Here is a 455,224-nt window from a genome sequence, read left to right as displayed (position 1 = left end):
TGTACATATAGACCTGCTATACTGTTTCCAGGTAATTTAATTACATGACAATTGCCTTTGTTTTCATTTTGAGCAAATTAATAATGAGCAACAAGTTACCGGGCACAACATTCATCTCTTTTTTTTTTTTTCTTCCTCCGTGCAGCATCGTTTATCATTCCTCCTCCTCTGCTCCTTAAATAGAGAAACTGAGAAGCGGGAGGGGGTTGCTTGGTGACGGTTGCTGTGGGACCTTTGTGGGCGGGCGAGGCGGTTGTTAGGATGAGGAAGCGTAGTTGCCATGGCAATGTGTTGACTGTTAACACCATTCAGGTGGGTGATGATGATGATGCTCCACAGGTTGTGAATGACAGTCCGCATAATACTTCATGTACTACAGAATATATCTGAGAGCAGTGCAAGTACAGCGTTGTCTTTACGGGTTAATTTCAACTTCAGGGTTGCTCACGAAATGCTCCATTTAAGGCATGGAAACTAGGCTCTAGTGCACTGCCAACAGGTAGCCACAAGCCGCGACCGTAACGTCCCGTCATGCACATCAGCAGCAGATGGTATTTTCATTCATCTGAGTCACAAGAAAAACCTAAAATACATGCCACACGACGACGGGGAGTCACAAGCCCCGTCTCATGAGTTTGTCTGAATTTTCACAGCTGCTCCTAAGATTTTAAAACCTCCCTAATATTCAACAACGCCTTTCGTCATCTGTTCACATCTCACAGAGACGGAACAACCGAACACCGCTTGTTCATCTTTGGCTCGCCAACCACTAAAGAAATCCGTGGTTTTCATCTCCACGGTCTGTGAGCGGCTTTTAAACCCCCCCCCCCCCCACAGAAATGCCTTTTAAAACTCTCCAAGTTATTGATATTGAATAAATGAATTCTCGATTGATTCCCCCCCCCGCCCCCCCTCGCCATAGGGCCCGAGGGCCTGGCAGCACACCTCCAAGCGTTGCATGAATAAAACAAGACTTTCTGCAGGCCGTGAGCGGCGATGGGCGAGGGGAGGATGATGTACGAGTAGAAAGTTTGCTGTATAAAACATGAGCGCGAGCACATCTCTCAGCTGGCATCCGCACCTCGCTGCTTACGTAAGGAGCCCTGTACCCCTGTCACAGTGCCAGAGAGGGAGACAGCTTCTCTCTCTCTCTCATAAAGACCACCCCCCCCCCCCCCCCCACTCCAGACTTCCACTACCGCCAACCGTTTAATTGGACCCAGGACAGATGGCGGAAATCTAATAAACAGGGAAGTTACCGCCGATGTTGTCGTGAGAATAAAGGACCCAAAGGCAGGATATCAGCGAGGGAGGGTGTACGCGCTGCCTCCTAGCCCTCGCTCATATAATATTGATACGCTGACTGTGTGTGTGTGTGTGTGTATAAAAGAGCACCTGTGCCATCGAACCCGCAGCGGGACGAGGAGACCGGGGGATTAACCTCTGCCTTCATCGACCGGACTCATTTCCACTCCGGCACTGGATCAGAGCGTCTCACATCCAGTGTCTTTACGACCACATCAACTCTATTTGTTAAGCGTCTGTAGCGCAGAGAGTGTAATCTATAAAAGTGGTTTATATATAAAGGTATAAAGGTGGTCACCTTGATCCAGATGGGCTGCCCCCCCGCCTGGATGCGAGCTGGACCAACATTTAAGGGTCAACATTTCCTTTATGTTTTGGTGCCGGACCCGTTTGTGGTTTAAAAGTGATCAGTAAAATCTTAAAAATCTATTCTAAAATAAACAAGGAGACTATAGAGAAAGGTCGGAATTGGGTAATTTCACACCTGTGTTAATGACACAGATTGTTCCGTCATGAAGATGAATTCACTCCAGGAAAAATCTGTATTCTCTTCACGTGTGATTCCCACTCTTTCAAACCGGGCGCACTGAGAGGAAACAATGGAATCATTCAGGGTGGGATCGGAGCATTCCTCCACCGCCAACACTCCTCTGCCACTTCACTGCAAACAAGAGACGCACTTCACTTCGTTCTGTGACCCTCAAAAGCACAAAACGCGGCTTCGTTTGTCACGTTGAATCCAGGTGGATTAAGTGATAGAAATCCTTGTGCTTTATTCGCAGGTCTGCACAGAGAATCAGCAGTGTTGTGTAAGCACATTCTCATCAGATAATCGCTGGAAAGAATGAAGTGTTAGATAACAGCCTGGTAGACAAAGTGATGCAGAGCCATTTTTTGATTGACTCCCCCCCCTCGTTTGTACAGCTCATTATGGCCTCGCGCTCACATATCAGACTGCTGACTTCAGACTTCTTTTGTAGTCAAATGAATCCTCCTCATTTCAAAATAAGATAACACATTTTTTTTTTGTTCAAGAAACAATTCTGGCTGTCCTTGTGTTGGGTTGTAGCTGCGTTTGAAGGACAGCCGTTTTGATGCCGACTTGGAGCCGTAACGTGAAAGGCACGCACACACAGGTACCTCTCCTGTCTTTTATTTGTAGTTTTCTATTATAAACAAAACGAAACACGGGCCATGTTGTTTAAACTGCGTCAAATTCCCATCAGCACCCAACAGAGATATTTAGCTTTTGTGTCACACCGCTTTACTTCTTCTTGTGTGATGCTTCAGTGATCTACGGCTCCAACCACATGTCCTTCAGGCACTACATCGCCACGGTGACACGTGACAATGAACTCTTGAGGCAGTTTGACGAGTGACACAAAAGTGAGGAAGAAAAAGAAAAAAAAAAGCAGAAAAAGAATCCTTACCGTGCTGCTACTGTGTGAGAGGTCCCACACTGCAGTCTCTCTCTCTCTCATATATGACAGCTAGAGACTTTCTTTCACTTTTATTGCATAACATTGACTGCCACACCCCCCCCTTCGAAAGGAAACATGTCCCAGCAACAACAGGAGGAGACAAAGAGGCACGGAGGAAGAAGAGCATTCATTTATTGAAAAATAGTGTGCTGAACGCAGATGAGAGGGGGGACGCCGGGGGGACGCAGGGGGACGCAGGGGGGACGCAGGGGGACGCAGGGGGATGCAGGGGGGACGCAGGGGGACGCAGGGGGGACGCAGGGGACGCAGGGGGATGCAGGGGGGACGCAGGGGGTTGTTGAAGCAGAGCTTTTAATTGAAGAGTCAGACAACCAATGTGGTTGAAATGGGTTTGGAGGAAAATAGCAGGTTTATTAGCGTCCTCGGAAAAGAAAGATATTTCTGTAATATTAAATGTTAACTCTATTTATTTGTCTATATATATAGTAAATGATGCTGTATGTGCTTCAGTGGCTCAAAGTCAACACATGTCCTGAGAAACAACAAGCAGAAAATGCTTTGGGATTTACTAAAAAAAAAAAACATCACCTGCTGACACACTTTTGGCAAAAAGAAAAGTAAATAGGCGACATTTGAGGATTAGGCTGACCGGGAATCGCCTGTGACGCCCGAGGCGGAGGCGAGTGAGGCGGGGTGTGTACGAGCAGCATTCCAACACACAGCAATTACAGCAACAAGTCAGGAGGTGTCTTCAGGAACTAGGTTTGTTTTTATTCTGCTCATGATTAAATGATTAAATCCCTCTGTGAAGAAACACTAACTGCACACAGATGACGCCGTGACATCACAAAGAGGAAGGAGGCTTAGCCGTCACGACGGACTAGCGGCGTGCGAGGTGAGCCCGTGTGATGGCTGCATGATGGAGAGTACAGAGACGAGACCACATCCAGATTCCTCCACACGGTAATTAATGCACAGAGCAGATGACACATGAATAAGACTACACGCTTGCATGCTTTTTTTTTTCTGTGGGTGGCAGCGGGGGGGGGGGGGCAGTGAGGTGTCCCGTTGTTCTGGCGGCACAAAACCGCGACAGTCTTTTTCCAGCAGAGATGGAAAGTGGGCCGAGCGATCAGCGAGACGATGGGCGGCCTGAGGCAGAACAACAGAACTGATGGGAACCCTCCTCTTCACCCGCCCCTCTTGGGAAGCAACGCGGGACGAGACGGAGCAGAGAGAGAGAGAGAGAGAGAGGGGGGGGGGGGGGGGGGGAGGGGCAGATGAGGACAGAGTGACACACAGCATGAAAGCAGAAGAAGAAGCAGAGATCAAAAGAGCTGGAAGCCAGAAGAGCTCAAACCGTGACATAACTGGCATCTTTATTTATTTTATTTTTTTAAACACAGCATTCACCACACACCGAACACGTGCACGTCACTAATGCCGTTAGATGGCAGTGTTGGAGCGTCATCGCGGGAGGGGCAGGGGGGCGGGGGGGCAAATGAGGGGTAGGTGAGAAAAAGAGGGTGAGAATCGGCCGGGTTCACTTGTGACTGGGTGCACCTCGGTCTCACAGCCACTGTCCTCACGCTCTCTGCTTCTCCAAGACCAGCTCCAGCTATTAGTCACACCTCACAGGGGTGGAGGGGCGGGGGGGGGGGGGGGGCGTGAAAATGCTGAAAGGCAAAGAAAGTGACTGCGGGAGAGAGCTGAAGGGTTGTTGCAGGTGAATTGCAAGGCCTTTTCCAACATGTGGCCGGGTTCTTGTGGGGGGGGGGGGGGGGGGGCCCTTACCTGTCCTCCCGCTGTACGCTCCGGTCAGTAGAGGGGCAGCAGTACTGATGGAGGCTGGCGAAGCTGTGAACAGTCAGACTGGTGGGGAAGGCGGGAGGAGCGCGGGCCGCCGTGGGGGTGCTGGGGGCCGAGGTGGGCGGCCCGGAGGTGGACGGCGGACGGACGCTTGACAGGAGAGGACCAGAGACGGACGCCACACACACACACACACACACACACACGTAGAAAGCAGAGAAAACACACACACAGTCAGCGGCGAAGCAGCGAGACACAGCGAGAGAGACAGAGGACACAGTGAGAGAGACAGAGGACACGGTGAGAGAGACAGAGGACACAGTGAGAGAGACAGAGGACACGGCGAGAGAGACAGAGGACACAGCGAGAGAGACAGAGGACACAGCGAGAGAGACAGAGGACACAGCGAGAGAGACAGAGGACACAGCGAGAGAGACAGAGGACACAGCGAGAGACAGAGGACACAGTGAGAGAGACAGAGGACACAGCGAGAGACAGAGGACACAGTGAGAGAGACAGAGGACACAGTGAGAGAGACAGAGGACACAGTGAGAGAGACAGAGGACACAGCGAGAGAGACAGAGGACACAGCGAGAGACAGAGGACACAGTGAGAGAGACAGAGGACACAGTGAGAGAGACAGAGGACACAGCGAGAGAGACAGAGGACACAGTAAGAGAGACAGAGGACACAGTAAGAGAGACAGAGGACACAGCGAGAGAGACAGAGGACACAGTGAGAGAGACAGAGGACACAGCGGTGAAGGACGCATTAAGAGAAGAAAAAAAAGAAAAAGACAGGTTTGGGTCGCAGGTGTCTGCTGAAACCAACCACTCGGAGGTTTCCGAGGAGAGGAGCGAGTCCTTGAACTAGAAACCGCGTGGTTACGTAGCGGCTTCGTCCTGCTGCGGCGCTCCTGGAGAAGCCACTTTCTGTGATGCACGCCAAAAGCACGCATGTAACACAAAGGCCTCCAAGTGGAGACGCTCCATCTGCAGCTGAAGAGCGAGCAGCAGTTGGGATCGGGCTGTTAAATAGCCGCCGGTTTTCTCGCACACGGGGGGGGGGGGGGGGGGGGGGCGTCACCGAGGGACCAGCGGTCCTAATGTCAAAACCACAGCGTGACAGGAAGCGCCTCGGTAGCCAAAGCATTGTAGCTTTATTTTTTCCGTCTTTAATTATTATTAAGACACAAATCAACGTTACACCACCCTGCTGGTATAAAGCCCCCGAGAGTCCAGCAGAACCCGGAGTTAATGGGGATTAAATGTTTTTGTGAATCAAAGTTGAATTTTAATAACCATCCATCACACATTGTTTCAGCTCCTTGTTCTGTGGTCGGACCCAAAGGTTCTCATGTTGCTTCTCTCTGCTCTCACAGAGCAGCTGCTCTGGTGAGTGGATCATTTAGGAGCTATGGAGTCATATTTTCCTCAGTGAGTGTGGAGACCAAATCTATAGTGATGACTCCAATTTATCAGCGGGACACCAACACGACCCCAAATGAATGATATTGTGTAAGCGACTGTTTCTCAACTCTCTCCACTTCAAAAGGTCAAGTCAGTGTTAAGTATTTAATGCAGGTTCAACGCGTTTTTTTTAATGGGATTTGCTAAAACACACCACCAGCTTGAGCCTGAATCAAAAAGAAAAAAAATAATGCTTTTAAAAACACACAACCGCCCTCCTTTGTTGACTCCATAGAGTAACAAAGCACACATGCTGCCCCCCCCCCCCCGCGCGCACACTGCTCTCATTGTCATCAGAAGACGGGCCGTGAAGAGGAGGAATCGAGGTCCGCGCGGGGTGCGTGATGTGAGCGTCGAGGGGAGTTGGGGCTTAACTGGGGGGTTAAAGTGGCATTCTTTGATCAAGTGAGGAGGAGGGTGGGGAAGGACGTGAAAGGGGGGGGGGGGGTGGAGGGACGATTTTGGTGCTGCAGTGTCTCCCTCGAACCTTGCGTGCAGCGGTGCGGGGGTGAGACTATGTATAGAAGAGCGAGGAGCAGGAAGACGTCACACCTGCGCTCCATCAGTAGCCCCTCATTTTTTAAATAAAAAAAAATAAAAATGCAATCAGAAAAATCTGTCCGCCCACATTTTTAGTTTCGTGTCGTTTTTTGAAGCCATTGTCTAGGAAATTAGAGTGTAGGAGCACACTGTGTAGGAGCACACACACCTCAAACAACTTCTCCCAGAATGAAGTGCTTTCGCTGAGAGCTTGAATCTGCCTGGCAACAGCCCGCGCGGCCTGTGTGTGGGTGTTGGGGTTGAGTGCCAGGCAGAAAGCACCGGCAAGGAGGGGCCCAGTTACGTGTACGCGCACCGGGAACCTGCTGGGCCCTGCACGTGAGAGTGTGAACGAGTGGGGGGGGATATGATTCAGCCAACGGGGACACCGGACGTCCTTTAAATGTGATGAGGGAGACACAAGAGGAGGAATTCAAGAAAATGATGTACCCACAGACCACCAAGGGGGATGCTCTGATCACTCGGAGGCTCGTCCCGGGACGCCCCCCCCCCCCACCTAACTTTTAGAAACCCATAAACCCATAAACGCGTGAAAAATAAAAACCGTATACATTGGGCTGTCATCAATGCTCCGTTCCCCAGCGTGACGCCATTCAATCCCGATTCAAGCTCCACTCCACCTCTCTCTGCACCATCTCCAACCCTCTCCTCTCTCCCTCTTTCTCCGCTCCATCTTTCCATCTTTCGACCTCTCTCCTCTCCACCTGTCTACTCTCCATCCCTCTCCTATCCACCTTTCTCTGCTGCATCTCCAACCCTCTCCTCTTCATCTCTCTCTATCTCTGTCCTCTCCATCTCCTTTGCACCTCTCTCCTCTTCCTGCTCCATCTTTCCATCTCTCTCCATCTCTCCTCCACCTCTCTCCTCTCCCTCTCTCCTTCCCTCCACCTCTCCACCTCCATCTCTCCTCTCCATCTCTCCATTCTGCATCTCTCGCCCACAGAGTTCTTAACAGAAGAGCTCACAGCGTTCCCACGGTAACCGGCCTCCCTGCTTCAGCTGCACAGAACGTGCGCACACAAGGGTTTGACAACCCCCCCCCCACACACACACACACACACACTGAGAAGGGGGCCACTTATGGAGGTTTAGCGATGCCCCCCCCCCCGCCTAGTAACGAAGCGAGGCCGCTAATGTCTGTGCTAATTTACCACCACTGTTGAGCAGACACTACGCAACTGCAATTTAAAACAAAGCCAAATAGGGGGGCAGAATCAGGATATTAAGACAAAACCGACCCCCACCTCTTCCTCCCCTTCCTCCTCCTCCTCCTACCACTATATAGGTGAGGTAAATTAAAGGGATGGAGGAAGAATAGGAGTCCGGAAATGTAATTTTATAACCGCCTCAGGGACAGATTTACAGTTTCCACAGCAACTAAACAGTATTTCTCTGACGTCTTTCCGTGAAAAACTGTAGGTTTGTAGGTCAAAAGGTAGGTAGGTCTTCTTACCATTCCAGGAAAGACAGTTTGGAGAAGACATTACCAAATACTGGGTTGAAAAAAATGGAATGGATTAATTATCAGAATTTCTTCCACTGTCTTATGTAACATCTACATCTGCAGTACAGTGTTGAGCCACACGAGGGAGCATGATCGCTTGCATTGTTCTGACAATTATAGTGTTCTTCTAACATTGAAACAAAGATATATTTATGTAGTGTCATTTATTGTCTAACACATGCATAAAACAAAGTGGAACCAGGACATGGTGTCTTCTACATGGCTGGCTTATGTACTAAAGATAATGGGAGCTTATAGGAATGCTCTTCCTACCAGTGATAGACCTAGCCTGTTGGGAATTGGGTCGCAATGGTTTGTCACTTTTTAAAAGTGGGTCTCCAGAAAAAACTGGTATCGCCTGAGTGTGAGACAGGAGGAGGTAAGGTTATGTGTCGAGGAGCAGAACAATATGCAGCCTGAGACGCTCCCATCGTTGAGTTTTTATCTTCACATGGACGGTCCGTCTGTTCGCTCACATGAAATCTGCCACATTTAGTCTTTTCTGTACAATTAAACTCCACATGGCCGGATATTCTGCCAAGAAACTGTTCAAAATAGATCTGGATCTAAATATAAATAATATTGTTTATTATCCAAGTATATATACACTATAAATGTACTATGAGAAATGGTGTATATACGTATATGCGTATATTATGTATTCATTATCTCCATATGACACTATGATTTGATATGGGACACGTTTGTGTCATTTACCAGTAGAGTGTATTCTGAGATCAGATATCAAATGAAACACCCCGACGCACCAAATCCAACCGATCCTTCCGCCATCGCGTGCAACATTCAAGCGAATAAGAATGTAGAGTTTGTGCATCAAGTGTCAAGTCCCGAGTGCCTCGTTGTGGTGAACGCGACACAGAAAGCCAAAACCATCAGTCCGTCCTCTCTCACTTTACAACTGATACTTGAGGATCCGTATCTTGGTGAATCCTGAGTAACATTGGCCTAAATATAAATGCCAAAAGATTTTTTCCCTCTTCCTTTGCACACACTGTGTGAAGCCATGAACACTCACTGCACTCTAGAAGGCAGAAAAACACCACCCACGTACACTTGCCTCCCCCACACACACACACACACACACACACACACACACACACACACACACACACACACAAAAACATCATTTACATTTACATCCAGCTACACTGCATCGCAGTAATCTAATGTGCTAAATCTGGCCCGAATTAAACACTCTTTAATCCACTACGTGTCTCGGGATGAGATTATATCGGAGAGCGGACAAAAGGGACAGCTTCTTTTTTTAAAAGTCCTGCTAACTTCAGAGAGGATCAATGACCCCCCCCCCCCCCCCATCACACAGGCTGCGTGGAGCAGGTCAGCACAGCTGATCCTCACCCACACATTCGCCCGGGGGAGGCCAGTTGACTTCTCCAAAGTTTGTATCTGCGCTGGCACTCGGCTTACTCCCCAGCATGCACCAGCACATGCGTCAAAATGCACACGCGTCAAAATGCACACGCAACGCAAGAGGAAGAAGAAGAAGATGATGATGATGATTTCTGCAGCCTCTCTGAGTCATATATCTGCAGCAGTGGGAAACAGAAGAGGGGGAGAGAGTGAGTGTGTGTGTGCACGTGGGTATGTGAGAGAGAGTTTTAAAGAGAGAGACAGCAAGAGAAAGTAGAGGGGGGAGGGGGGGGGGCTGTAAAGGGGACAGGGGGTCATGTGTTGGACAGCTACGCACATCCTTTTGAGAACCAATCTTCATTTACTGGTTCTTTTCGCCAGAATTTCTGTTAATTCACACACAACGGGTAGAGTCACATTGGCTGAGAGGGAGAATAAAGACACTGGGGGGGGGGGGGGGGGGGACGCACCTTCGAGGGGACTCTTTGGAGCTCCCATTGTGACGGTGAGAGCGAAGAATTGAAAACATTTTATTTTTGGCGGGGGGGTGGGGGGGGAGGGGCTTTATGTAATAATACGGCTCTGAGTACATCGCCCCCCCCCCCCACTTGGACCGCCGCCTCAACCTCTCGGCGCTTCTTCCTCTCATCCCACGAGGACGCGCGCAGCGAAGGACTGTCACGTCACGTGTGGGTCACATTAGCTGCGTGTTAGCGGACGTCCCAGGTGATGTCCTGTCCTACCCCCCCCACACACACACACACACACACACACACACACACACACACACACACACACACACACCAATAATTATCACCCTTGGGCCGCTGGTAATTACACACTGGTCACAGTCATTAATCTCTCGTGCACTTTGTGTGCGTACGTGTGTGTGTGTGTGTGTGTGTGTGTGTGTGTGTGTGTGTGCACGTGTTGCCATCCTTGTGTGACCTCTCCCCAAAAATAACAACAACAAAAAACATCTGCCCGCCGACCCGCTGCTTCGCGGCTGTAGGGGTGAGAGAAGGCCACTTTGTTTTGAGGCAGTTGCTGCACGGACCGGCTCAAAGGAAACTGAAAAGGAGTGGGGGAGATGGAGGGGGGGAGGGGGTTATTCCATGCCCTAAAACTAAAGCTTGTGCGTTACGTGAGAGCGCAGGGCGAGCAAAAAAAACAACAACAACTAATTGGACAAAAACAAAGGCAGCTCTCGGAGCCATGCCTTCTCTGCCCCCCCCCCTCTCCTCTCTCGCTCCCTTGTTGACAGATGGCAAATGTGTGTGTGTGTGTGTGTGTGTGTTCTACCCTTTCCCTTTTAGACTCCGGCCCACGGAGTAAGGTCACGCAGTCACTCCCCCACCCCCCCCCCCCTCTGTCATCCTCTCTCCCACATCTTCCTTCTGTCTCCTCCTCTGATGCGAGCCGTATGCGGAGCGCCGCGGCCCCCCCGCCGGTGACGGACGGATTTTGTTGTGCGCATCTGATCCGTTATGAAGAGGAGAGGGCGCTCCTTTCTTTTTTTAATTTAGTTTTTGACCTGAGCTAATGGGCTCCAGCTTTGGGGGGGGGGGGGGGGGGGGGTTGGATTGAGTCACATCCAGACAGGGCCAATATGGCTCCGCCGTGCGGGTGACTGTTTGTTAAGCGTGACACCCTTCATACGACACACAATCCATCACCGCGTTTAACACCTGCAGAGACAACCAATATGTGCTTCTGTGGAATGACTAAGTCGTCCCCCGGGGGGGGGGGACAACTGCAATCAAAGAGGGATTTGGCAAAGTCTGAATTAATCACTGACGGGAGGATTGGGGCCGTAAGAAAACAAGATAGTGAGCGAAATCCACAGATAATTAGCGCGATCGCTCGGGGGGGGGGGGGACTGATGTGATGGTTTTTGTCGCTGAGGATGGCAACAAGATTTTTTGGCTGTGTATTTTTTTTCACATGAATTGCTGCCTACTCACGAAGCTTAATGCCTCCGGAACAAAAGACGATTCTGTGTGTGTGTGTGTGTGTGTGTGTGTGTGTGTGTGTGTGTGTGTGTGTGTGAGTGTGAGTGCGTGGTTAAGGGAAAAGCGAGGACAGATGTGCGTGCTGTTCGCAGCACTCTGAAACTTGAAGTCAGCCTTGAGTTAGAGAGCCAGAGAGAGGAAAGGGGGGGCGGGGAGCGCTGGGGGGTGGGGGGGTGGGGGGGGTCTTTTTCAAAACCAACTAGCCTACAGTTCAGAGTGAAGAGGAAAACAAAACACTGGTACTGGTACCTGCCTTCGCTGGTCTGGAAAGTTCAGGTGAAAAGCTCAAGTGTTCCTCAACTACTACGTGACTCCTACGCACCTCACATAATGCACTGCGATCATTACACTAATCAAGCGCTCTGCAGGCGAGAATCACCCCCCCCCCCCCACACACACACACACACACACGCACACACACACTTACGCCACCATGAAATGGACACCTTGAGCACTCATCACTCTGCCCATTAACCTCCAGAGCTCCGCATCATTCCACACGTTAAAACAAAGAAAATGACCTCCTCGGGTTTGGAGACATTTCTTGGAGGATTATTGGCTCCTTGAGGCTGAGCGCGTACCTGTCACACACACACACACACACACACACACACACACACACACACAGGATGGTCACCGCTGCACAATGTAGAGCTGGACCTGGCCGACCTTTCCGCGCTCGGCCTCTGGGTGTTTTAAAAAATACCATCTTTAGAAAAGAACTTACTTTCTCCGCAGCGTGGAGCTGGCGTCGGTGTCCGTGCTGTCGGTGCGTTCCAGCCGGTCTCGCTCGGCGGCGCCGGAGGAGCTGCAGGAGAGGCCTCGGGTCAGCCGGGTGTGGCTCCGCCTCTCCCTGCCCGGCCCCGAGGCCGCGGGCGGCGCGGCGGTCGCCTGAGCCGCCGGGCCGCTGCCGTTCCCGCCGCCGTGGTGGACGGGGAGGGGCGGCGGCTGGCTGTGGTTCTGCTCGGGGGCGTCCGAGCCGGGCGTCCGCGGGCTGCAGTCGTGCCTCAGGTCCTGGTTCTCTTGGTTGACCCGGTCCAGCTGGCCCTCCAGCTCCTCGATGCGCCGCCGCTGGGTCTCCAGGAGCTTGGCCTGGCTCTCGATGATGTTGTTGAGCTCCAGGAGGTACTCCACGGCCCGGTTGGGGCTCTCCGGGCTGGTCTCCATGCCGGGAGCCCTGTCTCTGCGGGTGTGGCCGCCGCCGGCCACCACCGCCACAGTTTCGACCCCCGCGGGGGGCCCGAGATCCACCCCCCCCACCAGCCCTGATGAGTGGGGGGGAGGGAGGGAGCCGACGAAGGCTCTGGTGGGGGTTAACGAATGGCTTCGGGTGTTCAGAAACAGAAAGTCACAGAAGGTTAAGAGGTTGAGGATTTCAGAATGACTACATTTCCCCGAATCCCAGGGCAAGAATGTGAATTACAGCATCTTAGTGGCCATTGAGAAAATTGCAATGGCGAGAATAGAGTTCGCAGCTCGAAGGGAAGCTCGACACACTGTTGACTGTTGGTTTTCCTGAAGTCACTGTCGTGTTTAAAGACCCCGCGGGGTCAGCGCGGAGCAGATCAAGAGTTTGGGACGTCATGATGAACATTACCTCGTGAAGCAAAAGATGCTGGAAAGCACTGAGACCGGATGGGGGAGGGAGGGAGGGAAGGAAGGCCGATGAAAAGATCTGGGATGAACTTAAACTGGCTTTGATGAATCTCCGAGCGGAACAAAATCCCCCCCCAAAAAAGGAATAAGCCGCATGTCAAGTTATCCACTCGTTTGTGACATGAATACTTATCTCACGAAACACCACATACTCATCAAGCACTCTTTAGCCTTCTCGACATACAGGGGGGAGGAGAGGGGAGGGGGGGGGGTAATGGGGAAGAGAAGGGGGGGGGGGGGGGGGGTGATGTTATTTAAGATCGACCACTAATAATCAGGCGCTGTCAATCATTACATAAGACAGAACACGCTGCTCCCGCCCACGTTGAACATCCCCGCAGTCTATCATCGCCGCTTTCAACCCATGGCTCCATGTGTCTCTACGGCACCGAAAGTCAGCACGGGGGGGCTCACCAAGTCCATCCTCCGGGTCCGGGATCCAACAACAACTACATCCCAGTGCCTTACATTCAGATTGGTTCCCTCAAAGTGTTGCGTGTCATCCTATAGAATATAATGCCGAGTTCACTTCCACGTCACGCCTCCGTAAAAAAAAAAAAAAACACTGCGCTCGGAAGCTCAAATAATAATAAAAACACGAAAAACTTGTTTCGCCCTCTTATGAAAAAAAAAATGACAACAACTGTTGAGAATAGAATTGATCGCGGAAGAAGAGGAAGAAGAAAAAAATCTTTGAAACTGTACTTTTGGTGTTTGCCGCTTTGGGCGCAGACCTGGGATCGGTGGGTTATTTCCTACTTATCTGAGCGCAGTTGCTTCGGCCGGGTAATCCGAGGCGGAGAGGCTCGCTGGCTCGATCTTCCGTGGAGGTGGAGCGGCAACACACGCACGCACTGGCTTTCGCTTTCTTGCGCGTCTGAACCGCAGCGATTTGCTTTTTCTTTTTTTTTTCCTTCGTGCGGCGTTTCCTCTGAGCGCACTTGTGTAAAGGTGGCCTGAAGGACGGCCAACATCCGGCTGAGAGTTTCAGAATAAGAGAGCGGTGAACGTTACGCGGATGAATGTGAGCAGGGGCGTCGTTAAATGTTCTTTAGCCCCCTCAAATAATTTGGTATTAAATGGCTTAAAAAAGAAATATTGGTGATGTCATGAAATTAAACTATTGTTTCTTACATGGACAAGTTATGTGTAGCTCTAACATGCTAGATTGTTTGATATATATATATGATATATATATCATATATATATATATATATATATATATATATATATATCGTATATCATGTCCTGTCTAGTAAGTAATCTAATAACAACAATATTAATATATTATAAACAACAAAAACGACGGCAATTTGATTCTGTCAATGATTTAGTGTGTGTCTGCATGAGGGTCAGTGGGAGAGTGAACCGTTTTTGTGGCAACCGCAACAGCAATGCTATATATCCATTTACATAAAACAGCTAAAATATAAAAAAAATACATGGACAATAAGTAAGCAGTAAGAATGTATTCACAAACAAATTGTGTTTTAAGCATCTTTTGAAACATTTCAAGTGTACGAATGCTATTTTATTTTGAAAAGTACAACCTTTCGTTGCATCTTTGTGACTTTCGCGTGAATGCTGGAGGTAGGAGTGCACATGAAGAAAAAAAAAGACTAAAAATAGTGAAAGTAACTCATTCTGCTCTGTTCAATAATTCTCTATAATCTTTACACTTAGGGTGGATTCTGGTATATTGTTACATTTTTTCGGGGTCAACCATCCTGTTTGATGCTGAACACACACCGCATGATTTCACCTACATTATGTCATGTGACTTTAGTTATACGCTTCCTAAGCAATGCACTATCACCCGTAACTTTACCATAGCTTTTTCAAGGCAGAAGTAAAATGCTTTTTCCTCATGCTGTCCCAAACTGATGTCCCAATATACCTGAATTCACCCTATATATGATATATTTTACGATCATGACTTGGAAGTCGCTGGAGTAGTTGATGTCCACTTATTGAACTGACTCGACACGGCGCGACTGGATTGCTGGCGTGATCGTTCTTCTGACGTGTGAAGGATTGCATCTTTAGGAGGTGTTTTTTTTACTGCTCATATCTGAACCGAGGCACGAGACTCGTGGGTCTCTGTGTACCTGCTCACACAGGTGATGCTGCTCGGTTGAACAGGAGGAGAAACTAATAATAATATAATAATAATGAGTCTAATAATTAGACCCAATAGAGAGCTGAGCGTGCGTGGGAAATGTAGAAACCGTGTTCTCGCAAAAAAAGCAAGCTGAATAATTCTGTGGGACATTATCTGATTTTAAAAAAAAGAAAAAGAATCTATAATTTATTGTTCTAGGGGACACCTCCCGTTCTGTTTTCTGAAACCTACTTCAGGGGTTCATTTTACTCACGAATGCGCACGCACACGCACACGCACACGCACACCTTCATCACGTCTTTCATTTTGCTGCCATCTGCTGTCCACTAAGTGCTCCTTTCTTCTGCTGTTAAAATAAAAAGCAGTGGAAGAAAAGACACGCAGGGCCACATAGGAAATGAGTTCAGCAGTTTATTTGCATTTATTTATGAGAATGTGTTTACAGTTCGCCCCATATTGGAAATGAAAAAGTCTAAAAAAAGAACATTAACAAACGCTATAAAATAAGTCTTTGACGTGTAGGCTACGAGCTGCTGTGGGCGGTGACTGGCCAGGGGGGGGGAAGTGTGTCGGTTTCCTCACTGCTTTAAAACAACAAAAAACCACCCAATCAAACGGGCAGGGCACACCGAGCTGTTCCAGTTTGGTTAATGTCTGAAATTGATAAAGAGCATCTACCTTAGGGTGATTATGAACGGGTGACAAACACCTGTAACAGTCTGTGTCTCCGAAAGCTGCCGTAAAGAATCAACATAACGTTGCTTTGAGATTTAAACACCACAAATCTACCCTCTAGGTTGTGAACACGGTGTCCCTTTTGTAGATTTTCTTCCTAATGGCTTTTCAAAAGCAAAAGTATCTGAAAACCTGAGAATTCCAAAAAAGATAACTTCATAGAAAAATAGCATCTCACAGTATCCATTCTCTGTAATGTTTTTTTAATGCTTATGCTTTTTGGCCAAATTAAATGCAACACTGAGCTCATATTCTGCAGAGGCTTATGATCTTGTTGTTTTTTGTGGATTTACAGTAAGGGCCCTTTGTTTTTTGGCATGACTGGAATGAATAAATGTTCTGCCCTACTCTCGTGCTACAGACGTCAGAGCTGGGGGGGGGCTTTCACAGTAAGAAAAATCATCGGTTAGGATAAAGTGATTTATGTTACCAAGGCAACTGTACGTGGCACGACGGGCACAGCACTCTCTAGATAGAAACTAGACGGTGTTATTGTTCAGACCCCACATACACAATTTTAACAGTACTTGAAATATGCACACCGGATGCACTTTTTTGGCATCCTTTGCTGACTTTTGAAGTAGGGTACAACATAGAGTATCCTAATTCACACTCTAGCAGCATATTACAACACATTCATGTATGAACAGGGCATTTACTATATAGTTCTTAGTCTGTTTACATTTTGCGCCATCGCAAAAGCTATTTACCACTTCACTTAATTTCTCGTCACACAATAATATAACTTGGCATCTATTGTATGTAATATATAGATAAAGATATACTGCATATATTCATTTATATATAATATATAGTCTTATCATGTACAATACAGGAATACAAATCAGGGCTTGGCTCTAGTTGTATACGTTTCTACAAATATGTACAGAATATAGATTTAACACCTGCTGTAAAAAGGGATTTGCATTAACACAATCAAATATTCAGTTATATGGAACGTGACAACTCGTCGCAGGCGTCCACATTGGACAGGTCTTGTACAAACACGTTACACCGTCTCCTCAGACCAGACTGCGTGGCGAAGCGGAAAAGTACGACTGACAGTCTAAGACAGCGGCATCGTTATTGCTCAGTATCTTCGTGAGGTATAAGTGAATGTCTAAGCAGTCCTTGGACAGAAGGAGGGGTGTTTTCAGAGGGGATTACTCACCGCTAACGCGGTGTGAAGACAGACGGCAGAGAGGTATCGTAAAGACAGGAAGCAGGTATAAACGGAGGTGCACAAAAATACCGTGTCGTCATGGAAACCTCTATAACAAATGCTGCAAAATGTAAAGAGAGGAGTGAAACGTAATGAGGGCAACAGCTCCTCGGACAAAAAAAACAAACAGACTTTACCATGTTGGTGTCATTTACAGGTCAAAATGTGATCGAAATGTAACATCAGCCAGAGGTCCGCTGTGAAAAGGCACAAAGAATATGACTTCATTCTACTGTAGATGTCAAAATGGCTGAGAGGAAACGGCGGTAGAGTGACAAGCTGCAGAACAACAAGTCTCCGCTGCTGCGGTAGTCAAGAGATGCCGCCTCCCCCTCCCCCCTGCCCCGTCCGCCTCTCGGGTCTCCGGTCCCCCTCTGCCACCGGCCCCCCCCTCTGCTGGCTGGGGGTGAGCCAGGGGCCCGGGAGCGCCGAGGCCCTGCGCCCGCCAGCTCCTGTGGCGGCCAGAGAAAGGCCCGAGATGCTGGCAGCGGACGCGCTGCCGTCAGATTGGCTGCCCGCGGACTCTGACTCATGATCATCATCATCATCATCCTCATCATCATCCTCATCATCATCATCATCATCCCCCAGCGGCTCCAGGGACAGCGTGGAGGTGAGGAAGGAGAAGGGCCTGCTCTGCGACGCCGGTAGAGGCCAGCTCTGTGCGTCATCGTCTCCCTGATCCTCGTTGGGTTCTGCCTCTCTGCTGTGCCCCCGGTCATCGGGCCATGGCCTCTCCGTCCGCTCCGTCTCTTTCCACGGTTCCCTGTAGCCGGCGACCACGCCCCCCTCTCCCTCCCACTCGGCCTCCCAGTTTTCTTTAGGTCTGGGAATCTTTTGGTTGGGAATTGGAATGGGTAAGAAAACATCGTCTTCACTATCGTCTCCCGAACTGAACTCAAAACTGACTCTCTCCTCCACCTCCTCCGCCTTTTCTGCCACCCTTTCCTCAACAGCACGCACCCTCTGCTCTTCCTCCTCAGGCTCCTCACCCTCTGTCTTCCTCTCCTCACTTTGACTTTTGCTCTCTCTGCTTTTGCTCGTCCCGCCCCTCCTCTCGTGTTTCCTTCCCCTGGAGGTCCCTCGGTCTGCATCTCCATCCCCATGATTTCTGAGGGCATCTCGGGGTAAACTCTGAGACCCTGTTTTTCTCCCCCTGCGTCGCCCCTTGTCCCCGGATTCCTGAGACCTCCCTCCCAGCAGAGAGAAGGGGTTCTGTGGACCATGAAGTCCTCCTTCTTCTGAGATCCCGCCTCGTCTGCCCCTTTCCAACCATCTCTCCTTCTCGAGTCCACCTGAAGACCGGCTTCTCCTCTTCTTCTTCTTCTTCTTGAAGCTGTGCCCCTTCCGCCCGTTGGAGTCTACTGCAGCCAAACCCTGCTCCTCGGGGTTATGCGGGGGGGAGGGGGAGGTGATTCTGTGCTCACGGCCTGGACACGCATCACACGGAGAGAGAGAGAGGAGGAGGAGACACACCGAATAAGCAGGTGAAACAGAGAACAAAAATCTGTCAGCTAGTGTTACATAATGTGTTATAAAAAGTTGTTTTTTTTGTAAGTTGTGTAACAACAGCCGTTTTTCTATTTTAGTACAACCTTCAGATTATCCTTCAGTGGAAATACGACACAGATCTAGTTCTATTCATGTGCCACAATAGTGTAGTTGCACAATTCTCTTTGTTAAATAATTTGATGTTCCACACAGGCTTCTAAGCATCTTTGACTGCAGGTAACAGAAAGTGGTGACTAAGCAGAGGAATGTAAAGAGACGGAAAATGGTAGAACTAACAGGAACCATTACCAACCGCGTATTCTCTGTCCGTCCAATGACATAGAAGCAAGGCTCGCCGAGCTTGGAGTTGGTCATACATAGAGACAAACTGGAGAGCTCCACTGAGAGAGAAAAAGGAAGAAGTGGAGCAGAAAGGGGACGGACATTTTTGCAAGAAAAGGAAAACCAAGTGAAACCAAAGCCAGAGGGAAAACGTGGTGTGGGAATGTAAAAAAAAAAGAGAAGAAGAAATACATGAAAGGTCAAAAGCATGTTAGTTAGAGCCAGTCCCACAGGAAAAGAAGAAGAAGAAAGGAGATCCCAAACCATGAAGACATTATCTCATATTTGAACTCATTCCCCTGTAGAACACAGGTAAGGTCTCACCGTAGTCGGGCACGTAGCCGTTCCCTCTCTTCAGCACCAGGTGGATGCGCTGACCTCCTCTGCGGATCTGCTCCACCGCCTGGCTGTGGGTCATCCCCGCCGTGCTGTCCCCGCTGATCTCCACCAGCTGATCGCTGACCTGCAGCCACCAAACCAAACGGGTCATGACATTACCTAAAACACCTTAAAAATGAGCCGGGGCCCTGGATCTGCAGCAGGTAAATGGAACCCAATTTCAACGTATTGAGCTTTAGCAGATCTTGATTTGTCGTTTTAGTAGAATTATTCACTTATTCTGCAAAGTCACTGTCAAATTTGGTCAAACTAGACCCACGCAGTCCTGATAAAGAAGATCAGCATTAAAAACATCTTTTTTTTTCAATTCATCTTTTGGGGAAAAAATGTACTCATAAACACACAAAAGAGCAGAACGCAGGTCTAGACTTTTAGTATTTAGTATGTCAATGATCAACATCACATCTCTGTTGGAAGTATAAATATGAACACATTTACATGGCAAACGGACCCACCTGCATTTTGGTGCTCCGTGAGGCCGGCCCCCCCTCCATCAGCCCCAGGACGTAGAGGCCCATGTTGTACTCACTCCCCCCCCGGAGGCTGAAGCCGAAGCCCGATGGGCCGCGGTCCAGGTCGACGCTGTAGTACCTGGAGTCCCTCTGGTGGGACGAGATGCACAGAGGGGACCAATTACTATCACAGTGGGGAGGGGGGGGTGCAGTGGATAAGATGAGCTGCGCACAAAGTCCATTCAACCCCCCCCCCCCCCCACACCCCTCACCTTCGGACGGGACCTCTGACCCCTTCTGCTTCTGTGACCGGAGTCCAACTCAGCGGGTTCTGAGAGGCTGGAGGAATCTGAGAAAGACGGCGATAGAAAAGAGTTTGAGTGGAGAGCCGCGCGTCGGCGTGCGTTCCCTGGATACTTTTTGGCCCCTCCGCGCTTACAGGTGCTGGGGCGGGGGACGATGGTGAGGCGCAGAGTGTTTCCCGCCCGGCGGAGGATCTGAGCCAGCTCCCGGTGAGGCAGGGTCACCACCGGGCGCCCCTCCACCGCCTCCAGGCGATCCCCGGGGCGGACCTGGCCGCTCTTGGCCGCCGGGCTGCCTCGCCGCACCGTCACAAACCGGTGAGGCAGAAGGGAGGCCGCTGCGTTGAGGACAGAAATCAAGACGGTCACAAACAAAGAAAAGAGCTTGAGTTACTAGTCGAAGTGATAAATGGGGTCGAGCTTGAATGAATTGAAAAAGCAGGGAGAATTATTTTCCCTCTGCGTTTGCCAGAATTCCTTAAAATAAGCCGCAATCAAGCCCTGGATTTTTTTTGGCAGGGCTTACTTTATAAATGACTTCCTTCACACCTCCCCCACTGTCTCCTTGAAACACTCTCCACCTTCATCCACCTTCATTCTCTCAATTTATCAACTTTATCTCTCCGCCCGCTGACACACCAGGAGCTCAATGATTTATCTTCCTCTGTGACGGAACGCCGTCTTTCCCTCCCGGATCTGTTAAACCTCACAGAATTGAGATGTTTACCCGTTGGCTCATTCAGCGTCAGCGAGTCTCGGCGCTCATTGGCACGCCTCCGGCATGCAAACCCAAAACCCAATACTTAGTTCTTTATGCCACAGAGTGTGTTCCTGTGCTGTGTGGTAAAACCTACACACACCTTCATATTGCTCCCAAAAAGACCCACCTCTGAATTGGCGCAGGTGTAAAACGCGAGGGGGGGGGGGGGGGGGGGGCAATCAGTAGCGTGTATCAGCGACTCAATTTGCCTTATCTTCTGTACAACGAGATTCCTCGCAATTAAAACTGGGTTTGAAGTTGACGGGGAAACGTATCCTGAGCGGCACGGCCAATAAATTTGCTTCAATTAATCTTTTGCTCCAGCTAAGAATCCTTCTTAAGACTACAAACGCTGGACTGTCAGTCTGCTTTGATTCATGGCTCTATCTTCTGTTCCTCTCCCTGTATCCTAGTGGCTCTTCGTCGCTCTCTCCCTGACCCCCTCTTCGTAGATGCGCTGTGCTTTGGAGACAGCTGGACCCTCCACAGTCTTGCCAGGGGCCTTGCGTAACCATCATCAGGCAGCAAAAACATTCAGCTGAGGTACATCCCTCTTAGGGTGAATTAATTAAGAATCTATGCTAAAACTGTGTGTCACATTCAGAAGATGATCCCCCCCCCCTAAAAAAGGTACAGCCTCTAATTCAGCGTCCAGAGAGACATCTCCAATCTGGGCCTAATCTGGGTGACCCAGGCAGAAACGGCAATCAGGTCAAATCAAAGCCAGGGCAGCTTTGCGAAATAGTCTCCTTATCGTGCAAAATACATCGGTCGTCCAAACACATGATTACACGCACGACAGCCCGTGCTGGCATGGGCGCGCACGCACGCACGCATCCACAGTGACTCACAAACAGGAATTGGGACAGATGTACCCACGGACACAAGCTTAAACTGCACACAGATGCATCCAAATGGAGGGCTTTCTATCGTAGCGTGTTTTCCCCCGGCTCTCCATGTTCTCCTGTCCAGAGTAATCTCACTGCAGTGTGCCCAGCAGTCAGCCAGCCTCTGACGCTCTGCACTGATCACCCCCCCCCCGACCCCCCCTCCTCCCCGTCCACCTCCCACCATCGTAAAAAAAAAAATCCCCCTCTGCAGCCTGGATGCACACATCCCAACAGCAGCCTGCAGATGCCCAGTTCCTGATGCCCGGAGCCCGGGGAGAGCACTGCTGAGCTGATGCTGATCTCAGCACCGCTAACACAGTGGTGTTTAAATCCATTCATTTTGCTGCCTGTGCAGCTCACTAATGGCCCTAACACACAGAGAACCACTTGTGTGCTGCTTTAAGCCCGACTGGGGCTTAAAAATATCTGAAATGTGTTTTCTTTGCGATCCTCATCCTTTGAGCAGTAAAAACATAAAAATGACAAACACTACTGCAATTTCAGTACTGGTTGAGATCAACCCATCGGACATCTAAAACACGTGAGCTGGGGATCCAACTTTTCATATACAGTCAACATCTGACGAGCAAACTTTAGCATGCAACACGGGACTCGAACCTCTCTCTCATGACGACAACTTGAACCACTGCACCAAAACAGCCCCCTCCTCCTTTTACCCGCGTAAACACACAATGAAAAGTGGAACCAAATAATTACGTTTAGACTCCTTCACAGTTTTCAAAGCAGACTGCAGTCTCTCCAGCATGGCTCTTTGATTAGCGAGCGCAGACAAAAAAAAATAAAATCCTAAATTCCTTTTCAGGCAGCTTGGCGGTGTTCAGATCAACGTTCAATAGGAGCTAAAACACAGTTTTGCTGTCCCCCCTCTGTTGCTCCTCTGCGAAGGGAAATGCTAAGCGTGGTTTTTCTCTCGAGCATTCAGAGCGCAATGGAGAGGTAGGTGGGAGGCGGAGGGAGGGAGGGAGGGAGGAAGGGAGGGAGGGGGGGAGGGAGGGAGAGAGATAGAAAGAGAGGGGAGAGTTTTAATCTTTTCAAAAACCAGACTGACTGCTTTTACTGCAGAGTAGAGAGTGGGCGGGGGGCATGTGAGGGAGACGGGAGGCCTGATGAGGGGGGGGGGAGAGAGGTGATGACACAGGATAAATGCAGATAAGGAGAAACATGCAGGGACTCCCTTTCTGTGACATGACAGGAGTGTAAAGGAAGACGGAGGGTCGGTCCACGACCTACGACCTTTTTTCCTCACCACGGAAACAAGGACTGTGTGTTCACTCGGCCCGTAGAGCACATTGGACTGCATCAAACTGGAACAGAGGGCAGCCAATGCAATACCGGAGATGGGGGGGGGGGGTTTAATGCATCACAGGGATGCTGCAGTTAACCGGCTATTCATAAGCACTCCACTAACAGCTAATCAGGGCGGGATGTGTTCGGTTCCTGGGCGGATCATAAACAAGCATCAATGCTCCGTCACGTCAGGGCGGAGAGAGACGAGTGAGACCATTTAACTAAGGAGACTATTGCATTATTATTGAAAGAATATTTTTGACATATTGTAGGTTTTATGTGTTTTGAACAGGGATCTGAGGGGGATGGCAAATCTCTCGATTTACCAGTCCATCTATGTTCAAAACCTCACGGATGGTGATGCGCTTTGGGGACTGAGTTTCCTTCGAATTTCTCCTTCGAGGCCTCCGTACAAAGTTTTCCAGGTAGATCCAACTGTTAGAAGGCCCCGCGAAGGACCCAAAAAACACTGGAAGACTTATACATTTCTTCTGGCTGGGGCTCCTTGGGGCAGAAGGACTCCTGGAATACTTTGCTAAGCCTGCTGGCCTTCGTACTGCTGGATCCATCCATGATCAACAGCAGATACCCCAAAAGACGTCCTTTAACAAATCAACCTGGGGACGAAAGGCGTGAAGGGGAAAAGGGGGTTGATGACGCATGGTGACTCATCTGCTGGCTTGAGGCCAACTGGCCATGGTGACCATGGTGATGGTTTTTAAGCCGTAATCAGACTAATGGTGCTGCCGTCCACAAGGGCATCCAAATGAAACCAGTTTCCCCGGGCAGGTAACCAAATGGTTTCAATGTTGCGTTAACGCAGTTTTCCCGACGCGCTGTTAAACGCTGCACTTGATTCGCACCTTGCGTAACCTTCGCCTTTCCTCGCCGGCTCTCACCTCTTCCACTCGCCACGTCCTGAGAGGCGATGACGAACCCGAAGCCCTCCCCAGGCTTCCTCCTCAGCTCCACGTCGAACCCTCGCAGCGGCCGAGCTCGCCCGCCGCCGCGCCTCTCCGCGCCCGAGTCGGGCCCCGGGACGCCGGCCGCCTCGTCCTCCAGGCCGGCGTTGATCCAGTCGTTGGGTTCCATCGTCAGCGTCACTGGAATCGACTCCAGGAAGCTGGTGCTCTGGATGAGCGAGGAGCGCTTCGGGGCCGGGGAGGGAGGGCTGCTGACGGAGGCCCGGGGAAAGAGCAGCGCCTCCGGCAGCCCAGCGGAGATGTCGGAACCGACGGGTGGAGGAGGAGGGTGGAGGAGAGGCGGGGGCAGTCGCCGATTAGAGCCGGGGGAGATGGTTGAATGATAGATGCCTGATAACGAGAGAGAACTGTGAAAGACTGGTCTTGGTTATATAAACGAGGCGGAATGTGAATCATTTACCTCCTCTGTAAATCAACAAGATGACTTCCGCCTGCTTGGCGTGTTCCTGGAGAATTGTTTGTACCTGCCGACAAGAGTATAAATCGTGACTCGTCTTCGGGTTCTTTGGATTTATTCGACACCTTTTGAGGCATTGTTCATCAAATAACTTCCCACAAAATAATGTTTAATTTTCAGACTTTTCAGACTTTTCTTTTTTTGTTTGTCGGTGGTATGCAGGATAGTTTGATCTCATCAGGGCACTAAAAACTAAAAAGCAATCAAACAAACAAATGAACTGCAACTCCCCATGACAAGGGAGATCTTCTTTAGAGTAAACACACATCAACTCTAACTTCTATTTGGTTCCCATGACCCCCCCCCAACTCTAACTTCTATTTGGTTCCCATGACCCCCCTTCGCATTTGGTCGCACACATTACCTGCCCAAAAGTAAGACTCTGAACATCTGCGCCGTTGATCTTAACGATGGCGTCCCCTGGCTGCAGGGAGCTGCACTGCTTCCTGTCCCAGACTCTGTTCACGACGGTCACCCGGCCCCCTTGCCCGCCGGCTGTCACACTGAAGCCGAGCCCTTGGCCCCCTTCGGTCTGGGCCAAGGCCACCGGCACCAGCTCCCCTCCGCTCAGACCGCCGACGCCGCTGCACACACTCATCCCCCCGGGCGAGGACACGCTGCTCGGGCTGGCGGTGGGGCTGGTGTTGGCATGGAAACTGTTGAAGCAGTGGTAGTGGCGGGGGCTGTCGGGGGTGGGGGGAGGCCTGAGGTGGGCGCTGTGCGGCCTGAGGAGGCGGGAGTGAGCGCCGCGGGGGCCGCCGGGAGAGGAGGAGGGCCTCCTCGGCGACTGAGGCAGGGGGAGCCGGGACCCCGACAGGGTGGAGACGTCGCTCTCTGACGACTTGAATGCGCCGTAGCGATAAGGATGGGGGGGCGTCGAGAGGGAGTTGTTGTTGTGATTGCGGATCATTGACGCCCTGGTGAAAAAGAACGGGAGGAGACTAAATGTTTAGGGCAGCACTTGATGGCAATTCTTGCCATCAATTAAGCAGCCTATAAAATGTCAACCAAAAGAATCTGGTTTCATTGATGATCATGTGCAAAAAACATCCTCACAATTATCAAAACAGTGACTTCATTAAAACACTACAGTTTGGTATATAGAATATCATCAGGGATCAAATGTCACCTACCAAATACAGATTTTTTTATTTTATAATAAGTCATTTTTTAAAAGTTGAGTCGAGGATTAAGGTTCCAAAAATAATTCTGTACCCAAGAAAACTTAAATGAGATGCCTTTTCTCGTAAAGCACTCCCAGACCAATAGCTGTCAGTCGGTATTTGTTAAATCTCAGGGTTCGTCTCCTTACTGCCCTGGAAAAAATGAATCGAAAATTTCTTGTAATTTGAACAATTTGTAAATCACCGTGGACAGCTAATGACTTAAATGAATCCCTTTAAAAAGCGCATCACAAAGGACTCGCCTTCGGGCCGCAAGTGTTGGTTTTCACCTGTGTGAACCGATGGCGGAGACGACTTCGCTGTCACTCTGGCTGGCGAGCGTCGGGTCAAACGACTGCAGCCTGGCCAAGCTCCTCAGCGAGCGCGGAGGACGCACCGGCGACGGCGAGGCAGTGGTGGTCACACTGGAGCGCCTGAATAAGGGTGACTGTCTGGCGCCGAAGGACACGGCGTTCCCGTTGGCGTCCAGAGTCATCCCGGGCTCCACGTAGCTGCTGCCGTCGGCGCGCAGCGCGTCGTAGTCGAAGTGGAGGGTGGGCGTCGGGAGGCGGGGCAGCTGGTGCAGCGGCTGAGGCTGGGTGGTGGTCGGCGGCGGCGGTCGGTTCGGATCCTGCTTGGGGCAACCGTCGGGGTTGTAGAGCATGGGGTAACCTCTCCTGACCTCTACGTCCACGCTGTGGCCCACGGGGACCGACTTGAGCATCTCCACCACCTCCTTGTGGGACACTCCCAGCACACAGACGTCATTGATGTAGACCAGGATGTCCGCTGATGAAGCACGAGGACGAAACACAATTAATACTTAATACTTCATTTGCAGCAAAAGTACACCGATTTTGTCAAATTTTCTTTTAAATACTCCTGCGTTATTGAGCCTTTTCATATGTTTGAGTGTGCAGATAAATGGGGTTTGCAAATGAAAACACTTTCTGTGTGTTTTGTTTGGGAGTGGACTAATCCAACCAACTAATCCCTCTAAACCCATTAACCAATATGAACTAGATCCCCCCGAGACAGCTTGTGCTGCTGCTTCCTAGAGTGGTCGTATCTGCTTGGGTTTTAGTGTGAGTCTGTGTGTGTGTGTGTGTGTGTGTGTGTGTGTGTGTGTGAAGTGGACGTGTACCGTTGCATATGCGCATGTTGTGATAGCTCGACTTGGTTTTAGTGGTCCTGGGGATTAAAGACAGTGATAGGAAGTTGCTGTGGCGGATTGGAGACAGAGAACTGGAGAGATGTCAGAACACTCTGCGGCTCAAAATGTTTCATTTTCCCCTTTCGCAAGATTCTGAGAATGAGCCTTTTATCATTTGTTGCGTCTCACATAGCTTTCTCACGCAGTAATTGTCCCCGGTTCGTTGTAGTCATACCTGTTTTTAGAGCTGAGGGTCCACTTGCAGTCACACTGTAGACCTGGAGGAACTCTCTCGGCCTGCTGCCCCCGACAATATTGAAACCAAACCCTCTGGAGCCCTTTGTCAGATGTGTGTGCACAGCAAACCCCCTGAGCTCCCCGGGCTGGTCCGTGAACCCTGGTAGTAACCAAAAACATACACAGGTGATGAGATAGTGATGATGCTCACCTCCAAGGAAACATCGGGAAAGTCTTCAAGGTATCAAGGCTTAAAAAATGTTCAAAAACCTGAGTAAAAGCAGAGAAAACAGATGAGTGACAACAGTTTAAATCCTGGGTTCTTTTACGAGTGCATAGTTCAAGATGACGGATTTAGTGGTGAAGGAAGAGAGAGAGAGATTCAGAACGTGCAAACCAATCACCAGATGGCTTTAATAAAAACAAATACCTATAAATAAATCCACATGACCAAAGTGTTTAGTGGAAAGGTTCAATTTAAAGCAGAATCCATTACAGACTATAATCCTTTGGATTGAGACAACTCAGCACTGCAATCTGGGATTTCCTTTTACTGTTAAGTCTCACTTTTGCATCATAACATGTTCTTATTTTAGCTGTATGCGTTTGAAGCCATAATGGAGACTATAGCACCTCCTGCTGGTGAGGGAAGTGCACTGCACCGTGCAGGGACAAGCTGGAATCACAGCGCAGTAACAGATGGCTTCCTCATGATTTGCAATCGGCGTGTCAGTCGGACGTCAAAGAGAAGATTACGTCCTCGGTCTTTTAAACGGAAAATCACGTGACCACAATTATGAAATGAAGTTGTCGTCCCACGTGCCGTCCCCCCCCCCCCACACACACACACAGGAGCGACTCTGTCCCTCCGCCAGCAGCCCCCCGAGCGCGAGGCCTTAATCACTCACACGTCTCCATTCAGCTAAAAAGCTCATTCCATCTCATTTGACTCGAACAAGCTGGCGCTGTCTGTTACTTCCGTTTCATTCTTGTCGAATGTACACGCGCCACTCAGGCTGTTTTCCGCGGTTCAATGTGTCACAAGCGTCGCGATAATTACATCCAGGGAAAAAAAGAAGAAAAAAAACAGGAAACAAAGAGGCTCACACTCGTTTCTGCAGGCGGTCTCCCTGCTCGAGCCTCGACGACTCCGCCAGTACGTCCTCTTATGGTTGCGACTTGAAGAGACAAAGAAAACAAAACAAAAGATTCAATTTTAAGAAGCTCAATGGCGTTGGATATAATTCAAGTGTAATACAAGTAGAGCCGAGATGCCTGCCACTGTCATGGCAACATTGCACGGCACATCATGGCTGTTTTGAGGTTAAACGAATAGTTGTGCTTTTTTTTAATACCCATATAGATTATTATAGTTTAGCAGACACACTTTCAATCCAACCCTCTAATTATATTAAAGTATTACAGTTTATATTTTGGTCTTTTGCTTTTGTTAATTCATACATCAGGACTGCAGAGAGCCTCTACATCTTCTGTCGAAAACTCAAGACACACCTCTTTAGACTCTACTTTGACTAAAACACTAGCAAACCGTAGCACTAACAAATGATAGCACTTAAATTCTACTTATGGCACTTTTCTATAACATGTTTTGAAACTGCTTATTTGATGGAAATTGTACTTTCTTGTTACTTGTTCTTCTGAGTTTGTATCTCTATGATTGAAATGCATTTATTGTAAGTCGCTTTAAAAGCGTCAGCTAAATGACATGTAATATAATACAAAAACTAAAGGGAAAAAAAAATCAGGAGGAATTGATGGCATTTCGTACAGTGTGTTTTTTTGTGCTGTTGCTCAGGTTAGTGGGGAAACAGACTGTGACACAAGTGGCTGTAGAACTACGGAATAAACAAACATATATACCATATATATAAACATATAATATACCATCTTCATTCAATCACACCGTAGACAGAACCAGGGCCACTGTATCCCATTTCCAGCCATGATGCTAAGATAAGCTAACCATCTCTCAGATCGGAAAACGGTATTGATCTCCTGATCCAACGCGATGGTGGAGAATGAGCCTGAAACGAACAATTCCTGAAAATTGGATAGGAACAGACACTCACTCTATGTAGGGAGACTCTCCCGTATCACTGAAAGCCTGCTCCCAGTGATCAGGCATCGCGCCTCTCACGCCGGCGAACCCGTTCTCCACGACGTGCCCATCCCCCTGGCTGAATGCCCGGGGCCGCCCGGGGGACCGGCGGCTGGTGGGGATGCTGCTGCCAACACCTGCGGAGCCTGCTGTAATCACAGTGACAGGAATGAGTGTTACAAATACACATTGAGCCGTGAAACGTTGCTCTTCGGGCATAGCGACTTCACGCCGGCAATTCGATTTCATGCAAAAAGGCCCGAGGTCAGCATCTTGGCCGGCTATGTCGTCCCCCAGTGGAGGTCGCAGTGTGTGACCACGCGTGCCACACTACCGGCAAAAGACAAACACGCGTTTTCTTTGTTTATTTTTGGCCTGTGTGTCCTTGTGGCCGTCCTTCAGGTGTGAGCTCCAGCCCAGATCCGAGAGATGTACGACGTCACACGGGGGGGGCACCCGAGTCCCGCCGTACAAAGTGCTGACGAAGCCATGCGCCCCGAATGGCATCCCTTCATACCATGACTCAGCAGATAGGAGGACTCACTCAGTCCCCACCCTAAACCCACTGCCCTACCTTTCCTGTTCAGAGCACGTCTCTCACGATCTGGATCTCCTCCTCCTCCCACTCTGCCTTCATCTGCGGCCCCATCCTGGCTCCCTGCCTGCGCCTCGTCTAACGCTCGGCCTCCGTCGCCACGCCTTCTGTCGCTGCCTCGCTGCCTCACCTGAGCCACCTAATCTCATACTCGCCTTTGTGTTCAGCTTGTGCGTTCTGGATTCTTGTTGCCATCACTTCTCCAACACTGCCCTCATGACTTTATCTGCATATATGATGTGATTAACAGGGGCAGAAAGTGCAGTATGACGTACTGTGTCTGTACTTCAGTGCTTGTATGTGTGCTTTGTTATTGCTTCTGATTTCTAATATTCTTTTTTTAGTTTGTCCCTTTTAGAGTTTTTTGTTTTTTTTACCAATATTTTACATTGAGAATAGTATTAACAAAGACAGAAAGAGTTCAGAAATGTTGACAAAATGAACACACATTTTCATCCTTTCAAGCCGCATTAATAGTCTCACTATGACCCCCTCTCCGAACCCCTTTGGAGGGGCCTTAACTATCAGGTTATGGTTCAATGGACTACACAACCTATTGTACATAACCTTCAAGGGGGACATTATCCTGCCAGATGAGTATTTTGTTTGATTTTACTTCCGTACTTCAGTGTATTGCAGTTTGAATGAACAAAGTATCTGAATACGTCTTCTACCACTGGGGATTAAAAAGCTATTTAAAGCTTCTAAAATAGAAATCCATGCCTGGTACAACAAGTCATCCATTACATCTAAAACAGACAAAGGTTTTAAAAGAATCCTGTTACTACTGCGTTTTGGCGGTGTGAAAAATTACATTTAATTCATGCTCTTTGTGCTTCCTTGTCACATGACCTTCCCCACTTGCCTATGTGCACACTTGCCTATCTGCTTACCTCCTTGCCTGCATACCTCAGGCAGCGCGACCTTCCTTTGGAGGTGATCCAGCAATCGATGAGGCCACAGCCCACTCAGAGTTTAGAGCATACTAATCGTGATAATGATTGATTCATTTGGGTATCAGCGACAGGAGCGATAGATTCAGCGGCAATGCAGCATGGAGCTACATTTTAGGGCTTAAGAGACATGATTTTAATCATCAACGTTTGACAAATGTGCTTTTCTTTGAAACCTCCCAGTGACTATGTAATACTCCACTGTATATCTACGACCTTGCCCCCCCCCCGTCGCCCCCCACGTATATACGTTACATAAACACCAGATTTAGATGTACTTGCCTGACAGACCGGAGTCTTCCTCACTGTTCTCCCCGTCCTCTGCAGCCTTCTCCAGGTTGCTGAGGGATTTGCAGCGTGTGGGGAAGTTTCTGAGGAGGTTGCGGTGTTCCTGATAGGTGATGGGGGGGCTCTCTGCACTGATGTGAACGGGCCGAGGCGTGCCGTAGTAATTACCTGAGACACAGAAAAGCATCGCATAGAATAAAAAAACTTTAAAAAACTGTAAAAAGAATTGTTCAAGATGAACAAATGTTGGTTCTGCAATGCTGGTGAGTTGTAATCTAGTAACATATTTCCTGTTCAGAAATGCAGCAGCAAGGCGGATTCGACTAACACACCACACGCCTGCATGCATGTGAATAATGTGGACTACGTCTCTTCCGATCACATGTATTGTGTACATTCTGTTTGTTCTGGCCATCTGCTCCAGCTGCTAATGAAGAAATTGCCTCCACCCCTCCGCTTGGTGCGCGGACATCCGAATGGGCCGAGGGCAGACATTAGATTACTGAACTCCACAACAAGGTCACCAGCCGTCACCATTTACTGCCGGTCCTGCGGGCTGCTGCGCGCACGACGCTGCTGATACTGCCGACGCGTCGGTCAATGTCGCATGGAAGCCAAGTAAGGATGACGTCTGCTGCCCTCATGAAACGCACAGAAATTAGGGACGCTAATGTATGGAAGCTTTATGCTGAGAGGCAGCACTCTGATCCTGAGAGGGGAAGAGTCGATGCCAGCTGAGCGCCACCTGATGGCATTAATAGGAATAAAGAAATGGAAAATGACGGCCTCTTTGTACAGTATGTAAACCTAATCTATAAATGCTAGACCAGCTCTGTCCACATGTAACAAAGTGCACTTTCACTCCGTAATGGTCAGATTAGTCTTAGATTGTTAAGTTAGAATGTTAAGTTAAATTCTCCCATAGTTGATGTGGCACAATTGTTGATTGCTTCGACCACTTTTGTATCTTCTGTGAAATGTCTTACTTTACCCATAATCCATTGGTCTTACAATTGTCTCTCATATAGGAGCTTTATGGACTAGTTCAATTTAGGTCCATATCAAATCTGACTTGTAGCTACAATAAATTCAATACAACGTCCAGGTATATTTATAAGCAATTGGCACAACTTGAGATTTGAACCCTTGTTTTTGTGTTGAAACATTCTAATCGGCCAATCGAGTGAGTCTCACCTTTGAACTTTCCACTCTCGAGAAGCGCTCCCAACTCCTCCAAGGAGAAGAACTCCTCGATGGTGACAAAGTTGTAGTCTACGCCGGCGATCTCGCCTTCTCTACGCTCTCTGGTTGTACCTAGGAGAGGCAGACAAAAATGAATTATAATGTCATACACCTGAGCCATGATGTGGCAATACCGCTAGCTCAAGCCCAACCCGACACGTCAATTAATTACAGCCTTTTCCTCTCATCCTGGGTCATAAATCATGTTTAGTGTTTAAAGTAAATAACAACATTGGCAAACTATAAATATCCCAAGCAATGCAGTTTGACAAATTACAAAGAGATAGTTGAAAAAGCAACAACCTCATGGCTCTATTGCAGCACCCATTGATGAGGATGAAAGGGACCTCTTTGGATCTAAATGTAAAGTCAGTCACAGGTCAACAGAACATCCACTAACAAAACCCAAATATGCCCTCGCAGAGCATGATGATGATGGTGGATATTTACTTGGTCACCTGTATTATGAAGGAATCAATGATGACACAATTATACATCAATAAGACACTGTCTCAGAGTGTTTCTATCACTATTGGAATGATGGACCACTCAGATGAATGGCGGTCCGTCGTCATTATTGACATTGACCGAGCAAAGATCCTCTCACTATTTAAAACATGTTGGGGCATGTGGTGGGAAAGATGTCATGTTTTTTTATGTGACTCGTGTTGTCAAATCTGAGGGAATGGTTTCCTTTTTGCTAATTAAACTACAAGGCGCCTGTTCTGACCTTGAGACGAGCAATTCCTTTCCCAAGACGAAACCACACGAAGCCCAAACTGAGGACAAATCTCTGTCCTTCTATTGGAGGACCGCATGTGATCTCAGTGAGGGGGTCGGCAGGAGGGAGTCACACCCAGAAACCCCATAAAACCCATGATTAATGCACAGCTGTCCTGGGAGCAGCTCTGCCAGGCACGATGACACATGCAAGGACTGCACGCAAACACACACACACACACACACACACACATAAAACCCACAATTAACACTCACACAAACTCTACGGCCAACTCACAATTTGAGATACACAATCAGCAGAGTGCACGGAGCATCTCCGTCAGCCTGACCTTTTCTTTCTGCGGCACAAAGTCAGTTTACTGCACCAAGGATGAGGCCCTGGCCTCAAATTCTGTTGCACAACTATTTTGCTCTGATCACAGAAGCCAATGCAACAAAAAAAAAGCACAATGGCAAACTCAATTATTTTCTTGAGAAAAGGTGTGGATTGTTTTGATCGATAAAAAGTGACCATCACTATTTATCTTGAGCTCTGTTTCAGCTCGTGGTCGCGCGTCTCAGAGAAGAGACGGTGTTCTCCAGAGAAATTTGGCCGTCACTTCCCGGCTCATTAGGCCGCCGGAGGGCTGATGTGATTGTGCCCTGATTACAGCCCGCAACAACTCCACCTGATGATTTCCGTATGATGAGTTCAATCCACTCTGTGCCGCGCTGCAACGAGGTTGTGTTTGCACAACCGAAATCCACAAACATCAGGAGAAAAGACAGGTCTCTGTGTCAAGTCAAAGCATTGATCGTAAATCTGATGACATCTGGCATGTGTGTACTTCTTCACCTCCCCTCAGGACACGCTGTATCTCTCCAGCTGATGCGGCGGGAGGCAGGAACTCATTATCTATGCACCTTCCTCAGAAATTCATGTGAGATGTCGGCGGGGGGACGGACGGAATTGATCTTCTTCTTGTCCCCGTAGGCGCCGCACTCCAATCCCCCAGAGAGAGGGGTGAGGTTAGGATTGAAGAGGTAATTACACACAGGACTCGGTATCAACACCCGGAGAGAGAGAGAGCTGTCTGTCAAGATCATTGCACACAAATAGCTAACAAACGATCTCACGGTGGAAAAAGGGCCGCAGACGGTCTTGCCTGACAAATCCGGAGCGAGCACATTGACCAAATGATGATTTTTCTTATCTCACTCTGAAGACAATTAGAGAAGTCCTTTATGGAGGCGACAGAGAAACACAGACGGCCTTGAAACCGCGACATCGGCTCTGAATCATCCAAGGCCACATGTGCAAATGATTTGTACAATTAAACACACACGCAGAGGAGGGTTAACGTGAAGAGAGTCGTTTTCGTACTAATGCAATAGAAAGCCTATATAATGTGGTTGGACACATGGACACTACACATTTACCTGCCCTCCAAAAGAATCAGAGTAAACATCCCGTCTGCTTCGGTACGAGCGCACAGCGCCATAAAACCAGAGTCGGCCCCTCCTCCACTTTGGCACTGATACGATTTCATTCCCCTTTAGATTATTGAAACTGTAGCCTGCATTTACTTAGTTCTGTCATTCATTTCCATTTTGATGCACTGCCCTCCTGATTGAGCCTTTCGTAATTATATATATTGCATTAGTGGCAGCTCACACACTAGAGAACATTGCCCCATCAAACGGATTCGGCGACTGACATACTCTTTAAATAGCACAGCGATATTAAGCCACAGTTTCACAAATTTGAGGGCTCATCATTCTATCTTTGCTTCGTTAAACAGTAATATAACAATCAAAAGGTTCAACTATGCTTCGTGAGCCATTGAGGCGGATTAATGCTTATCTCGGGTCATTTAGAGTTGATTAGCGAGAAAAATAACAAAACCACAGCGAAGAGACAGGAGGAACGTACATGTGATCCTGAAGGGGGCCACAATGAGCCGCTGATAAAAAAAACTGCTCCTCCGCATCGAGCGCCGCGGCCTCCTCAACAAAAGGACCACAACGACAAATGTTTGTATCTGCTCCTCTACGAGTGGTCTGAGAAAGAGACGGGAAGGTTTGCAGGGCGACTCGGGGATGAAGCCAGTATCCGTGCGTTTGGGCCTTTGGGACAACGGCATCTTACCGGCAGATCAGAGGATTAAACACCCGCTGGGCTGAGCCCGCCTCGTTGTCACTCAAAAAGACAAAGCTCAAAAGATGGGAAGTTGTTCCCAAAGTTGGGCAGCACGCGGAGGGAAAGGCTGGACTTCTCAGTGCAGAACATTACAGCACGGGCCCGGGATGCACGGCGTATTCAGCAAACATCCACCTACAGATATTTATAAATAGTTAAATGCCAATCCTAATTTTTTTTTAAATGTGAACTGGCTAAATGGACATGTTGGGGCAATTATCTCCCAGCGCAGCTGCTTTTAGATGCACGCACACAGGGGCCATGCTAACGAAGCTGCGATTTTAACACAGCACAGATATGCACGTTCCACAGAAAGTTTTTTTTTTTTTGACCTGGGCCTTATTCTAGCAGCGGGAGGGTTGTGTGTCATGGTGGCAGACCGTCCCACATGACCTACTTCCCGGACTAAAGGAGAGATTAGCAACAACTCCACGCGGCCGCACAAGGTTAAGACTGCGAACACACAAGGTGGTCCGCCTCCTGCGTAGTACCACCTGCACAGGAAGAAAAAAAAACACTTGCGCAAGAACCGAAAATTACATCAGAGGCGCCGATCTTTTCTCAGAAAATCCCCGCGACGGCTGCCATATCCTCTTGTGCTCTCCAGTGACGTCACACTACAGAGGATTAAGACAGCAACAGATGTACTACAACTAGCTGCCTTTGGCTGCCATTGTGCTTGATGCGTAAGCATCAGCATGAAACTGCTTGTGTAGAGTAGACTATGGGCCTCTTTTTGAGCGGATGATACAGAAGCTGCGCTGATAAAAAAATAAAAACAAACCCTGTCAAACACAATAACCATCACATTTAATACCGTCTTACACCACCCAAACAAAGTAATAGGCTGGAGCTCAGGGGTCAGGATTTGTAAAGGGGGGTGGAGACTGCTATTGAGGATTAACCCAGTCGCGATACAGTGTTGCTATGGAAATGTCCAAAGGATTGCACATTTATTTTCTGTCTCATTTCAGCGCGGTAAAACGTGTCAATTATTTGACATCTTCAGTTCTGCTTGCATACATTAACAACAATGAAGTGTGGGAAACGGATCTGTGGGCCAATTAACACAAAGGTATTCACATGTAGGCAACAACAAGATGTGTGATCATAGAATTAATGGCTGTTCTTTTACACAATAAACTCACAATAAACCAACAGAGAGCAAAATGTAAGAAAAATCAGCCTGTGGCAAAAAGTAATAGGTAACTCCAGGTCAAAAATACTGTTACCTTTTAAGAGAGATATTCCTGGATGGATTCATATCATGAGAATGGCATAAATGTACTTTGATATTTGTCTTAAATGTGAAACATGAAATAGATAAGCTCAGGAGACACAAAGCATGTACTGATACACAACATACAAACACGGCGTGTACATAGAGAGAAACAGGCTTTTGAAGGCAGAGAGAAAAGCACCAAATGGGACTCACAGGGCACCGCCCGGAGGTAGAGGTTCTCTCGGATGACCTGCTGAAGTTGGCTGTCCACTGAACCGGGCGTGAAACACTTGCTCAGAAACAACCTGAGGTCCTTGCACAATGTGGAGCCTGAGGGAAGTGAGGCAGGCAGGGAGAAGAACAAGCAGAGAGAAGGAAGGGGGGTTGGGGAGAGGGAGCGAGAGGGAGGGGGGAGGCATTAAGAAATCAGCTCAGTAAGCACAAGCACAGAAGTCTATTTAAATCACTTCTTCATTTAACACTATCATTTAACAACCTAGGCTTTCGCAGTCACACCTACTGATCTGACATCACCTCGCATCGATCCTGCATATGAAAAGTGTTGCACCCGACCCCCCACCTTAAGGCGTTAACCCAATGCTGTGGGTCAGCGCCTACGAACGCAACAGTTGAGGCTGTCAGCCGGGGACAAAACGTCCTCCATCTTTCCCCCGCAATATCGTCCCAAGTGCTTTACGGGCCCCTGATGACAGGTCACTTGACGTTATGGATCGGCTGAGAGCGCCTCGGGCGTGACAGACGACCGCTCCGTCGGTGCTTCCCTTCCAGGCCGACGCCCAGCTATCCGCCCCCCGCCCCCCCTCACCAGCACCTTCTGCTTTGCCCAGAAGCAACCTGAATTGTGTGCTATTAAAAACGTCACAGCGGTATAACTTTATCGCTGGAGGCAGTCATCTGCACGCACACAGGACTGAACCTTCGCCAGCTGCCTTTTAGGGGAAATGATGGGCTTCTGTTCATTATGTTATGAAACAGCTGCTGTTGGAAGTGCAACATTCAGATCTCACCATCATTCCGCGCTGACATCAACGCAAAGCAGTTTAGTTGTCACGGTTAAAATAATACCAAAGAACAGCTCTGTGGGCGATGCAGAAACCACTGAAGGATACTTTAAATGGCATCACTACTCTCTATGTTTGACCACAGAGTGCCGGTATTGAACTGCTGCCTGTTCTCTGGGGAGATTGCAGCCTCGCGTCTCGTGTTTGAGAGCGGAGGAGTTGTAGGAGGTCTGCTACGGCGACGCGGCACACCGGCTCATCCATCAACGCCCACACTGTGGCTGCAGTCGAGCTGCCCAGCGACGAGGACCCGGGAAATGATAATGGATCGACCGGGCAGCAGAGGAACCCGGGATCCGAGGTCCCCATTTACAACCTGCGGCCAAAATCAGCCATCAATCTGGCGAGCGAGGCCATCAGGAGCGGCGTTCAGGTGACACTCCGGTGACATACTGCTCCGCTCAGAGCCAACAGAGACATCCGTTCCGCCCGGCCTTGCGCTCTACGCGTCAAGGCCTCCCGCGGGGTGACAGACAACTTTATCGCCACACCCTTGTCACGTGTCATCGGGCGGTTTTGACCTGCTGCCCACGTATTGACCGAGATCGCCTTGACATGTCCAGACTGATTGACGAGGGCGAAGCGGCGTCAGACTGCTACAGGCTGCAGAGGGTTATTGAGTAACAACGTTATGGATGAGAGCTTGGACTCCAGTGCAGCAGATTTTGGGTGTAGTCCGGTAAAAGTACAGGAGCAATCGTGCAAAACACAAACAGCAGTAGAATGGGAAGATTTAAGGCATTGTTGTGCGAGACGTGTGATAGCTAAATGGCATCAGAGAGGCCATGCGGCCTGTTACGCTCACACCTCCACCTGGCTGTGTGCTAAATGATTACTCCTCCATCACAACAATGAGCTACAGACTGATGCTTAGTCATACCTGGTGACACGGTTTTGGCGCGGATCGGATGAGGGCAGGAGCTGAGGACGCCGCGGACGTCTCCCAAAGTCATCCCCAATACCGGTGTTCCCCCAATCTCCAGGATGATGTCCCCCACTGCGAGTCCGCCCCCCGGAGCCGATATGACAAAAGGAAACTCTCCGTAATCTGCTCCTCCGCCGATGGCGACAGCCGGCTCCCCCGACGCGTCGCGCAAAGGCACGAAGGTGTCCTGCACCTTGGACCGCCAGTGCAGCTTCCTCACGGCTGTCTTGGACATGGCGAAGGAGCTGGGGAGGGAAGCAAACAGGATTGAAGGGGTCGATGCAGAGAGAGTCAGTCACACAAACAGCCCCGGGCAATATCCTGCGGCCTCGTGGCCAGAAGGTCGTTGTTCAGTTCGACCTTCATCAGCTGTCGACGTCTGAGGTCTGGGGTTGTAGTGGTCGGATGTGAGCAAAGGTCGTGAATAATTCCTGCCAAATGGGTGATAATGTTTTCACTGGGGCTCCGTTTTATGCAAACATACCTCAGCAGAGTCTGGCCAAAACAAACAGGGAGACGTTCCCCCATGTGGATTGCGCTCGCTGCAGGATGAAGTTTCCATGTTAACACACAACATAGGAATTAGTGCACATACCAGCACATCATTAGTCACATGGAAAGAATCTAGTGATTTTTCGACAGGTGACCAAAGAACCTGTAGCTGCAGTCAACCACCTCAGTGATCTCTGCATCTACCGTGATGCACGGCGCTTTCAGACAAATACAGATTGCCATCGATTTTTCTGGGCAGGGACGAATCCCCCCGCCCCCGTTGGTTTGTCTCCAGGAAGGATTCTTCTCTCATTTGGTCGATGCGTTACAGCAGCGTGTTACCTGGGGAGCAGCTGTGTGTCTGGGTGTGTGCGTGCGTGTGGGGGCCGAGGATGTACAGCTGACGTGGCGAAGATCTGTTTGAGTAGACAGCGGCTTGACAGCTCCGATGTCCGGGGAGAGGGGACAACGGGAGTGATGCCATTCTCATGGCTTTCAGTTGAATGTGAAGCCGGAGCCCAAAGACCGTTAACTTAGCTTAGCATAAGACCGGGACAATATATCACCAAGTAAAAGCTACAATGGTCTATATGTGGGTCCAAGTGAAGAAATGCCAAACTATATCTGAGATTTAAAGACCATTGATGTCACTGTGTCATCTGTTAACCAAGAACCGACCGTTAAATGTCCTAATCATGTGTATCTTTGTCACAATATTTAAAAAAATACTAGACACATCATGTTTATCAGTGAGCTCCGTGGTGCTGTTTCCCTATTCATGCTCAGCAAAGCAAACCATCTCATGACTGTATCTTCACATCCAAATATCAGGTATGAAGGTTGTATTGATCTTCTCATGTCAAACTATTCCTTCCTTAGCTTAGCTTACTTCATAGCACTATACTGACTGGTACAAACTTGCACGAAAGCAATATTCCTAATGGACGATCCTGATCTCCACCTCAGTTGTGAGCAGGAGATTAGCAATTACACATCACTTCCCCAAGATCCAATCCTCTTAACAACTGTGTGACTGTGACGACTCTCGGCGGGGCTGGGGTAAAGCGCCAGAGGCTTCCCTTTGTGCAACACCAAGCCCCGGCCTTAGTGGGCGGGACACCCTGGGTCCTTCGGTCTAGCGGGCCTAATGAGAATGAGTGAGAGAAGGACAGGATATCATAACTAATCCTTTTTACACTTGACTGGTCATTCAGCTGGCAGATCGGTACTTGGATAAACGAGGGGAAGCGGGGTCCTTGGTGGCTTTTTATATACAGAGACAGAAAAATGAGGGAGAGGACGGAGCGAAGAAGAGAAAGCGATTAGAAGCTAAAAAGCTGAAACCGGGTGAGATTGACGTGTGTATTTATTTTGCACGGAGGTCAGATGGAGATCGACCGGCACCACCCGGCCTGAGGTTGGCAAAGGGCTCACTTGTTTGACCTTGAAGGGACTCCAGCTCAGGCGACAGGGAGAGTTTGGGTTGAGCTGGTTCATCGAGAACCCCAAAACACACATTCTGCGTTACAAGCTTGTTTAAAAGCCCCTCACCGCTGTTTTAGCCCATTTGAACCAAACACAATGAAACAAATAAAGTGCTGTTGGGGCCGCCATGTTTCAACCTGAGATTATTCTCATCACTTCAACCTCCCCCCCCCCCCCCCCCCGCCTACTGTGAAACCTTCTGCAGGTACACGGTCAACCTGCTTCTCCGAAGCCGGCCAGCCGTCCACCCACACAGACGACCCGGTCATGCAGTTTGCATTCAGTGTGTCGTGAGACGAGAATAAAACAAGAGTCGACTTTTTCCATCTCATCATGCGCTGTGATTTCCCATGTGCAAATTATTCTATAAGCCGTTAGTCTCTTTATGCTTTATCTCAAGATTTCTCAGCAGTTGGTCGTAATGACTGGAGCGCTTAGAACAAAACAACCGATAAGTCTGGGTCGTAACCCTGTGCCGTCACAATTGTGCTACTGCTTTACACGCATGGACACAGTGGGTTGTCTTCCCCCTCCCACCCCGCGTCTGACGGGGGTTTAACGAGCTGAAGCCTGTCAGGTCCGCTGGAGCCGGGACTCGTCCCGCCGCAGACACACAACCTGACATCGCTGACGCCGCTCTGACGCCGCTGCTGGTGCTGATGCTACAGACGGGACGCCGCACGCTCATCTTTCCACGCGCGCTTTGGACACGCAGCCGGGGTCGCCATTGGGCCTGGGGAGGGATGCACTGTTTTCAACACAGACAACCACGCAAAGCTGCCCCGTCAGGCTGTACTCAGGCCTGACCCTGAGTACATCATGCTAACATGCTCACAGCAACAGTGCTAGCGGTTAACCATCTTAGAGGTAGGGATTGATCAAATATATTTTCCCATAGCTTCTTTTTTTATGAATAAAAAGAGGATGAGATTGATACATTTGAAGGTATATCATGTTACACAAATTCGGACTTTGACCTGAGGATGGAGCTGGATGAAAAGTCTGAGGATCACTTCAACCTGAGGAGAACAAATGTGAGGGATGCCATCCAATTGTTGATGAGATATTTCACAAAACATTTATAAACCTTAAGGTGTCCAAAGAAGAAAAGTCAGGGGATGGTGAAGGAGCAGGATTCATCATCTCCAAACCAAAACATCCGTTATTGCGATCCAATAAGTTGTGATATGAGCATGGCGAAAAAAGCACAATCATTACTCCAGATGAGTTATATAAAGCCAACAGCATAGCTATTAGATGGTTTCGTGGATATGTAGCCCTATAAGAAGAATGGTCTATTGAGATTTCTGACCTTTAGGTCAGGAAAGAGCTGACAAACACATATCTCGTTTCACCGACTTCCTCTTCAGCGGTGACCTGCTCAGGAGTTCTACAGCCTTACAGTGTAATTTCAAACCACAGCAATCTGTCAATAGCAAAACACACATCCTCTTGATTTCGAGGTCTATTCTTGGGAATTTTTATTTTTTATTTATTTACAGTGTTTGTTTGAAGCACAAGGCGTAAAGCAAATGCTCTAGGCTACAATGACTCAGGGTGTAGGATAACCAGCTGCCCCCTCTGTGTTTTCTCTTTAAATGTGCCTTATAGCCCTGAGTTATAGAAGTACTCTCCTGTGGCACCCAGAGGTTAGTTAGAGGTTGTTAATTAACAATAATTACATTTTCCTTGAAAAGAGAGACAAACTGGACTTTAAGCTTTCTCCCACCCAGATGTTGCACTGCAATAGTACCTTACTGACCAGCAGTAATAATAATAAAATACCACCAGCAGCTCATAGTCCGGAACAAAATACGTATAACAGGAGAAACTGATTACGCTGTTACTTCCGGTTGGATCTGGAGGGATTTAAATGTATTAAAGATACACAGATGAGCTTTGCCAGGGAGCTCAATAATTCAAAGTCAACTTGAAGCAACAAATCAAAGACATGCGGGAAAAGCATCTGACTTTGGATAAAAAGCGTCTCGGAAGACCTTCAGGAACTAAAGGGCATGGCCAAAACACATCCATTAAGACGAGTGAATCATTTAATTGGTGGACAGTGGCCGTGTCAAAGCGAAGGAGAAGAAAGCCACAAAAAGTCCAACGTGCACACACTTCTATTTGAAACTGCAGTTTAACACAACTGCACGACTTTCCCCTTCATTTCCGGAGCTCAACACCTACTCTAACATCCCCCCTCCGTATCAGCGGCACCAGCGAGGCTTTGTGGGGAAAGCAGTGACTGTCAGCTCTGGTAATTCTCCCTGTGTTCCTGATGTCTATCTAGGTGCCGGCCCTCATCCCAATCAAAGCCGTCTCACAGCTGGTAGCTGGTTCTCTGACATAATCGGCTTTGACCGCGGCGGAGTTAGTTAAACTTCTGCAAACTTTTTCACACGACCCGCTTTTGCTGTGATGTTGTTGTAATCCGGCTCTTGGTCTGAACTGTAAATGTTCATTAGAAAGGAACATTTTGTGTCATTTAGTTGAGGCTTTTATTCAAAGCGACTTACAATAAGTGCATTTCAACCCCAAGGATAAAAAATCAGAAGAACAAGAAACAAGATCAAATAAGCAGATTTACAAATTGCTATAAATAAGAACCATTACGAGTACAATAAGTGCTACAATTTCTTATTATTCATGGCACTGAACAGCAGTCACCTCGCTACATGAGCGGCGGAGCGGTTTCAAGCTCATGAAAGCTTCTGTTGGTTTGATTTGGTGGAGCCGTTGTTCCCTCTCTTAGGGTTTACACTTTGAATGAGGTCTGAAAGTAGCCTGTTGAATTAGCTCGGCTAGAATGCTCAATGACTTTATGTAGGCTTATTTAGTATTTTATGCATGTTCACTGAAAGAATAGAAGAACATTGTTGCAGCGACTATGTGTTTTTGTCTGCCAGAATGTGACAAGCATTCCTGATTGCTCCATTCAAGGTTTGTCGGGAGTCTGAATAAGGAAGACAAAAGTCAACTTGACTAATAGATACATATTAATGTGGCCCTGTTGCTGCATAATGAAAGGTAAACTTTGAGAGAGCAATCAACAGTACACAGCAGTCGATGTGAATTATGTAGCACATTTACAGCCCTAATGTTATTTTAATCACAAAACCACACACATTCGATCATACTTAGGGTTGCCAACCGTATTACCCAGGATATCCCGAATTATGGGCAATTTTGATTTTGCCCCCCGTCAGCCCGCGAAAGTGTCCCTGATTTGGGGTTGGGAGAGTTTGCAACCCTTATCATACTAGAGGCATAATTCCACCTGGTGGAACATGGTGAACTAGCAACTCTTCCTGCCGTCCTCGTGCACTTTGCTCTCAACTCTCCATAATTTAACGGATATGTTTGAAGTGCCAACTATACCCCACACATTTAGCCAGGATGTGTTCAAACCATGGTCTTTTAGGGACACAGTGGTGGTCCTCTGCTGGCTCTGTGCCGCGCAATGTAACGTTAGCTGTTGAGACGGAAGTAGCCTAGCAGCTAGCTTAGCCTAGCAGCTAGCTTAAAATAGCAGTGCTTTAAGGGATCAGTCTGCCACTCACCCCCCTTCTGTTTGACACGAGGAGTAATTCCTCTGCACAGTTCTCCGCTGTATGTCGCATTGTTAAAAATCTCTCTCAATCTTGATTTAACTGACTGCAGCTAGCAGCCGCTTCGTTTCCACGGTCAACTTCCGGTTCCCGGAGGTAAACCGGAAGTAAGCAAACGTACGTTAACTACGTTAAAATATTTTGTTACATTAATCTCGGCCAAACTAATCGCATACATTAAAATGTTCATGTTGACAAGTCTTTATATATATATATATATGTATGTATAAAGTAACGTTTCAATGATTTTCGGAACTTCCTTCGTCATGTCATTTGTATTTTGATTATTTATCAACATCAATTAATGCGATGATTATAATTTAAACAAATCAGTTGAATTGTAAATCTATTTTAAATGTTCTTTTGACTCCTCTGACCTGACTAAAAGATATGCAACCACTGTCCTTTTGACCGATCATCATCATATTTGACAAGCTGCCTATTTTATACGTTTCAGTAAATAAAAAAATGAATTATGAAACAAACGATTATTTATTAATAGAAAAATAATTGATTAATGAATTATAATGTGTTCTGAAGCAATAGACAACATTTTCACGCATTTCCACCAATGACATCAAAGATTGTCTGAGTTAGTTACAATTGTATTTTGGGGCAGTTGCAGGACAGGTGGAGAAATAAACCGTAAACTTGAACACATCCATCTTTAGCTCATTGCATCGCTCCAACCTGCAGTGAAGCACACCTCTCTTAATCAACTGTCTTCTTCTTTATGGAGCAGCAAATAAACGGAAATGGACGTTCTCGCTGCCGCGGCGTCTTACGTGACATCTGTGTCCTGACCCCTCCCGCCCAACATTTACACCGAACTCCACTCCGCCCTGATGCTCACTCACTTCCAAATCTAGGGCACGGGAGTGCTCAACACAAAACAGACAGCAGCGGCAGATTTAAAAATAAAAGATTAAATGCTTGTGGGTTGAAAAAAAAAAAAAAGAACAAAATATCTCTCTCTGTCGTACGGGGCGGCGTTGACACTCGCAGAGACAACTTTGTCTCCCTCTCAATACAGGAGGAAGCTGGTAACATGCAATGAAAAGGACATCCCTTGTTCTCCAATCTACTCAAGCATGTGATTTTCTTATAGCTGCTCCTGTGTTGACTACATGCAAAAGGGACTTAGCGTAAGATTAAAACATTGTTGAGCATTGGAGTGACACACAGACACACACACTTGGCGGGATAAAACAGGCCCAGCGATGTTCCCTTTGGGGGGGAGTGGTATCTTGTCACAGGATCAAGGTCGATGCAGGGGGCACGTTAGCGGGGCGTGTTGTGTCCTCGGTGTGGAACACCACTGAAAGACAACAGGTCCTCTCGCTCAATCTGCCAGGACGCATTACACCCCTCACTGCGACCTGAGACGCTGGCTCCCGTCAGGAGGGGAGAGAGCAGTTTAATTAAACGGAGCAAATCAGCTTTTCAACAATGATGATGGATAAGAGAGTAAGAAATGGGAAAAGCTGGTGGCGGCTTGAAAGAAAATGGAATAAAACAGCAGAATCAACACAGGGCGTGCAGAGTAACCTTATGAAACAGTGGCTGAAATCCTAATAACAAAATGAATTATTCATGAAGAAGGGAAAGGGAGGTACAGTTCACTATAATGAGCGTTTTTGTGAGGTCGCCGTTTGGTAACCTAAGCAGGCCTTCAAAGTGTGCCTGTGTGTGGGTGTGTTTGTGAGATACTGCTGATTCAGTAGGGACGGGTGAAGGTGACCCCCGCCTGCTCCTGCGGCCTGTCTCACCACCTGATATTGATCCCAGTGGTCCCACTCCGACGCGACTCAAGGAGACGCAGATTCATTGCAGTCTTGACATTTCAAATATGACAACGTGTGAATCGTGAATGTGTCATTGATTGGTTATGGATTGGCCCCCTCAACCACTTAACGGCGTCTCATCCGATTCCCAAAATTGAATCTCGATGTAAAGAGGCAGGAACACGAGCTGAGGTGCGAGCACGAGTGTTGTTGAAATATCATGTCAGACTCCACAGGAACTGTTGGGAACTAAGAATAGAGCCGGCTACAACTGCAGAATCCAAATGTAGTGGCTGGGAGCAAAGGTTTGGACCACAGATGGGAGAGTACGCCTGCGTAGCCCTGCCCTGTCAAGGGTAAACTGCCTTGCGAACACACACATTCTCTCCCACTCACACACACGCTCACACGCACACCTTGTTTTTACCACACCTTGAGACAGCGGGCATTAATATGCATGATGCCGAAGCACACAGGAGGTCCATAATTAGACAGTCAATCAACAACTCCCGGGCGACGTGCATTACTACGACAGGAGGAGGAACGCACGCCGCTTCATGCTGAGAGCGGAGTCGTGTTCGTTCTGTCGACGCGCATTTGCACTTAACGGTGGTTCAAACTTGGGCTTGGGACTAGAATCGAAAAAAAAGGAGGACCAGCGCAGAGTGAAACCATAAAGCCTCTGCTGAGTAACCGCTTTGAGGCCCGGAGCAGCACGAGAGCATGTGCGGACAGCCTCACAGCGCATGTCTCTCTCCAATGGCTCGCAACAAACGGACGATTCATCACAACAGCAGCGTTTTCTCCCAATCCTGAGCAATACAATGAGCAAGTCAGGGTCAAACATCCATCACTTCAAAAGCTACCCGTATTGAGCCGGGACACACCCTAAAAAAACACACACACAAACAGCTGCAAGGAACACATGCTTGCACACATATAAGAACTAGAAAGTACATTTGGTGAGTCAGTAGGCAAAATGGGGACCGGTGCAGTGAACACGGGCTTGTGTTTGCATGTGATAAAAAAGTAAAAACAAAATTTAACACCGGTCTCAAAAAACTTTCCAAATCCTAAACATGATGTCACACACACCTGCTGTTAAAGGAGGAGAAGTTGACGTCAAAAGGAGTCTTATCTGCCAGCATCATCACAAACCCACATTATTCCTACACACACAGTTTACATGCACACACCCTCTCTCTCTCTCTCTCTCTCTCTCTCTCACAAACACACGCACACACACACACTGTGGGGTTACACACAACACATTCTCAAATTTCTCATATTTAGGAAAAATACTGACCTGCCTTGTCGCTGACACACACACATCCTTTTCAAGCAGTTCAGCCTTTCAAAGAGGATCCGTTTGAACGCGTCTATATACATCGACCCGACTGAGGTTAAATAATAGGACTTGAAATGAATACGAGCTTGCTGTGTGATTACAAATAAAGGGAAGTAAATAAAAAGCAGTGTGGGAATGCAGTGATGTGGTACCACCTTATCCCAGAGAGAGTCAGGGGCGATGTGCGCGGCTGACGGGATATTTGGACAGTGATGCTCTGAGAGCCGCGGTGATCTTGTAGAGAGAGAGAGAGAGAGAGAGAGAGAGAGAGAGAGAGAGAGAGAGAGAGAGAGGGAGAGGGAGACGAGAGAGAGAGCGAGAGGGGGAAATATTCACATGCACACACACACACACACACACACACTGTTGGCCAAATCTAATAACGGCCGCTTACAAATTTAGCAGGCGAATAAAAAAAACGCGGAGGATGGATAAATGTCATGGAGAAAAGCGTGCAGTTTAACTTAATGAGGAGGGGCAAGTCTATTCGGACAATAAGTGATGGACTTTCTTACCTTTCATGTTCGCTTTCTCCTCCTCTAATCCATCCTTCTAGTCGTCGTTTGGCAGACACGTGCGGGTCATTTTGAATGACCGATAAATTGTTTGGATTTTATTGCGGCGATCCAAATAATACAAACGAGAAAAAAGAAAAGCTAAACCTCGCTGCGGTCGGATTGACCGGGTGGAGGTGTCATTGGAGGGCAGGCGAGGTGCGTTCAGTGCGCGCAGCGTCGGTGGTCGAAGAACAGATCGGACAATAGGTGAAGGTAGGTAAAGGACGCGTGCTCGGGTTGGTGATGTTGCTTCCAAAAACGGGGCCTTTTAAAGGAGACTTGCAACGGTTAAAGGGAAATTAGAAGGTTATATGTGGGGAAGTTAAGTAGCGCGCAGGGGAGGGAATAAAATAGTTACGGGTACCGCCCCTTTTTTATTCTCACACGGTGCACCTGCATCAGCACCCTCACTTTTTGCTTACGAGCTGTAACTAGGTCTCAAAGGCGTGAGAACCGCAATAAAACCTTGTGGGGACTGTTTCTGTCCGATGTTTCGGTTACGTTGAATGCTACTGGGTCATACAGTCATAAATCTTACATTTAAAGGCTGCAAGTTTAGTTAAACTTGAATGAACCCAAACCCCAAATGAGCCGCAACAATTGCTGGTCAGTCTAGTGCTCTCTGCCCTGCTGCATGTCAGTGTGGAACTACCGTGCTTGAAAAAATAACAACAAAAATATTTTATTTTATTTTTTATTGCACACTTTTTCAAGGGCCCCATGTTAGAATGCAAACTAATTTAGTCTAGATTAGACCATCTATTATGCTCACATTCCTTATTATCACATTTTGTATTACATCTATACTGAACCAGTAACCAGTTTTGAGGCATTATGGGAATTGTAGTAATTCTTCGGATCCAGAAGGAAACACTCATAGCGAAATAAAACTACAACTACCAGAGCCCCTTTCTCTTATTGCCGTGACAAACAATGATGGCGTCGCTCGGGGAAGATGCGGGTTCCCCCAAGTCTGCTCCTCCTGGGGACGAGGAAGAGAGAAAACCCATGGCAGTGTCCTTCGGTTTTACTAAAACAGTTAACAAATTCAAACCTTCGACTGGCGACTTTAGAAAAGATGACAGAGATTATTTGACCGGAATTGATGGCAGGGAACTGCAAAGGTAGGCTTCGTATGCTAATGCTAGCTAGCATACCGGTACCATTTTTAATACACATATTAGCATTAGCACAACGGTAAACGGCTACGTTCCCATTCCCATGGGCTAATGTGAAGTACATGTACACGTTACACAGTAAGTAAACCTAGTTTTTTAGCGGCTCTCACTGCTAACAGTTGCCTCGCTAACGTTAACCTCCCTGTGGTGCAGTACAAAACCCTCCGAGAAGCCCAAAGAGCTCATCATCCCTCTGATCCAGAAGAACCGGTGGCACCGACTGGACCAAGCGGTCCAGGCCGAGACCAGTGCCGTCAAAACACCAAAAAACACCGAAGACAATGACTCTGTGGAATCCCAGGCTGTCAAGGAGCTCATTGAAGGTATAAACAGTGAACTAGAATAAGTGTGTGTGTGTGTGTGTATGTATATATGTGTGCGCTTGTTGGGAATGCCGAGGTCATCCTAACCTTTCTCTTAACCCATTATTGCCTCTTTGATTCGGGCTTGCAGACTCACGGAGGCAGCTCGAGGAGTGGCAAAACGGCTCCCAGTCAGATATCAACCCGAACCTCGCCATCCCCCTGTTGATGCAAAACAAGGTGCCCGACGGCTTTGAGGATGGTGACCGCGTAAAGGTGGATCTACGACCTGAATCTGTAAGTACGGATACCGGCGGTGGGACAGAAACACAATCTGATCCAAAGCACAGGTGCACAACAGAGCTTGTGTTCTTTTTGTTAGACAATTTTCCTAATACCCAGAATAGGAAAACAGCGTTGGGATGGTTTTCTCATTTGCTGCTTTGTTATTCCCGTAAATTCCATTGCAACTATATAGCGAAGTTTGGCAGCAAATATGTAGTGTATTTCAATATATGCTTCATTTGTTAAGTGCTAGGTGAAATTAATTATATAAAGTAAGCAGGGAGATTGGCTTCAAGGTTTTAACGGAATAATCAATTCAATAAAGTGTTGAACTAATGATGGTATATACATGCCTACACCCAGAAGTTTCATTTATATTTTTATTTGAGTTCGTTTGGCAGCTACAGATTGATTAATAGTTGTTTGTCCTCAGTTAAAAGTTAAATTCTTGTATCGTTTCTGAAGATCACAATAGAATCTGCTAGAGTAGCATTTCAGTGAGCATAGGAAAACACTTGACAGTACAACAAAAAAAATTGGTGGACTGTCTACTTTGACTCTGAAATTTCAGTATGTGAAAGTGCTGACGGTCTGAGTCGTCCCCCCCGTGTGCATCCACAGTTGTGCGCATGCGTACTGGTACGGCTAACAGTTCAGTAAAGCTTGGGTGGAAGACAGGCGTCAACATTCTCCCCAGTGATGCACAGGCAACCAATCAGACGCCTTGTCTTTTCATCGGAGGCCTCACCCGTCTCGTCACTGTCATCCCATATCTGCCCTCAATCACCCCCGATGTGACTGTTGGAACGTGGGGGGGGGGGGGGGTAGGAGTCAGGGGAAACGCGCTCGCTGCGGAGCTCATTTTAAATGCGGGCCCCGCTCTGCCAGCGCCGACTCCCAGCTTTCCCGGCTCCGACGAGGGCCGCTGCGGCGGCTGCCTGGTGACTCCAGTCGCTGAGTCTGACAGCCCGGAGCCAAAAGGCTGAGCAAGACTGGCATTCAAAACCGCTTCGCCCTGTCAGTCGCCACAGCAGCTTTATTTTTGTGTGCGTGTTTCTGAATTCAAAGATTACATAAGCACCTCATTTAGCTCTGATGCACACATCAATGCGGGCAGTGGTGTCTGGTTGTTTGAGCATTCAATGTATTTTACTTGAGTTTTCAAAAAGATGATATCGCGTGTGTTCGTCAGTCGACAGAGGCCGACTATGAGAGCATTCCCGTTGAGGCTTACGGACTCGCTATGATTAAAGGGATGGGCTGGAATAAAGAGGAAGGCATTGGACGCACCTTTAAACAGTGAGTAAAACTGCCGCTTTACTTTAACATATTCTCACGTCTTTAGGTTAAGCTTCTTAAATATGAGGATTTTTATATCTTTGTAAACTGAATACATTTAGTTTAGTAATTTTGACCAATATATTTGAAGACGTCGCCTTGAGCTCTTAGAGCATTTCTTACTAACAATTACAAATATAATGATAAATCAATCACTCAATCAGTTATGGTCATAGTTGGTGATTTTTTTTTTTTCACGAGGAAAAGCAATTGACAGATCACACTGTACTCGGGTAGTCGAGTGGCCTCCGATACAGGCTGAGACTAGCTTTGCACACCTCCAGCCTCTTTTACATCCTGCACATGTCCATCCCTTCCTCCATTGATTTTGTTTTGTGGTTCCCCGTCTACTCAGACACGTGACGCCGATCGAACACGAGCTCCGTCCAAAGGGTTTGGGTCTCGGAGCCGATCGTTCAGCGGTAAAGGACCTGGAGCCCACCAGACACAAGCGTCCGCCCAAGCCCGGCGAGGAGAGAGCGAAGGAGGAGGAGCTTGTGATGGGTCCAGGAGGGTGCATTCTGGTGGAGTCGGGGGCACATAAAGACATGTATGGCAAGGTAGCGTTGGTCTGAAATGTGTTTACTCCCGAAACCTAAAACAAGGGAAACGTACAACAGCCCGTTTTATTTTCGAGGTATTGCTCTTTATGAATAATTTGTCCAAACCTTCATGCACGTGCTGCAGATCGAAGGTGTTGATGCCGACAACGCCCGAGTTGTGGTGAAGCTGGCCATTGGCGGGCGGTCTGCGACAATCAGCCAGTATGCTATCAAACTGGTGGGGCGCAAGGAGTACGACAAGAACGGCAAAGACCTCAGTGAGTAACTCGAAAAGGGAAACCATCTCACGGCTGTTAGACCGGTTATAGGTTTTGTGTTTTCGAAGTAGATTATATTTCCAAAATCAGTTTGCCCACTTCTCATTTAAACAAATTATGACGTATGTGTTTTTTTTTCTGTTGCGAGGCAAAAAACAACGATTCAGCCACAGCTTAGATTTCATTATTCTACGGGCCTATGCAAACCAGTTTTGTTTCCCCATAACTAGCTCGCCTCAGTCGAGCCCACAAGGAGAAGGAGAAGGAGAGGGAGCGACTGGAGGAGAAAGTGAAGCAAAGTAATGGTGACGAGGTGAAAGACAAGTCTTCAGAAAGAGAGAGGAAGAGGAAACACCAAGAATCAAGTCAAGACAGGTACCCTTCCAGCCAAAGATGAATACAAGCTTTTTTTTTTGTTGTTGAAAAAAAAAAAAACACACATTAGACCACACTGCATTATTTCAAATTTCCAATTGTTGGTTAATAATTTTTCCACATCTTTTTTGAGTATAAAAATGAATATGCTGAAAATAGACTTTTCCTTTCGCCCTTAGAGAGAATCCTCCGGTGAAAGAGGCTCGGCGGAAAGCGTCTCCGCCCTCCTGGCTGCAGAGGGACTTGAAAGTTCGCTTTATAGACAAAGCTTTCAAAGGGGGCAAATACTACAACTCAAAGGTTTTAATTCACCACCCACATATCGCATTGTCTTTAAAATCTATTTTCGTATTGACTTAAGCCTCCTTTGGTTTATGGAATTTGAATGATGTTGTTTGGAAATTCTAAACTTCAATTCAATTCATTTTATTTTGTATAGCCCAAAATCGCAAATTACAAATTTGCCTCAGAGGGCTTTACAGTCTGTACACATGCAACATCCTCTGTCCCGAAACCCTCACATCGGCACAGGAAAAACTCCCCAAAATATGAAAAAAACCCTTCAATGGGGAAAAAAGGGAAGAAACCTTAGGGAGAACGTCAGAGGAGGGATCCCTCTCCCGGGATGGACAGACTGCAATGGATGTCATGTGTACAGAATCAACAATGTAAAAGATGTACAATACATTCAATTTCTCTAACTGAAATGATACAAGTAATTGCAAGTAGCAGAAGAGGTGTACGGCAGGACCACTGCAGGGACAACCTCCATCAGATCGAACCACCATCCACAGAGGCTTCTGTGGGGAGGGAGAGCAGAAAGATGTTGGTTTTTGATGACAGTAATATGAATCATATTTAAAGTAATGATGATGGCAGCAGCAGGTGTCAGCAGAGCCATGAGCCAGGAGTCAGAACCGGGGTCCGCACGAAACTATGATCCACGGAGACCTGCTAGGCGAGAAAGCACAAAAAACTCCCGGAAAGAAGCTTAATTAGTGATGTACATTAATAAAGCATGGATGATTGTGGGAGGAGAGAGTGAGAGTGAGAGTGAGAGAGGGGCTCGGTGTGTCCTAAGAAGTCCCCCGGCAGTCTAAGCCTAGAGCAGCTTAACTAAGGGCTGGTCCAGGCTAACCTGAGCCAGCCCTAACTATAAGCAATATCAAAGAGGAACGTTTTAAGCTTTATCTTAAATGAACTGACCGAGTCTGCCCCCCGGACTGAAAGTGGAAGCTGGTTCCACAAAAGAGGAGCTTGATAACTGAAGGCTCTGGCCCCCATCCTACTTTTTAAAACTCTAGGAACCATAAGTAGCCCAGCATCTATGGAGCGTAGATGCCTTGTAGGACAATACGGTGTAACAAGCTCTTTAAGATAAGACGGTGCCTCACCAGCAAGTGCCTTGTAGGTGAGGAGAAGTACCTTAAATTCTATTCTTGATTTAACAGGAAGCCAGTGCAGAGAAGTTAATACAGGAGTTATATGATCCCATTTCTTAGTTCTTGTTAATACACGTGCTGCAGCATTCTGAATCAGTTGGAGAGGTTTAAGCGATTTACAAGAGCAGCCTGATAACAAAGAATTACAGTAATCCAGTCTAGAAGTAACAAATGCATGAACTAGTTTTTCTGCATCACTTTGAGACAGGAAGTTCCTGATTTTTGATATATTCCGTAGATGAAAAAAGGCAGTCCTTGAAGTCTTCTTTATATGAGAGTTGAAGGACATATCCTGAACTTCACCAGGCTTTTTTTTTTTTTTTACACACACACGCCCAACACAGGTTTTAGTGTTTATTATTAATTTACCACTGAAATATGAGCAGTCAAAATTGTACCGTTACAAATGTGGCTATGGAGAATGCCTTAGTATATTTAGCTGTAGTTTTAAAATAACACTACATCTCTATTATAGCTGATTAGCGGCCACCTTGATTTCTTCTAGATGCGCGTGGAGGACGTCCTGTCAGCGACTATGTGTGTGTGTCGAACTGAGGAGGGGAGACTGTTAGACGGTGAGTATTCAGTGACCACTATTCCACTAAGTAGCCCCATCAATCGTCACGTAAGCGTCTGACAAACTCGCTCTTCTCTATTTCCATGGCAGATGTGAAACAGAACATGCTGGAAACCATTATTCCTAAAAGTGAAGATGATGCCATCATGGTGGTACTGGGCGAGCACAGAGGACAGGTGAGCAGAGGATCGTTTCTCCCAGAGGACTCGTGCACGCGCTGCTGATCGGCAATCTGATTGTGTGTTCAGGTCGGCCGTATTCTCCAACGGGACAAGAACAAGTGCAGAGCGATGGTGCAGCTCGACCGCAACGAGGAGAAGCTCTTCACTCTGGATTATGACACCATTTGTCACTATGTGGGAGCAACAGACCGCTGATTCAAATCTTCCACCCCTTCCAAAATGTTGTTTTTGTGATATTCAATAAGAATAAGGATTTTAAAGCATTGATATTTTGTAATAAAACATTAAAAATTGCATTTGTTAGACATATTATTACAAGATCAGCCACCAACCCATAAAGACAAGTTGCACCGAGTCAAGTGTTTTTAAATTTATTAGCAAGTCCACTAATGGCTTTAGTAACAACAACAAAGTCAATCATCAGGTCATATAAAAAAGTATTTACAGCGTTTCTATGTGTTAAAGGTGAGAAATCGAGCTTTAACACATAAACACAAACGTTTCAGAATGAAAACAGAACTTGAGATCTCAGTCTAACTCTCTCTTTAGTCGTGTCCTCCGAAGCTCGACTTACTCCTTGGGTATTTGGTTAGCCGCGTTAGCCCGAAGCACGGCCCCCGGACTGGGGTAGGGCCGCTGCTGGAACAGGGGCCCCGCCGCTGTGGTGTCTGCACCCGTCTTTGCTTCGTTGCGCTTGGGCAGACCAGTGGACCACGTGCCCCTGTAAACGCAATGACGTTTGCTTTAATAAATAGTTGGTTTCTGTACACCTTGCTCATGCAGTTTTAAAAGGAACACTCTACCAATTGCATTGTGGGGTTTTGGTGATTGAATATTTCTCTGCAGTGCTCCTTTTTGTCATCACAACTGTTGCTACTGTACCTTGGAGCATCAGAATAAGCACTTGGATCCATGGGGTCCATCTCGTCATCTTTTCTCCCTGAAAGGAAAATAAATATGTATCACCCATTCTTGTAAAAGAGCACCGTGGATTTGTGAATGCTTGTGTCGTTTGATGCAGATATGTAACTCATTACCTCTTTTGTTCTTACTGTACGGCGCTGGGTCCTCTCTCCTTGGCTTTCTTCTCTCTCGCTCCCTCCCCTCGTCCCTCTCTCGCTCTCTCTCCCGTTCCCGCTCCCTTTCCCGTTCTTTCTCTCTCTCCCGCTCCCGCTCTCTCTCTAGCTTCTCAAACGGCCTCTCGATTCTTTCGTCTCCTCCTTCGGCTGAACCATGAAAAGAAAATAAAGGCATTGGTCACAGGATGAAACCAAACAGACTCTAATCTCTTGATTATTTGCCGAATGGTGATCAACCCAGCAACGATTTGCAGGGGATGCAGCAGTATTACACGAGAACAGATCTCAGTAAGGATTCCAATGTGCCAGTCATCAAAATGCCACACCTCTTATCTTCTTGGCTGGTTTTGTTACCACTGAAGTTGCGTCATTTGGGGACAACCAGGCCACCAAATCCGTCTCCACGTTCCAGTAATAAGGAAGACCGCTGTGGGCAGGAGAGAAACTCAGTTGGATTGTTTTAAGTTACATTACTTTAACACAACACAAAGTAGCAGAGTGGCAAATCTTAAATGTATGCAGATATCACGGGGTAAATATTAAATAAACATGACAAAATAGGATGTTTCAACTCGGCTCAACACTAAATGTTCATTGTCAATCATTTTTATCCAATTACAGCAGTTGTACATCAACACCAAAAGTGGAACAAAACCCACAGGTCACAAACACACAGGTCCATGGTGACCTCTTTAAATCAGTCATGTAAAATCCAGAATAAGGTTGACACTGAGGTGTAATGCGTACGTACCAAGCCGGGTCAAACACTTTATACCAGTTTGGGGGAAGACTCTCCACTCTCGTAGCTTCATAATCCACGTTGTTGTCATCGTAATCTTCAGCAATAATCTCCTCATCTGCCTCTGGATGAATAGGAGGACAAAAGATTGGTTACGTGACACGAACAAAAATAAATATGTAAAAAAGTCTGAACACTGAAGCCGGCGGCGTTCATTGTTACCTTGGTCTGACGGTTTCACGATCCCTCTCTTGGCCAAGCGGGCCAGCAGTGCCGCGGGAAGAGGCATCCTGCAACAGTGAGGGAGGCATTACTCACCAGGATGCAATTAGACAGAACAACATCATTCTCAACCGTCATCAGCTGGAAGCAGGAAAACACGGAGAATAGTGTCCATTCGATAGAATTATACTTCCAACTACTGAAATCGATACGTAGTTTGACTATTATCCAGCGTAGCGATGTTTTATTATGTTCTTAGATACATTTATTGTTCCCAGTGGCTGTGTCAGCTTTACCTGACTTGCATGGACGTTCAATAAATTGGTAGAACAACGGATTGAATCTTCAATCTCAAAATTATGAATATAATCATCAGTCTTGGGTCGATATCTTTGGCTTGTGTGGCAGTAAATAGAATATAATGTTAGTTAGGTTTTGGACTGTTGTTTTTGAAAAACAAGCAATGAGATAAATAATGATTGGGCCTTTAACACATTCACACACTAAACAAGTATTCAAATCGTTAGTTGCATCTTTATTAGCAGAATGCATTTTGGGCCACCACATCCCCCTCAACTATGGTTCATTTTGGAGAAACTGTATACTGCGAATTGAGGTGGATATATCTTTGGTGTTTAGTGTACTATTAAACGTACAATTAAAAACGTTATTAATAAAGTTGGTAAACGTTATTTAGCATTTCTAGAAATGTCTCGTTGTAAGAACCCGTCCTGTAATGCTAGTTATGAACTACGGTGGCTCCGGTGAAACGTTAGCTAGTGAAGCTAAGCTACCATCTGCAGCTCGGGTTCGACTTCTATAAAAGATTAAAAAGAGTAGTATTTTTTTTATTAACCTCTTTGTGCACGAGAAAACGTGTATATTCTTTAAATAACAGCACCCCCACAATCAGAAACTTGATGGAGCACCTGACTGCGGTCAAGCCAGACTCCACTTTGAAAAACAGCCAGCACGTGAGCGTGTGTGCGAGGCATTACGGTAAGGGTAAGGAACAGACTTCAAAATAAGACTATGTACCAGTGAACGTGATGAAACATGTCACATTCATTCAGTTAGTCAATCAATAAATTGTGGTTTTATACAGGTTTTCAAACGTAAAGCCCTACGCGAGACAGATCACGTCCACACGCCATGTTAACGATTAGTTCATTTAGTTCAATGTATTAATTTATCTATTTGTTTATGCGATGATATTGATGTAGGAATCCACCACGTAGAGACTCATTGTGTGACAAACTAAATGAATGGGACATTGTTTATCACGTTTACTGGAACGTAGCTTTTATTATGTAGTAAGTTCCTACACGGTCTTACCGTAATGCCTCACTCGCACGCGCACCGCGGAAGAGCCTGCGTGCTGGCTTGACCGCGGTGGTAACTGGGTGATTAAATATCAAAGGGACGCACATAACTGTGCCCTTATGAATACCACCGAAACTACATCAAGACTAAAACGTTTACTTACAAATGAAACCGAAAGAATGGGAATCTATTTATCATTACCTTGCCCTTTTTTAGGATGATCGCCCCTCTAATCTGTGAGTAGACACGACTTTCCACAACGGCACACGGCGCGCACAATGATGACGTAGGCACCGCTCTCTTCACAGCAACAAACATGGAGGAATATGCCCGTGAACCTTGGTGAGATTACTTTTTTAATAAACATTTCATTTCTTTGTATATTAAAACACGTTAACCTCGGAAACAGCTTTTATTTTCAATGAGAGGTTGAAGTTGTTTTGAGGATAAACGCAGAGGTTGTGTGCGTTCGCCGGCTAGCTTAGTGGAGGCTCAGGGATGTAAAGAGATAAAGCTGTTTTCAGTTACACAGCTACTGCTCTGACCTCCTGCGACCTCTTACTGTTTAAGGGACAGCTGAACAGATGGTAAACATAAATAAACATACCACAAAATATATTTCTCTCACTTTATAGCTTTTTTTAAATGTGTGAATTTGATCCACTGACCACAGAGAAAAAGACCACAGCGTGTTGTGCATGTTGACTCAAGATAAATGCTGACCCAAGGACAGGGACCACAGCTAAAGTATTACTTGTCCGAATCTCTGGCTATGAATGTTAAAACAATTTGTACTAACTTATTATAGAAAATAATAAATGCAGCTGTCGCAGCAGCAAAAGGACAGAAATAAGCAAAAACAAAATTCTGTATTAAAAAAATTCTGCCTATATTTGGCTGCAGTTGTACCGTAGTTGTCCCCACTTCTTTTTTAGAATGTTTTATTCCACCGAAAATACTGAAGGATACCCATTAGATGTTTTTCACTGAGCAACAATTGCAGCAGATGATATTTTCAGTCTATTAATCAGTAGGCTTAGTGCCATAAGGTAATAAATCTAAGGGAGCGGCTTCAGTTACACTCTGAAGGAGCTGCTCAAACAACTGACAAAATTGAAAATGAGGTCAGTACCAATCTTCTCTCCATGATGAACTATTTCAATGCCGCTTGTATGTGGTTCAAGTGCGACATATATTATGTGTCAAAGACTAATGTCTAATGTTATGTTTTTATTTTCACTTGTTACTGCATCCCTCTAGCCCCTGGAGAATAGTGGATGACTGTGGAGGCGCTTTCACCATGGGTGTCATTGGGGGAGGGGTGTTCCAGGCGATCAAGGGCTTTCGCAATGCCCCTGCAGTGAGTCCACGTCATCATTTCATCATCATATGCTACAGCTCGTTTTTTAAAGGCAGCATTGAACGGCGATCTAATGTTTTTAGGGTGTCGGACACAGGCTGAGAGGAAGCGCCAATGCAGTGAGAATGAGAGCTCCTCAAATCGGAGGTGAGGACGTCTCCTTTTGTAACCACAAATTGTTCCTCTTGGAGTCCTGTTATGCAAACTGCCTCTGATGGAATTACATATCAACCCTCCCAATGTGTATTAAAAGATTTACCTGCACAAGAGTCTGTTTATTTTGGTCCAGTTGGAACTTTTACTCTGCAAGCCCTCACACTGTTGGTGGTGTTCAGGTAGCTTCGCCGTGTGGGGAGGGCTCTTCTCCACCATCGACTGCGGGTTAGTTCGCTTGAGAGGGAAAGAGGATCCTTGGAACTCTATAACAAGTGGAGCACTTACTGGGGCCATCCTGGCAGCACGCAGTAAGAGGCGGCCCATGTGTCACAATTACGTGAGCTCATCGAATTAAGTGTGATTTAATCAATTCTGTGTTTTTCCCTCAGGTGGGCCGTTAACTATGATGGGCTCTGCTATGATGGGGGGGATTCTGCTCGCTCTAATTGAGGGATTTGGGATCCTCCTAACCAGATATACAGCACAGCAGTTTCAGAACTGTAAGTGAAGCTGATTGAGATTTTGCCATTTACATTTTCGTGGCTGTAATAAAATATTTTTATATAAGAAAATGGCCTCTTAAACAGATTTGAATCCTTCCCTATATTCATTTTTGGTTTTCTATGCATGTGCCATAAGTTTCGGTGCACCTACGCATATTGGATGCAAAAAGACAATGAGACAGAGCGATAACCACAAACTGAAGGAACTCTGTAATTATGTCATTTTATTTAACACATCTGGTCTTTCCACTCTGACATCAAAATACCTTCCATGCGAAAAGGCTTTTTCTGTCAAAATGCATAATATTTGCACCATGAATAAACAGGTTACTGCTACTAAATCCCTTCTGTTTTTTTCAGCTATTCCATTTGCAGAAGATCCCAGTCAGCTGCCTCCGAAGGATGGAGGTGAGCAGCAGCCTCGGGGGGCAAAGGGGGAGTTTCAGTAGAGCGTCCGGGAACCGGCTGTGGACACATAGAGTGAAACCAGAGAGATGGGAGTACAATAAACATCACAGCAGGTAACAGGAGGACGCGGATGTGGAGACATTGGTCTCCACGTTGGTTGTCAGGAGTAGTTGCACTATGTACGTATACCTCAAGTTTATTTATTCTGTGTATTTTTCTAAAGTGAATGCTTGTAACAAACCTCATGTTTGCACCTCCAGCACCTCGTGCAACATTTTCTGCACCCGAGGGTTACTCTTCACTGTGTGAGTTAAATGTGCAATTTTGAAATGTGGCTAAAAATCAATTGTATTATTTAACATTTAGGTGGCAGCTGTATTCTAAAAGAATAGTTTGACATTTTGTGAATTACAACAATTTGCTTTGATGCAGAGTAAGATTCTCTCTTTCACATCCCTTTTGTTTTTTGACCAGGTGCGCTGACTTGCTGTGTGCACATATATTTTTATGTAATCCTGAGCAAGAAAGCAAATTTCTGAAGATAATAAACTATTCCTTTAGGCTTTCTTAGATTGTACATATGTGCACAGATCTGTGAGTAATTTGTTAATGACTGCGAGGCAGGAAGGTAGAGCAATAAAACAAACGAGGCGTCAGTAAGGTTAGATCTTAGAGGCGTGCGTGATGGCAATCTGAAGTCAGTGACATTTAATGCAAAGAACATTACGCGTGTTTAATTATATGTGCACTCAAGATGCGGCTTGGCTCAACGAAAGTCTGATGCCACCCTTTGTTTGCATAATCTCTTAATATGGTCTTGCCTCACTGGGCAGATGTTACTGTCAATCTTTGATGAGTCGTTATTCTCTTAACTATTAGAAGGATGGGCACAAAGCGTGAAAAATAAGAATGAGTTCCCCAAAAAACAATGGCTTGAATTACTTATACATGCACCGCACTTTGATCACTGCATTATCCATCAAGCAACCAAGCACCTTTTCCTAAAATAGTGGCATATCCCACAGGACTGCAGTGGATCCTGTGTGTTTTCCAATCGAACTGTGAATAGAATGTTTATTGTATGTATTGTCTTATTACATTCAGCTTGCAAAAGTGGATGAAAGAAAACAAATAATAAAGGCATCAAATGTTCTTTAAATCTTGGTCTGGTGTTGTCTTTTGAAAGTTGGCATAGATTTGCAAAGCTGAAAAGGATGCATTGATGTGAGGTAATAAAACAGCGACTAGCACCGAGGCTCAATCACACCACCTCCCTATTTACCGTGCGCCGAGCGCCCTCTGTCGCCCCTCCACCGGTACTGCACCCACCGGCTGACTTGTCCAAGGTCCTGAAATCCCCTCTTTAACTCTCAGTTAAACAACCTCATATGTCTGACAATACGTGTTGCTGTTTCCGCCCGTTCGGTTGAACTGACAACTGTGAAAACTAAAGCCCCACGGAGCCACAGGGCACGTCTTCCTCCACCTTCCCCAGTGAGAGATTCCCCCAGTCATCCTTTTAAACGGCTCAACTCGTTTAATCCTGCCGGCTGACCACCGCGGGCACGCGGACGCGTTTCTTTCAATAACACTTCTATCACCGTTGTGTGCCTGCGTTTTTTGGGGGGGGGATAAAAAGCCATTTCAGTTGTTTTCTTTTTTTTATTTACTTGCACGGGAGAAAACGCGCCCCAGGTTTTGTTTCTACGAGCAGGTGTCGAGCAGAATGGCCTCCAGCCGCTCAGCTGCCGCGGCGGGCCGCGCGTGGTGATGAGATGACAGGCGCCAGATGGTTCTCTTTTTTTTACCCCCAGAAAAAGTTGTCTTTCGGGGCCTAAATTTACATCCGCGCTCCAGCGCGCATCGCGGATCGCCTGCGGAGTTGATGGTGGGTTTTCTGAAGTGATTTTAAACTGCGGACATGGATGCAAAGAAAGGTAAGAGAGTGCGCTTTGTACCTTTTAAAGCCAAGCAAGGAAATTAACTCTTAATATGAAACCACGTGCTGACGAGACAAACCCATGCATAACTGGTCAAACATATCTCATCCTGATAGTAATGCACGTTTCTTACCATTCTAATCTAAGCAGGAATTCCTATTATCAACAATAATTACACAGCAGGGCATCACATTCAGTACTCCCAGTACTAAGCACCCCAGTTAAAGTAGTTATTTTTCTCATATTGGGGGCTCGTCTTTTCTTTTTTTTACTAAGGAGAGAGAAGAAATGCGTCCTCAGGCTTATACTTGGTGCAGGGCCTTGTCAGCAGTTGATCACCTACATGGGGATAGTGCTGCGCTAAGTGCCCTGCTGCTTCCACTAGAAGTAGGTCACATCGGGTCCTTCAATATGGGGCCTTCAGGATACCTGTCTGGTGCTACTAGGTCTGTCATTAATTGTGCTGGATAATACACTGCGCCGATATTATGACATGTGTGAGAAAGAAGTCAAAGCTGCACGCCAATAACATAAAATGACAATAAAGGCATCCACCGGTCGAGTTCTGTTTGCCAAAAAAATGAAATTGTACCTTTAAAACAATTCACATCATCACCATTGATCATAACCACATGTTTTACTTTCTCCTCCTTTGACATTCGTCACAATCAGGATGCTCGGAAACACAGAATAACGGAGATACTGATTATTTTTTCAATATCTGTTTCCTTGACAGATGCCCTCCTTGGGGGGGATGGGGGGAAGTCCGACACCCTTGGGTCGAGCGGCTCGGCCAGAAAGAGAGGAGGGGGGGCCAAGAAGGCGATGCAGGCGAACAAGTCCGCCCTCAGGGCCCCCCGAGCCCTCTGCTGCCTCACCCTCAGCAACCCCATCCGCATGGCAGCGCTGGCCCTGGTAGAGTGGAAATATCCTTCACTGTTTGTTTTGTGCTGCATGTGGAATATGATTCAAATGTACAATGTGTTCTAGAGACGTTTTACGTTCTGCTGTTGTGGGTACTAATCCTGGAAATGTACACTCACGAGGCCAGCTGTGCCCTTAACGACGATCTTCAAGCCTTTCGATATTTTCATCCTGCTCGCCATTTTTGCCAACTGCGTGGCCATGGGTGTCACGAAGCCGTACCCAGATGACGACTCCAACGCCACCAATCACCAGCTGGTGAGTTCCCAGTGGAGGGATGTACAGTAGCTCGAGCGTACGGACTTGATATCAACAAAGAGGGAATAAAGAAAGTAAAGGGAGCGTGAGTTTATCTCATTGGAAATCCCCAGAGTAGAGAACAATGAAGAAATTTACACTTTATACTAAACGGTTTGTTCCAGCACAAATGTTACAAAAAACGACTTAAAAACTCCACAAGAAGGTTGTGTGTTTGGTGAGTAACCGTTCCCTTCATCTTGTGACTGATGATGGCTTTGTCCATATCGATGCACTGACAAATGGATCAAACAGAAAGACACGGAGAACAGCACATAAATCAAACAGATGCCGGAGCTCTTTGATCATACTGAGCTTTCTACTTCAGACTGCATTGTTGCTCCTTGGAAACTGAAGGTGTAAAAAGTTTAGGACACTTCACTCAATGACGAGGTGATCTAAGTCTCTAAGGCCTTTCCTATGATCCTGTTTCCGAGGCTAGACTCTCCAGTCAGAACGTCTCCTGTGATTCCCCCGAGATGATTCTCTCTCTCTCGTCCTCATTAGTGGAAACTGACAGACGCACGCGGGATTCGTTGCGGCCGCTTCATTTGGTATTTCGCTAAAGGTTGCAACATTTAGTGAGAACCTCGGTGTCCCTTGCGATGGTAATGGTGTTAGAGGCAGAAAAGTTACGGTGTGACCGAGTGAAGGTGACTTGTCAGGGATCATGACTGACTTTAAGTCCACCAACCATCTGCTTCATCCCCCTCTTTGTTCCTTCCCTTTCTTATTATTTCCCCCCATAAATCGTAAATTGCACAGCAGAAAAACTGAAAACCGTCCTGTTTTTACTTTGTATTATGTGTGAGATAACGTGAACCACAAACAGCCTTCTATAAGTGCAAATAAGCCATTCACATTGTAGTTATTTCTTGGGTGGAAGTCATCCTTACCTTGTTTGTAGAGAGGTCAAATTGACGTGTGAATAGCATTTTAGGAGATTTTATTAAAAAGGTTTGCAGTGACACACACACAGTTGCAGCAGGATAGATGTACGTAGATCCCTTTATTGGATTGCACAAAGAAGGTAAGCTGACAGTTTAACACACACACACAAACGCACACTCCTCAGTGAGTTGTATCACTTCAAATCAGCACTGGGGGATGTTACTGGTTGCAATGAGTCTCACACTATAACCACATCTGTATTATTGTGTCATCCTGACGTCGCAGCGGTGATTGGAAGCATTAAGCTGAAGGTTACAGAGAAGAGACCCAGAGAGGCCTCACTGGGCAGATGTTAGAGCGTGTGTTAGGCAGCAAGTTAAGAGGTCAGAAAGCCGGTCAACCTTTACTGATCAGACACGCCGGTAGAAGAAAGACGCATGAAAAAAAGTCTGTTAATGCCACATGTTTTACCGTCACAATCACTTGACATTCTCTCCAACACCTTTCCATATTCATTCCATTGAAAAACACACTGGCTGACTTATCAAGACACTTCAATCTCGCCAAAACGTGTGTAAACCTGGCCTTTTCTTTCAGGAACAAGTTGAGTACGTCTTCCTCGTCATCTTCACCATCGAGACCTTCACTAAAATCCTTGCCTACGGCCTGGTCATGCACCCCAGCGCCTACATACGCAGCGGGTGGAACTTGCTCGACTTCGTCATCGTCATCGTCGGGTACTTTCATCTCGCATGACGTCCTCTCGCTCGTGGGAGGCGGAGTCCTGACTTTTGGCGTGGTTCTGTTCTGTTCTGCAGGTTGTTCAGCGTGATGGCGGAGGGCATGACCGATCACAAGCCGGGAGAGGCCCACCACGCCGCGGGGAAGCCCGGAGGCCTGGACGTCAAAGCCCTGCGGGCGTTCAGGGTGCTGCGGCCCCTCCGCCTCGTGTCCGGAGTACCGAGTGCGTCGATCGCCCCGCCGGCGGCTCCCGTGAGACGTGTTTTTTTTTTTTAAAACGCGCGTTTTGCCCGTGACACAAATTTCGTGTGCGTGTGCCTAGGTTTGCAGATCGTGTTGAACTCCATCATGAAAGCCATGGTGCCCCTCCTGCACATCGGCATGTTGGTCATGTTCGTCATCATCATCTACGCCATCATCGGCTTGGAGCTCTTCATCGGGCGGATGCACAAAACGTGCTACTCCAGCGCCACAGGTAGGGGGCGCCATTTGTACGTTCTAAAATCCTGCGCGTTTTTCGTACATTTAGCGTTATCATATGAATAAAAAAAACATTTAGAGACAAATGTCATGTAAATACATGCAACAACTTTTCCAAGTACAATGTTTGGCAGTAACACAAAGTTGTTAAATAATAAATGTTAAATGTAAATGTTAAATGTTATGTATAAATGTTAAATATAAATGTTAATGTTAAATGTAAATGTTAAATATAAATCTGGTCATACACAGGTCTGTGCGCCGCCGGACAGTGCGCACGCAAACGCCGCTGGGGGTTCAGTGCGGTTAGGTTCACGGTGAGGTTCACTGTCCGACTCAGTGCTGCTTTCTGCCCGCAGGTCTCATGATAGAAGACGACCCGTCGCCCTGCGCGTTCGCCGGCAGCGGGCGCTTCTGCGTTGGCAACGGGACCGAGTGCCGCGGCAAGTGGGAAGGCCCGAACGGCGGCATCACCAACTTTGACAACGTCTTCTTCGCCATGCTGACGGTTTTCCAGTGCATCACCATGGAGGGTTGGACAGACGTCCTCTACTGGGTACAACTTCGCTTTCACGCTCACTTTTTGTTTCAGTTGAAAATGCTCACCCGGCCCCTCTGCACAGATGAACGACGCCATCGGCTTCGAGATTCCGTGGGTCTACTTTGTTTCTCTGGTCATCTTTGGATCCTTCTTCATCATCAACCTCGTGTTGGGTGTGTTGAGCGGGTAGGTCGCCTTCCCGGGCAGCAAAGCGAATCTGCCCAATGCCTTTCCTTGAGTTTTTCGAGTTTGACCTTTTCACAGCGAGTTCTCCAAGGAGAGAGAAAAGGCCGTCGCGCGCGGCGAGCTGCAGCAGGCGCAGGAGAGCAAGCAGATGGAGGAGGACATGATAGGCTACATGGACTGGCTCATAGAGGCCGAGGACGTGGACGAAGAAGGGAACAAACGTTAGTTTGTGACACATCCACCAAGACACGCCAACGAAAATCAACACACGGGGCTTCACACCTCCTCACAACGTCCAACCTCTGTCTCACTTCAAAGGTGCTGCGATCGCAAAGAAGAAGATGATGAAGAAGTTTGGCTGGTACAAACACAACGAGGACGGCGGAGGTACGTCGGAGGTTTGGTCGGCGTGCCGGTTTTAACGTGAGCGTCCCTTGACGGCCGATCCTCTGTCTCTGTCTCCGTCTCTGTCTCCGTCTCTCTCGTGTGCAGCGGAGTCCGACTCGGACGACGACATCGCGTACCTCGACGATGACAGTGGCTTCTGTGCGTCTCTCATGTAAGACAACAGAGGAGCAGCGGCAGTTGTCATTCGCCATTTAGACGTTCGAGGAGGTCCATTCACCATATGCGCGTTTTCTTCTGTCCGCAGGGCAAAGATGATGGCGAATAGCTTCTGGTAAGATGAGGAATTTAAAACCTCTCCAAAGCTCTCCTTTTGTACTTGAGTGGTATTTAGTTTTTTTTTCACGTTCCCCTGGTTGTTTTTAGTGACCAATTGTGCCAGCTGAATCACACGTTCAGGAAGAACTGCCGCGTGGCCGCCAAGACCAACAACTTCTACTGGCTGGTGCTTCTGCTGGTGTTCCTCAACACGGTGGCCAGTGCCTCGGAGCACTACGGACAGCCCAGCTGGCTCACGGAAATGCAAGGTGAGAATCTCTTCGCCCCGATCATTCGCGCTCAGCTCTGTCGAGAGAAGAACAAACCGTTCTCCTTCTCCGTTGGTCTCCCCTCAGAGCGAGCCAACAAGATCCTGCTGCTGCTGTTCACCCTGGAGATGCTGATGAAGATGTACGCCTTCGGCCTGCAGATCTACTTCCACGCGCTGTTCAACCGCTTCGACTGCTTCGTGGTGTGCGGCGGCATCCTCGAAACGCTGCTGGTGGAGCTGCAGTTCATTCCGCCCATCGGCATCTCCGTGCTGCGCTGCATCCGACTGCTCAGGATATTCAAGATGACCCGGTAACCGGTGTCCAGGAGCTCAGGAGGGAAATAAGTAGTTCATCTCTCTCTTCTGTTAAAACTTTTTTTTCCTTTCCCAGCCACTGGGCCGCTCTGTCCGACCTGGTCAACTCGCTGCTGAACTCCATGAAAGCCATCTGCTCCCTCCTGCTGCTGCTCTTCCTCTTCCTCATCATCTTCGCCCTGCTCGGCATGCAGTTATTCGGAGGGAAATTCAACTTTGACGAGACCCAGATGAAGAGAAGTACTTTCGACTCTTTCCCTCAGGCTCTGCTCACTTGTTTTCAGGTGAGTGAAACTCAAAGTACTGCAAATTTAGAGATAACATTTAGAAACATAGGAAGCCAAAAACAAAAACATAGGTCGTTTCTACAAGATAAATATGAGCCTTCAAACATAAACCCCTTTACACACCAGCAATGAACTGTTCAATGAATTGTACATATTACGGTGACAGTCCTCTGTGTCTTTTTTTCTTTTTTTTTGCAGATCCTCACCGGAGAGGACTGGAACGCTGTGATGTACGACGGCATCATGGCCTACGGGGGGCCGATCTTTCCCAACATGGTGGTTTGCATCTACTTCGTCATCCTCTTCGTCTGCGGCAACTGAATCCTTTCTCGGTGTCTGTGGGCCCGATGGTCGGCGCTTGATTGGGTGATTGATTGCGTGATTGGTCTTTAAATCCAAATGGAGCAGAGTGCACTCCTTAACGCTGCGATCAGACATCCTGCTCAATGTCTTCTTGGCCATCGCCGTGGACAACTTGGCGGGAGGAGGCGGAAAGACCGTAGTCGAGTAAGTTGAAGATGTGAAGAGATGATGATGATGAGTGGCGTCGGCCTCTTTTATAACTCATCACTCGTCTTTCTCACCTGATCTCCACATTGAGCAACATGACAGTCCCCTCTTAGATTATCTGCTTGATGGTTCGTGAATTTTAGGGAGAAGAAGGAAGATGATGACGAATGGGACGAGGACAATGAAAAAGAGGATGAAGACGCGGCGGTACAGAATCTTAATTACCTTCCTCCTGCACCATGTTGGACACGTGGTAAATGTCAAAGAGCTGATCCTTTGTTCCCCGTGTGTAGAACGAGGAGGACGACTGGCAGGAGAACGAGGAGCTGAGGGTCATCGAGGGTCTGGAGGGTGAGGTTGAAGGACATCGCTGCCTGCAGGAGAAACGGCCGCCCTGATGATACCTTGGACTCACCATGATACATTTCCTATTTTCTTCCTCCGTATTTCATCGCAGGAGTCGCTCCGCTGAAGCCCGAGTTCTCTGGGCCCAAAGAGAAGATCATCCCAATCCCCGAGGGGAGCTCCTTCTTCATTCTGGGAAAGAAAAACTGGTAATTGGCAAATGAACCTGATTCTGCTACACTCCTATAATGCGACGATTTAAAAATTCAATTCACAAAAAAAATCGACTTTTCTATTTCATTTCCTTCCCATTGTCAGTTTGCGAGTCGCCTGCCACAACCTCATCCATCACCCCTACTTCACCAACTTCATCCTCGTCTTCATCATCCTCAGCAGTATTTCCCTGGCTGCCGAGGATCCCATCAAATCCCACTCGTTCAGGAACATAGTGAGAATGACCACGTCCATCTGATCGTTATTCACCATAAAGAAGATTACTGATAACGGCCTCTCTGACACGCAGGTGCTCGGCTATGCAGATTACGTTTTCACTTCCGTCTTCACGGTGGAGATCGTGCTGAAGGTAACGGGGGGGGGGGGGCGGCGGCCTAAATTGACCAAAACGTTCAGCGAATGGAAGAAAGTGCCTTTTCTTTTTTTCTTATTTTTGCTCACGTCTCCTCCTCGGCTCCCTCGCTGGTGTCTAGATGACGGTCTACGGGGCCTTCCTGCACTCCGGCTCCTTCTGCAGGAACGCTTTCAACCTGCTGGACCTGGTGGTGGTCGGCGTGTCCCTCATATCTTTCTTCCTGCAGTGAGTTGACACTCGTACAAACAGAACGGTAGTTTTAGACTTCATACTTTCTGTTTCACGCTCCAATCGGATTTAAATGATAAATTATTGAATATTTTGACATCGTTGCCCTCAGTTCAAGTGCGATCTCTGTGGTGAAGATTCTCAGAGTGCTGCGAGTGCTCAGGCCTCTTCGTGCCATTAACAGAGCCAAAGGACTAAAGGTGGAACACCACTTTCTTTTAAAAAAACAAAAAAGTATTTGTGTTTGAGTGCTGAATTACGCTGACATTTTGTGTCCCGTGTCCTTCTCAGAATGTGGTGCAGTGTGTGTTCGTGGCCATCCGCACCATCGGCAACATCCTGATCGTCACAACGCTGCTTCAGTTCATGTTCGCTTGTATTGGAGTGCAGCTCTTCAAGGCAAATGTTCCCTCACTGGGTCTAATGCCGGGGTTAAATAAAGGGCACGGAGGTCACTTGTTGTATTATACTGGGCTCATATCTGGAGCTGTTTAATATCGATAAGAATAAAAGGGAGAAGCTTCTGTGAGAATCTCTCAGGCTAAATCACTAAATGTGAAGCGCTTCACGTCTGACATTTAAGTCCATCTTCACACAGAAATGAAGACTATTTCTAAGTTCTATGTTGCCCCTCCCTTTTGATCGTTAATGTAAATGAAACCAAAAGGCCAGACACACCTTTCACTATGACATTAACAAGCGCTTTCCTGTGTTCTGATCTCACAGGGCCGATTCTACAGCTGCACAGATGAAGCCAAACACGACCCTGTGGAGTGCAGGTCGATGAGACACATGTGTAGTCTGTGGGCCCGACTCGCACATCAGGAAACACGCCGCGCTCGCTGAACGCGTGCGTCTGTTTGATTTCAGGGGAACGTTTGTGGTCTATAAAGACGGGGACATGAACCACCCCATGGTGAGGGAGAGGATTTGGGAAAACAGTGATTTCAACTTTGACAACGTGCTGATGGGCATGCTGGCTCTGTTCACTGTGTCCACATTTGAAGGATGGCCACAGTGAGTTGGACATTTACATTTTTTGGAAATGCAAAGGATTATTATTGTTTTTGTTGTCAACGAACTCCACGAAAAGAATGTTTTAGATTTAAATCTAACATCTGGTAATGAATGTGACGGTGCACTTTATAAAAATGTCTCAATGATTCCATAAATGAGCTAAACAGGAATGTAAAGTGAATTTAACAGTTGATTTGAAAATGGGATTATTGAAAAATAAGATTCTCATTTTTTATTTCAATTTATTATATACAATTATTTTTATATAAACATTTAACAAAAGTAGCATACATCAGGTTTTTAGCTACATAAGTACAAGTTGTTTCGATTCATTGTCAGTTTTAGTTTTTGTCTGAATCTTTGACAATAAGAGATAAATATCATCAATGTTCTTTATCCCGAGTGTTATTTCATGTCTGCTTAAAGGCTCCTCTATCGGTCCGTGGACGCCAACGCCATCAACCGAGGGCCCATTTACAACTACCGAGTCGAAATCTCCATCTTTTTCATCATCTACATCATCATCATTGCCTTCTTCATGATGAACATATTTGTGGGTTTCGTCATCATCACATTTCGAGAGCAAGGAGAGGCTGAATTCAAAAACTGTGAACTCAACAAAAATCAAGTAAAAACTTCCATTAAATGCATCTTCATGTGTCAAACTGTTTTTTGTTGTTGTTTTTTTTTAACAATCCCTCCTTTTTCCTGCTGTCCAGCGGCAGTGTGTGTACTACGCTCTGAAAGCCCAACCCATAAAGATCTACATCCCCAAAAACCCGTCGCAGCTCAAATTCTGGAAAATCATCAATTCCAGCCAGTTTGAATACATCATGTTCGTGCTGATTCTGGGGAACACGCTGACTCTGGCCGTTCAGGTACCCTCAGACCTCCCCATGCGACACGCAGACCTTCCACCTGTTCTCAGTATCCCGTGACGCTGAGCTTCTCTCGCAGCACTACGAGCAGTCCAAAGGATTCACCTCCATCATGGACATCCTCAACATGATCTTCACCGTGGTCTTCACCATCGAGATGATCATAAAGCTCCTGGCTCTGCGGGTTCATGTGAGGCATTCGCGCTTTTTGACCCTTTGGGGGACAACGCGCGTCCCGTCCAGGCTGTCCGTGATTGACGCTCTTTGTTCCTTCTTTCCCCCCCGCAGCACTATTTCATCGATCCGTGGAATTCTTTTGACGCATTGATCGTCGTGGGCAGCGTGTTGGACATCGCCGTCTCCGAGTTGAGCGTAAGTGAATGTGTGACTAAGTGAATGTGTGACTAAGTGAATGTGTGACTAAGTGAATGTGTGACTAAGTGAATGTGTTACTAAGTGAATGTGTGACTAAGTGAATGTGTGACTAAGTGAACGTGTGACTAAGTGAATGTGTGACTAAGTGAACGTGTGACTAAGTGAACGTGTGACTAAGTGAATGTGTGACTAAGTGAATGTGTGACTGAGTGAATGTGTGACTAAGTGAATGTGTGACTAAGTGAATGTGTGACTAAGTGAATGTGTGACTAAGTAAATGTATGACTAAGTGAATGTGTGACTAAGTAAATATATGACTAAGTGAATGTGTGACTAAGTGAATGTGTGACTAAGTGAATATATGACTAAGTGAATGTGTGACTAAGTGAATATATGACTAAGTGAATGTGTGATTAAGTAAATATATGACTAAGTGAATGTGTGACTAAGTGAATGTGTTACTAAGTGAATGTGTGACTAAGTGAATGTGTGACTAAGTGAATGTGTGACTAAGTGAATGTATGACTAAGTGAATGTGTTACTAAGTGAATGTGTGACTAAGTGAATGTGTGACTAAGTGAATGTGTGACTAAGTGAATGTGTGACTAAGTGAATGTGTTACTAAGTGAATGTGTGACTAAGTGAATGTGTGACTAAGTGAATGTGTGACTAAGTGAATGTGTGACTAAGTGAACGTGTGACTAAGTGAATGTGTGACTAAGTGAATGTGTGACTAAGTGAATGTGTGACTAAGTGAATGTATGACTAAGTGAATGTGTGACTAAGTGAATGTGTGACTAAGTGAATGTGTGACTGAGTGAATGTGTGACTAAGTGAACGTGTGACTAAGTGAATGTATGACTAAGTGAATGTGTGACTAAGTGAATGTGTGACTAAGTGAATGTGTGACTGAGTGAATGTGTGACTAAGTGAATGTGTGACTAAGTGAATGTGTGACTAAGTGAATGTGTGACTAAGTGAACGTGTGACTAAGTGAATGTGTGACTAAGTGAACGTGTGACTAAGTGAATGTATGACTAAGTGAATGTGTGACTAAGTGAATGTGTGACTAAGTGAATGTGTGACTGAGTGAATGTGTGACTAAGTGAACGTGTGACTAAGTGAATGTATGACTAAGTGAATGTGTGACTAAGTGAATGTGTGACTAAGTGAATGTGTGACTGAGTGAATGTGTGACTAAGTGAACGTGTGACTAAGTGAATGTGTGACTAAGTGAATGTGTGACGTGCTGTTGCTCTCTGAAAAAGCTTTGTTTCTACAAGATTCCAAGATCATTGGCACAAAGTGTTTTATATGTTTGATAAAAGCTTTAAATGCAGTGAGTCTAACCCAAAATAAACCATTTGTCCAGGAAATATCCAGAGGAATATCACTTAATGATTGAAAAGTCCCAAAGTAGTAGTTCATTTTGTTCTGGTGATAAAATCAGAGGAGAATCCAGTCGCCAGAATGAAAATGTTTCACTATTTTGGTTTTTATTGGTGGATTCCAGTATTTTAATTTTAATGAGGAGACACTTTAAGAATTGGAGCATAGGATGCTGAGGTCAGCCTGGACCCAGGTGGTAGTGTCGCTGGAGGGGGGGGTCGCTGATGGATGAGGAGGCCGTGAAGCTGACCGGTTACAGGAGGGGGGGGGTCGCACCTGACCCGAGCTGAAATGAAAACTGACAGCGGCAGAGAGGAGAACATTTGTGTGACAGCGACGATGTGATCGGCTTCAGCTGACAGAGTAATCACAGAGAGAGAGAGGGGGGGGGGGGGAGAGATAATGAATGAAAAGGAGCGTAGAGATAGAGCACCTGCTTAATGGATTTATTACCTGTATATCTGTAGGATTCAGTGAAATTGAAAGGGACTTGGTTTTTACATTTCTCTGCTCTCACCTGGCCTCTGTTATCTGTTTCAGGGAGGAGGGGGCCACGGTGAGGTAAGAGCCGAACATTCTGTATTTTACACTCCCAGATACTGCATACCTGAGCACTGAACCACACACACACACACACACACACACGCAAATGTACATACCGACATCTAGCTGTTTTTTTCTTGTCCTGCTCCAGGGTCCCGGTAAAGGAGAGAGCGGGAAGGTCTCCATCACATTCTTCCGTTTGTTCCGAGTCTTGAGGTTGGTGAAGCTGCTCAGCAAGGGAGAGGGCATCCGAACGCTCCTCTGGACCTTCGTCAAATCGCTGCAGGTGACAGAATCACTCGCACCACCCGAACCCCGACGACACCCCGCTTTGGTTGTTTCCCATGTAATCGCGATCTCTGTGGCGCTCAGGCTCTGCCGTACGTCGGCCTGCTCATCGCCATGATCTTCTTCATCTACGCTGTGATCGGCATGCAGGCGAGTCTCTCTCACCAAAGGCAGTCCGGGACCAGAAATAAATGATAATTATTTATCATATTGACCCTGTTTCTCACAAGGGATTTTCTCCTCAGACATTTGGCAAAGTGGCCATCGACGACGACACGCACATCAACAGGAACTGCAACTTCCAGACGTTCTTCATGGCCGTCCTGGTGCTCTTCAGGTGCGTCCTGCCGGCTCAACGCCTTGCGTATTACGACGTTTCCAAAAAGGTTCAGAGGATCTCAGTGTGTAGGTACGGTGGGTACAGGTAAGCACGCACCTGTCCCTGTGTCCCCCCCCCCACCCCGCAGGTGTGCCACCGGAGAGCAGTGGCAGGAGATCATGCTGGCAGCGCTGCCCGGCAGACGCTGCGACCCGGAAGCCGACACTGAGCCCGGCGAGGAGTTCAACTGCGGCAGCAACCTGTCCTACATCTACTTCATCAGCTTCTTCATGCTGTGCGCTTACCTGGTGAGGAGGATCAAGGACGGCGTCTGCAGTTAAAAACGTTTTCGCCCTCATTCAAATGTAACGTTAAAAAAAAACAGCCTGCGGAGCGCTAAATTGAATTGAGGCATAATTAATTCAGACGGGTGCTTTGCGGGCTTTATCGGGTCGAGCGGGATCACAGTCAGATGGAAGTAAAGCGGATAGTGTTACATCACACAGGTCACATTGCAGTCATCGACTATTAGTAGCTATTCGTTTCAATGGGTCTGTTAATTTTACTTTTGAATGACTATATCAGTTCTGTCCTCAAGATCATCAACTTGTTCATTGCCGTCATCATGGACAACTTTGAATACCTGACGCGGGACTGGACCGTGCTCGGCACCCACCACCTGGACGAGTTCAAGAGAGTTTGGTCCGACTACGACCCGGAGGCCACGTAAGAATTGCTGCTCCTCGGCATTCTCTCATCCGCCAGCCAATGCCTGACCTTCTGTCCCCCCCCCCTCCCCTCCCCCCCGCAGCGGCCGCATAAAGCACATCGACGTGGTCACTATGCTGAGAAGGATCCAGCCGCCTCTCGGTTTCGGCAAACTGTGCCCTCACCGCGTCGCCTGCAAGGTGAGTTTGAGTCTGTGATGCGACGTCCCCCCCGCGGGGGAACGCGAACAGGCGCACACATCTCTTTCCCCCCCCCTCCCCAGAGACTCGTGGCCATGAACGTCCCGCTGCACTCCGACGGGACGGTCACCTTCAGCGCCACCCTGTTTGCCCTCGTGCGGACCTCCCTCAAGATCAAGACTGAAGGTTGGATCTCGTTTGTGTATTATTAGAGTCTTATGCCCTCGGTGACTGTTGAGGGACTTGTTGCCCCGCAGGCCCGATCGACAAGCAGAACGAGGAGCTGAAGCTGATCATCAAGAAGCTGTGGAAGCGCACCAGGCCCAAACTCATTGATGAAGTCATTCCTCCCCCTAGAGGTACAACGTGAACCAGCCGAGAGGGAGAGGGAGTGAAAGTGATCAATTCAACTTTTGCCTCTATGGGGCAGTGACTGGAAGTAACTTCCTTTTCTTTCCTTCTCAGGGGAGGAAGTGACTTGTGGGAAGTTCTATGCGAGCTTCCTGATTCAGGATTATTTTAAAAAGTACCGCAAGAGGAAGGAGAGAGAGAGGAAATCCAAAAGGAAGGACAGGGCGGCTTCTCTGCAGGTGACTTTAAAGGAGGAGTGTGTTGGATTTAAGGGGTTGCTTGGATTTGAAATAATCCCCAGATAGATGTATAAAAGCACTTCTCTTCTAACCATTCAGCCTTAAAAAACATCCAGTTTCTACATTAGATATGATTCGGTTCACATTACTGGACCACGATTGTCTTCGAAATAAGATGGGAGGAATCATTCCGGAATATGCAGACGTCTTGAACTCTCCTCTTCCGGGAGATGCTTTTGAAAACGTCAAACTCTGCAGAAGCTTTTGTGTCTGTGGGCGACAGGAGATCAAACATTCAAACTCTGTGCCGTGTGCGTTCGTAGCTCGGGCTGCGCACGCTGCAGGATCTGGCTCCGGAGATGCGTCTGGCCATGGCCTGTGACCTCGAAGAAGAGGAGGGCGTGGAAGGCGAGGCGGGCGGCGACGACTTGTTCCATAGCGAGCCGGGAGCCTCCCTGAACGTCCCGCTCGCCGGCAGCGCGCTGTCGCCCATAAACAAGCTGGTGGAGCAGGTAACCGTGCTCATGGAGAACGAGTCCAAGAAGGTGGTCACGGAGCAGGTGGTGGGCCTGCAGGTGCACCAGAGGCCGGGGTCCGAGCTGGCGGGAGTGAGCGTAGTGACGGAGCAGCCTCTGAGGTCCGAAGCCCTGCCCCTCAGGTCTGTTCCCCCCCCCCCGCATGTGACGTTAACTCACACATTTGGGATTTTTGTTTTGTGTGTGTTTGTTTAAGTCACAGCGAGCTGTTTGTTCTTCTGTTCAGGGAGGAACCCATAGATGAGTTGCCTCCTCCTCCTCCTTCTCCTCCTCCTCCTCCTCCTCCTCCTCCCCCGGACATCGCACCGGATGTAGTGGAAGAACCAGCTGTGCTGGCTGCAACCGTGGAGGAGCAGGTTTGTTGCATGGTGGAGGACGCTGCTGGTGGAGCACCTATAAATGGGTAAGGAACAAGCGAAAGGAAGGAGACGTGTGACAACATGTGTGTTATGAGTTAACAAATAGACAAATTGGATCTTACAGGTACGTGCACCCAGAAGCCGCGTCTCCTGCACCAGCCGAGACGGGCATCAACGAACCGGGCCTGGAGCGCGCCGTTAGCGCCGAGGAGGTACCGCATGACACGCGTGACGCCAATGGCTACGACGTCACCGGGTACAACGGCGGCAACATGAATGGAGAGAGTGTCGCTGAGAGCCCCACGCCGTACACCTCAAACGGATACGACGGGTACGCGGGCGACATTGAGAGCGGCAGCATCGTCAGCGCCAACGGCAACGGGAGCGCGATGAATGGAAGCGGCAGGACTTTCGGGGGTTACGCTGGGAACGGCTACAGTGGAGGCGAGAATGGCACCCAGTTCGTCAGGAGGCGGCTGCTTCCTCTCATACCACAAGGTGACAATAATACAGTTTATCAGGGGCTTTGAGAGCAACCACACAACTTGATGTACCTTGAACAGACCCTTCAACCATTTTAAGATTTCTGCGTTGCAATTACCGCGTGTTCATCCGAAGACGTGATGCTGGTACAAAAACCTTCGGGTTATGTGACGTTATAGTCGCACGCAGGACCATAATGTCACATAACCCGAAGGTTTTTGTAGGTTTGCCGAGTTTCCGACCACTTCTCTGCATGTTGTTCCAGGCCGAAAGCCGTCCTTTAACCTTCAGTGTCTGAGGCCACAGAGCAGTGTGGACAACCTCCCCATCCCGGGGACCTTCCGCGGGACCGCACCCCCACTGAGATCCCATATACACGTAAAGCGACGACACACACACAGCCCCCAGAACGTCGGCGGTTCCCAAATCATCTCGATTCACCGGTTCTCTCCCGCTCCCTCGTCTCAGAACCAGCACAGCCTGGACTCGCGGCCCGGCGGCGCGTCCTCGGCCTCCTGGGTGAACGCGACAGCAGCCGGCGCCGGCCACCTCCCCGGAGTGATCCCCCCCTCGGGGCGCCGGGGCAAGCTCGTCTACAGCCCCATGATCCTGGTGGACGAAGCCACGGGCAGCAGCCAGCCGCTGTGGAGCGACGGCTCGGCCAGCCTCCCGGCGGGCGGCAGGGCCCCCGGCTGGTACCCGGGTCAGACCCGGACCTTCACCAGCATGAGGATGCCGCCGGTCGGACAGGGCTTCGTGGACAAAGGCAGCGCGGACAGCCTGGTGGAGTCGGTGAGCAGTAAAGCAGCGTGGGTTTTTTGTATATACATACATAAGGATATGTATGCTCTGATATACTATCAATACCATACAAAGTGTTGCTCAGTAGTAAGAAGAGAACACTCTCATTGGACATAATTAATATTGACGCAGACAATGAGTGGCTAAGAACGTAATCTCTGTTTTACACCGTTGTTCCTCGTTTTTCATTTCTTTCTCTCCTGCTTAACGTCAGATCCTGATCTCCGAGGGCCTCGGCGTCTACGCCAGGGACCCGAAGTTTGTGAGCTTCGCCAAACGGGAGATCGCCGAGGCCTGTCACATGAGTCTGGACGACATGGAGAGCGCGGCCACCGACCTCATAGCTCGCGGGGCCAGTCAGTCGATGGCCCGCTTTGAGGAGGAGCTGGCTGATGAGATGAACTGCGTGATTTCTTACTGAGATCACAAAAACTGAGGAGGAATAAAAAATAAAACTTTGAGAAAAGTGAGTGTTTAAGATAGAAAAAAAAAAGTTGAAAGTGGACGGAATAGTGTAAGAATGATGTGATACAAAAGGGACAGTTTTGTGTGCTTTGTTATACAACGGTTAATATTGTCCTGGGAAGATATACATAAACTTTTGTAAATGCCAAAACACACACGCACACAGTATCACACACACACATGATGACATTATGATGACATGTCAGGATGTGGCAGGACGCACAACTAATCCTACAAACACAAAGCCGTGTTTTACAGAGTCCACTGTCAGAAAACTATGACTCTTACCATCATTATGATATGGGATCATTTTTTGCATTATATTCTCATTTTGTACTGAACTTGAATTATTCTTACTTTGTACACATTTATGAACTGTGAAAAAAACAAAAAGGGAACTATTAGATTAATAACGTTTTGTTACACAAATATACATGTGAGTGCGCAACGACTTGCTATTTTTGAGAAATATTTGAATCAACTGAATTAGGAATATTCTCTAACATTCAATATAAAATCTCATTGTAAAGTTTTGATTTATGTGACTCTAAATAAAGTATTGTTTTCTCAAATGTATTTTATTTCCTCTAGTGTTATCAAGCCTGTGCAGTAATAACGGTGCACTCAAGCTGCAAGGTCCTTTTTGACTTCTTGTTTTTACAGCAGTGCTTTAATGGAGGTTGAAACTAGCAGCATGGATTCCAAAAGAATGAATTATATAACCATAGTAATTAATGGACCAGCAGATGGACAACATCTGGGTTTCACTTTGCCTTTTAGAGAAAAAAAAGCAAAACATTCACCTATATGTGTCTGAAGTTCCCTGCTAAATTAAACACTGAATATTTTAGAATAATTTCATCTTTATCGCCTTTGCATGGATGCAAAAATCTTGAACTCTCCCTCAACTTTCCACAAAGCATTATATGCAGAATGAGGTTTGCCTACAAGCTTTACACGATGAGCAAATATATAGTAATATATAGTATATTTTATCTGACATTTCATGGTGCAGAGCAAACACCAGTTCAGGAACCTTCTGCGACCTTTTTACTTTCCCATTTTACGTCCCTCTGATTCCGACCACCAAAGCGTGAACACCCTCCACGCCGCTCCTCCCTCCGGGATCAGCCTCCGGGCCCGAACCCAAGCGACACGCGTTAGAATAAAGCAGCGCTGCGATTGGACGGCTCGTCTTCACGCCAACGTCCGGGGTGGGAGGAGGTAAAGGGTGGGGGGGGGGGGGTATCTGACGTCACGACGCATCACACGTCCTCGCCCAGCTCGTGACGCAGTCCAGCTCTTCCTCCTGGGCGTCTTCCTCCCCTGGGCTGTTCCGGATGAGACGCCTCCCTCCCTCCGCCCCTCTGATCCTCTTATCAGCGAGTAAGCGGCCAAGATGGATGTTGTGAATCAGGTAAGGCTTTTTGGGGCCGATACCGGACATTTCACTGTTGTTCTGTTCGGTAGAGGATGGTCATTCGATTGACCTAATTGTCCCTTGTCGCGGGCTCAAATTTGTGTGTGTTTTTTTGTTGCTCTCAATCCATCGGGGTTAAGGTTGTAATGCGGTGCTTTCGATTACCTGGGAGTCAAAATTGTGATTTGTGCATTTTCTTTAAATAAAACTGCATCGATGTATAAGCGCGACATAAATGTGTGATACAATTGGACCATTTTCCATGCTGCAGTCGATGGGATGGAGCGGCCCCGCTGACATCTCTTAAAGAAAAATAAAAACGTGTAGGATGCCCAGAGATTTCTGCAGCCGCGACATTTAGCACACGGAAGGGGAGGACGTGAGCAGATATCATCTCCAGGGTTTGGGCCTAATTGATTCGGACCGCCTCAATTAGCCCCCGCCGCCGCTAAGGTTACAAACACGACTCGTTTCCAAAGGCCCCTCGGTGCGTCCGGAGAGCCGCAGTAGGCCCCGGCACGGGAGCGGGAGGGAGGTCTCCTGCAGCTCCACCGGCACCTGGGCGCAGGGGTTTGGGACAAAGACAAACAAGGCTTCCCGGAGAAGAAGGGAGCAGGCCGTCGGCCTCTCGGTTTTGCCCTTTAACGCGGATGATGTCGCCCGTGCATGCGTCATCTGCTCTTAGTATGGATGTAGGGAGAGACACGGTGGCTGTAGAGCCCCAGAGAGACAGAGAGATGGAGAGAGAGGGGGGGGGGAGGAGAGAAAGAGAAAAAAGCCCATCACTGCTGCTTATTTGCAGTGCGGCCATTTATTGATGCACACAGGGACCCGCCGCCTTCTTTGCGGTGTCGCATTCACCTGCGCACAAGAGCTCCCTCCCCGTTTCTGCTGGTCGTCAATTACGCGGATTTCGTGAGATTTGGTTTCAATTGAACGGTACAACATTTTAAAGAGAGCCTGTCGTGATGTGTGCTGTGAGAGAGCAGAGGAAACAGTCGCTTAATCAGCTTTAGTGTAATTATGATGCCGGCAGGAGCACCCCCCCACCCCCACCCCCACCTCCCCCTTCTCTCTCTCTCTCTCTCTCTCTCTCTCTCTCTCTCTGTCTCTGTGTGTGTAGAACATATTTGCTCTGTAACGAACACCTGCAGGTGTCAGGGGGCTAAATGAGGCAGAAATGTTCAGGCTTATGTTTTCATCATCATCATCATCATCATCATCAAGAGTCTGGTCTACCCAGATTAGATGCTTTCAAGAGTTGAGAATGTTGTAATAAAAACCCTGCTAATTATTATTTTATATTTTTTGGCAGTTGGTGGCCCAAGGGCAGTTCACGGTGCTCAAACAACCATTGGGATTCATCAAGATTCTACAATGGGTGAGTTGTATAGTTTACCTATTGTTATTAGCAACAAATATGACTATGTATGTATGAAACAAATCTCTTTTAGTGAGGAAATAAATGGATGAACCTCTTGGAGCTTGTGTAGTAATAAATAATGTTGTCATACCCTCAACTGACAGGTTTGTGACCTTCTGTCACACAGAGGTCATCATGCTGCATGGGGCTTAATAATGGATGTGACTCTGTACCCTCTTAGAAAAACAACAACATGGAACTCTCTCTCATGAGGGTTTAAAGTCACACCTTTTTTTCCTTATCTGTGGGAAGCCTGGAGCCACCCTATTGGATATAATAAAAAGCCTAATATTGAAGAGCCTCTTGTACACTGATATTGTAATACTACCCCAGCAAACCAGAATGCAGGAAGTGTTACGTCAGTACAGTAGTAACATGCTGTCAGTCCACTGAGGAATTTAAGGACTATTTGTCTTGTGCAGGTTCTTACCTGCATATGTGCAGTCTGCTCCAGAGAACCAGTGATCATTGATTAAACAAGAAAAACGATGGATGATGAAAATAGCTGCAGCCCTGGTTCCATTCATGTTGACACGATTAGAGGATTAGACATTGAGGATATTGTTATCCATAGAGCCGGCTCCTCCTGAAGAGGCTGCAGGGTTAACAGCCTCTCTCTGTTGCAGTGGTCTTCTGTCTCTACAGCTGGGGCACCACAGCAGGAATAGTGGTGCTAATTACCGGCCCTCCAGCTAAGCAAGGGCCTCTAAAAACGGGCCTTTTCTTATCTTATGTAATGCTTTGTAACACCGATGTGATGACTGGTCGTAACCAACTATCAAACTATTGAATTCCTTTGCATCCAAACAATACCCAAATATTTCTGGTTCTGGCTGTTCAAGTACATATGTGATAGTAGGCTGAGTTTCTCTGGGCCTTTGACTGATGCTCTAGCAAAACAAGCTACACCAAGAGGTCACCTTGGGATTATTTCCACTGTTTTCTGATATTTCATTGACAAAACAATAAGTCAAATCAAGAAAATAATTGGCTTTAGGCTTAGATCGTTGGATAAGCAACAGCTGAAGCCCTAATTGTTTTAACAAGCCCTCCTCATTAAATCTGTGCATGCCGTGTAATTATGAATACATTTTGGATGGGTGGATGAGAGGGGAGTTGATGAGGAGCTGCCCTTCCTGCACATGGGTCCCATCATTGTTAGCTACACCCCTGATCCTCCGTGCGAGCACACGTTGAAGCCAGAGCAGACGAAAAAACGTGCGTGCCGGAGCTCCCCCCCCCCCCCCGCGCTGCAAAGGGGCTCGCTGCACAAATGCCAGCGAGCAGTCGGAGGCACGAGTCTATACTGCATGACTCCGTAGTCCTTCCCTGGAGCTGTGTGAGTGTGCCAGCACCTCACCAGTGCCTCCCCCCCCCCCCCCCCCCCCTCGGGTCACAGCAAGGCAGCCACCAATCAGGAGCCTCGCTCGGGAGGCCAGGGCCCATGAGTCATCTGTCAGAGGGGCCCGCGCGCCTCGACGTCAGACCTGGAGGAGGAGCTGCTGTTCTCATCGGATCATAGCGGGCAAACACGACCACGGACACTGTGGTTTGATTTCTTTTTTGGAATTTCTTTTTTATAATTTGCCGGCAGTGCTCATGTTCGCACTGTTCCGTTATAGAGGTGAGATTGAATTATGGTTTATTGGATCGGTTGAGACCGGTGGAGGACGTGCGATATGTTTTTGTCGAGATTCTGTTTGTGTGACTCATGTGGCTTTTTCGCACCTCCCCACCCCCTCCCCACCCACCCCCTCTGTCCCCGGGGAATAGTGCTGACAAAGCCTACATTTGATTGATGCTGGGAGACACTGAGTTCCCAAATAGCGCTGATGTGGAGCTCAACCTACAGCGAACAGGCCGCCCGCCTCCACCGCTACAGGACGCCACTTCATCTGAACACAAATTTCACCTTGTGGCTCATAAAAAAAAAAGCTGCAAAGACACGATTCGCTTTGGCAGAGTCCCCTGATGTGTAATAACGGCTGTTGATTTTGTTGATTTTTAGCTCAGGCGCGTTTTGCTGCTCAGAAGCTTGATGACTCACTGTGGTTGTTACTCCAGGGCCTCTGGTGAAGGCTCGGCTTGTTTTTGTTTTGTGTTTTTCCGGCTATGTGTGGCGATGTAAGGAGCTGCTTATCCCCCCCCTCTACAAGGGTCAGGCTCAAGATTTAGTTGGAAATCATTGAATTTCGTAGTATAAAAGGGTCACATTTCAGGATATCGAGCAGAGCAAGAGCATCGATGCGGACATTAGCTTGTTGCAGATACACCAGTAGTTACATCGATAGATGGCCGATAACTTTCAACGCAGAAATACCAAAGATGATGTCAAATGTCGATAAATGAGTCAAGCTCTGCAGTTGGTGCTTTTATCGACGGTTGTTTTCACGTTGTTGGATGGAGAGGCAGACGGATGCTTCGTGTCTGAGTGTGTGTGATTGTGTATCTTCACAGCGCAGAAGAGCTGACAGCCGTCCAACATACCAGGAGGGGTAGAAACCAGCCTCTGCCTCCTCGCTGTGTGCTGCTGCCAATGTTGTTACCATGGCACCCAACACCCAGAGAGCCACCATCGCTTTTCTCGGTCTGCTCGGGCCTCTTCTTCCGCCCCCGTCTCCACGTCTCCGTCCACTCATTTATCACCATAAAAGTACAACTCTTTAATTGTTGCAGGGTCCCTCCCATTTGAATCTATTTTCCTTTGAGCTCGACCCTCTTTGGTTTAGACAAGAATTAAATGAAATTTGGTGCAAACATTTACTTCTCCTTTTGGATAAATTGTAAAATATTATATCTATTTTAAGTTATAGTTCATAAATTGACGTCAGTGTGAAACAGAACCGTTGCCTCATAACCATTATTCACTATATATTATGCAGCTTAAGTAGCAGCGTGTTGCAAATATATCTAGACTAAATAGTCTTTCGTGTGCGAATTGTCTCCAAAGAGTAGAAAAATACAGCTGGACTACAACATGTTGTTGGTCTTTAAACGCATCCCCCTCTAGATCCTTAACCTCTAACTGAGGGGGAGGATAATGAAGGAATGATATGGACACAGAGAGCTTTAATACCTTTCTGCGTATTACAAATAGAAAGATGAGCTGCTAATCTAAACGGAACCAGATGTATGACGAGGGTCCAATGGACCCACGCTGCAGTTGTGCAGATGTCGGTGTTGATTTATTGCAAAGCTGCTGCAGCCTTAAATTCCCTCATTCTTTTTGGCCTTTTTAGAGAGAAGGTACTAGACATTCACGTTTTGGAGGCCTTTCATAAAGCAGAGATTGTGAACAATGTGTCAATAAATCCCACAAACAAGCTGAATGAACAGTGTAGATCTTTAAGTGTCTTGATGCCTGCAGCAGGTAGAAAGTGCCACAAGAAGCGGCGTAGTGTGCGGCTCACGTGAGCTGAGGTGTGGCTTTGTGTGCGTGTTGTGATTGGCGGCTCGTAACAGTAGCTTGTAGTTTAGTACTTTGGTGACAGATGGTCGAGCACCTCGGATCAGATTAATAGCAGCATCCCCCCCCCCCCCTCAATCGGATCTAGCCCGCAGCGATGGCAGGGTGTGGTAAAAATAGTCTCGACTAATCTGCCGGGCGCGTGCACTCCTCCCCGCGCATGTGTGTTTGGTGGGAGATGAGGGAGACAGAGCCTCGTGCACCTGGAGTAACAAACCCCGACCGAGTGCACAATCACTGTCGCACCACAGATTCCTCCTAGGGAGCAGCTCCAGGAACCCAATTGTAATGGAAACCATGGCAACAGGCGCCGCCGTTGCCGTGGCCCTGCAGGCTGGTGATAACGCTGCATTGATTTGCACTCGGAGTGGCTGTGATTGGTGGAATATCGGTCCGCTTCAGGCGTCGCAGGTGGTGGAAGGTTTTGGTGTAAACGGAGCCGTCACTGGCTTTCTCACCAGAGCTCCTCTTTTACAAGTCGGCACAAGTGCAATGTACAAGTCATTTTGTAATTAAAGTGTTTGATCATCCAGTCAAAGTGTAATTTGGCGTTTCGTCACAGTTTGTCTCTTGGGATTTCAACTTGTCTTGTGTCTCTTTTTGTCTCTTTTCTCCCGCAGATCTTTGCTATCTTCGCCTTCTCGACATGTGGCAGCTACTCTGGCATGTTCAAGATGAGCGTGGAGTGTAAAAACCGGACAGAGAGTGACCTGGGCATAGAAGTAGAATTTGAATATCCGTTCAGGTACGTCCCACCACCCAAGTCACTTTCCCCACTTTTTAGAAAATAATGGAACTGTTGGCACCAAACAAACTGTAAAATACATATTAAGCATCAGAATAAATGACTCAAGAGCAAATACACATTGTTGATGGTCGATACCTTAACTTGTATGATTTAGAACAACAACACACCTTGTTCTCTCTGCTCAAAAGCACAAAAAACTAAAAGAAAAAACGGACAGTTAAAAAAAAAGTGTGTATTTACCAAGGAGCATTTTATCCCCATTGATTGGACCATGCAAAGTTCATACACGTTACACTGGGTTTTGTACAGATTAAAGAAATAACGGGTTAACCGTGAGCTTTAGAGCTGCTGTTAGGTGGAAGGTTAGGTTAGGTTAGGTAGGTTAGGTTTGAGCAGAGCCAGACTAACTGTTTCCCCTTGTTTACAGTCATGATGCTAAGCTAAGCTAACGTCCCCTCGCAGTAGTTTCATCTCCAATTGACAAACAGGAGAATCAACACCACACTCCTATCAAACTCTTTGCAAGATATCAAATAAATTTGCTATTTGTAACTGCTCCTTTTGAAGTGCTCTATTGTACAGTTTTTTGCTGTAGAATTATATAACCAATGAACAAAGGAAAAGTCACATGCGAAGAACGGTGTTACTATTTGAACTTCTTTTTTTTTCTTTCTCCGAGCTCTTTTTAGCAGTTCCATGCATTTTCATTTTTCTTTGTGTCTCTGCCCCCAGGCTGCATCAGGTCTACTTTGATTCCCCCACCTGCAAGGGAGCGAACAAGGAGCGTCTATTCCTGGTCGGGGACTACTCTTCCTCAGCAGAGTTCTTCGTCACTATCGCTGTCTTTTCCTTCCTCTACTCAATGGCCGCTCTCTCCGTTTACTGTTTCATGCTCGAGAAGTACCGCGAAAACTGCAAAGGGGCCCAGATTGTGAGTTTGGTGACGCCTTACACATGTGACACAAGTCAAACGACGGGCGTTACAATAAATAACGTTGGTATTAACGGCGCTAATGTTGTCTCGCCGATCCCCAGGACTTTGTCGTGTCCGCGGTGTTTGCCTTCATGTGGCTGGTGTCTTCGTGCGCCTGGGCTAAAGGCCTGTCGGATGTGAAAACAGCCACCGACCCCGAGAGGGTCATCACCCTCATCACGGCCTGCGAGGAACCAGAGAACCGCTGCCGCGAAGTCCACGACCCCAAGGTCTCCGGCCTCAACACCTCCGTGGTAGGGCCCCGATGCGCCACACCGAACCGCGCCGTGCATACAGACCGGTGCATTTCTTAACCCCAAACGCACACCCTCCGCTCCGCAGGCTTTCGGTTTCATCAACCTGATCCTGTGGATCGGGAACCTGTGGTTCGTGTTCAAGGAGACCGGCTGGATGGCCGCGCTCTCTGGAACGTATGTGCCGTCACAGGAAAAGCAGCCCGCCCCCGATTCCTTCGCCCAGGGCGGTTACGCCCAGCAGGACCCCTACGCCGGCTCCCAGGGAGGGTACCAGCCCGAGTACGGGCAGCAGGGAGGCTACACTGAGGAGGGAGGGTACAGCCAGGGCTATGAGCAGCAGCCCACCTCCTTCTCCAACCAAATGTGAGCCTGTCCAGCCAAACCGCAGCAGGATGGTGAGTGTAAACAGGCGTGCAGCGCACTGACTGGTTGGAGTCGTTACACTGGATGTCTTTGAGGTGGTGATCTGAGATCATCTGCATTTCAGGTATAATTTAAGTGTAACAAGTCTAATTTTTTGAGGCATATAATGATATCTGCTCAATATCGACCTCACGTTAATAGCAAACGTTTGTTTGGGTTGCTGTTTCTATGGCATATGATTACAAGGGAACAGGCACAGTTCTGCTTCTATGCAGATAACAACCAAACATCCCTTTTCATCTGATTCTGCTTTTTACTGCAAAAAGAAGAGGGCATGTATTTCAATGCACCAAATGTGGTGAAACTTCTGGAGTTGTTTGCTTATGTTCCGAACAATCATTGATTTTTTTTAGAGAAATAAATAACATCTATTGAGGGGCTTGATACATACTAAATGTTAAATAAAATAAATAGAACTAGAAATTAGAAACTAGAAAAGCAGAAATAGAACAATAATATTACATAGAGAACTTCCATATAAACACAATACAACATTAACTCCATATATAGGCCTACAATGTCATTTTCTGACGTTGCTATGGTTACTGAACATGACCACAGGTCAGCGACTTCAAAAGGCATTTCTAAAGTGTCCACAGCAGGTTTTCACTTCCTGTATTTGTCCAGGCGACATGTAATTCCTGCGGTCGCACCTTTGCTCTGGGTTTAACGTGTTCCTTCCCTCCACAGGTTGAGCTCGTGATGCTGGAGTGTGGCTCTCGACCACCACCTGCATTTCCACACTCCTCTGTTTGTCTGTTTGTGTATCTGTGAGTTGACAGGCGGAGGGAGGGAGGCATGTAGGACAGAAACTGGTGGAGCCTGGGGAGGGGGACAATATCGGGGGGGAAATGGGGGGTCTTTGCTGTAACATGATGTTTATTCTCGTGATGTTATTTAACTGTAGAAGACAACATGGGATTGTCTGTTTGGTTATACGAGAAAAACTTGAATACAAATAGCAAAACATTTGTTTTCGCAAACATTTAAGAGAAATCTTGTAATGGAAGAGAATTACGTTTATGGGGAAAAAAAGTTGTAGTAATATTTAACTTGGGAGAATGTATTTGTCTGTGCTGTGTAAATATCAACATGCTGATATATATATATATATGATTATATGTACACAGTTGAATAATTGTGCACTCCATAAAAGTTGTTATACAACAAATGTTGAGCACAGAGTTATTCAATTGCATTTACTTTGGTTCTGTTTAGGAGCTCACATAGTTTAGCCTTTGCCCCCTCAATCCCCTTAAAATATTCACACTATCAGTTTGTCATTTATTCACTTCAGAATCTATACAAATATTTTTATTTGATTTTTTCTCATTGAGAAAGGGGCTAAAAGTTACTCAAAATATGATGGACAATGTGGAAAGAAAATAATCAATATAAACAGTGAGAGTAAGAGTAATTTATTAAAACATAGTACATAGATGATAGTAGTGGGTTTTAAGTAGGTTGTTTCAATTTAATTTATGTTTTATATGTATTTATCCATCAAAATTCACTTGTCAAGCAAGGATGAATTCCTGTGATACACAGAAGATTTAATACTCCTGACATATAAGATCAGAAATGACATACGGTCATGACAATTAGTGAGCATGGTACTATCTCATATTTGTTGTGCTGTTTCTAAAACTGCTATAGTGTGCTATCAGTATGAAAATTGTGAATCTGGGGCCAGTGAACAACAGATTTAGCAACGTGTGTGTTTGTTTATTTGTTCTGATTCATGTATTGGCATCAGTTTCATTTTGTCTATGAACCCTCGTCCTGTTTTGATCGCCTGTTATGTGGTCCGGAGAGTTGTAAGACAGAGTCATATAGTTTTTTAAATGGTGTTTCTATCACACTGTAATCAGTGACCTACATCGTCACGTTAACATTAACTTGGCAAATGAGAATAAAGTATATTAAAGACCTTGCATAGTACAACACATATTATTCTGAGGCGGTCTGAACAATGTGTATCCACATGTACTTCTCCTGCATCCTCAATCCTTTATCTCCTCTCTTTCGGAAGGTGGACTTACTGCATGCGTCCTTGTATCCTGAAGCATCCCTAAACACGTCGGAGAGACAGAAGCTTAAAGCTGCAGGAAAGTTAGAGCTCACAGTAACACTGTGCTATGTTTTGATCCATCGTCGTGGTTGAAGTGGTCAGCACATCCAGCAGCTCTGCTATATTCTACGCAAAGCACAAAGTAGGTGCTGCAATAATAACTTCCATTGCAGATATAAATATGCATCCTACTGCCAGTCCTTTGTCCTTTGTTTGGATATACACAATTGCCAAATGGTAAGAGATGTGTCTTTGATTGGTAGTTTTGCTTCCACAGTACTCATCAGGATGACTTGTTGTACATCTCCAGTATTTATTGAACCAATGCACAGCCTTGGTTTCATCTTTTTGGCTTTGTTTAAAATCAGGGTTCTTTGATTCAGGCGTGTAGAAGCACCTGGCTTTCTCTCTTCCTCCAGTCCCCCCACCTCTGTTGTTTCTCTCTCTCTCTCTCGCTCTCTGTCTTTCTCTCTCTTTCACTGTAGCTCTTATAAATATGCTGAAATGAAATATACTCTGTTGTTAGTGGTGAATGATGTCTTGTGATACTCTCTCTACGCCTTTGGATAGTGCTGTGTTTATTGTGTACGATGTATTCATATTAGTATTTATGATAATGATAAGTCAGAGAAAAAAATATCCAAGACTCTCCAAAATTCTGCTGTATTCTTATTATATGGGATCCATGTGAAACAAAATGAAATAAACTTGCGATTATTCTGTTCAAGGTTAAAATGTGTGCTTTTGTTCATCGGATGATTGTCTGTTTGTTTACTTGTTTGACCTTGTTTTAGTAGTAATATGTTTCAAGTAGATTATACTTTTTATGAATAACTGTGGATCAGGATCACAAAAAACATATTTCTACAATAAACCCTTGTTCTAAACAGAGCAAAACAACCACAAACGGGTGTAATAAAACCCTGGAACACGTTCTGTCAATTTAGTGGTAGTGGCATAGCAAAAAATAGATATTTAGATATTCCTGTAGTTGGCCTATATATTCCTGGTTTGTTTGACTCAGGCCTTATATTTGTCGCGTACTGAATACTAAACCACAACCTGATTTACGGTTGACCACCTTAAATTAAGACAGGATGCTTTCACTGACTATTAGCAATGTCACTACTCTAAGTTAGTTTCAAGGTAAATATACCTGGATAAAGAAATATCGGTTCCTTCATTAAAAGGAAAGACTCCTAAATGTTATTGTATTGTACTAAGAGCACACACTCATTCAATGCAATAACAAAAAAAATGTGACATTTTCTTTCATATTGACCCGTTGCAACAGGTCTTTCTTATTTTTACGAGAGTCCCCTGAACGCAGCACTGCTGAACTCGCGCGGTGCCACAGTATCAACTGCAGCTCCTCCCAAGGAAAAAAGTGAAAGCCAACGCCCCGCCGTCGGCTCCTCGGCCCCGGGGCCCTCCCTCCCTCCCTCCCTCCCCGCTCACACCGAGCAACACCCTCTTCGGGACTGAGCGTCAACTAGGACGTTTTTCCACGGGGAAGTTGATTCGTCCGAGTGCAAAAGGAGCGAAAAAAGCAACTAGCTAACGGTCAACGGGAGAAGCGCGAGGCACACACGGAATATTTATTTTCTCACTTTAGTTGTTTCGTCCGTTAACCCTCTATCCGTGAAACACAGGGTTCTGTGTAATTGACAAGTTTAGTTAACTTAGTTACAGAATGGCGGATACAACAGCGTCCAGCGCCGGTGGCAACTGCTTGGAGAAGCTGAAAAATTACGTGAAGACCCCGAAGGGGTTCATCCTCTCAGCGGAGATAGTAAGTCCACTGACCTGCGCACTAAGGCGACATGTCGCGTTTAGCCCACACGACCTGCTTATGATAATCATGTCTTGTAAGAATGCGTAGCTAGCACGTCGTAAATTCACCTATTTCAATGTAGACTTCGTGTCTGTTATTGATCGCGCTCGCCATTCTGCTGGATAGAATGAAAATAGCCGTTTTTTGTCACCAATGCTTCGGTATTTAGTTAAGGCAGTGGTCTTCTCGTTAGGGGAGGGTAAGCACGTGGTCCCGGGGGAGGGGGGTGAGGGAGCAGAGGTCAACGTCAGGGGTTTCCACCTGTTGAGTGTGCGTCACAGTTTTTTCTCGTTTGACACCAACGAGCCAGATTCGGAGGTTTTTTTTGTAAATGCAACGTTAGTCTGCGCACTACGTGCGGGCAGGTAGCCTTAATATGGTCACAAGAAAATGCAATTTTATTATTATTCCTGCAAGTATAAAATACTCATAACGTGCATATCTGGCCTTTGTTGAGGTGATTACTTATTTACACCCATAGTGGTGGCAACATCAGAGCAAGGCTTGAATCCTAATAACAAGTTAGGAGTTATGTTTCAAGAGTTCCTCTTCCTGTCAAGATACAACCACTTCCTGTCAAGAGGACCTATATATGTACTTTCCTTGATGTTTTCACATCATTGCCTCTTGATTTGCATTTCCCAGCGGTGTACTCTGTTGAAAGATGGCTCGCTTAAATTCTGTATGTAATTTATTCATTCAAGTAGTTTTTTTTTTCTAATATTTCATCAGATTCTCACCATGCACAGGCCACAACGTATTATTGTTTTTCCCTCGGTAGCTTTCAATGTTTTTGTCCATCTGTGTTTTAGAAGCGAGGTTCTGCTCTCATAACTCATTGGGCACACTTTAACTCAGGCAATCAGACGTTCAGTGGTCCACCCACTGTAAAGTCTTTTTTCTTTTTCTTTTTCAGAAGTAATGGAAATTCCAGTCTGTGTGTGAAGGGAATAAAGAATGTGTGAATTTTTTTAGCACACATCCTTTGTTGTGACGTGCACCAATGGTCTCCCACTTCAGTGGAAAAACTCAGTAGTTTGTTGTATCACACATAAGTCACACATGTTTTTACTGGAGGCCGGTAAACTTTAAAGGAAGTCATCAGTGATTGTGGATGTCTGAAATAGCTGACCGTGCAGGGAGAGGCCCCTGGGAGTGAAACAGGACGACAACTCGTTACTGCTTGTTATGTTCCTTCTATTTGGAAATGGGGTATCTGACCACAGCAGCCAGGTTTGAGTCCTCCAGTTGATTGAAAATCTAAAGGAATTAATCGACTCTGTAAATTGTGACGGCAAGGTCGTCATGGTAGTTTAAATGACCTTTTGGATATTTTACTGCAGCCTTGAACATGTTGGAAGCTGCGGAACAGCATAATGGCCACAGTTACACACCCATGTAAAGTCTGTTAGTTTGTCATGCAGCGCGGTGAAGCCAGTAGCGATAAGTCCGGATGAGTCATGCAATGAGCTAATGTTTTACCCTGCTTTTTAATCTTATGAATATGAAGTGGTCACATTCTCTTATGACCTTAAAATAGTTTTTTTAGGTGATCTCCTTTTTTGAAGAATGTCTTAATAAAAAGGCAGTAAAGTAGGCAGAAGCATTACAGTTGGAATATATGCCTCCATTTCATGATGAGTAAAGAAAGCGGTGGAACGAAGCATTTTCCTTTTTTTTTCTCTCTGAAGTAAGCTAAAGAAAGTGCAAGGGGAAAAAACCCTGCTAAATGTAAGTAAGTGACTTCCCCAGCAACCGTTGCTGTTTGGTGTGACTCGGTAGCTCTCGGCTCCAATGTTGCTGCTGACTATAATTAGCCGAGCGCTCACAGTTTTTAAGAGAGCAGCTCATCATGCTGATTGTGAACAGCTCTGTGGACACCACAATGGTGTCAACATCTCGCAGCCTTTCTTGTTGAGAAGGACTCTTGTTGCAGTGGGTGTTTCCCTGTGCGAAGGCCTCTTCAGTGGCCGCTGCCCTCAGAGCAGTCGCCTCTGGATCGCATAAGGCCGCTTTTGTGTAGGGCCTTGGCCGCCCAGCTGCTCTACAGAGGCAGCCTGTGCCGGTCTCCAGAACACATGCACCAGTGATGCACGTAGCTGGCTGCGTGTTTGTGTAACGGGTGAGGGGAGGGGATGGGAGGGGAGGGGAAGCCTTAGTGACAGATGTAGGGCTTGTGTTGCTTACGTCATGTGTGTATCATTTAGACTGAAGTGATTTGAAACTGGCCCTTGAGGGTTCGGTGGCTAAAAATAAAACATTGTATTTTAATATACACTATAGTCAGAGTCTGATTCATGAAATAAACATTTTATATTTCACATGATTATTTGAAAATGTCTCCACACCAGGTTATTTAATTAAGAAGATTTGAGGTTGTCTTTGTGTCGTGTTGATACAATATGCGCAGGGTAAGAGGAGTACAAATAAGAATTAAAATAAGCAATGTAAATTATACTATTGAAAAGTATTCTATAGTTGTGATGTACCAAAAATGTAATAGTCCCAGTCCATCAAATGTGAAAGTATTCATTGCTTTTATTTGCATTCATTTAATGTTTTGGGGGTTATGGACATTACTTCGGACACATGTTGCATAGAAGGAAAAATAATAAATGTAATACAATCAGAAGATAATGTGTTCGTGGCAGCTCTTCTCTATTATTGAACACTGTTTGGGTGGCCCTGTCCTTTTTCCAGTATGTCAAACTGTCACATTTGTAAAGCGACGTCAGATAAAATGCTTATTCTATGATGTACAAAAGTACAATAGACTTGATGCTGTCTGGAAGTTTCGATTGTTCGACTCACACCGGCCTAATGACGTGATCTGTTAACTTTCTAAAATGTCCTCTCCTTCACGGCTGTCATATGTCCATGTTGTCTGAAAGCATCTACCCACACGGTTTGACAGCACCAAACAAAAGCTGTATTGGAAACAAACAGGCAGATACTGGTTGAGGGCGGCAGGCTGCCCGCCTCGGTTTATGACTTCTGCACGTTGGCAGCATTTCAGTGGAATGGGCCGAGAAGAATGCCCGCTGACTTCTTTCTCCTCTCGTATGGGGGGAAAAATAAGCTCTTGATGGAACAAATGCGTGCTGGTAATCTAAAGATGAGAGCAGCATGTGGTAGACAGACTGACTGAGTGCATTATTGTCCGTCCAGTGGTCTCACTGTGCAGTGTTATTATGTGGATGTTGAATTGTAAACTAACTGGAGTAAATGAAACAACACGGGCCTTTTATCAGAGAGATTCAGTGTCAGACCGACTTTGAGTGGACCGGGATCTTTTTCAGCATTCAGATGATTTATCAAAGTATGACAGGAGAGGAATTTGGGCATTTGTTTGCTTTTCTGGCATAACCATACAGTACTGTGGGATATCTACTCCCTTCTCCAAATCATTAATCCCCAAGCACTCTCTTTCCCCTCCATCACTCTTAGCTGCTCAGTTTCATCATCATCATCTGCTACGGCGCGTCCCACACTGGCGGCTACTCCTCCGTGGCCATCTGCGAGATGATCTTCGCCATGATCTTCTTCGGCATCTTCATGATGGAGATGGACAAGCAGTTCCTATTGGTCAACTGGCTGTGGAGCGTGAGTCCTCTACGTGTCTTTACTGTCCCACACCAATCACACACACTCAGTGACGCAGACGCCATTGCACAACCCAACGTCTCATTCTCGTCTTCCCTCTTTTGTGCAGGATCTTTTCCGTGCTGGTATCGGTGCGGTCCTTTATTTGATCGTCTCTCTGATCAACGTGATTGGAGGGGCCGGGGACGGCGCTCGTATTGCTGGGGGGGTGAGTCAAGCTGCCGTAAAAACGAATGTCCAACGGTTCATGTTTACTGCTGGTTCTGACAATCATTAACTACTATCAGTGAATCTGTTTTATTGTATGTGTGGAAACTCATGGTAGATGTTTAGAGGGTTTTTGATGTGTTTTAACGAACGCAAAAAGTTCCACGGTCACTGAGCCACGATTGAGTAATATGAACATCTGAAATCATATCTCATGCTTCCTTCCTGTTTGAGTCCAGTAAAGACCGCGACCCTTTTTCACAATGTCGGTCAAACCGAGTCCAGGGGTGCTTTTTAGGTCCATTCCGTTCAGAGACTTGTCCTCACCTTGTTGTGGTAGACATTTTGCAAACGTGCTTTTGAGTTTGAGTTCATCATAGCTGGAAAAAAGGCTGCATTTTAGGCTGAGCACCACGGCATCCATTTAGAGTGCAGCCAGTAATTCTATTATTAATGCAATAAGTCATTACATGAGCTTCATTGGAAATGAAATGGAGCCAAAATTTCACACAAAAAGAAACTCGGGGGGCAGTGTTAATTATGGCTGCTATTTTAGTTTTAGTCTTTTAGATAAAAATGCTTGTCATTTTAATCCTTCTTAGTTTTAGTCACATTTGATAGCCATTATTAAGATCCCTTTCTTCCCTTCTATGGCCCAGGGACCCCATGTGTTGTGTCTGCAACTGCATAATAGTCTAGCTTGCAGTACTTAGGTTGTCCATTAGATATCCCTCCTAGGATAGGTCTATAGCAGGGGGGGGTGCGCCAAACGCTGGCTGCCGTCACCAGAAAACGGAGCAGCCAGGTCCGCATGAACATCTCTGCTGGCCGACCAGCCCCGAGCTGTTAGACGGGTCTTCATCCCCACCACATCCGTCTCTGGAGTTCTGCGGCTTTAGCCCGCTAACAGTTAGCTGATGCAACTGTTGTTAGGTGCATGCAAGGGGGGGAAAAATATTTAACTGCTTGTCAAATATAAGTAACTAAGTAAGTCAAGCCGAAAATGACATGTGCTCCAAAAAGATGTGAAACAATTGTCAAAAGCTCCTGTCATTCTGTGGTTTAAATTTCACAAGTATTTCCCCCACCACCAACTTCCTCTTAGCTTAAGCAAACCCAGCCCGCCTGATTCTTATGCCTGGTCATTTGCTTGTGACATATATAAATACTAGAGTTAATGTTTACTGCGAAGTAATATTACTGTGATCCTGATCCTTTTCAGGTATTTGGTTTGATTGCTGGTCTGGTGTTCGCATATGACACCTACACCATCTACTTGGAAGTCAAGAGCACCAGGCAGCACGCAGCAGCTTCCACCGGTGAGTGCCACAGATATATTTACCTGATTAATACAGCATAAAACATGCTCTATATGACAACAACTTGCCAACGTCTGACATTTTTGTTTTGATACAGATGACAGAGTTTAAACACTCCGTGACACGTGCGCTGCTGCCAAGAACGCAGCAGAGCAACAAGATGAAGTTGTTTAGAAGTTAACGGAAGAGTTGATCACAAAGGACGATGGACAGATCACACTTTAATCCATGCCACTGTACGGTGAGAACAGGAGGGGTCGATGAGGAGCACGACGTAGCACATCTGTACCTGCACGTCGAGACACAATATTGTCTGCAACAAAGAATTTCCCTCACAAACCTCAATGTACCACTGATTTAAAAAGGGAAAATAGTAAATAATGGTCAAGCAGCTTGTCTAACACAAATGTCTGCTGTTTAATGGACTGTTGGTAACTGTGTCATTTGGAATTTAGAAGTAACTGACACTTGGATGGGGTGGCTAAGGACTTGTTTTAACATCGTAAAAGGTTCTTCTTGAGTGTTTTCTGTATTTCCTGAGGGATTCCTCCGCTTTGCAAACACTTCGTTCTCCGTTATTTATCAGTGCCCTTTGGAACCATGTGTCACGGTGCCTTAGACCCTCATTTAAATTAACCAGTTCCTTGATCTTCTCTTGAAGCCTAAACATTCAGCTTGTCTTCTGTCAGTGGTCCGCAATCTTTGGACTGTTTTGTGCTAATTAGAGTTGAATCTGCATTATTGGAGACGTTAGATGTCCACTAACCATCAGCAGCAAATATCTTATTTTAATTACAATTACTGTATCCTCTTCCAGTTTCTTTTACCTAATTTAATTTTGCTCAGGTGGTTTCTTTTCTTACATATGAAATACATTTTAAAGGTGCAGATTATATTTACATCATTTTACACTGTCCGCAAATGGGGTCCAGTTTCTTTGGTACATGTTTTATTTTGATGACGTAAAGAGAAATCACATCATTTGAAATTTAGGAAGTAAACGTTCCAATTTTGACATGTTCTATAACTGTTTCATGCCATTTGGTGATTATTTGTCCAAGTAAAAGGTTGCCTTATTTTTTTTAACATGCTTTACAAGAGTCTGTGGTGCAATTTCATATTTCAAAGTAGCCTTGCTTTTGGAAATAAAAGCCATTGTTACTACAAAGAAATTATTTTTTTCTTCAAGTTTACTCATCTTACATTTTGACCGTGATGTTTAACAAAGGTCTTTATCCAACGAGAACGTAATTGACGGATATATTTGGGCTGGAACTTGTCTTCTCTCAGATGACCACTAGATGGAACAAGACACCTCTGAATTCAATTGCTAAATCAAAGTTCTCTCTCTCCCATTGGTTGACCGTTTTTGATTCAGTCAAACTAACAAAAACATCCACATAGTTGTTTGCTCCAGTATCTCATCGCCTGCAGATATAATTAGTAAGTCTTTACCCACTTGTACTTGCCCGGTTCTCTAATCTCATTGGAAATGTTTCTGTTCCAGACACTTATGCATGCTGTACCGCTCTCCTTTTTTTGAGATTATATTGCGTTTAAGGAAATCCTTTCCAATGGAGGTTTTGCTGTCATTCAGTTGCAATAATCATACAAACCCCATGTACACATGTCCTTTTAAAGACCAACTGTGGAACGATAACCCGTTGTTTGGGGCTGGTTCGCCATGTCAACGCTGCTGTACTGACAAGAGTTTATGGATAACGTTCCTCCCGAAAACGCCTGTGACATTTTTATTTTGGAATACATATTAAGCTGACTCCTATGCTCTGCCGTTCTCCAGTGTCTTTAAGATGGATAAAGACTTAACATGGTATCAAATTATAGGAGGGGTTTTGAGTAGGGGAAGAAGTGTGTGTATGTAGTTCTTGTAGTCTAGGTGAAGCAAGATCAGGCCTTGGGACAGCTGGCTACCTATGTTCAGGTTTCTGAGCAGGGGAGCTGAGGAAGAGTCAAGATACCCAGCTGCTGACAGAATGGCCCCAGCCCTTCATGATAAAAGGGCCTACGTTATCAATCAGAGAATATATACATTGTAAGTAAACATTATCACCTGGAAAACATTTGTATGCGTATTTGATACAAAGGTATACATCCATTTGATTTTTAGCTTGGGTCGGCTCAAGAAATGTCGAAAATAGATGTTGAGAAGTATTTTACTCTGAAAGATCAGCCGGAAATGGTCCTTTCACTTAGGCTAGCTTGTTGGTTGCCGAAGTAGCTAAGGCCGAAGGAGGAGTCCGGGGCAGTCTGAGGGGGAACATCATGTAGTTTGTTCAATACAGACTGTAACTGAAAATATCTACACCTCTACACCCGGTGGTTTATTCATTTGGAATCACAATCGTGTCGTTAACATCCAACCGACATCATGTTCACGCGCGGGTCTAAAAAGCGACGATCTAACCGCTCGGTAAGTGACCATTTTTTTCTGCTATTAACTAATGACTCCGCAAACTTATGGCACTCTCTTGCTAACCTCTTCTATCTACCAACTTCTTTGGACACAAAAGTATACTTTAGGATACTTTTCGCCGTAGTAGTTAGACTTAAAATCAACCTGAAGGCTGTCCGAGTGCAGCACTGAAAACGGCTCGAGCGGAACTTTGTCCACCTCCACCTGGACGTCGTGTTGGTGGCCTGCACGTTTTTGCTCCGGTAATGACGAGAATGTTCCGCTCCTTCCCAACACTTACAATAAGACGTATTGTGTCTTTCATTACATTACAACTATGTGCCGGAAAGTTCGATTTTTTTTTTTTAGTCGTTTCGGGCGCCCCAGGTCGGAGTCAGGAGGGGTCCGATGACGTCACAGCGTCTCACCTGAGCAGGTTACTGTAACCTGAACGTGTTTATTACCTTTTGTGAGGTTTTCATTACAACAACCATTGATAGTTAGTTGATGTGCTAGCGGGAGTCCTGCTTAAAGCCCACACGGTCTGCTTACTAACCAAATGAAGCTTGTTTTCGGACCAGACTTAACAGCTGTGTGGCCCAGAAACATCTGGCTCTGTAGCACACTTGGATTTAATCCAGACAGTGTGAATCCAACTCACACACCACTTGCTGTAGAAAATATATATATATATATATATATATATATAGTACTAGTATTGGCAAACCAGACCATAATACAAGCCTTTTAAGCCTCTTTTAAGCTTAATTTATAAAGCTGTATGAACAAGTATTAGTATTTAACAGCGGTGGAGGAGGTATTCAGATATTTTACCTGGATAAAAGTAGTAGTACAGCATCGTGCAGAAGTATTACAAATTCAAAATGTTACTTTATTGTACCTTGTCTTAAAATACTTTACGTCAGGGCTTTAACGCCTGTGAAAACAGTCAAATATTAATGAATAGCATCAATATTTAATGCTCTAACACCCAATTACATCGCCCCTTCGAAAAGGGAGTTTGGAATCATATTTCAACACTGATGTCAAGTGCAAATTGTACCTTAAACACTTTTGTATGATACATGTATTGAGTCTAAACTTTTTTTGACAAGAATTTCTTTTGGATTAATGGGATATTCATCCTGCAGTTGCGCTGCAAATATGGAATATAATTTTAAATAAATATAATTATTATCGTACGGCTGAAATAATAACTTCTTGTCAACACCACATCACGTATCATCGTTTAAAAACTTTTATTGAATTTGATTCTGCTAAAAATGAAGCAATTCAGTTCAAAGCATATACAACAAATATTTCAACAGCACCACGTATTTTTTGCTATACTGCAAATTAAACAATGAAACAAGATTTGTATATAGAAGACTTTGTATACTTTTTGGAGTCCAAGACCAAAGCGACATTGGGCTCCATGTGAAGAGGAGGATCTTTTCTTCGTGGTGTCTCAGGTAAAATAATTATCCGTTAAACGACCTGTTGTGAAATTGAGCCGTGTCAGGCAGCTGCTATCGTGAAGGTGTAGAGGTGTTCTATCACTCATAAAATAGATTTCTAATTAAAGGAGCAGTGTCACAACCGTCTGGCCACCTTAAAACAAAAAACTCCGATGCACTGTCTGACCCGACGAGTGACTCTCGTAAAACCCCCAGTCGTTAAACATTGTTTTTCTGAGGCAGCCCCGAATGCAGCGGCTGTTTGATCCCGGCCGGTGAGGAGAGGGGCTTCTAAGCTGCTACGGCCCCCGACCTCTGACCTCTTCTGCTAATGGTTAACCCCTCACAACATTGAAGAGAGGAGCCAAACTTGTATTACAATCCCCGCTCCTACACTGACACTCACATTTATTGTGTCCTAACCACCTCATTTGGGGTTCATCTATTCTCTCGTAGTGAATGTCGGTAAAAAGCCACCGATGGACACACGGGTTTCGGCTTTCCGTTCCCTGGTTACTTGGTGGCGGCCTCGAGCAGACCGCAGGGCGGCGTGAGATCAAACCGCGCCGGCCCACTTAGCGAACGCGAGGGGAGCTGATAATGGAAAAGTCTGACGCCGCCATAAGTGCGAGCATGTGAGCCGGTGTGATTGTTTTATTTACCTTACCCACGCTCGGGTTCAGAAGAAACTTCCATCACGCCCTTCACTCGCAGCACAATAGACAAAATCTTTGCTGTTGTCCTTGTGTCCTCGACGTGTAGCTCACGTGTCGGTGCGACACCTTTTTAGGGAATGTACCAGCAGCTGGTTAAGGCTAATGTTTAAAGCTGCAAGGTTGTTATTTCTGTTGCCGTCAAAACAGCCATTAAGGAATGTTATATATATCGATATATTTATCAATTTCATTTCATTTCCCTTTGTGCACACAGGTGAATTCATCCAACGCAGAGCTCGACCACCATGGCAGGTTTGAGGTCGTTCATACTCGGTCACCTCGGCCTAATCCCGTGTAGGCCGAGGCAGGGATAGTAATCGAGGGCGCTGCCTTCAGCGAAGTGATGAGGATAGATACCTGATGCCTAATGCGCCGAGCTTTACTGCAGCTCTGTGAGAGACCAGCTGAGCCACAGCCTGGATTTTTATTTTTTGGAATTCCTTAAAAAAGTGCAGAAGAACCAACACTATTAATGCATTAAATACAGGAAAGTTTGGATTGTACAGATGGATTTTATATGACCTCGTTTTAAAGTGTACGACTGCATTTTAGGCTTTTTTCAGAATTTCTACTCCTTAACTTTCATTATGCCGCGTTTTACCGGTGCCTAACTTTAAACTTTAGAGTTTTAGAATCAGTCAGGCTGAGTTTGATCTAATGTTGGCAAACCCTCACAAGAGGTGTTCCATCTCCGATTAAGAGATTCATCTCTGGTGGCCAGAGGTGGCCACATCTGTTTTCGGTTAATTAGTGATATGAACTTGCCAATCAAGATTTATTTGTAATAATCTATTTAGTGACTATAGTCTTTACTATAAAAATGATCACAGAGGGCAAAGAGTGCAGAAAATGACGAGAAAAACATGAAGATATATATATATATATATATTTATATATATCGTTATTGCATGGAAAGTTATTATAGCTTTCCTTGGTCCCTAAAGTATAAACGCTTGCTGTTACTCCCCCCATCCAGTCGTCATGTCAAAATGACAGCTACTGCATGAGGAAATAACATCTGAAAGGTCCAGTCACCCAGAAATCATCCGTACGCTTGAATTAGCTCATCTTGTCACCTTTCGTACCTGGGCCTGTTGACGACGTTTCTTAATCCACAAGTTCAGGAAACCGTCATCTTGGCAAATGGCCTCATATCTCAATCCTGGAAAACAAGTACTCGCATTAAATATTTTTGAATAGCGCTTAAAGACTGTTTTAGAGATCAAAAGTACAGCAAAGGGAACTGCTGATTGCTCCCAGTTGATGATTTTCTCAGTGCGGAAACCACCCGAAGCCATCAGTGGGATGAGCATACTCTAATAACGCATTAAGAACGGTGCACGGCTTCATGTGAGGCCTTGTGGTTGGAGAGGGCACGGCTGAGCAGGTACACACAGGTACACCCGACCCGGCTGTATCACATATCTGCCTTTTTATTGCCGTGCTCGTTAAACTGTGCCGGCGCCTGGGTGTATTCTGCATCTCAGCGTTTGACTCCAATCCCAAAATACAAGCAGCAACCTCAAAATCAGCACTATGTTCCCTTTCATTTTCAAATCTCGACAGCAGCAGCAAATATGGAGTCTTGCTCTTTTTCCCTTTTCACCAAATGTTGGAATGGAAAACAAAAGCACCAAAGAATCCTGATGTTTTTTTAATTTTTTCCATCCTGACTTTAATCTCTTCAGAATGTAGCAAAACATATAATAAAGAGGTGAAAATGTTCTGTGTCAACAGTAAGCACAGAAGATAAGAAGTGCTGTAGAATAAAGTCACCGGGGGAAAAGAAAGTGTAGACCAAGTGACTACATGGGGAGGGAAAAGGTGCAGCTCTCATCCTGTGTCCGCTTCCTTCCTCTCATCGCTAGAAAGAGGCCTGTTCCTACACACACACACACACACACACACACACACACACACACGCGCATTGGAAAACAAGTTGGCCATGAGGCCGTTGGTTTAGTCGTCACACTGCTGAGCGTGCACTTTAGAGACTGTAGGCCCATCGTTACACGCTATACCCCTTAAACTCTGGATGGGGCTGCAGCTCACTTTGACGACTGATAAAGCAAAAAAGGGTTTGTTTAGTTGCAGAATTCTGGATGGATGGATTTTTGTGTCTTCCAAGTGTCACTGGTTCACATCTCTGCCGGTTCCCGCTGAGACCGACGTGGCGATGTGGCATTGTGATGAACACGCGCCACCGAGTAACGCGCGGGAAATCTGCAAGAGCGGCCCAACGTTCACCCCCCAAAACGGGGCCGCTCCGAGCCGGGGCCTCCACGGTGTGAGCTGAAGTTTGTGTCTTGTTTTTGTTCTTCAGCAGGATGAAGAGGACCCGGACCGAGGGCAGCCCTGTATGCGCTGTGGGGATCAGTGCCCCGGCTTCCGCGTCCACGGCTGGAGGTATGTCTCAGTGTCTCAGTGTCTCAGTGTCTCAGTGTCTCGATGTCTCGGTGTCTCGATGTCTCGATGTCTCAGTGTCTCGATGTCTCGGTGTCTCGATGTCTCGGTGTCTCGATGTCTCGATGTCTCGGTGTCTCGAGCACCTTTTGGCTCCTCAGGAAATGTTTTTCTCCCTCTGTGTAATCACCTTTTGTAGAGCTGCGCGCTCCCCTGTTTCGCTTGGGATGTTGCGTAACTCCTTATAATAATAAGCTACTTAGAAGGGAGGGGGGGGGGGTCAAAACATTTTTTTTTCAGGCTGTTAAACGTGAAAGATGTAATAGGATTACAACTCTAACGCCACTTTGTTTTAAGCTAAACATTTAAAAGAATCTTGCTTTTTGACACTTTTTACATTCTTCATCACAGCAGCTATGTGATGGATGTGTAAGAATAGACGTCAGGAGTGAAACTGTGTGTGTGTGTGTGTGTGTGTGTGTGTGTGTGTGTGTGTGTGCGTGTGCATGCATACGTCCATTAACATCGCCTCGACGCATATCAGCTTATCGGCGTTCTGTGTGCACACTGAGTGCAGATACACATTAAAAGACAACCGGCCCGCGGCCCCGTCGGGTCGCCACATGCCGTCCCGCAGAGCCGATAAAGAATCAGAGCCTCGGGGGGGGGGGGTCACGAGTGCCGTTAAGCTCCGGCAATTGCCACCGGAGCAGCTGCCTTCAGTCGGCGTTGACTTCATCTTCCTGGGGATAAACAGAAGGTCCACAGAGCAGAGTCCGGCCTGCGACGTGTGCAGAGCTCCGCGGCGGCGAAAGCGCAGCAAGCGTTCCTCCCGTGGCGAAGCCGGTCGATGGCGCGCTTTCTTGACTCCAGTGTGCACAAGTTCAGCTGGAACTGCTCAGCCGAAAGGACAAACGTTATCGTCCATATTGTGTTTTGGGCCGTTAGAATAGTTTCTGCAGTCTCTCTGAGTCTCTGCAGCAAACGGGAGCTTTTAATTATTTCAAATGTAGGCACCAGACAATTGAAATTTCGACCTACATACTGCACGTCTTACACCTTTCCACTCCCCCCCCCCTCTCTCCCTCTCTCTCTGTCCTTCAGTCCGTTTGAGAATCTCCAGCTGGTTTGGTCTCTTGGTTACTCTAATCCTGACCATCGCACTAATAAGATTAGGCCTCGCTGCTGTGATAGAAGCCCTCCGGACCACTTCATAACCGCCCTCTGTCTCCCCCGCTGTCTCTCGGCCGCGTTCCCTCTTTTTAAATTGGGACATTTCTATGCGTAGTGTCAAAATCTTCGACGATTAACAATGGTCCTGATGAGTCCCTGCTCAAAGCAGCGTAGAGGAAGCAAAGAGTCAAGTTCCATGTACGTGTCGCGTTTAGTGGATCCAGACTCACCGGATTTGACACACAGCTCGATCAGTGAAGAGGAAAAAACGGACCCCAGATGGTTGCTGCATCTGTGATGGAGAGATTTTTTTATATAGGCGCAGGAAGCGTGTTTCATGTAACCAAAAGACTGTAATTGTATCTTTTCGTTCAGGTCCCAGCTGAAGACAAAGGCTCAGATGTTGGGATGTAATCTTTAACAGGTGTGCTGCTCTCCACCTTTGGGTGGAAGCCCTCCGTGCGCATCCGCCTGTCCGCAGTGTCCCGCGTAGCGTTGCCTTCGGGGAGATGCGACGAAGAGAAACGTCCCGCTCGGGACGCGGAAAGAGATTAAAGATTGAGATTTATTGGGGGTCACTTTTTTGAGACCCGAGAGTCCCGAAGCTAATTGCATCTTCCTTAACAACCCATTTACCATCACACCTCCCTCTGATGGACGAGATGATCCCTCAGCTGCTAATGCTCGCCGAGAGGGGAAGTGATCCATCTTCATCCTGAGCCTTCTCAGGCACAGCCTAAACCGAGGTGGGGGGGGGGGGGGCAGATGCAGATGGTGCGTCTGCGAATTGAGTTACTTTTGACCCGCGGGTCCCCGCCACGCTTCAAAAGTGTTCAAAGTGTTCCTCGCTGTCTGGGTTGCCACGCAGCGATTACTCAGTCACTAATTAGTGGGACAAGGCCCATCTGTGTCCTAAAATCAGATCTAAGGAGGCCTTCACTTTGCCTCCCGCAGTGGGTTAGAAATGATTACAGAAGCACCCATTTGCAGCTGTGGATTATCTGCTTTTAATGACTGTATACTGACTTACAACATGTGTGGATATCCCAACAAACAGGGTCGAGATTCGCTGGTTGAAAGGAAGTTGTTCTAAAAACGGCTGAGAGTTCACTCACAATCATTTATAAGATTAGTTATGAATTATTTTGACTGAGCATCAGTCCAAGAAGAACTTATATTCAGTTTATAATCTGGCAAATAAAATAGTTCCTATTTTATTTGTCTGTTGACTGATAAATGAACCGACCATCTATTGCTGCTCTTCCTCGTGGCGATCACTACTAAAGCGTTGATCATTTGTTACTATAAAAATCCCAAAAGCCACGTGGAAAAAAAGAAAAATAGATTAAAACAAGAGACCCGAAGCCGATGAGCCGGATGAGCCACAGCGCTGTGTGTGTCGTGACTCTGCTGAGGGCCGAAAGTCACGCCGTCTGCTCGCCGTTTCACCCGGAGACACTTTGTTGTCACGCGGTGCCCCCCCCCTCGCTCAGAATCTGCTCCACTTTCATTTCTATGATTAATAAACGCTGAGCATCTGCTGTGAATCAGTCGCAGCGCGTGGACTCGTCACATCTTCTGAGTGAGTTAATGGTCTTAATTGTGTTCTTGAGCTCAACATTCAAAGTAAACTTAAAAAAGGAGCGTTGTGTTTGGGGCCTTTTGTTTGAGGAGGAGGGTGGGACTCAGGATGGGGGGGGTGGGGACATTGAAAAGGGCCGAGCGGAGAGAGGAATGAAGCACATGGAGGGGAGCCCCCGAGCAGCAGCCGGCTCCCTCTGACGCCCCCCCGCCTGCAAACCTTCACGGAGCGGCGGGTCCGGATGTCGGCCGGGACTCATTTGTCGGGATTGCAGCAGGTAATGGACCAACGGTACTTCTCTGTCTGACGGGATTAGAGGGACCAGCAGCTCAAAACAGTCATTCAGTTGAGAGATGTGTGTGCGTGTGTGTGTGTGTGTTTGGGAGAAGATTCTTTGTGATTATACTTTGTTTAGTACACACATCTGTTCTGGTTTAGGACTTTGTGTGCAGTCGGTGTTGATGGTTGAGGATTAGATGGCATCTTCGTGGACGTCATGGACCGTCCTCCGTAGTTTACCTCATTAATGTGAAAAATAAAATTGAATAACAACGTTAGGGTGCAGCGATTACATTTTAGAGGTTGATTGCTGTTTTTTTTTTTTCTCACGGTTTGACTACCGTATTTTCGCGACTATACGGCGCACTGAATTACAAGGCGCACCTTCAATAAATCGCCAATTTTAGAACTATTTTCATATATAGAGCGCACCGGATCACAAGGCGCATAGAAGATACTGCAGTGAAACGTTTGACTGGGGCTGCGTTATGCATCCACTAGATCGGGCTGTGCTAAATCAAACGTTATTAAAAACTCTTCACTCCCATGGTAACGTTGTTCAAACGTTAATGTGGATATTAACAATATCACAGGCCTATTGTAGTGCCATTTTCACAGAGTACTAACTTTGAACACATTTTGGGGCAAACAAATATATTGAGGTTTTCAGAGAATCGACGTATTGTTTCGTCTCTAAATCTGACCGCAGTTTGGTGATTGAAACATTTACAGCTTGCGGTTCTCATTATCATGACGACCACAGAATAAGTTGTTGTGTTTTGCATTACATGTGCCTAGCTTACATTACATCAGAGGCTCGTGAGTCACATAATTGATCGGGACGGGGCTCGGCACATCAGGCCTGCGTGTCCTACTGCTGCTTTTAGGTTGACTGAAATCACGATTAAGAGAATAGGAAAATTAAGAGAAGTGTGTTTTTGAAGACAGTGATAAAGTCTATTATACTATAAAATATGCTTATTTGTAGCGCCTTCATTTTGGCTGTTGTATATTTAGCAGCATTTAAACTGCCCGTATATGGAAACTAAACTTCCCATCCTGTCATCATGTGGAGGCTGCTGGTTGGGGGGGGGGGGGGGGGGGGATGTACAGGGTGGGACGTGGTTTATCTGCCATCTGTCCCAGCGTGTGAGGGTCTGGCTGTGTCCTCCTACCTGCTCACATTGTCCATCACACACACGCACACAGTCAGATACGACTGGGGTCAGATTCCTGATGAGTTTAAGCTGACTTGCCGTGTTTACTATTATTGATGTTATGTTATATTTATGCACAGGCTTTGTGATCGTGGTCATATAAGGTCACATCGAAGCACTTCTATTTACTTTCTCTTCTATCGGAGGATACCTTGGGACGAACTGAAGTCAAGAGGAGAACTTGTGTGTGTGCGTTGTAGCTTTTCGGTCGAGTGCGGGGGGGGGGTCGGGGGATGTTGGGTGCCGGAATAAAGCAGCTTTGTGTCTTGTGAACTTGAGCCACAAGTGCCAGCTGGCAGGCTGTTATGCAACCGCAGCGGAGACGGAACGCACGCGGGGCCGCGCTTCGGCAGCCTGCGCGACATGCACCCCCCCCCCCCCTCCCCCCGGGTCAGCCAGCGGCGCTTTGCAACGACTCCCCGGGCAGGCGTGCACCATCTCCGCACGGATTGTCCCGAGGAGTCGGAGAGGACTCAGCGGGGTGTGACACGGGGGGGTTGAGTGAGGGGGGGGGATTACTGCTCCCGCCCCCCTCCTCCCTCTCTGCAGCGCCGCGGGATCGGCGGCCCGCGGCTTATGCCGCCGACCTCATTTCCGGGCCTGTTTGGCCGCGGCGTGTTGTCGGGACGCAGGAACCGCAGTGACAACCAGATCATTACTGATCATCACTGTCAATAACACTGTATCGTAGTGTAAAATCATCTGGAGACGGCGTTTTTCATTCACAGTGTGTGAAGGACTATTGTTTCTGTCACTTTTTGGCTGCAAGAAGTCTCCTTCACTCAAGACTTTGTGAGCCGCGCCATAATGTCTAAAGCAGGGTGTTGATAATCGACACGGTTAAGAGGTGGGAGTGTCTTTATGAAAGTTACAAGTCTACTTTTACAGCCCTGCTTTTCGGGTTTGTTGTTCCTACCTGATCTTCATCCTGCTTATTTCCGCAACCAATACGTTCATGTATTTTCTCTGCTTTGTCAAATGCATCTGAAAAACCAGGACAATGCTGAAAGAAAGAATGAATCGAACAAACGTGATCCTAAATGTGAAGCCCGGTGGGAAGAATTCAGCCAAACGACTTCTCTCCTTGAGGTAGATTTCTTTGTCAGATCACAGGTCAAGTGTCAGCGCTGCGTTTGGAAAGGCAGGAGAAATTCTGTCTGCTGCAGACTGACTAACATCAGGAAGAACATTACGTTTTTTACTTGTTGTGCTCGTTATAGAAGAAAAGACTTCCCCCCCCCCCCCCCCCCCCCAACATAAGAAACCTTCTTGGTTATCAATGCCACGCCGTTGAGAACCAGAAGCACCGGGGGAACCCGAGAAAAAAAGTCCCCAGTTGACGAAGCTCACGGCCGACCTTTGTCTCCACAGGAAGATCTGCGTCCACTGCAAGTGTGTGCGAGAGGAGCACGCCGTGCGCTCGGTGCCGGGCCAGCTGGAGAAGATGATGACGAAGCTGGTGTCGGACTTCCAGAGACACTCCATCTCCGACGACGACTCGGGCTGCGCCTCCGAGGAGTACGCGTGGGTCCCGCCCGGCCTCAAGCCCGAACAGGTAACGAGGGCAGGCGCACAGTCGGCAGCGATGGACGTGTTCGTACTCACGCGGCCGATTACGTAACGATGGGGGGGGGGGGGGGGGGGGGCATTTCTTTTAGGCCTGCGGTTGAATGAATTTCTCTCTGAATGAATAGACGGCTCCTTGTGCTCTTGGCGTGAACACACTCTTACAGGTGTACCAGTACTTCAGCTGCCTGCCGGAGGACAAGGTGCCGTACGTCAACAGTTCAGGGGAGCGGTACCGAATCAAACAACTGCTGCACCAGCTTCCAGCCCACGACAGCGAGGTGACAGCGCCGCCACTGTGGATGCTTCAGTCTCTCCGCCTCCTGGTGGGCTGACTGGTGGTATCACTCAGTGGAATCACAGTGCGATAATACCTCGTTGTTGTTATTATTGATTCAGAGCTTAATATTCAACGTCCACATCAAAAATGTTCAATTAAGAAATCATTCTAAGCCGCAGTCTCATTTTATGTTTCCACATTATTATTTTTTTCCTCTAATCAAACATTTTGGATTTGTTTCGCTATTTTAACCTATAAATCTGATTTGCATTGGTTTATTGTTATTTATTGAAGAATTTGGCGCATTTATATTCAGCTTTTATTCAAAATCATTTAAATACGCATGTACACAATGCAAAACAAATTTTGGATTATTCAAAAACACCCTCAGTGTTCCACTAATGCCCTTTCATAAATTATAAAGAAACTATTTCAAATAAAATGAGGCATCTCTAAAGGCATTTATAAAATAAATACTTTATACATTTTGCTAGAAAATACAAATAAGAATCCTGTCCTTGTGAACTTAAGAAATAAATGATGTTTAGAAACAATTTGCCCAATATGTCAACAACAATATGTGTGTTTCCTTTAGTCCCAATACTGTAACACTCTGGACGAGGAGGAGAAGAAGGAGTTGCGTTTGTTCAGTCAGCAGAGGAAACGAGAGAACTTGGGCCGAGGCGTCGTCAGACTCTTCCCAGTAACTATGACGGGAGCCATCTGCCAACAGGTAGAGCAACATTTTTATTTTATGGCTAGAAACAGACTCCCTCGCGGCGGCGACACAAAGCTCAGAGACGACAGTATCCTTATATCACTTTAGAGGAACATGCATCTTTTCTGTGAAGGTCCTATTGGTCTTGATAGTAAATTAAAGCAATTCACCTTTCCCTCTTTCTCTTTAGCGCTCTCTCTCGCTCACACACACACACACACACACACTTCTTTGCATCCTACTTCACTGTTCAGTCATGTAACGGCGCAATAGATGAAAGAAGAACATGATAATTTACAGCTGCTTTCTGAGTTAATACAGCACGCACTGAGGAATCTATTGCTTCAATCCACTAAATTCACCATCAACCCTCATTGAGCGTCCATGTAAAAGTTATTTCCTTTAATGCTGGCAAGTGAAAGCTTATTAAAGTCCATCAGGGCCATGCTGGAGAAAGTTCCGGTGCGAGTAGGTGCAGGCGTAGCTCAGGGGCCACAACGCTGATTTAATGACTACAGGGCTGCATGAGATGAGTGTCTGTGCAACCTGCTACGTTCACTATTCCTTTGAAGGTTGCATCTGACTCTCACCACGCCACCACCAAATCTGTTTCTCCTCCAGTGCGAGAAGCAGATCTGCGGCGGAGACATCGCGGTGTTTGCCAGTCGGGCGGAGCGGAGCACCTGTTGGCACCCTCAGTGTTTCCAGTGTGCCACCTGCAGCGAGCTGCTGGTCGATCTGATCTACTTCTTCCAGGAGGGGCAGATCTACTGCGGCCGGCACCACGCCGAGAGGCTGAAGCCGCGCTGCCAGGCCTGTGACGAGGTGACTGTTCTCACCCGGTGTTGACCAAAGAAGCATCGGAGATTCATCCTGGCCTGTGTGTGATCATGTGCCTTATCAGCGAGAAGTTGAGGGCTATTTGCAGGCTTTTCTGTTGTTCGCTGCTTGTTTGAAATGACTTCTCAATGTGATTTAAGAGATTAGTGGACATAGTCGACTAATGGATCTGCCACGACTGACCTACAAGAGTTCTGTAGACCCAGAGGATGACTAAGCCTTCAAAAGGGCGCCCTTTTTTTCCCTTACCCAAATCCTCAGCACTTACAGCTGATTGGTTTGCTTCTGCGCCCATGAAATCACCGTCTCCCTCTCCGTTTTTTTTGCTGTTGTGTCTCAATCCTAGATTATTCTGGCGGATGAATGTACCGAGGCAGAAGGAAGACACTGGCACATGAAGCACTTCTGCTGTTTTGAGTGCGAGGCGGCGCTGGGCGGTCAGCGTTACATCATGAGAGAGAGTCGACCGTACTGCTGCTCCTGCTACGAGTCCCAGTACGCAGAGCCCTGCGACACCTGCGGAGAACACATCGGTACCGAGTTACATCTAAAGGGACTCCTTTACTGGGGGTTTTATACACGTTGTCCACTATTTATTTGGTAACAGATGGCTTTATGTAGTGTTTGACTACATTCGTAACTACTCTTTTGAAGACATATAATCTGTTTGTACGTATCTACTCTTAATTGCCCAAGAAAAAGGAGATAATTCTGTCTTCAGATTATTAAAAAATCGAAAGAATCAAAGCTGCAGAACTTCTAATGACTGGTCATAATCATGAAATAACTTCCTCTAAGGTATCGATCAGGGCCAGATGACGTACGAGGGTCAGCACTGGCACGCCGTGGAGTCTTGTTTCTGCTGCGCCCGCTGCCACCTGCCTCTGCTGGGGCATCCCTTCCTCCCTCGAGGGGGGCTCATCTTCTGCTCCAGGCCCTGCTCGCTGGGCGAGGACCCCAACAACTCCGACTCCTGTGACTCGGCGCTGCAGAGCAAACCGCCGCAGCACAGACGCTGCGAGATGGCGAGGAAACAGCGGCGGCCACAGTGTGGCTCTCCCCTGCAGCCACTAGAGGGCCCCGACTCTCCTGTAGCTCCTGCGAAAGACTGCGTTCACTATGCAGTGGAGAACAGAGGTGATGATGCGACACTAGTGTCATACTTTGATGTTGATCTATTTTTATACCCTGTGAGGCTCCTCTCACCCGTCGACTTGTTCTGCTCCTCGCAGGTGTCAACTGCACTGCTCCAGTTCAAAATGGACTGCCTTCGCCCAGTGGTCAGCCTCATCCGAGAGGCTCCTACTCGCCTCTCCCCCACATCCATCTAGGAAACGGCCTGGGTCCGTCTTGGCCCAGCGACCTTCCGCACTACAGTCTGCTGCCGGGGAACTCTTCTGTCGGAGACCTTCAGTTAAAGGGAGAGATGAATGGAAATGCAACCGGCGTTAATTCAAGGGGAACCTCCACTAAAGACTGTAGGAACTGGGTGGAGAAGACAAATCAAGTGATGGAAGGTATCAAAATACAAACCAGTACCATTGTTCTTTAACTGTACAATCTCATCTCACTGTGTATTAACTACTACTTGATTTTCTCGCTGCAGTGTTTCTGCCACAGGAAAACTCGCCGCCTCTCCCGCCCAACAACCCGTCCGTCCTCCCACCTCCTCTGCCCCTCAAGTCTCGCGACCCGATGCCCCCGGACTCACCCCAGCCAAACCTCCCCCAACCACCGGAGGGGTCGTCCGCTTCTCCGCCCCCGCTGTCTCGCAGTGGCACAGCTCGGGTCAGCTTCAGAGAACCAATCAGCAGCAGCTACTCAGTTGAGGAGGACGAGGGGGAAGACGGGCCGGAGCTGCAGGAGGTGGAGGAGGACCAGCAGCAGCAGGAGGAGGAGGATGAGCTGGGGGGAGGTTTCGGGAGCAGGCTGCATCTCCAAAAGGGCATCCCGCCGCAGATGGATCTTCTGGGTGAGAAAGGGCTTCCAAAGAGATGAATGGGTATCGAGTTGTTTTTTGTTTTTCCTCATCACTCACATTTTCCCTTCCAGACGGATCCTCCTACCACCAGCGGAGTCCGCGGCGCGGGTGGAGCCGTTGTCACGTCTCCTCCGACCCTGCTCTCCACGCGGGGGCGGAGAGGCACCCCAGGCGCTCCTCGCTGACCCTGCAGCCGGGCCAGTGCAGACACGACGACCCTTGCTCCACTTGCTCTTCCTCCTCAGACTCTGAGGAAGAGGGCTTCTTCCTGGGACAGCCCATACCTCTGCCCCCACAGCTACGAAAGCAGCAACCCGAGGAGGGCAAAGACGGAGGGGGAGACGAGGAGAGGGAGGGGCAGAGAGACTGGGGACTGAGAGGCAGCATAAGGCGGAGAAGAGCTCACAGCCTCGGCGCAAAGGACAAAGATAAAAACTGTGCCATCTCCTAAGCCCCAACCTCAAATAACAGCGTTGCTATTTTCTAAATGATGGTGGACCAGAAGAACTCATTCATTCCAGTGTCCCGGACTGACTACTTACTAGAAAGCACAACAAGCCTCAAAGGTCACTAACTTTAACTCAACTGTATTTACGTTTGTTTGCCTTTTTGAGATGCTCTGTTGTAGAGAATGAATCCTGTGAGAAGTGATGAACGTGTTGTGATAATTGTTTGGTAAACGTCCAAATAAAGGACTCGGCGTTGCTTCGCAGTCTCTTTGAACACAAACTGCCGCAACGCTGAAGGGAAATGTTACTTCCCATCGCCATCATTTACATATGTAAATTCACAGTAGCACAAGTGGCCGCGAGAACCGCCGCCTCATTCCTCCAGCGCGGTTTACAAAATAAAATATTAACTATATCTTATTTTAACACTACTGTAACCATTCTATGTGCAATTTTTATATAGCTGTAATTTATTACAGGTATGAATACTTAATGGCCAGACAAACTGGTGGTTACATTTATTATATGGGTCCAAAATTAATACTGCAAACTTTATATACATTCATGTCTTTAACCACAAAAACACTTAAAAAGTCTATAAAGTCATATATTTTGATATATCTGGTGTAGGGTTCCGTTCTTTCTAGTTTTATCTCGGGTAAAGGGAAGGGATCATAACTTCCATTTCTGTTTCTCAGATTGTGTCAGACAATTTTCTTTTGATAATAAATATGTCTAAAGTCCTGGTCTTGCTGTGAACTTTAATCCACTCCTCACGCACACCGAAACCTTCAGCGTAGACCTTTGAACGGCTTGTCAGCAGATGCAGATGAGCTATGACTCCTTATCACCTCGCTGGCAGCAAAAGAAAACAATGGCAGCGTCACGTGACCACAAAGAGCCCCGATTGCTTCCTTGTGAGAGAGCGAGCGGACCAATCAGCGGGGAGGGGGCGGGCTCAGGAGCAGCAGCACACATGAGTTGTCAAACAGGTTTGCCCCGAGCTGCTTGCTGCACATTTCAAACACTTCCACACCCTTTCTCCTCAGGAGGAACAGCTCAGTGGGCTCGTGCTTAACAGGAGGCTGGAGAGGGGCTCAGCAGATCCACAGGGGGCTGTCAAGGTGAGTTTTCTGTCTAAATGGCCAAAATAAAAGAATCCAAACTGGGTACACAGCTAACCCACACCTCCATAGGAGCAGGGCTCGAGTGTGTCAGGATAAGACCGGTGGAGGCCTTCAGTCCATGTGGGACGTTTTTTTAGTTATTTGTCTGGCCTACCTTTTGGTTTTTGTTTCCATGTTTGTCATTTCCTCTGCATGGCAGAACATGTTGGAACTTGACATTCAATTTAGTGGCTCTATTTTTGTGGGTCTGACTCACCTCTAGACATTCCTCTTTGCTTCGTGGTAACACGCCACCCGCTTACCTCTCTAATGATATACATCACGGTGCTGTTGAGCTTTACTTTACTTTTGTGCGTCAGCAGACTTTCAGGTGGAGTGGAGTGGAGGTTCAGAAAAGGTTCCCACTTGTGTCGGCAGGAGTTCGGCCCGGCTCGGGGCGGAATGGCAAATATGTAGAGAATGTTACAGTCTGACTTTTGTAGACTAATTTAAAAGCACATGGTATCTTAAGTATATACAGAAGAGCAAATGGGGGGGGTGGGGGGCTAACCAAGTTCAGTGCTGTGACCTTCCCCAGAGTTGGAGGTTTTAAGTGCAACCCTGTTTTTACAACTTAACCTACAGATGCTTGTAGTTCAGGAAGGAGCCAGCCTCAAACCAGGGCAACTGGCTGCTTTATTTAAAGATGGGGAGCCCTAGTTCCCGTAGCAGCTGTGTGTGTGTGTGTGTGTGTGTGTGTGTGTGTGTGTGTGTGTGTGTGTGTGTGTGTGTGTGTGTGTGTGTGTGTGTGTGTGTGTGTGTGTGTGTGTGTGTGTGTGTGTGTGTGTGTGTGTGTGTGTGTGTGTGTGTGTGTGTGTGTGTGTGTGTGTGTGTGTGTGTGTGTGTGTGTGTGTGTGTGTGTGTGAGATTAGCTCTGTATTGCCTCCAGACAATGTCTTGATGCCCCTCCCCATCACACACACACACACACACAGACTTCTGCTCTTTTCAGTGGGCATTCTACTTACTGAAAATCAAGTGTCAGTTTCATTGTGTGTCTGTCTACGGCGAGATGGATGACTGAGGCGGATTGCTCGGAGCCGTCTGCGTCGGCAGCAAATGAAATCGCGAGGGCCTCCAGCAGGGGGATTGGTTGCCGTCTTTATGGAAGGGGAGGGTTTACGAGTGGCTGCGTCTTGGTGGCTGTAAATGTTAAATGTTGCCTGTCCGTGTCCTGACTGGTGTGTCTCTTTTCCACACAGGAAGTCCGAATGCCAGCCAAGTAAACCTCACCTGAGATGCTGATCTCAATTTCTGCAGAACCGGGAGATTTATTTCAGGGTGGCCAAAGAAAAAGCTTTGAACAGAGAGTGCACAAGGACAGGTAAGACCACTAGTTTCACAAGATGCCTTTGGAGACTCTCCAACAACAACCACTCCGACAACCGGCGACAAATGCTGTGCCGCCGCGCCTGCGGCCCAAAGGGCCGGTGGGGCCCGACTTCTACCGGCAGTTTAAAGCGGCAGCGGGCCGACCGAAGCAGAGTGCCGTGGAGAGGTTGGAGGCAGACAAGGCTAAATACGTCAAGAGTCAGGTGGCTCTTTGCAAACCGCAGCCGGTGGTCCGGTCTGAGGAGGCGCGTTCGCCTCCGCCGAACCCCGGCGCCGCAATGCGGCCCACCAGGAAGACCCCCACCCAGACGAAAACAAAGCCGGGAGAAGTTCAGCTCGACTTGGAGCATCTGAGCAACCTGATCAGTGGCGTAAATGACGGCAGCGTGTCGGAGGACGTTAAAGCTCTGGATGCCGGCTCCCCTTGCCCCTCAACAGCAGGGGCCCCACAGAAAAAGGAAAGGCCGCGTCCCGCCCCGCGTCCCGCCCCTCGTCCCGCCCCTCGTCCCGCCCCTCGTCCGGACTGGTCCAGTCCAGCGAAGGTGAGATTAAAGGCCGCTGGACCTGCCAGGGCGGAGAGCCCCCTCTCTTCTGGGCTTCCGGCCGCAAGGATGGTACGAAGAGTGGACGTCATGCCTCAGGCGAGCCCCGTGAGGACGCCCTGCCGACCCCCCCAGTACATGCGGCAGCCCCTTCAGCCCATACCGCTGCCCTCACAGCAGTTCCCACTGCGCCCGGCTGCTTCGCACCTGCGTCTCTTCCACACGCGGACGGCGGCGACAGGTACCTCCCCCACCCTGAGGCCCGTGGTCGCTCCGCCCCAACCTGACAATTCTCCCACGGCGCCGGCCGAAGCCCTCGCCCCTGCTCCGTCCCCCCCGAGCTTCCCTCTCTTCCCCCCTCACTCCCCGGCGATAACCCGACTGTCCTCGTCCAGCTCCAGGAAACGTCCGTCTCTGACCCGGTCCAAATCGGACATGAGCGACCGGTGCTCCCGGGCCGGGACGGATTTGGAGCGCTTCTTCAACCTGTGCGGTTTGGACCCGGCAGAGCTCCAGTTGACCGGATCCAATTCTGACATCGTGTCCATGGCCCGCTTCCGCAGCGTGAGCGCTCCGGGGTCCGAGTGTGCGGGAACCGAGGAAGAGGAAGAGGAGGAGGAAGAGGAAGATGCCTCCAACGCCCCACAGCGGGTTCCCTACGGTGTTTCCGTCATTGAGCGGAACGCCCGAGTAATCAAATGGCTGTACGGACTCCGTCAGGCCAAAGACGGTGCAAGTAAGGGCACCGATTTATGAGGTGGCTGTAAATGTACACAAGGAGTGATGTTAAACTTAAGAACGCTTACTTCAGTTCCCTTTTTGTTCAGAAATGTTTTGACGTAGTGGTAAGTGTCCTTCCTTTTTTTCTTAGTGAGTAAGTTAAAGTGTAATCTCTGGTCATGTGAATGAAAAGCATTAAAGACTGAATGATGAAAGCATCTTCTTTGAAACTCAGTGATGTACTTTTCAGAAAACCGCAGTATAAACCCCAAAAATGATCCATTTCCGCCGTCTCTCCTTCAAATGATGGAGTGTGTGTGTGTGTGTGTGTGTGTGTGTGTGTGTGTGTGTGTGTGTGTGTGTGTGTGTGTGTGTGTGTGTGTGTGTGTGTGTGTGTGTGTGTGTGTGTGTGTGTGTGTGTGTGTGTGTGTGTGTGTAAGCGTTTGGGATGCGTTGGCTCGTCGGCTGTTCGATAGTCAGGGGGAGGGGAACCGGATCAACGGGCCTGTTCTAGGCTGTTCCACGAGAGGTGAGATGAGTACATACTGAGTCCAATTAAAAAAAAAACTCATTCATTCATCCTTGTAGGACATACGTGCATAACATTTAAAACCCGCTGCCATGCTCCATTAACGTGTACTTTTATATCCTTCCTCACTGGAAAGTCCTGTTTTGTGAAGGAACGGATTCATAATGGTTTCTATTGTGGTAGTTCCAGTTGATTGGTTCTTGTTGTACGATAGGAGCAGCGGCACACGTTCAAAGACGAAGGAGTTGTTCAACCGGATTTCAGTGTCTAAGTGGGGTTTGCATACGGATTTTTGTGGCTGGCAGAAGTCTGTTGTTCTCAGTAACTTCAAAGGATGAGGTGACTTCAGACTTGAAGGAGTCTGTTATTTGTACAGATGGAAACCCGAGCAGAGACGGTCAGCTGAGGGTGCGTTTTCTTTAAATATCTTACTTGTTTGTTCAGATTTTGTAGGGACCTTTTCTGACTGACATTATGGCACGTATTGTATACATATTGTTAGTGGCCTACAGACACTTTGTTCAGAGGCTAAAGTCCAGTTTGAGAATAAGCGAAACCAAAAGCTGAATGTTCCATTGATGCCACGTGAAAAACAGAAAAGGCTCCAGGAGGATTTGTCCCCTCAACACTGTCAAAAGTCCAAAATAAAAATACCTGTCTACCCACCCGAGACCATATTGTGAGCAGAAGATATCAGAATTTTAAATGTTATGGTACCCACTTCCGCTGTGACAGCTCAGTGAAAAGAGTGTAAACCATAAACTGTATTCACAACATCTGACTTGAGTTATTTTTGTTTTAATATACAACAGAAACATTTCCCTCCGCCTTCCTGTTTGTCCTTCATGCGGGTCGGGGGGGGGGGGGGTGGGTCCCTCTGGATAGGAGGGTGTGTTATGCGTCCTCACCCACAGCATATCACATTCCTACTGCGCCTTTAAACAATTCCCTGCAGATTGTCTTCCTTGAAGTTGTTCAGTTAAAAGTTTAAATGATCTTTGTTCATTTCAAAATAAAGTGACTGCGTTTCACAGATGGTGGCCTCTTATGTCTCCATGATTCTATTCATTGTACACGACCTCCTGGTTGGATGTCTGGTGATGGCCCCGGCTTGGGAGGATCCGCTTGTTTAACGCCCTTCGTGTTGAATTAGGCTGCATTTCATCCGCCGGCCCTCCAGCGTCGATCCCACAGGCTCTGCCGCGTTTGGCGTCCTATTGCCTCTGCTGCTGTGGTTCCTCCCAGCGGCCCGCCTGCTTCAGACCCTCGTGAGTGTAAGTCACTGCGGGCGCTCATTGTCATCAGACTGCACTTCACTTGAATATACTGTATGTCCATTTTTATGTGTTACTTCTTCACTAAATCTAAACTTTCCTTTTGAGATTTTACATTAAAACAGACGTACATAAGACCTTATGTTATGTCTCTTGATTATCTACCCACCATCTCGTGGGTTAGCGAACTGTTTCCCCTCTTCATCTTCCTCATGGTGACCGGATTTCCCACTAGTCCCATGACACTGTTGCTGCTGCAGTTTGCCTCCGGGCTGCGTCGACATGGTTTCACACTGCTCCCGTGCTGTCATTTGGTATCAGGATTTATTCTAAGGTCCATTAACAGTGCCACAACTTGCCTGGTGTGGGGGAGGGGGGGGGGGGGGGGATCACAGAGACAGAGACTCTGCCACAGCCTACAGTAAGAGTACCAGAACTCTCAATCCCCTTCTCGGATCCGTATTTCCCCTCCCATTCATCACACTCTGTACATGGCAGCTTATTTGCAGCTACTCCCTGCAGCGACGGCTTGGTTCGACTGTCCAATTTGACCTCGCTGAAGATACTGATGAGTCACGTTCTTTACCGACGACTGGAGCTTGGCTTTTGTGTTCGCCAGGTGCTGTTTGAGCTCACATGCAGGGGCTGTTGCGTGCCTCTACACCTCGGCTCTGATGGACATTAGCTGTCAAAATTAGACGTATTTTTAAAGGCCATGCATGGAGTTATTGGTTAGAAGCAGAGGAAAGGTTAAACCATGAATATTGTTTTGATCCCAGATGTCTTTGGGTAGTTTTGCACTATTTTGCAGCCATGCAGCTGTTGGTTCTGCTGGTAAAAGGGGAATCACACTTGAATCACACACTCTGAAGATGTTGACCTATGCATACTATTTCATACACCTTCTAAGGGTTTACAAAAAAAGACATTTCAAATTTCAAAGGGTACATTCTTAATATTCTTGCAGGCTTGTGCCTCAGTAGCAGTTTACATCAGTAAGACATCACACAGATCGCTGTAATGCAATTAATTTCCCCCTCATTTATCTTCTCCTCACAAAGGCCTGTTTATGTCCCTCTGAGCTCTTCATCCGAGCAGCTATTAAAGTTGTCTGTGTTCCCAGCCTGCCATTCTTGGCGATGATGTGCGTTCTGATGGGATTCAGCGTTTGGACCATGTTCTTGCTCCCTTGGTGAGTCAGCTTCACAGCGAGGACTCGCAGTTCCAGAACCTTTCCAAGACGGCCTGTCAGATCGAAACAGCATCTGAGATGAATGTTGTGTGCATGGATCATTCACATCGCCTCCACCTGACCCTGGCTGGTCCTGAATATTCTAGCAAAGATCGGTTTTGATGACCGGTCAGTTCCCCTCATGTAGTTTGCCATGGGGGGACTTGTTATGACATACACATGTCAGCCTATTCTGCCCGTGTTTATCTCTTTTTATGCCTTCTAATGAAGAACAATGTAAGAAAACAAGCCAACTGAAATGAACAATCACACGTTGGTATAAAACAACAACCAGATTTTCAATGTTATAAATGTGGCTTTTTGGGTTTAGTTAGTTGTCAATTTAGATAAAGGGGGAAAAAAAGGATCAGGTGGTTCCCATCAAGAGGGCCCCCCCCCCCCCCCCCCCGCATCCCGCTTCCGCCCGTACTGTAGGGTGGTCAAGAGGAAGGATACCCGAGGAGTCAAGATGGGAGTAGACATCGAGACCATAACTCCGGGCGATGGTGGGAATTCACTGCTTTATCACAACGGTTAGAATACGGATCAATTAGCGGTGCGCGCGGTTCGTTTTTAAACCATTTCTCGCTCAATTTCAGGACGGACATTCCCGAAGAAGGGGCAGCGCGTCGTGGTGCACTATGTCGGTGAGTGTGGAGGACTAATAATCCCGTGTTTTGCTGTGAAAAAATCTGCCTAAATCGATGTTTCTGGGCGTTTGTATTGTTTGCAGCTACACGCAGCCCGATAACCTGAACGCCTGTTGTTCGCGTGATTTGTGTCCGTCAGTACAAGTTAGCTATCTGGTTGCATACTGCTGCTAACTGCTGACTAGCCCTGAAGCTAACTCACTAGCTCTGAAGCTAACTCACTAGCTCTGAAGCTAACTGACTAGCCCTGAAGCTAACTCACTAGCTCTGAAGCTAACTGACTAGCCCTGAAGCTAACTGACTAGCCCTGAAGCTAACCTCCTATGCCGTGTCTGGCGTTAGCGTAACAAATTGCTTGTTGTGTCCGTTAGCGTAGCGCTAGCTAAGGTGTTGCTAGCAGCCTGCTGACGTGTATCACTTATCGAGTAATTCAAAAGTCCGCACTGTTACTGTCCGTTAAGTGGTAACTGGCTCTGGTCGAGCTAACGGTACCGTAGCTGCTGTCAGCCCCCAGTTAGCTTCAGAGCTAGTGAGTTAGCTTCAGTTCATAGCTCTGTAACCGTTAGGAAGCTAAAGTGTCACTTGTCAACAATCCGGAGCGATTGTCGTGTGCTAATTCCGCGTATGTGTGTGCTTTTGTTTCTGTCAGGCACACTGGCAGACGGGAAAGTGTTTGATTCTTCGCGGTCCCGGGGGAAGCCTTTCAAATTCAAGATCGGACACCAGGAGGTTATTCGTGGTTGGGAAGAAGGAGTAGCGCAGGTAGGGAGGGTGTCCATAGTACACATTAAAGTTTAACATCATAGTGGGCCTTACGCGTTAACGTGACGTCAAGTACTCTGTGCTTCTTAGGTTGATGGAAACATTAGTTTATCTGTAAATAATTGCACAAAGTCTGATTCATTTATCCGCATTATTTTGACAATGTTTGTGTACAAAACTGATGAGCACTTCATTGTATCCCATCTTTTCTTAATGTATTTATAATTATTACATTTTATTTATGTATCTTTATCTATGATCTTGTAATTGTTTTTTTTCGAAAAAATATGAACACACAACAAATAAGAAGTTTGGGTTTGCTCGAAAAAGAACCAGTCAAACAGTCTTCATGTTTTTATTTCCCAATCCATAGAATATCCAACTTACAAATGTATTTTTTGTGTTTTCTTGCTGTTGAAATCAAATCAGTACCTACTCCATCTCCTCCACAGATGAGTGTAGGTCAGCGTGCGAAGCTGATTTGCTCAGCAGACTTTGCCTACGGCAGCAAAGGGCACCCAGGGATCATCCCTCCAAACGCCACTCTCACCTTCGATGTGGAGCTCATCAGCCTGGAAGCCTGAAACTTGTGCACTCACTTTGTTAAATTCCACTCAAATTTTCAGGGTAGGATTTTTTTTAATCACTTGTTTAAATTGCTTGAATAATCCCTGTGATTGGTATATCATTATATCCTGGGTGAATGAGTTAATTATGCAGTTATGATTTAGTTGATGTGATGCGATTTCCCACATTTATTTCTATGATATGTACACATCGCCTGTCCTCCCTAACGATGGCACTAACACCTTTTGTGTCACTGCAGGTCGACTCCTATCACGGGAACATGGTATGATGACCCATGATTACAGATTCCTGCCCTTGAACCCTGCATAGGACCTATGTCTATATCTTCACTAGTTCACTCTCCTTTACATTTAGATACAAATTGTGTTTGTCACTTGTTTTAAAACTTTATACCCTGTGCTATTTAGGTTCCATAATGTAATAAGTCATAGGGCATCCCATGTTTTTTGTCATATTCTGCTATGTATTTTTTGGTGATGTTTTTTTATCTCTTAAAAATTTACAAATTTTGTCTGCCACTCGGACCAGGTTTTAGATAAAGGTCATAAGTATTAAATCAATCTCATTCCTGTGGCTGTGGCCTTTACACTAAAATTCTATTGATTGTGGCTAATTGTCTTGATGAAAATAAGAATAAATTGTTTGACACAATATTTCTATGAATTACCTTTTGTGATACTTGTTATTGGGATCTATTGAAAGTACGAGATACACTAGACCCAGGGATTTATGAATCAAGCACAGCCTACAGGTTCTTATTCTACCGTGCAGCATCCGTTCTTTATTTAAGAAAGTTACTATTGCAGAAACACTCGCAACTGGACGTCTTTTGTTGACTGCAAAATAACTGCAGAATTTTTGGTTTCTGGAAAAAAGTTAGCTAAACTTGCATGGTAAGTAAGATCCACCTTTGTGCCTACAAACATAATTGTAGGCACATCTTGTGGTTTGTGATTATCTTTGTTTGAAGGAGTTTGTACCAAGTTGCGGATGTGTAAAAGGTCTGTTCCTTACTCTAAAATCATTAAAGGAGTAATTTTAACACAAGTTTTCCTTTTCCTTCCCTTTCAGATGATGTCACTGTTAAAATGTACTAATAGTATTTTGTGTTGTATCATCTTCATTTATTAATTCATTATGACTAAGTATTGCAAAACACTACACACTAATAAAAGAAAACCGCTAGGGGCATACTTTATTTTCCAAGAGGAAATACCCAAGGTTCTTGAGCAATACTCCAGGTGGTTATTTCATTTTTTAATGTGCGGTACGAGCTGACTGAGGGATTAGTTCCACATGGAGAAGGTTACATTATAGATGGAGGAAAGAAGCCCAACAAATTCAAAATGAGTTAAAAGTTCCAACATTACAATTTGCATTGAACTTTTCTGTTAATTCTTCTGCTGAATCATTGATCAAACAACAAGATCCCTGAAAGCTAAAACATTGCTCTTTTTGCAGAATAAGGCTGAAATCGGTAACACCATAGTTTATAGTTACAATTGAGCCATTTCAGTCGACCCACAAAAGGGCCGCACCATGATACACACAGTACATCATTAGACACTGCTGAGCTGTGGCAGCAACCGACACTGATGCAAAGTTCATGTAAAGTTAGAAAATATATCACTGTATCAAATGCATCAGCCAAGTTCTTTCCACTAATACTGTATGTTCTAATAGGTTTTTATAGAAATATGTGGCTTGGAGCCCAGTGCTTTGTTTGGCTTTTTGGTACATTTTGCTTTTAAACTGCATTCTAATGTTATTTTTAATTTCAAGTTATTTATTTTAAGCAAGAAAAAATATAAACTAATTATTGTTCAGGGTGAATTTCCCCATCAGGATTAAATAAATAATATATGGTTGATGATGAAAATGAAGGAGCGTAGAGCGTTTTTCATAAAATAAAGTGCACATCTTTGCCCAGAGGATATCATCTAAATCCACTTTTAGGCGTTTAATTCAAGCAAGGGAACCCAACCAAACTGGGCTACGTGCAGATTCCACTTAAACCTCAGTAGCTGTAAGTATATTTGAGTAATGACATATTGTACGACTATCATTTTCTTCTGAGGCATGACGATGACATCACGAGGACAGCGTGTCAAATCTAGAAATCCTACTAGTGGACAAACGGCTAGATGAGCTAATCCCAAGGAAGTCGTCTTTGCTGTGGCCGCTGCCGCAGAGGTGGGGAGTTGTCTTCTTCACGCCTCAGATCGGCGTGGTCCCGCTTGTGCTCGGGGGCCCGCGTCCCCCGCTCGCCCCCCTGCGGCGAAGCGAGTGGAGGGCCACGGCGCAGCAACCCCTCAGCAGGGAGCCGATTTGATACACCGGCACGACTTCCCGCGACGCCCCCCGACACAGCCACGCCACGGTCGGGACCACCGGCATCGCCAGAGCCAACAGATCTACGAGGAAGTAGCGGCTCCAGTGGCAGAGCTGAGGGGGATACCCGTCTTCATTTGGACCCTCAGTTCCGTCCTCGTCCACCTCCACCACGACAGCGTCCCGCCTCTCCGGGAGCGCAGCTGTAGCGGGGGGCTGGCAGGTGCGGGGCTCCGCTGGCGTCCCCGCTGCCCCGGGAGGGGAGGCGGCAGGTAAGGACGAGGGGAACAGGTGCGGTTCTGAGGGCGCGGCGTCTGAAGAGATGGTGCTCAGCCCTTCGGCGCCGCTTTCCTCACACAGCCAGGTCATGGTCGGGCTGCAGGCTCGGGAGCGCACCTCTGGTTTCCTCTCTGCAGCGGGCGTGGGCGTCGGGACGGGGCCCGGCGCCGGGGGGGCCTCCTGAGGTAAATGCAGGAACAGGTGGTGGTGGGGGAGGCAGCTGTGGCCGCTGCACTTGCAGCCGCTGCCGCCGCCGAGAGTGTGGCAGGAGTGCGAGACCGGCAGCACCCCCCCGCCGCTGACCAGCCGCTCGTACGTGGAAGAGCGCGGCAGGGTCGGGGGGCCCCGCGCGGGCAGCTGCTCCGACAGGAGGCTCGCGTCCAGGAGCAGGTGGCTCTGTCCCGCCGGGCGGGGCGCTCTGCTCGGCTCGGGGGCATTCGGGCCGTGCTCCAGGTGAAGGGCCTCGCTGCTCAGCCGGGTGCGGGTGGTGCCGCGGCTCAAAGTGCCGGCCGGGGAACAGCCGCAGGAGCGAGACCGGCCCGCTTGCCGGGCTCCCTGCAGCCCCCCCGGGCATGGCTTGTGGTCGTGGGGGGTTTGTTCTCGGGCGCTCAGGTTGGACTTCGCGGTGTCGACCACCTCCTGGAGGTGCTGGATCTCCTTGCGGGCCTCTTTCAGTGCCATCTGGGCCTCGACGCGGTGACATTCCTCTTCTACCCAGTCCTCCTGCATCCTGTACAGTTGGGTCCTCAACCCATCTATTTCACAGTCTCTGATAAGGTGTAAGGGACAAGTGAATAGCACAGAGTCATGTCCCTTTCACAGAAACAAACCATGGGGATTAGCGAACAGGACCCCGAAAAATCCAGTTGAAGGAGAAAAGGACTCACCTGTGCTGTAGTCGTTCCACATTGTCCCTCAGCCTGGCTCGCAGGTGTCGTATGCACACCTCCTTCTGTTGCAGAGGGGTAAGGTACTGCTCCGGGGTGGGGGGCCTGATCCCATGGTTGTCACTGCAGCCTGTGTGCTTTGCTTGTCGCCTGAATCAACACGGCGTTAAAAGATAAAAAGGTTGTGAGGTTCTATGCTTCATTGTGTGTGAGATCAGTACATTTCAAGGTATAGCAGAACGAGAGTTGCATGTTTAATGACCTACCTGGGTGTGACCGGGTATGTCCGAGCCGTGGGGCTGCCCTCCGCTGCCTTAACACGACCAGGGTAGGTGTGAGTACTGGATGCATCACTATGGACACACCGCACGCCGCTCCCACCAGTGCCAACCGAGCGCCTGGAAGGGAGGGATCCGCATCACATGCTTTCACGAGGACATAAAATCGGTCTTCCATCCACCTCCGAAACTGTGAGCGTGCAAAGGAGGCAAAAGGCTACCTGCGCTGCTCCGACGAGGGCTTCCGACTCGGCGCGAGCGACATGGATGTGCGAGGGCCCTCCAACCTCTCCAGGGCGGTCTCTAGAGAGGGACGCTAGGAGCCCTCACAGCTGGGCCCGCCGGAACAGTCGCCAAAAAACAACAGCAGATCAGCTGGTAGGAGCATGTAAATCACAGGCCTCCCTTGAGGCGTGCTGCGAGTCACCGTTATGGGCTTCTTCGAGGGAAGTCAATGACAATAATGTAACCCTGACCTTAATTAAAATAGTCCACGCCAGCAGCAAATAAAGCCTCCTTTCTGTGCTGACACAAAGGGGAACAGTGAGTTCACTGTCAGCTCTCGCCGAGCTGCGTCCTGCAGAGCTGCACATTGAACATCACGGACCTTCACATGGACGGACGTCAAAGGGCAACAAGTAAATGTGACGTGTGGGGACAAAGCGATAGGTTTATAGGGTCCATGCATGGAAAGAAATTCAAATCATTCACCCGCCTGTCACTTAATAGCAGTGTAGCAAAAGTTAAAGTTCAGCTTTGATCTTTCGGGTTTAGTGTATTCTTTAAACTGTCATTTATTCCTCTATAATCTCTGTCTTGTACGGATGATCAAAACTATATTGCCGATTGAAGGGATTTAAGAATTAAATGTACTTGTTAGAGATTAAGTTTTAATTACGTATCATTGATTTGATATTTTCTATTTAAATGTGTTTATTTTCTTTGTGAAATTCTTGTTATCTTTCAATTCGGTTGATCTCTGCTCCAATGAGCAATGAGATCTTTCTTAGAAGGGTCAAAACTGTTTCATAATTGCTATATAGACACCGAAATATGCATGTATGAACTTGCAGCTGTTTGAACCAGTTGTAGATTGTTTAAAACCCTCCCAAAACAGAGGACGCGACCTCAGGTGTAGCCCCCCCGCATGAATAAAAGTTACCATGGCTCTGGATGGTGGCCCACCGACACATTACGGAGAAGATCTTAAAGAAACAGTGAAGGATGAGCACTAAATGTTCTCAACCTGCTGAATTGAAATTTGCGCCGATGGATTCATGTTTGTAGCCGCACACACAAATGTTTAATCTACGCGACGCATATTATTTGATTCGTGTCCCACGTTTTTAAATCTCACCTCCCTCCCTTCTGCCTGCGCAACAAGTGGCGAGCGCGTTAGCGCTGAGAAATACGCAACCGTCTTACGTAAGTGTGCGTATCGGTGTGGTGCGGGGGCGAGCACCACGCACAGCAGACGGATCAAACTACTTAGAGCGGAATCCAGACGTGGAGAGGAGTCAGCTGATGATGCCACAATGCTTCGGGATAAAAAAGGACGTGTCCTTGAATGATGATGATGGGATTAAATCACAGGATTTATTTCCCCACCACATCTGCTCCCCCCCCCCCCCCCGCGGTAAAGCGGCATTGGATAAGCAGTCAGATCTGATGTTATCACTTTTTTTTCTTCGAAAAGTGTCATCATTGGCTTGCAGCTGATAACACAGCAGTCCCTAAACAGGACATCCAACAACACCGAGCGGTACTTTCCACCAAAGAAAACGCGGCTTGATAGAAACATTTGAGTGACACGTGAAGTCGGATTTAGGACACCAGCTGTACGTACCCTAAACCCGGCTAATCAACAACAACAACCATTCCAAATAAAACAAGCGTTTCTGCTCGGCTGTGAACGCGCACAAAACACCGACACAGCGTCATTCTTGTGTATTTTTTTCAGGGGAACAGACCTCCATCAAACCACAGCACGTCGGCGGGTGGAAGCTGCGCATCGTGGAGAAGCCTCGGGTCCCGCCAGCCTTGATGGTCGATGAAGAGTCTCTGGTGGAAACGGGGAGGAAGGATGCCGCTGCTGATGCTGCTGCTGCTGCTGACGCGAGTCCATCCTGCAGCCATGGAGCCCGGAGCCGGAATGAGGCGAACTGCGGATCTGCGCCGGAGCTTCTTAAAGCGACAGAGCGCCGACCGACAGGTGAGCACTCAGCCACCAAGGCACGCATGACAAGCCCCTCCATTCATGTGTTTATTCTTCAAGACAGGTCACAATGACACAAGCCATGACATTTAGAACTGAAAAAACAACATTTGAAAAGACTTAAAATTCAGAACTTTTTAAATAACACACTGCAAGAACGACCACTGCATTCCAGTTCAATTGAATGCCTTCAAGGCAGAAGGTCTGTAGTGTTCATATTATGTGATAACTAACTAAATGTCGCTGTCAGGCCTACATTGAGCACGGACTGAAGAGAATGACATTAAAATATGGACACGTTATTGTACTAGGCTAAGAGTACAGCGCAGGGCTGTACAGAAATACAGAAAGAAGTTTTCTGGATTTGGGCTGCAAGAAAACTAATATCAAGAACAATATAACATGTTAACCGCTTTGATTGTTGTGAATTTACTCTCATATCCCAAACTTCAATAACAAAATACAAACGAGTCAAGTGGACTGTTGCATCAAAAATAGGTGTTTAACCTAATCATTTGCAACATTTACTTCTAATGAAATGTCCATTTAGCTGTCCTACCTCAGTTAAGACACAACCGGCAGGTCTACAGAGTCCTGTGTTTACAATAAATAGAAGAGGAACTGGTGTAAAACACAAACTGAACACGCACAACATTAAGATCACAAGAATAAGTGCATAGCAGCATGTTGCCATGGAATAAATGAGCACATACTCTGACCCTGCAGATCAGGTAAAAGGTCTAATGAAGACTTTCAAACAAAGTGTTCCTTCATTGATACTTTCCCAATTTCTCTTGCTGAGAAATACCATTTTCCACCATTTAACCCAGTAATCCATTTGAGTAAATTAGATTTTTCCTCTGCGAAGCTGACAGAGTAACACAAACATGTGCTACATCTGCACAGACCAATCACACAGAACCTACACTGTGACTTTAACTAATTGTAGAAATTGGGTCCAGGTGTGGCTACGATGTCCTCGTAGGGGGCTCTCTGGTGCAGGTGGAGGGCGTTTTGTTTTTTCAGGAGCAGGAGACAGAGGAAAGTGGTCGCAGCCTGCGAGCGACCCCCCCCCCTGCAGAGGGCCTCCAGGCTGAACGTGGTGTCCCTGCAGCTCTGCCCAAACACCACAGAGACAATTTCATTTCCCATCCTCACCCGTAATTCCCCCCCCCCCTGCCCCGCTTGCATTTAAATCCCTGTCTGCAGATTTGTATCGGCCATTCAATGTTAAATACAGCAGCGACAGCCTGACATGGAAACAACAGTCCTCAATTTAAAAGCTTATATATGAGATATATATATATATAATATATATGAGAGTCTAAAACCACAACTCTTTCCCCCAGTAGGCTTACTTTTAGAATGTCCAGAAGCTTCTGTGTACGTCTGGTTATCCTCCTCTCCTCAAAGTCCTGGCTGTCCAGCATAGACTGCCGGTTAGAAAAGGACCAGATTTCAGTAAGTGAAGCCGGGAACATCTCCAAGGCACCATGGCGAGTAACATATTATCACCTGCCATCTGGCAAACACGGTTACATTTGTAGTTTGTTTACCGTGCCAGACATTTTTCGTTTATCTTCATCCCAAAGCCAGTTGGAGTCTAACTTCCTTCCCCGTTTCTATTTGTAACGGAGTGTGTGTTCACGGGCACCTGAGTGTGGAGGGGAGTCGACTGCGTCTCCTGCCGCACGCAGGACGGATGGACGAACATGGAGTCGTCCGACGGAAGCTCTGGATGCGTCAACAGCGAACTGTTTTTATCCTGACGCGGCACAGATTGTAAAGCACACAGAAGAAAGGCAAAAGGACATCAGCAATGGGGGGGGGGGGGGGGGATAAACGACGTCTCTTTCGTCCGAACGCGCTCGTGCTTACGTGCGCACGCTCAGAGTAATCCTCCATATGCTCCTCGTCGAAGTGTCCGAGGACGGCCATCTCAGCGTCGCATGTTCTGTCGAGATACATCGATGAATCCAGGACACTCGCGCTGTCTGCAGTGACCGTGCTGAAGCCCGTCTCAACTAAACGACACACAATTGTGCAGACTGCATGTCACAAAAAAGGCTGAGCAGAGGACAACGTGATGCAGTGATGCATTCAAACAGAGAGGCTGTAGTTCATAGGAAAGTTTCCACCTTCTCGTCCGTCCCAACGCATCACCTCAGCCTCCTCGCACGCTGCGTGACTCTTCACCTGGAAAACACTTCTGGCAAAGAGCTGCAAAGGCAGAATGACATCGAACGGTGACAGCAGTAACTTCAACAGGGTGTTCATTAGGGATCAACTCATCGTTTTTTAAGGTCGACACTGCAGGGATTTGTTCGTGTTCCGACCTTCTTTATCTGTGGAGCTGCTACGTTTGAACACGGCCGTGTGAAGAGTTTATCCGCGCTGCCGCTCTCCTTCCACTGCATCAGCTGCACAGTCGGAGGGGCCATGTCCAACGGGGCCAGCAGATCAGAATCGTCCAGCAGCTGTCTTCTGATGCATTCATTAGTCAGCTCTTTGGCCTGGTCAACCACCAACCTGCGTCTCCTCTTCCCCCTTTTCTTCTCAGAGTTGGCTGAAAAGAAACAGCGGACGGTCACGAGAACGCTCCTTTCTTTTGCCGCATCGAGTATCATGAGGCCTCTCTACACTAGACTGCGCCTACTAGTGACGGTCATGGGTTCCAGCGCGAAGGCCTCCTCGTCGTTGGCGAGCAGGGTGGTCTGATTCTCTGTTGGAGTCGCCGCCTCCGGTGTGACGGCATCTGGAAAACGCACGGAACCCGTTTTGTGGCCAGTCTGAATGAAAGTGTAGCCTGGTGCGATCAAGGAAACATGACGCCAGCCAAACCACCACCATAAAAAAAACCCGTCTGTGAAGAGTTGAAATACCTCCGGATGAAATGGCATCGCCTTGTTGATGATTGAGCGTGGAGATCTCTGAACTGTCTTTGTCCGGCTCCTCTAGGACGAAGTCAGCGGGCTCAGCGAGATCACTGGAGATGGTCAGAAAGTCTACACGGTCGTTGAAAATGAAGAGAATGGATCACCAGTAATTTAAGCACACATACGGCAGACTTTACTTCGGTTTGTAGGCCAAGACTTCCTCTAAATAAATAAATTGAAGACCAACCTCAGAGCGACCGTGTGGTTGGAACTGCATGCAATGTAAAAAAACATTTTTTTTAAATTATAAAATCCTACTTTTTTTTAAAGATAGAGGGCTGATTTCTTGTGACACGTCTTAAGCCAGAGTAGATACTTTCTTACGATTTGAATGTAAGCAACAAGGCTGATGGGTGAGTGCAGCGGGGATCTTTTTCTTGTTTGATTACCAGAATGTGATGAGCAGTCAGGCCTCTCAGATGTTATTCATGTTTCCCAATAAAGAGGCTGGATACTTTAGAGACGTAGCTCGTGAACACTTGTTCCTCAGAGCATATGAAGACACGGTTACATGTCTGCTTCCTCCCCATGTGCAGCAGTTTAACCTGAGAGATCAAACCTATGTATCGTGGACAGCACAATATGCTGGATACTCCACCACTGTGTATTTCCCTAAACTGCGGGCAAAGTGACACTACCACTGGGTAACTGGGACATAAGCCGTCATAAGAGTTGAGACATTTCAAAGAAACATAATCCATTTAAATGTGTTATGTCTCAATTGGTTCAGAGGCTGACTTTGGAGGATACAGCGCCTGAACTTGCTACAAGGCAATCTGCTGCCATGGCTTTGCTCAAATAAAATATGGCGAAAAATGAGTTCGATGCATTCACAATCATTACCGAGTAGGTTGAATCCTCTATGCTCATCCCCAAAATCGTCTCCGTGTTGCACGAAGCTCTGGAAGTTCATATCCAGCAGCCCGATCTGGTGGCTCTGGCACTCGTCTCCTACCCGCCAGACCACACACATGGAGGAACATTTTGTAATTGACAACAAATCCCATGAAAAGACCCACGGCAACAATACTTAGTCTGTCTATCAGTGGATTTCCACCTCCCTACCATGTCTGGGGAAATCAGCCGAGAGCACATCTTAAATCTTTAAAAGCGTGTAATGGAAGTAGAATTAAATTCAGAAGCGCTTTTCTAAAAAAAGCCTGGGAATGTAGATTTTAGAAATAGTCACTCCATCAGGGTTATATAACTTTTCAGCATTTTCAGCTGTGGACTGGGTCTGTCAAGAACACTTCACTGGTAGTACCTACAGTCATCATCTTGGAGAAACAGAGCAACCGGTATATTGACGTAGCGCATTTATGTGTTAATACGTTTTAGAAGTGCAGTGGAGCTCCTCAATAGCAGAGGAATTTGAAATATAAGTTTTGCTTCACATTAAATAGTTGTACAAAGCAGCACACGTACATGGCATAAACTCACATTAAATCATCAAGTATTCGCAAAATGGGAATAAAATGGTTCTCACCAAAATCTGCCACGTTCAAAAAGCCATTTCCAAAATCTTCTTTGAGCGTGATTTCTTCTGATCGGCACTGGTTCAGTGAAAAGTGGTCCACAACTTCTATGTTACTGGTATCCCAGTGTGAAGAGAACATTGTATGGACATGGACAGAATATTATTCATTAGGCCTCAAGAAACAATAGGTGACCAAAATGTAAATCAAAGGGTTAGCAATCAAAAATATATCACTTGACACAAATGGATCATCTAAGGCATCTTTGAGTATCTTGGAAAGTCTAATTTTCAATAATTGGTCATTTGAGAAGCTCAAAAAGTATATATTTCTATGGTACCTTGGATGTGGCAGCTGCGCGTCAAAGGTAGTAAAATCTTCGATCAAAGTAATTGCTTTTAGTGTTGCCTCGAGCCCTTCCACAGGCAAATCTGTCTGACCTGGTGTTTTGAAAGAGAAATGGAGAAGGTAACATACAACATACAAGTACTGCACTTAAAACTAGAATTGGTAAGAAAAGCACTCAGTGATCTAACTGAGGAGTTTTCACAGGCATTAGAAGAATGATAGACTGCACAATTTATATATAATAATTGATGGGTGAGTGTTAAAACTTTTATCTGTATAAATGTATGTCTGTTTTTGTGCTTTTGGGATTGTTTATTCTGTGTGATAGTTCAACTTGAGAACCCATAAATGCATATAACATTCACTCATTGAGCTCCTTCTCGCCTTCCTAAATAATTTAGTTAAGTAAATATGTTCATGTCACCCTCTGCTGGCTGTCCTCATTAAGGATTCACTGCTATATTAGGTAATACAGGTTGTGATGTTCTTCTTCAGTTTAAACTATTTTAGAGTGGTTTCCTTCACTGCATGATAATTTTGAAGATTTTGTGGTCATCTTGCTGTCTTTTTCACTTCAATGAATGCTTCCATTTGGTCATAGTAACTTTTCAGCCAGTCTAATGTTTCTAGACTGGCTGAAAGGGTTTTTTACCTGGTCTGAATGCCATTTTAATTTTAACCAGGGCATCATTGCAGTCTGCTAGGAGGTACTTTGCTTTCCTGGAGTAGATCCTCACGACACCAACAAGCAGATGACTGGAGGTCCGCAAACCAAGTTTCATCTACAAAGATCACACATCTCAGACAGCAGCCTTGCACTTCAGACACAACTTATGTTATTTTGTGGATGTGTCTTTGTTTTTTTTCTTACCTTTGGGGAAATTATGTCTCTGACGGTCGTTTCTAAATTACATTCAAATATATGGGCCTTTGTGAGTTTCCTTTCCCAGTGCGCTGCCAACCAGATTTTGGCCAGAGGCCCCCTCTTGGAGGTGAAGAGTTGTGTGTAGAACATCATCCTGGAGCTAGCTATCACCTGTGACAATCACAACACTGCTGGATCAGACCCTTCCCAAGTGTACACATACTTGCCAACCTTGAGACCTCAGAATTCGGGAGATATTCCAGCGGTCAACGGGGGGGGGGGGGGGGGGTGCTAGCGATTTTCTTTGCAGAGCCAGTCTCATCTTTTTCCGTTCTAATTGCCGCGCTTGACTTCAAGGTGTAACCTTTATTATTGTTCGGTCTGAAACGGCGCGCCCAGTGACGGATGGTGTAGCAATATTGTTGTCCGGGTGGAAATCGGGAGAAATCCGGGAGAAAGGTCGGTCCGGGAGATTTTCGGTAGGGGCTTTGAAATTCGGGAGTGAGTCTCCCGGAAAAAACGGGAGGGTTGCGTGCTCATTTCTACGACATTAAGAGTAGTGAATTGCATTCAGCTAAGCGGTTTAAACTTTGTCAGTGAAATGTTTCTGACGGTTGAGCTTGAACTCCCATGCTCGGAGCTAGCTAACATCAAGCCGGCTAACGCTAAAAAAAACATTAGCTTAGGGTCTAAGATAGCTAACGTTAGCTGCGATGGCTAACTGGTTCCCGGGCTAGCTAACGTTAGCTAGGACGGCGGAAAGTATTTTAAATATGAGTATAAAGGCGTAATATAATTTAATGACGTTATGAATTTAGGTAGCGACTTGAAATTTATGATCCTAGTCATTTTTATCGAACGGGATAGCCACACATCGGCAATACAGCAGAGCTCACCTTAACTTCGAAAATGCCGCTCTTTTACGTTTGACATTTGGAGCGTGCGCATCACTGCTCAAGCCCCGCCCCTTCCGCCCTAAAAAAAAAACCCGCACGTACGGAGCAAAACATTAAATAACCCCTGAGCACAAGACGCGATGAAACTCAGAAAAACAGGTCAGTGTGACTCCATTGTTTTACACCGGTATTCTTTTTTAAGCAAACCTTTCGATTTGTCCCAGTAGAAAAGTAACAAAATACCAGGTCGTGTAGCGATGTAAGGAAATGAACAGTGTCTGCTGGAGAGTAGTTTAAACCCCCACTGGTGGAGTATATGCATGTTAAGTGGTCAACAAAGATATTGTATGAGGGTGCAGCAATGGTCAGAAACGTTTGGGCTGTCCCTACAAAAGTCCAGAGGCACATCTGTTTTTTATTACCCTTGTTATACAGGCAGGTGCAAGTGGGATGAGGTAAAAACAATAAGTGGATACAGGTGTTCCCCTTCTGTATACACTAGAGGGCGGCATTTGATACCCTACCGTCCAGTAAACTCACCGGGGTCGTTTATCAATACCGCCAAGAACGGACTTGTGTTCCCGGGAGAACAGACTAAGTAGTCCACACTCCCGGGTATGAAGGACAGGAGGACAGAGGACAGAGGACGGTCGTTCTGCAAATTGGAACAGCAGCAGCTGACTTGATGACGTCAGCTGGTCTTGATACTGAATTTAAACCAGATGACAACTCATTTTTTCTTTTAGTGTATACGTACGTTATATGATTTTTCAATATATTTTCTATATATATATATATATATATACGGACAAAAGAAATGTGATGGTGCTGCTGCATATTACTGGATTATTATGACAGGTATATCTAATATTTCTTCATATTGGATGGAATAAATCATCTAAACATTTATTTCTCGGCTACTGTACTACATAACACTGCATTAGCTACACGTAAAGTAAGTACAAAGCAGGTTTGATGAAGTAACAACAATTAAACAGTTCATATTCTATTGAATAGAGCTATTTTCCATACACAGCTACCGTTTTGTCTTCATCAAAGCACCATAGAAAGGGTATTTCAACTCCCTATTTTTTTTTGATTAATTGTTTGGTCTTAAATAAATGGGCAACGCAATTTATCTGAGGTGCATGCTGATCCATTTTTCATAACCTGTTCGTCCAAACAAAATCTAAAACCCTGAGATGAAGTAAAATAAGCCTCAGGTTAAATATATGTTTAAAAAGTTTCGTTACAATGACAAACCAATTATTTCCTTATCGTAATAGCTTCTGATTCGTTTTCTGCAGATTTGTTTAATTCATTATTTCATTGTATTGATCATAATTATCAACATTTCGATTACCGCAGGAGGAGGACGTTGAGATGAACCTTTTGGACACAAATGGACTCCGCAATCAAGAGGTAGGATGAAGATGCTGCCAAAACCCTCTTTCTTTTCCTCCTTTTCTCTCCTGCAATTCAAACAATTGCCCTCAAGTCACAATCGAGGCAGCAATATCAGGCCAAGAATGAATTACAAGGTGTGTGTTAAATGTTAACCGAGAGCCCTAGATGATCCGTGTGGCCACATAAACACGACGGTCCTGAATTTGTTTTCTTTGAAAGCTTTGTTGTCATTAACATCTTGCATGGAAATGATTTGGATGCTGCACAGGTGGAACTCTGGGATGGCAAAACTGTGTATTGTGTTTTCATATCACGTTTTAACCGATATGGTTGCATTTGTCCCCAAAGAAAAAGCTCCCTGTACGAAATGAACGATCTCACACACAATAGTCACAATAATGAAAAGCAAAGAGGGTTATGAAAACCAACACTTTACCCGACGGCTGTCTTAATCTGAGACAGTTTTCCCTAATGCCATGTGCCATATTGGTTTGTTTTCTTTGAATGATTTCCCTGATTGCATGCCACTGCTACATCTATTGGTTGCAAGTGAAAAGCATGTACTCCTGAATTATTTTTTTTTGTGTGCCCTGGAGCAAAATAAATAGCTTTGCATCTTAGTCAATACTTCATGCATATTTGCTTGGACCCCTTCCTTTTATGGGAGTATTTATTTCCATTTTTATTCCCGTTCAGCTCTGACAGATAGAAGTGGATCTTTTCAGCAGCAGATCCGTTAGAGATGAATCTTTGAAATACATATTTCTTAAGTGTGGTTTTTGATGCAGATGTATGTTATCTTCAGAGGGTTGGCAACCCCCCAGCTGTAGGTTGCCTGTCATCATCATTTTGGTCAGCATGCTCAAAAATACTCCTCAGAAAATGCTTTCTCAGCGGCGGACAAAGCCAAATGGTGTTGGAATGAAATGAAAATGTAGCAGTCTATTAAATGAGTAGTCCTTCACCTCACTGCGATAACTTGTCACCAATGTATTAAATCAATTTAAACATCTCAAGTGTTGAGATTTGTTAATGGATCTCAGTATTGTACCTCTAACAAACAGATTTGTCTGTTCATGTGTAACAAATAATCGGATGGATAGGGCATTTTGCCGTTTTTTAAGGCAGTCAGTAAGTGCAGTATAATATGAAATATAATGTTGTCTTGGCTCTTTAGAGACATTTGACAACAACAACTTTCAGCTAATGCAGTGTTTGATGGTCAAGCAGCACATGTGCATATTTAGTGGTGTTTATGCGCGGTTGCAATGTCTTCAGAAAAACTAAAACTTTTGTTATAAAAGAGAGGAGATCAGAAAGTATTTCACACCAACACAGGAATGATAAGTAGTGCCACCACACAAGGTGCTGCCAATGTCAATAGATTCCTTTGTAGAAAATTAGATTGGCGTTCATTTTAATGATTAATGTTAACGTTTCCAAGATGATAGAAAATTTTGCTTTTTTGGATCAAAAATATGGTTAAAAAAAAATATGTCCTTGAAATGTGTGCTGCTTTAATTACCCCCCTGCTGTGATAATGTAATACTGTAATTTCAACCATTTCGCTTAATCCAAGAAGATTTAAAGAAAGGGTTTTATAAACACTCTGCTTTCAGTTTCTCCCCAAAAATCAGACCACAACAATTATTAGATATTTTAATTCTTTAGTAACTCAATCTGCACGAGAATTTCAAATAGTTTTAGATTATGCTGTCGACAACTGGTTTATTTTCCTTAATATACATACAGGAATTCACAAAGGACAAGACCAGTAAAACGGGTGCTGTTTGTGTTCTGATTTCAGGAAAAACACATTTTTCCATCTTTTAGTTTCCTTTTGCGGGATCAAGCGTGGACTTAAATCCCAAACTTATTTTTTTATTTTTAAGTAAAACCACATAAATCAAACCAACAATTAGGAAAGTAGAGAACCAAATCATCTAATAAGAAACTTAGTATTTGTATCAAACATGCTCACAGCTATGGGCTATTATGACCCATGTACAATGGTCACCCCCCGTCAATCCTCTTGGTTCCTTTTAAACAAACCTGAAAACGTCCAGTGAAATGACCTCAATGCCGATACCGGACTCTAGTTTAGTTTTTTTCTGCAGCCTCTTCAGTAAAATGATCCTGTAAATGCGTCGAAATGAATTTCTGCCGCTGACGAGGACAAAACGTCCACAGAAACAAGTCCACTGGGGGTTAAATACCGGTCTATTTTAGGTTTGAGAACCACATCACCGTCCAGCTGACCAGTTGTCCTTTGCATCATGAAACCTAAACCAAGCTTAATTCCACACACTAACCTGTTAGTGTCATTATCAGAGGAAGCACTATAATACATTTCTTCAGATCCTTTACAATAACAACAACACCTTTTCTTAAATCGTGTTTTGTTTGCAGCGCCCCAGATACTGAACACAAAGCGCTTTGTCCATGTGTTATGCGACAGAAGCACTCTCCTGCTTAATTAACCTCGACGCCGGCACAGCTTCTCGTTTCCAGCGCCTGCAGAAACCAGTCAATTTGCACATTTCAATTAAACTGGAACCCAGCTTTACCAAGATATATTCATCCAGACATAATCACGTTCGGATGACGTAAACCTGGTGTTCTCAGTGATTACAGACACGTGGGACTTTCATGACGGAGGACATTTGGGGTCCTTGCAAGCCCGTGTTTTAGAATAATAATATATATAACAAAATAACCTTTCGGCTTGTGCAGGCCCTTTGCTGGAGCACCTGTCCTGTCTGCTTTACTAAGTAGAAGAAGATGTTGCACAACTAGAGGAAATCTGCCTGTGGTCCGTCAGAGAGCCGGCTAACTGTCACCTCTCTGTTAGTGGATTCAGTCAGGATGCAGGCCGTCCTTTGGGGCGTTGACGTCACGTGACACGGCGCTGCGTTCTCGGTGCACGCCCCGTAGCTGTCCTGCTGTCCGTTTGATAAGCGCACGGAGACGCTCATGTCCTTGTTGTTGCGCTGCGAGGTCGGTCCGAAACGCGCCTTGGGCTCTGACCGCGGACTTCCCCTGTAGATCCTCTGTCTCAACAGAGTAGTGTCTCTGTACAGACACGCGCGGAAGTTGGGCTTACACAGCAGATAGACCACGGGGTTGTAGATGGTGGAAGATTTGGCAAACGTGGCGGCGAGGGCAAACGCGTCAGGAGGAACCAGCGTGGCGTCCCCGAACGCAGCCCAGATGGCTACGACAGCATATGGAGTCCAGGCACCGAGGAAGCCTATACATACTGCCACCGACAGCTGTGGAGAAGAAACATATGCAGACCATTGCCACATGCTGCCAAAACATGACATGAAGAAGATTGATTGCAATTTTTTTTAAAACGGATGATTTGAAAGGTACACGTTGGACGAGTCCATACAGTAAAAGCATCTTCATAAGCTCGGAATAATCGACTGTCCCACATCGCCACACTAAAGCGCCACGCTCTCGTCTCCTCTGACCTTGACAATGAGCGCGTGTGCGTTGGTGGTTTTGGCCTGTGGTGACACGTGCTGCTGGACGGCCTGACGCGACCCCCGCACCGTCAGCAGAATGAAGGCGTAGGACAGGAAGATGGCGGCGCAGGGCAGCGCGTAGCAAAAAACGAACAGGCAGACGATGTACGACAGCGCCGAGAACTCGTGGTTGGGCGCGTGCCAGTCGATGCAGCAGGCCGTGCCGTACGGCTCGGCGCTGTAGCGGCCCCACCGCGCCAGGGGCCCGACGGCAAACACGGAGGCGTAACACCACACCGCGGCGACCAGGAGGCGGGCGTGCCGCGAGGAGAACCGGTTGCCTGACGGGACAGGAGATACAAGCGGAGGTGCTTTGCGGTTAATAAGGAACATCTCCCCCCCCCCCACACCTGTTCCGTTTGCGATCCGCTCACCGTGGTTGGGGAAGCAGACCTTGAGGCAGCACACCAAGGAGAGGGCCGTGAGGTTGGTCAGGCTGCACAGACCAAACAGTACTCCACACATGGCGTAGAGCTGACAGGTGAGTTCCCCAAACAGCCACCTGGCGAGGACAAAAGAGGAAAATGTTAAGGTGAAGAATGTTTTCTTGATATTAAATTAAAATTGAATCAAAAAAGAAATGCTAAAAAGCCAATTACAATAGTTTTTCAGTGACAAACGAATTAGATCATTGAGATGGGAGAAGAGGTGCGACACCTGTGTGTAAAAGCTGATGGAATTGCCAGTGGGAATAAAGAGAGCGTCATCCCAAGGTCGCTGATGGAGAGATTGATGATGAAGAACTCCGCTGGCTTCAAGGTCGAGCGCTTGTGATACGCAACAAGTAGCAGAATGCAGTTGCCCACGAGGGACAGTACACCTGTAAGGCAAAAGAGAGGGAGAGATTGAGCGGCGCGTCGTGCACCTGGGAGAGGGAGGGGGAGGGGGGGGGGGTCTTTTCTTGGTGTTGTGGACTTACAAAAGACGCTGTAGAGTGAACCCATGAGGATGTCGCGCTCCTTGGAGATGGTGGAGGCAAACACGGCGGATGTGTCTGATGCATTTCCCATCTGAAATGTCGTCATCATCAGCACACACACACACACACACACACACACACACACACACACGCGCACGTTAATCGTGAATAATGCCGGCGATTGAAGGATTCACTTTCACACACTTCTCTTATCCGAAAACACAGAAGAAATGTATTGTTGAAAAATGCCTCGTCATGTTTTTTGGCCGCTCAATGTCAACATTTGTCACACTCACACACACAGATATCCATCCCCTGATTGGAGAGGCGGCCATACAAGGCGCCCCTCAGCCAATCAGGTGCAACACATAGACGGTTAGTCCTTTGGGAGCAATTTGGGGTTCAGTATGTCGCTTTGACACGCAGTGGGAGTGTAATCCTCCCACTAGTGGACGACCCGCTTCTCAGCCAATAAAAAACATGCAGCTAAGATGCGATGCCCTGCCTGTAGTAAAAGATGTGCTGTCTTACGATAGCATGTTCAGTCCAGAGCTGTACAAAATTGGATGACAAAGCTTCTTTTATAAGAACATAATCCTGCGCAAGGGACATGGACAATCCGAATGAAATATAAATATACATAACGACCGATGGAAAGAATTAGAAAGAGTAAAGAACCAAAAGGTCGTGCCTTTTAGGATTTACAAAAGGAGCATCAGATGAGAGATTCAGAACTTGAGAACCAAACAAATCAATTAAGATAACATGGGCTCAAATTGTTATATAACAATTTTTATTTTTGTATTCTTAGAATACCAAGCTCAAATATGTAACGTACAGATTGTTGGGAGAATCTACACCGTGCACGGCCTGAGGCTTGTTCAGTTTATTCAGCGCGCCACTTTGCAAGATAGGATTATGAGAAATCTGACGGAATGCAGCGTGCAGCGTGCAGGGGCCGAATGCGGCGCAACGCGTGGAGTGCCACCCCCGGAGAGAGTGAAGGGCCTCGTTACCATGCAAGTCAGCACGCCCGCCAATGACAAAACGTCCAGTCAGTCTGAGTGCAGGAGACTCGGCGGACGACGTAGTTGTGATCGGTTTACAGTGTTCACAAGGACTCCACTGCGATGTCAACACAATTGAGCGATCTGTTAAGTAAAAACAATTTGTTAAAGGCCGGTACTCGGGCAGTGGATCATGTTCACAGATCCGAGACTGATGCAGTCCAATGCAACCGTTTCTTTCCGTCATAACAGTCGATGCTATTTTAGAAGGACATTTTCCGGAGTGCGTGTTTCCAGTGTGATGACCGTCCGGCGCACTGAGACCTGTGCAGACGTCGGGGGGGAATTCACCTTCGTGCAAACTCCTTCACAGGAACCGCTTTGCCCGGAAGATTTAGAGCTTTGCACCTTTCAGAGTGTGGAGACACACTTTGCGTCTAAAGTGTGCTCCTCTTTAAGCTTGAGTGCCCCGACCACATCTGAGTGAGTTGAATTGGTTTTGTCTAACAAATGAACGTGCTGAAGTATCTATCAACTGTACCCTGATGCCATCTTTTCAGTGCAGATAACCAAAAAATACCAGGGTTTAATAATCTGTGCGCCATGGCCTCACTTTGTGGAATTGACGTAGATCATTCTCCCATGTAAGAATCACTACAACATTGCTGTTATGATTTTTTTTACATTTTTACAGTACATTTGAAAGCTGAATAGATGTACTGAATTGATATCAAAATACCGGCATCAGGTATCAGATCGGCCGATTGAGACAGATGGATCCAGCCATCAAATGACCTTTGGCCACGTGGGGGTGAATCCAGAGGGGGGAGGTGCACACAAGGAGGCGGGAGGAGCTTAACCCTCTGAACCGAGACTCTGGTTCCACTGTGACGGATTAAGTATTTTGAGTCTGGCTGAATAACTAATTTGTCCAGCTGTGATTAATTCGACGCCTTTGAGACAGCGACATTGACCTCCAGATGATGATGATGATGATGATGATGTAGGTAAACGACACACCGCCTGCTGACCTGGTTTATGTCCTCGGCCCGACCCTTTTACACAAATCCCAAGGTGTCTCCGCAGAGACACCTTGGGATTTGGACAAGTAATCGCTTACATTTCTGACAAGTTTCCCGTCAGCGCGTCGTCCGCGTTGGGAGATCAATTTTACGCCACTGAACCTCAGAACATTTAAATGGCCGCGATGGGAGGAGACGTGCTGCTATTTAACAGATGAAGGGCATGGCTGGATGTCCACATAAATAAATAAATATATTTAATCGCGTTTGTCTATTTATGACATTGTCTTTCCTTTAGCCCGTTATTGTGATGTTAGATTCAACCTCGGTGGCATTTGTTTGTCTGCGCGTGAAGCGTCGCGTTGTATCTCTTATGCTTTGGTTGATTGACATTTCTTATTATGTATGGTGATATATACAGTATATTATACGGAGGCTAAAAAAGGGAAACAAATCATGTCATATTTTGTTGCCTTGCGGCTTTTTGGAAAGGTCTAGAAATTTAAAAATGTAAATTTAAAGCTTGTTTAGTGTTAGTTTGATACGAATGCCCACATTAGGGCTGCAACTAATTATCACGGTTTTCCATTATAGATTCCATTATAAATTACCGATTCCTTAATTATTCTCTAGAAAATAGGGAAACATCTTCATCATAATTTCCCAGAGCACAGAGTGATATCTTCAGCTTGCTTTTTCCAACCAAATGTGTAAAAGACATTTTGTTCAATATCACTAATGCCAAAGAAAAACATTAAATATTCCCTTTGCTTTAATGAATAACCTTTTTGCAACATGTTACTGAAGCGATTTCCAAAATTGTTACTTAAATCAATTAATGGACCAATCATTTCAGCTGTAGTCCATATTTTTGTGTACTATTTAGATAATGTTCGATTTCATTGAGCTTACGAACCCCTGCATTGTGCAGCATGCATGACCCTCGGTGTCCCCCGAGGGGCCTGTGTGACCTTTAGTCCTGGGGACTCACCCCGCTGTGTCTAACTGCCTCCTCGACCGAGTGACTGACGGTGACAAGTGATTGGCGTCCCCGTACGATATTTACACTGTGCCTCCACCGAACCTCGCGGGGGGGGGAATTCTTATGTAATCACCGGGGAGTGTGACCATGTGATACCAATGTTCCACTGGCGGTCCACTTACACGTTTCTTTTTTTTTTGCTTTTCACACCCCGAGTTATTTGACACGTGGCTTTTAGCTAAATACAATCTGAGATTCATAGTTAACCATGTTGATCATTTTCAACAAATAAACTTTAAAATATCAACTTTGTATTGTTCGCGTCAGACTATTTCAAATGCTGGCAATTATGCATCTTAATTGGAGAATGTTTAATGTTCCTTTATTGACTGAAACTCTAATCTTTCCTTCGGGATCAATAGCAAACACTAAGAATGTACAACTGAACAACTCTGTCCCCTTTAGTAATTATTTTCATCATCACTTCACCACAAGTGTTTCCCCCACATAACACAGACCTATAACTCAGTGTGTGACTCAGCAAGCAAGTTTGACTCTGAGCTTCAGTTGAAGGTCATCCACTAAGTCGTATCATAATGTATCTAATAAAAGACGTGGCACTGTGGCATCGTTAATCCCTCGCAACTCATCTGGAGTCTCTGTTGCGTCTGTGTGCGTAATAACAGGCATTTCAAAAAAGACAATTCCTTGTGTGATTAAGTCAACTGGCTGTGTTAAACGGTAAGTATATTGACAACTTCAACTAAAAGATGTTTTTACAGAAAGGGGTGATTGGTGACCTCATCACTAATCCCCTCAGAGATCACACAATTTAGGTGTGTGGAATTCGCCTTTGTTTCACCCGCACAATCCATTCTCGCTTCCTTGAGATGGCATTTGTCCTGTCAGCTGCCAGTCACCATTAAAAAAAACAAAGCAATACAATTTAGGAAATTAGACATCATCTTCATCCTAAATGATCATGCATTGTCTTATTGTCAAATATCTCTTTACTGCACTGGGAAAGAGAAGAAGACGTGGGGCTGCTCACCTTCCAGGGAGGACTGGCTTGTCCTCGGTTAGACTCATGGAAGCCGGGAGGAGGGCAGCAACGAGAGGAGAGGAAAGCAGAGGAGAGGAGTGGAGCTCGGCCAGCCGCCGCCGCCGCCGGGGAGACGGAGGGGGAAGGAAAGAAAAGTCTGGTTGGGGTATTGTTTCCGCCTCCTCGACGGCACACTTGCAGACATCCAGCCAGGTGGACACACGCTCACACGCTCCTCATCGTCATTGTAGCACTGAGCCCCACCGATGGAGAAAGAAAAGCCCACAGTGACAGGAGGCCAGCCACGGAGGGCGAGAGAGATGGGGAGAGAGAGGGATCAGCGTTATGCTGGCAGTGTCACCGATGACTCAAACCACCACTCCCCTCCCTTTTTCCCCTCAATCCATCGCTACTTTCCCACTATACTTATCCCCTACACTTTGATTCGCCTCTACGCTTCGGATTATTTGGCTTTTTTTTAAATGAGTCGGTGCATTTGACTTTGGCTTCTCAAAAGCTCTTCCTCACAGTTGACTCACACACTCAAACACATATGAGCAGAGAGGTTTGTGTTCATGCCTCATGTTCGATCACAAGGGTTGTAACGGTGACGATCACAACCTGGGGGAGACAAAAATCTCTAACAATGTCACGGCGGATTTTCTTTTTCAATCCTTTTTAACATTTGGAGGATTTTCTTTTTGAATAATATCTCTCTGGATAAAAATGAAAAAAAAAATCCAATATAAAACATGTTTTATTATTTGACTAGACAGCTTATGACCGTGTTCATCGGGATCCTAATAGTTCGGGGTTAGGGTTATTTTATAATTGTGCTCAGTCCTGTTGCCACTCTGTTAATGATAATAATAATAATGATTCCGTTGGTGTGCATTGAGAATTAAGAAATGTTTCATGCAGAATGTGCGACTGAAGTGAGATCTCATTCTTCTTAATTCAAGACTCCAAACTGAAAATTACAGCAGCCTTATAAAGTGACTCGTTCAAACTGCATCTGAAGCGCTCCGTCGCTGCTTAAGGCCGAGGCTGCAGGACGGAGAGGAAACAAGCTGCGTAGAGCAGTGCTGTCACATTAAGGCCTTTTCGGGTTGTTTTTTATATGAACTTGGTGTCACAGCCAGCGGTCTGCAGTAGTGTGAAGTCCCCACAATGTCTTATTGGGAAGGACAGTCGGCTGGAACGGATCAGAACTGATGGAAATTATGAGAGATGGTGTTGAATCATGAGCGCGGCCCCTTTCCCTCAGATCATAAAGACATGATGGATGTCAATAATTACGTTTTTTTTTTCAGACTAGCATATCTCAATAACGTTTTGATGGATTGCCGTAAAACGGGGTACAGATGTTGCTTAAGACTTTCAGAATGCCCTGACTGTCACTCTAACGTAGCCTGAAGGTTAACATTTGAAGCTTTGGATTACACTTCTCTAAACATAGGATGGATAAACCATGTACTTTTGTACAGCCATTCATGTCCCCCTTGATTTAATTGAATCATCATTATTTTCAAATACTAAATAAACCAATAACCACTCGTTGACCTTTGAACCTCGCTTATTAGTCAATTATCATACTTCATGTGCTATCATCCGATAAGTACAGATGTTAGTTCCAGGTGTGTGTATATTTTCTGAACTTCATACTTAAAATCTTACTGTTCATGTAAGATTTTCACCCCGGAATGAATTGGCTTAGTTTCCCTTCTGCTTTTCTTCTCTGTCATAAAGCACCCATCACTTTGAAGACTCAGGCACTGCGGCAATAATCCGTCTTCTGTCGTTATACATTTTTCCAGAAGTAACGTGTTGAAGCCGTAAGCTCCTGTCCTCTGGACCGTGAGATGTGTTGGTGAAAAGTTGTCCTCTACTATAAGCCGACACTTACAAAACAATGTGACATTTACCATCATAAGTCTTTGAAATGATCAATACGGTATAGCCTTGGATAATTTCTCCTGTTTTTGGAAGCAACCCATCTTCACCGGCTGCACTGCTCTGTTTACTCAAATATCCTCCGTCCTTAGTCTCAGGGGCAGCGTGGCCTCTACGGTGGGTAGCGCGCTCGTGTTGGCCAGTGACGGCGTGCACGGGAGCCTAATGTGATCCATGAATGACAAGGGAAGAAGCTCTTCAATCAGAGAAGACATGTTCACTAGAGACCCCTCGATCGAACGTTATTTCAATCTAATCTCGAGGGACAGGAAGATGAATGCCTTGTTGTCTGGGCTTTTTAAGAGGTGCACTTATTGAAGATATGAATGAAACAGAAAGTGGAAAACACAAATAATAACAAAGATGTAATTGAGAAGTAACATGAGACTGGTGTGATGCATCAGTAAGAGAATGGTAGATTATTTTGTGTATTATATATTTATTTAGTTTATTTTTGATGGAATTCATGTTGATCATGTGAACATTGTCTTCTGGAGGCTGTGACTATCTCTTTGTGCGTCTCCCTCTGTGTGTGTGTGCAGCAACCGGCATCACCGCCTTGGTTTATATCTCGGATCACTCCGCTCTTCCTACATCATTTGAGTGTCTCCTGCCGGCTGACCTCCTTTTCCTGCATGCAAATATCGTCTTTATTATTCACCACATGATTTGTATTCGGGTAAAATATTTTTTACACAGCAGCGGGCTCATCTCCCACATGGCTGTAAATGTAATGGTTGCTTGTACGACATGGGAGGGTCTGAGCAGGACCCACAGTAATGAAAACGGCCCTCGGAAAGCTGCGCTTATTGATTTGTGGAGAGAGAAAGCGAATGAAAAGCAGGGCTCCCCGCGCTGAAGTCCTGTCCCACCTTGGCAATAATGCCAGCTGGCAGTGGTCCCCTGGCAATCAATGGCTGTCCTTGTGAACTTCATTATTGGAAGGGATTCTGTCATTTACAGTGTGCGTGAACATCGCTTCGGTCCAGTTGAGCCTCCCGATTCCCCAGCAAAACAAAAGACTAATGATTCGCTCTCGCTCTCTGGTGGTTTCCACACTTCTCTGCATCCAGGCCTCTCAACACTAATGTAAAACATGGCAAGTTTCTGCAGGATTAGTCCAGAATGTGTCTGTCGCCAGTAAATACAAAGAGTAAAGATGAATAGTAAAGAAATGTGTTTATTGGATTGTCAATATTGAAAAACCTTTTAAAGTCAACTTTTTATAGCTTGAGGTACTAACATATTATGTTGAGTTACAATTAGAAAAGAAATGGATGCTCAAGAACTGGAATCATATAAAAACATAATATCTCGTATACAATCAATGCAAAACCTTAAATGTGTAAATATTGTTATATATAATGTTGTAAGTTTACAGAAACTGTAAAACGGGTGCAGTTTGTTGTCATCTTCCTCAATCACTGGATTTTCTAAATAAAGGCCAATGACAAAAACAAGTCAATTTCGACAACTTCTTGATTGATTGAATATCACGATTCTGTGTTATTAGTGCAGTTGGAATTAGCTGCCATGTTGTTTCATCATATAGTGTAAGCTAACTAAAACCATCCTTCAGTGCAGGTTCAAAACCTTTTTGTATTTTACAAATCAAATAATAAAATGGGGGTTGACCCCCACTACCCCTGAACAGTATTTTCCCTTTTTTCATTCATTTTAATAAAATCTATTGTTGGTAACTATGTGTGAACTGAACTAATTCAAAGTGAAGGTGTCCCCTCGTCTCAGCTGTGGCTCCAACTCTAAACTCTGTTGTGTGGGCTCTACCTGGGAGGTGCAGTTTCTGAGTTCACCTCTCAGCTCAGACAGCTGCTGGGCATGGCTGGAAAGAGTCCCGTTGACTTGCACGAGAAGCCCATTCGATTGTCTCTCCAACTCCTCCCTGATTCTCTCCAGGTCATCTGCTAGGTAATTCAGGCCCTTGCATTGGTCTTCCACACTGGCAACACGCCCTCCAACCTCTATCACCTCTTTCTGGACCACCATTGTTGTGCTTCGGCAGCCCTTGACCTCCTCGGCTAGGCGCCTCTTCATCTCCTGCAGCTCACCTTTAACCCGGGTCAGTCTGCGCTCACCTGCCCCAAGCATGGAAGCCTGATGTCCAACCAGCTGCACCACCCCCTTGATCTGCTGGGCCAGGCGAGCTTCTCTCTCATGCCAGGAGCTGTTGGCTTGGCCCACCTGGTGGACCACTGTCCCCAGGGAATCCTGGAGGCCTTTGAGGGTGCGGTTGACTGAGCGGACATTGAACTTGAGGATTGTGAGCTCTCCCTGGATGGGGTGAACTCCCTCGGCTTGTTCCTGCTTGTCCCTGGGGATCAGACGCCTCAGGACTTTCTGCAGTGTGACATTGAGGCTATTCAAACGGTCACTGTGCTTGTTAATGGCCTCCATCACATACTGCTCCTCTGCCAGATTGGCACTTGGCGCCACTGAGTCTCCCTGGACGGCGTTTGGGTATTGAGATGAGGAACAGGAAGAAGAGCAGAGGATCTCCAGACTGCTCAGGTGCTTTTGAACTCTGTCCACATCAACCTCTAGTCTTGCCCTGAGAGACTCCAGCTCTGTCTCCAGAGCAGGAACAGAATGACCTTCCAGCAGTGCGGGAGCAGTGGCGTTGCCCAGCTCGTCCAAAGCCATCAATAATCGACCTTCCAGATCCCTCAATTTACCATCCATTCTTGCTTCCACCCCCTGTCCTGTCCCTGTTCTGTCTGGGACACCACTCCTCCTTCCAGACTCATCACTTTGAATCTCCCCAGTCAGGTTGAGCTTGGCTTCTACATACCCCAGACGCCCTTCCAGGATACCCTCTATGTGGTCCTTGTGTCCACCCAGCTCTATACTCAGGTACCCCTGGGACTGGTTGAGGCCTGCCACTGATGTTTCCAGCATTTGTACCCTTTCTACCAGCCCACTCACTCTGCCAGAACAGCTCTCTGTTGCCTTCAAGCCTTGGACCTGGACCTGGAGGTTTCTCAGCTCGGTTCTCAAGTCTGTGTTACTCTCGTCCACAGCGTCCTCCAACTGCTCCTGCCTCTCATTTTTCTCCCTCTGGCATTGACGTCGCAGATCCCCAACTTTGTCCTCGCATCGCCCCTCTGCACTTTTCACACGTGTCTCAAACCCACCGAGAATTTCTGTCCTTGCTGCACTCAGCTTTGAGTCCATTATGTTCTCCATAGCTTTCTCTGAATTTCCATTGGAGTCTGAAACCGCCGCAGCTCTATTTGACATCTTCTTCAGTGCTCCATCGTGTCCTGTCACCGTTGCTTTTAGTTCCTGCATCTCTGCTGTCTTCACTTGCAGCTCTGTCCTGAGCTCCTCCATCATCCCGTTCAGTTCTGTGATGCCTGAAAACACGTGTCTGCCATCTAGACCCTCTGCAGCAGGGTCTCCCCCGGGAATCTCTACAAACCCTACACTGGCTGGACCAGAGGCAACAACAGGAGAGGGAATCGGACCAGGGACAGCAGAGAGCAGAGCTGACAGCATCCTGTTGGCATCCTCTCTCAGGGAGGCTCGTAGACTATCTTCCAGTCCATTCACAGTTCCCCTCAGGGTTTCCAGGCCCTGGTTTAGACGTCGCACATCCTCTTCAATTCGAAATATACGCTCCTCTGTCTGATTGTCCAGAGATTGGCCTGTAAAGAGAGAGAAAAGCGGGAACTATTAGGATTAACATGATACACTGTGCTTGGTCTGATATTCAAAACAGAATCCATGATGTAATTCTAATTATATGCTTAGTTTGGTCACAATCCAGTGTCAACAACATGCTAGATAGTCTAATCCAGGTAGAACTAGTATGCAGTGTATAATTTGGACGCAGCTATGGTCTCACCTTCAGTCTGTTCACCACCGGAGGGCGCAGGAGGGACCTCCTCTTGTATGTGTTCCTCAGGTCCTTGGCTTTGTTCCTGCTCATGCTCATGTTGCTGCTCGCGCTCATGTTCATGCCCATTCTCATGTTCTTGGTCGTGCTCTGTGTGATGTGGTTCCTGGTGCTCTGGCATTGGCTCCGGCTCGGACGGATAAGGTTCGAAGGAGGTGTCTGGGAAGGAGGAGGTCCTTGGAGGCCCAAAGTGGTGCATTTGGTAGGAGTTTAAACTGCCAGTAGGAGGTCCTTGGTGTTGACTCCATGGGCTGGCCTTCACAGCAGTGTTGATAGGTGGGCCCTTGAACACGGGACCCGTGAACATGGGACCTTTGTACTGCGGCCCTTTGAACTGTGGCCCCTTAAACTGCAGACCTTTCACTGGTGGGCCCTTGAATGGTGGCATCATTTTCATGGGGCTTTGGTAAACTGGATGTCCCTCCATGCAGCCATATCCAGAGTACCCGGGACAACAGCGCCACTCCAGCTCTGTGACGGTTTTATGCGCCACCTTGAAGATTGGTTTGTACATAAGACGATACCTGAGGGAAACCACCCTCAGTTAGAAAAGTACTCTCATTTCTCTGCCCTGAAGGGATGTGAATCTCATTTTTCTTGGACATTAAAAGGATTGTTGTTCACTCACTGTATAGATGGACATTTTTGAGCCCAGGAGCACTTGTTGTATTCAGCTTTTACGTATGGGGCCGCCCCATCCTGCACGGTGAAGGACACCGTCTTTTCGACCACATAGGCGCAGTGGTTCCTTTCACAGAAGAGATCAAAGATGACAGATTAGAGGTGAGAGAAATTCGTATGATGACTAGCTGGCTTGAAATAGAAAGTTAAAGTCTCTCAAATTAAAGTTATTGGTTTTAATCATAAGTGATGTGGACTGAGAGAGCGAGAGAGAGAGAACTTACTTGTGTCTGCTGGTGACTTTCCCTTGATCCTGGTGTTGGTGGAGCCCAGCTCCATACTGGTTAAATTGGAGTGGTCTGTAGAACTTGGTTTCGACCAGGGACAAAAACAGGGTAATGACCACAAAAGGACTCACAGCCATCACAGAACGCATCTCTCAATATCCTTGTGTTAAAAAAATCATAGAAGGATAGAAATCTTCAAATTCAGGGTGAAGTGAATCTCTCTGAAGAAAAAAGTAATATCCTAAATATTCCACTCCATTCAGTTCACACGGAAATGATTGAATTGTAGAGCTTCTGACCAAAGATGATACCTCAAAACTCTCAAACTCCGAAAGAAGGCTTCAAAATCGACATCAGAAAAAGACCTGAGTCTCTGCAGTACAACCCCTTTTTTGGCTGTAAAGCAGAACGCCGCGCTGTGGATGTTGACCCTGACGCTGGCCGTGGGTGTGGTGGGCTCTGTGAGAGTGACAACAGTCCACTGTGAGTTTGGCGGACCACAGAGGCCACTAATAGGGCCCCACTGCCACCATCTACATATCTCCGCCCACTGTGCCTCCTCAAAGTAACACCAGAGTGACCGAGAGAAGGGGGGGGGGGAGAGCCCCCTCCCTCCCCTCAGGTACTGTTGTAGTACTCAACTTCATACAAAGTTTAGTTTTTATCATAGAGCTAATTTGAAGGCTGACGTCCACCAATCACGGCAGAGGCCAAGGTACCATGATCAGTTTTCCCATGGTGACATCATTGCAACACCAGACCTGTCCCAAAATAGACCGTTTCTATTTATTTATTTATTTTACATTTAGAGTGATTGAAATGAATTAGGCAAGCTGACAAGTAGACATAGTCCACATGTATTAGTTTGTTCTTTAGATCATAAAATATCTCAATATTCAAAGTAACAACTGAAGCCATGAAATAAATGTAGTGGAGTAAAAAGTCCAATTTGTACATGGTAGAATGAAATTGTAATACTCAATTTAAACACAAGTACCTCCACATTGGAGCACTGTACATAGTATGTGACAGGGTTCGAAATGACTTAGGACTCTTGGGGGGTCCCCTAAATACTATGTACATACTATGTGATCTGAATGGAGATATTTTTGAACTGATCTGTGATGATATTCTTGTCAGGCGATGGTCTCCGAAGGGAAATCTGTGCAACATCTTGGCCTCTTTCACTTCACAGATAGACACAAACCCGACCTAACAGCAAACCTCCAGGACCCGGCGACAAATAAAAACAAATGCCCTGTGTTGACGGCCGTGGCCGCACACGCCCGAGTGCTTTGCCCCACAAGCCCACACATTCATTTACAACACTGCTCTTTGTACAGTTAAAACGTCACCGCCCTGAGGGAAGAAGGGCGCCTGGCCGCTCCACGGCACCACAAGCAGAACTCTTTCCACCCAAAGGCCAGTTGGACGGAGCCACCTTTCGGCTGCGGGCGTCCTTTATAACTTTTTTGTTGTAACATTTTGCCAACGTGGCACCGGGGGAATGAGTCAATTACAGAAGCACTTTTTTGGAGGGCAAAATGAAACATCCCTTTTGTCATAAAGTCAAAGCCTCCAAATGAAACTTTAAGCATTATTTGTTGGCTTTAAATCTTCTTTTTCTATTATATTGAAGACTACAGTCCAGCATGTAATTCTCAAGGTAAAAAAAGTTGAGAATCTGTGATTATGCTGACAGTCCAAATGTGAGTGGGTGGGGATGTTGACTAAATACAACCGTACCAAATTATCACCTCATCTACAGTTGTCTCTTTTGTATTGTTCCAAATGCAGTAAAATACATTTAATGTGTTTTTTTCTTCCACTGCTATACTGACTGCAGGGAATATTTTACCTTTTACTTTTTAGTTTAACATTTAGTTGACATCAGTAGGTACACAGAAATGCAGTCCAAGTAGAAAAAAGCTCTTATTTAATTGGTTGGATTTTAAAAATTAAAATAAGTTGAATTTAGATGGATCAGGATGTGTCAGTATCTCCAAAACTCCCAAATGGTTTCATTTAAATAATTATTTGAGGCCCAACACAGTCAAATTATTCAATATCATCTATTTTTAATGGATCCGTTGTGTCCTTGAGGTGAGGGCCAGCAGACTTATTACACATGTTTGGGCTAAATCCAAATCTCTCCCTTCTGGATAAGTGGATTTCTAAAGCTCATAATAACTCATTTTGTCCCAGATAAATTCAGGCTGATTCTGGATTAATATCAGAGAAATCCCGTTGTCTTAAGAAGCTTTTACAGCAATCCTTGCTGGATGTTGACCCTTATTATTTATTTATTAACTCCCTGTTCTTTGAATGGATTTCCTCCATAATTTATAGTACAAAATGTTTGTTTTGTCTACTCTTGGTTGGATAAAACAATGAAAATCAACAAAACATACTTACAAAAAACAAGTAAGTCATAAAAATAAATGCAGAATATAAATAGATCCTGTTCTCATTTTGAACAGGAGTATCATTGTGTCCCGTGAGTTTGCAGAGATCCTTTGACCCTGTTTAGAAGCAGGCCCATTTCCTGTATCCTGTTTTGTACCAGGTCCCACCTTTTTTTACCTGGAAACACCCTGCTTAGTGCAGATCCACAACAGTGTGTGTGTGTGTGTGTGTGTGTGTGTGTGTTACGTATTCGTATTCTGTAAACAAGCCCTCATTGTACCACGTGCAGCGCGGCGCTCAGCATCCAGGCTCCGGCTTCCTGGCAGCTGTGAAACAAGTGCAGCTTTATTCCAGTCGGTCCGGTTGGCGGCTCCACCCTGAGTTTCCCCTCAGCGCCGCCACACAGCCTCAGCTGTTTCGGCTTCCACTCACCTGCCCGTCCGGACGCACACGCCGGGCCTGAGCTGTGCGCGGACTTCCTGACGTCTCCACGTTGCAGACAGGGTGAGGCCCAACGTGCATGAGCATCTGAGCTCAGCACATGGCTGGTTGTTCATCCCTTATTTCTATTTAGTTTTAACAACTACGGCCCGAATTCTGAGCTGGCCCGTAAATCTCCTAATGTGTGTCTTTTTAGTTTTCAGCAAAGTCACTGGACTGTGGGTTTGGTGGTGCTTTCCCAGCCGTGCTGGCTGTTAATTGTGCTATTTGTATTGAACCTGCAATAGAACACTGTACACTGCCTACCAGCTTGTTTTACTCGTGGAACTCAGAAAACGCTCCATGCTGCTTTTATTCATCACATTAAGTATTTAAGGGATAATGTTACAATGTTTGTTAGTTTGTCTCCGGGCAGCTTGTATCTGCTCCTGTATGTTCACAGCCGCGTACACAACAAACAAGAGTAATTGGTCCCAACACTTCACAAACCTCAACCTCTTCTCCTGAGGCCATTTCCCAGCCGCGTTTTGGTTTTAACTCTTTGTTTGGGGTCGTTCTGTTTTTCACGTGGATATTTTCTGCCCTTGCTTCTAAAAAGATTAAATTCGGTGTCCCCATTTGGGAAAATGTAGTCATGAAATGAGCCCCACGTGGGCCTTGGAAAGCATCATTTTGGAGGCCAGATGGGAAGCCAGAGGTCACGGCACACTTCCCACCTCGGCCAAGAAGTTCAGTGTGTTTGCTGTCGCCAAACTCAAAGCAGTGAGTACACATCTGGAGAGGCCGACACACAGACTTAAACACACACACAGACACACAAAACACGCACGCGTCTTTTTGAGGAGGTCTGCTGTGCGGAAGCCCCTAGTCTTCATGTACTTTTTTCAGTTGAATGTGAAGTTATGCATGGAATGTCTTTATTTGAAGTACAAAAGTATTTACATAACAATGAACCTGGTCCTAAAATGTAAGTTACGCATTATGCAGAATGGCCAATGCCAGAATACTATCTAAAATATCCTGAATTATAATGCATTTCTGTGTTAATCACAGTAAACTTAATACATTATAATTCATTATTTTTCATTACCTGTTTGATAATAATGATCTGAATCTGGAAAATTATTGGTAACAAAAACCAAAGGCGATAGAGAAATTATTTAGGTTACAAAGTACAACATTTATTTAGATTCTTGAGTAAAATGGAAATTAAAAATTAAAAAAGTAAAATTGTAACTAGAGTTGTGGAGGTCATGTATTCATTTAAATTCCTCCACTGTTTTCAAATCATAAAGCTGGAGTTCCATCCACATTCTAGTATAGTGTGCAGAAGTAATGCAGCATTGCAACAAACACGTTCAACACGATACACGAGGTTCTTTATCGCAGTAGGTTCACCTGAAGAAAATAGAAGACACATACGATCTTACTTAACTTAGGATTGCTTTGAAGTACCGCATTATATAATAAGCCATCTGAATTGGTAAATGTAATATTGAAGTCATGCTCAGTGTTATTTTACAGCACAACATCAGAGAAGGACTGCCCCCTTGTGGTGACCAAGAATACTGAATACTCTTTAATACTTTAATATTGTGGCTTTGTTTGTTGTTGTTTGCCATACAAATTTGGCTAAACTTATTGCTAAATAACCTATTGCTAAACAAAATGAGACCTCTGTATTGTGACTGTAATGCTACTGTTAATGTTTGGGCTAATAATAACACACTGATTTTCTAGATTACCCGGGCACGACCATATAAAAAACATATGAATAAAATATTTATAGTATTTGGAATATTTCTGAATTAAAAGCCATTGTTGGAAAAAAAATGCTCGGTATAAACCTCAAAGTATCCTATTAATAATTGAGGCCCTTTGATGTTCCCTCCTGTGGAAACTATAAATTCAAGCGTTCCCTTTCATCTTCGTAGCGCTCAAAACAGGCCGAATGTGTGGAGGCTTAGTTTAAGTTTAAGAGGAGCCCAAATGTTCCAGTCTGCGTTTCCTCACCATCATCTGAAGGAACTACGCACAACCTGCCGAGTAAAATAGTGACCACGGTTTACAACCACATGGGCAGTTTGGATGGGAAACACTACAGTTTATTTCTTAGAGAGAGGCAATGAGACGGTAACCAGCAGGGGGGGGGGGGGGGGGGTGCTGCCCATAATTCAGATATGTATGATATAGGAGAGGAGTGATGGAGAAGAAATATCAAAGGAGTCCTTTCAAATAAACATCAAAGCAGCAGGGATCTCTGCTTCATATCTACTCTCGGCTTATTTCCATTCTGATGGAGCCACAGAGTGGAGGTTAAATCATCCAAGACAACATCAGTGAGATACCATCACGGTAAAACTGTAGATTAGGTGAGATGTGGGAAAATTAACATCATGCTCTCTTATAGCAGCACACTGAATTCACATTTGTATGGGATGATTATAAAAGCCACAGTGGTAACAAGAAAAGGGAGCAGACATTAATAGCAGACATTCTGCCCCCAAAAAATAGAAAAGCGACTCATTGTCTGAAGATTTCACATTCTTGGCCGTATCCTGGTACCGTCCAGAGTTATCTGCACCTTACACGCTCATACACCTTATTACACAGATCTTATTTTGATTAAAGAAACAAGATAACGTGAATAAATCAGACAGCGAAGTGCTGATGGCGGCATTTTGTTACCTTTTTGGAGGCAGGGTGCGTATACTTGACCGGTACTTGGTTCCTTGGCTTCTGAAAATGCAAGTCGTCATGCATACAACCAAAATCAATGAAGAGATGGACATCAAGTGCTGTTGGTCCAAACATTCCTGAGATGCGGTCTAATCAGGGAAGATAAGTGGAAGCACTACATTTACATCGTTATATTTACACAATGATGCATAGCGAGAATGAAGAAATCAGCAAAAAACGTCCACTGGGCATAATGAGAACTTTTCGATACAAACACAAGTACATAACTTTAAGAAGTATTTGAAATGCAGGATTTTTCACTTTGCATAATAAAAATGTTGATGGACTGCAAATACAATTTCTTTTCATTTAGGTCAGAAGTCAACAAGGTCATTAAACTCGTCTGGTAAGCATCTGTGTCTCTCCAATGTTACGCAACAGAACACCTAACCACTTGCACTGATCTCTCCCGTCTACTCTCATCACCACGCTTGCACTGCTGCTCCCCTGTCAAAACATCTTGAGGACAATCGTGTCTTAATTGGTACAGAAAAGAAACGCCGTTCTTCCTCTGCTGCTCTCGCTTTGATTACACTCGCAGCGCTGTCAGTGAATGATCTAAACCGGAGTCGTCTGATGTCACAATATGAGACATTTCTAAACACACAGATGGGAACCATGAAATGTATTTTAGTCCAACCCTTCAGGGCCCAATCCCCCAGCTCCTGACGCTCCAGTAAGATTCACAAAACTCCGTTCCACCTCCTTTTATGTATTTGCCGTGCATGCCTCATGTGAACAGCGAGGTCCCTCCCCACTTAGACAGGCCCCTCTTGTTGAAGGCGAGTCCCCCCCCCGGGGCGCCACCTCACCTTGTTATTGCGCGTTTTTGTCCCTCTAATAAGTGCGATGCTGACTGCAGGGCCGTTTTTTTAATTTGTTATTGAACTCGCAGCAGACAAACCACTAACCGGCGTTGGACCCACGGCGCCCTGGTCTGCAGGTCGGGAAATTGATAGAAGACGTCCAGAGGGTTGGAAGCCCTGTGTGCTTTGGCAGAAAGCTGTAACCGACTGAAGCAGGATCTAGTTATGTCCATTATTGCTGTGGTGGGAACGTTTGACCAACTGAAAACGTTCTGCCAAGGCAACCAGGCCCCGTGTGTGTGTGTGTGTGTGTGTGTGTGTGTGTGTGTGTGTGTGTGTGCCAAATGTAATGCTCTGTTAGATGTTATGTTATTCTGCTGCCTCCAGTTTGTTATTTGGCCCTTTCTGTTGTTGTTGTGTTTTTCTTACTGAATATCTGACCCATTTAGTAAGGGTGCTCTCTGGCATCGTACGGCAGCTCTGGTGGACAACCCCCCCCCCACCCCACACACACACACACACACACACACACACACACACACACACACAGAGGGCCCGAGACACACAAGGGCCTCTGCCCACAGGCGCGCACAGAGCTCCCTTTCTTTAAGGAAAAAGGGCACCGGGGAGTTCCAATACGCTGGATGCTGCGGCGGCGAGGAGCCTTTTCAGAGTCTTCACTGGCTGTGATAATGACAGGGCCCGGGGCCGCACTCATGAGAAAAAGACGCGCGTCTGATTCTCACGACATAGAAATGAAAAAAAAAAAAAAACACGCACTGCACACGCGCACACACGACAAGTCCAGCGGAAAACAAGTCTGCACAGCTGTTTGGGGACATTCCTTTCGCGTCTCCCGACAAGACAACCCACGGGCGGCGGCGGAAGACACCGGGGAGACGGCGTGAGCAGCTTTATTTCCACAGGTACCCGCGAGGGATTAATGTGGAGCGTCACCCCTCCTGTCAGGCCTCTCTGAAACTTTTTTTCCGGTGGAGAAGGAAGGAGAGAGAGAGAGAGACGGGGAGAGAGAGAGAGAGAGAGAGAGACGGAGAGAGAGAGAGCTGCGCGCGCGTAGGACGCCCGCAGTCTCCGCGACGGGCACCGGGCCGGTGATGGGCGTCTGAGCGGATCCTCTGCGGCGCGGGAGCACCATGGCTGTGGACGGTAGGCGGCTTTCCGCGGGGCGCGTTTCAAACGAACACGTCGACGTTTCGCGTACTCGCACCGGGGCGCGCACGGAGGTGCACTTTGTTTGGTTCCAACTCGGCGGCGTGCTCGTTCGACCGGTTCTCCCGGTGTGCACTACACCCAGTAACTGCAGGAGGAAGTACACACCGCGATAAATCAACCTACGAAGTAAGAACTCGAACTCCAAACTCAAAATGTGTCTTATTTGGACCCACTGATCCTGGTGAATATTCCTGTGACAGATTGCGTTGCTCTCGGTTCGATCTGATCCAAATGCCCCGTGAGATGAACTGCATGCAAAGCGAGGACCTTCGCAGCATGCTAAGTGCGATTCTTGCTCATGAAAGGGTTTTTCTATCTCCCCCCCCCCCCTTCAAACCTTCCACCCCTCGTAGACAGCAAAGCTAAAGGAAGCAAGAAACTCAGTCTGACAAGTGGTCTTAATTAAACGTGTTGAATCCGGGGAAGGGGCTCATCTGTGGTTACTGCAGCAGCCCGGAGGGACTGATGCAGAGTTTTATTCATAATAATCTGATGCTGCTGGTTTGCCTTGATGATTGCAAGACTCGCTGCTCTCTCAGTGGGGGGGGGCGTTGAATGATAGAAGGGAGAAGCACTTCTATCATCTCCTCAAACACTCAACAGTCCTCTCTTTCAAATGTTCTTCTCAATTTAAGATACTGAAATGCACGTTCACACACACACACACACACAGCTGCACTCAAATCTGTCCCATGAATCAGTAATGACCCGTGGCTCCCTGCCAGGACCTTTTGCCAGTGACAGCGTGTTGACTAGACACTTTTCTTTAATCAGTGGGTGTTGGGAAGCCACCTGCTGTTGGGCTTGGACGTCTGCCTGCAGGCCTCGCCATTAATGACCAGAATGTGGCTCTCCTTAGAGGCTGCACTGTTACCTGAACTGGGACCTCTGTGAATTACTCATGAGCTTGTACAGGCTCAGGTGACTTTGAACATTACCTCATACCCCGCTCCGTGACACAGCGCAGGTATTCGCCATGAGTTCATCCCTGACCCACGCCTTTATTCGGGGGAATTTGACTCTCGTCTTTTATTTGCAAGTCACGCAGTGTTTTCTGCAGAGCGTCTCGTGCTGCTTTTTTCTTTTTTACTTTGCGGGAAGTGCTTACGAGCAGATCCGGCCATCTAACCGTTCTACCCCCTGCTTCTGACCTTGCAGCGGCATCCAGTTTCAGCTTCTGCAGGCCAGCTGTGGAGTACAGGGCCCTGCCGGAGGACTTCAAGCACCAGCTCGGTGGACGGACAGGCGGGAACCTGACCTGGCATGACGGACGTGGGCAGAAAACCGCAGGCGGCAGGACAGTGAAGCTGCTGCAGCAGCCGGGCACAGAGGCCCTGCAGGTATAGTGTCAATTTAGTGGTTGCATTATAACGAGTGTGAGTTTACTCAGTGAGCCCCAGTGCACTCCTGCAGGGAGTAAATGCAGAGCACCTCTTTGTGTGTTCACGATATAGAGGCACGGGACCCCTCGGAGGTGTTCAGTAACTATCCTGTCTGTCACTGGGCGGCACTCTCTCTGCAGCCAATGGGAGTCGCTCTCTCCCGGCCGGGTTGGTGGGCTCTGACAGGCCTTTTTAGTACATTTTGGCTTTAAAGCGAACCCGCCGGTCAACGACTCGGAGCAGAAGCACCCAGAAGCAAGCAGAATTTAGTTTGATGGAAAATACTTGGTACACAGTCTGCAGTCGTTGTTGCAAAGCCTTTTTAAAAAAAATATATATTTCTTTATAGATCTCTTTATGTGAATCGTCATCCCCTCTGCCTCCAGTAGCCTTCTTGTTCCAGTTTTAATTTAATTTTTAATGGAGGTTCCTTTTGTTGTCTGCAGACAGCATTGTGTGCTCGCCGGGGGGGGGGGCGATCCCCGTGTGCAGTAAAGTGTCCTCCTTCGTAGTCCTCACCCCATGAAGGAGCCTCTAAAAGGCGGCAATGAGCTGAAGCCTAAGCTGCAGACGTAGGACTGGACTTGGCTGATAACAGAGTTTTACACAACGCATTGTTTGTGCGCTTCAATCCTCTTGGGTGCACAATATGTAGAGGCTGGTTTATTTTTGTTTTGGGAAACATAAACTTAATGGGTGGTGTGTGTGTGTGTGTGTGTGTGTGTGTGTGTGTGTGTCGTACTTTCACTTCTTGTCCCACAGTGTAGCTTTTCACCTTTTTTTTATACATGTACAGACTCCTCACGTCTGTTTGAGACGAGGAAAAGCTGGAAACACTCATTATAGTCTCTGCCTGCTGCACAATACATTCAGTCCTTGTTGAAAGAAAATAATTATCGTTATGCCTTTTTTCAAGAAAGAATGCCAACCGAAAAACAAATCTTTAGTTCCAGCTTCAAATAAATAAATAAAATAAATATTGTCGGACAATTTATTGGTTAAACAATTCATCACGAGATTAGTTAATAATGAAAATCATTCAGCATGTTTTTTAGGGGACAATAGCGCCTTCTGAGTGATGTCTGCCGTCGAAAAGCACTCAACACACAATTTAATTAGAGAAAACGCTTCCTATGGGTTGTGTGAAACTTTTTCAAATGACTCTTGCATTGACTGTTTGCTTCATCGTGGGAGGAGTGCGGGTCCTTTTTGTGCGAGTATTCAGAACACAACACGCAACCGCAGAGACGCTGTCCTCACGAACAAAGTGGAAGGAAATGAATGGCAGCGCTCTTTAAGTGTGGAGCAGGAGTTATGCAGATACATGCCAAGCTAAACGTATGTGGCCGTGGTGCAGGCACAGTAGTGTCACAGTAGTTGTGTCTTAAGTATACTGTACTGTTCATTGTTGCTCTTCTCTTTGTGGGTCTCAGAGTGACATACGAGCCGCTTTGTTCTGTGCTTCATGCAACTTATTTAAATAACATTTTGATGTGCTAGACAACTACACTCAACACAACACAATCACAGGTGATTAAAGAAATACAGAAGTGTTTGGTTAAATTGCTAGATATTAGATACTTGTTTTTTTTATTTTGTTCTCATTAAGTTTTTGAGCCAAGTAATTAAATATATTTCCCAAAAAGGCGTGGTCATCGTTCATGGATCAGTGTTTCATTGGATCATGTACTTGATACTGAGATTATGGACACTATTTATTACAAAGTAAAATGCATAAGATGAATACTCCTACTATTGAAATTACATTTAAAATCTATTGTGATTGTATTTTAAGGGTCTTCTTAGCTTTTCTACACATTCCTCTTGATCACAATAGTCCTGACAAATTAAGACTTACGGCGAAAATCTTAAGCCTGCCTTTTTCTCCTTTTGATGCACCACTTGCATAAAACAAAATCCTGAGTCTGAGAAATGCTGTAACTGCTGAATTTTTAAAACTGAGTGACTGATCAAAGGCCCGGTTTGATCGGTCTTCCATAGTTTTACATCTTGTAAGATTAAAGAGATGCATCCCATGATCACAGCGGCCTGCGTGCTCCTCCAGTTGTGCTGTTTACCGAGCTGCTGCTGCATCTTCGAGAGGTTCAAACCTTATTTTGATCACATAGAGGCCTGATCCCCGATGTACAAATGTGCCATAAAACCCCAATAAGTCATTTTAACATGAGCTTGTGTCGTTCGCTAAGCTAACAGTACGCTGCATTAGCTTGACGTTTACTGTCCAAATGTTGTGTCAATCTTCTCACTTAACTCTCTGCAAGACTTGTTGGAGTACTCCTACGATACGTGTCCGTCTACTCTGTATTTCATCGCATGTCTTCAGCACCGCTCCAGTGACAGTTATGGAATATATCACACCAGCCCAACGCAGCCCAGCCTGATCCGCCCCGTCGTGCTCTGGTCTCAACAAGACGTTTGCAAATGGCTGAAGAAGCACTGTCCGCACAACTACCTGGCCTACGTGGAGGCGTTCTCCCAGCACGCCATCACAGGTCGCACACCGCCGGGATCACCAGCATTGTGGATTGAAAGAATCACAAAATCAACCTAACATTTTTTCATTTGCTCCCACTTTCTCAGGCCGGGCCCTGTTGCGTCTGAACGGGGAGAAGCTGGAGAGGATGGGGCTGGTGCAGGAAACGCTTCGGCAGGAGTTGCTGCAGCAGGTGCTGCAGCTTCAGGTGCAGGAGGAGGGGCGCAACTTGCAGCTGCTCAGCAGAGGTGAGGCTGTGTTTTTACTAATGGAAACCTCATCTTTAAGGACCAGTCTGACAATAAAGAGAGATACACTTAAACGACTGAGAGGTGTAAGGATATAAATGTGTAGAGAAATGAAATCTCAGTTTTTGTTCTAATTAGACAGGTGACATATGAGATGTTAAATATTGAGCTTTGAGCAGCTGGTAGGTGTTTGTTTCCCCCTTTTTGTTCCCAGTCGTCCTGCTAAAAGTTCACGAGCTTCTAGTTGAGAATACACACATGATTGGTATCAATATTTGTTTCCCTAAATGTTTAACTTTCACTTTGAATGTATTCATCTTTCTGTTGCTCGCAGGTTCCTTTGGAAGAATATCGTAGCCACATTGCTGGAAGAAGTGGATGCAGTGGAACTCTGGAATATTTACCCCAAATGAACAAATGGGAATCAGATCCAGGGGATGAATCCCTCCAGCGAGAAGCGATACACAGAAGTTGGCAGCTTTTCATTCTGCACAACAAACTGACACAAACTTTGCAAGCTGTCGATGAACTGTGATGGAGACGCACCGAGACAATCTGCTTTGTAAATTGCTATTAACTTTTTCTCTCTTCCTGTCTCTACCTCTTTCTCTCTCTGTGAAACTTTTTAAATGTCAAAACGTAAAAAAAGTAAATAAATACATTAAAAAAATGATCACATCAGTACTTTTAGTGCTGGGGAGTGCATGCGTGGGATGTGTTAATTGACCTAGAAACTGCGTTTGCGAGGAAGCGCTTGGCGGTAAACTACATTACCCACAATCCCACAGCGCCGAGCAGAAGAAATGCAGCCGATGCCGCGGGCTCGGAGGTCGTATTCATGGGAGAATAATGTCGTCCCGTTCGGACAGGTACACGATGGTCTCCGTGTTACATGCCTCCGTTTTATAATCTCCGTACCGGAAGTACTCCCGTGATGCTTTTATTTGTGTTCGGTCGGCAGCAGCGTTGTGACCCGGTCACGTGAAGGCATTTCTGATCGTGTTGATTAATTGTGCAAAGGAGGGACTTGTGGACCCATCGGATGTGGGGGGGGGGGGGGGGGGGACGAGCCTCGCTGCATGGTGACGTCACAGGCTTACTAAGTCACTCTTATTATAAATTAATTCAAAACATCCACATTTTGTTTCCCTGTGTATGGCCTCTTCAAATTCACTTACTTGCCTAAGTACAACTGTTTTGTGTACTTTAGCTAATTGCTTTAATTTAACAAAGTGTAAAAGTGTCAATACATCACCATAAAATACTTTATAATTCAACATTTAAATAGATTTTGTAAAACTAAATCAGTACCATAAGTCAAATTATAAACAAAAACTTGTCATATAGGATTTTGTCAGGAGGTATTTTGGTTAGATGACAAAACCCTTCTCTGTTGCTCTTCTTGGCGTTTTGGCCTAATTTGCTCATTAAAAAGCTCTAAAAACAGATGGTGTGGTACATTATATAGTTTGAGAGGAAAATGGGCCATATATGAATAAATTATCTATTTTTTCCATCAACAATGTAACAATTGACTCAAACAAACTAAGAAGATGACCCTGAAGCTCCCACTAAGGACACAAATATGCAAAGCCTGTTAGGGCGGAAATGATTGTTAAATTCATTGATTATCTGTAATGTGAGGATGTTCTCTTTAGCCGAAAACTGCTGTCCCCGTCGAGTGTCTCTATTAATAGCAAAGCAGGCCGTTGCTGCCAGTGTTACAGTGATCCTCTAAGTGCCTGACACACGCACACACACACACACGCACACGCACACGGACAGCAGCACCAAGCGATTCTTACAGATCAATGTCTACTCTCCGTAGACACAGACCGCGAAAGACACGGGAAAGCAAACTAAACTGAACACCGTTTGGATTTTGGTCATTGTTGCTCTGAGTTGCCATGGTGACAGGCGAGCTGCAGGGCAGCAGGTTGTTGCCTACAGCAGACATGACTCTGCTGGACTGCGCAGGAGCCAGAATCTCTGGCTGTTGGTCCTTGAGGTCTGACCGCAGGTAAGATGTGACTCCTTGTGTTGTTGTTGTTGTTTTCTCTGAGCGCGGCCAGGATGCTTGTTGTCCTCCTCGGGGGAGCCCACAGACACACCGTGCAAGCGTGAGCTATTCATCAACACTCTGAAAAGGGGGTAGTCGGGGGGCCGGGGGGAAGAGAACGAGGTTGGTTTGGGGGCGTTTTGGAGCGTTTTGCTGTTGTGCTCCGTCACAGCGGATTGTCTCCAGTGACTCTTCAGTCAGTGCGTGTGCGTAGTTGTGCAACGCAAGCCATGATTTCTAATGACTGCCTGTGGGAATGCAGCTGTCCCCACAGGTGGCATCAGATGGTGATGCAACGCCTCGGCTGCATTTGTTCCATGGTGAGAGTAGAATAGACACGATCCAGGCATGGAGGATGTATTCTGATCCTTTACTTCAAGTACCACATGGAAAAAGTACACACAAGTACATACAAGAACAAGTTCTGCATGAAAAGTGAAAGTAAGACACACAGAACAAAACTGTACCAATGTATCCACAGCTGGGGCTGGTACTAAGCCCTAGTTTTGCTTTGCCGACTATCACGGAGCGTGGGAGGGACAAGCAGTACAAGCAGTCTGGCCTTTGCACACTACATCGAGCCCACCATGAGGCTGGCTGACATCGTGGTGCCGAGAGGTGGCCATCGACCTGATGTGCAGCACGTTCAACAGCCAGCTGGAGGAGGTGAGCGGTACTTGAGTGGCTGGCGCCACCGTGTGTCTGAGGGTGGAGACGCACAGCTCCGTCACGCAATGAAGCGCCTCGAATTACAACAGAAGTTCACAGTTTACTTTTTTTAAAAACAAGTTAAAAAAAAGCCTGTTGTTTTTTTTTAACAATAAATCCCACCCGAGACACGGTGATTTCTCTGTGCCATGGATCTTTATTGTAAAAAGAAACCATTACAAACATGGCTCTTTAAATACAATATGACTTATAATTCCTTTTTTTTCTTTTTGTTTTGGTAACGCAGGAATAAAGGAGCCAGTCGAGATGAGTTCATCTTCTACTCAAAGAGGTTAATGCGGCTGTGGAGTGAGGACTAAAGTGGTTAGTAGTAATCAACCGATGACTGAGTTACTCGTGGGGATGAATCCAGTTATCCCCCCCCCACCTGCAGTTCCCCTCGCTGCATCTTTGCCTCTTTCAGCTCTTCAAGAAGTGTGACACTGTACAGTTACATTTCAAACCCAATCAAAGAGTTAGTTTAACTCTACTAAGTGTTGCAAATCAATCTGATCTTGACTCTGGATGATGACTCCAGCTCTTTCGTACAATTGACTCTGTAAGAGTTTGCAGTGTGTTTTAAACTCTGCACTTCAACACTTTCGACCAACACTGGAAAATGAACTCAAAGAATTTTGCTGTTTAGATAAAGAAGACACCTACATGTTTGTTTGTTGTTGTGTACTGTGAGCTGCTGCTCAACCTCTAGAGTAATAGAAAAAGTTTATTTGTATTCCCCATTTTAGAACGAAATAAACTCTGAGTCGGTGTGTCATGGTATTGGACGTCCTTTACGTGACAGGTGCAAGCATCTAGTGACTTGTACATGTCTTCATTCCTCACTAGTGTAGCAATACACTAGTTTTCATCTATGCTTCTGACCATTAAATCTGAGGCCTCTTCCTATTGTTTTCTACAGATCTGCATTGCATTCACCATCTTTGTGTGTTAGCGGTCAGCCGTACTTAGGTTGGCAAGCTGCCTGCTCCCACTGCTGCATAAAGGATTTTTATTCATATTGAAACCTGCACAGATACTCAGGGACTCTGGGAGTCATGTGTTTGTGTGCTGAGAGGACGTCTCTCCTGTGTCTTCAAACAGTGGTCCAGACTCCGCAGGGCTGTGAGTACGAGGGCCGCAGCTACAAAGGAAAAGGGGTGAGTGATGCTCCGGTTCCAGTCGAGTGTGTCCGCGGAGGTTTCCCCCCCCCCCCCCCCCTCGTCACGCTTGCTCCACGGCCTCGTCTCCGCAGATCACCGGCGTATCTGTGCTGCGGGCGGGGGAGACGATGGAGCCCGCCCTGAGGGCCGTGTGCAAGGACGTCCGCATCGGCAAGATCCTCATCGGCAGGATCCTCATCCAGACCAAGCTCGACTCAAACCAGAGGTAGAAGAGAATCCCCTTAAAGTCTAATATTCAGATCAAGACTTAATAAATAAATAATAACTCGGAAATCTCATCTAAAGATCTCAACGTTTTCATTGTTTGTTTTTTTCTTTCATTCTCCCACATCATGTGTGTCTCCGTGGTAACTACCCATCCTGCTTTTGTAACCATGGTAACCCGTCTCCTCCTCTCTGGCCTCGCCAGCTCCATTACCTGCGTCTGCCCAAAGACATCAGCGAGGATCATGTCGTTCTAATGGACAGCACCGTCTCCACCGGCGCTGCTGCCATGACGGCACTGCGAGTCCTACTGGTGGGTTGATATCAACACCATCATCGTTGAGGAAGACCACAAGGGGACCTCGTCTCCTCTCTATGCGTCCCATGTTTTTTATTGCTCACCTGTGTGGTTTTTAATTGGAAGTTTATTTCTGTCCCGGTGAAATTATATTTATTTCCTTTCCTTTCCAATTGCAAATGATCCCTCTGACGATGGTGAGCAGCTAGGCTTGACAGCTGTCAATATGATGTGTGTGTGTGTGTGTGTGTGTGTGTGCGTGTGGCTGAGCAGGACCACGAGGTGCAGGAGGAAAAGATTGCGTTGGTGTCGCTGTTGATGGCAGAGCTCGGGGTGCACTCCGTGGCCTTCGCCCTCCCCAAGGTCAAAATCATCACCACTGCAGTGGACCAGGGTCTGGATGACTTGTTACACCTGATTCCTGGTATCGGTAAGCCTTCACGGGCCCTTCGACTCTCTCTGTAACTGTATCAAACATTTTGTCCAAAACTATAACTTGTATTTCATAAGACGTTGACAGCACACAACCTGCACAGCCTCAAAGGTGCACTTATTTTTATTTTTTTTTACTTTTATGAGAAATCTAAAAATGTCCCCGGACTTTGCTTCAGATAAAAGATAATAAACGTTTGTGTTTCAAGGTGACGTATTTCATACATGTCTCAGCAGATTCTAATTTTATACTCGTGTCACTTCAGTGCAAATCTGAAGTAAATCAGGCCGTTGTTTGCAAACGTTGTTCCACGTAGTCGGAGTGTCTTGTCGTGCTGTTTGTGCATCATGAGCATCAGCTCTGAGGCCACCGTGTCGTGTTTTTCAGGGGACTTTGGAGACCGGTACTTCGGGACGGTGAGGACTGGGGGGGGGGTCTACGAACGCCTCTTGAAAACTCCCTTTGTCGTACATTCGCTGTTTATATTTATATTTTTACTCTTGTACAACAGCAGATTCTTGGTCATCTTGTAGGGGAGTTGTTGTAAAAAGTGCCACTGCCTTTGAGCTGCACTACTGCAATCACTGTATAATAATATACTTTAATCCAGGGTTGCTTCAGCTGCTTGGGAATACTCTTCCTAGTAACTATTTTCAAATGAGTAGTTTACTAGATTGAGGTTGAACCCTGAAAACATAACTTGTGTAAATCGGTTAACCATCAAACGTTTAAAGTTTTCCGTTAGACTCTGGAAACATGGATACCACCAAATGATATTATGAGCTTTTTATATGAAATGTAATTCAAAATCATCAGTTTCCCTCGTTATTAAACAGCAGGTCAGAATCCTGATGTGTATATAGACAAACCACCACATCAACCATCTGATATCTAACGATCTCTAATTCGGTTCATATTGTTCACATCGAGAAAGAAAATGAGTGATTTCCAGCCACCGTGTTTGGATCAGTAAAAAACACAAAAACACAATTTGAACAAAGTTGAAATTGTTTTTTTTAATGTCTTTAAGGTCTTTGCAAATGACCAGGTTTAACTGAATGTTAATACATGAGAGGCCCAGACTGGGGCTAATTATAACTTGGCTCAGAATGAAATTATCCACAGCTGGTGGAACCACTCAAGAATATGTTCTGCTATTAAAAAAATGCACACTTACACCACAAAGTGTGAAATGGAAACGAATCTAGAGAAAAGAAAGCTTGCACCAAATATGTTACCACAATTCATGTAGGTTTACACATTCAATAGGTGTAAAATGCAAAATGATATAATAAATCTTAAATTCCAGCTAGAAGAAAACATCTCAAAGATTTGATTCCATTGTAACTGCAGTTTATTTTTCTCATTGTGTCTGATCCACCAGCTGTGCATCAGATTATCCCAGCGAGGTTACGGAGGGTCACGTGCTTCTTTCCCTCAAATAACCATCCTCGACGGCGCGACTGTCAGGGTCCGGGTCCCCCCCCCCCCCCCCCCCCTCCCCCTCTGTGATGCCCTCCGAAGCCGAAGGGTGTCAGTGTGGCTCACATTCAGCTTCTCACTGTGATTTATAGGAGAAAACGCTGTCTCCACAGTGCAGAACGGTGCGTCCACACTCACCTCAACCCCCCCCCCCCCAAAAAAATATGATGTGGCTTCATGAAACGCAGCTTCACAGAAGCACCTGGTTGAGGAGAATGCTGGATGGGATGCGTTGTGTTCCAAGCCCAGCTGCAAACATGCGAGATATTAATTATAATTCATCAGGTTTACAAAAGGAACAATAAAACCCTCGAGCCTGTTAACACTAACACCCCCCCCCCCCCCCGCTGTGATCTGATGGTGAGAATAATGATTCTCCCGCCGGTTCCTGGCCCTGCGCTCAGTATTGTCCCGGTGTCTTTTCACTTGTCACGTGCCTCCGGTGAATCCGGAGGGTGTCGTTCACGCGTTCATCCGCTCACTCGTGCCCCCCCCCCCCCCCCCCCCCCCCCCCCCGCCGCCTTGAGATTCAACACCTCGGCACGAGCCGCGGCTCCTCGTGTGACACACACCGTGGTCACGGACGTCACTCGGCGCACGCTAGATTCTCCAAGACAGCAGAAGACTCCGTTGCCCACGTGACTGCTGCCTCAAGGTTAACCTGTTACCATGGAGACAAGCCCGCCAATGAAAATTCAGCAGACGGTTGCGATGTTGACGGCAAGCTTTTTTGTTTTAAAGGGTGACCTATTTTTTTTTTCTCTCCCCAACCAACCCCCCCCCCCCCCCCCCCAAGCTACTCAGACCCGCTACACGCGCACGTGCACACACATTCATGCGCATGAAACAAATACATTTAAATGTGAAGGGCCACTCAGACACACACACACACACACACACACATTGACAGTGTGTTGCACACAAAAGAAGCAAGCAGCCTGAGAAATAATATCTATGAATTGTTATTGTAAGATGAAGAATATACATTTTTCCTTTTGAAGCTGAAAACATTTGTCTACGGGCAGCTTTTGAGTTTAGTAAAAAAACCGTTTGAATCTCAGAAGATGTTTCTGTGGTAGTGAACTGTGTGTGATATTAGATATCAGACCTTTTAGTGAAGATTACCTTCAGTGTTTCTGCCAAGTCTTCTCTCTTTCAAATCTAATAACACTATGAGATAAAACATCTTTTTATTTTTTTAAAGTGCCACTTTATTACAAAAGTATAAACTCGACTGACATTTCATGAATAGTAATCTTGATATAAAACATTACAATCTTTTGCACTTCAGCACTTAATTACACGCTTTTTGAGTACAAGACCCTGTAGTCTGAATAGCAAACACACAACGTTAGCTGCCACATTTAACTCAGCTGGGCTTCCAAGAACACACCGTAGCTACATGGCTTCAAAAACAACAAACAGAACACACCGACATTTTTTACATTGCAGCTGGGGTTTTTTTTGTCTTCTTCTTTTTCTTCTTCTCCTTTCAGTTTGTGTCACAAGATAAGTCAGTCCAAAACACATTTAAACATAATAGAAAAAGATAGATTTCTTGACACTGATGATATATTTATTATTCTTTCTCTTTTGTAATGTACATACACATTGCATCAACATACAGTATTATCACATTGTTTCCTGGGGATATTTGGTCAAATGAAACGGCGTCCAGGTTCTGAATCGTCCTCTGCTGCCCGGCGGGAAAAAAAACCGTTTGCTTCACGTTTTTTTGTTGTTGTTGTCATTTTTGCAATATTTTTAACACTGATAACAAAGAGTGTTTCGGACGATCCGACGCCATGTTTTTCTAATTCTACTGCGGCGAAACTCAAGCAGATGACCACAAGGCAGAGAGCTGTCTCCACCTTTTAGGACTCGAGCACTTCTCTTTGTGTGTGTGTGTGTGTGTGTGTCAAGAGACAATTAACTCTCCCCTCTGCTGGAGTCCCAATGAGTCGAAAAACACCCTCGATCCGACCGGCTTTGTGCTCCACAGAGAAATAAAGCAACACACTCAGAAAATAAATGAACAACCACTGACGTTAGAAAAAATAACATTCATATAGAGGTACCACATGACAGTGCTCGTTTAGTTTTTTTGTTAGATTTTTTTTGTTCTTTTTTTTTCTTTGCTTTTTTTTAGCATGCAACTTGTAGCAGGCAAAGTGCAGAAACAGGATCGACAAAGGAAAACACTCCATTTACAGACGGCAGTAGAGACGGTGTTAAGTCCATGTGGGATGAAACAAAACGCGACTGAGTGAAATATCCGTAACATGGCGATCGAAATTAGTCAAAGCTTTAGGAGGAATGAAAAATGTGTGCAATTTTTCTTATAATACTCTTATAATTGTTTCTCTTTGTCCCTGAGCTTTCAAGTAATTTGATTAGTAATCCATCCGAATTTCGTCCTGAATCACGTCGTAACTTTAGCGAAGGCCTGTTCATGATAAGTGCTACCAAAATACTTGACACGCTGCAGTGCCTTTACCCCTGTAGGTGTCCTGCTCGGACCTTTTATACCCAAATCTAGGCTTTTTTAAAACTCTATTGTGCTTTGCACATATGTATCAGTAAAATAGAAGTGCTACTGTTCCCTACAGATCGCTCTGCAATGCTCTTGTGCTCATTTCATATTCACTACCTTTGGATTTGAAGGTTTACAGAGCGGACTTTGTGTTGAGCCAAGGTCACGACCGATTTAACATTATTGCCCCCCGAGGCCCGATGAGCCTGCGAGAGGCCTGATGTTATGACTCGAATGTAAACAGTATGTGTGGGGGAGCGTGACGAGGGGGGGGGGGGGAGGGGAGAGGGGAGGGGGGGGGGGCTCAGCCGTCACTCCTTGGGGGGAGTGGGGGGGGGGGGGGGTCACAGCGTAGCCGGCGCCTCAGAGCCCCGTCACGTACATCTCCATGCCGTCGTTGAAGGTGAAGATGGTGGTGGTGCTGGAGGTGGCGGAGCCCTGCTTCAGGTCGCCGATGCTCTCGTACAGGTTCTCCCCCGGCAGCAGCAGGGCTTTGGCGGGCAGGTGCTGCAGCTTGGGGGTCTGCTGCGTCGGCGGCGGGGGAGGGGGCTGCTGCTGCTGCAAGGGCTGCTGGGCTTTCTTCCGCCGCGGCCGCAGGGTGGCGCACGTGTTGGGGGGCCTCTCCCGCTTCCACGCGCCGCCGCCTTCCGCGTTGTCGTAGGCCAGGTCGCACTCCTCCGTCCCGATGGACTCGTAGCAGTGGTCGTCGAGGGGCCCTCCCACGGCTTTGCCGTCCTGGAGGGCCCACGTCTGGGGTTTGACCACGACGCTGAAGCCCCCGTCCCGGTCGCCGCGACCCAGGGTCCGGAAGCCTGGGTTGGCCGGGGGAGACACGGGAACCGCTCGTTTCTTCTTTCCGGGCTTGCACACCTTGGAGTACATCTCAGCCACCTGCAGTGCAAGATGAACTGAGATTATGGGCTGTAAAAAACACTTTTCTTTACAGGAAGTACACACATTCACTTAAAGCCAATCAGAGCGGATGTAACGGACAGACAAATCTTAAAAGCAAAGTTTTTTACAGTTGTTCTTTTAACAATTTTTATTCTGATAGCTGGAAATATAAATAAATAAACATTTTCTCAAACTTTCACACTTAGTTCGATGCCTCTTTCAACTAATGCAATATTTATGACAATAAATTTAGCAATAAAAAATAACAATATAAATAGATGGCTACGTGTTTACATTTGTGATAAACAGTAATACATCATATTTTTCTTATCAAACAAATAGAACAAGGGTTACGTCATTTATGGCTGGAATTATGTTCTATTTAATCTATTTTATTTCAACTGAATATTTCGAGGTGTTGAGATTTGTAATCTGCACTTGTGAAAAAAGATCTTGGGTTTTTAAAAGATGTCTAATAGTATTTCTCTCGCAGAAACCAATAAAAGATTTTCCTAAATTCATTGGTAATACTGTTCACTAGAGGAACAAACTGGGGCTACGTTTAATAGTGATATAATGTAGTGAAGCGATGGGATAGAAGAGGAACTAATTCAAAAGATGAACTCGGTTCATGCAAAGACGGAGGAGTGATCGCTCACCACAGCAGCAGAGGGCTGTATATTCTCCACTGGGTGAGCACCCAAAGGTCCCAGGGCTTTATTTTGGTGCACGAGCATCTCCTCATCCTCTGGAGGCTTCCAGATGTACTGCTCTCCGTTGCCCATAAACATCACTTCCTGAAAACAGAACAACAACAAGAAAGAAAATTACATTTGGGGCAAATCACACGTTCACGGCTTCTATGACTATTTATTTGTGAGCAAAGCAAAAAAGGTGTTTTAAAAGTTCAGACAAGACAAATCAACCACTTCATACACGCAGAAGTGGGCCTCGTGACATCTATCGCAGGGATTTCATACGGTACTGAGCAGCTTTTCCCTGGAAGGCGGCGCTCGTGGCGAGAGAGAAGCCACGCGCTCATATTCCGGATGACTCCATTTCAACGTGTTGCGTCATCCACAAAGAGGAAGCCTGTGAACCGCGTGTACGCGTCGCAGAACTCGGGGTCACGGCGGGTAGCACAACCTCGCTGACCTCACGCAGGGCAGCGAGGGGTCTCCTGCAGTCACCCGGAGGGGGAGGACGACGGAGGACGAGGCCGGGAATCCCGCCCCCACGGATCAGGTGACACTCTGTTGCAGGTGAGGTTGAGTTGTAAATATCTATTACTTTGATTTGTTGTCCACTGCGAAGCCACTGTAGGTATTTACTGACTGAGAGTTGTGGAACTTATTGTAACGTGTAAAGATCCCCTCCTCTAATGTCACTGCTGTTTCTATTCTCCTCACAACTTGACGCCTCAATCACTGAATGTCTGCACTGAACGCAGTGGACCGACTCAATGACAACAGAAAAACCTAAAACACATTTCCATCCACACTCTGCTGGTCCGTGTCAGACCTCTGGAGAACCACCTGGCTGAGCTGTGAACTCCATCTCCCGCTCTTCACTTTCCATTAAAGCGAATGCCGGTCCCCTCTGCAGCGTGAGACCGTGAAGCGTTTCTTCATCCATCATTGTTTATCTGCCGTTACGTGTTTTTCTGACTTGATTCTAATCTTCTTCCATTAAAAAGTGAATCTAAAACCCCTCACCTCCCCCCCCCCCCCACCCGAAGAAAGGAATGTCAAAAGGTTTACCCCAAACAACAACATCTTCGTACTTTAACAATCTTAATATAAGGTTCACTTACTAGCTTTTCCACTTTCAACTGCATCTCATGGTCTTCATCAGCGTATGGAGTTTGCCCAGTTGTCATGGAGATGAGATGCAGCTGAAAGCGCTAGAGAAAAGCTTTTAGTAAGTGCACCTCGATTTTTACTGTCAAACTATTGCACAATATGAAATGTATGAAATTTGAAGCTGAATAACTGTTGGTAAAATAAACATTTTGAAAGAAGCCAAAAGGTTCCTCAACAAACCTTTGGGAACGCCGGGACACTGAAGGCGTCCACGTTTCTTCGGGGCAACTTGGTGCTGTGCGGGTGAGGCGGGGGAGGGGCGGGGTGAGACGGCGGGGCGTGGCGTGGAGGTGGCGCCGGCGGCTCCCCCATGTCCGTCCCGCTGTCTCTCTTCTGGGGAGCCTTTTCGGCCTTCCTCAGCTTCCGGACGCAGGCGTACTCGGCCGTCTCCGGAGGGTGAGGCGGGCACATGACCTCGGACTCGGATTCGGGCAGCCCTCCCTCCACGTCGCCGTCCGGGTCCGGGGGCGCCGGGGTGTTGGCGGGGACGGCCGGAGGGGCCGGCGTGTCCGTCTGCCCGGCCCTGCCTACCATGGCGTACATGGCATCGTCAGTACGTGTGGCGGAGGAGCCTCGGCCCACCTCAGAGTAAGTGTGCTCCCCGTCCTCTCCGGGGGGAACCTGGGGAAGCTGCCTGCCTTGAGAACGAAGGTCAGAGTTAGACCCGCGGGGCCGGACGGTCTGCGCTGGCTGGACCTTTTTTTTTTTTTACTTTTTAGGGTGCCCCCTTCGGGGCCAATGCCCACCAGAAAACAGAACTCGCGTATATTGTGCTTGGACGGACATTTGTGAACATGGATGAATCTCTCGCTGGTAGGAAGAGACAATCTGGAGCTGACGGTACGCTGGGAACAACGTGTCCAGATTGACTTGATTCCACTGCAGTGGAAGCAGGACAAGTATGAAGCAGGACATGTGCTTATGGTTCTTTAAAGCCTCTAAGGCTTCTGTCACAGTGCCCACATTCACAGCTCCCTGTTGGCTGTCAGCGACCGGAGCCACGGAGCTTTTGTGTCTTCTATGGAGAGATTATGCAAGTTTGTGTCAATTTAAAAATGCAGTTGAAATGAGTTGTTTTTGTAACGTGAATTCTGTTTTCGGGTAAATTGCAGAAGGACTTTTCATGAATTCGGGGGCCGGAGCGGATGTGGAGCGGGCCGAGGACAGTGTTGAAGGCAGATGTTAGACCATAGTTTTTACATTCAACAAACCATGCAAATATGATATGATGCAATGCTATACCAATCTATCTAGCAACACACAAAGAATCCAAAATGGGCTGCACATTGAACTGCAACATTAAAAACTGAAAAGCGTGCTTTGTCATGCCGCTAAGACAAGAAAAGACCATTTAGGAGATAAAAGGTCAAGTTCCGTTCAGAAGTCAGGATTTATGTTAAAAATTCACTCACTTTTGCCATTGCAGTTCATCTTGTTCATCTCAGTGCCGGATTTACTGATGGACCGCAGCTTTGACTGCTTGAGTATACCCTGACAACACACACACACACACACACACACCAAGGTCCAGTTAAAAATCAATTAGACTGAAGAGGTGCTCTCTGAAATGTTGTTCCCTGGTGAATTGAGTTGCTTCCAAACATGGAGGAGCGTGTTGCCTGATACCTACCATGTCCATGAGACGGTTTTTTCCACCCTCACTGGGAACATTGTGTGTCTTCCCCTTCCTGTGGAACACACAAGCGCTCTGTAACCGGGGTTGACACTTACTACAGTGATGCACTTATGTGTGTGTGTGTGTGTGTGTGTGTGTGTGTGCAGAGTTTGAGTCACTATCCATGTACGTCTGAGTCATCTTACATGTGTTTGTATGCGTGTGTCTGAGAGAAATATTCCACTTTTTACATTTGTTTAACAGCTGTTGTTACTTTGCGTATTCATATTATGAAATGAAGTCTATTTGAGCTAATAACGTATGATGTATAGTTACAGCATAAACTTACCAACAGTACATGTCATGTAGTTATCAGCCCCTCAAACGCTCCATACGTGAATGCATCATTTAAATGAGGAATTCCTCCACCACTGGTGGCTTGCATGTGTAAATGAACATATGTGTGTGTCTGTGTAAGTGAACGTGTGTGTGTGTGTGTGTGTGTGTGTGTGTGCCTCACCTCTGGCAGCCCACGCAGAGCACCACGATGAGGATGGTGACAACAAAGGCTGAGGCGGCAGCGATAGCACCCAGCAGCAGGACCTTGCCGTAGGGAGGAGCCGTGAAGATAAGCCCGTCCTGCATGGAGGCCATGTGGGAGCGCTGGCGCTCACTTGCTCTCACACACACACACACACGCACACTCACACACACACACGACCTTCCAACTCATCCACGCAGGGAAGTGCCACGGCCTCTCTGGGATCTGCAGCGAGAATGCAGCGAGCGGTGCTTGATTGCCAAGATGATCCGACGCTAAGTGGGTTAACAGTGCAGCGGAACCAGACCCAACACATTCCCGCGGTGAAGGGAAGCAGCGGTTTGGGAGGAGGAAAAGTGAGAATTCAATATATATACCTCAACGTAAAAGTGCCGATGCCCCGCGTGTAAATTCATATCACCTATCAAACAAGATCTAAATGCATTACGATGAGTGACCTCCAAAAGCTGCACGTGCCACCAGGCGGAGTGACCTGACCCACCGCAGGAGGAGCAGAGCGTCCTCTCCTGATCCCTCCTTGCTGCTTACCAGACAAGTTTCCCATTTGGCATTAGGGTAATGTGTTTTACATAGACAACAACAAACCTGGCACCAGAGCAAAAAAAAAGGCCAATCTACAAGCTTGTTTTAATCTCTGCCGAATCCCGCCATCTGTCTAATGTGACTGCGTGTTTATTTGTCACTTGTCCATCAGCAACAACAAGACTTGAGCGGCAGACTGCGGGGAACATGCTGCCTGTATGTTGTTGCTGTTGTTGGGACGATGAGGCTTCAGCTGTCTGTGTACCACGTGATTTGTAATGTCTAATAAGGACATCTAAGCATCCCAAGCAGAGTGCTGTTCTCTGTTCTTCTTCCCTAAAAGTCCCCTCATGACCTCGTCATTTGGTCAAATCATTCATTTGGGTTCAATTCTGCTTTGTACATGATAAATATTTCATAAATGTTTTCAATATAGAGGATTCAGAGATTTACTATACAGGCAAACACTTATTTATAATGTAAAGACATTTGAGCTTCTTTGTTTTCTTGACCAACCGCTTCTCCTGTGTTTTTTACTGCGTTGATGTCCCTTCGGTGGAAACATTCTCTTACTGTAGATGTCAGCTGAGACAGGACTTTGTACGGCTCTGCACGGTGTAAGTTCTGCACACTTTGTGGTCATTTGCATCTCTCTGAGGAGCTCCAGCCACAAACCCCAGCGCTCACAGCATGAAATCGTTCAAATGAACCCCATGCTACACGGCTATTAGTATCATCCAAGTAGGATTTAGCCACGCTGGGTGACCAACATAATTAGGAATACTTCTTTGAACACATCTTGAGAAAGTGATTACGCCATTCAACATGTTGTCCCCCCCCCCCCCCCCCGCACGTCTGTGGAATTATTTTTGGGGTATTTCAACAGCAGCCGGCAATCGTGTCAGAGATGTCACAGACCTATTTGGACGCCAGCGGATTTAAAGAACGAGATGCAGACAGGAGACAACGATCATTTCATTTGCAGTTGCAGCAACACGACTGCAATTACGCCCGTGCTGATTTGACAAACAGAGGCGAGGAGAAGAGACGGAGAGGGTAATGAGAGGGAAGAAAGCGGGAAGGTGTAGGTGTGGAGTGCAAAGAAAGAAGAGAGCGGAGGGGGAGGAATGCGTGGGAGTCCGGCGGCAGGTGTTTGAAGACGCTGAAAGCAGATGATGAGAGGAGGCTGTCACATTTCTAACAAGGGGTTCCTTCCTCTTCCCTGTATCTCATTGAGTGTGTCCACACCTCCCCACCCATTATTCCCCCCCCCCCCCCCCCCCCGCCTCCGCCTGCGGCGATCAGCCGGAGTGACGCCTCAGCACTGCAGTGTAATCTCTGGCCCTGGAGCTGGCTCACGCGAGCCGACCAATCGGACGCGGGGAGCTCAGAGCAGGAGCAGGAAAAGGCCCCCCCTTGGCGGATTTTTCCTGCTCACTGCCAGCCACGTACAGAGCCCCCCCCCTCACCCCCTCAAACCCCCCCCCACGCCCTCAAGCCTGTGGCGCTCAGTTTGCTCATTACAAAATACCAGAGAGTACCTGCAGGTGCGGATTTGCCAGGTGTTGCCCCCCCCCGGGCGGTTGTTTCACAGGAGAAACTGGAGCATCGTTGATCATTAATACCTGCAGGTCTCCTGAGTCACATGCACCTCATCGCCATTGAAAAAGCAGTTGAAAACATAAAGGCGTATTCTTTAGCTTTGGGAACGGGCATAGCAACACAGTCGCTTTGTTGTAATCTAAAAACGTGTTGAATTGATTTAGGGAAAACTCCAAAAGAAAGAGTTGGAGCTGCAGTGACGTTTTCATTTAAATCAGAAATGACTGAAACGATTGGTGATTCATCAAATAGATTGTTTTTCTGTTGAAGGTGAATTGGTGAATACATTAACAAGTACAATGACTCTAAAGTTGCAACGATTAGTGAACAGACTCAGTTTGATGATTCGGTTCATTTGTCTGCTAAATTCATCCGTTCATTATTTTGTTGCCTGTTTTCATAATCAGAATGAATTGTTTGTTTATAAAATGTCAGATAAAAAGTTTCCAGTGCTCAACGACAATAACGATAAAACAGAGAAAAGCAGAAATCCTTGGATGAATTTAACTACATTTGCTTCGGCTTCTCAAATTTGCTGCATTTCTGGTTCCAACATTATGATCAATCAGTCATCTCTGGATTTGAAACTTTTGAAGAAATGTGATGTTTTCTATACTGTCTCATTAAACACCAACAATTATTCAATCAAGAAAATAATTGTTGTTTGTGGTCCAAATGAATACCGTTGACTTGGAAAATCTCAACACTTAAATGTGCTTTAAGGAAACAGGATGACACACCTAACGGAACACATCATACGTTTTTAGCAAATTGACCAAAATAATGACACATCATTTTGTCCCATTTTAAAACGAAATACTCCAACCCCCTTCAACAAGAAAATGAATGCTTAAGGGGGTTGATGGTTTTGGCCCACAACAAGTCAAGAATGTATTCTGTTATCATTTTGATGAAATGCATCCGTATGAAGACATGTAGGCAACAAATGACCAAACAAAAACACCAATAAGCTTCTCCAATGTCTAGGAACATGCGCAGCATTAACATGTGGGTTCATTATTAATGACAAGAGAGCTTCCTTTAGCGCTCAGCCAGCCAGCGATGGCCTGTCTGTCAATCTGCTCAGGTTGGTTGAGAGTTCATGTGGAGCAAAACCTCACCCTCTGGGTGACACAAATAACAGCAGTGTGTGTGTGTGAGAGAGAGAGAGAGAGAGAGAGTCAGAGGGGGGTTGGGAGGGGGGGCTGCTATTGTGTGAGAATGTGAATTAGGTCAAATGTTTGCTTGCAACAACGATTAACCAAGCCCCTGTGAGGAAGCAAGCGGGGGCTCTGCGCCACGCGGCCGCTGACACAAACACCGTCTGACGTTACTCACAGAACATGAGATGTGATCACATGATTCACATCCGTTAACCAGCAAAAAAAACATTTTTTTTAAATCCTCCCAACCATTTCGCTCTGCGTGCACTAAAATCATCCGTGTGGTACGTATGTGGCTCGTGATGGGCCCCCACTCCGCGGGCATCGACCCCGCCGGCCGCGCCTCTGGGCTGTGACACCTCAGGCTGCGGCGATGCCCGCGACAACAGGTTACAAACCGCGGCTCAAAACCATGCCGGCGGGGGGGGGGAACAAGCAGGAGGTGAAGTGTGTCTGTGTGTAGGGGCCGGGAGGGGGGTGGGGGGGGGGGGGGGGGGTGCAGGTAGAGGCGATGGGCAGCCACAGCAACAGAAGGATTTCATGCTGATGCCGCGAGCTTTTATCATGGTTACATTGCGCCTGCCAGATGTGTGTTTCTCTCTCTCTTCCTCCTCCCTTTCTTCCCCTGTTTCCGATTCATTGTCAGATCAAAAGTGAGGATGGCAAAGGGTGTCGTGTCCCCGAGGTCAACTTACACCCCCCCCCCCCCTTCCCCCTCTCCCCCCTCTCCCCTCTATTCATAAGGAAGGTAGGGAGGCTGGCAACGGAAGCTCTAACGTTAATTATCTTTATGCTTCACAGTCAGGAGGGACATCTCACTGGAGGAGGGGGGGGGGGGGGGGGGGCTGTTGAAAGCTTCCTGCACCTTCCTCTCATCAAATCACTATCAGGTTATCTGATGAATCATTTCATTTCGGGGCTTTAAATCATTTTAAAAAAAACGTCAGCGCAGAGGTGGGTGCACACGTGTCTGTGTTAAATGCATGACCGGGGAGGGGGGGGGGGGGGCACCGGCAGGGCGGACACAAAGAAAGAGGAGGAAGCCAGCCAAAGCTCATGGGTTACATTTCCTGAATGAAAAAAGGATGCTGCTTATCGATCTGAATCTATAGGCACATATGAATGCCCCCCCCCCCCCTCACCTCCACCCTCCCACCTCCCTCCAGCCTGTCACACAACCACGGGCACAGAGCATTGCGCTATAGCGTCCCTGTACTCACTCAGTTTTGGAGATTTTTTTTGGGGGGGGGGGGGGGGGCGCAGCGTCAACCCCGGTCGCTTCCTTCAGTGTCCGCTCCCCCTTGGACCATGGCGCTCCCCGCGTGCACAATCAATCGAAGGCGAGAACTTGACGTTGTCGGGCTCCACCAAACGGGAATGCAGCATTCTGCATGTGACACCCGATGAGCGCCCGCCGACCAGCTCGTGCGCCCTGCCCGCGCACCCTCTCGCTCCCCAGCCAGAAGGGAGGCCGGGACGGGTCGGACCCGCCTTTGTGCCGCCGCTGGATCTCCGATGTGCTCCCCCAGGTTGTTCTCCTCCGCGGTCCCTCAAGCCCCTTCCATCCGCACTCGCATCCCCTCGGCTCGGCTACTGTGCTTCCATGTGACACGCAGAGGAGAACCCCCCCCCCCCCCCGATTTTGAACGTGTCTTTTGATTCTAGCGTCCTCCCTCGGAAGGAGGCGGGAGGTGCGCGCGTGCCAGATGAAACGCTCTGAGTGCGGTTCAGGAGGATTTCTACGTGCACGTGGCTCCGGTTCAACTCGGAGACCTCTTTGTATCCGTAAAATTTAGATTAGGGAACTAAATTCCCCTGTCAGGTCCGTCTTTTCCGCAAGGATTTTTACCTGTTGAAGTTATTTTGTATTATGTATTTTGAATGCTCGTTTGACCTCAGTGGGAACACTAAGTACCGAAACACAATCATTTGGGCTTAAACCCTGTAGAGTGAAACTCAATGAGACTCACCCATATTACATGTTTGCTCTTTCCACAGCGTTTTGTTCTAGAAAGCTGTTCAAATAACCTAATGTCAAGTTCTACCAAATATTTAAGTCCAAATGTTATCATTGATATAAAAGTAGGCCAGTGTGTCTTGTTGTAACCTTGCCACTCACACACACACCTCTGTAGCTATCACACCTCCACCGCTCTCTACCGCCGCGTACCGGCGTCAACCGGGCGGTGCAGGAGAGCAGCATCCTATCACGGTGCAGGAGATGGTGTTGCTGTATGAGGTTCGATCCATGCCACGCTGAGCCGGCCAGGAAATTATTCTGGAGATAGGAACTGGGTTTTGCAAAATATGCTGTGGCGAAAAATATCATGGAAAAGAGGTACAAATATATATATATATATATCATGGAATAAAAGTAAAAATATGTTAGGTCGAAGTCAAAATAGGTCAATAGGTCAAAAATTGTTTTTTTTTAATCGAAAAGTATTAGGTCAAAATATATCCTGTAAATGTTGGTCGAAAAATGTTATGGAAAAATAAGTCAGAATATAGACACCACAAAAACACACAATATAATAAACTCATCTGGGGCAGTGGAAACTATGCAAATAGGACCATCGTCATATTTCAACCAAACAAAATCATCATATTTCAATCCTGTTTTTTCACTTTCACTTTCGCTTTTCCTTGCGTCTTCAATTGCAACCTCCTCTTCTGCAATGGCAAACAGTATTTAACTTGAACATGAGTTTGTATTAATTTACAATATCTACACATAGTACATTAATGGATGGAAATGCCAATTCAACTTTTTTGCTATTATTTCAGGTTCTTTTTTACACAGACTGTATTTTTGAATTTTTAAAGCCTCACAGCATCAAGGCTGACTTTGTCCTGGGTGGTTTCCCCTCCTCTGCTTATCGTGGCATTAACTACCTTTCATAGAGCCCCCCCCCCTCCCCTGAGTTCCCACACAGAAACACCTCACGTCTTTTTCTCATCAGGTGTTCTGCGTTTTACGCTTCCCCAAACGTCCGGTTTTTCTGCATTTATAAAACAAATTTAGTCACTTCACTGTGATCTACATCTGCATCTTCCTCTTCATCATCATCATCGTCATCATCATCTAAAATAACGGAGAGGAAAATGGGCTGCTGCTCAGCACGATGCATGCTGATCCTCCTGTGTTGTCTGCAGTTGGTAAGATGTTTTTCTGTCATCATGCTTCAAACCTGAACACATCTGCTTCCCCCTGCTGATACAAATTATATTTATTTAAACCACAAAATTGACTTTTTAACAAAGCGAATAGCTGAAAGACTTCGTCTTCATCACACAAGCAAGTTTATTTGTTGGTGCTTAGATCCGTTTCTAATGTTTGTTTCTGTCAATTTTGAATCTTTTGTTTGATCCTGAGGCATCAACATTCTATTCCCAATTTTAATAGCTTTTAAACACATTATTTCGTGCTTTTGTGCTGCAAACTAAGAAAAAACACAAGTTAGAGGTGGTTCCCGGCTCTGAAATGCTGCATTCTGCAGGTTTTCTTGGTGTTCCGTGTGCATATTTTGGTTTTAGACTGTTGTTTTTGTGAGACAAGTCATTTTGCGATGCAGGATCTCATGAAAAGCATCACAGCACCCCCCCTCCTTCCCTACAACGGGGGTGAAACCAAACCCGGACCAAAGTGAATATTCTCTGAATCATCATAACTCTGAACTCCAGATAACGACCCTGGAGAGGCAAGTGTTTGACTTCCTTGGCTACCAGTGGGCTCCCATCCTGATCAACTTCTTCCACGTCGTCATGGTCATCCTGGGCCTTTTTGGTGTCATTCAGTACAGATCACGCTGTGTTTTCATGGTGGGTGAACGGTCAGATTTTATTTTAGAGCAAAACGTTTTTTGTTAGATACTCATTGTTGTTGTTTTTCAACTACCAGTTATAACTGTGTTCAGTACGTGCTGTGGACGTTGCTGTGGGTCGGCTGGAATGTCTTTGTCAGCTGTCTATACCTGGATTTGGGAGGTCTTTCAAAGGTAAGTGCGTTGGTCGCACAAGTGTCATAATTAGAGACCCACACAGCCTCAGATCACAAATGCAGTGTTGAGTCTCTGGAGCTGCAGTCACATGATCAACACTCAGTTTACACTTTGTTTCTATTGATAATGGTTATTTATGTCTCCTCTGCTTTGGAAAAAAGGATTTTTGGGGGGGTTCATACAATTAGTAATAGAATAGTAATGGGAATAGTAATAGTAATATTAGTTAAAGTGGGAACAGTTGTGCCTGCGGTTGTATTGGAAGTTACAATAACGATAATAATAATGATATAATTAGTTTACAGAAATGGATTTATAATATTTGCTGGTTTTGGCTCAACAAGTATAAGATAATTGATAATGAATACTAATACTATTTTGTGTTGCCTGGTGATGTATGGGTGACGGGGAGATCGCACGTTTTTTTACCGTCACCTAAGACGCAAGATGAGGAGCCGAATGCATATACAGTTGTTTGTGATAAAGTATAAAAACGAATAAATGGGAACTTCACCCAAAAAGACGAAAGACTTTGAATCTCTGAGTGAGCGAGTGAGGAACAGGAAAATCGGTCACTACAGTAACTTTTGATCTATTTCGAGCACAATATTTTTCAAGAGGTGAAAAGTCACCATCACATGTTCTCTGCCTGCCGCGTACCTGCAGCACATTGATGTCCTCTCGCTGGGAGCAGCATCGCATGGCTCCTGGTGGAAGGACAACGGTCTGGGGTGCGAGAGCGGGGGCTTTCCCTCCGCCGGGTGGCAGGACCAGAAAAACCCACAGCTGACCACGGTGCTGAGCTGCTGGCTGGAATACCCGAACATCGAAATCCTGCACTGCATCGTCCAGCTCCTCGTTTCCGTGAGTCTCTGTCACTGACATAAGGATCTCATTCATTAAGGACTATTATGTACTGTTTAAACAGGAGAAAATGTCAAACAGAATTACTGTACTATGCTTTAAAAAACTTCAATTCAAAGTAAATTTAGCATTTCATGTTCTTTAATGAGCAATATGAGTAAATATGCACCCACAGGAACGGCCTGTTGCCTAGCAACAGCAACTCTAAATTGGAAAACCTGCCTTGAACATTTAAAAATGGCACAACGTTATCACTGGTGTCTGGTGGTGTTTAGTGTGATGCTGAGCTTCTCAGCCTCCAGGTTATTTGATCATGTTTACATTGAAACTACTGCGAGATGCTGTGTCTTTGATAACAACCGTGTGAAGCAGCTTGCCAGCAGCTTGGGAAAGCAGCAATTTTTTCATCAAGATAAAAACTGATCATGAATACTCATGAGACCCGTAAACACAAAAAGCCTGTTACACAGCAGACATTTATGTTATCAAGAACATGGAGGAAGCAGCTAAAGGGAATTTATTTCATTATTGTGAACTGTGCATTTCTGACTGACAATTCAAAATGTCCTCCGTGAAATCATTCGTGTTATCGCCACCAAGAGAGTGTTTCTATGCAAAGCGTTGTGATGAATAATGCTCAGGGATGATCAGGGACCATTTGAAAACTCCCTTTTCACTCTGTGGATCACTTTTATTCATATTTGTGTTATTTCCTGTAGCTCCCCGGATTTGTTTATGCCAGCTACATCGTCAGCACTTTCTCAGATGAGGAAGACAGCTGTAAGTGTGCTCCATGGTATTTTAACAAATAGCAATACTTTTATACGCATCATCCATTTAAAGTATTTTTTACAATATGATCCATTTTCTTTCTTTTATACTGAGGATGATTTCTTTGTATAATCTGTTTATTTATGTTTTTTTGTTCGTTCTTATTTTAGTTCCCATCAGTGGTGATTTCTATCATCAATCCAAACCCTCTCAGTTGCTTCTCTGGTGAAACCTGCTGGTAGGTTTACTGCCTCTTATTTATTCCATCCATTGCATGTCATTGTTCATATTTGTTTAACATCTAACACAATGTGTATTTTATTTTTATTTTGCCTAGATTCTAAATGACCACACATGTAAGTGGTTGAGGGAAACCAGGAAGGAACCGGGCCGAAGGGGGGAACTGCCATCATGTAGTTGGAGTGTAATTGTCAATAAAAACACCTGTTGCAAAACCACGCATCAACGCGTTGGTCCAAACAATAACGTTGTTCTATGTGCTACAAGTGTTCTTTCATACTTTTTAGCTTCTCCATGTACCCTGGAAGTGGGTTAAGTTGTGCCAGAAATGTTTCTGTTTCAACTTCAGGGCTCAAATGCTGTGAATCTATATTTAAATCTACCTCTGTGTGTGTGTGTGTGTGTGCGTGCGTGCGTGCGTGCGTGCGTGTGTGTGTGTGTAGAATACATAGAATATTTTGAAAAAAATGAATGACTTATTCATGTTTAATTTAATTTCAATTTGATGAAATGACCATTCTAACTTGTTTAGTATATGATCTAATTCAGTAAAATAAACACTGCTCACATATCAGCTTGCAATGTGGTATGGATTTATATGACTAAAATGTTTCCCCCCCCCTTCCTCTGATCATTTTTTGTTTCCACTAAACCAGAGGGTGTATATTTGAAATCGTTCAAGGATTTACATCAATAAGGTAACTACATGTATGCTACTTAATTTCATTTTATACTCATTTAAATATCTGTAAATATTTTCTGTGTGTAAACAGGCTACACTTTGTATTTGTATTTGAAACAATAAATATAACATCAACACATACGAGTGTTCTTATTCATCATGTCAGGAAACAACCCTAAAAATAAAATGAATCCATACAACACAGACAAAAACAATCCAATTCTTCATTATCCTGCTGCTAGGTAACGTTAGCCGTGAATGCCTCCGCTACGTCACCGCCGTCATTTCCGCCCCACAGACCCCGGATGAAGCTGCCATTGGGGCAAGTGAGCAGGGCCACCGAGGCTGGTTGGATTTTAATTTAGCGGTGAGGGGGTGGCAGCGGATTGAAGCCCCGCTGGATTGATGTCGACAGGGCAGCGCAGAGCGCCAGCGAGGGCAACGACGAGCAGGGACACCGGCTAACGGCTGCTGCTAGCCGGCTTTCACTGTTAGCTAACTGGCGCGGATCAGGGAAGCAGCTTTTCCAGCTATTAGCCTGCAGCTTACACACCGTACGCGTCGCGAGGGTTTCTCAGTCCGACAGAACGCCTGGTGGATGAATGATGTCTGCCGCTAGCATCGACCCTCAGGTAAGCAGCGAGGAGAAGCGCTCTATTCCCAACGGAGATGTGGCTGTGTGCGTGCGTGTGCGTATTATGCCCGCGCGTGCGTGCGTGTGTGTGTGTGCGTGCGCGCGCTCCTGTGCGGGTCTGTGCATCCCACACTGAAGACGGTGCCACCATTCCCAAGCTAGCCACCTAGTTAGCCAACAGGGAGGGTAGATAACACCTCAGATCTGCTCTGTGACACTGATCAGAGGCACGAGCCCTGGTCCGCACACGTAACACATGCCACTGTGCAGCTACGATGATGTCATGTGTGATGCTTTGAAATAACATTGGAGACCCATGCAAGCGTTTTTGTTTTTCCTCATTTCCCATGCATCCCTCCTTTCAATGTGACAACTATAAAGACAACGAAAGGACAAGATGCAAGCAAAGGTAGGAAGAACATGTCTTCTCAACCTTTTTTGAGATGTGGCACATGAAGCGTTTTAGCAGCTGATACCATATATGTGATCCATCTGACCTGTGTAGTTGGTGCAGTCCTCTTATCAACTGAGAAACAAATGTCTCCGCAGCACCAAATACTAACGTTGAATTTGCGTTGTCGTTTTTCTTTTTTTTTTTTTTACCATAATCTAAAAGCAAACAGCTCATCAATAGAAATCAAATCACCTTGTACTTTTTAAAAGGCGAACTCCTCTGGCGCACATGGAAATCATTTAAAATCACTAAACAGCACCAAACAACCATTGACTTCTCTTTCAGTTGCCTGACTGACTTCAGTAGGGCTTTAACAGAGGGTGTACTGGGGTTGATATTGGATGTTACAAAGCAATGCTATGAGCACTAGTGCAGAAGACCCTCATTTAGACTGAGATATAGATTTGGCTTTATTAGCCATGTTTGGGGGAGTGTGTACATTCCAGCTTTGACAACGGTTTGACTTGTTTGCAGCTTTTCCAGTTTCAGTGCAGAATGGTTCCCTCCACCAGAAGGACACAGTGCATGACAATGACTTTGAACCTTATCTCACAAACCAGTCTAATCAGGTAGGAAACATCCCATACAGGCCTTCTGTCACACTGGAATGATTCAATATCGCTGCATCTCGTAGCCCTAACAAATGATCTTTCTTCTATTTGTGTTTGTAGAATAACAGCTATCAATCCATGACAGACCCTTACCTGTCCAGCTACTATGCCCCCTCCATTGGATTTCCCTACCCACTCAGTGAGGCTCCTTGGTCTACAGGAGGTGATCCACCAATTCCCTACCTGACACCCTATGCCCCCCTCAGCAATGGAGACCATCACTTCATGCACGACACGGTGTTCGGGCAGCCGGGGGGGCTCAGCAGCAGCATCTACCCTCACAGGTTTAACTTTTTCCCAGAGAACCCGGCCTTCTCGGCCTGGGGCACCAGTGGTTCTCAGGGCCAGCAGACTCCGAGCTCGGCCTACGGGGGGAGCTACAGCTACCCACCGAGCTCTCTGGGAGGCACCTTGGTCCCGGATGGTCAGACGGGTTTCCATAGTGACACCCTGAGCAAGGCACCAGGTATGAACAGCCTTGAGCACGGCATGCTGGGCCTAAAGATAGGTGGGGAAGTGACAGGAAGTGGCTCCGGTGTGAAGAACGCAGGCTCCCTCGGCGGGGGCAGTGTGGCTGCCGCCGTTGCTACGGGCAACGGCGGCACACCAATTGGAATGCCCCCTCCGAAACCGACATCGTGGGCTGCTATTGCTAGTAAACCTGCCAAGCTGCAGCAACAAAAGGCCAAGAACAAACTTGGTGCGCCCATAGCTGGGGGAGGTCTGCCTCCACCTCCCATTAAACACAACATGGACATTGATACATGGGATAATAAAGGGGCTGTCAATAAGATGGCCCCTCCTCTGCCCCCACATCACCACCACCACCACCACCACCACCAACAGCCCCAGCTTCACGCCCATGCTCCCAGTCTCCTACCCCACCTTCAACATTCCCTGCAGTCTGCCCAGTCCCTCGTGCAGCAGATGACCATGCAGGGTCCCCCACTTCCTCCCCCACAGTCTTACCAGAACCACAACTCCGCCCCGACACCTCAGACACGCTGGATGGCGCCACGCAACCGCAACCTCTGCTACGGCGGGGGAAGCCTGGACAGCAGCGGCTCCTCCAGCGGGGGCGGCGGGGGCGGGGGCGCGCCTCTGGAACCGGGCTCCGAGTCCCACCCGGTGCTGGAGAAGCTGCGCGCCGCCCACAGCTACAACCCCAAGGAGTTTGACTGGAGCCTAAAGAACGGTCGCGTATTCATCATCAAAAGCTACTCGGAGGACGACATCCACCGCTCCATCAAGTACTCCATCTGGTGCAGCACGGAGCACGGCAACAAGCGCTTGGACTCCGCCTTCAGAGCTATGAACGCCAAAGGTCCCGTCTACCTGTTGTTCAGCGTCAACGGCAGCGGCCACTTCTGCGGCGTGGCCGAAATGCGCTCGCCGGTGGACTACGGCACCAGCGCTGGCGTCTGGGCGCAGGACAAGTGGAAGGGCAAGTTCGATGTGGACTGGTTGTTTGTTAAGGACGTGCCCAACAGCCAGCTGCGACACATCCGCCTGGAGAACAATGACAACAAGCCCGTCACCAACTCTCGGGACACTCAAGAGGTTCCTCTGGAAAAGGCCAAGCAGGTGCTCAAGATCATCGCCCAGTACAAACACACCACGTCCCTCTTTGACGACTTCTCCCACTACGAGAAGAAGCAGGAGGAGGAGGAGGTGGTGAGAAAGGTAGTCTTTCCCTTCTAGACACATGACACTGCGGATTATTTTTGGACCCTTCCCTTGACTAAAATTATACTATTATTTTTATATATATTGACATTATACTATCGTACTGGTACAATTTATTTCAGATTTAGTCCCATAGAATTTGATTCTAATGGTTGTCTGCCTCTCAGCGTTGAACCACCTGCATCATTCTGAGTGGCAGGTGTATTTTGGTTCTGTTTTAGCGTCTTGTTTGATTGTGGTGATGAAAATAAAGATTTAGGTTTTCTGATCGTTATGCAATAAATGTTAGAACAAGAGGCTAAAATAAAATATGAAGATATAAATAAAAGTTCCACTGCCCCCTTTCTTTCATAATCTGATTTATTCAGTCGGTTTCCCTTTTGTTGCACTTGTAGCCTTTGGCCAACCATGTCAAATTGGAAAGTCTGCAGATGTAATATTAAAATGAATATGTATATTTTCAATAAGACTTTGCATGTTTTTGTTTTTTTAACAGAGCTATGAGCCTGCCCCCATACAGAGCCGATCCCGAATCGATCAGGTAAAGTCAGATATTGATTATTATCACTATGACAAATGCATGGTGAATCACACACATGAGTAGAAGTGATCTAATCGATCTACAACAAACAAAACTCTTCACATCTACAAAAGATCTTCTGTGTTGGTTTTCTCAAAAATGTCATTTTCAAACGTGATTGTGTAAGTCATGTGATCATAAATGACCCGTCCCATAATTTGTTGATTTCATTTTTTTGTATTCCCTATTTTTAGGATCGCCAAAAGTAAACCGAAGACGACTGTCGATGGAATTTAGATTTAAAAAAAATGAGGAACACATGGACAAAGAGAAATTAACTAATATTTTTTTCTATTTAATTTGGTCAACTTTGGCCCTTGTCCAACTTCTGACCCACAATGCTCCTGGCTCCTGGTCTCGGAGATGCGTGCAGGGGACCATAGTTCCACCAGTTGAATCGCTTCAATACGTATTATCATGTTTTCTTTCTTTCTCTATTTTTTTTAGCCTTACGAATCTCTATCGCTACCCCGGGAACTTGCATTCTTAACTAAATATAAGTAACCAATATCTGCACGTCTGTTTTTGAAAGTCTCTCGACGACATGCTGCTGATATTCAGTGACGGTTCACTTTGTGGTTTGTGTGTTGGAGAAATGTTAAGTGCTTGTATTGGTTGATCTTAACAAGTGAACATGACCTGATTGGCAAATGTCTGCTATCTGTTTGTGGCCGGTTGTATTTTATATTATCAGATGAAAGAAAAAAAAAAAATGAACTTCTACACAGCCCCCTTTTTTCATGTGAGGGGTGTTTTGGAGTTGAGAGCGTTTACACTGAAAGTCTCTGTGGACATAATCGTGTAAAGATGTGTAAATGTTAAGACGATATTTTGAATAATGTACAAACTGGTTTACAGCTGATTCAATCTATTATAAGTTGGAGAATATGTGTGGGATGTCTCGCCAAGAGTGGAGCGTTAACATTTCTTTTTCAGCCCTATATTAAATTAGCGATTTTCTTTTTCCAGAAGATGTACCTCAAATTCTTTCAGCTAGAGATTCAGGGAAAGGATGTGTGGAGATGAAATGCTCTTAGAGGTGGTCCCTCTCTTTCTTATATAAATGATGGAATCACAACTGTATGTATGTATGAGTTCAGGTCCGAATTTAGTTTCTCTTTTATTTCCCCCGCTGCTCAAACAGGAGATCTCGCTTTGTGGGACTCCGGAGGAAATGTAGCGTGAACTGCTTTTTGAACTCGAGCCAGGCCGGTTAATTTAGTTTTTCTCTTTTTAATCGCTTGTTCTTTCTTAACAGAATTATAATCTTGCCATCATTTTCATCGCTATAACCTGTCCACATCACCCTCAGACAATGTAAGCTTTAATGTAACGGCATTTCTAACTGAGATCGCCTCGAAATGTTTAACTGTAGCATTATACTTAACTGATTTATTGTCAAGTGTATGAAAACCCAGAGACTAGCCTACATGGTATATGTTGTGACTTTTAATCTTAATTTTATTTTTTTACTTTGCTTGCTGTATTGTGTGTGTGTGTGCGTGTGTGTGTGTGTGTGTGTGCGTGTGTGTGTGTGCGTGTGCGTGTGTGTGTGCGCGCGCGCGCACGCGCGTGCGCGCGCGCGCGCAAGAATGAAAGAAAGGCGAGGGAGAACGATTGGGGAGCAATCAGAGTTATATTACTGATATTGGATTATAGAACATTTATGCAAAAAAATTAAGAAGTTTTAAAGTCACCCCTGAATTTAATATCCATTGTATCAGGTCACTATCACATACTTAGATTTGATCATCTCCATTATTAAAGATATACTTATCTGTTCTCTGTGGGGTTTTATTGTGACGAGGATTACGTGTGCACGATTAAATAGATGTTAATAGTACAGCAGAACAAACTGTTAAAGTTAAACCATTTTAAAACACTTTTTTAATGTAATTGCGGGACTGCTCATGCGACATATGCCTATTGCTTTGATTAATTCACATAAACCTGCTATAAATGTTGTTTGGCTTTCCCGAAAAGATGCATCATTGCAACAGTTTGCCGCATTAACTTTTAACTTTCGTTATATGAAACATCGTCAGCTGCATCCTTCGAATCCCTTTGAACGGCTGCAGTTTAAACACCAGATGAAATTTAGAAAACCAACTGCAAGTTCTGCATTTAAAAAAAAAACAACCTTAAAGTATCAGAAAAATGTATTCAAAGCATCAAAAGTAAAAGTGGTCATTGTGCTGTAAAATGTTACATGCAGTGACAGTGTACTTATTTAAGGTCTTGTGGATCTTAACGTCTTCAATACAGCAATGCAACACATTCTACAAACCATCGTGTCGTGTGAAAGAATCCCGTTTCAGCTTTGTGACGAAGCACTTTTCATCTGACACAGCTTTTCAAATCGTAAATGTAGCCGATCGAGGATGTCGCCCTACAGTTTGAAAGAAACATTTAAATTCTAAATCACCTCATTTGAGCATCGCTATGATTTGTCAAGAAATGTGTGAAAATAAAGAAGTAAAGAATCCTAAATTATTCTGGATGTTATCTATACATCTTTCCATTCCTATTTATTTACGTCTTATTCTTTTGCCATTAGTTTTAGGTGACGTAACAGCGTACTCACACAGTTGGTTTTATTGTGACAATAAATCTAAATCACACCATTTGCAAATGCTTTGTTTTTAATATCCTTCCGAACACAAGTAACTACATTTGTACAGTTATAAAAGAATCCGTTACAGTTCAATGTGATGACTAATATTTTTTTTAAGTAATTTATTAACCACAACAACAACAACTTAGACTTATCGCAGTAAACTGAATTGTGTTTGTCAAAAAAAACAATACATTTGAAGGCGTCACTTGGGCTGCAACTAATATTTTGTCATGAAAATGACAAAAGAAGATTAAGAAATTACCATTTAGAGTCCAAAAAGACAACATCAAATGCTTATATTGTACGGTCCAAATACAAAATATATGAATTTTACAGTAATACATAAGAAATTAAACCTTTTGATGTTTGGCATTATTAAAAAGCAGAATTTGTCAGACTGATCTCTTAAAGTGAAAAAGACTTAAAGTGAAAAAATCTAAAAGCTAAAAAAAAAATGTAGTTCCGTTAAATGTTGGTCATCATTGGTCACAAAACAGGCGGCCTTTGTTCCTCTGAGCACAGGCATCTCCCCCCCCACACCCCCCCCTCTCCGTCCATTTCTCCTTGTCTCTCTGTCTCTATCTCTCTCTCCCCCCTCTCTCCATCCATTTCTCCATGTCGCTCTATCTCTCCCCCTCTCTCCGTCTATCTCTCCCTCTAATCCTCCCATCCCTCTCTCTACCCCCCACCCCTCTTCTTCCTCTCTCGCTCTCTGCAGATGTTTTCAATCCCATCACCTTCATCTTCATCTTCGTGCAGTAGGTGGATAGTGGGATTCCTCTCTTGGCATTCACCGCGTGCCTTAATTGTATTGCTAATAAATCAAGGTCCGCCGTGAACACGAGGAGTGGCAACCCTGTCCCTTGTCGAGGAAAGTTGGAGCTTTAAGAGCATTAAAGGATGAAACACACGCATTCACGTAGACATCCACACGCGCACGCACGCACACACATAGTCGACAGACCCAGGCGTCATCATCGCAGTATGCAGTATCTAAAATGTCTTCAAATGTGATCTGTATTCAAATGAGACACATTTCACACTGCCGCGTCTCCATCCAACGATGCACTGCGTCTCCGTCATGTCCGCGCGCACAATAAAGCTCCTCCACGTGTTAACGCCATAACGACCTGCTCAATCCCTCCTGCGTCTTCCAGCAGCGTGCATCGGATTTCTTCAGGTCTCCGCCTGTCCCCGTGTTGCAGGATTCAAAGAGATGGAGACGGAGGGGATGAGGGCCAAACAATGCCGTCCTCCGGTCGAGGCGGCCGCAGTGGCCCGCTGATGATGTCCGCTCGGGCTTGGAGAGGGATGAAGACGTGCTTCGGTCCGATCACACCTTCAGATTAAAACGCCGGACGTACCCGTCTTCTCTTTTTAGAGCCTATATTAGACATTTCTTTACATCGAGCCTCCGCGTCTCGGTTTGCATGCCCTGGTCCTCATAGGCTGAAGCAATGACGTCACGACGTAGCCTATTTTCGCTATCAAACGCTGGATTACACCCCCCTCCCCCGACACACACACACACACACACACACACACACCCTAAAACCGTCTGTCTGACCGGGTTAATGTAACGGATCTGCTGCAGGCTGTGGTCATGTTTTCCATTACTGCAGACGGACTGAACCCGGATGTGAGATGCGCTGACCAGGGTGCTGAAACCGGACATGCAGTAGCTAAATGGAAACTAAAGATATCGTAACATGGTAAAGGGGGAACTCAAATAGTGATTACAGGTTTAATATGGTAGAATGGGGCAGGTTGAATTGAACTTTGTCCAGCAGAGGGCGCTGTTAAATGATCTTGCTCATGACATTTTTGAAATTGATGTCACATACTTGATATTGATATGAGAGGATTTTTTAGCGTCTTTAGTGTCAATATGTCCAGCTCCTCTTTATTCCTCCGCTACGTATTCATGCAATGTCTTTTACAGTATGTAGGGAGATCTGTAGTGTAGATACATCGTTTCTTCAATCGGCTTCAACTACATGATAACAAGTGCATTAAACTTGTATTCTTTGTAATAGCCAGCAGGGGGCGACTCCTCTCATTGAATGTAAGTCAAAATCATTCTACTTCTCACTTGATTGAACTTTAAAAACCATGAGCCCATGGAATCATTTGCTAGTTTCAAGTTCTCTTCAACTCTTCAATTATTCTACTTATTATGTATCATGCAGTGAGTCACTGGCCTCACTGCATGGTCACTCCATCCCGGAAGTAGTTGCATTGTGGTCAATGGAGGCGTCCGATTTTGACAAAAACTACAGCATGCAGCGATTAAAAAACAGCTTTTTATTGTGTTCTACAAAGAAAAATCGATAACCAAATATTCTTTTATCTGAATGCTTAATAATCTTTAGGTCGATCTGTAAGCAAAAACAAGCAAGTATAAGATCATAGTACAATATTTCGTAATGTCCTTAAATGTAAACTCTGTGTCTGACTGCTAATGATGAATAATATGCTTTTATTCTTCACAGGGATGGGGGGAGATAGGGGAGGCGTTTTGGCCAAGATGTGATTTATTTCACATTTATCCCTATCCTTTGTAAACACTCAACCCATTCACTGCCGCCTTGCTTTTTATGAATACACATAAATACAGTATAAAATAAAAAACAGACATGTGACAAAAACATTGACTTTTTTTCTTAAGACACAATAAATATATGTATTACAAAAGTTGAGCTACGGCCACTGATCGGGCAAAATGAGGAAAAGCACACACCTTTCTATTTCTATACCTATTCTATTTAAGTGCTCACTACTAACTATCATTCCAAAACAGAAACCAATGCATGCAGTGAAAGGAACGACGGGATTGGGTTTCAGCACACAAACAAAACACAATGGCCTTTTTGTTTTAAGAAGTTTGATACAAAATGGACTCTTGCAGGTGGCTGCTCGGGCAAACTGAGCCATCCAGGGAGGCCTCAGACAGGTAGAAAACAAACCCAGGAAACAAGATGACATGTCTCCAAAGGGTCTGCATGGAAGAATTGCATAAAATCCCCAAAATGTAAGGGTGGGAGGCTTGTTGTGTCAAAACTCAAGAAAACCCCAAACATGCTTTGACTCTGTCATTTAAGGCATTTGGGTGTAAATCGATGGAAGAGTAAATTAATACAAAGACTTTTTAGCAAAAAGACTTGGACATGAAGTGAAAGTATACAAGTGTGAATAAATACTGTGCATGTTTATTCATAATAACTCATTCGTGTACTTCATCTCAGAAAAACGAATGCCATTCTTTCTTGATTTGTTGTGCTGAACAGAAGCAAGACGAATAGACATTTACAATTTACAGCCCTTCGACTGTAAAACTCACACTTCATCCATCACAAACACTGAAGCTTGTTCAAAAGTAGAAGATCTGCTTTAAACACACAACAGGACACGCGCCGTTGTTGTGACCATATTAATTCCAGTAGATTTGAGCATTTACCAATGGATAGCTTCCAACTTCAATAAAATAAACTAAAGCAGCCAGAAAAAAATGTACCCTTAAAAAAGATGTGATCAGTTACAAAAAGTATTTAATAGTGGCCAAGTAAGTTGAACTTCCTTCAAGTAAAATCAACTTGTGTGTTGTAAAATTGGGAATGAATTCATCTCTTAACGTATTTGTTGATGGGTCACCCTCAGCTTTCCTTTTATGTAAACATACCCGAGTGAAACCTAGGCGCTACTCTAGTTCCTTCAATCCCAACAGGAGAAGATTGCTCCGTGTGTGACCTCACAGGTCGACGCGCCGAGCTTCTCCAAAGATGAGGAAGATCCCGAGGCCCGTGGCGTTCACCAAAGTGAGGAGGGAGAACACTGTGGCCCACGAGGACGTCACCTCCACCAGGTAACCGGACACGGAAACCAACACCACTCCTGTGCAGCCACGTCGAATGAAGACAGGAATGAGAAATATAAATATGTATATTTTTAAGATTACAGCTTACAAGTTACATTTTTGTTTAAATCTGTGTTACGTTATTAAGTCAGAATTGATATTTCCGACTGATCCTGCAAAAGACTTGGGGGTGCATACCAATGAAAGCACCCAGCATATTCATGAAACCTGTTGCGGAAAGAAGATCATCGATCAACGCAACGATCAGCAGAGTTTTATGGGACTGAAATGTGGACCGAAACTCACCGTACACGGCGCCAGCACACGATGGGCACAGATCTTGTACATTTACAGACACACCGCTGAAACACATTGAAATTCATCACGCCTACTGCAGTGATATTCTTTATTTACAGTGTTATCGGAAAAATGTCTCTTTATATCAACTGTGTTGTTTGTGGAAGTTTCATTTAAAATAAAGTAGAGTTCAGGGAGGGAGAATCAAAGTTTTGACAAACAGACTAACACATTATTACTTTTGGTCTTTTCAGGGAAACGGGAATATAGATCAACCCTTTAAATAGTTGCTTAGGTTCATTTCACCAACACATCTTTCCGCTAGAATAAAATGCACAAATACAAACTTTTTGCATAAGACGGCTCACCTGCTGCTGAAGGTGGAAAGACCAATTGCGGCAGAAATGAAAATCAGAGCAGAGGTGAATGGGACGTCTCCGGAGAGAAGCATCATAAACACACTGGATAGGCCCATGGAAACTGCCTGAAGAGGGAGAGAGGTGCCGATGAGACATTTCAAGACAAAATGTTTGTTAAAAGTGCAGGCATATTCAATATTGTTCATAATAACAACAGATTAATGGAGGTCTTTGGGTCTAATGCACCTAATTATGACCATTAATAATAATATGCGTAGCTGATGATGATACATGTACTTCAGAATATAAAAGTGATTCACAAAACATGTCAATATTTTTGCCCTGGAGAAGCTAACTACACGTTTGAAGCATGCACAAAAATTCCACAATTAACACCTCAGCAGCCAGTCAGGACAAAACTTGCACAGAGACACCAGCTTTAAATGACGTGAGAACACAACTGTGGATCATTAAACTGCCTCAAGTATTTCAACCCTTACCTGCATTATCTTCCTGACCGATACTATACTATATCCTATAGGGAAAAAAAACACAAGGTGTTCTTTTACTGAAAGCTACTGTAAGGGATCTCAAAACACACACAGCAATAAAATAATAAACACAGTTAAGGACCTCGGTTGATGAGAAAACTTGACACGTATCCTCCGGCAAGTGCTGATGGAATTGCAACAAGCCATGGAATTACATTATAAACAGATCCCTGCAAGAGCAGACAGGTTAGCATTCAGATTAGCAGGCCAGAGGACAGTGTGCTTACTGAATAAATAGCATGTAACTTTGGCAGAAAAATCAAATACCATGGCGTCAGGATATGATTCTTTGAAGTATGTTGGCAACCACGACATTAATGTTGTGAAAGTGCTGCTCATGCACATGTGAGTGAACACCATGGCCCTTAGAAAAGAGGATGACAAAGACAGATGGTGATCCTGCCTGACTCCAGCATGTATGAACGGATGTTTTGGCGAAGGATCAGCGGACGTGGCCGTACCGGACTGACGACTCCTTAAAAAGACTCAGCCAGCGTGTTGTTGACATACTCCATTGTGTGTCACTGCTTGTTTCCATCCGCTGGGGGGTAACTTCCGTACCTGAACCACACATTGCACGTTATATTTTGCTTTTGGGGACCTTAACACTGTATTTCATTTGGCAACATAGTCAAAACACACAAAACATAAAGAGCCTGTAATGACGCTAATCAGAAGCTATGCTAACATGTTAGCCATAGAATTGATTTACATCTCAAATGTGTCCTAATGATGATAGAAAGTTAACAGGTCACCAAAATTAGTACAATTCTTCCATCAAAATGTGTTTTAAATGTCCTACCAATATGTTCAATAGCTGTTTAGACATGTCAGTCAAAACCACAAAATAAACCTCACGGTTAAGTCTCAGTCAGCCCTCACAAAACTCCCACAGCAAAGTTACAAGCTATGGGCCCTTTGTTATCCACCCCCCCCCACACACACTGTACTTACTGTACCTTTTAATAAACACAGCCAACCAACAAAGGCCCAGAGTCCAGCAAGGACACCGATTATGTAGAACATACTTTCCCAGCCGTACTGGTCCAGCAGCAGGGACCCCATCCCACCTGCTAGCAATATTCTGAAAGAGCAACAAAACGGTGCCATCATAGATACAGTAGGTGGTCACTGCGTGTGTGTGTGTGTGTGTGTGTTTGACTTACCCGAGATTGCTCCCGCTGTTCATGACGCTCATTAAAAAGCCCCTGTCCCCCTCCGACACCCGTTGTGAGCAGAGGCTGGCCAGCGACGGGTAAAAAACACCTGGGAGACATTATGAGACCCTGTTGAGCTTCCTCAACAACATATTCATTGTAGTGGATGTTTATTTCCAGCGCTGGGACTCTTACTGAAAGGAGTGACCGCTTACTCACTTCAAGAATGAAACAGCTGTTTTAATATTCCACCTAACCCATCTGCCTGAATGCAAATCAGATATATTCCAGGTGCTATTTCCTCACCACAGGCTCTAGAGCTTTCACTGGCGCAGCGTTTTCTCTCTCGAGGTCATTGCATCTGAGGGAATGCTAGCTGGCTAACTCTGGTTAGCGGCCATAGATCCTCTCATCCAATTCTGGACAAAAAACCGAACACCCAACATGTTAATCACGTCATTACACGCTTGTTCCAACACGGCAACTCTCACCCTGCAGTAGTCCCATGAGGAATCTGGCCATAGTCATGAGTGCAAAGATGTGAGAACCTAAGTGGGCCAGAAGAGGAGTGACAGCTGTGATCAGAGCCCACGAGGCGGCGGAGATGAACAGGACACGCTCCCCTCCGAGCCTAGAGGATCGACAAACAGCGTGGGGTTAAAGGTCATTAGCTCTTTGTTGCCTTGCAACACTGTTTTAACGCTTTGTTTGCTTACTTGTCACTGGCATATCCGCCCAGGATCTGCGTGAAACAGTAACCCCAGAAGAATCCACCCAGAACCAGCCCGGCATCGATCTTGCTCCAGTGGAAAGAAGTCGCCATAGTCACCGCACAGACCGGCATGGCCATCCTGGCGCAGTAGAGGAGGCACGTGCCTATGAACAGCATCAGGGTCCAGGCTCGAGCCAGCGGCCTGCGAACGACGGGGGAAACAGGTTGCACTTGGTTGGAAGCAGAAACCGCATTGACAGGGACAACAGAAATTGGGGAGCGGTTAAGAACAAGCAGGTTCCGTTTTTTATTTGGCTCTAAAGGCAGCTCCGGCCCTCAGGAATGTCATTCAATGAGTGTCAGGAATGTACGAGTAGCAGAGACAACAGCACTAAAGACTCGTCTGCCCTTTTGCAAGATGTTACACGTGAAGTCCAATGGTTCTGTGATTCAGAGCAGCTGGTGGGTCGAGGTTAGATAGTTAAAGGAAACCTTATTAGGATTCCTTCTGTGGGGACCAGGAAAATATGGAGCGCCGTTTGTAAAATGTTGCACCTTCTAAAATCCTGCAGTTTTCGTACATTTAGCGATATCTTATGAATAAAAAAGCAGGACAATATTCACATATAAATATGTTATATATAAATGTTAATATCTGTACCAAATGTTGGTGTCAAAGCATTTCAATAGAAACCTGAAATGTCAATGTGCTGGTGGTGGCTGAGGAAAAGCTTCAAGGGATCAGAGTCAGAGGGATTTAACCTTTCGGGACCCTAAATGTCAGTTAATATTTAGTTCATATTAGAACAGCTGTTTCAGTCATTTACAAACACTGTAACGTTACATAGACGATACAACTGTGTCCTCTCCACACATTTTGAAGCATAAATGATCTTTAGTCTGCTCTAAATCTGGTGCAGTCTCTCACCTTGGCCACAGGTCCTTGTCTTCTCTCGCCCTTTTGGTCGAACCATGATCTATTTCAACTTTAAGATCCCGAGGAGAACCATTGAAGCCGTTGCTGCCGTCTCCTGACGTGTGCCTGTCAGCCATCCGGGCGCCGGTGTCAGTGTAAAACAGAACAGCTCCACCACGCCGGCAGCCTGCTCTGCCTCTGGCACACAGGACCATCTGGTAAAACTTGTTTGAACAAAACGAAAATCAAGTGAACCTCGGTGATTTGCCTACACATCACAAGAGTTGGTCGTTTAGAGCTTCTGAAGCGTTGGGATCTTTTATTTAAGAAGCAATGTTACAGTGCAAATGCTTTGTTACACGTTTAAGCCCTGCACTCAAAATCTTTCTAAAATAAAAGTAGATTCATTAAAAATCTACATAAAGCACCATTTTAGAATATTTTCTGAATTAAATACAAAATTGATTATAATTGTTGTTGCATTAATGTGTAAGCATAATTAATGACGGTTTAATTGTAATAACTTCACACGCTGCTGTGTAGCTTATTATATATCCGACCAAACTAATGACTAAAGGTTGGTTGTTGTAGAGTAAAAAAGATTTTCCTTAAAAATGTAGTGGAATACAAATGTTAAGTAGAATCACAGTGAAAAACACTGTACAATACAATTACACTGGAGTAGATTCAACCGCTGCTCTTATGCATTCACTGTATATCGACAGATTTACCCAACTCAAAAAAGGCAAACATGGCTGTTGTATGGTTCACAAAAGTTTTGTTTATTTTTATAATTGCAAATCTGATCTTAAAAATGTTGAATAAAAAGGGATGTGGGCTCACTGTGTCTTTGTATTTAGACTAACAACTAGCAGCAATCTATATTTATATATATATATATATATATATATTTATAAAAGTTAATAAACAAAACAAAAACCAGCACAGGAGCATTTCATCATTGAAAAACAAATACATTTACATGCAGTAGAAGTGAAAAATGTGAACGGCTTTAAAAGTGGCAAAATAAATTACACGTTCTGGGACTTATTCACAATGTCAATGCATTTAATCATTGACATTTAAATATTAAAACGAAAAAAAACAGACAGCCATTACAAAAAAGAAGAATCAGTTCCAGTGTGAATAAAGTTTAAATAAGAGTTTTCACACAACAGGTTATTGGCACAGTCACTTGTTAGCATCTCATGATCAGAGCAGCCCTTTCTCGCAAGAAACACAAATCCCGCCTCCATTTTTACAAATGGTAGAATATTCATTTAATCTCAACCCCGGTGTAATATAAAACGCTTAAAACACTTTCATGTGGAATAGCGACGCACACTGAGGCTGAACATAGGCAGAGGGTGCTAAAACTTAATAGTTGTGAATCACCCTCTCCGCACGCACACACACACACACACGACAGTATTACTTTGCAAAGCCGATCATAGAAACATTGTTATGGTACGACAAAAATAAAATATTTAAATTGATAGTAAGTGATTTAAACTAGAATACATATATTTGCAGATATTTCAATTTACATTGAAAAATACTCTTAAATTGTGTACTCAATTTTCTCTCTTTCCCTCTCCTACAATAAATAATACTACCGGCTTAAGCTTTAGAAAGGCAAAATATAATAGCGGCGATTTTCATTTTAATTCCAAGATCTAAAAATTCCGGAGTGATGCTTATATAATTTCTTTCAACTTGCAATACAGCAATTTACAGTTTGCACAAAGAGTTAAGTTTAATCTCTCATGACACGTGAAACAAAAACAATGTAGCATTTATTTATACATATACGTTACCTGGTCGTCACACAGTCACTGACTGATCATAAATTAAGGGGTTGTTCTCCTCTGTTATGTTCACTTGGGGTCCTCGATGGTGCCCGAGCTAAGGTCAGTCATTTTGGGATATTTCACCTTCTTCTGGTCCAGCTCATTCTGTGCCCACAGTAGTAACTTCAGGAGTTTAGCCAGTTTGGGCGTCGACTCTCTGTTTTCATAGTCCAGCACGGCTTGGTTCACCTCACTCCACACCTGTTCATTCAGATATGCGCTTCAGTCACTTAACAGTCAATTGAACTTAAGTCCTTTACACTTAGCCATTTGGTAAATCAAAACTTCACTTCAAATGTTAAACAATTATCTGTATTTATGTAACTTAATAGGTAAATCCATATGCATAATAGCGGTATGATGTTCTGCACGTCTCCATTTTTTGCAGCCATTCAAATAATGAGGTGAAATAGTAACAATTCAGTCGGATTGTCCAGCAAAACAAAAAAAAAAGGCCCACCTTTTGCCGCTGCATCATGTTGAGCAAGTCCCCAAAGGGCGACTCTTCTGGGTTGTCGAAGGCCAGAAGGGCAAGTGTTCTCTCCATCTCCGTGAGACACTCCCTGCTCTCCTCCCCCTGCTCAGCCAACTGTGTCTGGGCAAACTCCAGCGCTGACTCGGTCTCCCTTAGCCTGATGAGCTCGATCAAATGTTGCTGCTGCAAAAGAGGAACCAAAAACAGAGAGTACAGAGCAGTGAATGTTGAAGTTCATGATTTATCTAAAAAATGAATTATTATCATTCTATTTAACTAGAAAATATTACATCCAACTACTCACCCCAAACTGATCTACTGGCGATTATTACAAGATTGTGTGTGAAAGTACCTGGAGATGAAAATACAAGTATCGATTGGTGTCAAGCAGCTCTGGGTGTAGACTGTTGATGAGTGCAATGGCTTCCTGTATCTGTCCCTTCAGGATCATCTCCCTGATCTTTATCCTTTCATCCAAAGAGTCCAGGTCCACACTCGGCTCGATTCCGGACTCCATCCGAAACTTCTCTGCAGCTTCTTTGAAACCCTCTTGGATCATGAGAAACAGATGAGAGACAAGAGGCGACGACAGAGACATTAATGATGGCTATGCATGAAGGATTCGGGGAATTTCAAATTCGAGCCACTGTAGTCCTCACCTGTCACCAGGTAATTCATGATGAGGCGATTCATGTCCGCCCTCTGTATGTGCACATTGTTCAATTTGTCCATCCACTCTTCTTTCGTGATGTCTTCTGGCTTTTCAGCATAACTCATCATTGGGGTCCTGGAGAGACCAACATGTTAATTCAAACACAGCTACACGTGAGCAAGACTGACACGGCTTGGTCACAGTTTGTACCTGCACGAGCAGTAACGTTCAGATATGAAGGATTTAACAGAATACGGAGATTAATGCTTGATTAATAACAAAACAACACACACGACATGCGTGCCCCTTTTTTTGCAAAAAGCGGCTGAGCGCTTGCTAGCGTCACGAAAAAACAATAATGTGGAGATTCTCCGAGGCGTTTCAAAACAAACCCGTTTCCTGCTGGGCAACAGCCCCGGCTAGTTAGCTCGTGAGCGTTCATCCGACTCACCGTGCGAACAAAAGGTCCGAGGATTATGCGTTTCGTACACGCGGGAGTGGACAATAATCACGACAGAAATACGCGATATCCTCTCGGTGCTTTTAGGGAGAAAAGTGTAAAAACGCAGCGTACGCGGTCAAGGTTTTTCGCGGCTAGCTAACTAACCGAGCTAACGTGATAAGCTCGCGATAGCACCGTCATCCCGGCGAGCTCTGCGATTGGTGAAGGCGGTGACGTCACCGTTGCCGAGGAACAGTCGGCGCAGCGGATAATTAAATCTTATCTAGCGGTAAGTATGGAACGGGGTATTTTACTTATTATTAAAAAACGCGACATATATTTGTATGCTACCTTTGTACTTTTACTTTACTTTCGATAATCGAACTTTACTAATGTAAAATATCTGACTACTCCTTTCACCACACTGTGTGTATACGTCAAAACACAATAGATAAACCGTTAAAATACAAGAAGGCTACAACGCTTAAACATAATGTGAAATGGGAGACATGAAGATGGAAGTTGCGAATAGAGAAGCATTTAAAATGTATGTTTACTAATGCGTTGTCTTGATTTGATCTTTATCTTGAGCCCCAAGACAAAGACCCTAAAAACTGATTAACCTAACAATAACTGCTAAACAAATGCTTGTCATGTCATGAAGTTGACTCAATGGATTGATGAGAATGAATATGATGTGGATTTAATGCCACGGACTTTTAAAGTCACCAGAACTCAATTTAGTTGAACACATCTGGGCAAAACTGGATCAACCAATGGACAAATTGGGCTACGGGCCCAAGTCCCATAGTTTGTTCTCATTTGTTGCTTGCGCTCACTGAGAAGTTATTTCATATTTTAACTGCTTATTGTCATTATTTACACTTTACATTGCCTACTTTGAATGCTGCTTGTCTGACACCTCTTACAAGTATCCTGTTCCAATACTGTGTGTTTTATTGTTGCTTTAATGGTCAATGTGACTACTTTAGTTTAAGATACTAATAAAGGTTACGTGGTCTCAATGTCATGATTGTTAAATTGTATTTAACAATGACTGTTAAGCACAATTAAAATAGCCATTGCAGTACTCGCACGCCTCTGCATCCAGCATCCTCATCCCGGCCTATTGCGCATGCGCAAAATCGGGTCGCCACGGGGTGGGCGGAGCCAGCGTACTGCTGCAGCTGTCCATGATTGTGTAGTGTGGGAGCCAGTGAGAGTTTGGGTACGTGAGAGATGCAGCCATAGTCACGCTACGCCGTCTGACTAGATACAACCTGCTGGGATCGTTATTGCCGCAGCGCATCACAGCCGACCGAAAGGTGAGCCACGGAGGTACATTTCGATCATTTTTCTGCCCGCGAGACACTGCCCCATGCCCTTGAAAATTACTGCTGACCGATCCATCCCTGGCTCGCATCAAGTAAAGGCCGGGAAGCGAACCAACATGGATGCTGCGCGCTATGCTGTGGCGGGGCTGGCGATGATGCTCGCAGAGATTATGCTCCCAGCATCCTATTCGCAGTCTTAATCCTTTATCTTTTTTTTTTTTTTACAGACAATTGAAATATAGAGGCGAAAAGGGGATTTGACACTTACACTTGTCAGAGCAGACGGATTTAGGGGTAAGAAAGTACGCTGTGCAGGGCTTCAAATAGACCAGGGTCTGTATCACGCTGACACCCATTTGGAAGCAGCCAAATCGTCAGGGATGCTGTCATCCTATTTTTATTTTATTTTATAAAGCCTCCAATTACTCTGAAAAACTAGTAATTGGTGAAAATGTAATACGTCTTGCATGTTGCCTTTGTGGAGATCAGTCGCACTGACAGCATTGGGCGAGCTGCAGTCGCATAGGCCCCACTGTGGTTTTAGGTCTGATATTTTTACCAGATGCCTGTCGCGGTTAAACAGGTTATTTGTAATTGAAGCAGCCCTGTGACCAGCAGCCCAATCAATGTCCTCTGCTTGTGTGCACAGCCTGTGGACGTGAGGCATCATGGCAGAGCATCAGAGGCAACGCTCTCTGTCCACCGCCGGCGAGTCCCTCTACCTTGTGCTGGGAGTGGAGAAGGTGGCCACGCCAGATGATATCAAGAGATCTTACAGGTGAGGCATCCCTCTGCGGCTTACCTCGCTTAATTGCCACCGAACAGGCTCCGTGGTTTTATTCATTTATTTATTTTCTAACCAACTTTCTGCGCAGGAAACTGGCGTTGAAGTTCCACCCGGACAAGAACCCGGACAACCCAGAGGCCGCCGATAAGTTCAAGGAGATAAACAGCGCTCACGCCATTCTCAACGACCCCACAAAGCGTAATATTTATGACAAGTATGGTTCTCTGGGGTTGTATGTGGCCGAGCAGTTTGGAGAGGAGAATGTCAACACGTACTTTGTCCTTTCAAGCTGGTGGGCAAAGGTAAGACAGAGTTAGCACTATTACTATTTGACTCTTTTTTTTTTTTAAACTTCTGGCTAACTCTGCCTTGCTCTCCTTCAGGCTCTGTTCGTGTTCTGCGGTCTGGCCACTGGCTGCTACTTCTGCTGCTGCCTATGCTGCTGCTGTAACTGCTGCTGTGGCAAATGTAAACCACGACCCCGGGAGGGCCAGGAACAGGAATTTTACGTGTCCCCCGAGGACCTCGAGGCTCAGCTGCAGTCCGACGAGAGAGGTGAGACTAGATCGCCCATGTCGCCGCTCCCCGTTTGAACTCGTTGAGGGGGGGGGTTTCAGCAAGAAGAGTGGACGAGGCTCAAAGAAATGACTTTTTTTTCCCCAAGCAGAGGCTGGGGGTGACCCCATCATGCTGCAACCATCGGCGACAGAGACAACCCAGTTAACATCGGATGGGCACCACTCCTATCACACCGACACCGGCTTCAACTAAACCCCCCCCCCGCCCCCCCGTCAATCCTGGCCTGCGGTCCTGCCTGCTTCCCCGCTCCACCTCCGTGAGACGCAAGAACGGGCCAATCCATCGCTCCGCTTCAGAGAGGGTGGCGTGCGGAGGAGAGGGACTAGTAAGCATGGCCCACAAAAGGAACTTATGACGTCGCATTCCTTCCTTCCCCCCCGATTGGTCCACAACTTATTCCCCCCCCACCCCCACCTTCCCCCGGTACAAGACGAAAAGAGAAACAACCTATGTCTCGTTTTTATCTCTTCTTTTGTATTTCTCGGCCTTTAACCGCACAGGTTGCCCCCCCCCCCCCACTTTGCATCATGGTGTAGCATGCACTGTTTATAAAACATGGTCTCCAGATTTTCTTTAGTCTTCTGCAACATTTTTACTTTGCTCCAAAGACTCAATTGGTGCATACGTATGTGGAATATATTCAAATGGGCACAGTTCTCGCGAAAGGGGGGGGGGTGAAGTTTGCGTGTTATTTAATGCTGAAGGAGAGATCCGCGGCTCAGAGAGATGCGCTTGTGTGCCGAGGTGATCGATGTCATTGTTCAACCCTCAAGAACAGAGTTGTCCTTTTTAGTGCAATTTTCCTCATCCGATGGGCGATGAGAGCTATAGATGAGCGCCTGCCGTGGTCGGACCTGCAGCACGTCTTTGGCCCCATGTTGGTTTGTCTGTGGTGGGCTCCCATGAGAGTTTAATCACTCACGAGGTTGTTAAGGCACAGAGCTTTATTTGCAGACATTTGTTTCATAAATGCCTGCTGGCGTAACATTCTCGTTATTAATTAGTATTGGCTTTCCGTTCCTCTGCCTCAGCTTTATTTCAGCTTCCCTTTGCAGGATAGCGACTACTTTCCTGCAGCACGGAACAGGTCGTCATGACCGTTAATGTCAAGGTAATTTTAATCTTGGTTATGTCAGTTTTCAAGGCCGGGTGGATTCGTTGTAGTGCGTTGATCTATTCTCACTCGAACCTAGCGAGCCATTTTTTATTTTTTGCTTTTTTTTTGTGAAGTCAGCAGTTACGTCTGATAGATGGAAAACAATTGACATTGGATTCAGAAAGTCTCAAACAAAAAAATTGGTTAATTGATATTTCAATTATTTATTTTTCTTCAGTGGAGTCAATGTTATCTTACATTTGTCCATAGTTAAGGATAAACATTAAGATTACTCTGATAATATGATGCTCCTGTTTTCTTTCTTTCTTTCTTTCTTTATAACAAAGCGTAATAAATTCAGGGACGTCACAACTAATTGAGACTGAAAGATATTAATTTAATCTGTATATTCCAGTTATTTCTGGTTGCTTATTGATATTGCGCTCAACTCGACCCTGATGAGAGCCGTCAATATGAAGAAGTAACCGATGTCTATCAGCAGCTTGTTCAGAGGGAGACATGTTTTCAACTGAGCTGTCTTGAATATGTGAAGTAGTTTACGTGCTGTGGAAAAAGCAAACATGTTGACCTCTTTTTAGCTGGGTAATAAAGCTGACCACAGAACATCGACAAGGGGAACATTTAAGGTAGTGAAGAATATGATTAACTTCATGTTGTTAGTCCTTGTGTTTTGAACTGAAGTTTGATGACATATTGTCCTATGCTGTAATAGTTTATCATTGTTTTTTTTAATTCCATGTAGAATAAGAAGCTCGGCATATCATCTGTGAGCTCTCTGCCACAGGCAGCTCCACGCAAAATTACACTAGATTTTTCATACTACTGAATTTGCATAAATTGTCACAGTTTTGCAAATGGCCATAAATTGCCATGAACGTCTTTGCCACACATGTCAGTTTCATAAATGCTAATACTGCGTTTCAATGGTTTACATTAGGTGAGCTCCTGTTGCCCGCCCTCTGCTATTAACGGTATGGATGTTGACCTCTGTGGCCCTTGTATGATGTTTCCTGTAACCCTTGATGAAACATAGATGTTCCTGTCATGGCTTTTTCATAGAGCTACTGAAAGATGCTACTGTCAATGTTCTAAGTTGAATGCACTGTGTGTTTGAAGAAGAAAAAATATATATATATAATTGATCAATGATCAGGAAATCACTCCTCAAAAATAAATAGTATGTATAGTGTAACTATAGTGAAATGGTTATATGATGCATTTTTGGATTTTTATTTATTTCATACTTTATGATGGCTATAATTTTAACTGGTATGGTGTTGTAATGTGACCATTCAATTTAGCAAGGAATGGTTTAATGGTTAAGAACGTTTGTACGAACACTTCGCCCATATAAAGTATAAACCTTAACGTTTATGTTGTAGCATGGTAACTGTGTGTCTGGAAGAAAACAAGTGGTCATTGATCTGATTTGCTGTCGTTGAATAAATGTTCCTGAAAACTTTCGCTAGTTACCCTCAGTTGTTTTTAGAGTTTGGAGAAAGTTTGAATCTTTCAATTTTAATTCACCGCACAAAAACGCAACAAATTGGACTGGCTACCTTTTCTTGTGGCACGCAAGAACAGTGAGTGAGAGAGACAAATTGTGTTGTACAATTTAATTTATTTATCCAGATACATATTTAAACTATACTTGGAAGAATGCAACTTATAGGGAAATTGAGTAAACTAAATCAATATGTCTTTTGCTGCTGTTGGTGGATCATCTCCGGGTATCATGACCAAAACCACACACCACAACAAGAGCAGTTTTAGTTTAAATTCCATCAAGAGGAGACTTGTAGTGGCATTTTTTGCCAGTAGATGGAGGCAGGTCTGAATGAAAGGATGAATGATTTAGATATTTATCTTAAACTACCATATATTGTCAAGGATAAAACCACCCAACACTACAAAATATGGTAATATGCAAGATGAATAATTAAATTGACTTCTACATTCATTTGCAACTTTTATGTTGAACTTAAATGACTATAATTATGTTAGTGTAAGTTAACTTTTCATGCTCCATCTTTACCAGCTGCCGACACAACGCCTTTTATACCATTCTCAAATGGGCCATTCTGCACAATCGGTGCTCTTACCGTTGGTCTTTTATGCACTTAGAAGTCATTTGAATGCATGATTCATACTGGTAACCGTATCGTGCATATTGCGCTATCATCCCGCATCTAGAAGACAATGACGTCCTCCGTGATCTCGCCTGAGACTCTTTGAGTTGAGCTGATTGGATGGTGACGTCACAGGAGGCTGCTGCTAGCTAAACGAGTGACAACACTCCAGAGCTGAAAGTGAGGCAGCGATGAACCGACCGGGTAAGACAACTTCATCACTCTAACCGTAACAAACACCCAGGGGGATAACCTGCGCTCAGGGTGTTTGTGCTGCTTTCCACGTTGGCTAACGTCAACGTTAGCACCGTGCGCAACAAGTAATGTTAGCAGTTAGCTTCCGTTAGCCTCAGTTAGCCGTGGAGTTCAGCACATAGGACAGCTCCGGGTGTGTTCACTGTTAGAATCTGTAAAACCGTAACTGGTGTGACTGGTGTAAATTACGTCGTTTTAAAGTTATTAGAGAACGTTAAGAAGTGTGAACCAATGATATGCTTTATCTATCCATCCAATAGTTTTAGATTATCAGATTTTTTTTCCTCATAAGGGTATTCTATATATTGGTGACATCTAGATCTGACTAACATTATCTATCTAAAAATAATTAATTTAAACCATCTGCTATGTAAGGTTTTGGTGGGGCTTCAACATCCACAAGCTTCTCCTCGAGGATAACAGAAAATGGATGCTCAGACTCAGACCTAACAGAGGAGGATTTATGCAATCTACGGATTGAACTTGCAAAGGTTATGATTCATTCACTGGAGTTAAACATATTTAACAGTTTCTGCTCACATGTTGTCTACTTATTTATGTGTTTTTGTGTTTTTCCAGGTTGATGATGAAATTCAGACATTGAGGCAGGTGCTTTTGGTCAGAGAAAAATATGCAGCAGACATCCGGAGGCAGCTGGGTATGAGCTCTCTCAGTAACATCAAAGAGAACCTGTCCAGGGGCTGGCAGGACGTCCAGACCTCAGCCCCGTGAGTGCAGCACCGTCGACCTAAACATTGCATGTCTACACTGCTGCTTTCATCGTAAGGCGACGGCTTTCAGATGGCCAAAAACTCAAACTACATACATGTAGTCTAAGCAGGCTTAAGACAATCTGGCAGACCATTTGCCACGCATTGTCTTACTTTGACATGGTTACGTAACCATGGAAAACACATACTGACCGTTGTGTGCTTGGTCTTAAGTCTGGTTAATCATCTGTCAACCTCTTTCAGATACCTCTCAGCCTCTGCGACTTTGGAGGACATCAGCCACTCCAACATGTGAGTGTTGGTCCTAATGTTGGCATTATTTCCATGAAAAAATGATTCTGAAACATTTCATGGCACAAAGGACGTTTGGCCCTGCGCTCACACGTTAAAGAGGATTCTCTTCTAAGAAACGAGTGATGGGATTTTCCAGGTTGAATGGGATTGGTGCCCCGTTAATAGCCTTACAGCGGGGCTTAGTGCAAGGAGCAGTTGTATTAACAGGTAATGGCAGGACTGGCCTAAAGTGTTTGAAAAAGCGTGAGCCACATGCACCAAAGCCACTGCTGTATACAAGCCTGTTAACTGCTCATATCTTTGTGCTTTCTGTGTCACATGTGTGTTGGCGTTGTGACTGCTCTCTGTTTAAGCCTGACTGCCACTACTCCTTCGAACCTGTAGATATACGAGGACCCGGGACAGTCTCAGTCATGCAGGCCAGGTGACATCATCTGCACTGTCCAATATCGGCGTGAACATCACCAGGAGACTGGCAGAGATGAGGTACCCACGGAGCTGGTGAAGCTTCCCTCTTCTAACTAGTTTACACCTTTTCCAATCTGATTTGGTAAAAACATTATAAGCCATAATAGGCAAACAATTAAATGTAAGAACATAGAGAAAAATAACATGATTGAAATGTTAATAGTGAAATAGCTACCAATGAGGTGGTAGGTGAGGATAACGATTAGCTAATGCAGCAAGGAGCGACAAGCAGTTATCAATATACATACTACATTTAAGAGATGGTATCCATTTATGATGCTTTGTAAAGGACAATACAGCAGCATTTGAGGTTCATTAGGTATGATAATCCAATCACATGATTACATCTGGACATCATCAACAGCTGATAAGTCTGTTATACATGTTAAAAAATAAGCTGATGTGACATCATCTGTGTGTATCTCAACAGAGCTCTGCCTCTTCCGAGCCCACCACGGTAAGACGGAGTGTGTGTATGTATGTGTGTATTATTACAACAGTGTGAAATTAGTCTGTTTCAAGTAAACGCCCTTTAGAATCTTACTATATATATATATATATATATATATATATATTGATGTGGAAACTCAATTCTTGAATGTTTGTTGTCCCTGGTAAATAAATACATGTGTTTGCTTATTTTGTTCTATGGTGTTTCTGAGCTTTAAAACTTTATTCTCTCTTCTGCCTCCCCAATGTGACACAAAGCACCCTGAGCCACACCATGAGTGTTCCATCTATGAGGTAAAACATCATGGCCCCTCTTAAGTGTACCGCATAATGATACATTTGTGTGCTCAAACACAAATGGTTGAAGATCTGTCATGAATTGTAGAAAAAAGTCAAATATGTCCTGTGTAATTTGTCTATACGTTGCTCTGTAGACATTCTTCTACATTCAAGTCTTTTGAGGAAATGGTCGGAAATGTGAAGGTGAGTTTATCAAAACACAAAGAGTTATTTCTGTGTATTTTATTGAGTCTTGATCACTTTCTTACTTGGATCACTCAGGACAAAGTGGGTGGTGGTCTCACAAATAACGGAGACACCTCTGGATTTGAAAGAAGATCCTCACGCACATGAGATGGACCCTTATTACATATCACTAATAATGATGTTTTTTTCATAAAAATAGAAATTTTCTTCTTTTGCTCCTTTTACTATGTTATTTGTCTTATTTTCTCCATGATTATTTATTGTATTAATACAATATGACAAATAGAATGTATGATGATTGCAATGGGAAATCATCATGTGCAAGTTATTTACTTTGACATGCAGTGTCCAGTAAACCCATCCCATACCTGTAATAGGCATTTATTGACGTTAATTACTTAGTTACTAAATAAAATATTACAAACAAGAAGTATTTTTGTAATTTAGGATTTTTCCATTAAAGTCAATTGAATGGTAAATGGTCTATTGTTGTTTATGGTCATGTTAAGTTCATTTCATTTACTTAGATTGGTTAATAAGAAACGTTTTTTAAGCCCGAGCTGCTCTTGTTCCTGGTGATGGGTTTATTCTATATCGAGCCTTTGGGTGGCGTTAGAGGCTTGTGTAAAGAGTTTTATTTTTTTAGGATAACGAAACTAGAGTAAGTGTACATTCAATTGCATCCGCTTTAGTTGAAATAAGGGTACTGCTACTGATCTATTAATTCGGAGTACTTGGAACATTCAGTGCCATGGAAGATGTTCTTACGCTACATCAGTAGGTCTTAAACTTTTTCTGTTATGACCCACTTTGGAGGAAGAAAAATGTTATTGATACACTGCCCCACATGTGGACTTTTAATTTGGAATAACTTTTTGTGACTGCTCCCTCTATGCTTTTTCAGATAATGAAAACAATTTTCTATCACTTTCAAGTAAACCAGATTGGTCCATCTGGTAAAAAAGTGCAAACATCTTGCAAACAAGTTCTGTGCAAAACATAACAAATATTTGGCAAAGATGCGATCCCCACGTAGCACTGCAACCCACTGGAGACAATCTCAGTTTGAGAGTTGTGCTTCACTAAATATGCTTGTACTAAAGTGCAAAAAAAAGTTGCATTCCCTGACCGGGAATCGAACCCGGGCCGCGGCGGTGAGAGCGCCGAATCCTAACCACTAGACCACCAGGGAGCGGCGCGAGGAAACCAGTCACTTAGTTATTTATACCATATGCAACATGTATGAAAGTTGGTTGAAGTATACGCTGGCGTTACTTTATACTACGTATAACAACGTGTTTACATTAGCGGTCAGCTGTGGGTGCCGCGACGTTATGTTCTTCAGTCTTTCATATCAGCGGGTTCATGTAAGTGTCCTTTTTTCTGACGTCATCAAGTTTCCCTTCCTGAACCGAGCAGAACGACGCGTGTCGGCTCGTCATCATTTAGACCCCGCCCAGTGCCACAGAAGCACGTGCGGGCAAAGCCCCTATAAAACTCGGTCCTTCTACAGGGGGGCAGTCAGTGCTGTAGAATCGTCTACTAAATGGGCCATCGTCACAGTTAGCGCTATTACGCGCCCTTCGACCACGTCCTGATCTTAAAGGTACGTCGAATATTCTTTAAATATAGACTAAATTGTTTTTATCTTTTGTCTCTTCCAAGATCTTATTTTCAACACAAAATTGTCATTTTCGTATATGAGCTGGAATATAGTTTTATATTTTCAAGTGTGCGTACTTAGTTTCTCACACCTATTCTAATCATCTCAGCAAAACATGCACACCTTTTATGTGCACATGCAGTAGATCTGCTCCTTGCTCTGTGTGCAATCGGCCTTCTGACTGTTGAGTTCATGCTTTATTTCTCTGCCATGTTTATTCAGGCAGTGAGGTGCTGTTCTTGTCTGCTCCATGAAATCCCCAAATCCAATCTGCTGCTCACCTGGTGTTAAGCTTCATACTTCAGCTGGTTTTCCAGGCTGCTAAGACTCTCCTATTTAAGATAAACGTGTGGTATAAAATGCACACACAAATATTCTTGCAATTTTGAATCAACAAATTTGGTGGACCTTCTGACGAAACCTTTAGCTTATCTCATCTTTCTCTCTTACTAGAAAGATTGTATATAACCACCTATCATTTCTTTGACGTCTGTCATACAAACTTGCACCTGGTGTTAATGGCACAATCTTATGCCCGAAACCTCCATGGTCACGCAGCAATCTTGTGCGCCAAGCCTTCAGAGTGTAGACTGACATTGTGGAAACCCAATCTAGTTATTTGAGCCATGGGAAACCGGATTCTAGGAAGCAGCTGCTTCTGACTTATTACTAGGTGGATGGGAATAAAGGGCATGCATGCAAAAAAAAAAAGCTTACCACGAAAAAGCCCGGGAGTTGAAGGCTTCAACGCATGTCTCCTTTACCCCAAGCATTATTTAATAGGAATATATGCAACAGCAATATATGTATGTATTAAACAAAAGGCCACTCTTTTTTTAATATATGGCAATTAAACCATGACTGCATACATTTTCTTATATTTCCATGCTAATAATATCTGTATCCTCTATTTTCCTTCTGTGTCCAGGTTTCCATTTTCCACCCGTGAGCATTTTTCCAGCTAACGGCATCAGAAATGGCAGCAATTCCATCCACTGGCTCCCTCATCGCCACGCATGATTACTATAGAAGTGAGTGACATGTGCCTTGTATGCTTCTCAGTGAATGGCAAGATGGCATCTTTGTGGGGGTTTTTTTCTGGCAGGAGAGTACGTATTCTCTTAGATTGTCTTGACTTGACTCCTAAAACAATTTTTTTTTTTTTTTCCAGGGCGCCTCGGGTCCAACTCCAGCAACAGCTCCTGTGGGAGTGCGGAGTACACAGGAGAGGTGATTCCACATCCCCCAGGTGTGTACCAAAAAAAGGACATGTTTTTGCAAAATCTACCTGTAGCAAACTGAGATCCCATTTCTGATTTGATTCTGCTGTCTTCAGGTCTTCAAAGGCAAGATTCTGGCCACTGGTGGACTTCATTTTTCTTTGCCAAACAGAACCAGCCCGGCATGCCGACCGGATCGGACGCTCAAAAGTGAGTGTAGTGACCAAATGACATTTAATGAGGTGCAGTGACGGTTGGTCCTAAACCTCCTTTTTGGTTTACAGGAACAGCACGTACACGTTGGCCGACGGTCAGGTGACCTGTGTCGCCAGGGAAATGGTTTTGAACCGGAAGCTCAGTGTGAGCAGCGACAACGGAAAGTCCGACACCTCCAACCCTCCACCTACTTCTGCCTAGACTCCACCCTCACCTGCCTGCACCCCCACCTCACATCCACCCCCCCCCCCCCCCCCATCCCGCAGCTCGTCAACCATCACTTAGTCCACGTCACTGGAGATGATGATGGGTTTTTTTAGTCGATGGTTTTTGCCCATGTATAGTATATTTTTGTTATGACCAAAAGTTTAAAAAAGTACTTTTTTTTCATTTTGTTCTTGTGACTTTAAACTGTTAATAATAAAAAAAATGCTTACAGTCAGCACTGTGTAACGCATTGTGTCTTCTGATTCCACACAGCTGTTTTTAACCTTTTTTTATAGACTAGTAATTGTACGTAGTTTCCACAATGATCCTCTGTGCTAATGTCAGGTCCCTTCAGGTGACCCTCACAGCTGGCGTTTCCACTCTCAGGGAACTAATGCAGCCTACTAATTCCAAACTAATCGGTTTATCTACCAGTCGTATGCTACAAATACAGCTCACAACTTGTTTCGGGGCGATGGTGGCGCATGGAGTAGTGCAGTGCGCTGGGGGCCGCAGGGTTGGTGGTTAGAATCCCGGCTTCCCCATGTGCCATGTCGACGTGTCCCTGAGCAAGACACCATACCCCTAACTGCTCCCCAGGCGAAAATGTAATGCACGGGTTATAATGCAATGTAAGTCGCTTTGGATAAAAGCGTCAGCTAAACGACATGTAATGTTTCACCTGAGCACGAATGTGGGTCAGCAGCTTCTAGAAAAGGTTTGGTTTTCATTAAAATGCATGTATACAATATATTTTGGTTCTCCAAATGTAAAAATGGGTTCAACAGAGTCCAAAATTAGATGACCCTGAACATTTACGCAACAAGTTTGTGAAAGCAGGTCAACCGTCAGTTACTGCCGGCCGGGGTTGGATGACCACATTCTTCCAGTGCTGCCAGGAGTGTGCTCATGTTTCACTGCAGTCTGTGTGGCTTTTCATTCAATGAAACCTGTTAAAAGCAACAAAGGTGGCAAAAATATATTAAATCCTACAAGGCCACAAACTCTGACGGCTACAATGTCTGACGGTTTTCACATCATGTTCTGCTGACTGTTTGGATCGATACAGGCACAAGTTCTCTGAATTTAGTTTGTTAGTGGAGTGATATGTGGGGAACATTTTGCAATGTGTACACGGACCACTAAGAATAGACCGAGGATGCAGTCCAGATCATTCATAAGATAACCTCCGTGTTCCAACAGGAAAGTTGTATATTTTCAGAGCTGTTGGTGGATAATGTAGAGAAACGTACCAGGACAAACGTTTGGTATTTAAAGGACCAAACCCATCATCCGTGTATTTAGGCTTCTATCCGTTTAAAAAGTGCACGATCTGTCCTGCGGGCCACCCGAAGCTGCTTTATTTCAGACGACGTATCAGGGAAGCGCTTGGGTTTAAAAATGTCCTGGCATATCGGGCGAGTACAATCCCTTCCCGTGACGCCTCAGCGACACAGGAGTTGCGTTCTCCTTCTTCACAGGCCGCTTTGGGTTTCTCAGTACAGAGTTCAAGGAACGCGGTTAACGACCAATGAATAATCATCACGACGGCACAGTTTCAGATTAGGAAAAAAGGGTTTGGATTCACGGTAAAAAGTGTATTCAACTAATTCCAGATTGTTTCTTTTGAGTAATTATAAGTGGTTAGTGAGGACCGTGACCAGAACAATCAATGGCATGTCTACATAAAGGTCATCAGCACCAATATCATGCATTTCTCACCCAGGCAGCATAGGACAGAAAACGTTCATATAGAAAACGTCTGAGAAGCAGATGTGATCCGGACAGAATCCGTTATTCAGGCTTTGAAGTATACCATTAATGATTATGTGTCTACCTAATTCTGTTACTAAAGATGCTCGGGTGTCAGAGTTCAAGTGTTGAAGGATCCAGGAATCCAGGAGGGGGGAGGGATTTGAGGAAGAGGGCCACGTCCTTGGAGTGTTGATGCTGCAGGGTGGTTGTGTTGCCATAGCACCCTGAAACCCGAAGAGGCGAGGACACTCCACAGAAGCTCCGTAACCTCGCCTCACGAGTCACTTCCTCAACTTTTTGGTCTTGTTATGGCTGACGTTGACCTCCCAATTCAGAATGAACCTTTGGTGGCAAAACGTTATCCGTCTTCTCTGCATTGGTGACCAACAGGGGAAGAACATCCTCAGCTCCCGGCCAGTTTCATATTTTTAGGGTCACAGCAATACTAATAAATTCATCTTTGACTATAATCGTCCGTGTGATGATCATTGAAACACTATCCTCCAAATGGCGTCTTTTTTTAAAGCCTGATGCGCTGGAAATATGGTCTGTGAACGCACGTGGAAATAGCCACACGTGAATTGGGTCAAAGAGCGATTGTGGAATCTGGGGCAAAGGTGTCGGGACCACGAGTACGACTCCATTCTACTCAGTGAGACAGACCTCTAAACATCTACTTCTCAGTATTAGCAGACAAAGTGCATTGTTGTGTAATTTCATGTGTTTGTCTTTTCAGATAAAGGGGGGGGGGGGGGGGGGGTCAGACCGGGTGCAGCGGCTCCTGTGTCCTCCTGTTTTTAGCTCATGTTTGACCGGCAGCACGAGCAGGCAGCGTGTACCGCCCGGCCCGTCTGAGCTCACGTGTCACTGAGAGGCCGTGAGTCTCGCCGTGACACAGCTGACTCCATTTAACTGGAGAACGCATTTCAGATGAAACGCGTCTGAAAGGGTGCGTAGGTCTTGAAAGGTTGTTACAATGGTGAACACGGACACCCGGTGTTCCCTTCATCTTTAACTGAAAAAAACCAAGTATATATATATAGAGAGAAATGTAGAAATGTTTAAGTGAATTATATCAGGGTCTGGAAACACGCAGGTCCACAAATATTGATGTGAAACAAACTTTTCATGTAGAAATCTGTTTGTTATTGTGTCTTTCAAGATCTCATTTCAAATCTGAAATCTTCGGGAAACACAAGTTAAAAAGGAGAGAGCCATGACATTATTGTGTTGGGAGTCAGTTGCAGTCCACAAAGCGTAAAGATTCTCAATGTCATGGCTGAATATTAAGCTGATTTGGACAATGTGGATGAGCTCCAGCTGGAAGCAGACTTGGTAGGACACAAAAACAAACTAAAATTTCTCATGTTAATTTCTTTTAATGTGATTTTCCTCTAGACTTTACTGCATTTAATATTGAGAATTACCTTAAATGATTCAAGCAATCATTCTCTTTCTGAGATGTATATTAATATAAATTAGATTAAGATGACATCACTGCTGGTGTGTGTTTCACTGAGTGAGAATAATACCTTTGGTGCTGGAACACAGCGTCCTTTTCCTCTGTGGGAGAAAGCAGCTGTAAATCTTCCCAGACCTGCATGAGCCCAGCCAAAACATTTGACTTCATGTTTTCATCTTCACCGCAGCATGAATTATGAAATCTAAAGATGAGCACGGTGTAGATGGTTTGTATTTGACTTTTTCAACATCAATGCGCAGTTTGCCTTTTCAATATACTTTGTGTATATTGAGTGTTTACTTCTTTCTAAATGCACTGCAGCTTCATGCTAAAAAATTTTTAATTTTTTTCAGGCATTTAACTGTCCACCAAGACTTTTGCCTTAAACGTCTTAAAAGATTTGACTAAATCCAACAGGCCTAAAGAGAAAAAGACGTTTTTTAAAATAAATAAATAAATAAAGAATACCTTTTGAACAACGTGTGCAAAGTGAAGGTGTGAGCAGCAGCGTTCTGCTTCCCTCTTGTGGAGGGAGGAACATCCCTCCCGAAAACACACAAAGGGAGGAGCAAGGAAACGAGTGAGGTCTCAGTTTGATGGCTCATCGCACTGTTTTATTCAATTACTGACATCTCAGGAGAAGAGGAGCGCCTTGGAGCTCCGCTGTTGGTAAACCACTGGTGTTTTTTTTGTTTTTTTTCTTTGTCTTTTTTTCATAGCGTTGATGCAACACTGAAAAAGCGCTATTTCCAAACAAACACAGGTCCCTCATCAGTGATATGTAATAGGCGGAGATAATCTCACCTGGACAGTTTTGCATGAAACATACAAATGAAACAGGTTCAACCCTTTCTTTTGTCTTTTTGTTTCACATATAATAATAAATATCCATACCTATAAACACTCGGAAAAAAAACTATTAGGTCACAGGTACTGGAAAAAAGTTCCACTTTTAAATCACAATGATGAATGTACAAAACAATAGACATCTCATATAAATGTTGATGGTTTTCGTTAAGAGATTTAAATCTCACTTCAGAAGAAATCACTGGATAAAAACTAAACTCGGAGATTCAGTATTTCCTGAGGTTTATGGGTTCCCCTTAAAAAGGCCAGGAGAGGGGAATGGCTTTTATGTTACCGTGGAGATATTACAACAGGTCAAAGTGTACCTTCCAGGGTACCAATCGAGTTCTCCCTGACAACGCAGCCGGGATATTGAGAGGTTCTGAGCACTTAATGCAGTGTAATAAATGTAGCCACACCCCACCCATCTCCATTTAGGCCACAATAGTATTCTAAAAGAGTTGATTAAAGTGGAGCCTTAACAAATCTTTGCTGGTCCACTTTGAGAAGTTGTGAAGCTCCCTTTTTACTTAAGATTTACCGGGGTTTTTTTTAAATGCCGAAAGCCACCGCAACACCGAGGCGACCCGATCCAGCTGTCACGGCCTACTTCAGGACCACGTCACGCCTGCACTTTGATGCAATGAAACAACAACAAAAAGGAAAATATCTGGGCAAATGTACACAGATTCGGAGTGAGGAAAACAAAATATAGACTGAATAAAACACAAATGTATTTTGAAAAACTGTACATGTAAACATCACACTTTCACTGAGTCCAAAACCAGAGGGGAAATACAAAGCTTCACACAGGTTTACAGTACAACCTCCTGCACAGAGCTACAGTCTCTCATCAGTGCAGGAGAGGCAACAGTTGAAATAATATAAATAACAATAGAAGTAATACAGACCACAACCAAAGGATAAGTTAAAACAAGCAAAGACTAAAACCACTTTGAATACATTTTTTTCAGTGCTGTACCCACAGACAAAAAAAGGTTTAAAACATCTTTTATCACTCTTTGTACAGCTATACAGTACATTTATCTGACCACTTAAGCAATCCACAAGCTACCAGGGCATTTTAACACCACTAGATTACATTGTCCAGTCAATACAAAGAGAAAATCCATTGGGCATAATTAGAAAAAAACAAAAACAACAACAACGTGACAACCGGTGGTCGCCAGTAATCACAGTAACGCCTCAAGTTTACAACTGTGCCAGCTAACGTTTGGTTGTGGGACCGGGACAGCGTGACGTCACTGCGCGGGGGGAGATGATCTGCTGCGGTTTGCAGTGATGAACGAGCAGGTTGGAGGAGACAAGGAAGACATGTGTGAGGACTCAGGTCCCACGTACATCTGTGTACTACAGCTATGATCGTGCCTGAGCCCTGAGGGGGGAGGGGAGGGGAGGGGGCGTCCCCGTAAAAGCCGCTGAACTGGGCGCGTCCCAGTGGGTCGGCGGGTCAACCTGGTTTTGGGTCGACTTAGCTTTTCGGGATGAAATGAATCTGTCACCCTTCACCGGATTCAAGTCGATTAACGCGACTGAGACTGATTGACAGGTCGAGGCGAGCTGTGAACACACGTGATCGTTTCTTCCCGCAGGTTCAACCCCGCGAGCCACTGCTCGTCAGGAAATAAACCCGATTCAGCTCCGAGCCGGACCTTTGACTGTGAGCCCTGCTCCCCCCCGTGAGCCGTTTGCTTTTTTCATCAATGAAGCAGAACGAGCGCTCCTTCTGTCCTTTGTCGTGATCAGTTCTTACTGTGATTGAACTGAAGCTGATAATCCAAATGAGGTAAAGACAGACTCAAATCACTGTTTTGTTACCTTAATCCTGAGCTATAAAGTGCTTCCAAACTTGCAATAGTTGAAAATAATGTAAATGTTCTGCATCCCAATTTGTGACATTGGAATAAAAATGTGAAATGGTTGTTTAGCCTGTAAATCAAACTATAGACCAGCCTGGTGGTGTTGAGAAATAGACTGATTATAAATAACTGATAAATATGCTAAGATTTGTGATAAATACAGAAATATATCTCTTTAAACTCTGACTTTAAACTGACTAATCGATAAGGTGCGAGCCACTTTTTCGGCTGCTTGAAGAGTCATTGTCCTTGTTTGGAATGTGTCAGCCTACTGAATTAAATATTCACTCCACTGATTCACAGACAGAAAACCATAAACATACTGTCAATACCAACACTTACGTTGACAAAAACAAAAAAAAGGAATAAAAAACACACACACACACAAACTTACAAAACATGTTTTTGTGCCGAGTGACTCACCATTAAAAGTGTCTGTTGTGAGACTGTGCTCTAGATCTGCTTTGAGTACTCGAGTGTGCCCTCAGACCAACAACCCACACACACACACACACACACTTGCAAAAAGCTGGGAGAGTAAACTGTGATGCGATCACATCTTTTTCAAAGATTGTCTCTTGCTTCTTTTCAGACGGTGTGTTTTCAGACACGACATCTATGATGGAGATCAGAGGGGGTTTGACACGGCCCACACACACACACACACACACACACACACACACACACACACTCACTACATCCAGTAAAGCCACGTGGTTGTCAGGGTTACACCGATGCATGTGAGCTCCATGTGCTCCTTTTTAACTTAACAAAATACGCACGGGACGATTCCTTCACAAAAATAAAGACCCCAAAACTCACTTCAAGGTAAAAAAAAAAGAAAGAAGAGAAGACGTGCAACATTAAGTCTCGTTTTTCGGCCCGGTCCCGTTTCTGTTTGGACTACGGACGACTGATCCCATTACATGAAAGTGCCTCAGTTATGAGGTTCGCGATGGAGATTCACAACAAACAACATTGAAATTGGCTACAATGCTGCATGGGATATTCTTTCTGTTTTTTTGTGTGTTTTTTAATCAACTTGACAGTTACAGAGAGAGGAGATTGTGGTAAAGTACTTCGCCCTATATGCTCATTTCAGTAAGCGCACCCTTACTGATTATCTTCGATATTGCACCCTTTTCTTCTTTTCCAGTAGCACTGGTTATGAACCAAAAGTCCGAACAATATGTTAATCTCCTTTGTTTCCCTGACAGGTGTCTTGTGACCTCAATTTGCATACCCAGGCTTAATAAAAGCCTCCTTTCATTTTTTTTTTTAGTAATGAGTAGTTGCCCGTGGTAGAAATAACCATAATAAAGTTGGGTAATGAGTCTTTTCTCTCGTAGTAACCACATGTCTGAGCTTCTGGAAACCCTTAGACACCAGAGCAGGGCCGAGGTAAAAGATTGAGGGGTCTGTTGGTCGAAACGTCTCAGGTGAAAACTTTCAGAAACTGTCCTGTCCTTATTTTGCTTTTTTGGGGTCATTTAAGTCAGCGCGTCCTTCAGTAACGGTTGAGGTCAGCGGATTTAGCAGCGATTCATCTGCAGACTTTTCAGAAAACAATCCTCCAAACTTTCCGTGGGAGAGAAGGGAATTTGGAGAGAATAATCGTTTAGAAATGACTCGCATCAGACGCCACTGTACAGCCTACGGTGCGTTTGCGTTTGTGAATAGAAACAAGATACTAAATCGCTGCCATTTAACTATTTCAATTTGTCCAAACATGTGCATAAACAAGCCAATGCGACATCGTGGCCACAGCTAATTCAGGGTTCTGGTCGTGCACCAATGAAAACAACTCTTTCACATAGATCATCGCTTCCTGAGACAAATGGAGGTTGAAGGGTTGGAATGAACTGAATGGGATTAATGGCTACAACAGGGCACTATAAGGTCAAAGTGAACCAAATGCATAAACTAAACATTTGTCAGCCATGACATCTTGTGGCCTGTCCAAACCCAAGTGAAGGTACCGTACCTACAGGACCCACCGTGTGCCGCAGTGCCGCTCACATACGCCTGTGTCTTTGCATGAACGTCTGCCCGGAGACGTGTGACCCCATGCAGCGATGGATAGGCTGTGAGAGGGTTGGTTTTTTCTTCGGGCTTTTCAAACTCAGTTCTGCTGCAGGATCAGGCCCTCCAGCTCGTCCGCCGAGCGGAGCAGGAAGGCGGCGGACTCCCGGTACCCGGCGATCAGCTGCCTCACCGCCGTGACCTCCGGGGGGCTGAGCTGAGCCGAGGCCCCGCCGCCACCGCCGCCGCCCTGGCCGTGGCTGTTGGAGCCGGAGGAGGTGGAGTTGGAGCCCACGGATTTCATGCTCAGGTCCGTGGGACCTGCAGACGCAACCGCGTTGGTTAGAGAGAACGGGCCGGAGGCGAGGAGACGTCAAACTGAGGGTCAATGCAATGCATGCATCAAATAGGAGCTCGACATGTCAAAGACGGAAGGAGCTTTGCAATGGAGACAAATATCAGACAACAAAGTATTAGTATTAGACATATGAATGCTGACCTATTGGTGGCGCTATAGGGTATAGAGGCGGGGGATGACTTTACTCATTGTGCACACCTCTCTCTCAGGGTACGGGGGAAGCAGCGCGATGTTTAAGGGTAATTCCTTTAACCGTCACTGTGACATTCGCCTTTTGTCTTGTTGTGAGCCGACAGCCGTGAAACAACCCAAAAATGATTCATCGACATCTGCGTTGTTTGGAATAATCCACCAACATCACTTTAAACTACTTTAAACTACTCAGATACTTTCTACAGGGGATGCTAAATGCTACTTATGTTGTGTCAAGTGTTTAGAAGAAAAGTCTATAGACATCACCTCTCGTGGTTTTCACAACCTCGCAAGCCATCGAATGGGGATTGAAATATTGTCATTTTGTAGTTTTATTCATCATTGATTTGTCTGAGGAAAATGGCGATATTCCGGTCCTCATCTTTTCTTTATTTCCCTTGTTTTTCCTGCATAACCATAACCACTTCATGTGACTTCATGTGTGGTCACCACCAGCTCTCAGCTTAAACATGAAAGCAGTGTGGAATCTTTGCGGTGGAGACTTAAATTAAACAAAACATGTTCGCATTGTTGTCACATGAACCAAGCCTTTTTATTTCAAAAGGGCCAATGTGATGAATGTCCTTTCCTTCTAAATGCACAGCGTTAACGATTCAAGCCTCCTCACCGTTAGCGTGTGCAGCGCCAGAGCTCTGCTGGTTGACTGTCCCGTAGCCGCGCAGGTTGTGGTTGAGGCCTCCGTTGGTGTAGAGCTGGTCTTGGGCAAAAGCCGCGCTTGAAATGGTGAAACCTGACGGCGCCACGGAGGCCGGGTCCCTGGAGTTGGTCTTGTCAGAGGCAGGTTCCTCCTGCGAAGAAGAGAGGAACGGAATTTTCCAGTCTGGTGCTGGGATACAGGAAGTCTGTGTGGAGTTTGGCGTTAATGATGCACGGCCATCCCAGCACACCCCCCCCCCCCCCCTCCCCCCTCCCCCCAAAAAATCCCCGCAGGGCAAGTTCACTAAGAACAACTGCCAAGACATTTACCGCTTGGTAGACGTCGAGCCGCATCCTCTTGGCAGCGTTTCGGGTCTCGTTCTCGCAGGCGGCAGCGAGGATGTTCTCAGCCATGGCGGACGTGAGGTGAGGAGGTGTCGGTCGGATCTGCCAGAAGGCGTCAGCAAAGATTTTGCACGTTACGAAATGTGAAACACTGGAGTCACTGGGGACTAACGACTGCATGTTAGAATGATGCATTTTAGCCCAAGGCGCTTTGTACCTCAAAACCCCCCTTTTTCATGCGGCGGCAAGATTTGAGGTAGGTGCGGATGCGCTTGCGGGAGCGCTCCTGAAACTCGGGGAACTGGCGGCTGCAGGACTCAATGATGGCTTGGATCTTCTCCTTGGGCTGTTTGGAGATGGGCACCATGCGGTCCAGATTCTCGTCCACGAACAGACGCACAAACATCTGACAGAGGCAGCGGGGGGGGGGGGGGGGGGGAGGGGTGAGAGGGGATATAGAGCAGAAAAATGGAGCGGGGGGTGGGGGGGGGGGGAGAGTCGAAAACAAAAGAGAAGGAAAAGGGGAACGCAGGGGGGCGGGGGGAGGGGTAGAGTGGAGGAAGAGGGGGAGGTGGCGAAAAAGAGGAGGGGTGGAAATTGAATCATTGCTCATATTCAGGACAACGCTGGCTTATTCACTCATGGTCGCATTTGTGCAACCGCTGCACGAGTCCAGAGGTGAGAACTCTTTGTCATTTCTAAGAACAAAAGGCCCAGCGCTCACATTGAAGGCCTTGAGTCTCTCGGGGTCCATGCCCTCGGCGTCGTTGATCCGGTCGCTGTCGTCGTGGTCGTCGTGGTCGTCGTCGTCGTCGTCGATGACCTGCGCCCGACCGGAGGTCAGGTCCTCGGCGCTCATGCTCAGCTCAGTCTTCACAGAGTCGTAGCTCCCGGAGCTGTACACAGGGGACTGAAAACAGGAAACAGAAACACGCCTTCATCACGCGGGGGGTGCACACTCGGGAGCTGAGTAACACAAAGTGGAGCTCCCGTTCTCACCTTGTTGCCGTACTCCGCTTTGATCGGGTACTTCCTGCTCCCGTCCGCGCCGTAAGGGTTCGGCGGCGAGCCCCCCGCCGGCAGCAGCCTGTCGCTCAGATTGACCGGCTGCTGATCCTCGGAGGTGGACGAGGGCGAGGTGGTGCTGAAGTCCAGGGGGGCGCTCAACCCGTTCTCCGTCGCCTCCCCGTAAGGGGCCCCGCCATCTGGGGGGTTCCCACCCACAGCCGGCGCCTCGGGGGAGGTCAGGGCAGGGAGCCCGTTGGCACTGCCGCTCTCCGAGGAGACGTCATCTAGCAGAAGGGGGGGGGGGGGGGGGGGGGAGCGACGGGAAGATGCTCAGAGATTAGCGGTGCGGATGTTTGCACATTTATTTTGTATTCTAGTGGGTTTGTTTACTACAAAAGGCAGAATATCTGTCTGTGACTGCGGGGGGGGACTTCCTGCCTCATGTTGTGCTTTCTGAAACTAGTAGGGAAGTCGGTATTGGGGTCAACTGTCAAGATAAATAAAAGTTAGGGGAGACAAAGTGAGCCTTTTGAGTTTTAACAACAAAGAGGGAAAGAGATGAGGATGAGGAGGGACTAGTGGGGGGGGAAGGGAGCCTTCACTTCCTGGTGTCTGCAAATTACAGCTTTTTTACCCCACATTGGGCCCATGTGACATGATTGAGATGAACTTCTATGCACAGGCATTGTATATTTACATGTTTTTTTCCTTAGTGGTGCCTAATCTGCCATGGTTAATGTTGGCCTTTGTCCTACTTCTCTAAGCCATGTACCCTACGAGAGAGGTGTGTACAATGGATTTGGGATGTGTACCACCCCCTGTAAGAGTGGATTTATGTGGATTAGTCCACTAAGAACAAGGCAAGCTGTTTCCTGTGCATCCTCAATCTGTGGCCCTTCTCATGCGGTGCATAAACATTCAGATTCCAGATGTAACTAAAAACAAAAACAGGAGTTAAAACACCTAAAATCCCATGGTGCCATTAACAAACGGATGTTTTACCATCCTCTTCTTTAAGGGGGGTCGGGTCGCTGACTCGCTCTCCGTTCGGGGGACTGGGCTCAGGCACTGGTGGCGGCTCAGCTGCGACCCAGGTCGGCTCCACGCCGTTCATGTCCTCGCTGCTCATCGAACTGTCATCCTGGGGCGGGAAAGAGGGAGGGGGGGGGGGGGGGGAGAAAGGCAGAGACTGTGAGACGGGGGGGGGGGGGGACACCTGGATGTGAACCCGAGCGTCGGGAGGAAGGTCGTTAAGTTTTCCATTTGTCCCATGGGAATGAACAGAGGGAGAAGAAGAAGAAGAAGGAGGAGGACATCTTGTTATAAAGCAACAACTGGTGGCTTACTATTGGCGTCATTGATGCTGCTGTCTTTGCAAGCCACAAAGACCCATTGTAGATGGGATTGATTGAATCTGGTGACCCATTGAAAAAGCTTCCTGAGGAACAAACACCGATAAATGCCTCCACCGAAGGATGCATTCCTCACATTTTCCTGATTCCAATATTTGCAGAACACTCAAAAGTCTGACTCCGGAAAAAATTCCAGGAGGTTCCGTGTTGAGCAACGTGTTTCACAAAAGCGCTGCTATTTATTATACTCTGTTACGTTGAGACCCTGAGGACGCCTGTCGTAGCGATCCACGAATGTGAGTGAACCACGAGGGTACGGATTAGCAAACGACGGAGGAATGAAATCTCTCAAACTATTCAAAAGCTGCCCCCCCCCACCCCCCAACTCCGGGGGTGATAAACCTTCTCAGAGGAGCCACGAGCACATTGAGCCAGTTTGCATCCACGCTCACACAAAGGATGCGACTTCTCTTCTCTCAGCTGGCAGAGCGAGAGGAGCGAGAACTAAAAACCGTGTGATGGGAACCCAACGGAAACGTCGTCTCGCTGTGTGGGTCCTGCCCCACGAGCACAGAAACGGCACTGAACCTGCGTCTGTCCCTCTATGAAGACTTGAGGAGGACCAAAGTGCTCAGTGACAACTCCATTAGGTACCAAGTGAGCAATGCAGCATCAAGAGGAGAGAGAGAGAGAGAGAGAGAGAGAGAGAGAGAGAACATGAGTCTTTAATTACAGCATTTCAGGCATCATTAATATCTGCGCTTTAGGAAAGTATATCATTCATACAGTCTGCGGATTTACTTGTAAAAGGGTTTATTATCAAAGAGCGTGATAAACTTACTACACGTGGGTAAAATAGTTGTAAAAACAGCATCAAATTTAACTTTAACTCTACTATATACTATACTATATAGTATAGTATAACAATATTTTTCAGAAGAGCTAAAACGATTTGTTGATTCTTGTTTTAAGTAAAAATGCCAAACATTCAGAGATCCAAGTTTTTCATTTTTGCTGTTTTTCTTTGTGTTGCATTCCACGGTTTCCATAAATAATTCAGGGTTTTGGACAGAAATGACAATCTGGAGATTCTGATTGACATCCCTACGCTGTGTGACAGTGAGAATGTTTGGTTGAAAAGGAGGTTTTTGTCCCCACTTAAAAGAGCAACATTAAAGTTGGCTACATTCTCGGCACAAGTACAAACTTCTCTACTGATGAACTTCTGCCGACACGACAAACCCGCCGCCTTTCGACCCGAGTTCTGCTCTCCGAGAGTCCTCCGAACCAGCAGAGCGGAACCACTACGAGTCTCCAACAACCCTCCGCGATGGTTAATTATTAAATTCTCACTCTCAGTCTGCACAACAGATGGGACCAACACTCGGAGCATTTGCTAATTCGTACTCACCCGCAAATCACGCTCCGGGTCATTGTGTTCCGGATAATCCCGATTGTGCGTGAGTGAGGTTCTACATGATCGTCATCAGGCAGCGCTCTCTGCACTTCAGTGTCAGTGGTTCCGCGGGGGTTTGTGTGTGTGTCACAGCCACACAAGGGAGGGGTCTCACACGTGACGTCAAGCAGATGATTTACTAATTCTCATCCCCCCCCCCCCCCCAGCAGGAGGACTGCTTAGAAAGTTTAACGTTGACTTATGGGAAGGGTTTCTTTTCCACACAAACAAACACGGGGAAAAGGAGATGCCAGGGATGGGTTTTCTAATCAGATCCACCGGGACTCGTGTGTCGGTGCCCTTTTGCAGAGAATGAGGGAACCTACCCTTTCAGTGGCCGTCATGCACTGCAGCTTCATTTGTTTCAGGTAGGTGGCAGTGAGAGGCATGTTGTAATCAATGAGGTCCGGGACCAGTGAGGTGGGTCTGTCGTTTTCTGACAAAGAGAGCAAAAACACACGCAATTTACAAAATCATTTACAAAACTCTTGGTAGATGTTGACCATTCAAAATATTCAATAGGAAACTTTTTATTTTCACGCCAGCAGCAATTAACAATTAAGCAATTAACATCCTGCAGTACTTCTAACATCCTGCAGAACAGGTCTAGCATGCAGCTGTCCTATAATAACCATATAGCTTTGGTTAAAGGGTTGAACTGCAAGCAGCAGCGTTCTGCTCCGCGTGAAACATCCGATATCAACCAAAGTGGCTGAGATCCACCTGCGGTCTCCGTAGCGGCCACTAGAGGGACTCTGTGATCATTCTAGTGGGTGTGTGTACAATCCCAGAGATGTGGTCCTCTTGGGTCTTTGTTACAGCATGATGGATATATACACTATGTATACGCCATGTTTTATTAATGAAGGACTCATATCAAAACTCTTCTTTGTATTAATACATTTATATTACATTGGCTCGTATTTTGTTTCTGACGGGCCAATGGAGAACTCCCCTTTAAAATATGTGATGAAACCAAATAAACATCTCAATGGATCGTTTGATAAAATCATTTAACAAAATTCTACAACGTTTACATTTGGCTTTAGTAGAATACACTGATTGGGTTCTTCCATCCCAGCCTGCAGTCGGCTTTATAATTAACCCTTATCGCCACGACCGTATGTCAAAGGATCTGAACTTTACGCTTTTAAAGGTTGCTCTCAAAAATACCATTTCAGTTAATGATGTCTCCAGAATTAGAAAGTCCTCCACAGGTCACATGTGTGTCATTACCTTTGAACTCTGCGGTGCTCGGGTTGATGTGCATCCTCTTCTGACACTCTCCACAGCTCATTAGGAACCGAGTCACCGCCTCTCTGGGCAGGAAGGCGTAGGTCTCTGCTATCTGTGCCGGGGGAGTGAGCAGAGGAGGCTGGGTTATATTAACAAAAATGGCAGCGGTCATGGCTCCGGCTGTGAACTGAAACTGTGTGTGCAGGGGCTTTATTTGTTTGGGGGGTTTTTTTTGGTCATACTGTGCATGTGTGAAAGTTTGGGGTCATTGATAATGTGTCATCTGGATGTGGTACGAGGAGGAATCCCCCCCCCTCGGGCGGTTTCTCCTCCTTTCGAGTGGCCCAATTCTAGCCGCGCATACTTCTGCTTTGATACAGTCTAAACAATCGGTGTTACTCATCCTTCTCTCGCCGCTCTCTCAGGTGCAGTCGACTCACATCTGCCCCCTTCCTGTCTCACACGCAGCCCTGCCACCCTCCCGTCCTCGCCTCCTCTGGCGTTTCCCTATAAAACGCGACCTTCACGTGACCATGGGGGAGGCAGCAGGGGTGCCCACCCCCACCGGCCCACCATCGCCACTGCCACAGCTCCTGGTTCCCTATGCACCCCCCCCCCCCGCCCCCGCATCCCAACACACACACACACACACACACACTCTCTACCCTCACGGCCCCACCCCTAAACCCTGCCGGCCCCTTGAGGCAGCTGAGAGGGAAAGGCCACCCAGAGGAGCGTGCACCTCCCAGAAGGCCACAGTGACAGCTCCATATTATGCCCTGCCCCAGTGATGCTGCCTCCTCAAAAGGGTACACTCTATGAGACGTGACAGGACCTCTCTACAGGGCGAGAGGAAGAGGCTCTGTGATTATTTCTTTCCAATCCTGGGGGGAAGGGGGGGTTACCAGAGTTCTACTAACCCCCCCCCACCCCCAAAAAATGACTGCATACAAAAGCCCTCGTCCCTTCAGGACGCCCCCCCCCCCCGACCGGAAACGCCACCTTCGTTTGCAACATTAACTCCTATTTCTGTCTGCCTTTGATCTCGAGACATCAATCACGTGGCACCGCAAAACTCTTGAGCACCATAAATACTTTGTTATTCTGGTATAGGTGGTTACTTGTTCCCTTGGTAACCCTTGATGTTATACATTATGTTGCAGTATAGGCTCTTTCACAGAAAAAAATGAAACCATTGTCTTCACATGCCTTTAGCCAGGCAACAGAAGGTTTTCCCCGCTAAAAAGAAAACGTAATTTGGGCCCACTCCTTCAAACAAAATAATAGAATAATACTACATTGTCTTTTTTAAATATTAACTCCGACTGTGGGACGCCTTTCACACAACAGAAAGGGAGCTGTTGGCTGTCATTTGAATTTATTTTCATTGAATGTTTTTTTTCAGGCAAACAGCATCTTTTACAAAGACTGAAGACCAAACATCATGAGTATATTTCAGTCCTGACTTAAATATCTATCAAATAGAAATATATCCACAAACATGTTAACATTCACTGTGAGCATGTAGTCACGGCAAAATGATCAATGAGCTATGAACACCACTGCTCCTACACAGCGCCGGTGAGCGTCTAGCCCGGCTGTGTGGGTCCGTGGGGGAACGGTATTGACTGTTAATTGTTCACATTGATGTTTTTCTGACAAAAAGTCATCTTGAAGACAGTCTTCGCTCTCGCTTTGCTGCTGCTGTGAGCCGCGTGCGCGCGGTTGGATTCACTCACCGCTTTGTAGGTCTTCTTTTGGCCCGCGTGTTTGGGCGCTCTTCCCGGGTCGGCGCCCATCTCCACATGCATGGCATAGATGATGTCGAAGAAATCTTCCACCACAGCCACGCGCTTCAGGGACGAGTTGTCTTGGGCCGAATTCCCGTCCGAGCACTAAAACAGAGGCAGACACCGGAGTTCAGTTTAATTTCCCTCGCTGGGCTGGAAGAGATGACATGTGTGCATCGTACATATCATGCAATGTGGCTGCAATTTGGAGCATCTCGGCCTCCACGTCACGCGTGCATGATCTTTGAGAGTGAGTCATGGGTCAGGTGGTTACACACAAAGTGTCCCGACCAGCACTTCAACAACCTTGTCTTGTCCACCAGTCATTCGGCCCCTGAACGTCTCTCTCGGGTGGAGAAGTCTCGGCCCGGCTGGGTCGGCAGCCATCGCCTCATCGCTGCAATGTTTAAAAATAACACCGACGACACTGTACGAGACCAACAGTCCCTCCCACCACAACCTCTGGCAGCCATCCCGCCTCCCATACGGCTGACCCTGTCGCCATAGAAACTGCCACTGATTTCTCTCGGGCAGGTGTGCTGGGCAAAGGGTCATGTGACATGCAATAGAAGTGGGATCGCCAGGACAACGGCCTCCATCCGCAGCACCACATGGGGCTTTTCTACTCCTTTCTGAGTAACTCTCTCATCCCCTCGATCCTTGCCAACACTTTTGCATTTTCAAGCAGATCTTATCTTAATATTATGCACCTGCTGGTGTTTTCAAAGTGTCCCAGCGAGCTTAAAATTGGAAAATAGAAAAGGCTCGGGGCATTTAATTAGGTTTCCTTCTGGTGCACCCCTTCAACACAGATACAAAACAAGCCTCGACATTTTCTGGAAATTGGGTTCCAGGTGGGCAGCGGCCTTTTCTTGTTTGAGCGAGGAGAGTCCGGAGTTCAAAAAGTTGTCCCTCCGGCATTCAGGAATCACACTTTTGTCCCCCTTGTCTCCTTGACATTTCTGCACAGTTCCTGGGATTGACATTTCAATTTCACATTTTTTTCCTCAACATCGTCGTCCCTCCCGTCTCTCCTCCATGTCTTCCTCCCCTACCTCCGTCCTGTCTTTCTTTCTCTCTTTCTTTCTTTCGTCCCCCCCCCCACCCCCCACCCCTCCTCCTCCTCCTCCTCCTCCTTGCTCCTGCTCTCCCAAGTGCGAGGTAATGATCGTTGCCATGGCAACTAAAACCAGCTCTCGGAGCGGGTTTGTTTTAATCCGGCCCTCTCTCCCTCGTTCTTTCTAGCCACTCTCCCCTGTCAGCATGGGCTAAATGTAATGAGAATAAATTAAATGATAGAAACCCTCCGCCTCATCATCGGAGCTGTAATCTATCGCACTTGGAGGTATCATCATCATTCCCCCGGTGACATCACCACCACCACCGTCGCCGCCGCCGCCGCCGCCGCTGCTGCTGCTGCGGCGGCTTGGGACAATGGTGTCAGGTCCATTCACGCTGGATTTAGATAATCTCATACAAATGTGGGGTGTGCAGTGTACCCACACAGCCACTGCATCGTCCACTGAATTCTACCCAAACATAATACGCACGCCAGATATTACGCATGGGAATGTGCCGAAAGTCGCACACATGCATTATATTGCCACCCACTGATGCTGCACCTTAGTTAGCGTAGTTAATCCTGCTGTTACATGCTCTGTTTCAGGATGTTACTATTCTTTTCATCAGCGATTGTTTTCGTGACAATCCTTTGGTCTATAAAGTGGCCTTCAAAGTTCCCCAAAGGCCAGGTTGAAATCACCAAATCTCTTTTTAGTCCGTGAGCCATATAGAAAAGCCACAAATATTCAGTTTGAAGTGATGCAAAAACACGGACAAGCCACATTTCAAAAGCTGTCACAAAGGACTGTTTCCCATTTTTGCGTCTCAAACAATGATTTTATCAGAATAGAAATAGTGAGCGGACAGAAGGGTGCGTTTCTTTCTTTCACCCTGAATCCAGCCACCTGAAGGCCCTCGCTGCTTCGATGAGCCCTCAAGTTCCCAAACACAAGTCAACGGGGAGTTAAACATTCACCTCCGAACGCCTCGCGCTGCGAGTGTGTGTGCACTTGTGAGCGTGGCGTGTGTTTAAGTGCAGCACATGTCTACCGGCCGCAGCTTGCAGCTCGAGCATCTCAGAGGAGAACAGCTGTCGAAACCGCGCGGTGGATTTTTGGTCTCGGCGGCGGCGGCGAGCAGTGTTTGACGCCGCGAAGGGGACGTGTCAGCGTCCCTAAAACTCCTCGACCTCCTTCTCCTCCTTCTCTCCGTCTTTTCTAATCCTGTAGGACTTTGCTCTCCCCAGCCACTGTACAACCAGCCCCCATCCCCAGCTCGCTCTCTCCCCGTCCCGCACCAAACCGCTCTGTTGCTAGGAGACTGGAGGGGTTGAGTTGGCTGCCCCCACCCCCGCTGGCAGTCACACACACACACACACACACACACACTGTAGCAGAAAGGGGCGAGAGGAGCAGTCCTGCACACAGGCAGGTCAGGAGGAGGAGGTGATGGAGGAGGAGGAGGAGGAGGAGGAGGAGGGGAGGTTCACGGGAAGCAGCTGGGTCACGAAGACGGGCCCGCAAAGATACAAGAGATGCACCACACGGGAGATTTCATTTGGGAACGATCTCATGGGCCGAAATTAAGCCTTAACTTTGAAAGTCAAGCGAAACATGAGGAGGGTGTTTTATTTTGAAAGGTGGTTGCACAATAAGTAGCTTAATAAGTAGCTTTATCAGCAGGAGCGCTGTGTGTTCAGGTGCTTTCTGTGTGTGTGTCTGTGTGTGTTTGTGTGTGTGTGTGTGTCTTTACCCTCAACTAGGGAGTAAAGATGGCTGTGTCAACACCACTCGTGACTCAGATTATCTTACTGCCGATGTGACAACAGGTCATCTTTTATAGCCCCATCCCTCCCTCCGTGACTGGCTAATGGACATGTAAACGGTCCAATCCTTGTTCCTTGTGTGTGTGTGTGTGTGTGTGTGTGTGTGTGTGTGTGTGTGTGTGTGTGTGTGTGTGTGTGTGTGTGTGTGTGTGTGTGTGTGTGAGTGTGTGTGTGTGTGCGCGCACATGTCTCTGCTTAAAGATAAAGAGTCAGATGACAATTTAGAAAAATAAGATAAAAGAAACTATTACCCCCAGATATTTTACACATCCCGTCTCTTTGTATTTCTTTTCTTTTCACCCCCATCATCCTTTTCATGACGCCCTTTCATTAAATCCACATTAAGAGCTCTACCCCCTTATGTCCTACGCACATATCTGTCTGTGTGTGTGTGTGTGTTCCTCTCCTGGTTGCATCCACGATGAACATTATTTGAGTGTGTGACATCCACATTATCCCGGCGAGCAGGAGGCACAGACAGTCCCACCGGCGCTGGCGGACCAGCAGCGTTGACGTTACAGTCCCTGACTTGAAATAGTATGCAAATGACTCGCACATACATCATCACAGAGTCCATTTTAAGGCTATTATCATACCGTCCCACTTCGTCAAATGTTGGCCCGGCAAAGGTATTAAAAATGACAGTAGCGGTCTGGCATGAAGATTATTACCGTCTTAAAGCATATGTGCGTGTCTGTGTGTGTGCGTGTGTGTGTGTGTGTGTGTGTGCGTGTGTGGAGCAGAACTCAGACTATCTCCCACACAGGGGGGGGAGGCCCCCGGGCCAGTTAAAAATGGTGTTAATTTCTCCTCCTATGGGAAAGCAAAGAACGGTCTCTCCATGGCAACAGAGAGGGTGCTGAAGGGAGGAAACACAGAGCATGCGATCAGCGACCCCCTCTTTGTATGAGCACACGCTGCTCAAAGTACCACATGCGTGCAGCACAGTTTCCATCTCACCGTTACATGAAGTCACAGTAACGCATAAAGTCTCGTCGCTTTGTGCATAGGGTTCTGACTGCCCCGGATCGATCCGGGCCTGGACCGGCCTGGTGATTCCTATGGGGGGGGGGGGTGAGCGTTTGAATCCATCGAGTGAGTGCACGCTAGAGACGGACGGGACAGGGGAGGGGAAAAAAACGATGTGGATACAAAAGCACCGGAGATTCTCTATGCAAAAATAGCATGAATGCAAATGCTCTGGAATAATAAGGGCAGTATTCTTTTGACTCTGTGGCCCTTCCACAAAAGAGGGCCTCTCGAGGGAAACGTGGACTAATTAATCAGATAATAATGATGATGTTGCTCTTCCTGTCGGACGCCAAAGCAAAAACATTTAGGGAGGATTTTTCCAGGACACAGATTAGGAATCGTGGTTTCTGGTTTCTACACTAGGAGGAGGACGTCCCAAGACAAATTGTGAATAGACAGCAGCATTAAATCCTCTTTTCAGACCACCTCTTTCTGTGGAAATCCTTTGATTTTAGCCTGCCGTGTCTCTTTAATGCTGATTATTTTCTCAATTAATGGACGAAGCCTTTTGTTGATAAAATGTCTGAAAAATGGCCAAATAAATCCTTGAAAGGACTAGTTAGCACCTTTTTGATGCTTTATTTAGTCAAACCCAAAGATATTCAGTCAACTACAACAACAAAGAAGAGCAGAAAACCATCACATTTGTTTAGCTGAAACCAGAATTTCTTTCTTTCTTAATTTCTTAATACTTCTTGTTGTCGGAAATCCATCTGCAACCACTGATATTTTTCTATGTATCCCTGTATGTTATAGACTGAAGTGAGAAAGTGATTGACAGCTGGACATTGAATTTTTAGTTGAGAATCCATTTTCCGAACTAGTGTTTTGTCTTTAAGCTTTAGGACACTTATTCGTTTTTGGTCTGACGCATTAATTAATGTTTAGGACCAAATTGTACTATATTGAATTCAACTTGTGAGTGTTTATGAACTGTTACATGTGGACCTGTCCTGTGTGTGAGAGTATGTCCACCGAGGGGGGGGGGGGGAATAAAGATATTTACAGATTTCTATTGGCATGGCAACCAAAAGCAACAGCTCGGAGGAAATTGTCAACACAATGCCGGAAAGGAAAGGCACGGGGCTTTTAAACGTCTCTTTTCAAAGCGGCTGCACTCTGACTCGACCGAGGACGCGTGCTCAGTCAGGGCGGTGCACCGCTGTATCTGGTCCCATTCCCCTCCTCCTCTGTGGAGTCCTCTAATCAAGACATAATGGGAGCTAAACGAGGCACACTGAGGGCTGCTGGATTCTCCCAGCACCGGGTTGTGCAGACGGAGCAGAGCTCGGAGGACGGGGGGGGGGGGGGGGGGTCGGACAGAGAAAAACGCAGAAAGAGCACGATTCCGCCCCCTGCAAGAGGAGGCATCTCCACTGTGTGTGCTGTACGGGGCCCCGGCTTTCTGTCCCGCCACACACTGAAGCAGCCTTGTATGCTTTCGGAAGAAGAGACCGTCTCTGTCTGCACATCAGCCACCGGCGTCCCTACCCCCACCCTACCCCCACCCAGCCTCCTGTCATTTAGCCCCATGCCTGCCCCCCATACAGAAACTTGGCACACCCTCGGAGCAGCTGCAGCGGGGCTACCAATGCCGGAGCTCCAGAGACACGCCCCCCCCCTCCACCGCCGCCCCGCAGCCGCACGGGGAGTCAGTGACCATTGTGTGCGTGCGTGTGTGTGGGTGCGTGTGTGCGTCTGCTCGTGTGTCACTTTTCCACTGGTCCAGGACGGCCTATTTATAAACTGAAAAAACTCAGTCACACACGTTTTAATAGCTTTACTAGATAGCTGATGTTTGTTGTTCTTCTTTGTGTTGACGCTATTTCGTGAGACTTTCTCCGTCTCCCCCAATGTGTGACGGACCTTAGAGATCGGATACATCGGAGGGGCCTCACAAAACAGGGCTCACCTGGAGGATATATATTGGACAAGAAATGACAAGAGCCCCAGACAAAAGCTAATCAACAACACATTTCAGGCCCCATCTGCACCTGCAGAGACAGAGCACCTGCCCCTTTGCCCAGAGGGAAACATAATATTGAGAGGAGATTAGAGGAGTTTTGTAAAGGCAGTTGGCCTTAATCTAAATTGTACATTCGCACAGGTATAACACCTGTGGAGGAGTCGGTGCTATTCAAACAAAAATCAAAGCGTTCAGTCTGTAATTGGTGCCAAAATTGGTCAACAGAAAATGTGTTTCTACGCAGTGAGGTCCAGAGAGACATTGTCCCAGCAGGGCGGGTAGGGGGGGGGGGATTATTCCCTGAAGACGCTTATTTAAAATGGTGGTGCTCTGCTTTGTGGCACAGCAGGCCCAAAACACCATACAGAGATATGGCATAACGTGTGTGTGCGCGCGGGCGCGCGAGTGTGTGCATGTGTGCGTGCACACAAAGAGAGCTTCTGGGACACTGCTGACAGTTCGCCACGTTTTACTCCAAAAAGAACGTGTGATTTAGCCCGTACAAAACACCTGGCGCCTCAGTATTGCATTAATATCTCACTCCGTCATCCACCGACACCTAGAAGAAGTCGGAGCAGCAACTGTGGGCGTATACGTCGCTATCAGTCCCAATCACACCCTTTTGTTTCCGCCACAGCCCCTCACGTGGCCACCAATTACGCACAGCTACCACAGTGCATCAAATTCATTGTGAAATGTTTCCTCTTCAAACACGAGCACAGGCTGCTTTATAGGGGGGTTATAATCCAAACGTACGATAGAAAAAAAATGCGGCACAGGCAGGCTATCCTGGGCTACACAGGTGTTGCCAGAGCAACGGGTGCCTGCGAGTCGATCCGCATCCTGCCGAGGACAATGAGAAGTGGGGCGAAAACACCGAGACTCCGACTGTCTGCCACGCACTGACATTTGCACGAAAAACACATATATATTTGTGTATGGAGCAGTACCCCATCTTTGTTTTCTCTACTCTTGGCGGCGCCGTCCGGTTTGCTGGGCTTTGGTGGGACAGCGAGGGCGCGTTTCGTCATATGATCACAATCCGACCTGCTGAGCGCGTATAAGGCGGAAGGGTGTTTTCGGACATTATCTTAGTCGACGCGTCTGCCCCGTTGTCCATCGCGCGCCGGAGTACCCTGACTGACACGGGCTATGCCCGACCCAGGGACATGCCGTTGCATCCCCGCGCACGCGCGCACGGGATCACCACATCAGGCGGCACTTGAACCCGAACGGCACGGTGCAAACTAAACGTTGTCAATAGTCGATTATCTCGCGCTTTGCACCCGGCAGCGTGCCGCTGACAGGACTTCAACCTCACTGGCGACATGGCTATGCATGATAGCCGATACCTTTTGCAATCGCGATTGCCACAAGGCACCGGCGTTGCTATGGCAGCAAGGGGATGAGAGTATGGCTGGTCTGGTTGGGATGTGGACAAAGTGACGCTTTACCATGAAAGACGAAGGCGAAGCCGGGACGACAAAAGATTATAAGTTGTATTTCATGTGGCAGGTGCAGCGTGAAATAATTATTAACTAACAGGCGGCAATGGGACATCTGTGCACGTGTACACGCACGTTCTCTCTCTGTCAAGCAAACACACACACACACACACTTTACCGTTGTCTTGACCGGGACATACAGAACGGGTTTCCCCGGAGCCCCCTTCTTGTTGTGTTCTCCCAACACGTTGGTCCCGACCTGGAATCCTTTAGACTTCACCCAAAATTTGAATTTGGCGTTGATGTGGCTGTTGTCGATATAAACGCCGTCCGACTCCTCGTTCTGCAACAGTGTCTGCATGATTTTGTTATATTTTCGCCGGGTGACGGTCTTTGTTTTCCCGGAGTCTCCATAAGTCCGGAGACACCAGTCCTGAAATTCACTGAACATCTCCGCCTCCAACACGACCGGACTCCGGCTCCTTTTAGGCGCATCCACGCACGCCTTTTTCGTTGCCATCTCTCTCTCTCTCTCGCTCTCTCTCTCGCTCTCCCTCTCTCTCCCCCCACCCCCTCTCCCTCTCTGTCTCAGCCCGTTCAAACAGCCCAGGCTAATAAAGACTTGACCGGGATGATCCTCGTCCTCGCGGTCCCCGCTGTCCCGTGTAAAAGGAGTCTTGGTTCCGGGTTCGGGATGCTGCCTCTCTGTTGTTTCCCAAGAAAAGTGACCCGGACGGCTGCACACCTGTTTGCAGCGGAGCAGTACTGTCCCGAACCGCAGCAGTGAAAAATGTCACTTCCTCACATCATCCGCCGAGGAGCAGAGAGGGGGGCTGTCCTACAGCACGCCGAGCGGGTATCTCCCACCTGTGCGTAAAACGCTCTCCGCTAGGCTATGGGAGAAGAAGAAGAAGAAGAAAGAAAAAAACACACAGCCCCTCTCTAAACAACAAAGAACACACACGAAAGCGTGGAAACAGACGAAGCTTTCGGTTCCTATCGACCTACTTTTTTAACAGCCAACACTATTTTCGGATGCCGGTTGCTCAACCCTTGAAACAAAAAAAACCCGCAGAAATGCACACGCCGCGCGCCTGTGTGGCCACATATTCGATCTACATGCGCCACCTGGGATGGTTTCTGCTCCTCACACCTGTTTGAATGTGAATCGCATTTGCACTTGCTGCTCCTTCTATCCCGTGAATAGAACACAGCAATGTCTGCATTGCACTGGTGAGTGCTTGATTTGCAGCAAATTGCGTGATTCTGCCCAGACGCTGTGAGAAAATGTCCGGTTTGGAGACGTGGAAGGTGAGGGAGGGTGGGGGCAAAACATAGATCGTATAAGGATATGCTAGAAATCTTTAATTTTTACAATTTCCCCTCAAATAGGCCAAAAAAGTCTAGATAAAAAAGTATGTTAGACGAAGTAACCAAACATCCTGTAATAAACCAAATGATCGTTAAAAGGCAAACTCTAAATATGGCAGTTGTCTCAAAGTAGGTCCACTTATTGTCAATTTGTGTGCTTTTTGACACAGTGCTGTAAACCATTTCCTAAGCTAACGTTTTCTTGAAGGGGATTCAAGTTTTCTCAATATTGCAACATCTGTCTCATTAAAAGATAAATAACAATTTTTAACAAAGGAAGAATTTTACTTTCCCTCGTTAAAAATAGACAGACTGCACACATTTTGGATCTGGCTTTGAGGCCTGTGTGTGTCGTGCTCCTTGTATGTCTGTCTGTGTGTGTGTGTGTGTGTGTGTGTGTGTGCATGTGACTCCTCCTGGCCTGTGCGTTATAGGCCCGTGCTGGCTGTGGTGGCTGCTGCTGTTGCCATGACAGCAGCAGTGTCTCCGGCCGTGCAGAGGGTGAGTGGGATGCCCCATCCTCATCTCTCCATGAGCATGCTGGACGAAAAAAGAAGAAAAAAAAACGCCCCACCCCGACGAAGCACGACAAAGAGATCGACCAAACACACGCGTGTCTGTATGTTCCTTTGCATCCTATTTCATTTAGTTTCATCATTTGGTTTTGTGTTGTGTCCTCTCTCTCTGGACTGGCCTGCATGCAGGATGAGCTCCAGGGCTCCAGCGATCATCCCTCAGGGGAGGAAACATCTCCGATTTTAGATGGAATCCACGACTTGTTGTAAAGGCAAAGAACGAGGCCAGTTTAACAGTGACTCATCGTGAATTCATTATAGTCATTCTGACCCCTATTTGGGTCAAGCACAGAAGCAACCTCTTACACAGGATAAGAAAAATGATTGTTTTAAGACTAAAACTATCACAGTGGGTTTGATTACACAAACTAAATTGTTCTCTTAGCTGACATAATCTACTGAAGCTCTTTTTTAACTCAATATCTGTGACTGGTTGTTTGCAGGTCTTTTGTAAAACATAAAACCATATTTGAGTTTAACACAACAGTAACAATGACAATAAACTTAATATTGGGTGTTTACAACCAATTGAAACTCCTCTGGGATTTCTGTAACATAATTGTTTTTAAATGTCCCTTTAATCACTTGTTGGCCCCTCAGATTCATTCTGGGATGAGGAGCCATTAGGAAGCCCGACCACCAGATTGGGAATCCCTTAATGCCAACATACTCTCACACTCAAAGGCGTTTATAGTTCAACTTTTGATACTTTACCAAATTACTGTGATATTACTCTGAATTATTTTGTTGATAAAAATGATTGTGCAGCCATATCCTCATGATGCAAATTCACAAACATCCTCAGCTGAACAGATCATGCAATTCGACCTGTTTAATGGTGATATTGGGCCCTCTTATTTTCCTGATTCAAAACACCTGAAGACATTTTTAATTTTAGGAAAATGCAGGGCCTGTGGGCCTAACTAAAGTGCGGGATCGAAATAGTTATTCCACCTTTGGACAAAACACACACCCAACCAGATCACTCTCCCGTAAGGTACCGATCCCTGCGATCATCGCTCAGCGGCGGCCTCCATGCGTTTCAGCTGTCAGACCTGTAGGCAGGGTCACCCCCCCCCCCCCCCCCCCTCACTCTTAATGACGCAAAACTGCTGTAATTATGCTCACGGTCCCCCACTGGGCGCTTTCCTTTCACCGGGAGGGTGGACATCTCCTGTCCCGGAGGGCCACAGTGAGGCCTGTCTGGAGCAGAGCGAATGTAAAACCCCTCTCCTGATGACAGCAGCTTCCAGCATCCATCTGCTTACACTTTGACCTCCACCACGTTCAGCTCTGGATTATACATGTAGTTCTTTGATAAAAAGCGAATAAGGAAGACAACTGTGTACACAACAAATTCAGGGGAGAAGGAAACCGCAACTCCCAGGGTTTATTTCGGCCTTAAGCAATTGATCACAGAACTTACATTTCAGAAATGACATTTATTTAAATCTCTGTGCCAATTTTTGAGGAATTATGCAAACAACAACAATGGCCAAAACATAATGTCTCGCATGTGGAGTGCTCCCAAAATAATTTACCATTGTGGTTGTAACTTAAATCTAACGATCATCAGATTAATGAAAGAAGCTCGTTGCATTATGGGATTTTGAGATCAACTCTTGTTCATAATCCAACTTTATGATAAACTAGAGTAGTGCGAGGATTAATAAAAGAGTAAAGAAATAATGCTACAGGCGAGAGTCCTGTATTCAGTCAACTTGAAGCATCAGAAGCAAAAGTACTCAATATGCAAACTGAGCTCTTTGAGAGAGTTGCATTTTTATGTTTATACATTTTCAGGATGGGTGAGATACTGTTAGATTTGAGATATTATTGTTTAATGGACTCCAATTAATTTGTGTGTTTTTATTTGAGGACATAGAAATGTTTGTGCTTGTATTTTACTGTAAAAGTAGAATATACTTCTATTGTATTTTATAATACTATAAAACATGTATCATGCAGATCCATCAAGCAGCCTTTCACGCATGGGTACATTTATAACTTTTAATCTTGTTGGATAGTTTTAAAAGAATAATGTTTTGTTTGTTAAGTGCAACCATTATTGATGCTGAATCACTGAAGGCGTCACTCACCCAGTCACAGTCAGAAAAATATCTTTTGGTTTTTTTAAAGAGCAAATAAAGGTGAAGCCTGCAGAAATCAGTAAACGGAATATCGTGGGAAAAGGGCCTGGATGAGATGAAACAACCTCAACAGAGTTTGGAGGGAGTCTCGCAGCGTGAACAGGGGGACAGACGGGGACACGCAACTGTGAGACTGAAGAAGAGCACGAGAGCCACGCAGTGATGCTGAATCAGCCTCCGTTGGGGCGACAAAACTCACCCTTCCTCAGTCCCGCGTCGGTCTCACCGTGTGATTAAGTGTGAGTGGTGACAATTTGATCACTACTGCCGCCTGTCGGTGAAGATGAAGACTGCGCCTCATTTGTGTCACCCGTCCTGAACCGGACCTGTCCGACACGGCACCACATGCAAGTGTCCTTCAACTGATTTGTTTCCCTGTGTCATAATGTCTGTGCAATGTTCAAATCTATGAACACATACGAACGCTATAATATGTCTTTTTGTAGATGAAGGGTCCCCCCCCACAAGTCACACTCAAAAATATTCTCTCACATGCCAACTCGTGGTGTCATGAAAATTAATTTTGGTTATTGAATTAAATTTAAATTCAATCAATTTCATTTTCATTATCCTTCTTATTATATTTTTGTACAGAGGGTGTATATTTTATTACAATCTGATTGGGAAGAAAGGTTTTGTATTTTTCATTGTAAACCCAAATAAACTGGGTGGCAGGCTTGAAGTCAACCCGATCAAGCTAAATTGAAACACACATAAACTATAGATAAACTGTAGATTTTCAGTAAGGCACAACGGATTTATTTTTCCCAAATGTATTGTAAACCTTTTTTAATTTCTTTAATATATTTATATCAGGGGGAAAGAGAGAGCGAGCATGCCAACTGAATATTTAGTATCAACATCAGCTCTTATCTCTCCGTCTGCTCACCGACCAGCAAGAAGTTGCATGTAGCAGCCCGGCATGGTGAGGGGCTGCAGTGCGACGTGAACACACATGGACAGACTTATGGGACCATGTGGGGGGTGGGGGGGCAGGGCGCTGTGGTTCAGGGCCCTCGGGTGACTACAGGCCATCGGGACAGCACAGCCGACAGGCAGGCCGGGAGACGAGAGAATCGGCACAGTCGCCATGGAAACACAAGCGGCCCAGGCAAATCATTGCAACCGGTAACTAAGTAACAGCAAACAACGGACCATCGAGGGCGATGAGTCTGGTTAATCATGAAGAGAGAGAGAGGGGGAGCCCAGAGAGAGCGCGCGGGGGGTGGGGGGGGGACAATGACAGGGAGATAAGGGCCACAGTTCTGGCTCACTGCCGACCCCTCTCCTCTAAAGGGTGCGCTCTCATTGCCTCCCCGCGTACACTGGATCGACACTGGATTAGTGTGTGCTGATGGAGACGAAGCCTCCGCCCTTCTTACCCCATCCTTTTCACATCCACGAGGGAGTGTTAATGAGCGCACGCTACAAGGAGGGGGGCCAAAGAGCAGCCATTAAACTGAGCCTTTGTTGTGTGCGTGTGTGTGTGTGTGTGCGTTGATATTAAAGCACTCATAATCAATATTTGTAAGTTAACAGGTTATCAATTGACAATATAAAAAGGCGTCTATCACCCTGGGGGGGAATTACCATCTCTGCTCTGCAGATTTATAGTCCAGTGGTTTTTCGCAATGTTGTTTATTTGTCCGACCCGCAACTCGGCAGCGTCCTGTGAAGCCACCGAATGCAGTTGGGTTCAGTGAAAAAGGCCCAAAGAACCTGCTGGACCTGCCTGGCACCGAGCAGCAGAGAGACAGAGTTAGAGATGAAATGGTAAACAAAGGGGCGCATTTGATGTTTGCATCGGGACTTGAAGGGTACAGTTTCTCTCTCACGCATTTGGTGATATATTGAGAGGTTTTTAGAGTTCAGTGTTTAAATCGATTGGAAGGTTTTCGGGTGGATTTCATTCTGATCGCTGCATTTAATGGAAAGTTTATTTTAAAACTGCCTACATTGTTCAGATAAACCCTAACACCCCCCCCCCCCCCGCCCCTTAACACTATAGTCGTGTTGGAGGAAACATAATGAAACTCAGTACTTTTGGAACACAGCGTCTAGCTGTTGCATGTCAGTCAGCCCGGTAGGACTTTAACCCTCCTCTGCGGTCTGGGAGGCTCCGAGGGGCCCAGAGGAAGCCTGCTGCCTCCACACAAAGGCAAATTGTATTTGTGACCCCGGTGAACTAACCACAGCTCACAGCTTTATCTACGACACAACATCTGCTTATCAGACTTGTGAAACCCACCCCCGGCGCGGACGACTCGAGTGCCTGAAAGAAATCCTGCTACTCAAGACGTAAACAGGCCCAGAAGTCCGACCCGCCGTCATCAGCAGAGCCAAACACGACCCTTCACCTGATCCGCTCCATTCACAAATAGCTGCTGCGCATGAAGCTCTCACACTCACGTGCTTTGGATCCGTCGCTGCCACCTGTGTTTGTGGCCTCGTTCGTGCCAATACTACTCGGCCTCGACAGCTGTAATGGGCTCACTGTGGAGAGACACACACACACACACACACACTCACTCCCTGCTGCCCAAACACTCCACGGCTCTTATTCTACCCCGATGATTGGCGCTGACATGCTCATGGTGGGCCCCCTGCAGCCGCACTGACATCCACTTTGCCACGGCTGTGTGACACGTCTGATTGCACCAGTCAGGTTCTGTCCTTTAAGCCTTATCCCCTGAATGCTGCCGCTGACCTTTGCCTTGGTTTTTTTCTTCCCCTTTTCTGACTTCTCTTCCTTGTTTCAGACCACTTGTTATTCAGCTTTCTCTGCACGTTGCACTCTTAAAGAGTGGATCAGTTAAGTCTGTTTTTGTCCTTTGAGCCTAATGCAAATGGGTATCACTGTAATAAGTGTTAAATGCATGTAAGAGCTTTTTTTTAAATGTGGTTATATTATATTATTGACTAAACAGGTCTTTGCAATAATAATCCTCCGCAGCATTATTCAGTTAAATCAATCTAAAGCATAAGGCCAACTTTCTCACAGACAACACATCCTACAACCAAAATCCACAATGTGTCGTCACTTCTCTCAGTGACTGGTTTTCTTTTCATGCAGAGCAGTCAGCTGTTTGATAAACTGTACAAATAAACAAGCAAGATACAAAACTTGAATATAGTAGAGCACTTAAAACTAAGCAATGGATGAGACAGATATTTTCTCAGCCGTTAGTAGAGATAAAAAAAAAGAGCTAAAAGATAGTAGACACATTTATCAAGGTGGACACTAACCCTACTAAACATGAATGGGAATGTTGCTCAGCACCTGAATGTGAAAGAAAACAACGGTTTGCTAAATTATTTACCATATAAGGCACTGATAGTTTGGTTTACAGCTTTTCTCTGCTGCCCCCAAGTGGTCCAAAAAAAAACAGTTACTGCAGTCTGATAAATATGTAAAATAACCCCAGGAAGCAGGAACTAGAGTAAATATTATTTTTGTTGGGTTTATTTTGGCGGGTCTCTGTGTGAAGGAGATGCAAAGGGATAATAGATCTATGATCAAGGTGTTCAGCCGTAGAAATAGATTTTTACCGCGAGGAACCTCAGAGGAATATGCATTAACAGATATTTGGTGAGATAGATGATATTCAACCCTTTTTTTTGCCAGAGTACCATGCAGTTGTTTACCCAGACTCCTCTGCTGGGCATCCCTGCTGTGCCTCTGAGCCTCTGCATCGGCTCCTTTCAGACAAATTAGGGGGCTGCAACAACATTTTGTGTTCACTCAAAAGAAACTGCAGTGACGTTGCTTCACAGGAAATAAAAGAGCAGGTCACAGGAACAGGAACAGTGAGAGTAATAAGATAAATGCACTAGAAATGTAATAATTGTTTAGGCTTTTTCGGAGTATTTGTTGACCGATGTGTATATTAAAGTACATCCTCATCATCATCATCATCACCTCAACATCAACCTCTTTTAGCTGAAGAACACAGACATATTTCCACCGCCTCCACTGTTACACCCCCACTGAACGCCAGCCACATGAAGAAAAAGGGAACATTTTGATTAGCCAGCCCGCGGTTTTTCCCATTGGGAGGATGGGCCAGTGGAGAGTTGGTTTGGACAAACAAAGCCCACCATGACCCCGGTGACCTTTGCTGCCGGCAACCACCACAGTGGATCTACACTCACCACACCACAGATGGTGTCACAAAGGCCCAGAGCGCTCTTCGTAATGACATCATGGGAAGACAATCGGGGCAATTTACCCTATTAATGCAATATTTCACAACGTAAGAGCATTTTTTTGCATCAGGGTTTAGTATCAATCCATCTATAAATATTGTGATGTTCACCGCCCATGGAAACACTGCCATCAGGGTTCAGCCCGTCTAACCACTCACTTACATCCATTCCTGAGCTTGAACATAAATACAGACACACACATTAACCCCTCAACCTCCTCTGTGATAACCATCATCTCAGACGAACATGTATGACCAATACAAAAGGCTTTAACTCAATTACGATGTATAGATCAAGATCCAAGGCACAGCCATCCACAATACCACTTTGACTCACCACACCAGTCCCTTTGTTGTTCATGCTATAACCTGTAAACTGTGCTAAAATGTGTTTAATGCCCAGAATAGTAAGGTACTGCTATGGGGACATCGTTGCCATCTTTATAGCTAAAGATGTAACCTACCATTGTGCATGTGGTTAAAGAATGAAGACTGATTTTTTTTTTTTCATCAGAAACAAATGATAAACTCTAATAACATAATAATATCTAATTGAAATTGTTGGGGGAATTGTTGTCTCAAAACCGATCCGTCGCAGTGGCATTTTTACTCATGTCCCACGGGGATACACTAACTGACACACGTTGCCTTGTCTGATATAACGCGGCGGCCTTCCAGCTCTGCGCTGGCAGTTCCAACGTGGTGAAGGTGTCTTCAGACGAGAACACACATGTTCCGTCACGTACTTCCTCCAAAACCTACACTGCAGTCACTTAGCTGCTCGCGGCCCGAGGCTCTCTGGCTGCAGACCACACAGCCGCTGGGCTAACTCTCCACCGCGTTTTCATCAAATTGAGCCGTCATTCTTTCAGTTGTTCCCCACGAAGCGCTCTTCTGTCGCAAAAAAAGGTTCACGGTTCACATGTCTTGCAAAGTAAGTCTCCCGCAGCTACACCAAGCCCTGAGCCTTAAATTGTGTTTGCCGCACAACTAGTTGTGAGTAGTTATTATTCACATATTTTCAACAACATAAACCTTAATTTTGACCTCACAATTCATATTAATGAGTTAGACTTTTAAAAAAAAGGACATTTCCCTCTCTGTTAGACAGTGTATCAAGCGTGTATCTCTATTATTCCAGCTCTGGAGACATCATATAAACACGTAAATGTGGTGAAGTTGGTAAAATATTTACAACAAGTTATCCATATGTTTATGGCTATGTCATTTCATGAAATGGATACATACACAATGTAGTGTGCACCACTACATGTCATGCAGCCTGAACCCAGCGGATCGGTGACATAAAAAATAATATTTATCAATCTAGCACACTTCCTAACAAATTCAGGAGGTCGCGTAACCTCACTGTACAACTAAATAATTAAACTACTAAGACTTACGGTGTAACTACGTTCGACCTGTGTTTCACTAACGGGATTCAGTGGGGTTTTGGATCGCCTCGCCACTGAAACCACCGAACAGACGCCATGTTGGCCACGCTGGTTCGCTCTTTCTTATGCGTTTCTTGCGGCAGTCAAGTTGGACAACTCACTCGGTGGTTAGGTATGGGGAGGCATCACACTTTTGAGTCTTGCAGAGATAAATTCATTATTTTATTTGAATTTATACTTATTATTTAAGGCTCGCTGAGAGGTAGACTGTGTAGACGTCGTCAGCATTGCGGAGCGGCCATTACACTGTTAAAACTGAACTGTATTTAGATAGATAACGTTACGTTAACGTTATAACCCCAGACAGGAGGAACAGTCCGGACAACCAGGCGACTAGAAAAAAACGTATAATCTCTTGTAATAACTCAAAATAAGGTAGCCTGAGGTGTTTTTGAGTCACTGCACGTACACAATTTAAAGTGAATTAACCTTAGACCTTAGCTGACGCTAATTCAGCATTTTGGGGCTATGGGCCTGGACCGGAAGCTGGGAGATCCATCGTTAAATTATGCTAAGCTAGTGACGGCTAGCTAGGCGACTAACGTTAGTGGCGTTTGCATGTTGGTCGAAAGTCATTGAGGTATGTGCGTTTTTCTTCTTTCATTGGGGTATATGTCATTGTTTATGATTATGTATCAACCTGAGCTAATTTTCCGTGGATGGGGGTGTTGTAGCCTATTTAATGATTTTACACATAAACCGAGGAACTTTATCAACTTAACTTAAAGCTAAGTAGTGTAAGTGACTCGGCTTCGCTAGGTGCCATTTTATCTCCCATGTTAACTTAGGCGGGCGGACGGTCCTTGGGGGATAGGGAAACGTTCGTAGCGTCGAAGTACTTTAATAGCTAAGGTTAATATTGTCGGCTGAAAGAGGGACGGCCTCCTGCACCGGTCGCCCAATGGCTCACCCCGGCTAATGGGGACGTCACAAGTGCCGGTCTGCCCATCCTAAAATGTTGCTCGGGGGGGGAGCTAGTGGTCTTGAGAATCGTCTATTTCAGTGAGGAATCCGGCGAGGTAAGCCACCCCGAGTTTACTATTGTCTTTCTACAGAGCCAGTCGCTTGTATTCTACTGAGACTTCATCCCACACTGGCGGTGTACAGAACAACACCCCGAGTCCTTGTTGTACAAGGTTTTGTCCTGGTGTGTTTGTAAATCCTGCTCAACCTTATGCGGGCTCTCAAAAACAAAAGACCGACTGATCTATGCCCACGTCGATAACATATCGGATCGGGGTGGTACTGACTAACTGATTGCGTGATTACTACCGTCTTTCATCAGTCTAACCGTCCCGGTTGCTTTGATGACGTGCGGATACTGCGTTGTTATAACGTTCTTTGTAGTTGTTACAATGTATCACTGATAGCTAGTTGCCTACGTTAAGACGTACAGATTCCTCCCTTACGTGTCCGCAGGCAGCTGCACGCACGGTGCATGTAACGTGAACACCGGCTGCAGAAAAAAAACATGCCGGTCGCCATGGTAGTGACTTTCGGTGCGACGTTGTTTCCCCCTACAAATAACAGTCAAAGGATCGTGTGTTTCAAAGCTCGAGTTCCTTGTCGGTGAAAGTTGTGCATTGAGGGGAACGTTCGCGGCAAAAAAAGAAATAGACAACGCGAGATTTCATTTACGATGTCGTTACATCGAGGAGGAAGGGGAGGAGAAAGTGAGGTTGCAGCGTGGCTCGGGAGTCCCGTGGAACCGGGCTGCAGCTCGGCTCAGAGAAGAAGCCACACTCAAAACAAAAACGCGTAAATGTATTACAGGACGCACCCCGTCCTTGTGCACAGCGATGAGACAATAAGCGATCAGACACCAGCCACTGAACCAGTCTTACACACCACCCCCCTCCCTGGAAGCCTGCGGTGGGGTGGGAGTTAACACGAGCTTTGGCATTACTGACAGCCATGTTTTTTTTAATGTTAACAAATTGGTAATAATATATTAAAATACAGGGACATGTCAAATAATGCATGATGAAATTACCTTGATTGTGATGGGCAGTTGTTTTGTATTTTTTACATTAAACCAATAGTTAACACTATGTTTCTCTACACCTTCTGAGCAGGAATAAGCAACAGTAACGGTTTAAATGTTGTGATTTTATATTTGGTTTGAGTTTACAGTAATGTAAAATAAATTATACTCATGAAGAGGAGATAACTATGATAATAACACATTTTTCTTTAAAGGGCTTTAAAATGGCAAGTGCAGTGGTTGTGATCCCAGACTCCATCCACGATAAGAGCAGCCGTATTTATTTGGTGAACTGGTACAACAACCTGCTGAAGACAAACTTCAAAGATGTGCAAGACATGGGTTCAGGTGATTGATTAGTATGAGCAGATACAATACAATTGTACAGCAGTACTTCTTTAAACTTGTACATGAATCTTTTTTTAAATGTTACTGCTATATGGTCGGTTTCCCACAGGTGCATGTCACTGTCAGATCATGGACCGTATTATTCCAGGCTCTATTGACATGACGAAGGTGAAGCTTGATGCACAAGGGGAGGATGACTGTAAGCAAAACTTCAGTCTCCTACATGAGGCCTTAAGCAAGAACGGTGTCACAAAGGTATGCATCTTTCTCTTAGCATTTTAACTGGTTGGTATGGTAGGCAGATTTTTTACATTTGACAGGCTGCAGCTGTTTCCTGCAGTGTTTTTATGCTAAGCTTAGCTAACACATTGTGTCATGTGTTCTTTGTCTTGGTTTAGATTATTCCAATTGAGGAGCTCATTCAAGGGGATTTTAAAGCGCACTTTGACCTCCTGAAGTGGTTCAAACGTTTCTACACCACAAATGATCAAAATAAAAAATACGACCCTGTGAAAGCTCGGAACAGCCAGAATATCATCCCTATTCTGGTACCTCACAAATTGACCAAAGGTAACTGAACAACGTTTTATTTGGATAACAAAAAACCATAATATGTGTTTTGTTCATCCTGTTTACAGTAGTTGCGCAGTAATTCTTATTTCCTTTCTGTCAGGGGGATCGAAATTAGATTCAGACACGGAGGAAACGGCCACTGTAACGGCTAAAGAGTTCCCGTACACTGACAAATGGAAGAATACTTATGACTGGGCTGATCAGAGTGCTCATGGAGAGGAATTTACCTTCTGCCGCACTTGCGAAAGTAGCCTGAAGACATTTCAGAAAGGTGTTTTGGAACTCAAACGACATGCGGAAACAATGAAACACAAGAAAATGGCTAAAATACACAACCGTGTTGGCCCAAAAACCAATCCCTCTGAACTTCCGCCCTCTAGCGATGCAGATATTTCTAGACATTTTGCACGCAGTAAACTGGGTTCGAAGTATTCCAACATGACGCCAGTGTGCCAACACACTCCGTACTGTGTGTACGTCTTTGGAGGATGTTCACCGGGAACGGCCTCTGGCCCTGTGGTCCTTGTTGGCTTTTTTGATGTCAAAACCTCAGAGCAATGCTTCCAATTTTTGGATACTCTTGAGTCAGAGGATGGCGTAGAAGGTCAAACCGCAGCGGCGGTGGTGGCAACCTTGAAGAAATTTGATTTTTACACAAATAATATTGCGTCTGTTTATTCTAACTGCAGTAGTGTGACCTCAGAGCAGATCTGCTCGCAGCTCAGGAAACTTAACCCGAACATAGTAGCCTTAGGGGACCTGTGTGCCACTACTGATGCTGCGTTCCAGGCAGGGATTAAGAAGCTGTCCAATCAGCCTCAAGCGTTGATGGTAGACATCTATGCTCACTACACTTCCTGCGCTACCAAGAATGAAAACCTCAAGACTCTTTTTGGCTCAGATATTAGTGCGGAGAGTTCATCACTTCGTCTCAACACCAACTGCCTTACATTCTATCCATTGGTCACAAAAATCTTAGAAATATGGACAGATCTCATTAGTTACTTCACGTCCTGCGACGAGGGCGACACTAAAGCCAAGTTAATATACCAACAGATGCAGGATCCTAAAGTCAGGGCAACTTTTATGTTCTTGGAGCATGCCGTAGAGCCTCTGCACAGTTTCCAAAAAGATCTACAGACACGGAAGGAAGGGGCTCGAGGTGATGTGCTGCTCACCCTACAAGCGGCCGGTCGCCTCCTGTGCACTTACGCCTCCTACTTCCTTCAACCTGAAGCTGCCGCTCAATTCACCAAAGAACGCAATCCCCAAATCCTAGAGGGCAAGAAATCCCACCAGTCAGCCTCCAAACTCTTTCTGGGTGGGAAAGCTGTGGAAGACTTCCTGAATGAGTCTAAGGCTAAAGATACACTGGCAATATTAAAAGGGGAGGTGCTGTCTTTCTACATTGCACTCACAGGTTGCATCGCAAAGGAGCTGCCTCTAAGTGACGAGGTGCTAAGTGGCATAGCTCAGCTGCTGGACCCCCAGAGCAGAGCGAGGGTTATTGGGAAAGAGGTGGAGAAGCTCGGGACTTCGCTGAAAGTCTGCAGCTCCCCCGAGGAGGTCGAGCAGCTCACGCAGGATTTCCTTGAGTATCAGCAAGCAGAGCGGGGAGATAACGAGCCCCCAGAAGGAGGTTCACCAGAGAAACACTGGGCTAGCGTACTGAAGGACCTGCGTCCGACATCCATCTTCCGAAAGCTTGTTCTGACCCTGTTGTCTCTTCCCTGTCCAAATCTAGCGGCTCAGCAGGTTTTTACCCGGGTATGTAAATTGAGGAGCCATATCAACATCTCTGTTTAGGTTTAGTTTTCACATCTTTAATATAATTAATTCTCTGCACTTGCTTTGTTTCCTGTCGCAGGATCTGAATAATTCTGCAATGTCTTCTGAGAGGGAGGACTTAACAGAAAGCGAGTCTGACCTCGCGTCTGACGGCCCTCTCTCGGACTCCACCGCACAGCCCTCAGCTCAGACTGAAGGTAAGATTACAACCAAACCCATTAGTTTAATTGATTGTTGATTTGCATGCTGCACAGGTAAAGTGTTCGGTGCACTGAACCGTCAATGGAGTGAATCCTGCATGTCGTTAACACTTGTGTGTGATTCTCTAGACCAGAATGGCCTTAATGTGGAAGTGAAGCAGTGTGAAGTTCGCCTCACAAAGATACATCGTAAGTAAAGAAAGTTTTTCTGCAAGTCTTTTGTTTTTGTCGCGAGCATCAGGTTCAGGATTTTCCTTCAGAATTCTAATTTTAACGTGTCTGAGTTCAGATATAATACAGTATTTGTAATGATAACAACAGCAAAATAGACTAAAATCACTTTTGTCTGTTTCCAAAGAAAATGGCGACACTACTGGAGAGAACGGCGCCGAGTGGAAAGGGGTAACATATTTTAAGAAAAAGAACAGGGTTATAAAAGCTGGATTTCTTTAAAAAATAAATAGTTATTTAACCATCAGTTACGCACACAACTCTTTTTGCTAGACTATTTATTTACTAATGGTCCTTTTATTTTATTTTTTTTGTGATGACTGTGTTGTCTCTCAGATGGCTGTTAGGGGAGGGCATGGCTTGGAGAGCAGCTTGCGCCAGAAGCCACCGACCCGTACACTGTTTCAGGCTGGTGGTAAAACCATCTCCAGCCCCAGAGGGGTTGATAAGGACAGCAAAAGGGGTCTGGAGTCCCAAGATGAGGTGGTAGGTGTACTACCAGAATACTGGCCTTTCTGCCCATTTAAATTCCATTTAAACTAGAGGACACTTCTGTGAGATGAAATACATCACAAACACAGTGATGTCAAACTAGATAATGTTTTCTTATTTGTCGACTGTTGTTTTTCTCTTCCTGTTTGATTACTCAATCCATGTATTTCTGTAACGATTGATGCTTAGAACGAAGCAAATGTATATATGATAAGATTGATGAATGGCTAGTGCCATTGACCTGCTATCTCACCCTAAAAAGACTAAAACTTGTCTATGTGGGCCTCTTTTAAATGTGTTTGACTCTCAGGCAGAAGAGACATCACCCCTCAAAACCACACCGAGAGGACGACGGAAGACGGCCTATCAGGTAACAGGAAACAGTTACAAGAACAAGCCCAAAATACAGATGTTCTTTAACATAGAACATGTCATTTAGATTATCATCTTTAGGTAATCAGTATTACCCTACTCTTATTTTGCTTTTTTACATTTGCAGGATGGGAAAGGGTTTCCGACAGGTGAGCTGGTGTGGGGGAAAGTGAAAGGCTTTTCCTGGTGGCCTGGGATGGTGATGCCTTGGAAAACCAAGTCATCGCCCCTGGGAATGAGAAGAGTGGAGTGGTTCGGAGACGGGATGTTCTCAGAGGTGAGGAGTGCAGTTTATGTGTTCGATCTGCGGAAACAAATAGCGATTTCATATTGAGTTAACATCATCGTTGCTTTCTGTTGCAGAGCTATACGGAAAGTCTGTTGACATTTAGGAACTTCAATAAGTGCTTTTGCAAGAATTCCTTTGCCAGCTTGCCCATCTACAAGGAAGCCATCTACCAGATTATTGAGGTAGGAGACCCAAATGCATTTGTCACAAAATCAAAACATTTATTACACATGCAGTGACAAAATGTTCTGTCATATCAACATTTGTTCAAACTTTGGGAGCTTCGACTAAATAGCCTGTGGTTGATCCTGTAACGTTGTGCACTGCTCATCCTTACAACGTTTTTGTCAACTGGAATCAGACAAGCGGAAGTTTAGAGGATTAGGTCCAAACTGAGCACTTGTAAAACAGATAATAATTTTATTTCAAAAAGCTCAGGGCTCTTTCAATAATTACAATTTCTCCTTTTGCAAACATTTACGATGTTACATGCAACGTGTTGAATGTTTGTACTGTCCAGTTGGCGAGTGAGCGATGCGAGAAGTCTTTTGTTGAGGCGGAAGGAAATAAAGAAAAAGAGCTGAAGTTGATGCTGGACTGGGCTTCTGGGGGATTTCTGCCTTCTGGACCTGAAGGATTCTCACCTCCTGGTATGAGAAGAATTCATGAACATTTGCTTATTTATTAATGACTGCACAGTAGGCTCATTCAGACGTGTTGCTATTTCAGAAATAAGCACAAAGTAAGTCATCATGTTTTTTTCATAAATTATGATTGATGTTGATTACATCTTTTCCATTTCTTCAAGATGCTGCAGCACATCAAGATTCTTCGGATTCTGCAATGTCCGACAACCAGCCTCCAGCAAAAAGGAAATATGTTTATAAAAATAAGGCAAATACACCCGTAATCACCTACAACAAAGGTACGTATTATCTTCCTCCACATTTGATCCGACAAACTCTCACGGAGGACAAAATGACCTGCTCGATTCAGTCCTGGCGTTCATGTAATGTCCACATTATTTTTTCATATTTGTGATTTGTTCTAATATTTGACTTCTCAGAATCAATAAGAGAAATGGTCAAAGAAAAAGGCAGAAAAATTGAAGGTACGTTTTGGCCGAGCGTACTAAAGAAGTATGTGATATAGAAACCGTCAATATTTTTAATTTCCAAACGGTATTTCAGATTTCTGTTTGAGCTGTGGATCATTGGAGATTGAAGTGCAGCACCCGTTGTTTGAAGGTGGTCTCTGTCTGAAATGCAAGGTAATCTTGTAATCCATCCATCTCTGTCTACTGTATCTGGTCTGCTTCACTGCAATCCAGCCCGGTTTGTCAATGTCTAGCCTCCATCGGAAACACAGCTGCTGCTAACAAATGCTGCACAACCACCGTGTCGCTGTTCACAGGGGAACTTCACAGAGACCCTGTATCGCTACGATGAAGATGGCTACCAGTCGTATTGCACCGTGTGCTGTGCCGGCTTAGAGGTCATTCTGTGTGGCAACGCCAGCTGCTGCAGGTAAACACCAGCATGTAACACAAAACTAAGTGAACATTCATGTCAATCATTAGGTATTAACATGACATAACAATCACGGGAGATTGGTCACTTGAAATGTTCTCTGTCCATCACAGATGCTTCTGTAAGGACTGTCTGGAAATCCTGGTGGGCCCGGGAACCTTTGACGAGCTGAAAGATGTCGATCCATGGAGCTGCTACATGTGCAAGCCATCACTGTGCAAAGGAAACCTCAAACTCAGACCAGACTGGAGCGTCAAGGTTCAGGACTTCTTTGCCAACGACAGCGCCATGGCGTTTGTACGTACCACGCTCTATTCTCCCGGTGCACATTTCTAGTTCAAATGTTGGCCTGTTTGAAGGTGGAGGACAAATGATGTCAGCAAAATAATAGTCATTTATTCCATGCTAAAGTTGTTATTTCTGTTTAAGCTAAAGGATAGATTACATCAAAGTGACAGTGACAGTCTAAACACAATAATGTTTCAAATGTATACATATACTTTCTCTGAACGCAGAATATTGCGTGTGCTTGTTTAATAAATGTCTGAAGCAATCAGTCGCTTATGAGTGATGGAGAAAACACCCCTGCCAGTAGCGATTCATCATATTTATAGGGACATGTATTCCACACTTTTACACTCTTAACTAGTAACAAAAATGAATGCACAGCTGATTTAACGCGTTGTAGGTAGATTACAACGGTCTCTTTACTGAATGCTCTTATCTTGGATATTAGTGCAGTGGTACTGAGAGTCATTTTCTTTTAATCCCAGGAGCCTCACAGAGTCTACCCCTCCATCTCCGCTGACCAGCGTCGACCAATCAAGGTGCTCTCGCTTTTTGACGGCATTGCAACAGGTTAGTAATTGTATTGTATTTGTTTTTAAGACAAACCTGTCTAGTCTCTGGAAATGTTGGGTTAATAGTGTCTTTGAAAGCTTCAGTCTTTACTTGAAACAAAAGTACACTTCTATCGGGTAAAAGGTTATGGAGTTTACATTGATGTTTTCAACTACTCTTGCATCACGACAGGCTACCTGGTGCTCAAAGACCTGGGCTTCAAGATCGAACGCTACATCGCTTCAGAGATTTGTGACGATTCAATCACCGTGGGGATGATCAAGCACGAGGGAAAGATTGAATATGTCAACGACGTTCGTACCATCACAAGGAAACACGTGAGTTCTAGCTGGAGTGGGGGTTCTGGTTGAAGAAGGATATGAACTCAAGTTGAACTCTGTGTTGGTGTGTTGCAGTTGGCCGAATGGGGTCCGTTTGATCTCCTGATTGGAGGCAGTCCGTGTAACGACCTGTCCATGGTCAACCCTCTTAGAAAAGGTCTATTTGGTATGCAGCTTCCAAACCTCTGAGAAAGGTGTTTTGGGAGGTTAAGTGCATCTGATAACCTTCTCTCTCTCTCTCTCTCTCTCTCCCCTTCCCTGTTTGTCATGCAGAGGGCACTGGAAGGCTCTTTTTTGAGTTCTACCGCCTTTTGACCTTGTTGAAGCCAAAGGAGGGCGACGACCGTCCGTTCTTCTGGTTGTTTGAGAACGTGGTTTTCATGAGTGCCAACGATAAATCAGATATCTGCAGATTCCTAGAGGTGATTCTTTTTTAATAACCCAGTGAAAGTATCCTCTCTTCTTCAGGAAACAGGCCTGATTAAATTCTATTGTTCATTATTCTCATCCTCCCTTTTTTCTTTCAGTGTAATCCTATTTTGATCGATGCAGTGAAAGTTACTCCTGCCCACAGAGCTCGTTACTTTTGGGGAAACCTCCCTGGAATGAACAGGTACATGATAACACAAAATGATATGCAATGTCTCTCTTCATTCGTGTATGCACAGCCTTCTAAAGGATTTCTGCGTTTCTCCTCAGACCTCTCGCTACGTCTCTTGATGACAAAGTGGGCCTCCAGGATTGTTTGGAAGGCGGACGCAAGGCAATGGTAGAGGCATTTAGTTTGTTGTGTGTAAAATAGAAAATAAGTGTACCTGCAGGAAAAAGATCTTAAAGTCTCTTAAATTGAAGTTGATGAACCCTGTGCGTGTCGTCCTGCAGTTCGACAAAGTCCGCACCATCACAACAAAGTCCAACTCTATTAGGCAAGGAAAGATGGGTCCACTTCCTGTCACCATGAACGGCAAAGAGGACTACCTGTGGTGCACCGAAATGGAACAGTAAGCCTTTTGGGAAAACATTCTTCTTGTGGATTGTGACCTTTGACCTGTAGCTAATGATTTTCTTTTCTTACAACACTTTCAATCCGATCAACTCGGTCAGGGTCTTTGGATTTCCCAAGCACTACACAGACGTGAACAACATGGGCCGCGCGCAGAGGCAGAGAGTCCTGGGTCGCTCCTGGAGTGTCCCCGTCATCCGTCACCTCTTCGCCCCGCTCAAGGATTACTTTGAATGTGAATAACGACTGTGAGGCGAGCAGCAGCGGTAAACCTCCTGCCTTATCCCCGCCCTGCTTCACTAGCCAGTTCAAACTCTCCAGTATTTCTATGAAAGTCTCAATTCAGAATCTACTATTTGGACTTGTAGTGTTTACGTATGAGCTCCTTTAATGCTGTGAGCTGTCAGTCATTCAGGACCCTCCATCACCAACCGGCACAAACAGTTCACGTTTCCTCTGATAAATGATGCTGCTGTAATCAGACATCATTTTGCAGGGAACATTGGTCTGAACCACGAAGCGAGTTTAGGCGGCTGCTCAGCCATCTCTGGGCTTATTTCTGTTTATACAGTATTGCACAGCCGGTTCTTCTTCTTTCAGGGGAAGATGGCTATGGTAACCTTTCAATAACGCAATTACTTCTTATTGCTACAGGATCCCAACATGAACCACTGAATTTGCAATGAAGCCATAAAGTTGCAAATAGAGACATTTTATAGATCAGTAGAATTAATTTGCGTGACAGCTATTTTTAATAATTATGATTAATCGGTGCTTTTACAGCAATATGAACTTGACTAGTTCTACTAAGAACTACTTGAACCTATTTTAGGTCAGTCATTTATCCGTAGTTGTTTGTTTATCGTTGGACAAAGGTTTCGTCCTAACATTTTATCTTTTTTAAGGTCGGCTATTTATACCAAAAAATTATTTCTGCTTAATCTTTGTTAACAAGAAGCTGTGAGTATTTTTTAGTATTAATATTTCCACTTGAGTGTCTTCAATATTACTGTAAGAAGGTCAGGCTTAAACAGGACGTCGTGGATGTTCAACTTGCAGTAAACGATCGAATTTGAGATTTCGCTCATTTTCAATAGAAAAAAACGTTTTTTTATTAACTATCAAAAATGGTAAAAACAATAAATAAGTATTACAAAATAAATGAATAAATTATGAAACAATAACTCAAGTAAAAATAATAAGAAATTGAAAATACTTTGAATGTTTTTTCCCATATATTATATAATATTTAGAAATTATGAAAAAAAAAGTTGAAACCAGCACCCTTCAAATAACCAAAAGGGGAATAATCCTTATTGTCATAGAATATAACGACCATTAGGAAGTGTAGTGGACACATCTCAGGCTTTCTCCGTCTCACACAGGGAGAGTTAATGAGCTTAAGTGTCACAGCTCCTAAAAATGCAGATCACCGTTGTTTGAATCACGTTGCCACGGTGATAAACTGTTAAACTCTAAGCACAGCACCATTGGACCTCTTGTTTATTTTGAACCATTAGTTAGTGTAGGACAAATACAGACAATTGATGTTGCTGCATCGTGATGTTCATTTTTCAGTCTTCTGATGTTTTATCAGCCACACAATTATCTGATTAATCAAGAAATCACTCTGCAGATGAACCAGTAATGAATGCATTTACTGCTGCGATAAAAGCAAGAACCTTTTGACACTTTGTTTAAATCGCATTCATTTACATGCAGCGTACAATTTAGACCTTCGTGAGACATGAATCCTTAGTTTGCATGAGTGTCATATCTTGATTTCTTAATGTTGATCTTGCTTTAAGGGAGAGCTTTTATAATTATCTTGAAAATTAACAGTAGTTTAAGTTTAAGTATGACAATTTTAACGATCACCTGTGGGGCGTTTTTTTGCTCAAATGTTTCATGTTGTCTCTCCTGAAAGTGAAGATGTTGGTGCTGTTTCCTGTACGAATCACTGTTAGCTTCCCGGTGCTGTCCACTGCTCGTCGGCAGTCGCTCACAGACAGGACGGACAGACCTACTGTGACAACCTCTACGTCTTTACCTCATTCGTTGTTTGGGACTTCTGACTCCTGATGGTGCTATGCTAACAGTGCGTCTACAGTTGGCTGTTTCCTTATTTTTGTTATGTTGTTGCACTGTTGTGTGTTGAATGTTTATTTGTTGTGTTTTCTTTTTTCGATCATTTGGACTTGTTTTATCGTTGTGAGCTGACTAATTAGACACAAACATCAGGGATCAAGTGCCCCCGGAGCCTCTTTGGGCAAAGACAAGAAATCATTATATTAATGTAGTTTAGTCCAACTTGATGTAGATGCTTAGAAACGTGAGTTCACCTGGAGCTCGGTGCTATGTCAACTGACGGAAATAAAAGCTGATTTGTATCATTTTTGCTTTTTTAATATGAATTTGTTATGCGTGGCTCAAGCACAGACTGACTGCAAAGTCTTCATATTAATCCATGTGAGGAGGAGGACAATTAAAGGTAAACAGAATATTTGGGCTCACATATTTAAATTTAGTATCTTGCTGATTTTGAAGTCAAGCTTCTAGTGTGTTCTGCTTATCCAAAACAAAATATTCTGCCTTACTTTTCAAACCGTAGTCCCAGTTAGGATAACAACATGTCATACAAATGTCATTTTTTATACTCTTCATTAAATATCTTTTTTTATTTGACAGTAAAAAAAAGGGTCACTTTAAAGCCGACGACATCTCCCAGGGTTTCAGTCTCCGTTCCATGTGAGAAGGAGTGGGACTCTGGTTGGTCGCCTTTATGTCGGGTTTCGTGGCTCCAGGCACTTCTTTCCCCTCCTGAACCAGTCGCATCACCTCGGCGAAGGAAAGCAGCTCGGCCTCTGGCTCTGCAGGGGTTTCTGCTGTTTCTGAGTCTGGGGGGGTCCGCTGTTCCGGCTGCTCAACACCACCGTCCACTGGAGCCTCAGGAGGAGAAGCACAGCTCCACTGTTTGTAGCCAGTCCCGTTGATGGGCTCCACAAACCTGGAAATGACAGAAACGGCTTCATTCTCTGTGGTATCGTAACATTAACTTCATCATCTAGATCATGGAAGTAAATCTGGTAATATGATTCTGTACAGTTACAATTTACGTGTCAGTATTTCAATGTTAATTGTTTCATTTCAGAAAAGGCTGAACAATTATCCAGAGCTCAAAGTGATATCTTCACTGACAATCAATTTAGTCAGTTTAAAAAAAATTAATTAGAAGAACATAAACATGTTTTATAAATTAAATCATAACCCCTGGTCGCATTGTGAATGACAAAATATAGATATATTGCTAATCAACTAAAAATTTTAAATGTACGTGTATGTAATGAGTAGTTTATAAGTTTAACAGATTTTGATAAAACATTTAATTTTTAACGCTCTTTATTAAGCAAACATCTTTTATTTTATATTGTATTATTTGTAAAGTAAATGTGTTAAATGCATCGGTCTGTATTAAACGTTACATTCACAGACGTTATACCTGTTAAAGAAGAAGAGTTTCAGGTCCAGCACGTTGCGTTCCTCCCTCCTGACGTCACTCTTTAGATGCTTCAGACCGTCCTGAAACCGGCGATCAGCCTCGAAGTCAAAAGCATCAAACCTCGAGAAGACAGACTCCATTCAACCGCTGACTCGACGTGGATTTAACTTCATTTCATCTCATCGGGAGCAAAGATATCCGACGGTAGAGAAGAACTTCCGGCTTTGTTTTGCGTTAACAAACAGCGGGGAAAGGTGCAGAGCTCCAGCGGCAGCGCCCCCTCCTGTATGAAGCGGTACTGCCGCGCATCAACATTGAGATTATACTCCTTTGTGGGCTACCTCATGATTATTTATGAATTTCAATTTTTATAATCTTAGTCGTGTTTTGTCAGTTGTTCACTGAAGACACTGTGTGTGTGTGTGTGTGTGTGTGTGTGTGTGTGTGTGTGTGTGTGTGTGTGTGTGTGTGTGTGTGTGTGTGTGTGTGATGGAGACAATAGAGAGGGAACACGTGTGTTGAGCAGAAATAGGACACCGTTTGATTTTGTGACTTTGTCCTTGACTACAGCCAGCCAGCTTTCAGAGAGGAGACAAAATATATAGAAATGTGAGCTTCCATCTCTCACAATCAATATTTAATATGCAGGTATTTCACAAAGTTACAGAAAACAAAATGCTATAATTATATGTGCTGGTTTTCAGTCAGTGAAAGTCAACAGAGAGGATGGACCATGCTGGTGACAGGCCATGAAATGTTAATCTTATTACTACTTTTACTCTTTAATGTTAAAGCCTTCAGCCTCCGTCCTGAGGCAGCTGACTAGTGCAGAGTAAACAAGTATCTGCAGAAGTCATGGTGAGGTTTGACTGTGAATACGAGGCATACATGTTAATGAAATGATCTCAATACATCCTTTTAGTGAGATCTTAGATATTATTCAGCAAAACAAGGATCTTATCTCCAAAATACTACAAACATAATAGAAAGTGAATTTGCAGTTTACATCATAATCAAGTTTAAAGTCATTAACAAAAATGAAGCTTTGCAACTTTGTAGTTTCTTGTAATTGAAATCCACATTGAGCCAACATGCCAAAAAAATGAAACGGAAAAAAAGAAAAAAAGAACGGAGCTAGAAACCCTAAACATCCAACATACAGTTTACCAGTTCTCCCACTTCAACCCTTCTGAAGTGGAGCAGGAATCGCCTTTGAGGACAATATCTGATCTGTTCCCTGTCGCTCTCTATCCGCTCTCAGCCGCCCCTTCACTCGCGGTTGGAGTCTGCGGCCGTACTCGAGGGAGGCGAGTATCTGTGGCGCTGGACTTTGCTCTGGCTTGACGTTTGTCTCTGGCCGGATCGAGATGGGCGAGCGAAGCAGAAGGTCAGCGTGCTGCTGGAGCTGCGCTCGTAGTTTCCATCCTGGCCGGAGAAAGAGAGGCGAGACAAGAAGGCTTAGCTGGAGGAAACACGCTCATTCCTCAATCAATCAATCCACTTGTTTGCCACGCTCACCTCTGCTGTGACGGTACTGGCGCCGTGTCGGACCCCGGGGTCCAGGCTGCCCCCCCTCTCCTCTCTCTTGGCCCGGCCGACCTCTTCTCGCTGCTTCATGAACCTCTGGTTGACGATCCTCGTCACGCTGTCGTTCCTGTGCAGCGGTGCGGCCGGGGGCCTCGTCGGAACACTTTCCAGGCTCCTCCGACCGCTCTTCGTCTTCTGCCCCAACCCCGGCGCCGGCAGGGGCTTCTCGGCCCGGCCGCTCACCCTGCGCAGGAACTCCGTGACCATGCCGTAGCGGTTGCCGCCTGCAGGTTTGCCGCTGAGGGACTTGGTGCTGCTCAGAGAGTTGTGGCTCAGTCCTGGACAGGACCTGCTACTGGTTTGCCGAGTCCACTTGAGGCTGTTGTGGGTTGGGTGGTTCTGGCTCCAAATTGCTCGATCTCTGGAGGTGAATGACGAGGAGGAGGAGGAGGAGGAAGAGGAGGAGGGGCTCAAGTTGGTGGACTCGGGGGGAGACGATGCACCGGACACAGAGTGTCTCCGGTAAAATTTAGGAGAGGAGGCGGAGGCTCTGGACCTCTCCACTCTGCCTGGTCCCCCGTCCAGAGAGGTGGAGATGTGGTGTAAGCGGGCGGAGACCAGGGAGGGGCTTAGGAGCCGGGATGGACCGCTTCTCGCGGCGACCGACCCGTCTGTCTGCAGACCGACGCTCACCATCTGTGGCTTGGTGTGGGTCTGAGTCCCTGAGCAGGCCACGTCCACCCACCGGCGCTGGGATCGGCCCCTTTGCTCCGGACCCGTCTGCCTCCAGCTGGCCGACATCTCCTTCATGTCGTCGCTGAGGTTGGCAGCCGAGCCCAGGCAGACGGGGGAGAAGGAGGTCGGCGGCGTGCACCACGGAGAGCCTGAGTTGACCGACTGGCCGTCGGCGACGGGGCTTTGCTTCAGCTGCGCCAGCTGCACTCTGCGAGCTGACGGCGGGCTGTAGTAGATGCGGAAGGCCGATTTCTCCGGGGCGGTGTGGCTCCTGTCCACGGACATCCGCTCAAAGTCGAGATCGGGGAAGCTAAGCGGCATGATTAGATGGTCCCACGTCTTAACGGGGTCCTCTCGGTCCAGCTGGGCGGCCTCCTGGCTCAGGTAGCACCAGTTCTTCGTCTTGCAGCCGCGTGGAGAAAGCGGTCGCCTAAGTCTTTTCCCTTTGGAGCTGCCCACTCTGTGGAAACAGACGGGGATTCATCAGGCACAACCGCAGTGACCTCAAGAACAAACTGCTTTAACCCTGAACGCTTTAAAGACCTCACCTGTCAGCTCCATCATCACAGTCAACGGTGGCGCCACACTGAGGAAAGGGAGAAAATCACATGATGGTTAATGAACAGAAATGTCTCTTCTCCCATCAGATCAATTTCAATTTGTTTAAGGCTTCTAACAAAGCCTTGTCTGTAGTTTGTGTTTGGTGCAAATTGGTCAACCTTTATGCAGGGTTCATGTCATACAGGACTTTGGGTTCAAGTACATTGAACAACAACGCTATTTGGCACTGATGCATATTAAATGCTGCAAGGGAAAGCAGGGATTACAGTCTAGCCAGTGGAATAAGGAGGAAAAACACCACTGAAGAAATAAATCCAGCCCTTCGAAGCAGATCTTGAGTCACGCTGTGCAAAGAAAACTCCACCAGTTCAGTGGTGACTTCTTTATATGTATTCAAGCTTTCTATTTGCATTGGACCACTGGGAACAATAATTAAAGCCGTTGCGGTTCAGATAATAACGACCAGGCGCCGGGTCTGGACGATGCAGCGAATCAATTGAGTGTTTTCGTGCAAGCAGATTTGAACATGTCCTGTTTGGCGGCAGCCCCGACCAGAGATTAGCCTACATACTAAGCATGGGTCTTTTTTTGTGATGCCCGTTGCAGGGACCGTCAGGGGGACGTGTAGCGAGCGAGCCACATCATCAGCGAGATTTCACGCATCACGCGTCCTCACCGTGGCGTCGTTGCCCCGCACACCTTTGGCCTCACTGTTGGATTCGATCCCTTCACCCCGGAGCTCTGCACCAAGCTTTTGCATTAAGCCCCACAGCACAGCCATGGTTTTGTCTTTACCCTAAATTTAAGAAAAAAAATTAAGATATATTCATGATATATTCATAAATCTATTCAAATAAACAGATACAATTGGCTGATTTAGGTACCGACGACTTTCGTTTGACCTCTTTTACCTCCAGCACAGGTCCTTGAACTTGACACCACTGATGGAGGATCCAAAGAACCTGCAAGCACAGTCGCATTTTTGGGTCCCTGCAGCTGTGAATGAGGTCCGATTGAAACAAAATAGTTTGTCTCATTTGTTTTTCTCTCTCCTTAACCCCTGAGGTGCGTAGGTCCTCTACAAACTCCTGCTTACTCTGTGACTCTTGGAGGTTGAGATCTGTACAGTCTCCAGAGAGAAAGGCGAAAGTGACAGAATCCCAAACATGTCCATCCTTGTGGAGGGAGAGTTTGCCCAGATCCTCCCCCGTGAGGAGCGTCTCCACCCTGCCGATGAAAGCCAACAACATGGCCTGCAGAAGCTCCAGGGCCTCATTTGAAGGTGGGACTAACCTGTGTGCCTTGTCGTTCAAGTCCACCTCTGTCAGGGAGGTGAAAGCACGTGAGGTGGGAAAGCTGTGCTCACTTTTCGGTTGCGTCGTCAGGAGCTGGATCGCTGAACTCAAAATACTGGAATGATCTCTTAGCGCTAAAAGGGTTTCATAGTCTTTTACCGTCAAGCCTCTGAGGCCTCTTTCTGTCGTTTTGCTGTTATCACTCTCATAACTTTCGGAAGGGTCCCACTCCCCCCCCACAGGACCCTCTCGAGTGATATGACGAGCAGTCATCATCTCCTTCTCACTTTTCCCTTTCTCTGATTCCTTGTCGTCACCCTGACCGAACAACGTGCATCCCATTGCGTAACCTCTCTCTCTGTCCACCTGTGTGGAAGCTGACAGGTTTTCCTCCGGCTCATCCCGATTCTCTCCTTCTTCCTCCTCGCCTCCCCCTCTTCCCATTTTCTCTCTCAGGTCGCTCATTTCCGCTCGCAGTCCGCGGTTCTCCATCTCCAGCTCAACGATTCGCCGACTCAGGAGCGTGGCCTCCTCCTCCACCAGTTTGAGGTGAACCCTGACCCCGGCCTCCCTGGCGTGGGCAGAGTTCTGTTTGCCCGGCGGCAATTGGATGGCGTCTAAGTCGCCGAAGGCCGAGTGGTATTTGGCGAGCTCCTCGCGCACGACCTCGCTCTCTGAAACCAACTTGGTGAGCTTCTTGCACATGAGAGCTAATTCCTCTTTGGCAAAGTGGAGCTGGCACCTGAGATCTGCGCTGTCATCCTTTGGGGAAACAAACAACAGGGAATGTCATTCTGCATGTCATCCGTATATGTTGCAGCCACATTTGAAATCAGATTATCAAACATATGGAACCTCAATCTGCTGAGAGAGCCTCTTCTCAGACCTGCCGGCCGACGGGCGGATGCTCTTCTTCTTCAGGGTGCTCTGAGGGATACACACACATGGCCAAAAGGTTCATGAAGGATGCGACACGTGTCAAAATCCATCCAAGTGAGAAACCCGTCGCCGTCATTTCTTGGACCTGATGGATGTACAGACTTGGCTGCACCTCCCGCGATGTCCTTATCGGCCTCACAGAGATGCTAAGATCGGCTTTGATGACAAATCCCTGCGTGCACACAGATCGTCGACCCACCACCCAAATGATTTCCTAATGATTTAGAGGCCAGGATTTACGTTTAAACTCTGCCCTCCACCAGTCCCCGTATGTATTGTAGGCTGCTGATGTATTAGGATCTACTTTGACGTTTACTCCGTAAACATTAATGTTCACTGCAGCAAAGATCGTGAGACGTTCAACCAGCAAAACCAACAACTGGATGAACTTCAAAGGGCAAACAGAACTCAACTTCTGATAGAATTTAATAAAGAAACTGTTCTCAATGCATCTCCGAGCTGCACAGGTATCTCGCCGAAGTGCAAAGCTCAGCGCAATTCTTCAACATACGAATAGAGAAGAAGGAACCGTTTCATGCAGTTTTAGGAGGAGGAGAAGGGTACCGACTTGAGAGTGGTATTCATCTCCAGTAATTATCTGGAAGAAAATTTCTCAAACTATTCATTTGGGAAACTCTGCATTATGATCTTGTGCTACTTTAAAATGAGATAACAGTCCCCAGTATGATTTTATCAGAACTTTATTTCTATCATTGAAGTCCTTTCCTTCTCTAAAAGTGTGAATATATTGTAAGTCTCAGCACGTCAGGTATGGAAAACTTGCATATAAATGAAATGCACAGCTTTTGGCGTCATTTTATGGTTCCGTCGTTGTTCAAGAATTTGCAGCTGTGTTTGTGACCTGACCGTATTCAATTACCATTCAAGTCCCGCAAACTGGGTCACAGACGGACCAGTTGCAATGAGAGTCTCTGAAATGTTCATCCTCCTTCTCGTCCCTCTAGACTGTGTTTTGTGCCCCTAGATTAGGTCATCTAAGTGGATTTCCCTTCCCGGGATCAAAGGGACTAGCAGCTGCGTCTGAAGCCAGACTGAGCCCACAGAATCCCGGATTAAAGCGCACACGTGTCACTGGAGCCGTCGAGGCAGGAGGGGCCGCGAGAATTAAACACAAAAAAAAGAGAGAGCTGGAAACGGTTGTCAGTGGCAGCGTGTGCGGCAGCCGCTGTGCGATGAAAGCCTGAGCGGCTGCAGGTCAGTGTGCCGGCGCACAAGCGGCGAGTTTAAAGGCCGTAATACACGCTGATCTAGATTTAGCCATTCTTAATAGGAGCGGAGAGGGAGGAACGCGAGGCTATTTTTGTACTCTCCCTTCGCTGCCTTTTCTCCGCGAGGGCGTCAGCTGTGCCTGAAGTTCAGGCTTGGGCATACCGAGCTGCTTCGGCCCCGCCGAGGCACCAGGCAGCTGCCGGGCCGTGCCCTCCTTCTCGTATCCTCGGGGCGCCCGGGTCATGTGTCACCCCGGCATCGCGGGGATGAGGGTGGCAACTGGCCCGGGGCGGGTGCAGCTGTGTAGCAGTGGGAAACCGGAGAGGAGGATTCCTGACCTGAAGGGATGGAGGCTGGGGATAGTCCAATAAACCGATAAACTGATTCAAGATACAGACCGGACCCCAGACCGGATGTAAGACGTATAAGAGTGCTCCCCTTCCTCGTTCTAAAAACAAGTATAGGATGAGAGAAGCTCTTTTATTTTTATGAATTGGGATCTTAAAATGTTGTGCTTTAATGTCGCACCTCTCTGGTTTTCTCCACTTCCGCCTGTAACACCTGTCGGGCCACTTCCAGTTCCTGGGTCTTCTCCCGCAGCACCTCATTCTCCCATTCCAAGTGGGCGTCCTTCTTCTGCACCGCCTCCAGCTCGTTGTACAGCCGGAGGGACACGCTCTTTCCGACCTGTCAACAAAGCCGACAGCAGGGTTTGTGTGAATGTGTGCGAGTTATGAAGGGCGCTCCGTGTAAAAGCTTTGACAAATCCAATAAGTAGATTGTTAGGTCAACTAACGAGATGCAGTGGTTGTTTACTTCATCTGATCTTCTTTGGTTATCTAGCTCTTTGTGGTTGCAGTGCCTCTCTTGTGGTTCATTTTAAGTTTCTTTGAATTTATTTTGCATCTCTGGATGTTTTACTTTTCTTTGTGGTATTTTTGAGTCTCTTTCTGATGGCTTTGCATCTCCTGGTGATTATTTACCTCTAATTGAATGTCTCTTTGACATCATTTGGTTTCCTTCAGTGTACCATCGTTGTGTCCAGTTTTGCAACTTATTTTATTTCTTGTTGTAGTCGTCTGACCAATTTTCCAACAAGTAGAATGTTACTACTAATAAGAGGCTCTGGAGCTCTGGCTCCTTCCCAGAGTTGTAAAAGAGACTTCACAAGGAAATGCTTTTGACGGGAATTTACCTCCAATGAGTGTGTGAGGGGGTGACAGGGTGAGGCTTTTGGGAATCCTGTACCCCGTCACGCAGCCCGGGCTGAAAAAACGAAATCTGGCTGCCACTACTGATTGATTCTGCAAAATGTGTTTCCTACCGATGGAGAACAACTCACCACATAATTACACCACAGTGAGACATAAATATAAACAGGACGCATGACGAAGACATTTTCCAACGAATGGGAAGGTTTGTGGTGCTGACGAGCAGCAGGAAGCATTTTACAGCTCGTGGAATAGTCGGCTGCTGTCAAACGTTACAGTCTGTGCTCAATCCCTGAAATGAGAAATAACTTAACTAAGAGAATAGTGTGATTCACAGCAGTGATTCACTCATAAGCCAATTGGGCAGGAACGTGCTGTTTCATGGCGTTTTCGTTTACGGGACTGCACGGCGACGAAGGGGGGGGGGGAGAGCACTGACGGCGATGACCCCCCCTGACCTTGATGTCGTGCTCCAAACTCCGGACCAGCTCGCCGTCCACCTGCCCCGTCTGAGCCACTCGGATGCTGCGGCGCTCGGCCTTGCGGAGGCGGTACTGCAGGATGCGACAGGTCTTGTTGGCCTGCTCGAGCTGCAGCCGCAGCTCCTGCAGCTGGTACACCTCCTCCTCCTGGAACATGTCGCGCATTTCCAGCATCTCACAGCGAAGCTCCTCCACCTCATCCTGCGACCAGCAACACGGAAATACAACCTTTAGCATTTCCCCCTCACTTACTGTATGTTAAAGTTACAACCCTTCTGGACAAGTAACTAATACATTTAAATGCATTTCCAATTATGTGGTTATTATTACAGTCTCTGATTATTTTAAAATACTGGAAGACAGCAACAGCTCCTGAAAGTACTGTTTTTTTCCCCACTGCATTTCCTTATAGAATTATTCATATTCCACACCATGTCGTAGTGGTTTGTACTCTAATGGAGAGATCTCTTTCGCTTCGATTTCGAGTATTCTCATCATTTGAGTGCGCATTTGTATACGTCAAGAGTAATTTTCCACATCTTAAACTCCTAATTCACTTCTCTTACTACAAATACAACAGTGTAGACTGTACACTACATACAGGCCTCTCCACAACTTCCCTTACACACACTGAATTCCTAAATACATTTGAAAGTCACTGCATTGCATTATTTCAATAAAAAAAGACTGTGTTTAGGTTTAAATGACTTGTTTTTCCCAGTTGTTATTTTGTCTTCCAGTTACATTTCAATAAAAACATGCCGTATAATGCCCTCGTGACTCTGATTCTTGCAGGAGACCTTCCCCTCACTTGTCCTCTACTCTAATGAACTCGGACAAGAGCATTTACAGAAAATCTGCTCTGGTATTCAGGGTCTGAGGCCCTCTTATAGGTCTCACAAAGAAACGACCCAAAAAGCAACAACATGTGGACATTTAACCTACACCCGTCGTGCGATTGGGATTACATCATAGAAATCATTAAAATTTAAAGTACGTTAGACTTACTTTTAAATACTCGTTCTCTGATCTCAAATCCTCCACTTCACGGAAAACATCTTCGGTCGTCTCCCCCATCATTAGATCCATAAACGACCCCGTGGAGTTAAACAAACGGAGACCCGCCGCGGCAGCTGCCTTTACGCGCGGCCTCCCGTCGCCTCTCGCCTCGCTGTCCGGGGACAAATAAGCTCCGCCGTCTATCCAGCTTAACGCATTGTCGCCGCTCGGAGAGTCGTGCTTGTGGTTGCCCTCCGAGGGGCAGTCGGATATTTCTGAGCTGCTGTCCGAGGAGGAGAGTTTCCCAGAAGGGCAGCCGGAGTCTTTGCTCAGGTCCTCGGATGCGTTGCTGGCATCGGACAGTTTCCTCTGCGCGCCGGGGCGCTCCAGCGGGGCACCCGGGCACACTTTCCCCGGTCTTTTCTCCTGAGGTGCCGCCGATCTCAGCTCCCCCTCAGGGTCTCTGTGACATGACTTAGAGCCACTTTGGGCATCTTTTGCAGCCGGATCTTTCTTCTTTTTCTGGACAGAAACCTGCTGTTGCCCCTTGGGGGGTTTGTGGCTCCGGAGCGCAGTCCTTGCGCTTTTGTCCACGTCTCTGTTCATCACGACTCTCTTCTTCTTTCTATGGTAGAATTAAATATTTTTTTTAGTTCAAGGTGATAATGATGTTTCCAATAATATGTTGACATGTGTTAAAGTCCACAGCTCAAAGCCTACTGAAGACATCCGCCTGGTTGTTATCCATCCTGAAGACAACAACTTTGAAAAAAATGACCATTGAAAACCGGGCAAAAAGTGAACTGGCACTGTTGGACTGACGCAGCTTCTTCGTGACTTCCGGTTTACATTTCCAAAATAAAATGAATCCATTGACCCTCAATGAAAATGTTCCCAAACACTTTGCCTTGGTATATTTAATATATGTCTCGTCTGTTTGAATGGCAATACAATCTATATACCTTACTTTACTTTCTTCTTTGGAAACGTGACAATAATAAAAATGGATTATTCAAATAATATATCGTTTTTAATGTATACATTTAACCAGATTTGTATTACACCATTATTAATGAAAATGCATACAAAGAAGATATAAAGCCTCTTCTGGGACCCAGAATTGTATTTGTTAATAAAGGAATAAGCTTACATTGAAAAAAAGTTATTCTTTTTTTTCTGATAACAAGCTGCATCGTCCTTCACTGTTGTATGAAGATCTTGTCCGCTGTGTGGAGGTTAGGTATCAATAATTATCCAAAAGTAATTAGTGTCCTTGTTTAAAGTGTGTATTATTAGAAAGTCAGTGCAACATGTTCAATGAGTGTATATTTCATTCCATAATAATAGTAATTTTCCCATTTATGATTATGTAATCAAGGCATTTGTAAAGAGATTTGGGTTTTATTTCAAATTAAAAATAATAATGAAAAAAAAGCCGTAGTCTACTGATAGTATTTAAATATAATGGATTTTTGTGTGCAGTTGAGAACAGCTGAGGCAGACGGAACCGGTCTTTGACCAAAGAACCTTTGACTTCTATTTCTAGACCGCACTTGGCTGCGCTGTGATTGGCTGACGGATCTGTCCGTCACGGTGTCCTTGCCGCCCACTTTGAGAAGGAGTGCACTCTTCGTTTGTTGATGTCACTTGAGCGTTGATTTTACTTAAACTCACAGGTATATCTAATTAAATTCTTTATCAATCCCATTGCCAAATTCTGCATGGATAATGTTAGCTAATCTATGCTGCCCAGCTAACTGCAAAACAGCAGCGATGTTAGCTAACGACTAGTTAGCTCTTCATAGCTAGCTAACGAATGCTAATAGCTACTGTTAGGCTCTCGGGGGGGGGGGGGCAGAGCTGTTGACAGCAAGCTAGGAAGCCTTTATCTTTTTTGTCGTATCCCGTAACTTACACGGTGTTTTTTGGCTGCCCTGCTTGGTGTAACTAGTCCGTGTTGTTGAAGGTGGTGTGTTTCGGCTGCCTGATGCTTGGGCCGGGGCAGGCCGTCGGTGGAAACATGACTGTTGAGTAACGCAGAGCTACTTTCTCCGCTCAGTATGAACAGCGAGGACGAGTTTTACGACGCGGAGACAGGTGAGACACGCTGACGGCTTTCTCATTCAGTCCGACGTACTTCCGTCTTGTGTTCAAGTGTCTTTTTCGTGTCTCCCCTTAACCCTCGCGTCGTCCCCATCAGGGCTGGAGTCCGACGACTCCCTCGAGGTCAGCTTTAAAGACGCGCTGGTGACAGAGGGCAGCGCCAAACAGGAGAATGGAGTCTGGAAGCGCAGGTGAGGAGCCATGCAGAAGTGCACTTATGTTAGTTCAGCCAAGTGTGCACGTTAGTACACGACCACATGGGTTACGGTCTGAAGGGGTTCATTGTGAACGCACTCACGAGGGGAACCAGCTTTCTGTTCTATTAGATTTCATTTTGCAGCTGACTGAAGCTAGTCGACTTTAACTTTTCCTTTTTTTCATGCAGTACTTTGTATAATCAATAATCTGTCCGTTTTTAACTGATTCCTGGGTCACGTCAAGTAAAAAAAAAATCCTATATGGTCCTAATGTGTACCAGGAAAACCCTGCCTGCTGAAATGATCTCCAGAAACAATTTCAGTGTGTGGAGTATACTGAAGAAATGCATTGGCATGGTGAGTCCTATCTGCTTCCAATTTAATCTAAATTTTTAACATCCGATTCGCCATAAACAATATGTTGCTCGCGTGCATCAGCCTGCATTGTGCCGCTTCAAGACTAATCATGACAGAACCCTTTGCGCTTCTCTACTCGGCTGACTATAATTGGCTTGGAAGGTTTTTTTTGTTTGTTTTTTTGCAACCATCTGAAGGAACAAAAATAGCTTAAATAAAAATCCGAAACAACATGTGAAACATATCTACAGGCAGGGTCGATTTGTTGCATGAAAGTTAAACATGATGCATGAATTGTTTAAGTACGCATTTCTTTTTTACAACAGTGTCCCACTTTTAATCCAAGTTCAACTGCTTATTTATGTCTTCTGTTAAAAATGTTTTCATGTGCTCTTCTAGGAGCTGTCTAAAATAGCGATGCCAGTTGTGTTTAACGAGCCGCTGAGCTTCCTTCAGAGAATCTCGGAGTACATGGAGCACACTCACCTCATCCACAAAGCCTGCAGTTTGTCTGACTCAATAGAACGAATGCAGGTACGAATCAAGTACAACTCTCTTGTGATCTACTTACATTGTCAGACCTTTTTTTTCTCTCTTAATTAATTTAATCATTTTCTTTCTCTTCTAAACACATCTAAATAGAAGCATTAACACATCTTACACTGACTTAAACCTGCAGCTAACAATCATTTTCTTTATTTAGTCATACATTTTTTTTTTTCATAAACCAATGACACCTTTTGAAATAACTTGTTTTGCTGGAGCAATAATACAAAACCCACCAGAAATGTTGGTTGTTGTGCTAATTAAACGACGTAGACCGATACATTAATTCCCTTTATGTCTCAGGTCGTTGCCGCGTTTGCTGTTTCGGCCGTAGCATCTCAATGGGAAAGGACTGGAAAGCCATTTAATCCTTTACTCGGGGAGACATATGAACTCACAAGGTATTAGAGAGGACAATATTGTGTTGGTAGAAAGACACCAAAAGGTTTCTTATTAATCTAAGCATGTTTTTTTTTATAGAGAGGACGAGGGCTACAGATTGATTTCGGAGCAGGTGAGCCACCACCCCCCTGTCAGTGCCTTCCATGTCCAGTCCCTGAAGCAAGAGTTTGAATTTCACGGCTCCATTTACCCAAAACTCAAGTTCTGGGGCAAAAGTGTGGAGGCCGAGCCCAAAGGCACCATGACGCTGGAGCTACTGAAGTGAGTGTTTCTGCCTCTTCACTTCTTATGTAGTGTTTCCCCTAAGCATGTGATGCTTGTACCAGCGGACACACCACTATCAGACTAAAATGTAAAGAATATACAGCCTGGCTCTGTCCAATGGTAACAGAACAGTGTCATTGTTTCCATCAATGTGTTGTTCCAAATCTATCAAACAATTCCTTTCTGAATTTTTCACAGGCATAAAGAAGTGTACACATGGACAAACCCGATGTGTTGTGTGCATAACATCATACTGGGAAAACTCTGGATTGAACAATATGGAACAGTGGAGATAGTCAACCACAGGTATTCCCACAATTCATAATTGCAAAGTTTAATCTGGTTTGTCATCATTGGTTATTGGATTAGGGGTATTTACGTGCTCTTTTAATTCATCAGCACTAGGGATAAGTGTGTGTTGAACTTCAAACCGTGTGGAATGTTTGGGAAAGAGCTGCACAAAGTCGAGGGTCATATCCAAGACAAAAGGTAAGGCGAGACCACAACGACACTTTTAAAAAGGGTGGGATTCATTTTCTCTTGACTGAATAAGCTTTCTCTTTGCTATTGGACCAGTAAGAAGAAGCACAAAGTGATTTATGGAAAGTGGACAGAGTGCATGTACAGCGTGGACCCCAAGGTTTACGACGCATTCAAGAAGGCGGAAAAGAAGACCGGCGCAGACTCAAAAAAGCCCAAACAGGTGCGTGAGCTCAGACCTGCAGTCGGTTCTGTTTTGACTGATACCTGATTTTCCACTGAGATGAAACGCTGCATGAGTTTCTTTTCACGTTTGTCATTGACTTGTTTTATATGTCTTACAATGCGAAGTAATCTGTGACTCATCTCTCTAAATTATTTTTTCAAATGATCTCTTTTCCTCTCACAATAACATGCAGGGGCTTTAGTAGAAGGTACGGTGAAAGCTTATTGAATATCTGTAATGTGCTACTGCTGTTGTCTAGTTATGTTCAAAGTGTAGCGTATGATGGGATCATTGCTGGCACTAATCCATAATGTCCTGCAATGACATGCGTTGTTGCTTCAGAGACGTGTTGAATTTGTGCAACTCTAGTTGTGTGAATAAGCTGTTTGCACATGAACTATATGAACTGTACGCAATGTCGGCTTCAGCTTGTCATTCCACCTCTCGTGGCCTTATTTATCTGTGCGTAGGAACGTGGTTGTGAATCTGAGGAGGCGGATGAGATGCCAGAAGCTCAAGAGACTGTGACCGTGATCCCAGGAAGTGCCTTACTGTGGAGGATAACGCCGCGGCCGGCTAACTCAGCACAGGTCAATATCAATATACTGTTTGAGAGATTAAAACACATTGCAGAATCGCTTATTGAACAGAGATGTTTATTTCGCATGTCTAGATGTATAACTTCACCAGCTTTGCCATGACACTAAACGAACTGGAGCCAGACATGGAGAGACTTCTGCCCCCCACAGACTGCCGGCTAAGGCCCGATATCAGAGCCATGGAGAACGGAGACACGGGTAACACAAAGCCCCCCCCCCCCCCCCCCCTCCCACGCACAAAAAGGCACACGCCCAACCCTCTCGTGATTTTGTCATAGCTTTTACTATTCATGTTTTCACAGACTTATCGAGTACAGAGAAAGAGCGTTTAGAGGACAAACAGCGGGCCTCACGCAGGGAACGCTCCGAGGAGGAGGAGGAGTGGTCAACGAGGTCGGTGTGCTAGTCACAAACATCAGGCTGTGTTTTCAACAACTCTGAATCAAAGCCTACCTCAAAGATGCGTCTGGTTGCATAGCTGCAACGCTCAAAACGTGTAATACATAGAAAGACATCAGATCACAGAATCAGGAATTGAGGAGGTTCTCCTCATGTCAAATTGGACAATGATCTTCTGTGTTATGATGTTGAGAGAAAAAGAGGAGATGAGGAACAAATATTAACAAAAATTAAGAAATCTATGTTTTTCTGGCAAGTCCCCCCCGTTTTAAATGAATGGTAAGAAAAGCACTTAAGTTCATTAAAAAAATCGACATAATTATAAAGGCTACATTTCTCACATCCTTATGACAGTCCAACTACAACAAAAACCACGTGGCTGTGTCTCTCAGCATCACTCATGCTATGTAGTATTTCATTTAACACAGTGATTTCACTAATATGTCTGCTTGTTTTATGCCCCCCCCAGGTGGTTTCAGCTGGGAGCAAACCCTCATACTGGAGCTGAGGATTGGCTATACACAGGCGGCTATTTTGACAGGAATTACACTGACTGTCCCAACATTTATTGACCCGGGAGGAGGCGTTCAGTTACACAGGTACTGTGGCTTTGTTCAGATCCATGAAAACCTGATATCCAAATCAGATTAGTACGGACCACAGGAGAAATGTTACGTAAAGAATTGTAGGGTTTTTAGAGTAAATGTTGACATCTTTATGAGCCCCAATCATGACAAAACGAGTCCGTGTATGTTTCTGACCTGTGTGGGTTGGTAAAGCAGTCACCTGTTTGTGTGTGTGTGTGTGTGTGTGTGTGTGTGTCACATGGGTTTGACGATGCTGTTGCAGGACACAAAACGAGAGGCTGTATTCTCAGTTTTAGTTTAGGGACTCAACTGTAATCTTACCTGTAGACGTAAAAAACACTTTTTGTCCCGCTGCATTCAGATATCAGGGGTTATTTAAACACATCTCATATTTTTTTTTAAATGTATATAGAACCTATTTGTGAATTTTAGTTAATTGTAAGCATCCATAAAAAGTCTGATTTGACCGGTTTTCTGTGAATCGGGACTTAGAGTAGAGGTGAAAGCTGCTTTTAATCACGTTTCACAGAAAACGTATTGTTGGTACATTATGTTGTTCACTGTAACAAAGATGCTGTGTATAATGATTGGTGCATGTATAGTTCACCAAAATGATTATTTACACAATGTTAAAGCCATAAAAATGTAGTTCTGCACTAAGTATAAAACTGTAAATGGATTCACATAAAATGTTAAAGCAAAAGGTTACAGAACATTTTGGCTTACAGCAGGAAGTCTGACACCATAAGAAACCTCATTTTTGCATATTCTGAAGCATACAGTCAAACAAATACGTTTACGTATTTTTTAAACCCTTATTAATATAATTTGTCCTACTTTAGACAAACTAAATAACTATAATGTTGCCCCTGTCAGTTGGGTAGTTAAGGGTTTTTTGTTACAATTTTCTAAAAGTTTGTATTTGTTCATTTTGGCAAGTTAGCACTATTTTTCAATTTTGCCAGATTAGCAATTAGCACTTGGTGTTTGAAATGTGCCCCTAACATGTAAACCCCACCCTCACTGGATGACTGATACTGAAGAAAAGTAAAAGAAACTGAATGATTCCCCGGCAAGTCCTGCAGTTATGAAGATGGTCTTTGATTCTGATGGGATTCCTGAGAGGGATTTTTGGACTTGGGATTTATTTATTTGCAAGAGATGCAAGTCACGACAAATGTAAACGGTCTAATATATATTTTGTGATTTTCTGAGACCTATTTTCCCACCAGTGAAAGTTGTGTTTTTGGACTCTGCAGCCTTCATAAACCTATGCAAAAAGATCCACCCGGTCTGCCCCTCTGAAATGTAAAGACTCCTCTCCAGCTCGTAGCCAATGGGAGGCAGCATTCAATGAATGTTGAGTGCTGATGATATAATGCTTACATGACAGTATATAGATGTCTTTTTGTGTTTCAAGGCACTAACATTGCATAAACATCTCGACTTCCCTCAGCATTACTCTGAATTCAAAGCACTTTATGACGCCTGCAGACACTCTAAAGGGGAAGGTTGCGTCCTTTGGTTCTTCTAATCTCCCTTCATTCATTTAAAAATGTTTACATTGTATGTTCGTTCATCCACATATTTGAGAAATAAATGATGGACTACATCAACAAACAGCCCTGCTGTTTGAACACTCACTTTAACAGCAACACCAGTCTTGCTTTTTATTCCAGTCGGGTCACAGGATCTAATGGTTTGGAAAGAAGAAAACGTTTTGCTTTTAATCTCCTTTTATTCTTGTGAACCACAAAAAACGTTTAACTCCTGGGTTTTCAAAATGATCATAAGAATGAAATCTTAATGGAGAAGTAACTTCCAACTCCGGCATAATATTTTGGGGATTTATTGTTTATTGCCCCGCTGCTCCGATTATCATCCGCTCACTCACGATCAAGACCCCGAGGTACTTGAACTCCTTCACTTGAGGTAAGGATTCCCCACACGCAGAAGGCAATCCATTGGTTTCCTACTGACAACCAGGGCCTCAGATTTAGAGGCGCCGATCCTCATCCTGAACCAAACCGCCTCACACTCGCCTACGAACCGTTCCAGTGAGTTGGAGGTCACAGACCAGAGATGCCGTCACGACGACATAATCTGCAGGAATCTGACATTTTAAAAAAGGTAAAAATATTCCCTGTCAAAAATCCCAATATCCCTTGGCTCAAAAATATCATTAAAGTACAGAAATGTTTTAAATAAAAAAAAAAATGTCATGGAAAAAATAAGGGTGAAATTTGAAAGAAGTCAGAAAATATTAGATTGAAAAAAAGTACAAAAGGTGTTAACAAGTTAATTTGGATGTAATTATGTATGAACAATGTCTATTTAAAACTGTCCAGTTGAAAGAGCCTACGTTGTGCCATCTCTACCGAACATTATTGACAGATGGTTCGACCAATCACATTAAAGCACTGGAGCCAGCCAGCCAATAACAATCATCTTGAATAGGTCTGGCTGTTCTACGGTTCAACGACATTTCAGTGAGTACATGTAAGTATGAACATTATTTTCTCACAAGTAACATGTTTTGGATTCAGTGACATATCAGCCAAATGTGTGTTTAGTTCCCGTTTTTGTATTATAAGACTGCAGCTCAGTAGTGACGTCTTTGAGCTGAAAGCAGGCCGCCTGCTAACGTTAAAGGATGCAGAGTCATCTGTGGCTAATGTGGCCATCGCAGGAACGTTAGCTGTTTATTGGGAGCACTGGGATCTGCTTTGTCCCACAACTATGTTTCCTATTAAATCGGATTCTTTATTAAAATCGTTAATGTCAGTCTCGATACGGCTGACAGTGAAGAAGAAGAATAATAGCCTTGTATTTAATGGGTTTGTACAAATGATTTAAAATACCATATGATTTGATTTTATATCATATAAAATCTACTGAATTAACGTTAATCAGCTTGTTTGTTTGTGTTCTCGAGCTGCAGCAGGAAAAAAACAATCCAAATATCCTGCTGGTTATTATTATCGACACAGCTCTATGATTATTAAACATATACACATTAACAAATATTTCATGATGTTATTGTAAATGTTTCTCTTTTTATTTTTTCTTCTTTCTTTTCCTAATAGCCATACTGTCCTTCCTCTTCATCATGGCGTCTGGAGCGTTGTTCCCCAGCATGGTGTCTGGGTCCCGTGGCTCTTCCAGCAAGTACCTGGTGGAGTTTCGGGCCGGTAAGATGACCATGAAAGGCAGCACGGTGACCCCTGACAAGCGCAAAGGTCAGGTCTACATTCAGCAGACCGACGACTCCCTGATCCACTTCTGCTGGAAGGATCGGACGACCGGGAACGTGGACGACGTAGGTGACGCGCTGCGTGTGAAAGGAGCGCCGCCTTTGACCTTCTATCGTGAACCTTTTCTCGTGTTCTGATTTAGGACTTGATCATCTTCCCGGATGACTGCGAGTTCAAGCGCGTGAGCCAGTGCACCACGGGACGGGTCTATGTGCTGAAGTTCAAAGCCGGTTCCAAAAGGCTCTTCTTCTGGATTCAGGTATGAAGCCGGTTTCACACACCTCTGTATTCAAGTATCCTGGGTTTTTTCATATATTCTTTTTAAGATAAAACACACTTTTATTATGATAAAAAATTTTAATATGCAGGTAATGGCACTGTTATCTATATATGGAATTTGAATAAATTATTAGGTTGGCAATATTTTATTTTCTTCCTATTGTCACCAAATCCCATGAGCATCTGGATGTAGCCATTTTTCTTTGGGGCACAGACCCGGTTGTCCAAACACACGTATGAGCGACACTGTGGTTTATTTTATAGTCGGTCCCACGTACACCGTGCTGGTGTCTCCAATTCTCACCGGGCCACCAACCCAAGACAATTATTTCAACGCTCAATATGAACTCGGAATTACCGAGTTAACGTAATAACTGTAACTCAATCATTGAGTCAGTAAGCCGGAGCAGTTCTTTGTTTTTCTGACCTCAGGAGCCCAAGACTGATAAGGACGAGGAGCACTGCCGCAAAGTGAACGAGTATCTCAACAACCCTCCGATGCCCGGCGCGCTCGGTAGCGGCGGCAGCGGAGGACACGACCTGTCCGCTCTGGGAGGTAACGGATCCTCAAAATGTCTGTTGTTTTCTGATTCTTGCACATTTAGATGAAAAAAGAAAAAAAAACATCCCAAAAGTGAATCTGATGCGGATGCTTGAACGGTCATTTTGTCTCCCGTGAAGGGGAGGGCGGCCTGCAGAGCCTTCTGGGTAACATGAGCCACAACCAGCTGATGCAGCTCATCGGACCGACGGGACTGGGCGGGATCGGTACGTAACCTACACGCTCGTCAGAACACAAGGGGAGAAAAACGTCTCTGCAAACGGCGTTTCACGCGTGGCTGTTTCTCTCTGAACGGCAGGGGGTCTCGGGGCGCTGGCGGGACCAGGCTTGGCCAACCTCCTGGGCGGCGGCGGCGGCAGCAGCAGCAGCGTCCCTGCTGCCAGTAACTCCTCCACAAGGTGTCTCATTCTGCTGCATATGGAAAGAAAAATCCTAACTTTTCCCATCACCGTGTTCTGCAAAACAGCAGCTTGTGACGGACCGGACGGAGGAGAGCCTCAGAGTCAGAGATCACAAATAACAGGCTGTAGTGTCAGTGGAGGATCATTTGTATTATGGTGCTGCGACTAGTGATTATTTCCATTATTGACTGGTCTCCTGATTATTTCTAAACTAATTGATGAATTAAAGCCCCAAACCCATAGAGCTTTCCACTCTTTGAGACTAAGGAAGTCTGCAAATCCTCACATTTTAGAAGCAAGGACAACTTAAAAAAGGGGACTCCAACAGCAGCTGAAAATGCAAATGAGGGAAATAACTGAAGTCTATACGGTCGGGTCGTGTCAGAAACGTGGCTACAACGGAAGAAAAGCATTAGAAATTGATAATTAAAGATTGAATGATAAAACTGTTCCTCTTAGTCCATCCACAGCCGTCACACCAACCTCCACCTCGACTGCCAGTCGGCTCGGCTCCACCCAGGTCCCCACCACCCCCATCACTCCCTCGGCCACCTCGGCCGCCTCCCCCACGGCCTCCACACCCCCCACGCCGGCCGTCCCCTCAGCGGCGAGCCCCGCACAGCCGATCCAGCTCAGAGACCTGCAGAGCATCCTGGCCACCATGAACGTGCCCGCCAGCGGACAAGGAGGTGAGGCGCCGAGCCGGCGGGGGGCGCGCACATCACCGCGGTAACCAGACTAAAAGAAGCAGCAGAGGAAAACGCACTTAATCGAGCCCAAGTTAGTCTCGTGAGTGGGTAAGCTCCAGGCCGCTGGGATTCACTTGGATTCCAAATATCCTGTTCCATGGAGACTATTTATTGTTCACCTCGTCCACAGATCAACATTATACTGAAGAAGGTGAACCCAGTGTGACCCACCTGCACACACACACCATACAGAGCAGTTGTAGGTACTGGTGACCAAAGTTTTTCCACTATTTTCTCACAACTCGATGCATACTCATTGAGATGATGATAATAAACCTTTTCAGAGACCTGTGGAGATTAAACCATTAAAAAAAATGTTCAAATCAGCAGAATGCTGAATATCTACAGCTGTAAGGTGCAACATGTGCTGCAGTCAAAGGAATCCATAAACAACACATGCACAGTAGTAAACAAGAGACCCTGTTTTAAAGGGATCATAGCAGAGAATACTACTATCTATATTAGTACTGCAGTATTATCAGAGTGTGTAATATTGTTACTTTTACTGAAATAAATATGAAGACTTCTTGGGAGGCGGGATTTCCAGCTGCAATTGAATGCACCTTTGAAAGTAAACCTTAAAGTCAGTGTGTATTCAATCTGATAACAGAGAGGATTCATTTGCTGCGGAGAACATGTGGATATCTACCGACTAACCAGTCAGTGGGGGTGGGGGGGGGGTGTTTGTGTCCCGCAGTGGACCTTGCCAGCGTCCTGACACCTGAGATCATGGCCCCCATCCTGGTGAACCCCGAGGTGCAGCAGAGGCTGATGCCGTATCTGCCCTCCGGGGAGTCCCTGCCTCAGAGCACCGAGGAGCTCCAGAACACGCTCAGCTCGCCCCAGTTCCAGCAGGTAACAGGGTACCCCCCCCCCCCCCCCCCTCCCTTCCTCCTGGGAATGAGTGTATTTACAGTATATATATTCTTGCCAATAAACAACTGGCTTAAACTCTATATATTCTCTTATCTCTCTCTCTCTCATCCGGGGTGTCTCTCTGCAGGCCATGAGCATGTTCAGCAGCGCGCTGGCCTCCGGTCAGTTAGGGCCTCTGATGAACCAGTTTGGTCTTCCTGCAGAAGCTGTGGATGCAGCAAACAAAGGAGGCGAGTGTTCGGCCCGAAGAGAAAAGTGCAGCCGTTTGTTTCGCTGGTAGAAAAAAAGTTGTTTTGTAGCAGGGAAACAAACAGTCTGTACTTTGTAGGTCATGTTCACAGAGGAGATGTAGGGTACTTTCACTTGTTACATGGAGTTTTTCCAAACTATACTGACTAATAATGAAACTTTTACTTTTTTGCACAATACGATTTGATTACATTTGTCACTTTTTGATATGCTACACTACTTTTTACATACTATGAGGACTTTTTTTACCAACATATTGTGTACTATGGCATATTCATGGAATACTATACTCTGACATACAGGTATGCACTATTTTGAGGCTTCGCATTAAATTAAAACTACATTTGCAAACATAATTAATATTGAAAACAATTTTTTAGCACTCATTTTATGAATATTTCTATTGTGCAGACGTCGAGGCTTTTGCAAAAGCCATGGAGACGGAGACAAAGGTGGACCAAGACGGAGATTCTAAAGACAAGAAGGACGACGATGAAGACATGAGTCTGGACTAAGTTTATTAGTATTTAAGGTATTTATTTAGCTGCTTCACTCGATTTTAGTAGGATTACAAATTGAGGATTTAAATTGTAGCTCACAGTAGGAAATGTGACTAAGAATGTTGCATTATTTAAACTGAACATGTAACCAGCCGCTGTAACAGTAAAACGATGAGAAATGATGCCTCGTGTTTATTCTCCTGTTTAATGAACGATCGCTTACCTTCCTTCACCTTGAGAGGCAAAAATCAAACTCGTGACTATTAGGTTTCTGAAAATATATTTGAAAAACATTCATTTTACAGTATGAAAACGAATAAATACCCATTTAACATCAACCATACAAATACAACATTTTCTGCAGCTCTACTTGGATGTTTATCGTACCATTTTTTTACCACAATAAAATGTGTAATTATCTTTCCTAGAGCAGAAAAACGACACATGGAGATCTCTACAGCAGCAATAATCTGAAATGTCAACGTTAAATGTCACCCACAATAAGACTGGTCAACAATTTCACTGTAGATTCAGGCACTTTTTCTTTTACGTACGTGACATCCTAAATCTGAAGAATTACTGTAAGCTAAGTGGCAGCTGCACGCATCTTAATACAGTGGGATGCCTGTGAAATAAATACAATCAGTGACTTACAATGGGAGCACAGGTCATTTCAGTTATTATAGCAACCTGAATATATAAAAAGAAACATCTTTGGATTAGATTTGAGCCATTCAATAGACACAAGAAAGTAAAACTCCTGAGCACTGAAAGATACATCAACTCGGACTGAGAAATAAATTCAAGTTCACAGATTATTATTATTTTTTTTAAATACATCCCTGTTCAACGACATTTAAAACATCCACTATAAATAATGTATGCACGTTTCCTTAGATATTGAATATTGGTACAGTGTGAACACACAGATAAATTATATGAATGAACACAAATTGAAGGCTGCTTCTCAAATCTTTCCACCAACATTCTACAGTAAGCGTCTCATGGCTTAACGGACGCTATTTTCACAGTGGGTTTGAAAAAAGGCATTTACAAAATCAACAGTGTGGTTCCTTGTGATTCCTAATACGCACTCTGCAGACTGTGTGCAGTGATGAGAAAGGTGCAAGAGAGAAGAGTCCTCCGGACGTCACAGCGCAAGTTCCATCTACAAATACTCGGACGCACCAAACAAAACGGACACAGGAAGACAAAAATAAAAGCACAATCAACGTGCTCATCCAACAGCTCCAACATAGAGTTCAAGACCACGCAGCGCGGACAGAAAGACATCCAGGGAGACGCCGCGTGACATCGAGTCGAGTCGAAGCTCCGCGAGTGTAAACTTGTTCTCCTTCATGAATTCGGAGCTTCAAACACCCTGCGGCTCGCGAGCGGCTCGCGGTCTAGCCCTGCTGCACCAGCCTGCGGTAGTGTGGCATGACCATGCTCTCGGGCAGGTAAAGTCCCATCTCCAAGGCAACCAGCACCGGGAACTCCAACGGGATCAACTCCCGCCTGTTGATGCGGAAACGCTCCTCCAGCTTCTGCTCGTCCGCCAGGAGGAAAGAGGACACGCAGCTCAGAACATCCGCTTGCTTTGGTTTCACATCCAAGTCTAGCATTTATTTTGGCTTGCTTGATTATTACTCCGTAACAAGTTTTATCATTTACTTTTTCATGACAACATACTAGGATGTCCAAATGAAGTCTTTGTGCAGTGTGTTGAAACAAGGAATGAGACGTGTCTAAAAACAGTCTTACGATAATATGTCCAAAAAAAAAGATCATAGTACAGTATGTCAAAAGAAAATGAATTAAAAATGTCAGAAAGCGAATGAGAACAAAATTCTATAACTTTTTTCTTTACACGCTTAAGTAATAGTTTTTCATGAATTTCTTCAACATGCTATACTTTGACTTATTGACAACTTGTAATGGTTACTTCTGTACGGTTTTCCCCACTTTGTCTCATGTGCAAAAGGAGGGTTACAACATCCAGGTCAGCGTGTGCCGTACTCACGTCGATGAGCTGTTTGACGTCCGGCTTCCGTAAATCGCTGCTGATCTTCGCAGCCAGCAGGACGCACGCGGCGGCCACCAGCTTCCGGTTCTGCTTGTTGAAGTAGCCCTGCAGCACCAGCTTCTCGAAGTAGACAAAAGCCATCGCTATGGTGACCGGCTGTAGACCACAGTCGTCGCTCATGGCCCGCATCTCCCTCTTCAGGCTGGTAAAAAGCAAGGAGGAAGTAACCAACTCATGCAGATTCAAAACTGAGAAGCAATTATGCTGAGGTACAAAAAGAATGTTCAACCATCAAAAGGCTCGTTGAGGACATTTGGAAACGCCAGAGGGCATCTGTACCTTCTTATCTTGCTCAGAGTCAGCTTAATGTGAGGAAACTTCTCCTTGAAAGTCTCATTCATATCCTTCTTCAGGTCAGATGGTTTCACATACTCGACTACAGTCGTCTGAAGAGATGGAAACAGAAGTGAATTGTGTCAGCATGAGTGGATTCTATTAGATGCTTAATGGGCCTGAGATCAGCGTCTTCTTGTGAAATCCTGTCAAAAAACGGCAAAGAAATAGCCTTTGAGGAATTGTGTGTTCACGGATGATTTTGATTGTACTGCTGAACCCGACTGAATAGTTTGTTCACTTATTTATGTCTGAAGGTTTAAGGACCTCTTGGTTGCGGTGACTCACATGGAAATACCAAGGCGAAGATACAGGCAGCATCAAAATACTTGATTTATTTAAATTATCAAACATTCTACAACGGTTAAATACCTTTTGATCCAATCTTTATCCCTTTTCTGCAAAAATGTAATTCAGTGCTTTTCAAGAACTGCAGACACCCTTTAGTATCCGTTTTATTCAGACTTGATGGCTGATGGACTTAAACTTAATAAAAAGGAATTGCAGAATGTAACGTCCCATCCTCCAAGTCATCTAAAATGTTTTACTTCACGTAAAGAATGGAGCGTACTCACCAGATATGATGCGAATATCAGAACCCTCTTGTGTCTCCCACAGGGCCACTGGGGGTCACTGAGCAGGTTGGGGTCGTACTCGACGACCTCCTCCATCGCTGAAAAAGACAACGGTGTCAAAGACCCTCGTTTTAAACGCGTAGAAGCAGTCGAGCGCCCGTTGGTCCCAGTATGAGACGTACACGAGTCTTGGGCCGCGCCGTTGGTCAGGCGAGCCGGGGGGGCGCTCCTTTGCCCGTTACCGCGGAGACGGGACTGGGGGGCCTGAGCCGCGCAGCTCTCCGGCGCGCCGGCGCTCTTCTGTCTCACCAAGGCGTTGGTTGGATAAAGGAACTGAGCGTACGACACCGTCTGAGGAGCGGGGGGGGGGGGGGGGGGGGAAACAGACTGTCAATCAAGCCTAAATATTTGACTAATGAGCTTTTTGGTTTCTCCTCACGCGGCACCATAAAAACATCCGAGACTTTTCACCTTGCTGTAGTCGGCGAGCTCCACACCTTCCAGGGAAGGCAGCAGGTCAACGACCACCACAGAAGACAGCCTCTGCCTGTGAGCGTCCAGCTTGGGGTCACTGTTCACAAAGAGTCACATGTGTGTCACCCCCACCCCATCGACGGAGTCACGCCGCCGCTCCCTTACAACGATGACGACGACGACGATGATAAATCAAACAGCCCGATGATGAAAACATAAAAGCCATGGGGGGGGGATAGGGGGGAGGGGAGGGGCGCTCTCTGCCTGCGACGGTGCTTTCGTTGTACCTGACGTGAGCACTCTCTCCGTAGGGCAGCACTGAGAAAGCAGCGTATAGCGACCGCTTGGCACAAATCAGCACGATCCTGCGGGACACAGCAAGTCAAGGCAGACAAAACAGACGGGGCGTCAGTCCACAAGCAACAGCGCCACCCGACAGCCCCGCTCCTCACGGTGTTAGTTAGCACACGAGCTACAGCGACGACGACGACGTCGAGCTGCTTTCCAGCCACTACGTGCAGCTCAACGTGGGAGAGGAAAGCCCCCGGTTTGTGACTCCTTTGTTTCCATTTAATCCAAATCACAGGGAGAAGTTAGGCGGTTTTTGATTGTCAATCAAAAACACAATTACCAAGCAAAGGGGGGTCAAACTAAACGGCTTCCGCCATGCTCCAAATATAAATAAGCCAGTTGTAATCCGATGCAGATACCTGGGGTTCAAAAGGTCAGGTAAGCAAATGAGAGAGGCACCGGCTGGAATTACAACAACAAACTAAGTATTTATTCAATAGAACTATTGTTCCGAAAAGAAAGTCAACAAACTGCTCGGCCTGCCACCACGGAACAACAAAACACCAGTTAGTCTGTGAGAGACGTGTTACATATCATACAAGGGACCACACAGCAACACCGAAACCTGCTTGTGCTCATTGGTTTGGACACATAAGCTAGATGGATTGCCCAGTAAGCCCAGTGGGTAACATGCACGGCCGCACACCCAAAGGGAGACTTGCAGGGCGATTTGAGATTGCATCATTGTCGCTTTGCACGGCTCAGCAGGAAACACATGACGCATGTTGGGCATGAAATGGTCAAGTGAAGGAAAAATGTACAGACAATAAAAGTGGGATTCAAAAACACGTGGTGTGGCTAGTGGAAAAAAAAATAAAATATGACATGCTGCTTTCAGCCAGTGACTAAATATTCCACTAGAAAAAAACTCCTCTTTGGGGTTTTCCTTACAGTTCATGCAATGGGGGGTTACGATGCTTCACTGCACCTCTCCAGTGGAGATTAAATGCAGCTGCACTGCTGTTATTCCTCTCTGGGCCAGAGTTAAGCAGTTTATTACAATACTAGCAGGAGTGTAACCACGTTCACCCGCTAATCACATATTTGAGAGAAAAAAAAAATAAAGTAGCCTTTGTTTTGTTTTTAGTAATACTATTTTCAAAAAGGGCACTCGTAGTAGTAGTAGCCGTACTCGTTGGTTCCTGCATTGATTTATGAATGGATTTCTTTCGGTAAATTGGAGACTCACCTACATCCCCTCGTGTCATACTGCCTCATGCTTTTGATGAAGTGGACTTTCTTTGGCACTTTGGGACCAGGAGAACCAGAGGCATTCCTCAACCTGAGTACCGTTAGAGATCGGGGGGGGGAAACACTTTTATGGATCAACAAAACTGAAAGAGGACCCTCTAATGAGGCGACTCGATCTGTAATCTGTGATGTAAATCTCTTAACATCAAAAATTCTAAATGAAACACAAGAGTTACGTCATATCATAAAGCAGGATAGTGGCTTCGATTTACAAATACATTTAATAATCATTGGATATTGCAGAGTAACAATCCTATTGTAACCCTGTTATGTCCCATCTGTACGCAGTGATACTTACACGTTAAACAGATTTCACAAGTCAAAAGCACAGAATAATAAGCCACCTTGCTGCGTACAGGGCAGTGAACGGGACTTCCTGTCGGTATACCTGCTGCTTTCGTTCTATGCGGAAGTGATCAACTTAAAAAAGGCCCAACTGGTTGTTTACCTCGGCCGTGGATCCAGGGAACTGGCGGCCGGCACCGGGCTGATAGCGGCGGGCGTGGACCGGACGCGGGAGGAGGCCGTGTGCCCGGTGGTAACAGGAGACAGGGGGGTGTCCGGGGTGAGCGGCTCGGCCGCACCACCACCCTCCAAAAATACCTCGTTGGCTCCGAAGGCGGTCGCCCCGGCAGGTCCCGGGAAGATCACCGCAGAGAGTCGCGTGCCACCGGCTAGCCCTGGGAAACTGGAAGACGAGCCACTGCCGGCGGCGGCGGCGGGTTCGGTCACCTGGGTGACCGGTTCTTGGCTCTCCGCCGGCGGGGGCACGACCACCGCGGCGTCGTCCCTGCTCCTGAGCCGCTGCTCCTCGGCGGCTTTTCGGTCGGTGTTTCCACCGCTTGGCTGACACTGGGGCCGTCCATCGAGGGAGATATTGGTTAGAAACAACAAAGCAGCTTGTCTCCTCCTTGAATCCTTCGCTTTCCTCCGGTGTTCTCGGTGTGTTTTCGCCTGTTTGCCGTTGTTGCCGGTGGACTGCAGACCGCAGACGGCGGTCGCCATTCTAGTTTGAAATGTGGCCGTTGGACGCGAAGGCAACTAGGGACCGGTAGCACCATATTAGCCCCGCCCCTCTCGTCGCCGATTGGCGGTAGTGGAAATGATGTATCATCCTCATCGTTGATTCGCTGTAGTACAGTAGTGGGAGGTGCTCGGAAAACAAAGGTAGTAATTGCTAAATTCAACAATAAAATGTTGTTTCGAGTAAATATATATTTTTATAAACTCAATTAACTACTTTATAGGAGGTTTTACCTGGTCATACACTTATGCAATGAAACCAACGACAAAAGGCCAATCAGATGCTGATCACGCTGGAGAACCTGAATGGTATGTTTTGACTATATTGCATTCTTAAATTAATCTTAAATTGTTAAACTGTGAGAATGAGTTTAGATTCAAAGATAACAAAAAGAGGTGGAGGAGGACTCTAATATTTCCCACCAAAACCAAGCTCAGCATTTGGCCATTATGTAGAAATATATAACTATATTTGTCATTTATCAGTCAAATTAATAAATTAAACAGCCTATTTTGAGGGTTAGAAGCTATGCCAGCAGCATGCTGCGTGAATGTAAACATCTATGACAATATCTGCTCGCCTGTCCATACATCACCGTTTCAGGCTTCTTGTTTCTGTGTAATTTTTTTTTTAAAAGGACAAAAATCAGGTAAACACATTGCTCTTTATTTTAGCAACAACACCATAATGAAATTGTCTTTTTTCTTTTCTTGCTCTGAACAACAACCGTCTGGTGTGACCAGTTTAAGGCTTTTTGATTCTAGCTATGTGTTTGTGTTTTGAGGTACAGCCCCTTCCAAACCCCTGCCATAACAAGCTAATTGTACGGTACACGGTGGTGATGTGATGGACTCAACCATTTAGCACCATAATTAAAACCTCTCTGGCTTTTTTTTTCTTATTCTTTTTACTGCAGCATCGTTGTAAAGGTGTTAAATGGGCTATTACGGGTTTATTTTGGTGTCATGGGGAAAATTGAGCCGACTGGACAGTGTTTACAACAAAACTGTCTTATCTCAATGACACATTTGAAATGAACTTAAATGTACATGGCAGGACTCCCCTCCCCCCACATACACATGTTGGTATATGAGCTCACACATACATACACACATACACACAAAAACCCAGTTCAGAAATCTCCTTCTTGTGACTACTCTATACAAAAAGAACCCTTTATATCACTTTATTTAACAGGACCATAAATTTGTGATAATTTTATATGTGGGAAGGTGCCTGGAAAACAGTGTTTAGCACTAATTATAAATAAATAAATTCCAAATAATGCATTTCTATTAAATGCTAAGCGTGACCATGACTCTACAGGTCAGAAATGTGTAATTTGTTCTGCATGGTGAGTATTCAATTCATCATATATGAAGAAGTTTCCAATAATTTGTGGATGATAAATACATTATTTCTGAAATCAAATTGCCCAGTTCTTTCAGGAAAATCAATATAATAACCCAGATCCTGTCTATTTTCCCTTAAACTCCTATCTGAGTAAAATATATGGTTGAAAAAATTTCTGATACTGTAAAACAGAAATGTTACCACAAGTTTCACATGCCTGTACCATCAATAATATCAAAGCTATTCCGAGTCTGCAGCTAACTTTTTTTCCTCTACATTATTCAGACAACATAGTAATGGATACAGAATTTTTACAGACAGTGCTGTCCCTCTTCCTCTTCATTTTACAGTTTAATTTACATGGAAATGAATGTCCTGTTTTCTTTACTGTGTTCAGTATGAAAATAGACTTGTTGAGAGTCCTGTCAGAATACATCTTGTAAATGTAAATCATAATTTAGCTGTTGTTCAGTACACATTCTGAATGAAGGTGCCTCTTCAGCATCGATGGCTTGTCCCGAAAACAACAGAGTGCTTGTAAACACACAAATCTTTATATCCTAGCTTACCTTGAGAACAAAAAACAAATGTTACACCACAGGAATGTTGTAAATCCCACTGACCACCAACAAATGCTTGAAGCCTGGTCACTAATAACCACATTTTCAACTGTTTTTTTTTTTTACATTCAGCATTTCCAGAGAATCCGTCAACATGAGTGAATAGCTATGGGAAATTATGCGTATTGATCATCGGTGCCGGAGATTTTATTTTTGTAGATTGTGTTTAAAATTACATCTCGAAACGCCGCTCACCATTCCACATGTGGTTTCGATCCCGAGCTGCCGTGAATAATCATGCGCGTTGAAGGCTCGCCTCTGTCGTTGACCGACTTGAGAGGATGTCGCAGAAGCACCTTCTCTCCGGAGAGGGCCTCAGCACTGACCACCTGTGCTTCTCTCTAACTCCACCGTCAACCTCCTGTACCACGCCCTGACCTGAGAAATGATACAGAAACCCCAAAATGTGCACCGTCGTTACACAACACCACTGCACTTTTGCCCCTTGTAAAAAGATAAAGACACCACACTCTCACACCTGCTTCTCCACTAACTGACCGTGCAGTTAGGCGCGGCGCTGCCACAGACTGCTCAGTGAGAGTCATCCACCTGCCACACTATTTGAGGCACGGTGCGCACGCGGCTTTCGCCGAGCCACTGCCCCGAGCTGCGCGTCACACGGTGGTCTCGTACTCCATCACTTCTTTGGGGGCGCCCAGGCAGCGGTACTGGATCCTCGGTGTGACCGGGGCGGCGCCTTCCAGCACCAGGATGGTTTTGCGCAGCCGGCGGTCGATGAAGTGCGCGTCCCAGGCGGGGTACTTCTTCCTGGGCAGGTCTATGCGGATGACAGGCCCCTCGGTTCTGGGCGTCAGGTTCGGCGCCGGGGCCCGAGCGCCCCGAAGCGCCCGCACCTGGAACACGTCTCCGTCCACCCCGGAGCCCTGTTCTCTTTCTGACCCTTTAGTTCTCTGAAGGGTCCTGGGGGGGCTGCTCACCACGTCGGGGGGGAGGCTGGCGGCCGGGGAGGCCAGCGTCTCGACAGGCGGCTCCTTCTCCGCCATGTAGCCCCACCCCGAGATCGGGCCGTCGGGGTGCAGCAGGCAGTAGTACACAAACATGAAGAAGGTGCCCAGGGCGTAGCTGCTCGCCACCGCGCACACCAAGATGACGGCGTAGAAGTCCGAGGTACGCGGGTCGCGGTACAAATACCAGGCGGTGGTGAGCGCCACGTTCTCGATGAACACAGTCAGGCTGTAAATGAGCATCCTGCAGCGAGTGCGCCCCTCCCGAACACTGAACCAGCAGAAAACATACACGATGCCCACCATCATGTTATAGATGATCTCCTCCCATTTGGACATGCAGAAGTCCGTCTCGCCTTGAATGATCCAGAACGTCATGATGCACCAGTGGGCCACGATGAAGATGGCAAAGTAGAGCTGGAACACGGAGGCGAACAGAGCGAAGGCCAGAGCGCGGGCGCCGATGGAAAACAGGTGCCACAGGATTTGAACTATGACGGCCTTGTAGGTCATGGGTAGCTTGTCGTCTCGGGAGTCCCTCAGGGCTTTCTGGTAGGAGGCGACCATCCAGGCGAGAGATATCAGTGAGGCAGAAGCTGAAAGCGCTGGAGAGACACAGGTGAAGAGAGAGGGATGCGCAGGAGAAGTTAGACTCGATGAAAACAGCTCGGGGGGGGCTAAACCGTCGCAACGTTTAGCGCGACAGAAATAAACATTTCTCTGCTCCGTTGGAGGCGCATCACGAGTGACTCATCACACGCAGCGCGACGCGTCATGGCACCTGCGGCGGACCGATGTGGTGATTGGCCATTTTGGGGACACTCACCCTGAAGGGGCAGCACCTGAGTGGCCTGGTTCATGATGCTGAGCTGCAGCACCAGCTGAGGGGCGCTCTTCAGGAAGGACTCGAGCAGACGGAGCATGCTGATATCGGCGTTCTCAAACATCATGCGCCAGTAGTAGTGTCGGCGCTCGGGGTCCCTGTGCCAGCGGCTCTGCACACCCAAATACAGGGCGTGGACGTACCTGTGTGTCAGAGGCAGACGCAATTCAAACACATTGGCTTGTGTATTGAGGCAGGATTTTAATTTGAGTAAAGGCAGTGAATGTGGGAGTGAATGTGGAGCTTTTCCACGATCTCAGAGTGCTGCAGAAAGAGGCTAAATACGAGCAACACAATCCAAATAAATGCACTTAATCTAGTTTTTAGATGCAAGGTTATAAAGGGGGGGGGTTTAAAGAGCTCCTGAGCTTTGCTGACATAGTTCCACCCCCATGCAGCTTGTTCTGTTATGACCTTGTCCAGGCAAACACACGTTGTTTTGTAGACACACAACTTCCTTATACCCGCACTGTGCAATTCTGTAAAAGGGCATTGACACGTGACACCTATTTGAACCATGCAAATGGTGTGAATCATTACTACACCAAAAAGAGTGGCGGTTGCCGTGGAGGACTCAAGCTATAAATGTGCATGAATTGCCTAGGGGAGAAGGGTCTGAGGGCCTCTATGTCAACGAGCTCATTGAACCACAGGGGAGTTTGTGTAACCTTTTTTTTGGTTCTGCTTCCTACGAGTGCACCTTGGGAGGTAACACGCTGAGAAGAATAGAGCATGGGTGCAATAATGAGGCTGAAAGAATGACGAGGACCCACACACACACACACACACACACACACACAGACGCTCTCGGCCTGTAATGCTCTCGTGCGCTGACATTTAATTTCTGGTAGCTGGCCCTAAATTGATCCTGGTTCACCTGACTAACAGTGTATCGGTGACGGATCATTCCGAGTTAACAGCTGAGGGTGAAACGCAGAGCGGTAATCCTCTTAATGGGCAGACACGCCGGTCTGAGAGCAGCGGCAACGAACGGACGACACACACAACAGCTTTAAGGGCATTACCGGTAATTCTGTGCCGCCACATCGTTTTAATGTGCTCCTGGACACACTCACACAAGTCTCAGTCTCCGGGAGGAAATAAGAAATCAATACAAATTACCCGTAGGGCTGTCTAAAGAGGCAGGAAGAGAGCGACCACAAAGATGGAGAGACAGGGAGATTATGAAGGCTTATGGATAAATCAAAGAAGGGATGCGCATCTGATTTCACATCTATAGCACTGTATGTCTACAAACTACAACCTGCCCTTGAATGTCATCACATTTTGCTTAACCCTCCTCCCATTACAGTTCAGCTGCATTACCCCTCCTGGCTGGCAGCAGCTCAAGCCTGTCAAAAGCTATCAGAGCACTGAGCTTGAGGATTGCCTCAGCCTCACGGATACAGGAGCTGACCTACAGACCTACTGGGTCTAGCATCCATGTGGGAGGAGAATGTGTAACTCGCTTGTTTTTAGTCTGCGTGTGTCTGATAATTAAACATGTTGGGGCTCCACTGAGAGCAACGGAGGAACTGAATCTAAAAACAGCTGGGGGAGTTGAGAATATGGATTAAGCAAACATAAGAGCAGGAGCCTCAAGCTAAGAGCTAAACATTTTTTTTTTTAGAACAGTGAAAGGAAGGCGGGTACACAGATCAGTGCAAATAGGAAGCAACTCTCATGACATTTAAGACTATTCATTTCCTTTCGTATCCTTCTTGCCAAAACCCCTAAAGACAAAGGAAATATTTTTAATTAATTTATATAAAGCGATTGGTGTGCATGAGTTGATGATTTTCCAGGAGGATGATTGACCTAAAAGCACGTCGGGGGGTTTGGGGGTGGAGTCTAATTCTCCCTTTTCTAAGCTGGGGACACATCAAACAATACAAAAAGACTACAGGCATTTTGGGCACAGTCCTCCCTGAACGATCTACGTTTCATAAGCGTCCGCTTCAGGGAGTGATGCTGGGCTATATGAAGAATGCATGTGCGCGCACGCACGCACACACGCGCACACACACACACACACACACACACACACACACACACACACACACACACACACACACACACACACACACACACACACACACACACACACACACACACAAAGGCAGGGGCAGAATGTGTAGTTTCCCCCCCTCTGGGGTCCCGTTTTGTTCAGACTTACCTCCAGACCTGTGCCAGCTGAAAGATGTGAATGATGGCCTGGAAGAGCCATATGAAGGCTCTGCAGCAGCCCCGGACTCCTCCCCCGGTGCCCGGCCCCGGCAGCACCCCGGCCTCCGCGGAGCGGCCAGCGCCCCGCGCGCCGCCGCTGTCCGTGGTGCTGAAGTCGCTCTCCCCGGCTACGGACGTCCCCCCCACCACGGCGGCCGCAGCCGTGCCGCTCTCGACGGTGTCCGTGAAATCGTAAGCGAACCATCGGAAGCTCAACACCTGCACGACCACGGAGGGGATTACCACAAAGACCAGAGTGAGTGCAAAGCACCAGTAGGACCTCCTGAGGTAGTAATCCGCGGCCAGCCACAGGTCTGAGGCCCCGTCCGAGAAAAAGACCAAAAGGGCGCACAGCGTCCAGCAGCAGTCCGGGACGGAGTAGCGCTGCTCGGCCGCGCGGTGCCGGGGAGGCCGCGGGTCCGACCCGGAGGGACACTCCGGTGGGATCTCGTTTCGTAGAGAGACGGCTGCACCGTCAGATTTCGCGGCCATGTTTGTTGTAGGGAAGAGAGTGAGTAAGAGATGGGAAAATGATGGAAGGGGGGAGTGGGGTGGTGGTGGGTGGGGAGGGGGGGGGGGGGTCGCGTAGTCTGTCGGTCTGTATGCATGCGTGTTCGGAGAGGGAGGGGGGAAGGAGTCATGGAGGAGGGGCCGGGTAGGTGAGGAGGATCGGCAGCTCACCCAGCGGTGGTGATGATATAGGGAGACGTGCATATAGTTCCATCCGATTTAATCCTATGCTTTAGAGTAGAGATCTCTGCTGGTACGGTTACTGTACAGGGGGTTGAAATGGTTTTGTCCAGAGGTGGAAGAAGCAACTCAGATAATTTACTTTAGCAAATATACAGTAAGTACATAACTATTATAAGCAACATGCACTTAAAAGTAACAATTTAAAACACGTTCTCTGGGCCAGATGTTATTTACTTGCTGCTGCCTCTGCATACTGGGGCTGGATCATGTGGTGCTACTTTAACGGTCAGGGGCCCCTCGACGGGGCCACAAGATACAGAACATCATTGAGTTGGTAAAATAGTCTGGTATATCAGCTGCAACACACAAATGTACTTCATCGTTGTGTGCAGGAAATATTGGCTAATTTTCCCTTTGGGCATTAACAAATATGCAAATTAACCCAGTTGAGCTGTTTTTGGGGGGGGGGGGGGGGGTGTAATGATGTTCCTTTCAGATAAACGTTGCTCGAAATATCACTCCTCTATTATATTTGACATCTCTAAGAAGTAAGTGTACTGAGCAAATCAACTCCATTTCCTGATTATCAAACAATGATAGACATTTAACACATTGGATAAGATTCAGGAAAAAAAAAATAGACAAACAATGAAAATGTACTAAAATTTAATCATTCATAAAAGCTGGAAAAGCATCTGTGACAGCAATATTAGAGTCGGTTTAGTATAATATATTTTCACCCTCAAGACACAGATCAGAACACATAAATTCCCCCCCATCAGTCTATAAAATACTAATTTCCTTAGCTGTATTATGCAAAAATGGAAGTAGAATATATTATGGGAAATATGAAAGGCCTGCAGCTCTCAATAAAAAACAAAGTCACTTAGGAAAGATGTTATCCCATCAATGCACATCTTTGAAAGTAGGAGCGACGTATGGACTATGGTGCAACATTTCACAAGGTTTCCTTTTGCAAACATATTGTCACACTATGCCAAAGATTGATGTTACTTTTAAAACATTTTAGTTTACACATATGGATTTAAAACGATGGTATCTTCTTTTACAAATAATTAAAGACACTGTGGAGAAGAAAGAACAGCAAATAAAACAAAAACCGAGTTGTCATCAGGCTGATGATAAGAGAAAAAAAAGTGGATTTCTTCGCTGTTAAAAAGCAGAGAAGAGCATCTTGAGAGTATGTGCCGTCTCCCGCCATTTTGCGATCAGTGAAGTATCTCTTTCTGCCTTCTTCTAAATTGCCCTGCAGAGGACTTGGAACGCTGACACGATCCACTGGGAAACAGTTTATCGTGACACGTTTCTGTAAGCAAGAAAAGAATGATGTCAGCAGATATTAAACCCGGTGAAGGAGACCAGAGAAGACACGCCCGAGACTCAAACGACCTGGGAGCCACTGGGCAGGTTGTTCACGCCGTTCAAACCTTTTGGAAATAAAAGTTATTGAGAAGACTTCCACTTACTTTGCAGTGACTGTAATTGACTGTCTGTGGCTACAGTAACGTATCACATTCCCTCCGTAGACAATGCACTAATAGAGCCACGGCTATGAGAGGATGAGTCTGGCCAACCAGCATCATAGCCAGCATTATGTCCACATAAAAGGATGGGTCTATTATCTATTCCGTACTGAAACATTAGCTAGGTGCTGGTGGGGACGTTGAGAAACACGCTTTGCCTGCTGTAATCCTTCCTCCTGTTCCAGTATCAGTTGTCAGGTTGCCATTGGCAACCAATTTTTGTCCTTTGGTTGCCATCTGTGGTAACCATGTTTAACATAAAAAAGCAAACGGAAAAACATGCACCCTCATATAAATATATATACATTGGTTGCATTTGTAATACTTGAATATCGCTGTTAAAAAGAAGTGGAACGCTGCAAGATCGTTGGCTTGTTTTTCATTTGTGTGCACAAAGACATTTGTTTGAGTTAATTTTGTAAACCAAGAGTTGAAGGTGGACAAACCAAAGTATCTTTTAAATTCAAAATTAAATTCAGTGAAAGGAAGGCGCAACTGTTGTTCTCAATTGCAAAGTTGTTTAAAAAGGAAGTTTAGTTTGGGAAGTTTACACACCGTGAATGTCAAGCCTGCCTCTGCATATTTAATTACAGTTACAACATTCCACCAGCAGGTGGAGCAACAATATACATTAAAGACTTGCAAAGATTTGGATAAAAAATTCTAAATCCTCTTTGAGAAAATGAAAAGACGAAGCCCTCAAATGAATTTCTTTTTTTTAAAACTATTATTTTAAAGTATTTACACTGGGCATTTGCTCCAGGCGCTCTGTTACCAGTTTGCACCAGAATGCAAAAAGGTAAAACGTATTCTTGAATTCCCCGTTTGGTGTGCAGAGGGAGGCTGGCTCATGTCTGAAATACATTTAGAATCAACACCCACTCACCTGGCCTGGAGCTGCTGTGGGAGGACAGTTTAGAGCAGTGTGCAACCAGACTTCTTTTTTGTCTTCTTCTCCATCGGCGTTTTTCTGTTGATCTGTCTCACCAGATCATAGAAAATCTAAAGACAAGAGAAAGAAATGGTTTTAAAATATTTAGTATGGAATAGGGAAATAAGAACATTTACATGTTTTTTTTCTCCTTCATTGGTGTTTTGAGCAGGCGTTCAATGACACACTTCTGCTCCATTGTGAGCTACAACTCGCACATGGAAACACGCAGTTACGCTGTTGGCTCCAAAGTTAAGGAGGAGAAAATGTTTTTTTGAGCTGAATCACAACTTGTGTGTGCCATTCATTTGGGGCGCGCTTACCTCATTAACATTGATCTTTGATTTAGCTGAGGACTCTAAAAAGGCACAGTTGTTCCACTGACGGGCCAGGTTCTGACCCTGCTCCTTTCCAACCACACGCTCATCCTCCAAGTCACATTTGTTTCCCACCAGGATCATCGGAACCTGGTTGATTAACAGAAACGTTAAAGGGTTAGAGCATGTGGGCGATATCTTTTTGTCACACAGAACGATTCCCTCGGTTTAAGATCTTTATTTACTGTAGATGCAACACAAGACAAATCAAGGAACCTGCTATGAATAAATATGCATGCTGAACATTCTCTCAGAGATGAAGAGACTGGAAGTGGTATATAGTAACGGCTCTGACATTTACACCCTGTCACAATGTTCCTGCCGCCCCCCCCATTCACTCTGCCCTCTATGCCACAGAGCCGACTCTAATGAGGGCGTGATGAGCAGATTATACAGAGAAACGCCGATGAAAGGTTATCAGTGAGGAGAACCTGTGCACACACTGAGGAGGTGCCTTAGAGGAGTGAGAAAAGGGCTCACCTGCTACAAAATCAGATAAACACTAATATCATCAAGAGGGACAACCATGGGCCTTTCATTATGGAAATACTTGTGAAAGACCTTTTTTCCTATTGTGTACGGTCTTCTACGCATGTCTGCATTTGAATATTCATTTTCTCACTTGCAAATATCTAGTCTGAAGGAAGAGATTCATAATGTCACTATCGCAATTTCTATAGAATTTTTTTTGTTGAAAAAAATCAGATCCAGTCAGATTAGTCTTTTTTGCAAACAAAATGTGGAGCAAATTGTTAAAACATAAATCACAGCTCATTGACTTTAATATTTGTACAAATAAATGCATGTTTTAAAAGATGCAAACTCACGTCCTCGGTGTCCTTTACTCGCAGGATCTGTTCCCGGAGGTCCTGAAGGTCATTGAACGTCGACTGCGCTGTAATGGAGTACACCAGAGCGAAGCCTTGGCCATTCTTCATGTACAGGTCCCTCATGGCCGTGAACTGCTCCTACAGATCCAGAGCACAGAGGAGCCATCAGCAGCAAGTTCACATTTAGCTTTCATCTCCGTCCGTGCCTGGACTTACTGTTCCAGCCGTGTCGAGGATCTCCAGCATACATTGCTGCCCGTCGACCTCGACTTGCTGTTAAAAAAGGAAGAAAAAAAGCACATTTTTCTTATAGGAAACTGAGGCACTTTAACAGCCAATCCGTGTCTTTCTGAGCATACCTTTCTGTAGGAGTCTTCGATTGTGGGGTCGTACTTCTCCACAAAAATGCCTTGCACAAATTGGACTGTCTGAAATGTACAAATGGAAAAAATGAAGACAGTTTATCATTATCTATCAAAATCTACCCCTCAAAATATAAAACCAAACTTAAGATGTACTAATTCATCATCAGCATTCACATTGATAAACACTTTACTCAGTCTCTTAAATGCATCTTAAAATGTATAGAATATATTTCCTCGTCTTATTAAAAGCGGTACTTTGTTGTATACCGCATCACAGCACCCTTCATCGACAACGATGTAATAGACACGAGGACTCAGTCTGTGCTGCAGCAGCAGCCATCACTCACCAGTGCAGATTTTCCCACGCCACCTGATCCCAGCACCACGAGCTTGTACTCACGCATGGTCGGCGACTTCACGGGACAGCACTAGGGTCTGAGCAGAGAGAGAGAGCGCTGAAGGGAAAACTCGCAGAGCTCGCTAAATCCAAACACATTTTTTACTACATCCACATTTTCTCTTAAAATATTTTAATTAACTTTCAGACTCAAAGTAACGCAAACAAAACATTCAATGGAAAGCTACTCCTTTCAAAATTATTTATACACCACACCATCTACGTCCAGCACATGTACGTTTATGTTACTGTAAATTACTCGTGGAACTATGTTTAAATATATTAAGAGAAACTTTAAACAGACCAATTTCTGCTACACGTTAACATACATACGAAAGAATGAATGCAATTAAATACTTGTTTTTCCTGCAGGAAATGTACCAAACTCTGTATTACTAACAATGTAGTGAGGCTGATCGACTATGTAAGGGTGAACACCGCGTCAGTACAGAGCCTATAACAGTCAGAAATCACGACTGACATCAGCAGATTAGAACGCTGCCATTCTGCCAAAAATGTGGCTCTTTCCCACCCACTATCATGGGACTTCAGCTGTCAAGACGATGGGCGTCGCCGCAAAAAGAAAGAAATCCGGACAGGCTAAGGAAATCAAAGACCTGCTCCAACTCCAGATGTTCAGACGGGTGTTTCAACAAGCAACACTTGCCTAGAATAATAGTTAAGTGACTCTTTAGTGAAAACTAATAACATTTGAACCAGAAGATGCAACGTGTGAAAAGTTAAATAGATTCCAAAAAACATCAGAGTGAGTAGATAGGAGTTCCTGTGCCGCAAAGAACTTCATTATTTTACGGCGGAAAAAGGCCCCAGACAATTAACTCCAACGGACTAAAAGCCATTAAATGGCCTAGAAAATATCAAGTCATACGACTGATGTTTCGTTATTGCGCAGGGATCCAAAGTGACAAAATATTTGACACGGCGCTTGTCTTCCGTAGTGTCATTTTGTTGTTTTTTTACCAAAGACAAACAGCTCATTGTTGTGGGTTTCATTTGCAAACATTTCAGAATATTTTAAAGGGAAAACATGAGTAGAGCTGCGTAGTTTGATAGATGTGACTAAAAAAGGGGAAGAAATTGGGTGAACTTCATCAAAAACAATGGATGGCAACAAAACAAAATTCAGTGAAATACAATTCAAACCTTTACAAAGGAAAATGTGGTTTAAAGTTTAACATTGATTTTAAATAGTATTGAAAAATACACAGGCAATCTTCACCGGATGTCCAAAAGGTTGTGATGTACACTAAAATCTCATTTACAGACCTCTTTGAATCTACTAATCATACTAGGTCTGTTGAATATCAAATGTGGAAGCAAACAATACAAAAAAAAGCACTGTTCCACTCCACAGGCATTTGCAATTCTAACTAGGACGTATGAAGCACCACCAGAAACCCACAGTGAGACCGGCACACGGGGAACTCCACAAAGAGCCATTGTAATGACCCTCCTCCACTCAAGTACACCATACAAACAGAAAATGGAGATCAGAGGGTGCATCCATAACCACTGCACTGAAATACAATTACGATTGGCATGGTGGGGGGGGGGGGGAGGGGGGGTGCACCTCGGGTGACATCAACGTGTGCCTGATGCTAAATGTAGGCAGACCACCCTGTGTTTAAGATGTAAACGTGTATGGGTGTCACAAAACGCAGTTCTAAGCCCTAACTTCAGATAAGAGAACTAAGCCTGCCCCTGATAAGATATGAGCCAGGACACAAACATTTCAAGTATTAAAACACTTGGGCTGATAACCTTCACCAAACTCATAAACACTTGCTGGTTCTGTTGAACTGTCTTTCATTAGCACTAATAGCTATTTTTCACTTCAGCCCACTTTCATGATGGAGAAGTGATGTGTAGACATCCTTCCCAGGTTACGAATAGACAGGGTGATTTTGTGCAATAAAAACAAAACATATTTGCTGAGAAACCAGCTCGACCTACTGTGTACACGGCTGCTGCAGATGACAACTCCCTCTACATCTGGGGAGGGGGGGGGGGCGGCAGATCCTCAGGTACACAGATGTTAGCGGGCAGATGCTGAGGGTCGTTAGGGAAAGGGACTCCACCAAACTGATCAGATAGGAACCTGGCCCTGAATTAAACCAAACAGGTCTTTAGTCTAATTTAAAACAAAATTGGTGAGCACAAAAAAAAAACACATTAAAATCATCTGCTGAGCTTCTAGGGGAGAATTTAAGTGCGGTGTGGGTCTACTTCATAGTTAGGACGTGAGTTGTCACGTGTTACACAACCAACAAAAAGTATTCCGTGAGAGACCTGTTGCTTGCAAGCAAATATATATATATATATATATATATATATAATCTGGTTGGACTTTTTTTAAATGGTGGGTTACTCATCTGTTCAAGTCCATCATGGCTCATGTGTGACAGAGTCAAGAGGTGGGAAAATTACTTTCAACTTAGTTAGCAGAGCTCTTATAATTTAATATAGCTTTTATAAAAGTATATTATCTAAAACTACGCCTTTACCAGTTAAACGCTAGCGCTATACTGGCATTCGATTAATCAAGAACTTAAAGCGAAACGTTAACGTAACGTTAACGGTATTTGCTTTCGAAAGGAAGGGTGTGGCTATTAGTTTTACTCCGCAATAGAGTCGCCGTAACACCGTTTAAATTAGGAAGTAAAACTCGTCGTTGTATCATAAATTTATGGATCAGCATAGCTAACATAACAATGTTACGTTGAGGGTGAAAAGTCGTTGCCGATAGCAAAAAGATAGCTTATTTACGCATACTCAATGTTAGCATTCGGCTAGCAACATTTTGTAATTAGAAGCTAACACCACTGGGTGTTAGCCTGGAAAGGATACGGAAAGCTGTGCAGCACGAACAGTGTTAACTAACACTGGGCTGGCAGAGAAAACCAGTTTAGCTCACAGTTCAACATTGTTCATGTCTGGAAAACACTAAACTGTCTTTTAAGTCGCCTAAAGGTCAACATACCTGTTTAGCTAACCCTTTTAACGAAATAAGTTAGCTAGCCACTTAGCATTAACTTGGACTCTCAAATCGTGCTTTCAATAATCTTGCTAATGTTTGACTTATCAGACGCTGGTTAAGTTGTTATTAACACGTGGACATAATGCTTCATGTTTGTAAGCGAGTGAGATATATTCGGGCCAAAAACTACAAATCATGTCAGTTAGTTAGCTCGTCATTAGCTGATGTTAGCTAACATTACTCAATCCAGTCATCTGTTAACGTTAAGTTAGCTTGTAGGCTAAAGCTATTTGACACAATATATTTAGATACAGTAGAGCCAGACGGTGTGCTAGTGTCTAATGAGACACTGTCACATTTTAGAGACTAGTCAATAAACTAAAGTCAAAACACTTGATCATTAGCAATTAAATAGCTAATTCTGCGCACGGGTAAGGCTGAACGAGACGCTTACCGTGTTCCGCTATGTGTGTGCTGTCCTCTATGTGAATGTGCCAATGTACGGAAGGCTCGGAGCAGAAGCATCTGATTGGCTTAAGATCTGCCAATCACAGCTGTCCAGGTTAACGACAAACGTAAACCTCTTCAGTTCTAATCTAGTTTATTTCATACCAAAACTGTAGACTATGTACTTTCAAAAAGTAATAAGAACGGCTGTACAACAAAAAGAAAGAAGGGGTTTATATACAACCTGTTAGAGGAATACAACAGTCATAAATCAGTTAATCAGTTATGTGGCGTTATTTATTATTAAACGGGTAAAAAATAATTGACTAAAATGACTAAAAACCCATAATCCAAACATTGTGAACCTCACTAAAAGCTTGCAAAAAATAGTCTCCTTTTAAAAGAAGACCCCCTGCGACCCCAAAGTTAAGAATTTCAGGGAGTAGAACCAGTAAGGCATCATAGTGAGGAGACTCAGTAAATTCTGTATTTAACAAGGGTTCTTAAGAAACAATATAGCATCCTCATAGACACATTATAAAGATGATTGGTGGGATGCAAAGCACGTCACGTACAACTACGTTAGTTTCCACTATAGGCCACTGTTGTTTATTATTTCAGAGCCATTTTATTTTTTGGTCCTTAGATATGACTTTTTTAGCCTTTTATATATCATCAACATCAAATATGTCATGGTTCCTACAGCCCTTTTCTCAAGCGGCAACAGGAGTTTGACGTGGCATTTAAGTGAAACATTTTCCTGTATGAACTGTTGTGTAGAGTTAATGCTTATTATTGCCTTTCTCACATAGACACCTTGAATTTGTGTTGCGGTGTCACATTACTGATTGTGTGATTTCTTCAGTTTATTGTCCACTTAACATTTCCATTTGCCATTGTGTGTCTGCTTTGTTACTGGGAGTGTTGTCATGACAAAGGCCCACATCAAAGAACAAGAGCGCCAGCTGGTCACAGCGCAGTGACTGCTTGGATTAGATGTGTTTCTCTCACTGCATAGCTTCCTCATTACAGTGGCTAAATATGGAGTTTGTGAAAGGCCGGGCATCCTCGTTTGACTTAAGAATGCAAATATCACTTGTGTGGAATGTGCTGCCTCTGACAAAACGTTCCTGCTTCCTGCTCTTAAAACCAATTTAAGAGCTATTCCCACAATCCCCCGCCATAAACTGACGATATCGATGTTATAAATGGCAACGGTAAGTTATTCAAATCGAATGTATACAACATACAAAGACACGCTATGAACAGCCTGCTGTACAGGTTGGTTTTGGGGCCACACTGGTGACCGAGCCTTTGGGCCCAACTTAGATTCAAGAGACATCAACAGAAGTTACATTGGATATAAATAGAATTCCACCCTTGGGCTATATTTAGTTGATGTTTTTTTTTTAAACACAACATATTTTCAATTACAGTGAAACAATGATTCATTTGAACTGTTAATCACTGTTTGTTTGGTGGCTGTTTTGATGAACACCTCAGGCCTGTTGTAAGGACGTGTTTGACTCACTTAGATCTGATGGACACGTCACTCTCTTTGCTCAGTGCGTTGCTCAGCTCCGGTTCGAGTGGCTCAATGTTTGTCTTTGTGTTGCACACATCTGGCCGATGACACATCAGAGAAATAGTATCACTTGACTACCGCTGATCATATTTTTATTCTCCACCTCTCAACACCAGTCAAGCTGCTCGAAAGGAGGATGAAAGATTCACTCGTAGGTTATAACAGCACACTGAGCTTCAGCTTACTAAATATTGCTTTGTTTTGTAATTAGAGTTTGAAGTGCGGACTGGAAGAATTAAGGAGTCAGCAACACACCTTTTATATTCTTGTCAAGCATCTCACTGATGTTAGAGTCACTAACTTGTTTGGTGAAAAATAGCAGTGTTGTTTAATTATCATCACATTTATTGTTGGTTACGTCGTTATTCACACTGATCTGTTGACACCCACAGTAGAATGTCTTTGTATGCAAGTAATCCTCCCTTTGTGCATTTGTATTTGTGTGTTTCAACAGTTGGTTACCATCTGGTGAGTGTGCACGAGATACAAAGAACAAACAGTGGAGTTTGATTTCAAACCGTGTTTTACGATGACATCTAGTGGTTTGTCCTCTTCCGCGTGTCAGACAAATAACAGGACGTATCCTTAGAACAAAAGGGCTTTATTCCACAATATAAACTTGTAACATTGTCCCCCGAGCATCCTACGTTACATGCTGTGGTGGTTAACGTGTTACCGCAGACCACCGCAGAGGAAATGCAATCCATCCGCGTCGCTCTCTGTACATCACACCATCGCTGAAGCAGCAACACAACTCAGCGGAGATCAAGCCATTTAAGTCGATTCAGACAAAAATTATTGCTCAGATAAATAAACCTATTCTACAAAACAAAAATGGGAATAATTATATTAAGATGCATGTACTAAACACTGGATTTCAAAGAAATGTGTAGTCATTTTTTGGGGGAGTAAGGGATGGAAACCGTGACTCCTATCCCCTTTGCTCTAAACATGCAAGGAGGTTCCAGAGAGATTATTAACCCACTTTACAGTTCTAAAGACTCCTTTGCGCTGATGATATGGAATCCCATGCAGCGCACTTCACATCCCGTGTTGTTGTTTTTTTCATTTAGACAACCACAAACAATTCATAAGAAGAAATATATCTATATATATATATAGATATATATGTAAAATACAAAAAATAACTAAAACAATATAGTTCTGCACAACAAGTCAAAGAGGAGATAGCACCGTTGTTTAAAAAGGGGTCAGACAGATGTGACGGAGGTGGGGTGGGGCTTGTGGGCGGGGCCATCGGCTCAGTGACACATCCCGACTTCTGGCTCGAATAAAATAGACTGATGACCGACCCCGTCGCTTTCTGTTTATTTTCGCATGTGTCCATCATGCAGTGTACACCTGATACAAATGTAGTCCTCCTTCTCAGCCATCTCTGCCGTAACGCCCACGCAGACTTGGTGGAACCACTGGTTACAGCTGCCGTCACACTGGACCCAGTCCACCTGCGAGGTGGAGCGTGATTAAGTGCTTGGTCAGTTAAACACAACATTGACGTTTTATTCGCTTCATTAGTTGCTGTTGTGAATTTAGGTGGAACAGTTGCTTGTTTCGAGCATTTGCAGAGCTGCGCAATTTATTTGTATGACTTGGGAAATTTTCAGGCTCTTTTGATTATAACCAATATATATATATATATATATATAATAAAATAAGCCTAGTTGATATTTGGATGAAGCACTTAGTAAATAAATATCTTGAATCTACTGTTTCTTTTAGATCTGAAGAAGTTTACCTTCTTTCAAAATCTTTCTTAAACATTACGAACACAGCCTCATGTACACAGAGAATAAAGTTATCAGTTTTATTCATACGGGCCATTACAAGTAGACTTACTATCACGCTTTCGTATAGCGGATGTGAGGGACAAAGTCCGCCGTCCTGAAGATAAAGCTTCAGCGGTAAACCCTCCTAAGTAAATGATCTTCTTAGTAAAAGCAGACGCTTCCCTATTCGCACCATCCAATTGCAAAAGTCTTTCTCTGCAGCAAAAAACGCCACCTAATTCAATGATGGTTCTAATGTTGATTCAACATTTGCATAATGAAGTGGAAAGAAAACTGACCCCTGCAGAGAAAAGAAACGATTGGGACCCGGCGGCTCTTCCTCACCTCATCTCCCTCCGGCAGCTGACACCTCTCAGCGGGACACACGGCCATCTCCTCATCGGACTCATCGGACTGGGAGAAATCAGAGCGCGGAGAGGACGAGGTCGAGGCCGGCCTCTTTTTATTCATCTTCTGTCTTTTATGGGAGTGCTTTTTATCCTTCACTCGGTGCTCTGCATTCACTCCTTCCCTGTCCAGATGCCGCTTGGCTTTATTTTCGGGGCCAACCATAGCTTCCCTCCCTCCATCGACGCCATCCTGAAAATAATCATTCGAAGGGATATTGAGGCAGTCTTTAGATGGCATTTGATCAACTCATCTGGCGGTAAGCGTGAGTACCTGGTTGAGTGGCAGATTCTTTCCAGAGTTAAACGGCATGTGTTCCTCACAGTCTGCGGCTTCGCTCTGTGGTGGCGACAGGCACCGGCTGCTGTGCTGACTGCTGGCTCTGTCCAATAAAACGTGGAAGAGGCTCTGCACCTCTGGCAGACACACCTGCAGCAGGAGCCCCTCCACCATCAGCTCCTCCAGATCATGACTCAGGCCTGTCACGGAGGAGGAAAAACGACAGCCGCAACATGAACGATGACAATCCACAGGGACCCGTGACTCCGTGCGGTGTAGAATAAGGTGGCACTGACCCTGCAGCGGGATGCACCTCTGCTCCGTGTAGAAGACGGTCTGGTTATGGCTTGTCCTATTCCACTCCGGAGTCAAACACGGAGCCTGTGGCAAAAACACGCAAGCCCCAAACTTAACATTTGCTCAAAATACTCTCTTTAGGCGTGCGGTGCGGGATGAAGACTGACCTGAGTGTTGTCGTGAGCTTCGTGGCTGCCCGATGCCCAGCGGGTTAAAGTGGGAGGAGTCCCGGGTCTCTCTTCCACTTCTGGTAGGTTAAAATACTGTTTGATCTCCTGTGCTCGCTGCTGCCAGTTCACAGTCCTCTCGACCAGGTAGTGCAGCGCGTCGCCCTCCGGCAGGCGCACCCCGATGCGCCGCAGCGAGGCCAGCAGAGACACGGCTTTGTGCAGGGGGGGCTTTTCTGACCGCTGGCACAGCGGACAAAGCCACGGTGGCGTTTCGCAAGAGTCCGACGGCTCTCGGACACAAATGCTGTGGAAAGCATTTCTGCAGAGTTCACACTGTAACATTGCACCCATGGGCGCCTTCTGACACACGCACACCTTCAGGTCCATGCAGTCTGCTGTAGGAAGGAGCTTGGACTCATTCTCCGCCCTGAGATGGGAGAAAGCCTCCATCTCTCTCACCCGGAGCTCCTCCAGAGTCGCCATCTGAGGAACCGAGCACAGGCTGCATTAGTCAGTCAATCTGCAGTAAGTAAGGGCCCATTAGAACCTAGAAGTACTACACTTACTGCACAGGTGGAGTCTCTGGTCTCTGAAAGAGCTTTTTCCACGTCACTGAGAGTGTTTAGCCGTGGCGTTTTCTTTTTGTTACTTTTTGGCGATTCTTTTCCTTTCTTGGCTTTCCTCTTTGGGGAACCCACATTGCCAACTTCACATCTTGGACATAGAACCTGCGATTGACAAAATTGCTGTTATTTCTTGCACTGAGGCCAGAAGCGAGAGCTGCAATAACACCGACTGAGAAGGTCAGATCAAATTTGATCTGATTTATCTGCTTGTGGTTTTGAAAGACACGAGGGAAAAATATCTCGGGTGTTTGGGGTGGGGGGGCATTTCTTTCTTTACCTCTAGTAAGGAAAGGGTTGAGTCTCTCTGAAGGAAAGTTGTAGCTGCAGATTCTCTCCATTCTTGCACTTCTCCCATTAAAGACTCGAGTCGCTCTAAAGGCTCGAAGTGGACTGGAACGGCTTGTCCTCGTAGCACCATGTCAGAGAGGCTGTCCATCATCAGTGTGCAATCACCCACCTAAAAAAACAAACAAACAAACAGACAGACAGGATTGCAATAAAACTCAAACCAACCAACATAGAGAATAATTAGCCAATAAACTCCCCACTAAAGTCATGCTGTGTCGAGTGCGTCCTCACCTGAAGCTCCTCAGCTTCTTGAAGCCACTCCCTGGCTCTTCTGACAGTGTCTCTTAGGAGGCGACAGTTTGAAAGGTAAGCGGGGATGCCAGCCGCCTTCTCCGCTGCAGCACTAAGAGTCTCTATGGAGTGTGGTGGTCTGACCGGCAGTAAAAACACAAATGACAGACTGTAGGTAACCTGCATCACTTTCAAATCAATTACTCTCTTTAACAACAACAACCTGTCTTGGCATTTTTCTTTCCGACATCCTCACAGGAAACTTTCTGCAATATTTTACCAACCAACACTTACAAAACATCCGGTATGCACTTTTTAATCACACTGTTAAAACCAAGACTCTGGAGATGGAACCTAAATTCATGACAGAGCGTGTCGAACACCTTGGGCAACACTACAGATACTGTAACCAAATGTTCAATAATGTGAAACCCAAAATTTAAATTAAACTAAGCACGTTGAGGGAACATAACACTTGACTACACCTGACTGGAAATTAGTTTTTTGGATAATGGGGAGATGCACATTGCTGACAGCCATGCCATTAAAGCCTTTGTAAAGCACTTGTGACAGTTAATACTGAACAGCAATGAGTACCAATGGAATGACGGCAGAACTAAATGTGTGCTCACTTTTTGTTGGTCTTGTTGAATATTCTATCGGCAGCATTTTGCATTAGCTGTAATTAAAACGAAGCAAAATCAGCAGCACCGATGTAATGTTGACATTATTCACGTACAATCAGTGCAAAGACCTGGACAGAAAGTTACAGATGTTAACAGAGCAGCCTATCACGTCTTCTTGGGGACTCCTTGGATGTCCCCTCCCCCAAGCGACCCCCTCCCCCCCCCCGCGGCTTTGATGCCAATGTAGCCACGGATCCGTCGGCGCTGTCCTCACCTGGCTTTGAGGAGACTGCTCGCCTTGTCCTCCCAGTGCTCGGACACAGTGAGCAGCTCCTGCAGCCGCGCCATGGCTTTCTCCACGGATGGATGAGCTTCCAGGCCGACCCCCTGGTCGATGAGCTTCCTCATGGCCTCCAGGGTCAGCGTGGAAGGCTCCGAGCTGGCCTGCTGCGCCCCCTCCAACCATCGCGCCTGCTCCAGCCTCACCCTCAGGCGGGGCAGCTCGGGCAACTCCACGTCAAAGTCGAAGCTGACGTCCAACAGGCTCTGGATCTCGGCGACGGCGGGAGCTTCGTCCCCCAGGACCTTCTCGCTGTGCTGCTGGAAGTCTTCGATGCGATTCAGGAGTTCCTGAAGAAAGACAGGTTGAATCCCAATCTTTACAGTTGGTTTGACGTGGAAACAGGTTTTATTTTGGTCATCATTCCTCCGGTTTGAACTGGAGAGCTGTCCCTAATGTGCTTCTAATGTTAGCGACAAACTCATGATCACAGATCAGCAGTCATGATCTGTGTGAAATGTATTCAGACATTAATATAAAAAGGGAATAGGAGGTCTCAGTAGTCGTTCCCTTGCTAACATTCGCTGTGAGCGGTCACAGTATAAAGTGGCATTTGCTGGCCGCGCAGATTAAGTTGACAGAGCATACAACATTTATAGAAATGCACAGTGGCAGCCCAGATCAAATTTGAATTAATGTTATTAATGGATGCATTTCTCCTACCTTCAGCATGGGAGCTTGAGGGAGACTGCAGGAAAGATTATACAGCTGCCTCACAAATGAACTTAGCTCCTCCACACTCAGCTGGCTGCAGGACTTCCCACTTCCAAACCGATGCCTGGGAAAGAGAAATCAGTTACAGATATGAGCGCCGTTAAGGAACTAATTCTACTTTCCGACACGAGTAAACATAAAGACAAATTTGAAGACAGCCATTATATGAATCTGAGTGGGAGTATTAGCGCTACCTGGTCTGTCTCTTGCCATTCAACAGCTGCTGTGCCACGGAGGAGCACTTCTCTCCGTCTTGTGTGACCATACGCAGCCGACGCAGCAGGTCGTTGTCGGGGAACAGCTTGGACTCCGACTCAGCAAGAAGGGAGCGAAAGACGGGGAGACCTGGGGACAGAACAGCTGGTTAATCCATTTGACGACATAAACATCACAAACTATTCGTTTTCATCCTCTTTAGCCACAGGGACTGCATTTTGTCCCGTTTGCTTCAAAACAACATAGCAAATGGAGTATTTATAACATACAAAATCCCCGGTATGCTCCTTTCATGCTTTGTTGTACCTTTCTTCTTCTCTAGTTTAGCCTCAAGAGTCTCTTTCACAAGGGAGGCCCATTCATCATACAGTTCGGCTCGCTGCTTCACTGCTGTCATCATGGGGAACAGCTCGTCCAGTGTGTACCTGAGACTGCAGGAGAAAACGCAACACTTCATTTGAGAGGTAGAGCTAATAACAATACTAGGACTGGGCTAGTCTGTGATTAGATATATTTTTGCAGATGTTATGCATTAATTACATCTACACAGCCAACAGGTGCGCTCTGATCTCTGCACACAAAGCCCGCTGATCAGCTCCAGAAGGACTTACTTGAGTGTGTAATTGCTGATGGGGCACGAGCAGAGTTCGTTGACGTGGTGCAGACAGACCAGTACACCTGGGCTGCAGGAACAGGTGACAGCAGACAGGTAGCAGGTGGTCCTGCACCTGGCGCACTGCCGCTCGTCGTCCTGGAGGTGATCGTACTTTGCCTCCGTGGTGCGCACCATCCCCTGCGGGACAACAGCAAAAGATGTGGAAGGTGAATAGCGTGTTGTTTTTGAGTGAACATATCGCTGTGCACACATGATATTTAACAGACCACATGCGCTCATGAAGGAACAATTGAGTCAGTATAAGAGTAAGAGTATTTTAAAAAGGGCTTTCTTACCATTTCCTTCACATGCTCTCTTTGTTTCTCCTCTTCTTGGAGCATGACGACCATGTCTTTGTGGACAGCGGATGCCAGGACGACATCGAGGGTGCTCGCCTTCGAGGCCATGTTGCATACCATCTCATCGTGGGAGAACACATTGTAGCGGCCCAGCATGCGATAGTGGTCCACACACTGCCTGCCAAGAGGCATCTGGTGATACAGAGTTGAAGGGACAGTTCATACATGTTGTGTCAAATCTACAACAAAATACATCACATGAGATCCATTAGGCCTGCAGCTGAGGGAGTTACAAGGAGGTGCGGCATGGCAGGACTACACATGCGCACACACACACACACACTAGACGCCAAGCTTGTTGTTAATAATGTTACACATTATTATTATTGTTTTTAGTGCAACACAGTGTGTAATCATTCATGACTGAAAATAATGGAGTTTGGCATCTTTTAAAAGAGCAGCCAGTATTTTCATGACTTTTAAAAACAGCAAGGGATCAGACGTACCCAGTCCACAGTGCAGAAGTTGACCGCCTCAGCAAAGTTGAAGCCCTGATTGAAGCCGCTGTGGTAGGCTCTGGGAAACGTGATGACAAACTCACCAGCACACTGGTTTGTTCTGTAAATCTGAAGGACAACAGCCACAAAAGGATTTATGTTCCTGTTAGAGAGACATGCTGCTTGTTCCTAAAAAAAAAATGAGAGTGGCTTAACTGCGAATGAAAATATAGGTCAGTCAAGGAGGGACATAAGTACGTACTGGGACTCCGTGGGCCATCAGAGTGTTGGGGTTCATGATGGTGACCAGCTGGTGCAAGAGGTCAGGCTGAGACTCAAACAGCTCTGGGGCCAGTTTCCTCATCACCTCCTCCAGCTGTTCTGCAGCAAAGCCAGGAGCTCCGTACCACGTTTTGGGTTCCCCCCTGGTAGTAAAAAGGATAGAAACACAAGATTAAGCTTAAAAAAACCCAGAAATAAAGTCCTGACCGGATAATAAACATCACAAGCCGTTACAAATCCTGTGAGCCTTTCGTACCAGTGCAGGTAGTTGATTGAGTAGCTCCAGTGATCCTCGATGTGCCAGCAGAAGGAGGAGAAGCACATGCCAACATAAAGCCATGGCAGCGTCATCCCACAGATGTCAGCTGTCACATGAGTCAGAACGGAAGGGTTCATCATCGCCAGATTGTTGAGGTTCCAGCCACACTTCAGGTATTTCTGAAAGACATTCAGAGTTCAGTAATACAGCAATATACCGTTCACAACACTTCATTTAATATTAGACTGATACACACCCCCCAGTCAGGTTCACCTGCAGGTTAAGTCTACTACATAGAATGCAATTAAATACCTTTCTCTTGGTCATACTGTATCTATTATTATATAACTACTGTAGGTACTTTATTCAACAACAATCTCCTCATTTTAGAATCCATTTTAACATTCAATCATCAATTTAAAAACGTATCAATACATTCTGGTCATTTCATTTATGTTATAGGTTCATCTTCGGGGATCTTGTTTCACAGGTTCACCTCATCAGCTGGGGAGACTTTAAACTTTCCGTTAGGAATGGGGAATCCGCTCCCAAAGTCCTTGGAGGCAATATCTGCTCCGTATTCTACAGTAACATCCTCCTCGATGGCTCCCACCAACCGCCAGAACTCCTTCTCCACCAGCTCTGTGGGTACCATCTGTGACGAATACATGAAGCAACGTTAAGAAAAACACTCACAGCGGGAGAGGCGCACCGATTAGCTCTGAAACTGCGTATGCTTACATGAACTGGCATGTTGAAGTAATCAGATTTGAACGCATCAGCCATTTGTCCAAATGCACGCAGCGAGTAGTCCCTGTATGCCTGTTCAAAGCCGAATGCCTCGTGAGGTTTGTTGCATTCCTTCGGGGGACAAAAAAAAACAAAACACATTTGTTTAATATGTTTGTTGGATATTCTTCTATTTGTTTTTTTTTATTATTCTTGTCATGTTTGTTTGAATCAGACTTTATGCTCACCTGAGCAAGACATTTGGGGCATCTCCAGTCCCCTTTGGGGATGTCCGGTAGAGGAGGGATTAGGCAGAAGGTGTGGTAGCTGTCGTCACAGCCGTCACACAGCAACAGGCGTTCTTCATCTCCCCCGCTGCCGCACACCAAACACACCACCAGGTCCACCTGGAAAACAACAACAGTTGTTGATGAATCGGTTTCAGAGCCACAACAACTAAAAACTACATTTGTGCTTATTAGCCACATTAGCTAATAGGGTTTCTGTAACGCACTGTATGCAAGTATGTACAGTTTGACAGCAAAGATACACGGTTAAGTGATTTAGCTTGTGCTAATGATGGTATTACATGTTGCTTTCTCCTCCAAAGGAAAACATAGGAGATAGTTATACTCACTGGACTTGGAAGAACAGGAGGGATGAATTTCTTGTAACGTGACTTGGTTTTGTCGGCTTCAAGCATCGGTTCTTTACTTTCAACTGGCTCTTGTTTCACTGGAATCGGAATTTCTTTTTCTGCAAGACAACAGGAGCCGTTACCGACACTCACTAACTGTTGAACGTGTGTGTGTGTGTGTGTGTGTGTGGTACAAGGACATTTGTAAGTCTTTATTTATGTTCCACATCGATGCAGTGACCTCTTTACTGCGTTTTGCTGTCCGTTAGTGACGCAGTTTTTCTCCCCTCTGTGTCTCACACACGCACACAAGCACGAACATGCGCCGGCCGTCTCTCTACGCAGACTGAAACTCAACGACGTTGTTGAAACCGATTCGGGGGATGCAGTGACTCAAACGGAGTAAGATTGGAAGAGCCGTGAGTAAATAGGCTAATTGATGCAGTGTAGTGGCTCGAGAAATGTAACGCTCACTCTGCTGTGTGAACACCTTCATTGGGTGGATTAACTCTTGTAATGTACCGCAGAACCATGTGGGTTTTGTTTATGTACTGAGGGGTCGCACACAAAGCTTTTCATGCATCTTAGACTGTTGTGGACAGATTATTAACCTTTTTACGCTTGTATTAAGTGATGAAAAAGTGGCTTTGTATATTAATATTTAAAATTGACGATGTGATGATTTATCAGGAACTGTTGTGCATATAATGGAACTGTGAGGCCAGACAAGGTTCAAGCCTCGAATAAAGAGATATATTAGAACTAGAAGTAAGCCAATGAACTAATTTGATGGCGAATTATAATTGTGATGCAATTTACAGATTTGAGTGACCAACATTGTGTCTTTAAAAGAATAGTAATGGTTTTGCAAATCATGATCTCCTACAGGAGGATTCAAAGACCTTGAAAAATACACGACCTAAAAGCTCCTCTCTGCTTAAAACTACACTTTAATGGGCTAAAAATATTGTGTGAGATGTTTATATACAGTTTAAGGATGCCTCATGGATACCTACTAATCGATTAATAGTGTAAACTTTATTGGGGTAACCGTGTTTTCACTCTGGAATGTGGAGCCTGACCTGGTTCTTGCTTGGCGACAAAGGAACCCATCCTGCGCCTCAGGTTGGGCTTGTTGTCTCCGGCCTCGCCCGGTTCAGCCTTCACACAGACGGCCTGCAGAGAGACGCAAAAGTTCAACTGGGGGCCACTCCAAACTACCAAAACCGTGATGTGGAAATATGCGGTGAACTGTGACGAGCAGAGGGATCTTTTCCGCCCTGGTGTTTTTCGTCTCCCTTTAACAACACACTCACCTCGCACTTCATGCGCTTCGCTCTGCGCGCAGTGGGGCCCGAGTCGGTCCTCTGAGCCGGGTCCTGCAGCTTGGCGTCCTTGGCGTCCATGCTGTCTGTGCCCTCCGCTGGCGGGATAGGCCTCGGGACACACTGAAGGGAAGCGCGGGCCACTTAATACCACAGCTCATACATTAAAAAAAAAAAAAACACATGCGTGTCCAACTGGAATTACCTGAATGGTTAAAAGGAGCAGTCAGCGAGATAGAATTTCCAACGCCGTTAAATTTGGCTACCAAACTACAGACGCAATAGATTTGGTTGTCTAAAGCAGGAAGTGTACGTGCAGCACAGTTGGATACGCGTATTACTTTTGATTATCAAATGTAATGAAATAGATGTGAGGAATCAACAGCAGTCCCCCAAACAGGGAGCACAGACACTAAAGAGGAACATGCCAAACCACAAGACAAAAACATCGAATTGAGCTGAGCAGGTAAAGAACAGCCTGTTCAGTTGGTGGCTTGATTATTGTTGCACTTGAGATGGATGGAAGAGAGAAAACAAGAATAATTGTGAACTGTGAAACATTAAGCACCACATTTACCGTTGCCGGGGACACACACAAAATGATTGTTTTATAAAATGTGCCCCAAGATGCAGGTTAATCGTAGATTAACTCATAGAAGCCAAGGTATTTGCTTGAGATTATTGTTTTGCTGCAAAAAAAACAGTTAATGACTGTTTAAAGAAGGGTTAATATTACCATGCCTGAAAATATTACAACAATGAGCTGGACAGAGGGTACAGTGTCCAGCCAGAGTTAAACATGCACTGTTCTTAATGTGAGGCCGAGTGGCTTTTAACCATGACAACACAAACATACCTTTTCAAGTTCAGGATCAGGATCAGCCTCCAAACACATCTGTTTGGAAGCTGGCTCTGGTGCCTGAGGCAAGGGAGAGCTTTGGTGATTACAAAATTTAGAGTGATCTCTCGAGGAGGTCACACAGTACCAATCCAAGGACTTTCATAAGCTCTCTTGCAATGTGTTATGGAATATTTGGGTGCAAAAGCTTTAATATGACCTAACTAGACACCCGATTGTAAATTCACACTTGAACGCATATTAGTCAGACAACAGAAAAAACTTCTACAGATAAAAATTCTGTAAATAAACAAAACAGTGTAATTTCTATATGACATAATGCATATGCATATCCTAATATGCATCTGTTTATATTTATCTTATTGTAGCCTATAGTCGCTCAAATCTCTGATAGGAATAGTTTATTCTCATTTTGAAGTCAGGTCCATATTTTATAGCCAGAGAAAAGTTATTTAACTTTGAGTCTAGTGTTAAATAAAAGTTGTGTCTTATAAGGGTTTCGTTTGCACAGGAGCCACACTCCGGTAAGCGCTTCCCTTTGTGAGGATCAGCGGGAACAAGGTGTGCTGTCATAATGATACACGCCTGTCACACTCACCAGCAGGTTCGCTCCACTCTGAAACAGGTTGTAAGGGTAGAGTACTTTCTCATAATGCCCTCGCAGGTGCGAGCCGACAGCTTTGCCCGGGGTGAAACCCATTTGTAGCGCGATCTTGGTCCACAGCCTTTCCTGGCAGACAATGTCAAATCCACCCTCATCGGCTACCAGCTGAAATGATAGCGAGGTGTGTGAGTGCAAGCTGTTTAATTGGAATATATATTTTAAAACAATGTGATGCGATGTTAGGTTAGGTATTAACCTTATTTAGCTTATATAAATCCAAAATCTTTCTCTCCACATGAGGAATCTTCAGGGCACATCCCTGCAAATCCCAGAATTTGGCAATCTGATCCAGGAAATTGAGCTTGACTCTGGTCTGTGCCTGGATATGAGATAAGAAATTAAAACAACTCAGTCACAAATAAGTTAAGCAAACTAGTTAAGGCGTTCAAACCTTGGCAATAATTTGAGAAAAATATAATAAGGTCTAAAAATAATCAGTAGAGGCTAAATATAGATTCAAGAACAGGAAAGACTGTTCTACTGTTCGAAACAAATACACCAAGTTTATTTTTTTGAAGTTTGAAGCTTTATTTATTTTTCAAGCATTGTGTTGTGTAATTTCCGTTGTAAATTTGCAATGCATCCATTCATAAATGACATCATTAGCAGGCACTAATAACGTGTTGTTTGTTATTATCGATGTAGCCATTAAAATGTACAGTTTTAGAATTCCGACACAGAGATGTGGGCAAATAATCACTTTTATAAGACTCACCTCCAGTTCATTTAGCCTCTGAATCCGAGGTACAAAGTGCAGTTTGTCAACATCACAAGCAAACGGAGGTTGCCAGCCCTAAACAACAACAGAAATACATAGACATGCACATGAAGGTCATAATAAATGTCATTTTACTGATATGCTTAATTAATGAATAGCTTTGTTTTTCCTTTGCAGATGGTCTCTCGTTACGACAGTTGCTTTTCAAAGCATGGAACCACGTTTGAAAAAAATCTATATATTTTTACCTAAGTATGGTTAATTAGGTAGATAAAAGAGGATAAGCAGATAATAATGTAGCAGATGCTACAGGGTTGAAAGATATTAAACTAGCTAATGTTTGAATAAAGTTTGGAAAAAAAGAAAGGCCTTGCCAAAACAGAAATGACACAATTAGCTTTTTCAGTTTAAAACCGCAGGCAACAATCAATACGTGTGTCAATATACACCATAAAAGATAAACTACTGTATAACCCAAGTTCTTGTTTTGAGTCGGTAGGCAACATCCTCCACTGGCAAACACAAAATGGCCAGATGGAAGACTCACACTCAGCAGCCCAGCTTACCACAAAGCCAACATGGAGGACAACACCCTACAACACAGGCTCATACATGAACACGGGTTGTCTTGCTACACACCGATAGTACAACAACATATGCAACACTTGTACACAGGTGTGTGTGTGTGTGTGTGTGTGTGTGTGTGTGTGTGTGTGTGTGTGTGTGTGTGTGTGTGTGTGACCGACTGAACAAACACTTCCCAACTTGTTCTTAAACAATGAGAGTGGACGTCACGTTTAAATTAACCGGTGTACCTCTTGTCCCACCATGGGGCACTTGATTCACTTTTTTTGGTTAATACAATACAGCCATTAAAAGGGGAACATTGATTTAGCCTGAACCCGTGACATTAATAGTAGTTATAACCAGCCAATAGATGGACTGAGAAGTGATGGATGGAAGCGACCCGACTACATCATGATGATCTTCAACAAATAATCCACAATTAACCCCAACAGCATGGATGGGAGGACGTTTAAAAGGGACAAGGGGTACTAACAAGTGCGAAAATCCATGTGTGGTTTTATAACCATCACCTGAGCAGAAAGTGAGGAATGGCTTCCGCATAACACTGTGTCCGAGCCGTGAGCTAAATTATGACAGGTTGGGTTGTGGAGCGTTTAGCTAGCGTTAGCCTAGCTAGCTACGTGGCTCAACGGACGGAGCACCGGGGCTTTGTTGACACACGGTGGACCGAGACCAAAACAAGCGTTTAATACAGCGCCACATCATTACGGATTAGGCCGAGCCGTCGATCGACGCCCTCAAACTACCCCCAAAAAGGGGCGCAGCAGCGGCGTTTCTGATCCCAAATGAGAGCTAGCTAGCCGCGAGCAGCACAAAGACGGAGCACAGCCGTCACGTTAACGTTACATCCGCCATGTTGAACAGTCCCTTTAAACCCCCGAAAGCTCCGTCCATCTACTGACGTTTTAACGGTTAAATAACTACAGCATCCGAGTAACGTTTGTCCGTTTTTAAAAATGAAAAATAAATCCCACTCACCGGAGGCGGGCGGACTTTGCAGATGCCCGTTTTCTCGGCGATGGGACGGATCTTATTGATGAAGGCAAACGGATCTCTGAATTCTTCCAAGCTCGGCTCGAAGACCGGGCACTCCGGAGGAGGCTTGAACTCGTCCTGCCGAGGCTGGCTCATCGTCGCGGACCGACCCGGGGGCAGCTCCTGCTGGACCGGTCACTCACCGAAAGTATCGCCGTGGTACGGTCCGCCTAGGGTGGGCTTTTTTTTAAATCCCGTTTGTTCACGGTCGGACTCGGTTGTAGTCGGTCGTCAACAGCACGAGATGAGGCAGCTTACACACACACACATACATACACGCACGCACACACAGAGCCTACACGCATACACACACGCACGCTTGCATGCACAGCGAGGAGACCGTTCCAAGGCAGTGAGCACGTCCGCTGAAAAAAATAGACACCACACATTTGTAATTGATGTGTGAGTGCTTCATCAGTTGGACTCATGTTTGATGTACTTCTCAATTTCAGTCAGTGTTGCGGTACAAATAAATGTTTTTTACAGCCTATTGTAAAAAAATATATGATAAATATTATATATGACACATAGGTTAATATATATTCTAAATACATAGGATATATATTGACCCATGTGTCATATCATATAAACAAATATTGTTACATTGTAATTACTCATCTCATCATCGCCTTGAACTTAGCAACCACACAGTCTAGACTTGCATTCAACCTAATTTAGCAGATGAAAGATTGAGCTTCCCTTGTGCCTCAATGTGCAGACGGTATTATACTGTCAAAATCAAGATCTGACACTAACATTTCATTTGAAGAAATAATTACATCTAAGGCTTCATTTAAAGGTCTGAGTAGGGCTGTTTAATAGATGTTGAGCATCATGTTTAAGAAACGGTCATTTTTTTCTAAATGGATAACCGAAAAAGTAACTCCTGAGTAATATATATGTAGGAAAGTAAAGAATAATATTTCCTTAGGCAAGTAGTGAATGTAGTGAGTTTATAAAGTAGCTTAAATAGAAATACTATTTTTATTCAAGTACTAGTACTTGAATAAAAAGGAATTATGACCATTCCCAACTGCTCAAAGGCAAAAAGACGATGGCGATGTCAGCCATAACCTCATCCTGAAACCTTCATCGAGTGGAGATTAGATTACAATACAATGCATATAATGATGAATACATTGGAAATAATATATCGCAATCCACTGTTGAGAAATATTAAATTATAATATGTGAAAAACATTTCTCTTTTTTTGTAGAACGTCTACTGTTTACATTTACACGCGGATGAATATGTTCAGGTGACACCTTCACGGGCGCCGGGACTCGTTGCTTAAATAGGGCGTCCGTGCAGCGTGATTGGATGCTTCTCTAGTTCTATAACGGCCGCTGCTGCACGTTCACACGCACTTTGTCAGCTGATTTCATGCAATAAAAAACCAAAACGATTTGATATCGTTCAGCCTCATGAAACCGTTTATAGGAGACTTGGAACCAAAAGCTCATTGTCTGCGTTAATTTGTATCAAACACTCTGCCTAAGCAAGAGGAGCAATATCACACTCTAAAAATGCTACAACCTAAATTAGAATAATTCTTTTCCAAATTTGAATGAAATAAATTCCATTTTAGCAACACAAGTATTACACTAAAAGTACTTATTATGTAGAAAGGCATCTGTCAGTGTTATGTTGGATTTGGGGATTATTCATGAAGTAAGGAGTGCTTTAATTTGTGGAGCTCATTTTCATGTTTTACATACTACTTGGCATTATGTATTTTACATGTAAAATTTTAATCTGAAAAGTATCTAGTATCTTTTATCCATGTACGGAAGTAAAAAGTGTAATATTTTCCTTTGACATTTGGTGGAGCAGAACTATATATAAACAAGCATGAAATGGATTACATCAAATTACTTGTTTGCTTTGGTGTCCTTCATCAATGTTGTCAATCAGTCTAGGACCTATTTTGTGTTATCCTCAACATTTGTAGACATTTGTGTTACTAGCGTTCCTTAATCTCACTAAAATGAACTGAACTAAAATGTATTTATTAGAGTAAGAATTATAATTATAATTACAATAACCTGGAGTCTTCACAGCCTCACAAAGCTCAGTATGGTTGGCCTTCGTCGTCATTTTCAGATTCGGGGCTCAATCTGCCCAGTTCCTCGTAATCCTTCTCCAGGGCTGCCATGTCCTCTCTGGCCTCAGAGAACTCTCCCTCCTCCATTCCCTCTCCCACGTACCAGTGAACAAAGGCCCGCTTGGCGTACATCAGGTCAAACTTGTGGTCAAGCCGAGCCCAGGCCTCTGCAATAGCAGTGGTGTTGCTCAGCATGCACACGGCCCTCTGGACCTTGGCCAGATCTCCACCAGGAACCACAGTGGGAGGCTGGTAGTTGATGCCCACCTGTTGATTAAAAGAGAATGATTAGAAAGAAACACCTCTTACCTTCGTAAGGTTACACACCTTAAAGCCAGTCGGGCACCAAGCGACAAACTGCATGGAAAGTCTGGTTTTAGTGATGGCAGCGTTTACATCCTTAGGGACGACATCATCTCGGTACAGCAGGCGGCACGCCGCGTACTTGCCGTGACGAAGGGTCACACTCGACCATCTGATTGGACGGCTCGAAGCGGCCACTGGTGATCTCGGTCACCGTCAGCTGCTCGTGGTTAGCCTTCTCAGCAGAGATGATGGGCGAGTAAGGGGACCAGAGGGAAATGGATGCGGGGAAAGTGGACCAGGTCCATCAACTCCATCAGGTCGTCGTCGAGGGCCACCGTCAAAACAAAGGGAGGCCGGGCCTCTTGATGTTCATGATGGACCCCCTGGCCGGCCCACGTGGACACAGATGCCCTCTCTGTGGACAGAGGGGAACAGCTGGACGTTAGGTCGTCAACAAGCACCGCCATCTATTGCAAACATAACCCTGGAGAAATTTGAACAAGGAAAATATTTTCTTCATATTTTTAAATACACTTACAAAGAAAAGCGCATGTGTGCAGGTGAAAGTCATTTCAAACGGCATGTCATTAAGATATTAAGTGCGTCTACATTTTAACCTGATGACGGCGCTAGAGGGAAGGTTACAGGATAGATAGAAAGGATGGATTCTCCGGGCATCGTGAATACATTTCATGCGTTCAATCCAATAGTTGTGAAGGCTTTTCCATAAATGGCACCATTTTTGAGAGGAAACAGAAATGGAGCTAAGATGTTGACCCAAAGCTTTGTAAAAATCTAATAAAAAATCAAGACAATGAAGTGGCTGAAATTCGATGGATGACATTCAGATGATGGAGTCAGGAATCACAAACCAATACAAATATTTTATTAATGTACCTATCACAAATCACAAGTTCATGGAATTTGCATAATTATGGCCTTTTCCCACTTCGTACACATCAGCTCAGTTTACAAAAACGCAAAACAGTCTAATGAGTCAATGTATTAATAATTGTATATGTAAATACTGTATATGTATGAATGTGTATTTTACATTTGTTAAGAGTAAACTAAGTAACAAACAGAAGGGGAACACTCAACAGCTGTAAGGCTTTCCAGCCCGTCTTTAGACATGTTGGAAGTTTGGTTTTCCCTGAGAGGACTTTATATTATTATTTTTTTCTGTTTAGTGATATTTGAAAGACATTAGTTGGGAATAGGAACTTTAAGAAAACAAACAAAAAAAACATCAAGCAACTTCACATAAAAAGAGGCTCTTTTTGGTCTGAGGATGAAGATGAAGAAGCTTTTGGCTCCCGATCAGTGACTAGAATTCATAAAAGTTCAAGCAGATGAACAAATAACATTTGAGCCTTCAAACTTATGTATGTGTGTAACTGGTATGATTTCCCCTGCAGATTAAGCAGCTAAAACTGGATTTCAGAAAAAGTAAACGCTGCATTCACTGATAATGCAACAGTTCCAAAAAAAATGACTAAACCCTTCATTTGACATTACTAGTAAACTGCAATTATCTTACCATGTTTGCTGCAGGACACTGAGTTCGTCTCCAAACACAGTGAGACCTTCCTCTGCACTGATCCAGGACCAGCACAGCGGCTCTTTAGAGCTGCACACACACTCACCTGGTGTGTCTGTGTGAGGAAGCTGCTCCTCCTCGAAATGTGGTTTGAGTCACTCTTTTTGGGACGTCCTGTAACTGGAACAAGGTGGGACATTCGGAGAGAAGAATTAAATGAGTAAACAGATGAAGTGTGCGAGGTTTTCATTCTGTGATTGTTTTTGCTGATCCTTGAAAGATCCTTAAAATAATCTGATATACAGGTGGTTAAAAATATATTTGATTAGTTTACTCATTTAAAAACGTGGATTTATTATTTAGCATTCATTCGCTTTATGTGTACGTTTAGTTTCAGTGATTTATTAATGTGTTAGATTCAAAGTTCCGAAAATATAATTGTCAAAATCAATGAAATCAATGATTTGTAAATTGAACATGTCTTTTTCTTTCACTGTTATTTGTCTCGTCTTACTGTCCAATGTTATGCACCAACCGCCATGTCAAATTCCTTGTATGTCAAACTACTAAAATACTTTGGCAATAAATGTTCCTGATTCCTGAATGTGTAAACGTGTCATTCATGTGCTGCATTTTTATGACAGATACATTTTTATGTTAAGTGGGAGTCTATAAAGCCCCCTACAGCGGTTCAGTTCATTCTACAGAGCAATGATCGATTGAATTTGAATTGACTTGCGCAGATGTAGTTTGTTATTTTCCATCATCATGAAAACATGTATATAGATAGTTGAATAATATCCTGTTCTGTTTATTTACCCGAGGTACAGAAGATGGTTGTATTTGTTCATCCATTATTTGGTCAACATGTAAACTGATGAGTGAACTCTTGTTTATGGTGGTATTCTTGGCGATCCTGTTGCTGCTGGATGAAACGTCAGAGGATCACAAAAGTAATTTGACTTTATTCTGAAGGAAACATAAATGCTTTTACCACATTTCAAAGCATTTCTTTCAATATTGGAGCCACATGTTTAACCTCATGGTGTCAGTCAGATGCTAACTTGTAATTAAGAGGCATTTAGACACTTCATACCGTTCCTTAAAATGGAAAGCTGCACAGGGATGTGATGGGAATGTCACTTATGAGGTGATTCCATACTGAGAGGATGAAACGCCTCAGTTCTCAGTGTGTTTATTCACTTCCCAGGCAACAATGTTTTGTGGACTTTGTATGTCCTACATGTACATTTCCAGGTTTATAAAGCAGAGAAAGAAAAAAAAAAATCACATGCACCTCAAACTTATTACTCTGTTATTCTTTAGGGACAAAAAGAATCAGTTAACTGGTACAATTTAGTTATTTTCTAAAACAATATTGATCTCTAAATATATATTTTGAGAGTATGAAACCTTCTGTATGAAAGCAATATGAATCTAAAAGCACTGTTTACGGAAGAAATTACAAAAAATGGTTGAAATTACTGACCCATTGATGACCTCGCAAAAGCCAAATGAGTGCACTCGATAATGAGCCGACGCACTGTCGTCAAAGTCCAATGGGAGGCAACACGGATGTTCACTGTTTGATGTAGGCCAAAGTCATAAGGCATATAGCAGCAACCGGAGTCCAAGTCAACTCCATCTTTTTCGGTTTTTTTCCATGTGATGAGTAGAAATATATTGCACTTTGAAGACAAACTGAAAAAAATAATCTCACAGGAAGCGACAACGACGAAGTTCCACCGGAGAGCCATGCATGCGGCGCCGGCGGTGAACTCCACCGCCGGCCTGCGCCGCACAGCCCCCCCCCCTGCCAGAGGGTCCCCCTGCAGCCCAAACGGAGTCCCTGTTTGCATACTGGCCAACGAACGTTTCCCCCTCGTCTGGCTCCGTTAAAGTGGCGTTTCGGGCAAAGTCCGGCTGCCCAGTCGGCAGAAGATCACTTTTCTCGCAGAACACAGACGCCGGCGTCGCACCGCTGCGTCGCCATCGACGTGACGACCTCCCAGGAGTCGATGACCGGGTCGTAACATTCGATGCTGCTGAGGAGGGAGTTCCCGTCGTATCTGGAGACGGAGAGACGAGAGGCACACAGAGGTGAGCCGGGAGCCTTAACGGCTCCGTCGAGAACCACGTGCCTCAGACCCTAAACTGCTTGTTCGGTGGAAAAATATGTTCAAAAGTGGGTCTGACGCTCAGAAAAAAAATAAAATAAATCCTTTTATAGTTTTTACTCAAAGCGAGCCTCAGTCTGAACAGGTATGTGTGAATTTTGGCAACTGTTGCGTCACTCTAGTTCGGAATTTGTCACAATTCAAATGGTCAAAGTCAAACTTTGCTCTCTTTCACCTTTTCCTTTGCTCCACTTCAAATTTAACATTTAAATTTAACCGTAAACCCGGTTCCATGTTCACTTCTGTACGACAGTGAACCAATAAAAATGAGATCCAAGCTATGGATCAGAATTCAGAACCACGTAGTGCGGCTCGAGTGACCGATCGACCGGACTCATGAGGCTCATCAGAAGCCAGGAATCCTCACAATGACATCAGGCAAAGAGGAAACTGAAAACTCTGCTACTCTGCTTGCACCTGGGACCAAAAGCTACAAAAAGAAAGCGTCTTTCTTCATCTCTTATCTCCTTGAAGTAGAGCTGCGGATTGGCTGGAGCTGTACCCAAATAGTTACTTTTGATAAAAGCGTTTGCTAAATAAATACAATGCAATGGAGCGAAGGCATTTACGTTACAAAGTAATCCACCAGGAATGTTCTCTGGCGCGCATTTGATCGGCCAACCCAGTGACTTTTTGGAACCTGATGATGTTGCGAGTTCAGCCCTTTTTTTTTTGGGGCCAAAAAAGCAGAAAATAACCGGCTCTGGATTTGGCTTATTGAGAAGTCTTCATGTCCGGATACATTTTTTCACGCAGTCACGCTGCTACAATGCTAACCTCTCCTTGTGGCTGGTAACACGCGAGTGTTACACTTAGAACGGCTTGAACAAGTCCAAACCGATCCTTCAAACCCGCTGTGGCAGAAGGAGGCGCACTGCTCGTTACCCGGCGATGGCGTAGAGGCGTCCCCTGAGGACGGTCGCTCCCACGTAACACCGAGGCGTCGTCATGCTGGCTACGGTGGTCCAGTAGTCGGTTCTGATGTTGTAGACCTCGACGGAGTCCAGGTGCGAAACGCCATCAAAGCCTCCCACGACGTAGATGTGGTCGTTGAGCAGAGCCACGCCGGCGCCTGAAAGCAGTCGGAAGCTCTCAGACGGAGGGGGGGGGGGGGGGGACGCGCGCAGTCGGACGGGAATATTTGACGGCAATCTGTTTTCTTACCTACCTGAGCGCTTGGTGGCCATAGGCGTAACACTGGTCCAGTGGCCCGTGTGCGGGTCATACCGCTCCACTGAGTTCAGGATATTCAGCCCATCATATCCACCTATGGGGAGACACGGGGAAAAGCAGGAAATCTATTGACAGATTGACTTCTTAAGCCAAAATGCCAAAATCGGGTTAGCTGTGGAAGAAGTTAGTGGAAAATGGCCTTGTGAGGAATCCAAGGTATCTTAAAAGCCCATGAGAGAGAGATCAAAGAAAGAGAACTAATGATAGGTTAGTTATGAAAATTCATTGATTAGTTCATTGATTGATGACAAAAACAATCATAAACGAGAGCTCTAGTATGTTTCAAAGGTATTACAGATTATCTGTCCATACCTAGACAGTATATAAGTCCACTCGCCACCACTAGACCCGCTCCTTCCCTTGCCGTCTGCATATCTCCCAGCATGCTCCACTGGTCAATGTTTGGGTCGTAGCGCTCCATGCTGGTGTGACGCCGGCTGCCATCGAAGCCCCCGGCAACATAGATCATGTCTGCAAAGAGCAGAAGGAGACGCGTGAAGCACCTCCTGAGAGACAACAAATCGCGAGTCGTCCGGGGGGGGGAAGGAACCCGCTCACCTCCGAGCGTGGTGGCCCCGGCGAGGCCCCGGCGCACGTTCATGGTGGCGACGGTGTACCAAACGCCGTCCTCGTCCGCCGTGTAGTCCAGGCACTCCACCGAGCTGAGCCGCGACCGGCCGTCGTAGCCTCCGATCACGTAGACCCGGTCGTGGAGCGACACCGTGGCGACGTAGCGCCGCTTCCGTGCAATGTTCTGTTGGAGAGGCCGCCTGCGTTAGCCGAACCCACTCGGGTAGAAACCCCCCCACGCGGGGGCCGTGTTTGAGGGGCTCCAATACTCACGGGGAGGGAGCTCCATTCCTGCGTTTTCGGATCATATTTCTCGACTATGTCTATCGGCGATTGCTGGCTGCCAAACCCGCCTATTACCAACAGGACTTCTTTGGCACCTGAAAGAATATATATATATTGACACGAAACCACCGCTTGGAGTCACGGCAGCTACGCGCGAGGCTACGTGCTACTAGAGAAGTGATTCCCACCTAATCGGGTTTGTGTGCGCGGGCCCTGCATCTCACTCCTCAGCTCCGGTCTCAGGTGGAACTTCTTGGCTTCGTCAACGAGGTCTCGACATGGCAGGCTACACCGAATGAGGGGCTACAACAAGTCAGAACTCGCATAATTATGGTGGCAACTGTGACGGGCGTCTCTGCAGATGATGCGCGCTCGCCGTATGATCGCACAGATCAACAGCCCGGCTCACCTCGGCATCAATGACATCCGTAATGTAGCGGGGGGTCAGGAGCGGCATCCGGACAAACTCCAGCATGTCCGGCAGGTACGGCTCCCGCTCTTTTCGGTTGTGTTTGACCCAGTTCAACACGGCCTCAAACACGGGCTCCTCCGAGTCCACCTGCAAGGGGAGGCACAGCCACGTTTGGGCGCGTGAATCCACTCACTTAATTAACATCATCGAAGCATGTGCAGCTATTTACGTGACGACCCAACGTGGAACAGTGCTGAAACACGGCGGGAATTCCTCACACAAGGAAGACAACACAGAGTTTCTACTGGGGGCACATTATGCGTGACAGTGGCTCACGTGTATGGTCATGTATTATTCTTAACACAACAAAAGGTGACAGGAGGAGCCATTAGAGCGAGATGCGATGGTCTATAAATCATTTGATTATAATAACCATGTTTTTACAAAACAAGGTGTGTGGTTGGAAACAGGAATTTCCTGAGCAGAAGGGAAAACATACGGTTTTCTTCACTGCGATTTCTTTGTCAGCTCAATCTGCAAACCGAATGGAATTAAGGTGGGGGGGGAGGGGGGGGGGGATCAGAATACAGCAGGTTGGTGCTTGCTTTTCTCTTTACGCACTCAGTTGCTTGAAAGGCAATGCGAAAGCTGTGAAAGTCAGTTAGCCCGCCTGTCAGGCACATAAAACACTGATTCTGACATCGTAGCTGATGCATTTGTCCTTATTGTCACTCATCAACAGCAGATCCTCGGAGACAACAGCACGGACTCAAACCTCACGGCGCCTAGCGTGCATACCTGGATTTCATCACATTTGATGAGCTTTTCAACTTCTGCCTGGCTGAGCAGCATGAACTCCTCATGCTGCACCACCTCAGAGAAATGCTTCTGGGAGAAGAGCTCGGCCGCCTGCATCAGGTCGAGGCAGTTGTGAGTTTCGGCAAAGTCGCGGATGCCGAGGCAGTTGGATGGATCCAGCTGACCCTCCAAGAAGTCACAACAAGCTCTTTTCACCCCTGAAGAAAAGAAAGACGCATTTTATATCAACAATTTATGTGTGGTTCAAATTCAGCCAGATCTTCATTGACTCGAATTTCATTCAACAGGTCCTAATTTGGAAATACCGAAGCAGTTTTATTGGAAACATTAGTTCAAATAAAACGCTCATTTAGATACATGTTGGACAATTTTAAGAGCTTTTTGAATGAAATATATTATGATAATTACTACTTTTCTGTTTGGTGATTATACCGACCAAAGTGTGAGAGTGATTCATGTCCCTTTTTTCATACTTCTGAAATGAATGCAAGGCTCAACCAAATGACAGGGAGGGATTTTATTTTTTTTATAATGAAATCCCTGGTTTACTACAGGTTGGATTGCGAAACTCCACTAAAAAGGATTAAACAACATCCCACAAACACATTTTACTGTCGCAGCAATGACGATTTAATTATAGCGTCTCCCAACAGCTCGCAAACATTTTATAACTCACATTACTATACAGCAGGCCAGATGACATATTTATGACCTTTTGAAAATGTTTTATTCGGAACTTTTTAACACCTTGCGAGACCTTTTATTTGCCATTACTGATTGAAACGCAGATACCCTTTACCTAGACTCACAACAACATCAGCTGACTTAAGCACACACACACACACACACACTTCTCAAATAAAGGCATGGCCTCACTTCTTCACCTACCTTTGAGCTGCAGCAGGCACGCTGCAGGGAGCAGTTCTTGTACGTTCTCCACTGTGACGAGCACCGTCTCCGTGTACACGAAGTCCAACAAGATCTCCATAGTCGCTGCAGTGAGCCCCTGAATGTCCACGAAAGATTTCCCCTTCTCTGCCAGCTGCGGAGTCAAAAACACATCTCATTTAGGGAGAAGTCATCTGCATTGGACGTTATCGATAATTGTCTCGTTAACTTCTTTGGTATAGTAAAAACAAACATTTCCGTGACTATATTTTTTCATCCTGATTGTCTATTCGGTCATCTGTTGCATATCTGTCCTGTGTGAAGGATTTCTGAATCAGTGTTCTAGGAACAGAGGATGCTGTAAATACTCGACTTAGACAAAGCCAAACAACAAGTCATTAATAGGCAGATCTTATTCAGATAATGTCCGCTTTTCTTTCATGCCCGCTTCTATTTCTATCAGTCATTATGTAGGGGTAAATAATGACGATTAGTCGACATATTTCTAAGCATTCAATCGGTTTTACTCCTACCTCACTGGTGAACATGGCACAGAAGTAGTCACTGCAGGCGGCCAGAACAATCCGGTGAGCAGGGAAATCGGTGTTCTCCACCCTCAGAGTGATATCACAGAGTGTGTTGCTCTTGCGAAGTGAGTTCATGGCATTGAGGATGGATTTGGCATGGGAGTTGGTCATGATGTCTTTGGGCGCCATGCTGCCCTGGAGAATCTCTCAAGGATCTCAAACTACTCCAGGAGTCTAAAAAGAGAGCATCCAAAAGAGAATGAGCGTCACAACACAACACGCAGGCACTAGCCGTCTCGGCCATGCTTCGGTCAGGGTGTGAGTATATACACGTCACAGCAGTAAATGGGTGTCCAATGTGTGGCGGATTCAAGCTTGCAAGCAATGCTGATGGAAACAATGGACATCCTTAGATGTGGCAAGTTAGAAAAGCCGGGAAACAAAGACGCAAAGAGGTATTAGTGCCTAAATTTAAGTTTTCCAATTCATAAAGGATTCTTAAAGGATAACATTACACTTCATAGCTATTTATGTCATTTTTAGATAGTTGTAGTCAGCTCCTTAAGATCTTCTGGCAAATCAGAATTGAATTTCAGTAGTAACTCGACTTTCAATCTAGATACCATACAAACATGACCATTTCTGATTCGAATAACCGAGTGTCACTTTCTTAACATTCCTGAATGCAAGAGATGGTGGTGGTGCTAATGCAACTTACCGTAAAACCATCTGAATACTTCTCCCACCACTGGGAGGCAACAACTAGAGCTACACGTTAGCAAGCAGCAGCCAGCCGGAGGCTAACGCCAACGCTACACAACAACCGGGGACACGCGGCCGGACAAAGTGATGCCGACGGCCGGAGGAGGACCACACATGAAGCGGCGCACGCGTGCACACACACACACACACACACACACACACACACACACACACACACAGAGAGAGAGCAACTTGTCGGGAAGGCGCACAGTACCTGTCGCAGCTTGTAGCTAAGTAGCGTTGCTAGCTAACGTAAGTAGCACCAAAGTCCCTTGTCCCAGTTCCTGCTGTCAGTCCCCACTGTCTGTGGAGAAAAGCCTCTGAACTAACAGCTAATCCATGATGACCTCTGATAGGTCACGCTGTACGCCGCCTGCTTGAAGACATTTATGTCCGAAACGCCCCAGAAGATAATGTCATATCGTCCGTGGCGCGAGTTTTAACAAGCTAGAACATTTCGTTGACTAAGCTGCAGTGGGTCACAGCAACAGAGACTCCACAGATTGGACGTAAACAGACCATTACGTGTGTGTGTGTGTGTGTGTGTGTGTGTGTGTGTGTGTGTGTCTGTGTGTGCGCGCGCGCACCGGGAAGAGGACGCGTCACGTTCGGTACACAATACGACTTCCGCTCGTCACCGCCGGTCTGCCAGAAACGCTCAGGAGACGGTTTCTGACAAGTAAAGTTGTCAACAAAATAAAAAACCCAATCCACACGCGGAAAACCGGTGCGGGTTACAAAATATCAAACACCCACGCGCTAACAGACACAGAGTGCTTTTTTTTTTCTTCTTTTTTTTTTCAGCCACCGCAGGCCGGCGGTGACGCGCAGTGGGAGGAGCCAGCGGCGTGTTTCCGCTCGCAGCAGGCCGACAGAGGGAACACGGTAATCCATGCAGGCGTACCGAGAATCACAGGACATCCACGGAACAATCGGCAGCTACTGCGGGACAGCGTTTAGAGGACAGATTGTTTGATCCCCGGGGGGCTGCGGTTGTACATGTTTGAGGAAGTAACAGAAGCCGAAGGAAAAGAAGAAGAAGGAGTGGCAGCTGGACTGTCAGCAATGGAAGCCGAGTTTCGGGAAATCGATGAAAACGGGAGTTGGAACGCCGTCTACCAGGTAGGACCTCCCCGGCACAGCCCCGGCGGACACGGGCCGCTTTCGGGGCGAACGGTGTCCAATATGCACACGAGCGTGCAGCTGTTACCGTTTTGTTTGTGAGGCTAGAAGTTCAGTCCGGGTTCTGCCTGTTCGGATCAATCCGATGATTGATGTGTATGCCTGAGCGCCCCCCCATAAACCCCCCCCCCCCAAAACTGTTACCTTGTTGTCACTGTAATACACATTGTACATCGAGGAGTCCGAGTTGGGGGAAGTACTCCGATCTTTTACTCGAGTAAGAACAGTAACTCCAAAGTGAAAACGTGTTGTGTTGAAAGTGAAGTTGCGAGTAGTGGCATCATAATGTCCTGGCGTGTTAATAAAGTCCTCCTTCGTGGAGAATGACTCACTTCAGGGCGACCTGTGGATTACGGTTATTGATGGTGGTGGAAGCATCACCAACTGTTGCAGACCGGTACATGTGGCACTAACTTCCCCTGTAATACATACTTACACCTACAGTAATGCCACGATACATTAGTTGGCTCAAATTATGCATTGTTAACCGGTGTATACAATATCATATTTGCTTTAAATAGCCTAGGGGAGTATACGCATGCTATTTAGGACAAGTACTTTTCTTAACTTCTACACAAACCAAAGTAAAAGTACTTCATCTGTACCTTGGAATCTTTATTTACGGTCACGCCACAGTTTCTTCTTCAAAATCTTCTTCAAGTGTGGATCCGGTGTTGTTATTATATTTTCAGTTTCTTCAGCCGAGTGGGTGCACTCACAGGTTCAACAGCCCGGCCTGCACCGCCACCCACACACCAGCACGACACTTTTCAGGAGTTTTTTTTTCTTCTTCTTCTTCTTTTTTTTTTCTTTCTTGTTTTGTTTTCCGAATTCATAGAATTGTTTTCAATAAAGGAAGGAACAACACCCCTTAAGCGCTATTGCCGTATTGAAAGCTTGAAAGCATTTAACGACCACGGAGACACAAACTACACAACGTTTGGCTTGTGTTAATCTTACTCTACTCTCTCTCTCTCTCTCTCTTTTTTTTTTATTCTGCCGCAGGAGATTCGCCAGCAGTCGTGTGAACTGCCCTGCAAAGTCGCCAAATTGCCCGAAAACAAGAATCGCAACCGTTACAGAGACGTCAGCCCATGTGAGTGCGGAGCCGCTTCCGATGGTCAAAGTCGTTCTCCCTAATCTGCGGCGCCGCGTTCAAGCACCAGCCGGGCTGTGGCCGCCTGTGCGGAGCGAGTGTTATACAAACAGCTCGCTGATGTTTGACCTCAGTCATTTGAAATAACACAATGTCAGTATTGCACAATAGCCGGAGGGTTGCATCACTGCGGAGCGACGTCGCAAAGGATGTGACTTTCAGTTCGTGACTTTTGAACCTCACAAACGTGGACGTGGGGTGGTTGTTAATTGTACATGTGGGTGGGGCTACATCAGAACAACAACGTAAGAATCATCTTCATCTTCGAGACAGCTAACCACATCAGTTTATATACCGGTTAGTGCAACAGAAAACCTGCTCCCGTGTTCCCGACACAACTGGACGCGGACAAACGGCACAACGCGCGAGAATAGAAGGGAGTCGCAAAAACAACCAAGAGACAAAGGACGATAATCACACCAAGTTGTCCCGATAATCTTAAACCAACAATGCGGTCAGACATGTATAAAACACTATACAACAGGTTGAAGTTGATAATCTGTAAGATCCATCGGTACATATCTCAGTGGATTGTACATCATTTACGCATGATTTAGAAAAAAATACTACTCTTTTCTTTTCTTTTTTTACTGTTGAATCACACACGGTATTCGTCAATGCCCTTTGTAAACGGAACAAACACGAGCCCCACAATCCCACGGCTTTTAACTAGAAGTGTGTCTTTTCTATCAGAATAACAACTACAACTTCCCAAATTCGACAGCTGAACTTTGCAGTTTCCTCTTTTTCTCACTGAACAACCAATGCAAATGTTTACTGTATTTGTTCCATCAAGCCTGAAACGCGCCGCACACGCTGGAAGCTTTTTAAACCTAATTGGCCGCGCTTTGACGAGATGAATGACATAAAGAAAAGCCCGACGTCAGCCACCTTCGGCATTGAGCCCTGAGGCGCCGTGTTTGGAAGGCGGCCGCGTTAAAAAACATCCAACATTCCTTCTTTTCATCCTCTCCCCCATAGTTGACCACAGCAGAATATGTCTGCAGCTGGGAACCAACGACTACATCAACGCCAGCCTAATAACGGTGGAGGAGGCGCAGAGGAAGTACATCCTCACTCAGGTGAGCTGAAATGGGGACGGAGTGACGCGGCTCATAGAGCTGACGTCTCTGGTTGGTTATCGCCTCCTTCGTGAAGGTCAGATCTGCTGCAGCTGCACTTTGATCCGAGTGTGAAAACCTGTCGCGGATGGTTTACAACGCTATTAGTGCACTTGACTAAGTGAAAGCAGCATTCAAATATAATACGTGAACAGTGCGGAATGGTGTCAAGTAAGACATTTAAATAATATTTATGGGAGGAATAAACTTAATAAGGTGAGATCTTTAAATAGATTAAATAGAGTTTGTTTCACAGAGAATCAAATCCACTCGTGTAACACAAGTCTTTTTTTTTTTTCTTCTTCTTTTTTTTTTTTTTTTGCAGGGACCCCTTCCAAATACATGTGGCAACTTCTGGGAGATGGTGTGGCAGCAGAGGACCCGCGGCGTGGTGATGCTGAACCGCGTCATAGAGAAAGGATCCGTAAGCAGGGGCCCCTTTCCTCCCTGGATTATTATCACTGTGTGTGTGTGTGTGTGTGTGTGTGTGTGTGTGTGTGTGTGTGTGTGTGTGTGTGTGTGTGTGTGTGTGTGTGTGTGTGTGTGTGTGTGTGTGTGTGTGTGTGTGTGTGTGTGTGTGTGACGTTGTGCCCTTTTGTTTCACCGTTAGATTAAATGTGCCCAATACTGGCCAGCCAGCGAGGAGCAGGACGCGGTCTTCGAAGATGCCAATTTCAAGCTCACCCTCATTTCGGAAGACATCAAATCGTACTACACGGTCCGTCAGCTGGAGCTGGAAAATCTCTCGGTACGTTTATTTATTTATTTTTTTCTCACGTTTCTGTGCAAACGTGGACGTCGTTTCAGCCTTTTAATCCTCCCTCCCTGCTCCTCCGTTACAGACTCGCGAGACTCGGGACGTTTTGCACTTTCACTACACCACCTGGCCCGACTTTGGCGTGCCGGAGTCTCCCGCCTCCTTCCTCAACTTCCTGTTCAAGGTGCAGAAGTCGGGTTGCCTGAATTCCGACCAGGGGCCGGTGGTGGTGCACTGCAGCGCCGGCATCGGGCGCTCCGGGACCTTTTGTCTCGTGGACACGTGCCTGCTCTTGGTGTGTACAGATCTCTGCAGGTGGTAGGGGGGGGTCGTGAATGAAACGCGCCTTAAGAGCCCCGGAGACGGTCGCGCACTGACGGGCTTTTGCTGTGCGATTGCAGATGTCCACCCGCAAGGACCCGTCTTCGGTGCGCATTCGCGACGTGCTGCTGGAGATGCGGCGCTATCGCATGGGCCTGATTCAGACGGCGGATCAACTTCGGTTCTCCTACCTCGCTGTCATTGAAGGGGCCAAGTACATCATGGGAGATGCATCTCTGCAGGCAAGTCCTCCCCTCTGCTCCGCTCCAATCAGTTTATTTCATTTTTAAGAAATGCGGTCAATTGGGTATTGTGTTCCAAGTTGTTTTTGTGGAAGTGTTTTTGCAAATAAAGGCGCTTTGTTTTTTTGTTTATTTTCAAGGAGTCCTTGAAAGAGCTCTCAAATGAGGAAGATGATCCTCCAGAGTTCACCCCTCCGCCTCCGCTTCCTCCTCCCAGAGACCCTCAGAACGGCAAAGTCGAGCGATCCTTCTTTCCCGAAAATGAGGAGATCATCCAGCAGAAGGAGATCCACAGTCTGGGGTACCCACGTGATATCGGAAAATGTTTATTTAGTAGTTTGATAAACCAGCTGAACTGGTCAGGTCTACTGGTGGCATCATTTAAACGTTAACGTCCCAACTGGTAAAGAGTTTAGTTCTCTGTGCAAAGCTGTTGCTTGGAAACGTGTGATCCAAATATAAACAGAAAGTCAGCGTTGCATCACGAGCTGCCGCTTAACTTCCACAGCGTTTGTGGAAGCGGTGGTGTGGCCGGGGATGTCATGAGTGGGAAACGTATGATCCTGCTAAGCTGACTAATGACTCGAATGAAGATTTCATATTTGCCTTCTTTAAGCGTCGTTTTGGATCAATTGCGCCGGCCATGTTTCCATAACACCTCTCTAAGAGCGTATCATTTCCGCACGCTGCTGTTAAATATTTGGGAGAAAACATATGAGCAACATATTTGTGCGCTGCAACTCATTTTAATTTAGTAACCGCGTCCCAACTAGGTTTTTAAAAGCGAACTGCCGGGGCGGAGGACACGGAAGCTTTACCCTGCCTCCCCTCTCCCTCAGGTCCTCACGAGAGCCGGAGCTGCGGAAGAGGGCCGCCGCTCCACCCCAGCCTCCCCCCGAGGGCGCCGCTCCGCATCCTGGCACCGAACATCCCGCCCCCGAAGCCTCGACGACATCTCGGCGGCCAGAGACGGAGCAGCAGCAGCCGGCGCCAAAGGAAAGCCCCCCCGGGCCAGGAGCGTGGTCCCCCCTGCTGACCAACGTGTGCGTGTGCACGGCCGTGGCTGTCGGCGCCTACGTCTGCTATCGGGCCTGCTTCCACTGATGCCCGTCCTTCCTCCTCCTCCTCCTCCTCCTCCTCCTCTCTGGGCTTACTCTGCGAGTGAGGGATTTATTTGGACCTCGGCAGATTCGTTTATTTTACAACTGCGGCGTGGAGGGGGTTCGGGGGGGTCGGGGGGCAGTGGGCCCTCCGCGACCCCCCCCCCCCCCCCCCCCCCGCACCCGTTGACCACCCGAACGGTCTTTCCATGCGTCGTCGTGAATGCTCAGGGCCTTCGTTTTTTTTCAGGCGTCACTATCCCAAATCTGTGTGCTGACTCAAACCCCAAAAGGAGCTCCCCCCCCCCCCCCCCCCCCCCGGTGGGTGGACCGGGAAGAATGGGCCCATTTTATTTGTGTCCACTCTCCTTATTTACCAAAAGACACTTGTATGAGTTCTTCCATTTGAACCCTTACTAAGTTGTTCATTCGGGTTTCAAATACATGTTTCCCCCCCCCGGTTCATTCTTTTCTGTACACAGATGATCAGAAATCAGAGCCAGATTATTTTTTATTTTTTTTAACATAGCGCTTTTTGTCTGTTTGTTGCGGTTGGATGTTAAACCCAACAGAAAGGTGAAGGACGTGAAGTAATGACAACCCTGTGCCACTAGATAAAGAGATGCATGCTGGGATGGGCATTGAATTAAGTGTGTGTGTGTGTGTGTGTGTGTGTGTGTGTGTGTGTGTGTGTGTGTGTGTGTGTGTGTGTGTGTGTGTGTGTGTGTGTGTGTGTGTGTGTGTGTGTGTGTGTGTGTGTGTGTGTGTGTGTGTGTGTGTGTGTGACACGTTTGGGTTAAATCCACGCAGTGAGAAATAATAATAGAACATTTTTTTTAGGGCATCTAATGTGAGATGTAGAGTTGCCTCTTGGTCATCGGTTCCCTCGCCGTTTTCTCTCCCTGGTGACGACACAGCGACACAGAAAAGTATTTTTTAAACACCAAATGGTGCAAAGGGGGGGTGGTCTCTCCCTCTATCTGCTTGGCATTCCCAAACTAATACCTGAGGTATTTTGAATAAGGTAATAACTCCATTCGAGTGTTTTAAGTCGCAGTGGTTTGAATGGTGCTTTCAATGCCAGCAGAATGTCTACAACAGCTTTGCACTGCGTGTGTTAAGTTACACTCGAGAAGGCCGGCTTATTGAGACACCAAGTGGCCAACATCCGACTCTCTTTTAAAAAAAAAAAATTGTATTGCCAGCAATAAAACATACCTACTTATGTGTCACCCTTTAAAGTTTAAAGTGTTCGGGTTGAATGGGGAACCAGGGTCTTTTGAACAAACCAAATATCCAACACCAGCACGGGGATGACGACAATACACTGTAGCAATGATCCGTCGAACATGGCGGCGGGGCCCTGAGCTGGCAATACTGTTTTGTATGATTCGTTTCTCTTTTCTTTATTTTTCTTCTTTTTTTTTTTGGCATTGCTGCATTTGTGAATCAACTGGTTTGTCCTAAAAAAAGAGATTAGCTAAGCTGCTAGCATTCAGTCTGCCTTTTGTGGCATGAGTCCGACAGCTGTTCTTTTCTTTAGAATGTATAAACGTCCTCAACAAGGACACGCCCTTATTCGATATATATACATATATATATATATATATATTTTGATTTATTTTTTTTTTTATTCTGCTTCAGCAATCTCAGCACCGTGCAGCCATCGCACCAGGTTTTCCTTTTTTTCTACTTACACTGAGCTCGAAAACATGTATTTTTTTATTTACATTTGTTTTAATTTTTAAATAAAAAATGAAGTTACTTTTACATTTGTGCAATTTTTTCTGAAACATTTACATCCATCACCACATTCTATTTCTATGGTAATAGTGCTCATAACATTTTGCAAATGACTGATGGTTGATTGATTATTATTATTTTTATTTCTAATATATTAAGTATAAATGTATAACATACTAGCTAGTTAGATATCTGAAATGTTCTCTACCTCTAACATTTAAGAACTCATTAGTGCCACAGCAACTGAATGTCAAATGATGATTATTATAGTGATATATAGCAGACTCTGTGTCCTCTTTTAAATCTCTTCTAAAAACTCACTTTCACCAGCTGGCTCATTTATATTTTTGACGGATTTTATCTTATTAAGAACTGCTTGATTGTATTTTGTAAATCTCGTGTGTATTGTTAAGCACTTTGTAACTTTGTTTTGAAAGGTGCTATATAAATAAAAGTTATTATTATTATATATTATTCTGGAAAATCACTATTTTGACCGAAAGCAGGATCTTTACGTGTTACGGTATTGTTACACTAAAATAAGTATTAATAATTCTCTGTGAGTTGTTTCAAACCCACCAGTAGGTGGCGCTGCTGGGCTGCAAAACGAGCTGGTTCCTGATTGCTAACATGGAGCTTCGGCTTTTGTAAAGCCCGCTCTTTCTTTTCTGTTCTTTTTGGAACCTGTGTCCGCTCATCAATGACTAATTCCTCACGCACTTATATTAATGACCATAAACCCGAGTTACCACGAGTTACTGTCTATTGGCTGCATAGAAACTGCCACAAACAATGTATTCAATACTGGCTTCCAACTACGCTGCAGATGATTTCACACGCAAAATACAGTATTACAAAGAAGAAGAAAAAATGTATGTATTTATTCTGACATTTTCTTGTGGAAAAAAAAAACACCCATAAAATATTTTTTGTTCATGTCAAAACTGCTCTGCTAAGCCCGAGGAGAGGTTTTCGGTTCATTTGAGTGTAAAAGCACGCAGCAACAGTGGTCGTTGAACACAACAGGGCGGAAGAACATGTCTTGACACATGCATTGCTTGAGTAAACTGCACCACATTGATATAGTACAGATGATTTGGCAACAGTCTCGACTCGAACTTCCTGTTTGGGAAATAAGACGCTGGTACGTGCTGTACAAGAATTCGACTTAAACAGAGTGAGTAATAGCACTCCCCACCACGCTCTGCTGACGTCAAGCCACTTGGCACTCATCGAGGAAAACTACAATCAAGGTGTGACCGGGGGCCGGAAGTCTTCTTAAAGTCACAGTTTGATTCGATTGAACAACATGAGCGTATTCTGCGTATTTTTCTTTTTTTTTTTTTTTTTAAGTATGTATCCCATGCAGGTACCTCATCTCCCCAAAGGCATACGTATGAAAAGCTGTGAATGAGAATACGACACCTTTGGAACAAAAAACGTCACTCGAACAAATGTAAAAATGTGCACTAGAATGTGCACACCGCTGACTCCGCACTCACACATCGACCAACGTACGCTATCGGCCCTGCCCTGCTGACTCTTACGGCATGTGTCAGTTTAGCCATTAACCTGGAACTTCCCAATAGACGGGCCCAGCTGTGAGGCAGTGGGCGGGAGGGGGGGAAGGACTGCAGATCATTCGCACCAGGAACCGCGCAGGCATCAGGAAATTCCTGAATGTGAGGGGAGTCGGATTTTTTTCCGAGTGTGACTCCGCAGACTCGGTGCACACACACACACACACACACACACACACACACACACACCGGGGTGTTGTTCTGTGGAGGCTCGGCACGAGGAAGTGTGAGCACCTAGGTGTACCGTGTCTCTTCATGCCCTTATCATGTCAAACAAAAGGCCGGGGGAATGAGGCACAGTCCGCCGGCTCAATGCATTCACCGGAGCAGTGCTGCTTAAGTACACTTTTGACGTAGTAACAGTACATTTAGTACCGGTCGCCTCAATACTGCGGTAGACACGAGGCGTCGGGCCTGCCGGCGGTTAGCACACTGTGTCTGGACTGGAAACGGCTGGCGTGGATCTGGTCAAAGGTGACCAAGTCCACTAAACCAACTGGTGGTTCATATTGATAGGCATGAGATAGTTGGTAGTTGAAAAGCAGGGAGGAGCTGGGCCTCCTCGGGGTCCCTCCCCGGCGGCCTAGTTTGAACCACTGTTCAAGGGTCACGCGGGTTTGAGTATCAGATATTTGGTCCCTCGGATTTATCTCGTGACCTCAGTAGACTAAACTATCCGACTGTTTGGGAACGAGATAACGAAAGAGCTCCGTCTCCACCGGTCACTGTGGTAAAATGCGAGTGTTGCATTAACGATCCAACGATGTGGATAATATACCAGTAGAAGAGGACATTTTTGGGCAATGCTGGTAGTTTTGATGAAGTAAGGGACCTCTGCTGATAACACAGCACGGTGAAATAGAGGCTTCCACTTAATGCAGTCGGATAAATTGGTTCAGTGTAAGATCCGTGTGCCTCTTGGCATCACTTATTTATTCTTCATTCACGCTGTACCCAGACGTGGCCTCATCAAAAATAACCAAAAACTTGTTTTTCCTAATCGAGCGGCATCAGGGGGGGGTTTTATTGGCTGGGTTGTTGTCTCCAAACCGCGGCCTCTCTCTCCTCGGGGGCCGATATCTTCGGTTGCGTCTGCAGAGAGAGACTCAGCCGTGAGCAGTTCCCCTTCCGGTTCCTGCCCCCCCCCCGCCCCCCCCGTGTCGTGGACACGTCGTCAGAACACCCGACGTGACAAGCAGCACTTGTGACTGCCATTGGCCAGGTTCACGCATGTAGGTCATATCGCAGATACCAGGCGGTTCGAAAACGGTGCTTCCCCCCCCCCCCCCCCCCCCCGCATCCTTCCTGACGTCATCGCCACGTGTCCGCATCATAAACATGACCTGCCTGCCACACCGCAGTTATCACCACCGTGTTCTTTTGGGGGTATTATTGTTTTCTTGGTAGCTGTGGAAAAAAACCTTTTTTGCATCTGAGTTTCAGTGTGATGCAGCATACACACACACAAGTACACACACGCACACACGTCACCGGCCGTTTGTTTGTGACAACAACTTTTGGGAATGAGGTGAAAGGTAGGCTGCGTACGCGAGGATGGTCACATTGTCAACGCTGCTGCGCGGCTGGAATGTTTTGGTTGCCAGCGACGTCGTCAGCACACCCCACTTCCTGTTGAGTAATCCGAACATGTCAAGGCCCACACATGACAGCCACCATTATGTCGGGGTAACTGTGATTTCAGCACAGAATTTACTGTACGTTGCGTTATGTTCAGAGTCCAGAAGGGAGGAATGGTGGGTGTGAAAACGTGAACTGTTTATTCATCAATAGCATCTCACACAAAGCTAAAAGATGACTCAGTCAATAGCTGCTCTACCAGTTCAATGTTCTTGCACAGCTAGTTTGATCTCACCATGCCCACTTTTTCCGCCGCTGGTTTAATTCATAATTACGATTTACAGCCAGTGCCTTTATTTGCTTTACGTTTGCACAACAGGTGGCTGCTTTTTCCTGAATCTGTGAGAAGACACAGTTTCGCTTCCACACTACAAACCAATTTCCAACTCCTAGTTGTCAAAATAAAACAGGATGTCAGTCCGATTGAGCAGCGTGTCAAGAGGGTCTGGTAATCTAGGAAAGTTTTAGAGGAGAGCTTTGAGGAATAGTGCAGTGGGTGGAACTTTCAATACCGATATTAACTTTGGCATTGTGAAAGAGGAGTTGAATGTCTTCCTCTTGACAAAGTCCTGCAATAAGGAACTAAATAATAAATGACTGATTTCTATTTATTTATTCTAAAAAAACAACAACTTACAATTCAATGCTGCCGCCTCTCTGCACTCGTTCCGTGTCTTTCTACACGTTGGTGCAACGTGGCCAGGTGACGCTGTATTCAATGTTCATGCACTTTTAATAAAGAAGCATCCAGCCTCTACGTGTAATGAATACATCCACGTTCTACTTTACGCGTGATAATAGAACGCTGGTTGCTGACCTGTGTGTGTGTTTTTTTCGGCTCAGGGCCAACTGCTTGGTTGAGGAAATACTAAAGAAATGCCTCTACGGTAAAGGTGTAAACTATGAATAGTTGTCTATTAATACTGCACAGTATAAGTCCTGTATTCCAATGTTTAAAGAGTGAGGAGTGAAAGAGAGGCTTTATCAGCACAGTGTACTTGCATTTATGTCTCTTCAGGGTGGAGTTGTTTTTATTTCTGATTTCAGAATCTCAGAAGTAGAAGTAGACATTTAGTTGTGGGCCATGCGGCTGAGTCTGAAGTGCGTTGGGGAGTTTTTGGGGGGATATGTTTGATGATGCCCAAATTTAAACATCACAATAAATCCAAGAGTGAGGCCTTTTCTTTTTCTTTTTTGCCACGGCCCCCGCAGCCTCACTCGCCTCGAGGCGAAGTCTGACTCCGCTTGTGCAGGGAAGCGCAGTGTCTTCCCCGCAGTGTCTTCCCCGCAGTGTCTGACCGCGAGTAGACGGGCGAGTCGGGTGTGTTCTGAAAACGTGTCGTGGCAGGTGTGCTGCTCAGGACCGAACGAAGCGCAGTCTTAAGGGGAAAAAATGTTTTTGGTTTTTTTTAGAGGTTATTGAGAAAGTTGCGAGGAGCAACGACGGCAGAGACCCGGCATTCAGATGAACAGACATGCGTGCAAAGGGCCCCGGTGGAAGGGAACGACAGGTACACTTGTGCTCTACATAATGGATCAGCACATCTGTACATACACAGCTGCAGGTATTTTAACGTATATTGTTTTTAAAGTAAAATACCGTAAACAAATAACGGTTCGGAACTGTGAAATTACAGTTAAAAAAACATCCCGTAATTTCTAATACGTTGATGCTGTCATTTCTACGGTGAAGTTCTGGCAACTACAGCTGCCAGTATTTCACCGTATTGTATAGGTTAAACCTTTTGTAAAAGCAAATGACATATGTGAAAAACACATTTTCTGATTCTGGAGGATCATCCTCAGACGGCGTTTTTGCCCTTTTATAGCTATTAAAATTTTGGAAATTCTGATGAAATCTTAGTTCTACGTTATTTTAACATAATGGTTAGCTAAACTGCCTAAACTTTGATGCCATAGCATTAAATATTTTTCATTTTAGATAACAACTTCACTGCCACAGTCCAAAATTCGGTAAAAAGGAAATATAAATACATTTCTTAGTGATACCAAATTGTAGTGTTCTGTATGCAGTTAGGACACCTGTTGGCCATCCATTAACCCTTCATACACTGCAATTATTTTGAAATGGCTTCTTCTTACACACAAGTTTTTCTCGAAGAAGTAGCATCCTCTTTTTGCAAGGATGGCCTGGGGTTACACAAGATCTGGGCAGTGAGACTTGATCCTGTGTAGTCACCGCAAGTCACTTCTGCACGTCAGTTTGGCGTTTTCACAGTCATCTACGGTGCAAATAGCAGAAGTGAACTAAGATGTTGAAATCTCGGTGGACTTAAGACGGATCATGTACTGGTCGGTTTACCGTAGCTCAGACGTCTGGCTTCCCGTTACAAGCCATTGTCCGGATATCCAATGTTCCTTTCACTTAGAGGAACCAAAAAAGCAAAATCACAGTGTTAACAATCATTATTTAATGATGCATTCAACAGTGTACAAGGGATGATATGTCACAAAAGGTACAAAACAAATAATTAGTACCTTCAGCTTTGTGATCCAATATTTCTACAAAAGCCATATCAGTATTTGAGGGTTTATTATTCAGCTCTGTTTATCAATTAATCACAAAGAAATGTTTGTGCCTATGTTCCATTCAGAATAGAAGAAACAACACTTCACTGGTTGCAGTAAGTAAGCATTTAAAGTTGATCAACATAAGGAATAAATGGGAAAAAAACAGGACCCAGGATAGAACTTTGAGGCACTCCACAGATTAATTGTTACATAACAACAGAAACTAAATATTGTCTATTAGAAACAGACTTAATTTAAAGGAGGAATCTTTTGATATTCTATTTTTCAACAAATCCCATAAAATGATTAAATGAATGACGCTTAATTGTTAATGACTAATCAATGAGCCAACCAGGTAGTTCCTTTTGAGTCTATTCCATCAGCATCTTGTTGCTGTAAATACTCACTGGAAAACTGAATTTTCAGTGAGTTTGCTCTGTCTTATTCTTGTTTGAGTGAAGTTTACAGGAAAAGAAACAGTGCTCAGCGGTGTTAGTTTCCAAGATGACTGTCTTATAGGAACCGATGAGCTTGGGCCTGAGTTCAACAGACAAGGCATGCAAGTGAGAAATGTATTGAGAGGCGGACTGGATTAATACCCCTAACCCTAACCCTGCCCACCTTATCCTTTTTAAATGGATTGCAAACTATGCCAAAATCTAATTCAACCAAATACAGAAATAGTTACCACTGTGTTATCACTCATATGTGCTCATCTGCAGTTTTTTAATTGCTGTGATGAATACGTTGATCAATTTTCTTCAAATCTATGTGTAACTAAAAAAAGCATTCAATAGTTTTTTGAAACAGCAAATATTTGACATTTCTGCTTGTAATACAAATAAAAAAATTGGACTACTTAATGTGTTGAGAAATTCTTGCGGTTCCGTAACATCAATTTGTGTCCTTAACCGCGTCTGCGGACACGCAACAGATCACAAATTCATCTTTTTCTTTCTTTTTCCCCCTGTTGCTCACATTGCAATTTAGCTGCAAGCCATCAGGAGGCTATGTTACTCATGATGTAAAACAGAAACAAATGTTCAGCTGACACATTGTGAAACTAAGCAAGAGAAAAAACGGCCCAAAGCCAAGTTAATTAGTTAAAGAAACATGTCAAATAGATGGTTCAGTCTTCATCCTACAAACTTTTTTCTGATCGAATTGGAAAAGCCTGAGCTAACGCCAGGTTGTAAAAAAGGGATTTGTGGGAGAAAGAACTAATGTAAACCAAAGCAACGTACTGACATGAATCATACGGGGGAAGAAAATCTTCCATTTCTCAACCACTGGTACAGAGTGGACATTAGAATGACAGGTGTGTGTGTGCTTGTGTGTGTCTGTGTGTGCTTGTGTGTGCTTGTATTGCCTTATCAGAGGAGTTTTTGAGGACGCCAGTTGGCCTGAGGAGGGGCTGTGATGCAACGAGGAGCTTACGGACAGACACTGCCCATTGACGGTAAAGTGCGGAAAGAAGGCCGGGCTAAACATTCAAGAAAAGAGGTCATCCTGTGTGGGAATTTCCCTCTCTCCTGTCAGCATGTGAGCCAGGAGCAGGCAAAGACTGCTTTGGGGGCTCCAATAGGAAACTGACGGGGGGGGGGGGGGCATGGAAGAAAGAATGCAGAGAATGTCTAAACGCCAGGCTTTGCCACACACTGACGGGTACGACGAGAGCGAGAAGAGCTTCTTAAAACGTCGTGACACAAGTCACAACAGTGGAGTGGCCGGGCGTTAAATCATTAACGCGTTATACGACATGTTAATTGTTCCTGCCGGTCCTTAAGTGACATTCTGAAACATCTACAGCTTTTCCCGAAGGCTGTAAATAAGAAACACTCATGTTTAGTGGCGCTGTTTTTGTACCCAGTAAGTCCTAAAGCTACACCACAACTATTTAAAGCTATTGTGATGTTCATGGAGGATAACAATGTCTTATTCAAATGTGGGTGTAGCAGTCTTCAAGTGGTGATGTGTTGGAAACGGAGGATATTGCACAACAGTTAAAAGCTAAACTGTTCCATCATTGGGTGTGTTGAAACAACCACTGTGTTCAAAATGTCATCTTTCAACGCACAAAGCAACAGCAGTTTTTCTACTTGATTTGAGAGAATATGAAGAAGAAAAAAAAGAGTTGTCAATGACCATAAAGTAGATGTGTCCCCTTGAGAACAGCTAGAGGAGGCGTTTTTTTGGGCTCTTTTCTGCCGTGTTAAGAAAACATTCCCCACCCTTAATTGTCACGGCTCACCTACAAATCCCACCGTGCCCGTTTCTTTATCCTCTCTGTCTGGGGTTTGCTTGTTTGAGACAGATACGTTTCATAGAGTGTGAAAGCGGTCTACCCCATTGGTAAATTCTTCTGCAAACAAGCAGTGAACTTATCATGTCTGGTGTAACTTACTTCGTCACTCCCCGTTCTAACTTCTTCATTTTCTTTGCTGTTTTTTTTTTCTACTTCAGGTTGAAACAAGGTTTGCTAGGGGGTGGAAGGTTTTTTTTTTAGGGGGGGGGGGGGGGGGGGGGGTGATTCGTATCTCGCCTCCCTGCCAGGTCTTCTGGTTGTTGGAGCGTGACCTGAGGTGGTGTGAGGAGGTTAGTTGCTGATTAATTTGAATGCAACCTTGAACCCCTCTCTGGGCCAGTGGACCCGGCAGACTATTGACAGAGCCGTGTGCCACAGATAAAGCTAACATTTCTGCAGTGCAGTGTGACAGGGTCTATCTTTTTTCTTTCTTTTTTTTCCGCTATGCTCAGCAGTATCATTTCAGTATAAATTGGTCGGATGCATTTCAAGATATTAATAGATGTTAGTGTCGATCCATGAGTAAACATTGAAATGCATTGCGTTGGCATTAAGAGTTAACAAGGAATCCCGTCATGTTTCTAATGTCATTTAGAAAGATAAACACAATTTCACATATCAACCCTTCTTTTTGTGTTTCTGTCTGAAAGCTATTTTCTGCTCTGTGGAAACCATAAATCATTTGTAGCCTCACTGCTGAAGACTACATATATAAAATCCACAACATCACATTCCCTTAGCTTGTTGATGTCTCATTAGATTTATGGCATATTGGGCCTAAATTAGAAGATGGCAAATTTTCCTCAACGTCAAGCCAAATTTTATCTGCAATATGTCCAAATTGAAACGCATCGCAATAGACAGGCCATGAATATTTAAGGCAAGCACAACAACATCTGCCTAATAAAAAGGATGAAAAAAGAAGTAACAAATAGAAATGTTTAGACAAAGTATAAATCTGTTTAATTCCATAAAATATCAAGTACATTTAAAGCATTTAACCATTTAATATTAAATAATTTGACTTATTTCATTCATTGCAAGCACTGTTACAAAGAGTTGCATCATTTCACTGCAGCAGAACTCTTCCCTTAAACAACCATTGCTCCAGATACACCAAATGTAGAAATTCACTCGCATGTCCGTAAAATATGCACCGAAATACTGCATCACGAAATTACATCTGAGAATAAAGCCACGGTGACAATGTGAAGAATCGTGAATGATTGCGCAATCCATGCAGCCACTCCTTCGGTCCCATTGAAACTGTCCCTGTAAACCGGTGGCCGCTGTCTTCTCCCGTGAAAGCGTGTCCGTTTGTCCACACTAGTGTCCCCCCCGCACCCCCCCCCTGAAGTCCGCGGATGGTCGGACACGCACTTTCTTAACACTGTCCGGTGGCGGAGAGCAGGTTGCGCAGGGTGGCCAGCTCTCTGGACAGCTGCTCCACGCGCTTTTGTAAACGATCGTTCTCCGCGGCCAGTTCCAGCACTTTGTGCTGAGTCTCCATGTTGCGCACTTTGGCTTTGTCCCTGCTCTTCCTCACGGCGAGGTTGTTCCTCTCCCTCCTCACCCTGTACTCTTCGCTGTCCTTGTCCAGGCGCTTCTTCGCCTTCCCGGAGGACATCTTGCCACTGTGCGTCGGGGACCCGCTTTTACCTGAAGGCGCGGGCGTGCCGGGCGGGCTGGAGCAGGTCGAGGACCCGCTGGAGATGTTCCCGAGGCTGCCGCTGGTGGACTGGTAATGCACGTAGAAACCGGACGAGCCGTTCTCCATACTTGCGTCCCTCTCGGCCGCGGCTCTGTAGCGGCTGCCGGGGAGCTCGGGGCTGAGCACGCTGTCCACGCGAGTCTCCTGCAGCTCCGTGTAACCCAGCGCGTAAGGCTCCCTCGGGTCCCTCGGGTTGTCGCACTGACTGCTCTCCAGCTCGGTCAGCAGCGAGTAGTTCTTGTAGTGCTGCAGAGCCGCGACTCTTTTGAGCTTGCTCTCCGCCAGGAACTCGGAGAAAGCGTCCCCCTGCTGCTGCTGCTGCTGGTGGGGTTGCTGGTGGTGGTGGTGGTGCTGCTGCTGCTGCTGGTGGTGGTGCGTCTGCGCCGCCTGTTGCGGACAGTGCAAAGCCGAATCCAGGTAAACGCTGAAGTCGATCGCTCTCTCCCGCTCTTCGATGCCCAGCTCCGTCATCGAGTCGCCGACCCTCCAGTGCGCGCCGCCGGTGACGGAACCGATGATGCCGTCTCTACCGTGGATAGCAAAGCCGCCCTCGTCGTAGAATCCGGCCACTTCCATGGATCTTAAAACCCGCCGGATCGGAGGAGCATGGAGGGCGGAGGTGAGACGCCCGGGTGGGTTTTTAAATGTTGGATTGTTGCAGTTGTCTCAGTTGTGAAAGTGTCTTGAGTTGATGTCTCCCGTGGCCACTGTCCCTGACAGCGCGCAGTGGAACTACTTTGTAGAAGCTGCGATCATGTATTGGGAGGGATTGACAAGTCTTCCTGTCTCAGGGGGGTTTTATTAGACGCGCTGGGCGGGGCTTTGGCTGGGCAGGTGTGTGACGCGCAAGGGGAGAGCCAACCCGAACGCATGTGCTGATTTTGGATGAACTTTCTTGTCTTTAAACGGTGTTTATCTAGTTTTTTTGTTTGTTTGTTTGACATTTGTGACGAATATGTGTGGTGTTAACTCTGCGTGCAGCCACGGGAATAACTTATTTACCAAAAAAGACCAAGACCAAAAACATCATGATGAAAAAACCAACACCTTCATTTTGACATAATTCATTTTCTTTACCAGTATTTATTCACAAAACGTCAATTCTTCAAGTCACATCTCATCCCTTCACCAAAAATGGGAGAAAAAAACAATCCGACAGAGTGGCCCTTAAGTTCATGCGTAATCACGCCATAACAGCGAAGCTCGCGAAAGGCATCCCGAGACACATCTGCAGACAGCTGTTTCCCCACAACACAAACAGAAACGAGTCTAAACCGGTTTGTTGTTGTGTGGTCAAACTGTACAAGATGATGCATCCACTCCAACACTGTATGAGGGTCATGGCTCGTGTTAGGTCATTTTGTCAGCCTTCTTTATGACTCAAACTCTGGCGTTTTTTTTCATTATTGTCCAATAATATTCCATATGTAACTCATTACATTACTTTAGACTAAAAAGGGAGCATAGTGACACATATGCGCCGTTGGTCTGATGAAGCTCAACGACCAAAGCTGCCATCGAGTCTTCTTCCATACAAGTTAGTCGGAGCTGGGTGACGTCGTGAATCGATAAGGCCTCACTGCCATCTCGTGGTGAGCTTTAGGAATGTACACCAGAGACTCGACAGCTGACATAAACGTTCAGGACACCTCTACATAATCTGTTCCAGCATGCGTGTCTTGGTCTTTGTCAGAACGATAAGCCCCTCCCCTTTCACCAGGTGTGACACTTCATTCTGTGACTCCTTAACCCAATAGTTTAGAATATTGTTATTGTTATTATTAACGTAGTTTTAGATTATCATGAAGGCCCAGGAGCAAAATACATTGCTGTTGGATTAGAAGTATAACCAATCTATGGTCAATACTCTAAACGGTCTCCCCCCAATAATACATGTGATAGTATTTATAGTATTTAAGAGAAATTAATTAAGTAACCAGTTACTCCAGCTGTCAAACACAAAGAAGTTAGTTGACACTAAAGCAAATAGTTCCCTCAGAAAAGTAACTAACGTCACTGAAGTTAGCCAACATTAGCATTAACGCTACCTAACATTAGCCTGCATTCATTCACACCAGAACAAATTAAGCTGCTGCAGCAAGTTTGTCTGTAGTCAAGTTAACGTTTTACTGCTAATGATTATAACTTATATTATATTCGAATTCAAGTAAAAAGTGTGTCCGCTGGTGCTTCGCGGTCAACGCCTCCACCGCCGATGTGTCGTCGAACCTTCGGCCTTTCCCACCTGGTTGAAGCTGCAGCGTCACAGAATGTGACGGGTGACCAATGTCGCTGTTACACCTCCAGGTTGGCTTGTCGGACAGTATGTAAGATGTTATGGAAACAGAAAAAGAAAGAGACAGACAGAGCTCCACCTACTGCACACACAGCGCAGGACCGAGAGCGGCGCGTACACACCACATAGGCCCGGGTGGGGCGAGGAAGTGCAGTCTTTGCCCTCGCAAACCCCGCCCATTGGCCACTACGCTGTCTTTGTAACAATTCTCCTCACGCCGATTGGCCGCCGCGTTCAACGACTTTCACCCGATTGGCTGAAAACGTTACGCTGTCTGTGGGCTGAGCGCTGGATGATTCCGTTGGTTGCTAACTGAGAGAACGGAGGCATTGAAGGGGCTGGGCCCGCAGTGGAGAAATGGCGAGAATGGTTAACGAGAACGGGCGTGGAGTGGAAACACAGACCGTGGAGCCGGAGGCACCGGGCCGCGGTTCGGCCAGATGGGGTCCACAACACGCTGGGGCCAAAGAACTGGCCAATTTATACTCCCCAGGTGAGTCGATCCTCTCACCAGCCTCGTCTCGTGGGCTCGTTTCTCCGCTTCGCCACAAGCGGCAGGCTTCACGTCGCGTAGTTACCAAACAAAACTCGGCAACAAACTGAACATTAAAACCCAACGTAAAATTCTTCCGAGAGGACCCCGTTTGTCTCTTAACTGCTAAACGCTGAATGACACCGAACAACGGGCGGCGGCTCCGTGACTGTCACAGTCCCACTTTTGTTGTCACTCAACAGGAATCATGTGAGAGGGTTGAGGTTGGGTCTGTGTGTTTGAGTCGCACTCGTCTTCTGACGTTTCCGCCGCCCCCCCCCCCCCGTCAGGCAAAGGGTTGGAAGAGCATCCTGCTCCTGCTGCCGTGACCTTTTCCTAACAGTGTTATTTCTGTGCCCATAGACCGTAGCTCACGTCCCAACCCGTAGCCTCCCCGTTTTTTTGAGTTGTGAGATGTGGACAGGTATTTCTGGTCACGTGACAAGGCAAAGTGAAGCGTCTGATGGTTCATCATGTGGCCTAGTTTACTAATCTTGGCAACGTTTTGGTTTGGGACATCGTGTTCACCGGTAGCTTTATCAGCACCTCTGCTCACGTGTTGCATCACACTAAGACGTCTGCTTGTGTTTTTCCCCCCTTTTTTTTTTTTTTTGAAGGCAAAAGATGTCAAGAGTGGATATCTGTCGTCCTCTGCTTCTCTCTCATGGCCTTCAATTTCATTCACCTTCTTGCCAATTTCCACCTGGGACATCTGTGGTACATCCTGGTGAGCATTGGTGAGTGTCTGCGTCTAATGGTTTCCAGTCGCATCGTCACTGGTTGATGAGTTCTGTCATCTGTTAGCAACAGAACTCCTCAACCACTCTTTTAGCTTATTTTAAGAAAGTGTTCTCACCCTTTTCTCCTGGTTCTGTTCTGCTCCTCAAACTCCTCTTCAGTGGCCGGAATTCTCACGGCGGACTTTGCATCGGGACTGGTTCACTGGGGCGCTGATACGTGGGGGTCAGTGGATTTACCCATCTTTGGAAAGGTATCCTATCCATTTGTTTATACTCTTAATGATCTTTTTGGGGGGGTGGGGCATTTCCTGCATTCACATTTCATGTTTTTCAGGCCTTTATACGGCCATTCCGAGAGCACCACATCGACCCCACGGCCATTACCCGCCACGACTTCATTGAGACCAATGGCGACAACTGCATGCTGACCATCGTCCCTCTAGCAAACATGGCCTACAGCTTCCTCACCCTCGCCCCAGGTGAGCCTCCTCCCAACAACCAAGAGTCCGATTTTCTACTACACCGTTCCTGTGTGGATCTGCACACACTAAACCCACTCCTCTCTGTGTCCCCTTGGCAGCTGAGATCTACCGTTCCTACGCCTGGTACTGCTACTTGTTCGCATTAGCCATCTTTGTGACCCTGACCAACCAGATTCACAAGTGGTCGCACACGTACTTCGGCCTGCCCCGCTGGGTGGTGTTCCTGCAGGACTGCCAGGTCATCCTCCCCCGCAAGCACCACCGCGTCCACCACGTCTCCCCCCACGAGACGTACTTCTGCATCACCACAGGTTGGCCTTCACTCTCTCTCTCTCTCTCCGGGCCGATCGGGTTCCAGTCGGCTTGTAAATGGCGTTCTGAAGCTTATGGGCAGACCGGTCAGTGAGCTGTGTCCTCTCCTCCAGGTTGGCTGAACCACCCTCTGGAAAAGCTGGGTTTCTGGAGGAACCTGGAGGATCTGATCCAGGGTGTCACCGGAGAGAAGCCCCGGGCGGACGACTTGAAATGGGCTCAAAAAGTCAAGTAACGCCGCTGGCTAACTGCACCCTACCTCAGAAGACCCGGGCCCTGCCCAGGCTTCTCACCCCCCCCCCTCCCTACCCCCCTCCCTACCCCCCCCTTTGCCTCGCACGAACTGTAATCTATAGAAAGGAAAAACTAACTCTTTCTGATGCCATAGCTTTACGTCTTGCACATTGTCTGTTTTTCAAGAGGGCTCCGTTGAAGGGATTTTTCATTCCTCATTTCAAAAAGCAATACATCCTAAACTCTCTTCACTTTGTTTGAGCTCGTTTGCAAAGGACGTTTGCTGATCGGATACTTAATAGTCGGATACAGGTGATCTATAAATCCTTTCCAAGGAGATTAAAAGATTTCCCTCATGTCCAAATGTCACGCTATCTCAGAAAAGAATACTTGAAAGAGCGAACTCGTCTGTTCACTGTAGAGTGGATGAAGCGCGTTCTATTTAGCACTGCGTTTTAGTATCACTGTCAAGTCTTTGCTCCACCTCATCATCTGGATGTGCAAGTAATGCGAGTGTTTTACGACCACGGATCGTAGCAGGGCTGGTAACGACTTATTGGATGCTTTACTAATGCTAAAAAACAACATTGGAGTTTGGCTGCAAGCTTTTGGGGCAGTTGTTACTTAAAAGCCAAATCCTCCCTCCGGGATGCTAAATGACACATCTGACAGCTCAGAGAACGGGTTTTAGCTTAAACAACCAAAAACAACCAACCAAATTGCTGTCAGATCCGAAGCAGGCATTTTGATTGGAATTTCTTGTGTTCTGGGGCCACTGGAACCGTCTGCTTTCCCGTCTTTGACAATTGAGGTCATTTGATCCTGGAAAAGTGGCATCAAAATGTGTGTTACTGTCGTCTACATCGATGCCAGGCCCTTAGAAATGGAATGAAATGTATCACGTTGTTCTGCCGAGTCAGCCTTGCCCGACCGACTTGTCTTCTCGATGACCGTGTGTCTTCTGAAAAGCCTCTTTTTAGCGTTGATTTCACTCCTTATGAATGAACAAACAGGTTTGCAGGAAAGCAGCAGACACTTGAGCAGCCTTACTCACCACACCTGCAGTACATGTAACCCTGTCTTTTTTTTTTTTTTTTTTTTTAATCCTCGTTTTGTTTCATTTACAGCACGTCTTTTATGTTGTGCAACTGCGATTTCTGTCTTTCTGGGATCTGTGGCCTAGTTGGTCAGGGACGGATACTCAAAAGTAACATTGTTTTCGCTCCTCATGTCCCGCTATTCTGCTGCGAGGTGCGAAGGATCCGTCGTTCCCCGTGAGGGATGAATGCGTGCAAACTGTGGCGACTCGGCGAGGCCGCTTGGATCTTCGCTCACTGCTTCCGATCCAGGGATTTCTTCCCTTTTAGAGATTAGGTTAATTGATTCGTCTGGGAGATTCTTAAAAAAAAAAAAAAAAAACCCATTTTAAATGCTTTAGTCTGCAGTTTGTAAATGTATGTTGCGGCGAATAACTATGCAGTGTATTACGAGGCCCAGAACCATATGTCTTAACTCATCTGATTTAGGTTAAAATGCCTTTCTTTTTCTACTAGTTAACACATAGTCTGCATTTTAGTTGGAAAATGGGAGCTTAAAACGTACTGTACTAACTAAGCTACACAAATGTAAGAACGCGTGTGTACAACATGTGACGTTCTGGGTCACCAGCTTCCTGTTTGAGTTTGTGTACAGAAAACAATGGCTAGTTGGCTTTGGGCTTTTTTTCCCCCAACAAGGTCAGTTTTGCTGCTTTTAAAAGATTACCCAAAATCTGGACCAAGTAGTTCCAGGGTTGGAACTATCAAAATGTTACCTAATAAATCGTTTTCATGCTTAAAACCGTTACGTTTACAAAGTGAAAAGGCTGAATTGGAATTTATTTTGAAGCTCAAATTCTGCTTTTATATGATTTAATATTCCAGTTTCTGAATCCTTCAGACGCAGTTATGTACTTTTTATTCACCGTAGATCAACCGACCCGCAGAAATACACTGCAGATTGCCAAGTGCTTGCTGAGTTTTGTGTGATTGTGTAATATGTGCTGGTAAAGGGATGCTTTTACCTGCCACTGCATCTGGTCAAGGCTTGTGTAGAAGTGCTTAGCTTTTAAAAAAACAAAATTAGCCAATATACATAGTTTGAGAAATTCGCATCAATATTGACGGACAACTTATTTTATGAATAGCAGTTAGCTTTACTCAATGTTTTGGACCTTCAGCACATTCATTTTTGTTATAATATAAAACATTTTTTTTAACCAATATCAAAGGATATTGGTTAGAACTACTAGACATGCCAGAATTACTTTATAAGTTGGACAACATTGCAATAAATATCTAATCCTCCATGTAACATTGTTAACCTGGAGGCTGGCCATAATCTTTTTGTTCTAGTTCTGCCTGTGAATTTAGATCTAACATGCATTCAGTTATTCACCATTCTTATTCTCCAGATGATCTTGGGAATGTGTTTAGGTGGGTTATTATAGAATTGTGATAAGTAAAGCTGATTATTTTCCAGTCTGTTGGCCCAAATAGCTTAATTATTGAAATACATCATTGGTTCTATTGAAACCTCTAATCAGTAAAGCAACCACAGCCTCTTCTTATTAAGGTAGAATTTTTGATAAAGTGGTCTGTTTTTTGTTTTCTTTTAGAGTGTCAGTGAGTTTGAAGGGTATGAAGTGAAACCGTTATAAAACTAAATGTTTTCTCATTCAAAATTTGTGAACATGAAGGAATTTGTTGGTAAGTGGGGTGGCCGGTTCTTTGTTTTAAAATCACTTTTGTAATGGTTCCTCCTTGAACTTATTGAATTGCCTTATCCTCTTTTCTGACTAATTCAGTGTTCTTGCCGCCAAAGTAGAAACCCCCAACTTTAATTTGCCCTTTGCCTCTGATTTCTTCTGAGGTCAAACCCATATTTCATGGATGTTGCAGTAGGTTATGGATGCTGGTGGTGATGGAGTCTTTGATATCAGAATAATGCCTTGATGCCTTTTTGTTGTCTTCCATTCAGGAGACTCACAATGTATATATTAAACTGTATTTATAAATGAACTAAATAAAATATTGATAATTACTACTGCCTGTTTCTCTAGTTACATTCTCTCTGGATTGCATTCATACTTAAAAAACATCTTTACAGACATACTTGACAATATATTGGTATTATTATGAATATTCTCTAAATATGTATTCTCAAAGTTGTTCCAATATTTACAGTGCACTAATCTATAAGCAACCCCACTTAGACTAATGCTCCATACTGTGGTAATATGTTGGCATTGTATATATTTCGGCATGTTCTTCCTGCTTTTAATCGGTTTTGACTTCACAATCTACGCAGCCTCTAATATGTTGAAAGATAAATAAAAGCCCGCGGGTCGATGTTTTCTATGAACATAACCGTCCAGGCCCGGTACCGATTGTCTGACTCGCCACAGGGACAACAAAAGAAGCGATGCGCTGCGTATGTTCCACGCGCACGCACACACACAAGCGAACCGACGTGCGCGCTCCCGCTGTGTGAAGCGACAAGATGGCGGTCGCCGCCGGATCAGGTAAATGTACAAGAGAAATATATCACAACCGCAGAGTAGATTAACGGCCGAATTAAATACCCCGATGTGACTGTCAAATATTAAATATCTAGTGACGCGCGAGCTGTGTAGAAATATGCAAGCTAACGCAAAGTTGGAGGTTCTGTAGGCAATGAATAGGAAGCGATGTTATTAGCTAAGCTAACGTTACTTGAGTTAGACGGGTAACTGTCGATAACGGCGTTTTATGTCGGCTAGGCAGCCACGCAGCACCAATCATGTGTTCATCCTCTCAAACTCTAGTCAATTTGATCTAATAACGTGAATGATTCCGGCAAGTCCTCACTGGTTAGCGCCGATGCTAGTGAACCACAGCGGCGTAATGTTTTGGCTCAAACCGAGAAACCGTGAAATGTTGTCAACAGATGACGATTTATCTCCTTTGAGCCGGACAGTGTTTAATGTCAACGATGACGCAACGTTTTCCCCGTCGACCTGCGAGCGTCACGCACGGGGCTCGCGAGATGCCGGTGATCCGAGCCTGAACAAACCCGCTGCGCCATCCGCTCGCGTGGCTCGGTCACCCCGCGCGCCACTCCGCATCCCACCGCAGAGGCCGGATGACGCGTCGTCGAAGCCGGATCCCTACATTTTGTGACGCACGAATAACGCTAGTACTTAAAAAAAAAAAAGGCGGAGGATAACCCTGTCAATCAAGGCGTTGCTCGTTCTCCTCTCACCTCCCGCGTGTCTCAAAGTGAGTCACGTGCGCGTGCGCGCTGTAACTGCGAAGTCATCACTGCGGCCAGAAGGCTCGCGCACACTGACCGTTGGACGTGCGCGTGTCTGAGCACATCACCTTGACTGCTTTTGTCCACCAACAGTTGTCAAAGTCCCTCGCAATTTCCGGCTGCTGGAGGAGCTGGAGGAAGGCCAGAAAGGTGTGGGAGATGGCACGGTGAGCTGGGGCCTGGAGGACGACGATGACATGACCCTGACGCATTGGAGAGGAGTGATCCTCGGCCCCCAGAGGGTGAGTGGGGGCTGGGGGGTGACTTGCACAGGGACTGGGCCATGTTAGTAGCTTAAAGAGGTGAACAGATATCGACGCGTTAAGAAAGCCCCATGAAGCACGGTCCTAAGACTGAACGTCACAATTGCTTACTTTTTTTTTTTTAAAGTGCTGAATGCAGTATGTAGTGCAGCTCAATATTAAACTCTAAAGAACTAGACAACGACTTGGTACTGCAAGGACTTTTATCAGAGCACTGCAGTAATTGCAATAATGAATTCCTGTATATCTTTTTTTGTAATTGTCCTAACTGTGATTTAGCATTTTGTCCCCTGACCTCTCTCTGCGTCTCTGTCCACAGACGAGCTTTGAAAACAGGATGTACAATCTGAAAGTTGTATGTGGGCCAGAATACCCGGAGTCCCCACCGTTTGTCAAATTTGTGACAAAGATAAACTTGAATGGCGTGCACACCTCCAGCGGCGAGGTACGTTCGACACAGAGATCGCTCCACTTTGGGGGGGTGGGGGGGGGGGGGGGCTTATGCTCTTTCGAAAGAGGAAATGATCCTGTTCTTGTTGGACGGATGAACACATTAAGAGAAAGAACACAATTTAGTTCATGCATATTTTCTAATATTATAGTGTGCCTGCAGCGCGTAAAGTGTAACACATCTCGAATGGCGTGAGTCTAAATTAGTGAAGAGGAAGACCGTCATCCTGCTCTGTAGACCGGTTCAGGGCAGATAAGAACATTTCCTGTTCCAAGTCTCGCTTCGTGGCCCCCAATGCAACCATTACATGAACTCTAAGGAACCTTAATTTCACTTAAACTGTAGTATGTCCATGACTTGTGAGTTAGAATCCCAGAAAATATCATTTAAGGCCAACATGATCTCCCCCAGGAGGGATTGGAGAACATTAACTTCTTTTTTTCATTGGCTTTGGCAGTGGTTGCTTAAAAGTGGTTCAAATGTGGCAGTGCCCGGTTCTTTTTTTGTTTACCACGTTATATCAAAATGGGCTTTTAAAAACCAACCACAGATGGAGGACAATACAATTTAAATTTTGTATGCCATTAAGGAGGATTGTGGTCATTGAGGAAGTAAGAGTTAAGATATGTTGTATCATAGACCAGATATTTCCTTCTGGTTTGTGGTGTAGAATTCCTCCACCCATCCTCACTGGTTGTCTGACCTGCAGGTGGACGTGAATGCGGTGACTGCACTGGCCAAGTGGCAGAACTCCTACAGTATCCGGATGGTGCTGCTGGAGCTGCGACGGCTCATGACCTGCAAGGAGAACACGAAGCTTCCTCAGCCGCCCGAGGGCCAGATCTACAACAACTGAGCGCCTGCTTCTTCTGCCTCCATCGCCCCCTCTACTCTGTTTTTGTTTTGCTTTCATCTCTTTATCTCCGCCATGTGACATCCTGTCTCATGCCAACACCTTGACTGAGCGCGCACACACACACGCACACACACACACACACAATCAAACAGCGGAACATGAGGTCCAGATGAATACATGCAAACACACATTTATCAGTACACACACCCAGCAGAAGACCTGAAAGGTAACAAGTACAGGCAAATCTACATACACATACAGACACACTTGAGCATCCATGAAAGTCACCCCCCCCCCCCCCTCCCCCCTCACTGGAGGTCTGGGTGGACTCGATGTGACGAGGCACGTGGTGTCCTCAGTCCACACCAGATGTGATCGTTTGAATACTGTACATGTTACTAATCTTTCTTTTTGTATTATTATTTGTTAAAAATGCAGATTGTACAATAACATAAATAATCTTATTGAGTGTACCTCCTTTGTGTTTTGACCTTTCATAACATAAAAAAATGGCCACTTAACATAGTTGCGCGTCGCTCACTAAAAGGGCCACTAAATAATCTTTGTTGCCCCCAACGTACCCCATAAGTATGATCATGTGACCAGATCTCTATACTTGAATTTCAAAAGTCCACATGCAAGAAAGTTAATTTTTTTGGCGTCATGAAAATAACTATTTGGATGAATAGTGACTGGATGCGTGGGGGATGAGTTTAAGTGTAAGTGAAAAGCAGAACTGAGAATGAGTGAGGCAAAGAACAATAGACATGAACAACTTAGATAACGAGCACAGAGGACACCACGTTATGCCAAAGCAGACAATATTTTTAGATTTCACAACATCTTCAACATTACTGCAACAACTGCATTCCATTCAGATGAGCCTGTTATTGATGCAGGTTTACTGGGACACAGCATCTATGCTCAAGTAATGGCTAAAATAAGTGCCTTGAAATGGGCCGGCTTTTCAACTGTGACACATCAAAATGTCCACTGGGAGGGGGGAGGGGGGGGGGGGGGAGCCTGTTAAAGCAGTTATAAGAATCAAATGAATAACATCAACTGTAAATACTGATCTCACTTGGTTAAAGCGGCAGATGAAGAGGGTTTTTACACTTTTGATCACATAGCGGGGATGAAGACGCTGCTGTGTGCGAGTGATCCCTCACGTCTCAGTGCCACAGTCACCCGGGGCCAGCAGGGGGCACTGCAGGCTATGGAAACTCAAAAACAACACTGCAGCAGCACACCTTCTAGTGGGGTGTGGGGGGGGGGGGGGGGAATGTATGCCAGATAAAATGTCAAGGGAACCTTGAAGTGTTTCGGCCCTGATTTGACCTAATAAGAGGTGGGTGCAGTCCTGAAAGCTCAACAGATAAAGACGCTGCCCACTTGTTATCCAGTGGAGCCAGCGGAGTGGACTCTGACCTACCCACAAGCCCCATGTGATCCTCCTCAGTGTGCGTGCATGCAACAACACGTCTGCCGCTGACCCCTACGCGTGATGACAGCGAGCCGTGTCCAGCGCCTCCAGGGACCGAAGGCACTCGTGAGTACTTTCCCCTGTCGAAGCAGGCGGGTTATTTGATGAGTCGGATCACAAGTGAGCGTTTGTGGTAAACTCCGTTCTTCCAAAAGCCAGAGGATCTGTGTGAGGAACACACTTTTCTTTCAGTGATTGCATTTGTCAAAAGACATAATACAGCGGATGTTTGAGACAGAGAGGAGCTCCTCTATCCGACGTGGAAAACATTTACTGTGTTGTTTTTTTGCACATCATCACGAGGTTCCCCGCATTCCTCCTCAGGGTAAAAAGGGGATGTGAAAATGGCCTCAGCTGCTTCGGACATGCGAGGCGTGATCTTAGGTGACAGTTTTTCTGTCGGTAGAGACTTGACTTCCGACTGGATTTATCTACCAAAGGAAGAAACGTGACCTTGACGCGTTGCCTTAATGCACATGAGCTGTCAGGCGTTACTGATAACGGCGGAGGGACTCTCGTTGGCCTCGGTGCACATTTGCTCTCGTGGATTATCGGGTGATTTACGATCTGCCGACGAGCAACAATTATGCAACGCTGGAATGTATCGTCTCATGCTGCCTTACACCCTGCTGGAGGGAAACGTAGTGTTTCTCCACCACGTGACTACTTTCATTTGACATTTCATTTGTTCTTTGTTCCCCCCTTCCCTCCCCCCCATTAACCCGGGCCCTCTGTGGTTCCTCCTGCCTCTCCCCTCCCGTCGCTTTCTTTTTGCACCTTCAGCGCCTCCCACATTGCTCATTCGTGCCAACTTGAATGGAAATGACTTGACACGGTTCTGCTTTGGTGCTCCTGACCTTCGTCTCTAGGCCTGACACGCAGCGGAGGGGGAACCATCTTCTCCTTTCACCCTCGCCTTGGACCCCATGGCTCTGCTCGTGCACCTGCTGGCCTGCGCCTTCGGCCTGGGCTCCTGGGTGGCGGTGAACGGCCTGTGGGTGGAGCTGCCGCTCGTGGTCAACACTCTGCCGGAGGGCTGGGACCTCCCGTCCTACCTGACGGTCATCGTCCAGCTGGCCAACGTGGGGCCTCTGCTGGTCACCCTCATGCACAGGCTGCGCCCGGGTCGCCTCAAGGAGCCGGTCATCATCTACTGCATCCTCTCCATCGGCGTCCTCTCCTGCGTCCTGCTCGCCTTCTTCTGGGACAAGACCACGGTGGTGGCGGGGGCGAGGCGTAGCACCGCCTTCTTCGTCATCACCTTCTTCCTCTCTCTGGTGGACTGCACCTCCTCGGTCACCTTCCTGCCCTTCATGATGCAGCTCCCGGCGAACTACATCACCACGTACTTCATCGGCGAGGGGCTGAGCGGATTCATCCCCGGCGTGGTCGCCCTGGCGCAGAGTGTGGGCGTCGCCAAGTGTGTGAACTCGTCTCAGGGCGCAGGGAACCACACGGACGGCGGATCGTGGTCACCGCACACGGAGTATCTCCCTCCCAACTTTTCCACGCAGGTGTTTTTCGTCCTCCTCGCCGCGATGATGTGCGTGAGCCTGGCCGCCTTCGCCGCACTCAACCGGCTCCCCCGGACGTTCGATCTGTCCACCGAAAACCTCGTGCCAGACGCCGTGGCGTCCGTCTGCTCCGGTCTGGAGAACCCCGGTGCAGAGACTGCCGGAGAGGGCGTGAAATGCCCGGGGGAGGCGGTGGCGGCGGCCCGGAGGGAGCCTCTGTCGGCCAGCCCGAAACATTCGGTGTACCAGCTGACCTTCATCTACTTCATGGTGGTGTGGGTTAACTGCGCAACTAACGGCGTGCTGCCCTCCGTGCAGACGTACTCCAGCAAGTCCTACGGGAACCTGGCCTATCACCTCTCTGCTGCCCTGGCATCAGTGGCCAACCCGGTGGCTTGCACCATCGCAATGTTCTTCCAAAACAGGTGAACAGATCTGGGATGGATTAAGGTTTCCCAGGGCCCTCGTTGTGTCCCAGACGAGACATTTATTCAGAAACCCTTTAACATTTGGGATAATACTCAAAACCCCAAAATAGGGATGGTCATTTTTTGATGAATCTATAGCTAACAATTCGCAACAATTCAATTTCATTTAATTTTTTTACTTGCATTAAACAAACATAGACATAGACAGAAAGCAACCCGCACTAATTTGTCTTGTGGAAATGTAAAGCTCAGGTACAGAGACACAAGAGACACCTGTATTGGGTCGGAGAAGCTGTTGCGATACTAAAAATCCATCAAACTATCCTTTCGAAAGAGAACTTATCTTTTCTCTCGCAGTTTATTCTTCTGTTTGTCTTCAGGTCGCTGGCGTTCCTCGGCGTGATGACGGCACTGGGGACGGGATTCGGCAGCTACAACATGGCGATGGCAGCTATGAGTCCCTGTCCTTTGCTTCAAGGGTCTGTGGCGGGGGAGATGATCATTGTAAGCGACACACAAAAAGACCCGAACACATTTCTCTGTGGCTTTATTGGCGAAATGCACGGGTCAAAGTTCCACACGAAACACCTTGTTGCTCTCATAACTGATGACGTAAAACCCGTTTGGGCCATTAACGCGGCATCCTGACTCTCCCCCCAGGTGCTCTCCTGGCTCTTCTTCACGGGGACACTGTCGTACGTCAAAGTGATGGTTGGTGTCATCCTGAGAGACCGCAGCCACAGCGCCCTGGTCTGGTGCGGAGCAGCGGCGCAGGTGGGCTCCCTCGTGGGCTCGCTCGCCATGTTCCCTCTGGTCAACGTCTACCCGCTGTTCAAGTCGGGGGACTTCTGCAGCACCCGATGTCCTTCGTGATGGTCAATCCAGAGGAGTCTGGAGCTGAAGGAGTACGCTGTGTGCTCATTCAGAGGTGCGATGAGAAGATCTGCCCGCTAGAGGCGGGAGTCCGTTACTTAGCTTAGCATTAAGACGAGAGGAAACTGCTAGCTTGACTCTGTTAAATGTAAAACATTGAGGGAGAAGCACCTCTGCAGATCATCTTCTTAACGACCACTACAGTTTGTGTGTGTTTTTTGGTTTTATTTGCAGGGGTTGGTATGTCGATTTCAGTCAGGTTCATTGTTTCCCTGTTTTTCAGTGCTAATGCTAAGCTAACCCGCTGCCGGTTCTACAGCTTAATACACAGTTTAACAATACAAGAATGGACTCAATCTTTTATTCTAAAAAGTATTATATAACATAGAACCCCTTAGAGGTTCTCATCTTGGACCGAGAGTCTGTTATTTCCAGTCGTTTGGTAAAGAAAGGATGGTTGAAAACTTTTAAAGCGTGTTAAAGTCATTTCATAAACAGTGATGGAAAATGCTATTAAAGTATTCAAATGAAATCTTAACAAAGTGACACACCTGTAGGGAGCTCTTTCATCCAGTGGTTTCAGAGCATTGCACCAATCATGGAGCTGCTATCTTATTTCCCCACTAGATGGCGCAAGCACACTTCTGTGTATTAAAACGCACAAATCCTGATCACGACGCACATCTACACAGCGCACTTGACCGGATGAAGTGCAGTTACTGGAAAGTAACAAAGTCAATTTGGAACTACGGTTTAATTATTTAAGCACACACAAATGTTTGCATTGTGGTACATTTAGGATCATCGTCCACCACCTCTGAAAAAAAAGTCTAGCTTAATTTTTGAATCAAAGTGACCGTTGTAAGTCACCATGTTATGGTCCACTTATCGTAATTTACTGCACATTTGTGAGTCTTGAATTAACGGCGCTCAAACACGGACTTAAATGCTTTCTATTGTAAACCAGCCACAGAATAAATATCGGCTACAGGTCGTGAAAACGGCGACAACAAACAAACAGAAAGGAGAGAGGAACAGCCGAGAGAAGCCAGACGCATCCTGGTGTCTGGTCCGAGCGCCCCCCCCCCCGTCATCCTGATCAGAGATGCTTGTGCACATCCTCGGAGGGACGGAGGGACGCCGGTCATCCATGGGAACCAGAGAGTGCTTTCCCATCAGCAGCTGTTCCTCCTCCCTGCCCCCTTGCCCTTCAGAAGGAGAGCGAGAGGTTCCCCGGCCGGGAGGAGGAGGAGGAGGAGGAGGAGGAGGGCTCTAATTACTGATGCTCAGCGGGGGCCGGTAGCTGTTGCTCCTGCCGCTGGTCACTTGGGAGCTCCCCTGACCCCGACACTGAGTAAAAACAAAAAGATAAGGAGAGGAAAATGGGGCCACAATTAGCCCGGCGTAGCCTCCAGGGCCCGGAATCAGTGGAGGAGAAGCACAGATGGGACTTTCTCACTTGGATTTGTTGAATGTACATTGCGGCGTGTGCGTAAGCCGCACAGAACCACCGCGGATGGATGTTGACGTGGATTTGAGGAATGCCGTTGAATGAAATCACACAAATGTTTTTGTTTTTTTTAATTTAAAAAAATATTTTGGTCTTGAAATGAAATAGAAATCGCAGATTAGGCTCATTGAGCGAGTACCTGAGGATTGCAACATGACGTTGAATTCTCATTAGCTTCATTAGCCGAATTCCTTGATTGGCTCAGGGCCTTTGTGTGGAGACAAAACAAAGCGGCTAAGAAAAGTGTATCGTTTTCCTGCGGGTGTCAGATGGTCCCATCGCTCCTCCAGCTGGTCAGGAGGGGCCGGGGCCACCTGGATGCTCGGCCCCGGCCCTGTGAGAGATCCTGCGCTCTACCTCCTCCACCATGTGAAGGCTCCGCTTGCTACGCCACAGAGAGGTCCATCTGCTCCCAGAGAGCCCCCCCCCCACCCAACGCCGCTGCTCGACTGTGCCTCTCAGCTAAATGAGCAGCACGTCACATAAAGGGGGGGGGGGGGGGGGTTTGCGGGTCTGCGGAAGGATCTGGGGGGGCTTCACCCTTCCTTCAACTGGGTAAGAGAACAAATTCATGGTGCCAGGAGGGAGATGTATGGATGAATGTTGAGCGAGGGGCGCACACACACACAAAGTAGAGCCGCACTGTGTTTTTGTGCGTTTGCGTGTTTTTGACCCGTAACAAAAAAAAAACAGAGCTTGGCTAGTTCTTAAAATTCGCTTGGGTCAAGCAAATTTCCGACAGATTTCGGCAGCTGACGTTCAGGTGAACAGAACCGCTTGCTGATGCGTGCAGGCCATTCACAGACATGCACAGCTCAGACAGCAGCGCTCTCATCAATTTGCACACACTCGCATACAACCCATCTAATAAATGGCATCCATTTATTTGAAATTGGATGTGACAGCGCAATGTCATTTCACCATAGTGTCTGGGAGCAGACAGCGATGCACATGGGCCCACTCCTCGTTTTCTATCAGCAGGTATTGATGTTGCTTTAATGAAGTGCCTAGCACTCCACCCTAGGAGGAGACAAGTCTGTCAGCATATGTAAATGCTTCCTGCCTGTCATTGTTGTGGAGGGTTCAGGATGGGTCAGCGTAGATTCCCCCTCTGGGAACCCTTTGTTCTGGGGCCCGACTGTGCCACATGAGGGGCCCAATTACTGAGCTGCAGAGCAGGACGGGGGTGCTAACTTGTTACCCTGCCACGGTGAGCTAATTATTACCTCCACACTGCGTGCAGCATCGTGGATGGGTAACAAAGGCTAGTTTTTCTGTAGGCGCCGAGCTTCGAGGTATAAATGCTTCACTTTTCCCAGTTTGCAATGAGACGTTTGACTCGCGTGGATTGGTTTATATTAAAGGTGCCATTATCACAGTCTGGGAAAAGGTCATCCTAATTTCCCGGCCATAAATAGCTCCTGAACTACTTAAATCCCGGCGGAGGTGCTTTGCATTGTCAATGCAAAGGCAATTCACAGGCTACAGACGGCCAGGCACGTAACCTTGATGCGGTGTCGAGGAGATGATTTATGAAATCCCGCTCCGCCGGTCCCGACCCGGCCCATATGGCCCGAGCAAACGCGCACTCGCCGAATTATCATTCACATCATGACACCTCGACGGGCCTTTGTCCCCGGCATCTGATGAGATATTGGCAGCCTGTTTCTCATCAAGGAGTGCGAGGGATCTGCCAGGTTTTACCCCGGGGGTGGGGGGGGGGTGGGGGGGTTGAGCCACGAGGTGTTTTAGCTGACGCGCCAAACGATGTTTCACCGCCGAGGCCGGTGAGCGTACACGGAGGTGCTGGGTGGAGGTGTAAAAGCCAGCCGAGCAGCAGGTGCATTAGCAGGAGTGTTTTAGAGGGTAAATTAAAGGGTGTATTTTAGGTCAAAATACCAAACCCACCTTCCTTCCTTGCTATTAGCCCCCTCCCTTCCTCCCTCTTACACGCAGCCCCATTCATCTCCTTCTCCCCACCCCCCCAGTGACCAGTTGCCCAGCTGCTCGGGGCTACCGGTCCCCCCCCCCCCCCCTCTCGTGTGTGGGGCCAGTCAAGTGGAAAATGGCTGCTACCGAGAGAGCCCACTTTAGAGAGCCATCATCCTTTGAAGGGGCCTGATGGCCTTTGACAGCCACAGTGTTAACACGGAGCCCACACCAACACGCCGCCGCCATTATCGTGTTTACTAAAGCAAGAGGAGAGGGGATCAAGGAGAGACCCCCGTTGGTTGATGTTTGAGGCCGGGGGTAGCGGGTTGGGGGGGTGGGCGCTCGTCTGAGCCGCGTTGTGGGGAAACACGGCGCGGGATCACTCGCAGCCAGGTGGAGGTTGCGCGTCTCGGCGCGTCAGTCGAGCTTTTGGCGAACAGGTGGCGATATGATTGGTTCGTCTCAACGCTCTCCCCGCACTTCACACGGCGAAATCACGGCCCGCGGAAAACACTTGTTCACGTCACCAAAGGTCTCGCTTTCTCAGACATTTGAGAAAGAGGCCGAACGGTATCAAGTGTCTTGAAACAGAGAAAAGAGGGCGAACATCTGTGTACGGAGAGCAGTGCGTTGGTTTCAATCATATCATCACTTTTCATTTGTGGTACATAAAAAGTACTTAATATGAATCGAAACCTCGTAACCTCATCATGGAGAAATCAAAGCAGAATGAACATCGAGATGAGGAGGAGGGCTCTGTGATCGGAAAGGAACCCGCCGGACGGGTTTCTCTTTGGCAGGCGAGCCCCCGTCGGGAGTTAAATGAAGGGCTCTCCACACAAAAATGCAGCACGCGTCGGACGGGAGACGCCGGCGCTGTCCCCCGGCCCGCAGGTGCTGATTGCGTTCGCACTTTATGCAAAAAGGACCCTTTCAAAAAATACTGGGAGATATGATGAATGTACACCGGAGGACGGGCGGCATGGCGGGCTATTAGAAGAGTGTCCTTGGCCCGTGGAGGACTTCTATTTCAAATCAGAGCTGTACGACGCCGCTCGTGTTACCTGCACCCGCCCCCTCCCACCTGCTGGCAGTTTACCCCGTGTGTACCTGGGTTTCCTCTCAGGTGAGTTCAGCTTCGGGCCTCTGGGTGTCTCGGCCTGGTTCTCAGCTCCGTTCCTTCAGTCTCTGACGAGCCGAGAGGCTTCAGAACAGCTGACGCTACTGTTCGACTCTCAAATCTTTTCAATTGAAAGGGTCTCAATCGTCATTTAAAGTCAGCCATTTCACTATATACAGTAAAATAGGTTAACAATAAGCTGAAACTATAACGCGAGGGAAGCAGGGGACAAAGTGCAATAATGCGTCATGATCAAGGTGTCCCGGGGGACAATTGTCTCTCTCTTTTGACGGCGTTTCACAGGACACAATATAAAACGCTGCTCTCGGGGTTTTTGAGAACCAAACCACTTTTAAAAAAAAAAAAAAGAAGAAAACCGATAAATATGCTCATTAGCTGATGCAGTGTGCTCTAATCCACCTTCGACCCGATGCAAAGTGTGCAGCCCAATTTATGGTTGCAGGTTGGATCAGCAGCAGATAAAAGCTGACACCGTTTCATCCGGCCTTGCTCCCCGGCTGGCTCGTCTCCAGCACCGGCCGACTGCTGATCTACGAGCTGCAGCCCCCACCTCCCCCCCCCCACCCCCCCCTCTCTCTCTCTCTCTGCGCGCTCCGGCACATGTTGCTGGAGGACACACGTGGAGCAACAGTGATTTTAACCGCAACAAATGGTGGAGGTATGTCATTATCTGGATTTTCGGTCAGGGGATCAGTACCTGCCACAGATGCCACTGTTTCTCTGCGTCTCCTCGTTTCGTCCCGGGGGGGGGGGGGGAAGGGGGCGAGTACCGCCCGGCGCACTTGAAAAGAGCAGGAGGTGCCTTTGTGTAGACGCACACCTGATCTTAGCAATCAATTGGCAGCGCTACCCTCGCACCAGTCTCCCAGGCTCTGCCTCAAGGCCGTCCATCTGTTGCTGCGAGGCTGTGGGCGGGCGGAGAACAGGTCGGCATCCGTCTGAACGCACACGTGCGTCGGTGCGTGCGTGCGTGTGTGTGTGTGTGCGTGCGTGCGTCAGGAGTGGGAGGCTGCGGAAAAATCTGTGATTTGTGGTCGCGCGCCCGAGGAGCCGCTGCCCCCGGGGGGTGTGGCTCGCTCCCTCCCTCTGTGGTCGTGAAACATGAAACTAATATTTAAAGCGGGGAAAGGTGACAACTGTGACAAGATGCTCGGTGTGTAATTAGCACAAAGATTAGCATTCGAGGGGTGCGGGGTTGGGGGGAGTTTGGATCTATGCGTTCTGAGGAAAGGAGCATGTTGCACCCGTTATCTTCCCTATGAACACATGTAGAGATACGCATGAAGTAAAAGGAAAAAAATGGATGCAGTCTTTCCAACACACCGTAACAACAGATGTTTATATCCTGCCGAGTCGGCATTGTGCGGCTGATCCGACAGCATTAAATACGTATGCGTTGTGTCACTGGACCTCGAGTCTGTAATAAAGAGTTGAGTTTCACACCTTAAAGGGTCTTTTTTATCAGTGCAATTTGATGGGAGAGGAAGAGGAACAACGTAAATGACCACGACAGAAAGACTCTTGTCTCCTATGCTCATCGTGTCTGTTACCAACAGTCTCATTTCTTTCCCTGTGCACACTTAAAAAACAAACATGATGTAAGCCTTCACCTTGAGGGCGGAAGATGAAAATGTTTGGCCTCGACGGACCATAATGTCTCTGAGCGGCGCGCTATAATGAAGAATGTCTGCCTCCACAGATCTCATGGGAAGGAGACTTTTGATACCACTGACCTTGTAAATATTGAACCTTTCTGGTGGATCTGTAACCCGATTCAGGGCCCTTCTGGCCACGAGCAATTGATTAATGATGAAATGATAGCGGAAAAGACGTGAGTTCCGAACGGTTTCCCGTACGCTCTCCCTTGTGATTGTGTTGTACTTGTGTTAAATCTGTGTGACATTTGTTGTTTTTTTTTCTACTCCCTAATGATTCATTTAATTATCTCATACGGACTATCGATCCCTCTCTGAAGGGTTGCGGAGGGCAAAAAAACTGTAATGTGTCGTGTTCTGGCCTCCCTCCACTTTCACAGGATCCACTTCATTACAGGGGATTCGGTGCTGGGGAGAATGTCATATGCTAAGTTGACCTCTGCACGCCTCGCTGGCTCGCCGCCAGTTACGCAAAGGACACGGACGCAGACGCACTCTGTCCGATGACGACAACTGGCAGAGTTCCCGGGCCTTCTGAAACAACTCGAAGCCGCCTTTTTTCCGCACTCATCCCGATGGTGCCGAGCGCGCTCGATGGAGCCTGATGCTGATTCGCTCCTCGAAGGCAGCCTTTTCGGGGAGACTTTTCACAAAGAGTCCAACTGCTGGGAGTGAGGCTTCCGACGCTTATCATTGGGCCGCTGGCTGCGAGGACAGCCAACAATCCCATTGAGAAATTAGCAGGGTCCCCAGTGCTTTCCTCTGCTGTGATGAATAATTCAGCCGGCAGGGTGGACGCAGGTCGAGGAGACCTTGTCGGTGGCGACTGACTCAGCACTCTGCGGCCTGCAGGGTGACACTCTAAACCCCCGAGCGCCGCTTCCTGTTCCCTCCAGAGCAGGCAGCCGCGGCGTTTGGGGTTGGGGTGTTGGGGGGTTGGGGGTGCAAGCTGTGCTTAGTATGGCTATGCTCATCATTGGGATCCCCTTAAAGAGGCTGCCGAGTTGGTCGTGGAGAGCCGCGCTGGCAGTTCTGAGCCACGCGGGAGACTCTCAGCTGTCTAATGGGCCGGAGGAGGATTTCTCCTCCAGATCGATTGCCAAAACGTTGATCCCTCCACAATCAGGTCAAATGTTCATGTCATGAACTTATTTTCACACATTCCTGTTGGTTTGAGACACTGTGGAGCTCTTTATTTAAAAACAAACCCCGATATACTACATATTTCTTTAAGTAAATGTTCTTATATTTACATTTTTCAATATTTTATTTCTGATTCTTGACTTTGACAGTACATGCTCCAGATGATTTTTCTTTTTTTAATTTTTCTATATTTTTCCTATGCCCTAAAAGATTAAAGCAATTTCAGGAAATGTTTTTGGTTCTATTTGGCCTGAAAGACCTAAGGCAACAGTTGTTTCAGTACATTTCCACAAAACAACACAGAGACCAGTTCGTTTGGGGGAAGTCAGAAGCAGGGGAAAGAAAAGCGGGACGTCACAGAGCAGAATCTGCAGAGGACGGACGGATTAACAGTTGGACTCTAAAAGGTCCCAGAGGGTGGAGAGTTTGATTTATTTTTGGGTTGAATCCTCCTCGTTGCTATGTACACTAGCTGCTATACACTACGGTCATTCCCAGACTAAGCGGTCTTAACAAAGGAGTCATTTCAAACCAAATGTGTCCCAATATCAAACTTTGACTAAAGCATTAGAGCTGCAAGACAAAGCGCCAAATAATAATAACACTGCCATAATAACTACCACTGAATACTAGTTTCCACACACCGCTTTGTGCACATGTCAAGCTCATCTTTTCTTCCATTTATTACCCTCATTTTTCTAACACCAATCTTTGTCCTGGAGGATATTTTGGTCCATTCTTTCTTTCTATTGGCTGCCAGTGGAGGAAGGAGACATTTCAGCACAGTGCACAAAAGATGATTCCACATCCAGGGCGTTGCGGCCCCCCTGGGCAGCGTGCGCTCGCCCCTCACGGTTCACAGAGCTCCCTGCAAATATCGGTTTTTATACTGTGAAACAACCTTTGATCTCACAACAAAGCATTCTTGTCAAATGAATGAGTTAAAACGGGGAGGAATAAACACAGAAAGGGCAACTGTGAAGTTTCCCTTTCGTCCTCTTGCTGTTGGTGGGGCGTGTGAGGCCGAGGCTGAGGAAGATTCATTGTTTCAGCTTCTGCTCATTTGGTTACCAACCGGTGCCTTTTAGGGCAGAGCCAAACTCTGTAAATATTACACACTGAATCCCAACGGCTCACATGTAAACGGCTCCTATTCAGGTCTGTGGTCAATTCTTTACACTTTACACTGAAGGGACGACAGCAAAAGAAAGCTCTATTCAGCACTTAGTTATAGTTCATTTAATGGAGCAGTTATTCCAACTCCTGCTCATAAACGTTATTAACTAAACTAACCGTCACAGAGAATTCTCCACTTCCCCTTTAAGTAGTACAAAATGTTATTGTTCTCTCCCACAGAAATGGTGAGGAAATTTGCACCCTGTAAAATGAAGGGTTATTTTCCCCTGCATGGAGATTTAAATCTTGAATGAATTGAAATGCGCTTTGTTACGGCAAAACAAAATGCGTTGTGTGCTCATCTGATGTCACTCTCACAGTTGTCTTTTCAGCCAATGACGTACAATGACACTTTAACTGTACAGTAAACACAACATGATGCTCCAAAAATGTATATATATATATATATATTAACGCCATAGTAACATCAAGTTCAAATCCTGTGTCCCATCTGTTGAGTTATGATAAATATGTGTGAAGGAACCCTGTTTGTGCCCGATTCCTAAAGCTGCACTTAAGCGCTATCCTGTGAGAACGCGGCGGAACCAACGCCAGAAGACGGTTCAGATCTCTCTCGGCAAAAAGCTTGGCAAAGCTCCAAAACGTATTCATTTTCCCCCTCGTCCTCCTGATCCAACAGCGCGGTGATCTGACGCCTCACCTTGAAACACGCGTCATTACAGAAGATAAAGACGCTCTAACTGCTGTTCCACTGTGACTTAAGTATTGGTAGTTTGGCTCTTATTTAAGGGACGACCTTGAAACTGGTTCACTTTCCAATTTCCCCGCGTTATGAATAAAATCGATAAGCACGTAATCGTATTCCACGTGAAAGCCCGTGTTAATCAGACAACGTTAAATTTCCATCTCTCCATCCATCCATTATGTATACCTGCTTATGATAGGCAGAGCGCATCCAGCTCACACCGGGCGGGAGGCGCGGTGCGAGCTGGACCAAGTCCAGCCAATCACAGCCAAGATGACCATGGCGGATTAAACGGACAGTTGTTTGCATCAAATATGTTGCGATGATTCGAAGAGAGCAAACGCATCCTTAAGTGCACATTTTGAATAAAGCAAAAAAAGGAACCGCAGCACTGACTCTGTCTTCCTGCTTTTTGCCCAAATGCATGCTGGGATAGGCTTTAAATATTTTAAGAGGACAGAGGAGCAAGAAGATACCATAATGAGCCTCACACAGGTGATACTGCTGGATAGTTAGCGGTTCTCCAGAATGAAGCCGCAGCACGCTGTCAGCGTGTGAAGAGCACTGCTCTAATTAACGTTCCGAAAGCACACGGTTCTCCGACTCTCGGACTTCTGACAGCTGACTCAATCATTGTGAGCCCAAATCTCCATCGACAAAAACACTGCTGTCAATCTTATGCGAAAAAGAATCAATAATTAGCGGTGTGAAGGGAAAGATTAAAGTGAAAACAGCTTTCTCGCAGACATTAAAAAACATTTCATGGAGAATTCAAACAGGTGTCATACTGGTTTCTGAGAAGCATAAAAAATGACAGGCTACTGAGCCGTAAATAGCACAGCAGACGATGGGAGATTGGCCATATGTCCACTGTGTGTGTGTGTGTGTGTGTGTGTGTGAGTGAGCGCCAGCTACACTGGCTCGGTTTGAGATGGGATTCTTTTGGGAATGTCCCAGTAAAAGCTCCTCTGGGAGACGGAGACGGACTCCACTGCAGCGTCCGATCAGTCCATTCCCGGCCGGCTGGGATGCCGAGAACGCGGCACCGTCTCCCCGGAGGTTTGCCGGCGTTCAAGTTGCGAAGCAGCCGACAGTTTATCGGAGCCATTTGTTAGCCGAGCAATTAGCTGACAATCACGAGAAGGAAACCCCCCCCCCCCCCCCACTGTCGCAGCCGGGAAAACCATTTTGTTTTTATAGGGCAGTGAGTTGAGAGCTGATCCAAAAATGTGATATCAGCTTTAAAGTCATATTTGTGTAGCTCATTACTTCCTAATGTCCCCTCTTCACTCACTACAGAGAGAGGAAAGGCCTTCCTCCCGAGGAGCACACAGCTCCATCTGGGCCAAAGTAATTGGCCCTGCTATTCATATTCAGCAGTGCAACAGCCTCTAGCCATTCATACAGTCACACGTGAACTAGTTACACTGATAACAATCAAAGGACGGGTCCGCCCGGGTGTCAGGGCTTAACAAACCCTTTTTTTCTGATTGAATCTGTCAACATGACCCAAAGACTCTAGAACCAGAAGCAGATGAATCGTTGATGGATCGAGCTACTCCTCGGACTGTGAAGGTGAACCTCGTGTTGTGAGGAACTGCCAGTAATAGAAGCAGCTGCGGCACTTTGAATAAAGAGAGGTGCCCTCCTATCGCCCTAAAGAAAAGCCCGCAGCGGTCCTGACCCCCCCACCCCCCCCCCCACCCCCTTCCATCCCCTAAAATGTATGCGGTGAATCAACAATAACAGTGGCAGCTTACGGTGAATCATTATCACGTTGAATAAATAATTACGGTAAAGTACCAGGGAGCTGTGAGGGCGACGATAATAACACAGCAAGAATGAGCTGGATCCATGTTCGCCATTAACACCATTCCTCACCACCATCAGCCCAGTGGGACGACTGGACAGCCCCCTGCAGTAAAGGTAAGCTGTTACTGGTGTTTTTTCTCTGCACAAAAACACCTATAATTACCTGTGTGATGGAAGAAAGCACCCTTCATCATCTGATCATTCCTCAACAAGATAAATATGGTGGTCAAGGCATTTAGAGACAAATGCTATCCTCTTGGTGGCAGGGATTTGGAGTGGTGTATTTATCATGGTTTGAAGTGGCGTCTGAGTCTAACCAAAGTACTGATTATTCAGAGTGAAGAGGAGCTGCCAGCCATTACCTCCCGGAAAATAACAATGCGAACCCCGCCCCCCCCCCCCCCCCCCCCCCCTGGCCTCTCCCGATGTAGTCTGTCGGAGCTCGTCAGCCGCGGCACCATTCATTCAATCTGAACAAGCGCCGTGCTCCAGGATTCATTCCCCATCTCTTCCTCCCTTTTAGCTCCACTCTCCCTGCTCTGCCTCGCATTACCTCCAAATGTCTTGCAGGTTCCCCCCCCCCCCCCCCCCCCCCGCCGTCACCCATCCATCCCTCCCATTCAGCCCCACCCCATCGGCTCACTTCCTCCCAATTCTGCGAGCCTCTGCTGCTCCACCCCTCCACCCTACTTGGTCCTGATGAGCCATTGTGAGATTCAAGCAGATGGATGGGGAACAAAGGGGTGAGAGGGAGGCCCCCTCTGCCTGTCCCCCTTGTATCACTGCCAACCAGGCTCTGGGTAATCTTCTCAAGCTTTCACGGCGGAGCAATGAATAACCTCAGCCTCTTCTCTGAGACCCGGGCTGCCCCCCCCCCCCCCCCCCCTTCTTATCTTACCCTGTGCAGACTCGCCAGGGCCGGCTGCTCCCCGGATAGCATCTCTCACCCTCGCTTTCTGCTCACTGTCTCTGCCTTGCACACCCAATCAGGTTTTTTTTGTGCGTGTGTTTCTAGGGGCGTGTTGCAAGGCCCGGAGATTAATTGGGGCTGTGGCTGGATGACATCTGGTCCCGGCTTCATAAAAGTCTGGGTCCTTGAGGTCTGCCGGGTTTATAATGAAGTGTATATAAGTTAATTTTCTCATCAACAGAGCGTTAATCAGAGCTTCCTCAATGGCCGTTTCAACACCCATCCGGTGGAAGTTCAGAAAACGCTTCTGCTAAATTTGATTACCGGAACTTTCCCGCTGTGCTTTCAATAAAAAAATATTTTATCTCTTAACCTTCTTTTAATCTTTTAAACGCATTTCTTCTTTAAATTACACTTTGCTGAAAATATTCAATATTTTTCCAAAAGCCCAAAAGCCATTAATGACTTGATACTATATTCTAGTAAGTGTAAGACGGGTCTATCGTATTTCTCGGGGCCAAAGAGCTCCGTTGTCCAAAACCTAATTAAACACAGCAGGGAGTGAGAATACTCTCAGACCAAAAGTAAAACTTGCAAATGTTGTAGTATTTGTTGTGTACTATTGGGTACTTCCCGATGCATGCGTCCAACTACAAACAATTAAAGAAGCATAAATCACTTTACGTGCAGATGTTTAACCAAACAGATCAAATCACTTTAACCTTTCAAAAGCTTTCTTTCTATACAAATGTCTACAAATATTTGGGGTATTCTTTTGTATTTGTTCACACATTGTTAAACGTCTGTGCACGGATCAGGTTCAATTTGACTGTGAAGCTCCACGCGAGTCCACAAGTGCATGCTGCGTTTGGGTGCAGGAGGGAAACTGGGACATCTGGGTTTTTGGTGAAGACGGGTATCATTTTGAGATAGTGACACCACGGCTCGGCCCAACCTTAGTACACAAACATGTAAACAATATATGATCCATAGAATAGAGTAGCTACTACTAGATGGTGGACATTGAGCCATGTGGCTGTAAGGGTCTGTGAGGTCCGTGAGGTCCGTGAGGTCTGTGAGGTCTGTGAGGTCTGTGAGTTCTGTGAAGTCCGTGAGGTCTGTGAGGTCCGTGAGGTCCGTGAGGTCCGTGAGGTCCGTGAGGTCCGTGAGGTCTGTGAGGTCTGTGAGGTCTGTGAGGTCCGTGAGGTCTGTGAGGTCTGTGAGGTCTGTGAGGTCTGTGAGGTCTGTGAGGTCCGTGAGGTCTGTGAGGTCTGTGAGGTCTGTGAGGTCCGTGAGGTCTGTGAGGTCCGTGAGGTAATAATCTCAAAACTCCTCGCAAAAATGAATGCAGAATCAGTGTGTATTAGACAATTAATTCCCCCAAAATTGTAATTCTGTAAATGTCACAAATGTTGTCATGCAGGAAGCTTTTGCTGTAAAAAATATGAATACTTATTTAGGTTGTAATGCATGCACATGTAAAACATGTTCAAAGTTCTTGCTATGTGTGTGTACAATAATAACAATAACACAGCACTTCTCTGAGTTAATGATCAGACCTGAGCAGAGATCATTACTAAGAGCTTGTGCCTCTCCACCTCCTCTTCTCTACAGAAGGACCCGCCCAGCCCCTCCATCGCTTCCTTGCGTGGCCCTGTTAAAATATTGAGCATGTACTTAAATGCTATTTGGCCAAGTGTCATTTAGGCTGAAGGGCTCTCCATCCACAAAAGATGTCTTGAAGTGACTGGATCTGAGCTGCTAGTGAACCGCGAAGGAATACACAGGTGTTGAATTATTTACTCCCAATAAAATATTTATACTTTTGTCCCATAAACTATGAGTATGAAGTGCGACTGCTACACTGAGCAGGACTCATGTTAGTGAACCATAGTAACTTTCTATTACCTATATACATATGCATGTAAAGTTTAGTTGCTATTTGGGATCACCATCTTTTCTAAACCAGTTAAAAGGATTTTTTTTATTAAAAAGTGAAAAAGGGGAAAAAATTAATTAATTAATAATTACTAGTAATAAAAAAAAAAACGGGAACCCCCGCCAGTAATTATGATATAGATATACATTGATACAAATATATATACACATATATATATTTATATGAATGCATGCGTGTATGTTTGTATGTAGATCAATTTGAGACAATATTTCCGCCGGATTTATAAAACATAAAACTGGTCCCACTAAGCCTGCTGTGCACAGAGGTGATCATCTGAAAGCCAATTGCAAAAGACCACATCTGTAAGCTCTCCATTTTGCTCCATAAACTATGATGGCATCCTCTGATTAAATTATAGCTCTATTGACTTTTGGGAACCACTTGCCCAGATCTACAAGATTAGCCTATTTGATTAATGACGGGCACCTAATCCTTTGTTCAAATTGGACTGTTCAAGAAGATTTGTAGCTTCACTTTCTCCTCTTTTCAACAGCTGCCACCTGCTGTCTTATTACCGGGTGACTGTGCTGAAAAACCACCTGCAACCCCCCCCCCCCCCCCCAAAATGTTTGCATCGTCTCTCATTTAAACAAAATGCCACATGGCGGAGGTGTGTGGCTTCCATGCAGATAAGATGTTGACAGCACACTAGGTCTGTGAGGGACCTTTACTTGATAAGCTCCTGCAGCCTCCGTGTAAAGCCGTCACCGCGGGCAGAAAAACGAGATCGATAGGCAGGACCTTTACGGATGGAACGAGAAAGTGAGCCATTACTTTGTAACGCGAGTGCCATTCTGAGCTTACCTCACCATTTTAACAACTCACCATGTAATAGCTGCCGCTACGATAACTTAGCAGATAACAAAGCAGTAAAATCCGGCCTCTGAATGGACTTGGAACTAACAAAGACACAGACACGATACACCCCTTAGAAAGTAAGTCATTACAGCATTCCTTTCAAGATTTTAATCTAAAATAATTAATAAGTGATTTTTGTACACGTCTTCAATCTTCTTTTAAAAGCACTTTGGATTCTGTTAAGTGCCATACAAACATATATTATTCATTATTTCTTAGCCTTTACTAAAACAATAAACCGTTACATGCGCTGCTGTGAGACTAAATAATATTGCTATTCAATGGTAAAGGAGTTACATTCACCAATCTGCTACAAACGCTTCGCTTTTATCAAAATGTCAACGCAACAGTCCAATATGGGCTTTCGTGACAAACATGCTATTTTGGTTACCGTCTGTATTACCTGTCAGCAGAGCGTATATTCATGTGTCACGTGAAGACAGCTACCATCAGAGGCTTATCCATGAAAGACAATGAAGAACACAGAGCTGCAGCCTTATTTAGACAAAAAGGCAACGCGGGGACATCAGACGTCCTCGCGTGACACTTTAGTCACAGACTGCGCCGCTGTTTATACATAATTCCTTTGTAGTTTGAGCGGTTGATCATATTCTCCTCTCGCCGTGTTCAGACGCTGACCTGTTGTGCGGAGACGTGCATATTTACTCTATTCATAGGCTGCACACATGCTACAGGCACACATTCATTACTAAGTAGCCTGTGGCGACTGTCATGTGCAGACAATGGTGGAAGACAAAAACCGTGTGTCTGCCGCGCAGGGAATCTTCCACACTTGTAGCCACGCTGTGGCGACAGCGCTTCCCGAATAGCGTGCTTTTAAAAAAAAAAAAAAAAAATGTTTTAATCATATTCACATAATCTCGTGAGAGTCGTATGTGGAATGGCAGATAAGCCTCTTTACGTCGCCCAGATATTACTGCAAATGAGCATGTCTGAGAAATGTAACACCTTGCACAGACTCTTGCATTTTAATTTCGGTGGCATCTGTGACCAGTCCGTCGTGTCCCTAACCCCCTCGGGGGACCCCCAACCTATCTGCTGCAGACCCCCGACACCGGGGAGCGAGAGGGGGGCTGTGCTGGGCTCTTGGGCGGCAGGGGGGGGGGGGGGAGTAGGGACACATTTGATTGATGATAGTGTGAATTAAACAGAAAGAGATGGAGAGAATCCTTTTATCAGGCCAGAAACACGAGTGGATTAAAATGTAGTTGTACAACCCCTCTGTATAATGCAGCAGGCCGGCCGCGTATCACGCAGCACCAGAAGCCAAGATGAGGGCTGCTCGTTATTATTCGGCCCCCCCACCACCCACCGCCACCCCAACACATCACATGGAACTTTGTGGGAGCAGAGAGGAACGGGGCTGAAACCATAAGTCGACCTACAGAACATCACTCTGAAACGATTTTTGAGAATCTGTAAATGGTTTTCTCCCCCAAAAAGGAAAAGTTCTCTTTTTTATACTTAATTAACTGAATATATATATGGTTTATGGATGATTGATCAGACAACATATCTGAGAGATTTAAATGGGTATATTTCATCATATTCTGATTCTGGATTAAAATATAAAAAAAAATACAGAAGCATTTCTCGCCCCTGCTGTATTTGCATAATTTATTGCCCTCTTTTCAGGCCTCTTCCTGCACGCCCCCCTTCTTGCGGTGTGCAGGTGAGAGTTCAGCTGTTTGGTTCAACACATCACCGAGGAGGTCCTCAGACCTGCCTCCGCGGCAGCAGACCCACATGTGACAAATGCAATTAGAGGGAAATATGCAATTACCGCCGTGCCCGCTCTCTCATGCGGCCAGACAAGGACAATTTGTCAAACGAGGCCCCAGCGGTATCTCCCCAGCCCGGATAGGGACCTGCAGGTACTATTGTCCCTGCCTCCTTGTCCGGAGCTGGCCTTTGGTGTTGGATGTCCCGAAGCCCCTGGGAGGCCCGGCAGAACAAGATGTATGGCCAGAGAAAAGATACAGGGCTCAATAATCAAAAGCAAACCACGTAGAGTCTGCGTGTATAACTGCTGGCTGCAGGGGACGGTGCAGAGGAAGAGAGAAACCGGATGGACACAACCCCCCCCCCCCCCATCTTTGTTTCTCTTTGATTAGAAAGCTGGCACATTAGCTCGTTTTGTTTAGAGGAATATTATTAATTAAAAAATATACATGTTGAATGGAAAATATCAAGTTGTCTATTGGCTCCTCTCTCGTTTCTGTTTCCAGACGTGGTCTCTTTTGAGTTTATACTCCTAAAAGCAACCTGTGCAACACAGCTAACAAGCTCCAAAAGCTCCCACCACACAAAGGTTTGCGGAGATTTACTTGTGTGAATTTCATTTGAAAAGAGCTTTCCATTCAGATGAAAAGGGGTCGTGGCGCTCTTCTCTTTATTCACTCATTGTTGTCGGCCTTCAACAGGAGCAGCGGGCCGTGTCTGGTCATGTGAGCAAATATGTCCCCATGGATACCACGTGTACCAGAGTGTATTTGGTGATGTAAAACATTACAATATTGTGTAGATGGTATGTTTTGTATGCGTGATTAATACTTTGTATTTAAGGTGCATGCAACAGCGTTGGGTCCTAAAGGGTAAACACTTTGGTGAATAAAGCTGCAGTTTTCCCTTTTATTGGCTTTGAACCGTTTAAAATTGTTAATTTCTTTACAATATCCAAGCTTGCCTATACAAACGCCGTTTCTTCGCCCTTCCTGTCGTCAGGTTGCACCCTCGGGTCCCCCGATGAGTCGCTTTCGCTTTTGTGTCTCTTTCAACAAGCTGTTGTCTCACACCGATTGTCGTGAGGAGAGCGGCTCGGCGTCTGCGTGACACACTCGTCTCAAGTGGCCCGACGTGTGAAGTGTGCGACCTGCTGCGCGCCTTTGTGTCCCCCCCCCCCCCCCCCCCCCCCCGCCCCCTTTGAATGGACGTGACGGATAGAAGTGGAGCATTGGAGGCAAAGACCATGACAATTTGAGCGCTGACCTGGTTTTCACTGTAGTCATCATAAAACACAGAGGCGGCGTCCCGGGGACATGTAATAACATCAGGCCTTTGGGTGTAATTCACTATCTGGGTGTGTGGCAATATAGCAAAACCCATTACATTTGCCTTGTAATTCGCTGTCGCCGCGGCGAGGGATTCAGGTGACCGCGACCGCCGTTAATGGAGTTCCAGCGATAAGGACAGGTCTGTTTATTAGCCACGTGCGGTCAAGCGTGGCGGGAACAGCTGAGCGCGGGCAGGTTGTCGGGGGCCCTGCGAGGGCTCAGGCACCGCTGGCGGGCAAGCGCCGCTCATTTCACGCACGTTATCCTCACATTGCCTGGGTTCGGAAAGAGAGAGAGAGGGAGAAAAAAAAAGAAGAAAAAAAGGAGGTCGCCCGGTGCACAACAATATAACTGCTGAGTGATGAGGTTTCCTCAGAGTCGCACTGGAGTGTACCACTCCTGGCAATTTGGTCTGTTTGTGGAAATCAATGAGTCATCTGCGGAGGAGCTCTGTGAATGAAACATCAGGATTTATTTGGGGTTTTTCTTCTTTTTTTTTTCATTTGGAAGCTGCCTAGTTTCTAAAGAGCCACTGGAATCTCCCAAACTGTGGTAAATGAGAAGTGAACATTTCATTAGGACACATAAATAAAAAGATCACATGGCGCAAAGAAAGGTTATCTCTTCCCACATGCGCTCGCAGACATTTACAGAGCCTTGAGGAGAAAATGAACTTCAAATTAAAATGTCTATTTGATGCATTATCCTAATAGGGACGGATGGGGAAAGCGAACTCTATGGCGCTCTCATCCTTCAGCCTGAGGGGACAGACTTGGGGAGTTGTCATTACCAACTTAGCCCACCAAGACGAGCCTGTTGGGAGGTGGATTCACAGAGATTGTCTGCTGTTTTGACAGGTGTCTGCGCCGGTTAATTTATCAGGCAATTACTGAATAAATGGAGCTACCATTACTCAGGAAACATGATTGATCCTGTTTAAAATGACAGTGTTTCGTTTGGAGGAAGCTCAGGATAACAAAAAAGGGAAACCTACCAACAGTCTTTGTGTGTGTGATGTGTGCGACGATCCTGCCCCGTACAGCATGTTCTGCATGTTGTCAAAGTGACGCTCGCTCTAAAAAACACTCTCACCTCACAGAAAATGATGCTTTATGGGAAATAATTGTCTGCACCTGCAAATGTATATAAACCTTCAGTCTGACAAAACACTCGATTCATCAACTGGTTGTCCTCCTTATCTCAGGAAAGCCGGCTTGTTCTCATAGACGATATTTATAGACGACAATTATTACAAAGAGGGAATTCCGAATTACAAAAAAGAAAAAAGAAAAATGACTCCAAACTCAAAATAGTCGCATGTTCCTCTTGTGGCCACCAATCAGTTGATCATTTTAGTTGTAGACATCCCAGCCGCTGTGCGCGGGCCAGACAGCAGACGGGCGGGCGGGCGGCCTTCATGCAGCCCGCGTGCACGGTGACCCGGGAGCTTTCTGTAAGTGTGCCAACGTGGGCGTGCTCCCAGCGATAGTCATGCTTCTGCCAGCTGCATCATCTGTGCCTGCACAAAAGCATGCCCTTTGAAAAGCGCCCAGCACACACACACACACACACACACACACACACAGAAGCAGTGATGCGTGGCGCACATGCATCAGTGTGCAAATGTGCATGCTCGCATCGCTTCTTATTCGGCTTTAAATGGCCGGTGAAACGGATTGCTGAAATAAAAACAGTGGGTGTCTTTGGTTTCTCTGGGGTGGGATTTTCCGTTCTGCGTTCAAACTGTTTTTCCCCCTGGTAATTATTTCCCTTTTATCTCGACGTAAATCTTGCACAACCATTCTGAGCGAATGGACAATACTGAGAGCACTTTCAAAGAGATTCGATGTGAAATCCAAACACTGCTGCGGCGGCTTGAAGCAGAAGCAACAGAGCTCATCTGTCCTCTTGCAGGAGACTCACTGTGAGTCATACCAAGTGCTCACATCACGGTGGGGACACTCAATTATGATTCAAATCTCCATAACGGGGCAATAAAGCCATTTGTCACGTGACCATCTGCACTGCATCCCCTCCGGTTAGGCCCCTGCACGCTGGGAATGCGCGGAGAGCGGAACGCGTGGATTTAACAGCATCAGGATCACGCTGTAATCACCGCCGGATCAGCGCCGTGCCCGATGGATCCGTTTCATTTTTCGCTGAATTCGGCAGCTTCCTGAAAACCACCGGGAGCTCGGGAGGACAGAGACGCGCCCTGCGACGCTTTGGTTTTAAATCTGAGGAGAAACAAGCGAGACAATGCGTGGAGGCAGAGAGCAACACCGGTTGGGAAGCAGCACCTTAATTATCGCCTGCTTTCCTCTCTCCCAGGGATGTTCACGGACAAGGGCCCCATAACAGGTGACAGAATGCCTGCCAGCCGGCCCCAGTTCCCCCACCCCCACCCCACAATGGTGACTATTATAAACCAAAAACGTATGCTCTCAATATATATGCAAATGACGCTTGGTCCCAAGGTGAAGTTCGCCGAGCAGCAACGCCGCTTGCCTCTGTTTTGCTCATTTGCAAAAATGTTGAGAGTAACAAAGACCACAGGAAATTGAAAAATTGTTACTAAGTATTAGAAAAAGCAATCATTTTCTCCAGGCAGCCTAATCCGGTGGAAATTGATCTCACCTCTCTCCCCGACACGCGCTGGCAGGGGAAAAAAACCACATAAGAGTAAAAAAATGCCCGTCTCGACGTCGCCTGGCGGAGCATTTGTTTGGTTGCAGATGTCTTTTATTTCTCGGGGACAAGTCGGCCGCCTCGGCAGCAAACAGGTGTGGTGAATATATGACCCCCCCCCCCCCCAAAAAAGGGGAAAAATGAGCAGCGGGTATTTCATTGTTTTGCAGCCCGATCTGCCCGCGTGGTGCCTCGTTTTAAACGGGCTGATACCATCGCACTAATGCGTTTGCTCTTCCTTTGCGTGGAGGTACAAATTGGAAATGACAGTCTATTACCCGGCGCTCTGACCTTCGTGATGGAACATAATGTGAAAAAGTCTTACAATGCCTTTATTCGAGAAGGCGAGGGGGGCGAGGACACAGCGGTGATTAATTAACCCGATTCATTTGGACTAAGATTATCGGAACAATTATTCCTCGATAAATCAGAGCAAGGTGCGATGATGACTGTTGTAGTAAAGGTTTAATTACAGCGATGGAACATAAAAGTGTATTACTGGGAACGCACTAAACTGTGTGTCTCTGGCAGTGAATGAAATGATTTCAGCTTCCTTTTGAAACAGAAAATAACGTTTGGGAGACAATAATAGAGCCAAGAAACCAAAATATTCCTTGTTAATGGGAAAAGTTAAGCATTGTAATGGAAAACAGCAGTAGGATTAGCAAAGGGACAGTTTATTAGCAGTGTACAAAGAACAAACAAAGAGTTAATTACGCTGCGGGAGGACACACGGCAGGACTCTGTGTGGTTTGTGTTTAGCACAACAAGCGATTATTGATGAATTTAATTTAGATTTTTGTTTGAATCTGCAGCCCACCCCGTCCCTTCAGAGCTTTACTGCCTTTTGTCATAAAATGTTGTGGGAGACAGAAAACTGAATATTAGACTTAACATTCATCAGGTGGACACACACACACACACACACACACACACACTCTCTCTAGCAAGCAATCTTGCTTCACAACTGCGGTCACAGCTCCAAGAAAGGTGTCAGCGAGGAATTTTTCCTTAATTTCCAAAGAGCCACTCCGTCCCCCTGTTTCTACCCAATGTCTCAAACTGTAGAGCCACGTTGTGATGGGACCTCCGTGTGTGCACGGACACATCCGTTCCATGGCGGCCGACGCCTTCATTGCTGCCACTTTCACTGAAGGTTATTTATTGATCTGCCGTCACGGGCCCTGCTCCTCGCAGCCACCCAAAGCCTCCGTGCCTTCAGTGTCACGGAGCAATTTATGCCATCATACAAGAACTCAGGTTTCTCCTCAAGTGTTATTAAGAAACATCCCCCACTCATGGGAGACTATTTGCTGTAATACATTTACGCGTGCTGCTACTTCCTGTGACGACTCTTGGAGGGAAAGCGATGATAGATGTGTGCAGGGTGTGAGGCTATAAAAGAGAGGAGGAGGGGGGGGGGGGGGGGGAGGTTCAAGTATTCCACAGGCTAAATGAAGAACAAACATGCACCATACAAGACAGTGAAGGAGAAAAGATTATCATCTAGAGATGAAAGGCGAGGAGGGGTGGGGGGGGGGGATTCATTCACTGCCACACAGCTGTCTTATTTGCAAGGTGTCGAGAAACCACTTTTTTTTTTCTCCTCTCCCTTTTCTACAAGAGGATGAAAAGATTCTTCTGAAGCCAAAAGGGTCTGCTATCATTTTTGGGCAGCTTGAGCGGTAGAGATGTTATTAGCATAAATTATCTCCCCCACCAAAGAGATAGGAACATGCTAGCTCCTTTCTGCTTTTCACACTTAATTGCCCTATTTACTGAACAGTTGCCCATGGACAACAAATGCACACACGCTCCGAGATGCATGCAGGACAACCGGCAGACACAAGCCAAATAGGGCATGAGTGATGCACTGAACTGTCTGCCAAACAGCATTAGATACAGGACGGCTCTCCAGTCGGGCCCCCCATGGACAAATATTCGTTTCTCGACCTTCTTTACTGATCCATGTGTGATTGGTTTCTGTGTAGAAACCACATGCACGCTAGCTGCCACAACATAGGTTTAAGTAGGAATGTTCTTCAACAGATACTTGTTGCATCCAGGGTGTGTTCATGTTCTATTTTTAGGTGTTTAATAAGCAGCCGCTCTTGTCTTTCTGAAGAGCACAGCGGTGTCCAGCAGCAGCAGCAGCAGCAGCAGCATACAACCAAAAGAAAAAAAAGCCTCATTGAAGTGACCCAGTAAGCAAGAGTGAGGTAAATTATAGATGGCTTTGCCTAATGGACTCTTAGCATCTCCTCACCTAGGCCAACAAGCCCAAAGTAACGTTATATAAGCAGCACCAAGAGTCAGGCGCTGCGGTTTCACGTCATGATGCGCCACAGTCCGAGTGAAAATAACATTTTCTGTTTGGTAATTCTCACTTCTTCTCTCAGGCCGGGTGTCTGAATTAGCCTGTAAATGTAATGATTAAACAGACTTCATGTGCCTGTAAAGGGAGGTAATACTGTACGTCTCCATGCGGATAGCTCAGTGTGAGAGGGAACGAATCAACTGGCCCCTTGGTGGGGGCCGGTCGGGTCGGTTCCATAAACCCTGGAGGGCCATACAGGATGTTGATGAGGCCCCCTCCTGCTGAACGGAGCGCAGCTCCTGCCTCTGCACCGCCGAGTAAAAACCATTCCTCCAGCCCGAGGGGGTTGGTCGCTATGGTAACGTCCTGAGGCAGTGACCACATGTCAGAGGCCATGGGGGGGGGGCATAAGTGGACTGGAGGAGGAGGAGGAGGAGGAAGAGGAAGAAGCAATTGGCCTTAAGAGACGTTTCAATCACAGCGCTTTTGTTTCAATTCACCTCTAACCTGTGGCTGACTTGTTGCACAGTTCTTCCTTTTATCAGTGAACGTCATACGCAGGGCAACGCTGCAATAGCTCATGAGCAGATTATTCATGAATTTTCTAATAATTCCAACAGCAGAGTTTCGGAAAACATGAATTGAAACAAAGTGTCACACTATGAGACGATTAGTCAATTGATTTGTTGAGGGATACAACAATTGGCAGACGCCGCACTGCTCAAAGAGCACAATGATGAGAGATCTGGAGACATTCGGTTATAAGAAAGCAGCAGAAAAGGTCAACGGGAGCTCATTTAAACCTCCCCCGCTTTGCGGAAGAAAAAAAACATCAACAAAAGAATTGATGTCGCCAACAAATCGTGATGTTAACATCAGAAGCTAACGTTGAAGGCTGGAAGAGTGACTTATCGGGGTGGTGCAATTAGATGATTAAAGAGTTGGAATTGATTAAAAAACTCCCATCCCAAGCTGACTCATCCGACAGAGTGTTTATTAAAATAGACATTTCACCACAGATAAAGCGCATCGTTTCTCCCGCTGACCCTCCCCCGCCCCCCGACCTTTCTTGTCCTTGTCCTCTGGCTCGCTGACAGCAACGTGAACTCGCGCTGTAATGTACAATCACACGCGTGTGATAAATCCCCACCGCTCTGATTTAACAACTTCCCGTCCAGAAAGCCGCCGCGTCCGAGCTGCAGGGTCACCGTCGGCGAGGATTTAAAGCGACCCGGGGGGGGGAGGGGGGGGCCCTAAACGTCTGCCGGGATCTACGGCCCCCTTCAGCGCTCAAAAGGAAGGCCGCCGATCAACAAAATGCCAGAAGTGTTCGACCTGTCATGAGAGGGGATGAGTCGTCACGCAGTGAATCCACAGGTGGTCGACTCATCTCCCAGCACTACAAACGCAGAGGTACACCAAGTGAAAATAAATGAAAGCAAAGTGTTAACAATGTTGTAACAATGGATTTGTAGATTATATCGCCAATCATTTTGAAAATTGATCCGCTAATTGGTGCACTCTGGTTACAGCTTGACCCACGGGATGATTTATTGGATTTCTGTCTATTTCATTTGATGGCAATTTTAATACATTTTGGATGCACATGACAAAGTAATCTAAAAACAACACATGGGGCTAAAAACAGGATAAGAAAACAAATAGATCCACACTTCTTTGTGAAGCCTGACCTTCCTCCACTGATATCATGTGTGATGTGTCCGAAATAGAAGCAATCTCATTTTATAATCAGTACATATACTGTTGTGAGCCTTTAACTAATCAAACAAGTGTTTCCTGTTGATATGGAATCAAACAGGTACAGAGTCTGCGTTTCACTGCTGCCTTTCCCCACCACCACCACCAGATTACAGTTCCTTCCTAAACCAATGTATGTATTGAATCGAATGGATTGTAACAAGCGATAAGTGGATGCTGAGCTCTTATGGTGTAAATATGATGTATAATTTAACATCAGAAGAGCGAGCCAACGAGTCCACGCAAACCAAACCAACCCAAATACATCCAGCCAATATTTCGGGCACGGATCTAATTCTAGATTTCACCCTAATCAAAAAAGATGTAATTAATTAATCAGATAATTCACTGCCACGCATGGCAGGACGCACATCTGTGCAGCGGTAATGGGGAGGGAGCGAGAACAAGCTGAGCAGTGCAGCGCCAGCACTCCTCCCCCCCCCCCCCTCCAAAGCCTGATCGTCAACACTGCCGGAATCCAGCGCGCCTTTGAAAAGAAAAGAAAAAGAGAAGCAAAGAGGTCCAGGATGACCTCCCCCGTCTGCACGGAGCGGCGTGACCGGGGGGACGGACGCCTTCGAGGCTGTTTGAGGTAACAGAGGTGACACGAGGGAGGCAGCGCCTGTACAAGGCAAACATAAACTGTGACACTTCATCTGAAAACAATAGAGGAGGAGGGCAGGGGGGGGGGGCATGGACACCCCGAGTGTGCTCTCATCCACGTCTCCATTGTCTGCCCTCGTCTTTCACTCCTCCTCCGAGCATGGAGCATAAGCGGGGCGAGAGAGGGAGGAGGGGAAGGGGAAGAGGGGGCTAGGGGTGGGAGGGGGACGGGGACGGGGACGGGGGCAGCGGTGGGGGCAGCGGGGGTCTTTCTGTGTTCTTTCCCCCTCTGTCTGTGTGCGAATGCCCAGACGGTTCAGTAGTAATTTGATGTGTGTCCCCGGGGACATTTGATGGATTAAAGCTAAGCAGCTCCATTTCGCAGCACCACCTGATCTCCCCCTGCCTGTGCCCCATATAAAGGCCGGCGTGATTGCTGATCTCAGCTAGTCTGACACTCTCTCTCTCTCTCCCTCCTCTCTCTGTGTCTGTCTCCATCTCTTCTCTTCCTCACTGGTCCCTTAAGCCTGCCGCATCACAGGAGCTATCCAGTGCTGAACAGGATCGCTTTTATTTTTTTCATTTTTTTCATTTTTCGGGGAGGAGGAGGAGGGGGGGGGAAAGCTGAGGGGAGCCAGAGAGTATCACACAGCATTTGCCGTCAGCCTTGTTCTCCGCTGGTTTCCATTTTCTTTCTTATCTTATGTTTTTTGGCCGTTGTCTCCACATTAACCGCGAGGATTACCGTCAAGACAGATCTGCTCGTGTGCTTCCTTCAGAGGGTCTTTCCTTTTTTTTTTTTTTTTCTCATGCGTTTTTCTCAGCTCTGTGTTTTTACCCATTGAAACATGCCACGCTCATTTTTGGTGAAGAAGATCAAGCTTGATGATTTCTCTTCGTCCAATGTGGCCACTTCCCATCATCACCACCACCACCACCACCACCACCACCTGGACGACTCGTTCACTTTTGCACGCTCCATCACAGACTCGGTGACCAGCCTCGGCGTCCGTCTCAGCGAGAATGGTGAGTTGACGTGCCTCCGCTCTGTGCTTTCCTGTAGACAGCTCCAGGTGCTCATTTCAGCACACCGGACATTTCCACACTCAGCCCAGATGGCATTTTGCTTTTGTGTCGACGTAGGTTTTTTTTTTAATTTTGTTTTTTAAATTCCCTCGTAGTGTGTAAATTAATGTGAGATGTTGCACGCAGCCGGCTGATTTCTGCATCGGTATCCTGAATAATCCTCTCCGGTGGCACCCCCACCCCCATCCCCCTGCTCCCAGACTTTTGTTTTTTGACTCCAGTGAAGGACAGACACAATTCAGGTCACAGCCACGGATTAGCTTATGTAAATAGGGAAACAAACGCGTGTGTATAAGCGGGAGAAGCAGTTACGTGTTTGTGTGACTGCACCAACCCCGTGTTGGCTGAGCGCACTTGGGCTGACTATATCTGGTCATCACGTGGACTAAAAAATTCATGAATATGAGAGATGAGTATCGGATGATGCATTTGTCCTTAGCTGTTATTGTCCTTGAGTTCCCATCATGGTCCGATCCTCCCTTGCCCCCCTCTTCCTCATCCAAATGGAGCATGCACAGTTTCCCCACCCCCATCGCTCCGCTACATCTTCCTCTTCCTTCCGGGCATTTGAAAACTAGCAGGGGGGGTTCGAGTTTCAGCCGCGCAGGCCTATCGCCGCCACAGGGAGACGTCAACGCGCTGTACAGTAGCGCCGGGGGGGAGGCGGGGAAGCTGGGCTGAAGGGACGGCGGAGCAAAGGAGAGAAAAAGACAGACAAAAGTGCTTGGGGCAGCAAGCGAGGCTGGTCACGTGACGGGGGAGGTTGTACAGTAAACACGGCGAAAGTCACATAGCTGCACTGTCGTCAACACACGGCGGGCCGGCCGCAGCGACCTTCACTTTAACGCTCCGCTTTGAGCTTCCATTTTGTGGCCACGTTTAAAGGTCCATATGTGTGTCTTTGTTGTGATTTGTTGGGGATGCGTTGGCACGGAGAGAGAGAGAGAGAGAGAGAGAGAGGGGGGCTTCTCTGGGGCCACAGCTAAATGCTGAGATGATGCCCACCTGTTATTCAACCGCGCGATAACAAGGTTTCGCTGAATTTTGGGTGGATCAGGATTAGTGGTATTAAAAATGTCTGGGCTGGTTTGTGAAGTAGAACGCTTTGCTAAATTGGAGATAACTAATCTACGGTATTAAGAAATGAAAACATAATTTTTTTTAATGTATTTAAATGGACTATTTAGCAACGTCTGATTTAGATTTCCTGCTGCACCATCTTGCTTCATTAATAAATCATACTAAAGTATGTCATTATTTTCACTCTCTATTGTTCCCCAATCTTTTGTTCAACACCATGAAAAATAAGGGTTACATTAATAAGAAGCAAAGCACGATAAGGCACTACGCAGGTGTTGACAAAAGGCATTTCATTTGAACAAAAGAATCCTTTCGTGCTGAGTCCTCCAAAAAAAAAAAAAGAAGAAGGATAGGGAAAATAAAAGAATTCACAGTGAGGCTGAAATACCTCACATCAGCACTTCTGCCGTGCAGGAGATTTACTTTCCCCCCATTGTGGAGACATTTGACTGGAGTGTCTGTCGAACAACAATGAGGGCTGGCTGAGAGGCTCCATTAATTACATGCTTACTTTGCATGAGAGAAACCCGCCTGTGAGCTGGAAAGGCTGATACAGCGCGCGTCCTGAGTGATGAGCTCCGTGTCTGACCTTGGGTAATTGAAATATAGTAAACAACTCTGCTCCCCGTGGTACAGTGTGTTCGGTAGCAGGAAATCGGGGGGGGGGGCACGTTGTCGTAGACGGTGCGGTGGGCCCTTTCGGTGGCCGCAAAACAGGTGGCTGCAGCTGGGAAGCTGCAGCATGTTGCGCGCGTGATTGTGATCGTATGAATTTAGAAACATAAAGATGAATACGCAAACCTTTTTTGAAAAAGGAAGTGCTGCGCTCTCGCGCCATCTGCGCAGTTTTGAAACGGTGGACCCACGCGGTGCGGCATAATAGCGAGCGCACAGACCCGGTGTTCCCTCTTTGACAGAGTGGCCGTGTGAACGGGGGGAGACCCTCAGGAATGGAGACGCCGCAGTGAGAGGCCACTTGAACGCATTTCTTAATGTGCCTGTTCCTTGGAGGCCCTCCAGTGAGCTGGCTGCGGCGACCCCTCTTCACGAGCCACGTGTCTCCCATTATGAGGCCTCGAGCGCACTGGGCTCAATAAACTATTGTGTGTCGCAGATACTTGGTCTGTTCCTCGCAGTATTTCTATCTTTTCTAGCAGCTGCACTGTTTTACATATGATAGCCTATTGATTGGTCCAAAAACTTTGAATTTCATTAAAAAGCAGTCAATACCTAATTTCCACCGCTTGCTGCACACACTGCTTGGGTATTTTTTTTTTCTGCACTTATGCACTATTTCTCCCAGGAAAGGAATTTCAGCCCCTATTATAATTTCACTCGTCAGATCAACTGATAGAATATCAACCCTGGAGGTAACTGCATTCAGCATTAATTCAGCTCCTAGGAGCATACAAATGTATTGAATTCTATTTGGATGCATTTAGCTGCCAGCAAGCTCTGGTGCTGTGCTGGCGTCGGAGGGAAAGGAAAGACATGAATGATGCCAACAAAAATATATCTCTCCGAAATCAATGCTCTGTACGATTTAAATCACCCATGGTGCTTTGTGCTTTGCTGCATCATGCTTAAACGTAGCATGAAATCCCACAGGATGGAAGCAGCAGGATGTGAGTTCATGACTGGTCCAAAACTATTAAAAAATGCATTTGTTTGCAAAACAAAGGCCACCTGTTTTTTGTGTTTTTTATATAATACAATAAAAGTATTTCTTGAGATTTTGAGTTATTGAATGAGCGTTCGTTCGGGACACATGGAGACAGGCCACAGAGGAGCCACAGGGAGGACTGTCGTACCCTAAATGAAGAAACGGAGCTCTAATGAATGAGACCACTCTATCCGAGGGGTGCTTTAATATGCACCTTCCTCCGCAGGAGACTGCTTTGATGAGCTATTATCCAGCACTCGTCCTCACTGTAAAAATCGCAACCTTCCCAGCTGCGTGCGTCATGTTTTCCTGCATCGCTGCACTATTGTCTGCAACGTGTGAGTTCTGGGGGGAAAAAGAAATGCAATTAGCTCCGTGCCGCCACTCTCTCTTTCCCTAATTTTAACCAAGGGCAATCATCCAACATGATAATCATGCAATCACCAGCATGTCACTGTGTCCTTATCCATCTCAACCCCTGGCCAACTGTGTTTGCGTGTGTCTCTTACTCAGGCTACATCCAGGATTACATCACGCCATCTGTATACCAGGGCGAGAAGAAGATGGAGCACAAGCTGGCTTCGCCGGTGTCCGACCCCCTCTACACGCAGGTGAGCGGCGGCGAGGAGTACTGCGACCCCGACCTGAAGCAACCCGACAGCCCCCAGTCTGGCATGACAGCCAGCGGCTTCTACAGTGGTGAATCGGAGGCCCTGGCCGAGGGTTACACCATGGATGCCTTCTTCATCTCCGACGGTCGCTCGAGGCGGAAGGGGGACAGCGAGAGTCGCGAGGGGGGCTCGAGGAGCAGCAGCGCCAACGGCGGGGCCCAGGAGAGGGGCGCCGGCACGGCTCGCCACTCCTGCAACGAGTGCGGCAAGACCTACGCCACCTCCTCCAACCTCAGCAGACACAAGCAGACGCACCGCAGCCTGGACAGCAAGATGGCCAGGAAGTGTCCCACCTGCAACAAGGTGTACGTGTCCATGCCGGCGCTGGCCATGCACATCCTCACCCACGACCTCAAGCACAAGTGCAACGTGTGCAGCAAGGCCTTCAGCCGACCGTGGCTCCTTCAAGGTCACATGCGCTCGCACACGGGGGAAAAGCCCTTTGCCTGCGCACACTGTGGCAAAGCCTTTGCCGACCGCTCAAACCTCCGCGCCCACATGCAAACACACTCTGCCTTCAAGCACTACCGATGCAAGCGCTGCAATAAGACCTTCGCTCTCAAGTCCTACCTGAACAAGCACTACGAGTCGGCTTGCTTCAAGGGCTCTGCGGACGAGGACGACTCCGGATCCGAAAACTAACCCACGAAGGAAGAAGCGAAATTTTGAACCCCTGTTGTAGGTTCGCAACCAATAACCCTGTTCACTCTGCCCTCCATGCCTTTTTTCTTCCCCTTTTTTAGAAAGCAATATTTTCACTGAGATTACGTGAAGAAACTGATTATGGCAAAGACAATTTCAAAAGATGCTGGATTTTTTTCCCTGCACAGTAGCTAATCGTCCACAGAAACATACAATCAAACAACCTTCCCCCAAATAGAGACAGTAGATGCTAGTTGTACACAATTAAGCAACATGTGTGCGCACGGACGTGGGTACATGTAAGCACACACACACACACACACCCCTACAACCACACATGTATGCAAATGGACACACGGGCACAAACGCGCACACACACACACACACACACACTCACACCCACACACACTGTACACACGTGTGCACACATATACACACAATTATATATGAGGCCTGGCATGTGAATTTTTATCAATGACTATAATGAAATTGATATCAATAGTAATAATATTTAGATTCCTGATATTTTATAGCAAATAGTAATGAGAAAATGAAAAAAAAAACATTAAAAAGGACTAACAGTGTTCTTTTGTTTTTTAGAGACAAAATGACCTCTTGTATTTTTATGCTGCTTTTTATTTGCTAAGAATTGAATTCTTTTGCAACTGCCAACATGAACTTTTTATGAAAATGTGAACTATGACAGTATTTGCAAAAAAGGGAGATCATTTTAAAAGGTAAAAGACAAACCCCCTTTTTTCACACCAATGTTTCAATTCAACGGATGTTATTTTTCTATTTGATTTTTCTAAATTTATTTTTTTGTGCTTATTATCCCTTGTCGATCTAAAGCATCTTTGTAACTGTGGGTATTAGAAGAAAAAAAAAGGCTAATTTAAAGAAGCTGTACACCATCACAGGCCATAGGTCATTCAATTCAATCCTGCAAGAGCAGTGATTTTAAAACATTTACCGGGCCTGTTGAACAGGTTTTTCACACATCAAATTCATAGTCTCACCCTGATGTGCAGACTTGGACTAAACACTGGGAGCCAGACCAAATGATCTATTGTTATAAGTGCCATGAGCGGTTGACTCGTCTATAGCAATGAAAACTCTCGTTGTTCTTCCTCCACCATGGTGGCTTGCATAAACTCTGCGGCCTTCATGGTGCATCGTTCAGTCCTGAAGAGCAATCTTCACCCATTATTTGAGGTGCTCCCCCTCCGCCAGTGTTACCTCAGAGTGAAGGTATGGACTCACACACCCTCAGTTACAAAGCGACAGTCAAATGATTCTGTTTGTCTGTTTTATATGTCGCTCAAAGCTCCGCCCACGGCTTAGATGCATACCATCTATTTATCATGTATATACTTTATTTCTACCTATTTATCTATTTATTTATTTATTCACCTTGTGTATTTATTGAAGACTTGCTTATTTGATAATGATCATGTATTTATTTATTGTTTATAATTTCAAAAAAGAGAACATCCATTGACCTTGTAAGATGCTGCTGATCTTCAAAGAAAATGTTTATATGCATGAAAACTGTAGAGAGTCCGTGGGACTTAGTTTTTTAAAGAGGAACAATGTACAGTACCAGTGTTAGGAGACTTCAAACGAATGAATGCAGAATTAACTTTTGTTTTCGTGGCAATAACTTTACTGACACAGCAACTGACATGTATAACAATCACAGCTGTCCTGTTTTCAGTCGATTTAGGGCAATAAAAATAAACGATGAAAACAAAACCCAATAATACTCTCCAGCTTACTGTTTTCCAAAAGTCTGCTGCATCCTTTCGACTCATCCTTAAGACTTGCTGACCCTTTTTGCCTTTAAATCTCAGGCAATAAATGAATGCCAGAAATGGCCAGCGGGGTTATTCGCATAGAAAGCGGCATAAAAAAGAAATACCACGATGCGTCGTATAAAGAGGTGGGTGTAATCTGTTCACAACAAGGTTTCAACGGAGCAGAAGCAATAATAACAGTGATGCAATAACTATGAGCAACAATCCTTCATACAGCGAGTCCAAAATAGCAACAGATGCTAATTCGACTAGAAAAGGCTGCTATTCTGTTACATAATCCTTATTTCAACTGTCTCTTGTATCCAGTGGCAACCAGGCGAAAACAAATCACTTCTGGCAGCTGAAAGGCAGGTGTGATTTGACGGAAATGCTAGAAGGTTACACAACAGGATTAATATCATTCTAATTTAGGTCACTGATGTAATGAAGCGCTTAACAAAAAGTTACAACTGCTCCCAAACGAGTCTGTGCGGTTACACACAGCAAAGCGGATGGAATCCGAAGGTCGACTGCGTCCCGTTGATGGAGAGCCTCTTGTCGTGAACTGTCTTGGTGGAGAAAGTTTTCGAGATTGTTGTGATAATACTACGCGGCGTAATGCACTTCCAACTCCCTCATCATTTATCCCTGACTCCCCCCCCCCCCCCCCCCCCCGCGCGCCCGGCTGTCCCCCATCCCATCCCAACTGCATCCGAAACGGAGACGCGCCGGGGATGAGATGTGCCGGGGTGGGATTGGCGGAGGGCGGTGCAGTGTGGGAGGATAACAGGTGTTTGCAGACAGACTGCGGATAGGCAGCGTAATTGAGTCGGTGAGCGACCTCCAGGGGGGGAAGGTCAAGCACCAGCAGGCAAATGCGCTGTCAGCTATTTGCATATTCCAAATGGATGACACGTTCGCAGTAATGCTGAGCTCGCCGCAAAAAAAAAAAAAAAAAAAAGGAAAAAGAAACAGAACACAGAAACTGAAAGGGGGAGAAAAAAAAAAGGAATGGAGCAGTTTCTGCTGCCGATGGCCGTCTAAGTGCTGCGGCTGACTCACTGCGTGAGGGCCTCCCGACCACCTGTCCCCCCCATCAACAAACACTTCTGCATGGTGCTGTATTATTGAACTAATGCCGTACTTTCTATAGAGCTCAGTCTTCTTTTTGAATAGCTTCATATGGAGAGGTCTGTGTTTTAATGAGGCAGATAAAAGCATTGAGATCATTAAAAAACATCAATTGGAAATGTACCCAACGCTTCGAAAACTGGCAGCAGCGCCACAGACCGTCCTCAGAGGAAATGTTCATTTTCCAAAGGAAAGCACAATCGGATTCTTCCAAACTTCTCAATTTAGATGTAGGGAAACATTGTTCCTCTTTGATGCTTTTTGTAAATATGTTTGTATATATATCACAGCAATAATATGACAATGCATGTAGACATTTATTTGCTCTTTTTATATCCATGTGTTTTTTTTTTCCCAAAGAAAAGACAATTACAGGTACCAATTGCAGTCTGAGGGGCCAGATGAATCAGGGAGTGTCTTGATTAAAAAGCTATCTGTTGAAAGTAACAGACGAAAAAACTTCAAACTCTGTGTATTCTGAAAGATTTGATCATGTTCCGTATGATTTTGCTGTTATGTTTTCTTTTATTTATGTGCCCGGCTTGGCTGCGCAATGAAAAAGTGCCAAAAAGTATGATCTACATGACAAAAGCCTTCAACATATGGTTGGCTGCTGGAAACCTTCCATATGGTCCTCAATGAAGAAAAAAAACTGATTAAGATTTTCCACAGATTCTCTCTCTCTCTGTCTCTATCTGTCTCTCTCTCTCTCTGTGTCTCTGTGTCTCTCTCTCTCTCTCTCTCTCTCTCTCTGTGTCTCTCTCTCTCTCTCTCTCTCTGTGTCTCTCTCTCTGTGTGTCTCTCTCTCTCTCTGTGTCTCTCTCTCTGTGTGTCTCTCTCTCTGTGTGTCTCTCTCTCTGTGTCTCTCTCTCTGTGTGTCTCTCTCTCTGTGTGTCTCTCTCTCTGTGTCTCTCTCTCTGTGTGTCTCTCTCTCTCTCTGTGTCTCTCTCTGTGTCTCTCTCTCTGTGTGTCTCTCTCTCTCTCTCTCTCTCTCTCTCTGTGTCTCTCTCTCTCCCAGCTGAGTATGAAGAAACGTAAGCCATGATTGCTGAGGGGTGTTTTGATTTATCTTGTTCTGCAATTATTAACAATGACAACCATAACAACAATAATAAAACAATAGCACAAGGAACCTCCAAGTTCACTGTTGTTTCTTTTCAAGTGCTAAACTTTCATTCGTAAATGTTGTTTGTAAAACTGGGAATACGCACACACACACACACACACACACACACACACATATATGTGTGTATAATAAGAAACACTGGAAATCTGGAATCTGTCTGGAGTAGCCCTGTGTCTAGCCTCCTCTGTCAATGTTTGATGCATTTTATGAGCCTTACCCGTAAATTAAGTCACTTTTTATTTCGCCGCTTAATAAAGGCATAAAGAAAGGCCGATGTCCTTTGTCTCTGGCTGCGTCTGAGGGTTCCGGTGAGAGGACCCGACGGCTTCGAATGAGAGTTCCTGAGACGTCGGCGTTATCAAAAGCAGAAGCATCTGTTCCACCACTATCAAGCCCTTCCCGGTCATTACATTTTAATGGAACATTGATTTTATGCTGAGACTTCTCTTTCTTAGTGACTCAAAAGCCAGAGAAAAATATGGAACTAGAAAAACGAATCATGACAGCGGACGGGGATTATTATTCCGGCGCCTTTCTTGATTGGTTTCCAGGGAATATACAACATTTGAATTCAATCGCTTGTGTCCTTCGGTGTCCTCCAGCAGCACGGCGGCGGCATGATGAAACAGCAGGCAGAGCCCAGCGAGGACTCAAGAAACAAGACCCTTTGCTGCACTCTCATGGCTCGGCGGTGGGAAGGCACCGATCGCCATTGTTTCCGTCACGGACGCCGGTGCTGACTTACGTCACTGAGCGAGAAACTCAAATAAACGGTCATGTCTGGATCCGCGTGTGGTTGCATTCGTGCAAAGTCAAATCGCAGGTTAGCGCGGCAGAGCGTTGGTTCTCACACCGCTGCAGATCACGTCGCAGGGCGCGCATCAGCATTCATGTGCTCACCCAAACTACCCTGGCTGACGATGTCCCTCATCGGATTTTATGACGAAACGAAATAACTGATGTCATTACAGGGCGATGGACTTCAAAATGGGGACCCATGCAATCCAATTACATCACCCCCCCCCCCCGGCGCGTGTGCGTGCGTGCGTGTGTGTAACAACAGCCGCTCTGAGCGGAAGGAGAAGGAGACCGTGGCCTTTTCACATCCCTGCAGCACGACGACAGCCTCCCGTCGCCACGCGCACACTCTCAGAGCATATCAAGTCAATTATTCAAAGCAACCTGCAGGAAGTGAGTGTGCAACACTCACTTCAAAGATGCTGACCCGAGAACGCCGTCATCTTCTGAGCGACCCGTCTGAGAGGAGAGATAACAGGCCTTCTGATGTGGTGAGGCGGGGGGTCACCACAAGGTCAACAAACAGCTGCAGATATGCATCTGACTGTTGAAACAAACCATGAATAAAGATGCACAACAAAAAAGCTATTATTATTGAAGGGAATTATTATTATATTATTATTATTATTATTAGGGGGAAATTGTTTGTTCCATTTCAAGTGGCAACTGGTGTCTTTTATTTACTCACACAGCGAGAAACATGTCACTTAAGAGAGAAATTGATGAGTCAATTATTATGAACAACTTGCTAAAGAAACCTAAATTATTTAGATGATTCAATATTTTAAACGTGTGTCAAGCGGGAATACCTAACTGTTTCAGTTTGCAGCTTCTGATGTGTGAAGATATCTTTGGATCTCTGGACAGAAGGACTGCAACATAGTAAAAACACGGTAGAAATTCTGATAATCGATTAGTCACTAGTAATTTGCTGGTGGAATAACACAAAGTCTTTCCTGGTTCTTGCCTCTCACAGGGGTATAAAAGCTGCTTCCACGTCATTTGACCTGAATAGATTTGGGTTTTGGACTGTTGCTCATTTAGCTCGGAGACGGTGTTTTTCAAATTTTTACATTTCGTACACTAGAACATTCCTTGATTCAGATAAATTGCAGCGCTAGTACAGAATATGTTATGAGCAAGTTTCACTGTCTTGCCTTGAAATTCTTCATTGAAAGTATTTAGGCTTTAGCTGCTCACAACTAGTTACCTTTGCATTTAGAAAAAACTATTATTATCGAATTCCACACTTCCTGAACTGTGACCCTTCTCAAACATCTGGCGCCATCTGTTGGCTGATCACCAACTGTTAGCGTTGAAAAAAATCAACAACAACAAGCTTTTTGTGTTGGCCTCAGAGCTGTTGGTTCAACTGGATAATTGAAAAAAGGCCATCTAATTTCTCCTTGTTATTACCAATCTGCATGCATATTGACCAGAGTCACTCATCAAGATGTTGGTAAAACAAATCGCCTCGACCACACTGGGCCAACCAACTGTAACTGCTCCTTTAAGAGCTAACCGTTTGTCTTTTCCCATTCTGCATCACAGGAGAGATGCTCATTAAAAGCCCCTCCATTCCTCACTGTTTCGTCAAGTGAGACTGCCAAGCTCTTTAACTCAGTGTTCTTGATGTTTGTGCTGTTTGTGTAAAACCCATCTGTTTCCTCGTCTCTCTGTTGGCAGAGGGTCCACCTCATCCGTATGCTTCTCTTTTTGAAGTCATGTCAAAACTGCAGTTTTATGCATCTAAGATATCCAACTTGTCATCAGCACTCAAGCAAAAGTCAAGGCGGGTCCTCTTTAAATAGCTCATTTTCCCCTTCATATACAGTACATACCGGAACAAGGATGGCAAAAGAACTACGGATGTTTATCATTTGTTTCAGTCATAGATAAGATCATTTTGACTATGTACTTGTGGGTTTCTATGCTGACATTCAAGCTGGAAAAACATTTCTTCCGCCTTTATTTTTGGGGTAAAGCTCAGACATCGGAGTAACCTCCCTCCAATGCAACAGTTCTCTCCGTGGGTGAGCAAAATGATATCAAGGCGAGGAAGATCATTAAATATAAATCCCGGGGCAGGCAGCTGTATTATAGAAGAGAATAGACCAAAGAAAAACAATTTCATAGGTTTGGGCAGCGAGAGCTGCTAGTGAATAATCAATATGAGAGAACAAATCAAGAGCACATTCAGCAGCAAACACCCGCAGTTGCTAAACCGTGTCACCATTTCAGAAACATTCATCTATCACAAAGCTACAGTTTGAAGACTGAAAATCTCCATCAGAATGATTACCACTTTAAAAGCATGTCAACGTGTAAAAGAAAAAGAAAAAAAAGACGGTATAAATAAATATAGCTCACTTCCCTGTCGGAAAGCTGGCAGGTAATTTTCTCCGGCTGCTCTAAGTGTGACAATCCCACCGGGACTGAAATCTAATATTAACAGCAAATCATTATGTGGGAACTGTTCTTCCATGACCTGTCGCTGTACCTGTGTGACTAACCCAATCTAGGTAATTGAGATGTGCTAGCAACTAGAGTACAGTCCTGCTGTGACAGTAGAGGGTCACACAGAGTGTAGCGGGACTCCAAACACACCTCAGCACTGCAGAAGATTTACATCTCTATATGGCTTGACGGACAGGCTCGCCTCTCTTCAAGTGATGCTGGTGTCCTTTGGTGCCTGATGAAGTGGTGTTTTTTGATTGACAGCAAAGAAGCGAGCTAAACTTGACATTGTATAAAGTGGTAAATGCCCTGGGGGGGGAGATATATATATATATCACCATACACAGATCCTATAGTCAATATAGATATTCAAATAGAAACACCAAGTCATGCATCAAGCTGCATGATCCATGTCAGTATATTACGGTCTAAATGGAGTTTTTCAGGCGTTTTTATGCTACACTGGTGACAACTAAATTGCTATTTAATAGAAAAAATGTAGAAAATGTAAGGTGGCTTTCAGAGCTAAGCGGTTTATGGGGAAATTATAAACAGATTGATGCGGTTGCTGCAAAGCTATCACCTGACAATGAGGCAAAAGTGTTGATTACATTCACTGAAGCGATGGAATTACGTTGTGTATTTTGTTCGGTTTTATTCCACAATGATGTAAAATGTACTGATCCTACTGTTAATTATTATACACCATATATAAACCCCTTTCATGTTTTAAATGATCCCTGTGTGACCAATTAATCAACATAAAAAGCGCTGCCATTGTAGTTCAAAGTATTTGCAATAATTCAATATGATGGCCTGCCTCTACTGTCCAAGAAATCATTTTTAATTGTCTCATTAGAAGATGCCGAAGCTGTGGGTTTGGAGAAAACAACAATAGTTCTGTTTCCGCTCCACTTCCACGGATCTTTGAAGCTTTTCACTTACCTGTGCAAAGCTGTGGGCCCAGACGTCCTTTTTCGTAACCACAGCAACCTGGCTGGCTCTTTGAAATCCCTGCAAAAATAGAAAATCACCAAGAGGTGCACTTTGATGGAGAAAACCTATATCATGCAAGTGTCGAAAAAAAAAACACTGACCTCATTAAAACTATTGTCACCAAAGGATTCTGTAGCGATTCTGTAGCGACTCTTTTCAACCGCGTGACTAATTGCTGGAGTGAATTTTAATGAGAAACAGTTTTGCCATTATATGAATAAGTTCTCTTGCTACATGTACAGTACCTGCCATGAAAATACTACGACTACCGACACTACAGAGTGGTTTACATGCTAAGAAACAGACCCTCAACGTTGTGTTTGACAATTTAAAACATTGTTTTGTCAGTTTTATATATGACTTTTTCAATTTTATAGCATTTGCTCATTTACACAATTTTGATGCGTGAAACGGCAAAATACTTCTTTTTAGAATAAAATGCATATTTAAAGGAAGAATCTATTTATATTGCAATTACTATTATCATTTCGACACAAATTGTAATATGTGGGAATGTAAAAGGAATTTAGGAAAATATATTTAGAGTGGCAATAAGTGATGTATATAAGTGCCAACTGATAATGTATCTAGACTACTAGGCCTAGTTGTTGCGAGCTTTAGAGAATTATTATCTTAGCAGCTATTTTAAATTTAAGGTCATTGGCCAAAACTTCAATAGTTTAACGTTAATGGACAGTTTTTGTGAGGAAGAAATCCCCAAAAGGTCAGTGTACATTTGTTAGCTGACGAGAATCAGTTTGGTGTGGAGACCAAAAACAGAGCTATAAACAGAGAAACATTGGACCGACATTCAGCTGGTAAACAGAAACATGCCTCCAAATTCATTATCATGTGGCGCCGTGACCGTGTGTAAATTACATATTCTGAAGCTATGAAAGAAGTTACAACAGTTTTATCAACTCACAGGAGGCCGAGTGCACGGCTCGCTTCTGCTGCCCCTGCGTGGCCGAAGGGACGCGCTTCCGAGCTTAAGTTAGCTGACGTTAATTCATTCACAGCAGTGTTGTGAGTCTGGCATTTTCTGCTGTCCCATCATATGACAACACGTGGCACACCAACATCATATATTCTAAAGAAACAAGGAGAACGAAGGTTACTTAACGTTAATTAAGTTAACTTAAGCTAACGTTTGTTCTCATCGGCCATACCGGGCATTAACTAAGTCTCGCATTTGTGATTGACAGCGCGGAGGACCAATGAAAACCTTCCATTCGAGTTGCTGCGCACGCACCACGTGATTAAACTCGAATCCCGGAAGTGAGGAGGCGCCACAACGCTTCTCCAGCTGTCTCGTCGAGAGGGAAATGCTTCGCCTGCGGCACGTTACTAAAGCCGGACGGATTAAAGTGTCAGTGTTGTCCCGTTGAAACATGTCGCAGTCGTCTCCGTGTGACGTTAAACGCAACAGGTCGATTCACTCGGACAACGTCGAGGAGGTTCACAACGTGCCTATGCACGTCATCATCAGACCGATTCCTCCGGTGCTGAATGAACTCAAAGTTCAGAGTATAATGAACACGATACAGGTAATAACGTTTTTACTGCACTGTAAACCAGTGTCTCGGGACAAACAAATGTGTTTTACTGAAATAATGCCTACGGCCTTATTCAACTTCCCTCTATTATTTAAAGTACTTCACATCTGATCCACCTGTACCAGCAAGAACACTGATAACGGTCCACTAATAATCCATTCTGAATCATGAACACTTTTGCTTTTGATGTTCAATGCACAATTACTTAATTAAAAGGGACTATTTTAATGTTTTGCCATTTCAGTATAGCTTTAGTGAGTAGTACCTCCACGGCTTTTACCAAATTCAAATCTGTAATAACATTTCCTGTATGAGGTAATCATCGATCTGTCTTTCCTTCAAGAGACAGCGGACGTCGGTGTGGTTCCTCCCATCGATTTGCTCTGGATCACAGGCAGAGAGGGGGGGAACTACTACTACTCCTTTGGAGGCTGTCACAGGTTCGCTGCATATCAGAGGCTGAACATGTCGAGCATCCCCGCCAAGCTCATCAGATCAAACGTGTCAGACCTCAGCACTTACTTGGGAGCTTCGACCCCCGACCTGCGCTGACGGGGGAAGTGGCTTTGCTCAGGTGGTCCACACACACACACACACACACACACCTCCTCTACACTTGGGGACTGCGGAACAAAGGATTTACCAGCAGGGGGAAATCTAACTCTTTAGTTAAGCACATTTGTCATGAAATTCTCTTTAGATTACATGTTTGGTTTTGTAAATGATGCATTTGGACCATAGTTTTTTATTTATTCTTGTACCTGCACATCAAAAGCAATAAAAAAGTTATTATTATGTTATTATAATTAATTATTTCAAGAGCTCCTATTGAGTTCTGGTGAAAGAAATGTTAATTTTCTTGAGTTATTTTGTTCTAAAATTCAATCAAAAGGCCTCTGACTTTTTTGGGGGGGGTTGCAGCAACGTTTAATTTTAGAACTATTACAAAAAATGACATACAACCAAATGTTTCCACAAAGAAGCAAGACTTTATGAAATCTCACGCACTGTCGACTTTGATTGTGACGTTTGGGACAGCTCGATAAGGTAAGAGCGAGGAGCCCGTGGAGCAGATGGTGTGCAGGAGGAGTCAGGTGTGACGTAACTTCAGGCTGACAAGATTTCAAGTCAGAATGCAAGATGTTGTTGAGTCCTGCTGCGTTTGCTGTCATCGGCCTTTCTTACCCGTTGTCTCTGCTTCCCTCGTTTATCTTTTCACTCTCCCTGCCGTCCTCAAGGGCCGATTATATAAAAATCCTCCAAAAGCTTTTATTGCTTCTCTAAGGTGCCATCAGACAAAATCTGTGTGTATGTTTGTATAAAGTAACCTTGCTTATAGCCAATTCTTCATACTAGTTACTGATACTTGAATGCAACCCACTTACAGTAAATAAGATTGAACCTTCTTTAACGCGCAACAATGAAGTACACGTTTGACGTCGTTACCAACCTTGAGACTCGGCAATCCGAACTGAATCAAGTCAGTTCCCCTAGCCGCTCTGTCTTGGAGGAAGGAACCTCGGGTATGCATAATGATGAGAGTACGCCACACATCACAAGGCGCCGCGCAGAGGGGACGAGGCCTTTACGACATCACCGCCTTCAACAATGCCGGCCCCGCAGCCGCCCAGCGGTTCTCCCTTTGTGGCCATCGAGGAAATGAAGGAAGACCCCGAGGGCGGCTTTTACCGAGCGCCCCCCCCCCCCCCCCCCCCCGCCGGACTCTGAACTTCTCCTCTGAATCGTCGCGTGTGAGAGGACTTCCTGTGGCTCGCTCGGTGTCTGGAAGTAACCATATCCTCAAAGGGGATTCTGACACGCAACACCACTATGAAAAAAGACATTGCACCTGTTGCTCTGGGGAGCAGTTTTTCATGGGTGGTTCTGTACGCTTTATCTTTGAGGATTTAAGCAGATCAAGGGGGTTTAGGGGGCTGAGAAGGGGAAGTGTTTGTGGACATTTTCATAAATGGATTTGTGGCCGTGTCAACTCTCAAAGGACCGAACAACTTTGGGTGACTCCCTCGTGTTCGGAGACATCTATTGATGCCGTCAGAATGACCACAATTTGAGTATACTTTTAATTGTTCCAATTTTAGAGAAACTTTGAAATGACTGACAGTACAGAACGTTGTTTCCTTTGTTCTTCCCCTCGGTGGCTACGGGGCTGACAGCTGCAGCTTAGTTTGTGCACCCTGTTGACATGTGATGTGTGTGATTGATTATGTTTTAGTGAGGCTGAGAAAATCACTCACTCATGCAAAAGAACTTGCTAAACTGTCTGCAGTGACTTTATTCTGTACTTTTCACAACCCCGCCAAGTTGTTTTACCTGCCGTATGTCAAATGCTCTTGTACACGTCTGTTGTACAAACCCAATTGTTGAAAAATGAATTGTTCCGCTGGTTTTTACCCCAAGGTAATCCGACCGGTCCTTTTAATTATTGCAATATCATTGTCATCTCACGACTGCTGAATCGACACAATGGCAGAATAAAACTACCTGACGGAGTCGTACTAATTTGGTTCCATTTACATTTAAGATACAGCTAAAACGTGATCTCTGGTTAGCCAGTCCACCCATTGGTTCCACTTGGGGGGGCTTTACAAGCAAATCCTCTTGAAAGAGTTTAGGTGTTTGAGGCGGTGGTGACTTATCACAGCTTCCTATCCGGAATTCCCTCAGACTACCGCTGGGTACAGCCGTGTAATTTGTGCCAGATTTGCAATGCCGTATCCGCCCTCTGACCTCTGCGCTGTGTGCTGTGGACCAAGTATTCAGATCCTGGGTATATATGCAAAAGTACTAACGAAGCACTAAACATACTCAAATACAATTAAAGGCCTGCACTGAAAAGTATGTATGTAAATTATTAAAAGCATTGGTATTGTGTACTAATATAATTGTAAAATATCCCCTGTGTCTGTTATATTATTATTGTTATCATTCTTTTGTATTGGATGATAATGATTTGTGACCCTCTGGGTTCGACGTACAGCAGAAAGAGAACACCTCGTGGTTACAGGACGAGCCGCTCTACCTACAAACAACCCAAATGTTCTAAGTGACATGCCAGCACTGTGTGCCTAGTGACACGTGAACCCTCAACTTTCCCCTCTGTAGCTCTAGAAAAGTGTACATGAGGTAAAACAGGAGTCGGTTCCACGTGTTTAGATCTGGCGAGGCCTGATGTTGACTCATTAGAAGGTTCTGTCGGTGGTCAAACATGTTGCCGCCTCCCTCACATCAGCACTCGGTCGACCTCAAGCCCACAGTCTCTGGAGTGACATCACACATGTGAGGTCACATGCAGCACGGCATGGGGTCAGTTGGGTGATTTCGCTTTTCTGCTTGTTCTTTTTAGCTTTCAATGAGCTCAAGTACGTCTCGCGACTCGTCTCTTTAAATGAAGCTAAAGGACGACATTAAGCAGCTTTCTTGGTTGGAGCGTGTAAGCGAATGTGTCATCACCGGAGGAAACGTCTCTCTCTCATTCCCGCTTCTCCAGTGCTTGTGAATCACCAAAGACTCATCGCTGAGGGGAAAGGCGACTGGTCCACAGGCCCTCAGCCGTGCTGGATGAAAGTGAGGGAAACGGCCTCCCTCTGATGTACCAGAATGCAAATGTTTAATGTGCTCAGGAAACTACAGCTGCCAGCATCACCTGTGTGAAACAGAACATATCAATGTGCCCACATTTGGCTTTTTTGGGGGTCAATGTTGGCATTCAGGGCCACGCGTCCTAATTGTTGTTGAGCCATTTCACTCAAAAGTCAAGAGTGTCATCAAAACCATTAGGATTCACCCCCTGGGAAACATGAATAGAAAGAAGAAAGGCAGAATAGCTTCCTCGGACAGAGGTCCTTGAGACCGGACTCGGTGGGTGGCAAACCCAACATGCTGTCGCTTCATCAGCACGGGTAAATGAATCCACCTCTTCCTGGCGCGCGAAAGGGGCGCTCTTTGGCTCCGTGAAACGCGAGAGGTCTTCTAAGAACACTTGAACTCCTGCCTTTAGCTCTCACCCTCAAACGGGTTCACACGCCCCACAAAGACACATGCTGGATGTGATCTAAATGTTAAGAATAATAATAATTAACCACACAGCAGCAGCATTTTGTTTGCTCACAGTTGAGGGCATTTAGTGTGTTTACTGCATCATATCAGATAACACATTTATATCAGTTTGTGTCAAATTTCCAGAGAGACAACTATCTTTTTGGCTAATTGAAATATTCACACAGCCTCTCGTCACTGTTTTTTGTCCTTCATAGGACCGCCTCGGTGTCTGATTCCTTACGGTCGGGGCACACTGAAGTGGGTGGATGTGACTACAGGAGCCTGCTGGGACTAAATCGTCCATTTGCCACTGTATTGTTTTTTCAAACTCCAGGCAGCAGGTTGGCCATTCCAGGGTCATCTGTTGGTTTACTTTCTCCTGCAGGTTTGCTCCTTAGTGTAGGCCTCAGTGTGGGGGTTTACTCCATCTAATGTAAGTCCGTTTGCTGCTGCTTCATTAAAAATACATTCAAATGAAAGAACTTTTTTACTTTTGTCTCGGCCATTTACATTGAAAATTGGCCTGGGAAAAAAACTAACTTTAGTTTTCCAAACAGCTGCAACAACTTTATGTTGCTGAAGTTGTGTGAAGATTTTAGTTTCTTGTGGTTTACCAGCCAAAATGAACATGAACATGTCAGGGACAACTCTGTCAACTGTAAATGAAGTGAAAAACAAACTACAATTCCTAAATGCCAGTAAACGACTCCATTGCATTGGAATTTGCTGAGCTCGGTATATTTACTCTAAGTACAATGGTTGATCTAAATATATTTATTTTGCAAATCTTCTTAATTCTGTTCTAATATTTGCATTTGTTGCTATGCTACTTTTCTGACAAAAAATGTGCATCGGAAGCATTTCATCAGTTTAAAAAAAAACTATTGAGCATTATAATACACAAAGTTTATCCAAGTACAACATGTTCTGATACAGGGTGGGTATCAATAGTTATTTTTCTCTCTTGCTGAATTGTTTAATGATCCATAACGAGTTTGAAAGTAAACCAGGACACACCCCCCCTCCACCCCTGTGCTTATGTTTGTTCAATACCCCTCTGCTGTTTATGTCTGAATCACCTAGTATTCATATTCTGTATTTGAATCTGATTATTTGTGTGTTTTTATTACAGTTACTGTAAGTCTGCTGCTGGCAGCTCCTCCCACCGCGCTATAAGAGCCCAGCTGAGCAGGTACTCGGTGTCCATCCCTGAAACAGACCCGTCCAAACCGACGCGAGGAAAGCCGGCCAGCTGTTATTAAAAATCCTGCTTTTTGTTTTCCCGGGTGGTCACATGCCGCCCGCGTGCCACATCGACGCGCCGGGTCGGTCCCTGCGTCGGCGCTCGGTCTGATCTCGCCCGGGACTCGTCAGACTCTCTCCCAAAGATGACTTTCGCCATGCTGCGGCCCGTGGCGACGCACTTGGTCTATTCCGACTTCACCGTCAACTCCGAGGATGACGAGAACCGCAGCGAAAGCGACGGCGGCAGCTCGGAGCAGAGCTACGGCGACTCCAGCGAAAAACGGAGACGGATTTCGCGCAACCGGGACGGCGAGCCCCCGGTGGTCGTGAAACAGAGGAGCGCCGCTAACGCCCGGGAGAGAGGCAGGACCCAGAGTGTCAACACGGCGTTCACAGCTCTGCGGACCCTCATACCTACCGAGCCAGTGGATAGAAAGCTCTCCAAGATCGAAACTCTTCGACTGGCGTCCAGCTACATCTCCCATCTGGCCAACGTGCTTCTGATCGGAGACGGCGGCGGCGCCGACGCACAGCCGTGCCTCGGCTCGGTCCATGCGCAGGGAGAGAGCGGCGCGCTGCAGCCGCGCACCATCTGCACCTTCTGCCTGAGCAACCAGAGGAAAGGGGTAAATGGCGCTTTTTGCTACGACGGCTTAATGAAGTACAATTCGTTTTAAATGCTAAATACATCGTGAGCACAGGCGGGTTCGTTTTGGTTCGATGTGGCTCTTTGAGTCCATTATGGTGTGCGTAAAACGCACGGCACATGTTTGGCGCTCGTTTTAAATTCCTCACGCGGCCATACACAGGTGTTCTCTTATTCACCTTTTTATTATAACAAAATGTAATGTACTGTAATGTAATGTACAACTCGTTAATAGCGCAATCCTGCATTTGGAAATGAATGTGACATCAAACAGTGAAGCCGCAACTTTGTTTATTTGAACACTGATTTCTGTGGTAGAAAAATTTAATATATACTTGGAACTTTTCTTTTCTCCCTTTTTTTTCAGATAAAGGATGGCAAAGACTGTTTAAAGATGCGTAGAATGGGTCCGCTGCGAATGGGACGCTGAGTGAAGGCCAGTGATCGATTAGCGACCTGACAACCCTCACAAACCTTCTCAGGGAAGAGCCAAAGCTGGTGTTACACAGCGCATACTTACACACACACACACACACATGCTGGATCAAATGAAGGAAATCAAGAAGAGACTATTTATACTTGACCAAGAAAATGTAATCATAAGCCTCTCAAAGATGCAGTGCATTGGTTTGAAACTTATGAACTTTTTTATCCACCTGAAAGTTTTAAATAAAATATATTTTATGAAAAAAAAGCAGTTCTTTTCCTGATTCCCCAATTCTTGTTGGGACAATCAAATACAATTGTGCCATGAAAAGTGATATTATATTTCCGATTGTGATGACTGGAACACTGAGGTATACTGATGAAATGTTTCCTTCTGGGACCCACTAACTTTTGAGACCTTTCTCTTACAAGCTGGGTTCAAACGGGTTCAAGTGCAGATTGAAAATTATATAAAAGACAAAATTGTAAACCGTTTTTTGCTTGACATCTAAATGCTGAAATAACAACTGTATTTAATCTTGTGCTCCATTTGCAAATATATTTTCTTAAGCATCAACTCAAAGTGGTTTTGCTTCATGTCTTTATGGAAAGATGTCTCCCTCTCACACACTTTTCCACTCTTTCCAGTAATCTTGCCAAGACATTGTTGTGTAAAAACCCGCAGAGCCTCCGCAAAGGTTCAAGGTTTCTGGTGTCAATGACTGCAGTATTTTTTTTCCAGATCTCGCGATTGGTGCTTTTTTTTTAAAGTCTGTTATCGATTAGTCACGGCAAATAGTAGCCCACACTCCACTGTGAGCCCCCAACACAGCTGTTGGTATGTCAGAGGGATAAATCAGGGCTGTGGGCCCAACGGACAGGGAGCGATGGGGTGAGAGGTCAGAGGTCACGTTGCAGCAGAAAAGGTGAAGCCCCGCTGAGGCGTAATCATGGGAAAGGATGCAAATGTAATGCTGCGGTTGATACGGAAGATAACTTTAGCTCATTTCACATACGCAGATTAGCTCATTTCTGCAGAGGTTGAAGATTCACTCAGAAGCTCTGTTACACAACCAGCATGAGAGATAATTACTAACCTATATTCTTATGGATTTATCAGGGTTCAACTTTTACACTCTGCTGCAGCACGAGCAACACATCACGTAGACGACTCACCCCTCTCTCCCCGGGAAACACTTCGAACCATCCAGACATCCGCTGCACATTATAACAATCAAGCGCGTCTCTGCGGGCCTCTGTCTGTCCTCTGCAGTCTGAAGGAGACGCCGCAGTGATTGGTCCAGCAGGCGGACGCGCAGACACAGCTGAGCCGCGACTCCCCGTCTGGCAACGCTTTGAATGAGTCCTCAAAACGGCGCGGGGACGACTCCTTAGACAGGCATGTATGAGGATCTTGAGGGGGGCATTGTGCTTGGGCATTGGGCATTGTGCATTGTGTTTGAGGGGGCACAACATTCATTTGAGGGGGCCAGGCCCCCTCTTGCCCCTGCCTAGACCCGGCCCTGCTCCCGGTGACGCGGGAGGCCGTGTGCGAAGGGAGTTTAAAGAAAAAGGGGGGTTGAGGGGGGTGCACGCCGGGGGTCCGAGCTCCCCCTCCTACACCTCCACGTCCCTCCACCTGCCCCCTGTCAGGCTACTTAGTATTTTTTCGGGGGGGGGGGGGTGTCCCAGGCCCGGGGGGGCCTCCTCAAACGGCTCCCCGAGGCTCGCCCCCGGCAGGAAGACGTCACGGGAGGTGCAGGAAGGGAAAACAACGCGCAGGCCGACCTCTCGAAGCAACTCTCTGTGCGGCTGGGCTTTGGGTCAGCGCCAGTCCTGACTTCATCCGGCGCTGGGGCCCAGATGTGCGGCCCTCCGGTGCTGCTGTCCTAGTGAGAGCGGCCCAACGCAGTAGAGTGTTTCAACCAATTCGGAAGTGGACTGTTTTTTTTCCTCCTCCTGGTTGACAGGTACCAAATTGATGGCAGAGACCATCAGAGGGGGTGAGGGAGGAATAAGGTCAGCGTGGATGCGTTTAACATGTCTGACACGCGAGGAGGATCCAACCTGGGGGCCACTGCAGAGGTTTACTGCCTCGCTTTGGTGGGTTGTTCCTCTTCCTCGGGACGCTCGCATCTCTTAATCCCAAAAGAGATGTTGAGCAGGAAGAATTTCAGCGGAGACCAAATGAAGCTAGACGGCATTTCCTCCTCCAGCTGCCACTTTTATGGCCTGAGATGAGAAACGGCTCATGGACGTTTTGAAATGAGTGATGGATTGGAAAAACATGATTCATTTTGAATTCAAATGAAGACAACAACAACCAAACACTTGTCGCCTCTCTTTAATTCACTTTTTCTACTGTGTTTTGTTTTGTCTTTTAAAATATCAAGCCTGAACTCAATCTTGCAAAACTAAATGATACATTACGCAGAGAGACTAAAGAAAGAGAAGGAAGATTTGTGTTTCCTTTCATATCAGATCGGAAGGTCACAAACATTTCTGTCTTAAATAAATAGCACCTTTACCCACCACCAATTGGTTGAGTTATTAACCCCAAATAAAGATAAGATTTATAAATATGACCTGCTTTAAAACAACAACCACAAGTTTTACATAAAAAAATTCACAAATGTATAGGTAGTTGTTCAAAAATATGATTCATGTTATCATGAAAGGATGTACAGTATATATTAGTAACAATAAGTAAAAAAGAATGGCATGGGAGCAGTGATATGCAAGTACAGTTGAAGGGTACTTTGCTTTACTTCATCCAATACTTCTATTTTAAAGGGAAATGTTGTACTATTATACCATTTATCTTATACAAAGTGACAAGCTGCAAACACTCTTAATGTGTATGTTTAATGTATTTTTGTAACAAAATTTAATTTTACAATATCATATCATCTTATATGTAATTAATACATTCATATGAAATGATCCAGGACATTTAATTATACTTGAGTATTTTCAAATATTAATTATATTCAAACTTATAAAATTTAGAATTTTTAAAAAGCAGGTAGAGTAGATTTTAACACCTTTCCACTATGCCATATAGATTTTGGTGAATAACCCAACATTAAATTAAAGAATTACACAACCTATTGTCTCCGGAGGATTTCTAACTATATTTTCTGTGTAAAATGTAGGATTTGACCTTTTGTGAGAGTTATTTGAGAAAAACATTTCAGCCCATTCCTCACAAATGGCAGAGGAAGGGTTGAGGACACGCTCCTGTTGAGCAACGCGGAGAAAACATCTCCACAGATTGACCACAAATCACTGCTCGGACTGTTCAAACGTGTTCCCGTCTCTGCCTTGCCAAGGAGAAAAAGAAAAAGCCAGATAGATGATCCAGGAGCGGGAAGGATTTAGAGCACTTTTTTCAACATCATCTGGGAGCGCAGTCCTCATGTTGGAGACAAACCGGCACATGGTCATATTTTAATATCTCCTGCTCTCACAGTCTGTTTCAGCAGGTTTCAACCTCTCCCTGGCCCCTTGGTCCACCCGCATGTCAAAGATATTAATGGTCCTGAGTCTCTTTTGTGGTTAAGGTCTCCGATACCTCGCTTCCGACATTACTGAACACGACCACTTTTCCAAAAGGAGGAGGAGGAGGAGGAGGGGGAGGAGGAGGGGGAGGAGGAGGGGGAGGAGGGGCTGTCTGCGAGGGGGAGAAAATCCCGTCTGAGGAGACGGCTGCGTCTCCTTCGACATGCAAGAACAATTGTTTTCATGTGCCAGAGAGTTTGGCAAGGGCCTTCAGACAGAGGGAGGGATGATTGAGGGCTGTGCATTGAATAGGATGGGCGGGTGGGAGGTGGAAAGGAGGGGGGGGGGCTCTCTGGTAAGAGGAAATCCCAGAGAAGAAATTAAGGGAACAATACAGATCGTCGTCACACGGCTGTGTTCTGCTGCAGGCTCGAACAATCGACGTCCACCGCCGAGCAGCCTGCCAAAGCCCAGAGGTGGAGGTGAGAATCCAGCAATACGGACTGATCCTTTTTTTTTTTTCTTCTTCTCTTCCTTAAACAAACAATCGAACAGGCAGATTGATGAAGCTCTGCAGCCTCACAAAGGCAGGAAAAGATTTCAGACTACAGCTACAGCCGCACCGTGTAGTGACCGACGTATTATCCACATAAAACACCAGAGGAAGATGCATCCTGCTCATCTTCTCAGGCATGCCTGACTGCATGCGGTATATATACATATATATATATATATATATATATATATATATATATATATATATATATATATATATAGTATATGTATGAGACCAGTTTGTGTGCGTCATGATCTCAAATCAAATATGAACACCACATTGCAACATATTAGGCGTTATCTAGGTTGTCCTGATTTTCTTTTGGCCCGTGTGCCTTAAAGGTTCAGAACATTCATTATTTAGCAGCAAACACGTATCGTTAAAAGACAAAACAAAGGGTTGGATTTGGCTTCGGGTTAAACTTTAGTGGTGGAATCTGGGTTGAATAAAAAAGAAGAAAAGAGAGAGTTATCTCAAAATGTCCCCTGCCAGCCTCCCCACACTGTAAAAAAAAATTTGTTGACTCAACTTAACTATATCAAGTCATCTTGTTGCTTTGACCGAGTTAATTTGAGTCAACTAATAGTGTCAAGTTTATCACACTTCAAAACAGGAGTTGATGCAACTTGCAGTCTGTTGACTCAACTTCCTGTATTAAGTAAGTTGGACCTGAAAATATTATTTGAGATAACTTTAAGAGATGTTGGTTAAATGTATTTTATCAAGTTCCTTCAACTGTGAATCAAGTTAGCTCAACATGGAATACATAATTGATACAACTCACGATTTGTTGACTTAACTTTCTGTATCAAGTAATGTGGAGTGGAAAACATTACTTTAAGAGAACTAAAAAAGATGTTGGTATAACTTACTTTATCAAGTTGGGGAAACATTATTATTTGACAGTCAAACTTAAATATTAACACATGAAAAAAATAGCTTAAAAGACAATTCAATAAGGACCTTTATTAAAATCCCAACAAGTCCAACTTCAACTAGGCTTGCTTCAAAATAAGTGTCAATTGATGTCCTTGGGACAAAGTTAGCCTTAACACCCTCTAACACACTTTTGCTTTGGGCTGCTCAAACTGAAATTAAACTGTCCCACACATAAATAATAATTTATTACATAAAAATAAGAGCACCCTTCCTTCGGGGAAAAACAATAACTCTGAGTTCAACTGAGTCCATTCTGAGTTAAAGTGATGGTTCGGAGTAATTTCATCCTAGGGTCCTTTGCACCATGACCGCGAGCCAAACACCCCCCCCCAGCTATTCAGCTGGGGGTGTTTGGCTCGCGGTCATGGTGCAAAGGACCCTAGGATGAAATTACTCCGAACCATCACTTTAATCTTCAGAGTTGCTGCAGTAAATTGCAAAAAGATTCATAAAAAACCAAAACAAATCTCAGAAACTTGCTGAAAATGAAAACATTCAAACATTACTGAAATGTCCACTCTTGACAATTTCTCTGTAACATCACATGGATTAATACTTTTGAAATAAGTCAGTACATGAAAACAAGGTGGGGTGACCCACAGAAGGGCAATCGATTTCATCGCTTACTAAACGGTGTAAAAAACGAGAACTCTTTCAGGGCTGGTCAAAAACTGAAGTTACACTGTGTCCCACTTGTAAGAACAAAATTAAAATAAAGAGCATCCTTTCTTTGAGGGGAAAAAAACCAAACTCTCTAAATGACTTTATCAACATCTACATCTTGATCCATTCTAAGGGAATGTTCAGTAAAATGCAGCAAGATATACATACAAAATAGGAATCTCTCTCTGAGAAACTTGCTCAAGTGTCAGCCAGAAAATGAACACGTTCAAACATTACTGAAATCTCCACTCTGTTCATGTTTGGTCTACAACATTAACGTCTGCATTAGTGTCTGGAAGAGACATTTCCTCCACAGAGCAATAGAGATCGGTTAGAACATGAAAACATAAAAAACTTGTGACCCACAGAAGGACTTTACATTTCTTTTCCTCTTACTACATAGTGAACAAATGGCAAAAAAAAACACTTCCTCAGGGCCAAATGCAGAAACATCCTCCTGAGCCATCCCTCTAGCGTAGCAGTTTATTCTTTAGAGAGCGGACTCTGGGAGTGCAGATCTCAGACTCGATTCCCATGAACAGGCGCTGAATCACCTCAAAAGTATATTTAATGTCTTTTGGATAGTCAAGGTTCAGCATGTACAGCAGGCCCATCAGGTTCACAAAAGCGTTGGGTACATCACCGAGATGACGCATGACAATCTTTTCCTCGATGACGATGGCAACATCGTTGTAGGAAACTGGAAGGGGCTCCTTCACATCTTCAACGACCAAGAGGATTCCAATCACCATTCCCTTGATGACGTCCTCCCCAGGATCTGTTGGCTTCATGCATGAACAAACAAAAAACAAAAAGGTGCCTGTGCTTTAGACATGTTTTGCTATATAGTGTATCCACACAGAGGATGCCTGAAGTGATATGCATATGTGATATGCCTATTGTGAACTAGTTTTTATATCATTGAACAATATTTTGCTGCTTACCTCACATCTCTTCATCAATGTAGAAGGATTTTCCTTCATGTACCATGGCAGTCCCTGCAAAGCTGCTGCTCTCTTCCTTTGGTTTGATGCCTGAAAAAACACGATATGTGAAATTAGTTGATATTAGAACTCTGATTTTTGTCAACCCTCAAATGACGGAAACTTAGCTTTCAGTTCAAAGAGGTAACTTAAACTCTGACCTTCTCACAGGCAGGTTATATTCAACAAACCCATAGTTTCTCTCCATCTCCTCCATCTTACGGAGCCATTTCTTATTCATTCAGTACGTATCAAAGTCCTTATCCAAGCACATTAATTAGAGGAAGTTTACTATGTCATAATCTACATCTGGGTCACTTTCCTCAGTGGGGTTGCACTATTAATGTGGACCACAACTACAACAAATATGCACTTACATCCTTGTCGAGACTCTCCATTAAGGATGTCATTTCTTGAACTTCCTCAAAGCGCTTCAACCGGAATAACTGAAGAAGTTTATGCAGATGGCTGTCAAGACCCTCATAGAACTTATTGATGTCCATTGACATGAGCCTGGTGAATTCCTTGACGATCTATGTAGAGAAGTAAGATTAGTTTTAGTTCAAATTAAAAGTCACCTAAATTTTCACATTTCAGCACTACAACTGACAGCTTGCAATGGAACATTCCATTGAGTGCAGCGCAGCCATCTTGGACTGAATGCAGCACAACGTTTTGTTGAGTTTCTCCTCTTGTTGCTTCTATACTCTTTGGGTACATGTCAGGCGAGATGCAACGCAAACAAAATATCGCATAATTATCGCGAGACTTTCGGTATAATATCGCAATGGGTCACATCCGAAGTCATCAATTTACAGGTATAAGGTGAATTGTTGAGGATCTTTTTTACTGTTATCAAATGTAAAAATGGGTCACGCTTGACCCAAACATTATTTAAGCGTTACATAAACAATTTTTTATTTGACTCCCAAATATTTCACTTTAGGAGCACATGTGCTCAATGGGAGGAATGTTAGCATAGAGCCCTGCAATATACACAATACAACATTACTACTTTGCAATGGCTAAGAAAAACTACACATTTTACCTGTCTTTCAGTAAAAAGGGCAGGCCATCTTACTCTCATTTCGGCCACAGGTGGCTCCTCTTCAACGATCTCCTGTCTTCTCAGTGCATATGTGGCATTCATTGCATTATCGATGTAGGCTAGGTTTGGGGTTGTTTTTCTCATCTCCTGGACCATCTTTTCTCTATCTTCTTCAAGACTTCTGCTGTCTCTTCCCTGGGGGAGATCTGGAAGAAAATTTGTTTCAGACCGTCTAGGTTTCTTGACTTTGTTTCTCTTCCCTCGCGTGTCCCCAGCACCTCTTTTCTCAGAATTAACCTCCAGTTCTCGGCAGCCCACAGCTTTTAATTTCTGTCTGTAATTGCCCATCTTAAACTTTATGCTGTGTTTCCATCCATACCATCCAGATGTGGAGCCAGGTTCTGTAAGGCAAGGGTGTTTTTCAACAAGTGCCTTGGCTACACATCCATAATGTTCAAGTGTAGGGTAGGTCATGAATGAATATATTGTTTCAGCAAGTTTGAGCAGAATCTCAGACTTCATGTCCCTTGAAATGGATAGAAGTGCTCCACTTTCTTTAAAAGCACCATTGCCCTGCCTGAGCCTCAGCTCAACATCATATGAGAAGGTGGGAATGGGAAAATGAGTTGGCCAGTGCTGTGAACGCTGACCCGCAAAGCCCTCCGTTTGGCTGCTCAATGAAGAGGACGTCGTCGGAGATGATGAATGAGCTGAAGAGGATGCTGTCGGAGATGATGGTACAGCAGAGCTTAAAGTGTCCAAACTTGAGTCCGAAGAGACAGGGCAGAAAACGACTTGCAATGTCACCTTGTCTTTCGGTAGATCGTCAACACACGTGAGGTTACAGAAGTCTTTGAAATCCTCATCTTCATATTGAAGGTCAAATGGAGAGCGTAACTGCAGTTTGTTTTTCAACACCAGTTTCAGGCTGTGAACCGAATCTGGAACAGAGTCCAAGCGGAGCTTTCTAATGTCCTGTGCTGAAATGATCACACGCAACAGCATCTTGCAATTGAGGAACTCTCACGACTTCCCTGGTGATGAGAAAAAAAAAAGAATGTAAGAAAAGACAAAATGAACAATAAAGAAACATTAATAAACATTCTGTTTAAAACATGTTTTTACGCTTATGGACATATTGCATATGTTTTTCAGAGGAAGGAGAGGAACGCCATTTAAAGTAAAATAACAGCTCAACTATACCTTAATGAAGAAAAACTTTTGATGTCACGATCAGTTTGCCTGCTTTTGTGTATGGATACAGGGGTTGATATCCATTTAGTTCATGTAATTCCACAATCACCAGTTCAGAAGACTGTTTTTTCATCAACTCATAACTCCGCAGGTGCTCCATGTACCATGCATGATATGGTTCTATGAAGAAAGACACTTTGCTGGACACAACTAGAATTTTAACCAGCTTCCCAAAGTCAGGCAGGCCACTGGTGTGCCCCACGGACAGAAACATACCCTCTGAATACTTCGTGCCATAAAGGCAGGCATGGGTTGCAAGAGACACACGACTTAGGTTTCCATATTTCAGCTCTACAGCCCGCCTCATGGAGTGCTCGAGTGCATCAGGTGAAACAACTGTAGTGTGTCCAACCTCCAGATCAGGTCTGAAAAGACTTGGCAAGTCTAGATGGTAAGCTAAAGTAAGCTGGTGTTTTTTTGATAGAGTGAGCAAGATGTTTCTGAAATTGTGAGAATCATGCACCACCCTTTTAAAAAAGCTGTGCTTAGCTTCAAATCTAATGGTCCAGAAATCAACCAGGGGACCAAATCTCCGAATCAGTTCGGGATAATGTTCCAAGAAGTGGTGCTTGGGCAGGAGGTGGAAATCAGGAAACACCTCTTTTAATAGGCACCTGTGATCGGAGATTTTACACTCCAAGTATGCCAATGTCTCTTCTGAAAAATGTCCACTAGCTAGAAGCTCTACTATTTCTTTCAAATCTAATAGAATTTCCCATGTTTTGTCATCTTCTGGTATAATGTGACCGATCATCAGAGGCATAAGTCTCAATAGTGTCCAGTTTTCGTGGCAATTCCCACCAATAGATTTTTTGGATGCAAACGACTTTGAAATTGGATGAGGTCTGTTGGTTTTATCTGTAAACTTGAAAGGGAAAGATTCAATGATGGAATTCAGCTCTTCTATTGTAAAGTACTGTTTGGATATCAGAGACTTTATGCATAGACTTAATTCCCGTGGCACTATTCCTTCAAAAAGGTCGTGCATAAAATCTGGGGGGAAGCCCTGGATTGTGTGGAAATGAGAAAGTCTATTGAGAACACAGTCACTCTTTACTCCATTCACGGAAACTAACTGATGTCTGTTTAATTCCAGAAGGTCCTGTTTGTGAGCTTCAACCGTCCGGAGCGGAAATACTCTCTCCTTTACCTCATGACTGTCAATATCTTGCCGACTAGCTAAACAAAACCGGCAAAATTTGTCAACATTAAAACTCTCATGAAGCCCAGCAAGTGAGTGGGCCCCTAAGTTGTCTGCAGACACATAAAGTACAGTACCTCTTACAGTTGTTCCCAATTTCTGAACATACAATCCTTGCTGCTCAAGTAGTTCAAGGTCTTTTATCAGTGGTTCAAGAATGGCTCCATACCCATATTTCTTCACATCATTGCTATGACACAGACATGCAAGGTAGATTGACTGTACAGATGATCTGTATCGTATAGGTAAATTAGAAATCACCCAATAGACTGCACAGACCTTGTGCTTTTTTTTTTATGTTCCTAGTGGGTTGCAAACCTCAAAGTCATCTATATACAGTCCTAGGGCAATGCTAAGATCTTCTGATGAGAGCAAAATATTGTCTTTGTAATATAGACCGTCTCTGTATGTTTTATAATGAGACAAGTGTTCAACTGTTTCAATATGTCCCGTCTCCAAGACTTTATCTAACACATCATTACGATTTAACAGCTCTGTCAAAACTTACAAAACCGGAATATAAACAAATTTCCGCCTTGAAGATGCATCTAAAACATATTCAATTGGCTCAATCACTTTAAAACTTTTCTTGTAAAAAGTTTCTCTTTTGTATTCAGAGCCAAAAGGCCCGTCTTTCGACAAGAAACTTAGGGGGTTCACTTTTTTAACTATCTCGGATATAGCAGCAGTGACTGCACTGTTAACTGCACAATTATGCTTGATCAGTACACTTTCAATTATTTTAGGTGTGCACTCTTCTACAACTGAGCTAATACTACAAAGCTCATTTATTATTTCCTGAGTTGTTGTTTTAGACACATGCAAATTTGTTTGCATACGCAGTAAGAGAGATGCAACTTTGTGTTGAAGTAAATCATGGAGGTCTTGATCCTCTAGGGAATCATCTGTTAAGTCTAGATCGTCCGAATGTGTCTCAAAGTCTGTACTTTCAGAGTTTAAAGTGCCTTGAATAAAAGTTTGATACAGGTTTTCTCGAAAATTGTCAATGGTACAGAGGTGATGTTTCTTACTCTTATGTGCACGAAAAGTACTGTACACACTTGACTGAAAACTACAGTCTTTAAAGGGACATTTAACAGTTTCCTTATTGTGTATGTGTATTTTCAAATGTGCAAAATACTGTGTATCACTACAAATCTCAGAAAAGTTGCACAGTTCACAATTTAACCGTGCAGTCACTTGCTTTGAGCGGGCTTGACTATGGTCTCTAGTTAAATGTTTTTTCAGAGATGATTCTGTCCTGAAGGAGCACACACAGTCTGCATAGACACAGGGAAGAGGACAGTGCCTTGCCTGATGACAGTGCTTCAGCTTATAATGGACAATTAGTGTGCGTTGGTTCGGCGAGGAGAAATTGCAACACTTGCAGGACCACCGCATTGAGGGGAAGTTGCCCCAAACAGCACAGCAAACACTGAAGTGAAGTAACCCTGTACAGAAAAAACAAAGACAGAAGTGTAACAGCGCACATATCACTATGGACATGAAAACAATCACCTATCACTACGTGTTTATACCGCATCTAACTCTACATACAACTCTACATAACGGCGTTAGGTAATGCCGTTATTTTTTTAGTAACGTGGTAATCTAACTAATTATTTTTTCCGCCTTTACAACGCCGTTACCGTTACCGGACGTTAAATACGGTGCGTTATTATGCATTGATTGAATAAACAGTTATCCGAACGCATTTCAACGCGGCCAGACGCGCACACGACATACCTTGTATTTCTAACGCAGCGAACCCGCGCACTGCCCCAAGTCGACGATACTGTGCCAGGTTGATTGAGTGCGTGCAAAGCTTCTTGTACGAGTCGCAACGTCACGTAAACTGGGGGGTTGACCCGGGTATAATTTTCCCACTGTTCACACATTTTTCCATAATAATGACAGGTCTCGCACCGTTTCACTCGTTATCGGTGCCGAATACTTGTTACAGTCGAATTTGAGGCTCAACCCTACATAAAATACTTGCTGTGTCACTCCGGCGATGCTAGTCAGCTAGCTAGCGCTACATGCTAACGTATTTCCAAAAAACGAACGAACATGAAATATTCATCACAGGTTATGTTGACGAGTAATTTGAGACAGAGAGACATTAGACGACCAATGTACATTACCAACAGATGAACTAACTGAGCTAAAACAATTTAAAATGTACTTACTTTAACGGCTCGGCTATGAGGAAAAAAGATGGCGGTCGCCTTGGATTTTCAGAGTTCAAAACTGCGCGTGACGTCAGTGCGTGCGCATGCGTGTTGGTTGAAATGCCCACCTTTGACCTATTTTCTGAAGTGAACTGAATGGATTATTATGAGTTTTTAATGAGTTTCCGCGCTTTTTTGAAGTTGAAGTTGTTGTAACTCTTCTTACTGTGTTGTAATGGGCAATGAGTTCTCTCAGCTTGACAACAGTAGTCCCTCTGACTAAAAGCCCAAATCCTTTTTAACAGTGCAGCAACTAAAACCCTGGTAGTGTTAAGGTCCATCAAAGAGCTATATATCAGTCAAAACCCAGTAAACATGCGCATTCTTCATGGGAAAGTCTGCGTGTACAGGACCTGTGGGAGAGCCGGCGGAACCATTGGGACGTTTCATTTCAGCAAACAGAGGATTTCCTCAATCAGAGGCTGCAGAGTGTGCAGTGAACAACCTCGCTGACAGAAACATGGAGACCTTCGCCAGCAGCTGGGCGTGCTAACAACCTCTGGGATTTATCGTGGCGTGCAACACCCTTTAACTACAGCACGGAGAGCATGCGTATGTACATGCGTGCACACATGGCACATGCGCTCACTCACATTCAAACCGACGCTTGGGCCGTGAGAGTATCGCAACTCGTGAACTTCCTTTATACACACACACACACACACACACACACACACACACACACCTTTTCCTTTTAACACGTTTGTAGGCCCATGACTGTATAACTCCCCTGTGCTTGATTACAATGTTTTAATGCAGCTGCAGTGATTTGGTGAGAGGGAGCTATTTCAAAAATGCGATCGAGCACCGTGCTTTTGTATTTGCACGTTTCCAATGCCCGGATTACTGTCATAAATCTAAAACTGCTCACAGCTGCAGTTACCGGTGTCCAATAGTAAGCGGCAGACTAATCCTCACGTCCACCGATGCTCTGCGTTAACGTCGGTGCATTTCTACACCCCAGCACTGTGCTGTGCCAGCTGCCGCTGAATGAGGTATTGTTTTAATGCAGATGGTGGAGTGCAAAGACCTCACTTCTTCCCTTTTGCTATTAATACCCGTATATCGACCTCCTTTGTCAACAAGAGCGACACATACAAATAATATGCTTGAAGGGAGACAATGGGGAGTTCCCTGAGATGAAAACAACAGGATGAGCAAGCCTCATGTGTGTGTGTGTGTGTGTGTGTGTGTGTGTGTGTGTGTGTGTGTGTGTGTGTGTGTGTGTGTGTGTGTGTGTGTGTGTGTGATTTACGTGAGCCTGCAGACATTAGAGACACATCTTACTGACCCAGATACCTTGTCCTCTGACTGGTCTTATCTCCATCATCACATGCCCAGAAGGGAGGACACACTCATGCACACTCACTGCATTTTACAGTAGGTGTAAGACTTTCCTTCAGTCAGGGCTCAGGTTCAGGTTTGGCTTGGACCAGCCTTCCATGTGCCACTGCAGTAGGTCTCCAGTGTACTTTCTAGGACACCCACATTTTTTTTTGCTTCTTTCCCTAAAGTCTTTGGACCTTTTGACCGTGTGTTGCGTGGTTCCATCTACTGTTGTTGTTTACTACAAATACAAAAATGAATCAAGCTGAATAGTAATAAACGTGTCCTCTGCTGTCCAACGTGTTCATTGCTCACAACACTCTCTCTGTCTGTGACACGTTTCAGCCCCTCTAACCACACCCGACAGTGACCTCGGAGAGCACCTCTACATACAGCTGTAGATATTCTTCTCCTTTTGATGTGAACAGTACAATATATCTCCCTGGGGAGACTGCTTGAAAATATTTGCCAATATATCCACATTTAAGTGTCTCGTATACAGTATGTCTATGATGAGCAGCTCTTGTTGTTTTTCAAATGTAACTCGACCGCTAAACCACTGGAGGTCAGCAAAATCTAAATTTTCATTGATTTGGTAGCAGCGCCAAAGAGACACAAACGAGGAGGTGCTGGTGGGACCTTTCTTTTATTGTAGTTGGTGATGTGAATGAGAAGCATGAAGATACACGCCATGGTTCATATATATACGTACATATTTATAAAGGATTATTAATATGGTGACGATGCATCTCTCAAAAGCACCACTAGATGACATATTTTCTCCGGCAATAAATATTTCCCCAACATATGTGGCCTGTTTACAGGAAATGGTTGATCTCATTTGAATTGGAAACTGAAACACTAGTTCACTCATGTGACAGATGATGTTAAGATGTTCCAGAAGGTGTTGCTCATTCAGGTGAGTTAAATCTGGCTTTAAATTTCAACCCTGTAACATTTTTATTGACGCCGTCGTTCTCGGACAGAAGTCGTTCAGTTCGATGAGGCCGCGGTACACTGATCGATTATGTTTGCGGGTTGATCACCTCAGCTGCTGTTGCTGCATTCTGCGACTCAGAGCCAGCCAGAAACGAGCGCCCGCTGCCATGAAGACGCTCAAATGATGTGTCCAGTTCCCAACATCGAGAGCCTGGACTTCTTCTCCATCACATGGCACAAGGTCAGGGAATCAATCCATCCATGTTGTTCGATTTGAGCCGGTGTCATTTAGATGGACGGTTTATGTTTCTTTGACTCTCATCTAATCTGTTTGGAATGAATTGCTTTTTGTAGCTCTCCGAAACAAAGAAAAGGCTCGCCGTCATCAAGTGGAAAGACAACGTGACCACGTTGTTCAAAAACATGAATCGCTCACTAGAGCAAAGGTTTGGAGAGAAATACAGTCTTTTGATGCCCAGAGTGACACCGGAAGACCAAGGCACCTACGAATGTGAAATTACTGCAAATTTAGGGGGTCGAAATCAGAATTTTCTAGTCCAGCTAACTGTCCAGGGTAAGCTTTGACTTTGTCCACCATTTTTCATATTATGTATGACTCAATTGAAGCATCTGAACCAAGCTATTCAAATATCTAGATGCTATTATGACCAACTTTCTTTTCTATATGTTCTCTAAATTTGGGATTTTTTTATATATGACAAGAAGTTTATGGCAGATGTAATGTTATTATATTATATGTCATATTCGACAGTAATAGTTGCACAGTATGCAATTTACAAAAGTTTAAGTCAACAAAGAATGACCAGTTATTTTACACGATAAGAATGAATTAAACGTTGCATTAATGCATAGTCAAGTTTGCCAAAACATTTCAATGTGATGGGAGAAGAGCATTATATACGTACTCATTTTATGAAATCAAGTGTGTTGGAGGTGTTACAGCTTTTGAAGAAGAACTCAAAAATAATTATATTTATAATAAAATGGACTATTATGACCCAAACTTGTCAACTTCAACTTCTATGTCTGCAGAATGTACTGATTAAAAAGTAATTGCATAATTTCATCACATTTTTTACCATTAATGCAAAATGTAAACCAAGAGACAAATGTTATCTCTAATAAATCTTTTTACATTTCAGATCAAAATATGTCAGTCTAGACATCTTTTGGGATTACCAGTTAGATTTTTAAGTAAAAATGTTTCATCTTTGACCAGAACTAGTTATTACAAGACTCATTGTGTAATAAATATCTACCAGTCTGCACTGGAATATCCACTTTATGGACTGATTTCTTTGTCTGACTACAGAGTGCTCGATCCACCCTGAAACGACGACGATGACTCCCGAGTCGAATGTGACTCAGTCCATCCCGCTCTACTCCGAGGAAGACGTACCAGCCTGGTGCAGCGGTGTTGGCTACGTGGCAGTCGGCCTCACCAAAATTGCTTTATCTCTAATCAGCGTTTGGGTAAATATAATCTTCTTATCTCCGTTTGGAGTTTTTGCGGGTTATAAAGCAAGCGTTGGTTCATAAAACCCTTGGCCTAAGGTCTTTCTGGATGAAGAAAAGGAAAATAAATGTGCTGTAAGGGGAAGACAACTAGTCGACAGATGTAAACAGATGTACGGCCTCTGAAGGCGGAGTGGGAGAGGTACTGGTCACAATCTGTGCACTGGTTTAAAGACATATTGTGTTGAGTGGTCTTTTGTCTGAAAATGTTACAACGCTCATACAATTGGAGGCATAATAAAAACGATGTATATGATTTAAATTAGTTGGGGCTTAAAATAGATCCTTGAGGAACACCAAAAGACAAAAGTTTATATTTCTAACCATCAGTGATTTGGGGGAGTCTGATCATCTTTTTTTGTGTCATTTGTTATTAAATTCAAATGACATGTTGATGTACTGTATTTTACACTAGGTGGACTCTTTATTAGTTACTATTGTAAAATGTAATTTAACAATTTAACAAGCGCTCAGCCACAGATTCTGCTTTTAAAAAGTGAATGACCTTTTGTTTCTGCCGATGTTATTGAGGTAAAATGTGTGGCTGAGTTGTTGAACGGGATAGAATACATAAGTACACATAATAAAGTGCCTTGGTAGGATTGCTTTCAAAGGTAATAAAACATGATCAGACGTGCTATTCTAAAAATTTGGATTATTTTGCTTGACATTGACGATCACGCAGTATTGGCTGCGGTTCCGTTTTTAGTGTTTTCTTCACTCTCGGAAGCTATTGGTCTCGTCTGAATTTGACACCTTTTTTAAGGTGAAGTTTGGTTGACAGATTGTAGGCGAGCTGACTTCCCCTCTGAGGCACCATTTCCTCTAACAGCCCTCCGCCTCCAAGGGACTTTTCAAGCATACATAGTGGGGGGGCTTCTTTCCACTTAAACAACCGTCTGATTGAATTGTTTTGTCACTTTTTGTGGTCCTTCAGGTTATTGAAGCTGTGGGTAAGAGGTCCTCAAGATGACGCCAGCGTTTGAGGTGAAGCTGACCTGTGGAATTATACGATTTAGACAAATCATCTGTAAGCAGTAGCCAGTAAACTTGTTTTGGGCTTTTTTTTATTTAGTATTTATGTATTTCTTTCCAGTTAAGTTCGTACAAATGTTGGCCCAAACCTCAAGTTTCCTTTTCCATGAAAGATGCATGAAAGGGGTCAACTCAACCACAACTCAATCAAAAATCTTTCTCATAACTAACAGGGGGAGGCCCAACTGCAAATGTAAAATGATGCAATTATGATAGCAAAAATTGTAAATTTGATTTACCTGATTACTTTACACAGTGATTCTAACAAACTCTGAAATTTCAACTTTAACTGTAAATTGGAACCGTCTGCTTGTAATCATTATTTGATTTATCTGTTTATAAATGTAAAATTATACCTTTAAATTGTGTGAATAAACTCTGTAAATCTTTCCACCACCTCATGATTGGCTTTTACTGCCCGTCAATAATCCAATCCCCAAAGAGAATATCACTTTGGACGGGCACCACAAAGACCAATAAGTGTAATAAATCTCTAGACTCAGTTTAAGTTTTTTTTTGGCAAAGCCCTTTTGAGCAGATGGTGCGTGAGAAGTGAAGTGAAGATGCTGTACGTTGAGATGTTGTGCGTTCCAGTCTGTATTGACTTTCCCTGCGTGAGAAGCTTTTATCCTGCAGACACCTGCAGTAAAACCCCCTCCAATCATCGCAGCGGGAGGCGGGCAGCATCTACCGCTGAGTCCTCCTCCCGGTTTACAAAGTGAAACGAATGCCCGACGGGCCTTAAATGCATCACCGCTTGTTGAAAATATTGATTTGGGATCACAAAAGAGGCGTCACACTGGGTGTGGCTCAGTGGGAACATGTGCGCAGATCACCACCTACTGGCACCTCCCCAGACAGCACCACCACTTTCAGCCGGATCAAAGATCGAAATAATTGAACCGCTTGTAAAAGGCAATGTGACGCTTCATGAAGTGAGACAAATGATTCATTGTAAACTGTGATGAATCCAATCCAATTCTTTTTTATTCCAACTTAATGAATTTATTTCAAATGCAGTCACAAATATTCACCTTTATTTTACTTCATGCAATTTAATTCCCCACTGAAATGATAATCTAATTGGACCAGACAAACTTCACAATTGATTTGTCTTCTTGGTCAATGATTGGAAACTTTTTATTCACACTTTTTTGCTTTGGCCCGGTTCCGGTCCCGCCATGCCGATAGTGCACAAGTGCACAATGACCGCAGCAGGTCGCTGACAAAAAGCCTTCAAACCACAAGATGTCACAAATATTTACATCCTGTTTAAAAAGAGAGCAGAACCTTTGCACCGGCTCAGTCCGAGAGCCACTCTTATTTAGCCTCCTTTAAAGTTCAAGTTACCTTAGCTATGACGCTAACTAGCTCATTAAGTGTGGAGTGACCCACCCGCGGTACCTCACACGGTCTTTCATCTGGCTTTTTCTCCATTATTCACATTTCTGATCATTTTCCCGGGGGAAAGAAATCCACCGTGTGTATATTGAGCTTTTTAGGTGCCGAGCTAGAGGCTGGCGGCTCTCCGGCCCAGTGACAACCCGAACCTCCATCGGGCCAACTTCAGTCTTGTAACTTCTGCTTGTAGCTGCTGGGCCTCCTGGAGGGCGGCACAACCACAACCAGTTGTAGTAAGATGAGATGCTTAGGGATCCCCAGGGGGCCGCCGAAAGCAGCACGATACCAAAAGTTTGTGACAGTGGCTTTAGGCAACGCTTACCTGTATTTACCCAGACCAGAGGCAAGAACATAGATGAGGAAGAGCAGGTGATGCAGACGAATCGGAGCTCGTGGCGCGACCGAGGAACTTGCGAGGGCATGTGCCGTAATACAGAGTTGGGCATTTAAATGCCTGTATTCAAACACAAACTCTGAATATTATAAAAAATGGTACCATTGTAAACCCTTTGAAAAGACTAACTAATGTCCATCCTGTTTTTATTTTGATAAACGTCATGGAAGACACAGCAGGGACCATCAATGGATGCCTCCTCTCCTCCTCTGTTTACATTTATCAAACTAAACGCTTTTAAAACTGCCAGCAACCATCCTTCTGTTCTCCCGCTTTGCCTCATGAAAGTGAGCTTTTATTAAAGCTCATAATAAATCTTCATCAATCTCGAACTGACCCACACTTTGCCATTTTTTACAGTGTAGCGGAGGGTTTATCAAAACCAGTGAGTGTCCTCAAAAATCTGTCCTTCTGACCTCAGAGATAAGAAAGAAAGTTAATCATTTCTGTCATTTTAAGACCTTCAAGATTTCTCAACCGTTAAGCACGGCTACTTAAAACTCACCCTGACCTTAAAAGATTACTGCTTTCAAAGGAGACGAAAATGTATTGACTTGCGGTGACACGATTGTGAAGAAGCACCAAAGTAATGGACAACACGTTCATAAAATGAACACCTTTTAACAAAAACCAAGCATTAAACTGTGTTGTTGTTACACAGAGAACTGGAACTCAGGCAACGCAATGCAATTTAGCAAGTAACCAAAATACTTTACTGTACTACTGTACTATAGGAGAATATACTCGCAATCTAATGGAGGTTTTCTTTTCTATTTTTCAAATGCAAACCTTTGGGGTGATTATGAGTTCTGTTTTATGTGCGTGTGCACACTGAACCCACCGGCTCGCTGTGCAGGAAAATGCATTTAATTGACTGTTTTATACCGTCGCTGGCTGCTGGCTGCCAACTCAACTCATCAACCAGCCGCCAGTCATCAATAACTGGTGGAAGGCCATGTTAAAACACCCTTTCTGATAATGCAGGCCTCCTTTTATTCTTTGTTTTTGGTTGAGATATAAATAGTTGAGTTTGGTCTCATTTGAAACCGGAGTATCTGCTAATTAATTATGATCACGAGATGAATACATTTCTACTCTGAATTACTAATGAGCTTATAAAGCTAAAAGCAACCCTGTTAAACAGATCCCAATTAGTTTCTAGTTTAGTGGGAAACTACATCTCTTACGCTGCGCAATGCACACCTCACCTCACCTTTAAAGGACCTGAATCCTGAGTGAACCTTAATGTGTGTGAAAGGGTGCAGCTCAGTGCATCAATCTACTGCAAACATTTGCATTTAACATGCTTTCACTGCATGTAAATAACTGAACAACCTATATAATAAACTGATGAAGTGGCAGCTCCTTCGTTCACACAATTAAATTAAACTATAAGAACATGGAAAAAAAATGAGAATTAATGCAACATTTATATTAAACCACACAACGAAAACAAACCTAATTTCCAATGGGGTGCACACAAATGAAACGGGAAAAGGCATCTTGCAAGACTGGCTGTGTGTGCATTTCATCCAGATACGGTTTAAGTGCTTTGCGTCAACACAATAGAAAAGCAGTTCTTTCTAGTTTCCAATGCGCTCCTGGTATATTGTGTGTGTGTGTGTGTGTTGTTGTTGTTAACACATTTACTGCGCACATAACAAGTGGGCGTGGTTAATCCCCTTTGGACCGCGGCTGAGGCTCCAACGTGCCGTCCTTTACTCCTCTGGGCCAGTCCGCCCGCTCCTCCTCCTCCGATCGCAGCGACACCTCAGTCGGTGGAGATGAAGATATCCGTGGTGTCCAACAAGCTGTGGTGCGTCCACAAGCAGCTGATTCTCCTGCTCGTTCCTCTCCTGCTGCTGCCGCTGCTTTTTACCCTTCCGGAGAAGGTGAGAGAGTTTTGTTCGCGGTCAGATCACTCGAGGGGCTTTTGGTCATCAGTCATGGTTTCACTCGCTGCAGAGTCCGCTGTTGGAGAGAGGAACTCTGTTGCTTGAGTAAAAGCAGAAATTCCCCAGTCTAACAAGTAGCTTCAAAGGCACAGGAACTCCAGCTGTTAATCCTGCTTGAGTTTATGTAATAAAGTATGAAATACTAATAAATAATGTGTGGCAGTGGAGTGAAATGCATACTACTAAACTCTGAAAGGTAGCCAATAAAGAATTTTAAAATTAACATTTAGTCCATGTGTCAATAAAAAGCTATTAAACGATGTTGTAATGAAGAGTATTCATATGTTAAACCAGCAGTTGAAGTGGTAATTTGCAGCAATGCCACAATGTACGCCATCAATTTTGTTGTTGATTTGCTTCCTTTTTGCTCATTGTTGTATTTGCCTGACCATTAACAATTGCATGTTGCTTATTTTTTAGGAGGGAAAATGTCTTTATGTGGTGGTGCTGATGGCTATGTTTTGGTGCACAGAGGCCCTCCCTCTGGCCGTCACAGCGATGCTCCCGGTCTGCCTCTTCCCAACCCTGGGGATCCTTCCATCCAAAAGAGTCTGCCCTCAGTACTTCCTCGAAACCAATTTTCTCTTCCTCAGCGGCCTCGTGATGGCGTCGTCCATTGAGGAGTGGGGCCTGCATCGCAGAATCGCCCTGAAGGTCCTCACTATTGTCGGGGTAAAGCCAGCCTGGTGAGAAAATCATTTTCCTTTCTTATATGTGGACGTTGTGGTTTTTACGGTGAAGTTCTGGCCACCACAGCTGCTGGTATTTTACAGTATATTGTTTTTAAAGTACATTACCGTAAACAAATAACGATTCTGAACTGTTGAGTTTACAGTTAAAAGAACATCTCTTAATGTCTAATACATTGACGCTGTCATTTTTACGGTGGAGTTCTGGGAACCAAACCTGCCAGTATTTCACAGTATTTTCAACAGATCTTTTTTTACTGTGCATGATGGTCCGTATAATTAACACTAACAAAATATTTATATAAAATATTTTTTAAAGTAATTCATGTAAAAATCCCAATATAGAATGATTTCTATATTACGGTGCATTTCTGTTGTCAGTACAATTTCTAGTACAGTTAACAGTGATTAAACATATTTATTACAAATTAATGAATGCCAAGATAACTTTCTGTGCTGAAATTAACGGTGTTTCACTGTCAAATAAACTGAATTTAACCAATTTCAATTTAACAGTCTGTTACTGTCTGGATTTGACAGTTTTTCACCGTAAATTTTACTGACTTTTTTTACCGTGTGAATGGTACAAAACCAGCAATAAATGAATCTATGAGCAAGTACTCCCCGGATGGCCGATGATTGTTCTCCAAAAATGATTCCCTTGTTATAATGAATATATATATATGAATGCATGCATGCCTTCAGTCTGGATGTGTTGGAGCCACAGACAGGGCAGTGAAGTCACGCAATGCTTGGAAAGAAAGACTTTTTGTGGGATTTATTGACGAAAAATATGGAATATCTATTCATCCTCTACGTGGACGCGCTCCTTATTCCGCAAAGAACGTGTTGCCAGTCAGCATCTGGGACTGTGATTTGAGTGACTGATTTGAGTTTCCCTCCTAGGCTGATAATGGGAATGATGCTGACCTCGTCCTTCCTGTCCATGTGGCTCAGCAACACGGCCACCACAGCCATGATGCTCCCCATCGCCAACGCCATCCTGGAGAGTCTGTTTGGGGACCTGGAGACCCTGAAAGAGAAGTGCAGGTCCGCAGAGGATCCTGAGAGTGACATAATAAACGGTGAGTTAAATGTTGTCTGTTCATTTAGAGGTAAACTTATTAATGTCGCTATTCTAACTGTGGCGAACACTACTTTTTGCACTGTGAAAGTTAAAGTGATTAGTGGTGAGTTTCCCTCAGTAGCACAGAGCATTTTATCTCACAGCTGCTTTCAGGTTATTTTCATCCCTCTGGTTTTCTGGCCCATATTTTTACAGTATTGTTTCAATCTCGACCTTCTTATCAACCCACTGAGCAATGTTTGTTCAGGAATTTAGTGGAGACCAAACTCGGAACGAAAAGAGAGTCAATGTTTTTATTTACTTTGTTCAACTGGTGAGAAACCAAACAAAACTATCCCTGAATGACAAAAAAAATAGTATAATAATGCTAGTTTTATATGTTATTAAAAAGATCCAAAAGATGACTTTGCTAAAATGGGTAACAAAGATGACTGTATTGTTTTAAGGTCGGCCTTGCGGTTCTGTAATACATAACCTAAGATGTGAACTTAAGTTAGCCAATAATCAAGTGGTGAGCTATTAATGTGACAGGTTGATGAATATGAACGATACAGAACATCCCTTTGACACAGAGCTAAAGGTGATCTCTGTGATTCACTTTCTTTCAGGCCAGCCGTCTGTGAAGCTGCATTCACTGCCCTCAGTGCCCTCAGAAAAACAAATACTCTCAATGGACGGGTGAGAACAAAACCCTGAGATGGTTTGAAACAACTCTAACCGTATGCATCCTCACACGATCCTCCTGTTGTCTGAGTGCGTTTGCTCCCCAAAATAAACAATTTTTGAAAAAAAAAAAAAAGAGACAACAAATAACAAAGGCTGGCTGTTCTCCTCTGTTTTCCCATTGTGCTAAGCTAGGCTAACCAGCTGTTGGCTTTGAGTTCCATGCTTATTCTAGAGAACGCACGTGATACCAATCTGCTCATCCAAGCCAGAATGCGAATATGCCTATTTCCCAAGTCACCTTGAACTCTTTTGATGAATATAAGAAAAGCTTATATGAAACTCTGGTGGAGCTCATGTTCTTTCTTCCCAAGTTCATCGGGTGTAATCATGTCTTTTAAAACTTCCAAATAGGACGGATGGGACAGAGCAGAGCGACACGAGGACGTCTGAGGAGATCCGATTGGAGTCAAAGTACCAGCTGAAGGTGTGGAAAGGATTCTTGATCTGCATTCCTTACGCGGCGAGTATCGGAGGGACCGCCACGCTGACGGGCACCGCGCCCAACCTCATTCTGATTGGACAGCTGAAGAGGTAACCCTTTGTTTTCCTACGGTCAAAAGACACCCTTTCAGCGTCGGTTTGAAGGCACTTTGTATCTGTTTCACAGCTACTTCCCAGACTGCGACCTCCTCAACTTTGGCTCTTGGTTTGCGTTCGCCTTCCCGCTCATGCTTCTTTTCCTGTTTTTGGGATGGATCTGGATAGCGTTCCTCCATGGGGGCTTGAACTCACGGTAATTCGGATGTTTGCTTGTTGCAGATTCTAAAATCATTTAAAAATAATATTTGGACTAATACAGTTCAAGCCATGAGGCAAACTGTCACGATGGTTTTATTTTCGTCGAATGGAAAAAATCCTGTCATGTGGTCAGGATTACCGTGATTTGTTTTTCCATGTAAATATTGAGAACAGTAACGTTTGTTTTTTTCTCACGCAGATTGTGCTTCACGAGACACGACCGGAGAGCTCAGGCAGAGGTTCGAGCTCAGGCTCTGATCCTGGACGATTACAGGAAACTGGGGCCCATAAAGTGAGGACTTGTGGATGTCTTCAAATCTCTTGCAATACGGGTTGTGAATGTGTGTATTATTATTAATAGTTTTTTTTTTCATCACAGAGTCATTTTACTGACTTCCCCTTCCCTCTCAGCTTTGCAGAGGGATCCATCGCTTTCTTTTTTGTGTTGTTTGCCGTTCTGCTGTTCACAAGAGATCCCAAGTTCATTCCCGGCTGGTCGGTGCTTTTTAAAAAAGGGTAAGAAAAAAAAAGTAGTTCATCCATTATGACATCATTTATGGTTTGAAAATGATAGATTTTTACGCATTGAGATGTTAGTTCATTATCTTCTGCCTCTGATGATTGCCCCCCCCCCCCCTCGTTGTCCTGCAGGTACGTCTCTGACGCCGTCACGGGGGTGATCATCGTGTCCATGTTGTTCTTCTTCCCGTCGCAGAAACCTTCTCTGAGCTGGTGGTTTGACCCTCAAGGTCGGTGGGATTTCACTGTAAAACAACACACCTCACAAATAGATACATAGATATGTGTACACGCACATGTTATCGGAACAATAAACATCTTTTTTTTTCTGTAGATTTGCGACGGATAAAAAAAAGCGCTGTACAAAGGGGCAAAGTGAGGATATCATTTATCAAAGAGACAACAAATGGACGCTCAGAAGTTAATACTGATGACCAAATGTACAACTATTGCAAAAACATGTCAAGGAATGTTAATAATGTAGATTAGAGTCTGATCACATTTTCCGTCTTGAGTTGAAACTGTAGTTTCTCTGTTTCTGTGATTAGAATAATCTCTCAAAAATATGTTGTCACACTTTGGGGTTTTTGTTTGTGTACGTGTGCGAGAACAGTTTGTACGCACAAGTTCGCTGTGTGAGACACGTGTGAGTGTGAGTATGTGTGTGTGTGTGTGTGTGTGTGTGCGATTGTGTATATTTTGTTCAGCTGGTCAAATAAACTGCTGGATGCCACAGAAAAAAAAGAGAAGCATATCCTGGGGCTCATTTGTGTCTCAGTGTAGGTCAAGAATACAACTTTATTATCCTTATCTCACCAAAACACAATAGTAAAATCATGTAGGGTACAGTGCATAGATTCTAAGAAAGTGAATAAATAAATGTATAAAATAATAAGTAAAACATGCTGTGCAATATAGATGGGCATTTATCTACTGTGAATCTCACCTGGAATCAGCAGACACCACGGATGTCTGAACACATTTTGCAGTATAAATACACAGTATATGTACATATTTTATCATGAATAAATAGAATATTTTTCCACAGCATCAAATACTCCGTATGTACCTCTGTTATCGTGGAAGAAAGCGCAGGACACTGTGCCCTGGAACATCATTCTGTTGCTGGGGGGCGGCTTTGCTATGGCTAAAGCATGTGAGGTAAGCATGATGTTATAATCCCATTCCCATTGAACATGAGATAACATGTGCCCCTCCCTCTAATGTACTTTATTCTTTAGCTTCCTTCCAGCAGAATGCAGGATCAGTGATTGTAAAAGTTGACATACATCTGTGTGTGCTTCACTCTCTTTTGGTTCCGGTCTCCACTTTGCTTTTTATTATGTTGGGATTCGATCTCTCACCTGTGACCCCCAAACCTTGCCGGCGCTCTGCAGGAATCAGGACTCGCCACATGGATCGGGGGCCACCTGCAGCCTTTGGCCGAGGTCCCTCCCGCTGCAGCTGTGATGTTGATCACTGCCTTCTTAGCCTGTTTCACCGAGTTCGCCAGCAACACCGCCACGATTATCATATTTCTGCCCGTCATTGCCGAACTGGTAAGACAGCTCCGGACGTGTCATGGTTAAGGGGGGGGGGGGGATGTTTCTGTCGATGATTGGCGTGACAGTCGGGTAGATGAACATGCGGACTCGGTTACAAGACAAGCGGTGGAAACCCATAAAGTCGACAGGGAACGTGGTTCTGACCTCGTTCCTCATGTTTGTCAAAGGCTCAGTGGAGTTGTTTAACTCCGTCAATCGATCCTCTGCTGTTTGCCGCCTGTTGGACATTAACTGCTCTTTCCAGTAATCATTATCTGGATGGTTTTGTACTTTGCAGCGGTGAGAATTGTTTACAGACTGAGTTATTATAAGAATGAAAAACGTATTGAACTATGACCTGTGGGGGCTGTGCTTGAAAGTTCACTCATATCACTAAATCCAGACATTTCAGAGAGATGACACAAAAATGATTCCACACGAATTGCACATCATTGCGGGGAAACTGAGTTACTGTGCTGTTGCTTTTAATTTGTCTGGGTACACATTTCCACACCGAATACGATTCCCTCCATTCGTATGGTGGGCATCAAAAAATTCAAAGAGGGATACCTCAACACAAACTAAACCCAAACCCCAGAGGTGAGTGAGAATGAATTCTCTCACTTAGCTGAGAATTTAGTCTTTTTAAAAGCAGCGAATGTGGCCGTAGGTAGACTGAAATTCTTCAACAGCTATTGAATGGATTTCCATTAAGTGTTGTGCAAACTTGCATGGCCCACAAAGGATAAAGTCTATTTTAAAGCTGCGTGAGTTTAAACAATGTTTTGCAACATTGAAGCGTGGGTTCACACCCTGCTGGATTTGTCTCTGCAGGCTATTCACGTCTCAGTGAACCCTCTGTACTTCATGATACCTGCAACCATAGGATGTTCATATGCCTTCATGCTGCCAGTGTCCACGCCGCCCAACTCCATCGCCTTTGCATCGGGACACCTCATGGTCAAAGACATGGTGAGAGCCTCACACCGGGCGCCGAGCGGCCCTCCCCCGTCGCCTGCCTTCCTGTTTTCACTTCCTGTTTCCTCAGGTGAAAACTGGCGTTGTGATGAACATCCTGGGCATCCTCTCCGTGACCCTGGCCATGAACACGTGGGGCGTCGCCATGTTCGACCTGAACACCTATCCGGAATGGGCGCACCACATGAACAAGTCGGCCGTGGCCATCCTGCCGCTCAATGCCACGCTCTGATTACAAAGCCAAAGAGCGTCTGCAGGATCGCGCAGATTTAACATAAAAACAGGAACAAAAGTCTGCCTGAAGGCGTTCTGGGAGCTTCAGCTGTCAGCTGATGTGATGCTTTTAATAAGCTTGTGATACACTTTGTGATTTCTTGGTGTGAAGCTATATTTTTTGGGCACACTCCGAGTTCTAAGATAAATTAAAAAAAATTAAAAAATGCAAGCATATTTAGATTTTTCCCTTCCTTAAACTGGACCGGAGAGATATTTAACCTCAACAACAGCGACAGCTGGAGCTCTGATTAATTATATTAATAAAGATAAACTGCAGAGTGCTGTTTGTATTGATGCTAGCGGGCTCGTCTCTGCTGGGAGAATGAGAGATACCTCTGTGAATAATAATCTTTAAATATATATTTTACATGAATAAATTACCATGTAATAAATGACCATGTTTTGACTTCGAATCCCTGTTGAATTATGTTACTTGTTTATGTGTTATTTTGCCTGTGTTCAGAGATTAGAGAATTGATTTCTAATAATTATTTTGTTACGAAGTGATTTGCATTCATATAACTGCTGTTAAAAATGAATCGATTGTATTTTGATATAAACATTAAAAAAAGGAATAAATAACGGTGATTTGTTTGCATGTGGTCTGTGTATTTGGTTTATTAATGGAAAGACTTTGTTTTAATATGTATTAGCGTGCGAGAGCACGCATTTGTAAATTCTTTACAATGTTTGCTCAGATGTCAAAACCCAAAACAATGGTTAACTGGTGCGATCGTTAATTTGTGGAAGATGATGAAATGCTGAACCGAAAGGTAGGACAGGATGTACAGTACGGTCTGTACAACCTTTCACCTGAACACAGCTGATTGCATTTTGGGAATCCACACATATATAATAATGATCGGGACCTCAGTCACCCCTCTGTTTTGAGCCATAATGGTTTGTCACCTGGGGCTCGTCACTAATCAGGACCGGCCCTGTACTTAAGCCTGTGACTCCCCAAAGCTCCTTGCGAAGTCTTGTGCATGTTCCATCACATTCTGAGCGTTTTCCCGATCTCCTGTTCTTGCCTGTTATTGACCTCTCGTTTGTCCCAGACCTCGTTCCTGCCTGCCTGATCCTCAACGGTACTTCTGCCTAGCTCCACGCAATCCCGGCTTTCGACCACCCGCCTGTACTCCGGATACGACCACGCCTGACCCCCTGACGGTGCCTCTGTTTATCCCCGCTCTCCTGGCTTTCGACCCTCTGCCCGCCTACTGGACGCAACTACGCCTGACCCCCTGACGGTGCCTCTGTTTATCCCCGCTCTCCTGGCTTTCGACCCTCTGCCCGCCTCCTGGACTCGACTACGCCTAACCCTTGTCTGTACTTCCCCAATAAAGCTGCGCTCTGCGCTTGGGTTTCACTCCTGTCTCTTGTGGTGCGTTACATGTAGGCAATGCACTTAAAAAAAAATGATGGGGATGGGTATTTATGTGGACCCCCCCCCCCCCCCCCCCAATGTCTAAACCATGATTACGCCCTTGTATATATAGGCTTTTACACCTTCAGTAATGGTAGGTGGGGGGTCAAGCCAGTTTGTACAGCAGGGCACCCGCGAAACTCACAAAATTCATGTGTTAACTCAGGTGACAAAATATCAACGTTTACTTTGAGTTTTGTACGGGACACAAACAATGATCTTCTGGTCCAAAGTAGACAAAACAACAATGAAACATTTCTTAATGCTAGAAAAACACTCCTAGTTTACCATCTTCAACGAAATTTCCCAACTTCACTTTTAAAAACCATCTGTCATCTTCTTTCATAACTTCATTCATCACATCTCTCACTTCCCATCTTTTGCTGTGGAGCGACCCCATTCTATACTATATATAATATTGTTTTTCAGCGCTTGTTTCAAGACTATTTCAGGACTGTCTTTACGGTCAATAGAAACACCCGATTCCTGTTTTTAGTGCTCTCCGGCCACGGCGAACAGGAACTCACAATGTTCATTATCTGGACTTACTGGCACGGCGAACAGGAACTCACGATGGCTATTTGTTTAGGGACCCTTGGTCCACGGTAAATAGAAACTCAAATTCAAATATTTTGGGCCAGTGCTGGTAGTTGACCTCAGATGTAGACGATCATCTTTGGCACCTCAAGATAATGAACATTGACGCACAAACATCTCGACAAGGAGATGACCCAAAACACAATGTGCCTCTATGTAAACGAGCACAGACTCTCTGTCTTACTAAGGCGAAACCACAAATATAGACTAATCCTATCTGGTGTACCGTAGCTCAAATAGAACTTTGTCATGGTCAAAAGAAACAACAGTCCAGGTTGCTAAAAATCTGCCTGCTGCTCTTAACTCTACGTCCGATGATTTAGTTGCAGGAGCGTTGGAGTGGCTTAAGGGGGCCTTCTTGTGGCCATCTCCAATGCTGAGAGGCCTCACCGACACTCAAATTATACACATTAGCCAAATATGAGATCTGTGAAAATATTCAGTGACGGAAATTTAAATTGTATTTATTTGTGCGTGTGAGTATGCGTGCGTGTGTGTGGGTGAGAGTGTGTGTGAGAGAGTGTGTGTATGTATGTATGTATGATATTAATCTTCAAAGTAATATATACTAATTGAGAATATGGATAAGATAGGGGTGGGTATCTATAAGCTTTTGCTTCCCTCTACTCCTTTTCTTGAACAAAAGGTGACTTTTCTAATTTTGTGGTCTATGTCTATGTTGATTTTTAAATTTTTTATTTTTTAATGTCTACATGTTCAAGAAATAAAATGCTTCAAATCAAATCAAATCAGTCTTTGAAGAGTTAGTATGGAAGGGAATCGACGAGAGTAGAAGAACAGAAATGTATCAATTTCTCAGAATGCTGTATTAGCATCACATAAGCTGCAGACAGGATATATACATTCAAACCCTGGCAAATAGTTCAGATTATTTGAAAAAAAGGGGAAGGGTCAATAAAACGTATATTTATTTGAACTTGGCTGAGTCGGTTGTCTGTATTTGCCTTGTCAAAGTGTCAGTTGTAGCAATGTACTTTAACACAAGAAATGGTTACGACTATTACCAGAAGGTGACGGGATCAACCAAAACCAACTGCTGGCCGCTGGCAGGACAAATGCTTAATTTCTGGCCCTAGTTATTCTATTATTCGATCCTGTTAGAAAAAGAATGAATGTGGCGCCAGGCAGGTCAACTTTGTGATCACATTTACGTCACGCGGTGCGTCACCGGACTGAAGCCATCGGAGAGGTTGACCTTTGTCACATTGAGTGCGCGTGATTGCGTCAGGTCTCTCCATCTGATTTTGTGTCATTTATGATTCTTGTGGAGAACATTTGTTCTTATATTTTTACCCACATGGGAACATGGGACCCAAAAATAGCCACATGACAGTGACTGTTCAGAGAAGTTCCTCTTTTAACTCTCACGATCCAACACTTCCCAATCCTGCTTTTCCTTCAACTCATATTGTCGTATGTGTTGTGAGAATGAAGTTTATCTCAGAGAATGTTGTTATTTCTATCAGGTAAGAACTGTTCTTCAATTCAGTGTTTTCTTTAATTGATTTATCAATTTATCTATCTATATTTGCAATATTTTCTTGTGAAATTACAGAACTGGAGTTAAAAAATGTCTCATTGAAATTACTCTTCATTTCCCAGTACCCGTTTGGCTAAGAGTAAATCAATTGCATGTCCTATTTTGCAGAAGTCATCCTCCTCTTATATTGAGGAAAAAAACTTAACTTGACCTTTTGGAAAATAGGTTTGCTTTCTGGACCAGTGTAACATAATGTATGGTTGGAAAATGAAGACATATGCATAAAAATAACTAATCAGATTTTTAAAATAAATATACTTGACAACTGAAAGATTTAAGATGTTAACCTCCGCTGTTGGTGTGCAAATGTGTTTTTTTAAATCAAAATGATACGGCCTCATCTCCCTGTCTTTCCTAGCTCAATGCTAAGCTAAGCTAAGCTAAGCTTTCTCTCCTCAGGAACAAAGCGGGATCCTTCCAACGGGCCTTTAAACCCCTGCTGCTTCACCTCTGGGATGTTTACTCGGCGCCCGCGCCGGCCGGCAGGGACGTCCCGACCCTCCTGGCTCTCTGCCTCGCGCTCACCGTCGCCACCGGCGGCCTGCTGCACCGCTGGCTGTCAAAGACCCTCGAGTACGGCGGCGGGGCGTCGGCCGGCGCCGCCTGCCTCTACGGCGCGGCGGCGTTCCTGCTCTCGTCCCTGTGTCACCCGCTGCGCTGCGTGCTGACCCTGAGCCTGCCCACCGTCTGCACCGGGCAGGGACGCAGGCTCCTCATCGCGGCCTCCGTCATGATCCTGGCGTCCAACGTGGTCCCCAACATCACAGCCAACGTTGGGGCGGTCGCTCGCGCCTTGAAGTGCACGGCCGAGGGCTTCGCCAAGACGCTGTTGAACGCCACGGGGCCCCTGGACGAGGCCAAGCGGGACCTCGTCCAGGAGGCCGTCAAAGTGAAGCGGGAAGACTTGGGCGTCGTCGCCCACCTGAGGGAGCTGGATCGTTTCACGCGCGTCGACGTGTCGGATGTCAAGAGCAGGTTTGCCGAGGCGATCGCGCAGATGGAGGCGCACTTCTCGGGGGCCAGGAACCTGCTCGGAGAATACAAGCTGCTGTCGAGCCGCATCCTCGCTGCCGTTTTTGTGGCTGCGCTGATCTTTGAATCCGCCCGCTACTTAAGATCCTATCTGGCATCGGTGAAGTTTGACAATGGCTCCATCTCCAAAGGTCTCCCGCATAGGGCGAAAAACAAAACCAACCCCACGAGCTGCAGGATTACCAGTCAGGAATGTGCCGCGTGTTTTGTGTCGCTGGTTGTGGTGACATTATATTTCACCGCAATCACTTTGATCGTAGCTTTGGATTACGTCGTGTATCACATTGTTCATGCGACCCTTCCGTGGATGCTGGACTTTCAACCCACATCTGCCAGCATAAGTGTGTCTTACAAGGTGAGACATAACTGCAGCTTCTTTAATTGTTCCTCCTCACTCTGTCAAGTATTTGCTCTTATTTTTTTATTAAATCTCCTAATAGGTCCACTGGTTCCCCCCTGCCTTCTGCATCATCCCACAATCCTGCGTCACGCGGGAGCTCGCGAACTTCCACAGGGTTTACGAGTGGACTTTCAACCCCGAGCCGTCGCTGTGCGAGGCGGCGACCTCGGCTCCGAGCCCGGGGGTCGCCCTCGTCCTGGGATGTCTCTGGGCCGTGAGCTACTCGCTGGTGTTCCTCGAGGTTTACGCCAGGCGGCTGCGCGGAAAGATCTCCGCCTCCTTCTTCAGAGAGAGAGAGCAGAGGAGGACGGAGTACATGGCGAAGAAAAGCGCAAGCCAAGCGGAGTGGGAGCAAGCAGAGGGAGGTGGAGGTGGAGCCCCCGTCGTCGACTAGAGACACCCCGAAAGCCCATATTCTTGTTGAGTTGAGTGCTCCCGAGGAGCAGATGACACTGCACGAAAGCGTGAATGAATGGATGAATCCAGACATGTGCTGTAATGCCCGTTGAGGGGTTACCAGGCCTAGAGAAGTTGAAAGTAATGCCGTCCATCTGCCCCTCCACTAGGTTTGGCTCTCCACAACATGCAACCATTAGGGGTCCTGAGGGGGATGTGGCGTTGAGGGGGAACTGTAGCAGTCGGAGGTGAACATTTCCCACTGAACCTTCCGGCATGATTTCCAAACCCCACGGGCAAAATACTTATTGCTTGTTACCCACAGAGTTGTTGGGAGTTTCAGTTTTTAAGGTCATCATTCGCTGCTCTTCTTGTGTCTGTTCTTGCTCAACATGAACTGAAGATAGAGCATCCTGTGTCGGAACCCCCCTTCCTGTGCAGGCGCCTCACCCACCCGACACATAAACCCTGATGTGGTTTTTATCGACGCGCCGTGTCACCTGCGCATTATGCAACCATTTTTCAACGGTTTTGTTGGGTTTTACATAAATGTCACAGAGTGGTTCAGTATAAACTTTAGTTATTTCTGGTTTGTTTTCCCCCTCGGTCCCACTAGATGCCACTATGGCGCCGTGAACGGATGCGGATGGAGAACAATATGTACCTCCTGTTGGGAAATGAACAGCAATAGATTGGATCTTACAGTTTTCATGAATATTTTATTGGTCTAGATGACTTTTAAAGATTAACTGAATCTATTTCACGTGCCCATCGAATTATTCACCCGACTATTTTAGTCCGTGTGCCCTTACGAAAAGAAGAAAAAAAAACGTTTTTCTCTGAAACGTTTTGCATTTTTATCAGAACACCTCTGCCGAAGACTCCCATGAGCCCTCAGGAGTTTATTTTAGGATACAATCAAGAATAATAATAGAATACTTATTTATCATCTATTTTTAATTTTAACTTTTTGTCCACTTTGTCCATGTTTGTGTAACGATGAGACACGGAAATGTTAAACTATTCATGTATTTTCCATGTGTTGCTTTGTGTGTGTCTCTGGGCTCATTGCTGGTGGAAATGCAGTCAACTGAATGATCAATGATTTAAAAAATGTAAATAAAGTGTAGCACTTCATGTCAAATTCTTGTCGTTTTCTTTTTCCTTCAGTAGCTTTTCTACTTTTTTCTCGTTCTTAATTTAAGCTATTTGATTAAACCTAAAATATTAAACCTATCAAATATATCTTTCATTTCATTTGAATATTTGTTTGCTCGATGGGAAACGATGGGATCTCAACTGGAACTTAAAATAAGGGTTTAAATGTATTTTTCGAATGCACAACACACACTAACCCCACCAGCACGGCGCAGTTCAGTCAAACAATTACCTGCACAGAAACAGCTCCGCAGGATTCTCTCTTCTTCTGCGGAGCTGTTATCTATTCATTAGAAGGAGCCTGGTGGACTGACTCTTGGGAATGATGAAAATGCGTCTTACGTGCGTCTTATTAGCATTCATACTTTCAGTCCTGGCCACGGTAAAAGGTTTGGAGAGCTCTCCGAGCACCAAGTGGTTCATAAGAGTCTATTTTCAATGCTTTGAAAAGACATTTGGTGGAGGATATATTTTCCTTTGGTTACTTTGTGTGTACAGCTATTGCACAAGGTCTTGTAGGTATTACTGTAGTATAAACCACACACGCTGAGTGCAAAGGGATGAAAAAGCCTCAGAGGAATAACAATCCTCTTAATCTTATGGAGTGGATTCCTTTTTGTCCCTTAAATTTCTTTTTTGACTTCCACGCACGTGAATCAGTGCAGACAACCACGTCCACTGCCATGTCACAGAAAATGCAATGTTGAATAAATAATGTCTCTGTGTGGCACGGGAGAAACGGTCTAGTTCCTAATTAGTCATTGTAATTTCAATTGAATGACCAATCATTGCAAGGGACGCAGTGTTGAATTGCAGCCTGGTTCCTCGGCCATTTCCATAATTGCAGGATTTACGCCACGGCCGCAGTGGGTGACATATCGTGAGGAGGTGGAATTGATTTTGAAGTTGCTGGCCGCGTGTAAGACAGTGCGCTCCACGTTTGATGTAATGGTGTGTGATGTGAAAGAGAGGGAGGGGTGCAATGGTAAAATACAAAAAAGGGAGATTGGAAAGCAAGAGAGGGAGGGAGGGAGGGAGGGAGGACTCGAGCGTCTCTGCAGAAGGACTGTAGGTTCATTTGTGCCCCTTGGCTGATTGCACCTGAGTGCCGCTTCCGGAGGGTGAGCTGCCTTTTACAAATGATGGTAAGCTGCTTATTTTCATCTCTTAACCATATCTGTTACACGTCAGTTTTCTCTCCACGGTTATTTTCTTAACCTAAATCAGTTTTTTTCCTTATTTTTGTTGAGGGCGTCAGACTTTTCTCGGAAACCAGAGGGCAATTTTGAATTAAAGAAAAAGGATGAAATAGTTCAATATTATGCGTTTGAGTCTTTAAGTGAACTTTTCCCTTCGCAGTTAACTAGCTTATCAGGACTATCAAGTCTTTATTTAAGTTAGTGAATGTAATCTCCCTCAGCGATGAATGTCATAACACACATTCCTCAAAATACACAGTCCCTTAAAAAAAAGAAAAACATTAGGGGGATTCACACAAAATGTTTCAAGTCGATAAATCTATCCAATATTCACATTCTTTTAGTCCTATTTTGGTCTCTAGCTGCTCCTGAGGGAAACATCTGCCTTTTAGCAGCTAAATGCTCCACCCTGTGTCTTTTTGGTGTTTGTTGGTAGTGAGTAAAGTGAGATTTCAGGGCTTCTTTAATGCGTGTTCAATCTTAAAATGATGCCGTGATAACCTTTAGAATGAGTGAAAGACGTAAAGCTTCAGCCAGACACGACAAAGCTTTGTAAAGCCGAGTGGAGCTGCAGGCTCGGGTAATAACATCAGTGCGAGCGACACCTTTCCCATTTGTCACATTTTCACACCACGCGGTTACTTAAAAAATATGGATTATAGTGGCGGCACTCTTTATTTCTGATTGAGGGTGTTGCAGTGTTCCCTATAAGTCAAGGGGAGCTGGGGAAGAAAAATAGGACGGGACGCAATGTGTTTAAAGAAATTCTAATATAAAATTAAAAAAACATCCTTCCCCTTTCCGTCCTTTTAAACGGTGCCTATCTCATTTTCTCTGTTTCTGCCTTCAGGGTTCTTGCTTCGTCCGCTGAATCGCGGCCGCATGGACCCGACCACGATGGAGAACAGCACAACAACGTTGCAAGACGCCACTCGGGCGGCAAATCTGACGGAAATACGCATGAACCCTCTCGAGGAGCAGGTCATAACGATAGCTTTGACGGCGCTCATCTGCGTGGTCGGGATTGCCGGGAACGTCATGGTGATGCTGGTGGTGCTGCGCACTAAACACATGGTGACCCCGACCAACTGCTACCTCGTCAGCCTGGCGGTCGCCGACCTCATCGTGCTGCTGGCGGCGGGGCTGCCCAACATCTCCGATGTCGTGGCCTTCTGGATCTACGGACACACGGGATGCCTGTGCATAACGTATCTCCAGTACCTGGGCATCAACGCGTCGTCCTGCTCCATCACGGCCTTCACCGTGGAGCGCTACATCGCCATTTGCCACTCCATGAAGGCGCAGCTCATATGCACTGTTTCCCGGGCCAAGAGGATCATAGCGGCGGTCTGGGTCTTCACCTCGCTCTACTGCATCATGTGGTTCTTCCTGGTGGACACGGACGAAACCGTCCACGCCAACGGAGTGGTCGTCAGGTGCGGCTACCGCGTCTCCAGGAACTACTACATGCCGATCTACTTCCTGGACTTCACTCTGTTCTACGTGATCCCCCTGGCCGTGGCCATTGTGCTCTACGGTCTCATCGCCAGGATTTTGTTCATGAGCCCTCTGGCGTCGCACACGAGCGACGGAGGAGGGTCGGTCCACCAGGGTCGGTGCCGCAGCACCAACAAGCCCAACAGGGGCGGTGTCTCTGCAAGGAAGCAGGTACAGTATGTGAAGTGGTTCTCAAATGGGGGCATGTGAGATTTTTTTTTCTTTTTAAGGCGTTGCTTTTTACTGATGTGGAGAATAGTCTTCTGGAGAAAATTTCAAATTGGATAAATTAGATTAGGTGCCTTTTTAGCTGGATCTCAATTTAAATGTAGTAAATACAAAAAAGTGGGGTTTAGGTCACAATTTTCCCAACCTTTCAATTGTTGTTGATCACTTTCCAAACACGGAAATATATTTCAATTTATCCAATAAAATCCAATAGTTTTGGTCAAATATCTCTAAAACTATTGGATTTTTTTTGACAGACATTTATTTTCCTCAAAGGATGAATTCCATCTTTCCTGTTTTTTTGCTCTGAGGTAAAACTATTGGATGGATTTCCACGTTATTGTTTCAGGCGTTCATGACCAGGATGAACTGTAATAACTTGTCGATTGTCTGACTTCACCATCCGATCCAACACACACGCTTTCAAGCGCTCTTACCAATAAGAATGCATAACAATCTGTTCCTCTCAGAATTGGAAAGTGCAATGGTAAAAGTGCCTTCCAGAACCCCCCTGATGAAACTCTGCATTCATTGAGTCGCCCTCTTTTCTCTCAGGGCGGCCTTTTCTCCCAACCCTTCCAGCGCTGTTTTTCCTTCCAAATGGCCCGGCTCTTGGTTTTAGAATTGTTAGCCAAACGAACATCCAGATGTTAGCATTCAGCATAGATGGACTCTTCTAAATGAAATCAGCGGGCCTGTTGAGACCATCACTCCTCCTCATTGCTGCGTCTCCGTTGTTTCCTCGTTTCCTTGTTTCCTCCCCCCCCCCCCCCCCCTCCCCCGACAGATCACTAAAATGCTGGCCGTGGTGGTCATCCTGTTCGCCGCGCTGTGGATGCCTTACCGCACGGTGGTGGTGGTCAACTCCTTCATCGACCCGCCTTACCACAACACGTGGTTCCTGCTCTTCTGCCGCACGTGCATCTACACCAACAGCGCCATCAACCCCATCGTGTACAACCTCATGTCGCAGAAGTTTCGCGTGGCGTTCAAGAAGCTCTGCGGGTGCAGCTGGCGCCGCGCGGGGCAGGTGCCGCAGTGCAGCGCGCCCATGTGCTACAGCGCGATAAAGGACTCGTCCCACGAGAGCAGCGCTCTGACCGGGGGGCCGGGGGAGGCGAGCGGCGGGGCCCGCCGGGGGGCCAGCGAGGCGGACGTGGAAGCTTTCAGCATTTCTTAAATGAGTTTGCCGGAAGAAGGAGGAGGAGGGAATTACTTGTTTTTTTTTGTTTTAGCTGAGATCTGTAGATATTTCTTTGTGTGTGCAGTGTTGGGTTTGTGGTTCTTTTGTTTCAGTGTGGTGGCGGTGTTGCGAACACACACGTGTGGGGTGTGTGAGAGCGGGCTTTAGTGTGCTTCACGCTGCTTAGTCGTAACATCCGTTGCAATTACACAATAATGAGCATTCTCCTTCAAATGAAAAACACTGACCCAATCAAAGAATCAGCATGAGTCTCTTGATCATAAGTGCACTTGTGCTTTTCACAGTTACACCCACAGGCTTGATTTTATTCACATATATCACAATCTTCAACATCACTGATGATCACTGATGAGTTCCAATTTTGACCCCTTTAGTAATATATATTTATTCATTGATCACATTCCCATCAACAGGAACCACATAAATTGTAGCAGTAACAACTGGGAGGGACCATTTAACGCATCACATGGTGCGTTAGCATATGCCGACCTATTTTGATATTGAATCATAAACCTACATTGGTGTACACCATCTAGGTCTGGATGCTTTTGCCAAGCAGCACCACTTTGGTGTAAATACCCCAATCACTGTTTTATGTATTGTGATGACCTTTTGGGCCGATGTTCTTGGTTCTCATGATGATGATCCATACTGACTTTGGTGACCCTTGTAATCGGACTAGCTTCCTATTGTTAGCATTTAGCTTCAATGTATCACCGTTAGTAATTACAGCTTTGAGGTTGTGCTCTAACTAATTTCACTAAAGGTCTAATTAGAGTAATCGGAAACACGTATGTGGATGTGCAGGTCCTTTGTCCTATATCGTACAAGTTTGATCCTTTTATTCAACCTCATTAAATCTGTACATTCTCTTTAATCATGCACGTTTTCTATGTCGAATTATACTAAATACAAACGTTGTTCATCCAGTATTTCCTTTAGAGAATGGAGATTTACATAAACTGAATTGGACTGCAGCTCTAGTACAGGTTGTTGTACAGCATCAGAACACCCTTGAATAGAGGATAACAGATGGATCATTTCAAGGACGCACTTATAATTGTCTTTTCTTTTTGGATTTGCATTCATTTGCTCGTATCCTACTGCTTGGTTGAACACATCACACCTTTTGTTTGCTTGTTTTTTCCAGGTTTCCTGCTGCAGCCTCAAGCTCTAAAAAAGTATCATCTCTACCGTAGCATGCGAATAACATGAATAACAACTAACGGCAAGTCATATGTGTATGAAAATGTGATGCTTCTGATTGGTCTAAGTGCAGCTTCACTGTGAGATTACAGTCAATGATGAACCCTGTTGGTGTTTTGTAATGCGTCAGCCCCCTACTGTGTCACGTCCAGAGCATTTTATACAAAAATGACCTCCCTCTGGATGTTGTGCAGTCCGAATGGGGCCGAGCTTTTTGATGAAAGAGTCAGTGAAGGCAGAAATCCGCTGAGGCTTAGTTCAAACATTGCCAGTGACTCCAGCAGTAGTTTCTTTAATTTTTTGGTTCGAGACGTGACAACATGTATTAATACTGAGGTTTTTTTGGTGTTGTTTCTTGTTTCGTTTCATTGTGTGTCAGATATAAAAGAAATACCCATGGCCTCAACAGACTGAATACCGCAGAAGTCTTAACAGTAAGCGGGCAGTAAAGGTCTGATGATGCAAAGCCACTTCCTTTGGAGGAAGGAGCAGCGAAGCGGCTCTGGCAAACACTGCTCTTGTGACGTGGCCGCGTTGTTGGGGCAGCATGCTCTGCTTTGCTAATGGAAGTTCTGGGTCAGCTGTGTCACATCCAGCAGCATGACATCTAACAGTGTCACCCTTGTATGACAAAGTGCTTTATATACACTATGTTATATGCTATATATACACAAACAGTGATAACTGTGCAACTTTCGTGCTTATTTTCCCCAAAGCTTGGATTTGAAAATACCGAATGTGTGTGTTTTTTTAAGGTAAGCAGCTGGTTGAGTTAGATTAACCTGCTGTCTAAAGGTCATCTAAATCGTCTTAACGGCACTGTTAAATCAATATAGTTTAACATATATAATGATTCGGTCCACAGGCAGTGGGCCATCTGTGGGTTGATTACTTGTTAAATTAGAAAGCTTCATCTTGAGGAAGCTTTTCTTATGCTGTGATATCTTTTGGTTACATCTTCATCTTTGATAACTTCTTCTAGCCTCCATTGACGCAATCTGAGGAAACAAAAAGGTAATTTAGATATCTGGGTTGGAGAAATTAACATTACAAATTAACATCATTATGTAGCTTCATTACACTGATCTTTATTTAAAGATTCTGAATAAATCACATGATGAGTGACACATAGTACAATATATTTTGGTATTCATTTTTGTATGCAGAGAACAAAAAGAGCTCTTCTTCTGTGAGAATGAATAATTCATACACAGCATCTGCAAGAGTTTTTGTTTAATATTAACACAAATAATCAAAGCGCAGCCGGAGTGTTTCAGACTTTATTATTTATTGTCCATTAACCCTCGTGTGCGTTGAAGAATATCCTTCACTGTTACTATGGAATGCACAGAGCAGACAAAAAAAAAACATGCAGGGAATGAACGGATAAAGCAGCACAACAAGTCAGCATCCTTCAAATGTCATTGATGCAATTTGTTGTTCAACGGCTAAATTGATGTTAAGTTAAGATTTGACAGCTGTAAAAACTGTATATAACTGAAAATATAACAACTAAAAAAGTTGACAATTAAAATGACTGCAACACATGGATAGAACAAAGCCATCGTTTATGTTATTTGTAATGTGTGTGGTTTCTTCTTCTTCAGCTGAAAAAAAAGTCTATTGAAGGAATAGTATAATGACTGAGATGCCTTATATCTGGATAAAAGCATGTAAACTCTCTGGTCTTAGTTTGTTTTATTCCATTGCATGTGTGGTGGATAGCTATTTGTTTATTGTAAACAAGATAGGACATGAACTCAAGTCTCTCTGGGTTTCAATGAATGAGCACCTCTCGCTCTCTGTGTGTTAATATTCTGACTCATTGAGCAGGAAGAAGGTGTTTCATTCCTGGAGGCATCTGGTGGCTCAATCCTCACCCTGCATGCAGAAGCCGTCTCCCGCTGGTTTAATGTCAGCAACCGGGTGCCTCCAATCAAATATATCCGTATGGTTTGGGCTATGAACTTCAGTCCGTTGGGAAAAATCCATTCCAATGCCAGAGTCTGGAAGCCGGATTTAACAAATTAATAATCAAGGCCCACGAGAAAAAAATAACAAAAAATGATTAAAATACCCAGAAGGAAATAGTGTGTTTTTTTCGCTCACTTTACATGAGGGACATGTTTTTGGTTGTTATTGAAGTAGAGAAAAAGGCTTGGAAGCAGGATTGTACTTATCATCCACGACTAACACCTCCATGCTTGGACCATGCAGAGGTGCTGGAGATGTATGTGTGATCAAACTGATTGAGACTAGGATGCATTTGATTGGTGATTAATCAAACTTGTGTGCTGTGTGTTTTTGTGTGCAGAGCGATACTTGTGTTGTCAGGAGAGCATGAAGAGGGGGGGGGGGGAGGGGGATAGAAATAAAAAATAAAATACGCAGGGACACGGAGCTGAAATGAGCCGGTGAAATGAAGCTGTCCGAAAGAATTATATTCCTCTTGAGAGGAATATATATATATCATCTGCTTCAGGAGATCAAAGGATGTGCTTTTTAAAAGATGAGACAACCGTAAAAATAAAATAAGATTGCAAATGACTTTGTCTGAAATGGGGGAGGAGGTATTTGATTTATCTTTAGCCACACTAGTGGATCTAAGGATGTTGGTCTTTCGCTCCACCACTTTGCTCCAGACTAAAATGTTTTAACATGAAATAGAAATAATAATTGCAATAATAAATACAACTGTTGGATGAAATCTGGTTCACCCATGAGAGTGTAGTAGAGAATCCCCCCCCCCCCCCTTCCCCCCTCACCTCTTAGGGGTCATATAAAGTGTGCATTTACGAACAACATTGATGTTCCCGGAAGTATAAAAACATATGGTTGATCGATTCTTGTGTGCGATTCTTTATGACATTGATTGCAGAGCAGAAATGATTGATCCTGACCAACCATTTCACATCTGTCCATGAAATGTATTTTTGAACAGAATGACACAAAGAGCCATTATAGCGAGGTTTTATTGATCCTTGCAGAGAGAATGCATTGGATGAAATTAAATAAAGTGGAATAAGTTGGATGACTACACCCAAATGTCATTTAACGGCATGTGCTGATAATACCACAAAGGACCTTTATGAATCAATCCATCATCGGCCAATTTAAAACGAAGAATATAAATATCTATATAATATTTTGCATTTATCAGACAACACCAATGAATGACTAGATGCACCACTATGCCCCCGTTTAGGCATTATTATGGAAATAACCCTTTAAAGTGTTGAGTGTTGTTGTTGCCTCAGGGCTGTTTGTTCATGTATGGTTTG

At 45.5% G+C, this 455,224-nt stretch overlaps 49 protein-coding genes and 1 non-coding gene across 75 annotated transcripts; 29 read left to right on the top strand and 21 right to left on the bottom strand.

The window, feature by feature from the left end:
* Window positions 1-3,082: 3,082 nt before the first annotated feature.
* Window positions 3,083-14,107, bottom strand: LOC119222333 (IQ motif and SEC7 domain-containing protein 3). The gene is made up of 3 exons (XM_062565884.1): window positions 12,222-14,107; window positions 4,542-4,706; window positions 3,083-3,949 (listed from the first exon to the last, which is right to left on the bottom strand). Exons 1-3 carry the CDS (start codon window positions 12,659-12,661, stop codon window positions 3,880-3,882), a joined length of 675 nt encoding a protein of 224 aa, XP_062421868.1. The 5' UTR covers window positions 12,662-14,107; the 3' UTR covers window positions 3,083-3,879.
* A 1,563-nt stretch (window positions 14,108-15,670) lies between these two features.
* LOC119222808 (membrane-associated guanylate kinase, WW and PDZ domain-containing protein 1) lies at window positions 15,671-47,428 on the bottom strand. 4 transcript variants are annotated; one of them, XM_037479708.2, is made up of 18 exons: window positions 47,191-47,428; window positions 38,468-38,757; window positions 36,719-36,835; window positions 32,316-32,435; window positions 31,116-31,289; window positions 29,257-29,434; window positions 28,274-28,344; window positions 27,165-27,326; window positions 26,067-26,565; window positions 24,978-25,530; window positions 24,557-24,620; window positions 24,073-24,486; window positions 20,353-20,553; window positions 20,186-20,262; window positions 19,917-20,063; window positions 19,387-19,525; window positions 19,018-19,121; window positions 18,455-18,659 (listed from the first exon to the last, which is right to left on the bottom strand). In XM_037479708.2, exons 1-18 carry the CDS (start codon window positions 47,271-47,273, stop codon window positions 18,591-18,593), a joined length of 3,462 nt encoding a protein of 1,153 aa, XP_037335605.2. In that variant the 5' UTR covers window positions 47,274-47,428; the 3' UTR covers window positions 18,455-18,590. The 4 variants fall into 4 exon arrangements, with proteins under 4 accessions (XP_037335602.2, XP_037335603.2, XP_037335605.2 ...); XM_037479709.2 differs by having other exon boundaries at window positions 18,517-18,659; window positions 19,034-19,121; XM_037479705.2 differs by lacking the exon at window positions 19,018-19,121 and having other exon boundaries at window positions 15,671-18,659.
* A 1,266-nt stretch (window positions 47,429-48,694) lies between these two features.
* Window positions 48,695-55,563, top strand: gpkow (G patch domain and KOW motifs). The gene is made up of 11 exons (XM_037479499.2): window positions 48,695-48,913; window positions 49,121-49,290; window positions 49,421-49,566; window positions 50,747-50,853; window positions 51,248-51,452; window positions 51,580-51,712; window positions 51,943-52,087; window positions 52,267-52,387; window positions 54,035-54,104; window positions 54,197-54,282; window positions 54,355-55,563. The coding sequence occupies exons 1-11, from the start codon at window positions 48,723-48,725 to the stop codon at window positions 54,481-54,483; spliced, it is 1,503 nt and encodes a 500-aa protein (XP_037335396.2). The 5' UTR covers window positions 48,695-48,722; the 3' UTR covers window positions 54,484-55,563.
* On the bottom strand, window positions 54,859-57,984 carry pqbp1 (polyglutamine binding protein 1). Its single transcript, XM_037479500.2, has 7 exons — window positions 57,853-57,984; window positions 56,329-56,396; window positions 56,119-56,230; window positions 55,694-55,794; window positions 55,326-55,514; window positions 55,171-55,228; window positions 54,859-55,009 (listed from the first exon to the last, which is right to left on the bottom strand). Exons 2-7 carry the CDS (start codon window positions 56,393-56,395, stop codon window positions 54,859-54,861), a joined length of 678 nt encoding a protein of 225 aa, XP_037335397.2. The 5' UTR covers window position 56,396; window positions 57,853-57,984.
* timm17b (translocase of inner mitochondrial membrane 17 homolog B (yeast)) lies at window positions 57,852-61,237 on the top strand. Its single transcript, XM_037479502.2, has 6 exons — window positions 57,852-57,993; window positions 58,912-59,011; window positions 59,095-59,158; window positions 59,347-59,475; window positions 59,557-59,667; window positions 60,031-61,237. The coding sequence occupies exons 1-6, from the start codon at window positions 57,968-57,970 to the stop codon at window positions 60,117-60,119; spliced, it is 519 nt and encodes a 172-aa protein (XP_037335399.1). The 5' UTR covers window positions 57,852-57,967; the 3' UTR covers window positions 60,120-61,237.
* A 762-nt stretch (window positions 61,238-61,999) lies between these two features.
* On the top strand, window positions 62,000-78,775 carry cacna1fa (calcium channel, voltage-dependent, L type, alpha 1F subunit a). Its single transcript, XM_062565587.1, is given in 47 exon segments — window positions 62,000-62,015; window positions 62,755-62,933; window positions 63,096-63,200; window positions 64,680-64,867; window positions 64,949-65,094; window positions 65,194-65,346; window positions 65,711-65,907; window positions 65,975-66,078; window positions 66,157-66,299; window positions 66,397-66,465; window positions 66,571-66,637; window positions 66,731-66,757; window positions 66,850-67,010; window positions 67,098-67,323; window positions 67,404-67,611; window positions 67,813-67,948; window positions 68,049-68,121; window positions 68,268-68,331; window positions 68,418-68,475; window positions 68,582-68,678; window positions 68,788-68,917; window positions 68,993-69,052; window positions 69,177-69,283; window positions 69,399-69,486; window positions 69,578-69,685; window positions 70,013-70,065; window positions 70,157-70,303; window positions 70,730-70,931; window positions 71,023-71,181; window positions 71,261-71,371; window positions 71,470-71,553; window positions 73,486-73,506; window positions 73,640-73,774; window positions 73,861-73,926; window positions 74,022-74,113; window positions 74,244-74,403; window positions 74,694-74,821; window positions 74,907-75,003; window positions 75,087-75,189; window positions 75,261-75,362; window positions 75,469-75,593; window positions 75,917-76,251; window positions 76,356-76,532; window positions 76,613-76,986; window positions 77,237-77,349; window positions 77,440-77,763; window positions 77,987-78,775. Coding segments are annotated over 47 exon segments (6,225 nt in total). The 3' UTR covers window positions 78,194-78,775.
* Window positions 78,776-79,514: 739 nt separating this feature from the next.
* Window positions 79,515-89,745, top strand: sypb (synaptophysin b). 2 transcript variants are annotated; one of them, XM_062565864.1, is made up of 7 exons: window positions 79,515-79,654; window positions 80,973-81,038; window positions 85,167-85,291; window positions 86,027-86,225; window positions 86,330-86,521; window positions 86,610-86,919; window positions 88,980-89,745. In XM_062565864.1, the coding sequence occupies exons 1-6, from the start codon at window positions 79,637-79,639 to the stop codon at window positions 86,889-86,891; spliced, it is 882 nt and encodes a 293-aa protein (XP_062421848.1). In that variant the 5' UTR covers window positions 79,515-79,636; the 3' UTR covers window positions 86,892-86,919; window positions 88,980-89,745. The 2 variants fall into 2 exon arrangements, with proteins under 2 accessions (XP_062421848.1, XP_037335600.2); XM_037479703.2 differs by having other exon boundaries at window positions 87,638-89,745.
* A 634-nt stretch (window positions 89,746-90,379) lies between these two features.
* plp2b (proteolipid protein 2b) lies at window positions 90,380-97,153 on the top strand. Its single transcript, XM_037480326.2, has 5 exons — window positions 90,380-90,810; window positions 94,300-94,455; window positions 94,565-94,663; window positions 95,885-95,981; window positions 96,079-97,153. The coding sequence occupies exons 1-5, from the start codon at window positions 90,712-90,714 to the stop codon at window positions 96,090-96,092; spliced, it is 465 nt and encodes a 154-aa protein (XP_037336223.2). The 5' UTR covers window positions 90,380-90,711; the 3' UTR covers window positions 96,093-97,153.
* Window positions 97,154-98,098: 945 nt separating this feature from the next.
* On the top strand, window positions 98,099-113,311 carry prickle3 (prickle homolog 3). The gene is made up of 11 exons (XM_037480682.2): window positions 98,099-98,412; window positions 102,891-102,973; window positions 108,593-108,776; window positions 108,955-109,068; window positions 109,663-109,800; window positions 110,407-110,610; window positions 110,972-111,158; window positions 111,424-111,762; window positions 111,858-112,142; window positions 112,232-112,597; window positions 112,678-113,311. Exons 1-11 carry the CDS (start codon window positions 98,371-98,373, stop codon window positions 113,055-113,057), a joined length of 2,322 nt encoding a protein of 773 aa, XP_037336579.2. The 5' UTR covers window positions 98,099-98,370; the 3' UTR covers window positions 113,058-113,311.
* Window positions 113,312-114,013: 702 nt separating this feature from the next.
* fam110a (family with sequence similarity 110 member A) lies at window positions 114,014-118,293 on the top strand. The gene is made up of 2 exons (XM_037478565.2): window positions 114,014-114,179; window positions 115,424-118,293. Exon 2 carries the CDS (start codon window positions 115,568-115,570, stop codon window positions 116,849-116,851), a length of 1,284 nt encoding a protein of 427 aa, XP_037334462.2. The 5' UTR covers window positions 114,014-114,179; window positions 115,424-115,567; the 3' UTR covers window positions 116,852-118,293.
* A 1,937-nt stretch (window positions 118,294-120,230) lies between these two features.
* fkbp1aa (FKBP prolyl isomerase 1Aa) lies at window positions 120,231-123,010 on the top strand. The gene is made up of 5 exons (XM_037478568.2): window positions 120,231-120,355; window positions 120,449-120,496; window positions 121,149-121,261; window positions 121,714-121,888; window positions 122,088-123,010. The coding sequence occupies exons 1-4, from the start codon at window positions 120,319-120,321 to the stop codon at window positions 121,843-121,845; spliced, it is 330 nt and encodes a 109-aa protein (XP_037334465.1). The 5' UTR covers window positions 120,231-120,318; the 3' UTR covers window positions 121,846-121,888; window positions 122,088-123,010.
* A 55-nt stretch (window positions 123,011-123,065) lies between these two features.
* LOC119222170 (syntaphilin) lies at window positions 123,066-127,745 on the bottom strand. Its single transcript, XM_037478563.2, has 5 exons — window positions 127,595-127,745; window positions 125,846-125,956; window positions 125,613-125,744; window positions 125,347-125,496; window positions 123,066-125,228 (listed from the first exon to the last, which is right to left on the bottom strand). Exons 2-5 carry the CDS (start codon window positions 125,887-125,889, stop codon window positions 124,067-124,069), a joined length of 1,488 nt encoding a protein of 495 aa, XP_037334460.2. The 5' UTR covers window positions 125,890-125,956; window positions 127,595-127,745; the 3' UTR covers window positions 123,066-124,066.
* Window positions 127,746-128,776: 1,031 nt separating this feature from the next.
* rad21l1 (RAD21 cohesin complex component like 1) lies at window positions 128,777-133,684 on the bottom strand. Its single transcript, XM_062565832.1, has 13 exons — window positions 133,470-133,684; window positions 133,251-133,380; window positions 132,591-132,690; window positions 132,262-132,365; window positions 131,619-131,726; window positions 130,722-130,844; window positions 130,496-130,594; window positions 130,176-130,405; window positions 129,978-130,059; window positions 129,718-129,863; window positions 129,494-129,604; window positions 129,198-129,272; window positions 128,777-128,955 (listed from the first exon to the last, which is right to left on the bottom strand). The coding sequence occupies exons 1-13, from the start codon at window positions 133,614-133,616 to the stop codon at window positions 128,779-128,781; spliced, it is 1,632 nt and encodes a 543-aa protein (XP_062421816.1). The 5' UTR covers window positions 133,617-133,684; the 3' UTR covers window positions 128,777-128,778.
* A 3,773-nt stretch (window positions 133,685-137,457) lies between these two features.
* opn7d (opsin 7, group member d) lies at window positions 137,458-144,640 on the bottom strand. Of its 2 annotated transcripts, XM_037478566.2 has the most exons (6): window positions 144,278-144,640; window positions 140,216-140,306; window positions 139,954-140,116; window positions 139,671-139,798; window positions 139,243-139,577; window positions 137,458-139,038 (listed from the first exon to the last, which is right to left on the bottom strand). In XM_037478566.2, the coding sequence occupies exons 2-6, from the start codon at window positions 140,304-140,306 to the stop codon at window positions 138,559-138,561; spliced, it is 1,197 nt and encodes a 398-aa protein (XP_037334463.1). In that variant the 5' UTR covers window positions 144,278-144,640; the 3' UTR covers window positions 137,458-138,558. The 2 variants fall into 2 exon arrangements, with proteins under 2 accessions (XP_037334463.1, XP_062420126.1); XM_062564142.1 differs by lacking the exon at window positions 144,278-144,640 and having other exon boundaries at window positions 139,954-140,324.
* A 2,867-nt stretch (window positions 144,641-147,507) lies between these two features.
* Window positions 147,508-151,194, bottom strand: LOC119222169 (EMILIN-3). Its single transcript, XM_037478562.2, has 4 exons — window positions 151,043-151,194; window positions 150,766-150,885; window positions 150,087-150,661; window positions 147,508-149,886 (listed from the first exon to the last, which is right to left on the bottom strand). The coding sequence occupies exons 1-4, from the start codon at window positions 151,192-151,194 to the stop codon at window positions 147,938-147,940; spliced, it is 2,796 nt and encodes a 931-aa protein (XP_037334459.2). The 3' UTR covers window positions 147,508-147,937.
* A 6,779-nt stretch (window positions 151,195-157,973) lies between these two features.
* samd10a (sterile alpha motif domain containing 10a) lies at window positions 157,974-163,282 on the top strand. The gene is made up of 5 exons (XM_037478567.2): window positions 157,974-158,604; window positions 159,829-160,010; window positions 162,397-162,565; window positions 162,654-162,794; window positions 163,129-163,282. The coding sequence occupies exons 1-5, from the start codon at window positions 158,592-158,594 to the stop codon at window positions 163,149-163,151; spliced, it is 528 nt and encodes a 175-aa protein (XP_037334464.1). The 5' UTR covers window positions 157,974-158,591; the 3' UTR covers window positions 163,152-163,282.
* Window positions 163,283-165,399: 2,117 nt separating this feature from the next.
* Window positions 165,400-168,210, top strand: LOC119223480 (uracil phosphoribosyltransferase-like). The gene is made up of 6 exons (XM_062565270.1): window positions 165,400-165,519; window positions 165,809-165,885; window positions 166,663-166,947; window positions 167,152-167,259; window positions 167,518-167,674; window positions 168,065-168,210. Exons 3-6 carry the CDS (start codon window positions 166,726-166,728, stop codon window positions 168,208-168,210), a joined length of 633 nt encoding a protein of 210 aa, XP_062421254.1. The 5' UTR covers window positions 165,400-165,519; window positions 165,809-165,885; window positions 166,663-166,725.
* Window positions 168,211-172,029: 3,819 nt separating this feature from the next.
* On the bottom strand, window positions 172,030-181,647 carry si:dkey-70p6.1 (uncharacterized protein LOC570575 homolog). 3 transcript variants are annotated; one of them, XM_037480325.2, is made up of 8 exons: window positions 181,133-181,647; window positions 176,584-176,829; window positions 176,079-176,136; window positions 175,861-175,939; window positions 174,629-174,975; window positions 174,400-174,489; window positions 173,246-173,383; window positions 172,030-172,583 (listed from the first exon to the last, which is right to left on the bottom strand). In XM_037480325.2, exons 2-8 carry the CDS (start codon window positions 176,715-176,717, stop codon window positions 172,056-172,058), a joined length of 1,374 nt encoding a protein of 457 aa, XP_037336222.2. In that variant the 5' UTR covers window positions 176,718-176,829; window positions 181,133-181,647; the 3' UTR covers window positions 172,030-172,055. The 3 variants fall into 3 exon arrangements, with proteins under 3 accessions (XP_037336222.2, XP_037336218.2, XP_037336220.2); XM_037480321.2 differs by having other exon boundaries at window positions 174,629-175,086; window positions 181,133-181,641; XM_037480323.2 differs by lacking the exon at window positions 174,400-174,489 and having other exon boundaries at window positions 174,629-175,086; window positions 181,133-181,639.
* A 1,200-nt stretch (window positions 181,648-182,847) lies between these two features.
* Window positions 182,848-186,655, top strand: LOC119221683 (sodium/potassium-transporting ATPase subunit beta-1-interacting protein 3-like). The gene is made up of 7 exons (XM_037477710.2): window positions 182,848-183,071; window positions 183,597-183,734; window positions 183,830-183,910; window positions 184,580-184,777; window positions 185,497-185,557; window positions 185,719-185,786; window positions 185,886-186,655. Exons 1-6 carry the CDS (start codon window positions 183,018-183,020, stop codon window positions 185,775-185,777), a joined length of 591 nt encoding a protein of 196 aa, XP_037333607.2. The 5' UTR covers window positions 182,848-183,017; the 3' UTR covers window positions 185,778-185,786; window positions 185,886-186,655.
* An 84-nt stretch (window positions 186,656-186,739) lies between these two features.
* ythdf1 (YTH N6-methyladenosine RNA binding protein F1) lies at window positions 186,740-192,645 on the top strand. 2 transcript variants are annotated; one of them, XM_037479600.2, is made up of 6 exons: window positions 186,740-187,102; window positions 187,486-187,513; window positions 188,033-188,127; window positions 188,230-189,852; window positions 190,352-190,396; window positions 190,630-192,645. In XM_037479600.2, exons 1-6 carry the CDS (start codon window positions 187,073-187,075, stop codon window positions 190,642-190,644), a joined length of 1,836 nt encoding a protein of 611 aa, XP_037335497.2. In that variant the 5' UTR covers window positions 186,740-187,072; the 3' UTR covers window positions 190,645-192,645. The 2 variants fall into 2 exon arrangements, with proteins under 2 accessions (XP_037335497.2, XP_062421787.1); XM_062565803.1 differs by lacking the exon at window positions 187,486-187,513.
* Window positions 192,646-195,335: 2,690 nt separating this feature from the next.
* On the bottom strand, window positions 195,336-201,348 carry LOC119222422 (voltage-gated purine nucleotide uniporter SLC17A9-like). 2 transcript variants are annotated; one of them, XM_062565809.1, is made up of 13 exons: window positions 200,910-201,348; window positions 199,986-200,183; window positions 199,761-199,900; window positions 199,279-199,378; window positions 199,072-199,196; window positions 198,574-198,673; window positions 198,380-198,476; window positions 198,195-198,282; window positions 198,062-198,096; window positions 197,571-197,686; window positions 197,212-197,267; window positions 197,104-197,133; window positions 195,336-196,943 (listed from the first exon to the last, which is right to left on the bottom strand). In XM_062565809.1, exons 1-13 carry the CDS (start codon window positions 201,110-201,112, stop codon window positions 196,801-196,803), a joined length of 1,431 nt encoding a protein of 476 aa, XP_062421793.1. In that variant the 5' UTR covers window positions 201,113-201,348; the 3' UTR covers window positions 195,336-196,800. The 2 variants fall into 2 exon arrangements, with proteins under 2 accessions (XP_062421793.1, XP_062421791.1); XM_062565807.1 differs by having other exon boundaries at window positions 197,104-197,267.
* A 313-nt stretch (window positions 201,349-201,661) lies between these two features.
* Window positions 201,662-204,467, bottom strand: LOC119222423 (glucose-induced degradation protein 8-B homolog). Its single transcript, XM_037479064.2, has 5 exons — window positions 204,326-204,467; window positions 203,882-204,009; window positions 203,575-203,771; window positions 203,208-203,405; window positions 201,662-202,948 (listed from the first exon to the last, which is right to left on the bottom strand). Exons 2-5 carry the CDS (start codon window positions 204,000-204,002, stop codon window positions 202,775-202,777), a joined length of 690 nt encoding a protein of 229 aa, XP_037334961.1. The 5' UTR covers window positions 204,003-204,009; window positions 204,326-204,467; the 3' UTR covers window positions 201,662-202,774.
* A 19-nt stretch (window positions 204,468-204,486) lies between these two features.
* Window positions 204,487-209,597, top strand: LOC119222424 (dnaJ homolog subfamily C member 5). 5 transcript variants are annotated; one of them, XM_037479068.2, is made up of 5 exons: window positions 204,487-204,605; window positions 206,300-206,428; window positions 206,526-206,739; window positions 206,821-206,992; window positions 207,102-209,597. In XM_037479068.2, the coding sequence occupies exons 2-5, from the start codon at window positions 206,319-206,321 to the stop codon at window positions 207,206-207,208; spliced, it is 603 nt and encodes a 200-aa protein (XP_037334965.1). In that variant the 5' UTR covers window positions 204,487-204,605; window positions 206,300-206,318; the 3' UTR covers window positions 207,209-209,597. The 5 variants fall into 5 exon arrangements, with proteins under 5 accessions (XP_037334965.1, XP_037334964.1, XP_037334962.1 ...); XM_037479067.2 differs by lacking the exon at window positions 204,487-204,605 and adding an exon at window positions 205,470-205,654; XM_037479065.2 differs by lacking the exon at window positions 204,487-204,605 and adding an exon at window positions 205,472-205,641.
* Window positions 209,598-210,324: 727 nt separating this feature from the next.
* Window positions 210,325-213,385, top strand: LOC119222544 (tumor protein D54-like). The gene is made up of 9 exons (XM_037479276.2): window positions 210,325-210,466; window positions 210,893-211,008; window positions 211,097-211,245; window positions 211,492-211,539; window positions 211,927-212,028; window positions 212,441-212,467; window positions 212,719-212,754; window positions 212,895-212,943; window positions 213,022-213,385. Exons 1-9 carry the CDS (start codon window positions 210,454-210,456, stop codon window positions 213,091-213,093), a joined length of 612 nt encoding a protein of 203 aa, XP_037335173.2. The 5' UTR covers window positions 210,325-210,453; the 3' UTR covers window positions 213,094-213,385.
* A 681-nt stretch (window positions 213,386-214,066) lies between these two features.
* On the bottom strand, window positions 214,067-214,138 carry trnae-cuc (transfer RNA glutamic acid (anticodon CUC)). The gene has a single exon. It is a non-coding gene; the product is annotated as a tRNA-Glu (tRNA).
* A 279-nt stretch (window positions 214,139-214,417) lies between these two features.
* On the top strand, window positions 214,418-216,488 carry LOC119223693 (pancreatic progenitor cell differentiation and proliferation factor A). Its single transcript, XM_037481089.2, has 5 exons — window positions 214,418-214,552; window positions 215,538-215,640; window positions 215,781-215,858; window positions 215,946-216,039; window positions 216,114-216,488. Exons 2-5 carry the CDS (start codon window positions 215,586-215,588, stop codon window positions 216,244-216,246), a joined length of 360 nt encoding a protein of 119 aa, XP_037336986.1. The 5' UTR covers window positions 214,418-214,552; window positions 215,538-215,585; the 3' UTR covers window positions 216,247-216,488.
* Window positions 216,489-223,285: 6,797 nt separating this feature from the next.
* Window positions 223,286-241,157, bottom strand: nol4la (nucleolar protein 4-like a). 3 transcript variants are annotated; one of them, XM_037480204.2, is made up of 11 exons: window positions 240,120-241,157; window positions 232,561-232,716; window positions 230,822-230,933; window positions 229,912-230,021; window positions 227,780-227,918; window positions 226,769-227,061; window positions 226,494-226,679; window positions 225,987-226,175; window positions 225,755-225,871; window positions 225,396-225,576; window positions 223,286-224,538 (listed from the first exon to the last, which is right to left on the bottom strand). In XM_037480204.2, the coding sequence occupies exons 1-11, from the start codon at window positions 240,459-240,461 to the stop codon at window positions 224,318-224,320; spliced, it is 2,046 nt and encodes a 681-aa protein (XP_037336101.2). In that variant the 5' UTR covers window positions 240,462-241,157; the 3' UTR covers window positions 223,286-224,317. The 3 variants fall into 3 exon arrangements, with proteins under 3 accessions (XP_037336101.2, XP_037336102.2, XP_062421768.1); XM_037480205.2 differs by lacking the exon at window positions 240,120-241,157 and adding an exon at window positions 239,447-240,109; XM_062565784.1 differs by lacking the exon at window positions 240,120-241,157 and adding an exon at window positions 232,918-232,995.
* Window positions 241,158-250,578: 9,421 nt separating this feature from the next.
* LOC119223255 (DNA (cytosine-5)-methyltransferase 3C-like) lies at window positions 250,579-260,914 on the top strand. Its single transcript, XM_037480449.2, has 26 exons — window positions 250,579-250,715; window positions 251,896-252,028; window positions 252,138-252,283; window positions 252,427-252,598; window positions 254,346-254,368; window positions 254,469-254,586; window positions 254,719-254,778; window positions 254,948-254,991; window positions 255,157-255,306; window positions 255,623-255,682; window positions 255,812-255,961; window positions 256,048-256,155; window positions 256,494-256,623; window positions 256,782-256,898; window positions 257,040-257,084; window positions 257,164-257,243; window positions 257,387-257,499; window positions 257,616-257,799; window positions 258,276-258,360; window positions 258,535-258,680; window positions 258,759-258,849; window positions 258,957-259,105; window positions 259,211-259,296; window positions 259,383-259,452; window positions 259,566-259,684; window positions 259,788-260,914. The coding sequence occupies exons 2-26, from the start codon at window positions 251,905-251,907 to the stop codon at window positions 259,927-259,929; spliced, it is 2,712 nt and encodes a 903-aa protein (XP_037336346.2). The 5' UTR covers window positions 250,579-250,715; window positions 251,896-251,904; the 3' UTR covers window positions 259,930-260,914.
* A 3,540-nt stretch (window positions 260,915-264,454) lies between these two features.
* Window positions 264,455-272,923, bottom strand: LOC119223481 (uncharacterized). Its single transcript, XM_037480809.2, has 9 exons — window positions 272,174-272,923; window positions 271,142-271,366; window positions 270,001-270,159; window positions 268,159-268,230; window positions 266,920-268,065; window positions 266,685-266,804; window positions 265,996-266,033; window positions 264,704-265,907; window positions 264,455-264,610 (listed from the first exon to the last, which is right to left on the bottom strand). The coding sequence occupies exons 1-9, from the start codon at window positions 272,768-272,770 to the stop codon at window positions 264,455-264,457; spliced, it is 3,717 nt and encodes a 1,238-aa protein (XP_037336706.2). The 5' UTR covers window positions 272,771-272,923.
* A 792-nt stretch (window positions 272,924-273,715) lies between these two features.
* LOC119222113 (oxysterol-binding protein-related protein 2-like) lies at window positions 273,716-279,979 on the top strand. 3 transcript variants are annotated; one of them, XM_037478465.2, is made up of 14 exons: window positions 273,716-273,840; window positions 274,131-274,261; window positions 274,365-274,458; window positions 274,746-274,821; window positions 275,221-275,355; window positions 275,671-275,768; window positions 275,848-276,030; window positions 276,232-276,339; window positions 276,433-276,522; window positions 276,610-276,736; window positions 277,210-277,329; window positions 277,413-277,536; window positions 277,641-277,731; window positions 278,207-279,979. In XM_037478465.2, the coding sequence occupies exons 2-14, from the start codon at window positions 274,225-274,227 to the stop codon at window positions 278,307-278,309; spliced, it is 1,386 nt and encodes a 461-aa protein (XP_037334362.2). In that variant the 5' UTR covers window positions 273,716-273,840; window positions 274,131-274,224; the 3' UTR covers window positions 278,310-279,979. The 3 variants fall into 3 exon arrangements, with proteins under 3 accessions (XP_037334362.2, XP_037334363.2, XP_037334364.2); XM_037478466.2 differs by having other exon boundaries at window positions 273,744-273,840; window positions 274,116-274,261; XM_037478467.2 differs by lacking the exons at window positions 273,716-273,840; window positions 274,131-274,261; window positions 274,746-274,821.
* A 728-nt stretch (window positions 279,980-280,707) lies between these two features.
* On the top strand, window positions 280,708-286,530 carry LOC119222115 (proteasomal ubiquitin receptor ADRM1-like). 2 transcript variants are annotated; one of them, XM_037478469.2, is made up of 11 exons: window positions 280,708-280,823; window positions 281,411-281,643; window positions 281,721-281,837; window positions 282,290-282,413; window positions 282,539-282,625; window positions 282,718-282,817; window positions 283,280-283,509; window positions 284,267-284,424; window positions 284,573-284,675; window positions 285,106-285,226; window positions 286,296-286,530. In XM_037478469.2, exons 2-10 carry the CDS (start codon window positions 281,434-281,436, stop codon window positions 285,207-285,209), a joined length of 1,233 nt encoding a protein of 410 aa, XP_037334366.2. In that variant the 5' UTR covers window positions 280,708-280,823; window positions 281,411-281,433; the 3' UTR covers window positions 285,210-285,226; window positions 286,296-286,530. The 2 variants fall into 2 exon arrangements, with proteins under 2 accessions (XP_037334366.2, XP_037334365.2); XM_037478468.2 differs by lacking the exon at window positions 286,296-286,530 and having other exon boundaries at window positions 285,106-285,376.
* On the bottom strand, window positions 285,456-291,344 carry LOC119222112 (CDK5 and ABL1 enzyme substrate 2-like). 2 transcript variants are annotated; one of them, XM_037478463.2, is made up of 9 exons: window positions 290,713-291,344; window positions 290,203-290,295; window positions 288,950-289,027; window positions 288,660-288,759; window positions 288,371-288,539; window positions 288,189-288,286; window positions 287,560-287,666; window positions 287,218-287,422; window positions 285,456-286,741 (listed from the first exon to the last, which is right to left on the bottom strand). In XM_037478463.2, the coding sequence occupies exons 1-9, from the start codon at window positions 291,267-291,269 to the stop codon at window positions 286,601-286,603; spliced, it is 1,548 nt and encodes a 515-aa protein (XP_037334360.2). In that variant the 5' UTR covers window positions 291,270-291,344; the 3' UTR covers window positions 285,456-286,600. The 2 variants fall into 2 exon arrangements, with proteins under 2 accessions (XP_037334360.2, XP_037334361.2); XM_037478464.2 differs by lacking the exon at window positions 288,950-289,027 and having other exon boundaries at window positions 290,713-291,343.
* Window positions 291,345-291,987: 643 nt separating this feature from the next.
* On the bottom strand, window positions 291,988-297,869 carry xkr7a (XK related 7a). The gene is made up of 3 exons (XM_037480859.2): window positions 297,286-297,869; window positions 295,053-295,252; window positions 291,988-294,831 (listed from the first exon to the last, which is right to left on the bottom strand). Exons 1-3 carry the CDS (start codon window positions 297,825-297,827, stop codon window positions 293,876-293,878), a joined length of 1,698 nt encoding a protein of 565 aa, XP_037336756.1. The 5' UTR covers window positions 297,828-297,869; the 3' UTR covers window positions 291,988-293,875.
* An 808-nt stretch (window positions 297,870-298,677) lies between these two features.
* Window positions 298,678-306,037, bottom strand: LOC119222818 (ras-related protein Rap-1b). The gene is made up of 9 exons (XM_037479730.2): window positions 305,925-306,037; window positions 304,447-304,597; window positions 302,423-302,510; window positions 302,070-302,138; window positions 301,927-301,983; window positions 301,708-301,848; window positions 300,827-300,970; window positions 300,459-300,574; window positions 298,678-299,355 (listed from the first exon to the last, which is right to left on the bottom strand). The coding sequence occupies exons 3-8, from the start codon at window positions 302,477-302,479 to the stop codon at window positions 300,488-300,490; spliced, it is 555 nt and encodes a 184-aa protein (XP_037335627.1). The 5' UTR covers window positions 302,480-302,510; window positions 304,447-304,597; window positions 305,925-306,037; the 3' UTR covers window positions 298,678-299,355; window positions 300,459-300,487.
* A 1,303-nt stretch (window positions 306,038-307,340) lies between these two features.
* kdm5bb (lysine demethylase 5Bb) lies at window positions 307,341-322,466 on the bottom strand. 2 transcript variants are annotated; one of them, XM_037457587.2, is made up of 28 exons: window positions 322,035-322,466; window positions 320,466-320,543; window positions 319,947-320,069; window positions 319,685-319,855; window positions 319,084-319,146; window positions 318,219-318,350; window positions 317,985-318,078; window positions 316,903-317,021; window positions 316,514-316,672; window positions 316,278-316,397; window positions 316,033-316,191; window positions 315,534-315,715; window positions 315,258-315,420; window positions 315,005-315,124; window positions 314,496-314,690; window positions 314,156-314,337; window positions 313,851-313,975; window positions 313,523-313,673; window positions 313,278-313,392; window positions 312,549-312,904; window positions 311,649-311,787; window positions 311,347-311,526; window positions 311,010-311,171; window positions 310,441-310,926; window positions 310,273-310,357; window positions 309,971-310,176; window positions 309,635-309,889; window positions 307,341-308,968 (listed from the first exon to the last, which is right to left on the bottom strand). In XM_037457587.2, the coding sequence occupies exons 1-28, from the start codon at window positions 322,185-322,187 to the stop codon at window positions 308,831-308,833; spliced, it is 4,611 nt and encodes a 1,536-aa protein (XP_037313484.2). In that variant the 5' UTR covers window positions 322,188-322,466; the 3' UTR covers window positions 307,341-308,830. The 2 variants fall into 2 exon arrangements, with proteins under 2 accessions (XP_037313484.2, XP_062421735.1); XM_062565751.1 differs by lacking the exon at window positions 319,084-319,146 and having other exon boundaries at window positions 322,035-322,465.
* A 1,682-nt stretch (window positions 322,467-324,148) lies between these two features.
* On the bottom strand, window positions 324,149-324,969 carry tuba5 (tubulin alpha 5). Its single transcript, XM_062564648.1, is given in 6 exon segments — window positions 324,149-324,463; window positions 324,524-324,652; window positions 324,654-324,767; window positions 324,769-324,834; window positions 324,836-324,863; window positions 324,944-324,969. Coding segments are annotated over 6 exon segments (663 nt in total). The 3' UTR covers window positions 324,149-324,163.
* Window positions 324,970-326,987: 2,018 nt separating this feature from the next.
* Window positions 326,988-335,697, bottom strand: LOC119221907 (kelch-like protein 12). 4 transcript variants are annotated; one of them, XM_037478099.2, is made up of 12 exons: window positions 335,503-335,697; window positions 332,960-333,187; window positions 332,427-332,580; window positions 331,518-331,735; window positions 330,717-330,866; window positions 330,496-330,610; window positions 330,296-330,402; window positions 330,011-330,206; window positions 329,765-329,923; window positions 329,388-329,486; window positions 329,105-329,291; window positions 326,988-328,111 (listed from the first exon to the last, which is right to left on the bottom strand). In XM_037478099.2, the coding sequence occupies exons 2-12, from the start codon at window positions 333,140-333,142 to the stop codon at window positions 327,985-327,987; spliced, it is 1,695 nt and encodes a 564-aa protein (XP_037333996.1). In that variant the 5' UTR covers window positions 333,143-333,187; window positions 335,503-335,697; the 3' UTR covers window positions 326,988-327,984. The 4 variants fall into 4 exon arrangements, with proteins under 4 accessions (XP_037333996.1, XP_037333994.1, XP_037333995.1 ...); XM_037478097.2 differs by lacking the exon at window positions 335,503-335,697 and adding an exon at window positions 333,930-334,242; XM_037478098.2 differs by lacking the exon at window positions 335,503-335,697 and adding an exon at window positions 333,672-333,880.
* ptpn1 (protein tyrosine phosphatase non-receptor type 1) lies at window positions 334,556-339,904 on the top strand. Its single transcript, XM_037478101.2, has 9 exons — window positions 334,556-334,837; window positions 335,903-335,993; window positions 337,035-337,135; window positions 337,500-337,598; window positions 337,785-337,922; window positions 338,017-338,226; window positions 338,333-338,494; window positions 338,635-338,795; window positions 339,334-339,904. Exons 1-9 carry the CDS (start codon window positions 334,715-334,717, stop codon window positions 339,596-339,598), a joined length of 1,350 nt encoding a protein of 449 aa, XP_037333998.2. The 5' UTR covers window positions 334,556-334,714; the 3' UTR covers window positions 339,599-339,904.
* Window positions 339,905-350,328: 10,424 nt separating this feature from the next.
* cebpb (CCAAT enhancer binding protein beta) lies at window positions 350,329-351,890 on the bottom strand. Its single transcript, XM_037457582.2, has one exon. It carries the CDS (start codon window positions 351,677-351,679, stop codon window positions 350,777-350,779), a length of 903 nt encoding a protein of 300 aa, XP_037313479.2. The 5' UTR covers window positions 351,680-351,890; the 3' UTR covers window positions 350,329-350,776.
* A 1,736-nt stretch (window positions 351,891-353,626) lies between these two features.
* On the top strand, window positions 353,627-358,781 carry peds1 (plasmanylethanolamine desaturase 1). The gene is made up of 6 exons (XM_037478432.2): window positions 353,627-353,892; window positions 354,549-354,668; window positions 354,831-354,922; window positions 355,006-355,150; window positions 355,252-355,464; window positions 355,579-358,781. Exons 1-6 carry the CDS (start codon window positions 353,757-353,759, stop codon window positions 355,698-355,700), a joined length of 828 nt encoding a protein of 275 aa, XP_037334329.1. The 5' UTR covers window positions 353,627-353,756; the 3' UTR covers window positions 355,701-358,781.
* Window positions 358,782-359,177: 396 nt separating this feature from the next.
* Window positions 359,178-362,074, top strand: LOC119206803 (ubiquitin-conjugating enzyme E2 variant 2-like). Its single transcript, XM_037457584.2, has 4 exons — window positions 359,178-359,261; window positions 360,125-360,273; window positions 360,614-360,739; window positions 361,455-362,074. The coding sequence occupies exons 1-4, from the start codon at window positions 359,240-359,242 to the stop codon at window positions 361,599-361,601; spliced, it is 444 nt and encodes a 147-aa protein (XP_037313481.1). The 5' UTR covers window positions 359,178-359,239; the 3' UTR covers window positions 361,602-362,074.
* Window positions 362,075-362,881: 807 nt separating this feature from the next.
* On the top strand, window positions 362,882-366,582 carry slc52a3 (solute carrier family 52 member 3). The gene is made up of 4 exons (XM_037480901.2): window positions 362,882-363,150; window positions 363,954-365,023; window positions 365,407-365,530; window positions 365,687-366,582. The coding sequence occupies exons 2-4, from the start codon at window positions 364,011-364,013 to the stop codon at window positions 365,897-365,899; spliced, it is 1,350 nt and encodes a 449-aa protein (XP_037336798.2). The 5' UTR covers window positions 362,882-363,150; window positions 363,954-364,010; the 3' UTR covers window positions 365,900-366,582.
* A 24,886-nt stretch (window positions 366,583-391,468) lies between these two features.
* scrt2 (scratch family zinc finger 2) lies at window positions 391,469-398,734 on the top strand. The gene is made up of 2 exons (XM_037480757.2): window positions 391,469-392,168; window positions 395,485-398,734. Exons 1-2 carry the CDS (start codon window positions 391,991-391,993, stop codon window positions 396,282-396,284), a joined length of 978 nt encoding a protein of 325 aa, XP_037336654.2. The 5' UTR covers window positions 391,469-391,990; the 3' UTR covers window positions 396,285-398,734.
* A 7,124-nt stretch (window positions 398,735-405,858) lies between these two features.
* Window positions 405,859-409,059, top strand: srxn1 (sulfiredoxin 1 homolog (S. cerevisiae)). The gene is made up of 2 exons (XM_037457387.2): window positions 405,859-406,135; window positions 406,490-409,059. Exons 1-2 carry the CDS (start codon window positions 405,980-405,982, stop codon window positions 406,694-406,696), a joined length of 363 nt encoding a protein of 120 aa, XP_037313284.2. The 5' UTR covers window positions 405,859-405,979; the 3' UTR covers window positions 406,697-409,059.
* A 1,990-nt stretch (window positions 409,060-411,049) lies between these two features.
* On the top strand, window positions 411,050-413,085 carry tcf15 (transcription factor 15). The gene is made up of 2 exons (XM_037480777.2): window positions 411,050-412,074; window positions 412,462-413,085. The coding sequence occupies exons 1-2, from the start codon at window positions 411,592-411,594 to the stop codon at window positions 412,522-412,524; spliced, it is 546 nt and encodes a 181-aa protein (XP_037336674.1). The 5' UTR covers window positions 411,050-411,591; the 3' UTR covers window positions 412,525-413,085.
* Window positions 413,086-417,872: 4,787 nt separating this feature from the next.
* LOC119217958 (sterile alpha motif domain-containing protein 3-like) lies at window positions 417,873-422,169 on the bottom strand. 3 transcript variants are annotated; one of them, XM_062565725.1, is made up of 5 exons: window positions 421,414-422,169; window positions 420,211-421,244; window positions 419,540-419,695; window positions 419,124-419,213; window positions 417,873-418,964 (listed from the first exon to the last, which is right to left on the bottom strand). In XM_062565725.1, the coding sequence occupies exons 2-5, from the start codon at window positions 421,213-421,215 to the stop codon at window positions 418,650-418,652; spliced, it is 1,566 nt and encodes a 521-aa protein (XP_062421709.1). In that variant the 5' UTR covers window positions 421,216-421,244; window positions 421,414-422,169; the 3' UTR covers window positions 417,873-418,649. The 3 variants fall into 3 exon arrangements, with proteins under 3 accessions (XP_062421709.1, XP_062421713.1, XP_062421714.1); XM_062565729.1 differs by lacking the exon at window positions 421,414-422,169 and having other exon boundaries at window positions 420,211-421,245; XM_062565730.1 differs by lacking the exons at window positions 420,211-421,244; window positions 421,414-422,169 and having other exon boundaries at window positions 419,540-419,965.
* A 4,893-nt stretch (window positions 422,170-427,062) lies between these two features.
* LOC119222561 (uncharacterized) lies at window positions 427,063-430,229 on the top strand. The gene is made up of 5 exons (XM_037479305.2): window positions 427,063-427,141; window positions 427,274-427,402; window positions 427,516-427,735; window positions 428,495-428,655; window positions 429,635-430,229. Exons 1-5 carry the CDS (start codon window positions 427,115-427,117, stop codon window positions 429,668-429,670), a joined length of 573 nt encoding a protein of 190 aa, XP_037335202.2. The 5' UTR covers window positions 427,063-427,114; the 3' UTR covers window positions 429,671-430,229.
* Window positions 430,230-433,256: 3,027 nt separating this feature from the next.
* Window positions 433,257-440,633, top strand: slc13a3 (solute carrier family 13 member 3). The gene is made up of 13 exons (XM_062565722.1): window positions 433,257-433,419; window positions 433,903-434,168; window positions 435,078-435,256; window positions 435,867-435,936; window positions 436,336-436,515; window positions 436,592-436,717; window positions 436,922-437,014; window positions 437,134-437,238; window positions 437,374-437,471; window positions 438,290-438,402; window positions 438,639-438,800; window positions 439,620-439,757; window positions 439,834-440,633. The coding sequence occupies exons 1-13, from the start codon at window positions 433,312-433,314 to the stop codon at window positions 439,993-439,995; spliced, it is 1,800 nt and encodes a 599-aa protein (XP_062421706.1). The 5' UTR covers window positions 433,257-433,311; the 3' UTR covers window positions 439,996-440,633.
* Window positions 440,634-443,374: 2,741 nt separating this feature from the next.
* ocstamp (osteoclast stimulatory transmembrane protein) lies at window positions 443,375-446,583 on the top strand. Its single transcript, XM_037479480.2, has 3 exons — window positions 443,375-443,549; window positions 444,023-445,010; window positions 445,096-446,583. Exons 1-3 carry the CDS (start codon window positions 443,389-443,391, stop codon window positions 445,447-445,449), a joined length of 1,503 nt encoding a protein of 500 aa, XP_037335377.2. The 5' UTR covers window positions 443,375-443,388; the 3' UTR covers window positions 445,450-446,583.
* Window positions 446,584-448,690: 2,107 nt separating this feature from the next.
* LOC119222671 (thyrotropin-releasing hormone receptor) lies at window positions 448,691-453,547 on the top strand. The gene is made up of 2 exons (XM_037479481.2): window positions 448,691-449,476; window positions 450,321-453,547. The coding sequence occupies exons 1-2, from the start codon at window positions 448,691-448,693 to the stop codon at window positions 450,711-450,713; spliced, it is 1,179 nt and encodes a 392-aa protein (XP_037335378.2). The 3' UTR covers window positions 450,714-453,547.
* The last annotated feature ends 1,677 nt before the right edge of the window (window positions 453,548-455,224 follow it).

This window comes from Pungitius pungitius, chromosome 1 (genome assembly GCF_949316345.1).
Source record: "Pungitius pungitius chromosome 1, fPunPun2.1, whole genome shotgun sequence".
NCBI lineage: Eukaryota > Metazoa > Chordata > Actinopteri > Perciformes > Gasterosteidae > Pungitius > Pungitius pungitius.
Note: the sequence above shows the minus strand (reverse complement) of the source record. Positions and strands in the feature narration are given on the sequence as shown.

Coding starts and splice junctions, on each gene's coding strand:
- LOC119222333 (XM_062565884.1), bottom strand. CDS start 12,661: ATGGAGACCAGCCCGGAGAGCCCCAACCGGGCCGTGGAGTACCTCCTG. Junction 4,707..12,221: donor AGCTCCACGCTGCGGAGAAA/GTAAGTTCTTTT, acceptor TCTCCTGTCAAG/CGTCCGTCCGCCGTCCACCT. Junction 3,950..4,541: donor AGCGTACAGCGGGAGGACAG/GTAAGGGCCCCC, acceptor TTGCTTCCCAAG/AGGGGCGGGTGAAGAGGAGG.
- LOC119222808 (XM_037479705.2), bottom strand. CDS start 47,273: ATGTATATAGACGCGTTCAAACGGATCCTCTTTGAAAGGCTGAACTGC. Junction 20,263..20,352: donor CGTCCCCCGCCCCAGCACCT/GTAAGCGCGGAG, acceptor CGTCTTTCTCAG/ATTCCTCCAGCCTCTCAGAA. Junction 19,526..19,916: donor CACGGAGCACCAAAATGCAG/GTGGGTCCGTTT, acceptor TGGTGGCTGCAG/GTCAGCGATCAGCTGGTGGA.
- gpkow (XM_037479499.2), top strand. CDS start 48,723: ATGATGGCGTCGCTCGGGGAAGATGCGGGTTCCCCCAAGTCTGCTCCT. Junction 48,914..49,120: donor GATGGCAGGGAACTGCAAAG/GTAGGCTTCGTA, acceptor CCTGTGGTGCAG/TACAAAACCCTCCGAGAAGC. Junction 50,854..51,247: donor ATTGGACGCACCTTTAAACA/GTGAGTAAAACT, acceptor CCGTCTACTCAG/ACACGTGACGCCGATCGAAC.
- pqbp1 (XM_037479500.2), bottom strand. CDS start 56,395: ATGCCTCTTCCCGCGGCACTGCTGGCCCGCTTGGCCAAGAGAGGGATC. Junction 55,795..56,118: donor AAAGTGTTTGACCCGGCTTG/GTACGTACGCAT, acceptor TCCTGCCCACAG/CGGTCTTCCTTATTACTGGA. Junction 55,010..55,170: donor GCTTATTCTGATGCTCCAAG/GTACAGTAGCAA, acceptor TTGCGTTTACAG/GGGCACGTGGTCCACTGGTC.
- timm17b (XM_037479502.2), top strand. CDS start 57,968: ATGGAGGAATATGCCCGTGAACCTTG. Junction 57,994..58,911: donor GAATATGCCCGTGAACCTTG/GTGAGATTACTT, acceptor GCATCCCTCTAG/CCCCTGGAGAATAGTGGATG. Junction 59,012..59,094: donor GCTTTCGCAATGCCCCTGCA/GTGAGTCCACGT, acceptor TAATGTTTTTAG/GGTGTCGGACACAGGCTGAG.
- sypb (XM_062565864.1), top strand. Junction 81,039..85,166: donor TCATCAAGATTCTACAATGG/GTGAGTTGTATA, acceptor TTTCTCCCGCAG/ATCTTTGCTATCTTCGCCTT. Junction 86,226..86,329: donor ACTGCAAAGGGGCCCAGATT/GTGAGTTTGGTG, acceptor GCCGATCCCCAG/GACTTTGTCGTGTCCGCGGT.
- plp2b (XM_037480326.2), top strand. CDS start 90,712: ATGGCGGATACAACAGCGTCCAGCGCCGGTGGCAACTGCTTGGAGAAG. Junction 90,811..94,299: donor TCATCCTCTCAGCGGAGATA/GTAAGTCCACTG, acceptor CATCACTCTTAG/CTGCTCAGTTTCATCATCAT. Junction 94,456..94,564: donor TGGTCAACTGGCTGTGGAGC/GTGAGTCCTCTA, acceptor TCTTTTGTGCAG/GATCTTTTCCGTGCTGGTAT.
- prickle3 (XM_037480682.2), top strand. CDS start 98,371: ATGTTCACGCGCGGGTCTAAAAAGCGACGATCTAACCGCTCG. Junction 110,611..110,971: donor GCTGCCAGGCCTGTGACGAG/GTGACTGTTCTC, acceptor TCTCAATCCTAG/ATTATTCTGGCGGATGAATG. Junction 112,143..112,231: donor GACAAATCAAGTGATGGAAG/GTATCAAAATAC, acceptor TTCTCGCTGCAG/TGTTTCTGCCACAGGAAAAC.
- fam110a (XM_037478565.2), top strand. CDS start 115,568: ATGCCTTTGGAGACTCTCCAACAACAACCACTCCGACAACCGGCGACA.
- fkbp1aa (XM_037478568.2), top strand. CDS start 120,319: ATGGGAGTAGACATCGAGACCATAACTCCGGGCGATG. Junction 120,497..121,148: donor CGTCGTGGTGCACTATGTCG/GTGAGTGTGGAG, acceptor TGTTTCTGTCAG/GCACACTGGCAGACGGGAAA. Junction 121,262..121,713: donor GGGAAGAAGGAGTAGCGCAG/GTAGGGAGGGTG, acceptor TCTCCTCCACAG/ATGAGTGTAGGTCAGCGTGC.
- LOC119222170 (XM_037478563.2), bottom strand. CDS start 125,889: ATGTCGCTCGCGCCGAGTCGGAAGCCCTCGTCGGAGCAGCGCAG. Junction 125,745..125,845: donor CCCTCGTCGGAGCAGCGCAG/GTAGCCTTTTGC, acceptor CCTCCCTTCCAG/GCGCTCGGTTGGCACTGGTG. Junction 125,229..125,346: donor GTGGAACGACTACAGCACAG/GTGAGTCCTTTT, acceptor ACACCTTATCAG/AGACTGTGAAATAGATGGGT.
- rad21l1 (XM_062565832.1), bottom strand. CDS start 133,616: ATGATGTTCTACACACAACTCTTCACCTCCAAGAGGGGGCCTCTGGCC. Junction 129,864..129,977: donor GCGTTGGGACGGACGAGAAG/GTGGAAACTTTC, acceptor TGTGTCGTTTAG/TTGAGACGGGCTTCAGCACG. Junction 128,956..129,197: donor AGCTTCTGGACATTCTAAAA/GTAAGCCTACTG, acceptor GTGTTTGGGCAG/AGCTGCAGGGACACCACGTT.
- opn7d (XM_062564142.1), bottom strand. CDS start 140,324: ATGATGACGACATTTCAGATGGGAAATGCATCAGACACATCCGCCGTG. Junction 139,799..139,953: donor CCATCAGCTTTTACACACAG/GTGTCGCACCTC, acceptor TGTCCTCGCCAG/GTGGCTGTTTGGGGAACTCA. Junction 139,578..139,670: donor GGTCTGCTTCCCCAACCACG/GTGAGCGGATCG, acceptor CTGTCCCGTCAG/GCAACCGGTTCTCCTCGCGG.
- LOC119222169 (XM_037478562.2), bottom strand. CDS start 151,194: ATGCGTTCTGTGATGGCTGTGAGTCCTTTTGTGGTCATTACCCTGTTT. Junction 150,886..151,042: donor AAAGTCACCAGCAGACACAA/GTAAGTTCTCTC, acceptor CTTCTGTGAAAG/GAACCACTGCGCCTATGTGG. Junction 150,662..150,765: donor CAAAAATGTCCATCTATACA/GTGAGTGAACAA, acceptor GGTTTCCCTCAG/GTATCGTCTTATGTACAAAC.
- samd10a (XM_037478567.2), top strand. Junction 160,011..162,396: donor CGGGCACAGAGGCCCTGCAG/GTATAGTGTCAA, acceptor GCATGTCTTCAG/CACCGCTCCAGTGACAGTTA. Junction 162,795..163,128: donor CTTGCAGCTGCTCAGCAGAG/GTGAGGCTGTGT, acceptor TGTTGCTCGCAG/GTTCCTTTGGAAGAATATCG.
- LOC119223480 (XM_062565270.1), top strand. CDS start 166,726: ATGCTCCGGTTCCAGTCGAGTGTGTCCGCGGAGGTTTCCCCCCCCCCC. Junction 167,260..167,517: donor CGGCACTGCGAGTCCTACTG/GTGGGTTGATAT, acceptor GTGGCTGAGCAG/GACCACGAGGTGCAGGAGGA. Junction 167,675..168,064: donor ACACCTGATTCCTGGTATCG/GTAAGCCTTCAC, acceptor CGTGTTTTTCAG/GGGACTTTGGAGACCGGTAC.
- si:dkey-70p6.1 (XM_037480321.2), bottom strand. CDS start 176,717: ATGGCCTCCATGCAGGACGGGCTTATCTTCACGGCTCCTCCCTACGGC. Junction 174,490..174,628: donor GTGTCCCGGCGTTCCCAAAG/GTTTGTTGAGGA, acceptor GCTTTTCTCTAG/CGCTTTCAGCTGCATCTCAT. Junction 173,384..174,399: donor AGTTGAAAGTGGAAAAGCTA/GTAAGTGAACCT, acceptor TTCTGTTTTCAG/GAAGTGATGTTTATGGGCAA.
- LOC119221683 (XM_037477710.2), top strand. CDS start 183,018: ATGGGCTGCTGCTCAGCACGATGCATGCTGATCCTCCTGTGTTGTCTG. Junction 183,735..183,829: donor GATCACGCTGTGTTTTCATG/GTGGGTGAACGG, acceptor AACTGTGTTCAG/TACGTGCTGTGGACGTTGCT. Junction 185,558..185,718: donor CTCAGATGAGGAAGACAGCT/GTAAGTGTGCTC, acceptor TTCTTATTTTAG/TTCCCATCAGTGGTGATTTC.
- ythdf1 (XM_037479600.2), top strand. CDS start 187,073: ATGATGTCTGCCGCTAGCATCGACCCTCAG. Junction 188,128..188,229: donor TCACAAACCAGTCTAATCAG/GTAGGAAACATC, acceptor TTGTGTTTGTAG/AATAACAGCTATCAATCCAT. Junction 189,853..190,351: donor AGGAGGAGGTGGTGAGAAAG/GTAGTCTTTCCC, acceptor TTTTTTTAACAG/AGCTATGAGCCTGCCCCCAT.
- LOC119222422 (XM_062565807.1), bottom strand. CDS start 201,112: ATGGTCCTGTGTGCCAGAGGCAGAGCAGGCTGCCGGCGTGGTGGAGCT. Junction 199,197..199,278: donor AACAGCGGGAGCAATCTCGG/GTAAGTCAAACA, acceptor TTGCTCTTTCAG/AATATTGCTAGCAGGTGGGA. Junction 198,477..198,573: donor TTTAAGGAGTCGTCAGTCCG/GTACGGCCACGT, acceptor CTCTTTTCTAAG/GGCCATGGTGTTCACTCACA.
- LOC119222423 (XM_037479064.2), bottom strand. CDS start 204,002: ATGATGAGTTATGCTGAAAAGCCAGAAGACATCACGAAAGAAGAGTGG. Junction 203,772..203,881: donor CATGAATTACCTGGTGACAG/GTGAGGACTACA, acceptor TCATGATCCAAG/AGGGTTTCAAAGAAGCTGCA. Junction 203,406..203,574: donor ACTTGTATTTTCATCTCCAG/GTACTTTCACAC, acceptor CCTCTTTTGCAG/CAGCAACATTTGATCGAGCT.
- LOC119222424 (XM_037479068.2), top strand. CDS start 206,319: ATGGCAGAGCATCAGAGGCAACGCTCTCTGTCCACCGCCGGCGAGTCC. Junction 206,429..206,525: donor GATATCAAGAGATCTTACAG/GTGAGGCATCCC, acceptor CTTTCTGCGCAG/GAAACTGGCGTTGAAGTTCC. Junction 206,993..207,101: donor GCTGCAGTCCGACGAGAGAG/GTGAGACTAGAT, acceptor TTTTTCCCCAAG/CAGAGGCTGGGGGTGACCCC.
- LOC119222544 (XM_037479276.2), top strand. Junction 211,009..211,096: donor TACGGATTGAACTTGCAAAG/GTTATGATTCAT, acceptor GTGTTTTTCCAG/GTTGATGATGAAATTCAGAC. Junction 212,468..212,718: donor CCTCTTCCGAGCCCACCACG/GTAAGACGGAGT, acceptor TGTGACACAAAG/CACCCTGAGCCACACCATGA.
- LOC119223693 (XM_037481089.2), top strand. CDS start 215,586: ATGGCAGCAATTCCATCCACTGGCTCCCTCATCGCCACGCATGATTAC. Junction 215,859..215,945: donor GGTGATTCCACATCCCCCAG/GTGTGTACCAAA, acceptor TGCTGTCTTCAG/GTCTTCAAAGGCAAGATTCT. Junction 216,040..216,113: donor ACCGGATCGGACGCTCAAAA/GTGAGTGTAGTG, acceptor TTTGGTTTACAG/GAACAGCACGTACACGTTGG.
- nol4la (XM_037480204.2), bottom strand. CDS start 240,461: ATGGCAACGAAAAAGGCGTGCGTGGATGCGCCTAAAAGGAGCCGGAGT. Junction 227,062..227,779: donor CCCCCTTAAAGAAGAGGATG/GTAAAACATCCG, acceptor CCCTTCTGCTAG/ATGACGTCTCCTCGGAGAGC. Junction 226,176..226,493: donor AGAGACTCAAGGCCTTCAAT/GTGAGCGCTGGG, acceptor TGCCTCTGTCAG/ATGTTTGTGCGTCTGTTCGT.
- LOC119223255 (XM_037480449.2), top strand. CDS start 251,905: ATGGCAAGTGCAGTGGTTGTGATCCCAGACTCCATCCACGATAAGAGC. Junction 254,992..255,156: donor ACGGCGCCGAGTGGAAAGGG/GTAACATATTTT, acceptor GTTGTCTCTCAG/ATGGCTGTTAGGGGAGGGCA. Junction 256,899..257,039: donor CGTAATCACCTACAACAAAG/GTACGTATTATC, acceptor TTGACTTCTCAG/AATCAATAAGAGAAATGGTC.
- LOC119223481 (XM_037480809.2), bottom strand. CDS start 272,770: ATGAACAGAGACGTGGACAAAAGCGCAAGGACTGCGCTCCGGAGCCAC. Junction 266,805..266,919: donor TTCAAGGACCTGTGCTGGAG/GTAAAAGAGGTC, acceptor TCTTAAATTTAG/GGTAAAGACAAAACCATGGC. Junction 265,908..265,995: donor TGTGATGATGGAGCTGACAG/GTGAGGTCTTTA, acceptor CTGTTTCCACAG/AGTGGGCAGCTCCAAAGGGA.
- LOC119222113 (XM_037478465.2), top strand. CDS start 274,225: ATGAACAGCGAGGACGAGTTTTACGACGCGGAGACAG. Junction 277,537..277,640: donor CATGGAGAACGGAGACACGG/GTAACACAAAGC, acceptor ATGTTTTCACAG/ACTTATCGAGTACAGAGAAA. Junction 277,732..278,206: donor GAGGAGGAGTGGTCAACGAG/GTCGGTGTGCTA, acceptor TGCCCCCCCCAG/GTGGTTTCAGCTGGGAGCAA.
- LOC119222115 (XM_037478469.2), top strand. CDS start 281,434: ATGGCGTCTGGAGCGTTGTTCCCCAGCATGGTGTCTGGGTCCCGTGGC. Junction 283,510..284,266: donor GCCCGCCAGCGGACAAGGAG/GTGAGGCGCCGA, acceptor TGTGTCCCGCAG/TGGACCTTGCCAGCGTCCTG. Junction 284,425..284,572: donor GCTCGCCCCAGTTCCAGCAG/GTAACAGGGTAC, acceptor GTCTCTCTGCAG/GCCATGAGCATGTTCAGCAG.
- LOC119222112 (XM_037478463.2), bottom strand. CDS start 291,269: ATGGCGACCGCCGTCTGCGGTCTGCAGTCCACCGGCAACAACGGCAAA. Junction 288,540..288,659: donor AGCTCGCCGACTACAGCAAG/GTGAAAAGTCTC, acceptor CCCGCTCCTCAG/ACGGTGTCGTACGCTCAGTT. Junction 288,287..288,370: donor CGGCGCGGCCCAAGACTCGT/GTACGTCTCATA, acceptor TGTCTTTTTCAG/CGATGGAGGAGGTCGTCGAG.
- xkr7a (XM_037480859.2), bottom strand. CDS start 297,827: ATGGCCGCGAAATCTGACGGTGCAGCCGTCTCTCTACGAAACGAGATC. Junction 295,253..297,285: donor CAGCTGGCACAGGTCTGGAG/GTAAGTCTGAAC, acceptor TCTGACACACAG/GTACGTCCACGCCCTGTATT. Junction 294,832..295,052: donor TCAGGTGCTGCCCCTTCAGG/GTGAGTGTCCCC, acceptor GTGTCTCTCCAG/CGCTTTCAGCTTCTGCCTCA.
- LOC119222818 (XM_037479730.2), bottom strand. CDS start 302,479: ATGCGTGAGTACAAGCTCGTGGTGCTGGGATCAGGTGGCGTGGGAAAA. Junction 301,984..302,069: donor TCGAAGACTCCTACAGAAAG/GTATGCTCAGAA, acceptor CTTTTTTAACAG/CAAGTCGAGGTCGACGGGCA. Junction 300,971..301,707: donor GAGTAAAGGACACCGAGGAC/GTGAGTTTGCAT, acceptor TTAATCAACCAG/GTTCCGATGATCCTGGTGGG.
- kdm5bb (XM_037457587.2), bottom strand. CDS start 322,187: ATGAGCCAGCCTCGGCAGGACGAGTTCAAGCCTCCTCCGGAGTGCCCG. Junction 316,673..316,902: donor CTCCTGTTCTTCCAAGTCCA/GTGAGTATAACT, acceptor GTTGTTTTCCAG/GTGGACCTGGTGGTGTGTTT. Junction 312,905..313,277: donor CTCAAGCTCCCATGCTGAAG/GTAGGAGAAATG, acceptor GTCTTTCTTCAG/GAACTCCTGAATCGCATCGA.
- LOC119221907 (XM_037478099.2), bottom strand. CDS start 333,142: ATGGCGCCCAAAGACATCATGACCAACTCCCATGCCAAATCCATCCTC. Junction 331,736..332,426: donor GTGCCTGCTGCAGCTCAAAG/GTAGGTGAAGAA, acceptor TCTTTTCTTCAG/GGGTGAAAAGAGCTTGTTGT. Junction 330,611..330,716: donor CGGATGTCATTGATGCCGAG/GTGAGCCGGGCT, acceptor GACTTGTTGTAG/CCCCTCATTCGGTGTAGCCT.
- ptpn1 (XM_037478101.2), top strand. CDS start 334,715: ATGTTTGAGGAAGTAACAGAAGCCGAAGGAAAAGAAGAAGAAGGAGTG. Junction 337,136..337,499: donor GGAAGTACATCCTCACTCAG/GTGAGCTGAAAT, acceptor TTTTTTTTGCAG/GGACCCCTTCCAAATACATG. Junction 337,599..337,784: donor GCGTCATAGAGAAAGGATCC/GTAAGCAGGGGC, acceptor TTTCACCGTTAG/ATTAAATGTGCCCAATACTG.
- cebpb (XM_037457582.2), bottom strand. CDS start 351,679: ATGGAAGTGGCCGGATTCTACGACGAGGGCGGCTTTGCTATCCACGGT.
- peds1 (XM_037478432.2), top strand. CDS start 353,757: ATGGCGAGAATGGTTAACGAGAACGGGCGTGGAGTGGAAACACAGACC. Junction 355,151..355,251: donor CTTCCTCACCCTCGCCCCAG/GTGAGCCTCCTC, acceptor TCCCCTTGGCAG/CTGAGATCTACCGTTCCTAC. Junction 355,465..355,578: donor GTACTTCTGCATCACCACAG/GTTGGCCTTCAC, acceptor CCTCTCCTCCAG/GTTGGCTGAACCACCCTCTG.
- LOC119206803 (XM_037457584.2), top strand. CDS start 359,240: ATGGCGGTCGCCGCCGGATCAG. Junction 360,274..360,613: donor TGATCCTCGGCCCCCAGAGG/GTGAGTGGGGGC, acceptor CTCTGTCCACAG/ACGAGCTTTGAAAACAGGAT. Junction 360,740..361,454: donor TGCACACCTCCAGCGGCGAG/GTACGTTCGACA, acceptor TCTGACCTGCAG/GTGGACGTGAATGCGGTGAC.
- slc52a3 (XM_037480901.2), top strand. CDS start 364,011: ATGGCTCTGCTCGTGCACCTGCTGGCCTGCGCCTTCGGCCTGGGCTCC. Junction 365,024..365,406: donor GCAATGTTCTTCCAAAACAG/GTGAACAGATCT, acceptor GTTTGTCTTCAG/GTCGCTGGCGTTCCTCGGCG. Junction 365,531..365,686: donor TGGCGGGGGAGATGATCATT/GTAAGCGACACA, acceptor CTCTCCCCCCAG/GTGCTCTCCTGGCTCTTCTT.
- scrt2 (XM_037480757.2), top strand. CDS start 391,991: ATGCCACGCTCATTTTTGGTGAAGAAGATCAAGCTTGATGATTTCTCT. Junction 392,169..395,484: donor CGTCCGTCTCAGCGAGAATG/GTGAGTTGACGT, acceptor TCTCTTACTCAG/GCTACATCCAGGATTACATC.
- srxn1 (XM_037457387.2), top strand. CDS start 405,980: ATGTCGCAGTCGTCTCCGTGTGACGTTAAACGCAACAGGTCGATTCAC. Junction 406,136..406,489: donor GTATAATGAACACGATACAG/GTAATAACGTTT, acceptor TTCCTTCAAGAG/ACAGCGGACGTCGGTGTGGT.
- tcf15 (XM_037480777.2), top strand. CDS start 411,592: ATGACTTTCGCCATGCTGCGGCCCGTGGCGACGCACTTGGTCTATTCC. Junction 412,075..412,461: donor TGAGCAACCAGAGGAAAGGG/GTAAATGGCGCT, acceptor CTTTTTTTTCAG/ATAAAGGATGGCAAAGACTG.
- LOC119217958 (XM_062565725.1), bottom strand. CDS start 421,215: ATGCTGTTGCGTGTGATCATTTCAGCACAGGACATTAGAAAGCTCCGC. Junction 419,696..420,210: donor CCCTTTTTACTGAAAGACAG/GTAAAATGTGTA, acceptor TTCTCTACATAG/ATCGTCAAGGAATTCACCAG. Junction 419,214..419,539: donor TGGAGAGTCTCGACAAGGAT/GTAAGTGCATAT, acceptor GTGTTTTTTCAG/GCATCAAACCAAAGGAAGAG.
- LOC119222561 (XM_037479305.2), top strand. CDS start 427,115: ATGTTCCAGAAGGTGTTGCTCATTCAG. Junction 427,403..427,515: donor TCTCCATCACATGGCACAAG/GTCAGGGAATCA, acceptor TGCTTTTTGTAG/CTCTCCGAAACAAAGAAAAG. Junction 427,736..428,494: donor AGTCCAGCTAACTGTCCAGG/GTAAGCTTTGAC, acceptor GTCTGACTACAG/AGTGCTCGATCCACCCTGAA.
- slc13a3 (XM_062565722.1), top strand. CDS start 433,312: ATGAAGATATCCGTGGTGTCCAACAAGCTGTGGTGCGTCCACAAGCAG. Junction 438,801..439,619: donor TGCCCGTCATTGCCGAACTG/GTAAGACAGCTC, acceptor TTGTCTCTGCAG/GCTATTCACGTCTCAGTGAA. Junction 439,758..439,833: donor ACCTCATGGTCAAAGACATG/GTGAGAGCCTCA, acceptor CTGTTTCCTCAG/GTGAAAACTGGCGTTGTGAT.
- ocstamp (XM_037479480.2), top strand. CDS start 443,389: ATGGGACCCAAAAATAGCCACATGACAGTGACTGTTCAGAGAAGTTCC. Junction 443,550..444,022: donor AATGTTGTTATTTCTATCAG/GTAAGAACTGTT, acceptor TTCTCTCCTCAG/GAACAAAGCGGGATCCTTCC. Junction 445,011..445,095: donor GCATAAGTGTGTCTTACAAG/GTGAGACATAAC, acceptor ATCTCCTAATAG/GTCCACTGGTTCCCCCCTGC.
- LOC119222671 (XM_037479481.2), top strand. CDS start 448,691: ATGGACCCGACCACGATGGAGAACAGCACAACAACGTTGCAAGACGCC. Junction 449,477..450,320: donor GTGTCTCTGCAAGGAAGCAG/GTACAGTATGTG, acceptor CTCCCCCGACAG/ATCACTAAAATGCTGGCCGT.